The following is a 536,026-nucleotide window of genomic DNA, read 5'->3' as shown; positions in this document are numbered from 1 at the left end:
TCCACCCCCGAGGCCCTGTTTGTTCTGTTCCAGGCTACACTCTCAGTTAGTTGGTAAATTTTTTAGGTCAATCTCAGTTATGTCCTCGCCGTTGCGAGGCCCAATTGACCAATGTTGTTGTTTTGAGTGAGCCTGGGGGCTAGGGATACCCCATCAGTGAGAACAAGCAGCCTGCTTGTCCTCGGAGAAAGCGAATGCTACATACCTGTAGAAGGTATTCTCCGAGGACAGCAGGCTGATTGTTCTCACAAACCCGCCCGCCTCCCTTTGGAGTTGTGTCTTCCCTTGAAGTGTATTGTCTTGCTACATACTGGACTGGCCGGCTCGAGCCGGTTTCGGGCGGGAAGACGGCCGCGCATGCGCGGTGCGCGCGGGCGCGCGAGGGCTAGCAAAGGACTTTGCTAGTGAAGTTTCCGATTGGAGGGGCTGCCGTGGACGTCACCCATCAGTGAGAACAATCAGCCTGCTGTCCTCGGAGAATACCTTCTACAGGTATGTAGCATTCGCTTTATGCTGGGAAAGGCCTAAAGTCCATAAAGTCCAGCATTCATATCTAATGGGCATAGGTACATAAGTTTTGCCATACTGGGAAAGCTCAAAGGTCCACCTTTCTACAATCAGAACAGCATTTAAAAAAAAAAAAAAAACTCTCACGAGAGTGTCGAACAGAAATCTCTGCTCCAAAAGCAAGGCTTTGCAGTAATTCTGCAAACTAACGCATACAATATTTGCCATGGCTGTTCACCACTAGGAACACCGGGGATCCTGGGCCTAGGTTCTGTGTTTTAACCTGAAACAAGCTCAACATTCATATCTATTGGGTGTGAGTCTGGTACTACTACTACTTAACATTTCTAGAGCACTACTAGGGTTATGCAGCGCTGTACAAATTAACAAAGAAGGACGGTCCCTGCTCAAAGGAGCTTACAATCTACATCTCAGTGAAGGAGGAGGCATGACCGTGGTTCGTGGATTAGGGAGATCCAAGAAATTACAGGCCGGTGAATCAGACGTTCATACTAGGACAATTTTTTCTGTCCGGAGTGTACTACCATAGCTGGTGGACTCCTATATTCGGAACTTACCCAACTATGTACATAAGTACATAAGTAGTGCCATACTGGGAAAGACCAAAGGTCCATCTAGCCCAGCATCCTGTCACCGACAGTGGCCAATCCAGGTCAAGGGCACCTGGCACGCTCCCCAAACGTAAAAACATTCCAGACAAGTTGTACCTAAAAATGAGGAATTTTTCCAGTCCATTTAATAGCGGTCTATGGACTTGTCCTTTAGGAATCTATCTAACCCCTTTTTAAACTCCGTCAAGCTAACCGCCCGTACCACGTTCTCCGGCAATGAATTCCAGAGTCTAATTACACGTTGGGTGAAGAAAAATTTTCTCCGATTCGTTTTAAATTTACCACACTGTAGCTTCAACTCATGCCCTCTAGTCCTAGTATTTTTGGATAGCGTGAACAGTCGCTTCACATCCACCCGATCCATTCCACTCATTATTTTATACACTTCTATCATATCTCCCCTCAGCCGTCTCTTCTCCAAGCTGAAAAGCCCTAGCCTTCTCAGCCTCTCTTCATAGGAAAGTCGTCCCATCCCCACTATCATTTTCGTCGCCCTTCGCTGTACCTTTTCCAATTCTACTATATCTTTTTTGAGATACGGAGACCAGTACTGAACACAATACTCCAGGTGCGGTCGCACCATGGAGCGATACAACGGCATTATAACATCCGCACACCTGGACTCCATACCCTTCTTAATAACACCCAACATTCTATTCGCTTTCCTAGCCGCAGCAGCACACTGAGCAGAAGGTTTCAGCGTATCATCGACGACGACACCCAGATCCCTTTCTTGATCCGTAACTCCTAACGCGGAACCTTGCAAGACGTAGCTATAATTCGGGTTCCTCTTACCCACATGCATCACTTTGCACTTGTCAACATTGAACTTCATCTGCCACTTGCACGCCCATTCTCCCAGTCTCGCAAGGTCCTCCTGTAATCGTTCACATTCCTCCTGCGACTTGACGACCCTGAATAATTTTGTGTCATCGGCGAATTTAATTACCTCACTAGTTATTCCCATCTCTAGGTCATTTATAAATACATTAAAAAGCAACGGACCCAGCACAGACCCCTGCGGGACCCCACTAACTACCCTCCTCCACTGAGAATACTGGCCACGCAATCCTACTCTCTGCTTCCTATCTTTCAACCAGTTCTTAATCCATAATAATACCCTACCTCCGATTCCATGACTCTGCAATTTCTTCAGGAGTCTTTCGTGCGGCACTTTGTCAAACGCCTTCTGAAAATCCAGATATACAATATCAACCGGCTCCCCATTGTCCACATGTTTGCTTACCCCCTCAAAAAAATGCATTAGATTGGTGAGGCAAGACTTCCCTTCACTAAATCCGTGCTGACTTTGTCTCATCAGTCCATGTTTTTGTATATGCTCTGCAATTTTATTCTTAATAATAGCCTCCACCATCTTGCCCGGCACCGACGTCAGACTCACCGGTCTATAATTTCCCGGATCTCCTCTGGAACCCTTCTTAAAAATCGGAGTAACATTGGCTACCCTCCAGTCTTCCGGTATTACACTCGATTTTAGGGACAGATTGCATATTTCTAACAGTAGCTCCGCAAGTTCATTTTTTAGTTCTATTAATACTCTGGGATGAATACCATCAGGTCCCGGTGATTTACTACTCTTCAGCTTGCTGAACTGACCCATTACATCCTCCAAGGTTACAGAGAATTTGTTTAGTTTCTCCGATTCCCCCGCTTCAAATATTCTTTCCGGCACCGGTGTCCCCCCCAAATCCTCCTCGGTGAAGACCGAAGCAAAGAATTCGTTTAATTTCTCCGCTACGGCTTTGTCCTCCTTGATCGCCCCTTTAACACCATTTTCGTCCAGCGGCCCAACCGACTCTTTGGCCGGTTTCCTGCTTTTAATGTATCTAAAAAAGTTTTTACTATGTATTTTTGCTTCCAACGCTAATTTCTTCTCAAAGTCCTTTTTTGCCCTCCTTATCTCCGCTTTGCATTTGGCTTGGCATTCCTTATGATCTATCCTGTTACTTTCAGTTGGTTCTCTTCTCCACTTTCTGAAGGATTGTTTTTTGGCTCTAATGATTTCCTTTATCTTACTGTTTAGCCACGCCGGCTGACGTTTAGTCTTTTTTCCCTTTTTTCTAATACGTGGAATATATTTGTCCTGAACCTCCAGGATGGCGTTTTTAAACAGCATCCACGCCTGATGCAAGTTTTTTACTCTGCGAGCTGCTCCTTTCAGTCTTTTTTTCACCATTTTTCTCATTTTGTCGTAATCACCTTTTCTATAGTTAAACGCTAGCGTACTTGATTTCCTAGTTTCACTTCCTTCAATGCCAATATCAAAACCGATCATATTATGATCACTGTTATCAAGCGGCCCTCGTATCGTTACCCCCTGCACTAGATCATGAGCACCACTAAGGACTAAGTCTAGTATTTTTCCTTCTCTTGTCGGCTCCTGAACTAGCTGTTCCATGAAGCTGTCCTTGATTTCATCAAGAAATCTTATGTCCCTTGCGTGTACAGATGTTACATTACCCCAGTCTATATGGAATGCCACAGAGAAAGGGCTGGGGTTTGTAGCCCTATTTAACTGGTGTCCTTGGTCACCCTTCCTCTTCTTCTCAGGACCCAGAGAATGGCTAGTTTTTTGCTTATGCATTAACCGGTCGTTTTCAGCAGTACTCTCTCTTCCGTTCTTTTATAGATCTAAGAGGATGTTCATTGCGCTCTCAGGGTCATTTCATCCTTACCTAGACGACTGCCTAATTGGAGAAAGTCTTATCAGCAGAGTTCTCAAGTCACGCACCGGGTGTTGCATTTCTTACAGTCTCTAGGTTGGGTGGTGATTGTAGCCAGGCCTCTCATTTGATCTCTCATCAGATATCTCTAATTTTCTCTTTGTTTAGTCAGGTTGGCGCAGAGTCTTTTGTCTCCTCTGCAAACATCCCAGTTTATATTTTTCTTGGTGACCTTGGGCCTTCTACCATTTCCTCGCTCTATTCTGCAGAATGCAATTTTACTTTCTAATTCCCAAGAAGGAATTTTCCTTCATCCTATTGCGAATCTCAGGGTCATCAATCGCGCTATTTAAGTGTCATCTAGTTATCTCAAGAACCTTAGTTCCGTCATAGGGATGCTTCGTGCAGTACACTTTTTGGCAGAAGCTTGTTTGTATATATTTTTTTCTGGGGGACCACAGCAATTCGTTTACCTTCGGGTGAATTTTGTTTTCCCTACTGACAAACAAGGCGGAGAGAGCTATGTTGGTCTTTGCCATGGCAGTGGGTTATGTCATCTGCCAAGGAGGAGTTAAGAGTATACTCTTGAGTTTGTAGTCATTTTTTCTTAGTTGTCTCACCCTGCATTCAGGTGAATGGACTCTCATCTTTTCAGCCTTACTTCCTCACTGCGACACTTCAGGGCTATCTCTTTTTGCCTTCAGGCTCACAAACATTTCTTGCTTCTTCCGTTCAGCAACAGTCTTGACAGGGACAGATGCCATCGTCCAGCAGGGGTTTTTCAACCTTCTATATGCGTTTCTTCCGTCAACTCACTAGGGTGTTGGCTTATATTTAATAATAATAATAATATATTAAATAATAATAATAATATTTTAAAAAAAAGAGAGAGAAAAATTCCATCTTTCTTCCATATCAGGCTTTATTTGGTCATCGGTTTTGGCTCTGCTTCAGTAGTTCTTTCTATGCGGTGGTTCATTTTTTGTTGGTTTTCATAAAGGATTACTCTCTCTTCTCTTCTCCTGCAGTTTGCAGTTTTTTCCCGTTTCTGAGGTCCAATACGGCCTCGTCTTTTTGGAAGTTCTCGTTTACTTTAAGGTTCTTAGTCTCCTTCACCCGACAGGCCGAAATCCTCTTTAAATCACAATCTTAATCTTTCAGCTCTCGTAGGTCCTCTTTTTGGACTGTTTTTTTCTTCTGGTGTCCTTTAAGGTTTTTCCTCTTAAAGCTCTGTTTTCTAGTAGCCATTGTTTTTTCTTTAAGGTCTTTCTCTTAAACCACTGTTTTCTAGTAGCCATAACTTTTTCTATAAAGTTTTCCTCTTCAAGCAGTGTTTCCTAGTAGCCATTGCAGCAAGTAGATCTATGTGTGGAATACTTCTACGGTTGGTAACTTCTTTTCGGTCTGCTGTAGTTGAGTTTTCACCTTTCCCAATCGTTTTTTTCTTATTGGTTTTGTCCTTCTAGCCAGTGGGCGTAAGGGTTTGATTGTTTCTAACCCGCTATATCTCGAAGGATCAAGGAAATGAGAATGTCTATTTCTCTTCTCACTGAGAGAGCAGTTCCACAGCGTATTACAACACATTCCACAACTTCAGAAGCGGGCTCTATTCTTACTACAGCGATTTTTGGTGCTCTCGGTGCACATTGGTAAGGTGGCAACTTAGTCCTAGGTTCATTTTATTTTGCTCATTGGGACACATTATATGTTAGTTGTCGCCAGGTGGCCTATGCAGCATGAACATTTCTCTGCAGTTTTCATAGGGTCCCTCCCTTCACATTACTGCTTTGGTACTTCCCATCAGTCCAATCCTGGTCCGGTCCGGAGGGACGCTAAGGAAGGAGAAATTAGATCTTACCTGCTAATTTGCTTTCCTTTAGTCCCTCCGGACCGGACTAGGCCCCTCCCATGTTCTCTCTACTCTTTAGCTTCTTTTATTAAGTAGGAAGTGTATTCATTCCTTTACAATTCGTGGAACAATACTATATATATATACAAAACTTTACGTGGTCCATACCACTTCTCTGGTGGTTGCTGGTGAGCTCAGTTGCTGGAATCTATATATAAAACCTTAAATATGCCATACCACTTCTCTGGTGAGAGTTGTGGCTGAGCTCAGTTGCTGGAATATCTATAAAACCTTAAATATGATTTACCACTTTTCTGGTGAGAGTTGCTAGTGAGCTCAGTTGATGGAATATATATATAAAATCTTAAGTGGGCCATACCACTGGTGAGCTATATTATAAGTGAGCCATACCACTTCTCTGGGGAGAGTTGCGGGTGAGCCGTACCACTTCTCTGGGGAGAGTTGCTGGTGAGCTCTGATACTTGGCATTGTCGAGTGCTTTGTGGCTGCTAGGATTCCATACGGCACAGAAGGTCTTTCTTTCTTTTTTTCCTGCTTTGTTATTCAAATACTGAGGCTAAGGTCACATGGCCAAGGCTCCTATTGGCTCTCTAGAGTCAGAGTTTTTCTCAGTTTCCACCTGCTGGTAGGCGAGCACAACCCATCAGTCCAATCCTGGTCCGGTCCGGAGGGACTAAAGGAAAGCAAATTAGCAGGTAAGATCTAATTTCTCCTTCACTTATTTATTACATTTGTACCCCGCGCTTTCCCGCTCATCACAGGCTCAATGCAGCTTACATAGTAACAAGAGAAAACAATCTGTAGTATCACTTGCCCTGTCTATCCTCACCTCTTTATTCCCTTACCCTTACAGTGGGGGAAATAAGTATTTGATCCCTTGCTGATTTTGTAAGTTTGCCCACTGACAAAGACATGAGCAGCCCATAATTGAAGGGTAGGTTATTGGTAACAGTGAGAGATAGCACATCACAAATTAAATCCGGAAAATCACATTGTGGAAAGTATATGAATTTATTTGCATTCTGCAGAGGGAAATAAGTATTTGATCCCCCACCAACCAGTAAGAGATCTGGCCCCTACAGACCAGGTAGATGCTCCAAATCAACTCGTTACCTGCATGACAGACAGCTGTCGGCAATGGTCACCTGTATGAAAGACACCTGTCCACAGACTCAGTGAATCAGTCAGACTCTAACCTCTACAAAATGGCCAAGAGCAAGGAGCTGTCTAAGGATGTCAGGGACAAGATCATACACCTGCACAAGGCTGGAATGGGCTACAAAACCATCAGTAAGACGCTGGGCGAGAAGGAGACAACTGTTGGTGCCATAGTAAGAAAATGGAAGAAGTACAAAATGACTGTCAATCGACAAAGATCTGGGGCTCCACGCAAAATCTCACCTCGTGGGGTATCCTTGATCATGAGGAAGGTTAGAAATCAGCCTACAACTACAAGGGGGGAACTTGTCAATGATCTCAAGGCAGCTGGGACCACTGTCACCACGAAAACCATTGGTAACACATTACGACATAACGGATTGCAATCCTGCAGTGCCCGCAAGGTCCCCCTGCTCCGGAAGGCACATGTGACGGCCCGTCTGAAGTTTGCCAGTGAACACCTGGATGATGCCGAGAGTGATTGGGAGAAGGTCCTGTGGTCAGATGAGACAAAAATTGAGCTCTTTGGCATGAACTCAACTCGCCGTGTTTGGAGGAAGAGAAATGCTGCCTATGACCCAAAGAACACCGTCCCCACTGTCAAGCATGGAGGTGGAAATGTTATGTTTTGGGGGTGTTTCTCTGCTAAGGGCACAGGACTACTTCACCGCATCAATGGGAGAATGGATGGGGCCATGTACCGTACAATTCTGAGTGACAACCTCCTTCCCTCCGCCAGGGCCTTAAAAATGGGTCGTGGCTGGGTCTTCCAGCACGACAATGACCCAAAACATACAGCCAAGGCAACAAAGGAGTGGCTCAGGAAGAAGCACATTAGGGTCATGGAGTGGCCTAGCCAGTCACCAGACCTTAATCCCATTGAAAACTTATGGAGGGAGCTGAAGATGCGAGTTGCCAAGCGACAGCCCAGAACTCTTAATGATTTAGAGATGATCTGCAAAGAGGAGTGGACCAAAATTCCTCCTGACATGTGTGCAAACCTCATCATCAACTACAGAAGACGTCTGACCGCTGTGCTTGCCAACAAGGGTTTTGCCACCAAGTATTAGGTCTTGTTTGCCAGAGGGATTAAATACTTATTTCCCTCTGCAGAATGCAAATAAATTCATATACTTTCCACAATGTGATTTTCCGGATTTAATTTGTGATGTGCTATCTCTCACTGTTACCAATAACCTACCCTTCAATTATGGGCTGCTCATGTCTTTGTCAGTGGGCAAACTTACAAAATCAGCAAGGGATCAAATACTTATTTCCCCCACTGTAATTGTTCTGCCTGCCTGTCTTTATCAGCAGGGACTGTCTTTTTTTTTTTTGTGTATGATGTACAGCGCTGCGTATGCCTTGTAGCGCTATAGAAATGATAAGCAGTAGTAGTAGTTATACTTCAATAAGATGTAAATATAAAATCATGTGTGTTTGAGGCATCTGCAGATGAGAACAGATCTCATGGGGACGGAGACAGAACCCACGGAGATGGGACAATTTGTCCCTGTGTCATTCTCTAACCACACCTATGCTATACAAACCTGTCTACAAGGGAGGGGGAGGGCTCTACACAAAAAAAAAGTGGCTCACCTTTATTCACATGCTTATTCACCCCTTCAGAGAAATGTGACTGGTGAGGCAAGATTTCCCTTCTCTAAATCCATGTTGGTTTTGTCTAATTAACCCATGCTTATTTATATGCTTTGTAATTTTGTTCTTTATAACAGTCTTACCCAGCATTGATGTCGGGCTCTTCCTGTCTATAATTTCCCAGATCACCTCTGCAATAATTTTTAAATAAATCGGTGTTACATTGGCCAACTTCCAATCTTCTGTTGTTATGTTTGATTTTTAAAGATAAATTACATGTTACTAACAATAGTCCTGCAAGTTCATTTTTTCAGTTCTCAGTACTTGAGGATGAATACCATCTGGTCCAGGTGATTTTGGTACTCTTCAGTTTGTCAGATTGCTCTGTTATGTCTTCCATGTTTACAGAGGTTTGTTTGTTTCTCTGACTTGTCAGCATTGAATACCATTTCTGGCACTGGTATCTCTCCCTCATTTTCCTTGAAGACTGAAGCAAATTCATTTAATCTCTCGGCTATGGCCTTGTCTTCCCTGATTGCCCCTTTATCCTTCGGTCATTTAGTGGTCCAACTGATTCTTTCGCCGGCTTCTTGCTTCTAATATACCTAAAAAAGTTGTTCTGTGCTTTTGCCTCCAGCGCAATCTTCTTTTCAAAGTCTTTCTTTGCCTTCCTTATCAGCGCTTTGCATTTGATTTTACCATTCCTTATGTTGTTTTCTATTACTTTCAATCAGATCTTTCTCCTATTTTTTTGAAGGATTTTCTTTTAGCTCTAATAGCTTCCTTCACCTAACTTTTTAATCATGCTGGCTGTGATTTTGGTCTTCATTCCTCCTTTTTTAATACACAGAATATGTCTGGTCTGGGCTTCCAGGGTGGTATTTTTGAAGAGCATCCATGCCTGATGTAAATTTTTGACCTTTGCAGCTGCTTCTTTTAAGTTTTTGGTTTGGATTTTTTTTTTTTTTTTACCATTCTCATTTTATCAGTCTTGTTTCTGAAAGTTGGAGTTTTCTACCTTTTATTTTATTATTTTATATTCACCATTGTGACTTTTTCGAAGAAAGGGCGTTATATCAAATTTTGATTAAAACAAGGGGCTCACACTGAAGATGGTATTTCTAGTGGCTATCTGTTACACATGACAAGTGTTGGGACTTACAAGCCTTCTTTTGTCAGGAACTCTTTTATTGGACTTAAAGGCGAGGGGGGGTGGTACTAAGGATCTGCTCCTTTCATTTTGCCTAAGATAGTCTTTCCATTTCATCTTAGCTTGTTTACCAGTTTTTACTTTGCCTGCTGAAGGAAAAACAGTTGACATTTTCATCGGTTGGATGTCTCTAGAGTAATCCACATCTAGTTCTAGAGAACCAGCAAGTTGAAGTGATCATGTAGATTGTCTTTTGTGGTGGTCCCTGGAAGGGTGAAGCCGCTTCAAAAGCTACCATTGCATGCTGGATTACAGAGGCAATTGCCTTATCACACGTTTTGTCTGGGAGGCCTGTGCCCTCTGTTCTGAAGATTTATTCGACTGGGGGCAGGCAGGCGTGGGTGAAGCACAAATTGATCCCCCTCAGGAGATCGCAAAGAAGCAATTTGGGCATCCAAACATTACAGTTTGGATATACAGGCCCAGTAGGAAGCAGACTTTGGTGATAATGTGTTGTCAGCAGTCGGTACTAGTTCTCACCTGTAAGATAAGCTACTTTGATCTGGAGTGGTCTTGAGGTATGATAAAGGGAAGTGAAATTAGATCTTACCAGCTATTTTCATTCCTTGAGTCCCTCTAGACATTCTAGAACCTACCCAGTGTCAGTTGTATATATTGCTGAAGGTGAGGTATATATAGCATTAAAGGTGAGGATGGAAAGATATATTCCAAGGGCACATTTCTCTCTTTGAAGTTCAAAAAGAGAAAGAGGTTCAGTGCGTGAGACTTCTATAAGATGTAGTGCATCTGTTGGTGTTCCATTGCTTTACGAAGATACTGGCTGTCACTAGACTGCACAGGATACTAATATAGAGTGATGTCACAAGCTAACAGTGCTCAGTTTCCATCTGTTGGTAAGAGACCATATACGCCAAGTGTCTGGAATGGTGGGGAGGGGCTCACGGAAAGAAAAAAAGGTGAGATCTAATTTCACATTTAGCATCTATTATTTGATACCAAATGAGCTCATTTTGTTTTGGCAGGCAGTTCAACCCCTACCACAGCAGCTGTTGTGTCACAGAGTCCTCAGTTGTATCAGCAGCCAGGCTCTCCGGTAAGATGTGTATTTTAAATAGCCAATTGATGAAGAAAATGTACTTGCGTAATTTACTCTTAAATACTGTAGGGTTCCAGTTAGCAGATCTGGGAAGTCTGGTATCTTGGAACACCCTTTAAGAAAATACCTGATTTCAACATGAAGAGGCAGTATAGGTGACACAGTCATGCTTGTGGTCCCAACATGGATCTGGGTTTTGGCATGAATGCCTGCTTCAGGAGTCAGTCTCTAAATACCATTTAGATGCATGGTACAACATTAGATGCATGGACAAAAAAAACAGAAGCATGATTAAAAGCAAGAAAATTACTGAGTATGTGCAGAATAATGTGCAACAGAGATAATATATGCAAAGATGGAATCTATTTTCACATCACCCCTTTGCTTTGGGGTGTTTTTTTTTTTTTTTAACGCATTCCATACATTTCTGTTCCCCTCTGGTGTTATATACCAGTTTATTTTGATATTTTACTGGTTAGTTATGGAGGCTTTATGTGCTTGATTTTATTCATCAGTTTTTTGTTGCTACCACAGAGGTGCCTTACATACATTTATATGTCATATTGTATGTATCAGATATACATACTTTTTATATTTAACTAGTAAAAAAGGCCCGTTTCTGTGAGAAATGAAACGGGCGCTAGCAAGGTTTTCTTCAGAGTGTATGTTTGAGAAAGAGTGTGTGGGAGAGATGGAGTGTGTGTGTCAGAGAGAGAATGAGAGAGAGAGAGAAAGAGTGTGTTAGTGTTTGTGTGTGAGAGTGTGTGTGATGAAAGAGGCGGTAGCAAGTGTGTGTGTTTGTGACAGAGAGTGAGTGTGTGGGAATGAGAGTGTGTGCCAGGGTGCCCCCCTCCCCCAAGGTGGCCCCCTTCCCTCCGTGGTCCCTGTCTGCCAGATGCAAGTGTATGTTTGTGACAGAGAAAGTTAGTGAGTGCAGTGTGTTTGTGAGAGAGAGAGTGGGTGTGTGTGTGCTTTCATCCCTCTGCCTCTCTCCCCACCTCCTACTCCTGCAGCTTTTCGTGGCTGCTAGCCCTGATGTGTGCTCCTGCTGCTCCTGCAGCTTTCCGTGGCTGCTATCAGTGATGTTTCCCGGACACACCTCCCCCCCTCCGAGATCGATGCAGGCATCGTTGTCAACTGATTCATCTGACTGAAGTACTCCTGACTGTAAAAGATGCACAGAAGAGCAGAGGGCAGGCTGGTCTTGAGCCTTCCCCTGCTCTCTCTGCATCCCAGCCAACAGGAAATGAAGGTGGGGCGCTGAGAGAAAGGGAAAGGGTGAAGGCGAGGCTGCCCTGTGCTGTTCTATGCTTCTTTTACAATCAGGAGGACACTTCAGTCAGTCAGGTGAATTAGTTGAAAGCGATGCATGCATCGACCTCGGGGGGGTGGGGTGGAGGATTCGCGTGGACCTGGTGGGGAGGAGGTGCGTCGATTTTGGGGGGGGGGGGGGAGTGCGGTGGTAAGTGCGAGCTGTGCACCCGCTCCTCCTGTCGCAGCGGTGGGGCGCTTCCTTTTGAACACAGCTGACATCGAACGGAGGAAGGGGGGGCGATGTGTGAATCCGCTGCTGCTGTCGGTGCGGTGGGCGACTTCCTTTTTAATAGAGCTGACAACGGAGGGGGGGGGGTGCAGCGGCGATGTGTGAAGCAGGCATCGGTGCTGCGGTGGGCCGTTTCGTTGTGTAGACAGCTGACATGGAGGGTGTGCGTCAGTCGCTGTTTGTTGTTGCAGGGCGGTGGAGCATCGGGGTCGATGCGCATGGGGGGGGTGGAGCGTCGGAGGGTGGTGGAACTGGGGATTGGTTGAGTGTCACAGCCCTGCCCTCGACGTCATAACGTTAGGACGCGAGGGCGGGGCACACACTCATGGGGAAAAATTTTGGTCTCTGCCACCTCAAAAACGGAAGTGGCAGCTTCATTTAGAATGTTGGGGTTGCGAATTATGTGTGGAAGGGGCGTGGCTGAGGGCGGGTGCATGAGTGAGAGTGAGTGGTGCATGAGTGACAGTGAGTGTCCCTGCCACAGAGTGAGCTTCAAAGCTTCAGAATGTTTCAGGTGAGATTTATTTATATAGATATTGCCAGGTGGCTCTCTTTGATAATTTGACTTGTATCCATTCATAATTTTGTATTATATGCCAGGGTTTTATGGATTCCATCTTCGTATATATTGTTCTCCGAGGACAAGCAGGCTGCTTGTTCTCACGAATGGGTGACGTCCACAGCAGCCCCTCCGATCGGAGATCTTCACTAGCAACAGCTTGTTTGCTAGCCCTCGCATGCGCGACCGTCTTCCCGCTCGAACGTGAGCGTGCTCGTCAGTCTTTTTTCCGCAGCTCAGGATGGCTGTTTTCGGTCGGTCTGCGCCCCAAGGAGACCCCTCGCGTATTTTTGCCGCGTTCTTCCGTTCAGAAGTGTCTGGAATCTTCGTTCTGTTGTGTTCTTCGTCTTTTCAGGGGAAAAAAATTCACTTATTTCAAGTGTTTTTCCCGCTAAGTTTTCTTTTACGGGTTTTTTTCTAACTTGTTTTGGTGCCATTGTCATCATCGTGAATTTTGACTTCGCTGGCGTGATTTTTCCGCCCATGTCCTCAAAGCCTGCCAGCGGGACTATCTCGCTTACTGATAGGCACGTTTCATGTCTTCAGTGTCGGGGGGCCGGGCATCGTCCCCAGGCCTGTACGCTCTGTCTTCTGTTGAAGAAGAGAACTCAGGCGGCGAGATTGGCCCAGTGGAACCTTTTGTTCGGGGCTTCGTCCGGTGCTTCGACGTCTTTGGTACCGAGGTCATCGTCCGGTGTGTCGACGTCTACGATACCGAGGTCATCGGTGGTATCGATGTCTGAGGGTGCTTCTTCCAGAGTGCAGGTGAGGGCTGTCCATTCCCCTGCTGGTAACGGTGAGCCCTCGAGTAGGTCTCCGCCTGCCTCGAGGGTTCCTGCGGTACAGGCCCCCCGGAATCGACCTCTTTCGGACCCGGCCCATAGGAGACGTTTGGATTCAACGTCCTCCTCTTCGGTACCGGGAGGTACCAGTGACGTGCTTCGTGCAAAGGCAAAGAAGCATCATCATTGGTTGCCTTCCAGACGCAGTACCAAGAGCTCTGGGTTGCCGGTGGCACTGGCACCCGCTAAGCGTCAATGCCGGGAGGTGTCGATGCGCTCCACTGTGGACAGCCCGGTTCCGCGTCCCGGACAGATTCTGAGCTTGTCGCCGGTACCGGACTCCTTGCCTTCCTCGACAGCCGCTCTGAACGAGAGCCTCAGGGCCATCCTTTCAGGGATTCTGGAGGAGCTGTTGCGCCCTTCTCCTCCGGTACCGGGGGTGCTTGCGCCGCCGGTGCCGTTGAGTGAGGCGCCAGCTGGCCCCTCACCCGTCGTGAGGTCTCTGGTCCTGGTACCGCTTGCGGTACCTGCATCAGCAGCCTCCCAGGCTGACTCCCCAACGACATCGATGGAGGGAGCTTCATCGCTGCCGATGCGGGAGTCTTCCTCTCGACGTGCCCACTGTGGCCATCTTTCCACGGAGTCGAGACGGGCCCAGCTTCGGACTGCAGTCCACGAACTAGTGTCCGACACCGAGGGTGAGGCCTCGTGGGAAGCAGAGGAAGACCCGAGATATTTCTCTGACGAGGAGTCTGGTGGTCTTCCCTCTGATCCTACTTCCTCTCCTGAAAGGCAGTTTTCTCCTGAGTCTTTTGTGGCCTTTGTCCAGGAAATGTCTATGGTTATTCCCTTCCCTTTGGTTACGGAGGATGAGCCAGGAGCCGAAATGATTGAGCTTTTGGACTATCCGCCACCTAAGGAATCGTCCACTGTACCCGTGCATCATGTCCTCAAAAAGACATTGCTGGTGAACTGGGCGAAACCCTTATCTAATCCCCACATTCCCAAGAAAATTGAATCCCAGTATCGGATCCATGGGGATCCAGAGTTAATGAGGACCCAGTTGCCCCATGACTCTGATGTGGTGGATCTGGCCCTTAAGAAGGTCAAGAGTTCTAGGGAGTACGCTTCGGCGCCCCCGGGCCGTGACTCTAGAACCTTGGATTCTTGTGGGCGGAAGGCCTACCATTCTGCAATGCTCGTTTCCAAAATCCAGTCATACCAGTTCTATACGAGCATTCATATGCGGAACAATGTGCAGCAGTTGGCGGACTTGGTTTGGTGGACAAGCTCCCTTCTGAGCAGGCCAAGCCTTTTCAGCAGGTGGTCAGGCAGCTGAAGGCGTGTCGTAAATTCCTGGCCAAGGGTGTTTACGATTCTTTTGATGTCTCGTCCAGGGCTGCTGCTCTAGGTGTGGTGATGCGCAGACTCTCATGGCTGCGTGCCTCCGACCTAGAGAATAGGCTCCAGCAGCGGATTGCGGATGCTCCTTGCCGGGGGGATAACATTTTTGGAGAAAAGGTCGAACAGGTGGTAGAACTCCACCACCAGCGGGACACTGCCTTCGACAATTTCCCCCACTGGGCGTCTTCAGCATCTACCTCAACTGGTAGACGTTTTTATGGCGGAAGGAGGACTGTTCCCTATTCTTCTAGTAACCGTAGGTACAGGCCTGCTTTTCAGGCTAAACCCCAGCGCGCTTGTTCACGTCAACAGCGTGTGCCTCAACAGGCCCCATCAGCTCCCCAGCAAAAGCAAGGGAAGAGCTTTTGACTGGCTCCAGCAGAGCATAGCCGAAGTCAAGTATCGTGCCGGACGATCTGACGGTCGGAGGGAGGTTAAAATTTTTTCGCCAAAGGTGGCCTCTTATAACCTCCGACCAGTGGGTTCTTCAAATAGTCCGGCTGTGATACGCCCTCAATTTGATTTGAAAACCTCCAAATTGTCCACCGGGGCAGGAAGGGCTGGTATTCTATTCCAGGTACTTCCTTGTGGAAAAGAAAACGGGGGATGTGTCCCATCCTAGACCTAAGGGCCCTGAACAAATATCTGGTCTGAGAAAAGTTCAGGATGCTTTCCCTGGGCACCCTTCTTCCCATGATTCAGGAAAACGACTGGCTATGCACTCTGGACTTAAAGGATGCTTACTCTCACATCCTGATACTGCCAGCTCACAGACAGTATCTTCGATTCTGACTGGGAGCAAGGCATTTTCAGTATTGTGTTGCTACCCTTTGGTCTCGCCTCTGCGCCCAGAGTGTTTACAAAATGCCTGGCTGTCGTAGCGGCGTCTCTACGCAGACTGGGAGTGCACGTGTTCCCTTATCTCGACGATTGGCTGGTGAAGAACACCTCCGAGGCAGGAGCTCTACAGTCCATGCAGATGACTATTCGACTCCTGGAGCTACTGGGGTTTGTGATAAGTACATAAGTAATGCCATACTGGGAAAAGACCAAGGGTCCATCGAGCCCAGCATCCTGTCCACGACAGCGGCCAATCCAGGCCAAGGGCACCTGGCAAGCTTCCCAAACGTACAAACATTCTATACATGTTATTCCTGGAATTTTGGAGTTTTCCAAGTCCGTTTAGTAGCGGTTTATGGACTTGTCCTTTAGGAAACCGTCCAACCCCTTTTTAAACTCTGCTAAGCTAACCGCCTTCACCACTTTCTCCGGCAACGAATTCCAGAGTTTAATTACACGTTGGGTGAAGAAAAATTTTCTCCGATTTGTTTTAAATTTACTACACTGTAGTTTCATCGCATGCCCCCTAGTCCTAGTATTTTTGGAAAGCGTGAACAGACGCTTCACATCCACCTGTTCCACTCCACTCATTATTTTATATACCTCTATCATGTCTCCCCTCAGCCGTCTCTTCTCCAAGCTGTATAGCCCTAGCCTCCTTAGTCTTTCTTCATAGGGAAGTCGTCCCATCCCCGCTATCATTTGTCGCCCTTCGCTGCACCTTTTCCAATTCTACTATATCTTTCTTGAGATGCGGCGACCAGAATTGAACACAATACTCAAGGTGCGGTCGCACCATGGAGCGATACAACGGCATTATAACATCCTCACACCTGTTTTCCATACCTTTCCTGATAATACCCAACATTCTATTCGCTTTCTTAGCCGCAGCAGCACACTGAGCAGAAGGTTTCAGTGTGTTATCGACGACGACACCCAGATCCCTTTCTTGGTCCGTAACTCCTAACGTGGAACCTTGCATGACGTAGCTATAATTCGGGTTCTTTTTTCCCACATGCATCACCTTGCACTTGCTCACATTAAACATCATCTGCCATTTAGCCGCCCAGTCTCCCAGTCTCGTAAGGTCCTCTTGTAATTTTTCACAATCCTGTCGCGATTTAACGACTTTGAATAACTTTGTGTCATCAGCAAATTTAATTACCTCGCTAGTTACTCCCATCTCTAAATCATTTATAAATATATTAAAAAGCAGCGGTCCTAGCACAGACCCCTGAGGAACCCCACTAACTACCCTTCTCCATTGTGAATACTGCCCATTTAACCCCACTCTCTTTCCTATCCTTCAACCAGTTTTTAATCCACAATAGGACATTTCCTCCTATCCCATGACCCTCCAATTTCCTCTGTAGCCTTTCATGAGGTACCTTGTCAAACGCCTTTTGAAAATCCAGATACACAATATCAACCGACTCCCCTTTGTCCACATGTTTGTTCACTCTTTCAAAGAATTGAAGTAAATTGGTCAGGCAAGATTTCCCCACACAAAAGCCATGCTGACTTGGTCTCAGTAATCCATGTCCTCAGATGTGCTCTGTAATTTTGTTTTTGATAATAGCCTCTACCATTTTCCCCGGCACCGACGTCAGACTCACCGGTCTATAATAAAGTCCCATCTTCTTCCAGCCCAGAAGCTAGAATTCATAGGAGCTCTGCTGGACTCGCAGACTGCTCGTGCCTACCTTCCGGAAGCGAGGGCCAACACTCTCCTGTTTCTCGTTTCCTGGGTACGGGCGTCTCAGCAGATCACAGCTCGGCAGATGTTGAGATTGCTCGGCCACATGGCCTCTACAGTGCATGTGACTCCCATGGCCCGCCTTCACATGAAATCAGCTCAATGGACCCTAGCTTCTCAATGGTACCAAGCTGCTGGGGACCTAGAGGACGTAGTCCTGCTGTCCACGAGTTTTCTCCAGTCCCTCCATTGGTGGACAATTCGGTCCAATTTGACTCTGGGACGTCCTTTCCAAATTCCTCAGCCACAAAAGGTGCTGACTGATGCGTCCCTCCTGGGATGGGGAGCTCATGTCGATGGGCTTCACACCCAAGGAAGTTGGTCCCTTCAGGAAAAAGGTTTGCAGATCAACCTCCTGGAGTTACGAGCGGCCTGGAACGCTCTAAAGGCCTTCAGGGATCGGCTGTCGCATCGAATTATCCAAATTCAGACAGACAATCAGGGTGCCATGTATTACATCAACAAGCAGGGGGGCACCGGATCTCGCCCCCTGTGTCAGGAGGCTGTCAGAATGTGGCTTTGGGCTCGCCGGAACGGCATGTTTCTTCAAGCCACATATCTGGCAGGCGTAAACAACAGTCTGGCCGACAGATTGAGCAGGGTAATGCAACCTCACGAGTGGTCTCAACTCGAGAGTTGTTCGTGAGATCTTCCAAGTGTGGGGCACCCCCTTGGTGGATCTCTTTGCCACTCAACTCATCACAAGGTCCTTCAGTTCTCCTCCCCTCTCCCCATCAAGCCCCCTGCACAGGTCACACCCTGCATTTTATCTTATCTGCATAATATCCTCAATGATTTAAAGAATCTTCCACCAGTCCTCTTAAATCTTCTCTCAAGAAGCATGCTTGTTGGACTTCTTTCCACAGTCCACCACCAGTTGCCAAGTTGAATCCGCCCTAGGTTCTACTGCGGCAACTGGTTGCTTTGCCTGATCTGGAACTCCACTACATCCCAAAGCGCGCAATGCTGACCATGCTTCATCTGGAGTCCTAACTTTGCGTGATTTTTCCATCCACCGTCAGCCACACCGCAATGGGAAGAGCCACCTGTAGCGGATCCCCTTTGATCTCATAAATTCCGTAACTTCACGAAAAGATCTGCGTTTCTGCAAAGTAGACCCTGCCAAGTCCTGATACACGCCAATCTTATAGTTTTTCCCACTGGATCTCTCTTTGCTGCCGTGCTTTAATCAAGATCTTCTCTTTCGTGGGAAAATCCGCAAAACATACAACAATGTCCCGGGTTAGAATCTTGTTGCAGTCCCGCAACTTGATACGCTCTTTGTATGCGAAGGTCCAAATATTGATTACCATCCTCTGAAGATAATATATGTCCACAAAGCTCCCGTATCACTGCTTCACAATTACTAAATATATCCAGGTCCGGAATTCCTTTAAATCTGAAATTATTGCGCCACAACCTTTTCCAGGTCCTCTATCTGTTCCTTAAGTTGCTGTACTTCGGTAGTGTCTATATCCACCTTCTTACGAAGTGATGCATGTGGGAAAGAGGAACCCGAATTATAGCTACGTCATGCAAGATTCCACATTAGGAGTCACAGACCAAGAAAGGGATCTAGGTGTCGTCGTTGATGATATGTTGAAACCTTCTGCTCAGTGTGCTGCTGCGGCTAAGAAAGCAAATAGAATGTTAGGTGTTATTAGGAAAGGAATGGAAAACAAAAATGAGGATGTTATAATGCCTTTGTATTGCTCCATGGTGCGACCGCACCGCGACTATTGTGTTCAATTCTGGTCGCCGCATCTCAAAAAAGATATAGTGGAATTAGAAAAGGTGCAGAGAAGGGCAACGAAAATGATAAAGGGTATGGGACGACTTCCCTATGAGGAAAGGCTAAAGCGGCTAGGGCTCTTTAGCTTGGAGAAAAGGCGGCTGAGGGGAGATATGATAGAGGTCTATAAAATAATGAGTGGAGTTGAACGGGTAGATGTGAAGCATCTATTTACTTTCCAAAAATACTAGGGGGCATGTGATGAAGCTACAAAGTAGTAAATTTAAAATGAATCAGAGAAATATTTTCTTCACTCAACGTGTAATTAAACTCTGCTCCTCTTTACCTTTTGATGTACAAAATAGCCACTTGGTTGTCCCTCTAACTGATGTTCTAAAGGTGGAAGTTGACAGCCTTATGCATCTACCTTCCTTCCCATTTGGAGTTCAGTTACCCTAGTTCTGGTTCTGTAATTAAGTTAACCTGCACACCTATAGGAATATGGCATCTACCCAGAAGTCCTCAGGTTTTTGCTAGTAAGCTCTGGAAAATGTGTTGTGAGTTGGTGCCATCTGTGTGACCAGAAAGCTGTCTTCAGAGAGTACTTTTCACAGCATGGTGAATTTGTTTTATTCTTAATGTATTTGGGCTTTCAGAAATTCTTAGCATTTAACCTTTCAACTTTAGAGTTTTCTTGGGAGGAGAATGTGGTCAGGTTGTGGGCACAGAATAGATAACTCTTATTGGGGTATTATGGGTTTACTTGACACTTAGTGTAAGTTATAACAAAAATGGGTCCCAGCCAAATTATCATCGATTAGGGAAGTGTCAGAAGTAAATGTATTGCCCCTTATCCTTATATCCAAGCCCACTGCGCCAAAATAATAAAATAAACTCTTCACACCCAAATATTAAAAAAAAAAGTCTTATTTATTTACAATAGCAGCAAATAGAGTAAACAGGAACAAAGATAGACAATCCTGTTACAGAGATAGCTTGGAGTGAAGGTATTGAAAATCGCTATCTGGACTCTGAGTCACTAACCCCAGAGCACTGCTACAAATATCCATGTCACAGATGTCAGCACATTCTTCAGATGTCTGATCCAATGCAGATCTTGCCTTACCCGGCCCACGATGTGGATGTAGACACATAGTTCTCCGAGGACAAGCAGGCTGCTTGTTCTCATGACTGGGTGACGTCCGCGGCAGCCCCCACCAACCGGAAGAAGCTTCGCGGGCGGTCCGCACGCAGGGCACGCCCACCGCGCATGCGCGGCCGTCTTCCCGCCCGTGCATGACCGTTCCTGCCAGTCTTTTCTTTTTCGCGCCTGGAGAGAGTCGTGTTTACCCGCTCTCTCTTAGTCAGCCCCGGAAAACCGTCGCGTGTTCGCGAACCTTCGTTATTTTTTCAGTTCTTTCGTTGCATGTTCCCCAAAGCTTTTTCTTTCTTTTAAAAAAAAAAAAAAAAAGGAACGCGCTGTGTTTTTTCCCTCGTTTCTAGTGGGGGCGTCGCGTTGCGGCCTTGTGGCCGCGCGGTCGAGTTATTTTTCGAGGTATGATTTTACCGCCACCATCGACGACTTTGATTTCGCTGACGCGATTTTTCCGTCGATATCCTCGAAGGTCCCGAGTGGATTTAAGAAGTGTGGTCGGTGCGGCCGGCCTATCTCGCAGACCGACAACCACGCTTGGTGCCTCGGGCCGGAGCACGATACCAAGTCGTGTACTTTGTGTCTTGGTCTCCGGAAACGGACTCAAGTTACGAGGCAAGTTCTTCGGGACCGTCTTTTTGGAACTTGCGCCGGCCCCTCGACGGCATCGGTATCGACGGCCGGCTCTTTGGTACCGGTATCGATGTCCGCGAAATCGGCACCGATGGCATCGACCCCAGGAGTACAGGTCCCGTCGGCCCGCCGGTCCTCCGGTGACGGTAGGGGTGAGAGGCCGCGTGGGCAATCGGCCCCGGTCACTCCCTCTGCTCATGGCCCTCGGGACCGAACCCTGTCTGACCTGGCCCCTCGAGACCGAGGGGGATCGACCTCCTCCTCCTCCATTCCACCTGGCGCCGATGACGGGCACCGCAAAAAATCAAAGAAGCACCGTCATCGGTCGCCATCGATGCATCCGGCGCCGGAGAGGAGTCGCCGCCGAGTAAGCGTCAGCGCCGAGAGGAAAGGTCCCCCTCGGTAGTGGAGGTACCGACGCGTCAGGGTCCCAGCACTTCGGTGCAGTCTCCTGGACCCGAGCAGCTTCCGGAACCGACGCCTCTACCGCCCCCGCCCCCCCCCCCCCCCCCCCCCCCCCCCATCTTTCCCGGCAGCGGGCCTGGATGAGTGCCTCCGAGCCATCCTTCCGGGGATCCTGGAAGGGCTGATGCGCCAGGCTGTGCCGGCGGCGGGGGTGCTTTCACTGTGGCGCCGGCGAGCTCTAGCCCGGTGCCGAGGCCTTCGACGCCGCTTGCGGCGCTGGTCTCGACCGCCACGCAGGTGGAGTCCCCGTCGATGGAGGGAGCTTCGTCTCCCGCCGGCGCGGGAGTCCACCACTCGACGACACCGAGGCCTCGGTGCCTCGACGTTGAGCCGGGCCCGGTTGAGGACTCAGCTGCATGAGCTTATGTCCGATACCGAGGAAGAGGCCTCGTGGGGGGAGGAGGAGGACCCCAGATATTTCTCCTCAGAGGAGTCTGTGGGCCTTCCCTGCGACTCCACGCCTTCACCAGAGAGGAAGCTCTCGCCTCCTGAGAGCCTCTCCTTTGCCTCCTTCGTCAGGGATATGTCTATTTGCATTCCCTTTCCCGTGGTCTCTGTGGATGAGCCGAGGGCTGAGATGCTCGAGGTCCTCGACTATCCATCACCACCTAGAGAGTCCTCCACGGTGCCGTTGCACAATGTCCTCAAAGAGACACTGCTTCGGAACTGGATGCGACCATTATCTAATCCCACCATCCCCATGAAAGCAGAGTCCCAGTACAGAATCCACTCGGACCCAGAGTTAATGCGGCCCCAATTGCCTCATGATTCGGCGGTCGTGGATTCTGCTCTCAAGAGGGCACGGAGTTCGAGGGATACCGCCTCGGCGCCCCCGGGGAGGGAGTCTCGCACTCTGGACTCGTTTGGGAGGAAGGCCTACCAATCTTCCATGCTCGTGACCCGCATCCAGTCTTACCAGCTCTACACGAGCATCCACATGCGGAACAATGTGAAGCAACTGGCGGACCTGGTTGACAAGCTCCCGCCGGAGCAGTCCAGGCCTTTTCAGGAGGTGGTCAGGCAGCTGAAGGCGTGCAGAAAGTTCCTGTCCAGGGGTATCTGACACCTGTGACGTGGCATCTCGTGCTGCGGCCCAAGGTATAGTGATGCGCAGGCTCTCATGGCTGCGTGCCTCTGACCTGGACAACCGCACCCAGCAGAGACTGGCCGACGTCCCTTGCCGGGGGGATAATATTTTTGGTGAGAAGGTCGAGCAGCTGGTGGACCAACTGCATCAGCGGGAAACCGCCCTCGACAAGCTCTCCCACCGGGCGCCTTCAGCATCCACCTCAGCAGGTGGACGTTTTTCCCGGGCCCGGCAGGCTGCACCCTATGCTTTTACCAAGCGTAGGTACACCCAGCCGGCCCGAAGGCCTCGTCAGGCACAGGGACAGCCCCAGCGTTCTCGTTCTCGTCAACAGCGTGCGCCTAAGCAGCCCCCTGCGCCTCCACAGCAAAAGCCTTTTGACTGGATCCATGGGAACATAGCCGCCCTCAAAGTGTCCGTACCGGACGATCTGCCGGTCGGAGGGAGTTTAAAATTTTTTCACCAAAGCTGGCCTCTTATAACCTCCGACCAGTGGGTTCTCCAAATAGTGCGGTGCGGATACGCCCTGAATTTGGCCTCCCTGCCACCAAATTGTCCTCCGGGAGCTCAATCCTTCAGCTCCCACCACAAGTAGGTACTTGCAGAGGAACTCTCCGCCCTTCTCAGCGCCAATGCAGTCGAGCCCGTACCACCCGGGCAGGAAGGGCAGGGATTCTATTCCAGGTACTTCCTTGTGGAAAAGAAAACGGAGGATGCGTCCCATCCTAGACCTGAGAGGCCTGAACAAATTCCTGGTCAAAGAAAAGTTCAGGATGCTTTCCTTGGGCACCCTTCTGCCAATGATTCAGAAAAACGATTGGCTATGTTCCCTGGATTTAAAGGATGCATACACTCACATCCCGATACTGCCAGCTCACAGACAGTATCTCAGATTCCGCCTGGGCACACGGCACTTTCAGTATTCTGTGCTGCCCTTTGGGCTCGCCTCTGCCCCACGGGTGTTCACAAAGTGCCTCGTGGTGGTTGCGGCGTATCTACGCAAGCTGGGAGTGCACGTGTTCCCATATCTCGACGATTGGCTGGTCAAGAACACCTCCGAGGCAGGAGCTCTCCGGTCCATGCAGTGCACTATTCACCTCCTGGAGCTGCTGGGGTTTGTGATAAATTACCCAAAGTCCCATCTCCAGCCAGCCCAGTCTCTGGAATTTATAGGAGCTCTGCTGAATACTCAGACGGCTCAGGCCTTCCTTCCCGAAGCGAGGGCCAACAACCTCCTGTCCCTGGCTTCCCAGACCTGAGCGTCTCAGCAGATCACAACTCGGCAGATGTTGAGACTTCTGGGTCATATGGCCTCCACAGTTCATGTGACTCCCATGGCTCGTCTTCACATGAGATCTGCTCAATGGACCCTAGCTTCCCAGTGGTTTCAAGCCACCGGGAATCTAGAAGATGTCATCCGCCTCTCCACCAGTTGCCGCACTTCACTGCACTGGTGGACCATTCGGACCAATTTGACCCTGGGACGTCCATTCCAAATTCCACAGCCCACGAAAGTGCTGACAACGGATGCATCTCGCCTGGGGTGGGGAGCTCATGTCGATGGGCTTCACACCCAGGGACTGTGGTCCCTCCAGGAAAAGGATCTTCAGATCAACCTCCTGGAGCTCCGAGCGATCTGGAACGCACTGAAGGCTTTCAGAGATCGGCTGTCCTGTCAAATTATCCAAATTCGGACAGACAATCAGGTTGCAATGTATTACATCAACAAGCAGGGGGGCACCGGATCTCGCCCCCTGTGTCAGGAAGCCGTCGGGATGTGGCATTGGGCTTGCCAGTTCGGCATGCTCCTCCAAGCCACGTACCTGGCAGGCGTAAACAACAGTCTGGCCGACAGACTGAGCAGAGTCATGCAACCGCACGAGTGGTCGCTCCATTCCAGAGTGGTACGCAAGATCTTCCGAGAGTGGGGCACCCCCTCGGTGGACCTTTTCGCCTCTCAGACCAACCACAAGCTGCCTCTGTTCTGTTCCAGACTTCAGACACACGGCAGGCTAGCATCGGATGCCTTTCTCCTTCATTGGGGGACCGGCCTCCTGTATGCTTATCCTCCCATACCTTTGGTGGGGAAGACCTTACTGAAGCTCAAGCAAGACCACGGCACCATGATTCTGATCGCGCCCTTTTGGCCCCATCAGATCTGGTTCCCTCTTCTTCTGGAGTTATCCTCAGAAGAACCGTGGAAATTGGAGTGTTTTCCGACTCTCATTTCGCAGAACGACGGAGCGTTGCTGCACCCCAACCTTCAGTCTCTGGCTCTCACGGCCTGGATGTTGAGGGCGTAGACTTCGCTGCGTTGGGTCTGTCTGAGGGTGTCTCCCGTGTCTTGCTTGACTCTAGGAAGGATTCCACTAAAAAGAGTTACTTTTTCAAGTGGAGGAGGTTTGTCGTTTGGTGTGAGAGCAAGGCCCTAGAACCTCGTTCTTGCCCTGCACAGAACCTGCTTGAATACCTTCTGCACTTATCAGAGTCTGGCCTCAAGACCAACTCAGTAAGGAATCACCTTAGTGCGATTAGTGCTTACCATTATCGTGTGGAAGATAAAGCCATCTCTGGAGAGCCTTTAGTCGTTCGATTCATGAGAGGCTTGCTTTTGTCAAAGCCCCCTATCAAGCCTCCTGCACTGTCATGGGATCTCAGTCGTCCTCACCCAGCTGATGAAACCTCCTTTTGAGCCACTGAATACCTGCCATCTGAAGTACTTGACCTGGAAGGTCATTTTCTTGGTGGCAGTTACTTCAGCTCGTAGGGTCAGTGAGCTTCAAGCCCTGGTAGCTCATGCTCCATATACCAAATTTCATCACAACAGAGTAGTACTCCGTACCCACCCAAAGTTCCTGCCGAAGGTGGTGTCGGAGTTCCATCTTAACCAGTCAATTGTCTTGCCAACATTCTTCCCCAGGCCGCATACCCGCCCTGCTGAACGTCAGTTGCACACATTGGACTGCAAGAGAGCATTGGCCTTCTACTTGGAGCGGACACAGCCCCACAGACAGTCCGCCCAATTGTTTGTTTCTTTCGACCCTAACAGGCTAGGTGTCGCTGTCGGGAAACGCACCATCTCCAATTGGCTAGCAGATTGCATTTCCTTCAATTACGCCCAGGCTGGGCTGGCTCTTGAGGGTCATGTCACAGCTCATAGTGTTAGAGCCATGGCAGCCCACTTGAAGTCAGCCACTATTGAAGAGATCTGCAAAGCTGCGACGTGGTCATCTGTCCACACATTCACATCACATTACTGCCTCCAGCAGGATACCCGACGCGACAGTCGGTTCGGGCAGTCGGTGCTGCAGAATCTGTTTGGGGTTTGAATCCAACTCCACCCTCCAGGACCCGATTTTGTTCTGTTCAGGCTGCACTCTGTTGTTCTTCGTAGGTCAATTTCTGTTATGCCCTTGCCGTTGCGAGGTTCAATTGACCTGGGTTCTTGTTTTGAGTGAGCCTGAGAGCTAGGGATACCCCAGTCGTGAGAACAAGCAGCCTGCTTGTCCTCGGAGAAAGTGAATGATACATACCTGTAGCAGGTGTTCTCCGAGGACAGCAGGCTGATTGTTCTCACCTACCCTCCCTCCTCTCCTTTGGAGTTGCGTTCTCATCATTTTTGCTTGTCATTCAACTGGCGGGAACGGTCACGCACTGGCGGGAAGACGGCCGCGCATGAGCGGTGGGTGTGCCCTGCGTGCGGACCGCCCGCGAAGCTTCTTCCGGTTGGTGGGGGCTGCCCTGGACGTCACCCAGTCGTGAGAACAATCAGCCTGCTGTCCTCGGAGAACACCTGCTACAGGTATGTATCATTCACTGTTTGCCCTGTCCCTGTCTTTCCCTGACTCTCCTTTGTGGCAAGCACAGATCCGCAGCAGGGCCCTGTAAATCAGGCTCTTCAGACGTCAGGGCTGGCACGAGCATGGCGAGCAATGTTTCTTCCCGCTCAGTGGAGCTGGCAGCGGGCGCCATTTTGGATGCACCACATGGCGCGGCCCCCGCAGAAGCGGAGGGGTTTGAAACTGGAGGGGAGCCTCGTGTGGAGACTAATAGGGGAGCTTCTATCCCCAGACTGGAACCGAGAGGCCAGGGTGAGTCCTTCTCCCCTGAGTTTGTGTTGCTGCTGCATAAAGCATTCATGTTAAAAAGAGCGCTCCCGCAGGGGTCTCATTCTGCCCTGCTAACTTTCTCCTCCAGTGGAGCCCGGCCTTGGTTTGCTGTCAGGCGTGTTTTACCCTGACAGCTGGCCGCAAGACAAACGCAGAAGGTTTAATTCCCCTTCAGAGAGTGGCGCATCCCCCTTCCCCCCCCCCCCCCCCCGGTTGGAATGTGAAGATTCTGAAGGGTCTGGCAGGCCCTCGTAGTCTGAAGAGCCAGAGGAAGGTGCAGGATTGCCACCGGATCCAGATGATCCTTCCGCGGTGAGGATTTTCCACTGCGACGAGCTGCCAGCGCTTATTTCTGATGCCTTGCAGGTCCTCTCTATTGAAGATCCTGGGAGTGGCGAAGCCTCCTCTGGTAATCCAAGGATGGCAAGTACTAAGAAGCCTGCTCGAGGCTTTCCTTTGCATAACTCCATCCAAGAGCTTATTTCGGCTCAATGGGCTGACCCCGATGGGCCTTTGAAAGTTGCCAGGGCAATGGGGCAATTATACCCTCTAAGTGAGGAGCATTTGGCGTGCCTAGCAGTGCCTAAAGTGGATGCCCTAGTCATGGCTGTGACAGAGGACTACCCTCCCAGTTGAAGGAGGAGTCGCCCTGAAGGACATGCAGGACCGACGTCTGGAATCAGCTCTGAAGCGGTCCTTTGAAATTTCAGGCCTATCCTTACGGGCGTCTGCATGCAGCTGTTATGCTGCCCGAGCCTGCCTCGCTTGGTTGCAAAAGGCAGTGGAACCGCCCGGGGATGGAGCAGAGCCCCTTACTGAGGTGGCACCGCGGATGGAGTCAGCCTTGTCTTTCTTGGCTGACGCCCTTTATGATCTGGTCAGAACTTCGGCTAAAGAGATGGCTGTGGCGGAGGCAGCTCGCCGCCTTTTATGGCTACGGCATTGGGTGGCTGACATGGACTCTAAGCAAAGGTTGGTGAAGTGGCCCTTCCAAGGCCTTCTATTTGGTGAGGAGCTGGAGAACATTGGCCTCTCTCCAAGGGTCAGGCGGTTCCCTCCTCTTACAGACCTCGCTTCCGTGAAGCTAGAAGGGTACTGCCTGGGGCGTTCTGCTGGGTTCACTTCGCGTGGCTGGTTTCAGCAGAGGAACTCCTTTCGTTCGGACAAGCGTCCCGCAGCGACCGGCTCAAGGCCTGGAGTTCAAGGGCGACCCTCTCAATTATGGTGCGCCAGCCCTCTCCTCGATTCCTGCAATAGGAGGACGGCTTTCCCTCTTTCTCAAGGAGTGGGTCAAGATTTCCTCAGATCAGTGGGTTTTGGACCTGATCAGAGATGGCTACAGCATAGAATTCAATGCCCTGGTGAGAGACGAGTCCCGATGCGGTTCTGCTGTGAAACGGGTGGCGGTACAGGAGTCCTTGCAAGGCTTGATTCACCTAGGGGCAGTGTCCCTGGTGCCTCCCGCCGAACACGGCTCCGGCTGTTACTCCATTTACTTTGTGGTGCCGCGAAAAGGAGGGTCTTTTCAGCCCATCCTTGACTTAAAAGAAGTCAACAAGTTTCTAAGAATGCGGCATTTTCACACGGAAACCCTGCGCTCCGTCATTGCAGCGGTACAGCCAGGAGAGTTTCTCACGTCTCTGGACCTGAAAGAAGCTTACTTGCACATTCCTATTTGGCCCCCGCACCAAAGGTTTCTTCGGTTTGCGGTGATGGGAGAACATTTCCAGTTTCGGGCCTTGCCTTTTGGCCTCGCCACAGCTCCCCGAACTTTTTCCAAGGTAATGGTGGTAGTAGCTGCTTTTCTCAGGTGAGAGGGTATTCGGGTTCACCCATACCTAGACGAGTGGCTCATCAGAGCGGACTCGACAGAGGAGAGTCATCAGGTAACAGCCAGAGTGGTCTCAGTACTTCAATCTCTGGGCTGCGTCGTCAATATGGCCAAAAGTCACTTGACCCCCCCCCCCCCTCTCAATCTCTAGAATATTTGGGGGTCCGGTTTGACACAGCTTCAGTGTTTGTTTTTCTTCCCGAGCAAAGGTGGTGCAAGCTTCAGAACCAGGTCCGTCTGCTCCTGAGGATGCCTTGCCCCTGCACTTGGGACATTGTTCAGCTGTTAGGGTCGATGACGGCCACCTTGGAAGTGGTGCCCTGGGCGAGAGTGCACCTGAGACCTCTGCGGTGCTCCTACTTCAACAATGGTCTCCAATTTCTCAGGATTATCAGTGCAGACTCGTGGCTCTCTGCGGCCTGGCTCAGTATGGAGTGGTGGCTCTCAGACAGTATGCTGCGGCGAGGAATGCTGCTAGCGCTCTCCAATTGGTGCTTGGTGGTAACAGATGCCAGCCTGAAGGGCTGGGGTGCACATTGCCGGGGAAGGCATGCCCATGGTCTCTGGACCCCTGAGGAGTCGGAGTGGTCCATTAATCGCTTGGAGTTGAAAGCGATTTTCTAGGCTCTTCTGGCTTTTCACGCGACCTTGGAAGGATTGGCTGTCAGAGTTCTGTCAGCCAACACGACAGCAGTGGCCTACATAAATTGACAAGGCGGCACTCAGTGCAGAGCACTGGCCGCGCAGGCCGCACAAATTTGCCACTGGGCCAAGCTACATCTGCAGTTTTTGTCAGCAGCTCACATTGCAGGTCAGAGCAACGTGCAAGCCGATTATCTAAGCAGGCATCAAATAGACCCAGCGGAGTAGGAACTGGCAGACAAAAGTGTTTCTTCAGATCTGTGCCAAGTGGGGGACGCCCGTAGCGGATCTTATGGCCTCAAGCGCAAATGCCAAAGTCCCGTGCTTTTACAGCAGACGGAGAGATCCTCGCTCAGCGGGGTTGGATGCCTTGGCTCAACCCTGGCCTCAGGGCCTCCTGTATGTGTTCTCTCCGTGGCCCTTGATAGGGCGAGTACGCCTGCGGATTCGGCTACATCAAGGAGCGGTGGTTCTCATTGCCCCGGATTGGCCCAGGAGGCCGTGGTATGCGGAGCTCTGGCGGATGCTGGTAGAGGCTCCCCTTTCTTTGCCTCTGGTACCGAATCTGTTGTCACAGGGACCGGTGACCATGGAGGACGCCTGCCGCTTTGGTCTTGTGGCATCGCTATTGAGAGGGCGCAATTGAGAGACAAGGGTTATTCCAGTAAAATCTTTTCCAGTCTCCTACAGGCCCGCAAGCGTTCCACTTCCGTGGCTTTTGCCAGGATTTGGCACCAATTTGAGGCTTGGTGTGCTGCTAAAGCAATTACACCTATGCGGGCTTCTGTCTTGCCGATACTTGACATTTTGCAGGATGGTGTACAAAAAGGCCTTGCCTATAATTCCCTGCGTGTTCAAGTGGCAGCCTTAGCATGTTTTCGAGGGAACGTCTCTGGCCTCTCCCTGGCTGCTTATCTGGATGTGTCACTGTTTCGTAGAGGGTGCTTCGGCTCCGTCCTCCCATGCGGGCTCCTTGTCCGGCCTGGAACCTTGGTTTAGTTTTAAAGGCCCTTCAGTGTTCGCCCTTCAAGCTGCTAAGGCGAGCTTCAGAGAAGGATGTGACCCTAAAGACGGTCTTTTTGGTGGCCATTACTTCGGCGAGACGGGTGTCTGAGCTCCAGTCCTGTCGAGACCCTTTTCTGCAGTTCTCAGAGTTCGGAGTTATGGTACGTACGGTGCCTTCCTGCCTAAGGTGGTTTCAGCGTTTCACCTAAACCAGCCTATTTTCCTGCCTTTCTTTTCCAGAGAGGAGTTTCCGGAAGATGTGCGAAGGGCTCTGTTGCAGTATCTGCGCTTGTCAAATGCTTTTAGGACCTCTGATCATCTTTTTGTCCTGTTATCAGGTGCGCGCAGAGAGTCTCCAGCGTCTAAAGCCACTATAGCCCGTTGGCTCAAGGAAGCTATTTTTTCAGCCTATCTGCTGTCTGACCAGCCTCCGCCTGAAGCCTTCAAGGCACATTCCACAAGAGCGATTTCCTCCTCTTGGGCTGAAACTGGAGCACACTCTCTTCAAGAGATATGCAGTGCAGCGACATGGGCTTCTCAGCTCTCTTTTACCCGGCATTACAGGCTGGATGTGGCTGCCAGGAGAGATGCGCATTTTTGGAGCACAAGTGCTGGCGCATGGTGTGGCTTGTTCCCACCCTATCTAGGGATTGCTTTGATACATGCCATTCGTAATGGATTCATCTGCTTATGACAAGGAAGGGAAAATTAGGTTCTTACCTTGGTAATTTTCTTTCCTTTAGTCATAGCAGATGAATCCATGAGCCCTTCTTCAGTGATTCATTGTGTGATTGATGTTTTATGTTAAGGTTTTGCTGTAGATATGTTCCCTCATTGGGAGAAGTTGGAAAACAGTCTTCAGGATTTTTGTTCTGTTATAGAAGGTTGAGTTCGTCCCTCCTTTGTGTTATTGCTCCTGTTCGGGGGCGTTCATCCGCTGTGAGGAAAGTTCATGTTATGCTATTTTGCGGTGTAACACTGCTTTGGAAGCTTCAAATACTGAAGAGGCAGATGGAGCTAGCTGGCCATGAGGCACTATGGTTTTTCAGTGCTGCTACTACTACTACTACTTAACATTTCTAGAGCGCTACTGGGGTTACGCAGTGCTGTACAATTTAACAAAGAAGGACGGTCCCTGCTCAGATGAGCTTAAAATCTAAAGGACAAAATGTCAAGTTGGTGTAGTCTAGATTTCTGAGTATAGGTGTGGTGGTTAGGTGCCAAAGGCGACATTGAAGAGGTGGGCTTTGAGCAGTGATTTGAAGATGGGCAGGCAGGGGGCTTGGCGTATGCGCTCAGGGAGTTTGTTCCATGCTTGAGCGAGGCAGAAAGGGTGGAGCCTGGAGTTGGCGGTGGTGGAGAAGGGTACTGAAAGGAGGGATTTGTCTAGAGAGCGGAGGTTATGGGTAGGAACATAAGGGGAGATGAGGGTAGAGAGGTAAGGAGGGGCTGCAGATCGAGTGCATTTGTAGGTTAGTAGGAGAAGCTTGAACTGTATGCGGTACCTGATCGGAAGCCAGTGAAGTGACTTGAGGAGAGGGGTGATATGAGTATATCGGTCCAGGCGGAAGATAAGACGTGCAGCCAAGTTCTGAATGGACTGAAGGGGGGATAGATGGCTAAGTGGGAGGCCAGTGAGGAGTAGGTTGCAGTAGTCAAGGCGAGAGGTAATGAGAGAGTGGATGAGAGTACGGGTGGTGTGCTCAGAGAGGAAAGGGCGAATTTTGCTAATGTTATAGAGGAAGAAGCGACAGGTCTTGGCTATCTGCTGGATATGTGCAGAGAAGGAGAGGGAGGAGTCGAAGATGACACCGAGGTTGCGGGCAGATGAGACGGGGACGATGAGGGTGTTATCAACTGAAATAGAGAGTGGAGGGAGAGGAGAAGTGGGTTTGGGTGGGAAGACAAGAAGTTCGGTCTTGGCCAGTTTCAGGTGGCGATTGGACATCTATGCAGCAATGTCGGATAAGCAGGCCGATACTTTGGCCTGGGTTTCCACAGTGATATCTGGTGTGGAGAGATAAAGCTGGGTGTCGTCAGCATAGAGATTGTAGTGGAAGCCATGAGATGAAATCAGGGAGCCCAGGGAAGAGGTGTAGATTGAGAAAAGGAGGGGTCCAAGGACAGATCCCTGGGGGACTCCGACAGAGAGTGGGATAGGGGAGGAGGACGAACCCTGAGAGTGTACTCTGAAGGTACGATGGGAGAGATAAGAGGAGAACCAGGAGAGGACAGAGCCCTGGAATCCAAAAGAGGACAGAGTGTCAAGAAGTAAGTTATGATTGACAGTGTCAAAGGCGGCGGATAGGTCGAGGAGGATGAGGATGGAGTAGTGACCTTTGGATTTGGCGAGGAGTAGGTCATTGCAGACTTTAGTGCCGTTTCTGTCGAGTGCAGGGGGCGAAAGCCGGATTGAAGCGGATCGAGAATGGCATGAGAGGAGAGAAAATCGAGGCAACAGCTGTGGACGGTGCGTTCAAGTATCTTGGAGAGGAAAGGTAGGAGGGAAATGGGGCGGTAGTTGGAGGGACAGGTAGGGTCAAGTGATGGCTTTTTGAGGAGGGGTGTGACTACGGCATGCTTGAAGGTGTCCGGGATAGTTGCAGTGGAAAGAGAGAGGTTAAGGATATGACAGATAGGGGGGGGTGATAGTAGGAGAGATGGTGTTAAGTAAGTTGGTGGGGATGGGGTCTGAGGAACAGGTGGTGCATTTTGAGGAGGAGAGGAGATGGGCGGTTTCCTCTGCGGTGATATCAGGAAAAGAGGAGAAGGAGGCCTGGGTTGGTTGGTTGAGGGAGTGGGTAATGGGATGAAGAGGGGGGGAGGGTTTGGTGGTGAATTCAAGGTTGATCTTCTGGACCTTGTCGCGGAAGTAGTCAGCGAGTGATTGAGGAGAGAGTGAGGGGGGGTGGGAGCGGAGGGCACTTTGAGGAGGGAATTGAGGGTGGCGAAGAGACGACGAGGGTTAGAGCTGAGGGAATTGGTCAATTGGGTGCAATAGTCCTGTTTGGCGAGGAATAGGGAGGACTGGAAGGAGGATAACATGAATTTGTAGTGAATGAAATCAGTATGGGTGCAAGATTTCCTCCATAGGCGTTCAGCCGATCGGGTGCAGGAGCGAAGGTATCGGGTGCCAGGGGTCAGCCAGGGCTGGGGATTAGTGCTCTCTATCTCCCCCTGCTGGTTGTTGGACACAACCCATTCGTAATGGATTCATCTGCTATGACTAAAGGAAAGAAAATTACCAAGGTAAGAACCTAATTTTCCCTTCTGAATGCTGAATAGTGCCTATAGGACCATGTATGTTTTGTAAGTCCACATAATCACATGAATGGCTGTGCACAGTGCCTATAGTGCTACAGTAGTGCTTCAGCACCTTTGCGCCTACAAGGTGGCCTGAATGTTGAGATCATGCATCTGGAATGTGGAGACAAAATCCAGATTACACAAACAAGAGACTTAAAATGTGATCTCACAAACTTTTTTTAAATTCGTAGTACAAAACTGGTGTACAGCAGAGATGGCAGGCAGAATTAGACATAACATTTACATTGCTGTTTCCCTGTCATTGTTTTACATCCTTCCATTTTAACTAAGTAGTAAAATGAAGACATTTGCCTTTTCAGACCCAAGCCAGCACTAGCACGCAGGGGGCATCTTCTCCAACTGGTGTAGTTCCTGGCACAAAATATGGTAAGTAGTTTTTGAGCTGGTAAATCATCCTTTTTAACTAGTAGTTGAGCATAATTCTGTCTGAGCATGTGCTTTACACAGTGCCATTGTTTCTATGTAAAAAAAAAAATAATAATAAAGGGGGTATTTCTATAAAGATTTCCCCCATTGTAAAGCCTGTTCTCCAAGAACAAGCAGGCTTACATTCTCACAAGTGGGTAGACTATCTGCGTTGCCCGGAAATCAGCAAGATAGCCAGCAAAGAGAAAATTCCACAGCCATCTGGGGCGCTTGCTGTGCCCCACTGCACATGCACGGAGCACCTTCCCGCCCGCAGCGTCTCTGCGTCTTCAGTCTTCTTTTCCGCGAGAGAAAGCAGCTCTGTCGTCCACTGCTCCTCACACGCCCGGGAAGAGCCTTTACTGCGTTTTTGACGCTGTGTTTTTTTGTGTTCTTTTTCTTCCATTATTAGAAAAAAAAATGCTTTCCCTTATCTTCTTAGTTTTGTTTCTCGTTTGTTTTCTTTGTTTTTTGTCATTGGCCCCATTTTGGGCTTGCTCGGACGGTATTCCTATTTTTGTGCCTTACTCTCTTTTTCAGCCACAGTCGCGACCTTTGATTTTGCCAGAGCCATTTTCCCTTCCAGGTCATCAGACTCCCAGTGGCTTCAAGCATTTCTCCCAGTACAGCCAGACCACCTCAGGTACTGATACACATTGTTGGTGTGTTCAGTGCCTTGGGTCCGACCATAGCCCGGCAGACTGTGTCCTTTGCCTTCGTATGAAGAAAAGGGCACAAATTTCCCGAGAAGCTCGATGCGAAAAACTTTTTGGAGCTCGGTCTGGTTCTTGTGTCGGGAGTCGAGGTAGAGATGGCTGCTGCCAGACCAAGAGACACTGGGAGCAGTGAAGTGTCAAGTGGGTCTCCATCTGCCTTGAGGTCTTCTGCTATGCAGGCCCCCCAGGACCGGCCATAGTCCAACCCAACACAGAGGCCATGTGAGGATTCGGTGTCGTCATCGGCACTGAGGAGTTGGATAAAGTGCATCGGGCACAGACCAAGAAGCAGACATCAATCTCCTCAAGCGCATGGTGCCGGGAGCTCCGGGACACCAAGGGACTTGGCACCTGAAAAGTGTCGACCGCAGGAGGACCGCTCTCCCTCTATCCAAGAGGAGCCGATGCGTGCATCTCCTAGCAGCTGAGATCCTACTCCCGCACCCCAGGCGGTTTGACGACCTGAGCCCACACCGGCCCATCAGCTTTTACGATGGCGGCTCTCAAGCGTATCTGGGCCTTGCTCTCATGGCTCTTGGAGGGATTAATGCAGCGATGTGCATCTGCATCGGGGGGTGCCTGCTCCTGCCATGACTTCCGCTGCAGCCCCACCTGGCCCGCAGTGCGGTCTCTGGCACTGGTGCCACTTGCGATTCCGTTGTCGATGGCTACCCAGGCCGGTTCTCTTTCGACGTTGGTAGAGAAAGCTTTGCCGGAGTCGAGGCAGGAGCCAGCTCCTCGACACTGTTCTCAAGGACATGGTTCCTCCTCATCGAGGTGGGCCCGGTCTCTGACATTCCTGAGGAAGCGCTGTCCAATACCGAAGAGGAGCACTCATGGGAATCTGAAGAGGATCCCAGGTACTTTCTCTTAGCAGTGTGTAGAAGGTAAGCCTATCTCTGGACAAACTTTAGTTGTTCGCTTCGTGGGAGGTTTGCTTTTTTGTCAAAGCCCCCTGTCAAACATCCGACTGTGTCATGGGATCTCAACGTAGTTCTCACCCAACTGAAAAAAAATCTCCTTTTGAGCCAATGAATTCCTGCCATCTGAAGTACTTGACCTGGAAGTTCGTAGGGTCAGTGAGCTTCAGGCCTTATTAGTGGATGCACCTTATACTAAGTTTCATCATAACAGAGTAGTCCTCCGCACACACCCTAAGTTCCTGCCAAAGGTGGTGTTGGAGTTCCATATAAACCAGTCGCTTGTCTTGCCAACATTCTTTCCTCGACCTCATTCCCATCCTGGCGAAAGCAGCTTGCACACCTTGGACTGCTGGAGAGCATTTGCCTTTTACATGGAACGGACGAAGCCCTTCAGACAGTCCGCCCAGTTGTTTGATCTCTTGATCCCAACAGGAGGGGAGTCACCATCGGTAAATGCACCATTTCCAGTTGGCTAGCAGATTGCATTTCCTTTGCTTATGCCCAAACTAGGCTGACTTTAGAGAGTCATGTCACGGCTCATAATGTTAGAGCCATGGCTGTGTCAGTGGCTCACCTGAAGTCAGCTTCTATTAGAGATTTGCAAGGCTGGGGTGTCGTGGTCTTCAGTCCACACATTCTCACTACTGCCTTCAGCAAGATACACAATGAGAAAGTTGGTTTGGGCAGTCAGTGTTGCAGAATCTGTTTGGGGTCTAGAATCCAACTTCACCCTCCTAGGCCTGTCTTATTCTGTTCCAGGCTGCACCTTTATCTAGTTGTGCTTTGTTTCAGGTTAATCTGCGTTTAGTCCTTGCCGTTGTGAGGATCAATTGACCATTGTTTGTTGTTTTGTGAGCCTGGATGCTAGGGATTCCCCACTTGTGAGAATGTAATCCTGCTTGTTCTCGGAGAAAGCGAAGATACTTACCTGTAGCAGGTATTCTCTGAGGACAGCAAGCTTCACATTCTCAAAATCCTGCCCACCTTCCCTTGGAGTTGTTTCTTCGTAATTTTTCTTTTTTATGCTATTGTATTAAACTGAAGAGACACGGAGACGTTGCGGGCGTGAATGCGCTCCGCACATGCATGGTGGGGCATGACCCGTACCACAGGAGGCTCTGGAATTTTTTCTTTGCTGGCTAGCTTGCCGATTCCCGGGCGACACGGATTGTCTAGCCATTTGTGAGAATGTGAAGCCTGTTGTCCTTGGAGGATACCTGCTACAGGTAAGTATCTTCGCTTTTCACAAGTGTTTATTATAGCTTGATATACCACCTTTGAAATTTTAAAATCAAAACAGTTTACAATAAAAACATAAAAATTATGGAAATTGAAAAGAATTACAAACTTGTTAAACATGAGAAAGAGACCTGAAAAGTGAAATGTATACCTGCTTTTACACAGTCTGTATGTATGTGGTCCGGGGGGGGGGGGGGGGGTGTAGATTGAGTAGAACAAAGGAAAAGTTGTGACGTACACCAGTAGGATACATCTTTGTAGAGCAGGTGTAAAGTTTTGCACTATTGGTGCTGATTCTGAAAACTATTTTATTAAAGTACATAGGTGTCTGTGTTGCATTCTTTAAATAGGCACCTTTTCAGACCTCACATTGGGGGGGGGGGGGGGGTAATTTAATAACATGGTTGCTAAGTGGTTTGCAGAAATTTCTGCACTCAAAATTACTGTGTTTTGAATTTACCTGGTCTGTTAAGGAGAAAGTAAATTTGTATCTTGAACTAGTGTAGTTCCAACGCAAGAATTAAATTCTGCGTAATTGCATCACTTGTGTAAAATTGATTTCCTCAGCAATCCTCCAGACCGTTCAAGACGCTTGGGTTATGCACTCCTACCAGCAGAGGGAGACTGAGAACACTAAAACTTCTTATATAAGTAGCCTGTGCACACCTTCTATTAACCAGTATTTTCAAAGTCTCAGCAGAGGGTAGATGTGTACAGCCTGTGCAGTGTACTCAGTCGGGTAGGGCTCGTTTGGGGTTTCTAGGTTGGGCTGTAATTGTTAGAGAACCCACACTTGGATCTCTATTACAGGGTGTAAGTCCTAAGGGGCTTCTTATTCCCTGTGGGGTGTCACACCCGGGTGGCCGGTCCCTCCCCCTGTGCTCTTCCTCTGGAGGACTACTTGACCTCGGCTACAGACCTTGTTCTGTACCCTTGAGGCGTTTAGGCATCAGCAACGAGGTTAAAAAAAAAAAAAAAACATTTTTAAAAGGTGGCTATTTTGGCCGTTCTTGTGGCAGTCCAGAGATAAAACATCTTCAAGGGCGCTCTTGCCTTAGGCGGTTTTGCCTTTTAGTCTGTCAGAGCACAAAGCAGCTGTTTGTTTTCATTGTGTTCGCGGCCGTTATGTCTAAGCTGGCCGCGGCGTCGAAGTGAAAGGTGGCCAATGTAAATTTAGTAGGGAGCCTAAGTTGTCAGCGCTCTTGCCCCCCGTGCTTTCCCCTGAGTCGGCAGAGATGTTGGGTGGCGATTTGACCGCACATTCCGGGCTGGCAACGGCGGGGCTGGTTTTGGCGGGAAACGCGGCCATTTTGGCTGTGTGTCCCGGGTCGGCCTCGACGGAGCCAGTTTTGGCGGGAAGCGTGGCCCTTTTGGCCGCGCATTCCATACCGGCGCCAGGGGACCCATGTGTGGCGGGAAGTGCGCCTAGTTTAGCTGTGGATCACGCGATGGACCTGCCGCCTTGGGCGCGAGGGGGGTCCATCGCAGGGACTGCAGGAAGTGTTGTTGGGCCTTCAGCATCGGGGGTGGGTCTGGTTTCCCCCCTGAGTTTGTTTGGTCTCTGTATAATGCCTGGAGAGCTGGCCCCTCTCAGGCTGTTTGTTCCCCGGAGGCTGCTATTTCAGTGGGAGTTAAGCACCCGCGGGTGGATATTTCGGAACCTATGGAGATGCTTTCTCTGCCTTGGTCGGAGGTTTGGAGTGACCCAGGAGAAGAGGATCTCTTAGATGAGTCTGAGGATCAGGATGGTCTAAGGCCTGGGGAAGATTCTTAAGTGGTTCGCATTTTTCATAAGGAGGAGGAGTTAGAGCTCATTGATCAGGTGATCTCTACTTTGAAGTTTGCTCCAGCGGCCACTCACTCTGCGGAGGGACCCCAGGTAGATCCCTTGGTTAAGGGGATTCGGAGAGCCTCCCGTTCCTTTCCCATGAATTCAGACGAGACATGGTTTTTCAGGAATGGTCTGTGCCGGAGGCTGCTTGTAAGGTGTCTAGGGTTATGGCATGGCTGTATCCCTTGCCTCCGGAAGATTTGGCCCTGCTGAAACCACCTACTGTAGATGCGGTGGTTACGGCGGTTACTAAGGCTACGGCCATTCCGATGGATGGCGGTACAGCCTTACGGGATCCTCAGAATAGGAAGCTAGTCCTTTCTGAAGCGCAGCTTTGATTTGTCGGCTTTGGCCTTGCAAGCCTCTGTGTTTGGGGGTTTGGTAGCCAGAGCTTGTTTCCGTTGGGCGGAGAAGCTCTTGGATGAACCTGCGTTAGATAGGACTGGTTTGGTTCAGGACCTGGCCAAATTGGAGATGGGGTCTTCGTTTTTGGCGGACACTCTTTATGATTTGCTAAGGGCTTCGGCTAAGAATATGGCTCTGGTGGTGATGGCTCGCAGGGCTCTTTGGCTTAGGGGCTGGGTGGCAGATGCGGCCTCCAAAGCAAAGTTGTGTTCTCTACCTTTCAAGGGTTCTATGTTTGGAGAGGACTTGGATAAACTGATGAGTGGTCTTGGGGATACCAAGGTCTCACGGTTGCCGGAGTAACGGCCTAAGGCGACTAGTTGAGGTGGTTCGGCTAGAGGTCGGTTTAAGGACGCGAGGCGGTACAGGCCGGGCAGATTTGTATCACCTTCTAAAAGCTGTTTTTTCCAGCGGACGCAGTCCTTTCGAGGGGGTCGTCGAGGAGGTCGGGACTCCTCCAGAGGTGCTGGAAATGGTAATAAGTCCTTCTTATGAAGATGTGCGGGTCCAGCCTCTAGTGAAGGTCGGGGCGCGACTTCGTCTGTTTTATCAGGAGTGGACCCAAATTACTTCAGATCAGTGGGTGCTGGAGGTCGTTCGCGATGGTTATGCGCTCGAGTTCGAGCACCCGCTGCCGGATCTGTTTCTTCCCTCTCCTTGTCACTCTCAAGTCAAGTTAAAGGCTATTCAAGAGACTCTGGATCGCTTAATCCAGTTGGGAGCTGTGGTACCCGTTCCTCGACACGAGCAGGGAATGGGTTGTTGTTCCATTTACTTTGTGGTGCGGAAGAAGGAGGACCAGTTTCGACCCATTTTAGATCTCAAGAGGGTCAATGGGGGGCGCTCAAGGTGCCATCCTTCCGCATGGAGACTGCGCTCGGTCATAGTGGCTTTTCGTCAGGGAGAATTTCTCACGTCACTGGGTCTCACGGAAGCGTATCTGCACGTGCCGATGCGAGAGGCTCATCAGCGTTTCCTTCTGCTGTTGTTTTAGGGAGGCACTTTCAGTTCTGTTCTCTGCCTTTTGGTCTGGCAAAGACTCCACGCACCTTAGCCAAGATAATGGTGGTGGTAGCGGCTTTTGGAGGCAGGGAATTCTGGTGCATCCGTATCTGGACGACTGGTTGATCCGGGCGAAGTCTCGGGCTCACAGTGTGGCAGCGACGGCTCAGGTGGTCGTGTTTCTGGACTCGCTCGGATGGGTAGTGAATGTAGTCAAAAGTCAGTTGATCCCATCACAGAGTCTGGAGTACCTGGGAGTGCGGTTCGACATGGCAGTGGGTCGTGTTTTTCTGCCGGATTCTCGGATCGCCTCTCTTCAGCAGCAGGTTCGGCTGTTAATTTCCGTTCAGAGTCCAACTCATGGCAGCGACAATGGAGGTAGTATCATGGGCCAGGGCGCATATCCGTCAGCTTCAGGTGGCTCTGTTGTCCCGGTGGTCTCCTCAGGTACACAGTTTGGAGTTGCGGTTGCCATTGAGGTGGGCTCCTCGGCGCAGTCTCCAGTGGTGGCTGTGCTCAGCCCATCTGAAAAAGGGCATGCCGTTGGAACCTCCTCAGTGATGATTCTGGTAACGGATGCCAGTCTGCTGGGCTGGGGAGCTCAGTGTCTGTCGGTCCGTGCAGGGGCGGTGGTCGACGGAGGAAGCTCAGTGATCAATCAACCGGTTGGAGACGAGGGCGATTCGGCTAGCTGTGTTGGCATTTCGCTCAAGTGTGGTCGGAAAGGCGGTAAGAGTCATGTCCGACAATGCGACAGCGGTAGCATATGTCAACTGGCAGGGCAGTACAAAGAGTCCGCGATTGGCAATCGAGACGGCTCTGCTCATGAGTTGGGCAGAAAGGCATCTAGTGCAGATTTCGGCAGCGCACGTGGCCGGGGTGGACAACGTGAACGCGGATTTTCTAAGCAGACACATGTTGGACCCCGGAGAATGGTCTCTGCACCAGTCGGTGTTCGACCAGATTGTTCTAAAGTGGGGAATGCCAGTAGTGGCTCTCATGGCGTCGGCACAAAATGCTCAGGTTCCTCGGTATTTCAGTTGGCGTCGGCATCCGCGAGTTGAAGGGATCGATGCGTTGGTCCTTCCGTGGCCTCAGTGAGTGTTGCTGTACGTGCTTCCCCCGTGGCCCTTGATAGGTCGAGTCCTACAGAGGGTAGAATGTCATGCGTGTCCGGTGTTGGTGGCTCAGAATTGGCCACGCCGGCCGTGGTTCGGAGATCTGATGCGCTTGTTAGAAGGCAAGCCTCTGCGGCTGGTGGGCTCGGTGCTGTTGTGTCAGGGTCCAATTGTCATGCCGGATCCGGCTCTGTTCTCTCTTACGGTGTGGCCTTTGAGGGGGAACGGTTGAGAAGGAAAGGGTTTACCCCTCAAGTGATTCAGACGATGCTGCAGTCTCGTAAACGTTCGACGTCTTTGGCCTATGTGCGTGTGTGGCGCATATTTGAAGATTGGTGTGGTGACCGGGCATGTGTCCCTTCGACAGCTTCTGTGTCGTGCATTTTAGATTTCTTGCAGGATGGTTTTGAGAAGGGCCTTTCATTGTCATCTTTGAAGGTGCAGCTGACTGCTTTGGCGTGTTTTCGGGGTAAGGTGCAGGGCAGATCGGTTGCGTCTTCCCCGGATGTGGTCCGTTTTTTGAGGAGGGTGAAGTTGCTTCGTCCTCCTCAGCGGCCGGTAGTTCTTCAGTGGGATCTTAATATTGTTCTTGACTCTTTGGCGGGTTCTCCTTTTGAGCCCTTGGAGTCTTGTTCGATAAAAGACCTTACTGTGAAGGTGGTCTTTTTGGTAGCTATATCGTCGGCTCGCCGGATTTCGGAACTCCAGGCTGTTTCATGTAGGCCTCCGTTTCTGTGGTTTTCTAAGGAAAAGGTTTCGCTGCGTCCAGTGCCTTCGTTTTTGCCTAAGGTGGTATTCTCCTTTCATGTCGGGTGATTTCGTTGCCGGTCTTGGGGGACCGAATGGGGGATGCTTCTCAGCATCGTTTGGCGAAATTGGATGTGCGCAGAGTGTTGAAGGTTTCTTGCGCAGGTCGGAGGAATTCATGTCTTCGGACAGGTTGTTTGTCCTTCATGGGGGGCCCAAGAAGGGAGCGGCTGCTTCTAAGGCATCTATAGCTCGGTGGTTGAAGGATGTCATCTCTTCGGCTTACATATGGCATGGCTGTACGGTGCCGGTGGGGCTCAAGGCACATTCCACTAGGGGGATGGCGGCTTCTTGGGTAGAGAGTAGTTTTGTTCCACCGGTGGACATTTGTAGAGCGGCGGTGTGGTTCTCCCTGCATTCTTTTCTCAAACATTACAGAGTAGATGTACAGGCAAGAGAGGATGCCAGTTTTGGAGCTGCAGTCCTGTCCTCTGGGCTTTGCAGGTCCCACCCTTAAATGTGTTTACTGCTTTAGTACGTCCCAAGCGTCTTGAACGGTCTGGAGGATTGCTGAGGAAGGTGAAATTAGGCCTTCTGCTAATTTTCTTTCCTATAGATCCTCCAGACCGTTCTAGAGCCTACCCAGTGTATCGGGACAGTTCAGTTTGATATTTTCTTTAGACTTCAGTTCCTGATATTTCTAGTAGCTCCTGTGATTTGGGTTTTGGATTTTTACTAAGGGCAGTTTGTGGTACCGTTTGTGCCCATCTGCAGTTGAATATCCCCTTCTTAAGGGGAAGAGATCTGAGTGTAGATTCAGTGGTTTTGTTTAGGTGGAGGTGTTTTGTTCCTCTGCTTTGTTACTGTTTTACTGGTTAGTAGAAGGTCTGCACAGGCTACTTGTATAAGAAGTTTGTGTTCTCGGTCTCCCTTTGCTGGTAGGAGTGCATAACCCAAGCGTCTTGAACGGTCTGGAGGATCTAGAGGAAAGAAAATTAGCAGGGAAGGCCAAATTTTACCTTTGTGTTTATCCTAGCCTTCAGTTAACATTGTAACTCAATTGAATTCATAGCTGTTCCAGACACATCTACTTACCAGTATGATGAAGCCTCCGGTTATTACTTTGATCCCCAAACAGGACTCTACTATGATTCTAGCTCCCAGGTATGCACAAGTTTTGCTTGCTTGCTTTCTTAACATCTGTTAGTGGTTGGGTTCAATAAGCAAATCGTTATGATTTAAAATAAAGGCACAGACTTCTGGTAAGGAGTAGTCAAGCTGCTCAGTGGTGCCTGGGTGGGAACCTCAAGACTGGTGAATATAGAAATTAGCTTGTAAGAGGGTTGCCCAGGATCTCAACTAGACTGTTTTTTCATTTCCCCCTTCAGTACTATTATAATGCCTCAACCCAGCATTACCTGTACTGGGATGGAGAAAAGCAAACCTACCTTCCTGCTGCAGAGAGTGTAGCCCAGCAACAACCAGCCAATGTACCTTCCAACTCCAAGGAAAGCAAGGAGAAGAAAGAGAAGCCCAAGAGCAAGACAGCACAACAGGTAAGATGAAACATAGAGGGGAATTTTATCCTAAATTTGGCAAGTACCTCAATTTTCGTTGCTTTCTAAATTACCATAATCTCCTTTCTATCCTTTATGGACAAGCAGGATGAGCCATCCACAATTGATAATGGTGTCAATTTAATATTAAGCTAGCATATTAAACTATCTGTATAATGGTTCAGTACCATTGCACTGACCTGATAGTGATTCCTGATTTGTGCATCCTTGGTGATGGCAGCAGAATATCTATATCAAAGGTTATGAAGTTACAAATGCATCTACAAATGAAAGCACAAAAGACAATAACCCTACTAAGGTGAGGATTACATTCATTAGTCAAATGTATTGAAACAAAGAGTATCGTAAAATATCACCTAAAACTATATTGAAACTGCATTTGGATTTTCCTGTAATCCTTCAAGATGCAACAAGAAAATCTTTTCAGCAAGCACAGCTCCTTTAATGTATTGCACGTACTTTTTGCATATCTATTTATTTATTTTTCTCCGAGGACAAGCAGGCTGCTTGTTCTCAAGACTGGGTTGACGTCCACGGCAGCCCCTCAAACCAGAAGAAAAAAATCTCGCAGGAGGTCCCACACGTGGGGCACGCCCCCACTTCACATGCGCGACCGTCTTCCCGCCCGTGCGCGACCGCTCCTGCTCAGTTTTTCGATTTTCCGCGCTGGAGAGAGACGTAGCTTTGTCCCTCTCAGTGTCAGCCCCGGAAAACCGTTGTGCGGCCTAGTCCGCGGCCCCTTCTTTTCGTTATTAAAAAAAATCCTTATCAAGTTTTTCTTTTGTTTCGCTTCGTCGCGGCCTTGTGGCCGCGCATCCGATTTCTTTCTTTTTGTGGTGTTACTTTTACCGCCACCATCGACGGTTTTGACTTCGCCGACGCAATTTTTCCGTCGATGTCCTTGAAGGTCCCGAGCGGATTCAAAAAGTGTGGTCGGTGTGGCCAGCAGATCTCGCAGACCGATTCTCACGCTTGGTGTTTCCAGTGCCTCGGTCTGGAGCATAATTCCAAGGCGTGCTCCTTGTGTCTCGGCTTGAAAAAGTGGTCGCAGGTGGCGAGGCAAGTTCTTCGGGGACCGTCTTTTCGGAACTTGCGCCAGCCCTTCGATGTCATCGGTGTCGACGGCTGGGACTTCGGTATCGGTGCCGATGTCGACGACTTTGACACCGAGCATGGCATTGACCCCAGGAGTACAGGTTCCCTTGGCCCGACGACCTGCCAGCGATGGCGGCGGTGAACGACCGAGTTAGGTGGTCTGCCTCGGCTGGTCCCGCCGCCCAGGGCCATCGGGACTGAACCCTGTCGGATCCAACCCCCAGAGGGCGCGGAGACTCCACCTCGTCCATGCCACGGAGCGCTGATGACGGGCATCGGAAGAAGGTTACGAAGAAGCACCATCATCGGTCGCCCACGGCGCATGGCACAGGCAGCTCAGGGACGTCGAGAGACGATTCTCTAAGAAGCGCCCACGCCGAGAGGAGCGCTCCCCCTCTATTGAAGAGGTGTCGATGCGCAGGTCGTCAAGTATCCCGGTACCGGCTCCCCGGTCTCTCCCGACAGCGGCCCTAGACGAGTGCCTCCGAGCCATCCTCCCAGGTATCCTGGAGGGGCTGATGCGCCAGGCCTTGCCGGCACCGGGGGTGCTTGCGCCCGCGGTGCCGTTGATGGAAGCTCCGCCTGGCTCTGGGCCCGTGATGCGGTCTTCAACAACCGGCACCGGTCTCAATCGCCACTCAGGTGGAATCCCCGTCGATGGAGCTTCGTCCCCGCCATCATCAAGGACGCGGTTCCTCGGGGTCGAGACGGCCCGGTTGCGGTCTGAGCTCTGAGAGCTCATGTCCGACACTGAGGGGGAGGAGGAGGATCCCAGATATTTCTCCTCCGAGAAGTCTGCGGGTCTTCCCTCCGATCCCACGCCTTCACCGGAGAGGAAGCTCTCTCCTCGAGAGAGCCTCTCCTTTATCCGGGACATGTCTATTAGCATTCCCTTCCCAGTGGTTACCGTGGATGAGCCGAGGGCTGAGATGCTCAAAGTCCTCGATTATCCATCACCACCTAGAGAGTCTTCCACGGTACCGTTGCACAATGTCCTGAAGGAAACAGTGCTTCAGAACTGGTTGAAGCCCCTATCTAATCCCACCATCCCCAAGAAAGCAGAGTCCCAATATAGAGTCCACACAGACCCGGAGTTGATGCGGACTCAGCTGCCACATGACTCAGCAGTCGTGGACTCTGCTCTCAAGAGGGCCAAGAGTTTGAGGGATACCGCCTCGGCGCCCCGGTGTGGGAGTCTCGCACTCTGGACTCGTTTGGGAGGAAGGCCTATCATTCTTCCATGCTCATGACCAGAATCCAGTCATACCAGCTCTATACGAGCATCCACATGCGGAACAATGTGCGGCAACTGGCGTACCTGGTTGACAAGCTCCCGCCGGAGCAGTCCAGGCCTTTTAAGGAGGTGGTCAGGCAGCTGAAGGTGTGCAGAAAATTCCTGTCCAGGGGTATTTATGACACCTGTGATGTGGCATCCAGAGCCGCGGCCCAGGGTATAGTGATGTGCAGGCTCTCATGGCTGCGTGCCTCTGACCTGGATAACCGGACTCAACAACGGCTGGCGGATGTCCCTTGCCGGCAGGATAATATTTTCGGCAAGAAGGTCGAGCAGTTGGTGGACCAACTACACCAGCGGGGAACCGCTCTCGACAAGCTCTCCCACCGGGCGCCTTCAGCATCCACCTCTGCAGGTGGACATATTTCCCGGGCCCGGCGGGCTGCGCACAATGCTTACAGCAAGCGTAGGTACAACCAGCCGGCCCGAAGGCCTTCTCAGGCACAGGGACAGTCCCAGCGCGCTCGTTCCCATCAACAGCGTGCGCCTAAGCAGGCCCCTGCAGCTCCACAGCAAAAGCAGGGGACTGGCTTTTGACTGGATCCATGGGAACATAGCCGCCATAAAAGTAGCCGTGCCAGACAGCCGGTCGGGGGGAGGTTGACAGTTTTTCACCAAAGGTGGCCTCCTGTAACCTCTGACCAGTGGATTCTCCAAATAGTGCGGTGCAGATACACCCTGAATTTGATCTCCGCCCCACCAAATTGCCCACTGGACAGGCAGGTACTTGCAGAGGAACTCTCCGCCCTTCTCAGCGCCAATGCGGTCGAGCCCGTACCACCCGGGCAGGAAGGACAGGGATTCTATTCCAGGGTACTTCCTTGTGGAAAAGAAAACAGGGGGGATGCGCCCCATCCTAGACCTGAGAGGCCTGAACAAATATCTGGTGCGAGAAAAGTTCAGGATGCTTTCCTTGGGCACCCTTCTCCCCATGATTCAGAGAGACGATTGGCTATGTTCCATGGATTTAAAGGATGCTTATACCCACATCCCGATACTGCCAGCTCACAGACAATATCTGCGATTCCGTTTGGGGACACGTCACTTCCAGTATTGTGTGCTGCCCTTTGGGCTCGCCTCTGCGCCTCGTAGTGGTTGCGGTGTACCTTCGCAAGCTGGGGGTGCATGTGTTCCCGTATCTCGATGATTGGCTGGTGAAGAGCACCTCAGAGGGCGGGAGCTCTTCGGTCCATGCAGTGCACTATTCAACTCCTGGAGCTGCTGTGGTTTGTAATAAATTACCCGAAATCCCATCTCCAGCCAGTCCAATCTCCGGAATTCTCAGACGGCTCATGCCTACCTTCCCAAGGCGAGGGCTCAGAACCTTCTGTCCCTCGCCTCCCAGGCCAGAACGTCCCAGCAGATCACAGCTCAGCAGATGTTGAGACTACTGGGCCATATGGCCTCTACAGTCCATGTGACTCCCATGGCTCGTCTTCACATGAGATCGACTCAATGGACCCTAGCTTCCCAGTGGTGTCAAGCCACCGGGAATCTAGAAGATGCCATCCGCCTGTCCATCAGTTGCCGCAATTCGCTGTGCTGGTGGATGATTCGGACCAATTTAACTTTGGGACGCCCATTTCAAATTCCTTAGCCCACAAAAGTGCTCTCTCCTGGGGTGGGGGGCCCATGTCGATGGGCTCCACACCCAAGGGGTGTGGTACCTCCAGGAAGCAGGTCTCCAGATCAATCTCCTGGAGCTCCGAGCAGTCTGGAATGCACTGAAGGCTTTCAGAGATCGGCTGTCCTTCCAAATTATCCAAATCCGGACAGACAATCAGGTTGCAATGTACTACATCAACAAGCAGGGGGGCACCGGCGTGCTTCTCCAGGCCACATACCTGGCAGGCGTAAACAGTCTGGCCGACAGGCTGAGCAGACTCATGCAACCGCACGAGTGGTCGCTCCATTCCAGAGTGGTACGCAGTCTCTTTCGAGAGTGGGGCACTCCCTCGGTGGACGTTTTCGCCTCCCAGACCAATCACAAGCTGCCTCAGTTCTGTTCCAGACTTCAGGCACACGGCAGACTAGCATCTGATGCCTTTCTCCTTCATTGAGGGAAGGGCCTCCTGTATGCTTATCCTCCCATTCCTTTGGTGGGGAAGACCTTACTGAAGCTCAAGCAAGACCGCGGCACCATGATTCTGATCGCGCCGTTTTGGCCCCGTCAGATCTGGTTCCCTCTTCTTCTGGAGTTGTCCTCCGAAGAACCGTGGAGATTGGAGAGTTTTCCAACCCTCATTTCGCAGAACAACGGAGTGCTTCTGCACCCCAACCTTCAGTCTCTGGCTCTCACGGCCTGGATGTTGAGGGCGTAGATTTTGCTACCTTGGGTCTGTCTGAAGGTGTCTCCCATGTCTTGCTTCTAGGAGGGATTCCGCTAAGAAATTACTTTTTCAAGTGGAGGAGGTTTGTCGTTTGGTGTGAGAGCAAGGCCCTAGAACCTCGCTCTTGTCCTGCACAGACCCTGCTTGAATACCTTCTATACTTAGAGTCGGGTCTCAAGACCAACTCAGTAAGGAATCACCTGAGTGCAATTAGTGCTTACCATCATCGTGTAGAGGGTAAAGCCATCTCTGGAGAGCCTTTAGTCGTTCGCTTCATGAGAGGTTTGTTTTTATCAAAGCCCCCTGTCAAGCCTCCTGCAGTGTCATGGGATCTCAACGTCGTCCTCACCCAGCTGATGAAACCTCCTTTTGAGCCTCTGAACTCCTGCCATCTGAAGTACTTGACCTGGAAGGTCATTTTCTTGGTGGCAGTCACTTTAGCTCGTAGAGTCAGTGAGCTTCAAGCCCTGGTAGCTCATGCTCCTTATACAAAATTCCATCATTACATAGTAGTGCTCCGCACTCACCCTAAGTTCCTGCCAAAGGTGGTGTCGGAGTTCCATCTTAACCAGTCAATTGTCTTGCCAACATTCTTTCCCAGACCGCATACCCGCCCTGCTGAACGTCAGTTGCACACATTGGACTGCAAGCCAGCATTGGCCTTCTATCTGGAACGGACACAGCCCCACAGACAGTCCGCCCAATTGTTTCTTTCGTCCCCAATAGGAAGGAGGTCGCTGTCGGGAAACGCACCATCTCTAATTGGCTAGCAGGTTGCATTTCCTTCATTCTCCGAGGACAAGCAGGCTGCTTGTTCTCACTGATGGGTGACGTCCACGGCAGCCCCTCCAATCGGAAACCACTAACAAAGGCTTTGCTAGTCCTCGCGCGCCCATGCGCACCGCGCATGTGCGGCCATCTTCCCGCCCGAACTGGCTCATGTTCGTCAGTCTTCTTTTGTCCGCGCTCGGGACAGTCGTGTTTTGCCGCTGTTTTGCGCCCCTCAAGTTGACCCTCGCGCGTTTTCGCAATTTCGCAAAAAGAAAAAAGACCTCGGTCTTTGTCCCTTCCCGTGTGTCTAGTTTGTTTCCACGACGTAAGTTTCCTTTCGCTTTCGGGGTAGGCCTTTTTTGTGGCCTCGGTACGGGTTTTTCTCTCTCCCTTATTTTTGGTGCCCTTCGTCACTTTCGCGAATTTTGTTTTCGCCGGCGTGATTTTTCCGCCCATGTCATCGAAGTCTCCAGCGGCTTCAAAAAGTGCACCCAGTGCGCCCGGGTAATCTCGCTCACTGATAGGCACGCGTCGTGTCTGGGGGCTGGGCACCGCCCGCAGGCCTGCAGTCTTTGTGCTCTTTTACAGAAGAGGACTCAGGTAGCGAGATTGGCCCGGTGGAACGTGTTGTTCTCGGGCTCTTCGTCGACAACAGCACCGGAGGCATCGAGTGCATCGACGTCGACAGCATCAAGACCTTCTGCATCGACGGCATCGAGGTATCGACCCTCTGCATCGTCGGTACCAAGACATCAGAAGTCGGCGTCGGTGGTACCGGGACCTCCGCTTTTGCTGATGTCGTCGGACGGTGGTGCTTCGACTGGAGTGCAGGTGAGGGCTGTCCATTCCCCTGTTGGTGGCGGTGAGCCTGCGGGTGGGTCTCCTACCCTGAGGGCTCCTGCGGTACAGCCCCCCCCCCCCCCCCCCCCCCCCCCGAGACAGACCTTCTTCGGCCTCGGCCCCAAGGAAGAGACGGCTGGATTCTACGTCCTCGTTGGTACCGGTGACGTGCTTCGTTTGAAAAAATCAAAGAACCATCGACACCGGTCACCTTCCTGCATCGGTACCGAGAGCTCTGGGTCGCCGAGGGAGTCGGCACCCAGTAGGCATCGGCACCGGGAGGACCGCTCACCCTCTGTTCAGGAGGTGTCGATGTGCTCCACCTTGGACAGCCCGGAACAGCCTTCACGCACGGAACAGACTCTGACCTCGACGCCTGCATCGGCTTCCATGTCTTTCTCCACAGCTGCTCTGCACGAGAGTCTCCGGGCCGTAACCCCGGAGATCCTGGGAGAGCTGTTGCGCCCTTCCCCTCCGGTACCGGGGGTGCTTGCGCCTCCGGTACCGTCGAGTGAGGCGCCGGCTGGCCCCTTGCCCGAGGTGAGGTCTCAGACATCGATACCGCTTGCGGTTCCGACTGCGGCCGCCTCCCAGGAAGGCTCCCCGACGACGTCGGCGGAGGGAGCTTCACCGGTGCTGGCGAGGGAGTCTACCTCTCGACGCTCCCACCGTGGCCGTGTTACCACGGAGTCGAGTCGGGCACGGCTTCAGACACAGGTTCGTGAACTTGTGTCTGATACCGATGGTGAAGCCTCGTGGGAGGAGGAGGACATCAGATATTTCTCTGACGAGGAGTCTGATGGCCTTCCTTCTGATCCCACTCCCTCCCCTGAAAGGCAGCTTTCTCCTCCCGAGAGTCTGTCTTTTGCGGCCTTTGTCCGGGAGATGTCTACGGCCATCCCCTTCCGGGTGGTTGTGGAGGACGAGCCCAGGGCTGAAATGTTTGAGCTCCTGGACTATCCTTCTCCACCTAAGGAAGCGTCCATAGTACCCATGCATCATGTCCTAAAAAAGACATTGCTGGCGAACTGGACCAAGCCTCTAACTAATCCCCACATTCCCAAGAAGATCAAGTCCCAGTACCGGATCCATGGGGACCCAGAGCTGATGCGCACTCAGTTGCCTCACGACTCTGGTGTGGTGGATCTGGCCCTAAAGAAGGCTAAGAGTTCTAGGGAGCATGCTTCGGTGCCCCCGGGCAAGGACTCTAGAACCTTAGATTCCTTTGGGAGGAAGGCCTACCATTCTTCTATGATCGTGGCCAAGATTCAGTCCTACCAGCTCTACACGAGCATCCATATGCAGAACAATGTGCGGCAATTGGCGGGCTTGGAGGACAAGCTCCCTCCTGAGCAAGCCAAGCCGTTTCAGGAGGTGGTCAGGCAGCTGAAGGCGTGCAGAAAATTCCTGGCCAGAAGGGTATATGATAACTTTGATGTTGCGTCCAGGGCAGCTGCTCAAGGTGTGGTGATGCGCAGACTCTCATGGCTGCGTGCTTCCGACCTGGAGAATAGGATCCAGCAGCGGATTGCGGACATTTTTGGAGAGAAAGTCGAACAGGTGGTAGAACAGCTCCACCAGCGGGATACCGCTTTCGACAAGTTCTCCCGCCGGCAGCCTTCAGCATCTACCTCCTCAGGTAGACGTTTTTATGGGGGAAGGAAGACTGTTTCCTACTCTTCTGGCAAGCGTAGGTACAATCCTCCTTCTCGACAGCCTGCGGCCCAGGCTAAGCCCCAGCCCGCTCGCTCTCGTCAGCAGCGTGCGCCTCAGCAAGGCCCCACGGCTCCCCAGCAAAAGCAGGGGGCGAGCTTTTGACTGGCTCCAGCAGAGCATAGCCGACATCAACGTGTCAGTGCCGGGCGATCTGCCGGTCGGGGGGAGGTTGAAAGTTTTTCACCAAAGGTGGTCTCTTGTAACCTCTGACCGTTGGGTTCTTCAAATAGTCCGGCAAAGATACACCCTCAATTTGGCCTCAAAACCTCCAAATTGCCCACCGGTAGCTCAGTCCTACAGCTTCCAGCATAAGCAGGTACTTGCAGAGGAACTCTCCGCCCTTCTCAGCGCCAATGCGGTCGAGCCCGTGCCATCTGGGCTAGAAGGGCTGGGATTCTGTTCCAGGTACTTCCTTGTGGAAAAGAAAACAGGGGGGATGCGTCCCACCCTAGACCTAAGGGCCCTGAACAAATATCTGGTCAAGGAAAAGTTCAGGATGCTTTCCCTGGGCACCCTTCTTCCCATGATTCAGGAAAACGATTGGCTATGCTCTCTGAACTTAAAGGACGCCTACATGCACATCCCGATACTGCCAGCTCACAGGCAGTATCTGCTATTTCAGCTGGGCACATGTCACTTCCAGTACTGTGTGCTGCCCTTTGGGCTCGCCTCTGCGCCCAGAGTGTTCACGAAGTGCCTGGCTGTAGTAGCAGCGGCGCTTCGCAGGCTGGGAGTGCACGTGTTCCCCTATCTCGACGATTGGCTGGTGAAGAACACATCCGAGGCAGGAGCTCTGCAGTCCATGCAGATGACTATTCGCCTCCTGGAGCTACTGGGGTTTGTGATAAATTATCCAAAGTCCCACCTTCTCCCAGTGCAAAGACTCGAATTCATAGGAGCTCTGCTGGATTCTCGGACGGCTCGTGCCTATCTCTCAGAGACGAGAGCCAACAACTTGTTGTCCCTCGTCTCTCGGGTGCGAGCGTCCCAGCAGATCACAGCTCGGCAGATGTTGAGATTGCTGGCCCACATGGCCTCCACAGTTCATGTGACTCCCATGGCCTGCCTTCACATGCGATCTGCTCAATGGACCCTAGCTTCCCAGTGGTTTCAAGCTGTTGGGGATCTAGAAGACGTGATCCACCTGTCCACGAGTTTTCTCAAATCCCTGTATTGGTGGACGATTTGGTCCAATTTGACTGGGACGCCCTTTCCAAATTCCTCAGCCGCAAAAAGTGCTGACTACGGATGCGTCTCTCCTAGGGTGGGGAGCTCATGTCGATGGGCTTCACATCCAGGGAAGCTGGTCCCTCCAGGAACGCGATCTGCAGATCAATCTCCTGGAGTTACGAGCGGTCTGGAACGCTCTGAAGGCTTTCAAGGATCGGCTGTCCCATCAAATTATCCAAATTCAGACAGACAACCAGGTTGCCATGTATTACATCAACAAGCAGGGGGGCACCGGATCTCGCCCCTGTGTCAGGAAGCCGTCAGCATGTGGCTCTAGGTTCGCCGTTACGGCATGTGGCTCCAAGCCACATATCTGGCAGGCGTAAACAACAGTCTGGCCGACAGGTTGAGCAGGGTTATGCAACCTCACGAGTGGTCGCTCAACTCCAGAGTAGTGCGCCAGATCTTCCAGGTGTGGGGCACCCCCTTGGTAGATCTCTTTGCATCTCGAGCCAACCACAAGGTCCCTCAGTTCTGTTCCTGACTTCAGGCCCCCGGCATCGGATGCCTTCCTACTGGATTGGGGGAAGGCCTGCTGTATGCTTATCCTCCCATACCTCTGGTGGGGAAGACTTTGTTGAAACTCAAGCAAGACCGAGGCACCAAGATTCTGATTGCTCCGTTTTGGCTGCGTCAGATCTGGTTCCCTCTTCTTCTGGAGTTGTCCTCCGAAGAACCGTGGAGATTGGAGTGTTTTCCGACCCTCATCACACAGGACGAAGGGGCGCTTCTGCATCCCAACCTCCGGTCTCTGGCTCTCACGGCCTGGATGTTGAGAGCGTAGACTTTGCCTCTTTGGGTCTGTCGGAGGGTGTCTCCCGTATCTTGCTTGCTTCCAGGAAAGATTCCACTAAGAGGAGTTACTTCTTTCTATGGAGGAGGTTTGCCATCTGGTGTGACAGCAAGGCCTTAGATCCTCGCTCTTGTCCTACACAGACCCTGCTTGACTACCTTCTGCACTTGTCTGAGTCCGGTCTCAAGACCAACTCGGTAAGGGTTCACCTTAGCGCAATCAGTGCATACCATTACCGTGTGGAAGGTAAGCCGATCTCAGGACAGCCTTTAGTTGTTCGCTTCATGAGAGGTTTGCTTTTGTCAAAGCCCCCCGTCAAACCTCCTACAGTGTCATAGGATCTCAATGTTGTTCTCACCCAGCTAATGAAACCTCCTTTTGAGCCACTGAACTCCTGCCATCTGAAGTACTTGACCTGGAAGGTCATTTTCTTGGTGGCAGTTACTTCAGCTCGTAGAGTCAGTGAGCTTCAGGCCCTGGAAGCCCAGGCCCCTTACACCAAATTTCATCATAACAGAGTAGTCCTCCGCACTCACCCTAAGTTCTTGCCGAAGGTAGTGTCGGAGTTCCATCTGATCCAGTCAATTGTCTTGCCAACATTCTTTCCCCGTCCTCATTCCTGCCCTGCTGAACGTCAGCTGCACACATTGGACTGCAAAAGAGCATTGGCCTTCTATCTGGAGCGGACACAGCCCAACAGACAGTCCGCCCAATTGTTTGTTTCTTTTGATCCCAACATGAGGGGAGTGGCTGTGGGGAAACGTACCATATCCAATTGGCTAGCAGATTGCATTTCCTTCACTTACGCCCAGGCTGGGCTGGCTCTTGAGGGTCATGTCACGGCTCACAATGTCAGAGCCATGGCTGCGTCAGTGGCCCACTTGAAGTCAGCCACTATTGAAGAGATCTGCAAAGCTGCGACGTGGTCATCTGTCCACACATTCACATCTCATTACTGCCTGCAGCAGGATACCCGACGCGACAGTCGGTTCGGGCAGTCAGTGCTTCAGAATCTGTTCGGGGTTTAGAATCCAACTCCACCCCCCTAGGCCCATGTTTTATTCTGTTCCAGGCTGCACTCTCTGTTAGTTGGATAAATTGTTAGGTCAATCTCAGTTATGTCCTCGCCGTTGCGAGGCCCAATTGACCATGTTTGTTGTTTTGAGTGAGCCTGGGGGCTAGGGATACCCCATCAGTGAGAACAAGCAGCCTGCTTGTCCTCGTAGAAAGCGAATGCTACATACCTGTAGAAGGTATTCTCCGAGGACAGCAGGCTGATTGTTCTCACAAACCCGCCCGCCTCCCCTTTGGAGTTGTCTTCCCTTGTCTTTGTCTTGCTACATACGGGACTGACGAACACGAGCCGGTTCGGGCGGGAAGACGGCCGCGCATGCGTGGTGCACATGGGCGCGCGAGGACTAGCAAAGGCCTTTGCTAGTGAAGTTTCCGATTGGAGGGGCTGCCGTGGACGTCACCCATCAGTGAGAACAATCAGCCTGCTGTCCTCGGAGAATACCTTCTACAGGTATGTAGCATTCGCTCTTAAGCCCAGGCTGGGCTGACTCTTGAGGGTCATGTCACGGCTCATAGTGTTAGAGCCATGGCAGCGTCAGTGGTCCACTTGAAGTCAGCCACTATTAAAGAGATTTGCAAGGCTGCGACGTGGTCTTCTGTCCACACATTCACATCACATTACTGCCTCCAGCAGGATACCCGATGCGACAGTCGGTTCGGGCAGTCGGTGCTGCAGAATCTGTTTGGGATTTGAATCCAACTCCGCCCTCCTGGACCCGGTTTTATTCTGTTCAGGCTGCACTCCCAGTTAGTTGTTCTTTGTAGGTCAATTTCTGTTATGTCCTCGCCGTTGCGAGGCCCAATTGACCCTGTTTGTTTTGAGTGAGCCTGGGAGCTAGGGATACCCCAATCGTGAGAACTAGCATCCTGCTTGTCCTCTGAGAAAGCGAATGATACATACCTGTAGCAGGTGTTCTCTGAGGACAGCAGGCTGATTGTTCTCACCTACCCTCCCTCCTCCCCTTTGGAGTTGCGTTTTTCCTCATTTCTTTGCTTGTCATTTAACTGAGCGGTCGCGCACGGGCGGGAAGACTGCCACGCATGCGGGACCTCCCGCAAGATTTTTCTTCCGGTTTGAGGTGCTGCCGTGGACGTCAACCCAGTCGTGAGAACAATCAGCCTGCTGTCCTCGGAGAACACCTGCTACAGGTTTGTATCATTCGCTTTTTCTGCCTTCCAGTGACTTAATAACCCTGTACTTAGTTCTTGTCATTTGACTTCTGTCCTTCATTATGCTTTACTTTCCTTCTGCTTTCCTAAGAATTTGAGTCTCACTGGTGGAGTGTATTGGACAGGTCACAACTGCATTCAATTGTATCTTTTACTTTAGATCGCCAAAGACATGGAACGATGGGCTAAGAGTTTAAACAAACAGAAGGAGAACTTTAAGAACAATTTCCAGCCGTTGTGTTCCTTAAAGGAAGAGGAAAGGAGAGAATCTGCAGCTGCTGATGCTGGCTTTGCTCTCTTTGAGAAAAAGGTAATAAATATGTTTTGGCTTCTGTTTCATAAAGTAAGAATAAGGTGCATGCCACTTACATAGGTGTCTGTGTTGTAGGGTGCACTGGCTGAGAGACAGATTATTCTAGATATGAAGAATGGTGATGAGGAAAATCCGTTAAAGGTAAGAGTTCAAACTTGAATTCTTCTTGCCAAGAACTTTTTTTTCTTCCAGTTTTATTCAGTCTTCTGTGGTCTATACACATTCGTATATGTGCAGCTGTGTAGTGTTTCTAAGTGCAAGGATGGTGTTAGTAGAGAAGGGTTCAGCTCATGCCTTTTACAGTAGGAGCTCAAGATAACTTCCAGGTACATGAAGTATTTCTATGACCTTGGGAGGCTTAGTCTGTTTTATCTGAAGCAGTGGAGGGTTAAGTGACTTGATCAAGTCCAGAGATCACTAGAAGTGTCGGATTGAAATCCTGGCTTCACTGGTTCTCAAGCCTGACACTGTAAACATTAGGCAACTACTCTTCTTGCCCACCCATTCCAGGCTCTGAGCGGTGAGCTATATTTTTGCAGCTGAAATGCTGCTTTCTAATTGGTTTACTTAGCATTCCTCCATACCAGCCCAGGGAAGAATGGGTTATGCACACCTATCACCAGGTGAAGACTGAACTCCTGATTCTTGAGCGAGCCTACAAATATACTATACAGTCCCTCAAAGAATCGGTATTTCTCAGTCTCCAGCATGTGGTGGACATAACCTTTTTGTCTCGGGGGGGGGGGGGGGGGGGGGGGGGGGTCTCTAGATCTCAAAAATACTAAGAGAGAGTCAGCAGTCCAGCAGCAAAAGGGGTGCTATCCAGTCTTTTGCATTGAGTGTCACATGTATGATTGTTTCCCACTTGGTGAGTGGTTATATGTATGTGCCCGATGCAAAGACATCCTAGCTCTCAGAGTATGGGTCCATTCTCTTGAGGCTCGATTAGCAGACTTGGTGGAGCTGAAGGAGGCAGAGGTATATAGAGGAGACTTACAGGGATGTTGTAGAGAAATCCCATCTCTGGTCTGGCAGCCCCTGTGCTACCTTGGAGGAGGGCGGTCTTCTAGAAGGAGAGCATCACCCTGGTGAAGTAGGAAGTAGTCCTGTAGCCAGGACCTGCCCACCAGGGGATGTACTATCCTCTTGCACCGAGGATATGTCTCCAAGTGCTGCCCGGGAGGGAAAGGTTAGGACAGCTGTTGTAGTTGGTGATTCGAACATTAGGCATATAGATAGCTGGGTGGCTGATAGACATGAGGATCGCTTGGTGACTTGCTTGCCTGGCGTGAAGGTAGCAGACCTCACATGTCACCTAGACCTAGGTAGTGCTGGGGAGGAGCTGGCTGTCTTGGTACATGTGAGTATCAGTGACATAGGAAAATGTAGGCGGGAGGTTCCGGAAGCCACGTTTAGGCTTAGGTAGAAAGCTGAAGTCCAGGTCCTCCAGGGTCACCTTTTCAGAGATGCTCCTCGTTCCATGCACAAGGTCCAAAAGGTAGGCAGAGCTCCGAAGTCTCAATGCGTGGTTGAGACAATGGTGCAGGGATGAGGGATTTAGATTGTTAGGAACTGGGTGACATTCTGAGAAAGGGGGGGGGGATTGTTCCAAAAGGATGATCTCCACCTTAACCGGGATGGAACCAAGCAGCTGGCAGTAACCTTTTAAAAAAAAAATAGAGCAGCTTTTAAACTAGAATGGGGGAGTGGGGAAGCTGACGGTCGCCCAGGAGCGCATGGTTTGCTGAAGATTATCCTTGAAGGATACTATTGAAACAAGACATTTAGGGAATCCCAGCAGAGAGAGAGGTTTCAACAATGCTGAAAGTAAGCCAGGTGTGCTTAATGAGAGAGCAGGATAAAGTATGCACATTATCCCCTTCAACTTCTAAGCAGCTTGTAGATCAAAGGAAAAAATAGAATTTGAAGTGCCTGTATACAAATGCTGGAAGCCTAAAAGAGTAAGATGGGAGAGTTAGAATATATAGCACTAAATGATGCAGTAGACATAATAGGCATCTCAGAGACTTGGAAAGAGGAGAGTCAATGGGACACTGTGTTAACAGGGTACAAATTGTATCGCATTGATAGAATCAAATTGTGGGGGGGTGGGGTTGCACTATATGTTAGAGGGAACTGAGTCAAAATAAACTTTCCATTCCACAGATAGCAGCGTGTAATCATTATGGATAGAAATTCTATGTGTGAAGGGAAGGAGTGAACAGAATGAACAGGCGGATGAAGAAATGTTTACAGAGATTAGGAAAACTGGCAAATTGGGCAATGCTATAATGGTGATTTCAATTACCCCGATATTGACTGGATAAGTGTTAGAAAAGGGGAGTGCCAGGGAGATAACATTTCTAGATGTAATAAATGACTGCTTCTTGGAGCAACTGGTCCAGGAACCGACGAGAAGGGGAGCCATTTTGGATTGGGTCTTGGTGGCATGCAGGTCATAGTGCAAGAGGTGGTGGTTTTGGGGGGTCTCCTGGGAAACAGTGATCATAACATAATCAAGTTTTGAGCTACTATCTGGGATGAACCTGCAATGGAAATCTACTGTAGCTGTATTTAATTTTCGAAAGGGCGACTATAATAAAATGAGGAAAATGATTAAAAAGAAACTGAAAGGATCGGCTGCTAAGTTTAGGGCACTAAATCAAGCATGGATGTTATTCAAAAGTACCATCTTGGAGGCTCAGTCCAGATGCATTCAGTTGTGCTTCAACTACCCTTTTAGGTGCTCTTGAAGCCAGTTTTATACTGAGTTTCAGTTGAGTTGAGGGTGCCTATTGGCTTGTCTCCTGAACCAGTTTCTCAGCTGTTTCAGTTGAGTTGGGGGTGCCCTATGGGCAACAAGATGAGTATCCACTCCTAACATAGGACCCACAATTTGTAGTTCCTTCATTAAATTAGTAGAGTCTTTTTTCAAATATTTGGGAGTAGTTATTGACCCTCACATTTCCTTTTTCTCCCAGATTAATTCTGTAGTGTGATCTTGTTTTTTCTGTATACGATCAATTTGAATTTTATACCCTTTCTTGTATGCTTCTTCACGTCCTAGTTATTACAAAATTTTACTATTGTAACATTGTTTTTGTTTTTTATCTGCACTGTATAAAAAGCTTCAGTCTGTACAAAGCACAGCTATCTATATCTTTTCTGGCTTGTGCCTATTTGACCACATTACTCCACTTTTCAAGCAACATAATTGGCTCTCCATTTTCTATTGAATACAATATAAAATCTTAACATTAACGCACAAAGTCCTTGTCACAGAGATTCCAGCATATCTCCTCTCTCTAATTGTTCCATATAGACCAATACGTTCACTGCGATCTGCCTCTGGAAACCAATCTATCCCTGCCTTAAAGCACACACAATTTCAGACCACCAGGCAGACATTCTGCATTTTTTTTTTTCTTTTGAATCCTTTCCTCTGGAATTCTTTACCATTTGCATAATGTACAGAGCAGTCTTACCAGCGTTTTAAGGTTTTTTTTTACCAAGACTTTTTTCTGTGGATTCCTGAGGTGGTGCACTGCATGATTGGCTGGCGGTCCTTTGACTCCCTTTTCTATTTACTCTTTTGTTTCTACTTATTTCTCTTTTTTTAAAGTTGTGATTCCTATTTCTTTTAATTTTTATTAGTCATATTTGTAAACCACTCTGATTTATATGGAGGGTGGTAATATCAAAAATCAGTAAACGAAACGGATTCAATCCAGCTATGATGCATATGGTACTTCTGAATGGCTGCTCTAGCTGTAGACACTTGCAGAATAGCATGGCTTAAAGCTTCAGACCTTGAGACGCACTACATGGACTTGCTCCTTGTCTTGGAGATATCTCCAGGGAGGCTAACAGTGCATCGTAGATTTAAGGACAGTTGCACCACAATCCATGAGCTCTCCAGCCAGCCTCCAGAACAGAATCCTTAGTACAGAAAAGCTTACCACAGACTTTGTCACCAGAAGCCTTTCCATAGAGCGCTTGTCTCCCTACAATAGACCAGCCATTCAAATGCAGTCTATGTAGGGAATGCAAACAAAACCACAGTTTCCAGCTGACTTCGCTTAAAACCAGCCTTAGTTTTTGTTTATCTACTGGTAGGATGGAAACTCAGCCACTTTGTCCCTGCCTGGCAAGTAATCACATCCAAGCAGTGGGTTTTAACCATCATCTCCAAAGGTCACTGCCTGATCTCCATGACTCAACCTCCCATCTTCTGCCCGTTTCTGTCATTGAAGACCCTCCTCGCATAGCCCTATCCCCAAACCCTGCTCCACAAATGAAGTGCTTTTATTCCAGATTTTTTTTTCATCCCCAAGAAATCAGGGGCCCTCTGTCCATACTTACACCTCAGGCCTCTCAGTGTCCAACTCAAAAATGAAAAGTTCTGAATGGCTACATTTTCCAGCATCCTTCTACTCCTTCTCAAAGACTAACTGGCCTCCCTCAATCTCAGACTTACACTCATTCCCAATCACTCCCAACCACAGAAGATAACACCTCTGGTTCAAATTCTTCTTGCAGTACTATCAATACAAAATGCTGCTGTTATCTTACACACCTAGAGTTTACCAAATGCCTTGCAGTAGTAGCACACCTCAGGCAGCAGGGCCACTTTGTTTACCCATATCTGGACGACCAGCTCTTCTTTGGCCCATTTGAAGGATCATTGTCTTTGTATTATAAAGCTACTCTGCACATTGTGCAAGCATTGGGCTTCCTGGTCAACTTCTGTAAGTTCAACTAAGCTCCAACCCTGTCATATTCATTGGCATACGTTTGGACACCAAAACAGCAACTGTCTTCTACCGAACAGCAGGAGAGATGCCATCATTCGCTATTGCAACAATCTCTGCTCTTTGTCAACAACGTCGGCCCATTTTTTCCTCCAAATTTGGGGCACATGGCAGCTACCTCATGCTGGATTTCATGTGCAGCCACTGCAGTGGTACCTCAAACAATACTGGAATCAGAAAACACAAACCCTTCTTCCTTAGCATCCCTCCGGACCGGCCCAGGATTGGACTGATGGGTTGTGCATACCTTCCAGCAGGAGGAGACTGAGAAAAAAACTCTGACTCTAGAGAGCCAATAAGAGCCCTGGCCATGTGACCCTAGCCTCAGTATTTTCTCAGTCTCCCAGCAGGTAGGAAGTGAGCTCATTAGTCTCTCTTTGTTGGTCTCTATTAATAGATTTTTCTTTTCTGTTCTCTTTTGTGCCTGAGGAATTCGATTAAAGGCTTTTCTGATATTAGGCTTGTAGTTTTCAGCCTCTGGGGTGTTACACTGGAGTGTCCCGGGTCCCTCCCCATCTCCCTACTGTTTAAAAAAAAAAAAAAAGAGAAAGAGGGAAGGGCTACCCTTTTGGAGGAAAGATGTTTGCCTTTGGGAGAGGCTGCCAGTATTGTTAAGAAAAAAGAAAAAGTCGTCTTTCTTTCCCCACTGACCTAACGAGCAGACAGCTCCATTTAGTTATCTGTGTGTGCTTGGGTTTGCTTGAATCAGCTGTGTTAAAAAAAAGGAAAAGAAAGAAAGATCACAAAGGACAAAGCCAGCTGCAGTCAGTCAGCATTTGTTTCTTGCTTATTCCCGATCGCATTTGATTTCCTTGGGGATATTTTATCTGACTGCGATTTTATTTTTTTTAAAAAAAGGGCGCGAACCGCTAGGCGCCAGTACGCACGTGCATGCTTACCTCCAGTATGTCGGAGAAGCTCAGGAGGTGCTCTGTCTGTCAGCGTCGGGGGGTTAATACCTCCGGCGCTTGTACATTTTGCAAGGCGCTCAAGGTTTCTTCCGGTCCTCTTACTCCGTCGGTTTCGGGGCCAGGTTCAACGGTTGTTCCTTCTTCTCAGTCTCGCTCTCTTGCGCCTAGTGTGAAGACCTCAGGCTCCGCTCCGGAGGCTGGCGCGGGGAACTTGGCGCGAACGACAGCCATTTTGAATCCAGCTCCTATGTCTCCTTCGGGTGTCCCTTCTACTCCTCGCAATTCAGCGAATTTAGGTGAACCTGACTCGGGCTCTGGTACAGTCTGCAGGCACTCAGGCAGGGGGATTTTGTACTTAAGATGTACCAGGCCTTTCTCATGCAGAGGGATACTTCAGGAGCAGGGGTGTCAGGGGATCCTGTCAGATCTGTACCTTACTACTACTACTATTTAGCATTTCTATAGCGCTACAAGGCGTACGCAGCGCTGCACAAACATAGAAGAAAGACAGTCCCTGCTCAAAGAGCTTACAATCTAATAGACAAAAAATAAATAAAGTAATCAAATCAATTAATGTGAACGGGAAGGAAGAGAGGAGGGTAGGTGGAGGCGAGTGGTTTCAAGTGGTTATGAGTCAAAAGCAATGTTAAAGAGGTGGGCTTTCAGTCTAGATTTAAAGGTGGCCAAGGATGGGGCAAGACGTAGGGGCTCAGGAAGTTTATTCCAGTCGTAGGGTGCAGCGAGACAGAAGGCGCGAAGTCTGGAGTTGGCAGTAGTGGAGAAGGAAACAGATAAGAAGGATTTATCCATGGAGCGGAGTGCACGGGAAGGGGTGTAGGGAAGGACGAGTGTGGAGAGATACTGGGGAGCAGCAGAGTGAGTACATTTATAGGTTAGTAGAAGAAGTTTGAACAGGATGCGAAAACGGATAGGGAGCCAGTGAAGGGTCTTGAGGAGAGGGGTAGTATGAGTATAGCGACCCTGGCGGAAGACAAGACGGGCAGCAGAGTTTTGAACCTTCAGCTAAGAGACCTAGGGACTGGGATTTACAATTAGATATCCTATCGGACCATGATCAAGAAATGCCCCTGTTCCTTAGCATCCCTCCGGACCGGCCCAGGATTGGACTGATGGGTTGTGCACGCCTTCCAGCAGGTGGAGACTGAGAAAAAACTCTGACTCTAGAGAGCCAATAAGAGCCCTGGTCATGTGACCCTAGCCTCAGTATTTTCTCAGTCTCCCAGCAGGTAGGAAGTGAGCCCATTAGTCTCTCTTTGTTGCTTTACAGCCTTTTTCTTCTATTTCTTCCTTTATTCTGTGCCACAGGAATTCTTTGGAGGCTTGTTAGAATTTCAGCTTTATTAATCTGTGTTTAAATTGTTGGGCAGACTAGATGGACCGTGCAGGTCTTTTTCTGCCTCAAGCTTTAGTTCAGCACTATTCTTATACGTAGTTCATTCACAATAGAGTTATTCTGCCCAAGCAGTTTGCTTCTGAAAAATTAGATATAATAGGCATCTCTGAGACCTGATACATAAGTATTGCCATACTGGGAAAGACCAAAGGTCCATTAAGTCCAGCATCCTGTTTCCAACAGTGGCCAATCCAGGTCACAAATACCTAGCAAGATCCCAAAAAAGTACAAAACATTTTATACTGCTTAACCCAGAAATAGTGGATTTTCCCCAAGTTCATTTAATAATGGTTTATGGATTTTTCCTTTAGGAAGCTGTCCAACCCTTTTTTAAAACTCCGCTAAGCTAACCACCTTTACCACATTCTCTGGCAACGAATTCCAGAGTTTAATTACACGTTGAGTGAAAATTTTTCTCTGATTCGTTTTAAATTTACTACATTGTAGCTCCATCGCATGCCCCTTATCCCTAGTATTTTTGGAAAACGTAAACGGACTTTTCACATCTACCCGTTCAACTCCACTCATTATTTTATAGACCTCTATCATATCTCCCCTCAGCCACCTTTTCTCCAAGCTGAAGAGCCCTAACCACTTTAGCCTTTCCTCATAGTGAAGTTGTCCCATCCCCTTTATCATTTTCGTCGCCCTTCTCTGCAAATTTTCTAATTCCACTATATCTTTTTTGAGATACAGCGGCCAGAATTGAACACAATATTCACGGTGCGGTCGCACCATGGAGCGATACAAAGGCATTATAACATCCTCATTTTTGTTTTCCATTCCTTTCCTAATGCCTTTCATGAGGTACTTTGTCAAACACCTTCTGAAAATCCAGATACACAATACCAACCGGCTCACCTTTATCCACATGTTTGTTCATCCCTTCAAAGAAATGCAGTAGATTGGTGAAGCAAGATTTCCCTTCACTAAATCCATGTTGTCTTTGTCTCATTAATCCATGCTTTTGAATATGCTGTGTAATTTTGTTCTTAATAATAGTCTCTACCATTTTGCCTGGCACCAATGACAGACTTGCCGGTCTATAATTTCCTGGATCTCCTCTGGAACCTTTTTTAAAAATCAGCGTTAAATATTCAAACATATAGAGATAATACCAGTTTGCAGAAGACATTGAAATTGGTGTAATAATTCAGTAGTAGTTAAAGAATTGCAAAGTGATTTCACGGGAAGTGGGGAAAATTTGAAGAGCTATAGCCTGTCCTTGTTGATCTGCTGTTTTTTCATAAAAGGTTGTTGAAGGGATATCTTGAATGTAGATTTGTGACTGGCAGTTTCTCTCTTTTTTTTTTTTTTTTTTTCTGTGTGTAGTATTGACTAATGGTGTTGCCTTGTTCTTATCTGCAGTGTGGGCTTGTAGCTGCATACAGTGGAGACAGCGATAATGAGGAGGACCTGCAGGAGCATTTGGTAGAGGTGGATGAAGAAAAACTAACAGACTGGAGGAAGCTGGCTTGCCTGCTTTGTAGAAGACAGTTTCCCAATAAAGATGCTTTGACTAGACATCACCAATTATCTGAGTTACATAAGGTAACTAAAATTCTATTAAAAAAAAGATTTATCCTTGGAGAGGTTTTTCTGACTTATGAAGAAGCTTGCCAGGAGTTCACATTCAGAAAAAATACATTCTCTGAGGACAAGCAGGCTGCTTGTTCTCACATGTGGGTCGACGTCCGCATCGGCCTGGGAATTGGCAATTTTGCAAGCAAAATATATATAAAAGTTTTCTCCGAGGACAAGCAGGCTGCTTGTTCTCACTGATGGGTGACGTCCACGGCAGCCCCTCCAATCGGAACACTTTCCTAGCAAAGGCCTTTGCTAGTCCTCGCACGCCGATGCGCACCGCGCATGCGCGGCCGTCTTCCCGCCCGAACCGGCTCGTGTTCGTCAGTCTTCTTTTGTCCGCGCTCGGTACGGTCGTGTTACGCCGTTCGCGCCCCTTAAGTTGACCTCGCGCGTCTTTTTTGGTTTTTCGCTAGTTTAAAAAAAAAAAGGGAAAAAAGGATTTTGGAAGAAGACCTTTTCGGTCTTTCCCCTTCCTGTATTTCCAGTTTTTGCCCCGATAAGTTTCTTTTCGTTTCCGGGGTAGGCCCTTTTGAGGCCTCGGGTCGAATTTTTTCTTCCCCTCTTTTTGGTGCCTTACCGCAATTACGAGTTTTGATTTTGCCGGCGTGATTTTTCCGCCCATGTCATCGAAGTCCCAGCGGCTTCAAGAATTGCACCCGGGTAATCTCGCTCACTGACAGGTACGCGTCGTGTCTTCAGTGTCTGGGGGCTGGGCACCGCCCGCAGGCCTGTAGTCTTTGCGCCCTTTTACAGAAAAGGACTCAGGTAGCGAGATTGACCCAGTGGAACGTTTTGTTCTCGGGCTCTTCATCGGCACCGGTAGTATCGAGTGCGTCGACGTCGACAGCGTCAAGACCTCCGTCCTCTGCCGCGAGTGCATCGAGTGCATCGAGGCATCGACCCTCTGCATCGGGGCCGAGACATCGGAAGTCGGCGTCGGTGGTACCGGGATCTCCACTTCTGCTGATGTCGTCGGACACTGGTGCTTCGACTGGAGTGCAGGTGAGGGCTGTCCATTCCCCTGCTGGTGGCGGTGAGCCTTCGGGTGGGTCTCCCCCTACCCTGAGGGCTCCTGTGGTACAGCCCCCCCGAGACCGACCTTCTTCGGCCTCGGCCCCGAGGAAGCGACGGCTGGATTCTACGTCCTCCTCGTCAGTGCCGGGAAGCTCCGGTGACATGCTTCGTTTGAAAAAGTCGAAGAAGCATCGACACCGGTCTCCTTCCCGTATCGGTACCGAGAGCTCTGGGTCGCCGAGGGAGTCGGCACCCAGTAGGCATCGGCACCGGGAGGACCGCTCACCCTCTGTTCAGGAGGTGTCGATGCGCTCCACTTTGGACAGCCCGGAACAGCCTCCACGCCCGGAACAGACTCTGACATCGACACCTGCATCGGCTTCCATGTCTTTATCCACAGCCGCTCTGCACGAGAGTCTCTGGGCCGTTCTCCCAGAGATCCTGGGAGAGTTGTTGCGCCCTTCCCCTCCGGTACCGGGGGTGCTTGCGCCTCCGGTACCGTCGAGTGAGGCGCCAGCTGGCCCCTTGCCCGGGGTGAGGTCTCCGACATCGACTGCGGTCGCCTCCAAGGAAGGCTCCCCGACGACGTCGACGGAGGGAGCTTCGCCGGCGACGGAGTCTACCTCTCGACGCACACACCGTGGCCGTGGTTCCACGGAGTCGAGCCGGGCACGGCTTCAGACACAGGTGCGTGAACTGATACCGATGGTGAGGCCTCGTGGGAGGAGGAGGAGGACATCAGATATTTCTCTGACGAGGAGTCTGATGGCCTTCCTTCGGATCCCACTCCCTCCCCTGAAAGGCAGCTTTCTCCTCCCGAGAGTCTGTCCTTCGCGGCCTTTGTCCGGGAGATGTCTACGGCCATCCCCTTCCTGGTGGTTGTGGAGGACGAGCCCAGGGCTGAAATTTTTGAGCTCCTTGGACTATCCTTCTCCACCTAAGGAAGCGTCCACAGTACCCATGCATCATGTCCTAAAAAAGACATTGCTGGCGAACTGGACCAAGCCATTAAGTAATCCCCACATTCCCAAGAAGATCGAGTCCCAGTACCGGATCCATGGGGACCCAGAGCTGATGCGCACTCAGTTGCCTCACGACTCTGGAGTTGTGGATTTGGCCCTAAAGAAGGCTAAGAGTTCTAGGGAGCATGCTTCGGTGCCCCCGGGCAAGGACTCTAGAACCTTAGACTCCTTTGGGAGGAAGGCCTACCATTCTTCTATGATCGTGGCCAAAATCCAGTCTTACCAGCTGTACACGAGCATACACATGCGGAACAATGTGCGGCAGTTGGCGGGCTTGGTGGACAAGCTCCCCCCTGAGCAAGCCAAGCCATTTCAGGAGGTGGTCAGGCAGCTGAAGGCGTGCAGAAAATTCCTGGCCAGAGGGGTGTATGACACCTTTGATATTGCGTCCAAGGCCGCTGCTCAAGGTGTGGTGATGCGCAGACTCTCATGGCTGCGTGCCTCCGACCTGGAGAATAGGATCCAGCAGCGGATTGCGGACTCGCCTTGCTGTGCGGATAATATTTTTGGAGAGAAGGTTGAACAGGTGGTAGAGCAGCGGGACACCGCTTTCGACAAGTTCTCCCGCCGGCAGCCTTCAGCTTCTACCTCCACAGGTAGACGTTTTTATGGGGGAAGGAAGACTGTTCCCTACTCTTCTGGTAAGCGTAGGTACAATCCTCCTCCTCGACAGCCTGCGGCCCAGGCTAAGCCCCAGCGCGCGCGCTCTCGTCAGCAGCGTGCGCCTCAGCAAGGCCCCTCGGCTCCCCAGCAAAAGCAAGGGACGAGCTTTTGACTGGCTCCAGCAGAGCATAGCCGACATCCAAGTGTCAGTGCCGGACGACCTGCTAGTCGGAGGGAGGTTGAAAGTTTTTCACCAAAGGTGGCCTCTCATAACCTCCGATCAGTGGGTTCTCCAAATAGTCCGGCAAGGATACACCCTCAATTTGGCCTCAAAACCTCCAAATTGTCCACCGGGAGCTCAGTCTTACAGCTTCCAACACAAGCAGGTACTTGCAGAGGAACTCTCCGCCCTTCTCTGCGCCAATGCGGTCGAGCCCGTGCCATCCGGGCAGGAAGGGCTGGGATTCTATTCCAGGTACTTCCTTGTGGAAAAGAAAACAGGGGAGGATGCGTCCCATCCTAGACCTAAGGGCCCTGAACAAATATCTGGTCAAGGAAAAGTTCAGGATGCTTTCCCTGGGCACCCTTCTTCCCATGATTCAGGAAAACGATTGGCTATGCTCTCTGAACTTGAAGGACGCCTACACACACATCCCGATACTGCCAGCTCACAGACAGTATCTGCTATTTCAGCTGGGCACACGTCACTTCCAGTACTGTGTGCTACCCTTTGGGCTCGCCTCTGCGCCCAGAGTGTTCACGAAGTGCTTGGCTGTAGTAGCGGCGGCACTTCGCAGGCTGGGGTTACACGTGTTCCCATATCTCGACGATTGGCTGGTGAAGAACACATCCGAGGCAGGAGCTCTGCAGTCCATGCAGATGACTATTCGCCTCCTGGAGCTACTGGGGTTTGTGATAAAGTATCCAAAGTCCCATCTTCTCCCAGTGCAGAGACTCGAATTCATAGGAGCTCTGCTGGATTCTCGGACGGCTCGTGCCTATCTCCCAGAGACGAGAGCCAACAACTTGTTGTCCCTCATCTCGTGGGTGCGAGCGTCCCAGCAGATCACAGCTCGGCAGATGTTGATATTCTTGGGCCACATGGCCTCCACAGTTCATGTGACTCCCATGGCCCACCTTCACATGTGATCTGCTCAATGGACCCTAGCTTCCCAGTGGTTTGGCTGCTGGGGATCTAGAAGACATGATCCACCTGTCCACGAGTTTTCTCAAATCCCTGTATTGGTGGACGATTTGGTCCAATTTGACTCTAGGACGTCCTTTCCAAATTCCTCAGCCACAAAAAGTGCTGACTACGGATGCGTCTCTCCTGGGGTGTGGAGCTCATGTCGATGGGCTTCACACCCAAGGAAACTGGTCCCTCCAGGAACGCGATCTGCAGATCAATCTCCTGGAGTTACGAGCGGTCTGGAACGCTCTGAAGGCTTTCAGAGATCGGCTGTCCCACCAAATTATCCAAATTCAGACAGACAACCAGGTTGCCATGTATTACATCAACAAGCAGGGGGGCACCGGATCTCGCCCCCTGTGTCAGGAAGCCGTCAGCATGTGGCTCTGGGCTCGCCGTCATGGCATGGTGCTCCAAGCCACATATCTGGCAGGCGTAAACAACAGTCTGGCCGACAGGTTGAGCAGAATTATGCAACCTCACGAGTGGTCACTCAACTCCCGAGTAGTGCGCCAGATCTTCCAGGTGTGGGGCATCCCCTTGGTAGATCTCTTTGCATCTCGAGCCAACCACAAGGTCCCTCAGTTCTGTTCCAGACTTCAGGCCCCCGGCAGACTGGCATCGGATGCCTTCCTACTGGACTGGGGGGAAGGTCTGCTGTATGCTTATCCTCCCATACCTCTGGTGGGGAAGACTTTGTTGAAACTCAAGCAAGACCGATGCACCATGATTCTGATTGCTCCCATTTGGCCGCGTCAGATCTGGTTCCCTCTTCTTCTGGAGTTGTCCTCCGAAGAACCGTGGAGATTGGAGTGTTTTCCGACCCTCATCACACAGGACGAAGGGGCGCTTCTGCATCCCAGCCTCCAGTCTCTGGCTCTCACGGCCTGGATGTTGAGAGCGTAGACTTTGCCTCTTTGGGTCTGTCAGAGGGTGTCTCCCGCATCTTGCTTGCTTCCAGGAAAGATTCCACTAAGAGGAGTTACTTCTTTCTATGGAGGAGGTTTGCCGTCTGGTGTGACAGCAAGGCCCTAGATCCTCGCTCTTGTCCTACAGAGACCCTGCTTGAATACCTTCTGCACTTGTCTGAGTCTGGTCTCAAGACCAACTCTGTAAGGGTTCACCTTAGCGCAATCAGTGCATACCATTACCGTGTGGAAGGTAAGCCGATCTCGGGACAGGCTTTAGTTCGCTTAATGGGAGGTTTGCTTTTCTCAAAGCCCCCCGTCAAATCTCCTACAGTGTCATGGGATCTCAATGTCGTTCTTACCCAGCTAATGAAACCTCCTTTTGAGCCACTGAACTCCTGCCATCTGAAGTACTTGACCTGGAAGGTCATTTTCTTGGTGGCAGTTATTTCAGCTCGTAGAGTCAGTGAGCTTCAGGCCCTGGTAGCCCAGGCCCCTTACACCAAATTTCATCATAACAGAGTAGTCCTCCGCACTCACCCTAAGTTCTTGCCAAAGGTTGTGTCGGAATTCCATCTGAACCAGTCAATTGTCTTGCCAACATTCTTTCCCCGTCCTCATTCCTGCCCTGCTGAACGTCAGCTGCACACATTGGACTGCAAAAGAGCATTGGCCTTCTATCTGGAGCCGACAGAGCCCAACAGACAGTCCGCCCAATTGTTTGTTTCTTTTGATCCCAACAGGAGGGGAGTGGCTGTGGGGAAACGTACCATATCCAATTGGCTAGCAGATTGCATTTCCTTCACTTACGCCCAGGCTGGGCTGGCTCTTGAGGGTCATGTCACGGCTCACAATGTCAGAGCCATGGCTGCGTCAGTGGCCCACTTGAAGTCAGCCACTATTGAAGAGATCTGCAAAGCTGCGACGTGGTCATCTGTCCACACATTCACATCTCATTACTGCCTGCAGCAGGATACCCGACGCGACAGTCGGTTCGGGCAGTCAGTGCTTCAGAATCTGTTCGGGGTTTAGAATCCAACTCCACCCCCCTAGGCCCATGTTTTATTCTGTTCCAGGCTGCACTCTCTGTTAGTTGGATAAGTTTTTAGGTCAATCTCAGTTATGTCCTCGCCGTTGCGAGGCCCAATTGACCATGTTTGTTGTTTTGAGTGAGCCTGGGGGCTAGGGATACCCCATCAGTGAGAACAAGCAGCCTGCTTGTCCTCGGAGAAAGCGAATGCTACATACCCACAAACCCACCCGCCTCCCCTTTGGAGTTGTGTCTTCCCTAGTCTTTGTCGGGCGGGAAGACGGCCGCGCATGCGCGGTGCGCATCGGCGTGCGAGGACTAGCAAACGCCTTTGCTAGTAAAGTGTTCTGATTGGAGGGGCTGCCGTGGACGTCACCCATCAGTGAGAACAATCAGCCTGCTGTCCTCGGAGAATACCTTCTACAGGTATGTAGCATTCGCTTTTTGCCAGTCTTCTGGCGCGCATGTGCAGTCGTCTTCCTGCCCATCGCATGAGCATTCCTGCTCAGTTATTTTTTTTCCGCGCTCCTCTCAGGCTTGGGAAAGAGTTTTCTGCATTGGTTTTGTCTTTTTTTCTTTTCCTGTTAGAATTTTCAGTTTCCAAAAAAAAAAAAATCTCCCGTTGTTTTTTCTTTACTTTTTTGCTGTTTTTTAAGTTTCCTTTGTTTTTTCAACGCTTAGGCCACGCGGTCGGGTTGATCCCTTCTTTTCGTGCCCTTTTTTACTTTTAACAGGCACGATCGCGGCTTTTTATTTCGCCAAAGCCATTTTTTCTTCCATGTCATCAAAGATACCCAGCGGCTTCAATCGTACTCGGTGCAATCGGACTATCTCGGGTACCGATACCCACGCTAGGTGTATCCAGTGCCTTGGGCCCGACCACAGCCCAGCCGCCTGCAGTCTGTGTCTTCGCATGAAGAAACAGACCCAAGCGTCTTGAGAGGCCCAACAAGAGAGGCTTTTTGGGGCTCAGTCTGGTCCTTCGACATCGGTACCGACGTCGGGAGAGAAGGTAATGGCTGCGGAACGACCAACTTGTGCTGGGAGCAGTGAGTCATTGAGTGGGTCTCCACCTGTCTCTAGGCCGCCTGCTATGCAGGCCCCCCGGGACCGACCTTTGTTGGACCCAGCCCCGAGGAGACGTGAGGATTCCACGTCGTCCTCATCGGTACCGAGGAGTCTCGATGATGGGCGTCGAGTGAAGGCGAAGAAGCACCATTGTCGATCTCCTTTGACACATGGTGCCGGGAGCTCCTGGGCGTCAAGGGATTTGGCACCCGAGAAGCGTCGGCGCTGAGAGGATCGCTCTCCCTCTGTTCAGGAGGTGCCGTTGGTCTAGCAGCCTGGTACCTTCTCCCGAGCCTCGACAGATTCTGCCACCGTCTCCTATCCCGACCCTACAGCCTTGTCCGACGGTGGCTCTCAACAAGCGCATCAGGGCCCTGCTTCCAGAGTTTCTGGAAGGGTTACTGCACCAGGCTGCTTTGGTGTCAGGGGTGCTTGTGCCTTCCGTACCATCAGCTACAGCCCTTCATCTGTGGTGAGGTCCCCGGCATCGGTGCCGGCTGCCACACAGGTCGACTATCTGCGTTTACTTCTCAGCACCGCCATCGAGGACGTTGTTCCTCGGCGTATGGGCAGGCTCAGTTTCAGACTGCTCTGAGAGATGTCTTGTTCGATACTGAAGATGAGCGCTTTTGGGAGGAAGAGGAGGATCCCAGGTACTTTTCTTCTGACGAGTCCTTTGGGATTCCTTCTGAACCTTCCCCTCCACCAGAAAGGAGATTGTCTCCACCGCAGAGTCTATCCTTTACCTCCGTTTGGGAAATGGCTGTGGCTATTCCCTTCCCTATGGAGGTTGAGGATGAGCTCAGGGCTGAGATGCTCAAGGTCCTGGATTATCCTTCTCCACCTAGAAGAAGCTGCAACGGCTCCTTTGCATAATGTACTGAAGGTTTGCTTTTGTCAAAGCCCCCTGTCAAATCTCCTACAGTGTCATGGGATCTCAATGTCGTTCTCACCCAGCTAATGAAACCTCCTTTTGATCCACTGAACTCCTGCCATCTGAAGTACTTGACCTGGAAGGTCATTTTCTTGGTGGCAGTTACTTCAGCTCGTAGAGTCAGTGAGCTTCAGGCCTTGGTAGTTCATGCACCTTATATCAATTTTCATAACTCCGCAGGCACCCTAAGTTCCTGCCAAAGGTGGTGTCGGAGTTCCATCTGAATCAGTCAGTTGTCTTGCTAACATTCTTTCCCTGTCCTCATACCCGCCCTGGCGAATGCACACCTTGGACTGCAGGAGAGCATTGGCCTTTTACGTGGAGCGGACAAAGCCCTTTAGACAGTCCGCCCAGTTATTTGTTTCTTTTGATCCCAACAGGAGGGGAGTCACCATCGGAAAACGCACAATCTCCAATTGGCTAGCAGATTGCATATCCTTCACTTATGCCCAAGCTGGGCTGACTCTCGAGGGCCATGTCACGGCTCATAATGTTAGAGCCATGGCTGTGTCAGTGGCACACTTAGTCAGCCTCTATTGAGGAGATTTGCAAGGCTGCAATGTGGTCATCAGTCCACACATTCACATCTCACTACTGCCTTCAGCAGGATACCCGACGCGACAGTTGGTTTGGGCAGTCGGTGGTGCAGAATCTGTTCGGGGTTTAGAATCCAAGTCCACCCCCCCCCCCCCCCCCCCCCCCCCCCAGGCCCATTTTTGTTCTGTTCCAGGCTGCACTCTATTAGTTGTTTATGGTTTCAGGTCAGTCTATGTTATGTCCTCGCCGTTGCGAGGCCCAATTGACCAATGTTCATTGTTTTGAGTGAGCCTGGGTGCTAGGGATACCCCACATGTGAGAACAAGCAGCCTGCTTGTCCTCGGAGAAAGCAAAGATACATACCTGTAGCAGGTATTCTCCACGGACAGCAGGCTGTTCTCACAAACCCTCCCTCCTCCCCTTTGGAGTTGTATCTTCGCTTTTCCGCAAGGGCGGAACACTGAGAGGGAAGGGAAGGCTAGAGATGACAAGCCTGCCTGCTGCTTTAACTGATGCAGCCGCTGCTGCTGCGACTGAGCTAAATTAAAAGATTTCACACACACACACACCCCGGGCGGCAGGAACGAAAGGAGGGCTGTCGGGGAGCTGAGGTCGGACAGGTGGGAACCTAGAGCTGCCTGTAGGTGAGCGCTCAGGCAGTGGTAAGCATGGCTTGTGGCGCCCTTCAGAGGTTGGCTCCCCCCCCCCCCCCCCCCCCCCGCCATGCTTACCGGGTTCCGTCTGCCCTGTTGCTTAGGAAGAGAAACAATGGTCTTCCAGAAGTGAAATACCATCCTCAAAAGGGGGAGATTATTGGGCAAGAAATGCCCTTTCCTCTAAAATTACCCACTCACCTGGACTGGTCTGTCAGGGCTCAAAGAAAAGAACTTAACAAGTAAGTTCAAATTTTGCCCTTTCAAGCATTTTGACTTGTCTTCTAATTTTTTTTATAGATTATTTCTTTCATTGTCCCTTCTGGGATGTCCACGCTGTTTGCATATTGAGTACTGTATAGTTAAATAGCAGATCTGGTTAATTCATCTGCATATTCAGTGGCACACTTAATTGGATACGTTCTGCTGAATATTTAGATAAGATAACCAGGTAAGAGTGTTACTTGTGTGGCTGGTGGTATGTTGACCATATATATATATTTTTTTCTTCCTATTTAATGCTTTGAAAGTCTTCAGTTCCCAGGTCTCAAGCTTCTGCTACCTATTTATAGACATTTAAATTGTCCTTTTTATTTCAGTTTGTAACCTGCTGCTTATCTTCTGTAACCTGCTGCTTATGCACTCATTTGTGACTTTTAGCTTCTCTAGGTGTAGTTTAAAACTTTTTCAAATGTTGCACCAACAGCAAGGTTCCATTCGGTTTTGGTGGAATATATTTCCTCAGTGTATGCTCCCATTTACCCTAAAAGTTCAGCAGTTCTTCATGTATCTGACCTTTCTCCTTATACCATTGTATTACTTGTGTATCCAGAACTCAGGCTACCTCCACCTCTGGGTAGTACTGGGTGCCTTTTTGAGAAAGCTACCCTGCAAATTTCTGAACTTTTTCCATAATGAAGTCTGAAGAAGGATTGATCTGAGTCAAATTCACTTTACTGTATCATTGATACATATGTGAAGTATGGCAGGCTTTGCAAAGTTTGGGCTGCCTAATGTACTACTTAATCTGTGTTTATAGCCTCTTGTTTAAAGTGTATCTTGTGCTTATTTTACAGCAAAACATAGACATATACAGGAGGTCAAAACTATCTGAGCAAGAATTGGAAGCCTTGGAGTTGAGGGAAAGGGAGGTGAGTGATGTGTTACTGGAGTAGATACTGTATAGCTACTTGGAGATATGAAATAAAGGGCTGATGTGGTTCATGCATTAGGGAAGGGAGATGACTGCAGCTACCAAAATAAATCACCTCAAAATTTGAACTTTGCATATCAGTTGGGTGCATATGGTAGTAAAATAGGAAATGAAATAAAAGTGGGAGGACGACCAAGGATTCCAAAGACTGAAAGGATATATAATAATAAAGATGTTTATTGAGGTATAAAGACTCGACACAACGTCGTGTTTCGGCCGTTAGGCCTGCATCAGGAGTCTATAATCAAATTTTGAATACATAAATTATAAAAACAATATAAAAGTAGACAACATATATATACGTTTAAATATTTAAAATTAATTTTATAATTTTAAATATTATATAAAAAAGTATGTATAATAACAAATTAGATGCATTTAAGAATGAATATGAATTTAAACGGATGATTAAATTTTTAAGAAAATAAAACATTTAAATTCATCAAAAAATAAAATAAAACCTTCCATATTTAAAAATATGTAAAGACAAAAAATGGTGTGCTTGTATAAAAATGATGTACATATAAATAAATAACAATATGTAAATGAATTCTCATGTCTACACAAAGTAAGAGAGCAGTGTGGATTGGATACATTAAACATGGATAACCAAATGCATTCAAAGGTGAATTTATACACATTAAAAATTAAATGAATCCTCTCATGTATTAAAAAAAGGGGGGTCAAGCAATGAATAAATATTTAAACGCATAAAATGGTGTGCTTATATAAATACAATTTGCACATGAATAAATACAAATATGTCAGAATTCACATGTCTAAACACATAAATGATTATAGCACATATATGCATGTGTTTGAAAAAATAAAAATTAAACGAGAGTGATCAATTAATGGCAGATTCAGAAAATTGACGAAAGAAATTAATAAATGGCAGACTCAAAAAATTGATAATGAGTGTGGTAACACTGACGTTAATGCCGAATGCTTTTGAGAACTATTTGGTGAAGGCAAATCCTCAACAAAGGGAGGTCTGGTTAAGAGGTGAAACAATAATAAAAAAAGTGAGTGAAGCAGCAAGATGAGTGAACATGAATTCTAGCTATATGTTGATTGTTAGAAAAATGATTTTAAAAAAATGACCATATAGCCAGTGAATGTAATGCACATATATATCTTTCTCATTATCAAAGGGCTGGAAATAGTGGTAAACTGGAGCCCTCTGTGCAGAACAGATCCACAAACTCTATATTTTAAACTGGCACGGTACAAAGTTAAGGGTGAAAATGTAAGCTGAAAACAAGAAGAAACTTATGAAAAAAACTGGAGCGATTTTTAGAAAGACCGTTGTGAAGGTGGCCCTCCTCTTCCAGACCTCGCTTCCGTGAAGCTCGCAGGTATCACCCGGGGCGCTCTGCTGGGGTTTCTCAACGTGCCCGTTTTCAGCAGAGGAACTCCTTTCGCTCAGACAAGCGTTCCGCAGTGGCCAGTTCAAGGCCTGGAGTTCAGGGGTGGACCCCTCAATGATGGGGTGCCGGTCCATTCCTTGATTCTTGCAGTAGGAGGACATCTTTCCCTCTTTCTCGAGGAATGGACCAAGATTACCTACGATCAGTGGGTCCTAGACCTGATCAGAGAAGGTTACCGATTGGAATTCAGCGCCCCGGTGAGAGACGTGTTTGTGGAGTCTCAATGCAGTACTGCCGTCAAACGGGCGGCGGTAGAGGAGACCTTACAAGTGCACCTTGGAGCAGTGATCCCTGTGCCTCCCGCCAAACGCGACTGGTCGCTACTCCATTTACTTTATGGTGCCTCGAAAAGGCGGGTCTTTCCGACCAATCCTCAACTTAAGGTCCGTCAACGAGGCTCTAAGAGTGCAAAATTTTCGCATGGAAACCCTACGCTCCGTCATTGCGGCGGTACAGCTAGAAGAATTTCTCACGTCTCTGGACCTAAAAGAAGCTTACTTGCACATACCTATTTGGCCCCCGCATCAACGGTTTCTCCAGTTTGCGGTGTTGGGAAAACATTTCCAGTTTCAGGCCTTGCCATTTGGTCTCGCCACAGCTCCCCGCACCTTTTCCAAGGTTATGGTGGTAGTAGCAGCTTTTCTCAGGCGACAGGGTATTTGGGTTCACCCGTACTTCGACGACTGGCTCATCAGAGCAGATTCAGCAGATGAAAGTCGTCTGGCCACAGCCAGAGTGGTCTCAGTACTACAATCTCTGGGCTGGGTCGTCAATATACCCAAAAGTCACCTGATCCCCTCTCAATCTCTCAAACATTTGGGTGTCCGGTTCGATACGGCCTCGGGGTTTGTCTTTCTACCCGACCAAAGGCGGTGCAAGCTTCAGAATCAGGTCCGTCTGCTCCTGCGGATGCCTCGCCCGCGAGCTTGGGACTTTGTCCAGCTGCTGGGGTCAATGACGGCCACTTTGGAGAGGTGGCGCCATGGGCGAGAGCACACTTGAGACCTCTGCAGATTGCCCTGCTTCAACAATGGTCTCCAATGTCCCAGGATTTTCAAGGCAGACTCACATGGCTCCCTGCGGCCCGGCTCAGTATGGAGTGATGGCTCTCCGACAGCATGCTGCGGCGAGGAATGCCGCTGGCCCTTCCCTCTTGGTGCCTGGTGATAACCAGTGCCAGCCTGGTCGGCTGGGGAGCACATTGCAAGGGAAGCTATGCCCAGGGCCTGTGGACACCCGCGGAATCGGGGTGGTCCATCAATCGCTTGGAACTGAGAGCGATATTCCAGGCTCTTCTGGCCTTTCACAAGACCCTGGAGGGGCTGGCTGTCAGAGTTCTGTCAGACAATACGACAGCAGTGGCCTACATAAATCGACAGGGCGGCACTCAGTGCAGAGCACTGGCCGCGGAGGCCGCTCAGATTTGCCACTGGGCCAAGCTACATCTGCAGCTTCTGTCAGCAGCTCACATAGCAGGTCAGAGAAACATGCAAGCCGATTTTCTAAGCAGGCATCAGATCGACCCAGCGGAGTGGGATCTGGCGGACGAAGTGTTTCTTCAGATCTGTGCCAAATGGGGAACGCCCGTAGCGGATCTAATGGCATCAAGCGCAAATGCCAGTGCCCCGTGCTTTTCAGCAGACGGAGAGATCCTCGCTCGGAGGGGTTGGATGCCTTGGCTCAACCCTGGCCTGTATGTGTTCCCTCCTTGGCCCTTGATAGGGCGAGTCCTGCGAATTCGACTACATCAAGGAGTGGTGATTCTCATTGGCCCAGGCGGCCGTGGTACGCGGACCTCCGGCGGATGCTTGTGGAGGCCCATCTTCCTTTGCCTCTGATACCGATCCTGTTTATGCAGGGCCCGGTGACCATGGAGGATCCCTGCCGCTTTGGTCTTATGGCATGGCTCTTGAGAGGGCGCAATTGAGAGTCAGACTATTCTAACAAAGTCATTTCCACTGTCTTGCAGGTCCGCAAGCGGTCCACTTCGTTGCTTATGCTCGGATCTGGCGCCAGTTTGAGGTATGGTGTGTTTCAAAGGCGTTCACATGCACGAGGGCTGCAGTCTCGCCAATACTGGAGTTTTTGCAGGATGGTCTACAAAAAGGCTTGGCCTACAATTCCCTGCGAGTGCAAGTGGCAGCATTAGCATGCTTTCGAGGGAAGGTCTCTGGCCTTTCCCTGGCCGCTTATCCGGACGTTGCCCGATTTCTAAGAAGGGCGCTCCGGATTCGCCCTCCAGTGCGGCTGCCGTGACCAGCTTGGAACCTGGGGCTGGTGTTGAAGGCGCTCCAGTGTTTGCCCTTCAAGCCGCTGAGGCGAGCGTCAGAGAAGGATGTGACTCTAAAGACAGTCTTTTTGGTGGCCATAACTTCGGCGACACGTGTGTCTGAGCTCCAGGCTCTGTCCTGTCGAGACCCCTTTCTGCAATTCTCAGAGTCCGGAGTAACGGTAATTCTCCGAGGACAAGCAGGCTGCTTGTTCTCACAACTGGGTTGACGTCCACGGCAGCCCCCACCAACCGGAACAAAAACTTTGCGGGCGGTCCCGCACGCAGGGCACGCCCACCGCGCAAACGCGGCCGTCTTCCCGCCCGTGCGCGACCATTCCCGCTCAGTTTTTTTCGATTCCACGCTGGAGAAAGACGTGTTATCGTCTCTCTCTTTGTCAGCCCCGGAAACCGGATCGCAGCCTAGCCGCGAGCTTTTTTTTCTTGTCTTTATTTTCTGTGTTTTAAAAAAAAAAAAAAAGTTTGTCCCCTCGTCTTTAGTCATTTCTTTTTCGGGTGTGCTTTTCGCCGACACGATTTTTCCGTCGATGTCCTCGAAGGTCCCAAGCAGATTCAAGAAGTGTGGTCGGTGCGGCCGGCAGATCTCACAACCCGATAGCCACGCTTGGTGCCTCCAGTGCCTTGGCCCGGAGCATAATACCAAGACGTGCACCTTGTGTCTCGGCTTGCGGAAGCGGACACAGGTGGCGAGGCAAGTTCTTTGGGACCGGTTTTTGGAACTTGCGCCAGCCCTTCGACGGCATCGGTGTCGACGGCCGGATCTTCAGTACCGATGTCGTCGAAATCGGCACCGACGATGGCACCGATCCCAGGAGCACAGGTACCGTTGGCCCGCCGGACCACCAGCGACGGTGGGGGTGAGCGGCCACGCGGGCAGTCTGCCCCGGCCACTCCCTCTACCCAGGGCCATCGGGACCGAACCCTGTCAGACCCGATCCCTCGGGGGGGGGGGGGGTTCTACCTCCTCTTCATATCTGCCACCGAGCGCCGATGATGGGCACCGAAAGAAGACTAAAAAACATCGTCATCGGTCGCCCATGGCGCACGGGACTCCCAGTTCCGGCGCCTCCAGAGATGACTCGACGCCGAGGAAGCGGCAGTGCCGAGAGGAGCGTTCCCCCTCGGTCGAAGAGGTGTCACTGCGTCAGTCCATGGGTGCTTCGGTACCGTCTCCTGGACCCGAGCAGCTTCCAGCACCCGCACCGGCCCCCCCTGCCTTTCCCGACAGCGGGCCTTGACGAGTGCCTCCGAGCCATCCTTCCAGGGATTCTGGAAGGGCTGATGCGCCAGGCTTTGCCGGGCCCCCGGCGCTGTTGATGGAGGTGCTGGCGTGCTCTAGCCCGATGCAGAGGCTGTCGACGCCGCTTGCGGTGCCGGTGTCGACAGCCACGCAGGTGGAATCCCCGTCGATGGAGGGAGCTTCATCCCCGCCGGCACGGGAGTCCACCGCTCGACGCCACCATCGAGGACATGGTTCCTCGCAGTCGAGACGGGCCCGGTTCAGGTCTGAGCTGCAAGAGCTCATGTCCGACACCGAGGAAGAGGCCTCGTGGGGGGAGGAGGAGGACCCCAGATATTTCTCCTCAGAGGAGTCTGAGGGCCTTTCCTCCGACCCCACTCCTTCACCGGAGAGGAAGCTCTCGCCCCCTGAGAGCCTCTCCTTTGCCTTCTTCGTCAGGGACTTGTCTATTTGCATTCCCTTCCCCGTGGTCTCTGTGGATGAGCCGAGGGCTGAGATGCTCGAGGTCCTCGACTATCCATCACCACCTAGAGAGTCTTCCACGGTGCCGTTGCACAATGTCCTCAGAGACACTGCTTCGGAACTGGCTGAAGCCCTTATCTAACCCCACCATCCCCAAGAAAGCGGAGTCCCAATACAGAATCCACTCTGACCCAGAGTTGATGCGGCCCCAATTGCCTCATGACTTGGCGGTCGTGGACTCTGCTCTCAAGAGGGCACGGAGTTCGAAGGATACCGCCTCGGCGCCCCCGGGGCGGGAGTCTCGCACTCTGGATTCGTTTGGGAGGAAGGTCTACCAATCGTCCATGCTCGTGACCCGCATCCAGTCGTACCAGCTCTACACGAGCATTCACATGCGGAACAATGTGAAGCAACTGGCGGACCTGGTCGACATGCTCCTTCCGGAGCAGTCCAGGCCTTTTCAGGAGGTGGTCAGGCAGCTGAAGGCGTGCAGAAAGTTCCTGTCCAGGGGTATCTGACCCCTGTGATGTGGCATCTCGAGCTGCGGCCCAAGGTATAGTGATGCGCAGACTCTCCTGGCTGCGTGCCTCTGACCTGGACAACCGCACCCAGCAACGACTGGCGGATGTCCCTTGCCGGGGGGATAATATCTTTGGCGAGAAGGTCGAGCAGTAGGTGGATCAACTACACCAGCGGGAAACCGCTCTCGACAAGCTCTCCCACCGGGCGCCTTCAGCATCCACCTCAGCAGGTGGATGTTTTTCCCGGGCCAGGCAGGCTGCACCCTACGCCTACAACAAGCGTAGGTACACCCAGCCGGCTCGAAGGCCTCCTCAGGCACAGGGACAGTCCCAGCGCACTCGTTCCCATCAACAGCGTGCGCCTAAGCAGCCCCCTGCGCCTCCACAGCAAAAGCCGGGGACGGGCTTTTGACTGGATCCATGGGAACATAGCCGCCATCAAAGTGTCCGTACCGGACGACCTGCCGTTCGGGGGGAGGTTGAAAGTTTTTCACCAAAGGTGGCCTCTGATAACCTCCGACCAGTGGGTTCTCCAAATAGTGCGGTGCGGATACGCCCTGAATTTGGTCTCCACTCCACCAAATTGCCCACCGGGAGCCCAATCCTTCAGCTCCCATCACAGGCAGGTACTTGCAGAGGAACTCTCCGCCCTTCTCAGCGCCAATGTGGTCGAGCCCGTGCCACCAGGGCAGGGATTCTATTCCAGGTACTTCCTTGTGGAAAAGAAAACAGGGGGATGCGCCCCATCCTAGACCTGAGAGGCCTGAACAAATACCTGATCAAAGAGAAGTTCAGGATGCTTTCCTTAGGCACCCTTCTACCAATGATTCAGAAAGACGATTGGCTATGTTCCCTGGATTTAAAGGACGCTTATACTCACATCCCGATACTGCCAGCTCACAGACAGTATCTCAGATTCCGCCTGGGGACACGGCATTTTCAGTATTGTGTGCTGCCCTTTGGGCTCGCCTCTGCCCCACGGGTGTTCACGAAGTGCCTCGTGGTGGTCGCGGCATATCTACGCAAGCTGGGAGTGCACGTGTTCCCGTATCTCGACGATTGGCTGGTCAAGAACACCTCGGAGGCAGGGGCTCTCCGGTCCATGCAGTGCACTATTCACCTCCTGGAGCTGCTGGGGTTTGTGATAAATTACCCAAAGTCCCATCTCCAACCAGTCCAATCTCTGGAATTCATAGGAGCTCTGCTGAATTCACAGACGGCTCAGGCCTTTCTTCCCGAGGCGAGGGCCCACAACCTCCTGTCCCTTGCTTCCCAGACCAGAGCGTCTCAGCAGGTCACAGCTCGGCAGATGTTGAGACTCCTGGGTCATATGGCCTCTACAGTTCATGTGACTCCCATGGCTCGTCTTCACATGAGATCTGCTCAATGGACCCTAGCTTCCCAGTGGTGCCAAGCCACCGGGAATCTAGAAGATGTCATCCGCCTGTCCCTCAGTTGCCGCAATTCGCTTCACTGGTGGACATTTCGGACCAACTTGACCCTGGGACGTCCATTCCAAATTCCGCAGCCCATGAAGACGACGGATGCATCTCGCCTGGGGTGGGGAGCTCATGTCTATGGGCTTCACACCCAGGGACTGTGGTCCCTCCAAGAACAGGATCTTCAAATCAACCTCCTGGAGCTCCGAGCGGTCTGGAACACACTGAAGGCCTTCAGAGATCGGCTGTCCTATCAAATTATCCAAATTCGGACAGACAATCAGGTTGCAATGTATTACATCAACAAGCAGGGGGGCACCGGATCTCGCCCCCTGTGTCAGGAAGCCGTCGGAATGTGGCGTTGGGCCTGCCAGTTCGGCATGCTTCTTCAAGCCACATACCTGGCAGGTGTAAACAACAGTCTGGCCGACAGACTGAGCAGAGTCATGCAACCGCATGAGTGGTCGCTCCATTCCAGAGTTGTACGCAAGATCTTCCGAGAGTGGGGCACTCCCTCGGTGGACCTTTTCGCCTCTCAGACCAACCATAAGCTGCCTCTGTTCTGTTCCAGACTCCAGGCACACGGCAGACTAGCGTCGGATGCCTTTCTCCTCCATTGGGGGACCGGCCTCCTGTATGCTTATCCTCCCATACCTTTGGTGGGGAAGACCTTACTGAAGCTCAAGCAAGACCATGGCACCATGATTCTGATAGCGCCTTTTTTGCCCCGTCAGATCTGTTTCCCTCTACTTCTGGAGTTGTCCTCCGAAGAACCGTGGAGATTGGAGTGTTTTCCGACCCTCATTTCGCAGAACGACGGAGCGCTTCTGCACCCCAACCTTCAGTCTCTGGCTCTCACGGCCTGGATGTTGAGGGCGTAGACTTTGCTTCGTTGGGTCTGTCTGAGGGTGTCTCCCGCGTCTTGCTTGCCTCTAGAAAGGATTCCACTAAAGAGTTGCTTTTTTAAGTGGAGGAGGTTTGTCGTTTGGTGTGAGAGCAAGGCCCTAGAACCTCGCTCTTGTCCTGCACAGAACCTGCTTGAATACCTTCTGCACTTATCAGAGTTTGGCCTCAAGACCAACTCAGTAAGGAATCACCTTAGTGCGATTAGTGCTTACCATTATCGTGTAGAGGGTAAAGCCATCTCTGGAGAGCCTTTAGTCGTTCGATTCATGAGAGGCTTGCTTTTGTCAAGGCCCCCTGTCAAGCCTCCTGCAGTGTCATGGGATCTCAACGTCGTCCTCACCCAGCTGATGAAACCTCCTTTTGAGCCACTGAATTCCTGCCATCTGAAGTACTTGACCTGGAAGGTCATTTTCTTGGTGGCAGTTACTTCAGCTCGTAGAGTCAGTGAGCTGCAAGCCTTGGTAGCTCATGCTCCTTATACCAAATTTCATCATAACAGAGTAGTACTCACACTCACCCTAAGTTCCTGCCAAAGGTGGTGTCGGAGTTCCATCGTAACCAGTCAATTGTCTTGCCAACATTCTTTCCCAGACCACATACCCGCCCTGCTCAACGTCAGCTGCACACATTGGACTGCAAGTGAGCGTTGGCCTTCTATCTGGAGCGGACACAGCCCCACAGACAGTCCGCCCAATTGTTTATTTCTTAAGACCCCAACAGGAAAGGGGTCGCTGTTGGGAAACGCACCATCTCCAATTGGCTAGCAGATTGCATTTCCTTCACTTACGCCCAGGCTGGGCTGGCTCTTGAGGGTCATGTCATGGCTCATAGAGTTAGAGCCATGGCAGCGTCAGTGGCCCACTTGAAGTCAGCCACTATTGAAGAGATTTGCAAGGCTGCGACGTGGTCATCTGTCCACACATTCACATCACATTACTGCCTCCAGCAGGATACCAACTCCACCCTCCAGGACCCGATTTTGTTCTGTTCAGGCTGCACTCTCAGTTGTTCTTCGTAGGTCAATTTCTGTTATGCCCTCGCCGTTGCGAGGTTCAATTGACCTGGGTTCTTGTTTTGAGTGAGCCTGAGAGCTAGGGATACCCCAGTCGTGAGAACAAGCAGCCTGCTTGTCCTCGGAGAAAGCGAATGATACATACCTGTAGCAGGTATTCTCCGAGGACAGCAGGCTGATCGTTCTCACCTACCCTCCCTCCTCCCCTTTGGAGTTGCGTTTTTTTCCTCATTCCTTTGCTTGTCATTCAACTGAGCGGGAACGGTCGCGCACGGGCGGGAAGACGGCCGCGCATGCGCGGTGGGCGTGCCCTGCATGCGGGATCGCCCGCAAAGTTTTAGTTCCAGTTGGTGGGGGCTGCCCTGGACGTCAACCCAGTCGTGAGAACAATCAGCCTGCTGTCCTCGGAGAACACCTGCTACAGGTATGTATCATTTGCTGTACAGTGCCTTCCTTCCTGCCTAAGGTGGTTTCAGCGTTTCATCTAAACCAGCCCATTTATCTGCCCTCCTTTACTAGGGAGGAGTTTCCATAATCTTTTGGGCAGTTACATCTTCTGTATGTTCGCAGGGCTCTATTGCTGTATCTACAAATGTCAAATGACTTCAGGACCTCTGGGTCTTATTGTCAGGTCCTCAAAGAGGGTCTTCGGCGTCTAAGGCCACTATAGCCCGTTGGCTCAAGGAAGTCATTTTTTCTGCGTAACTGCTGTCAGGGCGGTCTCCGCCTGATGCATTTAAAGTGCATTCCACGAGAGATTTCCTCTTCGTGGGCCGAAACAGGAGCACTCTCTCTTCAGGAGATCTGTAGTGCGGCTACTTGGGTTTCTAAGCTCTCCTTTGTCCGGCACTACAGGCTGGATGTTGCTGCGAAGTGGGACACACAGTTTGGAGCGCAAGTGCTTGCTCGGGGAGTTACAGATTCCTGCCCTAACTTGGGAGTGCTTTTGTAGTTAATGGATTCATCTGCTGCTGATGACAAGGAAGGGAAAATTAGGTTCTTACCTTGGTAATTTTCTTTCCTTTAGTCACAGCAGATGAAGCCATGATCCCTCCCTGTTTGAATCTGTTTGTTTAGTTGTTTCCTGCAGACATGTTCCCTCATTGGGAGAAGTTGGAAAACAGTCTTCAGGATTTCTGTTCTGTTACAGGAGGTTGAGATCATCCTTCCTTTGTGTGATTATTGCTCCTGTTCTGGGGCATTCGTTCGCTGTGAGGAAAGTCTGTTATTCTACTTTGAGGATACACTCTGCTTCGAAACTTCCAAAGCAGAGTGTATCCTCAAAGTAGAATACTGAAGGCAGATGGAGCTAGCCGTCCATAGAGCACTATGGTTTTTTAGTGTTCTCTATCTCCACCTGCTGGTAAGCGGACATAACCCATCAGTTAATGGATTCGTCTGCTGTGACTATAAAGGAAAGAAAATTACCAAGGTAAGAACCTAATTATCCCTTGTAACTGGTTATCAGAGTTATTCTATTAAACTATGGATGTGAACACTGCCAGGACAGGCAAGGCTTCTTACGTCATGCCAACACACAGAAAAAAGATTAGGGGTGGTCAACGACTAAAAATGTTATTTGCAATTGTGCAATTAAAAATTGTATGATTAATCACGGTATGCCTTTTGGGCATTTCTCTCACCCTTTCCTACTGGCTTTCTTTTTGAACACGGTCATCTATCTATCTTTCACCCTCTTCATGCCCTCCTCCCCAGCCTTCACCCAGATTATCTCATGCCCCCTGATTTTACACAGACCTGCCCACCCCCCCCCCCCCCCCCCCCACACACACACACACATTTTATTCAACAGCAGGGCTTAGTCTCAGATTTTCTCTTCTTCTTCAACACTGCTGCATAGTCTTTCTTTTTTTTCCCTGCACATCCGGGCTCTGCAAATACATACTTGAGCCGTGCCATGCAGGGGAAGAAGAGCATCGAGGTTAACGTGGGGGAGGGGGAAAGGAGTGGTTCTGAATTTGTTTTTAAACAAAAAAAACATCAGCCAGTGTTAAAAAGCTATTAACACTTTAGCGTTAATTGCCCACCCCTAAAAAAGGTACTGTTATTTTGTTGCAATTTTTTCTTCTTGTAAGCAAAGTTACTGCATAACTAGTAATTAGTCCTTAATTACTAATAATGAGTCCTTAATTACTAATAATGAGTCCTTAATTATTTCCTTGTTTTCAGATGAAATACAGGGATCGAGCAGCCGAAAGACGGGAGAAGTATGGTATTCCACAACCTCCAGAGCCAAAGCGCAAAAAAGTGTTTGATACTGTTGCTGTGTAAGTTCCTTTTCTGCACTTATCAAGTAGTAAAAGCATTTAGGAAACAATTGTCCAGTGGCTCAGTAATGTAGGTGAAAATTTATCACTTAGGTCCAGCCTTGGGGAGAATAGGCAGTGTACAGCTGGCACTTACTGATTTGGAAATGATCTTGATCCAATTAGAATACAATCAAAAATGAAGGACATGCGCAGAACCACTTCACTTCTGATGTGCAGCACCCTCTGCCATTCCAGTATTAATAGTGATGTTAGCGCCTCTTATCTGTGGATGAGGCCACCCTCTTGTAGTAAATTGAATCTAAATTATAATTATACTTACCTGAGTAATGACCTTGCATGTGCACATACTTATGCCTGATAGGGGCATAGTTTGATAATCATAGGACTGAAAAGGATATAGTTGTTCTCCCCCCCCCCCCCCCCCTTACTTCTGGGGGCATTCTCTTTAAGCTGTCCTAGACAGATGTTAGTGTTTGCTTCTAAGAAAATCTCAACACATTTTGTCCTCTATCAAGATAACATTTTATCTTTAACCTATGCCAGATGTGACCCTTTACCAGCAGGAATGAGGCAGGTTCATGTATCCTTGCCTTAAGACCTCAAACTTTTTTTTTTTTTTACTGCAGGAATTATGAACAGCCCACTAAAGATGGCATTGATACTAGTAATATTGGGAATAAAATGCTGCAGGCTATGGGTTGGAAGGAAGGCAGTGGTCTTGGCAGGAAGTGTCAGGGAATCACAAGTCCCATTGAGGTAAGTTTGTTGGATTAATAGTACATGAAATTCCATCAATTACAGTTAATTGCAGGGAAAGGAATTGATTACTTGTGTATCCGTGCTCAGTAATACGTGAGACCCTTATAATGTATATTGCTTAAACATAGATGACAGGTTCTTAGTTGAGAAGATTAGAATACCCAAGTCTTGTTGTATTGCATGTGATGTTGCCAATTAAACTGTGAAACCATTGGTAGGCTATTTAAAAAAAAAAAAAAATCTCATAGCATAACGCAACAAAAGACCTACCTAGGACCTGAGGGAAAACCCAGGAAACGCACTGTCCCTGAGCCCGGGCATCAGATGAGTGAGCTGCTGCCAGATGCCCCTGACGAACCACTGTACATTCTGGCGTGCTGGAGCCCTTTGGCCCCGACTGCCCAGAAACTTTTTTGTAAGGTGTCGCATTGGCATTTTTCAGCGCTCTGGCCTGCAGCTTTTCCCAGGGGTTCCCATCCTCCAGGTCAGGAGTGAGCAGTTAAAGGGGCAGCAGCCTGACTCGGGCAGCTTTGTCTGGAAAGATGGTGCTCTTCCCTTCCTTGTCCACTGCATGTTGGAGCTGATCCATTGGCGTGATCTGGGCAGTTTTGGCCAGAAAGCTGATTACTCCTCCTGCATTGAAGCTGCATGTTGGAGTGATCCAGTGATCGCCTGCCCCTACACGACCCTGGGTTGAGATCCACTCCTTCGCCTTGTCTGCTTCATGTTGGAGCTGATATGTTGGAGTTGTTCTGCTCGCTCACCTCCCCACCGCCCGTAATGTGGTGGTTTGTTGAACTTGGGAACGAACAGAAATGCAGCTACAGAAAACCATTAAATCTACAACGAACTGAGCTGTAATTGGGGCTTGATACACAGGTATCAGAACTACATCCAGGGCAAGAATTGGAGCTGCAACTGGGATAAAGAACACAGGGATCGGAGCTGTGCCCTGGATTTGCAGTTTAAGAATCGGAGCAGATCAGCGCTATATCTGAGCTCGGCCCAGACAGGGATTGGGACAAAGGACTGAACCTGGTCTGGAATCATTTGTATGTTCCCGCTTACTGAATCACGGCAGCAGGGAGCGTGACCTTCGATAGGAATAGCCTTTGGAGACCAATTGTGATAGCGCACCAGAAGTGAGAAGGGAGGCAAGTGAGGGCACCCCATGGCCCAGAGATGGAACCATCAATGGAGAACCTAGGAGGATTTGCCAGTGCGCATACCAGACTGCAAACACCTCCACTCCCTTGCTCACACAGAAAAAAAAAATACCAAAAATAACCAGGTAAAAGAAAGTGGTAAATGCATGACGAAACATTAAACTAAAATCAAATAAAAATGGCTAGTACCTGTTAATAATACGGACTACGGGACTGCAAGTTGCAGCACTCAGTGAATGGAACAGACTCCTGGTCCACACCTCTGCAAGATGGCACTCCTAAAATCACTTAGATGGACCTTTCTATAAAACCCACAAGCCAGGAAACAACATGCAAACCAGCAGCACACTACAAATAAAGCCTGAATAATCAACATAGAGGCATAGCCTAGTGGTTAGAGCACTGGTCTTGACATCCAGAGGTGGCAGGTTCAAATCCCATTGTTTCTCCTTTGATCTTGGGCAAGTCACTTAACCCTCCATTTGCCTCAGGCACAAAATTGTGAGCCCTCCAGGGACAGAGAAATCCAGTGTACCTGAATGTAACTCACCTTGAGCTACTACTGAAAAGGGTGTGAGCAAAATCTAAATAAATAATTGGCAAACTGCAGAGACAATTACAAATTGTCAATACCAACACCAAAAATGACAGATATGTCCAAATTCCCATGCGTGATCAGCAGTAACCAAATCGGCTATAATCAGAGATTGGATCGAAAACGAACTGTTAGGCTTATTTATAACAGAAGCAGGTGTCTGTATCCCTCATTTCCACATGGAAACATTGAGATAGTTGTTCGAGCAGTCAGAAAGGGGGAGTATTTGTCTTCACTGGATCTGTCTTGGGTATACTTCCGTGTCTTTGAAAATAGAAACTGTGAATTCCGTTACAATTTCATAATATAAATAAATCCACTAGAAATAAAATAAATCAGTGTAAAATAAGAATGAATTTCAATTTTTAAATAGAACTGTGAAATTGTAAAATCTTATGTGGCGCTTAAAGCAAACATCTTCAATTGAGAGTATTATCACAGGGTAATTGGGACCAAAAGTCTGAAACACACAACCACTATAAAGGTTATTCCTCACATAGTGTATAATCAGCACTTTAAAAGGTCACTGTGGTTCAGAAAGCTTAATATTTACTTGGCCTTTCAGCTCACATTATATCGCTCTCCAAACATGGCTGCCAGCATGCACTTCGCTTTTTAAACGTGGCTGGTGATGTCAGAATTCAAGCCTCATGGCCACTAGAATTCAAACTCTGTACATTCAATCCCTAAGTTATTTCACCTTGAAAAATTGGAAAATGAAGAAGCTAGTAAGTGTTGCCACTCTATCCAGGTATTTAAATTCACAGGTTCTTCAGATCGCATCTTGAAAATCCATTCCTGTTCACATTTTAGCAATAACTTCTGTTTCTCCTTTGGTCAAATGCTGGTATGTGATCTAAAATACAGCACTTGAGCATGCTGAACAAATGATTAGAGTTCATGCAATGTTGAACAATAGACTCCTCCAGAAGTCTTTGTTTCATGGTGAGTCCAACATAAATCTTCAGGCACAGGCATAAATTCACAAACGCCACAAATTCCGTCATACATGAAGTCTCGTATCTCCATTTATATTCTTTACCTTCCAAAGATTTTGAGACTATAATATATGGTTTCACAGTATATTTATATATACATTTTCTAGCACTGTTTTACACTGGTATGGTTTATTTCTAGTGGATTTATTTATATTTTGGAAACCTATTTCCATATCCCCATCAGAGGCTCATTAGTGGTTTCTATGGCTTGCTGTTCTGGGAAGGCATTTTCACTTTTGGGCTCTGCCCTTCAATCTTGCCACATATCCTTTCCTTGTGTCATGGCAATTAACAGCACTAAAAAAAAAAAGTAAAATTAACAGCACTAAAAAAAAGTAACAGATATGGTTGATAATATTGAAATCCTTATAGCACTGAGAGGGGAAGTTAACAAGATGGGCTACTGTTGAGTTATTTTAGCACAGTGGGCAGATGGGGATGGAGGAGGCAGGGTTGGGTTAGATTCTAAGGGGACTTGCAGAATTTCTGTCCCCGTGCAACTCTGTATTCCAAAATGGTGGTGGTGGCAGTGGCCTTGTTTTAAGAAACGTGTCGAGAGTCCATCCATATCTGGATGACTGGGTCATTTGAGCCAAGTTGAGCAAGGATGGTCTCATGGCATTGGTCTGTGTGGTTCATGTTTTAGAAGGCTTGGGCTGAGTGGTGAACTATACAAAAATCAAGCTTTGTTTTCTTCCCAGCCTGTAGGGTATCTTCAGGCTGTAAAGGTTCTTAGGTTGTGGGACTACCTGGAGAGTAGGGGATCAGTTGCAGCAATCGTGTACTTGGTGCCTTGGGTAAGGACCTACATGTGGCCACTTTAGTGCTTGTTACTATCGTAGTGCGCTCTCCATCTCAAGATTTCAGTTATCACTTGTTGGCGCCTGTGAAGTGCATAGGCTGATGATCTCTTTGAGAGAATCTTCTCAAGGATGTGGATATGGAGCATCCCTAATTGATTGTCTTGCCCAGTCCTATTTAACCAGCAATTTGGACTAACTGCTTGAGGTAGCCAGTTTTTTGATGAGATGACTTTTGACTTCGGCTCTGGAAAAGGCTGTCTCTCTTGTCTGTGTGGTTTTAGTTTTAAATGTTGTGCATTGGTTTTATTGGAATTGAATTTTTATATAGTATATGGATTGTTGTAATCTGCACAGTTTATTATGCAGAATATAAATAGGCCATAAGCCTATCAGGATTGGGAGCTTTTTGTTTCAGGTGGTTTACTCAGGGGCATTGGTTTGCCCAGGAAGTTTTGCGGTTAATAAACAGACTGGAGGCTAGGGTCATCAGGCTATCTCTACTACTTTTATTTCACATTGATTTGTTTTTATTATAAACTGCCTAGTGGCACTTCATGTGTTGGTGGTATATCAAGTACTCTAAATAATACTTCTCTCATGGTAAAGGGAGCAAGCGTATGGGTGTTCTCAGACAATGCTACAGCAATAACTTATCTCAGCAAATGGTTGTAGGGAACATCTGAAGCTTCATGGCAGCAGAGGAGATGGACCATTTGCTCTGTTGGACAGAGCACAAGCTGCAAAGGATCACAATAGCACACAGCAGATGTGCAATGATCAGACATATTTCCTCAGCCAAAATATCTCCTACTGCCTCCGGAGACGAAGTTTCTTCTTTTCTCTCGGTTCGTTAAGAACGACTCTATTTGTTTAATTTAAAAAAAAAAAAGTCCCTTTACTTTTTCTAGTTTCTTTTCCCTTTTCTGATAAGTTTCCTTCATTTTTTCGTTGCGACCGCTTTTAGGCCACTCGGCCGGTTTTTCTTTTTGTGTCTAGTTTTCTGACACAATCGTGTCTTTTGATTTCGTGGAGGCTATTTTCCCCCTCCCAGCAGCTTCAACCATGCGCCCGCTGCAACCGGACCATCTCAGGCACTGATCCGCACTCCTGGTGCCTTCAGTGCCTTGGGCCTGACCATTGTCCGGAGAGCTGTAAGTTGTGTCTTCAGATGAAGAAACGCACCCAGCTCTCGAGAGAGGCTCAGAGAGAAAAGCTTTTTGGGTCCGGTGCATCGAGGGTGGCGTTGGCGTCGGGAGACCAGGTAAAGGCTGCCAAAAGACTGATGCACGCTGGGAGCAGTGATGCATCGAGTGGGTCTCCACCCGCCTTGGCACCTCCTGCTTTGCAGGCCCCCCCAGGACCAACCTGTATCGGACCCGGCCCCGAGGAGGAGTGTGGATTCCACGTCGTCCTTACCGGTACCAAGGAGTCTCGATGACGGGCGAAGGTCAAGAAGCACCGTCATCGTTCTTCTCGACATGGTACCGGGAGCTCCGGGTCGTTGAAGCACTCGCCACCCGAGAAGCGTCGACGCCGAGAGGATTGCTCTCCCTCTGTGATGGAGGTGTCGGCACGCCGGTCGTCTGGCAGTCCGATACCGGCTCCCCAACCCCCACAGGTTCTGCCTCCGAAGCTTACACCGGCACCACAGCCTTCCTCGACAGCTTCTCTTGATGAGCGCATCAAGGCTCTGTTTCCCACTTTTATGGAAGCAGTTCTGCATCAATTGCGTCCGGTGCCGGAGGCTCCTGCGGCGCCTAGCCTGTTGCCTATGGTGAGGTCTCCTCCTCCGGCATCGCTTGCAGTACCGCAGTTGGCAGCCACCCGGATTGACTCTCCATTGTCGTCGGTGGAGGAAACTTCACCAGAATCTTTAAGGGAGTCGACTTCTCGACATCGAAGTCGTCGTACTTCCACGTCGAGACAGGCTCGGATCCGGGCTGCTCTTTCTGAGCTTTTGGCCCCATCCGATGATGGCTCATCTGATGATGATGACAGGCCTGGATTTTTCTCTGCCGAGGACTCTCTAGGTCTTCCATCTGATTCAACTCCCTCACCTCAGAAGCAGCTCTCCCCTCTGGAAAGTTTGTCTTTCTCCTCTTTTGTGCGGGAAATGTCTGCGGCCATTCCCTTCCCTGTGGAGACTGTGGATGAGCCCAGGGCTAAGATGCTCGAAGTCCTGGATTATCCATCTCCACCTAAGTCTTCCACCACAGTTCCTTTTCATGATACACTGAAGAAAGTGCTGATGAGGAATTGTGGGAAGTCACTTTCATGCCCAACTGTTCCGAAAAAGGCTGAGTCCCAGTACCGGATTCACGGGGAACCCAGTTTCGTCCGGCCTCAGTTGCCTCATGATTCTGCGGTGGTGGATTCCGCTCTCAGAAGGGCCAAAAGTTCTAGGAACTTTGCCTCGGTGCCCCCGGGGCGGGAACACAGAACTTTGGACTCTTTTGGGAGGAAGGCGTATCAGGCTGGCATGCTCGCGTCCAAAATTCAATCATACCAGCTCTACACAAGCATTCATTTGCGGAACACAGTGAGGCAGTTTGAGAGCTTGGTTGACGCGCTCCCGCCGGAGCAGGCTGAGCCTTTTCGCCAGGTGGTCAGGCAGCAGAAGGCGTTTCGCAAATTCCTGTCCAGGGGTATTTACGACAATTGCGATTTGACATCCAGATTTTCTGCTATGGGTATAGTGATGCGCAGACTTTCATGGCTGCATGCCTCTAACCTGGAGGAACGAACTCAGCAGAAGATTGCGGATATCCCTTGCCGGGGGGGGGGGGGGGGGGGTCATCTTTTTGGTGAGAAAGTTGAAGAGCTGACTGATCATCTCTATCAGCGTGATAACGCTATGGGCTCTCCCGCTGGGCGCCTTCTGCATCTACTTCCTCATCTCGGAAGTTTTTTTAGAGGGAAGACAGGTGCTCCCTACGCCTCCAGGGGCCGTAGGTACACCCCTACTTCCCGGCAGACGGTTCAGGCTCAGCCCCAGCGCGCTCGTTCTCGTCAATAGCGTGCGCCAAAGCAGGCCCCTGCAGCTCCCCAGCAAAAACCTGGGACGGGTTTTTGACTGGCTCCAGTTTTTTTTTTTTTTTTTTTTTTTTTTGTTACATTTGTACCCCACGCTTTCCCACTCATGGCAGGCTCAATGCGGCGGGCAATGGAGGGTTAAGTGACTTGCCCAGAGTCACAAGGAGCTGCCTGTGCTGGGAATCGAACTCCAGTTGAGCATAGCCGCCATAAACATGTCCGTGCCAGGCGATCTGCCGGTCGGAGGGAGGTTAAAATTTTTTCACCAAAGGTGGCCTCTCATAACCTCCAACCGGTGGGTTCTTCAAATAGTCCAGTTAGGATACACTCTCAATCTGGAATCCAAACCTCCAAATTGCCCACTGAGAGCTCAGTCCTTCAGCTCTCAGCACAGGCAAGTACTTGCAGAGGAACTGTCCGCCCTTCTCAGCGCCAATGCGGTCGAGCCCGTTCCACCAGGGCAGGAAGGGCTGGGATTCTATTCCAGGTACTTCCTTGTGCAAAAGAAAACAGGGGGGATGCATCCCATCCTAGACCTAAGGGGCCTGAACAAATACCTGGTTCGAGAAAAGTTCAGGATGATTTCCCTGGGCACCCTTCTTCCCATGATTCAGGAAAACGATTGGCTATTCTCTCTAGACTTAAAGGATGCTTACACTCACATCTCGATACTTCCAGCTCACAGGAAGTATCTGCGGTTTCAGCTGGGAACGCAGCACTTTCAGTACTGTGTGCTGCCCTTTGGCTTGGCGTCTGCGCCCAGGGTATTTACCAAGTGCCTGGCAGTTGTTACAGCGTCACTCCGCAGACTGGGAGTGCATGTGTTCCCTTATCTCGACGATTGGCTGGTGAAGAGCACCTCCCAGGCAGCAGCTTTACAGTTCATGCAGATGACTATTCAAGTGCTAGAGCTACTAGGGTTTATTATCAATTACCCAAAGTCCCATCTAATCCCAGTTCAAAAATTGGAATTCATAGGGGCTCTGTTGTGCACGAAGACAGCTTGTGCCTATCTTACCGAGACAAGAGCGGACAACCTTCTGTCTCTGGTCTCCAGGGTTCAAGTGTCTCAGCAGATCACAGCTCGGCAGATGTTGAGGCTTCTGGGGCACATGGCTTCCACAGTTCATATAACTCCCATGGCATGCCTACACATGAGATCAGCTCAGTGGACCCTAGCTTCCCAGTGGTATCAAGCTACAGGGGATTTAGAGGATGTGATCCAGCTGTCCACCGATTTTCGGAATTCCCTTCAGTGGTGGACAGTTCGATCCAATCTGGTTTTGGGGCACTTATTCCAAATCCCTCAGCCACAAAAAGTGCTGACGACGGATGCATCCCTCCTAGGGTGGGGAGCGATTGTAGATGGGCTTCATACTCAAGGAGCTTGGTCCCTTCAGGAAAAGCGTCTTCAGATCAACCTCCTGGAGTTGCGAGCGATCTGGAACGCTTTAAAGGCTTTGAGATCGGCTGTCCAATCAAATTATTCAAATTCAGACAGACAGCCAGGTTGCCATGTATTACATCAACAAGCAGGGGGGCACCGGATCTCGCCCTCTGTGTCAGGAAGCCGTCCAGATGTGGTTTTGGGCTCGCCAATACGGCATGTTTCTCCAAGCCATTTATCTAGGAGGCGTAAACAACTGTCTGGCCGACAGACTGAGCAGAATAATGCAACCTCACGAGTGGTCGTTGAACATGACTGTAGCCCAAAAGATATTCCGAGAGTGGGGCACCCCCTCGGTGGATCTTTTTGCCACTCAATTCAATCACAAGGTCCCTCAGTTCTGTTCCAGACTACAGGCCCACGGCGGGAAACTACGTGCCCACATGGCGCAGTATGATCGCCACGCGCGGTGGAACGCTCCAGAAGAGACTTCTAGAGATCTTTGCTAAAAATCCTCTGGGGGCCGACGTGACGTCACCCACACATGAGAATATCCAGCCTGCTGTCCTCGGAGAATACCTGCTTCAGGTTAGAAACTTCGCTGTATCTGCTATTTTTCTGTGAGTCATCGTTTGGTTCTTTTCTTCCCACCAAAAGATTGTGTTGTCATTTCATATTAACTAGGTGGTTTTGCTTTTGGCTTTCTCCGGGTACGAGTGTCAGAGGAAGGATAAAAGCCTACCTATGGTAGATGTGCTGAGCTGTGCTGGCTAATTCTTATTTCTTCAATGAGCTGCATAACAGTGAGGTGGCATCAAATCCACTCTGGGAAGATGGTTTAGAAAGTCAATAGCGTCAGCTATATTCAAATATAAATCAAGATATCCGTTTATATCTGAGTCTCTGCTGCACGGCTCATTTTCCGCCAAAGTCGCTATGCTCACATTAGCCCTCTCCTTAAGTCACTTCACTGGCTCCCTATCCGTTTCCATATTCAGTTCAAGCTTCTCTTATTGACCTATAAGTGCATTCACTCTTCCGCTCCCCAGTACCTCTCCACTCACGTCTCTCCCTAGGTCCCCCCTTGAGTACTCCATTCTGTAGAAGAATCTCTTATCCGTCCCCTTCTCTCATACTGCTAATTCTAGACTCCTTTCCTTTTATCTTGCTGCACCTCATGCCTGGAATAGACTTCCCGAGCCTGTACGTCTAGCCCCGTCTTTGGCCGTTTTCAAGTCCAGAATTAAAACCCACCTCTTTACCACTGCTTTTGACTCCTAACCGTTACTCACTTGCCCTGTCCTTTATCCTCACCTCTTTATTCCCTTACCCTTAATTGTTCTGTCTGTTTTCCTGTCTTATCTAGATTGTAAGCTCTTTGAGCAGGGACTGTCTCTTTTGTGTATGATGTACAGCGCTGCGTATGCCTTGTAGCGCTATAGAAATGATAAATAGTAAATAGTAGTCTCGCAGCCTTTTTTTTATTCCTTGCACCAGCCAGAGGTAGGAACTGTAGCTGTGCCAGCAATCGCGGGGGGGGGGGGGGGGGGGGGGGGGGGGGGGGGGAGGGGGGAGGGATGAATAAAGAAATTCTGGTAAATTGCAAGGAGAAGGAGTTTGGGGGCAAGAAATGCTCATCAATTTATATTTGTTAAATTCCACTTTTTTTGGGGGGGGGGGGGGGGGGGGGGGGGAGAGACCTTGCCTTGGTTTAAGGTCAGGGTACTATTTTATTCTTCATATACCACTAAGGGTGTACCATCACAGCATGTACAAAATTATATGTAATAGTGTTGATGACAATAATTATATTACCACGAGAGATCTAAGAAAGGAACTCCAATATTAATAGGAAAGAAAAGGAAGAGAAAATATTCCAACAGTCTAGAGCACACAATATTTTCCTAGTCTAGCGAGAGGGAGCAGGACAAAGTGGGAGAGGGACTGAAGGGAGAACCAAATAGGTTTATATTGGAGTATATATAGTATACACGTACCAGAAGGCTTGTGAGCTCACGACCAGTCCTGAAGCCACCTTCTGGGTAGAGTTCAGGTCCATGTATCCTGAGGATGTGTGAGACAGACTACATGGTCATCTCTAATCATTTGTAAGCCATTCCTGTTTGGATATTCAGGCTAGTGTGGATTTGACCTTTGTGTGTGGGAGTCCTTAAGGCAGCTGCTGCCTCAACCCACCATGTTTAGAGTGAAGTTAAGTTATTTGTTGCTTCTCTGGACTGGTCTAGCAGGATGATAGTCAAAATTAGGTTTTACCTCATAACTTTCTTTCCTGAAATCTGCTAGACTAATCCAGAGCAGTCCCAGGGAGGCTCACAGCAGCTTCTGATTGCTCCTCTTCTCTTAACTTTTATGTAATTGAGTAAGCCTGAACTGTGGCATGTGAGTTCCTGTAGGGATGCCCAACTCTGAGCGTTGTTTCTTGAGCAATAGGTAGTGTGGGGGGGGGGGTTGTGACATTTAGAGGGCAATTGAATTTTTTCCCCCATTTCAGCCGAAACTGAATATGTGGCCAAAATTTGCCACTCTGTTTCAGACAGAACTGACCCAGCCCACCCTCAGTCCTTCCTCCACTACCCCCCCCCCCCCCCCCCCCCCCCAAAAAAAAAAAAGTTGAATGAACTCCCACTCCCTAACAGAAGAACACTCCCCCTCCAATACCTACCCTATATATCCTGGTGGTCTAGTAACTAGATGGAGCAGGAGCGATCCTCGGTTGCTTTTGTCCATCCCACATGCACAGCCAATCTAGTAACTAGATGAGGCAGGATCAATCCTCAGTCGCTTTTGTCCATCCTACGTGCACAGCCAAAATGACTTAGTTTATCCACACATTACATTTCAAAACAATATGGTATTCAGCTTGCCACTCCTATCAGGATGTGGCTGGAAGAAGGATCCGTTGCCAGCAGAGCAGTCTCCTGATCGCTATAGCCTGCCATTCAATGACTCCAGGCAAGTAGAGAACCTTGGGGGGGGGGAGTTAGAAGGGAGGGAAATATGTTGGATCTCACCTAGGCTGCTGGTGCCAGGCCTCCCCTTGGAAATTGGGGGGGGGGAAGGAATCTTCCCCCACCTCTTCTCTCAGCGGCCCTTCTTTCCAATAGTAGTTCAAGGTGAGTTGTATCCAGATACTGTAACTGAGGCAATACATGAGGTCTAAAATCAAAATGAGCTGCAATGGGATTTCAGCTGAGCGTCTCAGATTCTCTAAACATTTTTGTCAAATTCGCTATCGGATTCAGGGTGTCTGTTGTGAGAATTGGGGTTTTTGGTTAGGACTTGCATCTTCTATCTAAATTCTTGCTATGTATGAGTTTTCACATCCTCATTCACCCTTGTATACAACTAATGGTAATGTCTGTTTTCCCCATCACCACTAGTAACTTGCACTCAACTTTTTCAGGCTCAACTTAGAATGAAAGGTGCTGGTTTGGGAGCAAAAGGCAGTTCATATGGAGTGTCCACTGCGGATTCTTACAAGGATGCTGTCCGGAAAGCCATGTTTGCTCGATTCACAGAGATAGAATAAGTAATTATCTCTGAATCCTACTTCAGCTTTTAAGACAACAAACCAAGGACCATCTGAGAAATGAGACTTGTGATCATGACTGTTCAGTGTCCACTGCTGAATTTGGCACTTTGCTAGTACCAAGTTGCCAGACTATCTCTTCATTTCCCTCTTTCTTCCAGCATTGGTAGCTTGAAGCAGCAGGCAGCATACTGCTGTCATTTTCATCTTATGTAAAAAAAAAATAAGGAACTGCTAAGTGCTGGAGTGTGTTTGTACATAATGTAATTTATAGTATTTTTGTTGTACATATGATTGCCTTTGGGTCATGTTAATGTAGATTGTGATTTAAAAAAATTTTTTTTTTTTTTTTTTTACTTGTCTCTCTTGTGGCTGTCAATGTTATCTTGGAAAAGCAAAACATGTATATTTTTTGTAATTTAAACCTTTTGTACAGGCCTTTTTTTAGGAGATGATGTTGACTCTACTAATTTTGGCTCCTTTAAAGTATAAATAAATTTGAAAACTTGTGCATGCCTCTTTATTTTGAGACTTCACCAATATAAATAGTATTTTCAAAAATAAACAGCAAAGAGTGTATCTCAGGTCCTGGTCACTGTGGTCTCGAGTATAAGCTGAGCAAGGGACCAAGGCAATTACTCCAGTAACAGTGATCCTAGCTAAAGATTATTCCTCAGCAATCCTCCAGACCGTTCAAGACGCTTGGGTTATGCATTCCTACCAGCAGAGGGAGACTGAGAACACTAAAACTTCTTATACAAGTAGCCTGTGCAGACCTTCTACTAACCAGTATTTTCTCAGTCTCGGCAGAGGGTAGATGTGTGCAGCCTGTGCAGTGTACTCAGTCTGGTAGGCCCGTTTGGGGTTTCTAGGTTGGGTTGTAATTAGAGAACCCACACTTGGATCTGTATTACAGGGTGTAAGTCCTAAGGGGCTTCTTATTCCCTGTGGGGTGTCACACCCAGGTGGCCGGTCCCTCCCCCTGTGCTCTTCCTCTGGAGGACTGCTTGAACTCGGCTACAGACCTCGATCTGTACCCTTGAGGCGTTTAGGCATCAGCAACGAGGTTTAAAAAAAAATAAACGTTTTTAAAAGGTGGCTATTTTGGCCGTTCTTGTGGCAGTCCAGAGATAAAACGTCTTCAAGGGTGGTTTTGCCTTTTATTCTGTCAGAGCACAAAGCAACTGTTTCCATTGTGTTCGCGGCCATTATGTCTAAGCCGGCGTCGAAGTGAAAGGTGGCCAATTAAATTTTGTAGGGAGCCTAAGTTGTCAGTGCTCTTGCCCCCTGTGCTTTCCCCTGAGTCGGCGAGGTGTTGGGCGGCGATTTGAGCGCACATTCCAGGGTGGTTTTGGCGGGAAACGCGCCCATTTTGGCTGCGCGTCCCGGGTCGGCCTCGATGGAGCCGTTTTTGGCTGGAAGCGCAGCCCTTTTGGCTGCGCATTGTGTACCGGCGCCAGGGGACCCATGTGTGGCGGGAAGCGCGCCCAGTTTAGCTGCGGATCTCGCGATGGACCTGCCGCCTCGGGAGCGAGGGGGGTCCATTGCGGAGACTGCGGGAAGTGGTGTTGGGGCTTCAGCAGCGTGGAGGGGGGTCTGGTTTCCCCCCTGAGTTTGTTTGGTCTCTGTATAATGCCTGGAGAGCTGGGCCCTCTCAGGCTGTTTGTTCTCCGTAGGCTGCTAGCTCAGTGGGAGTTAAGCTCCTGCGGGTGGATATTTCAGAGCCTATGGAGATACTTTCTCTGCCTGGGTCGGAGGTTTGGAGTGACCCAGGAGAAGAGGATCTCTTAGATGAGTCTGAGGATCAGGATGGGCTAAGGCCTGGGGAAGATTCTTAAGTGGTTCGCATTTTTCATAAGGAGGAGGAGTTAGAGCTCATTAACCAGGAGTTCTCTACTTTGAAGTTTGCTCCGGCGGCCACTCCCTCTGCGGAGGGACCCCAGGTAGATCCCTTAGTTAAGGGGATTCGGAGAGCCTCCCGTTCCTTTCCCATGAATTCAGACATTAGAGTCATGGTTTTTCAGGAATGGTCTGTGCCGGAGGCTGCTTGTAAGGTGTCTAGGGCTATGGCATGGCTGTATCCCTTGCCTCAGGAAGATTTAGCCCTGCTGAAACCACCTACTGTGGATGCGGTGGTTACGGCGGTTACTAAGGCTATGGCCATTCCGGTGGATGGCGGTACAGGCTTACGGGATCCTCAGGATAGGAAGCTAGAGTCCTTTCTGAAGCGCAGCTTTGATTTGTCGGCTTTGGCCTTGCAAGCCTCTGTGTGTGGGGGCTTAGTAGCCAGAGCTTGTTTCCGTTGGGCGGAGAAGCTCTTGGATGAGCCTGCGTTAGATAGGACTGGTTTGGTTCAGGACCTGGCCAAATTGGAGATGGGGTCTTCGTTTTTGGCGGACACCCTTTATGATTTGCTAAGGGCTTTGGCTAAGAATATGGCTCTGGTGGTGACGGCTCGCAGGGCTCTTTGGCTTAGGGGCTGGGTGGCAGATGCGGCCTCCAAAGCAAAGTTGTGTTCTCTACCTTTCAAGGGTTCTATGTTGTTTGGAGAGGACTTGGATAAACTGATGAGTGGTCTTGGGGATACCAAGGTTTCACGGTTGCCGGAGTTACAGCCTAAGGCAGCTAGTCGGGCTGGTTCGGCTAGAGGTCGGTTTAAGGACGCGAGGCGGTACAGGCTGGGCAGATTTGTATCACCTTCTAAAAGCTGTTTTTTCCAGCGGACACAGTCCTTTCGAGGGGGTCGTCGAGGAGGTCGGGGAGGTGTGCGGGTCCAGCCTCTGGTGAAGGTCGGGGTGCGACTTTGTCTGTTTTATCAGGGGTGGACCCAAATTCTCCGAGGACAAGCAGGCTGGACATCATCACGCATGGGTCGTCGTCCGCGACGGCCCAGGAGCTCCGGAATTTAAAGAAAAAACTTTAAAAGCTTCTAGAAGCAGTGCGACGGGCGTGGGGACAACGCACCACGTATGCGCGAGTGACTTGACGCCCTCGTGCTTCCCTCAGTTTCTTTTTCTCCGCTTCGCGAAGAGGGGTTGTTTTTCTGCCGCTCCTCGCGGTTTTGTGGCCCAGGAGACACATTTTCGTCGCGTTTACGCACTCCAAGTTTTGTTTTTTCGCCACCTTCCTTGTTTTAAAAACAAAATTTAAAAAAAAAATCCTTATTTTCTTAGTTTTTCCCACTTTTCTAAGTTTCCTTTCTCCGCCGGTCACAGTCGCTTTTAGGCCGTCCGGTCGCGTGGCTTTTTCCTGTTTTTGTGCCTTTTCGTTGGCACCATCGAGTCGTTTGATTTTTCGACTGCTATTTTTCCTCCCATGTCATCGAGGACTCCCAGCGGCTTCAAACGCTGTTCCCGCTGCAACCGGACCATCTCGTCGACCAATCCTCACGCCTGGTGTCTTCAGTGCCTCAGGCCCGACCATTTGCCAGCTTCGTTTAAGCTTTGCAAACTGATGAAAAAAAGGACCCAGGTGGCTCGAGAGGCTCAGCACGAGAAGCTTTTGTCAGATCAGTCCGGTCGTTCGACATCGGTACCGAGGTCGACGGCATCGACGTCGAGGGAAGCAGCATTGAGAGTCCAGGTAATGGCTGCCAAGAGACCTGTTACAACTGGGAGCAGCGAGGCATCGAGTGGGTCTCCACCCATCTAGAGGCCTACTGCAATGCAGGCCCCCCGGGACCGCCCTGAGTCGGACCCGGCCCCAAGGAGGCGTGAGGATTCCACGTCCTCATCGGTACCGAGTGTCGATGTCGGGCGAAGGCTAAGAAGCATCGCCATCGATCTCCTTCCTGTCACAGTACCAAGAGCTCCAGGGAGCCGAGGGAGTCGGCACCCGAGAAGCGTCTGCGCCTGGAGGATCGCTCACCCTCCATTCAGGAGGTGCCGACGCGTCGGTCGTCTGGTAGCCAGGTACCGGCTCTCGAACCTTATCTGATTCTACAACCGACTCCCGTACCAGCCCCACAGCTTGTTCCGATGGCGGCCCTCGATGAGTGTCTCCGGGCCATCCTTCCGGTCCTTTTGGAAGGGATGATGCGTCCTTCTGCCTCGGTACCGTAGGTGCTTGCGCCTCCGGTACCTACTGCTGAGACGGTGTCTGGCCCATCTCCTGTGCAGAGGTCCCCGCCCTCGGTACCGCTTGCGGTGCCTGAGCCGGTTGCCACCCGGGTGGACTTTCCCTCGACGCCGGTGGAGGAAGCTTTGCCGGAGTCCAGACAAGGGTCCACTTCTCGACACCCTTCACATTGATCCTTGAGGTTGAGGCAGGCTGGGGTTTGGGCTGCTCTTCAAGAGCTATTGGCCGATACCGAACAGGAGCACTCATGGAGTGAGGATGAAGACCCCAGATTTTTTTCGGAGGAAGAGTCTCAGGGGATTCCATCTGATCCTATTTCGCCTATTGAGGATAGACAATCTCCACCTGTGTCTCTCCTTTTCATCTTTTGTGTGGGAAATGTCTAGGGACATTCCTTTTCCTATGGAGGCTGTGGATGAGCCCAGGGCTGAGATGTTTGAGGTCCTGTTATTGTCCTTCTCCGCCAAAAGAGGATGGCCCCCTTGCACAATACACTCCGGGAAGTGATGTTGCGAAATTGGTCTTGCTCTCTATCTAATTCAGTGGTCAACAAGAAGTCTGAATCCCAGTACAGAGTCCACGGTGAGCCTGTGATGGTTAAGGCCCAACTTCCTCACAATTCCATGGTGGTGGATTCTGCTCTCCGAAGATCCAAGAGTTCTAGGGACTATGCCTCGGTGCCCCCGGAGAGAGTCTAGGACCTTGGATTCTTTTGGGAGGCGTACGTATCAGGCCAGAATGCTTGCGGCCAAGATTCAAACATACCAGCTGTACACCAGCATTCACTTACGGAACTCCATAAAGCAACTGTCAAGTTTGGTTGAAGCTGTCCCTCCTCAGCTTGCCGAACCTTTTCACCAGGTGGTCAGGCAGCAGAAGGCGTGTCGCAAATTCCTGGCCAGGGGAGCTTTTGATTCTTTTGATGCTGCATTCCGGGTGGCTGCTCAAGGTATCGTGATGCGCAGACTCTCCTGCCTGCGTTTCTTGGACCTGGATCAGAAGACCCAGCACCGAATGGCGGATGTTCCTTGCCGGGGGTACAATCTTTTTGGAGAGAAGGTTGAGGATATGGTTGATTCCCTCAAAAAGCACCATGATGCTATGGATTCTCTCGCCCGCCAGACGCCTTCTGCTACTACCACCTCTTCTAGGAGGTTTTTTGGAGGGAGGAGGAGTGCTCCCCTATTCCTCTAATAGGCGTAGATACACTCCTGCTTCCCGATCAGGCTCGCCCCCAGCAAGCCTGCTCTCGTCAGCGGCGTGCACCTCAGGCCCCTCCGGCTCCCCAGCAAAAGCAAGGGACGAGCTTTTGATTGGCTCCAGAGCAGCATAGCCGACATCAAAGTGTCTGTACCGCACAATCTTCCTGTCAGAGGGCGGCTTATATTTTTTCACCAAAGGTGGCCTCTGATAACCTCAGACAGGTGGGTTCTTCAAATAGTCCGGTCCGGATATGCTCTCAATCTGGAATCAAAGCCTCCAAATTGTCCTCCGGGAGCTCACTTTCAGTTCCCGGCACAAGCAGGTACTTGCAGAGTAACTCTCCGCCCTTCTCAGCGCCAATGCGGTCGAGCCTGTTCCACCCGGGCAAGAAGGGCTGGGATTCTATTCCAGGTACTTTCTTGTAGAAAAGAAAACGGGGGATGCGTCCCATCCTAGATCTAAGGGCCCTGAACAAATATCTGGTCTGAGAAAAGTTCAGGATGCTTTCCCTGGGCACCCTTCTTCCCATGATTCAGGAAAACGATTGGCTATGCTCTCTAGACTTAAAGGGTGCCTACACTCACATTTCGGTGCTCCCAAATCACAGGCAGTACCTTCGATTTCGTCTGAGAACTCAGTATTTTCAGTACTGCGTGCTGCCCTTTGGTCTCGCCTCTGTACCCAGAGTCTTCACAAAGTGCTTGACAGTGGTCACAGCATCGCCACACAGACTGGGAGTACATGTGTTCCCTTGTCTCGACGATTGGCTGGTGAAGAGCACCTCAGAGGCAGGGGCTGTACGATCCATGCAGATTACTATTCAATTGCTCGAACTACTGGGGTTTGTCATCAACTATCCCAAGTCACACCTGATTCCCCGTACAGAAATTGGAATTCATAGGAGCTCTGTTGAACACACAGACGTCTCGAGCTTATCTTCCCCAGGCACGGGCAGACAACCTCCTGGCCCTCGTGTCCTCAGCTCGACATTCCAACAGATCACAGCTCAGCAGATGTTGAGACTTCTGGGCCACATGGCCTCCACAGTTCATGTGACATCCATGGCACGTCTACACATGAAATCAGCTCAGTGGACCCTAGCTTCCCAGCGGTGTCAGGCTACGGGGGATCTAGAGGATGTCATCCATCTTTCCACAGAATTTTGCAATTCCCTTCACTGGTGGGCCATTCGCTCCAATCTGACCTTGGGACGCCCATTCCAAATTCCTCAGCTGCAAAAAGTGCTGACGACGGATGCATCCCTTCTGGGGTAGGGAGCTCATGTGGATAGGCTCCACACTCAAGGAGTTTGGTCCTTCCAGGAAACGCATCTTCAGATCAATCTTTTGGAATTGCGAGCGATCTGGAATGCTCTAAAGACTTTCAGAAATCAGCTGTCCAACCAAGTTATCCTAATTCAGACAGACAATCAGGTTGCTATGTATTACACCAACAAGCAGGGGGGCACCGGATCTCGCCCTCTGTGTCAGGAAGCCGTCAGGATGTGGCTTTGGACGAATCAGCACAGTATGCTTCTCCAAGCCACATATCTGGCAGGAGTAAACAACGGCCTGGCCGACAGGTTGACCAGGATCATGCAACCTCATGAGTAGGCTCTGAACATGGACGTCTGCAAGATCATCTGAGCGTGGGGCACCCCCTCGGTGGATCTTTTTGCCACTCAGTACAATCACAAAGTTCCTCAATTCTGTTCCAGGCTTCAGGTCCACAGCAGGCTAGCGTCAGATGCCTTTCTCCTTCATTGGGGGACGGGTCTCCTGTATGCTTATCCTCCCATTCCTTTGGTGGGGAAGACTCTGCTGAAACTCAGGCAAGACCGCAGAACCATGATTCTGATAGCGCTCTTTTGGCCTCGTCAGATTTGGTTCCCTCTTCTTCTGGAGTTGTCCTCCGAAGAACCGTGGAGATTGAAACGAGGGGTCGCTTCTGCATCCCAGCCTCTAGTCTCTGGCTCTCAGGGCCTAAATGTTGAGAGCGTAGAAGTTGCCTCTTTAGGCTTTTCAGAGGGTGTCTCCTGAGTCTTGCTTGCTTCCAGGAAAGATTCCACGAAGTTATGGGTTTAAATGGAGGAGGTCTGCCGTCTGGTGTGACAGCAAGGCCCTAGACCCTTTCTCTTGTCCCACACGGACCCTGCTTGAGTACCTTCTACACTTGTCGGAGTCTGGTCTTAAGACTAACTCAGTAAGAGTTCACCTTAGTGCAATCAATGCTTATCACCGTGTAGAAGGTCAGCCTATCTCTGGACAGCCTTTAGTTGTTTGTTTCATGAGAGGTTTGCTTTTGTCAAAGCCCCCTGTCAAACCACCAGTGTCATGGGATCTCAGCGTCATTCTCACCCAGCTGATGAAACCTCCTTTTGAGCCACTGAATTCCTGCCATCTGAAGTACTTTACCTGGAAGGTCGTTTTCTTGGTGGCTGTTACTTCAGCTCGTAGAGTCAGTGAGCTCCAAGCCAAGCCCTGGTAGTTCATGCTCCCTATATAAAATTCCATCCTAACAGGGTAGTTCTCCGCACTTATCCTAAGTTCCTGCCGAAGGTGGTGTCGGAGTTCCATCTGAACCAGTCAATTGTCTTGCCAACATTCTTTCCCCGTCCACATACCCACCCTGGTGAGGACAAGTTGCATACCTTGTACTGTAAGAGAGCATTGGCCCTTTACGTGGAGCGGACGAAGCCCTATAGACAGTCCGCCCAGTTATTTGTTTCTTTTGATCCCAACAGGATGGGGGTTGCCATCGGAAAACGCACAATCTCCAATTGGCTGGCAGATTGCATTTCCTTCACTTATGCCCAAGCTGGGTTGACCTTGGAGGGCCATGTCAAGGCTCATAATGTCAGAGCCATGGCTGCGTCAGTGGCTCATCTGAAGTCAGCTTCTATTGAAGAGATTTGCAAGGCTGCGACGTGGTTATCAGTCCACACATTCACATCTCACTACTGCCTACAACAGGATACCTGATGCGACAGTCGGTTTGGGCAGTCGGTGTTACAGAATCTGTTTGGGGTTTGGAATCCAGGCTACACTCTCACTTAGTTGTGTTTGTTTTCAGGTCAATCTCAGTTATGTCCTCGCTGTTGCGAGGCCCAATTGACCATTGTTCATTGTTTTGAGTGAGCTTGGGTGCTAGGGATATGTCCAGCCTGCTTGTCCTCTGAGAAAATGAAGATACTTACCTGTAACAGGTATTCTCCGAGGACAGCAGGCTGGACATCACAACCCTCCCAACTCCCCTTTGGAGTTGTTCTTTCTTCTTGCTTGTTCTATAAATGGGGGGGGGGGGGCGTCACGGGTGGGAAGTCACTCGCACATGCACGGTGCGTTATCCCCACGCCCGTTGCGCTGCTTCTAGAAGCTTTTCACGTTTTTTCTTTAAATTCTGGAGCTCCTGGGCCGTCGCGGACAACGACCCATGCGTGATGATGTCCAGCTTGCTGTCCTCTGAGAATACCTGCTACAGGTAAGTATCTTCATTTTACTTCAGATCAGTGGGTGCTGGAGGTTGTTCGCGACAGTTATGCGCTCGAGTTCGAGCACCCGCTGCCGGATCTGTTTCTTCCCTCTCCTTGTCACTCTCGAGTCAAGTTAAAGGCTATTCAAGAGACTCTGGGTCGCTTAATCCAGTTGGGAGCTGTGGTACCCGTTCCTCGGCACGAGCTGGGAATGGGTTGTTGTTCCATTTACTTTGTGGTGCCGAAGAAGGAGGAGGACCAGTTTCGACCCATTTTAGATCTCAAGAGGGTCAATAGGGCGCTCAAGGTGCCATCCTTCCGCATGGAGACTCTGCGCTCGATCATAGTGGCTGTTCATCAGGGAGAATTTCTCACGTCACTGGATCTCACGGAAGTGTATCTGCACGTGCCGATTCGAGAGGCTCATCATCGTTTCCTTCGTTTTGCTGTTTTAGGGAGGCACTTTCAGTTCTGTTCTCTGCCTTTTGGTCTGGCAACGGCTCCACGCACCTTCTCCAAGATAATGGTGGTGTTAGCAGTGGCTTTTTGGAGGCAGGGAATTCTGGTGCATCCGTATCTGGACGACTGGTTGATCCAGGCGAAGTCTCGGGCTCACGGTGTGGCGACGATGGTTCAGGTGGTCGCTTTTCTGGACTCGCTCAGATGGGTAGTGAATGTAGTCAAGTCAGTTGATCCCATCGCAGAGGCTGGAGTACTTGGGAGTGCGGTTCGACATGGCAGTGGGTCGTGTTTTTCTGCTGGATTCTCGGATCGCCTCTCTTCAGCAGCAGGTCCGGCTGTTAATGTCCGTTCAGAGTCTGACGTTTCGAATGTACTTTCGGGTTCTGGGCCTCATGGCAGCGACAATAGAGGTAGTACCATGGGCCAGGGCGCATATGCGTCAGCTTCAGGCAGCTCTGTTGTCCCAGTGGTCTCCTCAGGTACACGGTTTGGAGTTGCAGTTGCCATTGAGGGGGGCTCCTCGGCGCAGTCTCCAGTGGTGGCTGTGCTCAGCCCATCTGAAAAAGGGCATGCCGTAAGTTCTGTTGGGCAGGGAAGAAACCTAAAATGAAATGGCAATATCTACTTGGGAACTGGAGAAGGGGGGGACTGGGGTTACCAGACATGCGTGAATATAATCAGGCTTGCCTCTTAAGACACTTGCGAGATTGGATTTTAGGTACAACTACATATACAGATGTGGAGTTGGAATGCGCGTATTTCTGTCCCTGGCATGTTAATTATCTATTGCATATTGAGAAAAAGACAAATACCGGAAAGACTTAGAGATTGCATATTGTTGGAGCCGCTATGGTACATGTGGAGGGAATTATTAACTAAGTGGGATCAGGACCCGACCTGTAGCATATTATTGCCATTAGATGGTAATGATGACTTTACGCCAGGTAGAGATAATGCAGTATTTCGTAAATTATGGGAACAAGGAGTAGAACTGCTAGAATGTTTCATCCAAGAAGATGATACCCTGCTCCCCATCGCTGAATTCCAGCAGTGATGTTCAGGGGGCGGTAGCTGAGATACTGGCTTACCACCAACTAAATCACTATGTCCATAGCCACCCAAAAGAGAGTTTGGCCCCTGGGTTTGGAAGAAAGATTCGAACCTTTCTGGAAGAGGATGCACTAGGCAAAGTCTCAGTGTCTTGGTTCTGTAGGGAGTTAGAGAAGGGTCAGCGGGAGAGGCAGGTAATGAGGTAGCAGAAAGGTGGGCCGCGGAAGCACAGTACCAGATCTCTGAGCGTCACATACACCAATCAGTGGCAGGAATACCGAGAATAGTTCACAACGTGGAGTTACAGGAGTGTCATTATAGAATATTACATAGAGCCTATTTCTCTCCGGGAAGGGCGTTTCATGCCAAAGTCACACAATCTGATAACTGTCTAAAATGTAAGCAGGGAAAGGCAACTATAGCACAATGCATTTGGCAATGCAGATTCATCAAAACCTTTTGGGGGAGACTAGGCAAATTTATGGGAGAAGCACTGGGATCTCTGGTCGTCCTAACTTTTGAGAGAATGTTGTTGGGTATACCTGGGCATTGGGGAATAGGTACGCAGGGAGAAAAGAATATTCTTGAGCAAGGCATGCATAGTGGGGAAAAAGTGCGTTCTTAATCATTGGATAATGGACATGCCTCCCTCTTACTGGTATTGGAGGAATAAGCTCCATCAGTTAATGTTATTGGAAGCGAGAGGAGTGAGGTTAACCCCTAAAAGACAAATGCATTTCTTGAGTATATGGGGGAAATATCTAAATATATCACCCCGAGCGCGCAGTCATGTGCTTAATAGACTACCCTGGGAAACTGGAAGAGATCGAACAAACTAAAGTATGAAACATGCAACAGGTAGGAGGAGGGAAGGGTAGGATAGGGCAGGGAGGGGGGGAAGGCCTTAGGGAAGTAGATAGAGTTGGTATAAAAAAATAAGAATTTAATAGGTCATTCTCACACTTGGAGGGAGAGGTAAGGGGAGGGAGGGGGAAAGTGATTTATACATAAAAGTTGATGACAGGTTGAAAATAAGGTTCAAATTCTGAAGGATATAATGCTGTTTACACAAAGAATATCTCTATATATATAAAAGGCACCACCAACGTTCTAAATGAAGCCTCCAGCCGGAAGGGGGAGAGATATCCGGTTTCCCCATGAGTGTCTGCCTCGCTCTCTTTGTAACACAAACAGTGAAGGAAAGCACAGCAAAGCACGAAATCAAATCGCTCTCTCTGTAACAGTGAAGGACTCAGAGGGGGGAGGGGAGAGAGGGCAGAAGCCCTCACTATCTCTGTAACACAAACAGCACAGCAGGAAACTTAACACTGAAGGACTGAACTCCGAGGGGGGAGGGGACAGAGAGGACACACACTCCCACATGCACACAGAAGAAAACCTTGCTAGCCCCTGTTTCATTTGCATCAGAAATGGGGCTTTTTTTTTTTTTTTTTTTACTAGTCCTATATAATAAAACGCACCTCCCAACATTCTGAAGCTGACTGCATGGCTGAGGCATTCCTGCTCTCTGTATCCATCTCCTGAATTGGCATCACGTACTTATGGGTTCATCACAAGCAGAAGTGACCAACCACATGAGGCTTCTCGGCTTCAGAATGTTGGAGGTGCATTCTATTAATAGGATTGGTCAGTTCCTTGAAGCACAGCCAGAGCTCAGTGTCCTGCACAGTAACGCTTAGACACCAGAGAGAGAGGTGGGGGGGTCTGACATCAGAGAGAGGGGGTGGGAGGTATCTCTGTCACACACACATTCACACACTCTCACAGTCAATGTCTCTCACTCTCGCACTGTATCACATTCACTCTCTGTCTCTCTTGGTCTCATACACTCAGTCTCACAGAGAGTCTGTGTCTCGCACACACTATCTGTATGAAACGCAAACTGTCTCACATACGCACTTGCACACACTCATTCTCACAAACACTCTGACACACACTTGCACCCAGACTCACTCGCACATTCACACTCTCACACACAGTCACTCTCACATACACTCAAACATACACACTCCGAGGAAAACCTTGCTAGCGCCTGTTTCATTTGTGTCAGAAATGAGCCTTTTTTACTAGTAGTATATAATCCTGTACTATACACATCAACTGACATTACGTTCATCAACTTTTAAATTACATTTCACAAATAAAAAATCTTGCCCATTTGCAATTTCATTACATACAACAGAAATTTTGCCTGTTGTAACGGGCTTTACAGCTTGTCCTGATATATTTTGATTGGATAAGAATCTCATTGTAAGTTTACAGTTTTTCTTCTAGCTTGCAGAAGTTTTTCTTTCACTTTATAATGTGTGAAGCATGCCACTGTATCCTTCAGTTTATTGTTGCGTAGTGCTCCCAAGGCCCTGTGTGCTCTGTCCAATCATACTGTAATTTTCTCTGGGCCCAGAAGCATCTGCGCAGCTGGTATCCCACAAAATCTCAAGTTCCTTGTCATCAACAGCAGATGAATCCATTAATTGATGGGTTGTATCCGCCTACCAGCAGGTGGAGATAGAGAACACTGAAAGCACATGGTGTTCCTGGATGCCCAGCCCCCTCTGCCTTCAGTATATCTCTATCTCCCAGCAGGTGTGGACATCGCTTTCTCAGCTCCTGGATTTCTGCCTGGGATGGCTCCTGTGCTTTGCCAGTAGAGCGGGGGGTGTTGTGGCTGGTGGTGCCCACTTTAAAGGCATACTTGGTTTTCCCTGTCCCTGCCTTACCCCATTCCCCCGCCTCCCGGAGTTCCTCTGTGGGTGTCTGCCTCTTAACTTTCCTCACAGTAAAAAAAAAAAAAAAAATCTGAGGCTTTCTCCAGAGCTCCTGGTTCGGTGCAGCGTGACCGAAGCTCGTTTGACTCAGTCTCCTGAGGTGAGAGTGGTGCCCATCTCCTCCAGGGAGGTTCCCGCTGACAGCGCTCTGTGCGGGGTAAGTTTTGGTGTGAAGGCGCCATTTTGTTTTCTGTATTTGATGGCTGCTGAAGGGGTTAAGCATTGCTCCCACTGTGGGAAAACGCAGATCAGCGGGGCTTTGCAGCTCATGCTGCCTAGATGCTAATTCTGGCACGAGCATGGCGGGCAGCGAATCTTCCTGGCAGCGGGCACCATCTTGGAGACGCCGCGTGACTCGACCCTTGTGGTTTTGGAGGGGTCTGAGTGCAGGGGGACGCCTCGTTTCGAGGTTTCTAGAGGACCTATTGCCTCTGCTTCCCCTAATGTGGGGGCGGATGTACAGGGTGAGCTTTTCTCCCCTGAATTTGTGCTGCTGATGCATAAGGCTTTTATGTTAAAAAGAGCACTGCCTGAGGCTCCTGACAATTCCTTTCGGCCTGGGTTGCCTCCAGTTCTTGTTAGCCCAGCGTCTGCTGGAGACTTTATTTCTTCCCCTGAGCTTTTGGCTGATGCTAAGCGTACACTAGTGAATACCCCGTCTGAGGGGGACTCTTCACTCTTCTCCCCCGTGGTCTAGTTTTGGGGAGTCTGAGGGGTCTGGCAGGCCCTCACGGGACTGATGATCCAGACGAGGGTGGCTGCTTGCCACAGGAGTTGGATGACCCTAAAGCGGTTCAGATTTTCCACCGCAATGAGCTGCCAGCTCTCATTTCTGATGCCTTACAGGCCCTTTGTATTGAAGAGCCTGATGAGAGCGCTGCCGCTTCTATTAATCCTAGGATGGCTAGTACTAAGAAGCCTTCTCGGGCTTTTCCCGTGCATGCTTCCATCCAAGAGCTTATTTCAGCTCAATGATCTGACCCTGATGGTCCCTTGAAGGTGGCCAGGGCTGTGTGTCACCTTTACCCTTTGAGTGAAAGTCAGTTGGCCCTCTTTGGGATGCCTAAAGTGGATGCGTTAGTCACAGCCGTGACTAAAAGACTACTCTCTTGGTGGAGGGAGGGGTCGCTTTGAAAGATATGCAGGACCAGCAGCTGGAATCCGCGCTGAAGCGGTTCTTTGAAATCTCGGGTCTTTCCTTACGGGCAGCTATTTGCAGTTCTTATGCAGCCCGGGCCTGCCTTTCCTGGTTGCAGCAGGCGGTTGAGCAGCCCGCTGATGGAGCGGGTTTCCTTGCTGAGGTCGGCCCATGTATGGAGTCTGCCCTGTCTTTTTTGGCTGATGCCCTTTATGATCTGGTCAGAGCTTTGGCTAAGCAGATGTCAGTGGCGGGTGCTGCCCGCCACCTTCTTTGACTCCAGCATTGGGTGGCTGACATGGCCTCTAAACAAAGGCTGGTGAGGTTACCCTTTCGGGGCCTTCTTTTATTTGGGGAGGATTTGGAGAAGATTGTTAATGACCTAGGGGATTCTAAGTCCCAACGGTTGCCTGAGGATAGGCCGAGGCCTTTTTCCAAAAGTCCTTCTTTACCCTCCTCTTCCAGGCCATGTTTTTGCGAAGTTCGCAGGTATCGCCCGGGGCGCTCTGCGGGGTTTGGTCAATGTACTCGTTTCCAGCAGAGGAAGTTCTTTTGTTCAGGCAAACGCGCTACGGCGTTCGGGCAACATCCAGAAGTTCAGGGGCATCTTCCACACTGATGGGGTGCCGGTCCACTCGTCGGTTCCCGCAGTAGGGAGTCATCTCTCCCTCTTGAGGAGTGGACCAAGCAGTGATGTAGCCCGACCTGACATTTTTGGGTAGGCCCAGAGCTGATATGGGTGGGCACTAAGTGTGAGTAGTGTTTCTTGGGATACGCCTTAATAATGACTTAGAGTGCACTTAATGATGGATTTCTAAGTAAGCAGTCTGTGCAACAGCTCTCCTGCATTAACATAAACCACATACCTGGTTCATGGAACACTAACATTTTTTTTTCATGTTTATTGGCCAAGCAGTCCACACAGCATGAAAAGAAACAATATACAAAATACGATGATCACATCAGAAATTCCATTTAACACTGAGTAAACTTGTGCCCTTTTTGTTTTTTTCCTTGCCCACTTCCTTAACCAGTTGCCCACCCCCCCCATACCATCCCTCCCCTCCCCTTATATCTAACAATTCAAGATTCTACTTCGTGCGACCGGAATCAAAGAGTTCCAAAAGGGCAGCCATATCTGATAGAAATCATCCCTCTTCTTGGAAGCCAAGTCCACAATTCCCTTTTTTTTCCAATGAACAACATTCCATCATGGCACTTCTCCAAGAAAAATGTCAGGAAGTATTTTCTCACGGAGAGAGTAGTGGATGCTTGGAATGCCCACCCGCGGGAGGTGGTGGAAATGAAAACGGTAACGGAATTCAAACATGCGTGGGATAAGCATAAAGGAATCTTGTGCAGAAGGAATGGATCCTCAGGAGCTTAGTCAAGATCGGGAGGCGGGGCTGGTGGTTGGGAGGCTGGGATAGTGCTGGGCAGACTTATACGGTCCGTGCCAGAGCCAGTGGTTATGAGGCGGGGCTGACAAATCAAAGTAGGGTATACACAAAAAGTAGCACATATGAGTTATCTTGTTGGGCAGACTGGATGGACCGTGCAGGTCTTTTTCTGCCGTCATCTAGTATGTTACTATGGCACTTCTCCATTGAGCCACACTTGGCGCATCTGGTTTCAACCACAGTTGTAAAATTGTTTGTTTCCCCATCAATACCACTCTTTTCAGAAATGCTTTCATACCCGCTGGGGCCTGGCCCCGTAGCTTAAATACTTCAAGTAGCTGCCCTGGAGTGGGTATCCACTGGAGGGACCATTTTTAAATATAGTGATTTTATCCCATATCTTAAACTTGACCAAATATGACTGCTATAAGGCAAATATGTCAATGGCACATAGCCTTCAAACTTTGCTTTGTAACAAATGCAAATGCCTGATTAAGCTGTATTCATAAAACAGGTCAATTCTGAAACTGACATTCCCATTTAAAAAGCCAGAGAAGTCAGACTCATATAGGTCCCCACACGAACTACATGCACACACAAACTTTTACGTCGGTCACATACAGAACAGACCACCCCTTTACACACTGCAGAATATAACACAAAAAATTAGAAATCAGAGATGGCAAATTACCCAGTTCCAGGCTTGAGATGTTGTGCAGTCCTGATTTAAACTTTATAATCCAAATCAGTGTGGGATTTGCAGTGCCTGATTCTGCCCTTGGAAATCAGTGCTGCAAGTCCCATAACAATGGGGTGGTCAGAAATGCAGGGCTGTCCCAAAATCTCCAGCCTGGAACTGTAGCCTGGCATCAACCCGGCCCTTCCCCCTCTCCCATAGTTTGGCATCAGCTGCGGGAGAATAGGCAGCGACAGCAATCAAAGCAGTGGCGTACCTAGGGTAGTTGACACCCGGGCTGGTCATTTTTTAACACCCCCCTCCAAAATCCAGTACCAGGCATACCGAGAATACAAAACACTCAGGCCCTCATGATCAAAAGCAAACTCTGGCACTAGAGGCTGTTAATGCCATACTAGCGCCAGAGTTTGCAGCCGACCCATGATCAGAGCCCTCGAGCGCCTGAAACAGCGCACTCAAGGGCTCTCAGCGCAAGTAGCATGCAAATGCATGCTAAACAGGGCTTCTAGCGCAATTAGCTTGCAAATGCATACTAATTGGCGCTTAACGCATTCATCCCCAATGATCAGCGACCAGCGCGCCAACGATTGGGTCGCTGGCCGCAGCAAAATCAACGCCAGCTCCGAGCTGGCGTTAGATTTTGCGGATCATTGGGGAGGAATGGTGAGCCCTGTCCAGCATGCAGTTGCATGCTGGCAGGCCCCCCTTCCCCCCCCCCCCCCCAAGGCAAACTCGAACGGGGGGCTGGAGGTCTGGTGGATCTCCAGCCCCCGAAACCCCCAGAAATCGTCGCTCCATCAAGGGGGGGGGCTGGAGGTCCGGTGGGTCTCCAGCCCCCGAAACCCCAGAAATCATTCTTCCATCGACGGGGGGGGGGGGGGGGGGGCTGGTGGTCTGGTGGACCTCCAGCCCACCCCAAATCCTCCTCCCAGCGTTGTCTTTAAATTCCCTGGTGGTCCGTGGTGTCTTGACACCCCCCTGGCCCCCTCCCGGCCCCCCTACCTTGTGTTTTGGAGGAGGGATGCAGCCTGCCTGCCTCCCTCCTCTTCCAGTCAGTCGTAGCCCAAAATGGCGGCGCCCAGCACCGCCCACTGCATCCTGGGATGTACTGGGCGGGGCTACAGACCATGTAAGACCACTAGGAAGATGGAAGAACGATTTCTGGGGGTTTCGGGGGCTGGAGACCCACCGATCCCCCACCCCCATCGCTGGGTGGGAGGGTGGGAGAGGGTTTGGCCGGCGGCCACGACATTTTCTGGAGGTTTGGGGGGGGGGGGGGGGGGCTCGTTGTTCGGGCCTCGGGCCAGGCTATTTGACAGGTTTGGGCTTTTGACAGCCCAGACCTGTCAAACAAGTGCAGGAGGATTGTGCTGAGCGCATGCTCGGGCGCAATTCTCCCGCACTTCAACATGATAATCAAAGATAATAGCGCTGCTTAGATTTGCAAGCATTATCTTTGATCATCAATGCAGGAAAGCCCTGAGCTGTCCCGGCGCTATTTTTAGGGCGCTGTTTGGAACAGCGCAGGGCTTTTGATCATCTGGGCCTCAGGACCTATAGAGCAATTCTAGCATACCATAAGCAGTCATTTCTACAAGTCACACAAGGAAAAGGAAAGCATCTTAAACACTACAGTGAGCACTAGAACATCAATTCACCTATTGTAAAATGAAACCAGACAGAATAGTACAGATCGTTGATCCTGCACAGTCAATGCCAACTGAAAGCCATGTCTTTTTCACAAACACAGATACACCCTAATCCACTATAGAATAAGTAATCATAAACTTTCTATTTAGACAAAAATTAAACTGAACCCCCAAGATGCCATACTCTGCATACAATGCAATGCCACAGAAAATGTCCCCTAGTACTGTGCAAAATATAAAGACAGCAGATGTAAATTTGAAAAAAACTAACATATCAATCACCACTTTACAAATTAACAAATAGAAATAAAACAAATATAGAAAATAAAATAATACCATTTTATTGGACTAATACATTTAGCTTTCAGAGGCCAAAACCTCCATCCTCAGGTCAATACAGTATCCTATTCTGACCTGAGGAAGGGGGTTTTGTTCTCCGAAAGTTAGTCAAAATGTATTAAAATTAGTCCAATAAAAAGATTACCTTATTTACATGTTCATTTATAAACATTTATTCTCCGAGGACAAGCAGGCTGCTTGTTCTCACTGATGGGTGATGTCCACGGCAGCCCCTCCAATCGGAAACTTCTCTAGCAAAGTCCTTTGCTAGTCCTCGCGCGCCCGCGCATGCGCGGCCGTCTTCCCGCCCGAAACCGGCTCGAGCCGGCCAGTCTTCTTTTGTCCGTACTCGGTACGGTCGTGTTTCGCCGTGTCGAGCCCCGGAAAGTCGACCTCGCGCGTCCAAAGTTATTTTTGACGTGTTTTTTCTTCGGAAAAGTCTTCTAAAGTGTCGGGAAGTGCTCCGGTTTTCGTGTTACCCTTCCCGTACTTCCAGCTTTTTGCCCCGATAAGTTTTATTTCGTCGTCGGGGTAGGCCTCTTTCGGCCTCGGTCGAGATTTTCTCCCTTTAAATCTTTTGGTGCTCTTTTTCCGTCATTTCGGACTTTGATTTCGCCGGCGTGATTTTTCCGCCCATGACATCGAAGCCTTCCAGCGGCTTCAAGAAGTGCACCCAGTGCGCCCGGGTTATCTCGCTCACTGATCGACACTCGTCGTGTCTTCAGTGTCTGGGGGCCGAGCACCGCCCTCAGAACTGTAGTCTGTGTTCCCTGCTTCAAAGGCGGACTCAGGTAGCGAGATTAGCCCAGTGGAACGTTTTGTTCTCGGGCTCTTCGTCGGCATCGGCACCGGGATCTTCGAGTGCATCGACGTCGTCAGCGTCCAGACCATCTTCCTCGGCCGCCCCTGCATCGAGTGCATCGAGGCATCGGGCCTCTGCATCGGCGCCGAGACATCGGATAGCTGCATCGACGTCGGTGGTACCGGGACCTCGTCTGCTGATGTCGTCAGACGGTGGTGCATCGTCAGGAGTGCAGGTGAGGGCTGTCCATTCCCCTGCTGGTGGCGGTGAGCCTTCGGGTGGGTCTCCTCCTACCCTGAGGGCTCCTGCGGTACAGCCCCCCCGAGACCGACCTCCTTCGGCCTCGGCCCCGAGGAAGCGACGGCTGGATTCTACGTCCTCCTCGTCGGTGCCGGGGAGCTCCGGTGACATGCTTCGGAAGAAATCGAAGAAGCATCGACACCGGTCGCCTCCCCGCGTCGGCACCGAGAGCTCTGGGTCGCCGAGGGAGTCGGCACCCAGCAGGCATCGGCACCGAGAGGACCGCTCACCCTCTGTTCAGGAGGTGTCGATGCGCTCCACTCTGGACAGCCCGGAACAGCCTCCTCGCCCGGAACAGGTTCTGACGTCGACGCCTGCATCGACCTCTTTGCCTTTCTCTGCAGCCGCTCTGAACGAGAGCCTCCGGGCCGTTCTCCCAGAGATTCTGGGAGAGCTGTTGCGCCCTACCCCTCCGGTACTGGCGGTGCTTGCGCCTCCGGTACCGTCGAGCGTGGCGCCGGCTGGCCCATCGCCCGGGGTGAGGTCCCCGACGTCGGTGCCGACTGCGGCCACCTCCCAGGAGGGCTCCCCGACTACGTCGGCGGAGGGAGCTTCGCCGATGCGGGCGAGGGAGTCTACCTCTCGACGCCCCCATCGTGGACGTGGCTCCACCGAGTCGAGCCGGGCGAGGTTGCAGACACAGGTTCGTGAACTTGTGTCTGACACCGAGGGTGAGGCCTTGTGGGAGGAAGAGGAAGACCCCAGATATTTCTCTGACGAGGAGTCTGAGGGTCTTCCTTCTGATCCCACTCCCTCTCCTGAAAGACAGCTTTCTCCTCCTGAGAGTCTGTCTTTCGCTTCCTTTGTCCGGGAGATGTCTACGGCCATCCCCTTCCCGGTGGTTGTGGAGGACGAGCCCAGGGCTGAAATGTTTGAGCTCCTGGACTATCCTTCTCCACCTAAGGAAGCGTCCACTGTTCCCTTGCACCATGTCCTCAAAAAGACATTGCTTGCGAACTGGACAAAACCTCTAACTAATCCCCACATCCCCAAGAAGATCGAGTCCCAGTACCGGATCCATGGGGACCCAGATCTGATGCGCACCCAGTTGCCTCATGATTCTGGAGTTGTGGATCTGGCCCTAAAGAAGGCTAAGAGTTCTAGGGAGCATGCTTCGGCGCCCCCGGGCAAAGACTCTAGAACCTTAGACTCCTTTGGGAGGAAGGCCTACCATTCCTCTATGCTCGTGGCCAAAATCCAGTCTTACCAGCTCTACACGAGCATACACATGCGGAACAATGTGCGGCAGTTGGCGGGCTTGGTTGATGCTCTCCCCCCCGAGCAGGCCAAGCCTTTTCAGGAGGTGGTCAGGCAGCTGAAGGCGTGTAGAAAATTCCTGGCCAGAGGGGTGTATGACACCTTTGATGTTGCGTCCAGGGCCGCTGCTCAAGGTGTGGTGATGCGCAGGCTCTCATGGCTGCGTGCTGCCGACCTGGAGAATAGACTCCAGCAGCGGATTGCGGACTCGCCTTGCCGTGCGGACAACATTTTTGGAGAGAAAGTCGAACAGGTGGTAGAGTCTCTCCACCAGCGGGACACCGCATTCGACAAGTTCTCCCGCCGGCAGCCTTCAGCATCTACCTCTACAGGTAGAAGATTTTTCGTGGGAAGGAAGACTGTTCCCTACTCTTCTGGCAAGCGTAGGTACAATCCTCCTTCTCGACAGCCTGCGGCCCAGGCTAAGCCCCAGCGCGCTCGCTCTCGTCAGCAGCGTGCGCCTCAGCCAGGCCCCTCGGCTCCCCAGCAAAAGCAAGGGGCGAGCTTTTGACTGGCTCCAGCAGAGCATAGCCGACATCCATGTGTCAGTGCCGGGCGACCTACCAGTCGGGGGGAGGTTGAAAGCTTTTCACCAAAGGTGGCCTCTCATAACCTCCGACCAGTGGGTTCTTCAAATAGTCCGGCAGGGATACACCCTCAATTTGGCCTCAAAACCTCCAAATTGCCCACCGGGAGCTCAGTCTTACAGCTTCCAGCACAAGCAGGTACTTGCAGAGGAACTCTCCGCCCTTCTCAGCGCCAATGCGGTCGAGCCCGTGCCATCCGGGCAAGAAGGGCTGGGATTCTATTCCAGGTACTTCCTTGTGGAAAAGAAAACAGGGGGGATGCGTCCCATCCTAGACCTAAGGGCCCTGAACAAATATCTCGTAAAAGAAAAGTTCAGGATGCTTTCCCTGGGCACCCTTCTCCCCATGATTCAGCAAAACGATTGGCTATGCTCTCTGGACTTGAAGGATGCCTACACACACATCCCGATACTGCCAGCTCACAGACAGTATCTGCGATTTCAACTGGGCACACGTCACTTCCAGTACTGTGTGCTGCCCTTTGGGCTCGCCTCTGCGCCCAGGGTGTTCACAAAGTGCCTGGCTGTGGTAGCAGCGGCACTTCACAGGCTGGGGGTGCACGTGTTCCCATATCTCGACGATTGGCTGGTGAAGAACACATCCGAGGCAGGAGCCCTGCAGTCCATGCAGATGACTATTCGCCTCCTGGAGCTACTGGGGTTTGTGATAAATTATCCAAAGTCCCATCTTCTCCCAGTGCAGAAGCTCGAATTCATAGGAGCTCTGCTGGATTCTCGGACGGCTCGCGCCTATCTCCCAGAGGCGAGGGCCAACAACTTGTTGTCCCTCGTCTCGCGGGTGCGAGCGTCCCAGCAGATCACAGCTCGGCAGATGTTGAGATTGCTGGGCCACATGGCCTCCACAGTTCATGTGACTCCCATGGCCCGTCTTCACATGAGATCTGCTCAATGGACCCTAGCCTCCCAGTGGTATCAGGCTGCTGGGGGTCTAGAAGACGTGATCCACCTGTCCACGAGTTTTCTCGAATCCCTGTATTGGTGGACAATCTGGTCCAATTTGACTCTGGGACGTCCTTTTCAAATTCCTCAGCCACAAAAAGTGCTGACAACGGATGCGTCTCTCCTGGGATGGGGAGCTCATGTCGATGGGCTTCACACCCAAGGAAGCTGGTCCCTCCAGGAACGCGGTCTACAGATCAATCTCCTGGAGTTGCGAGCGATCTGGAACGCTCTGAAGGCTTTCAGAGATCGGCTGTCCCATCAAATTATCCAAATTCAGACAGACAACCAGGTGCCATGTACTATGTTAACAAGCAGGGGGCACCGGATCTCGCCCCTGTGTCAGGAAGCTGTCAGCATGTGGCTCTGGGCTCGCCGTCTCGGCATGGTGCTCCAAGCCACATATCTGGCAGGCGTAAACAACAGTCTGGCCGACAGACTGAGCCGGATTATGCAACCTCACGAGTGGTCGCTCAACTCCAGAGTGGTGCGCCAGATCTTCCAAGCGTGGGGCACCCCCTTGGTGGATCTCTTCGCATCTCGAGTGAAACCACAAAGTCCCTCAGTTCTGTTCCAGGCTTCAGGCCCCCGGCAGACTGGCATCGGATGCCTTCCTCCTGGATTGGGGGGAGGGCCTGCTGTATGCTTATCCTCCCATTCCTCTGGTGGGCAAGACTTTGCTGAAACTCAAGCAGGACCGAGGCACCATGATTCTGATTGCTCCTTTTTGGCCGCGTCAGATCTGGTTCCCTCTTCTTCTGGAGTTATCCTCCGAGGAACCGTGGAGATTGGAGTGTTTTCCGACCCTCATCACGCAGGACGAAGGGGCTCTTCTGCATCCCAGCCTCCGGTCCCTGGCTCTCACGGCCTGGATGTTGAGAGCGTAGACTTTGCCTCTTTGGGTCTGTCAGAGGGTGTCTCCTGCGTCTTGCTTGCTTCCAGGAAAGATTCCACTAAGAGGAGTTACTTCTTTCTGTGGAGGAGGTTTGCCGTCTGGTGTGACAGCAAGGCCCTAGCTCCTCGCTCTTGTCCTACACAGACCCTGCTTGAATACCTTCTGCACTTGTCTGAGTCTGGTCTCAAGACCAACTCTGTAAGAGTTCACCTTAGCGCAATCAGTGCATACAATTACCATGTGGAAGGTAAGCCGATCTCAGGACAGCCTTTAGTGTTCGCTTCATGAGAGGTTTGCTTTTGTCAAAGCCCCTGTCAAGCCTCCTACAGTGTCATGGGATCTCAATGTCGTTCTCACCCAGCTGATGAAACCTCCTTTTGAGCACTGAATTCCTGCCATCTGAAGTACTGACCTGGAAGGTCATTTTCTTGGTGGCAGTTACTTCAGCTCGTAGAGTCAGTGAGCTTCAGGCCCTGGTAGCCAGGCCCCCCTTACACCAAATTCATCATAACAGAGTAGTCCTCCGCACTCACCCTAAGTTCTTGCCAAAGGTCGTGTCAGAGTTCCATCTGAACCAGTCAATTGTCTTGCCAACATTCTTTCCCCGTCCTCATTCCTGCCCTGCTGACCGTCAGCTGCACACATTGGACTGCAAGAGAGCATTGGCCTTCTACCTGGAGCGGACACAGCCCCACAGACAGTCCGCCCAATTGTTTGTTTCTTTTGATCCCAATAGGAGGGGAGTGGCTGTAGGGAAACGCACCATATCCAATTGGCTAGCAGATGCATTTCCTTCACTTACGCCCAGGCGGGGCTGGCTCTTGAGGGTCATGTCACGGCTCATAATGTTAGAGCCATGGCTGCGTCGGTAGCCCACTTGAAGTCAGCCTCCATTGAAGAAATTTGCAAAGCTGCGACGTGGTCATCTGTCCACATCATTCACATCTCATTACTGCCTGCAGCAGGATACCCGACGCGACAGTCGGTTCGGGCAGTCAGTTCTTCAGAACTGTTTGGGCTTTAGGATCCAACTCCACCCCCCGAGGGCCCTGTTTGTTCTGTTCCAGGCTGCACTCTCAGTTAGTGGTAAATTTTTAGGTCAATCTCAGTTATGTCCTCGCCGTTTGCGAGGTCCAATTGACCATGGTTGTTGTGTTGAGTGAGCCTGGGGCTAGGGATACCCCATCAGTGAGAACAAGCAGCCTGCTTGTCCTCGGAGAAAGCGAATGCTACATACCTGTAGAAGGTATTCTCCGAGGACAGCAGGCTGATTGTTCTCACAAACCCGCCCGCCTCCCTTTGGAGTTGTGTCTTCCCTTGAAGTGTATTGTCTTGCTACATACTGGACTGGCCGGCTCGAGCCGGTTTCGGGCGGGAAGACGGACCGCGCATGCGCGGTGCGCGCGCGAGGACTAGCAAAGGACTTTGCTAGAGAAGTTTCCGATTGGAGGGGCTGCCGTGGACGTCACCCATCAGTGAGAACAATCAGCCTGCTGTCCTCGGAGAATACCTTCTTCAGGTATGTAGCATTCGCTTTAACACATCTACAATACTACTTTATACTAACGCAAAAAAATAAAAATATATATTTTATTTACAGTTTGTTGTCTCTGGTTTCTGCTTTCCTCATCTTCTTTTCACCATCTTCTTTCCATCCAGCATCTGTCTTCGCTCTCTCTCTGCCATCCAGTGTCTGCCCTCTCTGCCGTCCCTTCCATCCACTGTGTGCCCTTTCTCTCTGCCCCTTCAATCCACCATTTGCCCTCCCTCTCCCATCCAAGGTCTGCCCTCCCTCTCGCTGCCTCTTCTTTTCGGCCCCCAGTTCCAGCCCCATTATCCTACCTACCCCTAATTCCAGCCCTAGCCCACATCTCCCACTTGCCCCTCCTTTTCAGTCCCCAGTTTCAGCCCCAGCCACTTCTCCCTGTCTCCTTTTCAGCCCCCAGTCCGCACAGTTTCAGCCCCTGCCCCTTTTCAGCCCCGAGTTCTAGTACTAGCCCCCTTATCCCACCTACCCTCCTTTTCAGCCCCAGACCCATTCTCCCTCCTGCCCCCTTCTCAGACCCCAGTTCCAGCCCCAGGCCCCTTCTCCCATCTGAGCCCCCTCCTCCACCTGACTACCAGCTCCTTCGACTGTCAGATGACCCTCTTCTCCAGCACCCAGCCTTAGAAAAAAAAAAATCGGCAAAGCGCTTTGCGTCTGCTCTGCACTGCTGTACAGCAAGCAAATTGCCTCATCGCATCGGCCTTTCCTTCACTGTGTCCCACCCTCTGATGTAACTTCCTATTTCCGCGAGGGTGGGACACAGTGAAGGAAAGGCTGACGCGATGAGGCAATTTGCTTGCTGTACAGCAGTGCAGAGCAGACACAAGGTGCTTTGCCGATTTTTTTTTTTTTAAGGCTGGGTGCTGGAGAAGAGGGTCGTCTCGTCTGATAGTCAAAGGAGCTGGTGCGGACCGCCCCTCCCTTGGTACGAGCATGTTGGCTGGGCAGGCCTGGAGGGAAAGTGGGTGGGCCTGTCTAGGCCCACCTGTGGCTACGCCCCTGGGACCAAGATTACCTCGGATCAGTGGGTCCTGGACCTGATCAGAGAAGGTTACCAACTAGAATTCGCTGCCCCAGTGGGAGTCGCATTTTTGGAGACCCGATGCGGCACTGCTGTCAAGCAGGCGGTGGTAAACGAGACCTTGCAGGTGTTGCTGAAGCTCAGAGTGGTGGTTCCGGCTGCGGTCGCTACTCCATCTATTTTGTGGTGCCTCGAAAAGGTGTTCAGACCCATCCTCGACTTACGCAGAGCGGGTCGTTCAGACCTATCCTTGACTTACGCGGAGTCAACGAGGCCTTAGGAGTGCAACACTTCCGCATGGAAACCCTGCGCTCCATCATTGCAGCAGTACAGCCAGGAGAGTTTCTCATGTCTCTGGACCTCAAGGAAGCGTATTTGCATATTCCTATCTGCATCAGCGGTTTCTCCGGTTTGCGGTATTGAGACAAGTTTTCCAGTTTCGCGCCTTGCCTTTCGGCCTGGCAACTGCCCCTCTGATTTCAAGGTGATGGTAGTGGTGGCTGCCTTTCTCAGGCGAGAGGGTATCAGAGTTCACCCTTATCATGTTGACTGGCTCATCGGAGCGGATTCAGCAGACGAAAGCCGACTTGCCACAGCCAGAGTTGTTACAGTTCTTCAGACTCTGGGCTGGGTAGTCAATATGCCCAAAAGTCACCTGGCCCCCTCTGTCTCTCGAGTATTTGGGGGTCTGGTTCGACATGGCTTCGGGGTTCGTTTTTCTTCCCGACAACAGGCGTCTCAAGCTTCAGAATCAGGTCCGCCTGTGGATGCCTCGCTCTCGAACTTGGGACTTTGTTCAGCTCCTGGGATTGATGACGACCACCATAGAGGTGGTTCCCTGGGTGAGAGCTCACATGAGGCCACTGCAGCTTGCTCTGCTTCAGCCATGGTCTCTGATTTCCCAGGAATACCAACGCAGACTAAGGTGGCTTCCTGCGGCCCAGCGCAGTATGGATTGATGGCTTTCCGACAGCATGCTGCGGCAGGGGATGCCACTGGCTCTTCCTTTTTGGTGTCTGGTGATAACGGATGCCAGCCTTTCAGGCTGGGGAGCTCATTGCCGGGGACGCAATGCTCAGGGTCTGTGGTCCACCGCGGAAGCGGGATGATCCATCAATTGCTTGGAACTTAGAGCGATATTCTAGGCTCTTCTGGCTTTCCACAGGACGCTGAAGGGTCTTCATGTCCAAGTTCTGCCGGACAACACGACAGCAGTGGCCTACATCAATCGTCAGGGCGGCACTCAGTGCAGGGCCCTGGCTGCGGAGGTGTCTCAGATCTGCGACTGGGCCGAGTGCCACCTAGAGCTGCTGTCCGCGACTCACATAGCCAGTCAGAGCAACATACAAGCCGATTTCCTCAGCAGACATCAAATCGACCCGGTGGAATGGGAACAGACAGAAGTTTTTCTTCAAATGTGTGCCAAATGGGGGACTCCAGGCTTGGACCTCATGGCATCAAGCATAAACGCCAAAGTCCCTCGCTATTTCAGCAGAAGGGAGAGATCCTCGCTCGGCGGGGTTGGATGCCCTGGCTCAACCTTGGCCCTCGGGCCTCCTGTTTGTGTTCCCTCCTTGGCCCTTGATAGGGCGAGTACTACTTGGATTGGTGATTCTCATCGCCCCAGATTGGCCAAGGTGTCCATGGTACGCGGATCTCTGGCGGATGCTGGTGGACACTCCTCTTCCTTTGCCTTGGGTTCTGAACTTGTTAGTTCAGGGTCTGGTGACTATGGAAGATCCTTGCCGCTTTGGTCTTACGTCCTGGCTCTTGAGAGGGTGCAATTGAGGGACAAGGGCTATTCTAATAAGGTTATTGCCACGCTCTTGCAGGCTCACACGCGGTCTACCTCTGCGACGTATGCTCAGATCTGGCGCACTTTTGAGGCATGGTGTACTCCAAAGTCTATCTCACCAACTGGCGACAGTCTCTCTTTTGCTGGACTTTTTGCAGGACGGGCTACAAAAGGGCCTGATCTACAATTCCCTTCGAGTTCAAGTGGCAGCGTTGGCCTGCTTCCGGGGGAAAGTCTCCAGCTTGTACCTTGCGCATCCGGATATTGTCTGATTTCTCAGAGGGGCGCTTCGTCTCAGTCCTCCTTTGCGGTCGCCCTGTCCAGCTTGGAACCTGGGGCTCATGTTGAAGGCGCTCCAGTGATCTCCGTTTGAGCCTCTTAAATGGGCTTCTGAGAAGGATGCGACTCTCAAGACATTTTAGTGGCAATGACATCGGCAAGAAGAGTGTCTGAGCTTCAGGCTCTTTCCTGTCGGGATCCTTTTCTACAGTTCTCGGAATCCGGCGTAACTGTTCTTACGGTGCCTTCCTTTCTGCCTAAGGTGGTTTCAGCTTTTCACCTGAACCTTTTGTAAGGAGGAGTTTCCGGACTCCTTTGGGCAATTGCGCCTTTTGGATGTCCGCAGGGCTCTGTGGCAGTATCTGCAGATGTCAAATGAGTTTAGGAATTCTGATCATTTATTTGTTCTGTTGGCAGGTCCCCGACAGGGGGTTCCGTTGTCGAAGGCCACTATAGCCCGCTGGCTTAAGGAACTCATTTTTTCTGCTTATCTGCTTTCAGGGCGGTTGCCGCCTGAAGCGTTTAAAGCGCACTCTACGAGGGCAATATCCTCTTTGTGGGCTGAAACTGGTGTCTTTTCTCTTCAAGAGATCTGTCGTGCAGCTATCTGGGCTTCTCAGCTCTCGTTTGTGCGGCATTACAGGCTGGATGTGGCAGCATGGCAGGATACGCATTTTGGAGCGCAAGTGCTTGCTTGTGGAGTTGCCTGTTCTCACCCTACTTAGGGAGTGCTTTGGTACATCCCATCAGTTAATGGATTCATCTGCTGTTGATGACAAGGAAGGGATAATTAGGTTCTTATCTTGATAATTTTCTTTCCTTTAGTCACAGCAGATGAATCCATGATCCCTCCCTGTCTGACTTTAGTTTTGTACAGATGTTGCATACAGACATTGTGCCTCGTTAGGAGTACTTGAAGACAAGCTATCAGAGTTACTACATGCTGTTTTTATTGCAGGAGGTTGATAATGTCCCTTCTTTGTTTGGTTATTGCTCTGGTTCAGGGGCGTTTGGTCTTTGTGAGGAAAGTTTGTTATTTTGCCTTTCTTATTCACTCTGCTTTGGAAATGTCATATACTGAAGGCAGAGGGGGCTGGGCGTCCAGGAACACCATGTGCTTTCAGTGTTCTCTATCTCCACCTGCTGGTAGGGGGATACAACCCATCAGTTAATGGATTCATCTGCTGTGACTAAAGGAAAGAAAATTATTAAGGTAAGAACCTAATTTTCCCTTGTGCCTTCTGCTTCTGTTTTCAATATCTTCAAGTTTATCTGAGAGGGTGAGATTAGCCTCTCTCAGATCTTGAAGCTGGGAGGATAACAAATTCAGAGGCTCATGTTCCGTGTCCTCCATTCGTATTACCCAAATCTGCTATCTCATGGTGTAAATCCACTCTTAGTGTCGTTATCTCTTCCCTGACTGCTTTTAAGTAGGTTTTAATTTCACGGAGCCAGTCTCTAATCTCCTGGAGTGTTTCCTTTGGGATATCCTCGGACTCCTCTCTTTCTAGAAACAAGTCTTGTGACTGTTCCGCTTGGGTTGGGCCCGCCTCATGTTTCGAGACCTTCATTGGCCTCTGCGTTCCCGAGTAAGCAAACTGGACAGATCTGTTGAATACCTCCTTGAACAGTATGCCATCTCAGGGGGTTCTAACCCTGTTTAACCAACTTAGTGCAGCTGAAGTCTTCAGAAATATGCTTATTTATGGGGGTTAGCACCCGGAGTGAATCTTTCTCACTGCCATCTTGGTCGGTGATGTCACTTCCTCCCCCCCTCCCAAGCTAAGGATAATCTTAATCTTAGAAAATAGAATGTGAACAGAAGTTTCTACTCATCTTAGATCTTTCAGCTGCTCTTTAACAGTGCTAGTATCTGATCAAGCACTTAATATTCAAACCTATTTCTTCCTTATCCATGCCAAACCAGTCCAGATGAGTGGGTTATGTCCCCCTACCACCAGATAGAGAAAAACAGCTCAAAGCTGACTTTTGTTCCCCTTATAGGGGGCTGGTGTTGCCTTCAGCTCCCCAATATTTCTCTGGCTTCAGCAGGTGGTGCAGATGTGGTCTGGAGCAGCAACAATGAGTAGGCTGTAGGTCCAGATTCTCATTGGAGCATAGAGCAAGTACAGGAAATGGTAGTCCTTTGGGCCTGATTTCCCTTCGCTGTAGTCAGAATATAGAGGGCTAGGGTCCACAGAGCCTGGGGATGCTAAAATTATTGTTTTTTCCCCCCTGCACTTCCTCCCCCCCCCCCCAAAAAAAACAAAACAAAACATCCTTCAGAGTATTTGCAGTTATAGTGTCTACTGTTCTTCCCCTGTTCTTGTGAGGAGACCAAAAGTAAATTCCTGAGTGTCAGCTGATCAAAGTTTTTTTGAAAGGGGTGGAAGAAAAGAGAAAAGTCTGTAATGCCTCCTGGTCTCTTTTGGTTCTGTATCAGATTGGGACTTAATCAGTGGCTTAGTAAAAAGGATCCCAAAGTCTTTATTCTGTCAGTAACCCATGTGGGTTGAGAATCACAACATGTTTTGGCAAGAGATGCCTATGTTGGGGCAATTTGATTTTGCATGATCTGCACAATCAACTAAGAACTGTTATGGGCAGTGTTTTTTTTTGTAGAAAAAAAGGTGCCGGTACTCATTACGGGCGGGGTAACCACATATGGCTCCACCCCTATGATAGCCACACCCACATTAGCCACACCCCTTATACCAGCTATGGCGCATATAAACAGACATCATTCAAAATATTATACTAGTATAGGAGAAAAAAATAACGTGATTTTTTTCATTAGAGATAATTTCTGTAAGCTGTTACAGCTCCAGTATACCCAGTGCAAAATAAGAGCGCAGATGTAAGTTCTCAAATTGGACATATTTCAAACACTAAAATTAAAATAAAATTATTTTTTCTACCTTTGTTGTCTGGTGACTTTGTTTTTCTTTCCATATTGGTACCAATCTCTGATTCTGCTTTCCTTTGTTTTCACAAAAGAAAGCACTGGTTATGGGTAATAGTGGCATTTAAGAACATAATGTAATAACCACTTAAAACATAAGAGACAAAGATTAAAATATATAAGCACTAAGGTAGCAAGTTAATTGCAGTTAACTATGTGATTAGTCTCTAATTGCAATTGGAGAATTTAATAATGCTGTTGCATCTCCTGTCTCCTCCAGATGTCTCTTCTGCTCTCTTCCACTCCCGACCTCTGTTCTCAGCATGATTCTGCATCTTTCCCTTCAACCAGGGTGCAACATCACCCCCCCCCCCCCCCAGTCTACTTTAAAAATTGTCATCTGTTGGTCCCCAGCAGTGGCATTGGTGCACATATGCCGCCAGTGGTCTGCTCCAAAGCTTTCTCTCCAGCCCGTTCTGCTTCCTCAGATATCACTTCCTGCTTTTGCATGGGCTGGATGCGTCAAAGGGAAAACTTCGCACCTGGCTGCATGCAGTCACTGTCGAGCACCAACAGAAGACCACCTTGAAGGAAGACTGAGGGAATGAGGGGAATTGAGGGGGCTGATGTTGAACCCTGAGTGGGGGGGAATGGAGTGAGCTGCAGAACTGGAGGGGGTTACCAGTGGAAACTAGTTCCAAATAAGTAAGCTCCAGCAACCGTAAAAAAAAACTTTTGTGTTGCTACTCATGAGGGGGTGGGGAGGGTGAGAGAAATGGAGATAGTTGTATCTGGAGGGTGGGAGGAAGATCATCAGCCCTGAAGGGAAGGGGGATGGGATTTGATATGCTGTCTTTCTGCTGTTACAATCAAAGCACTATTATTTACAGGTACTTACAGGGGGATGATCAGAAGCAAACGCCAGCGCTAGAAGCTGTTAGCGCCATACTAGTGCTGGCGTTTGCTAATGCCCCATGATCAGAGCCCTTGAGTGCGTGAAACAACGCGCTTGAGGGCTCTGAATGCAACTAGCATGCAAATGCATGCTAAACAGGGCTAAACATATTCATCCCCAATGATCAGTGGCCAGCGCACCAAAGATTGGGTTGGTGGCTGCGGCAAACCCTATGCCAGTTCTGAGCTGGTGTTAGGGTTTGCAGATCATTGGTGAGGAATTGTGAGCCATGTCCAGCATGCTGGCAGGCCTCCATTCCCCCCAACAGCAAACCTGCCAGCGACAGGGGGCTGGAGGTCCGGCAGACTGATGATCCCCCCCCCCCCCTAGGTTCAGGGAGGGCTGGAGATCTGGTGGGTCTCCAGCCCCCCAACCTCCCAGTGACGGGGGCCGGAGGTCTGCTCAACCTCCGGTCCCCCCCCAACACTCCTCTCCCACCAGGTTCAGGGAGGGCTGGAGATCCGGTGAGTCTCCAGCCCCCCCCCCCCCCAGCAAAAGCTCCCTGGTGGCCTAGTGGGTGACCAACCCCCCCCCCCCCAAGCAACAGGGGGCTGGAGATCCCCCCCCCCCCCAGGTTCAGAGAGGACTAGAGATCCGGTGGGTCTCCAATCCCACAGGAAGGGGTCCCTGGTGGTCATCCCCCCCTACCTTGTGTGTTGGAGGAGGGAGGGTAGCCTGCCTTCCTCCTCTTCCTGCGACGCCGCAAAATGGTGGCGCCCAGCCCTGCCTAGTGTATCCTGGGATGCGCTGGGCAGGGCTATACACCATATTTGTACCAACGGATCTCCAGCCCTCCCTGAACCTGGGGGGGGGGGGGGGGGAATCGTCGGGGGTAGGGTTACCATATGGCTCCAGAAAAAGGAGGATGGATTGAGCCAGCCGGGTTTTACATCCATTGCTTTCTAAGCAATGGAAGTAAAACCCAGCTGGCTCAATCCGTTCTCCTTTTTCTGGAGCCATATGGTAACCCTAGTCGGGGGGGACAGGAGGTCCGCCGGACCTCCAGCCCCCATTGCTTGGGGCAGGTGGGGCCTGGTGGTCCTATGGACCTCCAGCCCCTGTGTTTGGCAGGTTTGGGCTTTTGACAGCCCAGACCTGTCAAACAAGTGCAGGAGGATTGTGCTGAGCACATGCTCAGGCACAATTCTCCCACACTTATATCCCATGATCAGAGATAATTGCAGAACTGTAGAAGTGTGCTTAAATTTGCATGCAATTATCTCTGATCATAGGACTAATAACAGCCTGCGCTATTTTTTGAGCGCTGTTTGGAACAGTGCGGGGTTTTGATCATCTGTCATTTTGTAGTTGGGGCAATGGAGAATTAAGTGATTTGCCTAGAGACAAAGAGCTGCAGCAGAAAATAAATAGATAAACTTTAATCAGGCTCTGTCCCAGTGCAACCCACAAAAACAAGCTGGGGAAAAAAAAAAAAAGCTATTAGAGGGAATACTATTATTGTGATGCCTGCAGTCTTTCACCAAATATTTAAACCAAGCAGAATCAGCTTAGCTTTATACTTGAAAGAGCTAATTTATTGCCAGCCTCAAAAGAAGAATCTGCTCCTAAAAAACAAAAAAAAAGAAAATACTGCTTAGAAACGCAGAGACTCCATGTTTGAAAGATCTAGTACTGGTTTCTTTATGCAAATAGAAGTAGTACTACTGGCCTAAGTTCATTTATTCAAAAACAGCCATTCTAATGCCAGCAAACTGCCAACAGATCTATCAACACACTTCAAAAGCTTCACCTAACAAGGCTAAATAAGCCCCTGATAGCAAAAGCAGGCCAAGTCCACTTTGTTACAATGGGAGTTATTGGCCAGTTGTGAGGTATACATTTCAGTGTAAAGAACAAGCAGTGCCTGAATCATCTTTAACTTGTAGATATGGACATAACCCAATTTTAATTCTAAGTCTTTAAGCCATAGAGGTTATAAATTGGTGCATAGCTGAAATAATGCCAAAAATTTAACATGGTCTGGAGGAGGAAGTGACGTCACCAAGCAGTATGGACGCTTGAGTTAATAGCTCCGGTGGCCTCGCGGCGAAAACGACTACAATCGCAATTTAAAACAGTGCTGGAGAGCTAAAATCATCAGCAGCACTAACCTGTGTAACGGTGCCACGATAGCGTATGAATTATCGTCAGACAGCAGCTGATCTTTCACGGTTCGCATTCGCTGGAAGCGCGACAACGCCAAAAAACAAAATGGCGGACGCACGAAAAGTGAAAGACATGGCGAACACAGAGAAGCTTAAAACGCAGGAGCTGCCGGTGGAACAACAATCAGTAATAGACCCAACAGAGGAGGAGCAACCAGGCCTGCAAGTATGGCTGCAAAACATTGGCGCGGACCTCAAAGCGCTGCGCACAGAGGTGGCAAAGCTGGGCACTGATCTACGAAGCGAGATCAGGGAGCTGGGAGTACGGCTGGAGGAAACAGAGACGCAAGTAGAGGCCCACAGCGAGGCCCTGAGTTCGCTAGATCAGAATATCGCTGAAATGCGGGGCGATCAACAACTGCTATTTGACAAAATAGAGGATTTGGAGAATCGAGGCCGCAGTAGCAATCTGAGGTTTCGAGGCTTGCCCGAAACACCACTCTATCAAGATAGCGAGCAAGTAGTTCAACAAATTGTACAAGAATTGTTTACTAAGAACGGGGCCGCGATGGAAAATGAGACAGTGCAGCTGGAAAGAGCACACCGGGCGCTGGGACCGATAAGAGGCAATAAACCCAAAGATATCATAGCCTGCTTCACTAGCTATAAACTAAAAGAACAAATATTGAAACTGGCGCGGCAAACCCAGGACTTCAAGTGGGACTCTTACACCATTGAAATTTACCAAGATCTGGCAGTGGTGACGCTACGACGGAGAGGGGATCTGAGACCCTTTACGAGACACCTCAGAGAACTTAAAATTCGATACAGGTGGAGGCACCCTTTTGCCCTGGTATTTTACAAAGATGGAAAAATGCACCAAATTCGGTCAATCGCAGAAGCCAGAGCAATCTGCCCAGAAACGGCTGAATTGGAGGAGAGACGGGAGGCAGGCCCAGGAGAAAGGCCCAGCACCCGAACCCTCCTGCCGAAATGGCAACGGGTGGGGAAGGGCCCGAAAAGACTACAACGCCAACATTCTGCATCGCAGATCACTTGATGAGATACAAGATATGCCACAGGGAATGCTAATAACTTTAAAGTTGCTGTTGAAGTTGAAGTTGATTGTGTGGAGCAACACTCCAGCATTGGACATGAGGTAGTTTGAAATATGTTTTTGCGGCGAGGCCCCGAGGAAGCGCCAGCTGTTCCTTCCTTCTGAGTAGGCACCTACAAGGGTTGTAAAGGGATGCCTAGAATGTATAGGGAGAGGTTGGGAGGGGGGAGAGGGAATGTTGTGGGGGGGATAGACGGAAACAAAAGCAAACTTTGTATGGTACAAGTAATAGACAAGACACATGATGCTGGCCAAAATAAAAGCAAGGTAGAAGGGCGGAAGATCACACGTTAAGTGGTAATGGGGGATATTAAATGCATGCTGCTTAATGTCAGGGGGCTAAATATACCCAGAAAACGACAACTATTGTTTTGTGAGCTAAAGCGACTTGGGGTAGACATAGGATTGGTACAAGAGACCCACTTAAAACCTAGATACGAATACTTGTGTACCAACAAGAAATACCCTATCATCCATTTTGCCTCAAGTATAGACAATACAAAAAGCAAAGGGGTCCTGGTGGCATTTCGTAGTGGTAAGCCCTGGGAGATAAAAAAGGTCATAAAAGATAAAGAAGGGAGATATCTGATGATAGTACTTACACTAGGGGGGAGAACTTATACACTGGTGAATGTATACTGCCCCAACACAAACCAGGGGGACTTTCTTCAAAAAGTGGACCAAGTCCTAACTAGGCACGTTGAGGGATCCTTGTTGGTGGGTGGAGACTTTAATCTTACTCTACACCCTTTGCTAGACAACACAACCCGTAAGGCGAGCTATGCCAAACAAGATAGGCGAAAACTTCATGAGTTCATAACACGTTGGCAACTTATAGACTACTGGCGAAAAGATAACCCCTCTCAACGAGCATACACATACTACTCCATGGTACATCAGTCCTCTTCTAGAATAGACATATGGCTGGGGGATGCCTCGTTGTTGGGATCAGTAGGAGAGCAATCCATACTTCCTCACACCTGGTCGGATCACTCACCGGTGATACTTACAATCAAGGGGCCAGACCCTAATAAAAAGAAACGGCAGTGGCGCCTTGATGACGCCCTGTTGGACGGACCCATCTAACATATCCCAGATAGAAATGAAAATTCAGGAATATATCCAGTTTAATGATAACGGGGAGGTCTCCCCAATAGTGCTCTGGGAGGGATTTAAAGCGGTAATGAGAGGACACTTGATAGCCTTGCGATCAAAGAGATGGAGGGAGAGATGTGCTAAAGAAACTGAATTGCGCCAACAACTTACTCAGACTGAGAAGTTGCTCCAAGAGGGGAAAGAGCAGAACCCACTGAAACTCAGGGGACAGGCACATAGCATTCGCACACAAATACAGGACCTAGAGCTAGCAGATGTGGCAGAAAAGTTACAACGGGTGCGTCAACTATATTTTGAATTTGGGAACAAACCTAGTAGACTATTGGCTCATAAACTAGCACAACACACTAGCAGAAACATGATAAGTGGCCTTAGAGATGCAGGGGGAACAATACATAATGAATCAGAATTTCTAGAAACAGCTTTTAGCAGATACTATCAGCACTTATATAGCACTGAGGGGAGCAGCGAAATAGAAGAAATCAGGGCCTACCTAGCGAGTGTGGACCTCCCATGGCTCCCAGACACGGCAAATCAAACACTAGGGAAACCCATAACACAAGAAGAGGTAGAACAAACGATCAATGGGTTATCTATGCATAAAGCTCCGGGGCCAGACGGGTTCACAAACAAATTTTATAAAACGTTTGGAAAACACTTGGCCCCCCTATTGATACGGGTGTTTAACTCACTGGATGAAACCACAGGCCTCCCACAAACGTGGAACTTGATTACGGTTCTTCATAAACAAGGCAAAGACCCCCAGCTGTGCAGCTCCTACAGACCCATCTCATTGTTAGGAGTAGATTATAAAATATTTTCCAAAATTATGGCCACTAGGCTACAGGGATATCTCCCACAGCTTATACATGAAGACCAAGCAGGTTTTGTTCACGAGCGACAGACATTTGATAATATTAGAAGGACCCTGCAGGTCATCCAGGGGGCCCGAACACTCCAATCACCTTTATGTATATTATCCTTAGACGCGGAGAAGGCCTTTGACCGGGTCAGCTGGCCGTTTCTCTTTGCAGTACTAGAAGAGGCTGGTGTGGGAGGGCGCTTTGCGGAATGGCTACATCTAATATATAAGGCTCCCAGTGCGGCTGTGAGGGTTAATGGTACATTGACCAGTCCTTTTCCCCTATATAGAGGCACCAGACAGGGGTGCGCATTATCGCCCCTGCTGTTCACTCTAGTAATGGAACCATTGGCAATCAGGATACGAGCACACCAGGGAATAAGAGGCCTCATAGGAGGGGGTGTTGAAACAAAGATACTACTCTTTGCAGATGACATCTTGCTTCTATTGAAGGATCCCCTGGCTGCTTTCCCAGCTCTGGAGGATGAAATACAAACATATGGAGCACTATCAGGCTTCAAGATTAATTTCGAAAAATCTGAGGCACTTGATATAAATCTACCTAAAACCTCTCTAGATATATTGAGAAAACAATTCCCATATAGATGGGCTACTAAGTATGTCAGATATCTTGGGGTCAATGTACCACGCCAGGTGGAAGAAATATTTGAATATAACTTTCCGGGTAAGGTGCGGGAACTCTTCCGGGAACTAGAACGATGGGAGGGACTGACAATATCTTGGGTGGGCAGAATCAATGCAATAAAGATGATAATACTCCCAAAATTGCTGTACTTATTCACGGCCCTTCCAATCGAAATACCAGATACCTTCTTCCGGGGTTTACAAGGCAGAATATTCTCCTTTATCTGGAAAAAAAGACCACCCCGGGTAAGGCGAGAAATGATGTACCAATTCCGAGAGCGGGGGGGCATGGGGGTTCCATCATTCCAAGAGTACCACATTGCAGCCCACTTACGAATCTTAGCAATTTGGTCCCAGAACTGAGGGAAAATCTGGACAGACATAGAACAAAGTTGGCTGGAGCCATACCCCCTTAGGGCCATACCATGGTTACCAAAACACACTTTACGAGGCCTGATTAAGAGAAGTCCCCCTCTTTTGCAGGGGCCATTAAAAATCTGGTATAAGGTTAGAGAACAATTTTTCCCCGAACGTAAATACTTCAAACATACATATCTCAGATATGCCCCCCAATTTGGCCCAGGAACTTTAAACACTGTGTATAGGGACTGGGAGGATATGGGATTGTATGCATTAGGACAAATGTGTGAAGAGGGCGAGATCCCCTCTTATTCGCAGTTATGCCAGGAACATGGGCTTTCCCCCATACAGGCCTTTCATTACCACCAGGTACAGAACTTTATTAAATGCAAAGTGAGAGAAGAACTTGAGTTGACCGAGACACAACTAGAAAAAGGAATGACAAGTGGGGGGAACAAGGGAGGTATATCTAGAATATATAAAGCCCTCTTGGCCCGAGAAAACCCAGTAGAACAATATACACAAAAATGGGAGATGGCAATAGGGACCATGTATGATTCAGCACAATGGAAAAGGGCGCTCAAATCCCTACTTAGAGTATCAATCTCTAGCGCTATGGTAGAGAATGGGCATAAGATCCTATATGGTTGGTACCACACCCCAAGTTGCTTGGTCAAGATGTTTGGGTCGGGCTCCTCCCAATGCTGGCGGGAATGTGGATGTGAGGGTGATATGTATCATATATGGTGGTCATGTGTACACGCACAGAGATACTGGAAGACAATTGTGGACTATTTAAATTTAGTGACTGCCGCACACTACCAGCTGAAGGCAGAATGTTGCCTACTCCACTTCAAGCCGCCGGCAATTCAACTACATGTGCATCAGTTTGCCACACAAGTGTTTGTGGCAGGTAAATTAGCGCTGGCGGCATCATGGAAAAAACCTAGCCTACCTGACATTTTAGTGGTACAGGAAAAACTGAAATACATACAATTGATGTCCAAGCTCACAGCGATGAATAAAGGACGAATGGCCCAACACCAAAAGATATGGGAATCATATCTCACTTGGTCGGCATCATCAGTGAACATACAAGGACATAGAGACTGCTAATAAGGAAAGCAGGGGGGGGGGGGGGAGATGGAGACTAGCATAATGATGTTAATAGCTGAAGAGATATGGAATTGTAAAAAGCAATCATTCCAAAGTTATTTAATTTGTGAAGGTAACTGTTTAATGTTGATGTTATATGGTTATGGAAAAACTATAAATAAAAAACTAAAAAAAAAAAAAAATTTAACATGGTCTGCCTTTTCTCTGAAAGGTTCAGATAGTACCTGCCTCGTTTGAATAAAGAATTTGCTAAAAAAAAAAAAAAATTCTAAAAAGTGAAACATACATACATTTAGAAGAAGCACCACATTAAAAGGCATATTAGTACTGCTCTATTTAATCCATTAATATACCAAAAAACATGGGAATAACAGCAATGCTGTTGATCAGTACTGCACAGCTACATTTGAATTAATATATGCAAAAAATGACAGCCATTTAAAAATCCAAAGAGCCTTCTCAAGATGAAATATTCTATGAGGTGCACTGTCAGCCTTGCCTTGATGGTGAAGAGAAAATTAAAGACCCAGGTTTTTCCTGTAGAGCATGAAGTGAATTCTTTCTCTGACAACAAGTATGCATAATATGGAATCATGACGGCTGATAAGGGCTAAACGGTTCATCCAGTCTGCCCTTCCTCTACCCACTAACTCCTCCTATTCCTAAGGGATGCCATGTGCCTGTTCCACGCTTTCTTAAATTCTGACACAGTCTTCATCTCCATGACCTCCCAACGGGAGGCCATTCCATGTATCCACCACCCTTTCTGTGAAAGAGTATTTTCTTAGATTCCTCCTAAGCTTGTTTCCTCTTAACTTCATCCTATGCCCTCTCATTCTAGAGTTTTCCTTCATTTGAAAAAGGCTTACCTTCTGTCGATTAACACTGCTGAGGTATTTAAATGTCTCTTACCATATAATCTCCTCTCTCCATCATCTCTTCTAGCATATGCATGTTGAGGTTCATGAGCCTGTCACTATATGTTTTATAACTGAGACCACTTACCAATTTGGTAGCTGCCCTCTGGACCGACTCAATCCTGTTTATATCTTTCCATAGGTGTGGTCTCCAGAGACTTATACAAGGGCATTTTCACCTCTTTGTTCCTGCTGGTCATCCCTCTCCTTATGCACCCAAGCATCCTTCTGGGTCCCGTCGCCTTTTCTACTGTTTGGCCACTTTAAGGTCATTAGATACAGTCACTCCTAAGTCCCACTCTTCTTTCATACACAGAAGCACTTCACCCCTTATATTGTATTGTGCCCTTGGATTCTTGTAACCCAAGTGCGTGACCCTGCATTTCCTAGCATTAAATCTTAGTTACCAATTATCAGACCATTCTTCAAGCTTTGCTAGATCCTTCATGCTATCCTCACCCTCCGGGGTGTCCACCCTATTACAGAGTTTGGTATCTGCTAAGAGACAAATCAAACAGCCCTTCCACAATATCACTTACAAAGTTGTTAAAAAGAGCCGGCGGCACACCACTGATAACATCCCTTTCCTTGAAGCAAGCTCCATTTATTTATTTATTACACTACTGTCTGTCTCTTCCTATTTAACCAGTTTTTAACCCAGTCACTTTAGGTCCCATACTGAGGGCATTCAGCTTATTAATCAATTGACTATGCAGTACCGTGTCAAAGGCTTGCTAAAATCTAAGTACAACCACATCTAGCGCCCCTCCCACATCCAACTGTTTAGTCATTCAGTCAAAGAAACCAGATTTGTCTGACACGACCTGCCTCTAGTGAAGCCATACTGCCTCGGGTCCTACAGGCCATTTGATTCGAGAAACCTCACAATCCTAAGCGTTTCCATTAGTTTATTCACCATTGAGGTCAGACTGACATCTGTAAGTCCCAACCTTCTTCCGCTCTTGTGCAGAGGGGACCATATCTGCCCTTCTCCAGTCCTCCGGGACCCCTCCAGACTCTAAGGAAGCATTGAGCAGAGCCGCTAGAACATCTCCGAGTTCCTTGAGTACCCTCTGATGTATCCCATTAGGCCCATCGCTTTGTCTACTTTTTGTTTAGCTAGCTCCTCATGAACACAGTCTTTTCAGAATTGGTCCCGGTCTATCATGTATCCATCTGCATTAGCATTTGTTTTCTGCAGTCTACTCCAGGCCTTTCATCCGTGAACAGAAGTAATTGTATAGCAGTTCAGCTTTATCCTCATCGGCTTCTACATATTTCTCTCCCCTCAGCTTTGAGCTTTACAATGCTATTGTGGCATTTTCTCCTGTTACTTATATATCTGAAAAATGTCTTGTCCCCTAATTTTATCATGCCAGCTATCTTTTCTTCTATTTGCCTCTTTGCTTTTCTGACAGCTTTTCCTGCTTCTCTTAGCTTTTCACTATATCTCTGTCTGTCTTCCTCTTTCTGAGTCCTTTTGTAACATATGAAGGCTAATCTTCTTTCCCTTACATTTTCAGCTACTATGTTCAAGAGCCAGAGCAGTCTTCTTTTCCTCTCAGTTTTATGTAGTTTCCTAACAAAGTTTTATCGCCTTTAAAATAGCTCCTTTCAGTTTCACCCACTGCTGTTCTACTTCCTTCAGCTGTTCCCATCCAACTAACTCTTCCTTGAGAAATTCCCCTATCTCCGCAAAGTTAGTTCTTTTTAAATCTAGGACCTTCAATCTCGAATAAGCCCTCTCCATTTTCTTAATATTGAGCCACACCATTCAGTGATCACTAGATGCCAAATGATCTCCCACCGTACCATCAGAAACATTCTCTGTTTGTAAGCACTAGCTCTAGAATAGCTCCATCCTGCATCGGTTACGCTTCCCACTGCTGGAACCATTCTTCCATTAGAGAATCCAAGATCCCCAGCAGGCCGATATCCGGCATATTAAAATCACCTATCAGTAGTACTTTCCCTTTTCTTGCTATCTTGTGGATGTCTTCAATTAAGTATCCGTCCAATTCTTCTGACTGTGAATGTATATTTTCTTTTTCTTCTTTCCAGTTTAACCCATAGCGCTTCTTCCTTACCCCATACGTCCTGCAGTTTTGTCACTTTAATATTATCTAATATAATAAACGCACCGTGAACGTTCTGAAGACAACGTTCTGAAGTCACTCAAACACTCCCTGGCTGTAGGGTTCGTGGATTCATGGTGTGAAGCCAGCCAGCCGTCTCTGCCCCGCCCTCGCGTCAAACGTCATGACGTCGAGGGCGGAAAAAAAAACGGATCGCACCCACGCACGGTGCGTTTTATTATATTACATTTACCTCCGTGGTGGCGATTCCGGCAGCGCAGCATCAGGGAAGGAGGCGGCGCTCCCAACGTCTCTAGCCTTCCCTTCGCTGTGTTCCGCCTTCTTCTGACATCAAGGATGACATCAGAAGAAGGCGGAACACAGCGAAGGGAAGGCTAGAGACGTTGGGAGCGCCGCCTCCTTCTCTGACGCTACGCTGCCAGAACTGCCACGGAGGTAAATTTAAAAGAAAAAAAAAAGGGATGTTGGGGGGGAGAGAAGAGGGTGGGCAGTAAAGTTGAACAATGGGAGCGGCAGGGCAAGGGAAAAACGACAGCATGGATGTGAAGGGGGGGGGGGCATGGATGCGAAGGGGGGGGAGAAGAGGGTGGGCCAGGCTGGGACATGGGAGAGAGAGAGCATGGATGGGAGGGGGGTCATGGAAGGGAGAGAGGGGAATTGCTGGAAAAGGATTAATGGATGGGGCAGGGGACAGAGGAGCATGGATGGGCATGGATTGGGAGGGCATGCCTCAGGGAGAGAGGGGAATTGCTGGAAAGGGATGAATGGAGGGGGCAGGGGACAGAGGAGCATGGATGGGCATGGATTGGGAGGGCAGAGCTCATGGGAGAGAGGGGAATTGCTGGATAGGGATGAATGGAGGGGACAGATGGGCATGGATGGATATGGATTGCAGGGCAGGGCTCAGGGAGAGAGGGGAATTGCTGGATAGGGATGAACGGAGGGGGCAGGTGACAGAGGAGCATGGATGGGCATGGATTGGGAGGGCAGGGCTCAGGGAGAGAGGGGAATTGCTGGAAAAGGATGAATGGAGGGGGCAGGGGACAGATGGGCATGGATTGGGAGGGCAGGGCTCACACTCTCTCATATACAATGTCTTTCTGACTCACACTCTCACACACTCTGTCTCATACTGTATCACATTCACTCTCTATGTGCCACACAGTCACTCACACACTCGCTTGGTCTCATACACTCACTCTCACAGAGAATCTGTGTCTCACACACACTCTCTCTCTCGCACACACACACACACTCTCTCTCACACTGTGTCTCACATACACACTTGCACACACTCTCATTCTCACACAACACACTCTCTCACAAACACACTCACACCCAGACTCACTCTCTCTCTCACACACACACACTCACACTTTCACTCTGTCTCTCACACAGTCACTCTCACATACATTCTCCCAAACATACACACCCCGAGGAAAACCTTGCTAGCGCCCGTTTCATTTGTGTCAGAAACGGGCCTTTTTTACTAGTTATTAACATATAATGCTGCCACTCCACCTTTTTCTCCTACCTTGTCCTTCCTGAATAGATTATGGCTAGGTATAACATCATACATGGAGCCTGGTACAGACACTGCCAACTGCACTCTCACTTTAAATCTTTGAGACAGTGCCCTGACCGCGCATGCATGGGTGCCTTCCTATGCGATGCTTGAGCATGGAACCAGCGGTCTTATTGTTTTCCATAGAACAGAGGTGTTATCTCAGCACGTCAAACTTTTACCTTTTTGATGCCTTTCTTTTGGGGACATTTTCTCGTCATATTCTTTTTTTTTTTTTTTTTTTTCCTGTTTAAGGTGTCCAAATTATACACTTTTTTAAAATTATTTTCATTTTTCAGCCTTTTGGGACCTCTGAGCCCTTCTTTTACCCAAGAAGCATCAACTATTTTTAGATATGCAATTACTCAAGCTGCCCCAGACCATACAGCCTTTGACCTCATAGCTGTTTTCCCCCTCGTCAACAAGGGTGCTGAGTGACTTTTAAGAAGTCTTAATACAATAGGACCATTTCAGGCACAGACACCCATAACTGATGTATTCAGTGCTTGGGTCCAGAGCACTGAGACATACAGTGTAACCTGCCTGTCCATGTAAGTGAGGACCCTTAAAGCCCTCAGAGTCCAGTGTGAAAATCTTTCTCCGAGGACAAGCAGGCTGCTTGTTCTCACTGATGGGTTGACGTCCACGGCGGCCCAGGAACCAGCGGTGTAGCCAAGGGTGGGCTTCGGTGGGCCCAGGCCCACCCACTTTGAGCTCAGGCCCACCAGTAGCAGCACACCTATGATGTGGCCAGCAGAGATTCCCAAGCTGAAAACTCCCAACTGTCCCTCCTGCATACCTTATAAATAGCAGATCTTTGCTTGCAGGAAGCAGCGACTGATACATACTGCTTACACCAGCCCCACAGCCTTCTGTCTGATGTGCCTATGCGGAAACAGGAAGTTGCATCAATGGGAAGGATGTGGGGCCTACATGAGTAGTGTGTATTAGTTGCTCCTCACTGCCGGTGAAAATCTGAAATTTAAAAGGTGTGCAGGAGAGGGGGGATATTTGAGAGACCATATGGCATGCAGGCGAGATGAGAGACCAAATCACCTATGGGATGGGGTGGAGTTCTGCCCACCCATCTTGGGCCCAGGCCCACCCAAAATTGGGTGTCTGGCTACACCCCTGCCAGGAACGGAAATTTTTCACAGCAAAAATAGACAAAGCTTTGCCAGAGCCTTCTTCCGTTTCTTCCCTGAACAATTGTTGCATCCTAATTAGGTATGCCTCAATCGTTTCTGTGCCTGGTTCCCAGTGCTGTGAGGTGAGAACAGAAAAATCTTTTGGGGGAGGAAACGCTGTGTGTATCTGTTGGAACAGCTTTTTTTTTTTTTTTGTTACATTTGTACCCCGCGCTTTTCCACTCATGGCAGGCTCAATGCAGCTTACATATTGTATACAGGTACTTATTTGTACCTGGGGCAATGGAGGGTTAAGTGACTTGCCCAGAGTCACAAGGAGCTGCCTGTGCCTGAAGTGGGAATTGAACTCAGTTCCCCAGGACCAGAGTCCACCACCCTAACCACTAGGCCACTCCTCCACTCCACTTTTTCTCTATCTCAGTTAAGGGATTGCCATCATACTGAGTATCAGTTATGAACTTGGCATAACCAGCTTGTGTGAATAAATCCGTGACACTAGCGTGGGCAGTGCGGCCTAGCAAAGCCTTCATATCTCCAATGGAGAGTGTGGTCCCCAAAGTGGCCTCTTGCAATTTAAGGAGCCATTTGTTACCTCCTTTAACTATGTCCGGAAGCTGAAGAACAAGACCATTAAGTTCCGCAGCGGATAAGGGAGAGTACTCAGTATGGGGAACGGCAGCTGACATTCTATTTAAGGGCGACATGAGTTTAATGTCAGCCGGGACAGTAGCAGCAAGTCTAACGTGGGGGAAATTGGTTTTCATATTTCTTCCATACTTGAAGACCTTGAATCAAATAGGTTCAGGTACCATGATTCCAATGGGGATCAGGGTGGTCATAAATAAGCTCATGAACTAAGTTAGTTTGTCTGTCGCGAGAGAGCCCTCATGAGGGTACAGGACAGATTGGGGCTGAAGAGCCTCAGACCAACCTGCTAGATCATCAATCCATGGCTGTACAAAGTACCAGGAACTTTTCCTGTTGTGCCACATATTGAGCTGGTGTGGCTGGTGGACTAATCCCTCGCAGTGCCGGGGTGACAACAGCGAGACACCTATTGGAACCATCAGGTTCTAGATAACCCTTAGGTTTTTCTTTGTCTAGTATTTGCAGAAATGCAGCTTGGTTCTGAAATCTCAGTGCATTGTGGAGCAGGTGGAGTAGGCTTCTGAAAAGTCAATAACTTGGTCATCAGGCCAGCGAGTTGGGAGTGCAGTCTCTGAAATGGTGTAAGGGTGCAAGTGTCGGCAGCGGCTTGCGACACGGTTTTTAAAGTCTGTTGTATGTTGTTGACTCTCTGTGCAAGGGCCGAACACTTAGCTGTCCGGGCATCTGAGGGCTGGGGTAACTGATTTACCTCCGTAAAGATTTAATCTATTTCATTCTGTACGCGGTCAAGGGACTGCAGACAAGCTGTCCGAGAAAGGTCAGTTTTAAGTGCAGGAGGATGTTCAATCCTAGCAGGGGAAGCCGCAGTGCCAGACTGAGTAGGAACTGTAACACTTGGAGTGTCCGTAACAGTATTTATGGCCTGCTGCAGGTCGTCTAAATACTGCAATATACCATCTACCTGCTCGCAAGGATCAATGGCCTCTGAAGGGAGTGGGATTTCAATTCCAGAAGAGGACATCAATAAAGGGTCTACAGTCAGCAATAGAGGGAATTTGCTGATCAGGGGGTGGCCCATTAGAGGTGGCAGTCCTACCCAAGTTTGACATGCTAGGCAGGAGGAACCGACAGCAAACAGGCTGTGCCAGGTCAAGAACCTCACAGTCTTCTTCCAATGGGAAGGATGGAGTAAAATGAGGGCGGTGTTGAGCACGTTGGGTCAGCACTTTAGGGCGCACACCCAAACCAAGCCAGTGTGACGGATCCCGGATTAGTGGTTCAGCACATGGAGGTCTGGCAACGATAGGATTGCCAGAGGCAACAGGGACCTTACTTTGATCACCAAGGCCAGAGGAAGTTCTAAGTAATCCTCTATTCTGCAGCTCTTGACAAATAGCTCTAGTCTGGGCTGTTAGGGTGGGCATCCTGCCTATATCCTAAAATGAACATACCGGCTGATAACTGAGCTTGTCTGAAGAATATAATTCGGTAGGTGCCCCAGGAGGCCAATAGGTCTGGGCATATGCATCCAAGAGAGGGGGGGGAGAGGATGTCTAAGTTGCAGCGCATGCACTGGAGTCTGATCCAGCCTGAACGGCTGCATCAGGAGTGCAAGGCATCCCTTTGGAACAGGTATAGAATAGGTAGGTTGGGAGAAATTAGGATTTGGTAACATCTGACAAGTGGTTGGGTCCTCATTCTGCCCAGGTACTGTCCCAACCTGATTTTAGTTCGTCAGATGGGTACAATGGTCCGGTCCTCGGGGGTTGCTGACCGGATTCAGGAGCAAGTGGTCTCCCAGCAATAGCTGGATAATGTATAACAGTAGGAGGCAGCATAGAATCGGTTTTAACTGTCCAAGAGCTCAAATAGGTCTCCTGCGGAGGTCTTTGTATCTGCGTAAGGGGCACTACAATGGGATTCGTGGTTACCGGTTGATTTTTTTTTTTTTTTTGTTACATTTGTACCCCACGCTTTTCCACGCTTTCCCACTCATGGCAGGCTCTATGTGGCAGGCAATGGAGGGTTAAGCGACTTGCCCAGAGTCACAAGGAGCTGCCTGTGCCGGGAATCGAACTCAGTTCCTCAGTTCCCCAGGACCAAAGTCCACCACCCTAACCACTAGGCCACTCCTCCACTCCACTGGATTCTGTGCCAGTGGCTGAGGACCTAAATTAGGTACCGGTCCTTGATGATAAATAGACTTTGTAGGATCTATAGGAGGATCAGGGCCTTGTAGGCCCACCTGCTGTGGGAATGGTGATAGGTCCACTGTACCAGAGATGTGTACAGCTGTGGGAATATCAAGAGTGACTTTTACAGCTTGGTGGGTGTTAGGAGTTGCCATGCCATCGGATGAAGGCTTGTCACAATATCCAGGGGGTATTGGAGTATACCCAACTGCACAAGGAAGCAGTTTAACAGAACCAGTATCAGGGGTGACTAGTGCAGACTCATAGGAAGGAGGTGCACTGGGTGTGGCAGTTTCTGTTTGGGGATTTTGGCTTGCAGAAAAGCTAGCCAATGATTTACTACTGGTATCATTCCGAGCTATCAGCATAAATTTATTGATGGCATCTATGTTCCATGCTCTAGATTTCCCTGTCTTATGGGATTCATTGTAAGCTATAAGAGCTTGGATTTTCCCAATATCAAATGAATCGGTCTTTGGCCAGGCTAAATTAGCATCCTCTTGTGACCAGGAACCATGCCACTTATCACACAGATGTGTTCCTTCTTTTGGGTAGGGAAGAAGTTCAAAACTTTTTCAGGGGGAGTGGACATAGTTGCTAATATAAAGGCGTTCTAGGTTCGGTGTAATCACGCTTGTGGGTTTGTAAAAATAGCTTTAATGTAATTAAATTAGTTGGATGAACACATTTGTGTAACTAACCACAGATTTGAAAGAGTTTCAAGAGGGGTTACAGCTTAGAAACAGGCCACGGATTGGGTTAAGTAAGGGAACAATATATTTCCCACTATTATGCATATGTTAGCACCTATGCATATAACTTCTGGCTTTTCATGCACTCTGCACAGTACAGGTTCACTGAAGTTCTCAGAGGTCAATATCCTCCTACACATTATAGTCCAACACCTTCTGGAATAGACGGTAGTAATCTAGATGTTCATTTTTTATGCTGCCCCCGCTGTGGGGACAGCAAGAGGGGAGCTGTATAAATATAGCACAAGCCTGAGGCCTACTACCCAGCCTGGGACCTGCTGGAAGAGCTTGGGCCAGCCTAAAGGATGCTGGGTAAAACAGGCCAAGGGAAGAATTGGTTTTAAATGTACATTTTCCAAGCTGACTTTAGTTTGATAGTGTGGAGTGATGAAAATTGATTTTTGACCGCAGAGATAGCTGGGAGGGACCTTATAACAGGTGCATGAAAAAAAAGAAGTGAAAGAACATTGTGGCTAGAAGAAGACTGGCCCTCTGCCGGGAAAAGGGGGACTTGTTCCAAGGATAAAATTATCAAAATCTGTGGTTAAGCGTCATTTGGCCACCTGGGCTACTTACGTAGGAATAGTTTTTTTAGAACTCCATAGAACCTAATGGAAGAAAAGGGTATAAATATGGTTGACATTTGGTATGTAGAAAGGACTTAGCGACTAGAGGCTGACCTGTGTCATCTCTGTCAAAGACCTCTTCATAAGAATACCTTGCTCCATTCCTATGCATATGTAACATGACTTGGGTGAGTAATAAAGTCTGAAATGGAACCTGTCTTCCATCTTCCTTATTTCTTACTTATAGGGAATTTGTTAATTTGATATGGACAGTGAAAAGATTAACCAGAATAAAATGACAACCCCTTTGGGTCTGGCTGAGGAAATGTGCATCCCTAGACAGACCCCTGACAGAGTTGTCTGGTCCATAATTGGTCCATGGTTATTCACTTTAGATTGGAAGTTAGTGGGTTAAATGATTGGAGTCAGATGGGGTTAACAGCCTTCCCCACATAAGCCTAAATTTAGGGGACCTAGAAACCCCCTAATAAATTCACACACTGGGCGCACCAACTTTTACTGCCTGTCGCGCAAGAGTCCCTGCTCAGTTTTTCTTTTTCCGCGGTAGAGAGTGGCTGCTTTGTCAGTCTCTCTCTTCAGGCCCAGAGAAAGAGTCTTCGCTTTTCAGAGTTATTCTCCTTCTTTTTGTGTTGTTTTACTTCTTTACCTTGTTTCCCTTCAAAAGTTTAAAAAAAAAATCCTTTATTTCTTAGTTTCGCCCTTTTAAGTTTTCTTTCATTTTCATCGCGGCTTCTAATTTTTGTGCCATTTTATTTGGTACAATTGCGAATTTTGACTTCGCCACCGCTATTTTTCTGTCCATGTCTTCGAGGACTCCCAGCGGCTTCAAGAAGTGTACTCGGTGCAACTGGTCGATCTCTCCACCTGCCTCAAAGTCTCCTGCTGTACAGGGCCCACAGGACCAACCATTCACAGACCCGACCACGAGAAGGCATGTGGATTCCACGTCCTCCTCATCGGTACCGAGAACTATCGATGACGTGCATCGAGCGAAGGCGAAGAAGCATCATCATCGGTCTCCTTCTAAGCATGTACCTGGGAGCTCCAGGGCGTCGAAGGATTCGGCACCCGTGAAGCGCCGACGCCGGGAGGCACCGCTCACCCTCCATTCAAGAGGTGTCAGTTTTTGGGCAGCCCGGTACCGCCTCCTCGACCTCCACAGATTCTGACGCTGGTTCCTGCACCGACCCCGCAACCTTGCTCGACAGCGACTCTGGACGAGCGCATCCGAGCCATTCTTCCAGGTCTTCCGGAGGGGTTGCTGCATCAGTCTGCTCCAGTACCGGGGGTGCTTGCGCCCTCCGTACCGTCGATGGAAGCGGCAGCTGGCTCTATGCCTGTGGTGAGGTCTTCGACACCAGAGCCGCCTGCCACCCCGGTCGACTCCCCATCGATATCGCTGGAGGGAGCTTCATCGCTGCCCGGCTTGGGAGTCGACTTCTCTACATCACCATCGAGGACATGGATCCTTGGCATCGAGACGGGCCCGGTTTCAGACTGCCATTAAGGACTCTTGTCCGATACCGATCAGGATGCCTCGTGGGATGAAGGGGAGGATCCCAGGTATTTCTCTTCTGAGGAGTCTTGTGGTCTTCCCTATGATCCTACTCCTTCACCAGAAAGAAAGCTTTCTCCCCGGAGAGTCTTTCTTTCTCTTAATTTGTCCGGGAAATGGCTGTGGCTATTCCCTTCCCTGTGGTATCTGAGGATGAGCCCAGGACAGAGATGCTCGAGGTCCTTGACTATCCTTCGCCACCTAAGGAGTCATCCACGGTTCCTTTGCATAATGTGCTCAAGGAGACACTTATGCGAAACTGGATGAAACCACTAAGTAATCCCACCAGTCCCAAGAAGGCTGAGTCCCAATATCGGATTCACGGAGAACCTGAGCTCTGCTGGACTCGCAGACGGCTCATGCCTATCTTCCCAAGGCGAGAGCAGACAATCTTCTATCTCTAGTTTCCATGGCCAGAGCGTCTCAGCAGATCACAGCTCGACAGATGTTGAGACTTCTAGGCCATATGGTCTCCACAGTCCATGTGACACCCATGGCCCGTCTTCAAGTGAGATCAGCTCAATGGACCCTAGCTTCCCAGTGGTATCAAGCTGCAGGGGATCTACAGGATGTAATCCAGCTGTCCACCGATTTTCACAATTCCCTTCAGTGGTGGACCGATCCAATTTGACATTGGGACGTCCCTTTCAAATTCCTCAGCCACAAAAGGTGCTGACCAAGGATGCATCCTCCTGGGGTGGGGAGCTCATGTCGATGGGCTTCACACTCGAGGAGTTTAGTCCCTCCAGGAAAAAGGTCTTCAATCAATCTCCTGGAGTTGTGAGCGGTCTGGAACGCTCTAAAGGCTTTCAGAGATCGGCTGTCCACTCAAATCATCCAAATTCAGACAATCAGGTTGCCATGTACTACATCAACAAGCAGAGGGGCGACGGATCTTGCCCCTGTGTCAGAAAGCCGTACAGATGTGGCTTTGGGCTCACTGTCATGGCATGTTTCTCCAAGCCACGTATCTGGCAGGTGTAAACAAACAGTCTGGCCGACAGATTGAGCAGGATTATGCAACCTCATGAGTTGTCGCTCAACTCGGGCGTAGTCCGCAAGATCTTCTGAGCGTGGGGCACCCCCTAGGTGGATCTTTTTGCCACTCAGATCAATCACAAGGTCCCTCAGTTCTGTTTCCAGGCTTCAGACCCACGACAGACTAGCGTCGGATGCCTTTCTCCTTCATTGGGGGAAGGGCCTTCTGTATGTGTATCCTCCCATACCTCTGGTAGGGAAGACTTTGCTGAAACTCAAGCAAGACTGTGGAACCATGATCCTGATTGCTCCCTTCTGGCAGCATCAGATTTGGTTCCCTGTTCTTCTGGAGTTGTGCTCTGAAGAACCGTGGAGATTGGACTGTTTTCCAACCCTCATAACTCAGAACAAGGGGGCGCTTCTGCATCCCAACCTCCAGTCTCTGGCTCTCACGGCCTGGATGTTGAGAGCGTAGAATTCGCTTCCTTGGGTCTCTTTGAGAGTGTCTCCCGGGTTTTGCTTGCTTCCAGGAAAGATTCCACGAAGTGGTGTTACTTTTTCAAATGGAGGAGGTTTGCTGTCTGGTGTGATAGCAAGGCCCTAGATCCTCGCTCTTGTCCTACACAGACCCTGCTTGAATACCTTCTACATTTGTCAGAGTCTGGTCTCAAAACCAACTCCATAAGAGGTCATCTTAGCGCAATTAGTGCTTATCATCAACATGTTGAGGGACATGGACAGCCTTTAGTTGTTCGCTTCATGAGAGGTTTGCTTTTGTCAAAGCCCCCTGTCCAACCTCCACCAGTGTCATGGGATCTCAACGTCGTTCTCAACCAACTGATGAAGCCTCATTTTGAGCCACTGAATTCCTGCCATCTGAAGTACTTGACCTGGAAGGTCATTTTCTTGGTGGCTCGTAGAGTCAGTGAGATCCAAGCCTTGGTGGTACATGCTCCTTATCTCGTTTCATCACAACAGAGTAGTCCTCCGCACGCACCCTAAGTTCTTGCCAAAGGTGGTGTCTGAGTTCCATCTGAACCAGTCAATTGTCTGGCCAACATTCTTTCCCCGTCCTCATACCCGCCCTGCTGAATGTCAGTTGCACACCTTGGACTGCAAGAGAGCATTGGCCTTCTATGTAGAGCGGACAAGTCCGCCCAAATGTTTGTTTCTTTTGATCCCAACAGAAGGGGAGTCACAGTCGGGAAACACACCATTTCCAATTGGCTAGCAGATTGCATTTCCTTCACTTATGCCCAAGCTGGGCTGAATCTTGAGTGTTATGTCACGGCTCATAGTGTTACAGCCATGGCAGCATCGGTGGCCCACTTGAAGTCAGCCACTATAGAAGAGATTCGCAAGGCTGCGATGTGGTCATCAATCCACACATTCGCATCTCACTACTGCCTTCAGCAGGATATCCGACGCAACAGTCGGCTTGGGCACTCAGTGCTGCAGAATCTGTTCAGGGTTTAGAATCCAACTCCACCCCCCCAGGCCCTTTTTTATTCTGTTCCAGGCTGCACTCTCAGTTAGATATTTCTGCTTTTAGGTCAGTCTCAGTTATGTCCTCGCCGTTGCGAGGCCCAATTGACCTTCTTTGTTGTTTTGAGTGAACCTGGGTGCTAGGGATACCCCATCAGTGAGAACAAACAGCCTGCTTGTCCTAGGAGAAAGCGAAGATACATACCTGTAGCAGGTGTTCTCCGAGGACAGCAGGCTGATTGTTCTCACAAACCTGCCCACCTCCCCTTTGGAGTTGTTGTTCTCCTTCTTATTACTTTTTGATATAACTGAGCGGGGACTCTTGCGCGACGGGCAGAAAACGCATGCGCGCTGCACGCATGCATGAAGACTCTGGCAAAGCTTTGTCTATTTTTGCTGTGAAAAATTGCCATTCCTGGGCCGCCATGGACATCGACCCATCAGTGAGAACAATCAGCCTGCTGTCCTCGGAGAACACCCAGCATCTGCATCGAGCATGGCAGAGGGATTCAGTACTTGACACGGAACCTGTATCAACAACAGGTACACCGACGTAACAATACGAAGGTCCGACATCTGACTCTGTACCATGTACATGTAAGGACTCTACATCTTCATCGTCGGTGCTGCGTGCATTGAGGTACCTGCAGCAAGCCTAAGAAGCATCGCATTGTTCTCCCTCAGGTACTCTGCCCACATCTCCCCTGCATCTATGCCGCAGTGACCACTCTCCTCTCCAACTTATTTGTCAGTGAGAGGCTTTGAGGTCTTTCTGATCTCCTACGCCTGCACTGGCTATAACTCAGGCTGTGTCCATACTGCTTTCTCAGCCGGTCCCAACACCTATTCACGAGGAAATCCGGGCTATGCTCAAGGATGAGCTTTCAGGGCTACCACCTTCACAGTCTATACCAGAGGCGTAGCCACGGGCGGGCCCAGGCCCAGCCACTCTCCCTCCAGGCCCGCCCAGCCAACATCCTCGTACCAAGGGCGGGGTGCCCCACCCCGGGTGTCAGCAGGTAGGGGGGTGCTTCACTGGCACCGCAGTCCCCACCTGCATACCAGCTCCGTCGACGGACAGACGATTCTCCTGGCACCCGGCACCCAGCCTTAAAAAAAATAAAATTGGTGAAGCGCCTCCCATCTGCTCTGCTGGAGCTGTAAAGCAAGCAAATCGCTTTGTCACGTCAGCTCTTCCTTCACTGTGTCCCACCCTCTGATGTAACTTCCTATATCCGCGAGGGCGGGACACAGTGAAGGAAGAGCCAACGCGATAAGGTGATTTGCTTGCATTACAGCTGCAGCAGAGCAGAACAGATGGGAGGCACCACCTCTTTTTTTTTAAGGCTGGGTTCCGGGTGGCAGGAGAAGAGGGTTATCTGTCCGTCGATGGAGCCGGTAGGCAGGTGGGGACTGGTCGGGGAGGGGGGCTCAGATGGGAGATGGAGGTCTGGGTGGGGGTGGGCTCAAATGGGAGAAGGGGCCTGGAGCTGGAACTGGGGTCTGAGAAGGGGGGCAGGAGGGAGTAATGGGGCCATGCCTGGGGCAGGTGGGAGAATGGGTCTGGGGCTGAAAAGGGGGCCCTAATGCAAGTCATATGTATGAAGGGAACTGGGGGCTGAAAAGGAGGGTAGGTGGGATAAGGGGGCTAGTACTGGAACTGGGGGCTGAAAAGGGGCAGGGGCGGAAACTGTACGGACTGGGGGGTTGAAAAAGGGGACAGGGAGAAGTGGCTGGGGCTGAAGCTCGGGACTGGTGGGAGAAAAGTGCTGGGGTTGAAACTGGGGTCTGAAAAGGGGACAGGGAGAAGTGGCTGGGGGCTGAAGCTCCGGACTGGTGGGAGAAAAGGGCTGGGGCTGAAACTGGGGACTGGTGGGGATAGTGGGGCTGAAAAGGAGGGGCAGGTGGGAGATGTGGTCTGGGGCTGGAACTAGGGGCAGGTGGGATAATGGGGCTGGAACTGGGGGCCGAAAAGAAGGGGCAGCGAGATGGAGGGCAGACTCTGGATGCATGGATGGGAGAGGGAGGGCAAATGGTGGATTGAAGGGGCAGAGAGAAATGGCAGACAGTGGATGGAAGGGACGGCAGAGAGAGGGCAGACACTGGATGACAGAGAGAGAGCGAAGACAGATGCTGGATGGAAGGAAGACGGTGAAAAGAAGATGAGGAAAGCAGAAACCAGACAACAAACTGTAAATAAAATATTTTTATTTTTTTGCTTTAGGATAAAGTAGTATTGTAGATGTGTTAATAAATGTTTATAAATAGAACATGTAAATAAAGTAATCTTTTTATTGGACTAATTTTAATACATTTTGACTAACTTTCGGAAAACAAAACCCCCTTCCACAGGTCAGGATAAGTACATAAGTAATGCTATACTGGGAAAAGACCAAAGGCCTATCAAGCCCAGCATCCTGTCCCCGACAGTGGCCAATCCGGGTCAAGGGCACCTGGCAGCTTCCCAAACATACAAACATTCTATACATGTTATTTCCAAAATTGTGGATTTTTCCCAATTCCATTTAGTAGCGGTCTATGGACTTGTCCTTTAGGAAACCATCCAAACCCTTTTTAAACTCTATCAAGCTAACCGCCTTCACCACGTTCTCCGGCAATTAATTCCAGAGTTTAATTACGCGTTGGGTGAAGAAACATTTTCTCCTATTTGTTTTAAATGTATTACACTGTAGTTTCATTGTATGCCCCTAGTCCTTACTATTTTTGGAAAGCGTGAACAGACGCTTCACATCCACCTGTTCCACTCCACTCATTATTTTATATACCTCTATCATGTCTCCCCTCAGCCGTCTCTTCTCCAAGCTGAAAAGCCCTAGCCTCCTTAGTCTTTCTTCATAGGGAAGTCGTCCCATCCCCGCTATCATTTTTGTCGCCCTTCGCTGCACCTTTTCCAATTCCACTATATCTTTCTTGAGATGTGGCGACCAGAATTGGACACAATACTCAAGGTGCGGTCGCACCATGGAACGATACAACGGCATTATAATATCCTCACACCTGTTTTCTATACCTTTCCTAATAATATCCAATATTCTATTCGCTTTCCTAGCCGCAGCAGCACACTGAGCAGAAGGTTTCAGTGTATTATCGACGACGACACCCAGATCCCTTTCTTGGTCCGTAACTCCTAACGTGGAACCTTGCATGACGTAGCTATAATTCGGGGGGGAGGGGGTTTCCCACATGCATCACATTACAATTGCTCACATTAAACGTCATCTGCCATTTAGCTGCCCAGTCTCCCAGTCTCGTAAGGTCCTTCTGTAATTTTTCACAATCCTGTTGCGAATTAACGACTTTGGATAACTTTGTGTCATCAGCAAATTTAATTACCTCGCTAGTTACTCCCATCTCTAAGTCCTGGGTGCAGGGTCATCTAGAAGCAAAGAGATCTTAGATTCCCTACAGGAAGAATTGTTCCAGCTGTGGGTGATGGAACCGACGTAGGATGGAGCTGTTCTGGACCTGGTGCTTACGAATGGAGAGTACGTTTCTGAAGTCAAGGTGGCGTACCATTTGGCATCTAGTGATCATCGTATGGTATGGTTCAATAATAAAACAGAAGAGAGGGCTCACTCGAGATTGAAGGTCCTGGATTTCAAAGGAACTAACTTTGCTGAGATGGGGGAATTTCTAAAGGAACAGTTAGCGGGATGGGAACAGCTGAAGGATGTAGAACAGCAATGGACGAGACTGAAAGGAGCTATATTAAAGGCGACTAACCTTTATGTTAGAAAAGTACATAAAAGTAAGAAGAAAAGAAGGCCTCTCTGGTACTCGAATGTAATAGGTGAAAAGATAAGGGAGCTAGACTTTGCATGTTATAAGATGACTAAGAAAGATGAAGACAGGAGAGAATACCTAAATAAGCGAAGAGAAGCTGGAAAAGCTATCAGGAAAGCGAAGCGGCAAATGGAGGAAAAGATAGCTAATACATTAAAATTGGGGGACAAGACCTTTTTCAGATATGTAAGTGACAAGAGGAAGTGCCATAATAGCATTGTGAGGCTCAAAGCTGAGGGAGAGAAATATGTGGAAGATAAGGATAAAGCTGAACTGCTTAACGATTATTTTAGCTCTGTGTTCATGAATGAAAAACCAGGGATAGGGCTGCAAAAGCAAAGGCTAAAGGGGATGGAGGTATGGTAGACCAAGACCCGTTTACGGAGGACTGTGTTCGTGAGGGTCTTGCCAAACAAAAAGTAGACAGAGCGGTGGGGCCTGATGGGATACACCCAAGGGTGCGTAAGGAAATTGGATAAGTTCTGTCGGCTCCGCTGACAGACTTCTTCAATGCTTCCTTAGAAACTGGAGTGGTCCCGGTGGACTAAAGAAGGGCGGATGTGGTTCCTTTGCACAAGAGTGGAAGTAAGGAGGAGGTAGGGAATTACAGATCTGTCAGTCTGACCTCGGTGGTGAGTAAGCTAATGGAAACGCTTCTAAAGAAGAGGATTGTGACATTTCTTGAACTACATGGAATGCGGGACCCGAGGCAGCATGGCTTCACTAGTGCAGGTCGTGTCAGACGAATGTGACTGTCTTCTTCGACTGGGGTGACCAACGGTTGGATGTGGGAGGGGGCACTTGATGTGGTATACTTGGATTTCAGCAAAGCCTTTGACACGGTTCCGCACAGGCGACTGATAAATAAATTGAGTGCCCTCGGTGTGGGACATAGAGTAACTGATTAGGTAAAAAATTGGTTGAATGGTAGGACAGAGGGTGGTGGTAAATGGAGCTTACTCTGAAGAAAAGGATGTTGTCAGTGAAGTACAGCAGGGATCGTTCCTAGGGCCGGCTCTTTTTAACGTCTTTGTGAGCGATATTGCGGAGGGGCTGTCTGGTAAGGTTTGTCTCTTTGCGGATGATACTAAACTCTGCACAGGGTGGACACCCTGGAGGGTGTGAATGACATGAAGAAGGACCTAGCAAAGCTAGAGAATGGACCGCTATTTGGCACTAAGGTTTAATCACAAAAAATGCAGGGTCATGCACTTCGGTCGCACAAAATCAGAGGGGAACGGTACAGTATAGGGAGTGTAGTGCTTCAGTGTATGGAAGGAAGAGCGGACTTTGGGGGTGATTGTGTCGAACAAACCTTAAGCTTTCAAACAGGTAGAAAAAGCGATGGCCAAAGCCAGAAGGATTGCTTGGGTGCATAAAGAGAGGCATGACCAGCAGGAAAAAAGGAGGTGATAGTGCCGTTATATAAGTCTCTGGTGAGGCCTAATTGGAGTACTGCATGCAGTTCTGGAGACTGCACCTACGGAAAGATATAAACAGGATGGAGTCGGTCCGGAGGGCGGCTACGAAATTAGTAAGCGGTCTTGAATGCAAAAATTATAGGGACAGGCTTATGAACCTCAACATGTATACGCTGGAAGAGAGGAGGGAGAGAGGAGATATAGAGACGTTTAAATATCTCAAGGGCATTTATGTACAGGAAAAGAGCCTTTTTCAAATGAAGGAGAGCTCTGGAATGAGGGGGCATATAACAAAGATAAGAGGGAATAGGTTTAGGAGTAACCTAAGGAAGTATTACTTCACAGAAAGGGTAGTGGAGGCGTGAAATGGCCTCCCAGTGGAGGTGGTGGAGTTGAGGACTGTTCCAGAATTTTAAAGGCATGGGATAAGCCAGGGGTGTAGCCAGACTTCGGCAGGAGGGGGGGCCAGAGCCCGAGGTGAGGAGGCACATTTAGCCCCCCCCCCCCGGCGCCACCAACCCCCCCCCCCCCCCCCCGCCACCTTTGACGACCCCTGCCAACGACCCTCGACCCCCCCTCCCGCCTCCAACCCTCCCCCGCCATTGCCGTGGGCTACCTTTGCTGGTGGGGTCCCCAATCCCCGCCAGCCGAGGAGGTCCTCTTCTTCCTCCGAAGGCTTCGTTCTGTTTCTGACGTCAGACTCACAGAAACAGAATGAAGCCTTCGGAGGAAGAAGAGGACCTCCTCAGCTGGCGGGGATTGAGGACCCTGCCAGCAGGGGAGGGTTGGCGGCGGGAGGGGGAGTTGAGAGGGTCGTCGGCAGGGGGTCCAGGGCCAAATCTACGGGGGCTCAGCCCCCCCCTGGCCCCACATAGCTACGCCACTGGGATAAGCATGTGGGATCGCTTAAGAACAGGAAGAATTAGGGGTTACAGAGGATGGGCAGACTGGATGGGTCATTTGGCCTTTATCTGCCGTCATGTTTCTACGTTTCTATAATACAGTATAGTGCTGTTACAGTATCCTATCCTGACCTGAGGAAGGGGGTTTTGTTCTCCGAAAGTTAGTCAAAATGTATTAAAATTAGTCCAATAAAAAGATTACCTTATTTACATGTTCTATTTATAAAAATGTATTAACACATCTACAATACTACTTTATCTTAAAGCAAAAAAAATAAAAATATTTATTTTATTTACAGTTTGTTGTCTCTGGTTTCTGCTTTCCTCATCTTCTTTTCACTGTCTTCCTTTCCAACCAGCATCTGTCTTCGCTCTCTCTCTGCCATCCAGTGTCTGCCCTCTCTGCCGTCCCCTCCATCCAATGTCTGCCCTCTCTCTCCCTTCCACCCAAATCTGCCCTCTCTCTCCCCCCCTTCATCTGCCCTCTCTCTCCCCCTTCCATCCACTGTCTACCCTTCCTATCCCTTCCATAGGCGCTGTCCTGTTTCTAGTGGTGAGCCCTTAGGTTCCCTAAGGCCCCGCGAGACCTCGGAGGACAGCCGAGCACGCCGAATCTTCACCCGCGGCGGCCGCCGTTCACCAAGGGTTGAGCCCCCAGCTGCAGGCAGCCAGGACTGCTGGAACCGCGGGGTGACGGCTGACCTGGCTGGTAGTCAGTAACGCAGTCTCTGAATGGTGGCTAGCTAGGGCAGCTAGCACTCCGAAAGGACAAGCAGCACCGTCTCTGATTGATGGCTAGCAAGGGCGGCTAGCACTCCGAAAGACAAGTAGCACAGTCTCTGAATGGTGGCTAGCAAGGGCGGCTAGCACTCCGAAGGAACAAGTAGCACAGTCTCTGAATGGTGGCTAGCAAGGGCGGCTTGCACTCCGAAAGGACAAGCAGCACCGTCTCTGATTGATGGCTAGCAAGGGCGGCTAGCACTCCGAAAGACAAGTAGCACAGTCTCTGAATGGTGGCTAGCAAGGGTGGCTAGCACTCTGAAGAAACAAGTAGCACCGTCTCTGATTGATGGCTAGCAAGGGCGGCTAGCACTCCGAAAGACAAGTAGCACAGTCTCTGAATGGTGGCTAGCAAGGGCGGCTAGCACTCCGAGAGGACAAGTAGCACAGTCTCTGAATGGTGGCTAGCTAGGGCAGCTAGCACTCCGAAAGGACAAGCAGCACCGTCTCTGATTGATGGCTAGCAAGGGCGGCTAGCACTCCGAAAGACAAGTAGCACAGTCTCTGAATGGTGGCTAGCAAGGGCGGCTAGCACTCCGAAGGAACAAGTAGCACAGTCTCTGAATGGTGGCTAGCAAGGGCGGCTAGCACTCCGAAAGACAAGTAGCACAGTCTTTGAATGGTGGCTAGCAAGGGCGGCTAGCACTCCGAAAGGACAAGCAGCACCGTCTCTGATTGATGGCTAGCAAAGGCGGCTAGCAGTCCGAGAGACAAGTAGCACAGTCTCTGAATGGTGGCTAGCAAGGGCGGCTAGCACTCCGAAAGACAAGTAGCACAGTCTCTGAATGGTGGCTAGCAAGGGCGGCTAGCACTCCGAAAGGACAAGCAGCACCGTCTCTGATTGATGGCTAGCAAGGGCGGCTAGCAGTCCGAAAGACAAGTAGCACAGTCTCTGAATGGTGGCTAGCAAGGGCGGCTAGCACTCCGAAAGACAAGTAGCACAGTCTTTGAATGGTGGCTAGCAAGGGCGGCTAGCACTCCGAAAGGACAAGCAGCACCGTCTCTGATTGATGGCTAGCAAGGGCGGCTAGCACTCCGAAAGACAAGTAGCACAGTCTTTGAATGGCGGCTTCAGCATACACGAAACGGAAGCAGTTGAGTTCCCCTGTCCTCCGGTTTAAATGTCGCGCCGCCCCGCCCCCTCCCCGGGAGGGGAACCAACCGACCCGGCCCCAGAAGGCGATGGAGCTTCAGGATTGGCCGGCCCGCCCTCCAGGCGGAGTTTTAGGCCCAGCGCGCCAATCCGGCATGAGGTAGGTGGAGCCTCTGCGCTGGTCCGCCCCTGGAGGCGTCGACGCCGGCGCCGCCATCTTGGCCGGCGCAACGCTCCGCTCTCCGAGGCCGGCACTCGCTCCAGCGAGTCGCCGGTCTCGGCCCAACCCGCGGCAGCGCCGGCCTCTCTGGAGCTCCATCCCCGCAGCCCCGGGCGCCGCGAGGGCCGCCGACCATCGCCCCCCACAACAGGAGTGCAGGTAGGACCGGGGGACGGGACAGTATCCTCCCCGGATGCCCCCTCTCCCCCGGGGCCGGGTTTAGAAGGAAACCGGGCGTGGAAGGCTCTGATCAGATCCGGCGCATGTACGTTCACCGCGGGTTCCCAGGAGTTGTCTTCGGGACCAAAATGCTTCCAGGACAATAAATAATATAGCCTTCCCCGCCGCTTCTTTGAATCCAGCACATCCTCCACTTCATACTCCGGATCGGGAGTGGCTTCGAGAGCTTCGTCCTCTTGTTGTTGAGGGTGCCATCGGGACCCATGAAACCTCTTCAACAGGGAAATGTGGAAGGCGTTGTGCACCCGTAGGGTACTCGGTAACCGCAACCGGTACGTCACTGTTCCAATTCGTGATTGGATTGCAAACGGTCCAATGTACCGGGGTCCCAACCTCCGGGAGGGCACCCGGAGTCTTAGGTATCTTGTGCTTAACCATACCTTCTGCCCCGGCTGTAACACTGAAGCGGGTCGCCGGTGGTGATCTGCAAAGACCTTATATTTGGCAGCTGTTCTCTGCAATTGTTCCCGGGCAATCTCCCAGACCCTCTGCATTTGATTACCCACGGGGGTTGGAGCTGTAGAAGGGAACGGTGCTGGAAGCCGAGGATCGTCCATATACCAAGAAGAACGGAGAGTTTCCTGAGGATGAGTGGTCACTCTGGTTATATGCAAACTCGGCCCATGGAAGCAAAGAGGCCCAGTTATCTTGACGTTTGTTGACAAATGCCCGCAAGAATCCCTTCAATGTTTGGTTAATCCTTTCGACCATGCCATTGGTTTGGGGATGGTAGGCTGATGAAAAGTGGGTTTCCACCCCCAAAGCCGTGCACAAGGCTCTCCAGAAGCGTGAGGTGAATTGGGGTCCTCGGTCACTGATGATCCGAATGGGCAGCCCATGCAACCGAAAAATGTGTTGAATGAAGTACTGGGCCAAGGAGGCCGCCGATGGAAGGCCTGGTAATGGAACAAAATGGGCCATCTTGGAAAAACGGTCCACCACCACCCAAATCACCGTGTGACCCCGGGAGCTGGGGAGGTCGGTGATGAAATCCATGGATAACTCCGTCCAGGGGGCTGTCGGTACGGACAGCAGTTGCAAGTCCCCTACGGGAGGCCCAACTACTGGCTTAGTCCGGGCGCACACAGGGCAAGTGGTGACGAATTGGAGAATGTCCCGTCTCATATGAGGCCACTGATACTGTCTTGCAATAAACCGGAGGGTCTTTTGATACCCGAAATGCCCGGCCCATCTGGACGAATGTCCCCATTGCATTACTCTTTCTCGATCGGCGGACGGCACTAATTCCTTTGTCGGAGCGACTCCCCCTGCGGCCGCACTGACACATGCCGGATCCAACATGGGGTGGACCTCCTTGGTCTCCTCTGGAACCTCAAATGCTCGGGAGAGAGAGTCCGCAGGGGTATTCTGAGCAGCCGCCTGAAACACTAGCTGAAAGTGAAATCTGGTAAAAAACAATGACCATCGGGCCTGTCGGGGATTCAACCGTTGGGCCTCTTGAAGATACAGAAGATTCTTGTGGTCAGTGATCACCGTAAATCGGTGTTCGGCTCCCTCCAGCAGATGCCTCCATTCCTGCAGGGCTAGTTTTAATGCCAAGAGTTCTCTATCCCCTACCGTATAGTTACGTTCTGCCGGGGAGAACTTACGAGAGAAGAAGGAGCAAGGTTGGCGCCGGCCTTTGGGGTTGACTTGAGAGAGGACCGCCCCGGCCCCCAAGGCGGACGCGTCCACCTCCACAATAAAGGGTTTCTCTGGATCTGGAGCCAACAAGATGGACGCTGAGTTGAACGCCTCTTTTACCTGGCGAAAGGCCGCTTGTGCCTCTGGCGGCCAATCCCGGACTTTCGCGTTTTTCTTGGTGAGCGCCGTCAGCAGCGCTGTCAGTTGTGAATACTGAGGAATAAACTGGTGATAATAGTTCGCGAATCCCAGGAAACGTTGTAGCGCTTTCAATCCCAGCGGTTGAGGCCATTCCCGAATCGCACGGAGTTTGTCAGGCTCCATCTGCAGCCCCCCGGGTAACAGAATGTGTCCCAAAAAAGGTAGAGACCGCTGATGAAAAGCGCACTTACTGAGCTTAGCGAATAGGCGGGATTGCCGTAAACGTTGCAGCACTGCGCGAACGTGACTTACAGTACATGCTCGGCGGGGTCCTTGGAGAAAATCAAGATGTCGTCCAGGTATACAATCACCGTGGAGTTCAACAAATCCTCAAGCACAAAGTTGATAAGTCGCTGGAACACCGCAGGGGCATTGCATAGGCCAAACGGCATCACCCGATACTCGAAATGTCCCTCGTGGGTGTTAAATGCCGTCTTCCATTCGTCCCCCTGCCGGATTCGAACTAAATTGTAGGCCCCCCGCAAGTCCAACTTAGTAAACATCTGGGCTCCTTGCAGCCTGTCAAAGAGTTCAGGAATGAGCGGTAGGGGAAAGCGATCCTTTACCGTGATGGCATTTAACCCTCGATAATCAATACAGGGCCTCAAGGAGCCATCCTTCTTGGTAACAAAAAAGAATCCGGCCCCGGCAGGGGACGTAGAGGGCCGGATGAACCCTTTCCGCAGATTCTCCCGGATATACTCTTGCATTACCTTGGATTCTTCCCGGGACAAGGTATACAGTCGGCCCCGAGGTGGCATGGTATCTGCCATCAAATTAATGGCACAGTCGAAAGACCGATGAGGCGGTAGAACCTCCGCCTCCACTGGACTAAACACATCTGCGAAGTCTCTATAGTCCATAGGCAGGGAGCCCAGCTCCACCCGTGCGTCCCCGGGCACAATAGCTAATGCGGGGCAGCTGCCGGTCCGGCCCTTACAACAGTTCTCCCGACAGGAGCTACCCCAAGCCCGGATATTTCCCCCGGTCCAGTCAATCACAGGACTATGACACCATAGCCATTGCAAACCTAGGACCACCGGATGATTGGTCCGGGATAGTACCAGGAATTGAACTTCTTCCCGGTGATCCTCCCCCACCTGCAATCCCAAAAAGGGGGTGATCTCCGTGACCGGCTGCGGTAATGTAGTTCCCTGGATGGAGGTTACTTGCAGCGCCGGTCGCCGAGGAAGCGTAGGCCAGCCCATTTGTTGCAGCAGTTCGTGCCCGATGAAGTTGCCCCCCGACCCAGAGTCCACCAGGGCCCGGGTCTGGATCATGGTCTCGTGCCATCGTAGTATTACTGGCAGTGTTACCAGGGAATCTGGTAGGGGAGCGGAGTGCCCCAAGACCCCTCCCCTCAAGGAGCCTTGGGGGGAGACGTTTCCCGCCCGAGCGGGACAGGCCCGGATGAAGTGTCCGGCCTCACCACAATAGAGGCACAGTCCGTCCCACAAGCGTTTCTTCCTGTCTGAGGGAGCCAGCCGTTGACGGCCAATCACCATCAGCTCCTCCCCATTCTCCTTGGAGTCCCGGTTCCCACGGCGAGGGGATGGGCCCTTACCAGTCCGGGACGTTCCCCGCGCCCACTTTTGCCATTCAGCCCGGGCTCTAGCTCGCTCCTGGAACCGGGTATCTACTCGTATACAGAGCGAAATCAGGGCATCCAATTGGCCTGGGATCTCTCGTCCTGCCAATTCGTCCTTGATCCGCTCTTGCAACCCTTCCATGAAAATTGCCATCAAGGACTCCGGGTTCCAACGCAGCTCCGTGGCTAAGGTCCGAAAACGAATGGCATAATTGGCCACTGTCCCCTCACCCTGATGAATCCACAGCAGTTCCGACGCCACGGAAGATGGTCTGCCAGGGAGGTCGAACACCATGCGGAAGCGGCGCTGAAATTCACTATAGTCATCCAAGATGGGATCCTGTTGTTCGTTTAGTGGGGACACCCAGGCCAGGGCTTTCCCTTCGCACAGGCCCATGATGTATCCCACTTTACTTTGGTCTGAAGCAAATGCCTCCGGTTGCATCCGGAAGGCCAGGTTGCACTGATTGAGGAACCCTCGGCAACCTCCGGGGGCCCCATCATATCGTGCCGGTTCAGGGAACCGAGGTCCCGTGCGGAACCCTCCCGAACTGGGAGCTGCTGCGGCCTGGTTCTGTACCTGAAGCGTTGAAAGTTGAGAGCATACTTTCTGGAGCGCCCCTGACAGGGCGTTCAGCTGCTCCTGCTGCTGCTGAAGTACCTTGGCCAGGTCCCGTAGATCAGGCTGCGTAGGCGAGCTCATGGCTTCCGTTTCCTGTCCTGTTTCTAGTGGTGAGCCCTTAGGTTCCCTAAGGCCCCGCGAGACCTCGGAGGACAGCCGAGCACCCCGAATCTTCACCCGCGGCGGCCGCCGTTCACCAAGGGTTGAGCCCCCAGCTGCAGGCGGCCAGCAGGACTGCTGGAACCGCGGGGTGACGGCTGACCTGGCTGGTAGTCAGTAACGCAGTCTCTAAAGGGTAGCTAGCAAGGGCGGCTAGCACTCCGAAAGGACAAGTCGCACAGTCCCTGAATGATGGCTAGCAAGGGCGGCTAGCACTCCAAGAGGACAAGTAGCACAGTCTCTGAATGGTGGCTAGCAAGGACGGCTAGCACTCCGAGAGGACAAGTAGCACAGTCTCTGAATGGTGGCTAGTTAGGGCGGCTAGCACTCCGAGAGGACAAGTAGCACAGTCTCTGAATGGTGGCTAGCTAGGGCGGCTAGCACTCCGAAAGGACAAGCAGCACCATCTCTGATTGATGGCTAGCAAGGGCGGCTAGCACTCCAAAAGACAAGTAGCACAGTCTCTGAATGGTGGCTAGCAAGGGCGGCTAGCACTCCGAAAGGACAAGCAGCACCGTCTCTGATTGATGGCTAGGAAGGGCGGCTAGCAGTCCGAGAGACAAGTAGCACAGTCTCTGAATGGTGGCTAGCAAGGGCGGCTAGCACTCCGAAAGGGTCCCTGAATGATGGCTAGCAAGGGCGGCTAGCACTCCAAGAGGACAAGTAGCACAGTCTCTGAATGGCGGCTAGCACTCCGAGAGGACAAGTAGCACAGTCTCTGAATGGTGGCTAGTTAGGGCGGCTAGCACTCCGAGAGGACAAGTAGCACAGTCTCTGAATGGTGGCTAGCTAGGGCGGCTAGCACGCCGAAAGGACAAGCAGCACCATCTCTGATTGATGGCTAGCAAGGGCGGCTAGCACTCCAAAAGACAAGTAGCACAGTCTCTGAATGGTGGCTAGCAAGGGCGGCTAGCACTCCGAAAGGACAAGCAGCACCGTCTCTGATTGATGGCTAGCAAGGGCGGCTAGCAGTCCGAGAGACAAGTAGCACAGTCTCTGAATGGTGGCTAGCAAGGGCGGCTAGCACTCCGAAAGACAAGTAGCACAGTCTTTGAATGGTGGCTAGCAAGGGCGGCTAGCACTCCGAAAGGACAAGCAGCACCGTCTCTGATTGATGGCTAGCAAGGGCGGCTAGCACTCCGAAAGACAAGTAGCACAGTCTTTGAATGGCGGCTTCAGCATACACGAAACGGAAGCAGTTGAGTTCCCCTGTCCTCCGGTTTAAATGTCGCGCCGCCCCGCCCCCTCCCCGGGAGGGGAACCAACCAACCCGGCCCCAGAAGGCGATGGAGCCTCAGGATTGGCCGGCCCGCCCTCCAGGCGGAGTTTTAGGCCCAGCGCGCCAATCCGGCATGAGGTAGGTGAAGCCTCTGCGCTGGTCCGCCCCTGGAGGCGTCGACGCCGGCACCGCCATCTTGGCCGGCACAACGCTCCGCTCTCCGAGGCCAGCGCTCGCTCCAGCGAGTCGCCTGTCTCGGCCCGACCCGCGGCAGCACCGGCCTCTCCGGAGGTCCATCCCCGCAGCCCCAGGCGCCGCGAGGGCCGCCAACCATCGCCCCCCACAACAGGAGCGCAGGTAGGACCGGGGGATGGGACAGGCGCTGACTCCGTGGGTGCTGTGGGTGCTCGAACACCCCCAATATTTCACCCACCGGAAGTTTGTTCACCCACTGGAAGTTCATTCTTTCCCTCCTCCTCCCTTCGAGTTCCAGGCCCCCTCCCTCCGAATTTTAAAAGTAATCTATTTTACCTCATCGGGGTTAGGGCGGCAGCAGCGGTAAAAAGCATGCAGGCTCAGCTTGGTGCTTTGTTGTTTTCCCTTTCTCTCTCTCAGCTCTGGTCCAACCCTCATTTCTTGTTTTCACAAGGGCGGGACCAGAGCTGAGAGAGAGAGAAGGGAAAACAACTAAGCACCGAGCCAAGCCTGCATGCTTTTTACCGCTACTGTCGCCCTAACCCTGACGAGGTAAGATAGATGACTTTTCAAATTTGGAGGGAGGGGGCCTGGAACTCGAAGGGAGGGACAACAACCCTGGGACAGAGGGAGGGGGGAGGGGGGACCCTGGAACTTGGAGGGAGAACCCTGGAACTGGGAGGGAGGGAGGGGGGCCTGGAAATGGGAGGGACTAGAACTTGGAGGGAGGGGGGCCTGGAACTCGGAGGGAGGTGGAGGGGGGACGAGGGAGGGGGGACGGGGCGAGTGGGAGAGGAACAAGGAGGAGAGGGAGGGGTAGGGGGTCAAGGGGGAGGGGGAAATGCACCACCTGTAAAAAAAAAAAAATCAGCACCCCCAATCGTTTTGAAAAGTTGGCTCCTATGATCCCTTCCATCCACTGTCTGCCCTTTCTCTCTGCCCCTTCAATCCACCATTTGCCCTCCCTCTCGCTCCCCCTTCCATGCAGGGTTTGTCCCGTCTCTCTCTCTGCCCCCTCTTTTCGGCTCCCAATTCCAGCCCCAGTCTCAGCCCCAGCCTTTTCTCCCACCAGTCCCGAGCTTCAGCCCCAGCCACTTCTCCCTGTCCCCTTTTCAGCCCCCAGTTTCAACCCCAACCCTTTTCTCCCACCAGTCCCGAGCTTCAGCCCCAGCCACTTCTCCCTGTCCTCTTTTCAGCCCCCAGTTCCAGTACTAGCCCCCTTATCCCACCTGCCCCCCTTTTCAGCCCCAGACCCATTCTCCCTCCTGCCCTCCACCCAGTCCCCTTCTGAGCCCCCCCCCCCCCCACACCTGCTGACACCCGGAGCAGACCGCCCTGCCCTTGGTACGCCACTGCCGTGGAAGAATAGGAATATATAGCATTAAGTGAAGAGGTAGATATAACAGGCATTTCAGAGACCTGGTAGAAGGAGGACTATCAATGGGACACTGTTAGCAGGGTACAAATTATATCACAATGATAGAGTACATCAAATTGAAGGAGCGTTTGCACTATATGTTAAAAGGGGAATTGCGTCAACAAAATAAACATTCTACATGAAACGGATAGCAATGCAGCAACTCATAGGTTTGCTTGCTTTGTTTTGAGAATGGCAATGATGGCTGCGCGGGGGAGTGGACACTGAGATTAACCAAATTGGCTTCCACTTCCACTCCTGTCTAAACCTCCTTGTTTTTTTTTTTTATTCTATCCTCGGTGAACAAGGGGTGCAGCTCTCTATTCAGCACATGCTGCAGCGGTAGCTCATGCTGGAGCCCTCGCGAGACTGGTACCGCGGGACGAACCTGAGCTTTCAGTTCCTTCCTGCGAGGCGCGGCCGCTGGCTGTAGCTTACAAAGACAGCGAGCCAAGTGGCACACAGGGCCGTGCTGATGCGATAAGCGCCGCGAGGGGCGCCACTGCTCTGCTGTCCGTCTGCTCACTTGCAAAATCTTTCACCTGAACTTGTGATTCTCCTATCTCTGCTGCCCTCCCCTTTTCATGCAAAGGAGCAGTATTAATTGAGGCAGGCACGCTCTTCAAGTTATGTAAGAATACAACCAGATTGCTATTTATGCTTCGGTTTGGGGCTAGCTCCTCAGTCAGGGTGAGTTTCAGAGCTTGAAACAGCATTCAAATTAAAGAGAACCTGAAATTTTAAAAGTGCTAAAAATAAGTTTTAAAAGTATTTGCCTTAAATCTAATTACAGAATTCAGGTGCTGGGAGTCTGTACTTGGTTGTCATATGCTCAGATTTGTTTAAATCATATGCAAATTAGTCCGGTGTTTTTCACTAAACATTCCCATGAGTGTCTGTATGTTAATCTGCATTCAAATAGAGCTCTCTGATTGGATGATCAGCTTCTGTTAAGAAAGTGCCCGGGAAGTGAACAGAGTGAGAGCTGTCCTTTGCCAAGAGAGACATCCAGCTGTGACTTCCTGTGTTTGTTGACTGAAGTTATAAAAGAGTGCCTGATTGTGGTAAATGAGAAAATATAAGTGAAAACAGATTGGTGGCGATTGAAGTTTCTCTAGTGAGAAAAGGATCTGAATATTTCAGGATTACTTGAAGTTTATGAAGAATAGAAAAGGGTGAATTTCAGTTTAAGAGTGTTTAAATCCTATAAGCTATATAAAGGCTAGGTAGATTTAAGTGACTGTAAGCAAGGAAACCTTAATATTTGATCTGAAATAAATATTTGATCTGAGATAGTTGATCAGAGATAAATGTTTGATCTGAATTATATCCTTTGGTGCAAAGGAGATTAGAATTCAATAGAGTATTTCTTTCTGTTTACCAGTACAGTCAAATAATTCCATTCCACTTAAATAATTTTTTGTTATATATATGAGGGAGTAGTATCTGGATTTATTGTAAATCAAACTGATTCCATTCACAAGAATTCATACAGTGGGGGAAATAAGTATTTGATCCCTTGCTGATTTTGTAAGTTTGCCCACTGACAAAGACATGAGCAGCCCATAATTGAAGGGTAGGTTATTGGTAACAGTGAGAGATAGCACATCACAAATTAAATCCGGAAAATCACATTGTGGAAAGTATATGAATTTATTTGCATTCTGCAGAGGGAAATAAGTATTTAATCCCTCTGGCAAACAAGACCTAATACTTGGTGGCAAAACCCTTGTTGGCAAGCACAGCGGTCAGACGTCTTCTGTAGTTGATGATGAGGTTTGCACACATGTCAGGAGGAATTTTGGTCCACTCCTCTTTGCAGATCATCTCTAAATCATTAAGAGTTCTGGGCTGTCGCTTGGCAACTCGCAGCTTCAGCTCCCTCCATAAGTTTTCAATGGGATTAAGGTCTGGTGACTGGCTAGGCCACTCCATGACCCTAATGTGCTTCTTCCTGAGCCACTCCTTTGTTGCCTTGGCTGTATGTTTTGGGTCATTGTCGTGCTGGAAGACCCAGCCACGACCCATTTTTAAGGCCCTGGCGGAGGGAAGGAGGTTGTCACTCAGAATTGTACGGTACATGGCCCCATCCATTCTCCCATTGATGCGGTGAAGTAGTCCTGTGCCCTTAGCAGAGAAACACCCCCAAAACATAACATTTCCACCTCCATGCTTGACAGTGGGGACGGTGTTCTTTGGGTCATAGGCAGCATTTCTCTTCCTCCAAACACGTCGAGTTGAGTTCATGCCAAAGAGCTCAATTTTTGTCTCATCTGACCACAGCACCTTCTCCCAATCACTCTCGGCATCATCCAGGTGTTCACTGGCAAACTTCAGACGGGCCATCACATGTGCCTTCCGGAGCAGGGGGACCTTGCGGGCACTGCAGGATTGCAATCCGTTATGTCGTAATGTGTTACCAATGGTTTTCGTGGTGACAGTGGTCCCAGCTGCCTTGAGATCATTGACAAGTTCCCCCCTTGTAGTTGTAGGCTGATTTCTAACCTTCCTCATGATCAAGGATACCCCACGAGGTGAGATTTTGCGTGGAGCCCCAGATCTTTGTCGATTGACAGTCATTTTGTACTTCTTCCGTTTTCTTACTATGGCACCAACAGTTGTCTCCTTCTCGCCCAGCGTCTTACTGATGGGTTTGTAGCCCATTCCAGCCTTGTGCAGGTGTATGATCTTGTCCCTGACATCCTTAGACAGCTCCTTGCTCTTGGCCATTTTGTAGAGGTTAGAGTCTGACTGATTCACTGAGTCTGTGGACAGGTGTCTTTCATACAGGTGACCATTGCCGACAGCTGTCTGTCATGCAGGTAACGAGTTGATTTGGAGCATCTACCTGGTCTGTAGGGGCCAGATCTCTTACTGGTTGGTGGGGGATCAAATACTTATTTCCCTCTGCAGAATGCAAATAAATTCATATACTTTCCACAATGTGATTTTACGGATTTAATTTGTGATGTGCTATCTCTCACTGTTACCAATAACCTACCCTTCAATTATGGGCTGCTCATGTCTTTGTCAGTGGGCAAACTTACAAAATCAGCAAGGGATCAAATACTTATTTCCCCCACTGTATTCACCTTCATGCATTCATCCGATATTATCTTTTAAGGATGAAGTTTTATTTTATGTTCACTCTGTCTCTTGTGAGCTGAGCACAGTTAGTTTCCTCGGCTGGCACAACTACATATTAGAGGTATTTTGATACTGTGTGAAGTTTTACCACAGACTGGTGACATATATAAAACATTCTCCTTGCATAGGATGTGATATGTGAAAATACATTTTGCTTTAATGAAATTGCTAAACTTTAGAGTCAGAGACTTATTAATGAGGGATACATACAGTGCTATTTTTTCCTGAGGTCCGGCTTACTTGCCTGCTCCCTTCTGTTCCTGCTCTGCTGGACGGGGGGGGGGGGGGGGGGGGGGCGCCAACCTATAGTCTGCAGGGGGGCACCAGAGACCCTAGGCACAGCCCTGGTGGCACAGCAAGCATATCGTCTGTGCAGAAGGTGAGATAATACGTGGCAGGTCCTCAGAAAGAAAAGGGGGAGGGGGGAGTATTTGAGAGAGAGACACACACACACATAGAAAAACGGGGGGATGTATATGAAACAGAGTATAGACTGGATAAAAATGGGAGGGGGAGGGGTACCTGAGAGAGACTGGATAAAAACTAGGTGGAGGGGTCGGGAATTAGAGAGAGAGATGAAATTTGGGGAGGTATATGAGAGTGGATAAAAGCTGGGGGGTGGAATACGAGAGAGACTGGATAAAAACTGGAGGGGGTCTATATGATACAGAGACTGGATAAAAACTGGGAGGCGATATAGGAGTGAGTACTGGATAAAAACTGGAGTGGGGGCTATATGAGGCAGACTGGATAAAAAATGGGGAAGGGGTATATGAGAGAGAGTTTGGATACAAATAGGGAGCTGTTATATGAGAGTGGATAAAAACTGGGGGTGGGGTATATGAGAGAGAGAAAGACTGGTAAGGACACAGGGTACATAAGTACATAAGTAATGCCACACTGGGAACAGACCAAGGGTCCATCGAGCCCAGCATCCTGTCCACGACAGCAGCCAATCCAGGCCAAGGGCACCTGGCAAGATTCCCAAACCTACAAACATTCTATACATGTTATTCCTGGAATTGTGATACCTGAAACAAAAAGGCAATTGCCTCTTCACCTATCAAGGTGATTTGGGAAGGGAAACTGCTGGCTTCTACCTGTTATTTGGCACATTAAAAGAACTGATTTTGTAAAGTTTCTTAGCCGAAAGACACAGAATAGGAAAACAGCCTTAGTAAATCAATTTTTAAAACAACTACTGATCTGGAAGGGGATTCCGACCCCCCCCCCCCCCCCACACACACACACACAAATTTAACTGTGGACAGTTTTGGAGGAGCGGTGGAGAAGCAAGAGAGGTCCACTGCTGGCTCCTACATTTTTGGGCTGGCTCCTGTATTTGATAAAAATGTGTCCATGCCTGCGTTAGACCACAAGTATAAGAGCCTGTGGTTATTTTTATTTTTGGGGGCTTAATTGTTAGCGTTGTCTGTAACATGTGCCTGAACTTAGCATATACAAGAAGCGATGGGTGTGCATTCCAAATGCTGTGAAGCCAATTTTGATTCCCCTTTTGCCACTCCAGCTGAAAAATGTAATGTCTTATGAATTGGTATTAATGTAAAATAATTACTGGATGCATCTTCATCCCATTGGCTAGGCACGAAAGAATGATAGTAAATTGATATTTTTCATTTCTTATCAACATAACAAAAAGTTTTTTTCATCAATACTAGCATAATTTGAATTGCAGGGTAAATTGAATGTCATTGGTATTTCATTTATGTTTCCAATATTGCCAAGTTCATCAGAATGCATTTTGTGCTGGAATTGTGCAGGTCTTTAGGTAGCTTCTGAGAAATCTTGATGCGTTGTCATAAAGGCCATTTCTGTTCATAAAGCATGACTGCCAACCTGTAAAAGCAAGACATTTATGAACACTTTTCTGTACAACTTATTATTAATTTTCAGCAGGAAACAGACCGACAAACACAAAGTGCGCATTGAGGAATAGCTAATCAATGCATTACAAACTTCTATAAGAATTATCCATCATTCAGGGGTTTCCATGTTTTGCAAAAAGATTGATTTCAGTTGAATCTTTCAGCCATCACCATTTCAAGCTTGTAACTATGGCATACTGTTCTACTTTAGACAATTTGGCAACCTTGCAAGGCGTGTAAACAACTGTTTGAACTATGAAATATGATGTCAAGGATGCCGAGAGGGATGATTGAATAAATATACACTAGAACCATTTCCAAACCTTACTACCAAGGTTCTCCATATACTCATTCTTCCAAACTTTCTCTGTGCCAATCCAAGGTCCAAAGTCTCTGACTCAAAGCAACCCCAGAGTATGGTAACACCTTTTTTGCTAATGAGAACAATACCTGGTTCAAACCTCGTATACAGTGGGTCAGTTGTAACCACTGAAAATAATAACTGAATTGCACATTATATTTTAGTTGCAGTTTTAGAAAAGACGTCAAAGAGCCCTGTGCTTTAAAAGATGGTCCAAAGACCGGATATCCAGACGTTACCAAGTAATTATACTGCCTTTTGAACAAAATGTTTGTATACCTTTTCTTTATACTTTATTGATTTTCAAAGAAAGAAACGAAAACAAAAAAAACATTCCCACAAAAAAACAAGCAGAAACAAAAAACCTGTGGGAATGACCAACCAGATGAAACAGGATGTTAGATAGAAAATATGTTTATTAAACTTGATTGACTTCTACGATCTGTGCCCTGAGAATGGCAAGGACAAATCAAACTTGGGTATACATATAAAGTAACACATACCATGTAAAATTAGTTTATCTTGTTGGGTCTGTTGGTGGAGGTGTACTTTGTACTTATGAAGGCCTGAACCAAGCAGTTTCAGTGTTGCTAAGTATCTAATATCTAAGAATTAATGTACAGATGATGAGAAGTGGAAATTTCTCTTTTTTTCTGTAAATTACAATGATATTAAGCAGGCCAGGTGGAGCAAGTACACCCACCTCTTCCCCCCATCTTCCTCTGACCAAGCAAGTGAAAGACAATCCATTTGCTGTTCACATGAGTGTGTTTATTAGCCTTTGAGAGACTTTTAGGATGCAGATCAAAGGCAGTTCCAGGTGTAGGGGGCAGGGCTGACAGAGGAGAGAGAGATAGAAATCCTGTAGTCAGGACTGGATAAGAAAATATTATTGCAGAAGGGGGAGAATCTCTCCCTTTGAGTATGGCCAGGAGACAGAATTCTTTCCCATGCCCTTGGAAGTAAGGCTACTATCCAGGAGAGAATTACCCTTTTTTTTTACAGCCATGAACCAGGTAACACCTTATTTCCTTCTCTGCCTAGAACAATTCAAACATTATCTCCCTGATCCCTGGAATCAATAGCAATAGTTCTATTGACAAGAGAAACCTAACAACTCTATAAGGAAGCAGGCTGTAAAGATGAATAGAAGAGGTCCAAAACACTTGGACAACAGACCAAATGCATCTTCAAAAGGAAATATAAACAGATGCTATATATTTCTTTATTATCAGGAGATCCTGCCTGACTGTAAGATGCTAATTAAGGGGGTAAGAAGAAACCCCTCCCCTTGTGCTCCCTTTTGTCTTGTAAGGGAAAAGAAACCCTATATAATATTTCTCTGCCAGATAGGAGGTTGGGCAGTGTACATCTCTTTTGGCTCCCAAGCCAGGGAGTTTGAAAGAATGTCCTGCTTCCACTTTCCATTGTAATTTCCATTTCTATATATGTTCTCATTTCTGTCATATTCTAGACTATTTCTATGACTATTTCTTAATGTTTTTATCCTAATCTTTGGATAATTAGATAAACCAGTGTTAACCCCGAGAAGCGCTTCTCTGGTCCTTTTTTCTTTGTTTCAGTCTAAATAAGTTTTATCCGCTGTCCAGCTCTTATGATATCGGTTGAGAGGATTGTATTGTGTAAGTAGTGCTGACCATGATTAAAGACTCTGGAGGTGCGGCACGAAAAGCACAAACAAAAGTGGTGTTTTCTGCTCGGTTATTTGAACCCTGGACGGATCTTACCGCCCAACGTCGCTGGACCGGAGTTAGCCGTCTGCTAACAAGTGCACGTGTTGCAACGGCCAATGTCCAGAGAGTGGGCCTCGACAAGGCAACTGACCAAAGAATGAAAGTGTTTGGATCTTAAGAAACAAAAGTGACCGGCGACCAGGATAGGCAAACGGTCAAGATTCCTGGGTCCCACCTCCGCGGCCTGGGTTTGACTCCTGGGATGGGAACTGGAGGTGAGAAGACAGCGTGGTAAGTACTTCATTTCACTTTGTGGGGATTGTTTTTGTATTCTTTTATTTGTGCTTTCTCTCTCTCTCTCTCTCTCTCTCTCTCTCTCTCTCTCTCTCTCTCTCTCTCTCTCTTCATTCTAAGACTTTAGATTAGAATCTGTTTAGTTGTAGTTATGCAGACTGCATTGGAGCAGGTCTCCACGGCAGTGCCGGCTTATAGAAATGAAATTTTAAAGTGCCACCAGAAATGGGTTAATGGAACTAAAAATCTGAGCATTAATTGGCCTCAATCAGGCAGTTTTTGACAAAGAAATTCTAACAGCTTTGAAATTGTGGATAGAATGTACTAAGACTAAGAAATATAGTAGGGCACAGACAGATTCAGCAAGGTACAATGAGGACAGACTACACACAGAAACCAGATTTCTCACAGTTCCAGTGTTGGAGCTGTGGGCAAATAGGACACTAAACAGAGGCTGCGGGACCAGGGGACAGCGAGATGCAGGTCCAGCCCCCAGATATCAGGCACTGGGAAGGGGGATTTTTCGATCCCCAGGGAATCCCAGGGGAAGTTCAGGGCTCCAGTGACTAGCTCAACAGCAGGTTCTGAAGGCAGAGATTGGTCTAGAATATCCTGTTGTGGAGGGTAGACTAGCTACTGTGCCAGTCCAATTTTTGATTGACACAGGGGCTACAATATCCACCATAGGCTCGGGTCAAAGCACATGCCCATTTCCTCTTTCCTCAGAATCTACCAGCACAATAGGATTCTCTGGACAGTCCCAAGAATTAAGATATACAGTGCCTTTGAATTTAGAATTGGGGGGAGAACAAATAGAGGCAAAATTCTTGTATGCCCCGGATTCTCCCATTAACTTACTAGGGAGAGATCTACTGACCAAACTGGGGGTGCAGATTCTCTGCAGAGCAGTGCCCTTGAAACATTTCAGGCATTAGGTAAATTAGGAAAAACACTACAGGAAACAAGTTTGTTTTGTGAAGTTTAAATATTGATTACACCTTTGAATTGAAGCAGTAAAAGGATCCCTCTTTGTTCTGTTTACCTTTGTGCAGCTCATATGTATTTTGAGGCATCTTGTTGTTTGACAGGTCTAAGTAAAGTGTAGGGAGGGTAGAACTTTAGAAAAAAATAACACAGCTAAAAGACTTGTGCTTAATATATAGGACACTGACAGGATCAAAGAAATGTATATCTCTACTCCTCAGTATTTCTAAGATTACCTGAGGATTGAGTGCTGGACTGCTTAAATCCTAAACTATGCGTTTGTGCATCCTCTCCATTAACTGAATTTAGTAGAGGCATTTAAGGGCAAATTTTATTCATGATTTTTTTTTTTTCTCTCCCTGCCTTTTCCACTGTATTGTCTGCTCCTCTTTCAGCCATACTGATGCAAGATTAAATTACCTTTTCTTCCTCATTGGAACTATTTACCGAATGCAAATAAACTGAACTGACACTGCTAAAGGAAAGTTTCTTTTATTAGTGACTGGGACAGTGATTGCTCTGCCCCTCCCTGATCTACTGTTTACAGTTTCTAGATAAAATTTTGTTTCATGATGAGCTTGCTACAATTCTTAAGTGTCACTTTCAAAATGTCTTTAAGCTATTAGGAAATTAATTGGTCCACATTCCAGTATGATTAAGTTTGTTTTTGCAAGATTGATAGAAAATATGTGGTTCCATCCCTTTTATAGGAAGTTTTTAGTTTTAAAATTTGACTAACTGGATAACAGAAATTAATTGACACTAAGCGTTTTTTTCTTAAAAACAAAGTAAGATCTGTAGATTTCTGCAAATAGCAAGCAGCCCTGACACTTAAATGTTAAAACAAAGTGTTAATACCAACAGAGCTAGGAACCAGAAAAGTTAATGCTGCATTTCAGCTCGTTTTATATTTATTGTGACCCCTTGTCAGGCAGGTTTTGTGTTTTTTTTTTCAGACCACAGATAGGGGTACCTTGTGAAAAAACTAAGGAGAACCAACTGAATAATTTGTTGCTCAGTCATCAGACTTGTGCAGCTTGTTTTTTTTATTTCTAGTTCACAGGGATTTCTGCATACTGCTGTTCATGTACCAACTTTGGAAGAAATGGTGGTTTCCCTGCTTGCTCAGAGAAAGTATGAAGGAATCTACGAATGAGGGTCTTAGGAATGAAATAGCCAGAACAGTGGAGATATGTGACCTTCAGGCATATTTTCAAACCACTTAGCCTTCCAAAGTTCCATAGAAACCTATGGAACTTTGGAAGGCTAAGTGCTTTGAAAATGAGCCCCCTTGTGAATTAATTTCTGAATGTTTTTTTCCCTTTCAGACTGCAAGTTACAAATTTAGGATTTTTATTTTTTATGGAATCAGGGTTTCATTCATACATTACCATCCAGATAATTTATAAAGAAATATTTTCTGACTTTTAATTTTATTTGATTGCGCTCCAAAGAGCTTCTCTTACCAGCTGCAGAGGTAAAAGATTCTCTAAAAGAGCATTTAAGAGCATTTAAAAATGTACCTTTTTTATTTCTGGAATGGCTATGCTATGCTTTTAATCATTTGTGCACATATGAGCTCACAGAAACTGTTTTGGTATCCACTTGGATACCATACATACTTTTATTGTGTATAATACTGTGTTTACTTGCAGATTAAGTCCACTCCTAAATCCAACAAGACAGATTCGACATATGGCCTCTCCAAACTTTGGTGTGTGTGTGTGACCATTTCTGATTTTTTTTTTCTAATTTTGTGGATAGTACAATCAGTATGTAGAAGTAGTTTTTCTCCTGAATACATATTGGTTGTGTGTGAAATTTAACAAAAGTGTTCTCTTCTGAATGCCATACTAAACACAGTAACTACTTGTGTTCTGCCACTAATCAACAGTTTTAGTGAACACAGGCAGGCTGTAAAGTTTCCTTTCCCGCCCTCTGCACTGTAAGGGTCTCTCTCTCTCTCTCTCTCTGAAGTATACCTATATCTGATACTACCTTTTACCTGGATACTATCTTTGCCCCATTTTTTCTTTATCTATCTCCCAGAATACTGATGATGTCTCTTTATTTCTCAATAATACCCAGAACCAGAATTGCCATTGGTGCCAATTTGTCCGTATCAACAGTTTTAGTGAACACAGGCAGGCTGTAAAGTTTCCTTTCCCGCCCTCTGCACTGTAAGGGTCTCTCTCTCTCTCTCTGAAGTATACCTATATCTGATACTACCTTTTACCTGGATACTATCTTTGCCCCATTTTTTCTTTATCTATCTCCCAGAATACTGATGATGTCTCTTTATTTCTCAATAATACCCAGAACCAGAATTGCCATTGGTGCCAATTTGTCCCTACCAACTTGCGGATCGGGCCTACCTGAGAAATCACTGATCCCGCCTATGAACTAGCCTTGATTTAAGAGTCCACTGAAAGTCTGCAAGTCCACACCTTTTTTGCTGTCCAGATGCAGAACTCTGATGCTTGCTACCACCTCTCCACGCTGCACTGCCTGCACCAGACTGATCACGCTTTGAACATCTATACACTACTGCTGCAGAATGTTATTTTCTTTTTGTGGACTTAATGGACTCATTCAAATGACCACTGCCCTTTTCCTTCTCAGTACTATTTTGCCTGATGTTGTATTTCTTAAGCTACAGTATTTTGTGAAGCAGTTGAAGTTTTATTTTCTGGTAGCTGCATTCCATTTTTATGCCTCTTTTGCCCTGTGTTTTATTTATTTCTGTGTGGACCTCCCTTGCACAGCCCTCATGCTACATTTACATTTCTGGACACTCACTGGTTTTACATTTTGGTTTTCTGGGAAAGTTATGTTTGCCTGCAAATTACTGAATTACCTCTAAAGGTGGGAAACAAAAATGCAAATTATCCTCTACCCCTGCCAGGTATTTACCTTTCACTTTTGCTATCTTTCCTTTGCCCTTTGCTATCCCTTTGCTGCCCTACCTTTTGAAATAAAATAACCTGTAGATCCCATGCCTAGCCAGTCCTGCACATCTCTCTGATTGTGTGGGCTGTGCCATCCCCCTGTCTCCTAGTCCATTACTGATAATTTAATTGTTTTCTCTCTAAGATGTTTCCCTACTTACACTCTGTCATGCCATAGTGGTTCTGTATATGAACATGCTCAGTTCTGATCTTTCCTTTAATTTTTTCTCTTTTGCTTCTTTTCCTTTTCTGCTTACCAACAATGGCTCAGGCCCGGCTCTGGGCAATACTGATACTTCTGTCTGTATGATGCACCTTCTTCCTAATGGTGCATGGTAGTCCCAGCCGTCTCTTAATTACTCTGCTTTCTTTTCCAGTTACCTAGGCCCCCTCACTGCCTGCTTGGCAGCCTCTAATATGCACTATGTCCGCACTGGTAATCCTGGCCTTTCTATGGTCAAATAATTGGAGGCCTGCCCTATACCTCCTCCAACAATCCTTACACTTTTTGTAGATTCTGGAATGAATGCACATCTGTTGCATTGTCTATGTAGCTAGTGCAAATGCTAGGTTATGAACCCCAGATAGGTGGTAGAGAGGTTGGGAGGCGGGGCTAGTGTTGGGCAGACTTCTACAGTCTGTGCCCTGAAAGTGGCAGATACAAATCAAGGTCAGGTATGCACATAGAGTAACACATAGCAGGTCTTTCTATGCCATCATCTACCATGTTACTATATTTTTAGTGGGACACTAATTATGTTTGTGGTTCTTGGGCTCACCTGGCCTTGCCTCCTAATGGAAAGATACAATTACAAAGGTCTATTAGACATGTCGGTTGGGATACTTTCACTTCATGGTTCTCTCCTTTAGGTTCCAATATAAGATCTCTTTTTATTGGACTGTTATGTTTTATTGTTATATTGATCCTATCTTGTTGTTTGCTTGGTTGCATCTCCCCCTGTTTACGCAAATTATGCACTCCACCTAAAATCCTTTTTTATGTCAGCAAATACTTCACATAACTATGCCCCACGAAGTTCTTATACTGCTACTCCCTCTGCAGACCCTGACACATTGGTTACCTCTGCATGTGCTTAATTTCTCCTCCTGGTTCCTAGACACAGGTATGCATACTTTTTTAGTATCATTCTCTCTCTCTCCTCCTATCCAAACCCTATTGGCCCCTTTTGTTAACTTGTAGCAAAGGGAAAAACTCTGCACCCTTTCTTGTCTCCTCTGGCTGAACACTGAAGGCCGGAACAGTCTTCTTTTTTTTTTTCCGGGGGGGGGGGGGGGGGAGATGTTGGTGGAGGTGTACTTTGTACTTATGAAGGCCTGAACCAAGCAGCTTCAGTGCTGCTAAGTATCTAATATCTAAGAATTAATGTATAGACGATGAGAAGTGGAAATTTCTCTTTTTTCTGTAAATTACAATGATATTAAGCAGGCCAGGTGGAGCAAGTACCCCCACCTCTTCCCCCCATCTTCCTCTGACCAAGCAAGTGAAAGACAATCCATTTGCTGTTCACATGAGTGTGTTTATTAGCCTTTGAGAGACTTTTAGGATGCAGATCAAAGGCAGTTCCAGGTGTAGGGGGCAGGGCTGACAGAGGAGAGAGAGATAGAAATCCTGTAGTCAGGACTGGATAAGAAAATATTATTGCAGAAGGGGGAGAATCTCTCCCTTTGAATATGGCCAGGAGACAGAATTCTTTCCCATGCCCTTGGAAGTAAGGCTACTATCCAGGAGAGAATTACCCTTTTTTTTTTACAGCCATGAACCAGGTAACACCTTATTTCCTTCTCTGCCTAGAACAATTCAAACATTATCTCCCTGATCCCTGGAATCAATAGCAATAGTTCTATTGACAAGAGAAACCTAACACCTCTATAACAACTCTATAAGGAAGCAGGCTGTAAGATGAATAGAAGAGGTCCAAAACACTTGGACAACTGACCAAATGCATCTTCAAAAGGAAATACAAACAGATGCTATATATTTCTTTATTATCAGGAGATCCTGCCTGACTGTAAGATGCTAATTAAGGGGGTAAGAAGAAAACCCTCCCCCTTGTGCTCCCTTTTGTCTTGTAAGGGAAAAGAAACCCTATATAATATTTCTCTGCCAGATAGGAGGTTGGGCAGTGTACATCTCTTTTGGCTCCCAAGCCAGGGAGTTTGAAAGAATGTCCTGCTTCCACTTTCCATTGTAATTTCCATTTCTATATATGTTCTCATTTCTGTCATATTCTAGACTATTTCTATGACTATTTCTTAATGTTTTTATCCTAATCTTTGGATAATTAAATAAACCAGTGTTAACCCCGAGAAGCGCTTCTCTGGTCCTTTTTTCTTTGTTCCAGTCTAAATAAGTTTTATCCGCTGTCCAGCTCTTAAGATATCGGTTGAGAGGATTGTATTGTGTAAGTAGTGCTGACCGTGATTAAAGACTGGAGGTGCGGCACGAAAAGCACAAACAGGTCCATCCAATTTGCCGACATTTACTATATTTGGAGGCAGGCCCAAAACATGCTGTATTTCGGCTAACAAACCCTCATCAGGAGTCCTATTTTCTCTCTGAAAGTTGGTGTAAAGCCCCCCTCTTGCCTCTAAAGGGGGACTAAACACTTTGGAAGAGATTGAAAGCCCTTCTGGCAAAGGAAACATACTCCAGAGTTTAGTTTTTCTCTTTTATAATAATGCTAAAATTTATTAGAGTAAATAAATGATTACAAAAAAAATATTTTATCCCAGTGTTACAGAAAATTGAATTATTGTATCAGTCTAAATTTCAGCATAAGCAAAATAAAATCTCTTTTTGTTTCCTTTGGATGCTATCAGAATCTGACTGGTACAGGATGTGCTTAATACACAAACTGTAGCACAGGTATAATTACAAGTTCCAACCACTCTGCACAATAATATATATATACTCTTATAGTGTTAATACAATCAATATTCCCCAGATGTTTTTCTGTTTTAAGGGTTTTAAATTTTTTCTTTAGGAGGAAAAAAGACCCCAGAAGCCTACCATGCTCAGTGCCGCAGCACAGACAGTTTTTAGCAGATACCAGAGTGGTTATCCTCCGGGTTTAAACTTTGTGCACAAGCAAGCAATTATGCAAGCTATTCGCATGGGAAAATCTCTTCAGTATGAGAACCAAAAAGTGTTATGCTTTCAGGACTGCTCTGCTGGAGTCGCGGCGCAGCGGAGAGCCTTTGCCCCTATCTGTTCCAAGTTGTTTGCCAGCAAAGTCAAGTTTGCATTGATTTATCCTGCCATCTTAAGGGTAACACACGATGGTGCAACAAAATCATATACTACGGTGGAGGAAGCAGGGGCTTTTCTCAATCGACTGGAAGGCAAGGAAACCAAGAGCACAGGGACTGTAAAGTGACTGGTAATGTTTGAAATATGAAGAGTTTTTTTGGGGGGTGCTTGCGGTGTTGTGAAGAGGGAGCATCACTGTAAGTGGGACTTAAATTGACATGGAAGTCATACAGTGCAACCCAAATGAGACTTATAAGCTGAAGTCTGAGGTTGGGGGTGGGTATCCTGTTGTGGGTGTAATTTTGGAGTAAAAGCAATGATGTCTTTGATAAAGGTTATGTATAATTGGGAGGGTTTGGAATTAGCTAATGGGGTCTGGTGGCGACATAATTGTTTGATAATCTGTTCTGGGGGGGGGGCTAGGGAGGTGTTATTGCGTGGCTGTTTCCTGTGGGAGGAAGGATATATTGGGGACGAGGGGTGGTAGGAGGGGGGATGGGGGAAGGGAGGGAGGGTGGTCAAGGGCTCTGGAAGCAGGTTGGGAGTTGCACAAAGTTAAAGTAGCGGAGGTTGCTGGGAGCTGAGAGGTGGATTAGGAAATATGGATGTGTGGAACATTTTGGAGATTTGGGTGGGTGGTGGGGGCGATGGCTGGGACGTCCCTGCCCATATAGGTGGTGGACTTTGGTCCTGGGGAACTGAGGAACTGAGTTCGATTCCCACTTCAAGCACAGGCAGCTCCTTGTGACTCTGAGCAAGTCACTTAACCCTCCATTGCCCCAGGTACAAATAAGTACCTGCATACAATATGTAAGCTGCATTGAGCCTGCCATGAGTGGGAAAGCACGGGGTACAAATGTAACAAATAAATAAATATAATGTTTTGAGAATCATTATTTCGGAAGCTTCAGATTTGTTGTTACCATGGTGAAATTAGTAACGTGGAATATGGGAGGGATTAACTCACCATTAAAGAGGTCAAAAATTTTACAGCACTTGCAGAGACATAAAATAGACATTGCCCTGTTGCAGGAGACACACCTTAACGCTTTGTAACACGCAAAACTCAAGACCTGGTGGGTGGGAGAATGTGTGGCAGTGGCAGCTCGGGAAAAAGGGGGGAGTGGCAATATTGTTTCGGAAAGGAGTTGTGGAGAGCGTGCAGATTTTAATGGCAGATCCAGGGGGAAGATACATTTTGGCCAAAGTAATGATTAATCATATGATGCATATTTGCAATGTATACGCCCCAAATCAGTATGATAAACAGTTCCACGAGGTGGTGATTAGGCGTCTGGTCTCTTTGGACTCTTCCTCAGTGGTAGTTGGGGAGGGGGATTTTAATGCTGTATGGGTTCTGGAGGTAGACAAGTCCTTGCCAGATCCCCCTACCTCCTATCATGTTAATAGGGGACTACTCTGGATGGGACATCTACTAGATCTGGTGGACATATGGCGGGAGCTGCATCCATCTGATAGAGACTATACTCATCTTTCGAGGGCGCATGGTACTCAAGTGCGAATAGATTATTTGATGGTGTCTCGGAGAGAGTTTGGACAAGTGAGGAAGTCGGAAATTGGGCCCTATGTCATATCAGATCATGCATGGATATGGATGGAGTGAGCTCCTGGACCCATAGAATTGAAGTGGCAACGCTGGTGGTTCCCACTGGACCTACATAAAGATCCCACCTTCCAGGAGCATATTTTGGGCTGTTGATAAGACTTCAAGTGATTTAATGCAGAACACATGTGAAATCTGGCGCTGTACTGGGAAACAGGAAAAGCGGTGCTCCGAGGGGAAATTATAAGTTACTCCCACTTTGTTAAAAAAATGAGGGATGGAGAAATTCTGAGACTGGGCGCACTTCTTCATAGAACTTGGCAATGTTATGGCGCTTCACGCGCAGGTATACATCGGCAACAATTGTTAGACCTCCAGGCGGCATTGAATACTCTTCTTCACCAGAGGGCCCTTAAATCACAGATGTACTATCAATACCAGTTATATAAGCATGATAATAAGGCGGGTAGGCTGCTGGTGCGGCTGATTAGGCCAAAGGGGAGTCGACAGAAAGTACTTGCACTTCGGGATGAGGCAGGGCAAACTGTTCATACAGATGAGGCTATATGTGAAATCTTTCAAAAGTATTTTAGTAGTCTTTATGCAGTGCCCCCAGACGAGGGCTTGCCTGGAGAGTTATACTTGGATTCAATTACTTTGCCGTCAATAGGCCCACGGGATGGGGCAATGCTTAATGCACCGATAACATCAGACGAGGTAGTTTTAGCTATTGAGGATAGCTCTTTACTTAAGTCTCCTGGAGTAGATGGCTTTAGAGCAGAATTTTATAAAATGATGGGAGAAGCCATAGTACCCCCATTAACGAATCTCTTTAATAGGATTGTGGAGGAGGAATCGTTACCACCATCTTGGGAAATGGCACAGATTATTGTATTACCCAAGCCAGGGAGAGACCCTACAAAGCCAGAGTCTTATCATCGCATTTCACTTTTGAATTTTGAAGTTAAATTATTTGCGAAAATAATGGCTATGTCTGGCTAGGGTCTTGCCTGATCTACTTCATGAATCGCAGTTGGGTTTTGTGAAAGGGAGAATGGGGGCTAAGAATTTAAGGAAAAATTTGGCCTCGCTGGAATATAGGCGGTGAAGGGATCTTGAGTTTGTGCTTTTAAGTTTTGACGCCAAGAAGGCCTTTGACCCAGGTGCACTGGGACTTTCTTTTTGCCTTGTTGATAGCTTATGGATTTTTAGGGCGTTTTGTTTCAGTTATCAAGGAATTATATTCAACACCCAGAGCATTGGTATTTGTTAATGGAAGAGAGTCCCAGTCTTTTCCAGTGCTTCGTGGGACCCAGCAGGGTCGTCCTCTCTCACCCCTTTTATTCGTATTGACGCTAGATCCTTTGCTCTGTGATGTTGTGGCGAACCCAGAAATTCTGGGTATCCAGATCTTGTTGTTTTAAGATAGCAGCGTTTGCTGACGATCTGTTAGTACACCTGGGCGTGCCCAGGAGTTCCCTTGAGGCGTTATTGGATACATTCAGGGACTACGGAGACTATGCAGGTTTGCGCCTTAACTTAGAGAAATCAGAGGCATTGCCTTCCTCTTCACAGATACAAAGATCATGGGAAGCGGAGTTCCCCTTACATTGGGCATCCAGTACGTTCCGGTATCTGGGGGTACACTTGGGAATGGATGTTGGGGAACTCTGCAAAGGTTGCCTTTGAGGCTTTTGCAGAAAGATGTAATTGCTCTGCACAGACTGTTGAGCCGTTTCTGTTGGGCTAATAAGAAACCGAAAATTAATTTGGCTTCAATGTTAGGAAAATATGATCAGGCGTGTTTACTACAGCATCTGGGGGACTGGTTTGGGCAGACTCAATTGTTTACACCTGTGGAGCTGGAGAAGTCGTTTTATGCTCCATATAACCTTTATTCCCTATTACATCAGCCTTATTCGAGGCTGCCTGTACACCTAAAAGAGAGTGTGTTGCTGGGGTCACTACATGATGGGTGGAGGGGGGGGGACCCGAGAGTATTGGACTTGATTCCCATCAGGGGTAACGGGGACTTTGGTCCGGGTCTCGACAACCCTACATTTTGACATTGGGAGCAGAAGGGCATAACGCGATTGGAACATTTGTTGAATACAGTGGGAGTGTTACATGCCTTTGAGGATATACAACAGCAGCTGGAACCTTCTTGGAGTAATCGTTTTGCATATGAGCTAGTCAAACACTATGTATCTACTCTGAATGGGTCATCTCTAGGGATGCAGTTGGGGACCAGGATTAGGGTTTTCTTTCAGGATGTGGCAGATAGAGGCTTGTCTGTGTCCCAGCTCCATAGAGTACTTGTGGAGGGGGATCCTGGCAAGGACTTTTCCTCAATAAGGGATAAATGGGCAGGTGACTCGGGGGTGCCTTTGGGGAACTGGGATGTCACTGCCACACTTCAGAGTGTACCCTTAATGACTACAGACGCCAGACTTAGAGAATGTGGGTACAGGGTGGTGCTCAGGGCATACATGACAAAAGCACAATTGGCTCATGTGGGGGGACTGGGAGATGCAAGCTGTCTTAAGCGTAATCACCCGTGTCATACTCTCTTCCATGCTTACTGGGCATGCCCTAAGGTGCAGGAGGTTTGGGTGAGGGTTTTTAACCTGCTTGTTAGATCACAAACTCAGTGGATCAGTGAAACAATTTTTGTTAGATGTACCTGGAGCTTTTTTTTTCCCCTGTCCAGAGCTGCTACTATTTTACTACTACTACTACAAATCATTTCTATAGCGCTACCAGTCGTATGCAGCACTTCACAATTGAACATGAAGAAAAAGACAGTCCCTGCTCAAAAGAGCTTACAATCTAAATCAGGACAGACAGGACAAATAAGGGATAAGGGTAGGACAGACAGATAGGATACATAGGGAAAAGGGACTATTGAAGAGAGGAAGACAAGATAAAGGTTACAAGCAGGTGACAAGTTAGGAATTAAAAGCAGCATCAAACAGGCAGGCCTTTAGCCCGGATTTGAAGGCGGCCAGGGATTGAGCTTGACGTAATGGCTCAGGAAGTCTGTTCCAGGCATAAGGTGCAGCGAGATATTCAACAGACTGCTAAAACCTGTCGTTTCTTGCTCTATATCAGCAAAATTCACCCTTTCCTTTCTGAGCACACTACCAGAACCCTCATCCACGCTTTTATCACCTCTCACTTAGACTATTGCAACTTGCTTCTCATAGGTCTCCCACTTAGCCATCTCTCTCCTCTTAAATCTGTTCAAAATTCTGCTGCACGACTAATATTCCACCAGGGTCGTTATGCTCATATTAGCCCTCTCCTCAAGTCACTTCACTGGCTTCCTATCCATTTCCGCATGCAGTTCAAACTCCTCTTATTGACCTATAAGTGCATTCACTCTGCAGCTCCTCAGTACCTCTCCACTCTAATTTCTCCCTACATTCCTCCCCGGGAACTCCGTTCACTGGGTAAATCTCTCTTATCTGCACCCTTCTCCTCCACTGCTAACTCCAGACTCCGTTCCTTTTATCTTGCTGCACGATATGCCTGGAATAGACTTCCTGAGCCAGTACTGTAGGAGTATTTCCCTGTGTGTCTCACCTTGCTGGTCTTGGCCTGTATAATCCTATGACAGCAAAATGGAGGCTGTAAACTCTGACCTGCATAACAGTGATTTAGCTAATTCATCTTTCTGGAAAATCACTAACAGTCTTGTAACACCAAGGACATGCTGTGGGCCAACCAGCCCCCCTTATCTCCCCAAGAAGCTGAAGGCTCCAGCAAGGCGGGTGAGAAACAGAAACTGCATACTAAAATGTAACAACTTGAAGGTCAAGAACAACGGACGGTTCTTTCCATGCAGTGAGCCGAGGAAGATCCAGATTGGTCCCAGCTGGTCACCTGTGCATCAGGGACTCAGGAGAGCAGGAACAAGCAGAAATCAGTAAGTCGGAAGCCTTGGAAGAAGGTGGAGGTGGAAAGAAGACCAGTGAGACCGAATAAGGTCCACCAACTGATGAACTGTGTATCTGGAGGAAAGTACCGTGTGGTTCAGCTACCTGTAAGGAGGGACCTGTACCCTCCCCGTCTGCTGCAGAGTTCCAGTCCTAGCTCTAAGACTCGCTGCAATCTCAGCTTGAGTCTGTGAAGTATCCTGTGCATTCCCGGAAGACGACCCTGAGGTCAGCCTGGTGAGAAACATAGTGATTTATTTCCTATTAGTCTGGGGCTAGTCAGTGGTAATTTACCTGAGCAAAGGACTGCATATAGTCATACCGTGATCAGGAGATAAGCTGCTAATAACTGTACTACCTCATAACATAGTGTAACCTGACTAATCAGTGGTGTAATTTTATCTGGTAACCAGTAAGAATTAGTACTTAGTAGTGACGTATGATTGTAATTTTTATCAGCCAGTAATTTTGTATTCAGCCAATGCTTTGCCAGAGTTCATATATGTATTTTGCATATATTCTATATTTTCTTATCTATGATATCTATATAATAAAGCTAATATATATTCCAGCTTGCTTTTCCAGTCGCATTCCGTTCTTTCAGAAGTAACTGTATAGGTTCTAATCCAAGGTTCCCACCCCTAGACCGAGTATTGAGCAGTCTGTGTGCAGATAGTTCTGTTTGGGGAATCTTGGACGCAGATAATTTATTACCTGTGATAACAATAAACTGTAAGATTGGGGTAGTGCTCTCAGCTCTAGGAAACTTCCAGAAACCAGTGTTGTTGTTCGATTGCTGGTATTGAACTGCTTCCAGGGGGGGGTAGTTAAAGGGTTCAGTTAGGTCCAGGTGCTATCAGAGTCAAAGCCCTGGATGAAGTAATGTATAAGTGGGGGAGGGGTATTTAGTTTGGGGTTTCGGGTGCACAGATAGGGTTGACTGGAGGGGGTTGGGGTGGGGTATACTTAAAAAACTTTTGTATTTGATGAGTGCTCGCATGGCATGGAGAAACTTATACTGTTTATAATGTTGTGTGCTTTTGGAATGGTTTCCATTTACGTTTTTTTTTTGTGACACGTCATCAATAAAAATATTGAAACATAAAGTTTATGGCCCATTACTTAAGCCAAGCAAGCCTGTCTGTTAACTTGTCCCTGAAAAGGCCAAGAAGACACAGGCAAGCTGTAGATCATAGATAAAGGAATAAGTTATATATACAAAGGACAAATCAAACTCAAGTATACATACAGTGGGGGAAATAAGTATTTGATCCCTTGCTGATTTTGTAAGTTTGCCCACTGACAAAGACATGAGCAGCCCATAATTGAAGGGTAGGTTATTGGTAACAGTGAGAGATAGCACATCACAAATTAAATCCGGAAAATCACATTGTGGAAAGTATATGAATTTATTTGCATTCTGCAGAGGGAAATAAGTATTTGATCCCCCACCAACCAGTAAGAGATCTGGCCCCTACAGACCAGGTAGATGCTCCAAATCAACTCGTTACCTGCATGACAGACAGCTGTCGGCAATGGTCACCTGTATGAAAGACACCTGTCCACAGACTCAGTGAATCAGTCAGACTCTAACCTCTACAAAATGGCCAAGAGCAAGGAGCTGTCTAAGGATGTCAGGGACAAGATCATACACCTGCACAAGGCTGGAATGGGCTACAAAACCATCAGTAAGACGCTGGGCGAGAAGGAGACAACTGTTGGTGCCATAGTAAGAAAATGGAAGAAGTACAAAATGACTGTCAATCGACAAAGATCTGGGGCTCCACGCAAAATCTCACCTCGTGGGGTATCCTTGATCATGAGGAAGGTTAGAAATCAGCCTACAACTACAAGGGGGGAACTTGTCAATGATCTCAAGGCAGCTGGGACCACTGTCACCACGAAAACCATTGGTAACACATTACGACATAACGGATTGCAATCCTGCAGTGCCCGCAAGGTCCCCCTGCTCCGGAAGGCACATGTGACGGCCCGTCTGAAGTTTGCCAGTGAACACCTGGATGATGCCGAGAGTGATTGGGAGAAGGTGCTGTGGTCAGATGATACAAAAATTGAGCTCTTTGGCATGAACTCAACTCGCCGTGTTTGGAGGAAGAGAAATGCTGCCTATGACCCAAAGAACACCGTCCCCACTGTCAAGCATGGAGGTGGAAATGTTATGTTTTGGGGGTGTTTCTCTGCTAAGGGCACAGGACTACTTCACCGCATCAATGGGAGAATGGATGGGGCCATGTACCGTACAATTCTGAGTGACAACCTCCTTCCCTCCGCCAGGGCCTTAAAAATGGGTCGTGGCTGGGTCTTCCAGCACGACAATGACCCAAAACATACAGCCAAGGCAACAAAGGAGTGGCTCAGGAAGAAGCACATTAGGGTCATGGAGTGGCCTAGCCAGTCACCAGACCTTAATCCCATTGAAAACTTATGGAGGGAGCTGAAGCTGCGAGTTGCCAAGCGACAGCCCAGAACTCTTAATGATTTAGAGATGATCTGCAAAGAGGAGTGGACCAAAATTCCTCCTGACATGTGTGCAAACCTCATCATCAACTACAGAAGACGTCTGACCGCTGTGCTTGCCAACAAGGGTTTTGCCACCAAGTATTAGGTCTTGTTTGCCAGAGGGATTAAATACTTATTTCCCTCTGCAGAATGCAAATAAATTCATATACTTTCCACAATGTGATTTTCCGGATTTAATTTGTGATGTGCTATCTCTCACTGTTACCAATAACCTACCCTTCAATTATGGGCTGCTCATGTCTTTGTCAGTGGGCAAACTTACAAAATCAGCAAGGGATCAAATACTTATTTCCCCCACTGTATAAAGTATCACATACCATGTAAAGTGAGTTTATCTTGTTGAGCAGACTGGATGGACTATTCAGGTCTTTATCTGCTGTCTGTTACTATGTAAGCTGGCTGATCTGCAAAACCAGACAGCTCTATACTAAACATCTGGAAACATCAAAGCTTTGATGTTGGTATGGTGGTTTGCAGCCACAGATTACAAGCAAGGAGACTTTCTCCTGTTTCTTACCTGTTCAGTTGCTTTCTTCTGTTTCCCAACCTTCAAAGAGGAGACCTGCATAAAGAAGAGAGATGCAAACATTTGGACACCCTTTCAGCTTTTCCTGTTTGTGCTATTCATTTGATACCGTTTAACTGTCGCGGTTGCCCCCGGGCTCCCTTACCTCTGTGTTGGGATCCCGTGTGATGCGTTCCGCTGCTTTCTGTGCTGCTCTCTCCTCTGGCCTGCTGACAGCTGTGTGTGCTCATTTGGGGGAGGCTGGATTTGGGATGACACTGCTCGGGCCCGCCCATCACTAAGTTCATCACCCGTGGCCTTCTTCTGCAGTTGCTGCTCTTTGCCTTGCAACAGGTTGTCCTGGCTCCAGCTTCAGCTTCCAGCTTAGGCTCAGCTTCCAGCTCCACCACAGCTCCTGCATCCAATCCTGCTTCTAGTTCCAGCACAGCTTCTACTTCCAATCCTGGCAGAGCCGTAGCGAGGGGAGCTGACACCTGGGATGGGTCGCCGCTGCGCACCCCCCCCCGGGTGCAGCATGGCGCGCCCTCCTCCCGCTGGAGCGCACCCCCCCCCCCCGGAGAGCATACCTGCGGCGAGGGATGGGCGGGAGGGCCGATCCGCCCCGACTGCACGTTGCTGGGGTGTGTCGGCTCCGCGCTGGTGCACTGCTCTCTCTGTCCCGGAACAGGAAGTAACACCAGTGCACCAGTGCACATTCAGTGCACCAGCGCGGAGCTGACACCCCCCAGTGGCGTGCACCCGGGGTGGACCGCCCCCCCCTTCCTACGCCACTGAATCCTGGTTCCAGCACAGCTTCTGCTTCCAGCACAGGTTCAACTTCCTGATTCGGAAGACTCATCTAGTGTAGCAATCCCTTCTGCAGGGACTCGCGCATCGCTTGTTACAGTCTGTCCCCTGGCGGGCAGACATCACTGTTCCACTTCAGTCCAAAGGCTCACTCATCCTGAAACGTGATACTCAACTTCCGCCAGTCGGGACCCTCTTGACCCCTGGTTTAAGAGGGCAGTGTTTGCTTGGTGGTGGCCAAAGGGCTCACTCTTCTAGACCGCTGACAGACTGCAAAGGCCATGAGCTTGGGCGAGTCACCAGCTATGCAGCTTCTTCAACAGCTGGCACTCCAGCTTCAGCAACTCTCTGGTTCAGTCCAGGATCTGAACATGCGCATGTATCATCTTCATATGCCTGAGGCGTCCTCCTGTGGTCAGCAGTATCATGACAGCCATGTCCACCACATCTAGAATCGTCTTTCGCCCCTTCCCTGATATGATGTGAATCCTAAGACTTGAAGGGTTTTTTTTTAATGAGTACTAGATAATTTTTGAAAAGGATTTTGTTTCGAACAGGGCCTGGGTGGCCTATATCATAGTTTATAGTTTATTAGAGCTTTCTATGCCGCTTTAACTGGCTAGGCAGAACTAAGTGGTTTACATGCTACAACATGTATATAGAAAGGGAAAAGGAATGCTATTGTTATGATAAGAAAATAGTAAAATACATTCACACCATACAGTAGGAAATTAGCAAAAGTAATACATTCACACCATACAGGATACATACAAATAGATTAGGAGGGATGGGTAATGGGAAGTTAAAAGAGAAGGAGACAAGCAGGAGGGGTAAAAAGTGGTAGGCAAACCTTATTTATCTGGAGATCCGAATGCTTTTTTAAAAAGAGATACGTCTTGTGTTCAGATTTGAACTGTTTTAACGTTGTGTTATTGCGGAGGGATAATGGGAGGTTATTCCAAACATGGAGTGCCATAAAGAAAAAAAGCGCAATTTCTTGTGGATTCTAAATGTGCAGACTTTGGGCCTGGAAGAACAATCGATGATCGTTCATTGAACGTAGAACCTGGGCTGGAGAGTATGGAATCGTTAGAGAGGAGAATCAGGGGATCCGAAGAGCCTTAAGAGTTAAGATAGCTATCTTGTAAGTGATGCATTGACGAACTGGTAACCAATGGAATTGCTTAGTAATGGTGAGCACAACAAAGAGTGCAAATTGCAATGTTTTGCAAGGTTTACAGTTTTTTTATTGTTGAATGTGGTAGCAAAAATGTTTTTCGGTATATTACAAGCAGGAAGCCGGCAAAAAATTTGGTTGGGCTGCTGGATGACTGAGGGGTAAAAGGGGCGATCAAGGAAGACAAAGACGTAGCAGAGAGATTGAATGAATTCTTTGCTTCGGTCTTCACCAAGGAAGATTTGGGTGGGATACCGGTGTCGGAAATGGTATTTCAAGTGGACGAGTCGGAGAAACTTACTGGCTTCACGGTAAACCTGGAGGACGTAATGGGGCAGTTCAGCAAACTGAAGAGTAGCAAATCTCCTGGACCGGATGGTATTCATCCTAGAGTACTGACAGAACTGAAAAATGAGCTTGCGGTACCGGAAGATTGGAGGGTGGCCAATGTAACGTTGATTTTTAAAAAAGGTTCCAGGGGAGATCAGGGAAATTATAGACTGGTGAGTCTGATGTCGGTGCCGGCGAAAATGGTAGAGGCAATTATCAAAAACAAAATTACAGAGCACATCACAGGACATGGATTACTGAGACCAGGTCAGCACGGCTTTTGTGTGGGGAAATCTTGCCTGACCAATTTACTTAAATTCTTTGAAGGAGTAAACAAATGTGGACAAAGGGGAGCCGGTTGATATTCAGGCATATTTTCAAAGCACTTAGCCTTCCAAAGTTCCATAGAAACCTATAGAACTTTGGAAGGCTAAGTGCTTTGAAAATGAGCCTAATTGTGTATCTGGATTTTCAAAAGGGGTTTGACAAGGTACCTCATGAAAGGCTACAGAGGAAATTGGAGGGTCATGGGATAGGAGGAAATGTCCTATTGTGGATTAAAAACTGGTTGAAGCATAGGAAACAAAGAGTGGGGTTAAATGGGCAGTATTCACAATGAAGAAGGGTAGATAGTGGGGTTCCTCAGGGGTCTGTGCTAGGACCGCTGCTTTTTAATATATTTATAAATGATTCAGAGATGGGAGTAACTAGCGAGGTAATTAAATTTGCTGATGACACAAAGTTATTCAAAGTCGTTAACTCGAGAGGGGATTGTGAAAAATTACAGAAGGACCTTACGAGACTGGGAGACTGGGCGGCTAAATGGCAGATGACGTTTAATGTGAGCAAGTGCAAGGTGATGCATGTGGGAAACAAGAACCCAAATTATAGCTACGTCATGCAAGGTTCCACGTTAGGAGTTACGGACCAAGAAAGGGATCTGGGTGTCGTCATCGATAACACACTGAAACCTTCTGCTCAGTGTGCTGCTGCGGCTAGGAAAGGGAATAGAATGTTGGATATTATTAGAAAAGGTATGGAAAACAGGTGTGAGGATGTTATAATGCCGTTGTATCGCTCCATGTTGCGACTGCACCTTGAGTTTTGTGTTCAATTCTGGTCGCCGCATCTCCAAAAAGATATAGTAGAATTGGAAAAGGTGCAGCGAAGGGTGACTAAATTGATAGCGGGGATGAGACGACTTCCCTATGAAGAAAGACTAAGGAGACTAGGAGGCATATTTTCAAAGCACTTTGGGAGGCTAAGTTCCATAGGTTTCTATGGAACTTTGGGAGGCTAAGTGCTTTGAAAATATGCCTCTAGGGCTTTTCAGCTTGGAGAAGAGACGGCTGAGGGGAGACATGATAGAGGTATATAAAATAATGAGTGGCGTGGAATAGGTGGATGTGAAGCGTTTGTTCACGCTTTCCAAAAATACTAGGACTAGGGGGCATGCGATGAAACTACAGTGTAGTAAATTTAAAACAAATCGGAGAAAAAGTTTCTTCACCCAACGCATAATTAAACTCTGGAGTTCGTTGCCGGAGAACATGGTGAAGGCGGTTAGCTTGGCAGAAAATTAAAAGGGGTTAGACGGTTTCCTAAAGGACAAGTCCATAAACCACTACTAAATGGACTTGGGAAAAATCCACAATTTCCAGGAATAAAATGTATAGAATGTTTGTATGTTTGGGAAGCTTGCCAGATGCCCTTGGCCTGGATTGGCCGCTGTTGTGGACAGGATGCTGAGCTCGATGGACCCTTTCTTCCCAGTGTGGCATTAGTTATGTACTTATAATGTGTGAATTGGTCACCCTTCCAGGACCTGGCCAGGGCTGACCCTGCTTAGCTTCCTTCACAAATGTTCACCAACACCAGGCTTGCTTAGCTTCCTTCACAAATGTTCACCAACACCAGGCTTGCTTAGTTTCCTTCACAAATGTCCACCAACACCAGGCTTCTTATAACCAAAGGGTTTTATTAGTTGCCATTTAACATAATCTTCATGGCTTATTTCTTCTTCAACTTAAACATAGCAAAAAGGCAGTTACTCAGAGTCTTCTAATTAAACCCTTTCCATACTTAAAGCAGTGCCTCAAACTTTCACAGTTCAAACAGCCAAACCAAAGCATTTACTTTTCATTTAAAGACTTTCTCAGCTGGTAGTGCAGCTGTCACCTTTTCAGCAGATAGTTTCAAAAAGTCCAGAGTTCAGCCAGCACCTTCAAAGGGATCTTCTTCCTCAAGCTGCCAGGTCCCAGCTTCTCCCTTCTCTTTCACTACCCAGGCAGGTATAAGGTGGTTAATTAGCTTCTCCACCGCTTCAGGCTCTTCCCCCTAATTCCAGACAGGATCCAGCCCATAACTACCTACACCTGTTTCCAGCCCAGGACTCTCCTTGGTCCTAGCAACCCCCACCTGGACATTCACCTACCGGCCCCCCTGGTGGACTCCTCAATAATGACATGACCCGGACCTTTTCCCCCATTTCTATGGGAACAGCACCACCTAGTGGCCTACCCAGGACAGGAAAGTCCCATACTCTTCACAGATGATATTGCAATAGTCCAGACGAGATGTGAAAGGAGATGTGAAAAAGGATAATATGAGGGCATGCAACTCTCTTATCCGGCCAAGTCAGTTTTTGAAAAAGTCAGGATGGTGGTACGTTCTGGCGTTCGTTCCTCTCCTTCTGTTTGCAGCCCCTTTGGTTGTTTGCTTAGTTCCAATACTTCAAACAAAGCGGAAGGGGATTCTCAGGACTATTTTCTCACCAGCCTTGACCTGTTCCCCTGTGCAGCAAACATTGGAGCAATTTGTTGCCAGGCACTCCCCAAATGTGCCACTAGAAGAGGGCCCTGCTGCAAGCGTGGACAAGGGAGTGTCCACTTTTCTGGGACAAGAGATATCTCTGTCCCCTCCAGATTCCAGTGTTCCGTCATGTCCAGCAGCTTCACGGTTTCTTCTGGTGAATGGTTTGGGAGCGAAAGATGCTAAACAGACCTATCACAGTGTGGAGGGTAGTACCAAAAGTATAACTGCTGACTTTAAACAACTTGGAACTACTGCTGAGGCACTGGTCCGACAGCGGTGACTCTGAGGTCATTTGGCAGGCTCTAAGGAAGCTTGATGATACAGTTTTAAATGACACTGGTGAAATTTGTAACCTCGCTGGTAAGGTGGACATGTTATCTTTACATATGGATAAGGTGAGGCAGGACTGCATGGGAGGTTTAACAAGTGTGGGCCACGCTCCTTGCTGGTTCAAGTGATTTTTAACAAACGGTTCCCAGCAGGGACCTTGGTGCCGTGTTCCCCATGCATTTTATTTTACTTCTTTTTGGGATGTGCAGCGCTGCCAATACTATTGGTGATAGCTCTGGTTCCCGGGTCTCAGTCCCTTGGATTCTTCGCCTGGCAGTTGTTGAGGCATGTTGCTTCAGCCCTCAGTGCTGTTGTCTTTGTCTCTCTGCACATGAGGTGTCCATGAGTTAAGCTGTGGGCCCATTTGTGTGGTCTATTTTGTGGGGGAGAGCAGCGTTTTTTCCTTTCTGTGCTTTAGCCTTTCTGGGTCTGTGGAGTTAGTAGCCTAATTTCCTTGCTATACAAGATATTGGTGATGGGCAGTGTTGTCCTTTGTTTTCTATAGTGATATTATTGGGGTGGTTTTACGCTATCTACGCTGTCTACTGTGTGGTGCCTTCGCAGTGCTCTTTTTCATCTTTATAGGCAGTACTGGGGTACATGGGCGCTATCTGCGCCTTCTGGTCTGTGAGGGCCTGCTGGTTGCGGGTCTTTGGTCTGCTGGTACAATTAAGCCATGGTGTGGTTAGATCCTTTGGAAGCTTCCTGGTAAGTGGCACGCAGTATTCTTTTGTCTGCCCCCTGGGAGTGTGCTAGGGGGACAGTTTTATGTTTCCTTGTTCCCTGTGTTAAGCAATTATGCATGGACCATGGAGTCAGTATTCTTGCTCCCTGGGTTAACGGCATCCTTGTCAACTTATTATGGTCTTATATGCTGCGAGGTGGTAGCATAATGCTTGGTGGCTTAGCAGCCGTGTCTGTTCCTAGGGTATTTCAGAGTGCCAGGGATGAGATCCCTTGTTTGTGGACGTTGAGACTGCCTCAGTATTCGGGAGTTGAGTCTGGTGCCATCCCTGGCGTTGAGCTGTGCTCTGTCTCCGTCCTTGAGGGTCAGGCCTGGCTCTGTCTTGACAGACTAGCCTTGCTCAGTGGCTGAACATCAGGCTTATTCGCTCTCTGGGTGTCAAGCCTGGCTCTAACACTGCGTATCTGCCCTGGCTCCAACACTACACTTCACACATAGCTTCATCCTTGCATGCCACATCTTGTGGCCATGGAGCCTTGCCCTGTCTCCGGACATTGGGCCTTACTTTCCTCTGGTTGTTGAGCCTTGCTCCATCACAGGATTTTGAGCCTTGCTCCATCATTGGATGTTGACCCTTGCTCTGGTGCTGTACGTTGTTCCTTGCTCAGTCTGAGCCTTGATCCATCTCCGGACGTCGAGCTCTCCTCCGTCTCTGGATGTTGCTTTATCCGTGGATGTCGGGCCTTGCTCTGACTCCCGAAGTCAGGTCTTGCACCATTTCTGGGCAGTGCACCTTGCTCGTTCTCTGGAAGTTGGGCCTTGCTCCGTCTCTTGATGTTGCTCCTTGCTCAGTCTGAGCCTTGCAACATCTCTGTGTGTCGAGCCCTCCTCTGTCTCTGGATGTCGCTTTATTTCTGGACATTGGGCCTTGCTCCGTCTCTGGGCGTCGAGCCTTGCCCATCTTGGGATGGGAGGCCTAGCATGGTTTCGGGCTATTGTGCATTATTCCATCTCTGATGTTGGGAGGTGTTCCATCTCTTGAGGTTGAGTCTTCCACCTCTGGAGGGTGGATTTGCTTTGAGCTTAGATCCAGCACTGGATGTCATGCCTTCTCCTGGTTGAGCCTCCTGGCTACTTGGGGGTCAAGTATTTCTCCATCTGTGGATTTCAAACCTTGCTCTGGTAAGAGCGCCTTAAGCTGTCTCGATTTTACCACTTCTACCCTGGAGGCAGGGCCATGTTGTGTTTTTTGGGAGATGGGCCTGATAGGGTTCCCACGGTGGCACTTGTCTATTTCGACAGACATCGAGGCTTGCCGCATCTCCAGATGGTGGTTTTGGCTTCATCTCTAGTTATCGAGACCTACTCAATCTCAGCCTGCTGGCCCTTCCTTGGTCTTTGCATGCCGAGACTTCTCCGTTTATGTCTGTCAGGCCGGGCAGTTCAAGCAGTCAGGCTGCCTCCATCTTTGACCATTGCTCTTTGCTTTGCCTTGTTCACATGGTCTTGCTCTGTCTTGGGGGTTGACTCTGACTCCGTCTGTAGCTCGGCACCGGCTCCATTCCTTGGGGTGGAGCTGTGCTTAGCTCCCGGGGTATGGCTGGTGTTCTGTCTCTAGATTCAAAGCTTTACTCCATTTCTGGGGTTTGAGTCTAGCTCAGGGGCCCCAGGTGGTACCTGGCACAGTTTGACAGGATGGGCCTTGTTCAGTTCCTGGGGGTCAGGTTTGCCTCCATCTCTGGTTCCTTTCCCATTTTTGCAAGGAGGACTTTGATCCGCCTCTGTCTGTTGAGCCGGGCCTTGTCTCTGTCGCTAGAACCTAGCTCATTCTCTGGCGGTGGAGCAGGGATCCTTCGGTCACTTCGTGGCTGGATCCGAGCAGGCAGTCGTGCCTGACTCCACTTTCGAGCTTGGCTCTGTATTGGAGGAATGAGTCTAGTCTTCTCACTAGGGGTCGCGCTGGGACTCATCTCTACCTGTGATTCTGGCCTAGTAGGTTGAGCCTTGGCCTCCTCATGGAAAGTCGGCTGTTATCATCCAGTGGCTGGCTGTCGGTTCTTGCTCCTTTCCTATCGGACGGGCTCATCCTTTGCTTGGGCTGTAGGGCCATGGGGAGCAGTCTCTAACTGACCTGCCCCGCAAATATGGCTTCTATCCCTTGCCTTGTGGTAGGCTAACACAGCATTCTTCTCCTTATTCGTTGTGAGAACTCATCCTTTTTCTAGTGGCTCAGTATTCTTCCTTCGTTTGTGGGGCCTTCCTCTGTGCTCATGTCTCTGGTAGGTGCCGCTGTTCCTGATCCTGGTGGGATTTCGTGCACCATCTCGGGATGGTGAGTTCTCTCGGGGCCTCGCTTTTCTTCTGCCTGCATAGTGGGAGTCTAGTTTCGACATTGCATATCTTGAGTTTGGCTTGTCTCTGTGGTTCCATCCCATTTGTCTCTGGATTGATCTGTGGGATGCTATGGAAGGTAACATTAGTCCTTACCTGATCATTTTCTTTTCATTAGTCCCAACAGATCAATCCAGAGACCCGCCCATTGTGGTTCTTAGTGGAGTATTGGTTCCCAATTGTTCCAGGTTTTTTTTCAGTACAAAAAAAAAACCAAAAAATAACCAAAAACACAAAGCGACATGGTGCAGTTTGGATATTTTACTTGTGCAGGAGTGGAGAGGCAGGAGAGGGCTCACATCTTGGTATTATCCTTCTTCTTCTACTGCTCTGGTATCGATCATACTGTGGCATGGCTGCATATGTCCACATTCCAATGTTTCAATGTTTGTGTTCCATTGTTACATTCCTTAACGACACTTCGATTGTCTCGCATAACTCTGCACAATGTAATCCATAACCAATTTGTAACAAATTGTATTTCCATCATTCATTTCATATTGTAAGCCACACTGAACCCGCAAAAAGGTGGGAAAATGTGGGATACAAATGCAAAAAATAAATAAAAAAATAAAAAAAGATAGTAAACCTCTGAAGTTCTCTCTATCTCCACCTGCTGGTAGAGGGACATAACCCAGTCGTCTCTGGATTGATCTGTTGGGACTAACAAAAAAGAAAATTTTCAGGTAAGGACTAATTTTATACCTTACTATGGAAGATGGCCATTTTCCGTCAAATCCTAAAAAAAACATCTCTGGATCCAGTGATGCCTGCCCATTATCAACATAAGTACATAAGTACATAAGTAGTGCCATACTGGGAAAGACCAAAGGTCCATCTAGCCCAGCATCCTGTCACCGACAGTGGCCAATCCAGGTCAAGGGCACCTGGCACGCTCCCCAAACGTAAAAACATTCCAGACAAGTTATACCTAAAAATGCGGAATTTTTCCAAGTCCATTTAATAGCGGTCTATGGACTTGTCCTTTAGGAATCTATCTAACCCCTTTTTAAACTCCGTCAAGCTAACCGCCTGTACCACGTTCTCCGGCAACGAATTCCAGAGTCTAATTACACGTTGGGTGAAGAAAAATTTTCTCCGATTCGTTTTAAATTTACCACACTGTAGCTTCAACTCATGCCCTCTAGTCCTAGTATTTTTGGATAGCGTGAACAGTCACTTCACATCCACCCGATCCATTCCACTCATTATTTTATACACTTCTATCATATCTCCCCTCAGCCGTCTCTTCTCCAAGCTGAAAAGCCCTAGCCTTCTCAGCCTCTCTTCATAGGAAAGTCGTCCCATCCCCACTATCATTTTCGTCGCCCTTCGCTGTACCTTTTCCAATTCTACTATATCTTTTTTGAGATACGGAGACCAGTACTGAACACAATACTCCAGGTGCGGTCGCACCATGGAGCGATACAACGGCATTATAACATCCGCACACCTGGACTCCATACCCTTCCTAATAACACCCAACATTCTATTCGCTTTCCTAGCCGCAGCAGCACACTGAGCAGAAGGTTTCAGCGTCTCATCGACGACGACACCCAGATCCCTTTCTTGATCCGTAACTCCTAACGCGGAACCTTGCAAGACGTAGCTATAATTCGGGTTCCTCTTACCCACATGCATCACTTTGCACTTGTCAACATTGAACTTCATCTGCCACTTGCACGCCCATTCTCCCAGTCTCGCAAGGTCCTCCTGTAATCATTCACATTCCTCCTGCGACTTGACGACCCTGAATAATTTTGTGTCATCGGCGAATTTAATTACCTCACTAGTTATTCCCATCTCTAGGTCATTTATAAATACATTAAAAAGCAACGGACCCAGCACAGACCCCTGAGCAACGGACCCAAAATACTAGAAAAGATAGTTTTCTTTCAGGTCTCCTCTTTTATAGAAGACTCCCTTGCTTTGTACCCTAGGCAATCCAATTTTCATGCTCAATTCAGTACAGAAACTGTTTTAGGGGGTCTGCTGAGTGAAGTCCACATGCATGTAGATAGGCACAACATAATCCTTGCTGTTGCCCTCGTTTTATCTGCAGCATTTGATTTTGTGGATCACTCGCTTCTATTTGCTTGTCTATCTAGTTTGCAAAGATCTGTCCTTTCCTGGTTCTGCTCCTTCCTCTGTGACCATTCATACAAGGTAGTTGTCAATTACATAGTAACATAGTAGATGACGGCAGAAAAAGACCTGTAGGGTCCATCTAGTCTGCCCAACAAGATAAACTCATATGTGCTACTTCTTGTGTATACCTTACCTTGATTTGTATCTGCCATTTTCAGGACACAGACCGTAGAAGTCTTGCCCAGAACTAGCCCCATTTTTAGGACACAGACCGTAGAAGTCTTGCCCAGAACTAGCCCCACCACCCAAACACCAGCCCCGCCTCCCAATCTCAGCTAAGCTTCTGAGGATCCATTCCTTCTGCACAGGATTCCTTTATGTTTATCCCACGCATGCTTGAATTCCGCTACCGTTTTCATCTCCACCACCTCCCGCGGGAGGGCATTCCAAGTATCTACCACTCTCTCAGTGAAAAAATACTTCCTGACATTTTTCTTGAGTCTGCCCCCTTCACTCTCATATCATGTCCTCTCGTTCTACCGCCTTCCCATCTCCGGAAAAGGTTCATTTGCGAATTAATACCTTTCAAATATTTGAACGTCTGTATCATATCACCCCTGTTTCTCCTTTCCTCCAGGGTATACATGTTCAGGTCCGCAAGTCTCTCCTCATACGTCTTGTAACGCAAATCCCATACTATTCTCTTAGCTTTTCTTTGCACCGCTTCCATTTTTTTTTACATCCTTAGCAAGGTACGGCCTCCAGAACTGAACACAATACTCCAGGTGGGGCCTCACCAACGACTTACAGTGGGGGAAATAAGTATTTGATCCCTTGCTGATTTTGTAAGTTTGCCCACTGACAAAGACATGAGCAGCCCATAATTGAAGGGTAGGTTATTGGTAACAGTGAGAGATAGCACATCACAAATTAAATCCGGAAAATCACATTGTGGAAAGTATATGAATTTATTTGCATTCTGCAGAGGGAAATAAGTATTTGATCCCCCACCAACCAGTAAGAGATCTGGCCCCTACAGACCAGGTAGATGCTCCAAATCAACTCGTTACCTGCATGACAGACAGCTGTCGGCAATGGTCACCTGTATGAAAGACACCTGTCCACAGACTCAGTGAATCAGTCAGACTCTAACCTCTACAAAATGGCCAAGAGCAAGGAGCTGTCTAAGGATGTCAGGGACAAGATCATATACCTGCACAAGGCTGGAATGGGCTACAAAACCATCAGTAAGACGCTGGGCGAGAAGGAGACAACTGTTGGTGCCATAGTAAGAAAATGGAAGAAGTACAAAATGACTGTCAATCGACAAAGATCTGGGGCTCCACGCAAAATCTCACCTCGTGGGGTATCCTTGATCATGAGGAAGGTTAGAAATCAGCCTACAACTACAAGGGGGGAACTTGTCAATGATCTCAAGGCAGCTGGGACCACTGTCACCACGAAAACCATTGGTAACACATTACGACATAACGGATTGCAATCCTGCAGTGCCCGCAAGGTCCCCCTGCTCCGGAAGGCACATGTGACGGCCCGTCTGAAGTTTGCCAGTGAACACCTGGATGATGCCGAGAGTGATTGGGAGAAGGTGCTGTGGTCAGATGAGACAAAAATTGAGCTCTTTGGCATGAACTCAACTCGCCGTGTTTGGAGGAAGAGAAATGCTGCCTATGACCCAAAGAACACCGTCCCCACTGTCAAGCATGGAGGTGGAAATGTTATGTTTTGGGAGTGTTTCTCTGCTAAGGGCACAGGACTACTTCACCGCATCAATGGGAGAATGGATGGGGCCATGTACCGTACAATTCTGAGTGACAACCTCCTTCCCTCCGCCAGGGCCTTAAAAATGGGTCGTGGCTGGGTCTTCCAGCACGACAATGACCCAAAACATACAGCCAAGGCAACAAAGGAGTGGCTCAGGAAGAAGCACATTAGGGTCATGGAGTGGCCTAGCCAGTCACCAGACCTTAATCCCATTGAAAACTTATGGAGGGAGCTGAAGCTGCGAGTTGCCAAGCGACAGCCCAGAACTCTTAATGATTTAGAGATGATCTGCAAAGAGGAGTGGACCAAATTCCTCCTGACATGTGTGCAAACCTCATCATCAACTACAGAAGACGTCTGACCGCTGTGCTTGCCAACAAGGGTTTTGCCACCAAGTATTAGGTCTTGTTTGCCAGAGGGATTAAATACTTATTTCCCTCTGCAGAATGCAAATAAATTCATATACTTTCCACAATGTGATTTTCCGGATTTAATTTGTGATGTGCTATCTCTCACTGTTACCAATAACCTACCCTTCAATTATGGGCTGCTCATGTCTTTGTCAGTGGGCAAACTTACAAAATCAGCAAGGGATCAAATACTTATTTCCCCCACTGTATACAGGGCCATCAACACCTCTTTTCTTCTGCTGGTCACTCCCCTCTCTATACAGCCTAGCAAACTTCTGGCTATGGCCACCGCCTTGTCACACTGTTTCATCGCCTTCAGATCCTCAGATACTATCACCCCAAGATCCCTCTCCCCGTCCGTAACTATCAGACTCTCCCCACCTAACACATACTTCTCCCGTGGATTTCTACTCCCTAAGTGCATCACTTTGCATTTCTTCGCATTGAATTTTAATTGCCAAACCTTAGACCATTCTTCTAGTTTCCGCAGATCCTTTTTCATGTTTTCCACTCCCTCCCCTCGGTGTCCCACGATTCTCCTCTGCCCTCCTTCCAAGCAGTGGCAGGCAGGCTGGGCTCGCATTGCCTCCAGCGTTTCCTCAGTGTCCTGCCCTCCTCTGACATTTAATCTACACGAGGGTGGGACAATGAGGGAAGGAAAGGCTGGTGATTCATCAGGATCCTCTCATGCTCTTTCCTGCGGAGTTCCCCAGGGCTCCGTTCTATCTCCACTGCTTTTTTACTTTTTTCTTTTTTTTTCCCCCATTTTTTTTTATTTGCAAAAAGTTTTATTAGTAAAACATGATAACAAATTCAGAGAGACGTAGTCTCCTGTACAATGCCAAAGTTAAAAGATCAACATATAAGCTCTAACCTGATCTAATTTTTTATTTCCCCCCCCCGCCCCCATCCCTTCACTTTTATCCCCCCCCCCCCTGTTCCAAACCTCCCCCTTCTTCCCTCCTCCCAACTACCCCATATCCCTCCCCACCAATCCCTCCCTCTGTTTTCCTCATTAAGCAGTATCTCCTGTCTCTTTTCCTCCCCCTTCCAAAACCCCCTCCAGTTGTAGCCATTCTTCTGCTTTTGGATTATAGTGTCCCCGGCGTCTATCAGTCAACTTTTCTAAACCCATCAACATGTGTAGTTTTGACTTCCAGTCTTGACCCGTGGGCCCCTGCTTCTGTTTCCATTTCACTGCTATGATTAATTTTGCTGCTGCTAGGCATAATTGTTTGAGTCTACATTGCCATTTTTTCCCTTTCCTATTCTCGTAACCCAGTAGGCAACACTTGGGATCGCAAGGGAACTGGACCCCCGTTGCTAAGGTTATATGTTCTGAGACCAATTTCCAGAACTCCTGTATACTCGGGCATTCCCACCAAATGTGGTAATATGCCCCCTTCCCCCCCTCGCAGCGCCAACATGTATCCAGAGCTCCTGGGTACATAGCTCTTATTCTGTCTGGGGTATAATACCATCGGCTCATGACCTTATAGGCATTTTCTTTAACTAGTACGCATACTGATGCTTTTTTAACCTCCAGACACATTTTCTTCCACTCTGCCTCACTGAACTCTGTGTTAAGATCTTGCTCCCATGCTTTCATATAAGATAACTTTACAAACTCAGTTCCTCTAATGTGCTCATACAATTTAGAAATTCCTTTACTTCCCCAGGTTATGTTCCCCCATAGATTCTCAAATTTCTCATTCTCTAGCCAATTACCTTTGTGCCAGTTGGCCTTCACCAAATAGCTTTTGACTTGGAGATAAGCATACCGGTCAGTCTCAGGTAAATTGTATTCCTGCCTAAGTACTTCAAACGTTTTAAGTTGTCCCTCTGTTGTAAGTTCCTGAAATCTGATCAGTCCCTTATCAAACCAGGATTTAAATATTTTATTCTCTTGCCCTCCTGAGAACCCAGGCTCTTGTGTTAACCACGCGTAGGTAGATTTATGTTGTAATCCTTTTAATTTCTGTTTGAGTCTCCCCATAGTAAGAGCAGGTGGGAGAGAAATGGGTTTAATGTGAAATTCTTATAATCATTCTCCAGGTAAGCTCCCCATAGTAATGCATCCAATCTACCTCTTTGAACAAAAATCTGCTCTAGTCTAGTCGCGGGAGAGAGATCGACTTTACTCCAGATCCCAATTTGCCTAAGTTGTGCTGCCCAATAATACCATAAAATGTTTGGCATTCCTCTTCCCCCCTGCTCTATCGTCCCCCACATTATTTTCTGGGACAACCGCGCTTGCTTATCTCCCCAAATAAATTCCCCCAGTTCCGTCTGTATTTTCTGCAGTTTCCCCTTAGGGACATTAATTGGCAATGTCTGGAAGAGAAACAACAATCGGGGAAGTATGTTCATTTTGACGGCTGCTATGCGGCCCCACCACGATAGCCACCCTGTCTTCCACTTGCTAAGGTCCCTCCGGATTACTGCTATGAGTGGGACATAATTCAGCTGGTATAAAGTGTCAAGGTCTCTCGGTATCTGTATGCCCAAATAGCGGAAACTGAAGTCTGTCCATCTAAAAACAGATCGCCTCCTCAATTGTTCTGCCTCCTGATCTGTTACCGTTATGCCCATGAGCTCAGATTTATCAAAATTCACTCTAAATCCAGACATTTCCCAAAGGAATTCAATTCCTGAATAAGCACCGGTAAGGTGTCAGGGGTGATCCTATGTAGAACAATAGATCATCAGCAAATAAGGCAATTTATGTTCCCTCCCTCCCATTTTAACTCCTTTCACCTCTCCTAGTTCCCTAATTCAATGCGCTAGGGGTTCAATGGATATGGCAAACAGTAACGGGGACAGAGGGCATCCCTGCCTCGTTCCCCGCTGAATATTGAGTGTACTTGACCATCCCCCATTAACCTTAATCCTTGCCATCAGTTTTTCATACAGCCCTTTCACCCAACTTATAAAAGGCCGCCCCAGTCCCATTTCCATCATGACTTCCCATAGGTACTCCCATTCCACTCTATCAAATGCCTTTTCAGCGTCTATGGTCAAGAGCGTCATAGAGTCCCCCCTTCTCTGAGCTCCCCACATCAGGTTTAAAGTGCGCCTAATATTGTCTGCTACCTGTCTGTTTTGGACAAAGCCCGATTGGTCTTCATGAATGAGTGATGGCAAAATCCCACCTAACCTATCTGCCATAACTTTGGCTAGTATTTTCACATCTACATTCAGCAAGGATATCTGGCGATAAGAGCCACATAAGGTAGGATCTCTCCCCGGTTTTAATAGTACTGAAATCCCTGCTTCCTGCATACTAGTCGGGAGTCCCCTATCAGCAAAGCAGGCATTACACAACCTGACCAATAGCGGGCCCAACTCTTGATGGAAGATTTTATAATATTTGGCTGTGTAACCATCTAATCCTGGTGATTTCCCCCCTTTCAAGCCTTTGATGACTTCCACTACTTCCTTCAGCGTTATGGGGGCTTCCAACGTCTCCCTCTGGGAGGCAGTGACTCGTTGTAAGCCGAGACTCTGTAAATGAGCCCTAATCTCTTCTATAGGAGCTATTGATTCCCTTTTATACAAGGTCCTGTAAAAACTCATAAATTGTTCCCTAATTTCCTTATCTTGATGGAATAACAAATCTTTTGGGCCTTTTATTTTGGTAATCGTACTTGCTATCCTTCTTTCTTGAAGCCCCCTAGCTAGTAGGTTACCTGCCTTGTTGCTGAACTCAAAAAATTTCTGCTGCATTAATTGCCTATGAAACTCCATTGTTTTCATTTGGATCTCTTGTAATTTTGCCCTCCACTGTTTGAGCTCTATTAGTTGTTGCAACTTCCCTTCCCTTTGATGTAATGCTTCTAATCTAGTCAATTGTCTCCGCACTTCCAACTCATGAGCTGCCCTCTTCTTTTTCTTATAGGCTCCTTTCCTAATAAGCACCCCCCCCTCACTACTGCCTTTAAGGCATACCACAATGTCCCCTCGGATACATCGCCTGTGTCATTAAATAGGAGACATTCTTTGATAGTGTCCCGCTCCTCCTCACAGTCTGCCTTCTCATCTAAAGTGATTCATTAAGTCTCCATAGGTGCCCCCTTCCTTGTTTACCTAACCCGTCTAAATGAACCCACACAGCCATGTGGTCAGAAGCATGGATATTCTCAATTTCTGCCTCTCGCATGTCCTCCCACACTTCCCGACTACACCAGATTGCATCAATTCTTGCATATGTTCCCTGTACATGCGCATAGTGTGTATATTGCCTCTGACCTGGATGCTGCATTCTCCATATGTCTATCAAGTCCAGCTCTCGCATCATTCTGAAAAATTGTCGCCCACCATATCTATCCCCTCTCCCCTGACTTGCTGAATGATCAAGTGATCCCATCGGTTGATTGAAGTCGCCCCATTCATCACCACTCCTTCTACAAAGGGTATTAAACTCTTTCTAGTCATATCAAAATATTTTTCCTGTCCAGTATTTGGGGCATACACATTTATAAGAGTTATGCTGCGATTATTCATTTGTCCCTTGATTGCAAGACACCTCCCATCTTTATCCTGATATACAGCCGTTTTATGAAACTGCAAATGTTCTTTCACATATATCACCAACCCTCCAGTTTTATTCCCCCTGGAATCGGCCAGTGCAGTCCCTTCGCCCAAGCCTTTATTCATGATTAGAGACTCATCCTGTTTTCTAATATGAGTCTCTTGCAGCATAACAATATCACATTTCATTTTACGAATCTCCCGAAATATAATACTCCTTTTACTCGGGTTGTTTAATCCATTAACATTCCATGACCCAATACGTAAACCCCCTGCCCCCCTCTTCCCTGGGTCCCCCCTCCCTCCCACTCTCTTCCCCCCCCCCCCCCCCCCCCACTGTTCCCCCCACCAACTGGCTAACTGATTTGCTTGCCAGTTTTATCCAGAAGGAAGCTTGCCATCCTCAGAGCTTTGACATCCCATCTCACAACTGAAAGAACAGAACTCCCCCCCCCCCCCATTATCAACTTGAACAACTCCATTTACTCCCTTATGCTTGATTTCCCTTTGAGTCACCCCTCTTTTGCACACCAACATTTTACCCGCTAAGTGCAAAAGATACTCAGGTTAAGTCCATACAGTCCTTCGCTGCTTCACGTTCCATCGTCCTCTCCCACATCTTCTCTCTCTGCTCGTGGTGAAGGGCGATTTTTCCTCCCTTCCACCGTCTGCCAACCGCTCGTCTCCTTCCTCCGCGAACTGCGCTGGGATTGGTGTTCTTCCTCTTCTGCTCTTGGGACATCTGTGCAGCCCATCTCTCTTAGTATTTTCCACGCACCCTGATGTGTTTGAAGGCGACGGGTACTGTTTCCCACTGTAATCTGTAATCCAAATGGGAACAGCCATCGGTAACGCAGCCCCACTTTCTGAAGATATGCAGTGACTTCCTTAAAGTCTCTCCGTCTTTGCAGCGTTTTCCGTGCTAAGTCCCGGAAAATCTTGATTTTCATCGAATTCCAAGTGATCTCTCCCATCTCTCGCGCTCTCTTCCAGACTTTCTCTTTGGTGGAGAATTTATGGAAATAGGCCACTATGTCACGTGGAAGCCCACCTTTTGGCGATCCTAAGCTTCTATGAGCCCGCTCCAGTTCAACCGGGGCCTGCGCCTGGCCTTCTGTTCCGCTGGGATCTTGCTGCAGTAAAAAGGCACAAATCTCTTTCACTACCTGCCCAGAGTTCTGATATTGTTCTTCCTCTGGAATGCCACGAAAGAGCAGATTGCACCTTCTCGTGCGGTTCTCCAGGTCCTCCAGCATTAGTTCTAAGTCTGCCTTTGATTGCTGCTCGACTTTAAAGGAGCCTTGGAGTTCCCGCAGTTCTGACGAGAACATCTCTGTCTTCTCTTCATTCTCCGCTAGCAGGGTGCCTATCTCTTTGATTTCATCGTGCAGTTCTGCTACCGCAGATTGAATACTACAGTGAGTGGACACCATCTCCGCCTTGAAGTCTTTGAACCATCTTACAAAGTCCCTTTTGCTGAGCTCAGTTTCATTTTCCAGTTGCTCCTCAGGGTCTAAGTCCGACTCGCTCTCTTCAGCCGCCATCTTTGTTCCGCGTGTCCTGAGATCCGCTCCGTCATTAGCGGTCGTCTTTTCAGCCACAAATTAAATTTTGCCAGTTTTTCTTCGCTGCCATTTTAAGCGCTAGCGTTCTGTTGTGTTAGGGAGTGATTTTCGCTCAATTACATGGGGAAAAGCTCGTCTTTGCTCTCAAGATAGCGGAGCTCACCGATTAGGCTGCCATCTCTAAGGCTGACGTCACTTCCTCCCTTTTTTACTTTTTTCTTAGTCCCTTAGCTACCCTCATCCAGTCACTAGATATCTCTTGTCACTTTTATGCAGGTGACATCTTGCTTCTTTTTCCTATGGATCCATATTGTCCAGACATCTCTCCCCTTCAGAAATGTCTTGTATCTATCACTTCCTGGTTGTCTGATCACAAAATGGCCCTAAATCTGCAAAAGACAGTAGCATGTTGGTTTACTCTGGGCCCCTCTATACCTACTTTTCCTCTTTGTCTTAAGGGAACAGATATTTTTCCAGTAAATTCTTTCCGTTACCTAGGTGTAACTTTAGATTCCCATCTCTCTTTTGACCAACATATCTCATCCATTTGTATTGTACGCCAATTACATTCTGTTTGAAGTTACTTTGACTTCCAATCCTTTCATTCTTTTATATTGTCACTTAGTGTCAGGACTCGACTATTGCAACATCATATATCTAGGCTGCCTCCGTTTTCTGCTAAAAAAGCTGCAATCCCTTCAAAACAATTAGATTCCTTTGTCACGCTTGGTGTTTTGATAGCTCATCGCCTCTGCTTAAGAAGCATTTTTGATTGCCAATTGAATATAGGGCCATCTTCAACCTTCTTTTACTCACTTTCAAAGCTTTTCGATTTGGTCTCCTTGGTTATCATACTATGGTCACTGTTCCTAATTCTCCAGCTTGGATTTTGAGATCCCTTGATTACCATCGATTAGTTCTTCCTGGCCCTATAAAGGCAAGCTTGGAATGCTACATAAGTATTGCCATACTGGGACAAACCAAAGGTCCATCAAGGCTAGCATCTTGTTTCCAACAGAGGCCAATCCAGGTCACAAATACCTGGCAAGATCCCCAAAAAGTACAAAACCATTTTATGCACAGAAAATAAGCAGTGGATTTCCCCAAGTCCATTTTAATAATGGTCTATGGACTTTTCCTTAAGGAAGCCGCCTAAACCTTTTTTTTAAACCCCGCTAAGCTAACAGCCTTTATCACATTCTCTTGCAATGAATTCCAGAGCTTATTTACACATTGAGTGAAGAAACATATTCTCTGATTGGTATTAAATTTACTAGTTTGTAGCTTCATGGAACGCCCCCTAGTCCTAGTATTTTTGGAAAGAGTAAACAGACACTTCACGTCTACCCATTCCACTCCACTCATTATTTTATAGACCTCTATCATATCTCCCCTCAGCCGTCTTTTCTCCAAGCTGAAGAGCCCTAGCCACTTTAGCCTTTCCTCATAGGGAAGTCGTCCCATCCCCTTTATCATATTCGTTGCCCTTCTCTGCACCTTTTCTAATTCCGCTATATCTTTTTTTCAGATGCGGTGACCAGAATTGAACACAATATTCGAGATTCGTTTGCACCATGGAGCAATAAAAAGGCATTATAACATCCTCATTTTTGTTTTCCATTCCTTTCCTAATAATACCTAACATTCTATTTGCTTTCTTAGCCACCGCAGCACACTGAACAGAAGGTATCATCAACGACACCTAGATCCCTTTCTTGGTCGGTTACTCCTAACATGGAATTTTGCATTACGTAACTATAATTCGGATTCCTCTTTCACACATGCATCACTTTGCACTTGCTCACATTAAACATCACCTGCCATTTAGACTCCCAGTCCCATAAGGTCCTCTTGTAATTTTTCACAATCCTCTTGCGATTTAACTACCTCACTACTCCCATCTCTAAATCATTTATAAATATGTTGAAAAGCAGTGGTCCCAGCACAGACCCCTGGGGAACCCCACTACCCTTCTCCATTGAGAATACTTACCATTTAACCCTACTCTCTGTTTTCTATCTTTTAACCAGTTTTTAATCCACAATAGAACACTACCTCCTATTCCATGACTCTCCAATTTCCTCTGGAGTATTTCATGAGGTACTTTGTCAAACGCCTTTTGAACATACAGATATACAATATCAACCGGCTCACCTTTATTCACATGTTTGTTCACCCCTTAAAAGAAATGTAATAGATTGGTGAGGCATGATTTCCCTTCACTAAATCCATGCTGGCTTTGTCTCATTAATCCATGCTTTTAAATATGCTCTGTAATTTTGTTCTTTTTAATAGTCCCGACCATTTTGCCCAGCACCAACGTCAGGCTCACCGGTCTATAATTTCCAAATCTCCTCTGGAACCTTTTAAAAAAATTGGCACTACATTGGCCACCCTCCAGCCTTTCCGGTACCACGCTTGATTTTAAAGATAAATTACATATTATTAACATTAGTTCTGCAAGTTAATTTTTCAATTCTATCAGTACTCTGGGATGGATACCGTCCGGTCCAGGAGATTTGATACTCTTCAATTTGTCAAATTGCCCCATTACATCCTCCAGGTTTATAGAGACTTCATTTAATTTTCAGCTTGTCAGCTTTGAATACCATTTCTAGCACCGGTATCTCTCCTAAATCATCCTCGGTGAAGACTGAAGCAAATATTTCATTTAATCTGCTCACTATGGCTTTGTCTTCCCTGATTGCCCCTTTTTCCCCTTGGTCATCTTGCTGTCCAACCAATTCTTTTGCTGGCTTCCTGCTTTTAATATACCTTAAAAATTTTTTACTATGTGTTTTTGCCTCCAACGCAATCTTTTTTTCAAAGTCCCTCTTTGCCTTCCTTATCAGCGCTTTGCATTTAACTTGACATTCCTTATGCTGTTTCTTATTATTTTCAGTCAGTTCCTTCTTCCATTTTCTGAAGGATTTTATTTTAGCTCTAACAGCTTCCTTCACCTCACTTTTTAACCATTCCAGCTGTCGTTTGGTCTTCCACCGTTTTTAATACGTGGAATATATTTGGCCTGGGCATCCAGGATGGTATTTTTGAACAGCATCCACGCCTGATGTAAATTTTTCACCCAAGTTTTTTGTTCACCGTTCTTCTCATTTTATCATAGTCTCCTTTTTGAAAGTTAAACACTAACATGTTGGATTTCCTGCGTATACTTACTCCAATGGTAATATCAAATCTGATCATGTTATGATTATTGTTATCAAGCGGCCCCAGTACCATTAACTCCCGCACCAGATCATGTGCTCCACTAAGGACTAGGTCTAGAATTTTTCCTTCTCTTGTTGGCTTCTGTACCAGCTGTTCTATAAAGCAGTCCTTGATTTCGTCAAGGAATTTTACTTCCCTAGCATGCCCTGATGTTACATTTACCCAGTCAATATCAGGGTAATTGAAATCACCCATTATTATTGTGTTGCCTAGTTTGTTAGCGTTCCTAATTTCCTTTAACATTTCTACATCCGTCTGTTCATCTTGGCCAGGCGGAAGGTAGTACACTCCTACCACTATCCTTTTCCCCTTTACACATGGAATTTCAATCCATAGGGATTCCAAAATGTGTTTTGTTTCTTGCAGAATTTCCAGTCTATTTGATTCAAGACCCTCCTTAACATACAGTGCTACCCCTCCTACAATTCGATTCACCCTGTCACTTTGATATAATTTGTACCCCAGTATGATAGTGTCCCACTGGTTATCCTCCTTCCACCAGGTCTCAGAGATGCCTATTATATCTAATTTTTAATTGAGTGCAATATATTCTAACTCTGCCATCTTATTTCTTAGGCTTCTGGCATTCACATATAGACATTTCAAACTATGTTGTTTGTATTTACATCATAATGCTCAGAACTAGATGGTATTAATTTGCAGTCTTTTGTCCGATTTTTATTTAAGGACACCTGATCTACTATGGTCTCTTTTGCCAACCTCACCATTGGGATACCCTATTTTACTTGTTTTGGTGATATCTTTGAAAGATACTTTATTCCGAACCATGCACTTTTGAGCGACTGTTGGCCTTTTTACCCAGTTTCTAGTTTAAAAGCTGCTCTTTCCATTATGTTCTATTCCCCACTATTCCAGGGCAAGTGGATAGTTATATCCATCGACTAGCAGGTGGAGATAGAACTGAGCACTACTACCTAGCCATGTGCTAGCAGCCAAGTTCCTCAGTATCTTCTATCTCCATCAGGTGGATGGACATACTTCGTTTGTCTCTGAGTTGCAGTTGGTGTCTCCTGGTCCAGTTGGTGACTGGTTACCAGTTGAGTCGCACCTGAAGAAATTAAGACATATCTGGTGGTGCTGGGTTCCTGTCTTTCTCCCATCTGGAGGTTTTTTCCCCCCTTTATTTCCCTCTCTAGTCCCTTTTGTGGCAGTGCCTGTACTGCAACCGAAAAAAAAGAGGGCATTTTGTTATTTCATTCTTCTCTGTATCAGAATGGCCCCAGACAGGCGTTGTCGGTCGTGGCAGGGGAGGGGAGGAGGTTTGGAGAGTTCGCCCTTCTTCAGGATCTAGGCGGTGAGTTGGGGATTTTCGGCGGGTCGTACTCATGAGTTTCCCGCTGTGCGCCTTTTTCTGGAAAACACTAGCACCAAAAAAATGAAGTAGAGAGCAAGTTAGCGCTGTTACAGCTTGCCTGTGTAGGTCGGGCCTCTGACCGGGTTTTGGCGGTATGTCGGTCCCCGCTGAGGTGGTGAAGTGCTGCTCCTCGATGCTCCTTGGACCTCTGCATGGTGTGCAGGCCTGTGTCCCTGAGTGGAGGAGGGGATCCCAGTGGCATTTCTCTGGGGATGGCAGGCTTGGATCAGCGCTCTGGTTCCCTGAGGGGATCTATTGGTGACTCCTTTCTGGTGGAGGCGGGAACATCGGCCATTTTGTCCTTCGTGGTCAGGGAACGTGCTCTGCCAGTGGCAGAGAAGGGAGCTGTCACGGCAGGGGGTTTAGCTGCTCAGGGTATGCCTTTTTCCCCTGAGTTCATCCTGTTGCTGCAGTAGACCTTATTGAAGCAGGGGGCACTCCTCTGCCAGCTCCAGGGATTCTGTGGGGGGGGGGGGGGTGCAGAGTTGGACTCTGCCCCTCCCCCCCAAGAGACTTTGGCCTGTCCTTTTGGATTATCCTTTGGAGTGTTGTTCCCCTGTTTCACCGGGGTCAGACATGGAGTCCGCATCCTCGGTGGGCTCCTCCGTCCTGGAGCCTTTAGAAGAGGGAGAGCTCCCCTCGGGAGATGGGGGATGACCCTCGGGTACTCTGACTTTTTTAAAAGGATGAGTTGGGCATGCTGATTTCTGAGTCCTTATCGGCTCCCTCCGTTTCTTAGCCTGTGGGGGGACCTTCGGGTTCCCAGCAGTCTGGTGGGGCTTATTTATTTATTTATTGCATTTGTACCCCACATTTTCCCACCTATTTGCAGGCTCAATGTGGCTTATATAGTACTGTGAGGTGTTAGCCACCTCCGATGACGAAACAAATACAGAGTGATGTTGTTACAGACACATTAGAGAATTAAGAGAAGAAGAATGATATATTGTTCATTGCAGGTTATGGTTTCATTATGTTGCTGAGTTCAGGTACTTAAGTTGGATCAGTAGGGTATGCCTTTTCGAACAGATCGGTCTTTAGTGATTTCCGGAAGTTGAGGTGACCCTGCGTTGACTTTATGGTTTTCGGTAATGCGTTCCATAGTTGCGTACTTATATAGGAGAAGCTGGATCCGTAAATTGATTTGTACTTGAGTCCCTTGCAGCTAGGGTAGTGAAGATTTAGTTATGTTTGTGATGGTCTAATTGTGTTTCTGGTTGGTAGGTCTATGAGATCAGCCATATAACTCAGGGCTTCGCCATAGCTAATCTTGTGAACCAGGGTGCAGATTTTTAAAGTAATACGTTATTTGATTGGGAACCAGTGCAGTTTTTCCCATAGGGGTTTGGCGCTGTTGAATCGAGATTTACCAAATATAAGCCTGGCTGCTGTGTTTTGAGCAGCCTGTAGTTTCTTTATGAGTAGTTCTTTACATCCTGCATACAGTCCATTACAATAGCATGGCTTAATACCATTGATTGTACTAGGTTGCGGAAAGTTGCCTTCGGGAAGAATGGTTTCACGTGTTTAAGTTTCCACATTGAGTGGAACATTTTCTTGATTGTAGAGTTAACTTGAGTCGAGTGTGAGGTTTCGGTCGATTATGACAATCAGTGGGTGCTGGACATTCTGTGTGATGGTTACCGGTTAGAATTCTACCGCCTGGTCGCTCCTCTCTTCTTACAGTCTCCGTGTCAAGGTTCTGTCCGAGAGGCACAGGTCAAGTCCATGGTTCAGGCTTTACTGTCCCTCCGGGCCATTGTGCCCGTGCTGCTCGACGAGCGCGGACAGGGGAGGTACTCCATCTATTTCGTGGTTCCCAAGAAGGTGTAAATAATTGCGTGTTCCCACTACATGATTAATTATTCCGACCTCGTATCTTCTCAGACCGTTTTACACAGTCTGAGTAATAAAAAGCCCCATAATCAGAAGGACACACTGGGATATAAGAAGATAATTTATTAGCATCTCACCAAAGGCAGTACAGGCAATTAGGCATTCATATCTGGAACATGGTGGAACAGCTCTTCGCGACTCACAGCATGTGCAGTCTGTCTTCTCTCTTCTGCCTTCTCTGACTATACCCTAGCAGACTGCCTTTTTTATACCCTTCTTGTACCATTCATTCCTATGGACCCCAACTTTCTCACCAGCAGTCTTTGGCCATTATCGGTTGATAACAATTACTTCACATGTTTCCAAATTCTAAGTATCAAGAAATGATGTTCATGTCAACATCTGTTAATTAATGACTTCATATGTCATTTCGTTCTCTTCAGCCCCCTTGGTTGTGCCCTACTTGCATCTGACCCACTACTATCTTCCACTAGCCACAACATCCATGCCTGTGACTTACTTGCTAGTGTCAATCCAGCTGTTATTTACAGAGCAGATTCCCCCTCCTTCTCTGTTCTCAATTACCTAATTTCAGCATTTGCTGCAGTGAAATATATCTGTCAGAGGTGATCTTTGATTCTTAGAGGCCTAGCTCTGAGCCTGAGCCCTTGGCCTGTATTTCACTGAAAGCAAGTAACAGCATATTTCTACAAAGGGAGGCCCGGTCCGACCCATTCTGGATCTCAAGAGCGTCAATAAATGCCTGCGGGTAGCGCACTTTCGGATGGAAACCCTCAGGTCCATCATTACCTCCTTGCGGGAGGGGGAGTTTCTCACCTCTCTCAATCTCAAAGAAGCATACCTCCATATTCCAATTTGGGGCTCCCATCGGCAGTTCCTTCGTTTTGTGGTGCTGTGGGCCAACACTTTCAGTTTCGGGCGCTCCCATTTGGCCTTGCTACAGCCCCACGGACATTTTCTCCAAGGTTATGGTAGTGGTGGTGGCCTTCCTCCAGAAGCAGGGTATGCGAGTGCACCCTTACTTGGACGACTGGCTAATTTGTGCTTCGTCCTATCAGGATCTCTTGGAAGCGACTTCCACGGTTGTCCAGCTGCTTCAGTCCTTCGGATGGGTGATCAATTTCGAGAACAGCTGTCTGACCCCTTCTCAGCTCCTGGAATACTTGGGTGTTCTATTCGATACCCAGTGGGCTCGGGTCTTTCTGACCGAAGCGTGGCTTGTGAAACTGGTGAGTCAGGTATGGTCCATTCTGTTGGCCTCCAGGACTACGTACAGCTTCTGGGGTCCATGATGGTGGCCATGGAGGTAGTCCTTTGGGCTCGAGCACACATGCGCCCGCTTCAGAGGTCTCTGCTCTCCCGTTGGTCTCCGGTGTCAGAAGCCTACCATGTCAGACTGCCTTGGATGTTGGAGGCCAGACAGAGCATGAGGTGGTGGCTCAACCCCAAGTCTCTGGCTCAGGGAATGTCCTTTCCCATCCTGCTTGGGAGGTGTTGACAATGGATGCCAGCCTGTCAGGCTGGGGGGGCCCATTACAGGGGCAATCTAGCTCAGGGTCCATGGTCGCCACAGGAGGCCCGCTGGCCCATCAATCTTCTGGAGCTTCGGGCGGTTCGGCTGGCTCTGAAGTCATTTGTCTCATTGCTGAAGGGGATGGCGGTCTGGGTCTTCTCCGACAATGCGACGATGGTAGCTTATATCAACAGGCAAGGAGGGACCCGCAACTAGGGTTACCATATGGCTCCAGAAAAAGGAGGACGGATTGAGCCAGCCGGGTTTTACTTCCATTGCTTTCAATGGAAGTAATTGAGCCAGCTGGGTTTTACTTCCATTGCTTTCAATGGAAAGCAATGGAAGTAAAACCCGGCTGGCTCAATCCGTCCTCCTTTTTCTGGAGCCATATGGTAACCCTACCCGCAACAGCCATCTGGCCCGGGAATCCGCCCACTTGATGGTTTGGGCGGAGCAGCACCTGTCTTACCTTTCAGCCGCTCACATTGCTGGGGTCCTCAACGTAGAGGCCGACTTTCTCAGTCATGTGTTGGATCCCGGTGAGTGGGAGATGTCTGCAGCGGCGTTCCAACTAGTGGTGCGGCGTTGGGTATTCCTTGCCTGGACCTGATGGCCACAAAGGACAATGCCAAGGTACCGCAGGGAGCAGGATTCGTTGAGCCTGGATGCCCTACTCCAACTGTGGCCAGTAGAAGGTGTCCTGTACGTCTTCCTTCCTTGGCCGATGTTGGGCCATCTGCTGAGCAGAGCAGCGGCTCATCACGGCAGAGTGATTCTGGTGGCTCCGGAATGGCCCAGGCGTCCTTTGTATGCCGACCTCATCAGACTCCTGGACTGCCAGCCGCTGCGGTTTCCACTGGAAAGCGATCTTCTCCGGCAGGGGCCAGTGGCCATGGAAGATCCCTCCCCCTTTGGTCTTACGGCCTGGCCTTTGAGAGGTCTCGCTTGAGGAAGAAGGGCTATTCGGATTTGGTTATTACTATCCTACTGCAGGCTTGCAAGCGGTCTACTTCTTCGGCCTATGCCCGTGTCTGACGTATTTTTGAAGGTTGTTTTGCGGAAAGGTGTCTAGATCCCTTTAAAGCTTTGATGGGCAGCATCCTTGATATTCTGCAGCAGGGGGTGCACAAGGGTTTAATGCTGTGCTGGGGTCCTTGAAGGTCCAGGTGGCAGCCATGGCCTGCTTCTGAGGGCACTTGCGTAATTCGCTGGCGGCTTATCCAGATGTGGTCCGTTTTCTGAAAGGGGTGGCCTTTGACTGCCCTTTTGGGCTCCCTGCCCTGACTGGGATCTCAATCTGGTTCTTGGAGCGCTTCAGCATCCTCCTTTTGAGTCTCTTCGTCAGGCTTCCCTGAAGGATCTTACTCTGAAAGCAGTATTTTGGTAGCTATCGCTTCCACCCGTCGTGTTTCTGAGCTTCAGGCACTTTCTTGCAGGGACACTTTTCTCCATTTTTTTCGGAGGGGGGCTTCTCTGCAAATGGTGCCATCCTTCCTGCCCAAAGTGGTCTCAGAATTTCATCTTAATCGGTAGAGCTGCCTTTTTTTCGTCGGCAGGATATGGGGAGCCAGTACTCATCCTTGTGGCTTCTGGATATTCAAAGAGTTCTTTTCTGTTATCTGGAGGCGACTAACGAGTTTCGTAGCTCGGATAGATTGTTTGTTTTGTTCGGTAAACAGAAGTTGGGCCTTTTGGCTTCCAAAGCTTCCATTGCCCGCTGGGTGAAGGAGGTGGTGTCATCTGCCTACCTCCTGGCAGGGAAGGCTTCACCTTTGGATTTGAAGGCCCACTCGACTAGGCGTGTGGTGACATCGTGGTCAGAGACGTCCTTGTCACCTCTGGTAGACATTTGCAGGGCGGTGATGTGGTCATTGTTTCATTCTTTCAGCAAGCATTATAGGGTGGATGTTGCTGTGCGGTCAGATGCGTCCTTTGGGGCAGCGTTCTTAAGGGCATCAAGGCCAATGTCCCACCCTCACAGGGATTGCTTTTGAACATCCCACTTGTCCTGGAATAGTTGGAATAGAACGTAATGGAAGGAGAAATTAGGTCTTACCTGATAATTGTCTTTCCATTAGTTCTTCACACTATTCCAGGAGCCCTCCTAGTCATTTCGGCCGTTGTTACTTCTGACTGCCCTGCTTGCTGTTCTGGATCCTGTCTTGGAACTTTTGGGGTTTTTTTGCCTTGTTTATTGGTTGGTTGCTGTTAATGCATTTGTGTTAGTTTTCTGCTGGCTTATGTACAGTGGTGAGGAACTGGGCTGCTAGCATGTGGCTAGTTAGTAGTGCTCAGTTCTAGATTTTCTATGTCCACCTGCTGGTCGATGGACATCACTACCCACTTGTCCTGGAATAGTGTGAAGAACTAATGGAAAGAAAATTATCAGGTAAGACCTAATTTCACCATCTCCTTTTTAAATGCTGATGCCAGCAGCCTAGTCCCACCCTGGTTAAGGTGAAGACCACCCTTTCAGAATAGGCTCCCCCTTCCCCAGAATGTTGCCCAGTTCCTTACATTTCTAAAACCCTCCTCCCTGCACCATCATCTTATCCATGCATTGAGACACCGGAGCGCTGCCTGTCTCTTGGGCCCTGCGTGTGAAATGGGTAGCACTTCAGAAAATGCTACCCTAGAGGTTCTGGATTTGAGCTTTCTACCTAAGAGCCTAATTTGGCTTCCAGAACCTGTCTCCCATATTTTCCTATGTCACTGGTACCCACATGTACCAAGACAGCCGACTCCTCCCCAGCACTATCTAAAATCCTATCTAGGTGATGCGTGAGGTCCGCCACCTTCGCACCAGGCAGGCAAGTCACCAGGCGATCCTCACGTCCATCAGCCACCCAGCAATCTATATGCCTAATGATCGAATCACCAACTACAGCAACTGTCCTGACCCTTCCCTCCTGGGCAGAACTTGGAGACATATCCTCGGTGTGAGAGGATAGTGCATCCACAGGTCGGCAGGTCCTGGCTACAGGAGTACTTCACGAGGGTGATGCTTTCCTTCTAGGAAACCTCCCTCCTCCAACGTAGCACAGGGGCTACCAGACTGGAGGTGGGAGTTCTCTACAACGCCTCTGTAGGTCTCTATGTACCTCTCTGTCTTCCTCAGTTTCATCAAGTTTGCTACTCTAGCCTCAAGAGAACGGACCCATTCTCTGAGAGCTAGGAGCTCTTTGCATTGGGCACACACATATAACCACTCACCAACTGGGAGATAATCATACATGTGACACTCAATGCAAAAGACTGGATAGTACCCCTCTTGCTGCTGGACTGCTGACTCCATCTTAGTATTTTGTAGTTTTTCAATAATTTAAAACTTGCTAATGTATTAAGGATAGTAGCCTAAAATGAAAATGTCTTTTAGTTTATATGAGGTATTGTGTGATTTATTTAGTGCTTCCTTCTTACCGTGTTTCCCCGAAAATAGGACATCCTCCGAAAGTAAGACCTAGTAGAGGTCTTGCTTAAATTTGAAAATATAAGGCATCCCCCGAAAATAAGACCTAGCAGGGGAGGCCTTATTTTTCGGGGAAACATCGGGGTCACCCCCCCACCCGAGATCGCCGGCTCCCCCCCTCGATCAGCGGCTCCCCCCGCCCTCAGTCACTCCCGGAACCAACCTCTTAACCGCTTCCTTTCACCTTCGCACTCGCCGCAAGCAGCAGGGCTGGCCACTCCTTCCTTCCGTGTCCCGCCCTCGTCTGACGTTACGTTACGTCAGGCGAGGGCGGGACACGGAAGGAAGGAGTGGCCTGCCCTGCTGCTTGCGGCGAGTGCGAAGATGAATGGTGAAAGGAAGCATTTAAGAGGTTAGTTACTTCCGGGAGCGACTGAGGGCAGGGGGAGCCACCGATCGAGGAGGGGAGCCGGCGATCTCGGGGGGGGGGGGGGAGTGACCCCGATGTTTCCCCGAAAAATAAGGCCTCCCCTGAAAATAAGACCTAGCAGGTCTTGGGGAGCAAATTTAATATAAGACAGTGTCTTATTTCGGGGAAACACGGTAGATGGTAATGAAATGTTTTTAAAACTCTGTAAAAGCACTTGTTACCCTAATTACAGTAACTGACTATAAATGAAGAGTTGTTCTGGGGTGGGCGGAATAAAGACAAAACTAGGTCCTGCAGTGCCTGCTAGAGGCTATCTGTTCATGCTGTGGTACAAAGTTCAAGTTTTAAACGTAGGGGGAAAGAGTATGGAGATTAGTTGATAAAGTTTGCTGTTTTATATTTTTATTCTGCCTAACACTAACCTACAATTCCTCTTTTAAACCCCAATCTTTAAGTTCCCAAAGCACAAAGTAAAATAATGTTCACTTACCAGAGAAATGTCCTCAGGAATCAGATGCCCTTGGTAACCTGTGCAGATATTCTACTTCCTCACACCTTAATTAACACCTAATTGAGGTCACTGGCCATGCTACCTCTCCAGAAACCAAAGAACAGAAACTGTCTTTTTAGAACAAGATTTGAGCTTTCCCTCTATCTTTTAAAGTTTTTTGGCTGTTAAGTTTTTATCTCTAGAATAGGTTTCAGGTTAAAACTATGGAAAAATGTCTACTTCTAGAGAAAATGTCAGTTTAAAACTATGAGAAAAGGCTTGTACACTATGGAAACTAGTTAATAAAGCTTGCTCTTTTCTTTCTCTCTCTCTGCCCCCCCCCCCCCCCCAATACTAAACTAGGTCCTACAGTTTAAAACTATGAGAAAAGGGTTGTACACTATGGAAACTAATTAATAAAGCTTGCTCTTTTCTCTTTTTTCTCTCTCTCTCTCTCTCTCTCTCTCTCCCTCTCCCTCATCCCCCCCTTAATACTAAACTAGGCGCTGCAGTGCCTGCTAGAGGCTATCCGTTAATGCTGTAGTACAAAGTTCAAGTTTTAAAACTAGGGGGAAAAGAATATGGAGATTAGTTGATAAAGTTTGCTGTTTTATATTTTTATTCTGCTTATAACTAACCTATAATTTCTCCTTTAAACCCAGTCTTAGGTTTCCAAAGCACAAAGCAAAGTAATGTTCACTTACCAGAGAAATGTCCTCTTCTTTCAGAACTTTTCATGTATATGGTAACAACATCATCAGCATATATGAATGTTTTGAATCCTGCTGTTTCTAATCTGTTACCTAGTGGTGACATTGCTACATTAAACAGAATGGGCAATAATGGAGAGCCCTGAGGGATGCCACCGTTCAGTGACCAAGGAGAGGATAAGGTTCCTTTCATTTTCACTTTGTAACATCTTGATTTCAGGAATCCTTTAAACCATTTGTGGACTGTGCCACATATACCAAAGTTGTCTAGTATGTTTAGTAGGATATTATGATCTACTACATCAAATGTGTTAAGAGCTTATCCCTCCAGCAATAGAAGATGTCTTCTGAGAAGTTGTGCTGGTAGCAGGATGTACAAGATCCACCATGCAAATTTTGCTAGCTGTGGCCAGCATGTTTGCTTGTTTTTCAAAAAAATAAAAATATTGTCATCTGCATCAATCAAACATAAATAACAGTCCAGTTCATTAACAGGCTTCAAAGTAAAAAGTGATATGGGGACAAAGTTTGTCCCCGCCCCGTCCCCGTGGGCTCTTTCCCCGTCCCCACGGTTACTGCAGATCTCTGTCTCAGTGTTATTCTGTAGTCTTGGTCATAAAACATACAGTGGTAGGTTTGTGAAACTCAACGTATACGCTTGAAGAGAGGTGGGAGAGAGGAGATATGATAGAGATTGTTTAAATACCTCTGTGGCGTTTAATGTACAGAAGGTGAGCCTTTTTCAAATGAAGGAAAAGTAGAACGAGAGGGCATAGGATGAAGTTAAGAGGAAATAGACTTAGGAAGAATCTAAGAAAATAATCTTTCACTGAAAAGGTGGTGTATGTGTGGAATGGCCTCAGTGGAGGTCGTGGAAACAGAGACTGTGTCTGAATTTAAGAAAGCATGGGACAGGCACATGGGATCCCTTAGGAAAAGGAGGAGTTAGTGTTTATTGTGGAAGGGCAGACTGGATGGGCCATTTGGCCCTTATCTGCCATCATGTTTCTTTGTTTCTAGATTGTGTGCTAAGGTAAGCAAAGGGGAAAGGAAGATATTAAATAAAGTGGGAGATAGTATGGAACCCTGAGGAACTCCAGATGTAGGGGAGTAAGGAACAGAGACAGAGTTGTTGTAGTGTACATAATACTGGCATTCATTAAGGTAAGATCAAAACCAGTTAAAAACATCTCCTGAAAGACCAATAGTGTGAAGACGTTGTAGTGATAGTGAATGGTCAATCAAATCAAATGCAGCACTGAAATTTAAAGAGAGAAGGAGAACAGAATGTGATTTGTCAAGGTAAGTATGGATAAATGTAGTGACTAGCCGTTGAGCCCGTAAAAACGGGCTAGTAAAGGAAGGGGGGGGGTTGAAAGGCCCCCCCCCGGATAGGTCGCCGTCGCCGCCGCCCCCCCCCCGGATAGGTCGCCGTCGCCCCCCCCCCCCCCAGAGTTCCCTCCGCCACCCCTCCACCCGGGCCAGGTACCTGGCTTCACTATTCAAACCGCCGGAACGCAGCACACAGCTCATCTGAGCTGCCGTCGGCCTTCCTTCTTCTCTGCGTGTGTTCCGCCCTCGTGTGACGTAACGTCGGCGAGGGTGGGACACAGGCAGGTAAGGAAGGCCAACGGCAGCTCAGATGAGCTGTGTGCTGCGTTCCGGCAGTTTGAATAGTGAAGCCAGGTACCCGGGCCGGGTGGAGGGTGGGTGGCGGCGGCGACTCCGGGTGGGTGGGGGGAGCGGTAGCGGCAACCCTGGGGGGGGGAGTGGTGGCAGCGGCGGTTCCCTCACTCGCAAGTGCGCAGGTTCCCTCTCTGTCACGCCCCCGTCATCACGTATTGACGCGGGGGTGGGACAGAGAGGGTCTCTACTGTGCATTTGCGAGTGAGTACGCCTCTTGCCATTTATATGTTTGATGCCTAAAAGAATGGTTTCTGTGCTGTAGTTTTGGTGGAAACCAGATTGTTGCGGGTGAAGTCTGTTAGTGCTATCAGTAAAATCTACAAGATGTTTATGGACTATGGCTTTCGCCACTTTAGCAAAATTCACCTCTCGCTTCTGGCAGAAACTATGTAAGAACGTTGGCATCCAGTTGGACTTCTTCACAGCCCTCAATCTAATGGCCAGACGGAGAGGGTAAACCAGACACTAAAGGCCTTTTCCGAGCTTGCGTTAATAAGCGCCAAGATGACTGGTTTCTTCTACTTCCTTGGGCTGAGTTCTCCTACAATAACTATGTTAGTACAGTGACCAACTCTTCTCCCTTCTATGTGGTATATGGGCAAGATCCCCGTATTCCAGTGCTGGTCCGCCTTTTCTACTTCACACCCATGGTCCAGCGGGTGGCCAGAGATATCCGGAAATTTGGCACCAGATTCGGTTACTACTCATGCAGACGTCAGCCAGCTACAAGAAGCAGGCTGATTGCAAGTGACGGCCAGCTCCCACATTTCGCCCTGGGGAAAAGGTGTGGCTGAGCACCATACATCTTCGGCTCAAGGTGCCCTCTCAGAAGTTTGCATCTAGGTTCATCAACCCGTTTGCAGTGCAGTGTCACCTGGGTCCAGTTACATTTCAGTTACGTCCCCCCCCCCCCCCCCCCCACCACCATGTGCATCCACAATGTCTTCTATGTCTTCCTGCTAAAGCCATATAGAGACCCTCCACTGCCTATACCAACAGTTGCCTCTGACAGTTTGAAGTATGGGACAATACTGGCTGCTAAGAGAATCAAGAGGAGACTATACTATCTTCTAGCCTGGAAGGGGTATGGACCAGAAGGTAAGATATGGGAACCTTTTGTCAACGTGCAAGCCCTGGTACTCGGGCATTTTCATTGCCTTTATCCACTAAGCTGATATGCCCCTCACCTGATTCAGGAAGCTGCTAGAGTCCTGCAGTATTCCATGCTTAAAAGTCTTTTGAGTGTTTACTTCCTGGTTGCTGCACTTCCCTTTTATAGCCCTAAGTGGGGCGCCTACAGATGATCTCACTTCCTGGCTTCGGATATATAAGGTAGTGCTCAACACTCCTCCAGTGCTTCGGCAACAGGTTTCCAGAGTTGTGCTGATCCAGTGTTCATTGCTTGGCCAGTTTCTGCTTCCAGTTTTGTTTGTTCGTGCTTGTTCTAGTCCTGCTTTTTCCAATCCTGTTTATTCCTGCTTCCAGCCCTGCTAGTTCCCACTTCCAGCGCTGTGTTTTCTCCTGCCTTTCTGTTCCAACTACTCCCTGGCCTCAATTCTGTCGGGCTAGTCCCCAAGGGCTCTTTTCAGTGTCATCCTCTAGACTGCTCCGGTCTTGTTCCGGCCAGTCAGCTAGGCTCTGCCTAGTTCTATTTTCCAGTCAGTCCAAGTCAAGTCTTGCCTTCTCCAGCTTCCAAACTGCCAGGTGCGATCCCATTAGCAGCTGTCGACAAGGGCTTGCACAGCATTTATGTTACACAGGTAGAACCAATCTTGTCATAGGCCAAGGGCTCACCTTCCCCAAACGTGACATCTTGGCCGTGTCCCAAGCTCTAGGTGGTGCATTCACCTCACAGGACGTCGGAACACAGAACCACAGCGTTCTCCAACGATTCCCGCTCAGCGGCAGGCTACTTCCTTTGACACTCCAGGGCTTCTCATGGGCAATGTAGGCCGCGCTGCTTCAACCCCATTGGAGGGCAGGGCCTCCTAGGTGCACTCTCACGTGTCAGGAGCACATCTTTGTATACCCACAGGGGGAGGGGGCTTCGGCACACTCCAGGCCAATGTCAGCTCTAGGACCTCTTTTAAGGAGGCTGCGCTGTCGCACTCAGTGCCTTCGCAATGTGTCTGCTTGCTCATGGGATGTTGCTTGCCTTGCCCTTCCACCTGCCTGCCTTACCTTGTATCCTGCCTGCCTCGTCTCATTCTCTGTCCATCAAGCATCATCCTACCTAGCATTGCCTTGTCTCTGACCTGCCCTGTCCCTGGCTTTGCCTCTGTCTGTTCCTGTGCCCTCCAGGTCCTTGTTTTGCTGGGCCTGCCCCCAGTTCACAGTTCCGCTGGGCCTGCCCCCAATGGCTCTTTTCATAGCCTCTCCAGGTCCCAGTTCTGCCAGGCCTGCCCCAAGGACTCTTTTAAAGCTTTTCCAGGTCCTGGTTACACTGGGCCTGCCCCAAGGGCTTTTTTAGAGCTACCCCATTGTCCTTATCCACTCCAGTAGTGACTCGCCTGCCGCCAGTCGGGATCCTCTGACCCCAGGTTCGGATGACAGTGCTTGTTTGGTGGCGGCCCAAAGGGTCATCCTTCTAGATTGCTGACACCCATTAGTAGTTTTGTTTAAAATCTAACTCCCCCTCCCCCCTGGTACTATTCTTTAACCTGATGTTTTGCCTTAATTTTCTTTCTTCTAAGGTGGTCAGTCTTTGTGTTTCATTCACTCCCTCATCTTCTCTTGACCCTGACCATATCATCTGGTGCCATCCCTATGTCTAGTGGGTTGTCTCTCTTGCTACCCTTCATGACCTATGTGATGCAACTTGTGAAACTATGAATCTAACAACTTCATCTTTGGATCATCTTCCTTCTAAATGGCTATTGTCTTCCAAGCATGGTTTGCTTCTGCTCTTCTGTTACATATGATTTTCTAAAGTCTGTCTCTGGGTATTGTTCTCGACTCTTGGAAGAAAGCCGCAGTTTGACCAAACTTTAAAAAGCCTTCATTTAACCCCTTAGATCCCATGAAATATCTTCCTGTGTCCACTCTTTGTTTCGTTTCAGAAGTCCTGGAGAAGGTTGTCTTTGAGCAGCTGCTCTCAAGGTGTAAAAACAAAATATTTGACACCCCCCAACAAATGGGCTTTTGGACTGTTCACAGTACTGAAACCACTAAAGCAACTTTGACTAATGAATTGCATTCTTACCTTGATTCTGGTTCCATTGTGCTTTTGGTGTCCTTAGACTTTGTCACTCCTTCAGCCCAGGCCCCAGACAGAAAGGAAATCTAGGAGAGGCCTGAGGTAGACCGAACCGCAATTAATAAAAAATAGCCCACAGGGTACTCACCCAGGACTCCAGCTCCCAAGGAGAAGTGCAGAACTCCTCAAAGGTAGAGAACTTCAGGACACGTATGGCCTGCACTAACAGGCTAGGTTGCACTCAGATAGCGGAAGTGGAGCCACAGGAACCGACTGGCAACAACAGGTACTCCCCAGGGAAAAGCAGGAACAAAGATACCGGAACAGCTTCACCAGACTTCACCTGCTTGTGGCCACCATTCCCCAGGAGTTGAGCCCCTGGGTGCAAGCGGCCGGCAGGACTTAGGGCCAACAGGAAGCAGCAGTAGTATCAGGTAAAGCTGAACCAAACTGACAGGCAGGACAGAGCAGACAGAACCCAGCACTATAAGCAAAAAGAGTACTGGCTAGAGCAAAGACTTCTGGGCACAAAACTCACACAGCCAGACACAGAGACCAAAGGGTTAACACAGCACACTAACCCCAGAGAAAGAGGTGGAACCACAACAGACAGAACTTAAAAAATAAACAAGTTGATACTTCACAGAAGACACACACTGACCCCTCAACCAGAGCACACAGCCCAGCTGCAGGGGGAAGCCAATTAACCACATGCAGAGAAAACAAACACAAAACGGGACACAGAACAAATGCTGACAACCAGCACTAGAGAACACAAAGAGAGAGAGGCAACAGAGTCCTCCCCCAATCCCACACACAAAGCAACAGCTCTCCAATCAGAGACAAGAGGCTTACAGCAGGAAAAACCTATAAGGCTAAAGCAACTTTACTTGAAGCTGCAAGTAAAAATGGATCCTGGCTACTGACTCTGAGCTGCAGATGTCAGCTACTACTCAGCTGACCAATAGCAAGCAAGTCCCACCCAGCTACCCTAGCAGAGAGGATTCCAGCCCCTCCCCAGCCCATAGCAGAGTGGGTTCCACCCTCTCCTCAACCTGCTAGCAGAAACATAAGACTTATTTGAAGCATTGAACCTCATTGAAAATTCATGCATTTTTTCTAGATTACAATCCAATGAGTTTATTTGGGATGGTTTTAGGTGGGTTTTTTTTTTTTCATTTCTCTCAGGTTGATCCTTTTCAGTTAAAACTTCCACTGTCCAATCTTCAATTAATTCTCTCTCCTGTGGGGAGCCCTATGATGGTGTGAATTTGAGTGCACCTTAAAGTAGGGTTCACTCTGAGTATAAGGAGCGTTGTGGCCAAGCGATTGGCCTCATCTATTGCTCCATACATTCTCCTTTCAAATTAATTGATTAAATTTTTATTATTTATTCACTTGAGTTTTGACACATCATGTTCACAATATAACTTGTTCTATATGCTATTGGGAATTTACATTCATTTGTGTCGGCTCGGTAACCGGCATAATGCATAGCAAAAAGGAAAAAAGTTTCCTCAATTTGTTTTTTTTTCCATGTGAGGAGCAGCAGTTCTTTCAGCGGCTCCTCATTTGCCCAGGAAAGAGCCTTTTATTCCAGTGCCTTCGGTGTTTTTTTCGCCCTTTTTTTCTGTTTTTTTTTTTTTAATGTTATTTCTTTAGTTTGTTGCCCACGTTTAAGTTTTCTTGTTTTTTCGGCGTGGGCATGGGCGTAGTTTGACTGTTTCATTTGGGGGGGGGGGGGGGCAAAAAGTGGGGTGGAGCATATTAGAATATTCATTTGCACATATATATATAAAAGGCAACACCAACATTCTATGAAGCCTCCAGCCGGAAGTGTGAAGGGGGCGAGATATCCGGTTTCCCTATGAGTGTCTGCCCTGCCCTCTCTGTAACACAGTCAGTGAAGGAAAACAGCAGAGCACGAAATCAAATCGCTGGCTCTGTAACAGTGAAGGACTCAGAGGGGGGAGGGGAGAGAGGCCAGAGGGCAGGGACACACACACTCCCACATGCACACAGAAGAAAACATTGCTAGCCCCCGTTTCATTTGCATCAGAAACTGGGCTTTTTTACTAGTATATATATATATATATTCAAATGAATATGCTAATATGAAGGAAGGAAGGAAGGGTGAAAGAGCTGGCTTGATATCTCATACATATTCATTATGGTTATTCCCAAAAAAGCCAGCTCTTTTTCCCTTCCTTCCTTCCTCCTTACCCAGCACTCCCTCTTCCTCTCCAGTAGTATTTCCCCACCCCCTTTCCCATACCATGCCAGTTTTGACCTTAGAAATGCATAGGCTCTATATGTAGATCCTTCAAGAGGTAGTGTGTGTCATGATTTAGGCTCTACACCTTTTCTGATGTTTTGGTGTCACCTCAGTAAGGCCAACACACAATCTCTCCACTGCAAAATGCAATACACAAACTTGTGCAAAAACACACTCCTATCCTTACTAAACCATAACAGCACTAATTCCAAGGACAGGACGAGCTGCAACCTTATGCGTGAAAAGGCAGAACTGTAATTACACCAGGCAGGCTCTAAAACACCAATACACTACCTCGTGAAAAAAAAAGCAAAACAAAAAGGGCTGCAAATACTACACGCTAGCAGAATACTGCACCTATATTACACATGAAAAACACATGACACAAGGAAATAGAAATCAAAAAATATGAAGGCAAAATACTAGAAAGTTAACTCAAGCAGTCAGACTCAGCATGCAGCAATACCAGAAAAATTGAAACTTACATGCAAAATATCACAGATGCACATTTCAAAAAGCTGACATATTCCAATTAATAAATTCTGAATAAAATACTTTTTTCTACCTTTGTTGTCTGATCATTTAGTTTTTCTATTCGCTTTGGTCCCAGTGTCTTCTGTTTTATGCAGTGTCTTCTTTCCATTTGATATTTGTCTCTCCTTCCCTCCACCCTTGTCCAATATTTCTCCTCTCTTCCCCGCCCTTCACTCCATCCATGTCCAGCATTTCTCCTCTCTTCCCTCCCCTCCATCCAAGTGCATCTCCTCCCTGACTTCTCTCCCCTCCCTCCATCCATCCATCCAGCAACTCTCCATTCTCCCCTGCTGCCCTCTCCTCCATCCACCCATATCCAGCAAAAGTCCCGTGTCCCCTGCCCTCTCCTCCATCCATCCATCTCCAGCAAATTTCCTCTCTCCCCTTTCCCCTTGAAGAAAAGGCTAGACGAATTTCATATTCAATTTAAAAAGTTTATTCTTAGTTCAGAATTTACTGAATAGCATCAATGGGCTATTCAGGAAGCATTGTATAAGCAATATACAAGTCAGAATGCTTAAACAAGCAATGTACAGGCAAAGAAGTCAGAATGCTTAATACACAGATTTCCCGTTGGTCTTATATAGCATTTTTCTTTGGCATCTGACTAATTCTCATACAACATCCCTGTGCAAGTCTCTGAATACCACAAGCTGTTAATCATGTGCAGAACATGCCGCATCTGCTTCCCCTTATTGCTCCCCCTTCTTTCCCCCAGACTTTCTGGAGCCGTGCCTTTGGCTGATGTTTAATGTCCATCACATTCTTTTCTCATGCCTCAGGAGGTCTTAGTGTTGACACAGCTTGCTCTGCATGTTCTTTGGAGCCTTCCACTTCCATCTTTCATGCTTTTATTCAACAAATCCTCCCTTGAGGACTGGTATTCCAGGACTCACACATCTGTTTCAGCTCCAGTCTGTTTCTTTTTACCTCCCTTCTAAATCTTCTCCCCCTTGTTTGTGGTATTCAGTTTCTACAAGGTTTGTCTTTCTATCATTTTTAACATACGTTTTTCAATATTTTTGGCTGACATATTAAAGTTCTGTTCATTCTTGATTTCAGTTATCATTGTCATTTTAAAGGCACATCTTTTGAAAACATGCTAATACACATGGTACACAGCATTAAACAGATTCAATTGTACTAGGGTACAAAATTTATATTTCTTTTGAATACAGACAGTGAGCTTCATCAAAGGGAAGTACACTGTCATTCTTGCTTTTCATATAAGAACAATTATAAGGATAATGCCTAATTGCATTAACTGATGTGGTATTAAAAATTACACAAATTAAAAGCATAACATTCATTGAATCAGTTGTTACATACCATTGAGTTAAAGTCTTATTACAGCTTGTTTTATTGCCACACTTTTCTTTGGTGGCTGTGACATTTATAATCACTGTACTTCCTCCTATAGACCAATTACCTGTTACAACATTGTGCGTGTAATTGCACTTTATCGGGGATGTTTCCAGTTGTCATACTATTAATCAGACACCAACATGATGTCTGTGGGTACTTGTCCGTAAGCATGGCCGCTGTAACAAGTTTATTCTCATATGTGTTCATTGTCCATTAATAAACAACAACATCCCAATACCTTCATGTTTAGGGACATGATGTTTGTTTATTCTTTGTCCATTTCAATATTATTAATTCGTCGAATATCTGATAAGTGTATCCAAGAAGTATGACCTTCCAGACGGGCAGCGGTCTGAGTAAGGGCCGTGATAGCAAAAGGCCCTACATACACAGGATCCTTCCACGTTTTATGTGTAAAGTTCTTTCGTAGTACTAAATCACCTACTTTAAAAGCACAAACATCATTATTCCCTACCTGATGTGACACATTGGTACGAATCATGTCACTGGTCAAATTTAGCATTGATTGTAATTTTTGCCAATACTGCATAGTGCTATCCACATTTACAGTTTGCATGGGAAAAAATTGACGCCCCGTCTGTATCTGGAATGGGGACAATTTTGTACGCCCATTAGGTTGGGCCCTTATTGTCATTAATGCTAATGGCAATACATCAAGCCATGTATATAATTTTCCCACCATTTCTTTATTGAGAGATTTTAATAAGACTCTCAATTTTGTTTTTAAAATACCATTGTAGCGCTCCACCAAACCATTGGAGGTGGGGCGATACACTGATACTTTCCTGTGTGTTAAACCCATAATCGTTTCCATTTCTTTCAAAATACTGTTATTGAAATGTGTCCCGTTATCAGAAATTATTCTAGATGGACACCCATGTCTTGGCATAATGTGAGTTACCAGGCATTGTACCACCTCATGTGCTGTCTCCCTTTTACATGGAAATGCTTCTATCCACCTTGAGAAAGCATCCACCCAAACTAACAAATATCTTTTTCCCTGCACTGGAACAATCATATCAGTGAAATCAATGTACCATTCTTTTGCTGGGCCTTCTGGTATTGGAAGTGTCCCAGGCGATATTTTAGGACCTCTTTTAGGTATGTTAATATTACATACCATGCAATTCTGCACAACCTGTTGAATCAGGTTATCAATTTTCAAAGTCCAAAATCTTTGCTCAAATTGTTGTTTCATTGTTTCCTTATTCCAATGCATGGTTGCATGCCACCCAGTCAATACCTTAATCGCCTGGCTCATTGGCATGCAAGGTAATCCTTCTTCTTCATTAAACCATTCACTTCCCAATTTCATACATCCTTTCTTCAACCATTTTTCACTTTCCTGTCCCTCCGGCTGCCACATTTCAATCTTATCTACATTCGTAAGTGGCCCTTCCTGTGTCTGTCTAGTATTATACAAAATCTTTTCACTTTGCTTAACCACCTCCGTTGCTGCTGCATCAGCCATTGCATTACCTTGTGCCTCAAAGGTTGGCCTTTCAGTGTGGGCCGGGGTCCACACAACTGCCGTTTTTCTACCTTCATGTTCCCTTCTTGCCAAAATTTCAAACAGCAAATTCCAATATGTGTAATGTTGTAAATTTTTACCTGCACTAGTTATCATCCCCCTACGTTGCCATTTTAATATATGATACTGTAGTGAACTTGCAACGTAACCACTATCAGTATATATGGTGACATTTTGAGTCATATCAGTTTGTTGTAAGGCCGTAATAACGGCCAAAAGTTCAGCATGCTGTGCAGTATGGTCAGAAGGGGTTTTATATTGTACTTGTGTTATCTTTGTTAGATTCTCATCCACCTGCACGCAGGCAAAGCCTGCAACAGTCCTTTCACAAGCTCCATCTGTAAACCATATCAACCCATTAGATAAGGGTTCAAAAGTAAGACAGTGAAATGTAGGGATTTCTATAGTATCGATCTCACCCTCTTGATCGACAGGAAAAAGCAGATCTATCTTATTTCTCTGATCTTTGGTTAATGGTATTATTCTTGTATCTTGTCCTAAAAGTACTGCTTGATATTTTCCAAATCTAGTGGCTGTCAATGCCGTTTGGCTAGGGCTCAACAGCGTTTTAATCGTGTGGTTGGTATGTATTATAATAGGAACAAAAGGCATTTGTGCCCTCCATTTGCCTACCGCAGCCACAATAGCAGTCAATAACTTTGGTATTTCTTTCATTCCCTTTTCCACATAATTAAAAGAGCCTGACAAAAAAGCTACTGGTGTATTTACTTCATTATTTTGATTAATCATGGCTACCCAACTGTTTCCCATGTCTTTTACCCATAGATGCACAGGTGATTGTATATCTATTACTGCTAAGGGTCCTGGGGATAACAAATCCCTCACAATCTTAGCCAGTACTATCTTATCCTGCTCGTCCGACACAATCAGAGTATTCTTTGGTGTGGCTGCGGGCAGTTTCAAATGTTTATAAAGTCTCATTACTTTTTGTGTATAATTTGGTATCCATTGTCTGCAGTAATTTAACATTCCCAAAACAGTACGTAACTGGGTAACTGTTTGCGGTACCGGGGTTTCATTTAAAATAGATATAACTTCCGGTATAATGACCTTATGTTCTGCTGAAACATTTTGTCCTAAAAAGGTGACAGTAGACTGAGCTATAACACATTTCTCCTTATTACATTTATATCCTAACTCTCCTAACAACAAAAATAATTTTCTAGTCCATTCTAGGCATTCTGCTTCAGTCTCAGCAGACAGTAGAATATCATCTACATAGACAAACAATGACACCGTGTCAGGCAATTGACTCCTGAAATCCTTTAAATCCATCATTAGTTGTTTCGAGAATACCGATGGACTATCAGTAAAGCCTTGCGGCATCCTAGTCCACCGGTATGCCTCATTCTGTACTATAAATGACGTTAAATCCCTAGACTCTGGATGAAGAGGTATTGAAAAGAATGCATTAGACAAGTCAATGACAGTATTGTACGCATATATATTCTGGGTATGCAAAAGAGTAGCGGGGTTCGCACAAATCGGAAATTGATTTTTTGTAACCTCATTTAGCTCTCTTAAATCATGTACTATCCTTAAATTGTTTTCCCCTTTCGGGACCGGAAACAATGGGGTATTGTACGGGGATACTGAAGGTTCAATAATACCACATTTCAATAATTTACCAATGTGTTCCAGGGTTTTGGATACTAATTTAGGTCGTATGGGGTAAGGGTCTTGCTTCGGCCCCTGTGCCCCTTCTATTAATTCTATCTTATGGGGTTTTGCATTTACGGCTAGTCCATATGGTGACTCACTTGTACTCCAAATATGTTGCGGTAATTTTTCCATAACCCTTACTTTATTTTCATTATTCAACTGTTGGACCATGGTGAGCAAACTTGGTATTTCTTTATCTCCAAAATCTAAACACAGTCCTAATTGAGACAACAAGTCTCTACCACACAAATTTACTGGGCAATCAGGTGCCACTAAGAAGGGTACCACAACCTCCCTTGAACCGTGCGGTTGGCATTCCAGGCGCACCAGAGTCGGTTCCGTTAGCCTTTTTCTTTGTTCTATCCCCGTAAATCCCACTGTTGTTCTATACTGATTTGAAAGCTTAACTCCCTGTGGTTTTGCACATAACACAGAGGTACTCGCCCCTGTATCTATCAAAAATCTCACAGGAGTTTCATATTTTCCAATTGTCAATGTAATAAAGGGCTCCCTTGTGTCTAACCTGAAAATCATTCCCTCTTCCTGACACGGGTCCGCTTCCAGTCAATAGCATTGGTCTGGAATATTCTGCCAAGTTGGAAAGGCATTCACAGTACCCTGTCCCTGTACTGCTGCCCCTGGTCCCTGTGATTGCGTCGCCGGCTGCTGTATTGCAGTCTGCGGGGCACTCGCAGGTATCCCTACTACTTGTGGCATTAATCCTTGCTGCGTCTGCATTTGTACTTGGGGCATTCCTGTATTCTGATAACATTCTGAGGCATAGTGACCGTATTGCTGACATCTCCAACATTGTACATGTGCCCTTCTATTAGGTGATGGTCCTGATCCTTGCATCCCTCGACCTCTACCCCTTCCTCTAACCATGCCTCGTCCCCTTGGTTGGTACGGCCGGCTATATCCCGGTTGTACATAGTAAATGACCTGTGGAGGTGAGGCAGAGGGCGTTACCATTGTTTCTTGTTTTTTGTTTCTATCCTGTTCTTTGCTTTCCAAATCCTTTAACTGCATAATCATTAACTTAGAAGTTAATTTAGCATGTTCTTTCTGAGGGGTCTCTATCATTTTACGATGCACATTACTAAAATGCATCAATGTCTCTCTTATTTCTGGCCACGGCTTTGAGGACAGGGCAATGACAGCGTCTAAATTTTTACGCATATTATCAGGCAGTGTGGACATAAATAGGTGTAAAAATACTGCTACATTATGGTCCACATCCGCATCTTGCCCTGTTTGAGCCTTATACAAATTTATACATTTTGTCAAATGCGCCGAAAAATCAGTTTTAGGGTCCCATTTATTTGCCGTTATGGCTGAAAAATCAATCGGGGTTGGATACATCACATGCAGTGCTGCAGAAAGAGTAGCCTTAATATCTCCTACATATACATCCCCATCTGCTGTGTGTGACATCAAACGCTGATACCCGCATTGTACCGCAAGCTGAGGTATACTGACTCCCGATGCCGCACACAGAGCTTTAAAATCCCCAATAGTTAATTGAGTTCCTGCTGTTGCCTGTTCTATTCCATCTAACCACATACGGGCTCCCTTCACTATACTGGGAATTTTTGCAACTAAAGTTGTAACATCTACGGGGGTGTATGGTTTGTAATGGTGTACTCGATTGCCAGCTGCGTCTAAGCGCGTCATAACTGGCATGTGTAAAGCACTACTATCTAAAGCGCCGCAAATCTCCTGTTTACATTCCTCTTCCACCTCTTCTTCAGCCTGTTTTATTTTGTAAAACCAATTGTCCCAGTACTCCAGCCCTGCTTTAATAAAGTCCAGGCTTCCCGCCTTGGGGCAATATTTATTTATTACTTTTGTCAAATTTTGTACGTCCTCATGTGAGGTAGGTCCTCCCTTATCACAGGGGAAAAGGAGGTTTTTAACTTCCAACAGGTTCTTAGTAACTCCCCACCATTCTGCCCCATATTTAGTTTTATCCAATCTCACAAGTTCTGCAGCTACATGGGTTTCCTTAAAAATTGCCTTTGACGGTCTGGGTGTCAATTTGGGCGGTGTTTCCCTGATTTTAGACGTGGGTGTCTGAGGATCCATTTTAAGGGAAGGTTCAGGGGGTGGCTCGGTACATAGCCGAAGCCGTCCCTCAATTTCAAATTGGGTGGCCAAATCATATTGTTCAGAAGTAATTATATCCTTCACATCAGGATATACATTCGGAGCATTGGTCCTAATCTTTCTCTCTTTTTGTTGGACTCGTTTTTGTTCCCTTTTTTGTTCATTCCTGCCCCATTCCCAATCCTTCTCATCCCCTCCCTTTTCACTTTCTGAATCACTGGGGGGGTCATCAAGAGCCGAATACCCAGCACATGGCACAGGGCGCTTTGGCTTTGATTCCTTCATTTTATCAGTCGCCCTTAGGGGGCACAACGTGTCCCTGCTAGATTCATACGACGGGGGATTATTTCTTTTATACATTTCTGCCTCTTGTTGTATCCTATCTACATCAGCATGAAAAAGATCTGCTGCTACAGAAAATAAATTCCAAATTGTAAGATGCTTCTCTAAACTTTTCTGCTTCTTTTTATTTTCTTGTATGTATCTCAGGAGAGATAATAATTTTGGACGATCAAACGATCCATACTGAGACCAGCTCAAAAAAGAATCTTTTGCATCATATTTGACCCATTTCTCATGTGTTTTTTCAATCTGTTTTTTGTCTAATGGGAATAATTCTATGACATGCTGCAAAGGGGTGCATTTTTTTGAACTATCTAAATCTAAATACAAAGTATATACAGGGGGCTTTTCTTTCTTATCTGCCCCTTTCCCTTCCATTTTATTCTAACTATTACAATTTCTCCTATAGAGCCACAACCTACAAAAATATACTAATGCACTTAAACAAAGAAAATATACAAAAAAGAAAACCACAAAGCTAAACAAATATACCGGTAATAAGGCCACAGTGTAAGCTTACTCACGCGTCTTCTTATTTCTCTTTAGCAAGCCCAGGAGTCGTCACCTGTATGTCCACGTCAGTAGGTTGATCACTCCCACATCAGTGGTGCACAGAAATCAAGGCTAGACAACGCTTGCTCTCAAAATCCTGTAAAAAACTTCGTTAACAACAAACACTTAATTTGTCATTCGTCTCGCCTTCTCTTTTCCGTGTGCGGCATAAATCTTCCGTCCTGCCGCGGTCGCCACTTTGAAGAAAAGGCTAGACGAATTTCATATTCAATATAAAAAGTTTATTCTTAGTTCAGAATTTACTGAATAGCATCAATGGGCTATTCAGGAAGCATTGTATAAGCAATATACAAGTCAGAATGCTTAAACAAGCAATGTACAGGCAAAGAAGTCAGAATGCTTAATACACAGATTTCCCGTTGGTCTTATATAGCATTTTTCTTTGGCATCTGACTAATTCTCATACAACATCCCTGTGCAAGTCTCTGAATACCACAAGCTGTTAATCATGTGCAGAACATGCCGCATCTGCTTCCCCTTATTGCTCCCCCTTCTTTCCCCCAGACTTTCTGGAGCCGTGCCTTTGGCTGATGTTTAATGTCCGTCACATTCTTTTCTCATGCCTCAGGAGGTCTTAGTGTTGACACAGCTTGCTCTGCATGTTCTTTGGAGCCTTCCACTTCCATCTTTCATGCTTTTATTCAACACCCTCCATCCATGTCCAGCAATTCTCCTCCGTCCCCTGCCCTCTGCTCCATGTCCAGCAACTTTCCATTCTCCCCTGCCTTCTCCTCCATCCATCTCCAGCAAATTTCCTTTCTCCCCTGTCCCCTCCATCAATCCCTGTTGTCCAACAATTCTTCTCTCTCCCCTGCCCCCTCCATCAATCCCTGTTGTCCAATAATCCTTCTCTCTCCCCTGCCCATCCTGTTTCTTTCCATCCCCTTCTCTTCCCCTCCCCATTCTATCCAGCGTCTCCCTCCCCCTTCAAAGCATCTCCCAAGAACGACAACGTGGATGCAGCAGCAGCAGCAGCAGCTTACACAGGTTTGCTTGCTGTGTTTGTGAACGACGACAGCTGCGCAGGGGAGTGGAAATGGCTTCCTTACTTACAGACTGTTACAGTGGACTAGATAGGCCTGGCTCACTCCACTCCCAAAGCTGCAGCGGCAAACGGGCGGGAAAGCAGCAAGCAAGCAGCCACGCTGAACTCCGTCCTTCGCTTCCTGAATCCTGCCCTCTCTCTGCGTTCCGCCTTCCTCTGATGTAATTTCCTTTGGGGCGGGCGGGACGCTGAGAGGGCAGGATTCAGGAAGCGAAGGACAGAGTTCAGCGTGGCTGCTTGCTTGCTGCTTTCCTGCCTGCCCGTTCGCTGCTGCGGGAAATAACTCGTCTTTGTCGTCATTGTCATTTGGGGGGGGGCACTGCCCCTCCCGCCCCCCCCCCAGTCTACGCCCATGGAATAACTACAAATTATCTAATAGTGATCTATGAGGATAATGATACGATAATTGTCATCTACATCAACTAATCCTCCTCAATAAAGTATATTGATTTATGTCCAAAAACAATTTTTATTTTATTAATTTTTTATGCATGAAATATCTTGCTTAAAAGGAAGGAAAAAGGCGAATCTGACTCCTTTATCAGGCAGAGCCTGCTGAAAGAGTCAGATGAGGTTTTTTCCCTTCCTTTTTTTGCAAGATATTTAATGCATAAAAAATTAATAAAAGATATATAAAAAATTTGTGTTTTTGGACATATATCAAAATACTTTATTGGGGAGGATTATTTGATGTAGGTAGCAAACAGAATAATCCTTTTGTGCTTCTAAAAGGTAAACTTCTACAAAACAGGTGAAGATGTGATTCCATGTGCCCCACTGAAAGGAGAGTTTAATTCTACTTCCATTGAATTTCAATATATTCCATTATATTTATAACACCAAAGCAGATGACAACAACATTTAAGATGAACCCATCAGGAAACAGGATATCCTCACTGAAATGTGGACATCTCTATTGTTTACAGTGTATTTATTTAGTTTTTAGTGTAGAAAAATGAACACAAAATACAGAGTTTAAAATTGCTGTTTCTACCAGCTATAATAATTTTTAAGCTCTTTTCTTGATATTCAATTGTTATTTAATGTTATTTATATCTACACTAGTAAAAAAGGCCCGTTTCTGCCTGTGATGAAACGGCAAGGGACTCCCTTCCCCTCCCCTTACGCTAGTATCCCTGGTGGTGTAGAGGTACCTGTTCGCTTGTAGTGCTGCTGCTAGCTGCCCTGCTGCATCCTGTGCGAGTCTGGCTCTCGGCGTTTCAAAATGGCCATCGAGAGTTGAAGTCTCGCAAGGCCATTTTGAAACTCCGAGAGCCGGACTCACACAGGATGCAGCAGGGCTAGGGTTACCATATGGCTCCAGAAAAAGTAGGACGGATTGAGCCAGCCGGGTTTTACTTCCATTGCTTTCATTGGAAGTAATTGAGCCAGCCGGGTTTTACTTCCATTGCTTTCAATGGAAGTAATTGAGCCAGCCGGGTTTTACTTCCATTGCTTTCAATGGAAAGCAATGGAAGTAAAACCCGGCTAGCTCAATCCGTCCTCCTTTTTCTGGAGCCATATGGTAACCCTAAGCAGGGCAGCTAGCAGCAGCACTCCGGGCAGGAAAGCGGGGGCTGTTTCTTTCCTGCCCCAGAGCGAACAGGTACATCTAGACCACCAGGGATAGTAGCGTAAGGGGAGGGGAGGTGATGGGGTGAAGAGGGGGTGACCAGGGGTGTGGTGATGGCACGAAAGGGGCGGGGTGATGGGCATGTCCTCGGCAGCAGCGATTTGTTGGACAGGGAGGAGTACCTACTCCTCCCCTTTCTTTCATTTGCGTGTTTGTGTACTTGTCCCGCCCTCGACATCATCACGTGTGACGCGAGGTCGATGCATGGAGACATGGTGAGTGTTCTGGCTTCACCACCATGAACTTACGAACCGGTGTCTGAGTGCCTGCAGACAGTGACGTCAGTGTCCTCAGAACGTTGAGGGTTCGTTTTATTATAGTAGATATGGGAAGCTTTAAAATAAATTTAAAAGCTGTCCATTAAATAAAAAAAAAACACAACAAAAAATACTTTTGTCCTCCACCTTTTATCCACTTGAAACAGCTTTAGAGTTCTTATAGATGGACCAACAATTAAAAAAAACCGACAAAGTGGCTGCAGACGCTCATAGGTTTGCTCGCTTTGTTTTGAGTGAATGGGGATGACGGCTACGCTGGGAAGGGGAAACGTGGACTGTCCTAATTGGCTTCCTTGCTTACAGTTGACTGGATAGGCTCACTTCCACTGCTGTTTATTAAACCTCCTTGTCGAGCTCGACAGAAAGACATAGAGAAGCAAGCTTTCGTCTCTGTGGCGCCCCGCTCTCTTCTTCACTCTGCGCCTATGAATGACGTCAGTCAAAGAGGCAGAGTTTTAGCTGTAGTCCCAGAGCACTTAAGGCACGGAAGAGAGTCAGGGCCGGCCGTATATGACCAGTGGGAGCAATGCACTGCAAGGTAAAACTCAGCGGAAGTTAGTTTTGGACTGGTGAACAAGAAAATAGTGTGAGAGAGAGAAAGGAAATGGTTTCCCAGAGACTAAATTCAGTGTGAGGGGTAATCTGTATTCGGGTGGTTGCAGGCATGCTTTGCAAATTTTTAGATCTGTTGGATGACTGTTTTTCCTCAATTGCCTCCGACTTGATTTGCTTGGCATAGTTCCAGGTTGTACCAAACATGGTTATGTTTAATGAGAATTATGTATTCCTTAAATGGGGCCATCCTAGCAAGGCAAGACCATAAGATAAATTCCAGACCGCTACTGGGGTGTGAAGAGAAGTTGGAGGTAATATTCTGGCAATATTTTGCTAGGTTGTCAATATTAAAAGAAAGGATGGATGTTCTGGGATGTTTTGTGATTATCTGGCTGAGTTGTGCTGTACCTTTCCATTAATTTTGGCAGGCCGGCCACACCTGGGAAGGTTCACCGTTGTTCCAATTCTTATTTGGAGAGATCTTTTATTTGTATTTGATGAAAACATCTTTTATACAATATAAATCAAGATGATGTACAGTAAAAAAAGAACATTAAAAATAAAGGAAAGCAAATCATTCATAAGAGACAGTTACTTACAGGTTCTGCCCCTGTCCCCGCATGCTCTGTCTGTTCCCATCTGCACAAGCCTCAAATGGTTATGATTTTATATTTAAACTAGTAAAGGCCCGTTTCTGACAAATGAAACGGGCGCTAGCAAGGTTTTCCTCGGAGTGTGTATGTTTGAGAGAGGGAATGAGAATCAGAGTGTGTGCCAGGAGCCCATCACTCCCTCCCTCTGAGTCCCAGGGTCGTCCCCCCCCTCCCAGTCACAGGGTCTGTCCGAGTTTCAGGGTCCCCCCCACTCTGTCACTCAGAGTTTGAGTCCCCACCCTCCCATTTCCAGGGCCACCTTCCCTCCCAGTTGAAAAAGCTGTAGACTTGTTTCTGATGGAGCAACAATTTAAAAACGACAATGTGGAGCAGCAGCTGCTAGGTTTGTTTGGTTTAGAGTGTATGGCAATGACTGCAGCCTGGGTGAATAAAGGCAAGCTCCTAAGAGTCTGAGAGGAGTTAATTGTTTTAGTTGCAAGGAGCTGTGCACCCCAGCTGACCTTGTTAATCATCCAGGGCAGAGTTAATTGCTTTACTTGCAAGAAGCTGTGCACCCCAGCTGACCTTGTTAATCACCCAGGGCAACCACTCCAGGTGCCTGAGAAAACTATTATCTCCTTTTCCTTTGTGTACTTGCTAAACCGGATATCTATGCCACCTCAAGTTTCTGGCTGGAGGCTTCAATTAGAACGCTGGAGGTGCCTTTTATATAGAGAGATCATTTTATTAAAGTATAAAAAGAAACAATATTCTGCACAACTGTTGTTTTATAAATCACAAACAATAAAGAAGAAAGGATCAACAAAATCCCTGTCTTCCCTCACAAATATCCCCTCCACATTTGGGAAAACTGAACAAGTCAAACTACTACAGAACGCCATATTGAAAATTAATGTTAACAAAATACCTCGGTCACACACACATGCCAAAAGCATAATAGCTGACCAAAAATGATAAACGTATTACACCAATACCCCAACAAACCACACCAAAGAAATAGAAAGAGATGCTTTTCCTCCTTTACTGTTCAAAATATAAATATCGCACATTCCAGGTATGATGTTAGGGGAGTGCAACTAGGACAACTGCCCCCGGTCAGAGAGAGAGAGAGAACCTATGCCTTCTGGAAGCTGAAGAAGTTATGGCCTAGAAGTGGGCTTTGGGGCGCCCTCACAAATTTCTGCCCTTGGCCCTAGCCATGTCTAACACCAGTGTTGGCAGGATACATATTTCAAATCTGACACATTTTAATAGCAAAATAGAAAATAATTTTGGTCCCAGGCTCTGGTTTCTGTTTCTTTCTTTCTTCTCAACACACTCACCAGGGTCTCCTGCCCATTTGACATTTCTTCTTTCTCCATGAGCACCATCCATCTTCCATTTCTGTGTATCTATCTTTCCCCATGTTCAGCATCTCCTTTCTCTGTGTCTCCTATACATCCCTGTCCAGCATCTCCCCTGTGCCCATCTCCCTGCATTCATAATCACAACTCTATGCCCCTATCCTCTCCCCCTGTGTCCAGCATCACTCCTCTGTGTCCTTATGCCCCCTCCCAAGTCCAGCATCTTCCTTCTATGTTCCTATTGTCCCTCATGTCTAGCAACATACCTTGATGTCCATATACCACCTGCATGCAGCATCTCACCCTCCGGCCCTGCACCTGTCCCTTTCAGTTCCAGCCCTCCTCCCCCTCCCCTCCAGTGCTGCCTGTGTCCCTTTCAGCTCCAGTGCTGCCTCTGTCCCCTTCAGCCCTAGCTCTCCCTCCCTCCCTCCAGCGCTGCCTCTGTCCCCTTCAGCTTCAGGCCTAACCCTCCCTCCTTCCCTCCAGTGCTGCCTCCTGAGCTGCTAAGGAAGTGTTTAGTCATATCACTAAGCTGTCAGTTTTCCCTGAAAGATAATAGTTTCCAACTGTAGTTCTCAAGGAACAGATATAGAGCGGAATAACTAAATGTTTGCTGTCACAGTCATTTTGACCTTGGTCAAAGAAGGAATAGCCAATAAAACCTTCTGAGATATAATCTAAGGCTTTTTGCCACACCAACACACCTACCTAGTAGTGTGGAATATCTATCGTACTGCAGTAGATTCTTCCTGAATGTGTCGAGTAAAGATGCACATTTTTTTTGTTGAAAATGATTTTAGTGTAATGGCTGTAATATTGAAGCCATTTCTGTGACCAGAACTGCATTTTACATGTAGAAATAGGGCTTTCATAAAGCTGACCAGAATATATAGATATTAAAGAAGGCGCAGACATCCTACCTGTTATAAGCATTCCCTCTCTCCAGAGCTGCCTTCCCCCACGTGGATCCGGCATTTTGTTTTCACCGTGAAGAAGACCCCCCCCCATAAGAAGTTGCATCAGAAGGCAGGAGCCAGGAGAGGGAAGGCCCCAGAGCAACAGGTCTGGGTGGAAAATGTAAATATATTTTTACTGCGGTTTTCCATGAGCCCTATCCCTGAGGGAGGGAGGTTGCAAAGGGCAAATGATGGATAATTGGGAAAAATACCAAAGAAACAGTATTATGTGAAGGTGACCTTAGAGGTCAGAGTTGAAGAATACCAGATAAGTAAGAGAGAAAATATAAGGCATTAAGTGATTAAGAACGAATTAACCTTCGTAAATCCCTGAAGACCTATCTCTTCAACAAGGCATACCACAATGATCAATAACTGAAACTGTAACACATCACCACCCCACTTTATATTCTGTATATTCTTTTACTATATCTGCTTGCTTAATTCAACTATGTCCCACTCTATGTAACACCAATTGTATCTTTACTCTGGAATGGCGAATGCTATGATGGAACATTGTGAGCCACATTGAGCCTGCAAATAGGTGGGAAAATGTGGGATACAAATGCAACAAATAAATTGGACAAAATTAAGCTTCAGTATTCTGGCTAAGCACATCTTGTACTAGTAAGATTCTGATAGCTTCCAAAGGAAATAGAGAGAGAGAGAGATTTTATTTTCCTTATAGTAAAATTTGGACTGATATAAATTGGAATTAAAATTTTCTGTAACACTGGGATAAAATAATTTTACCCTAATAAATTTTAGCATTATTATAAAAGAGAAAAACTGAACTCTGGAGTATTTCCTTTGCCAAAAGGGCTTTCTTTCAGTCTTTTTTTTTTTGTTTAGCTTCCCTTTAGAGGCAAAAGGGTTGCTATACAAAACTCTCTTGAACTTTTTAAGTGAGGTTCTGAGTGAAGAGAGAGGGGCGGGCCATTCCAAAGAAACGGTGCTAAGAAATTAATTGCCACTTCCTGGTCAATTCCTAATAAGCTCACTATGGATTTGGAAAAACTAGTCAACGATTATTCAGAGATCAAAGGTGTTGAACAGGAGCTAAGTTTGGTTAGTTTGTGTTGTGGGAAGCTCGGGCTAAACTGCATGTTGTAAGTGCTGGTTAGTGCAGTGGACTTTGATCCTGGGGAACTGAGTTCGATTCCCACTGCAGCTCCTTGTGACTCTGGGCAAGTCACTTAACCCTCCATTCCATTTCATCAAGCAGATCAATCCATAGACTGGTGGGTTGTGTCCATCTACCAGCAGGTGGAGATAGAGAGCAATCTTTTGCCTCCCTATATGTGGTCATGTGCTGCCGGAAACTCCTCAGTATGTTCTCTATCTCAGCAGGTGTGTGGTCGCACAGCAGCAGCATCTCTGGCTAGGTCTCCAAGCCTAATTGTTTAGGTTTTGTTGAGTACCTGGGGTTGAGGGCTCTTCGTGAGCAAGTGCAAACCTGGTGGTGCCAGGTCCCTCCTTTTCTCCCCCCTCCCGCTGGCTCCGTTTAAAAAATAAAATCAGAAAAATAGACATCCTTGAGAGAAAGACGTCCTTGTTTGCAGCTACTCACTGGGACTCCAAATCGTTGCAGCTCGGAGCGAGAAGCAGGTAATTTTACCTTTTACTAGCGGGCAGGGGGTTCCCCGAACGGTCTGCGCTTGGCTATGGCCTCGGATGGCAAGGGCGCGAAAAGATGCTCCCGGAACGCGGTCGCGCACCTAGCGGGAAAGCGGGGGGCCCAAAGGCAGAGTCGCCTTTTTTGGGCGCCCTTTCGGAGTCGGGAGAGTTCCCGGTTTTTCCTCCGGTGCGGCGGCCTTTTCCGCCTTAGGCGCCCATCCCCCGCTGGCCACCCTCCCGGTTGTGACCAGCCACGCTGCTTGGACGGCTTCTTCTTGGGCCGCCCTCGAGGTGGGAGACGTTAACAGCTTGGTCGCCCTTGACTCGGGTGACGGTAAAAAGTTGGTGAAATTAAAGCGCCATTCTTACCGCGCGGCTCCTTCTCGGAGTTTTGCGCCAGATGCCATTTTGGACGCGCAACACGCCTCTCCCCCGCTCTTGGGAGCGCAGATTGAGGGCGCCTCTAGGGCCGCGGCTCAGGCTGCAGAAATGCACAGGCTGGGGGGGGGGGGTTCTCCCCTGAGTTTAGTTTGCTACTGCATCAGGCTTTCCTTATGCAGAACGCTGCCCCTGCTCCCCTCTCTGATAAGGGTGATAAGGTCTCTATGCTCAAACGCCCTTGGGTGGATATTCAGGCCCTAGGGGACTCGGTCTCCTCTGATGTGGATGACGGCAGCGTGTCTGAGTTCTCCCAGAGATCCTTAGCGGACTCTATGGAAGAGACTGATCCTCGCTCGGATGGAGTGGATGACCCCTCTGCAGCGCGGCTTTTTCGCTCAGAGGATTTGCCCAACCTGCTAGTGCTGGCCATGAGCATTTTGAAGATTACCTCTCCGGAGGAAGGCCCTCTCTCAGCCTCTACTGGCTCTGCCATTATGCTGGGAACGAAGCGCCCGCCTAGAACCTTCCACGTTCATGAAGCCATGCAGACCTTAATTTCGGCGCAATGGGATGCCCCTGAAGCGAGCCTGAAAGTAGCCAGGGCTATGTCCCGTCTGTACCCCCTGCCAGAGGGGGAACGGGAAGCCTTTGTCTGGCCCACGGTAGATTCTTTAATCACTGCCGTGACTAAGAAAACGGCGCTGCTGGTGGAAGGTGGCACTGCCCTGAAGTATGCTCAGGACAGGAGAATGGAGGCGGCCTTAAAGTCGTCCTTTGAGGCGGCCGCTCTGCGTTTGCAAGCCTTGGTTTGCGGCTCCTATGTGGCTAGGGCGTGCCTGACTGTTTTCCTTCCTGGAGGGCGGAATGGCCGACCCTGGAGTCGGGCTTGGCATACTTGGCAGACTTGCTGTATGATGTGTTGAGAGCCTTGGCCAAAGGTATGGCCCAGACGGTCTCTGCGCGGCGGTGGCTCTGGCTTAAGCACTGGTGTACTGACCATGCCTCTAAATCTCGCCTAGTCAAGTTGCCTTTTAAAGGCAAGCTGGACAGGATCATGACGGAGCTCGGCACGTCCAAGGGCAAGAGGTTGCCGGAGGTCAGGGCTCGGGCCAGCAGTGCTCGTCCTGGTTCCTCCAAGGGCCGATTCCAGGAAGCCCGTTGGTATCGCCCGGGCAAGTCGGGCTCCTCTGCCTCCTTTTCCTTCAAATGGAACTTCTCCCCCAAGCAGCATTCCTTTTGCAGGGACCGCCGGCCCGGAGGTTTGTCCTCCGGCCCACCCCCAGGGTCGCGTACCCAATGACGGGGACCTGGTCCATGGCCCAGTTCAGATAGGAGGAAGGTTGTCCTCATTCCTGGGCGAGTGGACCAGGGTAACTTCAGACGCTAGGGTTCTGGAGGTCATCAGAGATGGCTACAAGCTGGAGTTCTGCCGGCCCTTGAGAGACGGGTTTGTAAACGCTCCCTGCAAGTCCCAGGTCAAAGAGCTGCCGTGCAGCAGACTTTGAACAACCTGATCCGCCTGGGCGCGGTGGTCCCGGTGCCAGTAGATCAACTTGGCAAGGGGCGTTACTCCATTTACTTTGCGGTGCCAAAGAAAGAAGGTTCTGCTCGGCCTATTCTCGACCTCAAGGGAGTCAGTCGGGCCTTGAAAGTTCGGCACTTCCGGATGGCTGCGGTGAAGAAAGGAGAATTCCTGGCATCCTTGGACATCAAGGAAGCTTACTTACACATTCCCATCTGGCCTCCTCATCAGCGCTTCCTGCGCTTCGCAGTCCTGGGCCGACACTTCCAATTCAGAGCCCTCCCTTTCGGGTTGGCTACGGCTCCGCGGGCCTTCTCCAAAGTGATGGTGGTCATCGCGGCTTACCTACACAAGGAAGGAGTACAAGTCCATCCCTATCTGGACGACTGGTTGATCCGAGCCCCCTCTTATGCAGAGTGTGGGAAGGCTACGGACAGGGTGATCGCTCTTCTGAGTTCCCTGAGATGGGTCATCAACTGGGAGAAAAGCCAGCTGCGCCCGACTCAGTCCCTGGAGTACTTGGGAGTTAGATTCGACACCCTAGTGGGCAGAGTGTTCCTGCCGGACAACCGGAGCGGCAAGCTTCGGGCCCAGGTGGACCAGTTCCTAACAGCCTCCACTCTTGGGACTATGTGCAGCTCTTGGGCTCCATGACGGCCACGATGGAAGTAGTGCCCTGGGCCAGGGCCCATATGAGACCCCTACAGCACTCCCTGCTGCGGCGGTGGACTCCAGTATCGGAAGATTATGCTGTACGCCTTCCCTTGGATCCAACGGTGCGCAAGGCGCTGGGTTGGTGGCTGAGGCCAGACAAGCTGTCCGCAGGAATGCCTCTCACAACCCTGGAGTGGGTGGTCGTCACGACGGACGCCTGCTTGACGGGCTGGGGAGCCCACTGCCTGGGAAGGACAGCTCAGGGGCTCTGGTCGCCTGCAGAAGCGAAGCGGTCTATCAACCTCCTGGAACTCCGAGCCATTTGGCTGGCGCTTCTGGAGTTTCTCCCGGTCCTGGTGCTGAGGCCAGTGCGGGTCCTGTCGGACAATGCCACGGCAGTGGCAAGAAGGTACCAGGAGCGCCCCTCTAGCCAAGGAGGCCATGAAGCTATGCCTGTGGGCGGAAGCGAACCTGGAACAGCTGTCGGCGGCCCACATTGCGGGAGTCATGAATGTCAAGGCGGACTTTCTCAGTCGCCATACTTTGGATCCCGGAGAGTGGCAGCTCTCGGCTCGGGCGTTCTTGGACATCACGAGGCACTTGGGCCAACCGAGCCTGGATCTGATGGCATCCTCGGCCAATTGCCAAGTGCCGCGGTTCTTCAGCAGAGGACGGGACCCTCGATCTCTGGGAGTCGATGCTTCTTTACGTGTTCCCGCCCTGGCCCATGTTGGGCAGAGTGCTAGGCCGGGTGGCAAAGCATCCGGGCCGGGTGATCCTAGTGGGTCCGGATTGGCCCAGACGTCTCTGGTATGCGGACTTAATCAGGCTCTCAGTGGACGGCCCTCTGAGGCTGCCAGCGGAGCGGGGCCTCTTGCATCAGGGTCCCGTGGTGATGGAGGATCCCTCCCCCTTTGGTCTTACAGCCTGGCTCTTGAGCGGAAGCAGCTGAGGAAGAAGGGCTTCTCAGACAAGGTTATCGCCACTATGCAGAGAGCGAGGAAGCGCTCTACTTCTACTGCTTATACCAGGATTTGGCGTACCTTTGCATCGTGGTGCAAGGCAGGTGCTCTATTGCCCTCCACTGCTCCAATATCTTCAGTGTTGGCGTTCCTGCAAGAAGGTCTGGAGAAAGGCCTGTCACTCAGTTCGCTGAAAGTCCAGGTGGTGGCTCTGGCTTGCTTCAGGAGCCGTCTGAAGGGTGCTTCCCTGGCGTCACAGCTGGATGTGGTGTGCTTTCTCAAAGGAGTTAATCACCTGCACCCTCCTCTGCACTCGATAGTGCCTACTTGGAACCTCAATCTGGTGCTACGGGCCTTGCAGAAACCGCCCTTTGAGCCCTTGTCGAGGGCATCGCTGAAGGACCTGACGTTGAAAGCGGTCTTTTTGGTAGCCATCACTTCAGCAGGAGAGTTTCTGAGATCCAGGCACTCTCGTGCCGTAGAGCCGTTCCTGCGGTGCACTGAGGCAGGAGTATCGATTCGTCCAGTGCCTTCCTTTCTGCCCAAGATTGTTTCTCGCTTCCATGTGAGTCAGCAGCTCTGTCTACTCTCCTTTTGTAGGGAGGACTACCCAAAGGAGTATCCTGCTCTCAAATATCTGGATGTGAGACGGGTCATCATCAGATACTTGGAAGTGACCAATGACTTCCGGAAGTCGGATCACCTGTTCGTGCTGTTCGCAGGCCCTCGTAAGAGTCTGCAGGCATCTAAACTTACTGTGGCACGTTGGGTCAAGGAGACGATTAAAGCAGCTTATGTGGCTGCAGGGAAGCCTCCGCCTATTCAGCTGAAGGCGCACTCTACTAGAGCACAGGCGGCATCAATGGCAGAGTCCAGATCCGTCTCCTTGGAAGAGATTTGTAGAGCGGCAACTTGGGTGTCGGTTCGTACCTTCTCACGACATTACCGCCTGGATGTGGCTGCTCGGGCCGAGGCCCAGTTTGGAGCTTTAGTGTTGCGTTCAGGGATTTCTATGTCCCGCCCTGGGTGAGTACTGCTTCGGTACATCCCACCAGTCTATGGATTGATCTGCTTGATGAAATGGAAGATAAAATTATGTATCATACAATTTTCTTTCCATTAATCATAGCAGATCAATCCATAGCCTTGCCCGGACATCTGTATTGTTTTTTGTTCTGGTTATATTTCAGGTTCCAGTTTAATCTTCAGTTCCTGTTCAGGAAGACTTCGGGTTCAAGTTCTTCCAACTGGATTTTCCTTGAATTGAGACGATTTTGTGTTACAGTGAGCTGCTGCATTCCTCTCCCCCTGTTTCGGCAGTGGCTGGATTGATACCTAAATTATGCCGGTGCTCCCTCCCGCTTCGTGCGGCAGTAGGGTAGCTTTGTATCCCTCCCGCTTCGGCGGTGTTGGGGTAAGCCAGCTCCTCCCGCGGTTGCGGTAGCAGGATAAGCCAGATCCCCCCCGCATCGGCGGGTGTGGTGTCCCTCCCCCACTTCGCGGGGATGAGCTGGACGGATTCCCTTCCCCCGCTTCGGCGGTAGTGAGCTGGGCAGAGTGTCCCTTTGTGGGTGTAATTCTCTAAGTGCTGAGTCCTGCGGATGGAGCTTTGATATCAACATACTGAGGAGTTTCCGGCAGCACATGACCACATATAGGGAGGCAAAAGATTGCTCTCTATCTCCACCTGCTGGTGGATGGACAACCCACCAGTCTATGGATTGATCTGCTATGATTAATGGAAAGAAAATTATCAGGTATGATACATAATTTTACCTTACCCCTGGTACAAAATAAGTACCTGAATATATGTAAACCGCTTTGAATGTAGTTGCAAAAACCTCAGAAAAGCGGTATATCAAGTCCCATTTCCCTTTCTTTTTAACCAGAGAATGCATTGGCAATTAATAGCATTGTTATGCCAGCCCTACTTAAAGGGAGGGAGGGTGATTTTATCAATAAACTAGTAAAAAAGGCCCGTTTATGACACAAATGAAACAGGCGCTAGCAAGGTTTTTCTCGGAGTGTGTATGTTTGAGAGAGAGAGAGAGAGAGAGTGTGTGTGTGAGAGAGAGAGTGAATGAATGTGCGAGTGTGTGTGTGTGACAGAGTGAGACTGGGTGCGAGTGTGTCTTTGAGAGAGAGAGAGTGTGTATGAGAATGAGAGTGTGTGACATGGGCCCCCCTCCCTCCCTGAGAGTTCCAGGGTCATCCCCTCCCTCCGAGTTCCAGGGTCGTCCCTCCGAGTTCCAGGGTCGTCCCTCCCTCCGAGTTCCCTTGTCGTCTCCCCCTCTCTCCCTTCGAGTTCCCTTGTTGTCTCCCCCTCCCTCTGAGTTCCAGGGTCGTCCTCCCCCTCCCTCTGAGTTCCAGGGTCGTCCTCTGCCCCCTCCCTCCCTCGTGTTCCACGGTTGTCCTCCACCCTCCCTCCCTCCAAGTTCCAGGGTCGTACCCCCCACCCTCTCTCTGAGTTCCAGGGTCATCCCCTCCCTCCGAGTTCCAGGTTTCTCCCTCGCTTCCTCCCTCCAAGTTTTAGGTTTCCCCCCTCCCTCCCTCCCTCTGAGTTTCAGGTTCCTCCCTCCCTCCGAGTTTCAGATTCCCCCCTCTCTCTGAGTTTCAGGTTCCCCCCTCCCTCCGAGTTTCAGGGTCCCCCCTCCCTCCCTTCCAGTTCCAGCATCCCTCCCTCTGAATTTTAGAAGTCATCTTCACTTTCCAAGTCGGGGTTACGGCAGCTGTCAGCAGCGGTAAAAGGGGTGCAGGGTCGGCCCTTCTCTCTCAGCTCTGGTCCCGTCCTCATTTCCTGTTTACGGAAGGGCGGGACCAGAGCTGAGAGAGAGAGAGAGAGAGAAGGGCCGAGCCTGCATGCCTTTTACCGCTGCTGCCGGCCGCCGTAAACCCGACTTGGTAAGTGAAGATGACATTTAAAATTTGGAGGGAGGGACGACGACACCCTCATGCATGTGATGTCGCATTCCTTTGCCTGGCAACTCTGCAGCGTTCCCTTCCAGTGATTGGTCAGTGCTGTTTGTGACGAACCCGGAAGTACGTGACGTCAATTCAGGAGATGGATACAGCCTTACAGAGAGCACGAATGCTTCAAGGCTTCACTGCCATGGAGTCAGCTTCAGAACGTTGGAGGTGCTTTTTATTATATAGGATGTTGCTTTTCCTTTCAGATATTGAAAAGTCCTGAAGAAATAGCTGCTTTGTACCGAGAGTTTGCCCAGTTTCCCTCGCTCTCTAATGCTTCTGTCGGGCCTGATGTCACAACTCAATATGGGGGAAAGTACTGCAATGTCTATACAGGTAATTTTTTGAGCCATCTGTTCATATTGTGTCTCTGCTTAATACTTGGGCTGCATTTCTACACATGGGGATCCAGCTATCATAGAAACATAGAGAATGATGGCAGATAAGGGCAAGAAGGCTTTTCCAATCTGTCCTTTCTTGCCTCCCACTTAACATTACTTTCCCTTCCTGCCCGTCGGATATTCTGGGTGTTCCATGCTTTCTTTAATTCTGGTACTGTTGTTGTCACCACCATTGGGAGGCTGTTTCATGCATGAAACACCCTTTACATAAAGAAATATTTCCTTAGATTACTTCCAAGTCTTTTTCATTTTGCCCTCATTCTAGAGCCTCTTTTCCACTGAAAAAGGACCGATTACCTTTTATTGACAAAAACAGAAGAACAAAGTCCCTCGCACAGTAAAAGACAAGCAAACACAGTGAAGGTGGCACCAAAAAAAGGAGCTAGATGATGTGTAGATCATATAAAGATTTTGTTCAAACATCCAATGGACTTGACAGGCCACAACAGCCTGCTTCAGGAGTCTGTTCAATATGGATATGTTCAACTCTCTAGCTTTCATATAGCACCAGATTTCAATGTACCTTTAAACGAGTAGTATCATCGCTCAAGCTATCGTAGCTACTGATCCGCTGGTGCTATATGAGAGCTAGCTGTTTACATTTTTCCTCCATATTTCAGTTATCTATCTTAAATCATCAAGTATTTAATTACATCTATTCCGAGATCACGTGACACCATGCTAGAGAGCAGACGCTGGTAAAGTGCTCTCTGGCACCCGCTTTCTTCCCCCTCCCCCTCCCCCCCCCCCCCCGAGAATTGAAGGTGTTGGAGCCCAGTAACGAGCAGTTAAGAGTGCAGGAACAGAAACGCTACTTCTGCAGACTAATCGTGCGCCTAGGAAGGGGGGGGGGATGGCAGCGAAAACAGCCCATAAAGAGATACTGAGGCAGAAATCGATGGAGGTCAAGATGGTGTCCTCACCAGACACAGCCGGACCGTCCTTCTCCTCCGCGTGGGTGGCGGAAATAACAGTGGAGATGTCGGCAGTGCTAGAAGATCTTCTTGAGAGGCGGCTAACTCCGATCGATTCGAAGATTGAAAAGCTGCACTCTCACTCCCGAATGGAGGACTTAACCTGTGAGTGTGTAGCCTTCCAGCACAGAACAAGCGAAGTGGTATTGGAGGTGGAGGAAAGGCACAAGAATCTGAAAGAACAAATTGAAAACTTGGAACAAAAAGTGGAAGACCTGGAGAATCACTCCAGGAGGAACAATCTTAGATTGGTGGGGCTTTCGGAATCTTTTGGCACCTGAGATATGGCAGCAACCCTGGAGCAATGGCTCACAGAAAAAGTGGCTTTCCCGATGGGTGTGGGACCACTGAGAGTGAAGCGGGCACACTGCATAGCACCTCGGAGTGCTAACGAAGCCAGGCCAAGAGTGGTCAATTTGAGGGTGCTGAACTTCACCCACAAGCAAGCGATTCTGCAGGCTTCAAGGAAGGACAATGCCCTACTTTTTGAACAAAAGAGGATTTTATGTTTTCAGGATTATTCGGCGGGAGTGGCGGGAAGGAGGCGCCAGAAGAAGGATACATCAGATTTGCTTTGATGTATCCAACACTGTTAAAGATAACACACAATGGGACAACGCGATCTTTCGAATCGGTGGAGGAAGCGGGAGGATTCGTGACCCAGTTAGAAGCAGAGGTGGTAGCAGGAGCCAACAGAGATACACTGCCATGACCTGGAGGAGAAGACAAGACTAGAGCTTTGCGTCTGGAAAGAGACTGCTCTATCCAAACAGGTTCCAGATGCCTAGGCAGCATTATGCCTAGATTTAGAAGGTTTAAAAATGGACCCATGTCTAGATGGATAATAATGTTAAGTTGCATGTTTTATTGATAGGATAAAAAGTAAGAGATGTTTAAGAAGGATTCTGTTATAGAGTCAGGGTAAGGAGGAGGGTGAGAAGTGTGGAAACTTTACATTATTGTCGGGGGGGGGGGGGGGTTAGGGAATGAGATACTGACTGTCACCATAATATGGCCTTGATGTGGTGTGAATGGGAAAGAAGTGAAAAGATAAGTGACAACTGTAGTAAGATAAAAGGGGGGGGGGGGGAGAAAATGGGAGGTGTTAGACATGATCCCTATTTGGGAATGTTGGTGATGGGGGTAAAGGGAACGGGGGGAGTAGGGGAAGGGTAGGAGACAGGGGAATCAAACACAACATCAGGTTTAAAGGTGAATTTGGAGTGGGGCTGGGAGAGAACTCAGGAGGGAAAGAAATCAAGATAAACCAGAGAAGGAGTAACAAACTTTGGGAAACTCTAGGAGGCAAAGGCTGGGATGCCACCTGGAGGAAGACACCTAAACGAGTAATATTGATGGGTACGCTCAAGAAAGACAAGGTCCACGGTTAAACTAGTCACCTGGCATGTGGGAGGGATCATTTCCCCTATAAAAAGGACAAAAATCTTGCAACAGTTACAGAGATACAAAATAGATATAGCACTATTACAAGAACCTTAGCCGAGAGGATCATGAAAAATTGAAAAGGTGGTGGGTGGAAGAATGTATAGCCACGGAGGCGAAAGGGGGGTGGCAGTGCTCATACGTAAAGGGGTAGCCGCGGTGGTCAGGCCAATCATAATAGATCCTGGAGGAAGATGGGTTGTGTTGGAGGTGGAAGCATCGGGCCAAAAAATATTAATTTGCAATGTGTATGCGCCCAATCATTATGATAAAAAGTTTTACAATAGTGTGATAAGCCAGCTGTTAAATTACCCAAGGGCACAGATAATAGTGGGTGCGGACTTCAACACTGTATGGGATCCGCAAATGGACAGCTCGCAAAGTCAGCGCAGAGATGCGGTGGCGTCCCACAGGGGTTTGAAGCGCTTGGGACATGTATTGGACCTAGTAGACATCTGGAGGGTGCTCCACCCCGAAAAGCAAGACTATAGACACCACTGACGAGCCCACTCATCGCAGGCTAGAATAGACTATTTACTTGCCACAAAAGATTTGTTTGGGAAGGTGTCATCAGCGAATATAGGTCCGTACACAATCTCAGACCATGCGTGGGTAAGTTTAGAATGGGATTTGGGCCAGAGGAAAACCACGCATGGCTCCTGGCAGTTCCCATTAGGCCTAGCAAGAGATGAAGCTTTTAAAACAGGCTTAGGGAGCGTTGGAAAGACTATGAGACTTTGAATGAAGAACATATAGAAGACCCACTATTATTCTGGGAGGCAGCAAAGGCGGTACTTCGCGGGGAAATAATTAGCTATTCACATTATGTTAGGAAAGCTCGAAATTCATGCCAATTAGGTGATTTCGTTGCCGGTCTTGGGGGACCGGATGGGGGATGCTTCTCAGTGCCGTTTGGCGAAATTGGATGTGCGCAGAGTGTTGAAGGTTTACTTGCGCAGGTCGGAGGAATTCAGGTCTTCAGACAGGTTATTTGTCCTTCATGGGGGGCCCAAGAAGGGAGCGGCTGCTTCTAAGGCATCTATAGCTCGGTGGTTGAAGGATGCCATCTCTTCGGCTTACATATTGCATGGCCGTAGGGTGCCGGTGGGGCTCAAGGCACATTCCACTAGGGGGATGGCGGCTTCTTGGGCAGAGAGTAGTTTTATTCCACCGGTGGACATTTGTAGAGCGGCGGTGTGGTCCTCCCTGCATTCTTTTGTCAAACATTACAGAGTGGATGTACAGGCAAGAGAGGATGCCAGTTTTGGAGCTGCAGTCCTGTCCTCTGGGCTTTGCAGGTCCCACCCTTAGATGTGTTTACTGCTTTGGTACGTCCCAAGCGTCTTGAACGGTCTGGAGGATTGCTGAGGAAGGTGAAATTATGCCTTACCTGCTAATTTTCTTTCCTCTAGATCCTCCAGACCGTTCAAGAGCCCACCCAGTGTATCGGACAGTTCAGTATGATATTTTCTTTAGACTTCAGTTGCTGATATTTCTAGTAGCTCCTGTGATTTGGATCCTGGAGTTTTACTAAGGGCAGTTTGTGGTGCCGTTTGTGCCCATCTGCAGTTGAATTCCCCCTTCTTAAGGGGAAGAGATCTGAGTGTGGATTCAGTGGTTTTGTTTAGGTGGAGGTGTTTTGTTCCTCTGCTTTGTTACTGTTTTACTGGTTAGTAGAAGGTCTGCACAGGCTACTTGTATAAGAAGTTTTAGTGTTCTCAGTCTCCCTCTGCTGGTAGGAGTGCATAACCCAAGCGTCTTGAACGGTCTGGAGGATCTAGAGGAAAGAAAATTAGCAGGTAAGGCCTAATTTCACCTTCCCCCACATGCACGCCAGCATTCAGCCGATGGCCCAGTTAAGATACGCTGGAGCCTATCTGGTGTATAATACCACTAATAGAATATTTTGAAGCCGTTCTCTATCATGGATTGTGCCAGGGACGGCTTAAATAAATATCTATATCCTCTCATCCATGTCTCTCTAGTGAACGAGCAGTTTAACACTTTCTCCCATCTATTAGTGTAGAAAGATTGAGTATCTGTTCACTGCCAGCAGAGCCAAGTACAATCGAGATATACTACCCCCTCCCTCCCCCCTTCTTCAGTGCTACTTCTATCGCTATCTCAGCCATATCCAATTCCTCCCAGCTTGGGTGAGATATAGTGTCGCACACAGCAATAGAACAGCTGATCTCTGGTAGGCAACCCATATTCCTCCTGTAGCTTTCAAAGCTAATCACCCTACCACCTTCCCTCGCGCCCACTCCCAATAAACCTTCTTGGTTGCACCCAACAAGAATCCCGGGGGCTCTGCATATGGCAGTCTGCAAGAAGTCTTTTCGTTCCAGAAACCATCCCCTCCTTATTTGGATACCATGTGACTAACAAATGGCTCATACCTAACGGGACCTTGTGTGTTTCCGCCAGTAATTCCTTCCCTGGAAGCCACAATACATCTCCAGTGACCGCGTTCCCCAACCAGGCTCTTTCCCAGTGCAGCCAATTTTTGCTAGCATATGGATTCCATCAGCCAATACCCTCAACTGAGCCGCTTGGTAGTACAGAAAGAAATTTGGGACATCCATACCTTACTATGGGGTTGAAATATTACTGTTCGCCGCATAGGCGGCGGACATTTCCTCCCGATATAGGCAAACATCTTATGGTAAGCTGTGCAAAGAAGCTATGGGGAATTGGTACTGGAAGCGCCATAAAGAGATATAGCAATTTAGGGAGTAGCATCATTTTAATTGCGTGTATGCGCCTCATCCATGAAATGTTCTACCCTCCATCGATCCAATTCAGCCATTAATTCCGATATCTTTGGTGGAAAATTCGCCCTATATGTTTAAAATCGTTTTTTTATTGACGGTAACAGACTTACAATAATTCACCAAACAGAAAACACATTCTCAACTTGTCATCATCTGGGCAAATGCCACCGTACCAATTGTACATTTTCTCTCTCCACCTCCCAACCCCCTGGTCACAAACGAGTTCTATAATCTCATCATTTATGCTTCTGTGTTGTATGCATATGGCAGCAGTTTGGGAATGGAATAAAGGTATGCATATTGGTCCAGCTGGTCATCCTCTACTGCTCACCCCGTCTTCCTACTGCATGAGGCTTTATACCTTTCAATATCGTGGACTGCAAAGGGCCCTGGTTCTTGTAGCCCTTCACCTTAAGTGCCAAAAACAGTATTATATCAAGCTAACAATCACTATGTTCCTCGCTCAGCATTACCGATTATCATGTGCGCTTGTGACACTTATTCCCATCCCTCCTATGGCTACAAATAACAAGAGACCGTGCATCAATATTCCATCAACTAGATGCTTATATGAGTGGCAGTGGCCCCCTACATTTGCTCAGTGTCCCAGCATGCAATGTTTGGGGAATGGGCCAGCGGTGTGGACTATAATTCATACCACGGCTCTGTCAGGGGTCCCATTGTCTGCCCCTGCTCATTCCTCCTCTGCATATTCCCTTAGCAGGCTAATTAGAAGTCAGCAAAAGGCTTCTCCATTTTGCTGGGAGGGTTACCCACAGGGGCTCCCACTGTGCCCGGAACTTCTGGCCCGATGTACTGTCCAGATCAGAGACTCCCCATTTGTCCACTCGCATTTGCTTTATCAACTGCGATCGCCACACCTGCATAGGGGGCTCTTCATGGAGTCTCCAGAATTGTAAAATAGTATTGATTCCAAAGTATACAGCTAGCCTTATAAATGCTTGAAATCCCTCTGGGGGAGCCGCCGTATACTTGAAATTATGAAATAATAGCTGGGGGTCCCAAATTAGAGTACAGTTCCATAATCAATCTCCTGCCCCCACTACTCTCCGCCAGAAGTGTGCTATGTATTTGCAACTCCAGAACATATGCCCCAGCGTGGCCGATCTATGTTTACATTTCGGGCAAGCCCCGCTTGTGGCGAACCCCGCCCTGCGTGCTCTATGTGGGGATATATGTGTTCTTAGTATCCACCTATATAGTCTCTCTCTCTGTGGTGTGGATAGCCTTTGCCTGTATATGGATTTCACAAACTGCCTGCTAAAATTCGCCCTATATAGCTCCTCCAGTTTCTGCGTGACCTGTACCCCCAAATATTTAATAGAGTTCGTGGCCCATGTAAAGGGGAAAGCTAGCCGGAGCTGAGCCACCTCCTTAGGGGGGACCGTTAGGTTCATTATCTCAGACTTAGCAATGTTAACTTTAAAGCCCGATACTGTCCCATAACTTTCTATTAACTCTATCACTTACTCTATCACTTTCCTTACTGATGTCTCTGGTTGAGTCATAGTCAAGAGAACATCATCTGCGAATAACATAAGCTTATGCTCCCTCTTCCCTCTCAACACTCCCTTTATTCCAGGGTTTGCCCTTATTGCACAAGCCAGAGGCTCAATAGATAGAGCAAATGAAGCTACTACAGGATAAATTTAAAACCAGAGAAAATATTTCTTCACTCAACGTGTAATTAAATTCTGGAGTTCATTGCCAGAGAATTTGGTAAAAGTAATTAGCTTAGCAGAATATAAAAAAGGTTTGGATGATTTCCTAAAAGAAAATCCACTGCTTATTTGTAGGATAATCACAAGTGCAATATACACAAAATATATGAATGCAAATGCAATCTACATAGAGGCTCAGTAAATGCTGTAAAGTGAAGTAGAGTCTCATATATTTGACACAAAAATTTTTTTTCAATCAATAGGTGAATAACTAGCTCGTGTTCGTTATTTAATCATTGACTCAACCTTCACCGACCTCTTCTTATCACTCATTAATGACTGTTAATCAATACAGCACTCTCAATATCATCAAAATATACACAGCACTTAGCTTAGGCAGGTTGGTGCACTCATACACCCCGACAGGTCCCCGTTTCGTGTTAACTTTATCAAGGGGGAGTCACCAATTCCGATAACTGCCTCAAATGTGTGTGCATATATTCCCTTCTGTTGACAACCTGTATGTGGATTGATGACTGACTGTGTAATGATAGCATACCTACAATACACACAGTTCCAAAAACTCTTGTGCCCCCCTACCTCCCTCCAAGTCTCACTCAATGGGACATTATTCGTAAATATAGATAGCATCTCCCCCATATTGTGAGCCCTAGTATATACAAACTGAGGGGTGTTAACAAATTGAGGGTATAAACTAAAAATGGGCCAATGTTTACTAATAATTTGATTAAGGAGCTCATTTTCAAAAGAGAAAAATGTCCAAAAAGTGGCCAAAATCTGCATTTGGACATTTTTCTCACAAAAACGTCCAAATTGGTATTTTCAAAACCAATTTTTAGACATTTTTCTATGAAGTCCACCATCACGTTCAAATCATGAGGGGGTATGTCAGGGGCGTGTTAAGGGCGGCATCTGTACGTACTAACACTTGGACGTTTTTCAGCCATAATTTATTTATTTATTTCAATCATTTTTATTGATGGTTAATGAAAAAGATGTTAATTACACTACATGGTACCTTAAATACAACACAACGTACAGATATCAATTGCAACATAGTCAAAACCATCGTAACATTAGTTTCAGCGCTGCGTAACCCTAGTAGCGCTTTAGAAATGGTTGTTGTTGTTGTTATTAGTTTCCCCCTTTTTGTCCCCCCCCCCTCTACCCCCTGCCCCTACCCATCCTCACCTTCAAGGTGGATCTTGGCCTGGTTCTCCCAGCCATAAATAGGCTCCACCTTCCCATTACATAGAAACTCAAACATTAACATACAATAATGCAAAAGATCCACAATAATGCAAAAGATCCACTGGGAGTCTTTACTCTGATGACCCCCCAGTGGGCATTCAGCTCCTCTGTCAAGACCATCAGGCTGTGCCAATACACAATTGCGATATGTTTAACTTCATTCTGCGTCCAAGATCTTGCTTTCAAAATCGCAAACGGCATCGTACACTTCCATGGCTGGGTCGAATTCGGCCCAGTATGCCGACCAGGTGCAAACAATTTATTCAAAGGAGTATAGCTCCACCTGCATAGTGTGTGGTGTCTTAGACCAATCCTACAATCACTACATAAGAATAACTCTGGTATCTAACCTGCCCCTGTAAACTTACCATACCCAAACCCACCCCGTTCCAAACTTCCCCTCTTCCCCCCCCCCCCCCCCCCCCCCGGGTTTCCATGATATACCGCTCAAGAGTTTAAAACTCTACTGCACGCTACTGGGGTTAGTGAGTCCCAAAAGGGGACCACCTCCTACAGTAAGCGTCCCCTCTGGCCGAAGCAAGATCACCCACCCCTCTACGTTCCAATGCACACAAGGAGATCATCCTGGCCCTCCACTGCTGGTAAGTAGGAGGCTCCACCACTATCCATTGATGAAGTATTACTTTCTTACCCATTAGTACTGCTCGCTTCAAAAAAGGTTTAAGCCCCACTACTCCTGGTGCAGAAAGCTTGAACTGGTCGAATAAAAGGGATGCATGGGACCTCCAGTGCACTCCCCAGAGGTCTGACACGTGCCTACACACTCGTCTCCAAAACTCCAGGACACTCGGGCAGCTCCAAAACATGTGCCCAAGGTCCGCTTGAGGACAAGCACACTTGGCACATATATTGTCCTCTCGCATGGCTGCTCTCATTGCCCTATGCGGGGAAATGTACATTCTCATTACAAACTTGTATAGTGTTTTCCTCAGCGTCACATTTTCAGTTACCTTTGGGATGTTCAAAATATAGGTCTTTAACTGTTCTCCCCGAAGGCCAAGGGATAGCTCTCTCTTCCACTGGGCCGCAATCTTTTCATAATCCACCTCCCCCAGCTGCTCCCGCAGACACAAATGAAAATACTTTAGGGGAACTGCCAGTTGTGCATCCAAGGCAAACAAGGACATCTTCTCCCACACCCCAGCCGTCAGAGAAGCAGCCGGAACTGATCTGACATAATGTTGCAATTGGTGCCATGCTAAAAAATCCCCCCCAACATTACCAAATTCCAACTGCCAACCCGCCAGTGTCTTCATCACTCCATCTTCCGTATATAACTGATGTAAATAACGAGCCTCCCGTTCTCCCCAGGCCACTAATTGAGCCGAGGTCGAACCAGGCGAAAACTCTGGGTTACCCTGTAACGGCAGCAAGGGGGAATGTCTCAATGACAGCCTAAAGAAGCGACACACCCATTTCCACGCCCGCCATAATGGTAAAAACAAGACTGCATATGCCCTAGGTACACGATACTTGCGAGGGGGCGCGTGTAACCAAGCGTTGAAATGTAACGGCTTCAGCAACGACAGCTCCTCCTCCAAATAACTCGTGCCTCTGAACCAGTCTGAAATGTGTCTCATATTACCTGCTGTGGATAACAACTTAACATTTAATAGTCCCCAGCCCCCTTGACTCTTTGGTAGATAGAGCTGAGATGCCGCCATCCTCGACCGCTTCCCCTGCCATATGCAACGTGTCAGCAACCTGGTCACCAACCTCTCATCTTTTCGGTAGAGCAATATGGGTAACATATGTAATATATAGGTCCACTTAGGGACTAACACCATGTTGAACAGTGCTACTCTACCCAATGCAGACAAAGGCAGAGACTGCCACACCCTCAAAGAGGCTCTCGTGCTGACCCGTAATGGTTCAACGTTCAGCTCATAAAGCTGAGACAAATCCGCTGAGATCCACACTCCCAAATACTTAAGCAGGCCCGTTGTCCAAGACAACAGGAACTCCCCCTCCCACTTCTCCCTTATGTGCTCTTGAATCGGAAATGCCACTGATTTCTGTGGATTGAGGTAAATCCCGAAAAATAACTAAACTCTTCTATTTCACCAAGCAAGGCAGAGACCGACTGTTGCGACTTCGTCAGTGTCAGTAAGATATCATCGGCAAAGGCTAGGGTCTTCATTGAAAACGATGAGAAGTCCACGCCAGAAATGTCCACATCCCCGTGAATAGAACGCAATAATGGTTCAAGATAAAGAAGAAACAGTAAAGGGGACAACGGACATCCCTGTCGCGCACCACAAGACACCGGAAAGGAGGCTGTACGCATCCCGTTGACCACTAGAGACGCACTGGGCTTTTCATATAACACCTCTGCTGCTCGCCTAAACCAACCCGTGATTCCGATAAAATCCAAAACCGAGAACAAGTAGTCCCAGCGCACCTTATCGAATGCTTTTTCCGCGTCCAGACTGACCAATAACAGAGGTTCATTGGTGACATGGCTCTGGGCGATGGCAGGACAGACCTTTCTCACATTCAAAGAGGAGTGTCGACCCCTAACGAATTCCACTTGACCCTCACTCACCAACGATGGTATATGGGATGCTAATCTGTCCGCCAGTGCCCTGGCCAAGATCTTCAGGTCTACGTTGATCAAACAGATTGGTTGGTAAGAGCCCGGCTGCTCTGCTGGCTTACCAGGTTTGGGTATCAAGGAATTAAGGGCGTCATTCGAATACCTGGGGAAGGAACCCTGAGCGAGTGATGTTTCAAAAAAATCCATCAACGGAGTCACAATCTGCGGGAACATACATTGGTAGGATTCTGACGCATAACCATTCGGCCCTGGTGCCGTACCCCTCTTAAGTGTCTTAACTACCCGCTGAATCTCTTTCCCACTTAACGGGGCGTTAAGGCAAGCAACAGCGGAGGTCGAGAGACGAGGGATGCCCGAGCTCTCCAAGTAGTCTAACACCGATGGTCCTTCCTGAGCTTCCTGCGACGCATACAAAGCCGCTTAATAGTCATGAAACAACTGCACTATAATTTATTTATTTATTTGTTACATTTGTATCCCACATTTTCCCACCTATTTGCAGGCTCAATGTGGCATACAAAGTACCGTAGAGGCGTTCGCCAATTCCGGTATATTCTGGTATGAACAAATACAGTAATGTTGTGGTACAATAAGGTTCGTGTGTACAGACACATTAGGGAATCGTAGAGAAGAAGAGAATCGTATAGAGGAAGAGTTATTATATGTCCATTACGAGCTTTGGTTTCGTTGTGTTGCAGGGTACAGGCATTTAAGTTGGGTTGGTAGGGTATGCCTTTTTGTGTTCAAACATTTTTATTGCATCAAAAAATAGACATCAGCAAACTTGACTTTACAGAGCACTACTATCAAATCTCAATATAACTGTACAACTGTTTACTATCTAACAGGCAGTAAGGAAAAAATTATGCTCTGGGAGAACGTTCTAAACCATGGTAAATGTCCTAGTATCATACCCGTATGCAACAATTTACTTTTTCCTCCCTACCCATCCCACAGTGCCCTCCCCTCCCTTGGGTGCCAACAGTGTTAAAATTTTTTTTTTTTTACCGGTAGAGAAGTCTCTTTCGCGCCACTGGGTGAAGTGTGGTAAAAAATCTGTGCCATACAGAACTGATGTTTGTTGGTGGCAGAAAGGGTCCTGCGCAAGTTACAATGTTCTAGTTTTATTAAGTCTATCATGTGTGTTCTCCACACACTCAAAGAAGGACCATGCCCCTCTCTCCAACAGAGTAGTATTACTTTTTTCCCCATCATCATAGAATTATGTAAAAAGTGAGTCAACCCTGATGGGGGCTGGCTCCCCAGCTGGTATTCATCAAAAAGCATCATAGATGAAATGGGAATGTTCCGCTTCCAGAGTTTAGCTGCTGTGTCCACAACCTGACTCCAAAAAGCTTGGATAACTGGACAATGCCAAAACATGTGTGCCAGTGTGGCTAGTTCGTGTGAGCATTTCGGACATGCCCCATCTGAACCCAGCATTGCTCTGAGGGCTCTCCTTGGTGATATATATAGTCTAAGCGCAAACTTGTAGTGCAGCTCCCAGTGCCTCGGGAAGACTGCTGGTTTTTGAATTTTGCGCATGTATGCTCGAAATTGCTCTTCTGTCAAATTATTTTGTAAGTCCTCTGCCCAAGCACTGGTCAGTTGTTTAAAGTTCAGTTCCTCTGTCGTATCCTTAAGATATCTGTGGTGAAAACACAAGGGTATAGTATTAGTCGCACCTAGTGTGAGTGCCTCATTTAAAACATCCTGCACATCTTCCGTCAAGGAAGTCCAATCCAAAGATGCAATGTAATGACGTGTTTGTAGATACGCAAACCAGTCTGCATCTGACAGACCAAACGACTGCTTGATATCTAAGAAGGGTTTTATAACCCCTTCTTCTGTGACGAGTTGACTCAGGTATTTTATCCCTTTTGCCTCCCATCTCCTAAATACTTGAGAGTTTTTACTAGCTGGGAAATCGGGGTTTCTGTGTAGTGGTAAGTATGGGGTGCTCGCCGCCGAGAAACTGTGTCTCCGACAAAGCCATCTCCAGTTTGCTCTAGCAGACAGCAATAGTGGGTTACGAACCAACTCTTTCACTTGCTTGCCAGGTATTGTATGGAGAAGCCAACTAAGGTGAATGTCTGGCACTAAGGCAGCCTCTGTTATTCTATCCGAAAAGTGGTTAGTCTCCATTAGCCAGTCTCTCGTGTGCCTCATGGAACAAGCTACTGGGTATGCCTTTTTGAACAGGTTAGTTTTTAATGATTTCTGGAAGTTTAGGTGATCATAAGTTATTTTCACGGCTTTTGGTAATGTGTTCCATAGTTGTGTGCTTATGTAGGAAAAGCTGGATGCATAGGTTGATTTGTATTTGAGTCCTTTTCAGCTTGGGTAGTGGAGATTTAGGTATACTCGTGTTGATCCTGTTGTGTTTCTGGTTGGTAGGTCTATGAGGTCTGTCATGTATCCCGGGGCTTCGCCGTACATAATTTTATGAACCAGGGTGCAGATTTTGAAAGCAATACGTTCTTTGGTTGGGAGCCAGTGTAGTTTTTTTCGGAGGGGTTTGGCACTTTCGAATCACGTTTTTCCAAATATAAGCCTGGCCGCCGTGTTTTGAGCGTTCTGAAGTTTCTTTATAATTTGTTCTTTGCATCCCGCATAAATTCCATTGCAGTAGTCTACATGGCTTAGTACTATTGATTGTATCAAGTTGCGAAATGTTTCCCTTGGGAAGAATGGTTTCAGCGTTTGAGTGTCCACATTGAGTGGAACATTTTCTTTGTTGTAGATTTCACTTGGCTCTCTAGTGTGAGGATACGGTCGATTGTAACGCCGAGAATTTTCAGGCTGTCTGAGATAGGGAGGGTATAATCTGGGGTGTTTATGTTTGTGGGTTTGTTCGTATTGTATTGGGATGAGAGGATAAGACTGTGTGTTTTTTCTGTGTTGCGTTTTACTTGAAATGCGTTTGCCCGTGAGTCCATGATATTCAAGCTGAGCTTGATTTCGTTGGTGATTTCTGTCAGATCACGTTTGTAAGGAATGTATATTGTGACATCATCTGCATAGATGAAAGAGTTAAGGCCTTGGTTGGATAAGGGTTTGGCTAGTGGGGGTCATCATTAGGTTGAAAAGGATCGGTGATAGTGGTGATCCTTGAGGTACTCCGCATTCTGCTTTCCATGGTGGTGATATGTTTGAGCTTGATTTCACTTGATATGTTCTAGTGGTTAGGAAACCCTTGATCCAACTAAGTATGTGTCTGCCAATCCCGAAGTAATCTAGGAGTCTTATTAGTATTTTATGGTTTACCATGTCGAACGCACAAGTCGAATTGGAGAAGTATTTATTTATTTTACAGTGCTTGTATCCCACAATTTCCCACCTAAGTATGCTTTTGCCTGTTACTATTTTCTGCTTGAATTTGGCTAGGAGGGTAATTAGTACTGTTTCAGTGCTATGGAGGGGGCGAAATCCTGATTGTGATTCATGTAATATTGTGAATTTGTTTATATAATCAGTAAGTTGTTTGGTTACCATGCTTTCCATCAGTTTGCCAACAGTGGGATTGATGCTGCTGGGCGGTAGTTAGTGATTTCGTTTGATTTATTTTTCTTGGGATCTTTCGGTATTGGGGTGAGTAGGATGTTGCCATTTTTCTTAGGGAAGAGACCTTGTTGAAGCATGTAGTTTAAGTGGGATGTAAGGTCTGCTATGAAACGGTGGGGGGCGGATTTTATTAGGTAGCTGGGGCAGGTATCCAATTTACAGTGAGAGTTGGAGAACCTATTAATCGCCTGGGTGGCTGTTTCCGCGGTGAGGAGAGTGAAGTTTGACCAGGTTCGGTCCACTGAGTATTCACCAGGGGTTGGGTCCAAGCCAGTGATGAGATTTTCGATATCGGTGTTGTCCTGAGGTAGCGTGTTACGTAGGTTTGCAATTTTTTCATTGAAGTATTTAGCAAGGTTGTCGGCAAAAATGTGTCCAGGATTAAAACTAAGACGTTTTGAGCTAGACCTGTTTTTATAACAAATAAGGCACAAAAGGGTGCCCTAAATTACTAGATGACCGTTAGAGGGAATCAGAGGTGACCCCACGATACACCCCTAGTGGTCACTGACCCCCTCCCATCTCCCACAAATGTGAATACAAATATGATTTAGCAACCTCTATGACAGCCTCAGATGTTAGAGTCAGGTCTATTAGAGCAGCATGCAGGTCATTGGAGTAGCATTAGTCAGTGCAGTGCACCATGGCATGGGGGACTCTGGTCCCTATCTCTCTCTACCTGTCACATTTGTGGTGGAAACTGTGAGCCCTCCAAAACTCACCAGAAACCCACTGTACCCACGTATAGGTGCCCCATTCACCCATAAGTGCTATTGTAGTGGTGTACAGTTGTGGGCAGTGGGTTTTTGGGGGCTCAGCAGACAAGATAAGGGAGCAACAGTGAGATGTGTACCTGGGAGCATGTTTTTGAAGTCCACTGCAGTCCCCCCTAGGGTGCCCCATTTATCTCCTGGGATGTCTGGGAAACCAATGTACTAAAAATGCTGACCTCCTCCTACATTCCCAATAGCTTGTATTTCTCTGTTTTTCACTTGGACTTTTTTTTTTTTTAATGGACCAAAAAAACAAAACGTCCAAAGCACAAAACCTTCTTAGAAACAGTATTTTCGAAAACAAAAGATATATGTTTTTCTTTTTTGAGAATGAACTTCTTTCCTATTCAGATTTTTTTTTTTGTTACATTTGTACCCCGCGCTTTCCCACTCATGGCAGGCTCAATGCGGCTTACATGGGGCAATGGAGGGTTAAGTGACTTGCCCAGAGTCACAAGGAGCTGCCTGTGCCTGAAGTGGGAATTGAACTCAGTTCCTCAGTTCCCCAGGACCAAAGTCCACCACCCTAACCACAAGGCCACTCCTCCACTCCTGGATGTTTTTTTCAAAACGTCTAAAGTCGGACTTAGATGTCATATCAAAAATGCCCCGCTACGTATTCCTGGCGAAAATAGGTTAAAATACACTTCAAAATTTGTTCTTCTCCATGATTGAGCTGATGATCATTCCCCATTAACCAGCACCTATGAGAATGCTGATACCATTCCAAAAGGGCCCACCACTTTATCATATACTTGGAGCTTGTAAATCTCTCAGGTAGCCAATTTCACCCCCCTAAGTTGAAGTGCAGATGTTCTCTGTGCTAATAGTGTCCATGAGCTGGTAGAGAAACAGGAAATGTCCAAGCAGCCATGATAGACGTGCTCACACAGATGATTCAGGTTCAGGCCTGTATTTGGACATAGGCCTTAGTTGCACACAAGGTGACACACCAGGGACACTCCTACAGTATGGCAATACTTATGTTCTTGTGTTATGTTCTTACATCCCACTTGTTCGGACTGGTTATGTCAGGGACGATAAGGAAGATGGAATGTAGTCATACCTGTTAATTTCCTTTCCTTGAGTCTTGCTATACCAGTCTGTAACCTGTCCCAGAAGATTTTGGTTTCAAGGGACTCATTGAATTCTCTGCTTTTTCTCTCAAGTGGTGCATGTGTATAGTCTATGAATAAAATTTTTATGCTACAGTAGTCAGATGGGGTATGAATGCAGCATATAGGACCTTGATGTGCTTTGGCAGGGGCATACTGGAGAATTCCAGGAGGTACCAGCCTATATAAAATGGACAAAAATCAGTATCCCTACTTCCATCTGCTAGTAGGAAGTGGACACAACTCACTTATTTAGACTGATATGACAGTACCCAAGGAAAGGAAATTAACAGATATGACTACATTTCACCTTAAACTAGGACTTGTACAAGATCACTTCAGGGCCTCCAAGAGACAGAGCCTGCCCCAGGCCTGCCACTGCCCCCCCCCCCCCACTCAGGACGCAGCTGCTGAGCTCCCCCCTCTGGATACAGTTGCCGGGCCCCCCACCAACACTCGGGACACAGTCACCGGGCCCAACCTGGAACACAGCCGCCGCTGCGCCCCTTACTTACTCTCGGGCTGCCACGAGATCTGGTGCCGGGCCCCCCTTTCAGGCTGGGGAGGAGCTGATTCACTGACATGGGGGGCCCCCGCCCCCTATGTCAGTGTGTTCTTCCCCAGCCTCCAAGGGGGGCCCGGCGTCACAGTCTCTCTCTCACCTGCTCCAGTGTGCTGGGACTGGTTCCCAATAGGAGCGGGAGAGAGACAGACCCTGGGACCCGGTGCAGGCCCCCCTTGGAGGCTGGGCCCGAGGAATTTTGCCCCCACCTCTCGGCGGCCCTGGATCACTTAGGATATAAGTGACAGAAATTGGATCTTGGCTATATAGATGAAATAGCTCTGTGCCAAATCCAGGTATCCACCTGACTGCTCCAGAGAGTATAAAAACAGTAGAAGGGTAGTGTATTTGGGTTATAGGGACACAAGTCTACATTTGCCCTGGTGTTCATTCACTTTATTTTCTAATGTTTCAGAATGGTCGCAGCGAGACTTGGAACGGAATGAAAATGTGAAATTCTGCCGACACTACATAGTATTCCATGATAACGGATCCATTGTATACTCGGGGGCTTCTGGTAACAGTACAGAGATTAAAGGAGAGTAAGTAGAATATCTAACGCCTGAAATTTAAAAAAATTGTGTCCCTAACACAGTAGATAGAGTGGAGACATGTTGCACAGGAAGGGAAGAAGGGGAACATGTTGAACACGAAGGGAATGGAAAGGTAGAGGGAGAAATGTTGCCAATTGATATTTGTGTTGAACCCTCTCAAAAAATTGAAACACTTAGTGAAAACTTGGCCTTTTAGACAGGCTTTTGGAGATTTGTAATTTTTAGATTTTGTTTGATTATTGGGTCTTTCTTTTTTCTTTTCCCCCCTTTATGTTCTGCAATATTATTTTATTACTAGTAAAAAAGGCCCGTTTCTGACCCAAATGAAACGGGCGCTAGCAAGGTTTTCCTCATTGAGCAGTTGCCTGTGAGGTGCGATGCCCCCCCTCCCGGCACCACGGCGATGCATCCGGCCGCAGCCATCCGACCCACCGTGCCCATCGCACCCACCTTCGCGTTGGTTTGGCGGCGGGGGACCCGGAACCCCGCCACCACAAGTCCTGTGTGCTGAGTACGGCGTCATCGTCGGCGTTGGTAGCTGTGCAGGGCGGAGTTCTGTGCGTCTGACGTCATGCACGTGCAGGACGTCAGACGCACAGAAGCCCTGCCTCCACAGGCTAGGAACGCCGAAGATGACGCCGTAGTGAGCAGACAGGGCTTGTGCTGGCGGGGTTTCGGGTCCCCCGCCGGCAAAGCAACGCAAAGGTGGGTGTCTCAGGAGGGGGTTGTTGCGGGGGGGGGTGGGGGTGGGGGGGTGCTGGAGGTCCTTGTGTTGAGCTGCAGCTTTAGGGGGGGGGGGTCAACCGTTTGTTTAGGTGATTTTTTTTTCCTGCCCTTGACGTCATGACGTTTGACGCGAGGGCGGGGCACGGGTCTGTGGGGTGGCTTCACCACCATGAATCCACGAACCGTTCTGGGAGACTGACTGACTTCAGTGACGTCAGTGTCCTCAGAACGTTGAGGTTGCTTTTTATTATAGTAGAAGATTGTTGTGCTATTACATCCCATCCCATATTGTAGGTTTTGTGAGTTTAATTGTGTGTGTAGTATGTTGATTATTATTCAGTGATTATATTTTATGTTTCAACATTTTTATTGATGATAAACATAGACAATCACTACAGTCAGTACCTGGCATAAACAAATTTGCCACCATCAACAATTGCAAAATATAAATACAGTGTTAAAGTCCATCATCAACCAGTTTAACATTTTCTCCCTTCCCCCCTACCCCACCCACCTTCCCTGTGCCTATAAGATCACCCTAATATTCATAATGTACCATAAACAAATATGCAGTCCCTTAGCTACCTATCAAGTTCTTCAACGAACTGCATACAAACTACCTGCCTCCACTCAGTCGAGTCCTAACTTCCCCCTCCCCCCCACATCCCAACCTTCCCTACCCCAGTGCAACGCTCAATAAAGCCGGACACCTACAATTACCTATTCCAAGGTAGTTTATTCAGAATTTGACTACGTGCCCTTGGCGATACTCTATTAAGGTATGCTCCCTATACCGCTGGAAACCTCCGCTGCTTTCCCGGTGACAAATCCACACCCCTAGCTTCCCACAGCATTAATTCATGCAGCTTATTTCTCCAGTGCCAGAAGGAGGGAGGGTGATCTTGTATCCAATAGATAAATATGCATTTCTTCCCCAGAACACATGTCTTCCCCAGGAACAACTTTTCTCCTCTTGTACCCATTCGCCAAAGACAGGGTGCACTAAAGAGCGCTCTCTCATAAGTTAACCCAAATGTTCGTCCCAATACCTCCTGTAAAAAATGAGAGATTGCTGACCAATATGCGGATATCCTTCTACATTGCCACAGACCGTGAAAAACTGTGGCTTCAACTCTTTTACATTTAGGACAACACTGAGAATTTGTTACCCCCACATAGAAGGCCTGTCTATTGGAAATGTATGCCCTGTGTACCGATCTAAAATGGCAATTCTGCATTATGCACCAGGCGGGGACCACTTTGAAGGGCCGCCAATAACAGGGGGAGTTGGAATATATTGCACTATTGCACTAAATGAAAAATTAGATATAATAGGCATCTCTGAGACCTGGTGGAAGGAGGATAACCAGTGGGACACTGTCATACCGGGGTACAAATTATATCGTAGTGATAGGGTGAATCGGATTGGTGGAGGGGTAGCATTGTATATTAACGAGAGCCTTGAATCAAATAGATTGAAAATTCTGCAGGAAACAAAACACTCCTTGGAATCACTGTGGATTGAAATTCCATGTGCAAAGGAGAAAAGGATAGTGATAGGAGTGTACTACCGTCCGCCTGGCCAGGATGAACAGACGGATGCGGAAATGTTAAAGGAAATCAGGGACGCAAACAAACTGGGCAACACAATAATAATGGGGGATTTCAATTACCCGCATATAGACTGGGTTAATGTAACATCTGTACACGCAAGGGACATAAGATTTCTTGATGAAATCAAGGACAGCTTCATGGAACAGCTAGTTCAGGAGCCGACAAGAGAAGGAAAAATACTAGACTTAGTCCTTAGTGGTGCTCATGATCTAGTGCAGGGGGTAACGATACGAGGGCCGCTTGATAACAGTGATCATAATATGATCGGTTTTGATATTGGCATTGAAGGAAGTGAAACTAGGAATCAAGTACGCTAGCGTTTAACTATAGAAAAGGTGATTACGACAAATGAGAAAAATGGTGAAAAAAAGACTGAAAGGAGCAGCTCGCAGAGTAAAAAACTTGCATCAGGCGTGGATGCTGTTTAAAAACACCATCCTGGAGGTTCAGGACAAATATATTCCACGTATTAGAAAAAAGGAAAAAAAGACTAAACGTCAGCCGGCGTGGCTAAACAGTAAGATAAAGGAAATCATTAGAGCCAAAAAAACAATCCTTCAGAAAGTGGAGAAGAGAACCAACTGAAAGTAACAGGATAGATCATAAGGAATGCCAAGCCAAATGCCAAAGCGGAGATAAGGAGGGCAAAAAAGGACTTTGAGAAGAAATTAGCGTTGGAAGCAAAAATACATAGTAAAAATTTTTTTAGATACATTAAAAGCAGGAAACCGGCCAAAGAGTCGGTTGGGCCGCTGGACGAAAATGGTGTTAAAGGGGTGATCAAGGAGGACAAAGCCGTAGCGGAGAAATAAATGAATTCTTTGCTTCGGTCTTCACCGAGGAGGATTTGGGGGGGACACCGGTGCCGGAAAGAATATTTGAAGCGGGGGAGTCGGAGAAACTAAACAAATTTCTCTGTAACCTTGGAGGATGTAATGGGTCAGTTCAGCAAGCTGAAGAGTAGTAAATCACCGGGACCTGATGGTATTCATCCCAGAGTATTAATAGAACTAAAAAATGAACTTGCGGAGCTACTGTTAGAAATATGCAATCTGTCCCTAAAATCGAGTGTAGTACCGGAAGACTGGAGGGTAGCCAATGTTACTCCGATTTTTAAGAAGGGTTCCAGAGGAGATCCGGGAAATTATAGACCGGTGAGTCTGACGTCGGTGCTGGGCAAGATGGTGGAGGCTATTATTAAGAATAAAATTGCAGAGCATATATAAAAACATGGACTGATGAGACAAAGTCAGCACGGATTTAGTGAAGGGAAGTCTTGCCTCACCAATCTAATGCATTTTTTTGAGGGGGTAAGCAAACATGTGGACAATGGGGAGCCGGTTGATATTGTATATCTGGATTTTCAGAAGGCGTTTGACAAAGTGCCGCACGAAAGACTCCTGAAGAAATTGCAGAGTCATGGAATCGGAGGTAGGGTATTATTATGGATTAAGAACTGGTTGAAAGATAGGAAGCAGAGAGTAGGATTGCGTGGCCAGTATTCTCAGTGGAGGAGGGTAGTTAGTGGGGTCCCGCAGGGGTCTGTGCTGGGTCCGTTGCTTTTTAATGTATTTATAAATGACCTAGAGATGGGAATAACTAGTGAGGTAATTAAATTCGCCGATGACACAAATTATTCAGGGTCGTCAAGTCGCAGGAGGAATGTGAACGATTACAGGAGGACCTTGCGAGACTGGGAGAATGGGCGTGCAAGTGGCAGATGAAGTTCAATGTTGACAAGTGCAAAGTGATGCATGTGGGTAAGAGGAACCCGAATTATAGCTACGTCTTGCAAGGTTCCGCGTTAGGAGTTACGGATCAAGAAAGGGATCTGGGTGTCGTCGTCGATGATACGCTGAAACCTTCTGCTCAGTGTGCTGCTGCGGCTAGGAAAGCGAATAGAATGTTGGGTGTATTAGGAAGGGTATGGAGTCCAGGTGTGCGAATGTTATAATGCCGTTGTATCGCTCCATGGTGCGACCGCACCTGGAGTATTGTGTTCAGTACTGGTCTCCGTATCTCAAAAAAGATATAGTAGAATTGGAAAAGGTACAGCGAAGGGCGACGAAAATGATAGTGGGGATGGGACGACTTTCCTATGAAGAGAGGCTGAGAAGGCTAGGGCTTTTCAGCTTGGAGAAGAGACGGCTGAGGGGAGATATGATAGAAGTGTATAAAATAATGAGTGGAATGGATCGGGTGGATGTGAAGCGACTGTTCACGCTATCCAAAAATACTAGGACTAGAGGGCATGAGTTGAAGCTACAGTGTGGTAAATTTAAAACGAATCGGAGAAAATTTTTCTTCACCCAACGTGTAATTAGACTCTGGAATTCGTTGCCGGAGAACGTGGTACGGGCGGTTAGCTTGACGGAGTTTAAAAAGGGGTTAGATAGATTCCTAAAGGACAAGTCCATAGACCGCTATTAAATGGACTTGGAAAAATTCCGCATTTTTAGGTATAACTTGTCTGGAATGTTTTTACGTTTGGGGAGCGTGCCAGGTGCCCTTGACCTGGATTGGCCACTGTCGGTGACAGGATGCTGGGCTAGATGGACCTTTGGTCTTTCCCAGTATGGCACTACTTATGTACTTATGTAGTGGATATCAGTCTTCCCACCTCCGTGCTCCATCTATCCGCTAACACTTGTAGATCCCGAGCTTGTTCTCGTTTGCACAGCTCTCTATGAAACCATGATATTGATGCCTGACCTATAGCATCGCCTTCTAACAGTTCACATATCTGTCCACCAAAATGAGGCAACAGACTCCCGCTGGGCAGCGATCTCACATAATGAGCTAATTGTGCATAAGCTAGTATGCTGGATGGGCCCCGCCCACAAAGTTCTGCAAAGGCCGGATATGCCAACAAAGAGCCAACTGGCTGAATCAAATTTTCTAAATGGTCACTCCCTTTTCTTTTAATTGGCGGAACACTTTAGTGTCCCGACCCCGGTGCGAAATCTAGGTTCCCTTGCACTGGAAGCCACACGCTACTCAAAGGGTTCTGCCCCCATAGCCGAAGTATTACTTTCCCACAATTGCCACAAAGGCCTAAGCAAAATACTCTTCCTGAATTGCTCTGGCAATTGCCCCCTAGCCACATGGAGCAACGAGAACATATGCCATGGGCCAAAGTAGTTCCTTTCCAATCCCATGTCTGTGTAGGAACTTGAACCTAACAACCAATCCCTTAAATATCGAAGCAAACATGCTTGATTATACTTCCTAAGATCAGGGACCCCAACCCCCCGGACCTAGCGTCATCCACCACAAATTTCCACTTCATTTTCGACTTCCGTCCACCCCAACAAAAACCGTGCTGCTAATTTGTGAAACGTCGCCAAATCTTGCCTAGTTAGCCAGAGGGGCAAAAACTTGTAATACATAGAGCCACCACGGAAAAAAACGATCATTTTAAGCAGATGTACCCTACCCAAAAAGATACTGGCAGAGCTGACAAACTGCCAATTGTTCCTTCATCTCCTTTAACAACTTGGATATATTGATCTTATATAATACTAGTAAAACAGGCCGTTTCTGAGTGCTAGCAAGGTTTTCCTTGGAGTGGTATGTTTGAGAGAGAGGAGAGAGAGAGAGAGAGAGAGAGAGAGAGAGAGAGAGAGAGTGTGTGTCTGTGTGAGAGAGAGTGTATGTGTGTGTGAGAGAGAGTGTATGTGAGAGACAGAGAGTGTGTGTGTGTGTGGGGCTCTGAGTTTCATGACCCCCTCCTTCCTTCCCTCCCTCTCCTCCCCGCCGAGTTCCAGGTCCCCCTTCCATCCAAGGTGCAGGCCACCCTTCCCTCCGAGTTCCAGGTCCCCCTTTCCTCGGAGTGTGTATGTGAGAGAGAATGAGTGAGAGAGACAGAGAGTGTGTGTTTGTGTCAGAGAGAGAGAGTGTGAGAGACAGAGTGTGTGTGTGTGAGAGTGTGTATGTGAGAGACAGAGAGTGAGTGTGTGTGTGTGAGAAAGTGAAGCCTTCAAGCCTTGAAGCATTCGTGCACTCTGTAAGGCTCCATCTCCTCAATTGACGACACATAGTTCCGGAACGTTGAAGGCTTCACTTTCTCGGCTTCAGAATGTTGGAGGTGCATTTTATTATATAGGATGGAGGTGTCCATTGCTAACTGTATTCCCAAATACCTAAACTTCCCTGGCGCCCACCTCAGGAGAAAGCCCCTTCCCCAGGAGCATCTCACATCTTCCGAGCTCGCCAGTGCCTCTTATTTCAGAAAGTTCAATTGAAATCCAGAGAGGTCCCCAAATTCCACTAAGCTTTCCATAAGATTTGACAATGATGTCTTAGGTTCCGTTATAAGCATTAATAAGTCATCTGCAAATGCTGCCGATTTAAAGGTATGTTCCTCTATTTTTACCCCCTTTATACGCTGATTAAGTTGGATCTCCCATAATAAAGGGTCTAAAGTTAAAACAAACAGCAACGGTGACAATGGGCACCCCTGTCTTGTTCCCCTTCTGATCGGAAAACTATCCGACAATAATCCATTGGCATACACCTGCGGGTCTGCATATAATGCTCTTACTGCTTTCAAAAACCGCCCTCCTATACCGTATACTTCCAATACCCCATACATAAATCTCCAATCTACTCGGTCGAACGCCTTTTCAGCGTCGAAGCTCATTAATAATGCCTGGGTCCTTTCCAGTCTAACCGTTTCCAGTGCAGCTAATATTCTCATATTTTTTGCTATTACCCGCCCACAAGTGAACCCCATCTGAGATTCTGCTATCAACGACGGAAGAACTCTAGAGAACCTATTCACCATAATCTTGGCCAGATGTTTTACTTCCGTGTTGAGCAACGATATTGGGCGATAGGATTCTGGCCGGTCTGCCGGTTTACCTGGTTTTTGGAGAATTATAATTTGAGCTGCATTAAGATGTCTAGGCAACTGTTGCTGTTGGACCATGTTATTGAAAACCTCAGTCAACAACGGACTAATCTCCGTTTTCAGCAATTTATAAAATTCACTCTGAAAACCATCCGGCCCGGGGGCTTTCCCCAACACCCCCTGTTGAATTACCCACTCCACTTCTTCCACCGTCACTGGAGCTCCTAATCTAGCCAATTCAGACTCCGTTATCTTAGGCAACTCCATACTAGACAAATAAGCCTCACTATTCTCCAGCAGTGAGTCTTGCGATTCATATAACTGGGCAAAAAAATCTCAGAGAGAACTTTATTAATGGCCTTGTCCTCATGATGTCTCTGGCCATTTGAGTCCACTAGTGTTGATACCTTAGAGCGACCCACACTCCCTTTGGCCAACCTCGCTAGGAGACCACTACTTTTATTTGCAAACCGGTATAATTGATAGTTGTAATACTCCTGCGATCGTTTCGCCCATCCTGTAGCAATTCATTTAAACTTTGTTGTGCCTCCAATAGCTGCTTTTTCACCTGCAAAGATTTCGTCTCCCCAAACTGCCTTCGGAGAAGTCACCCGCTTCTCCAAACGCAGCACCTCCCTATTTCGTGCCTTCTTCTGGTGACTAGCGTAGGAGATAACTTCCCCTCTAAGGACTGCTTTGGCCGTTTCCCAGTATAATCCTGGATTCGATCTATGCTGCTCATTGGTTTCTGCATAACGTTTCCATTTTGAGACAAAATGGCAGGAAATGGCTATCCCTGTAGAGAAAAGAAGGAAACGCCACCCGTTCCCACGGAGGCAGCTTCACCACTAAACCATACTTCGACCCAAGCATGGTCCGAGACCATTATGGGCCCTATCCTGGTTTCTTCTACCTGTGTTAAAAGGTCTTGTGAGATCAGCATATAGTCGATTCTAGATAGTGGTTATACACTCTAGATATGTGCATATAGTTTCCGTTCCAAGGGATTGAGTGTTCTCCAGATGTCTATCAATCCTAATGTTGACTCATAAAGCTGCACCCCTCGTTCTGTTCTAGCCAATTCCCTATCTGTGGGGTCGGAGCGGTCTAGCCTCGGGTCTACTACATCATTCATATCCCCTCCCATCACTATCGGTGCATCTCCCATCCCCAATATCTGCTTAATCACCCCTTTAAAAACTTCCTCTCAAACATTCGGGGCATTAAATTATACACAATAACATCGGCTGACGTTCCAAGACTACTGATACCAGCACAAACCGGCCCCCCTGAGTCTGCTATAACTTTCTTGGTTTCCAAATGCAATCCCTTCTTTATTAAGATCACCACATCCCCCCTCCTTCCCGCTGCCGGCGCCTCATAAAAAGTTCCCACCCACCACTTTTTTAACTTCAGATGTTTTGCCGCCGAAAGGTGTGTCTCCTGCAGAAAGGCAACGGAGGCCCCCCTATCTCTCAATACTTTTAACAATTTCTAGTCTTTTTATTGGCGTTATTATCTTCTAGTCCCACCATGTCAACCTACTCCCCACTTTCCCCAAGGAATTCTTACTTCACAATGTATATCCTTTCACCACCCCAAAACCAGGGAATTTTCACCAGCCTCCATCCCCATAGCATGAAGTGAGCTCTCCGGAGGTCTAAAAGACCCCTAATTGCCTTTCCTAGCCTTTTGAGCGTTGCACTACCCCTCCCTCCCCCCCTCTTCTTCCCATCCCTTTTATCCGTCCACAAACTACACGGAACCCTTCCGTTTCTGAGCTTGAAGCCACCCTTTCCAATTAATCCTAGAAATCCTCCCTCCCCCCTCTACCCTTCAACGCCAGCCTCTCTTCACCAGGCCGATACTCACGAGTTAACGGTATCCATACCCATCTAAGTAAGCAAACTCACATTCCTCCATCTCCAACATCCCCACACAACAAGAACCAATGAACCTTGAAAAACAGTCATAAATCTGAACACCAACCCTCCAAACCTCCCATATTCTCCCTCCCCCCCGACATACACCCTTGTCTCCCCTTTTTGCTCTTCCTCTATTGCCATCCTGCTACCTTAATTATTTGTCCTCTCTCACTCACATTCTCTCCTGCCTTCCCATTCAACACCAGCCTCAGTCACTCTTTCCCAACAAATTCGCCCAGTGCTCATTGCTCCCCCTTCTTTCCATCCTCTGGCTACCAGGTCAACCGTTTATCTCTTACCCCCACACTAATTAACACAACAACAGAGATAGCACTGAACAGGTATCTCACCCCCCCACCTCCCTCTATCTTTACCCCTCTAAGATATAACTTTTACACAGCCTGGTATTTCCTAGTCGATCTTTTCTCATTTTATCCAAAAGCTCCTAAGGTCCTTTTCTCCCAGGGACTCCGGGAGACCAACCAATCTTAAATTATTTCGCCGGGAGCGATTTTCAATGTACTCCAGCTTCTCCTCCAGAGCTGCTATACGTTTTTGCAATGCTGGATTCTCGTCCAATGGCTTCTGCACCGTGTCCTCCACACTTCCCACTCACTGCTGCACCTCTCGAAGATCCATCGCCATAGTTGCGTACCTCTCTTCCATGCCATCAAGTTTGTGAAGAATTTTTGGAATTGCCGTCTACTGATTGTTCTACAGCTTCCGACACCTCCCGAATAATCTCTGCCGCCCACTGTGAGCTTGGAGTTGGAGATGGCGGTTGGCTCTTATCCGCCATCTTGGCCTCCGCTCCACTCCCCTTCTCTCGGCTTTCTTTTCTCACTGCCTTTGACACCATTCACGCCTTAAGCCAATGCATTTTCTAGTGCCTCAATCTGCACGTTCCGCTTAGGTCAGTGTGTTTTCGTTTTGGGGAGAAACAGGCTGATTCTAAACTCTGATTCTATCGGGTGCTTCAGAGCAGCGACTCACCACTTCCTCACTCCTCCATAACCCAATCGGAAGTCAGTGATTATATTTTAATATGCAGTACACAACAGAGAGGCTCTTCAGATCTGCACCAATGCAATAAACAGTGGGTCCAAAAGTAGTCTTGATAAAAATATCTTAATTGAAATATCACCCAACATGGTCCATGTTTCACCCACCTGCTTCATGGGTACACTACTAAAAGCAATCATATTAACATAAAATACAATAATGAATTACAAAACAGTCATCATACAAAATGTGAGGAATCCAGGTCAAAAATATGTACACTAAGCATGTCAATGCAAATTAAATTATATTCCATTAACACATATATTTTACAGTAAAAAATGCATTTAGATAAATAGAAAATCATATTTTTAAAAACCCCATAAAATACCATGAATAGATACAGAAACAAGTCTGTGCAATGTGGCAGACATAAAAATGGTGCCAAACGAAGTTTAAAAACTAAATACCTCTTTAAAGTATAGAGGAGAGATCTGATGGCTTATATACAATTAAGGCATTATGTAGCATCACTGGAGAGAACTGCTCTGACCCCATCGTTGGGAATAAAGATACAGGGTTTTTATATTTAAATCTGTTTATTAAGTTTTACAAAGTGAACATAGAAGGAGCATTTCTAATACATAGAAAAATCTATGACAAAATCTCCACGACAAATCAAATCAGTACATTGCGAAGGGCAAAGGGCCTTGTGTCTGATAGCCCCATACCTATAGTACCTCCTTCTATAGAAACCAACAATATAATCACACTGTGCAGCTGATCTTAGCTTCTACGATCGGGCGGATGGTTAAACAACTTGCTGCGGTTCTTGAGAAGAACTGTCATACAGAAATAGATATCTGCTAGCTGCTATTGTTCGCCGGACTGTGGAAATTTCTCCATCACCCAGATAACACCGCGGTTCTGCACCCCATGAGTTGCAAACTTTAAGCTTAATGTACCCCAAAAAGATACAGGGTTTTAAAAAAAAATTTCAGGAGGGGGGCCTCTCAATTTCAGGGCTACATGTGGCCATACAGCGGTGTTCCCGGGGGAGGACATTTGCAGACCTGGTTACAAGGTGAGCTCAAGACTTAGGTGGAGGACTAGACCCATTAAAGTTAATAAAGAGAATTCCTGAAATCTCAGTCAATGCGGCCCTAAGAGAATGCCAGTTTCGCACACTTCACAGGGTGTACTTTACGCAAGAGCAATTGTTCAAGATAGGGGCATTAGATTCACCAATATGTCAAAAGTGTAATCAGGGAACAAACTCCTTTTTCCACTCACTTTGGGAATGTTCTAGAACTCAGATTTTTTGGAAGGCGGTATTTGGGTACTTAGAGAAGCTAATAGGATGCGCAATATCATTCTCACCAAAGGCCATATTGTTAGATTATTATGAAGATTATCAGCTAACGAACAGAACATCTACACTGTTGTTGAGGAAGGCAGGGATTCTGGGGAAAAAAGTGATCTTGGGAGTATGGGTTGGAGATGAAGCGCCGTCCTTCTGGGCATGGAGAAATAAGCTGCTTGCTCTGATGATTTTTGAACATCAGTATGCTAAGCGCATGCCCAGGAGGTTGAAGCAGTTCCAAGGAGTATGGGGTGTATATATTGACTCCCTCCCACATAGGGCAAGAAGTCTGTTGTTAAATGCTGGATAAGCAGTTTCTCCGAGGACAAGCAGGCTGCTTGTTCTCACGACTGGGTGACGTCCGCGGCAGCCCCCACCAACCGGAAAAAAGCTTCGCGGGACGGTCGGCACGCAGGGCACGCCCACCGCGCATGCGCGGCCGTCTTCCCGCCCGTGCGCGACCGCTCCCGCCAGTTCCTTTTTTTCCGCGACTGGAGAGAGTTGTGCTTTTGCCACTCTCTCTGTTTTCAGCCGCCGGATTTTTCGACCGCGTTTACGCGGATCGTCGCTTCGCTTCGGATTACCGTTCGGTTTTCCCTTTTCTTGTTTGTTAAAAAAAAAAAAAAACAAATCTGCGCGTGTGGAGCACGCGCTCCCCTTTTCCCTCGCTTCTAGCGGGGACGCCACGTTGCGGCCTAGTGGTCGCTCGGTCGTTTATTTTTTCGTGGTGTGATTTTAGCCACCATTGACGACTTTGACTTCGCCGACGCGATTTTTCCGTCGATGTCCTCGAAGGTCCCGAGTGGATTTAAAAAGTGTGGTCGCTGCGGCCGGCCGATCTCGCAGACCGACACCCACGCTTGGTGCCTCCAGTGCCTCGGGCCGGAGCACAATCTCAAGTCGTGTGCTTTGTGTCTCGGTCTCCGGAAACGGACTCAGGTTGCGAGGCAAGTTCTGCGGGACCGTCTTTTTGGAACTTGCGCCGGCCCCTTGACGTCGACCTCGACGGCATCGGTATCGAAGGCCGGTTCTTCGGTACCGGTATCGATGCCCGAGACATCGGCACCGATGGCAGCGACCCCAGGAGAACAGGTCCCGTCGGCCCGCCGGTCCGCCGGTGAGAGTGGGGTTGAGAGGCCGCGCGGGCAGTCGGCCCCGGTCACTCCCTCAGCTCGTGAGCCACGGGACCGAACCCTGTCTGACCCGGTACCTCGAGACCGAGGGGGATCGACCTCCTCCTCCTCCATGCCCTCCGGCGCTGGTGACGTGCATCGAAAAAAGGACAAGAAGCGTCGTCACCGGGCGCCCTCGGTGCATCCCGAAGAGGAGTCGACGCCGAAGCGTCATCGTCGAGAGGAGAGGTCCCCGTCGGTTGTGGAGGTACCGACGCGTCAGGGTTCCGGCACCTCGGTGCCGTCTCCTGGCTCCCAGCAGCTTCCGGCACCGACACCCTTACCGGCCCCACCGCCTTTCCCGGCAGCGGGCCTGGACGAGTGCCTCAGAGCCATCCTTCCGGGGATCCTGGAAGGGCTGATGCGCCAGGCTGTGCCGGCGCCGGGGGTGCTTGCGCCCCCGGCGCCGATGACTGTGGCGCCGGCGAGCTCTAGCCCGGCGCCGGGGCCGTCGACACCGCCGCCGCTTGCGGTGCCGGTCTCGACCGCCACGCAGGTGGAGTCCCCGTCGACGTCGATGGAGGGAGCTCCGTCCCCGCCGGTGCAGGAGTCCGCCACTCGACGACACCGAGACCTTGGTGCCTCGACGTCGAGCCGGGCCCGGTACCGGACTCAGCTACATGAGCTAATGTCCGATACCGAGGATGAGGACTCGTGGGGGGAAGAGGAGGACCCGAGATATTTCTCCTCGGAGGAGTCTACGGGCCTTCCCTCGGACCCCACGCCTTCACCGGAGAGGAAGCTCTCGCCTCCTGAGAGTCTCTCCTTTGCCTCCTTTGTGCGGGATATGTCTATCAGCATTCCCTTCCCCGTGGTCTCTGTGGAAGAGCCGAGGGCCGAGATGCTCGAGGTCCTCGACTATCCATCACCACCTAGAGAGTCCTCCACGGTGCCGCTGCACAATGTCCTGAAGGAGACGCTGCTTCGGAACTGGGTGCGACCATTAACTAACCCCACCATTCCCAAGAAAGCAGAGTCCCAGTACAGGATCCACTCTGACCCGGAGCTCATGCGGCCCCAATTGCCCCATGACTCGGCGGTCGTGGATTCTGCTCTCAAGAGGGCACGGAGTTCGAGGGATACCGCCTCGGCGCCCCCGGGGCGGGAGTCTCGCACTCTGGACTCGTTTGGGAGGAAGGCCTACCAATCCTCCATGCTCGTGACCCGCATCCAGTCATACCTGCTCTATATGAGCATCCACATGCGGACCAATGTGCAACAGCTGGCGGACCTGGTCGATAAGCTCCCGCCGGAGCAGTCCAGGCCTTATCAGGAGGTGGTCAGGCAGCTGAAGGCTTGCAGAAAGTTCCTGTCCAGGGGTATTTTTGACACCTGTGACGTGGCCCAAGGTATAGTGATGCGCAGGCTCTCATGGCTGCGTGCCTCTGACCTGGACAACCGCACCCAGCAGAGACTGGCTGACGTCCCTTGCCGGGGGATAACATTTTTGGTGAGAAGGTCGAGCAGATGGTGGACCAACTGCACCAGCGGGAAACCGCTCTCGACAAGCTCTCCCACCGGGCGCCTTCAGCATCCGCCCCCACAGGTGGGCGTTTTTCCCGGGCCCGGCAGGCTGCACCCTATTCTTTTGCGAAGCGTAGGTACAACCAGCCGGCCCGAAGGCCTCGTCAGGCACAGGGACAGCCCCAGCGCGCTTGTTCTCGTCAACAGCGTGCGCCTAAGCAGCCCCCTGCGCCTCCACAGCAAAAGCCGGGGACGGGCTTTTGACTGGATCCACGGGAACATAGCCGCCCTACAAGTGTCCGTACCGGACGATCTGCCGGTCGGGGGGAGGTTAAAATTTTTTCACCAAAGGTGGCCTCTCATAACCTCCGACCAGTGGGTTCTCCAAATAGTGCGGTGCGGATACGCCCTGAATTTGGCCTCCCTGCCTCCAAATTGTCCTCCGGGAGCTCAGTCTTTCAGCTCCCATCACAAGCAGGTACTTGCAGAGGAACTCTCCGCCCTTCTCAGCGCCAATGCGGTCGAGCCCGTACCACCCGGGCAGGAAGGGCGGGGATTCTATTCCAGGTACTTCCTTGTGGAAAAGAAAACAGGGGGGATGCGTCCCATCCTAGACCTGAGAGGCCTGAACAAATTCCTGGTCAAAGAAAAGTTCAGGATGCTTTCCTTGGGCACCCTTCTGCCAATGATTCAGAAAAACGATTGGCTATGTTCCCTGGATTTAAAGGACGCATATACTCACATACCGATACTGCCAGCTCACAGACAGTATCTCAGATTCCGCCTGGGCGCACGCCACTTTCAGTATTGTGTGCTGCCCTTTGGGCTCGCCTCTGCCCCACGAGTGTTTACAAAGTGTCTCGTGGTGGTAGCGGCCTACCTACGCAAGCTGGGAGTGCACGTGTTCCCATATCTCGGTCCCGTTTCGAATGTCTTCATCAGGGAACCTGCTCACACCTGGAACACTGCGCCGTGACCACTTTATCATCAATCTGAATCTTCTGTCTTCTGAAGAAAATCTTCCGAGAATTTTTTCAGAAGATACGATTTTCTTCAGAAGACAGAAGATTCAGATTGATGATAAAGTGGTCACGGCGCAGTGTTCCAGGTGTGAGCAGGTTCCCTGATGAAGACATTCGAAACGGGACCGTAGGAACCAGTGCATTACCCATCTTAAATTGGATCTAGCGCCTCATTAAGAATAAATTGGCACAGCATTGAAAAAAACATTCGGCAATACTGGGCAAGATAAGTGAATTAGCTCCATGCTTTTTGATACGTTTAACAGTTTTTTAAGTCTTAAAAAGACGCTTATATGTTGTAATTATAATTGAAACAAAAAAAGAAAATACAAAAATTGAGGGTTTTTGAGTCAGTGATGACTTTTTCTACGAGCTATATAATGAACACCTATGTGTGAAAATAGCCGTAGTAGTTGAGACTTTTCCCTCATTTGCAACAAAATCTCTGCTATAGGTGTAATTAGGCTATGTATAACAAACCTAGGACTTTCACTATATTTTGAGAAGTGGAGGCGGATTGCCCCCTTCTTTTTCCCCTTTTTCATTTTCTTCCCCCCCTTTTTTTGTTGTTTTGTCTGTTCGGTGTCATATCTGTTGGGGTAACTTTTGCAAAAATTTGACGATGTGGGGAGGGGAGGGGTGGATAATTAGAGAATGAACGGGATAAAGGGTCAGAATCCAAGTAGGTATGTCCAAGGCTTATAATGAAAAGGTTGGATATTTAGGGGAAGGATTAGGCAGGGATGGAAGAAGGACAAATGTAAGTGGGATGGTGGAAGAGGGAGGGAGGGGGGGAAGTAGTAGGGAAAATATAAGGTTGAACATTACTAGTTTTAATATGTACATAGTTGGGCACTACTGATTTGTGAATGGTACGATACAGAAGGTGAAATATTTGTTCAATAAAAACTGTTTAAAGTAAATACACTGGTGGGAAGTAAAATGTTAAAAAGTTGGAGCATAAACAGAGGGAGGGGTGGGGGGGATAAAACGATAAAAGTTTGATGTAAGTAGCAAATTGTCTGAATTGTGTACTTATTCATGATTGAGTTTCTGTGTATTCAGAATGTGGAATGTGAATAAAACGTTGAAACTTAAAACTAAATACCTCTTTTTTTTACTAAACCACACTAGCGATTCTCACGCGGCAAATGTAACGCAATCCACTCAAAATGAATGGGCTGCAGCACATTCACCATGCCGAGAATCACTAGCGCAGTTTCATAAAAGAGGGCCCTGTCTCCTAATGAAACCTCTGTAATATCAGAGATCGAAACAAGGTTCGAGGAAAGTCATATTCACTGTACATACCAACACAAGGAGTGCAGTGCACTTCACACTCCCAAATTAAAACTTTAATACCATTCTTCAGCACTGATAACGGTCAAAGCTTTAAAACATAACAAAAAAATGCATGAAAAAATATGGCCAATTACACTTAACCATAATGTCAATAAACAATAGGTTCTTACCATCGTTGACAACGGCAAACAGCAAATCTCTCTCTTAGCAGCAACATTCCGACCACTGAGCATGATGGGACGGCTTAAGTCAGTACTTCCTACTGTGAGCAAAACCCTAATTACCAAGCGCAACTCAAAAAATATCTGGAAAAAAGTTTGGTACCTACAATTTCCAATGATCCATTTCTAAAACATACCTAAAAAATAAAAACAGCTTGAGTATTCTGAGAAGCACTCAAAAATGCTAAAAATTGTAATTGGAACTCATATGCATTCCAATGACATCGCACCATTTTCCAGCCACTCAGAAGGCTCTAAAATGGCAAAGTGCACAAATGAAATAAGCAGTGCTGTAGATTAATTAAAATGAGTACAATGGAGGTGATATATCTGATAGAAGTAGCAATTCGTCTAAAGAGGCCACAAAAATATAAAATCATCTCAAATCCATTAAGCTATTGCTGAATATCAGCATTGAAACGCATATGTGTTCGAAAAACACCATACCACTTTCCAGCCAATCAGATGGCGTTATTGAAAAGTAATAAAAATGAAAATGACCAGTACTATCAATAAAAAGGTGACCAATTTTTCATGAGCAATAAGGCAACTCCAATCAAATTTGCCAAAACTTGAACTCAAAGGTTAAAGCTATTTCACAGACTTGTTGAAAGTGAAAACGAATGGTGATCTTAAACAATTTTTTTAAAATATCAAAAGATATGTGAATGTACATTCCAAAATGGGTCCTTTATCAATTCACCTAGGATGCGCAATATCATTCTCACCAAAGGCCATATTGTTAGATTATTATGAAGATTATCAGCTAACGAACAGAACATCTACACTGTTGTTGAAGAAAACAGGTGTGAGGATGTTATAATGCCGTTGTATCGCTCCATGGTGCGACCGCACCTGGAGTATTGTGTTCAGTACTGGTCTCCGTATCTCAAAAAAGATATAGTAGAATTGGAAAAGGTACAGCGAAGGGCGACGAAAATGATAGTGGGGATGGGACGACTTTCCTATGAAGAGAGGCTGAGAAGGCTAGGGCTTTTCAGCTTGGAGAAGAGACGGCTTGAGGGGAGATATGATAGAAGTGTATAAATAATGAGTGGAATGGATCGGGTGGATGTGAAGCGACTGTTCACGCTATCCAAAAATACTAGGACTAGAGGGCATGAGTTGAAGCTACAGTGTGGTAAATTTAAAACGAATCGGAGAAAATTTTTCTTCACCCAACGTGTAATTAGACTCTGGAATTCGTTGCCGGAGAACGTGGTACGGGCGGTTAGCTTGACGGAGTTTAAAAAGGGGTTAGATAGATTCCTAAAGGACAAGTCCATAGACCGCTATTAAATGGACTTGGAAAAATTCCGCATTTTTAGGTATAACTTGTCTGGAATGTTTTTACGTTTGGGGAGCGTGCCAGGTGCCCTTGACCTGGATTGGCCACTGTCGGTGACAGGATGCTGGGCTAGATGGACCTTTGGTCTTTCCCAGTATGGCACTACTTATGTACTTATGTACTTATGTACTTATGTATTATAATATATTTGTTGTCTTATACAGAACACACAGACAATGCTGACATATCATCTTCCACACTAGAGACTTCTGATTTGCAAGCACACTCTCTAATTTAGGCCCCCTTTCACTAAGGTGCACTCACATTTTTAGCGCACGCTAAAATTGTGGGCACTCTAAACGTTAGAGACGCCCATAGGAATGCATTGGCGTCTCTAACGTTTAGCGCGCCCACAATTGTAGCGTGCTCAAAACGTGAGCGCGCCTTAGTAAAAGACGCCCCTAGTTAGAAATGCTAACAGGTCAATTTCTTTATTAAGACCATGAGGCTCCACAGTCCCAAATTCAAAAATCATCTTTTGTTCCAACTTAATATGTAGTTTATTCACATCTCCTCTTAGTACATAAGTAATGCCACACTGGGAAAAGACCAAGGGTCCATCGAGCCCAGCATCCTGTCCACGACTGCAACCAATCCAGGCCAAGGGCACCTGGCAAGCTTCCCAAACGTACAAACATTCTATATGTTATTCCCGGAATTGGGGATTTTTCCCAAGTCCATTTAGTAGCGGTTTATGGACTTGTCCTTTAGGAAACCGTGTAACCCCCTTTTAAACTCTGCCAAGCTAACCACCTTCACCACGTTCTCCGGCAACGAATTCCAGAGTTTAATTACGCGTTGGGTGGAGAAACATTTTCTCCGATTTGTTTTAAATTTACTACACTGTAGTTTCATCGCATGCCCCCTAGTCCTGTTATTTTTGGAAAGCGTGAACAAACGCTTCACATCCACCTGTTCCACTCCACTCATTATTTTATATATCTCTATCATGTCTCCCCTCAGCTGTCTCTTTTCCAAGCTGAAAAGCCCTAGTCTCCTTAGTCTTTCTTCATAGGGAAGTTGTCCCATCCCTGCTATCATTTTAGTTGCCCTTCGCTGCACCTTTTCCAATTCCACTATATCTTTCTTGAGATGCAGCGACCAGAATTGAACACAATACTCAAGGTGCGGTCGCACCATGGAGCGATATAATGGCATTATAACATCCTCACACCTGTTTTCTTCAACAACAGTGTAGATGTTCTGTTCGTTAGCTGATAATCTTCATAATAATCTAACAATATGGCCTTTGGTGAGAATGATATTGCGCATCCTATTAGCTTCTCTAAGTACCCAAATACCGCCTTCCAAAAAATATCGGACTCGGAGCGAGGTAAAGAGTGGAGGAGGCTGACTGAGGCGCATCGCGCGGGGCCCCCTTAAGTGCGAGGCCCTATGCGGCCGCCTCGGTCACCTCTGCCTAAGACCAGCCCTGGGCTTATTGGGCTTTCCTCTTACTCTCATGCATTAGATTTCTAATAGGAGTCAAGATCTGCTTCGCGCATGTCTGCTCTCGGCGCCATCTTGGATCAGGGGCGTAGCCCACCCAATCACAACTCAGGCCCACCCAGTCAGCGCACAGAAAATCGGGCATTTAAAAAAAAAAAATCTCTGAAGCCGTTTCGCAGGCAGCGCTTTGCGTCTGCCCTGCGTGCATTGCGCCCTCGGAGGGCGGGACACAGTGAGGGAAGGCCCGAAGACGACGAGGCAATTTCCTTCTTTTGCAATGCACGCAGGGCAGACGCGAAGCACTGCCTTCAAAACGGCTTCACAGATTTTTTTTTTTTTTTTTAAGGCAGGGTGGTGGCAGGAGAACTAAGAGAGCTGTCGACTGAGCTGTCGGGTCGGGGGTCTCAGATGGGAGAAGGGGACTGGGGTGGGGGGCCTCAGATGGGAGAAGGGGAGGGAAGGGGTGGGGAGGGGGGTCTCAGATGAGGGGAGTCTCAGATGGGGGAGGGGAGGGGGGTCGGGTCTCAGATGGGAGAAGGGGAGGGGGGTCTCAGATGGGAGAAGGGGAGGGGGGTCTCAGATGGGAGAAGGGGACTGGGGTGGGGAGGGGGTCTCAGATGGGAGAAGGGTGCTGGAACTGGGATCTGAGAAGGGGCCAGTAGGGAAAATAGGGGCCATGCCTGGGGCTGGTGGGAAAATGGGGCATGCCTGGGGCAGGTGGGAGAATGGGTCTGGTGCTGAAAAGGGGGGGGGCCCTAATGCAAGGCATGTGGATGAAGGGGGCTGGAACTGGGGGCTGAAAAGGAGGGTAGGTGGGATAAGGGGGCTAGCACTGGAACAGGGGCTGAAAAGGGGCAGGGGCTGAAACTGTGGAGACTGGGGGCTGAAAAGGGGACAGGAAGAAGTGGCTGGGGCTGAAGCTTGGGGCTGGTGAGAGAAAAGGGCTGGGTTGAAACTGGGGGCTGAAAAGGGGACAGGGAGAAGTGTTTGGGGGCTGAATCTCTGGACTGGTGGGAGAAAAGGGCTGGGGCTGAAACTGGGGACTGGAGGGATAGTGGAGCTGAAACTTGGGGCTGAAAAGGGGGGCAGGTGGGAGATGTGGGCTGGGGCTAGAACTAGGGGCAGGTGGGATAAGGGGGCTGGAACTGGGGGCTGAAAAAAAGGGGCAGAGAGAGGGGACAGATCCTGGATGAAAGGGGGAGTTGAGAGGGAGGCAGACCCTGGATGGATGGGAGAGGGGAGGGCAAATGGTGGATTGAAGGGCAGAGAGAAAGGGCAGACAGTGGATGGAAGGGATAGAAAGGGCAGACAGTGAATGGAAGGGGGAGAGGAGAGAGGGGGCAGACGTTGGATGGAAGGGGCAGAGATAGAGGGCAGATGTGCATGGAAGGGGCAGGAAAAGAGGGCAGACATTGGATGGAGGGGACAGCAGAGAGGGCAGAGAGAGAACGAAGACAGATGCTGGATGGAAGGAAGACAGTGAAAAGAAAATGAGGAAAGCAGAAACCAGAGACAACAAACTGTAAATAAAATATATATTTTTAGTTTTTTGCTTTAGAATAAAGTAGTATTGTAGCTGTGTTAATAAATGTTTCTCCGAGGATAAGCAGGCTGCTTGTTCTCACTGATGGGTGACGTCCACGGCAGCCCCTCCAATCGGAAACTTCTCTAGCAAAGTCCTTTGCTAGTCCTCGCGCGCCCGCGCGCACCGCGCATGCGCGGCCGTCCTTCCGCCCGAAAACCGGCTCGAGCCGGCCAGTCTTCTTTTGTCCGCACTCGGTACGGTCGTGTTTCGCCGTGTCGAGCCCCGGAAAGTCGACCCTCGCGCATCCAAAGTTATTTTTGACGTGTTTTTTTTCTTCGGAAAAGTCTTTTAAAGTGTCGGGAAGTGCTCCGGTTTTCGTGTTACCCTTCCCGTACTTCCAGCTTTTTGCCCCGATAGTTTTCTTTCGTCGTCGGGGTAGGCCTCTTTCGGCCTCGGTCGAGATTTTCTCCCTTTAAATCTTTTGGTGCTCTTTTTCCGTCATTTCGGACTTTGATTTCGCGGCGTGATTTTTCCGCCCATGACATCGAAGCCTTCCAGCGGCTTCAAGAAGTGCACCCAGTGCGCCCCGGGTTATCTCGCTCACTGATCGACACTCGTCGTGTCTTCAGTGTCTGGGGGCCCGAGCACCGCCCCTCAGAACTGTAGTCTGTGTTTCCCTGCTTCAAAGGCGGAATCAGGTAGCGAGATTAGCCCAGTGGAAGTGTTGTTATCGGCTCTTCGTCGGCATCGGCACCGGGATCTTCGAGTGCATCGACGTCGTCAGCGTTCCAGACCCATCTCCTCGGCCGCCCCTGCATCGAGTGCATCGAGGCATCGGGCCTCTGCATCGGCGCCGAGACATCGGATAGCTGCATCGACGTCGGTGGTACCGGGACCTCGTCTGCTGATGTCGTCGGACGGTGGTGCATCGTCAGGAGTGCAGGTGAGGGCTGTCCATTCCCCTGCTGGTGGCGGTGAGCCTTCGGGTGGGTCTCCTCCTACCCTGAGGGCTCCTGCGGTACAGCCCCCCCGAGGACCGACCTCCTTCGGCCTCGGCCCCGAGGAAGCGACGGCTGGATTCTACGTCCTCCTCGTTGGTGCCGGGGAGCTCCGGTGACATGCTTCGGAAGAAATCGAAGAAGCATCGACACCGGTCGCCTCCCCGCGTCGGCACCGAGAGCTCTGGGTCGCGAGGGAGTCGGCACCCAGCAGGCATCGGCACCGAGAGGACCCGCTCACCCTCTGTTCAGGAGGTGTCGATGCGCTCCATCTGGACAGCCCGGAACAGCCTCCTCGCCCGGAACAGGTTCTGACGTCGACGCCTGCATCGACCTCTTTGCCTTTCTCTGCAGCCACTCTGAACGAGAGCCTCCGGGCCGTCTCCAGAGATTCTGGGAGAGCTGTTGCGCCCTACCCCTCCGGTACCGGCGGTGCTTGCGCCTCCGGTACCGTCGAGCGTGGCGCCGGCTGGCCATCGCCCGGGGTGAGGTCCCCGACGTCGGTACCCGCGTGCAGTGCCGGACTGCGGCCACCTCCCAGGAGGCTCCCCGACTACGTCGGCAGAGGGAGCTTCGCCGATGCGGGCGAGGGGAGTCTACCTCTCGACGCCCCCATCGTGGACGTGGCTCCACCGAGTCGAGCCGGGCGAGGTTGCAGACACAGGTTCGTGAACTTGTGTCTGACCCCGAGGGTGAGGCCTCGTGGGAGGAAAAGGAAGACCCCAGATATTTCTCTGACGAGGAGTCTGAGGGTCTTCCTTCTGATCCCACTCCCTCTCCTGAAAGACAGCTTTCTCCTCCCTGAGAGTCTGTCTTTCGCTTCCTTTGTCCGGGAGATGTCTACGGCCATCCCCTTCCAGTGGTTTGTGGAGGACGAGGCCAGGGCCTGAAATGTTTGAGCTCCTGGACTATCCTTCTCCACCTAAGGAAGCGTCCACTGTTCCCTTGCACCATGTCCTCAAAAAGACATTGCTTGCGAACTGGACAAAACCTCTAACTAATCCCCACATCCCCAAGAAGATCGAGTCCCAGTACCGGATCCATGGGGACCCCAGATCTGATGCGCACCCAGTTGCCTCATGATTCTGGAGTTGTGGATCTGGCCCTAAAGAAGGCTAAGAGTTCTAGGGAGCATGCTTCGGCGCCCCCGGGCAAAGACTCTAGAACCTTAGACTCCTTGGGAGGAAGGCCTACCATTCCTCTATGCTCGTGGCCAAAATCCAGTCTTACCAGCTCTACACGAGCATACACATGCGGAACAATGTGCGGCAGTTGGCGGGCTTGGTTGATGCTCTCCCCCAAGCAGGCCAAGCCTTTTCAGGAGGTGGTCAGGCAGCTGAAGGCGTGCAGAAAATTCCTGGCCAGAGGGGTGTATGACACCTTGATGTGCGTCCAGGGCCGCTGCTCAAGGTGTGGTGATTGCGCAGGCTCTCATGGCTGCGTGCCGCCGACCTGGAGAATAGACTCCAGCAGCGGATTGCGGACTCGCCTTGCCGTGCGGACAACATTTTTGGAGAGAAAGTCGAACAGGTGGTAGAGTCTCTCCACCAGCGGGACACCGCATTCGACAAGTTCTCCCGCCGGCAGCCTTCAGCATCTACCTCTACAGGTAGAAGATTTTTTCGGGGGAAGGAAGACTGTTCCCTACTCTTCTGGTAAGCGTAGGTACAATCCTCCTTCTCGACAGCCTGCGGCCCAGGCTAAGCCCCAGCGCGCTCGGCTCTCGTCAGCAGCGTGCGCCTCAGCCAGGCCCCTCGGCTCCCCAGCAAAAGCAAGGGGCGAGCTTTTGACTGGCTCCAGCAGAGCATAGCCGGCATCCAAGTGTCAGTGCCGGGTGACCTACCAGTCGGGGGGAGGTTGAAAGTTTTTCACCAAAGGTGGCCTCTCATAACCTCCGACCAGTGGGTTCTTCAAATAGTCCGGCAGGGATACACCCTCAATTGGCCTCAAAACCTCCAAAATTGCCCCCGGGAGCTCAGTCTTACAGCTTCCAGCACAAGCAGGTACTTGCAGAGGAACTCTCCGCCCTTCTCAGCGCCAATGCGGTCGAGCCCGTGCCATCGGGCAAGAAGGGCTGGGATTCTATTCCAGGTACTTCCTTGTGGAAAGAAAACAGGGGGGATGCGTCCCATCCTAGACTAAGGGCCCTGAACAAATATCTCATAAAAGAAAAGTTCAGGATGCTTTCCCTGGGCACCCTTCTCCCCATGATTCAGCAAAACGATTGGCTATGCTCTCTGGACTTGAAGGATGCCTACACACACATCCCGATACTGCCAGCTCACAGGCAGTATCTACGATTTCAGCTGGGCACACGTCACTTCCAGTACTGTGTGCTGCCCTTTGGGCTCGCCTCTGCGCCCAGGGTTCACAAAAGTGCCTGGCTGTGGTAGCAGCGGCACTTCGCAGGCTGGGGGTGCACGTGTTCCCATATCTCGACGATTGGCTGGTGAAGAACACATCCGAGGAGGAGCCCTGCAGTCCATGCAGATGACTATTCGCCCTCGGAGCTACTGGGGTTTGTGATAAAATTATCCAAGTCCCATCTTCTCCCAGTGCAGAAACTCGAATTCATAGGAGCTCTGCTGGATTCTCGGACGGCTCGCGCCTATCTCCCAGAGACGAGGGCCAGCAACTTGTTGTCCCTCGTCTCGCGGGTGCGAGCGTCCCAGCAGATCACAGCTCGGCAGATGTTGAGATTGCTGGGCCACATGGCCTCCACAGTTCATGTGACTCCCATGGCCCGTCTTCACATGAGATCTGCTCAATGGACCCTAGCCTCCCAGTGGTATCAGGCTGCTGGGGGTCTAGAAGACGTGATCCACCTGTCCACGAGTTTTCTCGAATCCCTGTATTGGTGGACAATCTGGTCCAATTTGACTCTGGGACGTCCTTTCCAAATTCCTCAGCCACAAAAGTGCTGACAACGGATGCGTCTCTCCTGGGATGGGGAGCTCATGTCGATGGGCTTCACACCCAAGGAAGCTGGTCCCTCCAGGAACGCGGTCTACAGATCAATCTCCTGGAGTTGCGAGCGATCTGGAACGCTCTGAAGGCTTTCAGAGATCGGCTGTCCCATCAAATTATCCAAATTCAGACAGACAACCAGGTTGCCATGTACTATGTCAACAAGCAGGGGGGCACCGGATCTCGCCCCCTGTGTCAGGAAGCCGTCAGCATGTGGCTCTGGGCTCGCCGTCTCGGCATGGTGCTCCAAGCCACATATCTGGCAGGCGTAAACAACAGTCTGGCCGACAGACTGAGCCGGATTATGCAACCTCACGAGTGGTCGCTCAACTCCAGAGTGGTGCGCCAGATCTTCCAAGCGTGGGGCACCCCCTTGGTGGATCTCTTCGCATCTCGAGTGAACCACAAAGTCCCTCAGTTCTGTTCCAGGCTTCAGGCCCCCCGGCAGACTGGCATCGGATGCCTTCCTCCTGGATTGGGGGGAGGGCCTGCTGTATGCTTATCCTCCCATTCCTCTGGTGGGGAAGACTTTGTTGAAACTCAAGCAAGACCGAGGCACCATGATTCTGATTGCTCCTTTTTGGCCGCGTCAGATCTGGTTCCCTCTTCTTCTGGAGTTATCCTCCGAGGAACCGTGGAGATTGGAGTGTTTTCCGACCCTCATCACGCAGGACGAAGGGGCTCTTCTGCATCCCAGCCTCCGGTCCCTGGCTCTCACGGCCTGGATGTTGAGAGCGTAGACTTTGCCTCTTTGGGTCTGTCAGAGGGTGTCTCCCGCGTCTTGCTTGCTTCCAGGAAAGATTCCACTAAGAGGAGTTACTTCTTTCTGTGGAGGAGGTTTGCCGTCTGGTGTGACAGCAAGGCCCTAGCTCCTCGCTCTTGTCCTACACAGACCCTGCTTGAATACCTTCTGCACTTGTCTGAGTCTGGTCTTAAGACCAACTCTGTAAGAGTTCACCTTAGCGCAATCAGTGCATACCATTACCATGTGGAAGGTAAGCCGATCTCAGGACAGCCTTTAGTTGTTCGCTTCATGAGAGGTTTGCTTTTGTCAAAGCCCCCTGTCAAGCCTCCTACAGTGTCATGGGATCTCAATGTCGTTCTCACCCAGCTGATGAAACCTCCTTTTGAGCCACTGAATTCCTGCCATCTGAAGTACTTGACCTGGAAGGTCATTTTCTTGGTGGCAGTTACTTCAGCTCGTAGAGTCAGTGAGCTTCAGGCCCTGGTAGCCCAGGCCCCTTACACCAAATTTCATCATAACAGAGTAGTCCTCCGCACTCACCCTAAGTTCTTGCCAAAGGTCGTGTCGGAGTTCCATCTGAACCAGTCAATTGTCTTGCCAACATTCTTTCCCCGTCCTCATTCCTGCCCTGCTGAACGTCAGCTGCACACATTGGACTGCAAGAGAGCATTGGCCTTCTATCTGGAGCGGACACAGCCCCACAGACAGTCCGCCCAATTGTTTGTTTCTTTTGATCCCAATAGGAGGGGAGTGGCTGTAGGGAAACGCACCATATCCAATTGGCTAGCAGATTGCATTTCCTTCACTTACGCCCAGGCGGGGCTGGCTCTTGAGGGTCATGTCACGGCTCATATTGTTAGAGCCATGGCTGCGTCGGTAGCCCACTTGAAGTCAGCCTCCATTGAAGAAATTTGCAAAGCTGCGACGTGGTCATCTGTCCACACATTCACATCTCATTACTGCCTGCAGCAGGATACCCGACACGACAGTCGGTTCGGGCAGTCAGTTCTTCAGAACCTGTTTGGGCTTTAGGATCCAACTCCACCCCCCCGAGGGCCCTGTTTGTTCTGTTCCAGGCTGCACTCTCAGTTAGTTGGTAAATTTTTTAGGTCAATCTCAGTTATGTCCTCGCCGTTGCGAGGCCCAATTGACCATGGTTGTTGTTTTGAGTGAGCCTGGGGGCTAGGGATGCCCCATCAGTGAGAACAAGCAGCCTGCTTGTCCTCGGAGAAAGCGAATGCTACATACCTGTAGAAGGTATTCTCCGAGGACAGCAGGCTGATTGTTCTCACAAACCCGCCCGCCTCCCCGTTGGAGTTGTGTCTTCCCTTGAAGTGTATTGTCTTGCTACATACTGGACTGGCCGGCTCGAGCCGGTTTCGGGCGGGAAGACGGCCGCGCATGCGCGGTGCGCGCGGGCGCGCGAGGACTAGCAAAGGACTTTGCTAGAGAAGTTTCCGATTGGAGGGGCTGCCGTGGACGTCACCCATCAGTGAGAACAATCAGCCTGCTGTCCTCGGAGAATACCTTCTACAGGTATGTAGCATTCGCTTTATTTCTATTTGTTAATTTGTAAAGTGGTGATTGGTATTTGTTAGTTTTTTCAAATTTGCATCTGCTGTCTTTATATTTTGCACAGTACCAGGGGACATTTTCTGTTTCTGTGGTGTTGCATTGTATGGAGAGTCTGGCATCTTGGGGGTTCAGTTTAATTTTTGTCTAAATAGAAAGTTTATGATTACTTATTTTATAGTGGATTAGGGTGTATCTGTGTTTGTGAAAAAGACATGGCTTTCAGTTGGCATTGACTGTGCAGGATCAACGATCTGTACTATTCTGTCTGGTTTCGTTTTACAATAGGTGAATTGATGTTCTAGTGCTCACTGTAGTGTTTAAGATGCTTTCCTTTTCCTTGTGTGACTCATAGAAATGACTGCTTATGGTATGGTAGAATTGCTTGATAGGTCCTCAGTGTTTTGTATTCTTGGTATGGTGGTTTTAAGGTTTGAAACATAGGTTCCGAATATGTATGTGGTTATGTTGCTGTAGGACAGCTGTTGGACAGACTGTTTATTAAAAATTATTTAGGATCCCCCAAAAAACTACTCACACTTATATATACATAGTGCCCACCCATATTAGCTCTGGGCCCACCCAAAATGTCAGGTCTGGCTACGCCACTGTCTTGGTTCCGTCTTACATACAGTCTTCAATATGTAATGTAGCTTTTGGATCCAGGGACTATCTTAGACTTCATCTCCCAAATTGCAAGAATGCGCGTTATACGTCTTACTGTACACCACCATGAGTGAATTCCTTCAAAAAGGCAGTAAATAAATCCAAATAAATAAATAAGTCGATTCACTCTGCTGACTTTAGATATCAAGGTGCTAAATGGTGGAACTCTTTGCATATTGCAATCAACCTGATTATTTGGTATTTCGCAAAAAAAAAATGAAAACTTTCCTCTTTGATAGATTCCTACCCTCCCATTGACAGAGTATGGTAGTTTGTTACTAACCGCTTTGATCTTGTATGAGTAATGGTGGTATATCAAGCTTGAATAAACGTAAAAAAATACTAGCTAACAGTGGGCTATTATTTAGTTCTTACCTGTCTCAATTTTACATTTGTGGTTACTTTGCTTTTTTTATGTATTGTAAGCCACATTGAACTCGAGCATGTTTGTGGTAATGTGGGTGTAAATGTAAAAATAAATAAATAAATATCATATCACATCCTCTTTCCCTGAATCTGGTTTTAAGATCAACTGCATGTTTCTCATACAGATCTTCTTCGGAGCAAATTCTTTTAACTCTTAAAAACTGACTGTATGATAGATTCCTTTTTAAGGCCCTACTGTGACAGCTATTGTACTACAACAGTTTGTTAACGTCAGTAGGCTTTCTATAAATGTCAGTAATCGTGCTACTTTCCTTATTAATTTGACAATTAAAGGTTTTTTTTCCTACGCCAACTTATTGTCCCTTGCAGAGGAGGAGACGTGGATAAACTACTTAAGTTGAAACAAAGGACAATCTTTGAGTTGGGACTGTGGAGCTTCATGGTACTTGACCTGTTAGCATGTATTTAAATTTTGTCTGTTATAAGTAGAGAGCATTCTTACAAACCAGAAATTTTTTTTGTTTGTTTTGTTTGTCATAGGTTTCATTTTCAACAAATCCATGCAATAGCATTGTGTTTAACTTTTTGAGTTCAAGTTTTGTCAAATTTGATTGGAGTTGCATTATCACTCATGTTGGGTTGGTCACCTTTTTATTGACAGCACTAGTCATTTACATTTTTAAACTTTTTAATGGTGCTGTTTTTAGAACCTTCCAATTTGCTGGAAAGTGGTGTGATGTGTTCCAGTGATGATGTTCAGCAATTGCTTAATGGATTTGAGATGGTTTTATAATTTTGTGGCCCGTTTAGATGAATCATATCGCCTCTATTTTTCTCATTTTTATTTAATCTACAGCACTGGTTATTTTCATTTGTGCACTGTGCCACTTTTAGAGCCTTTTGATTGGCTGGTAAATGGTGTGATATCATTGGAACGTATATGCGTTCCAATGCCGATGTCTAGCGTTTTTGAGTGCTTTTGAGTATGCTCAAGCTGTTCTTATATTTGAGGTATGGTTTAGAAATGGATCATTGGAACTAGTGAGTATCAAACTTTTTTGAGATATATATTTTTGAGTTGTGCTTGGTAATTAGGGTTTTGCTTACACCAGGAAGTATTGACTTAAGTCTTCCCATCATGCTCAGTGATTGGAGTATTGCTGCTGAGAGAGGTTTACTGTTTGCCATTGTAAACAACGATAAGAACTTATTGTTTGTTTGTGTTCTAGCTGAGTGTAATTGGCCATGTTTTTAAATAAGGGCTTTTTTAAGATTATCTTTTCATGTATTTGTATTTTTTATGTTTTTAAGCTTTGATTGATAGCAGTGCTGGAGAACAGTATTAAAGTTTTAATTTGGGAGTGTGAGGTGTACTGCACTCCTTGTGTTGGTATGTACAGAGAACTTTTGTCTCTTTCCTCGCACCTTGTTTTGATCTCTGATATCACAGATGTTTCATAGGAGACACTTAGGGCCATGTTTACATGTTTAGTGCGAGCTAAAAATTAGCACGCGCTGTGTAGATGCCCACAATATTCCTATGAGTGCCTAGACAGCATGTACTAATTTTTAGCATGTGCTAAAGAACGCTAGCGCACCATTGTAAACAGGGCCCTTAGCTTTTAAACTTTGTTTGGCACCATTTTTATGTCCGCCACATTGCACAAACTTGTTTCTTTATCTATTCATGGAATTTTATGGGTTCTTTTTTATATGATTTTCTATTAAAATGCATTAATGGATTGTGATTTAATTTGCATTGACACCTGGTTAATGTACACATTTTCTACCTGGATTCCTTGCATTTTGTTTGTTGTGTGTTTTGTAATACATTATTGTATTTTATGTTTATATGATTTTATGATTTGTTTTTAATACTGTACCCCTGAAGCAGCCCAAAAGTGGGCAAAATGTGGACCACATCGGTTGATATTTCAATAAGGATATTTTTATCAAGACTACTTTTGGACTTGTTGTTTGTTGCATTACATTTTAATATGTACACCGCCATGATGGAGTCTGAATGGCAATATATTAAATTATCATAAATAAATACATAAATAAAGGGTGTTTATTTATTATTATTATTATTATTATTATTATTTTAAAGTAGCCTCTTGAAAGTTACTTGCTGTGGAGATTTAAATTTTAGATTTGTAAGAAACAAATGTGAAAGTGGCAAGGCCTGAAATAGCAACTAGTAGGAGTAGTGGAAAATATTCCTGTGGCAGATTTTGGGAATATTTAGTACTAGAAAAAGGGTTGAGAGGTCAGTTAAGATGTAGAGGGTGATGAGTTGAAATTGGTTTGCCTGTGGGAATTTATATGAGTATCTGGATTAAGCATTTGTAAATTTTTGATACGAAGAGTTACATAGTGCATTTCAGATTATAGAGTGGATCAGTGAGGGTGGGTGTCATGTAACACCTGAGTACTACCCCTAGCACCCACCTGGGGTTAACCCTGTGGCCACCTAGAGTGTCCTACCTAGCACTGCCCAGGCCCACCTGCGCCTACGTCTACATTGGCATAACCTCCACCCACCACTGGGTCCCGCTTGCCTCTGGGTGATTCACCCATCCGCAAGTTATTCCCTGGTGGTTTCTAGGGACACTGGGAGCAGCAATCCTCACAGACCGAGAATACAAACTGCCAGGATTCTTAGTCCAGGTCACAACAGAGCTAACAAACTATATATATATATATTAAAAAAAAAAAAAAGGTAGAACAGTGAACAGTAAAAGTTTTAAAACAGGAACAGTTAAAATAACAGGGATTTAATGTTAAATTTAACTGAACACGTTATTATCTAAGTAGTACCTGGGGAGATCAGGAAAAGAAACTGCTCAAAGGAATTGAACAGGGTCTCAGTGCAGAGTAATCCCTCCACACTCCCAACTGAGACTGGAGAGTTCTAGCACGTTCTGGGCTAGGTCTTGGCTTCAGGGCCAATCGGGGCACTGAGGATGTTTGACCAATGACACTGCAGGTTACTTTTCTCCTCAGGGGTTTTCCTCTTTTCTTTGGGGAAGGTAAGCTACATAGAAAACAGACCTCTGCTACAACCATAATGCAGAGGTCAGACAACACCTGCTGGGCAATCAAGGGAAGTACACTGAAGGGAAGAAAAGTATCATAGGGCAGCATTAAAAATCACAAAGCATGAAAGTCCCCAGTTTCGCCACAGTTGGGCATGGTTCGCAAGGGTGTGGCAGATAAATACCCCTTATTCTTATCTCACACTTTCCCCCAGCATCTGCCCCCTTGGGGGGGGGGGGGAGCTGGGAGATGGGTGGATAACAGGGACATCACTCTCAGCTTCATCACCTTCAATATACTCTCCTTATCCTTATTTTCTTCTTTCCTTTCATTCTCTCTTACCTTCCCACTTCTCATTAAACTCTTGTGCCCTCTTGGTCCTTTTCTCCCCCAAAAGTACTTCTTGATGTTCTTGGTGCTGCATTCCTATACAGGGAACCATCACATACCCCTAGCCCAGCATTATCAAATGGCAGAGGGAAGGAGGAGGAGGATTAGGATCTCAGCAGCGGGAAAGCTAAGCAGGAGAAATAAATATGGAAAGGTAATTTTCACTGAGCAGCTCAATCTGCTGGCTGCAGCAGGGAGTGAGAGAGAAAAAGCGACTGGATGGAACCCCCTCCCTATTAAAAAAAAAATAACTTATTGTAGGGACAGATCTCAGGGCCAGGTGTACTCTTGGGTTTTAGTTTGGGGACCCCTGAATGTATTTCAACTGGGCAGACAAGATAGACTACATAAGAACATAAGAGTAGCCATACTGGATCAGACCAGTGGCCCATCTAGCCCAGTATCCTGTTTTCCAAACAGTGGCCAAACCAGGTCACAAGTAACTGGCAGAAACCCAAATCATGACACAACTCCATACTACAAATCCCAGAGCAAGCAGTTGCTTCTCATATCTGCCTCAATAGCAGACTATGGAGTTTTTTCCTCCAGGAATTTGTCCAAACCTTTTTAAAACCCAGATACACTGACCACTGTTACCACATCCTCCGGCAAAGAGTTCCAGAGCTTAACTATTTGTTGAGTGAAAAAATATTTCCTCCTATTTATTTTAAAAGTATTTCCTCATAACTTCCTCGAGTTAGTCTTGGTACTTTTGGAACGAGTATAAAATCGATTTACTTCTACTCGTTCTACACCACTATTTTGGTTTTCAACTGCCATCATTTATTATGTTAGTATGCCTCGTGTGCCAGGGTTTGTACATTTATGTTGAGGTGACAGGTTTTGTTGGATTGTGTGGGAAAAAGGTGTGGGACTTTAATGTGTACCTGTGTAGGTGTGTTATGGTTTGTGTGTCTGTATTTGCGCTGGTGATTAAGTTTGTTAGATGCATGTATTTCTTTTGAGTATTTCTGTTGGGTAGGAGTACCAGTTTCTGTGTTGAGGGTTGGGAAGTGGTGTCAGTGTTGGTATGTATGGGGATGGGACTTCAGGAGTTGTGTGTTTGGATGTGTACTTGTAATGGGATATTAAGGTTTCTGTATTTGGACTGGGAGGAAGTATGAAGTAATGTCAGGATTTGTCCATTTGTACTTTGATGGCAGAGTACATATGTTGTGGTGTCAGTATTTGCATATTTCATTTGGTATATCAGGAGCTGTTTCTTTTTGGGGTGGCAGAATGTATGTGCCTGTATTGGGCAGGGATGCAAGGGTTTGTGTGGTTGTGGTTGGGGATGGAGCATGGTATCAAGATTTTTGTTGTTTGTGTTGGGGTGTAAGCTTTTGGGTATCAGTAATTCAGGGCTCCACTGCATTTCATTTCATTCAGGAAACACCCCTGGAAAGGAGAGAAGGGGGTAAGCTGCACATGGATGGAAGGGTGAGGAGAGGGGGACAATACTGTATATGGAGGGAAATGAAGGAGAGGGGGGAAGGGAAAAGGTGGAAATGCAGCACATGGATAGAAGGGGATGGAGAGGAGAAGGGGACATGCTGTTCATGGATGGGAGGGAAAGGAAGGGGGGACATGCTGCTAATGAATGCTTTTTTTTGGAAATGTACATCTTTTCTAATTTTGTATTTTAACAGAGTGTGGAAGAAAATGCATTTGTTACTTTTACCAGTATTTTCGCTGCTTATAAGATCTTGCTTTCTTGGGGGAGTCTCCAGTTTTTATCTGTATGTTTTTTTGTAGCCCGCTATTTTGTATCAGTTGAGGATCTGTCTATGCTACATAAGTACATAAGTATTGCCATACTGGGAAAGACCAAAGGTCCATCAAGCCTGGCATCCTGTTTCCAACAGTGGCCAATCCAGGTCACAAATACCTGGCAAGATCCCAAAAAAGTACAAAACATTTTATACTGCTTATCCCAGAAATAGTGGATTTTCCCCAAGTCCATTTAATAATAGTCTATGGACTTTTCCTTTAGGAAGCCGTCCAAACCTTTTTAAAACTCCTCTAAGCTAACCGCCTTTACCACATTCTCTGGCAATGAATTCCAGAGTTTAATTATACGTTGAGTGAAGAAACATTTACTCCGATTCGTTTTAAATTTAGTACATTGTAGCTTCATCATATGCCCCCTAGTCCTAGTATTTTTGGAAAGCGTAAACGGACGCTTCACATCTACCCATTCAACTCCACTCTGCTTGTGTGACTCGGGTGAAGGATTCTGCTTGCATGTAGTGTCTGTGTAGGAATCTGTAACAGTCCAGCTTGTTCTAGCTTCCCAGTAGTGGGTATATTGGTATATAGGGTCAGAAATAGTCTGACATTAAATCATATGCCAAATTTAATGTCAATAAATTTATTGGTAAAAACGTTAGCAGATTAGGATGCAACTCTATTTGTTATATCTTGGATGAATAGCAAACGTAGGTTGGCTACAGATACAAAAGTACGTCAAAAATCAACCAAAGCATTCTGCAAAAATCAATTGGTCATATGGAATTTACAGTGAAGAATATAGTATGTTTTAATATTATTTATAAATTAGTTGCTGCCTACACCTTTTCTTTTGTACCAATAAAATGTATAATACAGTTATGTATATATATACAGTGATTTGTTTTTTTGGGGGGGGAGAACCCGTTGTTAAACATTTACCAGTATAGCACTGGGAATGTGGCACAGGAAGGGAAGGGGAGAGAGATGGAAAACTAGATAACTTTGAGGCAGAAAAGTGGAAGAAAGCTGAACATGAAAAATCAGTGCCAAACGTAGACATAGGGCAGGAAGTGAAGAAGAAAGGAGGTGAGAAGAGAAATAGCAAATGAACAGGAGGCCCTGGAAACAGTGTTAAGAGGGAAGCAGAACCAGAGACTGAGAACAAGATGATTAGAAAAATAAAATCACCAGACAATAAAGTGGGGGAAAATGATTTTGTTTTCAGTTTGGTGACTGAATTATGTCAATATTGAGAATTTACATCGGTCGGCTTTATTTTTTTACAATACAGGAGGACATACATTTGTTTCTATTTTTGAGGTGGTACGCGACATACAGAGTCTGGTATCTCTGGCTTCAGTTTTTGTCTCCATTTCTGTTTTTCTCTGCATGTTTTTTTCTAGTCCCCTATTTTGTATTAGGTGAGAATCATGTTCTGCAACTGAAGTGAAGGATTCTGTTTGCATGTAGTGTCTGTGTAGGAGTTTATTGTATATTCCTTCCTATACTAGGCCTGTAATATGGCCCAGCTAGCCCTCAGTTTTCCTAGCCTTGCTCTTATCAGCATATTTTTAGTTTCTTCCTGCAGCTGCATGTAAGTTACAGTGCTTTCTCAGTAAATGGAAAGTACATGTTACATGTCAAGGTGACACTTGGGAGGAAATGAGGCTATGCGGTCCATATATGGCAAATACAATTGGATATAATCTTGGTGGTGATGAGAGACTGAGGATCCTGCGAGTCCATGATGTTCCAATGGAAATATGTGTTCAGAGAAGAAGGACACCAGGTGTTTCATACTACTTGTATGCTATATGGCTTTTGGCACGCTGTGAGCACGCATTACTGATAAGGAATTAGCCAATTGCCACAAAGTGTGCATGTGAATACAAGTGGGAGAGAATGATACAATTGAGGAAATTGCCATTTTTGTATATTACTATATTGTGTGATGGAAGGAAACAGGAAGATCCATGTATGATCATGTTAGTTTAGGAGAAATCACATGATTTGGGAGAAATGAAACTTACAACAGTATATATGTGATGGCTAAGAGAGTTTTTGCTGAGCAGTTTTGTTATTCAGTCTGTGCATCTGGCTACTGGGTGACAACCTGCTCCAGAGAGAACAATTATTTTGTATTGGCTTAGTGAGATACCAATAAAGATTTTTACTGGTTGCGCCTATATCTAAGTCTGATTGTCTCTTTTATTGCAGCCTCTAGGGCTGAAGTGTTTTCCCTTCCCCAGGGGCAAGGGACAGGATTACACACTATAATAGTCCATCTTAATCCAGTTTCCCAGAAGCAGGTATATTGGTGCTCTAGGACCAAGTATAATATTTATAGCACTGTCTTTTCATAGGTGGGTTAGATCTATTATGATTTCGTAAGTTTTCTGCATAGGTTCTGAGTGTCTTTTTGCAGGGCTTTGTGTTTTTTTTGTAAAGTCTCTGGCCTGTTTGAAAATTGAAAATGCTCAGGCCTAGTGGTCTCTACATACAGTAGAGTCACCATACAATCGAAAACCTGTCTGCTTTAAACAAAGTGTCTGGCTATGGAAGGAGCGTATACTGTTCTTGAGGCGATAATCACAATTTGAATATTTTTTGAGTGGTAAATTGTGAAGCGGATAGCTTAATTGTTTGGGAAAATGGAGTTTGATACAGAGCTGGAGCTATCAAGTATAATGACAGTTTTACTAGGTAATTGAAACTGGCTGGAGGGTGTGGGTTTCTTTTATGCATAGAGGACTGTGATGTTTTATTGCTAATTGAAAAGAGGGTGAAAAGCGGTTAAGATGCCCCCTCGCCTTGCCATTCTGTCTGGCCACTGACACCACATTAGAAGCATTAACTACTTCCTGTTAAACAGGAAGTAGTTAATCTTTAGCATGGTGCCGGCAGGCAGAATTGTGGTAGACAAAAGAGATGCCCTCATTTCTCTGCAAGCGATAAATGCAGGGCTGTTGGGAGAAGGGGGTTGGGTGAAAGTGGGAGAACGGCACTGAGGCTAGAGCTGGGGGCTGAAAAGGGGAGGCAAGTGGGAGAAGGGCAGTGAGGCTAGAGCTGGGGGCTGAAAAGGGAGGCACCAGGTGGGAAAAGGGGTGGGCAAGTGGGAGAAGGGGCACTGAGACTGGAGCTGGGGCAGGAATTGGGGCATGTGCAGAAGGGGCCTGGGCTGGAGCTGGGAATTGAAAAAGGGGTGAATGGGATAAGAGATTTGGGGCTAGGAAAAAGTGGCTAGGGCTAGCAGATGGCCCTGATTTAGGGGCTAGAAGATGGTGACTGGGGATAGCAAAAAAGGGCAGATTCAAGAATAGCTAATGTTGGGGCAAGGAGAAAGGGGGCTTCACTGGGCGGCTAAATGGCAGATGATGTTTAATGTGAGCAAGTGCAAGGTGATGCATGTGGGAAAAAAGAACCCGAATTATAGCTACGTCATGCAAGGTTCCACGTTAGGAGTTATGGACCAAGAAAGGGATCTGGGTGTCGTCGTCGATAATACACTGAAACCTTCTGCTCAGTGTGCTGCTGTGGCTAGGAAAGCAAATAGAATGTTGGGTATTATTAGAAAAGGTATGGAAAACAGGTGTGAGGATGTTATAATGCCGCTATATCGCTCCATGGTGAGTATTGTGTTCAATTCTGGTTGCCACATCTCAAGAAAGATATAGCAGAATTGGAAAAGGTGCAGCGAAGGGCGACTAAAATGATAGCGGAGATGGGACGACTTCCCTATGAAAAAAGACTAAGGAGGCTAGGGCTTTTCAGCTTGGAGAAGAGACGGATGAGTGGCGTGGAACAAGTGGATGTGAAGCATCTGTTCACGCTTTCCAAAAATACTAGGACTAGGGGGCATGCAATGAAACTACAGTGTAGTAAATTTAAAACACATCGGAGAAATTTTTTTTCACCCAACGCATAATTAAACTCTGGAATTCGTTGCCAGAGAACGTGGTGAAGGCGGTTGGCGTGAAAGAGTTTAAAAGTGGGCTAGTCGGTTTCCTAAAGGACAAGTCCATAAACCACTACTAAATGGACTTGGGAAAAATTCACAATTCCAGTAATAACATGTATAGAATGTTTGTACGTTTGGGAAGCTTGCCAGGTGCCCTTGGCCTGGATTGGCTACTGTCATGGACAGGATGCTGGGCTCGATGGACCCTTGGTCTTTTCCCAGTGTGGCATTACTTATGTATTAGACTGGGATTGGGGATGGAGGTGGGAGAAGGGATCTAATGCTAGGCATGAGCAAAGGGGTTTGGGTCTGACAAGGGGGAGATGGAATATAAGGGTTTGGGCTGATGAAGGGGCTTGGAGAAGGAAGAAGATGACAGATACAATGTGGGGGAGGGGAGATGCAAGGGTATATGCATGGAAGATGAAGATAGAGGGGCAGAGGGTGGATACAGCAGTTAAGGTGCCACAGGGATCAGTACTGGGACCGCTGTTGTTTAACATATTTATAAATGATCTGGAAATCAGAACAAGTGAGGTGATTACATTTTCAGATGACAAAACTAATCAAAAAACGCATGCGGAGTGTGAAAAATTTCAGGAGAACCTTTGGAAATTGGATGACTAGGCATCCAAATGGCAGATGAAATCTAATATGGACAAATGCAAAGTGATGCACATTGGGAAGAATAATCCGAATTACTTTCCTGATGCTAGGACCCACATTGAGAGACAGTATCCAAGAAAAAGATCTAGGTGTCATTGTGGACAATACGCTGAAATCTTCTGCCCAGTGTGCAGTGGCAGCCAAAAAAAGCAAACAGGATGCTAGGGATGATAAATAAGACCAAGAATACCATAATGCATCTGTATTACTCCATGGTGAGACGTTACCTTGAGTATTGTGTTCAGTTTTGTTGCCGTATCTCAAAAAAGATATAGCAGAATTAGAAAAGGTTCAAAGGAAAGAGACCAAAATGATAAAGGGGATGGGGCTCTTCTCATATGAGGAAATGCTAAAGAGGTTAGGGCTTTTTAGCTTGGAAAAGAGACTGATGGGAGGTATGATTGAGGTCTACAAAATCCTGAGTGGTGTAGAACGAATAGAAGTAAATTTTATTTTTTACTCGTTCCAAAAGTACAAAGACTAGGGGACTCTTGAGGAAGTTACATGGAGATACTTTTAAAACAAATAGGAGGAAATATTTTTTCACTCAACGAATAGTTAAGCTCTGGACCTCTTTGCCGGAGGATGTGGTAACAGAGATTAGCGTATCTGAGTTTAAAAAAGGTTTGGACAAATTCCTGGAGGAAAAGTCCATAGTCTGCTATTGAGGCAGACATGGTAAGCAACTGCTTGCCCTGGGTTTTGTAGTGTGGATTGTTACCTCGATTTGGGTTCCTGCCAGGTGCTTGTGACCTGGCTGGCCATTGTTTGGAAAACAAGATACTGGGCTAGATGGACCATTGGTCTGACCCAGTATGGCTACTCTTATGTTCTTATGTTCAAAATGGGGTAGCAAACAGTACGTCAATCTATGCTTATATTGGCAGAATACGCCCAAACCAGACTAGGAAGCAGTGCTTCAGTTGCTCCAAGTGGTCTTATTTTAGTCTCTACACGACTGCGTGTTTCACTCAGTCCTGTAGAAACTAAAACAAGACTACTTAGAGTGGTTGGCTTCTGATTGGCAGTGATCCCATCAGTTGTGTTTCCAACTCAGGTATGTCCAAGTAGGAGTTAATTCAATATGTGGTTTAGTCTTCTGATGACGCAGATATGGTGAAACACGCAGTCATGTAGAGACTAAAATAAGACCAATTGGAGTGACTGAAGCACTGTTTTCTATTCTGGTTTGGGCGTATTCTGCCAATATAAGCATAGATTGAAGTACTTTTTGCTATCCCGTTTTGGGGAATATATCATCATTACGAGTCACAGTGAGTTAAGTTGAATATGTTAAATCTGCATGGACATTTGTCCAGGAGTTGGCCAACGAAAGAAAGAGACTGTTTATTCTTAGTATGCATGCTTAAGAATCGATTATCCCAACGAAGGATGTTAGCTGATATTAAGGGCATAATTTTATGCATTTCATACATTATTAATATGTCATTGTGTTTGAGGATTTAGGTTTAGAATTTGGCATGAAGATTACCAACTTGGGTTGCGATCAAGCGATAGTTGGATTTTAAATGTGTTTAATACAATTTGTGTTTTGATATGGATTGTATGAGATAAATTTGCATGCATTGCCTGTATTGTGTGCAAATCTCTCTAATGCAATATTCATTGTGTGTATCCTGAAAGCCAGACTGGCTTGGTATCTCCCGAGGACTTAGTTGAGAACCCCAATATAAATAGATAAATACACGCACATACATTTTATGTCTCTGTCTTATGAATAAAACGTTCTGTATTTTTTGGGGAAGGTAGGTCATGTCAGGATGAGATGAGGCCCAATCTTATCTCTCTTCCAGAATTGTCATGCAGTTCTTTGTAATTTTTGATTTGCAGGCTATTATGCAGGGAATCGCCTTCAGGAGCTTTGAAGGCCGTTGTGCGAGAAAGCAAGAACAGCAAAGGAGAGGACAAGCAGTTCCTTGAGGTGAGTTAGTGTAGAGTGAGAATGGATACATTTCTGATTTTACTGGTGGCTGCTGGACTAATTTGTCCTATAATCCTGCCCTTGAGGGTTGTATCTTATAGAGTGATGTGAAAAAGTTTTAGTCCCCCCCCCCCCCCCCCGCTTTCCCCTATTAGTGTAGATATGACACTGAATGGTTTCTGATCTTTATGGAAAAATGTAATATTAGAAAAATGGAACCTAGGGTGAACACACAACAGTTTTTACATTATTACCTAATTTATTTAAGGAACAAAGTATCCAACATCTATTCCACCCATGTAAAAAGTAACTGGGCTTTCTGCTTTGGGGTTAGGTCCTCTTCTATTTTTAATTGGGGTTTGGCCTTCAGATCCCCTAGATAAGGTCCTAGATCTTCCTCTTCCCTCTGTGATCTGCCCTTAGGGCCTCCTGGTCTACCCAGGCTTTAGTAAATTAACATGGAATACTTGACTCTGGTTACTCCGTTGGCTAACCTCATAGTCCACTAGACCTACTTGACTTTTTATTAGATATGGTCCTTTCCGCCTAACCAGCAGTGTATTTGAAGCAGTGGGTAATAACACTAATACCTGGTCCTGGGGTTGAAATTCCTGTTGCCTAGCTTTCTTATCATAATAAGTTTTCTGTCGTACCTGAGCCTTCTCTGAATTCTCCCGGGCAGATTTAAATGTTCTCCCTATTGTCTCTCGCAACTGGTGTACATAGTCCAGTATCAAGTTGACTGGTCTGTTCTCTCCAACCCAGGCTTCTTGGACTACCTCCATTAAGTTACGGGGTTGTCTCCCAAACATTAACTCAAGTGGAGAAAATCCCAGTGATGCCTGGAGTTCCTGTCTAAAAGCAAACAAAATGTACGGAAGCATTGAGTCCCAATCCTTAATATTTTCCCTTAAGCATTTCTTGACTATCTATACCAGGCTGTGGTTAAACCATTCAATTAAACCATCTGTTTGGGGATGATAAGCTGTGCTTTCTATATGTCTGATCCTAAACATTTGCCATACCTCTTGTAGCAGTCTGGATGTAAAATTAGTTCCCCTATCTGTTAAAAGCTCCCTCAGGAATTGTGCCTGGCAGAAGATTCCTATTGCTTCTCGGGCTATCACCTTTCCTATTGTCTTTTTAAGGGGGATGGCCCAGGAATAGCTAGTGGCATAATCCACCATAACTGAAACAGGTGGGAAATCAGGAGACGAAAGGCAAATTTTGGTTCCAAACAAGGCAACTTTATTGCTAGCAAGTGAACAGCACCGAGTAGCCTCGGGACACTGTGTGTCATAAATCATCTGACGCTTACATTTATACTTCCCTACTGGGCCTGCGCATTTGGCCCCTCACACGTCATACCTGTCATGCGCAGTAAACATCTGTAGTTCTTACAGTACAAAATTGTAGTCCCAGTACGTACACACGTCATAACACTGAAATGATACTGGCAAGAAAAACGAAACTTAGCAGCTTATTCTTCACACACACACACAATGCTCCTTTCTAGCACAGGAGATAAGGTTCGGCTCAGGAATGCAGGGGGGTGTCAGCACCCTCCAAGGTCGTCTATTCAGATGGCGTTGCTACAGGCAAGCTGGTCTTGTATAGGCCTTGCTAACTACTGTTACAAGCTATATGTCTAATAGCCCTGCATTCTGTGTTTTCATTAGTAACCAGCAACTTCTTTCATTAGTAAACAGTAAAACTGGATAAGGCACAAATGTCCAGTGCAGTAATAAGGTGTGGCCAAACAGCCAAAAGCAGAGGTAGAGTGCATAAGTAAAAGTCCATCAGTAGGCACAAAACATGAGATTGTCCTGTTGCTCAGTAGTATTCAGGTAGTACCGGCGTTCCACTCCTTCATTCCCCCCTTTTGATACTTGAACATCCATTCTGGTGGAGAGTATCACCTCCATGAACCCTGAAAAGGAAAGAAAGGACAAGGATAGTTAGCGAGGGAGGCAACAAGCGAGCCCTAAGCCCTTGCGCAGCCGTTGGTTGCTTCGCCGGGGTTGAGACGGAGGGCCCCTAGTGGAATCCCCCCCCCTTTGTAGCCGGTCTTTTGCTGGCACAAGGGTGATGGCCCATTGAGTGACTCAGGGGTTCAAAGTGCACATCAGCCACAAGGTGCTTCATCGTCAGCTTCATCAGACTGGGGAATGGGGGAGTACATCTGGAGAGCCATAAGTTGGGCAGCAGCACGGCGGTCAGCGATGCTTTCCATGGTGGAGCGGAGACACCTGAAAACTAAGGGGAGAGACAAAGGTATTATTAGGCAAGACAGCAAGAACAGGCCACCCATGACGAGGAGGCCTTGCAGGCTCCCGGAGGTTGGGAGCCAGCTGGTGAGGGAGGAAGTCCAATCCCACGCACTGTTCCAGGTCTGGACGGGGACGTGGGCTAGTTTGACCATCCGGTCAGTTATCTCCCTGATGACATGGCTCTGGTCATCAATCTGTAAGCAGCAATTACTGAGGTTAAACTTGCCACACACCCCGCCCTCCTGGGCTAAGAGGTAGTCAAGAGCCAAGCGATTTTGGTAGACGGCGGTAATGAGCTTAGTGTTCTGTCGAGCTAGGATATTGAGGGCCAGGGCAGAATCGTTAGTGAGGATTTCGAGTACGGCCTGTAGGCGAATAATGCGATTCAGCATGTAGATAGGGGTGCGGTACCCGTAGGTACCATCTTCAGCCCATGTGGCCGGTCCATAGTAGTGAATGATACGTTCAGGCGGCCACTCGTTGTCCTTCCAGTCTCCAATCTGGACTTTGGGCTTGATGATTGGGAAAAACCGTTTTCGTCGGGTAGGGTTATCAGGCCCCTTTTCCACGTATAGGGGGATTCCCAAAGTTTCGCCGACTTGTATGGGCAGAAGGAAAAAACTAGGTCGGACCGTGCCCAAGAGGCAGGTACCGTACCAGCGGGTCGGGAGTTGTTCATAGGCCCTGCGTCCGCAGATATAGTAGTAGCCCGCCGGGGCTACCCACTTGAGGGAGGCGTTCCCTCCGTATGTCCATGTCGTGTTTAAGGTGGGTTCTGTCCAGATAGGCTCCGGGGCGGGCAGGTTGTCCGTTTGCCACCAGGTCGTCCGGCTGCCATTATACTGAAGAACCCCCGTACAAGCAGAGTCTCCCACTGGTACAGAGTAACGCTTCGATGGCGCTCGACTAGCGCAGAGGGTACCTATGATGTTTGTTCTCAGGGCCCATTCGTACGGCTTCGGCCGTTGGGGAAAGGTAATGTTAGTGGTGTTGAGTGCATCCCATGTGTGTTGTCGGATCTCTCTCGCTTCCCAGGGCCATTGTTCACCCATGTCGGTGCCTCCACAGACGAAACAGTTGGCAATTCCGAGGGAGAGGGCGATGTTTTCAGCCAAATTGAGGAACATATTTCGGGCTTCTGGGGAAATGGGGAATTTAGTCTCGGTCTGCTCAGCACGAGCAATTTCATCAAATACGTCTTGGAAGCCGACAACAGTAGTCTGGTAGTGCGTAGGAGGCTTCGTTTCGAGACTCTGATATATGGTAATATATGTCAACGGATCCATTCCTCCGCCGTCAATGCCGAGGCCCCACGTTCCTCTCCAGGGCATGTCGTGTCCTCGGATGGGCCAGTCTAGGGACACATAGTTACCAGAACCTCGACGAAATTCGCCCAGGCCGGCGCATCCGGCATATCCTCCTCCCGTATAAGCACATACTCGGTCCCAGCCCGAGGCTCGAGTGTCGCCGGCGCATGGGAGCCACACCCACGGGGAGCAGCATCTCATGTCTGGACTGAAGGGGCAGACATATTTGTGGTCCTTAACGTATGCCTCTCGCCAACTCTGGCTACCACACTTGCGAGACCAAGGGTGCTTGTCCATGGCGGCACAGACGTCGAAGGTGAGGGTTGCTACAGTTTGGATGCCTCCGACAAGGATACGAGTAGAATTAATGTAATACAGAATGCCATCTCCCTCGACTCCCGGAGGTCCGGCCACATACGCAGGTAGTCCTACGCTGAGGGTGATATTGTAGTATCTTGGTTTGGTAGGGCTGTGGCAGATAGTGAGATTTCCTTGGAGGCATCTGTGGAACTGTTGGAGGCCATTCGGAGTGATGAGGGCGCAAGTCGGGAGAAACTGGCAATCGCCTTCCGGGGGCTGCGTCTGGTGAATGAGGGTAGTGACCAGGTGATATCCTCCCTCTATACGGTGGCGCACGAGGCGCAAACATTCAGTGCAATTCAGGCTCAGGGTGGCAGGATAATAGCTCGGAGCTGCACACAGGAGAAGGAAGATGGTCAGCATTATATATGTGGTGGGAGGTATCCGAGCTTTTGCAGCAAGAAGATAATGAGGCCCACGATGAAGGCTGCGATAAAGAGAGAGCCAAAAACGCAGTGGGTCCAGAAACTGAGTTCCTGTTGCTGGGCAGGCATGAATCTGGTGGTTCACGTCTTTCTTAGAGTCAGCCGTAATGGAGCGTCAGGATGTTGGTGCGCAGTCCAACGCTTCAGGGTGCTGCTAGTGGGAGCAGCAGGCTTCAATCGGGTCCAATGTATCCACACTGGGCTTCCTGCAATTTTAACAGCGGTGGAGGTCGTTAGGAGAACAAGGGAGGGCCCCTTCCATTTTGGCTTTAGGCAGTCAGATTCATCCCACTCTTTTACCCAGACCTCGTCTCCCACCCTGAACCTGTGCGTAGGATTGGTGAGGACCAAGGGAGCTACTCTTTCAGTGTACTGCTGGATGTCTTGCACTACCTGGTGTAAGGCTCTCATCTGTTCACCAAGGAACTCTCACCCTGTATCTGCAAGGAGTCGGGAAAGGAGGGTAGTGGTGGTGGCCTAGCATACATCATCTCGTAGGGAGTAAGGCCGGTAGCCTTGGGGGTACACCTAAGATGCAGCAAGGCCAGTGGAAGCAGGTCGGGCCATTTGGCTTTTGCTTCTTGGCATAGCTTGGCTAGCTGGTTCTTCAGGGATCGGTTAGCCCTCTCCACTACTCCACTGCTTTGGGGTCTCCAGGCACAATGCAACTTCCAATCGAGGCCCAGTCTGGTACTGAGCTGTTGTGTTACTTCGCTAGCGAAGGCGGGACCGTTGTCAGAGTTTATTTGCTTGGGGAGGCCGTATCTGGGTAGGATTTGATGAAGCAGTAGGGAGGTGACTTCTTTAGCCATTTCCGTTCTAGTAGGCTGGGCTTCAATCCATCCGGTGTAGGTACACACGGCGACGAGGATAGCTTTGTAGCCGCGCGCCGGGGCATGTGTGTGAAGTCAATCTGGCACACGTGGAAAGGGCTGGTGCCTCGGAGAACATGTCCTGGCATAGGGCCGGGCCCCGTTCGAGGGTTGTTCCGGGCACAAGTCGCGCATCGGCTGGAAGCGTTTTTGGTCCACAGGGATAGTTTGTTGATGTAGTAGGTCTTCTCAAGTAAGCGCCCCAGGGCGTCCCTTCCCAGGTGTGTGCGGTCGTGAGCCTCCTTGGCCACCGTCCAGGCCAAGGCTTCGGGTATCCATATGCGCCCATCCTGTAGTATCCACCAGCCGTTGCGTGACTGTAGACCCTCTTGTTGGGCCCATTCCGTTTCTTGGGGGGTGTAAATAGGGGTCTCCGTAGGGAGCTGGACGACGAGTACGGGGTCAGGAGGGTGAGAGGAGTAGGGGAGCTGACTTGCCCTTTTTGCAGCGTCGTCTGCCCGCTGATTTCCCCGGGCGATAGGGTCCGTTCTTCCAGTGTGGGCCCTGCAGTGCATCACAGCCACCTTCTTCGGCTTCCATACCGACTCGAGTAATTGGCAGATCTCAGCGGCATTTGCAAGTCCTTTCCCTTCAGCTGTCAAAAATCCCCTCTCCTTGTACAAGGCTCCGTGCACCTGGAGGGTGAGGAAAGCGTATTTGGAGTCGGTGTAAATGTTGACAACTTTTCCTTCAGCCCACAGGAGGGCTCTGGTGAGGGCGATTAGCTCCGCTTTCTGGGCTGATGTTCCGGGTGTCAGAGCCATAGCCTCGATCACATGGTCCTCAGATACCACCGCATAGCCAGCTCTTCGAATTCCCTCTATCACCTGGCTGCTTCCATCGGTAAAAAGGGTGATGCCCCCTTGCCAGGGTTGATCCTTCAGGTCAGGTCTGCTCGAGTGCACAGTGGCCATTACCTCTTCACAGTCGTGGAGTGGTGGTTCAGGGGCCGGAAGGAGGGTGGCAGGATTGAGGTTGGTCGTGTCCAGGATCCGCACCTCCGGATTCTCGCACAGGAGGGCTTGGTATTTGACCAATCGGGAGTTGGTCATCCATCTGGGTCCGTGGCTCTCGAGTAGGCCGCGGATGGTGTGGGGTGTGGTCACAAAAAGTGTTTGGCCGAATGTGAGTTTATTGGCCTCGTGTATCAGGAGACAAGCAGCCGCAATGCTTCGTAGGCAGCCCGGCCATCCTCGTGCCACGTTGTCCATGCTCTTGGAGAGGTATGCTACAGGGCGTTGCCAGGTACCGACCAGTTGGGTGAGGACTCCAAGTGCCAATCCCTTCTTTTCGTCGATGAACAAGTGGAACGGCTTAGTCACATCTGGCAGTCCGAGCGCTGGTGGAGCCGCAAGGGCATCCTTAAGGTCCTGAAGGGCTCTCAGTTCGCTTTTCTCCCACCGGAGATCTTGGCCCTCGAGTTCAGGTCCTTTCAGTTTGGCGTACAAGTCTTGGGTCAGGACAGCAAAATTGATAATCCAAATGCGGCAATATCCAGCGGCTCCGAGGAGTGCCCGTAGTTCCTTCTTATTTGCAGGAGTGGGTTGGTTGCGGATGGCTTGGGTTCGGGGGATACCGAGCCTTCGGGTTCCTTCTCGGAGGCGAAACCCCAGATACTCGACTTCGATCTCGCATATCTGTGCCTTCTTGCGACTGGCCCGGTACCCCTGGGCTTCCAGGGTCTTCAAGAGGTAAAGGGTGGCTTCTGCACAGTCCGTGTACGTTTCACGGGCCACCAACAGGTCATCCACGTATTGGACGACCGGCCCATACTCGTCCTGATACGTCTTCAGGTCCTGGGCGAGTTGGTCGCCGAAGAGGGTAGGCGAGTTCTTGAACCCCTGGGGAAGACGGGTCCATGTATATTGCTGCTTGGTTCCCGTCTGCAAGTCTTCCCACGTGAAGGCAAACAACTTTTGGCTGTCGACAGCAAGGGGGATGGAGAAGAAGGCGTCCTTCAAATCAATGACACTGTACCACTTGGTCTGAGATGGCACTTGGGCTAGGATGGAGTATGGATTTGGTACGAGGGCAACTATGTCGGCTACCTGGTTGTTGACTTTCCTCAGGTCCTGGACGGGTCTGTACTCGGATGTTCCTGGTTTCTTAACGGGCAACAATGGGGTGTTCCATGCGGATCTGATTGGTTTAAGGACTCCCTGTTGAAGGAGTTTCTGTAGATGTGTATGCATACTATGCCGGGCTGCATAGGGGATGTGGTATTGTCCTTGGTTGACAACTTGAGCATTTGGTTTGAGCTCAATCCAGATGGGGATAGCGTTAACGGCCAGTCCGCCGGGGTTCAATTCTGCCATACATCAGGCACTTCATCCATTATGGCTCGCCTCTGCTGGGCGAAAGGGGTGTTCTGGTCGTAACGGCAGTCGCCGGGTCCTACAGTTGGGGGAACGTGTAGTCTCCATTCTTCTCTTACTGGACAGATAAGTGTCACTGGCCGATCTTCAAAGCGAGCTTCCACTTCACCCGTGGTCTTGAACTTCAAGGTGGCCTGGAGCTTACAGAGTAGGTCTCGACCAATCAAGGGGACCGGGCATCCAGGGATGTGTATGAACTGATGGGACACCATCGTCCCTCCGATCTGGACTTGGCGCTCTTTGAGGAGGGGGGCCGCAAGGGATTTCCCGGAGGCTCCCACAATTGGTATAGTTTCTTTCGTGGCTGGGGCTATGGCTGTGGTGATAACAGATCGCTGGGCCCCTGTGTCTAGTAAGGCCTTCATAGATTCTGTCCCCACCCGAATTTCCACCAGAGGGTCAGTGGGGACTCTGCCCTCCCGGTCTCTTCATGCTGTGCCGTCTCGGGTAGCGTCCACAGCCATCTGCCATTCCTCCGGTCATCCCGTCCTCTCTCTCTTCGGCCCCTTCCACGGCCTCGCCTAGGGGCCCCCGTGCGGTCGCCGGTCTCCTCCTCTCTCTGCCGGTCCCATGATTCCTCTTCTCTCGGGTTGTCCCGTATCTCCTCTGGGCAATCAGCCCACCAGTGTCCTTCTTGTCGGCAATTTGCACACTGGTTACGCCCTATGGGGGACCGCGTTCCTCTTGTTCTCCTGCCCCTCCCCTTTGGTCTAGACCTCATTCGTTCTTCCAGCACCGTGGCCAACACATCTGCCTTCTCCCGCATCCGTCTGGTCGATTCCTTCCGGGCCTCCACCTTCTCCTCCTGGTCGCGATATCCGAATACGCGATCAGCTATAGCTTTCAGTTGGCTTAGGCTCATCCCTTCGAACCCCTCCGTTCTCTGTAGCTTTCTTCGTATATCCGGTGCTGACTGGCTAACAAAACTCATAACCACGGTTGGGAGGTTCTTAGGGTCTTCGGGATTTATCGGGCTGTGCCTTCTGAATGCTTCCATAAGTCGTTCAAGGAAGTCCCCTGGACTCTCGTCCTTTTGTTGGACTACACTGTGGATTTTTCCCATGTTGGTAACCTTCTGCTTCCCCTTCTTTAAGGCGGCCAGGTACGCCTGTTGGTATCGGCGGATAAAGGTTTGGCCTTCGGCGGTTCGGTAATCCCACGTGGGGGCAGCGATGGGCGCCTCCGTTTCTAGTAGGTTCTGTAAATTGGCATGGGCCGGATTCGCATCCCGGATGGCTTGCTCCATATTTTGTTGTAAAAGGCGGCGTTCTTCAGAGGTCAGGATGTGGGCGCTCAACTGCCTAAGGTCGGCCCAAGTTGGATTGTAGCTGTATATAATGCCTTCCACCAGCTCTATCAGCTGCTCGGGTTTCTGGTCGTAGGACGGCCCATGGAATTTCCAGTTATACAAGTCGGCACTTGAGAAGGGAACGTGGCTATAGACTGTCGATTCGATGGGCTGGCCCCCCCCTTCTGCCGGGTTAGGGGTATAGGTGGTGGACTGTCGGACTGGGAATAAGTGAGAGGTTTCCCCTTTTCGGCTGGACGGAAGGGCCTGTTGCGGACTCGATTGGGGAAACCGAGTAATATTCTTCACAACCCGTTTACTCTTCCGTGTGGTTGCGAGGCCAGGTGACTCAGGTGAGGCTGGGCGGGACGTCTCCCCGGCATCCGACTCTGACCCGGAAGTCCCGGCGTCAGCGGGGCCTTCTGCTAGGCCCGTAAGGTCAGGGTACATAGGAGCATAGGGCGGCGGCGCAATGTCGTCTTCGTATGCTTCCGCCGTAGCAAGTATCGGGGCTTTTGGAGGCTTCTTCTCGGCCGAACCCTGAACTTTCCCTGCGGTTTTCTTTGGGGGTTTCTTCCTAGAAAGTGTGTTGGTAGTACTGGGCGTAGTTCCTGCCTTAACTCTGGTAGCAGGGGGCGTGGCCTCAGTGGCTTCAGTGCTAGGGGCGGTAGGCCGTATGGGGGCGGTCCCTGCGGCCTTCGGGACGGCAGCGGTTGCCGAGCTTTGGAGAGCGAAGGCATGGGTCGGCAGGGTTCTAAGTTTGGTTTTCCGGCCTTTTCTCTGCTTTACCAACATAAGGGCGGCCTTTTCTACCTTCCGTTGGGCCCAAGCCGGCGGGTCCCGGACTACATCCAACCACGCTTCTATGTATGGAATGTCCTCGGGGCAGCCTGGGTTCCCCTCAATTATAACAATATTCATGACCGCCGCCACTTTTTCATACTCGAATGACCCTTCCGGGGGCCATCCAGCAATTCCTAGCCCTGGCCACATAAATTGACATCTCTGTATCATCCCGGCCCTGCTACATTTATCTAGGTCGAACACTTCGCTAAAGTGTTCCGTCATTAAATCTAACGGTGAAGACCCACCCCCGCCCATCCTAACCTGAGTGCCAAAGGACAGGTGACGGACAAAGGGGGAAAAGGGAGGTGGAGGAGTAAGGGGTCTCGTTCCACCAGACACAGAAGGGTCAACACTCGGCCTGACCAGGACGCGGTCGCCCGGCCTGGAACTGCAAGCCCACTCACACACTTTCATACGCCACAAGAAACCCCCCCCGTTCGTTCGCCGCTCGGTTTCGTCGCCGGAGCCTAGTGAGTTTCGGGACCTAGTCGGATACCAATAGTCCGTATTAGTCACTGGCTAAAAGAGGGTGATCACGCCTCTTCTTCGGTCCTTACTGGGCCGGTCACTACGTAGAGTATACTCGCCTGTCCGCCGGGGTCGCAGGCTGCGCCGTCGTACGCTTCTCTCTGAAATGGAAAAAGGTGCCTTGTCGGAACCACACAGCCCCCTCTACAGTCAGGCGGAGTGGATCGGCCCTCCTCCGGGAGATGGACGCTGAAATCAGCGGTGGCCACTCACCACCTTCTCAGGTGGGGGTCGATGACCCGATCCGACCGCAGTGGGGGAGGGGAAGAATATAATCCGATTCCCCTTTCTACTTCTGTCCCATCTGGGTCGCCAATGAAACAGGTGGGAAATCAGGAGACGAAAGGCAAATTTTGGTTCCAAACAAGGCAACTTTATTGCTAGCAAGTGAACAGCACCGAGTAGCCTCGGGACACTGTGTGTCATAAATCATCTGACGCTTACATTTATACTTCCCTACTGGGCCTGCGCATTTGGCCCCTCACACGTCATACCTGTCATGCGCAGTAAACATCTGTAGTTCTTACAGTACAAAATTGTAGTCCCAGTACGTACACACGTCATAACACTGAAATGATACTGGCAAGAAAAACGAAACTTAGCAGCTTATTCTTCACACACACACACAATGCTCCTTTCTAGCACAGGAGATAAGGTTCGGCTCAGGAATGCAGGGGGGTGTCAGCACCCTCCAAGGTCGTCTATTCAGATGGCGTTGCTACAGGCAAGCTGGTCTTGTATAGGCCTTGCTAACTACTGTTACAAGCTATATGTCTAATAGCCCTGCATTCTGTGTTTTCATTAGTAACCAGCAACTTCTTTCATTAGTAAACAGTAAAACTGGATAAGGCACAAATGTCCAGTGCAGTAATAAGGTGTGGCCAAACAGCCAAAAGCAGAGGTAGAGTGCATAAGTAAAAGTCCATCAGTAGGCACAAAACATGAGATTGTCCTGTTGCTCAGTAGTATTCAGGTAGTACCGGCGTTCCACTCCTTCATAACCAGTATATATGGTGGCCCCCAGTACTATGGTTCAGGGGTCTAATGATATCCACCCCTACCTGATCCATGGGTTGTTCTACCACAGGCTGGGGAATTAAAGGACTGCTCGGGGAGCTGCTGGAACACTTTCTGGCACTCTGGATACGACCTACAGTACTCCCCAACCTTCTGGTAAATTTGGGGCCAAAAGGATCGCTGAGTAATGCAAATGGTAGTACTGTATTCTCCTAGATGTCCTGCCAAAGGATGGTCATGGGCAAGCATTATTAAGGTCCTTCTAAACACCTTGGGAATCATCAACTGTTTGCGCTCTCCTTGCTTCCCTTTCTTCTCTACCTGGTATAACATATCATTTATCTTAGTAAAGTAGAGAGCAGACTCTTTCCCCTCATCCTTCTCCTCCACCACCTGATTCCAGTATATTGGCCTTACTCCTGGTTTTCCCAGGACTTCCTAGGACATCTTGAGTGGCAAAAGGAAAATCTCTCCCAAGATCAACCTTTTGTTCTCAGATTAGGAATAATCTTTGGTTCTGGTTGCCACCCAGGCCTCCCTAGCGGACAGGATCTCCTTCATTCCCTCCAAGTCTCTCTCCAAAATCAAAGGGAAAGGTAATTTCTCCACTATATCTACCTTCAAAGGAAGCGTTCTCACATTCAGGCTAGTCCTTATCTCATATGTAGGTTCCCTTTTAACATTCCCATGAACACAGCAAACCTGCACTATCCCTTTAAAACTTCCCACCCCTTGTCCAATTCTTAGTCTCCTGGCCAGGTTCCTGACATAAGTGATATGTTGCTCTCAGTATCGATCAGTGCTTCAATTTCTATCCCAGCCACCTGTACCCACCTTCTCAGAGTCACCTTTTCTCCTGCAGGCCTCCCTGGCTGTCCTATGCTTGTTCCAGAAAAGGAACAGTCCATCCGGGGGCAGTCATACGTACATAAGTATTGCCACACTGGGACAGATCAAAGGTCCATCAAGCCCAGCATTCTGTTTCCAACAGTGGCTAATCCAGGTCACAAATACCTGCCAAGATCCTGAAAAAGTTCAGTACATTTTATGCTGCTTATACCAGAAATAAACAGTGGATTTTCCCCAAGTCAATTTAAAAATGGTCTGTGGACGTTTCCTTTAGGAAGCCGGCCAGACCTTTTTTAAACCCCGCTAAGCTAACCGCCTTTACCACATTCTCTGGCAACAAATTCCAGAGTTTAATTACACATTGAGTGAAGAAAAACGTTCTCCGATTCATTTTAAATTTACTACTTTGTAGCTTCATCGCATGCCCCCTAGTCCTAGTATTTTTTGAAAGAGTAAATGATTCACGTATACCCGTTCCAGTCCACTCATCATTTTATAGACCTCTATCATATCTCCCCTCAGCCGCCTTTTCTCCAAGTTGAGGAGCCCTAGCCGCTTCAGTCTTTCCTCATAGGGAAGTCATCTCATCCCCTTTATCATTTTTGTTGCCCTTCTCTGTACCTTTTCTAATTTCACTTTATCTTTTTTGAGATGCGGTGACCAAAATTGCACACAATATTCAAAGTGCGGTCGCACCATGGACCAATACAAAGGCATTATAACGTCCTCACTTTTGTTTTCCATTCCTTTCCTAATAATACTTAACATTCTATTTGCTTTCTTAGCCGCCTCCACACACTGAGCAGAGGGTTTCAACGTATCATCAACAATGACACCGAGATCCCTTTCTTGGTCGATGACTCCTAACGTGGAACCTTGCATGACGTAGATATAATTCGGGTTCCTCTTTCCCACATGAATCACTTTGCACTTGCTCACATTAAACGTCATCTGCCATTTAGATGCTCAGTCTCGTAAGGTCCACTTGTAATTTTTCACAATCTTTGGATTTAACAACTTTGAATAACTTTGTGTCATCAGCAAATTTAATTACCTCACTAGTTACAAAATTTTATTACCTCACTAGTTACTCCCATCCCTTGATCATTTATAAATATGTTAAAAAGCAGCGGTCCCAGCACAGACCCCTGGGGAACCCCACTATCTACCCTTCTCCATAGAAAATACTGACCATTTAACCCTACTCTCTGTTTTCTATCCTTCAACCAGTTTTTAATCCACAATAGAACACTATCTCCTATCCCATGACTCTCCAACTTCTTCTGGAGTCTTTCTTGAGGTACTTTGTCAAACGCCTTTTGAAAATCCAGATACACAATATCAACTGGCTCACCTTTATCCACATGTTTGTTCACCCCTTCAAAGAAATGTAATAGATTGGTGAGGCCTGATTTCCCTTCTCTAAATCCATGTTGACTTTGTCTCATTAATCCATGTTTTTGAATATGCTCTGTAATTTTGTTCTTTATAATAGTTTCTACCATTTTGCCCGGCACCAACGTCAGACTCACCGGTCTATAATTTCCCGGATCTCCTCTGGAACCTTTTTTAAATATCGGCGTTACATGGGCTACCCTCCAATCTTCCAGTACCACACTTGATTTTAAAGATAAATTACATATTACTAACAATAGTTCCACTGGTTCATTTTTCAATTCTATCAGTACTCTGGGATGAATACCATCCGATCCAGGAGATTTGCTACTCTTCAGTTTGTCAAATTGCCCCATTTCATCCTCTAGGTTTATAGAGATTTTATTCAGTTTCTCTGACTTGTCAGCATTGAATACCATTTCTGGCACCGGTATCTCTCCCAAATCTTCTGCGGTGAAGACCGAAGCAAAAAATTAATTTAATCTCTCCGCTACGGCTTTGTCTTCCCTGATTGCCCCTTTTACCCCTCGGTCATCTAGCTGCCCAACCGATTCTTTTGCCGGCTTCTTGCTTTTATCAGTGGTTTTAGAATTGTCCTTCTTCCCCTCATGAAAAGCACCTCAAGTTTGGGTGAGTGTCGTGTCTGGGTCTGAGGTTTCCATCTTCCTAGGTTCCCAGGGTTTGGGACCCCTTCCATAACCCTCTTCTCCATCCCTATAATGAAGTTTCCTTTTCTCCCTACTAGGTTGACTGGGGCCTTTCTGGAGACAGGCTCATCTTTCTTTCCCTCCAACCTTCCTCTGCTTCCGTATAGTGTTTGGCCAGTAGTTTAGCCTCTTCAATAGACCCGGGACCCTACCTTGTCATCCAGGTCTTTACAGGTAGAGGGAGAATGTTCAAAAACTGTTCCAAGACTAGTAACTGGACCACTTCCTGGTTCAGACCGTTTTTTTTAAATTCTTTATTTATAATTTTGAAACTTAGAATACAGAATAAATTGTTTAAAGAAACACAGAGCATATTCAAATGCAAAGTAATCCCAAACAGGGAAATTAAAATATTAAACAGGAAAAACAGTTGTTTTCTTTCTTAGACGACAATAAATGAGGGGAGCAGAAAATAAAACTAGGAGTAAGAAAAAGGAAATAAACTTATCAAAGAAAGGCTATTAACACTGATTAAACCTCTTCATTTGTCTACAGTCAGCAACTTTCAAGCAGAAGTCCTTGATAACCTCTTCATGTCTAAAAAAGGTTTTAATTGTTCAGGAGCAAAAAAGGTATACTGACTCCCACGTAATGCACCACACATTTACAAAGAAAATGCAATAAGAAAGAGGCTCCCAGTTCTCTAACTTGTTCATGCATAACCAAAAAAGCCCTTCTTTCTTGGGTGATCTTTGTAACATCTGGAAACATCCATTCTTTTTGACCAAAAAACACTAGCAGCTACCACGCAAGAAGAGGCCTCCTTCACTGCTGTGCCGGCAGCGGCTTCCACAGTCAGCTTTGTCAGGACTCCCACCTTTGCTTCTGCTGGACATAGAGAAGTGTTGCTGGCTGGAGGAGAGAGAGAATATTCCAGGCTTAAGCTCTCCTGTGCTCTTTCATCCTTTTGAGCAGCAAGCACTTGAACTCTGGATTCACTGCAAGAGGTCCTGAGCACGAATCGCTCAATGGTAAGCTGTACAGGGGTAGAAGTCAAGCCCACGTTGGCTGTAGGCTTAACAGCCCCTTTCCTCTTCGTATGAGGCATTTTTCTCAGGCAACATCAAAAGGCAACATTCAGCACAGATGTGACAGCGTTCATGTCAGTGCTGCCATCTTCTTTCCTCCTCCCTCCAGATCATTTCTCTGTCTCCAACCACCCGGAGGCCAAGTTCATAAAGTGTTGGACCACAGCTCTCAGCCTATCCCCTTTCAAAAAAAAAGTCTGGTCTTGAAATTTCCTCCAGTAATTTTCCTTAGTGAGGTCTAATCTGTTCTGGATAGTTGAATTCATAGTAGCGTAGTTCAAGGCTTTGGTACTATCCAAAGCCCTATAAGCTGCATGGGCCTTCCCAAATAAGGGCTAGCCAGATAGCCCATTTTTCAAGAGGCCAGCCTGTGACAGTGGCTACCCATTCAAAAGTAGTTAAAAAAGCATCTGGATTATCTTCAGGTCCCAGTTTAGTGAGAGGTAACCCCTTTTGCCACTCTGCTCTAGGTGTTCGGCTGCATCAACTAAAAGTCCTACCTCAGGGCTTCACTGTACCTCCTTCTGGTACAATCCAGCTGTGAGGTTTTGCACTTCTAAAGGTGTTGGAGAGTTTGCATCTCCAACAACTGTAGAAGTGGCTGCTGTTGCTGTGCATGCTGCTCCAAAGTTCTTGAAAACCTAAGGCCCATCGTTTGCTGCTGGGCCTTCAGGTGCTCCACTTTTCACTTTATGAACACTTTGTTTGTTTTTTCTTCCTGTTTCTTGCTCAGAGAACCTCCAAACAAACCAAAACAGTCAAGTACGCTCTTTTAAAGAGTACTTGCCTTCCTGGTGAGGTCTGGCTCCCTTCCTGAGGTACTCTTACCTCCAGGATGTTTTAACAAGCCTTATTTTATGAGCTTCCCCACAGCTGTGTACCTCTGGTACTCTCTCTACCCACCCAGACTGGGTACCTTTCCCTTTGTCTCCTTGGATAGAGCACCTTTCTAGAGGGGTCCGTGAGTCAAACACCCAAGTTTCAGGTTCACTGCCACTCCTGGTCGGTGGTTTCAGGATCCCACAGCTGCCACAGCTTGTCACGCCATCTACCCGTGAATGGAGGCAGAGTCTCCTCTTTGCTGCCCAGCCATCCGCGTGGGCTGAGTCTCCAGTTGTGCACACCATACACCCGTAAGCGTGGACCGAATATCTGATGGACCCTGCCTACAACTTGGGGTAAACTTAGTCCGGGTCCTTTCAAATCCCAAAACAGTCCAAATCAAACCTCCTCATCCATCAGCATAAGTCCAAACAATTAGTGGCTTGAGCATCAACAACAACAACAAAATGTTCATAACAATTGCACCATTAGCTCAAGCGAATAACCAGGACAAAGAGGTTTCAGGTTAGGGCTTTGGACTGCCCACCTGCCACCACCCACGTAGCTCCACTTGCGGCTACAATCTCCTAACTCCTAATCTCTCTATTTCTGTTGGAACAAAAAGAATCCAACAAAAATAAACCCCCACAGGTAAAACAAACAAGAGAGTCCTGTACCTTCTATCAGCATAGCAGGTTCAGACTGGCATCCTTCCCCTTGGTCTTCTCACAGTAGGGCGTCCAACCCTGCGTACCCAGACTCTTTCCTTCTCCTGAAGAAACTGGCTACCTTGGCATTTTCTGAGGATGCCATCAGATCTATCTCTAGTGTTGCCCACTTCTGGCAAATCTGGTGAAACACCTCCACAGACAGTTCTTATTCCGCCAGGTCCAGCAAATGACGACTGGGAAAATCTGCCTGCATGTTGCACTGTCCCGCTATGTGTGCGGCCGATAGACACAGGGAAACTCAGCTCTGTTCTCACCTCTCTCTTTTATAAGGTAGTCCCCCCACTCCCAGCCTGATTGAAGGCCCTTCTGATCCACAGATTCTATTAGAAAGGCCAGAGGACCTCCCTCCGACTGTCATGTGATCTCCCCGTTTAGCTATTTCTCTGGGAATTGATCTTGTGGTTTACATGGCTGGTGAGCTCTATTTTCCCTTACATGACTGAAGCTGTTTTTTTTTCTTATTGGTCTCCACCTTCACCTTTTCCTTCCAGGCCTGAAGTTTCTTATGGTGCTACACTACTGCAGGAACCTCGAAGGACTTGCTTCCATCTCCTCGGGATTCCTGAGGATCTCGAAGGGATCCTTGCAGGAGTTCCATGGCTCTGGAGAGGGATCCCCAGAAACCTTGTTCCTGTGTAGCTCTCTATTTTGATGTTGCTGCTTCAGGGAATCCAAGGACCTGTATGGCATGATGCATGTGTGCCCCTTCCTCCTCCCCCGGGATTTGCATTCTATCAGCTGGTCCCATGTGGTGACCACAGGTGGGAAGGCACAGTGAGAGCCTCTCAAAAGGCTTCTGGAATGGATGCTGGGGAGCGATACTGCACTGGGCTCCTTCAGATTACATCACTGTTTAGTCAGAATCTGCATTTACAGTTGTGTAACATAGCTTGGCCATTGTGTTAATCCAAACCCCCCCTCCCAAATACGGCTGTGCGCTATTCTGTAAAAAGGCACCTATATGCAGTGGTGTAGTTTGACAGTGGGTTTAGTTTAGGCGCAAGTGTGTACACCAGTTCTGTGGCTGGCATAAATGCTCACATCTAAATTATAGGCTTGTCTTTTAGCTGTTGTTCTATAAAGGAAAGTACACTGTTACAGAGCCAATGTCTAGAAAATTCTATTCAACCATACGCACGGATAGTGGAAATTAACAAGTGCCAATAGATTGATTTGGGGTTTTTTTTCCAGAAGACATAGTTGCCTCTAGCATAGACCCGCGCGCACATTCATCCAGTGTAGTTTCCATGGTAGCACCCATTTTGTGCTCTTAGCGTATTTGCAGGGTATTTGTTTACAGCATTGACATTATTTAACACACAGCTCTAATACAAGGTAACTGCATCGGCCTGAGTGTGAAAAGATAGGGGAAGTATGCAGAAAGATTTATTCTAGAAAGCAGAATTTTTTTTTTTAATTACAGCATTACTTGTGGAATCACATGCTAACCTGGCTGCTTTTTATTCCCTAGGTCTGGAATAAGAACAGGAAAGTAAAGAGCATAAACCTCACTGCCTTAGAGAAACATGGGAAAGTGTATGAGGATGGTAAGTATTCATTGGCATCTGAATTGGTACTGTGCTGCCCACAAAGAGCTCAGCCATGTGGCTTTACATTGCTCTTCTTTCTTCATGGTGAACTTTCAGTCAGTGCTTGGATTACAGTTTCTCGTTAGCGATCCTACAATGAAAATTCTGACAATCAGCAGTGACTCAGAATTAGAACTTACCCATTATGTTTCAGCTTTCTTCCCCGCTTAGCAGCAATCTACTACATTCCTTTTGTTATGAAATGCCTAGCCACTTACCTGGGGTTACCTCGCGGCCACCTAGAAGGTCTATCCCCAGCACTGCTCAGGTCCGCCTGCAGCTGCCGCTCGTTCTCTATACTAGCACCCTCCTCCCATGGACTGGGTCACAACCACCTCTGGGCGAGTCTCCTGCGCTGAAATTATCCCCAGTGATTTCTAGGTTACTGGGGCCACACTCCTAGTGGTTCCACAGTTCCCAGAAAGCACTCACAGACCCAACACACAAACCACCAGGATTATCAGGCAGAGTCAACAAACTAAACAGGTTTATTGTCACATTTGAACAATGAATAAAAGATCAGGATATATATAGCTGTTCACCAGTTATCAAATAGAACTGTTTTTTTACAGGGTTTCAGCAAAGAGCTCTCTTTCTGTCTCTTCTCCCAGGCTGAGCCTGAAACTGAATCAAAAACCACTACAATTGAAATGGGAAAAAAAAAAAAGCTCCTGGGCCATTTCAGAGCCCAGTCAACAACAGCATTTGAAAAAGCTGGTTACATCACTCCGAGCATTTCCTTATCTGTGTTAACTTAGGAAAGAAAGGTCAGGTCTTTGTAACAGCTTAAAACATAACATGCACCACCTGTTGGCCAATGTAGAGAAATGCACTTCAAAATTTAATAAAGTCAATTTTACAGGCTTAAAACATGCTGTTCTGTCACACATTCCTCCTCAAGAGAGAGACCCCGGACTGTGGCCTCCACAGACCGCTGATCAGTCTCGATAGTTCAGTGTCAGGGTGGTCTGGCTCTTCTGCCTGAGAGGGCCATCAGCTTTACCATGTTCACTGCCCGTCTGGTGCTTATAACAGAAGCTTTTACCACACTCAGTACATGCTAACAGTTTTAATCCTGTATGCTTTATATTGTGAATAGTGAGGAGTATCTTCTGACAGAAGCTTTTACCATACTCAACACAGGTGAATGGTTTTACTCCTGTGTGGATTCTCTTGTGCTTTGTTAGCTGTGATTTATGAATAAAGTTTTTTCTACATTCAGCGCATGTAAACAGTTTATTCCCTGAAGGGATTCTGTGCTGCTTTGACATTAATTTCCGGCAACTGAAACTTTTCTTACACTTTGTACTTGAAACTGATTTCTCTCCTGGGTGAAATTTTGCATTTCTTGTGGAGCTTTCTTCCTGGTTGAAACTTCTGTCAGACATTCTATTATCAATGTTTTTCTGATATTCTATAATGTTTGCTTTATTGGTACAGCTTTTCCCATATTCTGTACTTGTTCGTATTCCAGTTTCTTTATTATTTTTCAGGTGCTGCATTAGCTGTTTCTTCATACTGAAATCTTTCTCATACTTAGAGCATGTAAAATGTGTCTCTTTTATACATGGTTCCTGTTCTTCTAGTTCTCCCTTTTGATTGAAGGTTTTTTTCATAGTCTCTCTTCAGTGTCAAATCCCTCTGGTAATGGGTGACTTCAATTATCCGGATATAGACTGGGTGAATGAAACATCGGTACACGCAAGGGAGGTGAAATTTCTTGATGAAATCAAGGACGGCTTCATGGAACAGCTGGTTCAGAGAGAAGGGAAAATACTAGACTTAATCATTAGTGGGGCTCATGATCTGGTTCGGGGGGTAACGGTGCGAGGGTCGCTTGATAACAGTGATTCTCCGAGGACAAGCAGGCTGCTTGTTCTCACTGATGGGTGACGTCCACGGCAGCCCCTCCAATCGGAATCTTCACTAGCAAAAGCCTTTGCTAGCCCTAGCGCGCCGATGCGCACCGCGCATGCGCGGCCGTCTTCCCGCCCAAAACCGGCTCGTGCCGGCCAGTCTTCTTTTGTCCGCGCTTGGTACGGTCGTGTTTCGCCGTTCGCGCCCCTTAAGTTGACCTCGCGCATCTCCTTTTTGGTTTCGCTACTTAAAAAAAAAAAAAAAAAAAAGGATTTTGGAAGAGGACCTTTTCGGTCTTTTTCCCTTTTCCGCTACTTCCAGTTTTGCCCCGGTAAGTTTTCTTTCGTCTTCGGGGTAGGCCTTTTTCAGGCCTCGGGTCGATTTTTCTTCCCCTCATTTTTGGTGCCTACCGCAATTACGAGTTTCGATTTCGCCGGCGAGATTTTTCCGCCCATGTCATCGAAGTCTCCCAGCGGCTTCAAGAAGTGCACCCAGTGCGCCCGGGTAATCTCGCTCACTGACAGGCACGCGTCGTGTCTTCAGTGTCTGGGGGCTGGGCACCGCCCGCAGGCCTGTAGTCTCTGCTCTCTTTTACAAAAGCGGACTCAGGTAGCGAGATTGGCCCAGTGGAACGTTTTGTTCTCGGGCTCTGCATCGGCACCGGGAGTATCGAGTGCATCGACGTCGCCAGCGTCCAGACCTTCATCCTCGGCCGCGATTGCATCGAGTGCATCGAGGCATCGACCCTCTGCATCGGGGCTGAGACATCGGAAGGCTGCGTCGGCGTCGGTGGTACCGGGACCTCCTCGTCTGCTGATGTCGTCGGACGGTGGTGCTTCGTCTGGAGTGCAGGTGAGGGCTGTCCATTCCCCTGCTGGTGGCGGTGAGCCTTCGGATGGGTCTCCCCCTACCCTGAGGGCTCCTGCGGTACAGCCCCCCCGAGACCGACCTTCTTCGGCCTCGGCCCCGAGGAAGCGACGGCTGGATTCTACGTCCTCCTGGTCGGTGCCGGGAAGCTCCGGTGACGTGCTTCGTCCCAAGAAGTCGAAGAAGCATCGACACCGGTCCCCTTCCCGTGTCGGAACCGAGAGCTCTGGGTCGCCGAGGGAGTCGGCACCCAGCAGGCATCGGCACCAAGAGGACCGCTCACCCTCTGTTCAAGAGGTGTCGATGCGCTCCACTCTGGACAGCCCGGAACCGCCTCCACTCCCGGAACAGACTCTGACATCGACACCTGCATCGGCTTCCATGTCTTTCTCCATAGCCGCTCTGCACGAGAGTCTCCGGGCCGTTCTCCCAGAGATCCTGGGAGAGCTGTTGCGCCCTTCCCTTCCGGTACCGGGGGTGCTTGCGCCACCGGTACCGTCGAGTGAGGCGCCGGCTGGCCCCTTGCCCGGGGTGAGGTCTCCGACATCGGTGCCGCTTGCGGTACCGACTGCGGCCGCCTCCCAGGAAGGCTCCCCGACAACGTCGGCGGAGGGAGCTTCGCCGGTGCGGGCGAGGGAGTCTACCTCTCGACGCTCCCATCGTGGACGTGGTTCCACGGAGTCGAGCCGGGCACGGCTTCAGACACAGGTTTGTGAACTTGTGTCTGATACCGATGGTGAGGCCTCGTGGGAGGAGGAGGAGGACATCAGATATTTCTCCGACGAGGAGTCTGATGGCCTTCCTTCGGATCCCACTCCTTCTCCTGAAAGGCAGCTCTCTCCGCCCGAGAGTCTATCTTTCGCTTCCTTTGTCCGGGAGATGTCTACGGCCATCCCCTTCCCGGTGGTTGTGGAGGACGAGCCCAGGGCTGAAATGTTTGAGCTCCTGGACTATCCTTCTCCACCTAAGGAAGCGTCCACAGTACCCATGCATCATGTCCTCAAAAAGACATTGCTGGCGAACTGGACCAAGCCTCTAAGTAATCCCCACATTCCCAAGAAGATCGAGTCCCAGTACCGGATCCATGGGGACCCAGAGCTGATGCGCACTCAGTTGCCTCACGACTCTGGAGTTGTGGATTTGGCCCTAAAGAAGGCTAAGAGTTCTAGGGAGCATGTTTCGGCGCCCCCGGGCAAGGACTCTAGAACCTTAGACTCCTTTGGGAGGAAGGCCTACCATTCCTGTATGCTCGTGGCCAAAATTCAGTCGTACCAGCTCTACACGAGCATACACATGCGGAACAATGTGCGGCAGTTGGCGGGCTTGGTGGACAAGCTCCCCCCTGAGCAAGCCAAGCCTTTTCAGGAGGTGGTCAGGCAGCTGAAGGCGTGCAGAAAATTCCTGGCCAGAGGGGTGTATGACACCTTTGATGTTGCGTCCAGGGCCGCTGCTCAAGGTGTGGTGATGCGCAGACTCTCATGGCTGCGTGCCTCCGACCTGGAGAATAGACTCCAGCAGCGGATTGCGGACTCGCCTTGCCGTGCGGATAACATTTTTGGAGAAAAAGTCGAGCAGGTGGTAGAGCAGCTCCACCAGCGGGATACTGCGTTCGACAAGTTCTCCCGCCGGCAGCCTTCAGCTTCTACCTCTACAGGTAGACGATTTTTTTGGGGAAGGAGAACTGTTCCCTACTCTTCTGGTAAGCGTAGGTACAATCCCCCTTCTCCACAGCCTGCGGCCCAGGCTAAGCCCCAGCGCGCTCGCTCTCGTCAGCAGCTTGCGCCTGAGCAAGGCCCCTCGGCTCCCCAGCAAAAGCAAGGGACGAGCTTTTGACTGGCTCCAGCAGAGCATAGCCGACATCCAAGTGTCAGTGCCGGGCGACCTGCCAGTCGGAGGGAGGTTGAAAGCTTTTCACCAAAGGTGGCCTCTCATAACCTCCGATCAGTGGGTTCTCCAAATAGTCCGGCAAGGATACACCCTCAATTTGGCCTTAAAACCTCCAAATTGTCCACCGGGAGCTCAGTCTTACAGCTTCCAGCACAAGCAGGTACTTGCAGAGGAACTCTCCGCCCTTCTCAGCGCCAATGCGGTCGAGCCCGTGCCATCAGGGCAAGAAGGGCTGGGATTCTATTCCAGGTACTTCCTTGTGGAAAAGAAAACAGGGGGGATGCGTCCCATCCTAGACCTAAGGGCCCTGAACAAATATCTGGTCAAAGAAAAGTTCAGGATGCTTTCCCTGGGCACCCTTCTCCCCATGATTCAGGAAAACGATTGGCTATGCTCTCTGGACTTGAAGGACGCCTACACATTCCGATACTGCCAGCTCACAGACAGTATCTGCGATTTCAGCTGGGCACACGTCACTTCCAGTACTGTGTGCTACCCTTTGGGCTCGCCTCTGCGCCCAGAGTGTTCACGAAGTGCTTGGCTGTAGTAGCAGCGGCACTTCGCAGACTGGGGGTACACGTGTTCCCATATCTCGACGATTGGCTGGTGAAGAACACATCCGAGGCAGGAGCTCTACAGTCCATGCAGATGACTATTCGCCTCCTGGAGCTACTGGGGTTTGTGATAAATTATCCAAAGTCCCATCTTCTCCCAGTACAGAGACTCGAATTCATAGGAGCTCTGCTGGATTCTCGGACGGCTCGTGCCTATCTCCCAGAGGCGAGAGCCAACAACTTGTTGTCCCTCGTCTCGCGGGTACGAGCGTCCCAGCAGATCACAGCTCGGCAGATGTTGAGATTGCTGGGCCACATGGCCTCCACAGTTCATGTGACTCCCATGGCCAGCCTTCACATGAGATTTGCTCAATGGACCCTAGCTTCCCAGTGGTTTCAGGCTGCTGGGGATCTAGAAGACGTGATCCACCTGTCCACGAGTTTTCTCAAATCCCTGTATTGGTGGACGATTTGGTCCAATTTGACTCTGGGACGTCCTTTCCAAATTCCTCAGCCACAAAAAGTGCTGACCACGGATGCGTCTCTCCTGGGGTGGGGAGCTCATGTCGATGGGCTTCACACCCAAGGAAGCTGGTTTTTCCAGGAACGCGATCTGCAGATCAATCTTCTGGAGTTACGAGCGGTCTGGAACGCTCTGAAGGCTTTCAGAGATCGGCTGTCCCACCAAATTATCCAAATTCAGACAGACAACCAGGTTGCCATGTATTACATCAACAAGCAGGGGGGCACCGGATCTCGCCCCCTGTGTCAGGAAGCTGTCAGCATGTGGCTCTGGGCTCGCCGTCACGGCATGGTGCTCCAAGCCACATATCTGGCAGGCGTAAACAACAGTCTGGCCGACAGGTTGAGCAGGATTATGCAACCTCACGAGTGGTCGCTCAATTCCCGTGTAGTGCGCCAGATCTTCCAGGTGTGGGGCACCCCCTTGGTAGATCTCTTCGCATCTCGAGCCAACCACAAAGTCCCTCAGTTCTGTTCCAGGCTTCAGGCCCACGGCAGACTGGCATCGGATGCCTTCCTCCTGGACTGGGGGGAGGGTCTGCTGTATGCTTATCCTCCCATACCTCTGGTGGGGAAGACTTTGTTGAAACTCAAGCAAGACCGAGGCACCATGATTCTGATTGCTCCTTTTTGGCCGCGTCAGATCTGGTTCCCTCTTCTTCTGGAGTTGTCCTCCGAAGAACCGTGGAGATTGGAGTGTTTTCCGACCCTCATCACACAGGACGAAGGGGCGCTTCTGCATCCCAACCTCCGGTCCCTGGCTCTCACGACCTGGATGTTGAGAGCGTAGACTTTGCCTCTTTGGGTCTGTCAGAGGGTGTCTCCCGCATCTTGCTTGCTTCCAGGAAAGATTCCACTAAGAGGAGTTACTTCTTTCTATGGAGGAGGTTTGCCGTCTGGTGTGACAGCAAGGCCCTAGATCCTCGCTCTTGTCCTACACAGACCCTGCTTGAATACCTTCTGCACTTGTCTGAGTCTGGTCTCAAGACCAACTCTGTAAGGGTTCACCTTAGTGCGACCAGTTCATACCATTACCGTGTGGAAGGTAAGCCGATCTCAGGACAGCCTTTAGTTGTTCGCTTCATGAGAGGTTTGCTTTTGTCAAAGCCCCCTGTCAAGCCTCCTACAGTGTCATGGGATCTCAATGTCGTTCTCACCCAGCTGATGAAACCTCCTTTTGAGCCTCTGAATTCCTGCCATCTGAAGTACTTGACCTGGAAGGTCATTTTCTTGGTGGCAGTTACTTCAGCTTGTAGAGTCAGTGAGCTTCAGGCCCTGGTAGCCCAGGCCCCTTATACCAAATTTCATCATAACAGAGTAGTCCTCCGCACTCACCCTAAGTTCTTGCCAAAGGTTGTGTCGGAGTTCCATCTGAACAAGTCAATTGTCTTGCCAACATTCTTTCCCCGTCCTCATTCCTGCCCTGCTGAACGTCAGCTGCACACATTGGACTGCAAGAGAGCATTGGCCTTCTATCTGGAGCGGACACAGCCCAACAGACAGTCCGCCCATTTGTTTGTTTCTTTTGATCCCAACAGGAGGGGAGTGGCTGTGGGGAAACGCACCATATCCAATTGGCTAGCAGATTGCATTTCCTTCACTTACGCCCAGGCTGGGCTGGCTCTTGAGGGTCATGTCACGGCTCATAATGTTAGAGCCATGGCAGCGTCGGTAGCCCACTTGAAGTCAGCCACTATTGAAGAGATTTGCAAAGCTGCGACGTGGTCATCTGTCCACACATTCACATCTCATTACTGCCTGCAGCAGGATACCCGACGCGACAGTCGGTTCGGGCAGTCAGTGCTTCAGAATCTGTTCGGGGTTTAGAATCCAACTCCACTCTCCTAGGCCCATGTTTATTCTGTTCCAGGCTACACTCTCAGTTAGTTGGATAAATTGTTAGGTCAATCTCAGTTATGTCCTCGCCGTTGCGAGGCCCAATTGACCATGGTTGTTGTTTTGAGTGAGCCTGGGGGCTAGGGATACCCCATCAGTGAGAACAAGCAGCCTGCTTGTCCTCGGAGAAAGCGAATGCTACATACCTGTAGAAGGTATTCTCCAAGGACAGCAGGCTGATTGTTCTCACAAACCCGCCCGCCTCCCCTTTTGAAGTTGTGTCTTCCCTTCTCTTTGTCTTGCTACATATGAGACTGGCCGGCACGAGCCGGTTTAGGGCAGGAAGACGGCCGCGCGAGGGCTAGCAAAGGCTTTTGCTAGTGAAGATTCCGATTGGAGGGGCTGCCGTGGACGTCACCCATCAGTGAGAACAATCAGCTTGCTGTCCTCGGAGAATACCTTCTACAGGTATGTAGCATTCGCTTCATAATATGATCGGTTTTGATATTGGCTACGAAGTAAGTGAACTCAGGAAATCAAATACACTAGCGTTTAACTTTAAAAAAGGAGACTGCGATAAAATGAGGAGAACGGTGAAAAAAAGACTGAGGGGAGCGGCTGAAAGGGTAAAAAACTTGAATCAGGCATGGATGCTGTTCAATAACACCATCATAGAAGTACAGGACAAATATATTCCGCGTATTAGAAAAAGAGGAAAAAAGACCAAACGTCAGCCGGCGTGGCTAAACGGTAAGGTAAAGGAAGCTATTAGAGCCAAAAAACAATCCTTCAGAAAATGGAGAAGGGAACCGATGGAAGACAATAAGATAAAGCATAAGGAATGTCAAGCCAAATGCAAAAAGGAGATAAGGAGGGCTAAGGAGGACTTTGAAAAAAAGTTAGCGATAGAAGCGAAAACACATAGCAAAAATTTTTTTTAGGTATATTAAAAGCAGAAAGCCGGCTAAAGAATCAGTAGGGCCGCTGGACGACGGTGGTGTTAAAGGGGCGATCAGGGAAGGCAAAGCTGTAGCGGAGAAATTAAATGAATTCTTTGCTTCGGTCTTCACCAAGGAGGATTTGGGAGGGATACCGGTGCCGGAAAAGGTATTTGAAGTGGACGAGTCGGAAAGACTAAATGATTTCTCTGTAAACTTGGAGGATGTAATGGGGCAGTTCTGCAAACTAAAAAGTAGTAAATCGCCGGGTCCGGATGGTATTCATCCCAGAGTATTAATGGAGCTGAAAAATGAACTTGTGGGGCTGCTGTTAGAATTATGCAATTTATCCCTAAAATCAGGTGTGGTACCGGAAGATTGGAGGGTGGCCAATGTAACGCCGATTTTTAAAAAGGGTTCCAGAGGAGATCCAGGAAATTAGAGACCGGTGAGTCTGACGTCGGTGCCGGGAAAAATGGTGGAGGCTATTATTAAGAATAAAATTACGGAGCACGTACAAAAGCATGGGCTGCTGAGACAAAGTCAGCATGGATTTAGTGAAGGGAAGTCTTGCCTCACAAATCTACTGCATTTTTTCGAGGGGGTGAACAAGCATGTGGACAAAGGGGAGCCAGTGGATATTGTATATCTAGATTTTCAGAAGGCGTTTGACAAAGTGCCTCATGAAAGACTCCAAAGGAAACTGGAGAGTCATGGGATCGGAGGCAGTGTATTATTATGGATTAAGAGCTGGTTAAAAGACAGGAAGCAGAGAGTAGGGTTGAATGGTCAGTATTCTCGATGGAGAAGGGTAGTTAGTGGGGTCCCTCAGGGGTCTGTGCTGGGACCGCTGCTTTTTAACATATTTATAAATGACTTTGAGATGGGAGTAACTAGTGAGGTAATTAAATTCGCAGATGACACAAAGTTATCCAGGGTCGTCTCGTCGCGGGAGGAGTGTGAAAGATTACAAGAGGACCTCGTGAGACTGGGGGATTGGGCACCCAAATGGCAGATGAAGTTCAACGTTGACAAGTGCAAGTGATGCACGTGGGAAGGAGGAAACCCGAATTACGGCTATGTCATGCAAGGTTCTGCTTAGGAGTTACGGACCGAGAAAGGGATCTGGGAGTCATCGTGGATAGAACGTTGAAATCTTCCGCTCAATGTGCTGCTGCGGCGGCTAAGAAGGCGAACAGAATGTTGAGTATTATTAGAAAAGGGATGGAAAACAAGCATGAGGATGTTATAATGCCGTTATATCGCACCTGGAGTATTGTGTTCAGTTCTGGTTGCCTCATCTCAAAAAAGATATAAAGGAATTGGAGAAGGTGCAGAGAAGGGCGACGAAAATGATAAAGGGATGGGACGACTACCTTATGAGGAGGAGGTTAGAGACGGCTAGGACTCTCTAGCCTGGAGAAAAGGCGGCTGAGGAGTGATATGATAGAGGTCTACAAAATAATGAGTGGGGTACAGCGGACAGATGTGAAGCATTTGTTTACACTTTCTAACAATAATAGAACTAGGGGACACAAGATGAAATTAGAATGTGGTAGGTTAAAACAATTGGAGAAAGTTTTCTATACTCAGCTTGTGGTTAGACTCTGGAACTCATTGCCGGAGAAGGTAGTGACGGCAGCTGGCCTTGCTGAGTTTAAAGGGGTCTGGACAGATTCCTGAAGGAAAGTCCATTGATCGTTATAAATTCTGGGTTTTTGCCAGGTTCTTGGGGCCTGGATTGGCCGCTGTCGGAGACAGAGTGCTGGGCTTGATGGACCTTTGGTCTTTTCCCAGCGTGGCAGTGCTTATGTACTTATGCTTATGTACTTATGTACTTATGTGTCTGCTGGGAGGTCAGGTACAGGCTCACTATCCTGACACTCTTCTGGTAGGCTGCACACAGCTAGCACCATAGCTGTGCGATTTGCATAGGCCCAACATCTCTCTATATAAAAGGCAACACCAACGTTCTATGAAGCCTCCAGCCGGAAGTGTGAAGGGGGAGAGATATCCGGTTTCCCCATGAGTGTCTGCCCCGCCCTCTCTGTAACACAAACAGTCAGTGAAGGAAAACAGCAGAGCAGGAAATCAAATCGCTGGCTCTGTAACAGTGAAGGACTCAGAGTGGGGAGGGGAGGGAGGCCAGAGGGCAGGGACACACACACTCCCACATGCACACAGAAGAAAACATTGCTAGCCCCCGTTTCATTTGCATCAGAAACGGGGCTTTTTTACTAGTATTTACATGAAAAGTACACTGCTTTCTGTCGTGAGAGTCCATAGATATAACATAGTTTGTACCATTCAAGCGCCTTATGACCTTGTAAGGTCCTGCCCAATTAGCTTGAAATTTATTCTCACCTTTATTATTCTTTTCAACCCAGTGGAAGTTGGAATGGATTATATGAAAGGAGTTGAGAATGTATATTTGTTCGTCTCCAAAAATTTAAAGAAATGGGACAAAACTCAGCATGAGGGAAAAACCAGTAAAAAGATGCAAGTTCAAAAATGGGCCAGTTTGGACTAGGAGTTTCAGAGAATTAATGCCCCTCTGCCCCCTCCACCCCCACCCCAAAAAATGAAAAATTACCCATTGCATTTGTATGAGGGAAATTCAACTTCTGTAGCATAAAAAAACTGAACAGAATGGAATTAAACTTGGCATGAGGGGGGAAAAAACAGTAAAAGATACTGAGTTCAAAAACTGGCCAAATTAAACCAAAGGTCCAGAGAAATGAGCCCCATAAAATATGGCCCAGTTAGTTTCTGTGGGAAAAAGAAAGTCCAGCTTCTATAGGATAGAAATTTGGAATGAAATATAGCAGAGAGCAGGGCATGGCAGCTTAAAAGGTGGAATTCACATTCTTCCAGACCTCCAAACTGCCCCCACCCCACAATCGCTGCATCCCAAAAGCTAAAACACCCTGCCCACACCACATTGAAATTGTCCCTTTCCAGAAAGTACCCCCACAACTGCCCTATCCCCCCAAACTACCCCACCATCATGCAAATTGCCCTGTCTCCAAACACCCCTGCAATTTCCATACCACCCTGGAAACTGCTGTATCCCCCCAAAACTACCTGCAACTGTCCTGTACCCAAAAGAATCTCATTGAACTACCACTTCAGCCCCTAAAACTATCCCAGCAAAATGCCCCACTCTAGTTAAAGAGAACAAAAAAAACCCCCACATTACTACTTCCTAAACTTCCAAATCACCAACCTGGCAAACTTCTTCCATTCCCAAAAGCTCTCCTACCCACAGCTGAACATAAGAATAACAATACTGGGTCAGGCCAATGGTCCATACAGCCCAGTATCCTGTTTCCAACAGTGGCCAATCCAGGTCACAAGTACCTTGCAGAAACCCAAATAGTAGCAACATTCCATGCTACCAATCCCATGTCTCTCTGGATAGCAGACTATAGACTTTTCCTCCAGGAACTTGTCCAAATGTTTTTAAACCCAGATACACTAACCACTGTTACCATATCCTCTGGCAACGAGTTCTAGAGCTTAACTATTCATTGAGTGAAAAAATATTTCCTCCTATTTATTTTAAAAGTATTTACATGTAACTTCGAGTGTCCCATAGTCTTTTTACTTTTTGAAAGAGTAAAAAGTTCAGTTCACTTTTACGTGTTCTACACCACTCAAGATTTTATAGACCTCAGTCATATCTCCCCTCAGCTATCAGTTTTCCAAGCTGAAGAGCCTTAACCTCTTTAACCTTTCATCATATGAGAGGAATTCCATCCACTTTTTAACCTTTCATCATATGAGAGGAGTTCCATCCACTTTTTCATTTTGGTCACTCTTCTTTGAACCTTTCCTATTTCCACTTTCCATTACATAGCTTCCCACTATTCCAGAACCTGTGAGATAGTTGTCCATCAACCAGTAGGTGGAGATAGAGGACTGAAAACTGAGCTGAGACATATCTTTCTTGGCATCCAGTCCAGCTCCTCAGGGTTTTCTGTCTCCAGCAGGTGGATGGACACACTTTTCAGCCTCTGGTTCTGAGTGCTTTGCTCCTGGTCCAGTTGGTCAACTCTGCAGACTCGAGCCCAGTTGAATGGGGCTCGAGTCTGCAGAGTCATATCTGGGGGTCTGCAGGTCACTGTTTCTGGTGTACTGCGAATTTACTTCTTCTCGACCTTCACCTCTCTCCGTTTCCGTGGAACCTCTCTTTCTAGCTCAAGAACCTTAAAAAAAAATGAGAAGGAGAGGTTTGCTAGAGAATGTTAGACAGAGCATCAGTCCTGAGCCTTTCTCGATCTGTCGTAGACTTGTTATGGAGACTGTAAGCTTGGGGGGGAGCATCTGGCAGTGTTGTCCGACTAAAGTTTGACTCAGAACTGCATGGAGGGCTGCAAATTCTACTTGGTGCAGAGGAGGAGAGATCCTGACTCAAAGCTTGGGACACGTTGTGCTTTACCTTGTGACAGTCTAGGTGGATGGCGACTCCCACGGAGGCTGTGTTAAGCAATGTTCCCGCTGTGCGACCCGCTTGCTGGCATTGGGGCGTTGCAGTGCATAAGCTGGGAATCCTGCAGGATACAGGGGAAACAGTTGGCAGCATCACATCTTCGGGTTTGGCATAGCACCCAAATATGCCAGGGGGTCACTGGGCACTTCATAAGTACATAAGTATTGTCATACTGGGACAGACCAAAAGGTTCATCAAGACCAGCATCCTGTTTCCAACAGTGGCCAATCCAGGTCACAAATACCTGGTAAGATCCCAAAAAAGTACAAAACATTTTATGCTGCTTCTCCCAGAAATAAGTAGTGGTTCCTGCCCAAGTCCATTTTATAATGGTCTATGGACTTTTCCTTTAGGAAGCCGTCCAAACCTTTTTAAAACCCCACTAAGCTAACTCCTTTACCACATTCTCTGGCAATGAATTCCAGAATTTAATTACACGTTGAGTGAAGAAATATTTTCTCTGATTTGGTTTAAATTTACTACTTTGTAGCTTCATTGCATGCCCCCTAGACTAAACAGACGCTTCACGTCTACCCTTTCCACTCCACTCATTATTTTATAGACCTCTATCATATCCCCCCTCAGCCATCTTTTCTCCAAGCTGAAGAGCCCTAGCCGCTTTAGCCTTTCCTCATAGGGAAGTCATCCCATCCCCTTTATCATTTTCTTTGCCCTTCTCTGCACCTTTTCTAATTCCACTGTATCTTTTTTCAAGGTGTCGCACTATAGAGCGATATAAGGCATTATAACGTCCTCATTTTTGTTTTCCATTCCTTTCCTAATAATACCTAACATTCTATTTGCTTTCTTAGCCACCGCAGCACACTGAGCACAAGATTTCAACGTATCATCAACGATGACACCTAGATCCTTTTCTTGGTTGGTGACTCCTAACATGGAACCTTGCATTACGTAGCTAAAATTCGGGTTCCTCTCTCCCACATGCATCACTTTGCACTTGCTCACATTAAACGTCATCTGCCATTTAGACGCCCAGATCTCCCAGTTTCTTGCGATTTAACAACTTTGAATAACTTTGTGTCGTCAGCAAATTTAATTACCTCACTAGTGCTATGGACGTAATCTATTTAGATTTCAGCAAAGCTTTCGACACGGTTCCCCACAGGAGGCTCTTGAATAAACTAGATGGGCTGAGATAGGACTCGAAGTGGTGAACTGGATTAGGAACTGGTTGACGGGCAGACGCCAGAGGGTGGTGGTGAATGAGTTTGCTCGGAGGAGGGAAAGGTGAGTAGTGGAGTGCCTCAGGGATCGGTGCTGGGGCCGATTCTGTTCAATATATTTGTGAGTGACATTGCCGAAGGGTACGAGGTAAAGTTTGCCTTTTGCGGATGACACCAAGATTTGCAACAGAGTGGACACCCCGGAGGGAGTGGAAACATGAAAAAGATCTGAAGAAGCTAGAAGAATGTCTAACGTTTGGCAATTAAAATTCAATGCGAAGAAATGCAAAGTGATGCACTTAGGGAGTAGGAAATCCAAGGGAGACGTATGTGTTAGGCGGGGAGAGTCTGATTGGCACGGACGGGGAGAGGGATCTTGGGGTGATAGTATCCGAGGACCTGAAGGCGACGAAACAGTGTGACAAGGCGGTGGCCGTAGCTAGAAGATTGCTAGGCTGTATAGGGAGAGGTGTGACCAGCAGAAGAAGGGAGGTTTTAATGCCCCTGTATAAGATGTTGGTGAGGCCCCACCTGGATACTGTGTTCAGTTTTGGAGGCCGTACCTTGCGAAGGATGTAAAAAAATGGAAGCGTTGCAAAGAAAAGCTACGAGGATGGTATGGGATTTGCGTTCCAAAACGTATGAAGAGAGACTTGCTGACCTGAACATGTATACCCTGGAGGAAAGGAGGAACAGGGGTGATATGATACAGACGTTCAAATATTTGAAAGGTATTAATCCGCAAACGAATCTTTTCCGGAGATGGGAAGGCGGTAGAACGAGAGGACATGAAATGAGATTGAAGGGGGGCAGACTCAGGAAAGATGTCAGGAAGTATTTTTTCACGGAGAGGGTGGTGGGTGCTTGGAATGCCCTCCCGCGGGAGTGGTGGCGATGAAAACAGTAAACGGAATTCCAACATGCGTGGGATGTGCATAAAGGAATCCTGTGCAGAAGGAATGGATCCTCAGAAGCTTAGCTACAATTGGGTGGCAGAGCAGGTGGGGGGGAAGAGGGGTTGGTGGTTGGGAGGCGAGGATAGGGGAGGGCAGACTTTTATACGGTCTGTGCCAGAGCCGGTGATGGAAGGCGGGACAGGTGGTTGGGAGGCAGGAAAAACTGCTGGGCAGACTTATACGGCCTGTGCCCTGAGAAAGACAGGTACAAATCAAGGTAAGGTATACACATGAGTTTATCTTGGGCAGACTGGATGGACCGTGCAGGTCTTTTTCTGCCGTCATCTACTATGTTACTATGTAGTTACTCCCATCTCTAGGTCATTTATAAATATGTTAAAAAGCAGCGGTCCCAGCACAGACCCGTGGGGATCCTCATTAACTACCCTTCTCTATTGAGAATACTGACCATTTAACCCTACTCTCTGTTTTCTATCTTTTAACCAATTTTTAATCCACAATAGGACACTACCTCCTATCCCATGACTCTCCATTTCCTCTGGAGTATTTCATGAGGACTTTGGTCATATGCCTTTTGAAAATTCAGATACATATATCAACTGGTTCGCCTTTGTCCACATGTTTCTTCAACCCATCAAGAAATGTAATAGATTGGTGAGGCAAGATTTCCCTTCACTCCAATCCATGTTGATTTTATCTCATTAATCCATGCTTTTGAATATGCTCTGTAATTTTGTTCTTTATAATAATCTCTACCATTTTGCCTGGCACTCAGGCTCACCTGTCTATAATTTGCCAGATTTCCTCTGGAACCTTTTTTAAAAATCAGCATTACATTGGCCACCCTCCAATCTTCTGGTACCCGGTGTTCGATTTAAAGATAAATTACATATTACTAACAATAGTTCCGCAAGTTCATTTTCAATTCTATCAGTACTCTGCGATAGATACCATCTGGTCTAGGAGATTTGCTACTCTTCAGTTTGTCAATTACATCCTCCAGGTTTATAGAGATTTCATTCAGCTTGATGCAGGAGAGTGCGGGATCAGGTGCCATTTTGTCGGGGTTGACTGGCAGTGAGGAGCAGCCTTTTGCTGATAATGCGTGGAGCACAACCACAATTTTACATTCTCATGACCCTACATAGCATTCAGCTGCACTGGGATCATTTTCTCTGGAGTTTTATTGCTCTTTCACCAGACTTATTTACTGCAGAATTGCTGCAAGGTGCTTCAGTTTCTCGCCCCACTGCCCCTATGGCTCCTAAGAGATGTTGTTTAGACATCCAAGAGTGGACAGATGAGGCCCTCTCTCCTTCTCCCTCCTTATTTATTTAGGAGAGCTTGATATACCACCTTAAACTAATGATCTAGGCGGTGTACAATAAAAACAATAATAAAAAGCAAGGAAAGGAACTACAATTTGAGGACAGGAAAGTGTACACATTTATTCCATTAAGTTAAGGTAATACAAAAGAGGGTTACAAGGGCAATTAAGGAAAATGGAAAAGGAACTATTTACAAATTAGGGGAGGGGCAGGTAATAGTGGGTAAAAGGGAAGGGAGAACTGAAACTTCATCAGTTATTTATTTATTTATTTAGAACCTTTGTATCCCACAATTTCCACCAAGGCTGGCTCTATGTGGCTAACACTTTTATGTAAAAAAAAACAAAAAACAAAAACCAAAAAACTTAGTAAGTCAGGGTTGGAACAGAAAGCAGGAACATCTTGGGTGGGGAGCACACAACAGGTGAGACCAACAAGGAACGGCAGGAAGTTAAGTGACAGAGGCGAATGTTTTACCACATAGATAAGTCTTAAGGGACTTTTTGAACAGAATGTGGTCGGTAGTCTCCTTAAGTGTAGATGGTAGAGCATTCTAGTAACGAGGACTCACAAAGCAGAAGGAGGAGGTGAAGAGTATCTCAGATTCCTGCAGTGTGGCACCTCCAGTGTGGATGACTTCCTCATTGACATTGCGCCACCACATGGCCAGTGCCCAGCTGATCGCTATTAGACTACCTTTGAACCCGATTACAACTGAGACGGTCTCTCAAGCCTTCTGCAATTTTCGAAACGCATTGCAGATTGGATAGCTGCCCTAATTACTTAGTAAAATCGGCGCAGAGTGTTTTATTGCTGACCTCGCTTCCTATCTGAACTTCATGCTCCAGCAAGGTCTCTTCCCCAAAGAACATGATCACATTCTCCTTACGCCAATCCCTAAGAACTTGAAGACCCAGCCTAGCATTCTATCTAACTACCGCCCTGTTGCAAAAATCCCGTTCCATATCATCATGCTGATCAATCCATAGACTGGTGGGTTGTGTCCATCTACCAGCAGGTGGAGATAGAGAGCAATCCTTTTGCCTCCCTATATGTGGTCATGTGCTGCCGGAAACTCCTCAGTATGTTCTCTATCTCAGCAGGTGGTGGTCACACACAGCAGCAGCTCTGGCTAGGCCTCCAAGCCTAATTTTTAGGTTTTGTTGAGTGCCTGGGGTTGAGGGCTCTTCTTGAGCAAGTGCAAACCTGGTGGCGCCAGGTCCCTCCTTTCTCCCCCCTCCCGCTGGCTCCGTTAAACAAAAAAAAAAAAAAATTTGGACGTCCTTAAGGGCGTTTATTTCGACGTTTATTTAAACGTTTATTGCAGCTACTCACTGGGACACCAGGTCGTTACAGCTCGGAGCGAGAAGCAGGGTAATTTTTACCTTTTTATAGCGGGCAGGGGGGTTCCCCGATTGATCTCCACGTGGCCTATGGCGTTGGAGGGCGAGGGCACGAAGAATCGCTCCCGGACTGCGTGTGCGCTTCTAGCGGGGATGCGGGGGTTTTAAAGTCTGATTCGCCCTTGTTGGGTGTCAGTTTGGAGGCCGGTCAGTGTCCCGGTCTTCCTCTGGCGCGGCGGTTTTTCCCGCCATAAACGCCCATCCCCCACTGCTCGCCTCCGCCATCTTGGCCGGCCACTCTGCTCGGACGGCTTCTTCTTGGGCCGCCCTTGAGCTGGGAGACGTTCTAGCCATGGCCGCGCCTTGATTTGGGCGACGGCAAAAAAAGCGGCTAAAGTTAAGCGCCGTTCTTCCCGCACGGCTCCTTCGCGGGAGTGTCGCGCCGGACGACATCTTGGAGTGCGCAGCATGGTTGCTCCCCCCATCTTGCGAGCGCCGGTTGAGGGTGCGTCTAGGGCTGTGGCCCGGCTGCTAAAATACACAGTCTGGGGGGTTTCTCCCCCGAGTTTATTTTGCTGCTGCATCAGGCTTTCCTTATGCAAAACGCTGCCCTTCTCCCTTGTCCGATAACGGGGGTTGAAGCCCCCGGAAGTAAACGCCCTCGGGTGGATTCCCAGGCCTTAGAGGACTCTGTTTCCTCTGATGTAGAGTTGGTATGGCAGCGTATGCTGAGTTCTCCCCAACGGTCCCTTTGGGGATTCCTTGGAGGAGACGGATTCCCGCTCGGATGGAGCGGGTGACCCCTCTGCAGCGCGGATCTTCGCTCAGAGGATTTGCCCAACCTGTTACTGCAGGCCATGAGCATTTTGAAGATTTCCTCTCCAGAGGACGTCTCTCCCTCAGCCCCTGTTGGCTCCGCCATTATGCTGGGGACGAAGCGCCCGCCTAGAACCTTCCACGTGCATGATGCCATGCACACCTTAATTTCGGGCTCAATGGATGTCCCGGAAGCGAGCCTCAAAGTGGCTAGGGCTATGTCCCGCCTCTATCCTTTGCCTGAAAGTGAACGTGAGGCCTTTCTTTGGCCTACCGTGGATTCTTTAATCACTGCGGTGACTAAGAAGACGGCGTTGCCGGTGGAAGGTGGCACGGCCCTAAAGGACGCCCAAGACAGAAGATTGGAAGCGGCTTTAAGGTCGTCCTTCGAGGCGGCTGCCTTAAGTTTGCAGGCCTCAGTTTGCGGCTCCTATGTGGCCAGGGCGTGCCTGATGATGGTACAGCGGGCTTCCCCCTCGGATCCTTCCTTGAGGGCTGACTGGCCGGCCCTGGAATCGGGCTTGGCTTATTTGGCAGACTTACTGTATGATGTCTTGAGAGCCTCGGCTAAAGGTATGACTCAGACAGTCTCTGCGCGGCGCTGGCTTTGGCTGAACATTGGTCTGCGGACCACGCCTCTAAGTCCCGCCTGGCTAAGTTGCCTTTAAAGGCAAGCTGCTCTTTGGGGTCGAGCTGGACAAAATCGTGACCGATCTCGGCACGTCTAAGGGCAAGAGGTTACCAGAGGTCAGGGCTCGGGCCAGTGCTCGCACTGGTATCTCCAGAGGACGGTTTCAAGAAGCCCGTCGGTACCGCCCGGGCAAGTCGGGCTCCTCTGCCCCCTCTTCCTTCAAAGGAACTTCTCCCACCCAAGCAGCATTCCTTTCGCAGAGACCGCCGTCCCGGAGGTACGCCCTCCCGGTCCTCCACCAGGGTCTCGTACCCAATGACGGGGTCCTGGTCCATGGCCCAGTGCAGATTGGAGGAACGCCTGTCCTCGTTTCTGGGCGAGTGGACCAAAGTAACTTCAGACGCTTGGGTTCTGGAAGTCATCAGAGACGGCTACAAGTTAGAGTTCTGCCGACCCTTAAGAGACGGGTTTGTACTCTCTCCTGCAAGTCTCCGGTCAAAGCTGTGGCAGTGCAGCAGACCTTGGACAACCTGATCCGCCTGGGTGCGGTCGTTCCGGTGCCAGAAAATCAGACTGGCAAGGGACGTTACTCCATTACTTTGTGGTACCAAAGAAAGGAGGTTCTGTCCGGCCTATCCTCGACCTCAAAGGGGTCAATCGGGCCTTGAAAGTGCGGCACTTTCGCATGGAGACTCTCCGCTCTGTTATAGCGGCAGTGAAGGCAGGAGAGTTCTTGGCTTCCTTGGACATCAAGGAAGCGTACCTGCATATTCCCATCTGGCCTCCTCATCAACGCTTTCTGCGTTTTGCAGTCCTGGGCCGACACTTCCAGTTCAGAGCCCTCCCTTTCGGGTTGGCTACTGCTCCGCGGACCTTCTCCAAAGTAATGGTGGTCATCGCGGCCTTCCTGCGAAAGGAAGGAGTACAAGTTCATCCTTATCTGGACGACTGGTTGATCCGAGCCCCCTCTTATGCAGAGTGCGGCAAAGCTGTGGACCGGGTGGTTGCTCTTTTGAGCTCCCTGGGGTGGATCATCAACTGGGAGAAAAGCCAGCTGCGCCCGACTCAGTCCCTGGAGTATCTGGGAGTTCGATTCGACACCCAAGTGGGCAGAGTGTTCCTGCCAGACAATCGGATTGTCAAGCTTCAGGCTCAGGTGGACCAGTTCCTAGTAGCCTCTCCTCTTCGGGCTTGGGACTATGTGCAGCTGTTGGGCTCTATGACGGCCACGATGGAAGTAGTGTCCTGGGCCAGGGCTCATATGAGACCACTACAACACTCTCTGCTGCAGCGCTGGACTCCGATGTCGGAGGATTATGCTGTGCGCCTTCCCTTGGACCCAGCAGTGCGCAAGGCGCTGAGCTGGTGGATGCAGACAGACACGTTGTCTGCAGGAATGCCTCTGGTGACCCCGGAGTGGATTGTCGTCACGACGGACGCCTCTTTGTCGGGCTGGGGAGCCCACTGCTTGGGAAGGACAGCGCAGGGGCTCTGGTCTCCTGCAGAGGCAAAGTGGGTCTATCAACCTCCTGGAACTCAGAGCCATTCGGTTGGCGCTTTTGGAGTTCATCCCGGTACTGGTGTTGAAGCCAGTACGGGTCCTGTCGGACAATGCCACGGCTGTGGGCCTATGTCAGCACCGCCGGGAAGGTACCAAGAGCGCCCCTCTAGCCAGGAGGCATGAATCTAGCCAGTGGGCGAAGCGAACCTGAACAGCTGTCAGCGGCCCACATTGCCGGAGTCATGAATGTCAAGGCGGACTTTCTCAGTCGCCATACCTTGGAGCCCGGAGAGTGGCAGCTATCTGCTCAGGCATTCTTGGACATCACGAAGCGCTGGGGCCCAGCCGAGCCTAGATCTGATGGCGTCATCGGCCAATTGCCAAGTGCCGCGCTTTTTCAGCAGAGGACGGGACCCTCGATCACCTGGGAGTAGATGCTCTTCTCCAACAGTGGCCGACACAAGAGCTTCTCTATGTGTTCCCGCCCTGGCCCATGTTGGGCAGGGTGCTAGACCGGGTGGCAAAGCATCCGGGCCGGATAATCCTGGTGGGTCCGGACTGGCCCAGACGTCCCTGGTATGCGGACTTGATCAGGCTCTCAGTCGACGATCCTCTGCGGCTGCCAGTGGAGCAGGGCCTGTTACATCAGGGTCCAGTGGTGATGGAGGATCCCTCCCCCTTTGGTCTTACGGCCTGGCTATTGAGCGGCAGCGTCTGAGAAAGAAGGGCTTCTCAGACAAGGTCATCGCCACTATGCTGAGAGCGAGGAAGTGCTCTACTTCTACTGCTTACGCCAGGGTTTGGCGTATCTTTGCAGCGTGGTGTGAAGCAGGCTCACTTTCTCCCTTCACTGCTCCAATTTCTTCAGTGTTGGCGTTCCTGCAAGAAGGTCTGGAGAAAGGCCTGTCGCTCAGTTCCCTTAAAGTCCAGGTAGCGGCTCTGACTTGCTTCAGGGGCTGCCTGATGGGTGTTTCCCTGGCTTCGCAGCCAGATGTGGTGCGCTTTCTCAAGGGAGTTAATCACCTGCGCCCTCCTCTGCACTCAGTGGTGCCTGCGTGGAATCTCAACCTGGTGCTAAGAGCATTGCAGAAGCCGCCTTTTTGAACCCTTGTCGAGGGCATCTCTGAAAGACCTGACGTTGAAAGCAGTCTTTTTGGTGGCTATCACTTCAGCCAGAAGAGTTTCCGAGCTCCAGGCGCTCTCATGTAGAGAGCCTTTTCTGCAGTTCACTGAGGCAGGAGTGACTATTCGCACAGTGCCTTCCTTCCTGCCCAAGATTGTTTCTCGCTTCCATGTGAATCAGCAGCTCTGTCTCCCTTCCTTTCGTAGGGAGGACTACCCAGAGGAATACTCTGCTCTCAAATATCTGGATGTGAGACGTGTCATCATCAGATACTTGGAAGTGACCAATGATTTCCGGAAATCGGATCATCTGTTTGTCCTGTTTGCAGGTCCTCGTAAGGGTCTGCAGGCTGCTAAGCCTACAGTGGCAAGATGGGTCAAGGAAGCCATTGCAGCGGCTTATGTGGCCGCGGGGAAGGTGCTGCCTATCCAGCTGAAGGCTCACTCCACTAGAGCTCAGGCGGCCTCGATGGCAGAGGCCGGGTCCGTCTCCTTGGAAGAGATTTGCAAGGCGGCAACTTGGGCTTCGGCCCATACCTTCTCCAGGCATTACCGCTTGACTGTGGCTGCTCGGGCGGAGGCCCGGTGTGGAGCTTCAGTGTTGCGGTCAGGGATTTCTATGTCCCGCCCTGGGTGAGTACTGCTTCGGTACATCCACACCAGTCTATGGATTGATCAGCATGATGATATGGAAGGTAAATTATGTATCATACCTGATAATTTTCTTTCCATTAATCATAGCTGATCAATCCATAGCCCCTCCCAGATATCTGTACTGTTTATATTCTGGTTGCATTTCAGTTTCAAGTTTAGTCTTCAGTTCCTGTTCAGGAGGACTTCGTGTTCAAGTTTTTCAATGAATTCTTCAAGAGTTGAGACGAATTTGTGTTACAGTGAGCTGCTGCATTCCTCTCCCCTCCGTTTTACGGGGCTGGATTGAGACTTAAATTCTGCCGGCGCTCCCTCCCGTTTCGTGCGGCAGTAGAGCAGTTTTGTACCCCTCCCGCTTCGGCGGTGTTAGGGTCAGTCAGCTCCTCCCGCGGTTGCGGTTGCAGGATAAGCCAGATCCCCCCGCATCGGCGGGTGTGGTGTCCCTCCCCTGCTCCGCGGGGATGAGCTGGACGGATTCCCCTCCTCCACTTGTGTGGGGATGAGCTGGGTTAATTCCCCTCCCCCGTTTCAGCGGTGGTGAGCTGGGCAGAGTGTCCCTTCGTGGGTGTAATTCTCTAAGTGCTGAGTCCTGCGGATGGAGCTTGGATATCGACATACTGAGGAGTTTCCGGCAGCACATGACCACATATAGGGAGGCAAAAGGATTGCTCTCTATCTCCACCTGCTGGTAGATGGACACAACCCACCAGTCTATGGATTGATCAGCTATGATTAATGGAAAGAAAATTATCAGGTATGATACATAATTTTACCTTACTAGTCAAGACTATAGAAAGCATGGTCAATGCCCAGCTCACTGATTATTTGGATAAATTCTCTCTTCTCCATGCCTCCCAATCCGGGTTCCGGGCACAACATAGTTCTGAGAAGGTGCTGGTCACGCTCCTCTCCAACTTCAAGAAGGAAATTTCATTTGGAAAAAACATCTTACTTCTACAATTTGATATGTCCAGCGCATTTGACATGGTTGATCACGACCTCCTTCTTACTTTATTAGCTGAATTCGGTGTTGGAGGCAATGTTTTAGAATGGTTTAGAGGATTTCTCTCCTTTCGCTCCTATCAGGTTAAAGTCCATTCCTCTATTTCGCCACCATGGAGATCTTACTGTGGCATTCCGCAAGGCTCCCCCCTATCACCAACCCTATTTAACATGTTGATTTGCTGCGGCCCTATCCAACCATGGCCTCAACTCTTACATCTGTGCTGATGATGTAACTATTTACATTCCCTTCAGATCATCCTTAACAGAAATCTCAGACGAAATACAGAACAGTTTTGCCATTATGGTCAATTGGGCGACCGCATTTAAGTTCAAGCTTAACAAGGAAAAAACCCAATGCCTCATTCTCTCCTCACAGTATACTAAATCTATACCGGGCTCGATTACTGCGCTGGACTACTCCCTCCCTATCGCAGATAGCTTGAAGCTGCTTGGTGTCGTCCTGGATTCCCACCTGTCACTCGACCTTCAAGTTACATCTGTTGTGAAGAGAATGTTCCTCTCCATGAGGTCACTTAAACGCATTAAGCAGGTCCTACTGTGTGACCTTTTCCGGACTCTAATCCACTCTAGTCTTGAGCCATTTCGACTACTGCAATGGGATTTACACCGGCTGCAAAGAACACACCCTCAAGAAGCTTCAGACGGCGCAAAATACTGCAGTGAGATTAATTTTTGATAAATCTCGGTTTGAATCAGCAAAACCCCTTAGAGAGAAGCTTCATTGGCTCCCGATCAAAGAGTGTATTGAATTCAAAATCTGTGCTCTTACCCATAAGATTATATACGGGGAAGCTTCAGCTTATATGCTCAGCCTGATTGACCTCCCTTCCAGAAATTCCAAAAAGCCTTCTTGTACCTATCTCAATCTCCACTATTCTAACTGCAGGAATCTGAGATACAAATTACTCTTCACCTCCTCCTTCTGCTTTTTGAGTCCTCGCTACTAGAATGCTCTACCATCTACACTTAAGGAGACTACCGACCACATTCTGTTCAAAAAGTCCATTAAGACTTATGTGGTAAAACATTCGCCTCTGTCACTTAACTTCCTGCCGTTCCTTGTTGGTCTCACCTGTTGTGTGCTCCCCACCCAAGATGTTCCTGCTTTCTGTTCCAACCCTGATTTACTATGGTTTGTTTGTTTGGTTTTTTTTTTAACATAAAAGTTGTTAGCCACATAGAGCCAGCCTTGGTGGGAATTTGTGGGATATAAATGTTCTAAATAAATAATTACATAAATCAGTAAACATCTTGTGAAGTACTATAGGCCTGGTGGAATAACCAAGTCTTATGGCTGATTTAAATTTTTTAAAAGAGGATTTGGCTTTGATATCGCGGGAGAGGGAGTTCCAGTGGAATGCAGCAACAAAATAAAATGCACAATGTCTAGTTGATTCAAGAATTGCTTGTTTAGGATTGGGAAGGATTAAACAGAAATCATTTATAGATGTACGTAAACGCATTGGTGAGTAGGGGATGGTGAAGTTAGCTATGTATTGCTTGGAAACCTATCTGGAATGCTTTAAATGTAATGGTTAATAGCTTGTGAATAATTCTTTGAAAAATGGGAAGCCAATGATGTTTCTGGAGTAAAGAGAAGACATAATCAAATTTCTTAGCATGACAGAGTAGCTTGATAGCGGTGATTTGTAAAGTCTAGAGTTGCTTGAGAACATAGCTAGGTTCCATAGCTAGGGGAACCTAAATAAATAATGTTGCAGTAGTCTAATCTAAAAATTAGTAAAGACAAGATAAGTGAGTGAAATGCATTGTGATCAAAATACTTCTTGACCAAGCAAAGCTGTCTGAGGATAAAAAAGGCAGTTTTACATATATTAGAAATCTGTGGTGAAAAAGTCGTGAGAGTCCAAAATGAGACCTAAATAGCAAAAGGAAGAAACTGGAATAATAGAAGTCTCAAATAAGTTTAGAGCTGCAATGGGACTAGGTCTTCATCCAGTAAACCAACAGGCTACTGTCTTTTCTTTATTTGATGTGGCCTCAGTCTTTCAGAGGAGCCATCATTGAAGGAGCCGTTAGAGGAAGAGGATGATCCAAAAGTACTGAGGTTGTTTTATAAAGAGGTGCTCAGTACTCTTACATGTGAGGCACTGGCAGTGCTTTCTCTTGAGGCTCCTTCTGCTTCAGCGTCAGAAGTTCCATCTTCGTCGATCATGAGGTGGACTTAAAGGTCCTTCTAAGGCCTTCCTGATGCATCCAGACATTTAGGACCTGATTACAGCAGAATTGGTCTCACTGGACATGGGGCTGAGATTGGATAGAGCCATGTCTTGTCTCTACCAACTAGTTCTGGAGGAGAAAGATAAATTGCACTCTCTGAAGACAAACAGGCATGATATCACATGTGGGTGACATCATCCACAGAGCGTGGTGAGGACACTGCCTTAGTAGTCTGTCACTTAAAAAATTTGAGGCCGTTCTCCCTTCGTGTATGTATAGGTACCATCCTGCCTGATGCTCAAGCACAGGACCAGCAGTCTAGCGTTTTCCATGGAGCAGAGAGGTTGGGCTTCTCATTTATCTTCAGCACGTCAAACTTTTCCTTTTTTGGTCCCTTTGCTTTTTCGGGGTATTTTTGCTCATATTCTTCTTCTTTCTTTTTTTTTAAATTTAATTTATTGATTTTTCTAATTATTTTTCAGTTTTAATTTTTTCGGCCTTTGGGGCCCTTCTTTTGGCTGGGAAGCATTGACCATTTTCAGCTATGAAACTACTCGAGCTCCCCAGTCCATTGAGCCTTTTGGCTTTGTGTCAGCCTTTTTTCCTTCCATGTCAATGAGGGTGCTGAGTGGCTTAAAGAAGTGTATTCCATACAATAGGCCCATTTTAGGCACAGACCCCTATAATTGATGTGTTCAGTGCTTGGGTTTGGAGCACCGGGACATACAATGTGTCTGTGCATGTAGCAAGGACACTTAAATCCTGCAGAGTCCAGTGTGAAAACTTTTTTTGGATCTGCACTGGCGTTTGCATTGACATTAGGTGCACCAACATAACATCAAGAATGTTTAACATCGGATTTGGTACCATGACTTCGTAAAGACTCTTCGTTGGTGCCATGTGTATTGAGGGACCTGCAGCGTAAAATCCTAAGAAGCATCACCATTGTTCTCTCCTGCATTGACATCCTCGATGAATGGGAAGAGTCCATGTCGCAGTAACCGCCCTCCTTCTCTACAATTTATTTCTCATTGAGAGCCTTCGAGATCTCCTATGTTTGCACAGGCTATAACTCAAGCTGCCTCTATACTGTTGTCACAGCTGGTACCAAAGCCTATTCTACAGGAGGAAATCTGGGCTATGCTCATAGAGGAGCTCTCAGGGCTACTGCATAAGCAGTCTAGTCAGGCTTAAAGGGTGCTTGCGCAAGCCTCAGCCCAGACCATGGATAATTGGAGAGACAGTCATGGGAGAGGTCCCACACACTGGCTCGTCATTGACCATTGGGAGCATCAGGAACGCATGCATCGACATTGGCAGAGGAACTTTCTTCAGCATCAGAGAATCATCTGCCTCTACGCACTCTGACGCAGAGCCAACGCTCTAGTTGACACTCTCTTCCATGTACTTCGCAAGAATAGTACTTTGAAGAGTCAGGTTTGGACCTTTCCTGGGAGATGGAACAGGAACCACAGGATCTTTCAGCTGAGGAGTCCAATGGCATTCCATCCGATTCTTCTCTTCCAGAGATCCGTAAGTCTTCTCCAGAAAGTATATCCTTGCCTTGCTTTGTCCTTAACGTGGCCCAAGCCATTCCTTTCAAATTGGAGATAGAGGAAGAACCTGATTCAGAACTCTTTGAGGTTGTACATTATGACTCTCCTTTTAGAGAGGGAATCACTGTTCCATTTCATACAATTATGAGAAATAATCTGATCAAAAACTGGGAGACTCCACTAATGGCACGTTGCCCCAAAGAAAATTTGACACAATGTACTGGATATAGAAATGCACTGGGTTTGAGAAAACACAGTTACCCCATATCTGGCAAGACAGGCCTTTGATGTCTCTTCTCAGATTTCTGCTCAAGGTGTAGCAATGCAACGTCTTTACTGACTCAGAGTTTTCGACCTCAAATCTGCTGTCTAGGAGTGTCTAGCAGATATCCCTTGTAGTGGAGACAACTTATTTGGTGACAAAGTTGAAGAAGTGGCTGACCTAATTTAAAAAAATATACAGACACTATTAAAACTCTATCCAGGCCACAGACTTCTACCGTCTCTTCTTCTTCTAGAAGATTTGCGGTAGGATTTCAGCGCTTCAATTACTATACATCTAAGAGTCGTTATACTCCCACACCTCTTTCATCTCAAAGGACTATGACAATGCTCATGTCCGCGGCAGCAGCAGGGACAAAAATCATAGACCCCTTCTTGGTCTAAACATCCACCAAGTTTTTGACTCCTTCCTAGAGAGCATTGCCACCATTCAGTTGTCTGTGCCAAGCAACCTACCAGTAGGAGGCAAACTTACTAACTCTTTCAATAGAGGTGGCCGCTCATAACCTCTGAATATTGGGTACTACAGATCATACAGCATGATTACACTCTGTATTGGGAAAAAATACCTCCTGATCAGCCAGCAAGAGAGTCTCATTTCAACTCCCTCCAGATGATGATACTTCAAAAACAGTGCTCTGTTCTCTTTCGACAGAATGCAATAGAACCAGTTCCTCTGTTGGAGAGGGGTCTAGGATTTTACTCCAGATACTTTTTCATACCAAAAAAGACAGGGGAGTACAATTTATTCCCGACCTGCGAGATTTAAACAAATTTCTACTCAAAAGTTTTGGATGGTTTCCCTGAGATCACTTTTTCCCATGATCCAAGGAAATTTTGTCACGGATTCAAGGATAGTGAACCCTTGGGCCGCTGCCGACAAATGGCAGCAGCAGGCGAACCACCCAACCAAGGATGGAAGCTGATAACAGGCAGTACTGGTACAAACAGGACTGGAACTGAAGCTGAAGACAAGCAGGACTGTAACAAGCAGAACTGGAACAAGCGGGGCTGGAACTGTAGCCGAAGACAGGCAGGACTGGAACTGAAGCCGAAGATAGGCAGGACTGGAACTGAAGTCGAAGACAGGCAGGACTGGAACAAGCAGGACTGGAACTGAAGCTGAAGTCAGGCAGGACTGGACAAGCGGGACTGGAACTGAAGCTGAAGTCAGGCAGGGCTGGACAAGCAGGACAGGACCTGAGGCTGAAGACAGGCAGGACTGGAACAAGCAGGACTGGAATTGAGGCTGAAGACAGGCAGGACCGGAACAAGCGGGACTGAAACTGAAGCTGAAGACAGGCAGGACAGAATATAAGCAGGGCAGGGACTGAAGCTGAAGACAAGCAGGGTGGAACAGAAGCAAGATTACAGACCAGAGACAAAGCAGAAGCAGGCTGGAAGTACAACAAACATACATAGACGAGAACTCATCTGAAGACCTCTGTTGCAAAGGCAAGACATGAAAGTTCCAAGGTGCTTATAAAGGACTTTACTGATGATGTCACAACTAAGAATGAGGCTTGGTTACAGGAACACCAGAGCAAGGTTTGGCTGCAGGAACACCAGAGCGAGGTTTGGCTACAGGACACCAGAGTAAGGCTGGAATGCTGGAACACCAGAATAGGACTGGACTAATCTCTGAAACATGACCGGGAAACAGTGAAAAAGCAGTCCACAACATCCACAGGGCCTGGTCACTGGGAGGAGGGGTGAGTATAGACATGGGGCACAGCCACAACCGTGACAAGTTTGTACTCACATACCTATTCTACTTGTGCATAGAAAGTTCCTGCGCTTCTGCTGTGGGACTGTGCATTATCTATACAAAGTCTTGCCATTCGGCTTGCCATTGGCCCTGTGAGTCTTCACAGTAGTAGCTGCAACACTCTACAAATGGGGCATATGTGTCTTCCCTTACCTCAACAACTGGTCAATCAAAGCAGCTTCCTAGGAGTTGGCACAGACCTCAGTTCAATCTGCCATATGGCTCCTAGAACTCCTTGGGTTTGTAATAAACTACCTCATCACATTTTCAACCAGTTTAGACTATACAGTTCATCGGGACATTACTCGGGGTAGAGCCTTCCTCCCTCAACTGAGAGCAGACATCATAATGCATCTCTCCTCTCAGGTTTCCAGATCTACACAGATATCTACTCGTCAGATGCTCTGCCTATCCAGCCACATGGCTTCAACAGTCTGTGTAACACCATTGGCACAGACTACAACTCAGTGGATACTCTCCTCTCAGTGGTCCCAAGCCATGGGATTATTCTCAGCCCATATTCAAGTTACTCCACAACTATAGTGGAGGAGTGGCCTAGTGGTTAGGGTGGTGGACTCTGGTCCTGAGGAACTGAGTTCGATTCCCATTTCAGGCACAGCTCCTTGTGACTCTGGGCAAGTCACTTAACCCTCCATTGCCCCAGGTACAAATAAGTACCTGTATATGTAAGCCGCATTGAGCCTGCCATGAGTGGGAAAGTGCGGGGTATAAATGTATCTAAAATAAAAATAAATAAGAAAATTGTTTCCCAGAATCTCACCCAGGGACTTCCATTCCATCCTCTCTCACACCGCAAAGTCCTCGCCAAGGAAGCCTGCATGGTGGGTTGGGGTTGCTCACCTTGATGGACTTACACACACAGGGTTCTTGGTCCCCACGGGAAAAAGAACATCATATCAATCTCCTGGAATAGTGAGCAGTCTGGAACACCCTCAGAACTTTCCAAGACCACATCCTCAATCAGATAATACTCGTTCGCTCGGACAACCAAGTTGAGATGTATTACTTGAACAAACGAAGAGGAACTGGTTCTTACCCCTCTGATGACAGGCAATCCACATATGGACTTGGGCAGCTTATCAAAATGTCTCTATAAGAGCTTTTTATCTAGCCGGCAAACAGAATGTTGGGGCAGACAACTACAGCATGGTCCTTCAGCCTCACGAATAGTCCCTCAGCATGCCTATAATTCGTCCAATATTTCAGGGAACCTCATGTCACGTCTGTGGCCGTGACCACCCTCAGACTTACCTTGCTCCTGGGGGTCAGCTTCCTAGCTGGCTCCTGTTTCTTCTGTCTGTCCTTTCTGAGCTAGCTCTGGCTCTCTGTGCTGGCTGCATCCAGCAGCATGACACTAATTGCCTCACTATACTGCACCTGTGGGTGTTGCCTGGGTTAGCTCTGTGTGTGTGTGTGTGCTGGCTGCTTCCAGCATGACTCTAATTGATTCACTACACTACACCTGGGTGTGGGAAGCCTCTCTGTGTTTCACTGTGCTTTCTGCCTGCTCTGTGGTTTGTGCCTGAACAGCCTCCGTAGTTACTTAGAGATTGCTGCAGCTGTGTCTCTGGTGTTGAAGGGCTTTATTAATCACTTAGAGACTGCAGCCTTGGCCTTTGCATCGTATAAGGTCCCTGGTATGCTAGAGTGCTCTGTGCACTGCTACATTGTCCAGTTCTGTGTGATTGCCTAGTGTTTGACTAGTTAGCTTGGGCACAGTTTTGCTTGGTAGCCTGTGTACAGCTTTACTAGTTCTTCTGTGTTTGCTCTGTGTGAGTTCCTAGTGTTTGCCTAGTTAGCTTGGGCACTGCTCTGCTTGTTAGCTTGTGTACAGCTTCTAGGTCTCCTGAGTTTAGCCTCTGGTTTTCCCTGGTGGGGTTTCCTTGGTTTCTGGAGCTTCAGCCCTAGTCTTGTCCTTTGCCAGTTCTCCTTGTTACTGGAGCTCCAGCCCTAGTCTTGCTATTGGTTCTGACCCTTGCCTGTACCTATCTACTGCTCTGCTAGCCGCCTGCCCAGAGACTCCTGCTTTGAACCTGACCATGCCTGTCTCTGCCTATTGCCTATACTCAGTTATTCTCTGCCAGCCACCTGTCTCTGCCTATTGCCTGTACTCAGATCTTCTCTGCCAGCCACCTGTCTCGGACTTTTGCCAGAACCCGGACATTCCCTGCCTGCCTGTCTCACGTTAGTCTAGGTACCTGGGAGCACTGCTGGATCCTGACTACGGTTGTTCCTGTTGCTGGTTCCAGTTCTGGTTTTCCTGTAAGCCCTACCGGCTGCTCGAACCTGAGGGCTCAACCCTCGGGGAAAGGCAGCTAAGCGTAGGTGAAGCCTACTCCAGTGTGTTCCGGTCCGGTGCGTTCCAGTCACGAGTGTTCCAGTGCAGGACTCCAGTCCGGGGTTCCAGTCCAGCCTTGTCTCTTCTCTGCTCCGAAGGTGATCTTGCCTGCCACTTCCGCTCCTCGGCCGTGGTCCAAGGACTCACGTACCCAGGGTTCCCGGGGAAGAAGCCTGACAGAATGCCAAGGTCCTCGAGAACGCAACACCTCAGCAATAAACCTGTTCAGTTCTTCCCAGAACAATAAGCTTCCCCAGTTTTGTTCCAGAATCTATCCTCCCAAACAAGTAGCCCCAGATACTTTCTGCTCTATTGGCCCCAGATACTTTCTGCTCTATTGGGGAACGGATCTTCTATACACCCTTCCCTTTCTGCCTCTAATCAGAAAAACTCTTCTCAAACTACATCAAGACCAAAGGATCATGTTTCTAATTGCTCCCTGCTGGCCTCGTCAAATTTGGTTTCCTTTTCTCCAAGAGTTATCATCAAAGGAATCATTGAGGTTAGAACCCTTTCCAATCCTAATAACACAGAACAAGGAGTTCCTCCTCCATCCAGACCCTCGCTCTCTGGCCCTGATATCTTGGTTCTTGACAACTACTACTACTACTTATCATTTCTATAGCGCTACAAGGCATACGCAGCGCTGTACACCATACACAAAAAGACAGTCCCTGCTCAAAGAGCTTACAATCTAGATAAAACAGGTAAACAGACAGAACAATAAGGGTAAGGGAATAAAGAGGTGAGGATAAAAGGACAGGGCAAGTGAGAAGTGGTTAGGAGTCAAAAGCAGTGGTAAAGAGGTGGGCTTTAAGTTTGGACTTGAAAACGGACAAAGACGGGGCTAGACGTACAGGCTTGGGTAGTCTATTCCAGGCAAGAAGTGCAGGAAGATAAAAGGAACGGGGTCTGGAATTAGCAGTAGAGGAGAAGGGGATAGATGAGAGATTTATCCACAGAATGGAGTACCCGAGAGGGGGCGTAGGGAGAGACAAGAGTGGAGAGGTACTGGGGAGCGGCAGAGTGAAACAACATAGACTTACATTCCTTAAACCTTCCTAACTGTGTCTCTAAGGTATTCCTAGCCTCTAGGAAACCTTCTACACAGAAATGTTACTGTTTCTAGTGGAGAAGATTTTTCCTTTGGTTTGCAGCCAGAGCACTCGACCCTGCTCTTACCCTTGTGGAGTACCTCCTTCATCTTTTGGATTCCGGCCTCAAAACTAACTCAGTCAGAGTACACTTGAGTGCCATTAGCGATTTCACTCTAAGGTTGAAGTTTCCATTCATCCCTTGATGGTTAGATTCATGAAAGCCAGTTTTGGGACTTTGGTCCTTAGGTCAGTGGCACCAGGATCCCACCTAGTCTAAGGATTGCTTTTGAACATACCATAGGTTCTGGAATAGTGGGAAGCTACATAATGGAAGGAAAAATTAGGTCTTATCTGATAATTTTCTTTCCATTAGTCCTTCCCACTATTCCAGAGGTCCGACCAAGGTTTCTGAGATGTTTAGTCAGTGCAGAGCAATGGATCAAATAGCGATTGGCACATTGCATGGTGCTTTCTGCATATCTCTTGTTCTCTACAAGTTGTCCAGAGATGAGAGAGGTCCACACATGTTTGCCCTTTTGGTTAGTGTTAGGTTAGTGAGTTGTTTAAGGTTGTTGTGTGTATTCTGAGTTTCTCCTTACTGCTTGTCTACGTAAATACTGAGGAGCTGGACTGGATGCCAAGAGACATATGTCTAAACTCAGTTTTTAGTTCCCTATGTCTACCTGCTTGTTAATGGACACAACTGTCCCACAGGTTCTGGAAAAGTGGGAAGGACTAATGGAAAGAAAATGATCAGGTAAGACCTAATTTCTCGATATCTTTTTTGAGATACAGCCACCAGAATTGAACGCAAAATTTACTTAGGTTAGGTCACACCATGGAGCTATAGAGAGGCATTTATAGTATTCTTGGACTTATTTGCTATGACTTTCCTAATAATTCCTAGCATCCTGTTTGCTGGGCATAAGATTTCAGCGTATTGTCTACAATGCCAGCTAGATCATTTTCTTGGGTGCTGACTCCCAAGGTGCACCCTAGCATCAAGTAACTGCGATTTGGATTATTCACAATGTGCATCTCTTTGCATTTGTCCACGTTAAATTTCAACTCCCATTTGGATGCCCAGTCTTACAGTTTCCTAAGATCTTTACTGTAAGTTTTCACAGTCCACATGTGTTTTAACAACTTTGAATAATTTTGCGTCATCTGCAAATTTAATCACCTCACTTGTCGTTCCAATTTCCAGATCATTTATAAATATGTTAAATAGCACTGGTCCCAAAACAGATCCCTGCAGCACTCCACTATTCACTGTCCTTCATTGAGAAAAATGGCCATTTAATCCTACCCTTTGTTTTCTGTCCAATAACCAATTTGTAATCCATAATATAACATTGCCTCCTATCCCATGATTCTTTAATTTCTCAGGAGTCTTTCATGAGGATCTTTGTCAAAAATGTTTCAAAAATCTAGATACACTACATCAACTGGCTCACCTTTATCAACATGTTTATTCATGCTTTCAAAGAAATTAAGCAAATTGGTGAGGCATGACTTCCCTTGCCTGAATCCATGCTGACTCTGTCCCATTAAAACATGTTTATGTATGTGTTGTGTAATTTTATTCTTTTTAATAATTTCCACTATTTTGCCTGGCAGTGGTTTGGCTTACCGGTCTATAATTCCCCAGATTACTCCTGGAACCTTTTTTAAAAATCGGCTTTACATTGGCCACCCTCCAATCTTCAGGGAGTGTGGATGATTTTAACGACAGGTTACAGATCAACAATTTCATGTTTGATTTTTCTCAGTACCCTAGGGTGCATGCTATCTGGTCTAGATGATTTACTATTCTTTAATTTGTCGATATTGGCTCAGTACTGTCAACACTACATAAACTGCTGCCAACTCCAAAAACTTAATCCTCTGTAGCTGACCCATTGCTGCACTCCAAAACTAGTCTGCCCAACTATCTCTATATGCAGTGGGCAGGGTCATTGGCAAACTTTGCACATACTGGGAGGCAATTGTATAACTGGGTGTCATAATGTAGGTGCCTGAATGCTGCACACTGAACAGTAATTTTATAATGGCCTCTGTGCACCTAGATACTGTCATAGAATTGTTACGTAAGTCAGGATAGTGTGTATAAATTTAGGCACACCCAGTATGACATGTCAATAGCAGTTGTAAATGGGCACCCAGCTTACAATGTTATATGCTACACATGTAAGTTGGAGACATGCCCATGTCCCTTTCATGATTCATCCACATGTGCGCCCCTTGCATTTATGTAGTAAGGAGCTTACACACTCTGTTATAGAATAGCTTGTAGTGCAGTTAAGTGTGTAAGTTCACTTACACACTCTGTTATAAAATCGCCCTTCCCATGTTTCCATATGCTTAAGGGAGACCTGTGAGATGTGGTCAGGATTCAGGAGGTTAGGACTGACAACTGGCTTTTTTCAGGTCAGCAGACTTTTACATTTAGAAGGTAGAAGGATGGGTAATATGTGTTGACATTTTTCTGGTTTTAAAACTCTTTGTGTAATTCTTTAGTTCTTCCTTCCCCCTCCCACCCCAGAAAACAAGTACACATACTAGCACAAATGCACACAAACATGTACACAACACCCACGAGCTTCACTCCATCGCCCCCCCTCCCCAGTTTCTATGCAGAATGGTTGGAAGGAATTTTGTGAGCTTTCCCTACTTGGTGATTTTTTTTTCCTGTTTTGTACCTATACCAGATCAGTTTGGGTGCCTGGAGTGGTCACATTCGGAGACCCATCTTTTATACGTAGCTGAGAAGAAACGTCCAAAGACAGAGTCATTCTTCGAAAGCAAAGCACCAGAGCTGATCAGCAGCATCGTGGAGGAGGAGGAAGGGATGGGGAAACCTGGGAAGACGGACAAAACTGTCAAGGTTGTACAACCAGTAGTGAGAACATAATTCCTGCTTTTTAGATGCCTTTTACATTATAACATGTACTTTCCTCAAAGAATTTATATGGTGTTATTCAAGAATGTTAATTGACTTGCTCAAAGTCAGACAGGCAGCTTGAGGTGGGAACACAAAATATATTGCAGGGGTGATAGGAGCAAGTTTGGGGTATAGTGTATCATACACAGGAGGCTGCCAACTGGTTTCCCTGATTTCTTCAAAACACAACTGCTTATCTCCTTTACCATCTACTGCAGTGTGGAATAGGGCTATTTTTGGATATTTAGCTTTCCCAGCCCTAAAGGTGTTCGCTACTGGAAATTATTGCAGGCAACTTTTATGTATCAAGCAGCAGCTTTTTGGTCACACCTTCCAAACAGGATTATAGCCTTGTCTAGGTTTGCTGCTAAGAAGATGCTTAAAACGTATCTCTTTAGGAAATATGTTTTAAATACAGTGAATTAGTTATAATTTTGACGTTAATTCAATGTACGCTCCTAGATGTCTGGCCTAGTTCTCTTATTGTTGGCCACTTTGAACTATATTTGGTAATATTGGACTATAAGTTTGTAACTTTTGTTGATCTTCAAACCCAAAATGAGGCCCTGATTTATAAGAGATTTTCTCGGAGGAACACGTGATACAGTGCGAGAGGTAGGACGTGTGTCTCTATCTCTCCTGGATAACTGCATCTAATTCACTCCTCACAAACTGAAGATAGCTCCTGCCGAGACTTTCCTGCTCCTTGCTTGTTGAGGAAGTACTATGGAGAAATATTTTTACCTTTGCGAAGCGAGATGACCGGTAAGGGGCAGAAAAAAGACGTGCCCAAAACTTATGCTGCTGAGGCCAAGATGGCAGATGACGCGGGTAACACAGGCCCGCATTTACAGAGCAACAATTAACGCAATTCGCTGTGGCAGTCGGGAAAGCAATGGAGCCTCATTTTGAGCGATTGTTGGGACAAATAACTAATATAGAAGCGCTCCTGGCAGAGCTGACATGTCGTACTGGCGAACTGGAACAGCAGGTGTCCTCCTTGGAGGATGTGTCAGCAGGCACGAAGCCCGCTATCTCACAGAAAAGCAGCTGCAAGATCACACAAGTAAATTAAAAGATCTCGAAAATCGCTCCTGTCATAGCAATCTTAGATTGGCGGGCTTGCCCGAGCACATAGCTGAACGATTGTTGGCCTCAGTGTTGGAAAGTGTTTAGCCTTGGAATTTGCGCTGTCGAACAGTGCTGGCCCACTATGTTTAGAGAGAGCCCACCGAATAGGCCGTGATCAGGAGGGCAGGAAACGACTGAGAGTAGTGATCATCAAAGTCCATAATTACATCCACAAGACTGAGATATTGCATGGTTATCGCCAGAAGTGAGAAACTTTAAATTATGAAGGTGAAGATATAAAAATTTTCCAAGACTACTCAATCTCCTTGCAAGAGAGACGCAGGAAATTCACTCCGCTTTGTGCAGCGTTGTATTGCTTTATCTGTCCCATTTTAAAAATTTGCTTGAATGGCCAGTGGACCTCATATGACTCCATTGAAGCAGCACAAACGATGGTGCAGAGTCTACTAGAACTGCCATCACCAAGATCTTCCATTACAGATTATCACTGACTGCATACATACTATTTCTGACATACTTATGTTTGCTGTGGTTTAACTGTGGTATGGGATGTGAGTGTTGGCTATTTTCGCACTTTGGGAGTTAAGGTTTATTATCTAGAGTAGATATTACGCGCTTGCCTGAAAGCGCTTGTAAGGAGGGTGAGATGGGGTATGGGACTTCAGGCATCTAAGTGATAACTATTTCTGACATGCTGTGGAGTGGTGGAGATATGTGTGGGAAGTTCTGGAATGGGGGGTTGAGAGGAGGGAGGGGGGACCATGGTGTTCAGAAGGGGGTGGGACTGTTCCTGGTAAAGTCATACTGGAGATTTTCATACATACTTTCACGTTGTTTCTCCGAGGACAAGCAGGCTGCTTGTTCTCACGACAGGGTTGATGTCCTCGGCAGCCCCTCAAACCAGAGTAAAAATCTCGCGGGAGGTCCCGCACGCAGGGTACGCCCACCGCGCATGCACAGCCGTCTTCCCGCCCGTGCGCGACCGTTCCCACTCAGTTTTTTGCTTTCCGCGCTGGAGAGAGACGCGTCTTTGTCCCTCTCCGTGTCAGCCCCGGAAAGCCGATTTGCAGCCTAGTCCGCGCTTTTATTTCTTTCTTGTTTGCGCGTTCGCGCCCCTTTATTTAAAAAAAAAAAAGTTTTTTTTCCCTTCCCCTCGTCGAGTTTCTTCGCGGGGTCGCCTCGTCGTGGCCGCGCGGCCGTTTCTTTCTTTTTCTGGTGTGCTTTTCTCCGCCACCATCGACGATTTTGATCTCACCAACGCGATTTTTCTGTCGATGTCCTCGAAGGTCCCGAGCGGGTTCAAGAAGTGTGGTTGGTGCGGCCGGCAGATCTCGCAGACTGATCCTCACGCTTGGTGCCTCCAGTGCCTCGGCCCGGAGCATAATTCCAAGGCGTGCACCTTGTGTCTCGGCTTGCGGAAGCGGACGCAGGTGGCGAGGCAAGTTCTTCGGGACCGTCTTTTTGGAACTTGCGCCGGCCCTTCGAAGTCGACCTCGACGGCATCGGTTTCGACGGCCGGGTCTTTGGTACCGGTACTGATGTCGATGTCGATGTCATCGGCGCCGACTATGGCACCGACCCCAGGAGCACAGGTTCCCTTGGCCCGACGACCTGCCAACGACGGCGGCGGTGAGCGGCCGCGTGGGCAGTCCACCCCGGCCACTCCCGCTGCTCAGGACCATCGGGACCGAACCCTGTCGGATCCGATCCCTAGAGGCCGTGGAGACTCCACTTCCTCCTCGTCTATGCCGCGGAGCGCCGATGACGGACATCTGAAGAAAGCGGCGAAGAAGCACCATCATCGGTCGCCCACGGCGCATTGGACTGGCAGCTCCGGGACGTCGAGAGAAGACTCGAACCCCAGGAAGCGGCAGCGCCCCTCCTCTATCGAAGAGGTGTCGATGCGCAGATCGTCGGGTACCGCGGTACCGTCTCCTGGACCCGGGCAGCTTCCAGCACCAACGCCCGCACCGGCCCCCCTGCCTCTCCCGACAGCGGGCCTAGACGAGTGCCTCCGAGCCATCCTTCCGGGGATCCTGGAAGGGCTGATGCGCCAGGCCTTGCCGGCACCAGGGGTGCTTGCACCCTCGGTGCCGTTGATGGAGGCACCGGTGGTCTCTGGTCTGGTGATGCAGTCTTTGACGCCGGCGCCGCTTGCGGCACCGGTGTCGTTCGCCACTCAGGTGGAATCCACATCGATGGAAGGAGGTTTGTTCCCGCCAGCGCGGGAGTCCACCTCTCGACACCCTCGTCGAGGACCTGGCTCCTCACAGTCGAGACGGGCCCGGTTGCGGTCTGAGCTGAGAGAGCTCATGTCCGACACCGAGGAGGAGGCTTCGTGGGGGGAGGAGGAGGACCCCAGATATTTCTCCTCCGAGGAGTCTGTGGGCCTTCCCTCCGACCGCACACCTTCACCGGAAAGGAAGCTCTCGCCCCTGAGAGCCTCTCCTTCGCCTCTTTTGTTTGGGACATGTCTATCAGTATTCCCTTCCCAGTGGTCACTGTGGATGAGCCGAGGGCGGAGATGCTTGAAGTCCTCGACTATCCATCACCACCTAGAGAGTCTTCCACGGTACCGTTGCACAATGTCCTCAAAGAGACACTGCTTCGGAACTGGTTGAAGCCATTATTTAATCCCACCATTCCCAAGAAAGCGGAGTCCCAATACAGAATCCACTCAGACCCGGAGTTGATGCGGCCTCAACTGCCTCATGACTCGGCGGTCGTGGACTCTGCTCTCAAGAGAGCACGGAGTTCGAGGGATACCGCCTCGGCGCCCCCTGGGCAGGAGTCTCGCACTCTGGACTCGTTTGGGAGGAAGGCCTACCATTTTTCCATGCTCTTGACCAGAATACAATCATACCAGCTCTACATGAGCATCCACATGCGGAACAATGTGCAGCAACTGGCGGACCTGGTTGACAAGCTCCCCCCGGAGCAGTCCAGGCCCTTTCAGGAGGTGGTCAGGCAGCTGAAGGCGTGCAGAAAATTCCTGTCCAGGGGTATATATGACACCTGTGATGTGGCATCCAGAGCTGCGGCCCAAGGTATAGTGATGCGCAGACTCTCCTGGCTGCGTGCCTCTGACCTGGACAACCGCACCCAGCAGCGGCTGGCGGATGTCCCTTGCTGGGGGATAACATTTTCGGCGAGAAGGTCAAGCAGTTAGTGGACCAACTACACCAGCGGGAAACCGCTCTCGACAAGCTCCCCCACCGGGCGCCTTCAGCATCCACCTCTGCAGGTGGACGTTTTTCCCGGGCCCGGCAGGCTGCACCCTACGCCTACAGCAAGTGTAGGTACAACCAGCCGGCCCGAAGGCCTCCTCAGGCACAGGTACAGTCCCAGCGCGCTCGTTCCCATCAACAGCGTGCGCCTAAGCAGCCCCCTGCGCCTCCACAGCAAAAGCAGGGGACGGGCTTTTGACTGGATCCATGGGAACATAGCCGCCATCAAAGTGTCCGTACCGGACGACCTGCCGGTTGGGGGGAGGTTGAAAGTTTTTCACCAAAGGTGGCCTCCTGTAACCTCCGACCAGTGGGTTCTCCAAATAGTGCGGTGCGGATACACCCTGAATTTGGTCTCCACCCCATCAAATTGTCCACCGGGAGCTCAATCCTTCAGCTCCCTTCACAAGCAGGTACTTGCAGAGGAACTCTCCGCCCTTCTCAGCGCCAATGCGGTCGAGCTTGTGCCACCTGGGCAGGAAGGGCAGGGATTCTATTCCAGGTACTTCCTTGTGGAAAAGAAAACAGGGGGGATGTGCCCCATCCTAGACCTGAGAGGGCCTGAACAAGTGTCTGGTGCGAGAAAAGTTCAGGATACTCTCCTTGGGCACCCTTCTACTCATGATTCAGAAAAACGATTGGCTATGTTCCCTGTATTTAAAGGATGCTTATACTCACATCCCGATACTGCCAGCTCACAAACAGTATCTTCGATTCCGTCTGGGGACACGTCACTTTCAGTATTGTGTGCTGCCCTTTGGGTTCGCCTCTGCACCACGGGTGTTCACGAAGTGTCTCGTGGTGGTTGCGGCGTACCTGCGCAAGCTGGGGGTGCACGTGTTCCTGTATCTCGACGATTGGCTGGTGAAGAGCACCTCAGAGGCAGGAGCTCTTCGGTCCATGCAGTGCACTATTCAACTTCTGGAGCTGCTGGGGTTTGTGATAAATTACCCGAAGTCCCATCTCCAGCCAGTCCAATCTCTGGAATTCATAGGAGCTCTGCTGAATTCACAGACGGCTCAGGCCTATGTTCCCGAGACGAGAGCTCAGAATCTTCTGTCCCTCGCTTCCCAGACCAGAGCGTCCCAGCAGATCACAGCTCGGCAGATGTTGAGACTCCTGGGCCATATGGCCTCTACAGTCCATGTGACTCCCATGGCTCGTCTTCACATGAGATCAGCTCAATGGACCCTAGCTTCCCAGGGGTGCCAAGCCACCGGGAATCTAGAAGATGTCATCCGCCTATCCATCAGTTGTCGCAATTCGCTGCACTGGTGGACAATTCGGACCAATTTGACCCTGGGACGCCCATTCCAGCCCACAAAAGTGCTGAAGACGGTTGCATCTCACCTGGGGTGGGGAGCTCATGTCGATGGGCTCCACACCCAGGGGGTATGGTCCCCCCAGGAACAAGATCTTCAGATCAACCTCCTGGAGCTCCGAGCGGTCTGGAATGCTTTGAAGGCCTTCAGGGATCGGCTGACCTACCAAATTAACCAAATTCGGACAGACAATCAAGTTGCAATGTATTACATCAACAAGCAGGGGGGCACCGGATCTCGCCTTCTCTGTCAGGAAGTCGTCAGGATGTGGCGTTGGGCACACCAGTATGGCATGCTTCTCCAAGCCACATACCTGGCAGGCGTAAACAACAGTCTGGCCGACAGGTTGAGCAGACTCATGCAACCGCACGAGTGGTCGCTCCATTCCAGAGTGGTACGCAAGCTCTTCCGAGAGTGGGGCACTCCCTCGGTAGACCTTTTCGCCTCCCAGACCAATCACAAGCTGCCTCAGTTCTGTTCCAGACTTTAGGCACACGGCAGGCTGTCGTCGGATGCCTTTCTCCTCCATTGGGGGACGGGCCTCCTGTACGCTTATCCTCCCATACCTTTGGTGGGGAAGACCTTACTGAAGCTCAAGCAAGACCACGGCACCATGATTCTGATCGAGCCCTTTTGGCCCCATCAGATCTGATTCCCTCTTCTTCTGGAGTTGTCCTCTGAAGAACCGTGGAGATTGGAGTGTTTTCCAACTCTCATTTCGCAGAACGATGGAGCGCTTCTGCACCCCAACCTTCAGTCTCTGGCTCTCATGATCTGATGTTGAGGGCGTAGATTTTGCTTCATTGGGTCTGTCTGAGGGAGTCTCCCGTGTCTTGCTTGCCTCTACAAAGGATTCCACTAAAAAGTTACTTTTTCAAGTGGAGGAGGTTTGTCGTTTGGTGTGAGAGCAAGGCCCTAGAACCTCGTTCTTGTCCTGCACAGAACCTGCTTGAATACCTTCTACACATCAGAGTCTGGTCTCAAGACCAACTCAGTAAGGAATCACCTTAGTGCAATTAGTGCTTACCATTATCGTGTAGAGGGTAAAGCCTTCTCTGGAGAGCCTTTATTCGTTCGATTCATGAGAGGCTTGCTTTTGTCAAAGCCCTTTCAAGCCTCCTGCAGTGTCATGGGATCTCAACGTCGTCCTCACCCAGCTGATGAAACCTCCTTTTGAGCCACTGAATGGATGCCATCTGAAGTACTTGACCTGGAAGGTCATTTTCTTGGTGGCAGTTACTTCAGCTCGTAGAGTCAGTGAGCTTCAAGCCCTGGTAGCCCATGCTCCGTATACTAAATTTCATCATAACAGAGTAGTCCTCCGCACACACCCTAAGTTCCTGCCAAAGGTGGTGTCGGAGTTCCATCTTAACCAGTCAATCGTCTTGCCAACATTCTTTCCCACACCGCATACCCGCCCTGCTGAATGTCATTTCCACACATTGACTGCAAGCGAACATTGGCCTATTTGGAGTGGACACAGCCCCACAGACAGTCCGCCCAATTGTTTGTTTGTTTCGACTCCAATAGGAAGAGGGTCGCTGTCGTGAAAAGCACCATCTCCAATTGGCTAGCAGATTGCATTTCCTTCACTTATGCCCAAGCTGGGCTGACTCTTGTGGATCATGTCACGGCTCATAGTGTTAAAGCCATGGCATTGTCAGTGGCCCACTTGAAGTCAGCCACTATTGAACAGATTTGCAAGGCTGCGACGTGGTCATCTGTCCACACATTCACATCACATTACTGCCTCCAGCAGGATGCCCGACGCGACAGTCGGTTGGGGCAGTCGGTGCTGCAGAATGTGTTTGGGGTTTGAATCCAACTCCACCCTCCAGGACCCGATTTTATTCTGTTCAGGCTGCACTCTCAGTTAGTTGTTCTTCATAGGTCAATTTCTGTTATGCCCTCGCCGTTACGAGGTTCAATTGACCTGGTTTCTTGTTTTGAGTGAGCCTGAGAGCTAGGGATACTCCAGCATATGAACAAGCAGCCTGCTTGTCCTCGGAGAAAGCGAATGATACATACCTGTAGCAGGTGTTCTCCGAGGACAGCAGGCTGATTGTTCTCACCTACCCTCCCTCCTCCCCTTTGGAGTTGCGTTTTTTCCTCATTTCTTTGCTTGTCATTAAACTGAGCGGGAACGGTCGCGCACAGGCGGGAAGACGGCCGCGCATGCGCGGTGGGCGTGCCCTGCGTGCTGGACGTCCCGCGAGATTTTTACTCCGGTTTGAGGGGCTGCCGTGGACGTCAACTCAGTCGTGAGAACAATCAGCCTGCTGTCCTTGGAGAACACCTGCTACAGGTATGTATCATTCGCTTTCTTAGGTCTGGGTGAGGTCTGGGCACCTGGATCATTTTGTTGGATGACTTCAATGTATCAGATTCTTTATCTTCGAAAACTTAATGAGTGTGGCCACCGCATCATTACTTGGAATGTGTGTGGCATAACCTCCCCTGTAAAGTGTAGTAAAATCCTGACCTCTTTTAAAAAGACTCAATGTGGATATTGCATGTTTGCAAGAAATGCGTCTTACTGACCAAGAACATCAAAAGTTAGAGAGACATTGGGTTGGGGAGGTTTATTATTCATCTTTGGGGAGTAGAAAAGGGGGTGTTGCCATATTATTACACAAAGGGCTTTCCTATAAAGCAAAACTTTTTTCTCAAGATAAAGGGGGCAGATATGTTTTGATGAAATTGTGGTTGCAAGGCCAAGAGCTGTTTATGTTAGCAGTATATGGTCCTGTTGATAAAAACACAAAATGTTTTCATCAGTTAACGAAACTCTGTCTTCCGTACTAGTCTAGTACACTAGTCATATTAGGTGACTTTAACCGGGTGTTAGATCCCACTTTGGATCGCTCCAATACACCTAACAGAAAAGCAGGAGAAACAAGCAACAAAGACATAATATATTTTACAGAAGTTCTTGGCCTAGTAGATTCTTGGCGTGCCCTACATCTGAATGAACGTGACTATCACTTACGTCTTGATTATCCTATATAATAAAAAGCACCTCCAACGTTCTGAAGCTGAGAAAGTGAAGCCTTGAAGCATTTGTGCTTCTGCTGTATCCGTCACCTGAATTGACGTCAGCGTGCTTCCGGGTACGTCACACGCAGCACTGACCAACTGCACAACAGCAGCACCGCGTTCCCAGAAACAGATTCTCACACGGAACTTAACCGTTGCAGACAGACAACCGCCATCAACACAACCGGTACCGCCGGGTAACCCCCCCCCCCCCCCCCCCCCCCGTCAGAGAGACACACCCACAACCTCACCACTACCGTTGCCGGCGAAAACCACCCCTGATACCTTTTGCCGCACCCCCAACACTGCCGGAACAGCTACCACACCCCTGCAAGCCACTGGCCGCCTGCCTCTAAACCCGCCTCAGCCACAACCCCCCTCCCACAGACACGACACAACCTCCCAGCTCGCCAGTAAGGCCCCTCCCCACAAAAAAAACAGGCACAACATCCACCCACCTGCAAACAACTTGCCACCTCACTCACAACCCCCCTCCCACACACATGATACACCCTCCCAGCTCGCCAGCATACACACACACAAGAAAGCAAAACACTCGCCGCCTCCCTCTCAACTCGCCTCCCAGACACACGACACATCCTCCCAGTTCGCCAGCAATGTTAACACCCCCCCCACCAAGAAGCAGACAAAAAATCAACCCCCCTGCAAGCCACTCGCCACCTCCCTCTTCCCCCCTCCCACACACACAACACACCCTCCCAGCTCGCCAGCAATGGACCACTCCCCCACAAAAACGCAGGCAAAAGCTCCAACCCCCTGCAAGCCACTTGCCACCTCAGTCAAAACCCCCCTACCACAGACATGACACACCCTCACAGTTCGCCAGCAAGGCCCCCTCCCCCAAAACAAACACAGACACAAGATCCACCCCCCTGCAAGCAGAATCAACTCCTCTGCAAGCCACTCGCCACCTCCCTCTCAACCCCCCTCCCACACACACAACACACCCTCCCAGCTCGCCAGCAATGGACCACTCCCCCACAAAAACGCAGGCAAAAGCTCCAACCCCCTGCAAGCCACTTGCCACCTCAGTCAAAACCCCCCTACCACAGACATGACACACCCTCACAGTTCGCCAGCAAGGCCCCCTCCCCCAAAACAAACACAGACACAAGATCCACCCCCCTGCAAGCAGAATCAACTCCTCTGCAAGCCACTCGCCACCTCCCTCTCAACCCCCCTCCCACACACACAACACACCCTCCCAGCTCGCCAGCAATGATCCAATACCCCACAAAAACGCAGGCAAAAGCTCAACCCCCCTGCAAGCCACTCACCGCCTCAGTCGCAAACCCCCTCCCACAGACACGACACACCCTCACACGTCGCCAGCAAGTCCCCCCCCTCAAAACAGGCACAAGATCCACCCCCCTGCAGCCACTCGCCGCCTCACTCACAACCCCCCTCCTACACACACACGACACACCCTCCCAGCTCCCCAGCACACAAACACACAACGAACCAAACCACTCGCCGCCTCCCTCTCAACCCGCCTCCCAGACACAAGACACACCCTCCCAGCTCGCCAACAGCGCTATCTCCACCCCCACTTCATCCCACTTTGCCAGCACGGGACACCCCCCACCCCCAAAACAAACAAACGAAAAAAAACACAGCAACTCAATAATGCCAGCCACCAACAACACGAGCAAAACGCACCCCCCCGCCCCCAAGCAACGCTGACCCCCCTCCAAACACCATGCCACACCCTCTCCGTTCAGCACCACCGCCCCCCCTTCCCCCCCACCTGTCATTGTGAGACATACACACAAAAACACAAACACTCGCCCCCAACCTCCCAGTCGGCCACACACTCACTGAACTACACACGCACATGAACTCTCTCTGTGAGACACACATAGACACACTGTCTAACATACACGATCTATCTCTGACACACATGATCTTTCACTCTCTCACACACACACACACACACACATGGACACCGTCCCCCTCCCCCCCCCAAAACAACGCTAGCAACCAATAAATCTTACCAATATAATTAAATAACAACCAACAAAACAAATAATTACAAAACAATAATTGCAGAAACCAAATACCTTGCTAGCGCCCGTTTCATTGGTTTCAGAAACGGGCCTTTTTTCCTGGTATATTAATAACGCGTTCCTTATTTTCTTTGGTAGCATCCGTGACCATTGGCCCTGAAGAGGTGTCCAACCAGACCATTGATCTGGAGGCCCCTGGCTATTGTCACCCTACTCCAGGCTGAAGATTTCTAGCTTATTTGTACACCAATCTAGAATTTAAACACTATCTCCGGGGTAGATGGAATCTGTTTACTCAAAATAATCAAGCACACCTAGACAGCCCCTCTTTGTTTTGGTCCATGGCAAAGGTGGTAAAGGCGGTTAGCTTAGCAAGGTTTAAAAAAGGTTTGGACAATTTCCTAAAGGGAAATGGGACTTGATATACCGCCTTTCTGAGGTTTTTGCAACTACATTCAAAGCAGTTTACATATATTCAGGTACTTTTTTTTTTTTTTTTGTACCAGGGGCAATGGAAGGTTAAGTGACTTGCCCAGAGTCACAAGGAGCTGCAGTGAGAATCGAACTCAGTTCCGCAGGATCAAAGTCCACTGCACTAACCACTAGGCTATTCCTCCTCCATAGACCATTATTAAAATGACTTGGGGAAAATGCACTGCATATTTCTGAGATAAGCAGCATAAGATATATTGAACTTTTTTGGGCTCTTGCCAGGTATTTGTGACCTGGATTGGCCACTATTGGAAGCAGGATGCTGGGCTCGATGCACCGTTGGTCTGTCCCAGTGTGGCAATACTTATGTACTTATATGGTACTCTGCTGAGACATTATTGCCTTTGTTGCGGCACGAAATAAGAAGATAGCAACCAACATTTTTTTTTAATTGTTTATTTATTTTATAGTATAGCTCAAACAGAGATGATATAGCAATAATATCTTCCACCGAAATCTCTAATAACATTGCGTTGAAATTTACTTAACACCTTTGACCTTAATAAGTAGGAAATTCAAGAATTATAGATCCAAGAAAAAGGAAATAAAATAATGTTGTTAATAATAATACATTTTTAAGATAATTAACACGGGAGTTCCTGCTGACCCCATTCATTCCCCCTAGCTATCACTCAGTGTTCATCTGTTAGTTAACTTTCACATTCATTACTTCCTTAGAAACTAAAAATTCTTCTAGTTGCTTAGAATCAAAAAATTAGAAATTTTTTGACTGGAATAATATTCAGCATATACAAGGAAACTTGAGAACGAAGTTGGCCTCAAGAGCCAAAGTTCTCTGACGCATAGCCAAAAAGGTCTTGCGCCTCTTTTGTGTCTCTCTAGACAAATCTGAGTAAATTCTTATTTTAGATCTTAAGAACAAAGAATCCAAGTGTCTGAAGAAAAGTTTCAAAACGGCATCTCGATCCATTTCAAAAGTAAACGACACCACCGCAGTAGTTCTTTGGGTAATAACTTCTAATGACGATTCGAAAAAGGATGTTAAGTTCATACCGTCTCCCATGTGTGATTGAGAAATACCATTTCCAACTTTATTCTGAATATATTGCACACGGACTATGGGAGGTAGTGATTCCTTCGGCATCCCCAGAACCTCATCCAAATATTTTTTAACCATTTCTACTGGTGATATCAGTGGAGACCTTGGGAAGTTGGTTAGCCTCAAATTAAGTTTCTTAGATTGATTTTCCAAATATTCTATTCTACGTAAGGTAAAATTCCTTTCCTTAATTGAGACTTCATTCAATTTCTCCAGCTTATACAAATTTCCTTCAAGTTTCACTCCAGAAAACTGTTGGGTATTTATTTGCTCTTGAATTAGGACTGCCTCGGACAAAACCTTGGTATCTGTAGTATTTTTTAAAGTCAAAGCTTGGAGAGAAGAAATCAAATTGAAAGTCAAGTCCCAGAGTGACTCCAATTTCACTAAGGTTGGTTTACTTATAGACCCCAATGATAAAACAGGAGTGGGGGGTTTAAGGATCTGGTTTAAATTAGAAGTTATCTTTGAGGAAAAATTTAAAGTTTGTTTTCCTACCAGATCACTCTCCACCACTTCATCTGGCAGGGGCAGGTTCCCTCCCTGTATATTCGGCTCCTCTTCTGGAAGCCGAACTGCAGGCACTGCTTCCTTGCCTCCTCCTCCTGGCTGTGGGGGAGCCTCATGCTCGACGGGGCTCAAAGAAACCCCATCTACACTGCCGACCAACTCAGAGAGGTCGGCACCGGTAGCGGGGGAAGAAACTTGTCTGGGTCCCTTCGTTAACCCGAAGCGCTCCAAGGTCAATTGTTGGGAAAGGTGAGTACCAGCAGGGGTTGAGGGGACACTCCCTTACTTTTCCTCTCCGTTTCCCCATCTCGCAGGGGTTACAGGAATCTTTCACAGCTCTAACTCAGAGCTCAAATCTGGGCGTCCTGTGCAGGAACTCGCTACAGCGCCATCTTGGATCCCCAGCAACCAACATTTTAAATTTGGAATCGCAGCTACACAAGGCCAAACAGGCATATACTCACACCCCTTGTCAAGCTACCAGAGATGGGTTACGCACAATACAGATCACCTTCAATACCCTAATCCATGAACATACATCTTGATCATTGTGTTTCCGTAAATTTCAATTCTATTGCTATGGTAATAAACCCGCTAAACTATTTGCTAGGGTGGTTAAGACCTGGGTAGGACCTCGCACAATCATTTCTTTGCGGAATGAATTGGGACGTGTTTGCACTAAACCCATTCAGATATCACAGATTTTAACAGATTATTTCACTCAATTATATACAGGAGGGGCCCCTCCAGATCCTTTGGAATTGCAAGGCTTCTTGGACAGGATAAGGTTACCCCACCTCACAGATGAAGACCACTGTCTGCTTAATAGGCCTCTTACTGCTAAAGAACTGAAAACAACTATTAAATTGTTAAAGTTGCATTCAGCGCCAGGACCTGACGGGTTTTCTGGCGAGTTTTATAAACTACTCCCTCTGTAGTTTTTAGGTCCTCTGTCAGTCTATTATATTGAGAGGTTGAACAAGGTTCTTTTCCATTACACATCAGTCTAGCCCAGATTACCCTTATTCCTAAACCCTCACAACCCACTGATAGAGCAGATTCTTATCGCCCAATTTCACTTATCAATGTAGATTTGAAAATACTCCCCAAACTAATGGAAGAGTTCTTAGCTGGAATCCTCCCCAGGTTGGTGGGCCCAGAACAAGCTGGCTTTGTACGAGGCAGACAGGCTATATTCAATGTGTGGAAATTATTGCTAGCCATGAAATATTGTCAAGGTATAACTGTATTGCAAATCCCTTGTTTGTGCATATGATATACATGTACAGAGGAAAAAGCCTCAACAGACTCCTTAAGTCAGCTATTCATCTTTAAATACATGGAGTTCTCTCTGTCATCATCGGCAAAAAACCCCTCTCTCTATGGTAAGTTTCTCTCTCTGACTTCCGTAATCGTATGACCCAGCACTTGTCTTATTCAGTTGCTGCGTTCAGGTTGCTGCCACCTTCGTCTTTTTTCTCCACGGCCGACTTTGGCCAAGGTTTCGGTATCTCGTCCTGCCTCAGGGTCCATGGAATCCTGACTCTGCGGAAAATAGCAGCATACTTCCAACAGTCATCACTTTCATACAATATACCTACGCAAAAAATCCACAATCCTCACTTCACTGCAGTCTGGTCTCCTCTCCGGAAGTAACTACTAACTTCCTGTCCCTCTTTTATACCTGCAAAACTGACGTCATCTTGCGTCATTGAGCTCCACCTTCTTAGTTCAGAAAAAATGAACCCATTCTAACCTTGGCCAAAGTTGGCCGTGGAGAAAAAAGACGAAGGTGGCAGCAACATGAATGCAGCAACCGAATAAGATAAGTGCTGGCTCATACGATTACGGAAGTCAGAGAGAGAAACTTATTTATTTATTTATGAACATTTATACCCCACTTTTTTCCACCTGAAGCAGACTCAAAGTGGCTTACAATGCACAGTTAAATCGGTTATAATTACATTAGTTAGAGGCGAAAGAACAGGGTAAGGAGAGAGGGGTTTTTTTTGCCAATGATGACAGAGAGAACTCCTTGTATTTAAAGCTGCATAGCTGAATTAAGGAGTCTGTTAAGGCTTTTTCCTCTGTATATGTATATCATATGCACAAACAAGGGATTTGCAATACAGTTATAGGTGATAGAGGGATCCCACCAAACGCTCAAACAGAGAAAGTAGATATTGTCAAGGTAATCAGGTACCTTCTCTAGTGGTGAGTTTAGACACAGAGAAGGCATTTGACAAAGTGAGTTGGCAGTATTTATTTTTGGTTTTGCAGCATATGGGTTTTGGAGGATGGTTTTACCAAGCAATTCAGGCATTTTATTGTAATCCCCAGGCCTCTTTGATAGTCAACGGAATAAAGGCGGATCCATTTACCATTCGAAGGGGCTTTCAGCGGGGTGTCCATTGTCACCATTGCTGTTTTTACTTTCTCTGGAACCCTGCGAATGGATCCGGACCATACCTGGTGTACAGATATTGGACTTTTCCATATAAACACTCGCCTAAGCTGATCATTTGCTGGTCATACTCACCGACACTTTCAGCTCACTGGGAAAACGTTTGAACTTGATTCATTACTTTGACACACTCTCTGGTTTCACGCTTAACCTAAGCAGATCTTAGGCCCTCTCTGTATTAGATCACACACGTGCATCGTGGATTGGAGAATTTCCACTAACATGGGTAACTGACTCTCTTAAATATCTGGGTATTCATATTCCCATTGACCTATCTCAACTATATGAGGTAAATGTAGACAGCTGACAGGATTGGCAAGCATTCCCATTCTCCTTTTTGGGGAAGGTTCACTTATGAAATATGATTTTGGTGCCTCGTTGGTTATATGTATTCCAAATGCTTCCTTTGTATCTTAAAAGGTCTTAATCATTTATTACAGGGATATCTGTGGTAGTGTAAGAGAGCTTGTCTTCCCATCTTAACTGTTCAGACTCCATCGACATTGGGAGGCATGGGCCTCTTAAGTATACAAAGAGGGTAAAACAGTTTACACAAATAGCAAACAAAAAAAAGCACAGCAGGGCCTTCAAGACTGAGACAACAGGAGTCCTTTATTTAAATCAGACCCAACACAGACCGTGTTTCATTGTGAACAACGCCTGCCTCAGGGGTCTCTTAATGAAACATATAAATTACAATCAAACATAAAATATAAAAAGTACTCATAAAAGAACACATGCACAATAAAGTGAATACACTCTGTACCTCACTCGGTTCCCAGCCTCAAAAACTGAAAGCAATATAGTATCTTCGCTTGTTACAAAAAAGTTGTACCTAATTCATAGTGACCTCAGCTGTGCACATTGCCAGTGGAGGAGTGGCCTAGTGGTTAGGGTGGTGGACTTTGGTCCTGGGGAACTGAGGAACTGAGTTCGATTCCCACTTAAGGCACAGGCAGCTCCTTGTGACTCTGGGCAAGTCACTTAACCCTCCACTGCCCCATGTAAGCCGCATTGAGCCTGCCATGAGCGGGAAAGCGCGGGGTACAAATGTAACAAAACAAAGAAACCATGTTTTATGGCAATGGATAAAGCACATACTTCTTTTTATGAGGTGGGGGAGAGGGAAGATAGGGTAGTTTGACTGGGGGAAACCATGAGGGCATTGATACTGACAAAGTTGAGCCACTATACAAAATAGTGGGACCATCGGCGGAGGTATCATGGAGAAAGGGTAGTACTTATAGTTTGGGAGCTGTCTACTGACCCTAACATGGTAGTTGTGCTGTTAAGAGTTTGATGTTTGTAATAGATTTAATTTGCTCTCGGGGATTGAGGGGAAAGGGGGCTGGAGGGAGGAGGGAGAAGAATCCGTAACGTTTGTAGATATCTGAAGACTAGAGTTATTTGTTATACAATACTGCTTGTCAAATACAAAATGTCTGTAATTTTTGACCACTGAGGAAATGGATAGATTGATGTTAACTATTTGGGGGTGGGGTAGGGACAAAAAGTTAAATGCCTGATGACATAATACGTCATAGTGTGTATAATGATGTCACGTCTGGCCGTGACCACCCTCATTCTTACCCTGTTTCTTGGAGTCAGTGGCTGTGCTGGCTTCTGCTTGTCTCTGTGTCTGTCTCTGTCTTAGTTTCTCTCTGGCTCTGTGTGCTGATTGCCTTACTGGACCTCACCTGTGTGGGCTATGCCTCTTCCAAGATGGCTCCCGCTGTTCCTTCCTGTGGGCTGACTTCTCTGTGTGTCAAGCCTCTGTTTGGAGGCAAGGAGATTGCTGCAGCTGTGCCTCTGGTGTTGAAGGGCTTTATTAATCACTTAGAGACTGCAGCCCTTGCCTTTGCATTTCGTCTAAGGGCCCTGGTATGTAGAGTGCTCTGTACACTGCTACATTGTTTGCTCTGTGTATGCTTCTGGTGTATGACTTGTTAGCTTGGGCACAGCTTTGTTTGTTAGCCTGTGTACAGCTTTACTAGTTCTCCTGTGTTTGCTCTGTGTATGTTTCTGATGTATGACTTGTTCTCCGAGGACAAGCAGGCTGCTTGTTCTCACTGATGGGTGACGTCCACGGCAGCCCCTCCAATCGGAAACTTCACTAGCAAAGGCCTTTGCTAGTCCTTGCGCGCCCATGCGCACCGCGCATGCGCGGCTGTCTTCCCGACCGAACCGGCTCGTGTTCGTCAGTCTTCTTTTGTCCGCGCTCGGAACGGTCGTGTTTCGCGCCCCTCAAAGTTGACCCTCGCGCGTCTTCGCGATTTTGTTAAAAAAAAAAAAAAAGAGAGACCTTTCGGTCTTGTCCCTTCCCATGTGTCCAGTTTGTTTTCCCCGACGTAAGTTTCCTTTCGCTTTCGGGGTAGGCCTTTTTTGAGGCCTCGGTACGGGTTTTTTCTCTCCCTATTTTTGGTGCCCTTAGTCGCCATTACGAATTTTGATTTCGCTGGCATGATTTTTCCGCCCATGTCATCGAAGTCTCCCAGCGGCTTCAAGAAGTGCACCCACTGCGCCCGGGCAATCTCGCTCACTGATAGGCACGCGTCGTGTCTTCAGTGTCTGGGAACTGGGCACCGCCCGCAGGCCTGTAGTCTTTGCGCCCTTTTACAGAAGAGGACTCAGGTAGCGAGATTGGCCCAGTGGAACGTCCTGTTCTCGGGCTCTTCGTCGACAACAGCACCGGAGTCATCGAGTGCATCGACGTCGGCAGCATCAAGACCTTCGACCTCGGCATCGACTGCATCGAGGTATCGACCCTCTGCATCGTCGGTACCGAGACATCGGAAGGCTGCATCGGTGTCGGTGGTACCGGGACCTCCACTGTTGCTGATGTCGTCGGACGGTGGTGCTTCGACTGGAGTGCAGGTGATGGCTGTCCATTCCCCTGCTGGTGGCGGTGAGCCTTCGGGTGGGTCTCCCCCTACCCTGAGGGCTCCTGTGGTACAGCCCCCCCCTCGAGACCGACCTTCTTCGGCCTCAGCCCCGAGGAAGAGACGGCTGGATTCTACGTCGGTACCGGGAAGCTCCGGTGACATACTTCGTTTGAAAAAATCAAAGAAGCATCGACACCGGTCTCCTTCCCGCATCAGTACCGAGAGCTCTGGGTCGCCGAGGGAGTCGGCACCCAGTAGGCATCGACACCGGGAGGACCGCTCACCTTCTGTTCAGGAGGTGTCGATGCGCTCCACCTTGGACAGCCCGGAACAGCCTCCACGCCCGGAACAGACTCTGACCTCGACGCCTGCATCGGCTTCCATGTCTTTCTCCACAGCCGCCCTGCACGAGAGTCTCCGGGCCGTTCTCCCAGAGATCCTGGGAGAGCTGTTGCGCCCTTCCCTTCCGGTACCGGGGGTGCTTGCGCCACCGGTACCGTCGAGTGAGGCGCTGGCTGGCCCCTTGCCCGGGGTGAGGTCTCCGACATCGGTGCCGCTTGCGGTACCGACTGCGGCCGCCCCCAGGAAGGCTCCCCGACAACGTCGGTGGAGGGAGCTTCGCCGGTGCTGGCGAGGGAGTCTACCTCTCGACACTCCCGCCGTGGCCGTGTTTCCACGGAGTCGAGCCGGGCACAGCTTCAGACACAGGTTCATGAACTTGTGTCTGATACCGATGGTGAGGCCTCGTGGGAGGAGGAGGAGGACATCAGATATTTCTCTGACGAGGAGTCTGATGGCCTTCCTTCTGATCCCACTCCCTCCCCTGAAAGGCAGCTTTCTCCTCCCGAGAGTCTGTCTTTTGTGGCCTTTGTCCGGGAGATGTCTACGGCCATCCCCTTCCCGGTGGTTGTGGAGGATGAGCCCAGGGCTGAAATGTTTGAGCTCTTGGACTATCCTTCTCCACCTAAGGAAGCGGCGAACTGGACCAAGCCTCTAAGTAATCCCCACATTCCCAAGAAGATCGAGTCCCAGTACCGGATCCATGGGGACCCAGAGCTGATGCGCACTCAGTTGCCTCACGACTCTGGTGTGGTGGATCTGGCCCTAAAGAAGGCTAAGAGTTCTAGGGAGCATGCTTCGGCGCCCCCGGGCAAGGACTCTAGAACCTTAGACTCCTTTGGGAGGAAGGCCTACCATTCTTCTATGCTCGTGGCCAAAATCCAGTCTTACCAGCTCTACACGAGCATACATATGCGGAACAATGTGCGGCAGTTGGCGGGCTTGGTGGACAAGCTCCCTCCTGAGCAAGCCAAGCCATTTTAGGAGGTGGTCAGGCAGCTGAAGGCGTGCAGAAAATTCCTGGCCAGAGGGGTATATGATACCTCTGATGTTGCGTCCAGGGCCGCTGCTCAAGGTGTGGTGATGTGCAGACTCTTATGGCTGCGTGCCTCCGACCTGGAGAATAGGATCCAGCAGCGGATTGCGGACTCCCCTTGCCGAGCGGACAATATTTTTGGAGAGAAAGTCGAACAGGTGGTAGAGCAGCTCCACCAGCGGGATACCGCTTTCGACAAGTTCTCCCGCCGGCAGCCTTCAGCATCTACCTCCTCAGGTAGACGTTTTTATGGGGGAAGGAAGATTGTTCCCTACTCTTCTGGCAAGCGTAGGTACAGTCCTCCTTCTCGACAGCTTGCGGCCCAGGCTAAGCCCCAGCGCGCTCGCTCTCGTCAGCAGCGTGCACCTCAGCAAGGCCCCATGGCTCCCCAGCAAAAGCAGGGGGCGAGCTTTTGACTGGCTCCAGCAGAGCATAGCCGACATCAAGGTGTCAGTGCCGGGCGATCTGCCGGTCGGGGGGAGGTTGAAAGCTTTTCACCAAAGGTGGCCTCTTCTAACCTCCGACCGTTGGGTTCTTCAAATAGTCCGGCAAGGATACACCCTGAATTTGGCCTCCAAACCTCCAAATTGCCCACCGGGAGCTCAATCCTACAGCTTCCAGCACAAGCAGGTACTTGCAGAGGAACTCTCCGCCCTTCTCAGCGCCAATGCGGTCGAGCCCGTGCCATCCGGGCAAGAAGGGCTGGGATTCTATTCCAGGTACTTCCTTGTGGAAAAGAAAACAGGGGGGATGCATCCCATCCTAGACCTAAGGGCCCTGAACAAATATCTGGTCAAGGAAAAGTTCAGGATGCTTTCCCTGGGCACCCTTCTTCCCATGATTCAGGAAAACGACTGGCTATGCTCTCTGGACTTGAAGGACGCCTACACGCACATCCCGATACTGCCAGCTCACAGGCAGTATCTGCGATTTCAGTTAGGCACACGTCACTTCCAGTACTGTGTGCTACCCTTTGGGCTCGCCTCTGCGCCCAGAGTATTCACCAAGTGCCTATCTGTAGTAGAAGCGGCGCTTCGCAGGCTGGGAGTGCACGTGTTCCCCTATCTCGACGATTGGCTGGTGAAGAACACATCCGAGGCAGGAGCTCTACAGTCCATGCAGAGGACTCTTCGCCTCCTGGAGCTACTGGGGTTTGTGATAAATTATCCAAAGTCCCATCTTCTCCCAGTATAGAGACTCGAATTCATAGGAGCTCTGCTGGATTCTCGGACGGCTCGTGCCTATCTCCCAGAGACGAGAGCCAACAACTTGTTGTCCCTCGTCTCTCGGGTGCGAGCATCCCAGCAGATCACAGCTCGGCAGATGTTGAGATTGTTGGGCCACATGGCCTCCACAGTTCATGTGACTCCCATGGACCGCCTTCACATGCGATCTGCTCAATGGACCCTAGCCTCCCAGTGGTTTCAGGCTGCTGGGGATCTAGAAGACGTGATCCACCTGTCCACGAGTTTTCTCAAATCCCTGTATTGGTGGACGATTTGGTCCAATTTGACTCTGGGACGTCCTTTCCAAATTCCTCAGCCACAAAAAGTGCTGACTACGGATGCGTCTCTCCTGGGGTGGAGAGCTCATGTCGATGGGCTTCACACCCAGGGAAGTTGGTCCCTCCAGGAACGCGATCTGCAGATCAATCTCCTGGAGTTACGAGCGATCTGGAACGCTCTGAAGGCTTTCAGAGATCGGCTGTCCCACCAAATTATCCAAATTCAGACAGACAACCAGGTTGCCATGTATTACATCAACAAGCAGGGGGGCACCGGATCTCGCCCCCTGTGTCAGGAGGCCGTCAGCATGTGGCTGTGGGTTCGCCGTCACGGCATGGTGCTCCAAGCCACATATCTGGCAGGCGTAAACAACAGTCTGGCCGACAGGTTGAGCAGGATTATGCAACTTCACGAGTGGTCGCTCAACTCCAGAGTAGTGCGCCAGATCTTCCAGGTGTGGGGCACCCCCTTGGTAGATCTCTTTGCATCTCGAGCCAACCACAAAGTCCCTCAGTTCTGTTCCAGGCTTCAGGCCCACGGCAGACTGGCATCGGATGCCTTCCTCCTGGACTGGGGGGAAGGTCTGCTGTATGCTTATCCTCCTACACCTCCGGTGGGGAAGACTTTGTTGAAACTCAAGCAAGACCGAGGCACCATGATTCTGATTGCTCCTTTTTGGCCGCGTCAGATCTGGTTCCCTCTTTTTCTGGAGTTGTCCTCCGAAGAACCGTGGAGATTGGAGTGTTTTCCGACCCTCATCACACAGGACGAAGGGGCGCTTCTGCATCCCAACCTCCGGTCTCTGGCTCTCACGGCCTGGATGTTGAGAGCGTAGACTTTGCCTCTTTGGGTCTGTCAGAGGGTGTCTCCCGCATCTTGCTTGCTTCCAGGAAAGATTCCACTAAGAGGAGTTACTTCTTTTTATGGAGGAGGTTTGCCGTCTGGTGTGACAGCAAGGCCTTAGATCCTCGCTCTTGTCCTACACAGACCCTGCTTGACTACCTTCTGCACTTGTCTGAGTCTGGTCTCAAGACCAACTCTGTAAGGGTTCACCTTAGTGCAATCAGTGCATACCATTACCGTGTGGAAGGTAAGCCGATCTCAGGACAGCCTTTAGTTGTTCGCTTCATGAGAGGTTTGCTTTTGTCAAAGCCCCCCGTCAAACCTCCTACAGTGTCATGGGATCTCAATGTCGTTCTCACCCAGCTGATGAAACCTCCTTTTGAGCCACTGAACTCCTGCCATCTGAAGTATTTGACCTGGAAGGTCATTTTTTTGGAGGCAGTTACTTCAGCTCGTAGAGTCAGTGAGCTTCAGGCCCTGGTAGCCCAGGCCCCTTACACCAAATTTGATCATAACAGACTAGTCCTCCGCACTCACCCTAAGTTCTTGCCAAAGGTAGTGTGGAAGTTCCATCTGAACCAGTCAATTGTCTTGCCAACATTTTTTCCCCGTCCTCATTCCTGCCCTGCTGAACGTCAGCTGCACACATTGGACTGCAAAAGAGCATCGGCCTTCTATCTGGAGCGGACAGAGCCCAACAGACAGTCCGCCCAATTGTTTGTTTCTTTTGATCCCAACAGGAGGGGAGTGGCTGTGGGGAAACGCACCATATCCAGTAGGCTAGCAGATTGCATTTCCTTCACTTACGCCCAGGCTGGGCTGGCTCTTGAGGGTCATGTCACGGCTCACAATGTCAGAGCCATGGCTGTGTCAGTGGCCCACTTGAAGTCAGCCACTATTGAAGAGATCTGCAAAGCTGCGACGTGGTCATCTGTCCACACATTCACATTTCATTACTGCCTGCAGCAGGATACCCGACGCGACAGTCGGTTCGGGCAGTCAGTGCTTCAGAATCTGTTCGGGGTTTAGAATCCAACTCCACCCCCCTAGGCCCATGTTTATTCTGTTCCAGGCTACACTCTCAGGTAGTTGGATAAGTTGTTAGGTCAATCTCAGTTATGTCCTCGCCGTTGCGAGGCCTAATTGACCATGTTTGTTGTTTTGAGGGAGCCTGGGGGCTAGGGATACCCCATCAGTGAGAACAAGCAGCCTGCTTGTCCTTGGAGAAAGCGAATGCTACATACCTGTAGAAGGTATTCTCCGAGGACAGCAGGCTGATTGTTCTCACAAACCCGCCCGCCTTCCCTTTGGAGTTGTCTTCCCTAGTCTTTGTCTTGCTACATATGGGACTGACGAACACGAGCCGGTTCGGGCGGGAAGACTGCCGCGCATGCGCGATGCGCATGGGCGCGCGAGGACTAGCAAAGGCCTTTGCTAGTGAAGTTTCCGATTGGAGGGGCTGCCGTGGACGTCACCCATCAGTGAGAACAATCAGCCTGCTGTCCACGGAGAATACCTTCTACAGGTATGTAGCATTCGCTTTAGCTTGGGCACAGCTTTGCTTGTTAGCCTGTGTACAGCTTTACCAGATCTCCTGTGTTTGCTTAGTGTATGTTTCTAGGGTATGACTTGTTAGCTTGGGCACAGCTTTGCTTGTTAGCCTGTGTACAGCTTTACCAGATCTCCTGTGTTTGCTTAGTGTATGTTTCTAGGGTATGACTTGTTAGCTTGGGCACAGCTTTGCTTGTTAGCCTGTGTACAGTTTTACCAGATCTCCTGTGTTTGCTTAGTGTATGTTTCTAGGGTATGACTTGTTAGTTTGGGCACAGCTTTGCTTGTTAGCCTGTGTACAGCTTTACTAGATCTCCTGTGTTTGCTTTGAACCTGCCTACTGCCGGAACCCGGACATTCCCTGCCTGTCTGCCTTGCTTTCGCCTAGGTGCCTGGGGGCACTTCTGTATCCTGGTTCCTGCTTGCAAGTTCCAGTTCCGGTTTTTCCTGTAAGCCCTGCTGGCTGCCCGAACCTGAGGGCTCAACCCTCGGGGAAAGGTGGCTAAGCATAGGTGAAGCCTAGGTCCAGTGTGTTCCTGTCCAGCGGGTTCCGGTCCTGTGTGTTCCAGTCCAGCGGGTTCCGCTCCAGTGTGTTCCAGTCCAGCGGGCTCCACTCCAGTGCGCACCCGTCTGGTGCGTTCCAGTCCTGGGTATTCCTGTGTAGAACTCCAGTCCGGGGTTCCGGTCCAGTCTTGTCTCGTCTCTACCTTGAAGGTGATCTTGCCTGCCACTGCCGCTCCACGGTAGTGGCCCAAGGACTCACGAACCCAGTGCTCCCGGGGAAGAAGCCTGACAGTATGCCAAGGTCCTCGGGAACGCGACAAATGATACCCAGGAACTGTTTTGGTCTTAAGTGTACTCGTTTTATTGGTCGTAATATCTGTGAAATGTCATCAATAAAAAAGTTAAATCATAAAGCACATACTTCTTACTTTTAATGCCATTTAATTATTTTTTATTTTAAATTACTTATTTTTATATAGATATATATTATTACTTCAAATACTCATCTTTTATTGGTTGTGTTAGGTCAGGGGATTGGTATTATTGCTCGACATGCATATTTTGCCCTTGTCCAGGGCTGTCTCAAGGACTGATCCCTACAAAAGATATATAAATATAAGAAATACCAAATTAAATCATGCTGTACATCCATAGAGTTACCTGTTCTTTTTAACTCATAAAGACCACCTGTAATATTTTAATCTCATCAATCTTACCCCGTGCCGTCTTTAGCGTCAGCTTTGCTTTATAGTTAAAGGGATGTATCCCCGCAAAGATGGTGACGGCGTCTAACGTCTACCTTTAATAATGAGTAACACCTGGATTCACCCGCCTTCATCCTGGTATCCTATTGGTTAGGGCTGTCAAACTTCACATAAGCGACGCCCATTCCAATTCTGCATTTAACCCAGTGGGCATTACTGAATGTAATGAAAAAATATACCATTGTTCTTGGAAATTTAGTAATTTATTTACTGTTCCCCCTTCACTTCCTATCCGCACATGTTCCAGGATTCTCCATCTGATATCTTCCACCCGATGTTGTTTTTCTATCCAGTGCTTCACCAAGGGGGCCTGGATATTTCCTGTAGTGATGTGTGATTTATTCTCTGTAAGCCTTATCTTTATGGGGCGGGAGCTTCTCCCCACGTATACTAATTTACAGGGACATTCAATGTCATATATCACATTCCTCGTGTCACAATCAGTTTTATCACGAACACTGATCTTCATACCATTAGGGGCATGCCACTCAGTCCCCCTTATAGCCAGTCTGCACCATTGACATCTCCCACATACACTATGTTCTCGCTCCATCTCCCGGTTCTCGAAATTTGTTGGGTGCTAACCATTCTCCTAAAGTTTTACCTCTGGTATATGATATGAGAGGGAATTCCTGGAAACAAGGATATAGTTGGACCACATGCCAGTCAACCTGTGCAACACAATCCCCCAAGACGATTCCAGCATTGATAGCTTTCTTGATGAACTGGACCCAGATATGAGTGAAATTCCAGCTGACCGCTCCTGGACAAACTTCACCCCTCTTACCACTGAAGAAATTTCTACAACAATATCCAAGCTGTCTAAAGCATACTGCCACCTAGACTCTTGCCCCAACTATCTAATGGAGAACGCACCTGCACACTTCATTACAAACCTCATCACTCAAACTTCCTCCTTCAACAGGGATCCTTCCCCACCGATCATGGTAACATATTACTTACACCCATACCAAAAAACACCAAGAAACCAGCAGATGATATCACCAGTTACCGCCCTGTGACCTCTATCCCGCTATTGACCAAACTATTGGAAAACAGAGTAACCTCCCAACTCAACGAATTCACACAAAAGTTCTCCATCCTTCATGAGTCGCAATCAGGCTTTCGACCTGCCCACAGCACAGAAACGGTTTTACTCACCTTAATATCCAAATTCAAAAATGAAATTTCATCTGGAAACAGCATCCTTCTTCTACAATTTGACTTGTCTAGCACATTTGATATGGTGAATCATGATATCCTTACAAAGTTACTTGAGCAACGTGGAATCGGCGGAAACATCATCAAATGGATAAAAGGTTTCATCACCTCAAGATCCTATCGAGTCAAATCAACCACTTCTATCTCGTCTCCTTGGTCATCAAAATGCGGGGTACCCCAAGGTTCACCTCTTTCCCCGATCCTCTTTAACCTTATGATGATCCCTCTAGCCAAATCCCTATCTAAATTTGGCCTTAATCCCTCCATTTATGCAGTTGATGTTACTATTTTTATCCCCTTCAAATCCAACATAGCAGATATTTCTGATAAAAATGGAATGAACACCTTAGCCTCCTGGGCCAACGCTTTTAAGATGAAATTGAATAAGGAGAAAACACAATGTTTAATCCTTACATCCCAGTACTCTACACACACTCTGACTACACTCAATACCCCTGACGTCACCATCCCCATATCTGACAACCTAAAAATACTAGAAGTATTATTAGACAAACACCTAACTATGGAAAATCACGCAAAAGCTACGACAAAGAAAATGTTTAACATGATGTGGATGTTGAAGCGTGTGAAACCCTATCTTCCCCTAAAAACCTTCCGCAATTTAGTACAATCCACTGTACTTACCCACGTTGATTACTGCAATAGTATTGGATGCAAGGCCCAAATCCTGAAAAAACTCCAAACTGCCCAAAACACGGCAGCCAGACTTATTTTTGGTAAATCGCGGTTTGAGAGCGCAACACCTCTCCGTATAAAGCTGCATTGGCTCCCTATTGTGGAACGAATTAATTTCAAAGGCCACACGATGATCCATAAGATTATCTACGGAGAATACCCAGACTACATGTACAATTTGATTGACCTTCCAACCAGGAATCGTTCTAGATCTTCTCGAACTTATCTAAACTTACATCTTCCCAACTGTAAAGGAATCAAGTATAAAACATATTATGCAAGTGTACCCCCAAGGGGTTGGCTAGAGGGTGGAGGGGGATTCTAAACTGAAAACGGGGATAGAAATTAAATACTTGGGAGTGCAAATACCGCAAGACCTGTCTAAAATCTATGATTTAAACATCCAAAAATTGTTACTAGAGACTATAGCAAAGCTGACTCAGTGGCAGTCACTCCCCATTTCGCTTTTAGGACCTATAGCTCTGTATAATATGATAATTGCACCATGCTGGCTTTGTGATTCAAATGCTACCATTATACCTAACGGGTGCAGATGAGAAAAAGTTGAATTCAGCATTGACAAAGTTCCTGTGGCGGGGGAAGACACCGAGACTACCTTTGGACATAGTGTGCACCCCAAAGGAATATGGAGGACTGGGCTTGCTAAACATCAGATCGTTAACTGTGGCATGTGCCATGAGACATTTAAACGACTGGTTCAGAGGAACCTCAGACTTTTCCGCAACTAGGATTGAACTTGAGCTATTCAAACCTTATCACTTTAGCAGCTTACTTCATGGACTGAAATGTAAAATATCACCAGTACTGGAGGCATCACACATCTTGCCCACAGCCCAAAAATCTTGGCGGTGGATATGTAGGCTGCATCATTGCTCCCATAGAGTGACCCCTTTTCTGCCGCTGTGTGGGAACCCAGCCTTTGTGCAGGGTCTTCTTTATAAAATATTCAGCAGGTGGACAGACCAAGGAGTTACCTATCTACAGCAAATAATCACTGAGGAGGGGAGACAGCTTTACAAGGATTACAACTTCTGAAACCAAAAGACCATTTTCATTATTGGCAATTAAGCCATTATGTGTCCAGTCTACCATGGGAGGCACTTGCAGAGGATATACAGGAAGAACTAGCTTCAGCACTGTCCTTGAATTCGCAACAGAAGGTACCATTGCTATACCATCATAGACATATTAAGGACACTAAATCTGAACTGGACTATGCCAAATATGCCAGAGACTGGGGAAGAGATCTATCAGCGCAGGTATCAGCTAGTGTGTTTAAGGAACATGTTTTAACCTTGAGACAGGTGACTACCTGGACCGCGCACTGGGAGCTCCAATACCGGATTGCGGTGCGACTCCATTCCCCCCCCCCCCCCGACGGGCATTCCATATGGGACTATCTTCTGACGGAGCATGCCCCAAGTGTAGAGGGAGTGGAGCGACACTGGGACATATGATTTGGAGCTGCCCAAGAGTTGTGAAGTTCTGGACAAGCCTTCTCAACCAAACAGAGTGCATATGGGAGGCAAAATGGAGATACTCACCTCTATTACTGTTCGGTAAGCCAGAGCTCAGTAAACCGAGGCCCAAAGGCTACTTAGACTTTGTAAAGCGAGCAACTATGATGGCAAAGAAAGCGATCCTATTGGACTGGCTTGAGGTAAAAGGACCCTTGATTCAGATGTGGAGAATCCAGATGATAGCCTTAATGAGGATGGAGAGACTACTGACTAAGGAACGACCACAGCAGGAGTTTGAGCATTTCATGGAACCCGTTCTTGAAAACAATGCCTTCTGGAACTAGGAGCCAGTTATTGAATATATAAATGCATGTTAATGATGCCTAACTGGAATGTTTCTTAATAGGAGGGGGGAAAGGAAGGGTTAGAGGGAAGGGAGGAAGAGTAGATAGGGGAAGATTACTAAAAAGCGATGGCACATGACTTCTTGGAGACAATGTAAATGTTTGTAACTATTATGCCATCATTAAAAATGATTTAAACATAAAACATATTATGCTTCCAATTTCTCCGTTATGGGTAGCCAACTCTGGAACGCCTTACCAAGATCTATTTGAACAGTCAATGACCATTTACCCTTCCGGAAGCTGCTAAAAACTTACCTCTTCAAGCAAGCCTATACAAATGACTTGACCTAAATTGGAGTCCAAATGCGCTACCCGGATTTGACTATATGACAGAACCTGAAATATGCTTCCTCATTTATCCTTCTTGAATTATCTCTCTTCCAACCATCATTATACATTCTTCCTTAATTAACAATACACTTCACAATATACACCCTCTTCCCACTCCATACCTCTACCACCTTCCTCCGTTACCCATTTTACTTATCCACTTTATTGTCCACCTCTTTATTCACTATATTACAGCCGTTATCCTTTTTGTGTTATCTTGTAAACCTGTTATATTATGTAAGCCGCATTGAACCTGCTAATGAGTGGGAAAGCGCGGGGTATAAGTGTTACAAATAAATAATAATTTCATCACCTTCTGAGATATCCCGGTGAACAGGAGTACACATGTTAATGGATCTGTATGTTCTGCATTTTTATCACCTAACAATGATCTTGGGCAAATCTTGCTCTCATATAAGCTTTTTTGACAGCTGACTTCGGGTAGCCCCTTTGGAGGAACTTATCTTGTAAATCCTTAGAATGTCTTTTAAATTCGTGTAAAGTGGAGCAAACTCGTCTAACCAGTAGAAACTGACTAATGGGTAGACTATACTTCAACTGATATGGATGGTAACTTCCAAATTGTAGAAAAAACAGTGAGGAAAAAAACCAAGGAGGATACCAAAAAGCTTTATTGAAATTAAAAACGACCCGACACGGCCGTGTTTCGGCCCAAAGGCCTGCCTCAGGGGTCTTGATCAATCTATATAAAAACAAAGTGATGAATGAATAAATAATTCATAATGAATAACATGTTATAAGAATAGAATGAAATTGAACAAAACGTATACCTCCTTTTTTTGCTGAACTTCCAAATTGTAACAATGTATTGCGACTAATAGGTTTTCGATATAGGATCGTAGATAAGCTTGTTCCTTCTTTAAAAACCCATATATCCAAGAATTCAATGGCTGTTATGATAGCGGATTTGGTAAACTCTATATTCACATCCACATATGACATCTCACCAACTGGGAGATAATCATACATGTGATACTCAATGCAAAAGACTGGATAGCACCCCTCTCGCTGCTGGACTGCTGACTCCATCTTAGTGTTTTTGAGTTTTTCAGTAATTTAAAACTTGCTACAGTATTAAGGATATTAGCCTAATATAAAGGTGTCTATTAGTTTATATAGTATATTGTTTGATTTATTTAGTGTTTCCTTCTTAGATGTTGATGAAATGTATTTAAAATTCTGTAAGAGCACTCCTTGCTTGTTACACTAATTACAATAACTGACTATAAATGAAGAGTTGTCCTAGGGGTGGACAGGAAGACTAAACTAGATCCTGCAGTGCCTGCTAAATTCTATCTGTTAATGTTGTGGTACAAAGTTTTTAAAACTAAGTGGAAAAGACTGTGGAGATTAGTTGATAAAATTTGCTTTTTATATTTTTATTTTGCCTAACACTAACCTACAATTCCTCCTTTAAACCCCAATCTTTAAGTTCACAAAGGACAAAGCAAAATAGCATTCACTTACCAGAGAAATGTCCTCTTCTCTCGGCACTTCTCAGAAAGAAAGTTCAGTGGGACCTTTCCTCTTTATATAGTATTGAATCTAAGGGGCGTTTTTTAAATAGGCTCTTTGAAGCTGACTCAGCAACCTAAGCAAGTATTCTACTTCCCCACACCTTAATTAACACTTAGATTTCAACGTTTTTTATTGATGGCAGAACTGAACAAATACTTTTCCCAAAAGGAAAAAGATAAATGATACAGCTTGAAGAAATACAATAACGTCCTGCATCAACTAATTTTAACATTAACCCCCCCTTGTCCCCCAAGACCTGGGCTCTGATAGTTCAGGCGGGACCCCCCCCCCCCCCCCCCCCCACACACACACCCTTGGAGCTTACTGCAATGCAAAGAGCGCAAAGGAAGGCCTGCCTGATCTCCTGTGATTTATAATTACTACTACTACTTAACATTTCTAGAGCGCTACTAGGGTTACGCAGCGCTGTACAAATTAATAACTAAGGACGGTCCCTGCTCAGAAGAGCTTACAATCTAAAGGACGAAATGTCAAGTTGAGGTAGTCTAGATTTCCTGAGTAGAGGTGTTGTGATTAGGTGCCGAAAGCGACATTGAAGAGGTGGGCTTTGAGCAATGATTTGAAGATGGGTAGGGAGGGGCCTGGCGTATGGGCTCAGGGAGTTTGTTCCAAGGATGGGGTGAGGCGAGGCAGAAAGGGCGGAGCCTAGAGTTGGCAGTGGTGGAGAAGGGTACTGAAAGGAGGGATTTGTCTTGAGAGCGGAGGTTACGGGTAGGGACGTAAGGGGAGATGGAGGGTAGAGAGGTAAGGAGGGGCTGTAGATCGAGTGCATTTGTAGGTTAGTAGGAGAAGCTTGAACTGTATGCGGTATCTGATCGGAAGCCAGTGAAGTGACTTGAGGAGAGGGGTGATATGAGTATATCGGTCAAGGCGGAAGATAAGACGTGCGGCAGAGTTCTGGATGGACTGAAGGGGGGATAGGTGGCTAAGTGGGAGGCCGGTGAGGAGTAGGTTGCAGTAGTCAAGGCGAGAGGTAATGAGAGAGTGGATGAGAGTTCGGGTAGTGTGCTCAGAGAGGAAGGGGCGAATTTTGCTAATGTTGTAGAGGAAGAAGCAACAGGTCTTGGCTATCTGCTGGATATGCGCAGAGAAGGAGAGGGAGGCGTCAAAGATGACACCGAGGTTGCAGGCAGATGAGACGGGGACGATGAGGGTGTTATCAACTGAGATAGAGAGTGAAGGGAGAGGAGAAGTGGGTTTGGGTGGGAAAACAAAAAGTTCAGTCTTGGCCATGTTCAGTTTCAGGTGGCGGTTGGACATCCAGGCAGCAATGTCGGATAAGCAGGCCAATACTTTGGCCTGGGATTCCGCAGTGATGTCTGGTGTGGAGAGATACAGCTGGGTGTCGTCAGCATAAAGATGATAGTGGAAACCATGAGATGAGATCAGGGAGCCTAAGGAAGAGGTGTAGATTGAAAAAAGGAGGGGCCCAAGGACAGATCCCTGAGGAACTCCAACAGATAGTGGGATAGGGGAGGACGACGAACCATGAGAGTGTACTCTGAAGGTACGATGGGAGAGATAAGAGGAGAACCAGGAGAGGACAGAGCCCTGGAACCCAAAGGAGGACAGTGTGTCAAGAAGTAGGTTGTGATTGACAGTGTCAAAAGCGGCGGATAGGTCGAGGAGGATGAGGATGGAGTAGTGACCTTTGGATTTGGCAAGGAACAGGTCATTGCAGACTTTAGATAGTGCCGTTTCTGTCGAGTGTAGGGGGCGAAAGCCGGATTGAAGTGGATCGAGGATGGCATGAGAGGAGAGAAAATCAATGCAGCGGCTGTGAACGGCGCGTTCAAGTATCTTGGAGAGGAAGGGTAGGAGGGAAATGGGGCGGTAGTTGGAGGGACAGGTAGGGTCAAGAGATGGTTTTTTGAGGAGTGGTGTGACCACAGCATGCTTGAAGGTGTCCGGGACAGTTGCAGTGGAGAGAGAGAGGTTGAGGATATGACAGATGGTGGGGGTGATAGTAGGAGCGATGGTGCTAAGTAGGTTGGTGGGGATGGGGTCTGAGGAACAGGTGGTGGATTTCGAGGAGGAGAGGAGATGGGCGGTTTCCTCTTCGGTGATATCAGGAAAAGAGGAGAAGGAGGCCTGGGTTGGTTGGTTGAGAGAGTGGGTTATAGGCTGAAGAGGAGGAGAAGGTTTGGTGGTGAATTCGAGGTTGATCTTCTGGACCTTGTCACGGAAGTAGTCGGCTAGAGATTGAGGAGAGAGTGAGGGGGGGGGGGGGTGGGAGCAGAGGGCACTTTGAGGAGGGAGTTGAGGGTGGTGAAGAGACGACGAGGGTTAGAGCTGAGGGAATTAGTCAATTGGATGTAATAGTCCTGTTTGGCGAGGAATAGGGAGGATTGGAAGGAGGATAGCATGAATTTGAAGTGAATGAAATCAGTATGGGTGCGAGATTTCCTCCAGAGGCGTTCAGCCGAACGGGCGCAGGAGCGAAGGTATCGGGTGCAAGGGGTCAGCCAGGGCTGGGGATTGGTATGCCTTGTGGGACGGGAGATGGACGGTGCAAGGGTGTCTAGAGCAGAGGAGAGAGTGGCATTGTAAGTGGAGACAGCTTTGTCAACATATTCGGAGGACATGATGGAAGGGAGGAGATCAGAGATACTAGACGATAAGGTGAGGGGGTCAACAGCCTGGAGATTTCTGGAAGTAGTATTTAGTGTTGGGCGAGATTGAGGGGGAGGGTGCTGAAGTGTGAATGTGATTAGGTGATGATCAGAGAGAGGAAGAGCTGATGCGCGGAAATTGGAGGGTGAGCAAGTAGAAGAGAGGACGAGATCAAGACAGTGGCCAGATTTGTGAGTAGGGGTGGAGGAGCTCAGTTGGAGGTTGAAGGAGGAGGTAAGAGTGAGGAACTGAGAAACATATGAGTCGGGTTATTAATGTGTATGTTGAAGTCACCAAGAATGAGGGATGGGGATGAGGGCTCAAGAAAAATGGAGAGCCAGGCATCGAAGTCGGTAAGGAAGGAAGGGAGGGACTTATTAGGGGGGCGGTAAATGACTGCAACTCTGAGTGGCAGCGGGTGGAATAGACGGATGGAGTGAACTTCAAAGGATGAGAAGCAGTGAGACTGAGGTAGGTGGAGAGGTTGAAAACTGCAGGAGGGCGAAAGTAGTAGCCCGACGCCGCCTCCGCGACCAACTGGGCGGGGCGAATGGGAGAAGAGAGAGCCTCCGTGGCATAGGGCCGCGATTGAGGCAGAGTCGTCAGGGGTGAACCAGGTTTCAGTTAGGGCGAGCAGTTGAAGGGAATGGGAGATGAAGAGATCGTGGGTGAAGGGAAGTTTGTTGCAGATTGAGCAGGCGTTCCACTGGGCACACAAGAAGGGGAGGGAGGAGGGGGGAGGAGGGGAATAGAGATGAGATTGGAGATATCGCGGGAACGTTTGCATAGATGAGATGAGGACGAGGACAGGTGTGGGGGACCTGGGTTGGGACTGATGTCTCCCGTGGATAGCAGGAGAAGGAGCAAGAGAGTGCGGAGAAGGGTGGGTGAGGAAGGGCGACGAAGGCGACGAAGATGGGATGCGCTTAGGAGGAATGGGGAAGGGTTCATGGCAGGAAGGAGGTGTTGAAGGTTGAGAGCTAGGAAGGAGGAGGAGGACAATAGGGATGGTGAGGTGGTGGGGGACAGGGGTAGGTAGGGTATTGCAGTAGTGAGCAGGATGGGAGAGGACATGGATGGGTAGTGAGATCGTGTGGTATACAGCGGTGGGAGGGGGAAAAGATTAGGGAGGGACAGGGCAAGGAGTAGAATGTGAATGGGGGCCATGAGTAGTGACTGAGGTGTTCACAGGGCAGGTAGATGGGCTGGGAGACAGGCAGGTGAGGGTGAGCAGTCGGGCAGGGAGTAATGAGCTGGTAGGAAGATGCTGGGAGGCAGGCAGGTTTCAGGGTGGGCAGTCAGTCAGGTGATTGGCTAGTGGGCAGGTTGAGTGGCTAGCAGGCGGCAGCAGGCAGGAGCAGGTGAGTGCGGTGGAGAGCACAGCAGCAGTACTGGAACAAGCTGGAATGGTTTGAAGCAAGAGCTGGCGGACTAGAACAAGCTGAAACAGATGGACTGGAGCAAGCTGGATCAGGCGGGCTGGAACAGGCTGGATCAGGCAGTTGTGGAGAGTGCCACGTCCATGAGGGCTCAATCCATCTATGTATGGGTTCCAAATTTGCAGAAACCTTTCCCTCCTTTTCGGGGATCCCCTCGCCTCTCTGGCTTCCCACATCGCCAGCTGGTGGCTCTGGGATTATCCAGTTCTGTAAAATGCTTTTCCGAGCCACTAGGCACAACTTTCAGTACCACAGCCGTGCTCCCCCAGTCAGTGTGCGAAATGCTAGTGGGGTATCTAACACAAAGTGGTCCCAGGTCCCACCCACCGGTGTCCCTATTATTTTAGTCATATATCCCCGTATCTGTCCCCAAAAAGCTCGCACTCCTCCTGGGCATCCCCAGGAAACATGATAAAGAGTGTGGGGTGAGTGATCACATTTGGTACATCTAGCCTCTTGCGTGTGACCTACATGAGCCAGCTGTTGCCTAGACGTAAATGCCCGCATGACCACCCTATAACCGCATTCTTGCAGTCTCTCATCTATGGTAAGAGTGGGGATTCCCCTCAATGTAGCCCCAACATCCCAGCCTGTTAATGACCCCCCCCCCCCCCCCAGTTCCCTTTCCCATTTCTGTTTAATAGTTAGGAAGTTTTCGGGGCGGACCTCTTCACTAAAGCTTTATGGAGAGATGACACTGATACTCCAATTGCCTCTAGTTCCTGAAAGAACATACATATTTTATCTCCCAGTTTCACCCGCAATGCGGTCTGATTCAGATTTAATATATAGTGTTTAATTTGGGCATATGCGAAACGATCCCTCCAGGCTGTCCCAATCTTGTTTTGCAACTCTTCATAACTTTTAAGGTCTCCGTCCCTTCCCAGTAAGTGTTCCACCCTCATAATTCCAACCCTCTCCCACCTCAAAAATGTTGAATTATCTTGACCTGGACCAAAATCCAAATTCCCCCTAAGAGCTAGCAGATCTGAGACTGAGGGGTGCCTTTCCAGTTTTTTAACTAGTGACCTCCACGCCTCCCATATTGGCTGAAGTAATATGCAATTCTTAAGGATAGAGGGAGGCCTTCCCATTTTCCCAATTGACTCTTTGTGTCTTCCACTAGAATGTTTATATTGAGGGCATACAGTTTCTCCAAATCCATAGCCTAATCCCTAAATATTTGAATGAATCATCAGCCCAGCTCAGTGGGAAGTCTCCATCCCATAACCTACTCACCTCCGGGGAGGAGGCCAGCGCTTCTGATTTATCTAGATTTAAGCTTGGGCCTGCATAATCTCCATATTCTTTCAAAATATCCATTAACGCCAAAAAGGACTCCCGAGGTTCCGTTACCAGCACCAGGAGGTCATCCGCAAATGCCTCTATCTTAAATTCATGTTTGCCAATTTGTACCCCTTTAAACGATCGGTTATCCAAGATATCCCGAATCAGCGGATCTAGCGATAATACAAACAGCATTGGGGATAGGGGACATCCCTGTCTGGTCCCATTGTATATCGAAAAAACCTCTGATTCCACACCATTTGCCCGAATCCTGGCACGTGGCTTGTGATAAAGCGCTTTTATAGCGGTCATAAATCGCCCTGTGAACACGTACCTTTCCATTGTGGTGAACAGGAATTCCCAATGTACCTTGTCAAATGCTTTCTCTGCATCAAAGCTTATGAGCAATGATGGGGTATTCTTCCTCCTTCTCATATCTAACTCCCCTAGGATCTTCCTTAGGTTTTAACTATTACTCTCCCTTCCACGAAACCTACTTGTTTCTCATGAATCAACTTTGGCAAGACTTTAGTCATTCAGTTGGCCATTATCTTGGCTAGTAATTTCAATTCTACATTCAGTAGTGAAATGGGTCGATATGACTCTGGTTTCAACGGGTCTCTACCCGGCTTTGGCAAAACCACTATCTGTGCCAAAGAAAGGCCCGGTAGCTGTTCTATATCTACTATTTTATTGAAGTACCTAGTTAGAGTCATTGTGACGTTCTCTCCCAGAATTTTATAGAATTCCATTCTGAGACCATCTGGGCCTGGGGTCTTCAGCAATTTTCCCTTCGTTATTACCAGGATCACCTCCTCCTCTTGGATCGGTTGGTTCAGTTTAGCGATGTCCCGCTGACTAAGGGAGGGCAGACTAAGGTTATCTAGATACCCGGACCCCGGGAGTCCTTGATCTATTGGCTGTGCGTATAGCTTACTGTAAAACCTGTCAAAGACCTCGCATATATCCTGATCTCTACGTGCTACTGTTCCCTGTCCATCTTTCAGTTGAAGGACCCTCCCCTTACTCCCCATGGGTCTCGCTAGATGTGCCAAAAGGCATCCCGTCTCGCTTTATCACCCAAACGGTGCAGCTGAAATTTATAGTATAATTGAGACTTAAGGGCCCGTTGATGGAGCAGCATGTTTTAACGCTACCTGCAGCTCCAGCAATCGTCTGCGATGGGGTTTCCGCATGAGTCCAACCATATAACTGGCGAGTCTTGCAGACCAAAGCGCTCAATCTAAGAATCTCTCTATTGCGGGCTACTTTCATATGGTGAGAGTAACTGATTATTTCCCCACATAGCACCGCCTTCGCTGCTTCCCAGAACAAAAGTGGTCCTCCACATGTTCCTTATTTAGGGCCTCATACTCTCTCCAACGCTCCTTAAGCCGTTCTCTAAAAACCTCATAGTTCTATTGGGAATTGCCAAGAGTTATTCCTGCATCTCCTTTGGCCCAGATCCCATTCCATAGATACCCACGCGTGGTTTGAAATCACTTATGGCCCTATATTTGCTGCTGTTATTTTCCCAAAAAGGTCCCCTGTGGAAAGCAAATATTCTATTCTGGCCTGTGTCGAGTGTGCGCATGAATGGTGTGTGTAGTCTCTCTCTTCTGGATGGAGTATCCTCCAGATATCTACCAGGTCTAGTAGACCGCCCTAATCTTTTCAGCCCCTATTGGATGCCCCCTGTATCCCTCCTCTGGCCTTGTGAACTGTCTACCATTGGTCCCATACTGTGTTAAAGTCCCCTCCCACCAACATCTGTGCCCCGGGGTGTTTAAGTAATTGGCCAATCACCTCATTATAAAATTTCTTATCATATTGATTAGGGGCATACACATTGCAGATCAAAACCTTTTGACCCGAGAACCCCACCTCCACCAAGACATATCTTCCTCCCTGATCTATTGAGATGGGTCTCACAGCCGCTGCCACCCCTTTGCAGATTAACACAGCCACCCCCCCTTTCCTTCCTTATGCCTCTGCAGATACACAGTCTCCTACTCACCACTTCTTCAGCTTAGCATGTTCCCTTTGGCTGAGGTGTGTTTCTTGCAACAGTGCTATATCTATTTTATGCCTCTGCAGATGTTGTAAATTTTTGTCCTCTTTATCAGTGAGTTGATCTCTCCCACATTCCATGTAACTAGTTTAACCATAATCTGTATGTAGATGTAACAGACTTGTCATTGGTATTTTGTTAACACTGGCGCTCAGGGAGGCATCCCAGCCTATACCCGCTCGAACGGAACACATGCATCCACCCGCTCTTCCTTTTATCCGTGTTTTCCCTCCTTCCCATGTTCTCTTCTGGCCCTCCTTCAGGTCCCTGAACTCTCTTTTCAGGAATGAACTCCCTCCCCTTCCAAACCCTCCCTCCTCCCGTAATACCCCTCCCCTCCCATCTATATTCCCCCCTCCTCCCCCTCTCCCTCTTTCCAGCCCAGTTCCCTGAAAGCCCTCGATCCCCTACCGGGAACTATCACGTCTTAGCGCCTCCCTCTTCCTCCCCCCGTTAAATCATTATAACAACATAACAGCCAAGACATAACCGGACCCCACACCTTCTCCATATCTACTGGTTAAACATCTACCCCCCTTATACCTTATATTAGGTGTTTACATGTCTCCATCCATAACTTCTTCGCTCCTTCTCCCATTGAAAAAAACATTTTTGTATACCCGTGTCTTTTTCTGAGTCGAAGCAGTCTCTTTGCATTTTTTTTCTGGGCCAACTGGACAAACTATTCACCTCTGTATCAGCAGAGTACAACTTAACAAAGTTCCACGTATTCTCTTTCACCCGTCCCCCCACTAGTCGTGGTAAGTATTTGTATCTTCTCCATGGTGCTGTTGCTTCTCATCCCGCTCCTGTAGCCATTTCTTCTTCCACTTGAGAAACATATTCCTGCGCCTCTTCCACTGTCTCAAACGAGCGGGCTGCTCCCTTGTATGTGATCTTCAGTATCGCAGGGTATAATAAAGTAAATCGTACCTTCCATGAGAGCAGCTTTGCGCAGAGCAGCGAAAAGGCCCGCCGTCTTCCTGCCACCCCCGCCGAGTGGTCCTGGAAGCACAGAATCTTCTTGTTTTCAAACAGCAAAGTTTTATCCAAGCGTGAGGAGCGTAAGATATGCTGCTTATGTGCAAAATTTAGCACCTTGAGAATGACCACTCTGGGTTTACTTGAGTTTACTTTTGGCGGGGCCATAACCTGTGGGCCCTTTCCACTCTTAGCGGGACCCATGGTTGCAGGGAAATCAATCGCCTCTGTCAGCCAGCGTTCCATTATATCAGTTAAATTTTTTTCACTCACATTTTCTGGAATCCCCACCATTCTCAGATTGTTTCTCCTGGAGCAGTTCTCCAGATCCTTCTACCTTCTGCTCCATTATTTCCAGCCTTTTCTTTATATTCTTCTGCGTGTCCTCTACCTCTTTCACTTTATCCTCCACCATACTTGTTCGTGCTTGGAAGGACACGCATTCACGAGTTAAGTCCTCCATGTAGGTTTGAAGCTGTTCCAACTTTCTGTTGATGGGCATCAGCCGGTGCTGCAAGAGCTCCTCCAAAACTGCCGACATTTCACTGGTTATGTCCGCCACCCAGGTCGACGAAACCGACGTTCCTGCAGGGCTGGAAGGAGACACCATTTTAGTCTCCGCGGGCTTGTTCAGTGGGATCTTTCCTCTTTATATCGTTTTTTTTTTAACTTTAAAGTTTTTATAGCATTTTGTCATATATTTACATTCATAACTATTTGACCTTGAATAAACATTGATTTTTATGTCTATCTCTCAAGTTTATCTCTACATACAAACTGATCAACTGTTTCTAATTGCTTCTTTTCCATTTAATTACATTTGCAACCCATAACATACTCAACTCTTCTTATCTTTGTCTTTTAACTTTGTTTCAACAGGCAAACTATCCCCTAACTGCTAAATACCACCCATGTTCAACCCTGTAGTCCCCCCTAATTCCCTTGTACCATTCCTCCACCTTTAATGCCCCCTATGTGTTCCCCTCATTAATTATGCAATTGTCTTTATTAGTATATGATTATCCCCCCCTCCCCTACTCCCTCTAAATGTTAACCCCCTACTCCCCTTCCCCCTCCCCCTTCCCTGAAATGTATGTTCAACCCCTTTAGAGATGCTCTATCATGTGTTGTACTCTTGTCCATCCCTTCTTGCGTTTGAGTTCACCCTCCCTTCTATAGACCGTCAGCCGCTCCATGTACCACAATTGCCGTACTTTGACCTTCCAATCAGCTATATCTGGGGGGTCCACTGACTTCCAACAGCGCGCGATGCTCTTTATATCGTTTTGAATCTAAGGGGCGTTTTTTAAACATCCTCTTTGAAGCTGACTCCGGAAGCTATGCAAGTATTCTACTTCTCCACACCTTAATTAACACTTAATTGAGGTCACTGAATGAGCTACCTCTCCAGCAGCCAAGGAACTGAAAATAACTGCCTTTTAGTACAAGAGTTTTTGGCTGTTTAGTTTCTACCTCTAGAAAAGGTTTCAGTTTAAAACTATGGGAAAATGCATATTTCTAGAGAAAATTTCAGTTTAAAACTATGGGAAAAGGGTTTGTACACTATAGCAACTAGTTAATGATGCTTGCTTTTCTCTCTCTCTCTCTCTTTTATTCCCCCCTTAATACTAAACTAGGTCCTGCTTGCTGTTCCGTAAGTACAGTGCATGTACTTGCTGACATCCAGGTACGGGAAATATAAGGAACATTCATAAGTGTAAAGTACAGTAACAAGGAAGTGTTTCTCACAGAACTGCTGAAGGACGTCCCTCTTACAGGCCCGCCGTCCATCGGTGGGCCTAGTAAGATGGACGTCCTTCGGCAGTTCTGACTCTCTAATGTTTGAGCATTGGCACTTTCGGGGTATCCTGTATTTTATAGCAACTGTTGACAGAAGATGGGCAGTTGCAATCCTTTGAAGACCTGAGAGCAGCCTATTCTGTGCCCCTTACAGATCGATTTACTTACCTTCAGTTGTCTCACTACGTACATAGCCTTGGCTGGATTAACTTGTGTGAAGATGTTCAAGACACTCTCAATGAATCCCTCACACTTGGCTCTCAAAATAAGGTGCCCTTGTCCTAACATCATTTTCTTCAAGGCTCGACGCAAGAATTGGACTTTTCTCGGTTGGCTACTTTGTGGGCTATCGACCTGGGAGTCAGTTTTTCAGTTCAGTTGAAAGACTGTGTGTTACGAGTCCAGCGATGGCTGAGTAATGCAGTTTTATGGGATCAGTGATACAAGTTTGTGCTGAGGCTTTTATATATCTCCTCGTCGAGCGTCCAAGATTTTCTCAGGATCCCCGGAAGTAATTTGCTAGCGTCAGGATCGCAGTAGAAGTTGCTGACCGAAGACTCAAGCCCCCGAGCAGCTGGAGGAGGACCTGCCGCTGTATCAACCCCCAGTGGTGCCATCTAGTCGGAACGAGAGGGTAGATAACCCTTTTTCCAGTAATCTGGGACCTACTTCCTTGGAAAATTGTGGAGCTATTATACCAGCAGTGATAACTCTTGAGAGCCTGTGGGATGCCATTCAGGGTCTGAATAAAACCCTAATCCAGGTAACTGATACAATTAAAGAAGAAGTTTCCTCTATAAAACAGTCTCAAAGCCTTGTGACGTGCAAAGTTCAAAAAAATGAAGAAAAAATTGAAGTACTAGATGGGGAAATTAAGACTTTGCAGAATTTAACAGGGATGATGATTAAGGACAAGGAAATTCTGGTGAAGAAATTAGAGTATCTTGATAATCAAGGGAGAAGGAATAATTTAAGGTTTCTTAATTTTCCTAAATCACCCTTGATCTCTGCAACTGACATGCTTAAAAGATATTTCGGAGAAGTTCTAACTATTCCTATAGAGGGGTTTCCACCTGTTGTTAAAGCTCAATATGTCTTTGGAACTAAGTCTTCTATACCAGAACCTCAACCTGAACTTAATATTACTGATTTCCTGGAAAATTCATTAGAAGTTGTAACTCAGCGGATGACTCTATTAGTTTCATTTGCTTTTGAATCGGACAGGAATAATATATTTCGATTATACTTTAAACATATGAATGCTAAGTTCTTTGGTGAAAAAGTTCAGATATTTCCAGATTTGAACAGAGATACACAAAAAAGAAGATGAGAGTTTATGGCTTTAAAACCAAAAATTCTAGCCTTAGGTGGTACATATATCTTGAAATACCCGTGTAGATGTTTGGTATCAATTAATAATGTAAACTATGTATTTCTTGATCCAAAGAAAATGCACGAATATATAAGTGCCAAGGAAAAAGGGAATGCTTCAGCCTGAATGATCCCACGGGGGAAAATATGCTGTTAATACCTGCTAGCGAGCTTATTACACTCTCCTCTCTGATTGATTACTTAAATTTCTTTATATTTTATTTAATTTACTTATATCTTGTCATCCAAATTATTGTGGTCAATATAAATTAATTTCTTTTTTTCTTATTGTGTACCTTTAAATAGGGAAAGGAAGAGTTTTGTTAGATTGCCTTAAAATTTAATTTATAATCCTGCATTTGTATAGATATGAATGTGTTATTTGAAAAGTATAAATAAAGAAATTAAAAACAAAAAACAAACAATCTTTATTCCCCTTGACCCTTATGGTACCTAATACACACCTACCTTATTAGACCACAATATAAGCTTGTATTTCTTATCTACCTACTTGGCGAACGCCATTACGGTACTATGTAAGCCACATTGAGCCTGCAAATAGGTGGGAAAATGTGGGGTACAAATGTAAGAGATAAATTATGAGGACTGTACCTTTTTCTTTTGAAGACTATATTAAGAGGGCTGTACCTTTTTGTTTTGAAGAATATATTATGATTTTTGGTATGAAATTGCCTTGATAATAAAATACTTTGGGCCTGAGTCTTAGTATCAGCAGCATTCTGTCCTGGAACCCTGGGAGCCCCGCAGGCTTGCTGGCTGCACCCAAGAGGAGGAAGCAGACCCCCCCCCCCCCCCCCCCTTTACAGCACATGCCCGTTGGCACTTCCAAAGACTCCTGGAAAGAAGCTGGGAGATTGTTCCACACTGGGTTCCATCTGATTCCATCACCCATATCTATGTAAATAATTCCCACCTCCAACGTTCTGAAGCTCACTCAGCACTACTCACCCTGACTCATACACTCGCCCTCAACCACGCACCATCTCTATAGGGTCTCACCACCACTGACCCTCACTGATAGACCCCCTTAGCCACGCCCCATCTGGACATAAAATGCACCTCCAACGTTCGAATGAAGCCTCAAGCCGGAAACTTGAGGTGGCCTAGATATCCGGTTTGGCCATGAGTGTCTGCCCCGCCCTCGCATCACAATGTGATGACGAGGGCGGAACAATGGCACTAGCCTCTTACTGCGTCCTGTCGTCAATCCAACACTGTGACGCTTCATTCCATTCTCTGGGATCCCGCCCCATGACACTATTCTTCCACACTCCTCCTCCCAAGTTCCGCACCCTCTGAGAAGCCGGGGGCGGGGCGCAACAGCAGGCAAACGGTGGCGCTGGGTTCCGTGCAGAGGGAGCTCAGGTATGAGTCTGACGGAAGGATGGCCGGGACCAGGGGGGGGGGAGTACATTGAGATTCACTGAGAGGAGGGAGGACAGGGGTCCGAGGGCTGCGGGATACATGAGTCTGTTCCACCTACACTTGACACTCTCTGACTCCAATAGAAAAAAACAAAATGCTCAGACAACAAATGTATTCACTGGAATAGGAAGGGAGCGAAAAAGGGAGGGGGGGAACCTGCAACTGTGACACAGACCGGGGCTGGGGGGAATACCCTGGCACTGGGAGGGAGGGGGGACCCTGGCACGTACTCTCATTCTCACACACACACTTGCACCCACTCTCACTCTTTCTCTGTCACACACACACTCACACATTCACTCTCTCTCACACAGTCACTCTCACACACACTCTCTCAAACATACACACTCCGAGGAAAACATTGCTAGCGCCCGTTTCATTGCGTTCAGAAACGGGCCTTTTTTACTAGTATGACAATATGTCCTGCTGGTCTTGAAGAACACCTGCTACATATGAGTAACTTTGCTTTCTTGTTTGTGTGCATCACAGGGAAACCAATTTTGTTTGTACGAGGACTGGGGAGAAGGCCTGGTTAATAAAAGTGTCCCTGCCTTGTGTGTGGTGGATATTGAGAGTGGCAACATTTCTGTGCTGGAAGGAGTTCCAGATTACATTTCGCCAGGACAGGTGAGAGAAACATGAAGCGGCATGACTGAACCCTCCAAATATGCTGCTGTATATTTATGTCCAGCTATTGAGACTACACTCTTTCACCAAGAGGGCTTGAGATTGGTTACAGCTTTTCAGAGTTGTCATAAGCTTTTTGAACTTTGAACAGTCTGTATGTAGAGCCATACAAATCTCGATGTTGATAAATGAATTGTTAGGTAACGAACATTTAAAATGTTACAAAACGCAGGTATGAAAGAAATGCACTGGCTTGAAAAATAAGAGCTTTTTCGTTCATTGCCCCAGTTCTGTAAAACTTAATCCTTAATTATTTGAGAGCACTGGGGTCATATGTGAACTTCTGTTAGCACTGTAAATGTTGACAGTTCAAACATATTTTCTTGCTTGATATGTTGAGAAAATTAAATGGCCGATATTCAAAGATATTTGTCTGGATAGCAGCGGCTTCTACCCACTTACCGGGTCTGTACTCAGATTTTCTTATTATCCCGATAATGTCATTAAAATTACAGACCACCTCATCACTCAGGTAATGCTGGGGGCAGTCAGGAGGCGAAGTCTGGTCAGAATTTTCACTTAACCTGGTTAGCAACAATTTTCAGTAACTTCCTGGATAACAGAAACGGTGTCCTAGCTTTATTCAGTTATTTAACTGGATACCAGCCCATCACTGGTACCCAAATAAGTGCTGGCGGGCAAGATATACTCAAATATTTGGTGCCAGCCGGTGTCCTGATTCTGGTACTGACTATCTGGTTATAAAATACCTGTGGTGGCTGTCACTTAAATCGAGCACTGATCACCACAGCTGAATATTACTCCCAAAGATTTTAGATGATAGGAGAGAGTCATGTATTAGGGTGCTTGTTTTTTGTTGTGTTCTGTGATGTTTTACGTATGAATTCTATTTATATTTGTGGTGTTGTAAACAGCTCAGAGCTGTATAGAACAGTCAGGGCTAAATGGAATTTATAAATAAACAAATGAATGGACTTGAGAATTGGACTTCATTTTTAAAGTTGGAATAATAACAAAGTAAAAGAAATGACTTTTCTTAATAATTTGGGCTTTGTATATTCTGGGAACGTTGCTTTCTTGACTAGAGCACCCAAGAAGGCAGTGGTCTGTTTTCAAAAAGTCTTTTCATCTCTGTAGCTTAATGCTGTACACTATAGAGAAACATATTGGCCCTGCTGTTTTCCTCTGGTGGTCTGTGATGAAAAAGTGATGCAAATGTAGCATTTTCTTTCTACGAGATAAACAAGGTAATGCACCACACGTGTGGTTGGTCTAATCTGATGCTACATCATAGTCCACATTGCTTTCTGGATGTAAGTAGGATTTCCCACTCATCTGCCAGAAGAGGGGGGGGGGGGGGGGGGGGGGTTGCCTCTCTAGTAGCTTTTAGTCCCCGTCAATATCAGACACTTCTTTTCTCTTAAGTAATTAGGTCCTCATTCTCTGCTCTCTCCCCCTCTTTTTTTACCCTTCTGCCTCTGCCCAATACTTCTCGTAGCTAACCTGTGTTTGATTGATCTTTTTTTCACCATCTTTGATTACTAAGCCTTGAGGGGTCCTTTTACTAAGGTGCGCTGGCATTTTTAGCACACACTAAAACTAAGCACGCACTAAATGTTAAGAGACGCTGTTAGGGAAATTTAAATCTCTTACCAAAGAAAAGCACACTCTCAGGACTCTGAGCAAAGCTTTGTAAATTTATTTATCTGTGCACAGAGAGACAAGCCATCGAAGTGAAAATCCTGATGCAGTCTGACTATAATGATTAAAATGAAACCTTTAATAGCCAAAAAATACTGTTATCACTAGATCTCCAGGTGCAATTGCTATGGTTAAGAAGTAACAGGAAAAAAAGAAAACATAATGAGCTTTTCTGCTTTTTCATCTGCCTTTTAGATAAGGCCCAAACTTCTCAGTTAATTAAGACATTCCTAACTCCTGAGCTTATTCAGGCCTATTTTCTTACTAACAAGCTAGGATAATTACAAACATGAACTATATGTGACCTTTCTTCAGTAAGGTCTGATACACTCCATTATTCCTACAGCATGTAACTTCTATAACACAGTAAGCATAATCAATATATCTCTCTATATAAAAGGCAACCCCAACGTTCTAATGAAGCCTCACCGGAAACTTGAAGGGGGCGAGATATCCGGTTTGCCACAGACTGTGTGCCTCGCCCTCGCACCACAACGTCATGACGTCGAGGGCGGGCGAACGACGCGTCTCGCATGACACGCAAACGGTCCCCCGTCCATCTGATCTCGCGGTCGCCGTCGCTCACTCCTTCAATCGCCTCTCTCCATCTGCCCCTCACCTCCAAGTGAAGGCGCTGCAGCAAAACGGTCCCCCGTCCATCTGATCTCGCGGTCACCGTCGCTCACTCCTTCAATCGCCTCTCTCCATCTGCCCCTCACAGCGCCTCTCACCTCCGAGTGAAGGCGCTGCAGCAGGCAACAGATGATCGTTTCCCTTCGGCCCTCCCTCCTTCCGTGAAAGGAGCGTGAAAGGCGCTGTGAGGGCCCGACCCCACCCCCCCAAGCAACACTGACCCCCCTCCAAGCCCCTGAACCCCCTCCAAGCCCCCACCGTCGCAGCACATCCCACCCCACCCCCTCCGAGTCCAACCGACAACGTTCACAGCTCCTCCCACCACAAACAGGTGAGCCTATTTAGTTCCCTGTAAGCAAGGAAGCCAATTTGGTTGATCTCTATTTCCACTGTCCCGCACAGCCGTCATTGCTATACACTCAAAATAAAGCAACCAAACATATGAGCTGCTGCATCCAGGTTGTCGTTCTTTATTATTGCTTCATCTGTAACAACTGTGAAGGTGATTCATTTGCACCCCACCTCCAAGCCCACAGCCACTCTCTCACAGTTTGCCATCCGCCCTCCCCACACAAACATTCACACACACACACTCTCTCTAACACACACAAAACAAAAAACCTACTAGTAGCCACCAAAAACACAACCTGAAGGATCCCTCACTTTCAACCCATCACCACAGCAACGCAGACCCCCCCTTCAAAACTCCCTCACCACTCCCTCACAGTTCACCACCCCCCCCCCCCTAACATTCTCACTCACTCACACCATCACACCCTCCCAACTAGCCTACCACGCCCACCCCTCCCTTTCCCACCCCTATCACACACAGAAAAACACTTGACTAATGACAACAAGCCACAACACAACCTGAAGGCGGTGGGCCACCACAACCAGGCGGCGGCCGACCACAAGGCCATGGACAACACCTGGAAACTTATGCACAAACTGGTGAGTTGCAGTGCAGTGAGAGAGAGGAGGGAGGATGGCCTGCAAATCGCACGACAAGAAAGGGGGCCGTGGAACTCGGAGGGAGAGAGGGTGGCGTAGGACTCGGAGGGGACTGAGGAAGACAGCGGAGGGGGGGGAGGGGGGACAATCTTGCTAGCGCCCGTTTCATTTCCTACAGAAACGGGCCTTTTTACTAGTATATGTATATTTTTATAATGATCTTAATTTCCATTACAGATGGCCATATATTTCTATGGGCGTCTCCAGCGTTTAGAGCACGCTTATCTGTAGTGCGCACTAAAACTGCTAGCGCACCTTTAAAAAACAGTCCCTGAGTTCCTCATTGCAGCTTTGATTGTGGCCTCAACCTGCCCATTTCTTGCTATTTCAGACTTGATTTCAGCTTGTTAGTTTTCTCATCGAACCTAAAATAGCCAGTGGCTTCAAGAGATGCCTGTGAAACAGTTAAAGATTATGTACATTTAAACTGTAACCTGCCTAGAATTATCAGATAGTTCGGGATAACTATTTATTTATTTATTTATTTGTAGCATTTGTATCCCACATTTTCCCACCTATTTGCAGGCTCAACGTGGCTTACATTTGCCGTAATGGCGATTGCCATTCCAGACTACAAATATGCACTTGGTTTTGCAATCAAGTGCGTACAGACATGGTGGAAGAATGCATTGTGATCTTGCGTACATATTAGTACATGGTTTTACAATCAAGTGCGTACATACATTTTAGAAGAATACATTGTGATCTTGTGTAGGTGTCGGCATTATGTAGTTGCTCAGGTGAGGACTTTAGGGTGAGGGTATTGGTGTATGGCGGTGAGGTTAGTCGGCATTTTGTGGTTGCATAGTAGTCGATATTAGATTAGAAGTCTAAATAATGTCTAAATAAATACAATTTTTATTACGTACCATCACATCGACAGCATGTTCTGCTTGAACTTAAATTCCAAAAAAGAGAGCTATCAGTCTGTTATCACTTAACAGACTACAGTTCAAACTTGGTATACTGATGTAACAAATTCCAATTTAATGTGTGGAATAATATAAGGATTATCAGTCAGTCACAAATGATGGAATAAATTCCAAACAATAATAGTGATATGTCCAGCGCGTTCGACATGGTCAGCCACCAAATACTCCCGAACATCCTAGACTACTTCGGGATTGGAGGAAACGTACTAAAATGGTTTAAAGGCTTCCTAACAGCAAGATCTTATCAAATGATCTCAAACTCAAAAACGTCAACACCATGGAAACCTGAATGCGGAGTACCACAAGGATCACCGCTCTCACCAACCCTTTTTAACTTAATGATGACACTGTTAGCCAAATCGCTATCCAACCAAGGACTTAACCCGTACATCTATGCTGACGATATCACGATATACATCCCGTTCAAACAAGACATAACCGAAATCGCAAATGAAATCACACACAGCCTCCAAATAATGAACTCCTGGGCGGATGCATTCCAACTAAAGCTAAACGCAGAAAAAACACAATGTCTCATCCTGTCCTCACAACACAACACAAACAAACCAAATACCATAAACACCCCAGACTACACACTTCCGGTCTCAGACAGCCTGAAAATTTTGAGAGTCACAATTGACTGAAATCTCACACTCGAAGACCATGAGAAAAATACAGCAAAGAAAATGTTCTACTCAATATGGAAACTTAAAAGAATCAAGCCTTTCTTCCCAAGGGAAGTATTCCGCAGCTTAGTTCAATCATTGGTGCTGTCATCTAGACTATTGCAAGATCATCACGCACACCCCTCAATCTCCACTATCCTAGTTGTAAAGGACTAAAATATAAATCCACATAGGCGACCAGCTTCTCATACATCTGCACGCAGCTATGGAATGCACTACCGAAGGCCATAAAAACAACGCAAGACCTAACCATTTTCCGAAGGCTCCTGAAAACAGATCTTTTCAAGAAGGCATACCATAAACATCCATCGTAAATACTAAATAATAATATCATACACGACCTATACAAACTGAACTTTTATCACATGACTGCTTAACCACTTTGCTATGAATGATCAAGCACTACCACTTTAAACCTTATGTCGAATAGGAACGCCCTATAGTCGACGACCTAATATATGTTACAATCCAATTTATTACTCAAAAACCTTCATGCAATACTATAATGTATTCCGCTTCACCATGTATGTATACATATGGTATATGCATATACCATGATCTATTCCATATATATTATGTTTTATGTATGTTACCATGTATGTATGCACCTTAAAGAAATACCATTCATAACCCGGAAATGGCAACCGCCATTATGGCAAATGTAAGCCACATTGAGCCTGCAAATCGGTGGGAAAATGTGAGATACAAATGCTACAAATAAATAAATAAATTTATGAAAATAAAAATCAGAAACCTCACTGTTTACTAAAGCTTAGCTTGAGTTATCTACAGCAGGGCCCATTTTATTCCTATGGGCCCTGCTGCAGATAACTCAAGCTAAGCTTTAGTAAACAACCCCCTTAATCCTTATAATTATTCCTTTGTGACAGCATGTCTTTCATTTTTTAATTTTTTGGTGCAGACAAAATATATAAAAAAATGCTGACTGAAAAAATCCTTCAAGGAAGCCACTACTTGGCCAATGTTTAGAGATCAAACTCTGTCTGGAGGATGACTTGATATTTCTAGCAAAAACAAAACAAAAACCTCCCAAATATAGGAATAAAGCAAATGTTAAATACAAAAAACAGTCCTACAAATAAGTACCAATATCTTCATCACAAATTGTCACTTTGGAATTAGCTTCCCCCACTATATAAATACTTTTATGTTTAAACAGTTTATTGAACATTGGACCACAGAAATATGATATAATTCACAATGATGATCAGTTTTACAATAAGAACCCCAACCCACCAGCAATCCTAAACCCTCATCCACCAAAATGATACAAGAAAACTCCCCACCCCCCTTCTCAATTCCTATTCCCCTCTTAAGGCACATAGGCAGTAGAGGAAGTCTGGTTTCTTATAACCGCTCACTAATTACAGATTCAATAATAGAAAGAAAAACTAGCCCTTCTATTCAGAAATCTAAAGCCAGAATGAAAGATCAGCAGAGCACATCCACTCCATGGAAAGGAAAAAGACATGGCCAGTAGGAAGTCTCCAAGCTCATGATGGAGTGTGAGTGTATTAAGTACCAAGTTCCTTGCCCGGGGAGATAGAGATTATAAGTAAGCCTCCCAAATCAATAAAAATGTCTTTTTCCTACAAAATCTGCGACAAGTTCCTCAGGCCTCCCACAGCATTAATTGTAAAAAGCCCTCCATTCCCAAAATGAAGGGGGTGTAGTGGATACCCAAGAAATTAAAATGCCCTTTTTTTCCAACTAAATGTGCTTTCCAGAAAAACAGTTTAATTTCACTATACCAGTGTACAAAAGAATTCCCGAAATCCAGCAAGCAGACCTGAAGTGAAAGTGGAACTGGTGTATGTAGAATACTGGTTAAAAGCCCAAAAGTTGTATAATGGTACAAAACCAAAAAGCATGAATATTATTATTACAACCCCCAGGACATTTGGAACAAGAAAGTGTTTCAAATGCTCCCATCCAAAATAGTCTTCATTGGGTAAAATAGACCATATGGAGCACTCTGTAGTAGCATTCTCGTAGATCCACCTCGTGAACCAACACCGGGATCCCTGCCAAGCTACTAGCCACATCCCATCCAGTCAAAGAGACCTGTAAATCATTCTCCCAACGAGACTTCAAGGTCAAGTACGCCTTGCCACCTGTGAAGACCTGATTAGACGCTTTCTACTGAAAATGCCCTCTACGTGTTTTTATAAAAATAGGCTTAAAAAAGATCCTGAGGGACGCTTTATCTTTGTTTCAGCGGTGGTAGCCCGTCAACAGGTTTTGCTGGGCAGCATATACGCCCCAAACCAGCTGGACCTTTTTTTTTTATAAAAGGTTAGTGGCAGTGTTAGCTAAAGTAGACGCCAACCCCCTTGTTATTGGGTGGGGATTTTAACATGACGTGGGATCCCGCAGTAGATAAATCTAATCCTCCTCCAGGACAGCGACGACCTGGGTCTAAGGGACTACCTAATTTTTGCGCATTACTTAACCTTATGAGATGCTTTGGAGGACACTTCACCCCACTGACAGGGAATATACTCATCAATCTAGGGCCCATAACACACATTCCAGAATAGATTATTTGCTGTTTCTCGCGATCGATCTTCTCGGACAATTTCAGAGGCCAAAATTGGCCCATGCGTAATATCAGATCATGCTGCGGTGTGGTCAGTTTGGACCCCGGGACCTCAAAATACTTGTGCGAAGACATGGTCATTCCCTAGTTACTTGTATAATGATGGGCAGTTAAAGAATATCTAATATGGAAGTGGGACAGAGTACTTGCGACATAACGAGGGGCCCACAACGATGCTACACTATTATGGGAAGCGGCCAAGTCGTTATTGCCGCGCGAATATAATCAGCTACGTCAAGCCATTATAAGAAGGCCAGGAACAGGGAGATCTTGCGGTTGGAAAAGCAGTTAAGACGACTGCGGCAGCTTTTTGGACAACAACCCGTCCGTCGAGTCCATTGAGACATTCGGCGGTCCAAGCTACTTAAATTCTTTAATTCATGAACGAGCGGTCAAATCACAACAGTATTATAAATACCACCTCTATAAACACGGGAATAAAGGAGGGAAAATGCTGGCAAGATTGGCGACTCTAAAGAAGGTCAAGAGACAAATTTTGACACTTCGACATGGGGGACAACTCCTTCACACTGATGCGGAAATAAGTGATGTATTTAAAACTTTTTTCCAACAATTATATGATACAGAGGACGAGGGGGGCTTAGCAGGGGATTTGTACTTGGGTAATATTGTGACACCTACTATAACACAATCAGATAACAAAAGACTGAATGCGCCTGTTACCACGGATGAGGTCAGTTGGGCTATTGCTAATAGTAAGGTGCGGAAGGCGCCAGGTCCTGATGGACTCAAGGCAGAGTTCTATAAAATGATGGGAGACCCCATAGTGCCAGCGTTAACTAATGCATTTAACTCTTGGGTAACACTTGGTCGATTACCGGACCATCTTAACTTAGCTCAGATTATAGTACTGCCGAAACCACAGAGAGACCCCACCCTAGTGACATCATATAGACCTATATCCCTTCTAAATCGAGGTAAAATTGTTAGCAAAAATACTTGGGTATAACAAAAGAGAGGGAACAAAGTACAAACTAAAGTCCAAACAAAAAAACAGCACCACGGGCCTTTAAAATGGAACAAAGTTCTTTAATGAATGAGCCTTGACCCGACACGGGCCGTGTTTCGGTGACTAGCACCTGCGTCAGGGGTCACAGTGATGACGTGGAAAACTTGGGGAATAACTCGAATATTTTCATCTACAATATTCCTTACCCCACGTCTCACGTAGCAAAAGTTATAAAGCACCAAGGCACCTTCACTTTCTGTATCCAAATGGATACAGAAAGTGAAGGTGCCTTGGTGCTTTATAACTTTTGCTACGTGAGACGTGGGGTAAGGAATATTGTAGATGAAAATATTCGAGTTATTCCCCAAGTTTTCCACGTCATCACTGTGACCCCTGACGCAGGTGCTAGTCACGAAACACGGCCCGTGTCGGGTCAAGGCTCTTCATTAAAGAACTTTGTTCCATTTTAAAGGCCCGTGGTGCTGTTTTTTTGTTTAGCAAAAATACTTGCCAATAGATTAAGTAGAGTGCTCCCAGACATAGTCCAATGATGCACAAGCTGGGGTTCGTTGCAGGGGAGATCGGTGGCACGGAATTTAGGCGCATCCTAGCTTCCCTGGAAACGTTTAGAGATGACAAGGCCTCAATTATGATAAGCTTTGACGCTGAAAAGGCGTTTGATCACGTGGAGTGGCCTTTTTTATTCTCTGTCCTAAATACTTAGGATTTCAGGGATGGTTTCTACAGGCGATCAAGATACTGTATTCTTCCCCACTGGCTTGAGTGATGGTAAATGGGGTAAACTCCGGAGATTTTGAGATACGGCGAGGGACTTAGGCAAGGATGCTCTTAGACCCCCTTGCTCTTTGCCCTGTACCTGGACCCCTTGATTCGAGATATGAGCTCGTGCCACGACGGTTCACGGGGTACAGATTGGGGCTCAGGAGTTTTAAGGTTGCTGCGTTCGCTGATGACCTTCTGGTATTGCTCACGGAACCACAGGAATCCCTGGCGGCTCTATTAGAACTTTTTCAAGAATTTGGAACATATTCGGGGTTCAAATTAAATTTTGAAAAATCAGAGGTGCTAGCGATACCAGAAACCACGAAGCGATTATGGCCGGAACAGTTCCCGCTGCGCTGGGAGGCGGATTCCTTTAGGTACCTGGGGGTCCTTCTTACTACACAGACAAAGACTCTTTATAGTTTAACTGTTAAGAGACTTATGGACAAAACAGAGCAGCAATTGGAAGTGTGGCGCCCACTGACACTGTCCCTATCGGGGCGAATATATGTCTCATTAGAATGGTAATCCTCCCCAGGTGGTTATATATGTTACAAATTCTACCACTGACTTTGTTAAAGAAGGATATAAGACTTCTTTATCGCTTAATTTTGAAATTTTGCTGGGCACACAAAAAGGCCAGAGTAAGATTAACACGCTTATGGGGAGGGTGGTAACAGGGAGGGCTGGGATTACCTAATTTGCAATATTATAACATAGCATGTCTCTTACGACATGTTAGGGACTGGGTATTTTCCACTGATTATCATACACCCATTGACTTGGATGGAGCTCTCTTTAGACCTTATACATTGATATCTTTATTGCATGCAGACAGACCTATATTACCAAAGGCTTTTAGACACATCCAATGCTTTGGGCCCACTGCAGGCTGCATGGAAGTTTTTGGGGAAGTGTTTGGGGGGAGATGTGCGCACAACAGAGCTTTTGTCCATTGTGGGGAATCCAGGATTTTTACCCGGGATGGCGAATCAGACTTTTGTGAGTTGGGCACAGGCGGGTATTAGTGATATTGGGCAAGTGGTAAATAGAGGGCCAGATTAAAGATTTAGGGGCAAGTGCTCCAACAGGGAAAAATAGCATGGGGCGATATATTCGCTCACTGTTCTTTCACAACAAGGTTCAAAAGATAAACCTTGCTTTCTCTACCTCACCACCTCTCCCTCCACTAGTCCGTTCCCCTCTCTCTCCTTCCCCTCATTCCCTTTCCTCTTTTCCTGAATTACTATGAGGAAACTACACTTCTTCCTTTCTTCCTCAAAAATGTCCCACCCTGTTTCCTCTGATCCCATTCCACCCACCTTCTTAATGCCATCTCTCCTGCTTGCTATTCCTTTTATCTGTCACATTCTCAACCTCTCACTTTCCACTCGCGACTGTCCCTGCTGCCTTTAAACATGCTGTGGTCACACCTCTCCTTAAGAAGCTTTCACTCGACCCTACTTGTCCCTCTAATTACCGACCCATTTCCCTCCTTCCTTTTCTCTCCAAATCACTTGAGCGTCGCTGTTCACCGCCGCTGCCTGATTTTCTCTCCTCACATGCTAATCTTGACCCACTACAATCTGGTTTTTCGCCCTCTCCACTCAACCGAACACTGCGCTTACTAAAGTCTCCAATACTATTACTGGCTAAATCCAGAGGTCAATATTCCATCCTCATTCTTCTGATCTTTCCGCTGCTTTTGACACTGTCCGATCACAGCATACTTCTCGATACCCTGTCCTCATTTGGATTCCAGGGCTCTGTCCTTTCCTGGGTTTTCTTCCTACCTCTCCCTCCGCACCTTTATGTTCACTCTGGTGGATCCTCTTCTACTTCTATCCCTCTGCCTGTCGGCGTACCTCAGGGTTCTGTTCTTGGTCCCCTCCTCTTTTCTATCTACACTTCTTCCCTTGGTTCATTAATCTCATCCCATGGCTTTTGCTCCATCTCTATGCTGATGACTCCCAAATCTACCTTTCTACCCCTGATATCTCACCTTGCATCCAAACCAAAGTTTCAGCGTGCTTGTCTGACATTGCTGTCTGGATGTCTCAACGCCACCTGAAATTAAATATGACCAAACCGAGCTTCTCATTTCCCCCCCCAAACCCACCTCCCCGCTCCCCCCGTTTTCTATTTCTGTTGATGGCTCTCTCATTCTCCCTGTCTCCTCAGCTCGAAACCTTGGGGTCATCTTTGACTCTTCTTTCTCCCTCTTTGCTCATATCCAGCAGATTGCCAAGACCTGTCGTTTCTTTCTTTACAACATCCGTAAAATCCGCCCCTTTCTTTCCGAGCACTCTACCAAAAACCCTCATCCACACCCTTGTCACCTCTCATTTAGACTACTGCAATCTGCTTCTTGCTGGCCTCCCACTAGTCACCTCTCCCTCTCCAGTCAGTTCAAAACTCTGCCTGCCCGTCTCATCTTCCGCCAGGGTCGCTTTACTCATCTACCCCTCTCCTCAAGACCCTTCACTGGCTCCCTATCCGTTTTCGCATCCTGTTCAAAACTTCTTCTACTAACCTATAAATGTACTCACTCTGCTGCTACCCCAGTATCTCTCCACATTCGTCCTTTCCCACACCCCTTCCCGTGCACTCGCCTCCATGGATAAATCCTTATCTGTTCCCTTCTTCACTACTGCCAACTCCAGACTTCGCGCTTCTGTCTCGCTGCACCTACGCCTGGAATAAACTTCCTGAGCCCCTACGTCGTGCCCCATCCTTGGCCACCTTTAATCTAGGACTGAAAGCCCACCTCTTTAACATTGCTTTTGACTCGTAACCACTTGTAACCCACTCGCCCTCCACCTCTCGTAACCACCTACCCTCCTCTCTTCCTTCCCGTTCACATTAATGATTTGATTTGCTTACTTTATTTATTTTTTGTCTGTTAGATTGTAAGCTCTTTTGAGCAGGGACTGTCCTTTCTTCTATGTTTGTGCAGCGCTGCATACCGCCTTGTAGCGCTATAGAAATGCTAAATAGTAGTAGTAGTAGTAGTAGTAATAGTACTGTCAGTTGAAACATTATATCAGGACCTTAGATACTGAAGCACTAAAAAGTGGCCTGGGCAAGAAGATTCAGGAGCTGTTTATGGAGCTCTCAGGACGAAGCTCCATCTATTTTCCGACATTCAGGGGAAGATATGGTTGTTGAGACCTGGGGAAGAGCTAGCCCAGCTTAGGCAACGATGGGAAGCAGATGTGGGGACAAGCCTTGCAGTTGGGACATTTGCAGCTCATATAAAGGGAATACCTAAACTGGTTAGTGGGGTGCTCTATCGAGAATGTGCCTTCCGGGTTATACACAGGGTCTATTTCATACAGGTACAACTATTTAGAGTGGGAGGAATTCACACGCCCATTTGTTTGAAATGTAATAGTACTGAAAATACCTACTATCATGCATTTTGGGAATGTACAGTGATACAACAGTTCTGGAGAAGAGTGGAGAGATTTTTGTCCCTCATGCTGCCAGGCCACACTCAAGGAACAGCTATACAACTGGTCCTGGATTGTCCGGGCTCATTTAGGGGCCTGAAAGCAGATGAAAAACTACTTTGCCGTAAACTTTGTTTGCTTGCAAGGAAATGTATCTTGCAGTCATGGACTTCACCAGAATCTCCTGAGTATTGGCACTGGAGGAATCAAATACACCAATTGATGATGTGAGAGATGAAAGAAGCCAAAGGCTCCTACAAAAGGAAAAATCGATTCTTAAAGATCTGGGGACCTTTTATAAACAATCTTACACACCGTGGTAGAAGTCTTGTACTTAATAAGTTATGATTGGCCAGAATGACACCTTATGATAGGAATTTGCAATATACACAGTGTAACCTAAAAGGGAGGGGAGGGAGGGAGGGGGAGGGGGGAGGACAGGTGGGGGAGGGTGGAAGGACGGTAGAGGGGATAGGGAGGGGGGGAAAATTACAAACTTGAAGATGATGTTCTGTATACTAAGGTACTAAAGCGTTGTTATAGGGTACAGGATTTATGTGTAACATGTACCTCTTATTGCGGAGTGTATGTTTACTTTGTCTTCAATAAAATTGTTGAAACATAAAAAATAGGCTTAAAATAGGCACCTTTTTGGCCTGGTTACATAGGTATCTCTTTATTCATTTATGCTTTATACTTACATGGATACTACCAAGTGTACAAGGGCAAGACTAAAATATTTCAAAAACAAGTGAACAGAAAATTAATATACTTTTTAGAGGCCAATTGAATTTCGGTTTCAGAGCTGAAACCAGCCTGAAATCCAGATTCAGTTTTGTTTCAGCTGAAAATGCCAGTGCATTTTTGGCTGAAAACAAAACTGTGCTGTGCAGTCTGCAGCCCTCGCTTTTGCTTCTCCCCTCCCGGAACCACATGTAGATCCGAGCCCCTGTCCCTCCCTTCTGACCCTACAGTATTGTTGGTGCTCTAGAAGGGCTAAAAACAATCTCCAGCTGCTCCACTGACAAAATACATAGTAACATAGTAGATGATGGCAGAAAAAGACCTGCATGGTCCATCCAGTCTGCCCAAGACAAACTCATATGTGTATTCCTTACCTTGAATTTGTACCTGTCCTTTTCAGGGCACAGACCGTATAAGTCTGCTCAGCAGTATTTCTCGCCTCCCATCATCGGCTCTGGTACAGACTGTATAAGTCTGCCCTCCCCTATCCTAGCCTCCCAACCACCAACCCCTCTTCCCCCCACCTGCTCCGCCACCCAATTTCAGCTAAGCTTCTGAGGATCCATTCCTTATGCACAGGAATGGCTGTCAGCGGAGCTCGCATGAGCAGAAGTGACGGGGAATTGCTTCTGCCCCTCTAGACGACCAACATACAATAGGCCGAGGGGGGGGATGGGACTATGGGGCCAACCTTTCAGCAGAGTGGGGTGAAGGAGCTTCTTCTGTTCAGGAAGGGGGGAGGGGACTGTTCCCAATCAAGAGACTGGGCCACTTTTGGCTTTGATTTCTGCTGAAATGGAAAAAAAATGGTTTTGGACACTTTGTAATTTGTTTTCTAGTTTATTGTTGCATTTACTACTTGCTTTGGATAATTTTATGGTACATAGAAAGTAAGGAATTTGGTGTGTCTATAGACTCCTAGATTATTCTGCCATTTTTGGAAATTGTTTTCTTTATTTCATTTTTTCTTATTGCTCTTCTTCCCTTCCTGCAGCCTCAGTTATTTCATTATAACTTGTATTTTGCTATTTTGTTTTTAGGCCTTCTGGTCTCCTGGTGACACGGGTGTGGTGTTCACAGGCTGGTGGCATGAGCCCTATCGCCTTGGTCTGAAATACTGTACCAACAGGAGGTAAAGGAGAGGGAATGGGAAGAGATACTCCCACTGTCTCTGCTGTCTGTTTTCCTTCCAGTGCTGGGAGTGTAGGAAGAAGAGCTCACACCTGGGGGTATTGGGATGATACCACCAGAACTGAGCACATCCTGACCTGGGTGTCTCAATTCCAGTCTTAAGTTCTTTGTGAAATGGGATTCTAAGTAAATTAACTTATCTCTTTCTTTCAAGGCATAAATAAACATGTGGATAAAGGTGAACCAGTTGATGTAGTGTATTTGGATTTTCAGAAAGCTTTTGACAAAGTTCCTCATGAGAGAGTCCTGAGAAAATTAAAAAGTAATGGGATAGGAAGCAACGTCCTTCTGTGGATTAGGAATTGGTTATGGGACAGAAAACAGGGTAGGGTTAAATGGCCATTTTTCTCAATGGAGGAGGGTGAATAATGGAGTGCTGTAGGGATCTGTACTGGGACTGGTGCTATTTTAGCATATTTGTAAATGATCTGGAAAACGGAAAGAGTGAGGTGATTAAATTTGCAGATGACGCAAAACTATTCAAAGTTGTCAAAACGCATGCGGATTGTGAAAAATTGCAGGAAGACCTTAGGAAACTGAAAGACCGGGCATCCAAGTGGCAGATGAAACTTAATGTGGACAGTTGCAAAGTGATACACATTAGGAAGAATCATAGTTACCTGATGCTAGAGTCCACCTTAGTAGTCAGCAAGAAAAATATCTAGGTGTCATTGTAGACAATACGCTGAAATCTTCTGCCAGGTTTGTGACGGAGGCCTAAAAAGGAAACAGGAAGCTAGGAATTATTAGGAAAGGGATGAAAATAAGACCAAGAATATTATAGTGCCTCTGTATGGTAAGCTCTATGGTGTGACCTCACCTTGAATATTGCGTTCAATTCCTGTTGCCGTATCTCAAAAAAGATATAGCAGAATTAGAAAAGGTTCAAAGGAGCAACCAAAATGATAAAAGGGATGGAACTCCACCCATATCAGTGGCGTAGCTACATGTGGGCCTAGGTGGGCCAGGGCCCACCCACCTAGGGCTCATGGCCCACCCAACAGTAGCACATGTTTAGCAGTAGCTAGTGGGGATCCCAAGCTCCATCAGCTGAAAACTTCCCCCTGATGGTAAGAAAAACGCTGCTCTCCACGATACTGGCACCTGCGCATGCTCAGTTTTCAGCACATGCCTGCTGCAGACTGCCAAAGTGGAGAGAAGCATTTTCCTACCAGCTGAGATATTTTTTTGGTGGGAGGGGGGAGAACGCTTGGTGCCCACTCACTTCTTGCCTAGGACCACCCAATATCTGCTGTCTGGCTACGCCCCTGACCCATATGATGAAAGGCTAAAGAGGTTAAGGTTCTTCAGGTTGGGAACAAGATGGCTCGGGGGGGGGGGGGGGGGGGGGGGGGGGGGGGGGGTGGGATATGATTGAGGTCTATAAAATCCTGAGTGATATAGTATTGGGTAAAAGTGATTTGATATTTCACACTTTCAAAAAGTATAAAGACTAGGGGACTGTCAATGAAATTACATTGAAATTGTTTGAAAACAAATAGGAGGAAATATTATTTCACTCAAAGAACATTTAAGCGCTGGAACTTGCTGCCGGATGATGTGGTAACAGCGGTTAGTGTTAGTATATCTGGGTTTAAAAAAGTTTTGGACAGGTTCCTGGAGAAAAGGTCCATAGTCCATTGAGACAGACATGGGGGAAACTACTGCTTGTCTTGGGATTGGTAGCATGGAATGTTGCTACTAAGTGGGTTTTGTGCCAGGTACTTGTGACCTGGATTGGCCACTGTTGAAAGCAGGATACTCGGCTAGATGGACTATTGCTCTGACTCAGTAAGGCTATTCTTATGTTCCAGTTGCCCAGTGGGTGACAAGGCATTAATTTTAAGGTTACTGTTATGGTTGGGCTAAGTACGCTAGCATCGTACCTTCCTTGTTGGCATATTTATACATTTTATATTTGAAATAGCCAATCGAGTTTTGTGTTTTCTGATGGATCAGCTCATGTAAAGCTTCTCGCAGTTCCAAAAGCTGTGTTTTAATTTTTATACTATGAGTTTTTCCATATAGACGACCAATTCTGGTCACCTCCATTCTAGCCGAAGCACTTCCCTGTCTGTAGCCTTTTTATGGTGACAAGTATATGTAAGGTTCTCCCCTCTCAACACTGCCTTGGCCGCTTCCCATTAAAGGATTGGGTTATTAAGATGATTCTCATTCATATCCTTTTATAATTTCCATTTCTGCAATAGGAAATCATAAAATCTATCATCTCCATAGAGGTGGATTGGGAACTTCCATTGAAACAAAACAGGAGTAGACCTAGGGAAAGTTTTCAGCCCTTACCATAGCGTGATCAAATATTTTGATTGAACCTGTCTCCGCTGCCAGAACAATCATTATTATTATTTGTTGCATTTGTATCTCACATTTTCCCACCTATTTGCAGGCTCAATGTGGCTTACATTGTTCCGTCATGGCAATCACCATTTCCGGAGTGAGAGATACAAGTGGGTATTACATTAGAGATCATGATTGGCATAGTAGATTAAACAGACAAGTATAAAGAGTTCATATTCGCAATTAGAGTGAAAATCATAAAAATGTGTCTAGAGATCAGAATATAATCAATTCTGGACATGGTGGAATGTGCCCTAGAGAAGTTCATATAATCACGCTCTACCGGATGTAAAGTCCTTCACACATCCACCAAATCACATAATAAAGGAATTTCTCTAGAGGCATGAATATTTCCTCTATGCTTTTCATGTGACCTGTCCAGTTAAGAATCCCTGACTTCATTACAATCGCTTCCCACTAGCAAAGGAACCTCACCAAACTCCTGAAGGTGTTTGATTTCTTTGTAAAAATTCCTACTAGTATATGGAGCATAAACGTTACATAACACTGGATTTTGATGATAGTTAAATGCAAAGGAACCTCACCAAACTCCTGAAGGTGTTTGATTTCTTTGTAAAAATTCCTACTAGTATATGGAGCATAAACGTTACATAACACTGGATTTTGATGATAGTTAAATGTACTATCACAAATCTACCTGACTCTCCTTGAATAACTTTATGTGGGATAACCTGTAAACCTTTCCGATTTAAGATAATAACCCCAGCCTTGCAGGAGCTTCAAAGTAATCTCCCACCCACCATTTACATATTTTCTTCTCTTCCTTAGTATCTAAATGTGTTCTTGTAGAAAAGCTGTAGTGATCTTTTTTTGGTTCAAGGCTTGTAGAATTTTTCGACAACCTACATTCCATGTCACAATGCGAAATGGCATTAGGTAACAACTAAGTGAAAAGGGTATGAAAATGAAAAATCTGCCTCTTCACAGCAGTGGAGGCACTGCAGCCAGTGCCCCCCCCTCCCGCCCCACCAGTATCCACCAACCCCTGTTCTCAGTAACTCAGATACAGCCTTCCTATCTTAAAACCCACTCTATTTAGAGTACCTCTGCCAGGATGCTCCTTCCCCCCCCCCCCTCCACTCCCATCTCAACAGCAACATCCTAATAATTGCATGTACCTTGTTCTTCAAATTTAAAGGCTATAGCAAGACATCTAATGTCATGTGAAAGCAATGTCCATATTGTAATTTAGAGCTCCACAAAATAAAATGTCATGAAACAAGGAGTTCTTCATACTTCAAACTGACCAGCCAGCTAAAAAGTTCAATGGTATATGACCCCCCCCCCCTTAAGCTGCAAGTCTATCTGATGAGGTTTAAAAAAATGTGCATACTCTACTATACACTTTTGAGGCAGCTTACATCAAGCTTACATGCACTATATTCTATTATTACCCAAAGAACTTTTCATGGGGATATCTTTGGGGGTCCGGGGAAAACAAGGAAGGGTACTCAACAGAAGAGAATGGCTCAGGAGCAGGGAAGGGGAAATTTAAGGGATCTTTTGGGTCAGGGGGAGTTTCCAGGGGACCCAGGACCGTTGTGGGAGCAGGGAGCAGGAGTCTGACAAAACATTACAGTATGCCTGGGAGCGCGCTGGACAGGAGGGGGAGACTAGTTTTCCGCGCTTCATCATTGATAAGGGGTTATAGTTTAGAATGTCCTGCCGAGGTACAGGAGCAGAGCCTCAGAAACAACTGGTGATACCTCAGGGGTTTAGGGACTTAGTGATACGGTTATCTCATGACCATCCCTTAGGTGGGCACAAAGGGCCCCAGAATACTCTCATGCAGGTACTTAACCGATTTTATTGGCTGGGGGTGTATAAAGGGGTGGAGCAGTTTTGTAACTCCTGTGCCCAGTGTCAGAAAGTATCGGAGCATATCCCGGGGAGGGTACCATTACAACCACTACCCTGCATAGGAACCCCAGTGGCCCGCCTAGCCATGGATATGATTGGGCCTATTGTCAGATCCCGGAGTGGGTTTTCGTATATTTTGGTAGTGCTAGACATGGCAACCCGGTATCCCTGGGCGGTGCCTCTTCGTAGTACCTCAGCCAGAGTGGCCTAGTGGTTAGGGTGGTGGACTCTGGTCCTGGGGAACTGAAGAACTGAGTTCAATTCCCACTTCAGGCACAGGCAGCTCCTTGTGACTCTGGGCAAGTCACTTAACCCTCCATTGCCCCAGGTACAAATAAGTACCTGTATATAATATGTAAGCCGCATTGAGCCTGCCATGAGTGGGAAAGTGCGGGGTACAAATGTAACAAAAAAAAAAAAAGTAATTGCCTCACAGCTAATTCATATATTTTGTGAGGTGGGGTTTCCAAGGGAGGTTATTACGGATAGGGGAACAAACTTTCTTTCGCGGACCTTAGCACAGGTGTGGGAGGCCTTTAGTATCCGTCACATCCGAACGGCTGCTTACCACCCTTAGACTAATGGTCTGGTTGAGAGATTCAACAAAACCCTGAAGCTGTTGTTAAGGAAGGGGTTGGGTTCCTGTCATGAAGAATGGGACCTCTTGCTTTCTTTTGCTCTTTATGTATGCAGGGAGAACATTCAGGCCTCCCTGGGGGTCTCCCTATTTGAGTTGATGTATGGGTGACCCCCCCCGGGGGTGTTGAATGTTTTGAAGGAGCAGTGGGTGCCTCCAGAGGAGGAGGACCCGGGAGGTGGCTAGCTATTTGATAAAGTTGAAGGAGCGATTATGTAGGCTGGAGTCCTGTGCTCAACAGCAATTGGAGAAGAGTCAGAACTACCAGAAAGCGTATTATGATAGAAAGAGCATAGAGAGGGTATTGGAGGTGGGAGATAAGGTGTTAATATTGGTACCAGATTCCCCCTATAAGTTCACCGGTAACTGGAGAGGGCCAGCAACAATAGAGAGGAAGCTGGGGCCGGTAACCTATTTGGTGAGAAATGAGCAAGGTAAGGAGCAGACATATCATGTAAATGTTCTAAAGCCTTGGCAGGAGAGAAGTGGGTTGTGGAGTCAGGAAGTAGCCAAGGCAGAGGAGGAACTAGGCCCACAGATTACGAAAATTTTTAAGGCTGGGGAGCCCCGAATTGCCACAACTCTGAGTGATAGTCAGCAGGAAGAAATTCAAGAACTCTTGACCGAGTTTCGAGATGTTCTTACTCACTGTCCAGGGGAGACGCATCTCATCATGCACGACATCATCTCAGAGCCAGGCAAGGTGATCAAGCAAAGGCCCTACTGGCTCTCACCCCCAAAGAGACAGGAAGTCATTCGGCACGTTCAGGAGATGCTGGATTTTGGGGTCATCAAAGAGTCATTCAGCCCCTGGTCAAGTCCGTTGGTGCTGGTTCCTAAGTCAGATGGTACTTGGCGGTTTTGCATTGACTTCCGACAGGTTAATGCCTTCTCCATTCCCGACGCCTATCCAATGCCGTGTATTGATGAGCTACTAGACAGGCTGGGAACCGCCAAGTAGCTATCTATGTTAGACTTGACCAAGGGATACTGGCAAATCCCACTGACAGCCGAGGCTCGGCTGAAAATGGCCTTTTCCACTCCCCTGGGTCTTTATCAGTTTAGGAGGATGCCGTTTGTCCTTAATTCGTCTGCGGCTTCCTGCCAGCATCTCCTGGATGGGGTTCTGAGACCACACCAAGAATACGCTGCGGCATACCTAGACAATGTTATCCAGAGTGAAGACTGGCCCTCACATGTGGCAAGGGTTCGGGCGGTGCGGGGGGCTTTCCGGAGAGCAGGCTTAACATTGAATCCTCAAAAGTGCTGCGTTGGTCAACAAAAGGTGAAGTACCTGGGATACCGGGTAGGGGATGGGCAGATAACTCCCCTGTGTGACAAAGTTTATTCGGGAATAGGAACAAGAAAGAATTGAGGAGTTTCGTGGGTTTAGTGGGGTATTACCGGCGGTTCATACCTCACTTTGCATCTGTAGCTACTCCACTAACTAACAAACTTAAAAAGGATGCCCCTAATAGACTTCAATGGGATGAGGAGGGGATAGGAGCATTCAATAGATTGAGGATAGCCCTGTGCCAGGAACCCCCTGTTAAAAGCAGTGGACTTCTCCAAACCCTTTGTGCTGCAGGCTGATGCCTCGGGTGTAGGTTTGGGGGCGGTATTGTCTCAGGTACATGAGGGGCAGGAACATCCTCTCATGTATCTGAGTCGCAAGTTGCTTCCGCGTGAAACCCGGTACTCCACAATAGAGAGGGAGTGTCTAGCCATCAAATGGGCCATCCAGATGTGTCACTTTTATTTGGATGGGCGAGTTTTTCTCCTAGTGACAGATCATGCCCCACTTTAGTGGTTGGGGCATATGAGAAATAGCAATGCACGACTCACTCGGTGGTACCCGGCCCTGCAGCCCTACCGGTTTCATGTGGAGCATAGGGCTGGGAAGCTATTGACAAATGCAGATGCATTATCTCGGATTGCTAGTAGAGAACACGAGAATACTAGCAATCATTTAAACAGGAGGGTATGTGAGGACTCTGAAAGGAGTCCAGTTCCAGTCATGCTGAGACCGGGATGGGGAAGAGGTTTTCCTTTGAAATGTAATGATTCTTCTTCACTAATCCCTTCTAGACAAAAGGTTCGCCCTCTAGTGGTCAAAGCCCCAGTGAAAACACTAGTTAGGGAGAGAAACTACCAGTCCCAGAAACCACTGGGGCATCAGCAGGACTCTCAGGAACTGGAGGGAGGGGTGAATGATTGGGAAATGAGTTCTGATCCAGGGAATGAGCAGCAGTTGGGGGAACCCAGGGTGGAGGAGGAGATGGAATGGGATATAGAGGAAGGAGGAGAAGAGAAAGAGGAGGAGTGCATGGAGGTTGGAGGGCTTGCTTAAACTTCCTCAGGAAAGGTAAAGGCTCTGGTGGCGGGAGTATGGCCCAAGCTGTGTATACTTGGAGAGGAGAAAATAATCCAGTGGGGAAGCCACTGGTGGAAGAAGCTAACCCATAAACTAAGGGTAGAAGATAGTGCTGATGAGGGGAGGCTACAGTTGGGAGCAAGACAAAGATTTGCTGTTTGTGATATTCTGAGTTAAGATTGGACTGTGTTAATAAGCTGAATGTGGAAAAACTGAACTGACTCTTGCATTGTTGATGAGGAAACTGCTTGAAGATTGACTGTATTAAAAGGTGCTGAGAAAATAAAGACCTGTGGTTTTCAAGAATTATAAGACTGCTGAAGTTTTGTGTGTCCCAGTCGTGAGCTGATCCTGGGCGCAGGTCAGCTGGGGAGCGGTTAAACCAGGATAAGCAGTGCAGCGAGGAGGTGGTTTGGAGCCCATACCGCGGAAACAGCCAAGCTAAGCAGGATTAGCTCTGGCCACCATGTGGAAGGGAGACCCAGCTCACAGGATGAATTGTTCATCTCCCACACAAGAGTCCAAATACAGAATTTTATTATCATGGTGGACTCGAGCTCTGGCGTGATACGGCAAAGAGAATTTGATTTTCCTCTTGAAAAGTTCAGTGCAAAAGGGCGCCATGGCCTTCTGTTTCGCGGAGGCTTGTGTGGAGAAATCCTGAAAGTTAAGAACCTTTGCCCCTGTACTGCTATGGATTTACAGCCTGCTTCACTGACACAGACTACTCAATAATTACCGTGGATTCTTTTGAATTCGTATTAGGTAAATGAGACCTTTATTAGAGGTGCTAAAATCTACAATGATTAAGATATATACAATGATTAGCTATATACACGCAATGATTAGCTATATAAACAATCATTACATCACTGGTCTCTACATCTAAGCAATGCTAAGAGTTCTTAGACCAGGAAAAGAAGCAATAATACACTATACATACATCATCACTTGTCCTTACGTCAACCAGGCTGTTAACATCAGCTGGGAGGCCCGGTTCACAGCGAGAGCCAGGAGCTTCTTTGACCAGGAACAAGGTTCTCTGCGTAGTTCGTACATTACTCACAGATGAGCTCCCAATTTCACTGAAAGAAACTCCCCTTTTTATAAGGCTTAGAACTCATGTTCAGAACTAAGGAAAATTCCAAGAATGTACATGAAGATGCAGTCACAAACCACTGGCCAGTTGGCTCATCTCCTGAACTCCGAGCATATCCTGTTTCCCTCCTGCACAAACTGAATTGATCAGAGACCTGCCTTATCTTCCACATTCCAACTTGTTTTTTGTATTTACAAGGAAAGTTACTTTCGGTCAAAGACAGAAAATTTCAGAGTGTATTATCGGACAAAGCAGGGTTGAAAAGCAATCCTTTACATCTTCCATTACAGCCCCCTAAAAGGTCTTATTGGGACCAGTACTTTTGCAAGATATCCTCTTTATCGGCAAAGTTGAGAAAATGGGCAATGACAGCCTGTGGTTTAGTGTCACCCTTTCAGGGCTGTTTCAGACAGTGGGCCCACTCTATCTTAATTCCCCCCAAGGGGGCCTGGAGGCCCAATGCCTCTAGCAGCCATTTCTCCAATGTGCCCTGCAGGTTATGAGCTTTCACTGTCACTGGCAGACCTATGCAACATAGATTATTGTGGTGGCCTCTGTTCTCCTGGTCCTCCAACTTATCTGATAGGTCCTTGTTTCTCATGTCAAGACTCCTGATACGCTCTTCGAAATTATTAGCTCAGTCTTCCTACTGGGCTATTCGGTCTTCAGCTTGCTGGATGCAACTGGCATGAATTTTAAGCCCTTCTTTTATGTCTTCAATAGTGACATGGATTTTAGATAATTTGTCTTCTATGACCGCGGTGAGATTTTTTTTCTTCGCCATCGCTGCACACTGAGCAGAGGGTTTCAACGTATCAACAGTGACACCTAGATCATTTTCCTGGTTGGTGACTCCTAATGTGGAACCTTGCATCACGTAGCTATAGTTCAGGTACCTCTTTCCCATATGCATCACTTTGCAGTTGCTCCCATGAAATGTCATCTGCCATTTGGATGCCCAGTCTCCCAGTCTGTTAAGGTCCTCTTGTTAAGGTCCTCCAGTGCATGTTTACCTGCTGGGGGGGGTGCCGTGCGCGCTCCTATTGGCTCCCTCCGAGTCCTCCGCTTGTTTCCTCCCTGCTGCTCCCTCTGCCCTGGCTCCTGCACGGCCGTTAGGGGATCTTTGACCTCACTTCCGGCCGGCGGAGCAGAGAGCAGTGGAATGCCGTGGGGGACGCATCTCTGGGGGCCCTGTGATCGCCATTACCGGCAACCACATAACCACAGCAACCACTGTTCTGTTCTGGGGTGTCGTGGATTTCTAATTGACCATCATTACTGAGATAGGTGAGGGGGAGGCTGGGAGAGGCGAGGGCATGTGCTATGGGTGCCGTTTCCCGCCATTAGAAATAGCGGCAGCCATCTTAATTTACATAAGGTGGTCAGTTAGGCTAGTTAACCCCTAATTGCCTGCAGGGCTAACAGGCTATCTATAATTCTATCGTCTGTCACTGCCCCCCTGATGGAGAACCCAAAAAAATAAAAAACCAAGGTTAAGTAAAGGAACTGGTAGTAGCAGTAGCCGACCCTTTCAAGAGACATGGACCGAGATGTATGGCATTGTAGAAAAAAATGGCAGATCATTTTGCGTTCTATGTACTGAAACGGTAGTAAGCAGAACATGGAATATAAATAGACATTTTGAAACTAATCATTCCCAGCTCTTGAAAAAAAGTGAGGATGAAAGGAAGGAATACATTTCCAGGCAGCTACACTTTTATAAGAGCCAATCTAATTCCATCCTTAAATTTGTAAAAGGTTCTACAAATTTAACATCTGCAAGTTTGAGCATTGCTCACTCCATAGCTCAGCATGGAAAAGCACTCAGTGAGGGAGAATTTATTAAAGAAACTCTCCTAAGATGTGCACCAGTTCTATTTCACGATATGCAGAATAAAGATGCAATTATTGAGAATATCTGAGTTACCACTCAGTAGAAATATCATAAAAGACCGAATAATGAGACTGAACACAAACATACATCAATTAAAGAGAGACATAAGTAACTGCAAATATGTTTCGATCTCTCTTGATGAAACTACTGATGTCACATCACATGCTCAGTTGGCCATTATTGGTTGATATTCTGATGGTCTCACAATGAGAGAAGAGTTGATAAAGTTAGTATCAGTGCCAACAAGTACATCAGGAAGCGAAATATGTAAGGTTGTTATACAAACATTCCGTGACCTAAGCATTGACATCTCTAAAGTTGTGTCAATGACAACAGATGGGGCATCAAACATGGTGGGGAAAAAAAGCTGGATTTGTCAAATTGTTTACGGAAGCTATTGGACATCCGATTGTGCCTTTTCATTGTATTATCCATCAGGAGGCTTTATGTGCCAAGGAAGGATTCACCGACTTAAACAACTTAATGTTACAAAAATAGTTAATTTAATAGCTGCTCGCCCCCTTCACAAGCGAGAATTTTCTGCCTTTTACTGGAGGTTGATTCCACCTACAGTGGACTGCTGATGTACAATGTAAGATGGCTGAGCTGAGGCAAAGTTCTTGAGCGCTTTGTGGAGTGCTTTGAAGAAATTAAGGTATTTCTTGAGGATAAGGATCTGGGAAACTTTCCTCAGCTCAATGATGATAAGTGGGTCAACACCCTGATGTTTTTTTACAGATCTCTCTGTTCATATTAATGAACTGAACTTAAAGTTACAAGGTTTTGGCAAAAGTATTGACGTTATGTTTGGATACTTTTGAAAGTAAACTTAAAACTTTCAAGCGAGATGTAGAAACTAAAACTTATAAGTATTTTCCTTGAGTAACAAAGTATTTTGAGAAGGCCAGTGCAGCTATACAAAATGAAATGAAACCCTTGCATATAAAGTACCAGCATGTTTTAGACTCGTTACTTGACCAGTTCAGTGATAGATTTAATCAATTTAGAAGCCTAGAACAGACCATGAAAATAATTAAGTATCCTGATGTAGTAGTCTACAGTAGTTTGGAATTCAATGGTTTCCAATGGATGCAAATTGATGATTTGGAGATGATTTGGAGATGCAACTTGTAGAATTTCAAGACAGCATCTGGACTCAGGTGTTTGTCGACTTGAGGTCAAAGCTTGAGAATCTGGAAAGGTGCCGCTTGGAGAATCAAGAGGAGTGCCACTACGAACAGGAAATTTGGAGTGCCTGGAACCGATTACCAGACACTTTTAGAACCCTGAAAAATATAGCAATGGCTTTACTCACAATTTTTCCCTCTACGATCCGCCCCGGGTGTCAGCAAGCCTGGGAACGCAGCGTGTCATCGAAAATGGCTACGCGTGTCAGTGCTGACATGCGTGTCATAGGTTCGCCATCAAGGTCCTAGCCCATGACAATCCAATTTCCTCTGGAGTCTTTCATGAGGTACTTTGTCAAATGCCTTTTGAAAATCCAGATACACAATATCAACTGGCTCATTTTTATTTACGTGTTTTTTCACTTCTTCAAAGAAATATAGTAGATTGATGAGGCAAGATTTCCGTTCACTAAATCCATGTTGGCTTTATCTTAGTGGTCCATGCTTATGTATATGCTCTGTAATTTTGTTCTTTATAATAGTCTCTATGTATTTATTTATTTATGCTTTCTTGTATCCCACTGTTATCCAAAAACAAGATTTGGTTCAAAGTGGCTTGCAGATTACATTCTAGTTAACAGTTACAGTATTGGTTTACAATTTACAGTTCAGTTGAGACTTGTGATGGCTTACAGTTGTAGTTGACATTTCAGTTGAGACTTACAGCTAAGTTATTTGAGTGTAGAATTTTTTAAAGTTGTTTTTAGTTCTTTTCTAAATTGCAGATAGTTCGTGATACTTCTTGTGATCTTTGGTACTGAGTTCCACCATTTAGAGCCCAGATAGATTTGTAAGTTTTGTTTCTGCAGTTGAGTAGGTAGAGAAGTAGGTAGCTTCTGGTTTCTGGGCTTTCATTTCTTGGGGATAGTTCTACCAGTTCTAACGTGTATTCAGGAGATAAACCGAATAGTATTTTGTAGGTGTTCTCGCTTTGAAGATCAGTCTTGCCTTGATTGGCAGCCAGTGCAGTGTTTCGAGTACTAGGATGGCTCTTTCATATTTTAACTTTTTGAAAATTATCCTTGCTGCCATCTTTTGGAAGGTTTGCAGTGATTTCAGTGCACTTTCCTTGTAGCCAACGTATACTGCATTGCAGTAATCCAGTTGTGAAAGTATCGTCAGTTGTACTATTATCCAAAATGATAGTCTAGGGAAATATTCTCTGATCCTTCTCAGTTTCCATAGTGTTCTGAAGCATTTTGTTGTTACAGCTGATATTCGACTATCTAGTGTTAGGTGTTTGTCAAGAATAATTCTCAGTATTTCTAATTGTGTTTCAATTTGGTATATTTGGTGATTGAGTGTGAAATATTGGTGGGTTGTGGGGTTATGCTAGCTTGACAGTACCAGGAACTTGGTGTTGTCTCTGTTTAGTTTGAGTTTGAAAGTTTCTGCCCAGTTTTCCATAAGGTCCATACCTGTTTTGACTTTGTCCATTATTTCTGTGATTTTTGAAAGGTATGTAAATGGTGACATCATCTGCATAGATGAATGGGTTAAATCCATTGATCTCCAGTTTTTTTCCAAGGTGGGGGCCATCATGACATTGAACAGTGTTGGTGATATTGGAGAACCTTGTAGTACCCCACACTTGGAGATCCAGGATGTTGATAGCTGGTTGGACATCTTTACAATGTAGGATCTGGTTTTTAAAAAGCTGTTGAACCATGCAGCCACTGTGCCACTGATTCCCATGTAATCAAGCAGGGTCATCAGTGTTGTGTGATCTACTAGATCAAATGCACTTGACATGTCGAATTGCATTAGTCGTATATTCTGGCCTTGGCTTATTAAGCTTCTGAACTTCATTAACAGAGTGGTTAGGACTGTTTCAGTGCTGTGCTGTGGTCTGAAACCTGATTGGGAGTTGTGTAGGATTGAGAATTTTGTTAGGTATTCCATCAGTTATTGGTTACCAATCTCGCCATCGTTTTGGTTAGTAGTGGTATTGATGCCACTGGACTAAAATTTGTGAGATCACTGATCTTTGTTGTGTTCTTGGGGATTGGTGTGAGAATGATTTCATCTTTATCTTTTGGGAAGTGTCCTTCTCCTAGCATGTATGTGATATTTTTGATGATGCATTTGAAGAACCAGTCTGGTAGGTTTTTCATAATGTGATTGGGGCATTTGTCAAGTAGACATTTCGCATGTGCATATTTTGTCAGTAGTGCTTTTACTGTGCTCATTTTGGGTGGTTCAAATTCGGACCAGATTCTGTCTTCCATGGTATGGGTGTTATTGGCTTTGCAGTCATCATGTAGGAAGTTGGTGATGGATGTTTTCAGTGTCACGAGCTTTGACCTTGTCTTTGCTGTTTTTTTGTGCCTCAGTTGGTTGTGTTTCAGTTGATGCCAGTATGTCCTGTGTTTTCAGTAGGTTGTTCATGAGTTCAAATATTTTTTTGTGTTAGTTTGTTCTGCATTTGTGTATGTGTTGAAGTATTCCGCTTTGCCTTTTTTTATGATGTGATCGTACGTTCTTATAGCTTTTCTCCATGTGCCTTTGTTTCTGTTTTGCCCAGCACTGACGTCAGGCTCACTGGTCTGTAACTTCCTGAATCTGGAACCCTTTTTAAAAATCGGCATTACATTGACCACCCTCCAATCTTCCGGTCATAGGAGCCAACTTTTCAAAATTATTGGGGTTGCTAAGCCCAATGAATATAACCCCTCCCTGGACACATACAAGGAATTTTCTCAATATTGGGGGTGCTCAAGCACCCACAGAGTTGGCTCCAATGCTTCCGGTACCATGTTTGATTTTAAAGATGTTACATATTACTAACAATAGTTCTGTAAGTTCATTTTTCAATTCTAGAAATACTCTGAGATGTATACCATCCGGTCTAGGCGATTTGCTACTTTTCAATTTGTCAGGTTTACAGAGATTTGATTCATTTTCTCTGACTTGTTAGCATTGAATACCATTTCTGGCACCGGTTTCTCTCCCACATCTTCCTGGGTGAAGACCGAAGCAAAGAATTAATTTAATCTCTCTGCTATGACCTTGTCTTTCCTGAGTGCCCCTTTTACCCCTTGGTCATCTAGCAGCCCAACTGATTCTTTTACTGTGACTTCTTTTTTCTTCTATATTTGCTTGAGTGGTATTTCGAAATGTTTTTTGTAATGTTTTTTTTCCTTTTTTCTGTCTCTTTTTTTTTTTCTCACTTTTTACTTACAGGTGAAGGATTAATGTCATTATACTTTCCTTTTTTCCAACTGGGGGTGTGGTTAGGGTAGAGCCTGTTTACTTGGGTCTGCTGTGGATGCTGATATATGGACATCCCCATTTGGCCCTCCTTATAAGCTATTTAAGTATGTCTCCAGACTCTTTAAATGTACCAGCTATTTTTATAATCATTCCTTCCCCATGCTGTGGTTTCTTGTTTCGCAAAGTATTTTCTGTCTCCCTCTTGGGAAGTATTGCTACTTATTGGGCCTGTTTGCATATAATGGTTTTTGTTTGTAGTTAACCACCCTAATAAAAAGAGATTAGCAATGAGAAAAATAGTCTCTCTTACCCTTTCCCTGTGCTTTCTAACTCTGTTCCTTCCCTCCTATTTCATGTAATTGTATTTGTACAACCTTGTAAGCCATTTGGGGTATAAATGTGCAACATAAATAAATAAAATTCCAGACCCAATTCTCAGCCTCTTTGACATCGCCATCTTTAAGTCCCTCATCACCTTAAACTTAAAAGACCATGATGGAATTCCTCCCCCCCCCCTCACCCACCCCGCCCAAAAATAGATTTCTCTTCTTGTCTTTGTGCATGATAGTACCATTCTTCTGGTTCCTTTGACTCATAAGATATGAATAATTTATAATGCCTTTCTTTTCTTTTCTTTTCTACATCACATCCAAAACACTGCTAAAGTTTGCTTCTTCTTTTTCAGCATTGCTAAAACCCATCCCTTCCTTTCTGAGCATGCTACTAAAATAGTCATGTAGTCCCACTTAGATTATTTTAACCTACTTTTCACAGATCTCCCACAGAGTCATCTTTGTTAGTTACAAACTGTACAAAATGTGACTGCATGACTTACTTCAATGTTGCTGCAATCCTTTCCACGGACCATTACATGCATATGTTTTATAGCTTGACCTTTCTTCATTGCTAACTCCACACTCCGCCCTTTCAACCTTGCTGTGCTGTTTGCCTGGAACAGACTTCTGAGCTGATTCATTCTCCCACTCTGGCTGTACTCCAGTGCAGACTAAATACTCACCCTTTAGAGCTTGCTTTTACATCTTGACCACTTATCTATAATAAATATGTCCCCTAGACTGTCTTGTTTGCCATGTATGTTTGTATTGTCCAGATTATAAGGCTCTGTGGAGGAGAGACTTTCTTGTGTGTGTGCCTGTATAGTGCTGCATCCATCTGGTAGCACTTTAGAAGTGACGAGTAGCCACAATAATACTTTACGACAGTAAACGTAGCTGCCCCAGTCACTGTCAGTCACTGTGACCGGTATGGTCCATGTCATTATTTTCTTTTGTGATTGCAGGTCGGCACTGTTCTACGTAGATCTAATAGAAGGGAGATGCGGTGAGTAAACATCATGTCTTCAGTCTCACGTTGGATTCTGTTTAGTATTTCACTAACTTTCCTCACTCTCTCTCACTGCAGAGCTTATCTCGGAGGACTCCAAAGGTGTTTTTTCTCCACGTGTGAGCCCAGATGGTTGTCGCATTGTATACCTGAGTTGTGAAGTGTTTGGGCCCCATCAGCAGTGCTGCCGTCTCATCATGGTCAGGATTCATTAGAATTTACCCCTGATTTTTCTAATAATTCTTGAATGCTTCCCACTTTGAGAAAGCATGCACAATCCCCTTCCTCCAGCAGAGCTGGAGTGAATTCCCAACTCCTTTTGTGCAATGTATTTTGATAATAAGTCAAAGAATATGTATACAAAATCACTTATCTTGAAAAGTCTCTGTGGACCCTGGATATTTTTCAAAATAAGTGATTTTGTTTACATGTTTGATTTTTGATTTTTTTTTTTATCAACATACATTGCACAAAAGGAGATGGGAATTCACTGATGAAGTATTTTTAAAATGTGCTATGATTACATCTCAGTTGGACAGCGAAAAGACCTTTGTGGTCAGTGACAGTCCTTCTAAGCTTTGATGAGCACACTTTCACCATTTTTAATGTGGTTTCCTTCTTTTGGTATTTTGTTATTTATAATGATGTTACTCTGTGGGATTTGTAAACATGTTTCCATATCATCAAGCTGATCAATCCATAGACTGGTGGGTTGTGTCCATCTACCAGCAGGTGGAGATAGAGAGCAAACTTTTGCCTCCCTATATGTGGTCATGTGCTGCCGGAAACTCCTCAGTATGTTCTCTATCTCAGCAGGTGGTGGTCACACACAGCAGCAGCTCTGGCTAGGCCTCCAAGCTTAATCCTTAGGTTTTGTTGAGGCCTGGGGTTGAGGGCTCTTTTGAGCAAGTGCAAACCTGGTGGTGCCAGGTCCCTCCTTTTCTCCCCCCTCCCGCTGGCTCCGTTTAAAAAAAAAAAAAAATTTTAAACGTCTTTAAAGGCGTTTAATTCGACGTTTCTTTAAACGTTCATTGCAGCTACTCACTGGGACACCAGTTCGTTACAGCTCGGAGCGGCAAGCAGGTAATTTTACCTTTTTATAGCGGGCAGGGGGTTCCCCGATTCTTCTCCTCGTGGCAATGGCGTCGGAGGGCGAGGGCGCAAAGGGTCGCTCCCCGGATCGCTTGAGCGCTTCTAGAGGGGATGCGGGGGTTTTACAACCTGATTCGCCCTTGATGGGTGATAGTTTAGTGACCGATGAATGTCCCGGTCGTTCCTCCGGCGTGGCGGTTTTTTCCCGCCATAAACGCCCATCCCCCGCTCCTCGCCTCCGCCATCTTGGCCGGCCACGCGGCTCGGACGGCTTCTTCGTGGGCCGCCCTTGAGGTTGGAGACATTAATGCCATGAACGCCCTTAATTTGGGCGACGGCACAAAAGCGGCTAAAGTTAAGCGCCGTTCTTCCCGCGCGGCTCCTTCACGGAGTTTCGCGCCGGACGCCATTTTGGATGCGCAGCATGTCTCTCCCCCGCTATTGCGAGCGCCGGTTGAGAGTGCGTCTAGGGCTGTTGCCCAGGCTGCGGAAGTGCACAGTCTGGGGGGTTTCTCCCCCGAGTTTGTTTTGCTGCTGCATCAGGCTTTCCTCATGCAAAACGCTGCCCCTGCTCCCTCTTCTGATAAAGAGGTTGAGGTTCCCAGAGGTAAACGCCCTCGGGTTGATTTCCAGGCCTTGTAGGACTTTTGTCTCCTCCGATGTAGATGAGGGCAGCGTGTCTGAGGTCTCCCAACGATCCTTTGCGGATTCCTTGGAGGAGATAGATCCCCGCTCGGATGGAGCGGATGACCCCTCTGCAGCGCGGCTTTTTAGCCCAGAGGATTTGCCCAACCTGTTGTTACAGGCCATGGACACTTTGAAGATTTCCTCTCCGGAGGACGTCTTTCCCTCAGCCCCTGTTGGCTCTGCCATTATGCTGGGGACGAAGCGCCCGCCTAGAACCTTCCACGTGCATGATGCCATGCACACCTTAATTGCGGCTCAATGGGATGTCCCGGAAACGAGCCTTAATGTGGCTAGGGCTATGTCCCGCCTCTATCCTTTGGCTGTGAGTGAACGTGAGGCCTATCTGTGGCCTACCGTGGATTCTTTAATCACTGCGGTGACTAAGAAAACGGCGTTGCCGGTGGAAGGTGGCACGGCCCTAAAGGACGCCCAAGACAGAAGATTGGAGGCGGCCTTAAGGTCGTCCTTTGAGGCAGCTGCTTTAAGTTTGCAGGCCTCAGTTTGCGGCTCCTATGTGGCCAGGGCGTGCCGGACTATGGTGCAGCGGGCTTCCCCCTCGGATCATTCCTTGAGGGCTGATTGGCCGGCCCTGGAATCGGGCTTAGCCTATTTGGCAGACTTGCTGTATGATGTCTGGAGAGCCTCAGCTAAAGGCATGGCTCAGACAGTCTCTGCGCGGCGGTGGCTTTGGCTGAAACATTGGTCTGCTGACCACGCCTCTAAATCCCGCCTGGCTAGATTGCCTTTTAAAGGCAAGCTGCTCTTTGGGGTCGAGCTGGACAAAATCGTGACCGATCTCGGCACGTCTAAGGGCAAGAAATTACCAGAGGTCAGGGCTCGGGTTAGTACTCGTCCCGGTACCTCCAGAGGACGGTTGCAGGAAGCCCGTCGGTACCGCCCGGGCAAGTCGGGTTCCTCTGCCCCCTCTTCCTTCAAGAGGAATTTCTCCCCCAAGCAGCATTCCTTTCGCAGAGACCGCCGTCCCGGAGGTGCTCCCTCCGGTCCTCCCCCAGGGTCTCGTACCCAATGGCGGGGCCTTGGTCCACGCCCCAGTGCAGATTGGAGGACGGCTGTCCTCGTTTCTGGGCGAGTGGACCACTATAACTTCAGACGCGTGGGTGCTGGAAGTCATCAGAGACGGCTACAAGCTAGAGTTCTGCCAACCCTTAAGAGACGGGTTTGTACTCTCTCCCTGCAAGTCTCCGGTCAAGCTGTGGTAGTGCAGCAGACCTTGGACAACCTGATCCGCCTGGGTGCGGTCGTTCCGGTGCCAAAAAAATCAGATTGGCAAGGGACGTTACTCCATTTACTTTGTGGTTCCAAAGAAAGGAGGTTCTGTCCGGCCTATCCTCGACCTCAAAGGGGTCAATCGGGCCTGGAAAGTGAGGCACTTTCGCATGGAGACTCTCCGCTCTGTTATAGCGGCAGTGAAGGCAGGAGAGTTCTTGGCTTCCTTGGTCATCAAGGAAGCGTACCTGCATATTCCCATCTGGCCTCCTCTCCAACGCTTTCTGCGTTTTACAGTCCTGAGACGACACTTCCAGTTCAGAGCCCTCCCTTTCGGGTTGGCTACTGCTCCGCGGACCTTTTCCAAAGTAATGGGGGTCATAGCGGCCTTCCTGCTAAAGGAAGGAGTACAAGTCCATCCTTATCTGGACGACTGGTTGATCCGAGCCCCCTCTTATGCAGAGTGCGGCAAAGCTATGGACCGGGTAGTTGCTCTTTTGAGCTCCCTGGGATGGATCATCAACTGGAAGAAGAGCCAGCTGCGCCCGACTCAGTCCCTGGAGTATCTGGGAGTTCGATTCGACACCCAAGTGGGCAGAGTGTTCCTGCCAGACAATCGGATTGTCAAGCTTCAGGCTCAGGTGGACTAGTTCCTAGTAGCCTCTCCTATTCGGGCTTGGGACTACGTGCAGCTGTTGGGCTCTATGACGGCCACGATGGAAGTAGTGCCCTGGGCCAGGGCTCATATGAGACCACTACAGCTATCTCTGCTGCTGCGCTGGGCTCCGATGTCGGAGGATTATGCTGTGCGCCTTCCCGTGGACCCAGCAGTGCGCAAGGCGCTGAGCTGGTGGACGCAGACAGACAAGTTGTCTGCAGGATTGCCTCTGGTGACCCCGGAGGGGATTGTCGTCACGACAGACGCCTCTTTGATGGGCTGGGGAGCCCACTGCTTGGGAAGGACAGCGCAGGGGCTCTAGTCTCCTGCAGAGGCAAGTGGTCTATCAACCTCCTGGAACTCAGAGCCATTCGGTTGGTGTTATTGGAGTTCATCCCGGTACTGGTGTTGAAGCCTGTACGGGTCCTGTCGGACAATGCCACGGCTGTGGCCTATATCAACCGCCAGGGAGGTACCAAGAGCGCCCCTCTAGCCAAGGAGGCTATGAGTATTTGCCAGTGGGCGGAAGCGAACCTGGAGCAGCTTTCAGCGGCCCACATTGCCGGAGTCATGAATGTCAAGGCGGACTTTCTCAGTCGCCATACCTTGGAGCCCGGAGAGTGGCAACTATCTGCTCAGGCGTTCTTGGACATCACGAAGCGCTGGGGCCAGCCGAGCCTAGATCTGATGGCGTCATCGGCCAATTGCCAAGTGCCGCGCTTTTTCAGCAGAGGACGGGACCCTCGATCCCTGGGAGTAGATGCTCTTCTCCAACAGTGGCCGACACAAGAGCTCCTCTATGTGTTCCCGCCCTGGCCCATGTTGGGCAGGGTGCTAGACCGGGTGGCAAAACATCCCGGCAGGGTAATCCTGGTGGGTCCGGATTGGCCCAGACGTCCCTGGTATGCGGACTTGTTCAGGCTCTCAGTCGACGATCCTCTGCGGCTGTCAGTGGAGCAGGGCCTGTTACATCAGGGTCCCGTGGTGATGGAGGATCCCTCTCCCTTTGGTCTTTCGGCCTGGCTATTGAGCGGCAGCGTCTGAGGAAGAAGGGCTTCTCAGACAAGGTCATCGCCACTATGCTGAGAGCGAGGAAGCGCTCTACTTCTACTGCTTACGCCAGGGTTTGGCGTATCTTTGCAGCATGGTGTGAAGCAGGCTCACTTTCTCCCTTCACTGCTCCAATTTCTTCAGTGTTGGCGTTCCTGCAAGAAGGTCTGGAGAAAGGCCTGTCGCTCAGTTCCCTTAAAGTCCAGGTAGCGGCTCTGGCTTGCTTCAGGGGCCGCCTGAAGGGTGCTTCCCTGGCTTCGCAGCCAGATGTGGTGCGCTTTCTCAAGGGAGTTAATCACCTGCGCCCTCCTCTGCACTCAGTGGTGCCTGCGTGGAATCTCAACCTGGTGCTAAGAGCATTGCAGAAGCCGCCTTTGGAACCCTTGTCGAGGGCATCTCTGAAAGACCTGACGTTGAAAGCAGTCTTTTTGGTGGCTATCACTTCAGCCAGAAGAGTTTCCGAGCTCCAGGCGCTCTCATGTCGAGAGCCTTTTCTGCAGTTCACTGAGGCAGGAGTGACTATTCGCACAGTGCCTTCCTTCCTGCCCAAGATTGTTTCTCGCTTCCATGTGAATCAGCAGCTCTGTCTCCCTTCCTTTCGTAGGGAGGACTACCCAGAGGAGTACTCCGCTCTTGAATATCTGGATGTGAGACGAGTCATCATCAGATACTTGGAAGTGACCAATGATTTCCGGAAATCGGATCATCTGTTTGTCCTGTTTGCAGGTCCTCGTAAGGGTCTGCAGGCTGCTAAGCCTACAGTGGCAAGATGGGTCAAGGAAGCCATTGCAGCGGCTTATGTGGCCGAGGGGAAGGTGCCGCCTATCCAGCTGAAGGCTCACTCCACGAGAGCTCAGGCGGCCTCGATGGCAGAGGCCAGATCCGTCTCCTGGGAAGAGATATGCAAGGCGGCAACGTGGGCTTCGGCTCATACATTCTCCAAGCATTACCGTTTGACTGTGGCTGCACGGGCGGAGGCCCGGTTTGGAGCTTCAGTGTTGAGGTCAGGGATTTCTATGTCCCGCCCTGGGTGAGTACTGCTTCGGTACATCCCACCAGTCTATGGATTGATCAGCTTGATGATATGGAAGGTAAAATTATGTATAATCATACCTGATAATTTTCTTTCCATTAATCATAGCTGATCAATCCATAGCCCCTCCCAGATATCTGTACTGTTTATATTCTGGTTGAATTTTAGGTTCAAGTTTAGCCTTCAGTTACTTCAGGAGGACTTCGTGTTCAAGTTCTTCTTTCACTTGGATTCTTCAAGAGTTGAGACGAGTTTGTGTTACAGTGAGCTGCTGCATTCCTCTCCCCTCCGTTTTACGGGGCTGGATTGAGACATAAATTCTGCCGGCACTCCCTCCCGCTTCGTGCGGCTGTAGGGCAGCTTTGTACCCCTCCCGCTTCGGCGGTGTTAGGGTCAGTCAGCTCCTCCCGCGGTTGCGGTTGCAGGATAAGCCAGATCCCCCCGCATCGGCGGGTGTGGTGTCCCTCCCCCGCTCCGCGGGGATGAGCTGGACGGATTCCCCTCCCCCACTTGTGTGGGGATGAGCTGGGTTAATTCCCCTCCCCCGTTTCGGCGGTGGTGAGCTGGGCAGAGTGTCCCTTCGTGGGTGTAATTCTCTAAGTGCTGAGTCCTGCGGATGGAGCTTTGATATCGACATACTGAGGAGTTTCCGGCAGCACATGACCACATATAGGGAGGCAAAAGTTTGCTCTCTATCTCCACCTGCTGGTAGATGGACACAACCCACCAGTCTATGGATTGATCAGCTATGATTAATGGAAAGAAAATTATCAGGTATGATTATACATAATTTTACCTTACTAAGTCACACAAGTGGATCATTTGATAGTTATGCTGTGTCCATAATGTACAACTATTAGAGATGTTTTGTAAATGCGTTTCTTTTAGGTTTCATAAATACTTCATTGTCTGATATCCTGCACACGTTTGTTTTTTTTCCTTTTATTATTAGAGGTATGCTAGCCGTCTCTCTGGCTTCTGTTTTTTCAAGTGGTCAGTTTAAGAGAGAAATTATTTTGTTTGATTTTTTGCTTTGTGTTTTCCTCACCATGTCAGAAAAGCAGGCCAGTAATTTTACATTCTGCCTCAACTACTGTGTCATACCATACAAACTTAGGGGTTCTTTTTACTAAGGTGCGCTGAAAAATGGTCTGTGATAGTGTAGATGCTTGTTTTGGGCGCGCGCAGAATTATTTTTCAGTGCACCTACAAAAAATGCCTTTTTAAAAAATTTTGCCGAAAATGGACGTGTGGCAAAATGAAAATTGTCGCATGTCCATTTTGGGTCAGAGACCTTACCGCCAGCCATTTACTTAGCGGTAAGGTCTCACGCGGTAACTGGGTGGGTAATGACCTACCTGTGTCAAATGGCACTTGACGTGTGTAGCTGACACGCACCAGAAATTAAAAAATATTTTTCGGACATGCGTAGCAGACACGCACCAAAATTGAAGTTACCACGAGGGCCACATGGTAACTGTGCAGTAACTCCAATTTGGCGTGCGTAGGCACCTACGCGGCTTAGTAAAAGAGCCCCTTATATCCCACTAATACCTCACAGTTCAAAGCGGGTAACAAGGTAAGGCAAAACCAGAGCAAACCTCTGGGAATTATAGTTCAATAAAAATTATTTTAAAACAATTTTTTGGAACAATAAAATCTTAACCTTTTTCCTAAACATCATGTATGAATTGGAACAAAAAATATCTGTGCAAACTCTTTACAATATTTAGCAGCTTGAAATGCTAAGGTAAATTCTAGTCTTTCTTTTTGGAGAAGGAAAGGAGAACAAATGATTGCAAATAGTCCTTCTAGATCTAACAGAGACTGCAAATTGAAAATGTGAATACAGATAATCCAGGGCTAAGCCATGCAGTAGTTTGTAAAGAAGACAGACCAATTTAAACTCTGGCCTCGAATGGTAACCAGTGAAGTTCTGCATAGCAAGGAAAAACATGATCAAATTTGGTTAAACCAAATGTCAAGCGGACCACAGTTTTCTGAACAGTTTGAATTCTTTTCAGTTGAGGTTGTGAACAAAGTAAAGCTTTTATCAGTAAACGAAATGAAGTTTCCTCAAAGTAACTACAAACATAGCATAGTGTTCTCATGAGAAAAAAGGATTTTTTTCACTAAAGAAGCATTTTTGCTTCCATTGAGACAGCACTGTCCACTAATACACCTAATATCTTTATTACAGTAGACAACTGATATTCAGTTTTGCCCATATGAATAGAATCAGAAATAGAACCTAATTTACTATTAATACATAAAAGCTTAGTTTTAGCAGCTTTAAGTTTAAGGTTATGCTGAAACATCTAATTACCTAATAAGGCCATACAATATTGTACCCTAGAAGCTTCAATTTTAGAAATTAAACGGGATAATAACAGAGATATCATCTGTATACTGTAAAACCATTTTTTGCCAGCATAAACCCTAGAAATCGTAAGCAGAATTAGGTTCTACACAACCACTCTGAGCACTGGGCAGGCTACATCATTAGAGGAAGGCCTCTAGAGGTTCTGGAGGCTGTTGCATCTAACGATGGACCTAGTTATTACTCTACCATGTTTGGGAATGTATTTTATTACTTGTTTATGTTTGGGAGTGTACACCCTCTCAGCTCCCCCCATACTGTGTTTTTTTTTTTTACTCCTCATTGTTTGGAAGTGCATGCCCCTGCTGTGTGGTAAAGTTTTGGGAGTCAACTTAGACACAACATTGTCATTGCAGCCCCAAGTCAATGCAGTGACTCAAACAATTTTTCTGAAACTCTTTTACTTCAAAATATTTGTTCTCTGTTTACAGAAAAATGCTTTTCTACTTAAGTTCAGGCTACCATTTTGTTGTAACTAGACTATTGTAATGATCTTTACTGTTGTCTAATCAACAACTTTCAAGGCTGCCGATTTTGCAAAATACTGCAGCCAAAATGATATTTGGTTGAAAAAAATTTGACAGAGCCTCTCCTTTTTCTAAACTACATTGGCTGCCAATTAATGGCCGTATTATCTTCAGATTGGCATGTCAGGTGTTTAAGATGTTTGCAAGCTTATGTCTGGAATATTTGCTTGAGCATCCACAAAGTGAAGGCGCGTAAGACACTACAGACAAAAGAACCATCAAAAGGAGTAGTATTGCCAACACGACACTTCCAGAGCAAAACAGGAGAACGGCGTAGGTACAAATAGAGAATTTTATTCTAAAAAGACTTGACACAGCACCATATGTCAACCAAGGAGCCTGCCTCAGGAGTCTTTATGAATAAATTTAACATAAATATACAATAATTGTCAATGTAGTGTTATTTTTCAGAGAAGTCTTTTTTTAGAATAAAGTTCTCTATTGTACCTATGCCTTTCTCCTGTTTGCTTTGGAAGTGTCTTGTTGGCTACACTACTCCTTTTGCTGGGTCGGAATATTTTTTCTTAACATCTTCTCCTTTCCATTCTCTCCTAATATATCTCAAGCTGGAGAATGACATCTTATCTGCTTTCCTTTGTTTACAAGCATAAGATATAAAAACATTTTACAGTCATCTTTTTCATATGAAGCGGTTCAGGTTTGGTATTCTTTACCTATTGAATTGAGAGCAATGACTTTGTATATGGCATTTCATAAAAATTTGAAAACATATTTGCTTATGCCTGCTTTATTTATTGTAATCATTCACACTCTTGTTTTATTTAATAAGTATCATCTTTCTGTAATCCGCTTTGATCCTATTTGGGAGTTAGCGGAATACAAGTACTGCATCATACCATCATATATCATTTCACGTATGGTTGTAGAGTACATACCCTATCTCTAGAAATTGCATGTTAATCTTGCATACACTTGGCAGAATGTTCCCCTGGCCATTGTGTGTTTCTTCATATGAAAGTAGAGGAGAACAGGTTTGCTGCTCATTAACTGCACCGGGGGGCCGATCACACATTTAATCCTGAATGTTATGCTCTCTCCTCTTTTTCAGTATGACTGGTACACGAAGGTTACCTCAACAGTTATTGATGTTGTATCACGCCAAAATGAAAGTGAGTGCTGTGCCGTTTGCACATATCCTGGCTGTATTGTATGAAAATTGTGACAAGAATTTAAGTTCATTTCAAATAATGGGATTCCTTTCAAATATTGGGATTCCTAGTCGCATTCACAGCAGGGTAATTCCAGGGTATGAGGATCCTTTATGTATAGTTGATGAGTGCCTGTGGGCTGACACCCTCTGGGCAAGTCACTTTAACCCTCCATTGCCCCAGGTACAAAACAAGTACCTGTATATGATATGTAACCAAGAAAATCGGTATATCAAATCCCCTCCCCTTTCCCTTAAGAATGTGAAAGAAAAGTGACTGATTCCATGGTGGTTGGGTTAAAAGATAGAAAAAGAGAGTAGGATTAAATGGTCAGTATTCTCAATGGAGAAGGGTAGATAGTGGGGTTCCACAAGGGTCTGTACTGTGACCGCTGCTTTTTAACATATTTATAAATGATCTAGAGATGGGAGTAACTAGTGAGGTAATTAAATTTGCTGACGATGCAAAGTTATTCAAAGTTGTTAAATCGTAAGAGGATTGTGAAAAATTTCAAGAGGACCTTATGAGACTGAGAGACTGGGTATCCAAATGGCAGATTTATTTATTTTTATTTATTTGTTACATTAGTACCCCACATTTTCCCACCTATTTGCAGGCTCAATGATGTTTAATGTGAGCAAGTGCAAAGTGATGCATGTAGGAAAGAGGAACCCGAATTATAGCTACGTAATGCAAGGTTCCACATTAGGAGTCACCGACCAAGAAAGGGATCTAGGCGTCGTCGATGATGATATGTTGAAACCCTCTGCTCAGTGTGCAGCGGCGGCTAAGAAAGCAAATAGAATGTTAGGTATTATTACGAAAGGAATGGAAAACAAAAGTGAGGATGTTATAATGCCTTTTTTTTGCTCCATGGTGTGACCACACCTCGAATATTGTGTGCAGCTCTGGTCACCGCATCTCAAAAAAGATATAGTGGAATTAGAAAAGATAGAGGTCTATAAAATAGTGAGTGGAATTGAACAGGTAGATGTGGAGCGTCTGTTCACGCTTTCCAAAAATACTAGGACTAGGGGGCATGCAATGAAGCTACAATGTAGTAAATTTAAAACGAATCGGAGAAAATCTTTCTTCACTCAACGTGTAATTAAACTCTGGAATGCGTTGCCAGAGAATGTGGTAAAGGCGGTTAGCTTAGCGGAGTTTAAAAAAGATTTGGATGGCTTCCTAAAGGAAAAGTCCATAGACCGTTATTAAATGGACTTGGGGAAAATCCACTATTTCTGGGATAAGCAGTATAAAATGTTTTGTACTTTTTTGGGATCTTGCCAGGTATTTGTGATCTGGATTGGCCACTGTTGGAAACAGGATGCTGGGCTTTATGGACCTTTGGTCTTTCCCAGTATGGGAATACTTATGTACAGAGAAGGCGACGAAAATGTAATGTGGATGAGACGACTTCCCTATGAGGAAAGGCTGAAGCAGCTAGGGCTCTTCAGCTTGGAGAAAAGATGGCTGAGAGGAGATATGATAGAGTTCTATAAAATAATGAGTGGAGTTGAATGGGAAGACGTGAATCGCTTGTTTACTCTTTCCAAAAATACTAGGACTAGGGGACACACAATGAAGCTACAAAGTAGTACATTTAAAACAAATCAGAGAAAATATTTCTTCACTCAACGTGTAATTAAACTCTGGAATTTGTTACTAAAGAATGTAGTAAAAGCAGTTAGCGGGGTTTTAAAAAGGTTTGGATAGCATCCTAAAAGAAAAGTCCAGAAGCCATTATTAAAATGGACTTAGGGAAAATCCACTGCTTATTTCTAGGATAACTGTTAACTAATTATAGACCGTCACTCTGTCCCATATGATGAAATATCAAAAAAAGTTCACAGAGTGTATGAATGCAAATATAGTAGTCTTAAATAGTTTTAGACTAAAGTGAAGGAGAGTCTCATATATAGTACTCAGTAATATTGTTTTCACTCAATAGGTGAATACATTACATATGTTAATGTCATAATCATTGACTCAACCTCCACCATCCCAATTGTAATAACAAAAAAAGAATTGCACTGCTTATTTTATATATACTTATCAAAAAAATGCACACTGCACTTATCTTAGGCAGATTGGTGCGCTCTTAAAACCCTGACAGGTTCCCGTTTCGTATTGACTTTGTCAAGGGGAGTGACACCAGTTCCGATTGCTGCCCCAGGCATTTGTGTGTGCTGGCTTATTTGATTATGACATTAACATATGTAATGTATTCACCTATTGAGTGAAAACAATATTACTGAGTACTATATATGAGACTCTCCTTCACTTTAGTCTAAAACTATTTAAGACTACTATATTTGCATTCATACACTCTGTGAACTTTTTTTGATATTTCTAGGATAAGCAGCATAAAATGTATTGTACTGTTTTGGGATCTACTTTGTAGCTTCATTGCATGCCCCCTAGTTCTAGTAGTTTTTGAAAGAGTAGACAAACGATACACATCTACCCGTTCCACTCCACTCATTATTTTGTAGACCTTTATCATATCTCCCCTCTGCCATCTTTTATCCAAGCTGACAAGCCCTATCGGCTTCAGCCTTTCCTCATAGGGAAGTCGTCCCATCCTCATTATCATTTTCGTCACCCTTCTCTGCACCTTTTCTAATTCCACTATATCTTTTTTGAGATGCGGTGACCAGAATTGAACACAGTATTTGAGGTGCAGTTGCACCATGCAGCAATACAAAGGCATTATAACGTTCTCATTTTTTTTCCATTCCTTTCCTAATAATACCTAACATTCTATTTGCTTTCTTATCCGCCGCCACACACTGAGCAGAGGGTTTCAACATGTCAACGACGACGCCTAGATTCCTTTCTTGGTGGGTGACTCCTAACGTGGAACCTGGCATTACGTAGCTATAATTCGGGTTCCTCTTTCCAAGCATACCTCTTCCTTTTCCGCAGCCCCCCTTCTCTCACTGTAGCACACCCCTGCTCCCTGAAAATTCAGCACACTTCTCCCTTCCCTGCAGCCCCTCTTCTCCCAGATAGTCCAGCACACCTCTCCATTCCCTGCAGCCCCCTCCTATCCTGCTTCAGTTACCCGCGTTATTGACCCCCATTAATATTCCAGGAATCCTACCCCTACTACCGGTATTCTATTCACAACCCCCACCCCCTCTCCCTCGGATTTAGCCACTGGGTCGTCTGCCTTTCTGCAAGCCCTTTCCCGTAAGGAATATTCATCTCCAAGCTGAAACCTATATGTTCCCCAATCCCCCTCACACACATGCTTACTCCCCCTCAACCTTCATGCACTCTCCTAGCGTCCAAATTTTCATTACAGGTATTCTATTAATAACCCACTCATAATCCACATTCATTCTGTGTCCTTCTAAGAATCACTTGCTGAACCTCACTAGTGAAAAGACAAGGTAATGGGCCCATTAAGATCGTCTTTATGACAGTCATCCTGCTCTGTGATCCTTAGGAGGCTTCCTTATCCAGCATCTTCCATTCTGCGCTCTCTGCAGCAAGATAGATGAAACAGAATCTAGAGTTAGTGATGGAGTAGAAGGGTCAGATAAGAGCGATTTACTTGAAGATCTGAGTTCCCTGGGAGAGGTGTAGGGAGAGATAAGATGCATTTCTAGGTCACTAAGAGAGGTTTGAACTATATATGGAAATGGATAGGGAGCCAGTATGTGGGTCTCTATATAACTTAGGCACGTGATGACTGTAAATTGTAAATTTCAGATGTTTAAGGCTGGGTTGTCGCACTCAGTAGGAGGGGTAAGCATGGGGGCTTGTTAGATGTGGGAATCTATGTATACAAATGAGCATTTGTTTTGTTTATAGAGGTTTTGATATGTAATTTTATTTTTAAGTTCACAAAGAAAAAGACACTGGGTAAATTTGTATTTCTCATTTTAATCCCGCATCAGTTAAGATTTTTTGTAATGCCATTTATCTTTAAATTCTTGGAGCAAACATTAATAATTGCTTACCTTACACTTGCCTATGTGTCTTGGAGTCATGGAGAGCTTCTCTGAGACACCTGAGCTGTAAAAGGGGGTAGAATAGCTTATAAAGGGGGAGGCAGTACCAGAATCGTGATCTCTTGAGGCCTCAACTGAGGATGCCTCACTTGTAAAGCAGACTGTGGGATAGAGGTATGTCCTAACGAGATTGAAATATGAACAAGTGGAAGTGTTAAAGAAAATTGAGAGAGAGTGAGCATTAGACACAGAGTCACTTCATTGTCTAATGGTTCTTTTCAGGTAACTTTACAGGAATCTATACCACTTTGCTTCCGCTCTTCTGTTGGTCAGCTGACAGCCAAAGAATTCTCTTTGATTCTCCACAGAGAAGTCGGCAGGTAAGCTGGAGAGATGATGAGGTGGTTTTAAAGTTGTGATTATTTCTTCTCTCTCTAGAAATGTTCAAATTCTACATTTTCTTTATTCTTATTTTTTGTGAGACGCCAGTACATTTTAGTGCAAGATTAGGAAATCTCATGCTTTTTGTCACAGCTATCCATTTTAGAAGCTCTCCAGTGGTGCTGCCATAGAGCAGCTGAAAGGTGGAGATGCTGAGACATTTTGGATATGTATTTTCACATTTTATTAGGATAACATTTCTGTACCGTATATCCATCTTGTTATATTACATTTTGTCCTGTCTGTGCATGTAGACATATCTCATCTAAAAGTGCTGTGGTCTCTTCTTTAGGATCTGTTTGTAGTGGACGTGCTGGCAGGTAGTGTGACCCTTCTCACTGCAGGTAGGTGATAAACTGCGCCACTGTACTCCAATGTGTCCCATCCAGTATGTGCGTAGTGCAGAATTTGACAACTTTCTTTTTCCTCCCACCTTTGCTTCTCTACCTTCTATTGTTTCTTCTGGTTTCATTCTTTCTCATGTCTTTCCCTTTTTTCCTTCTCCCCCATATTTATTTCTGTTCTCGTTTTCTCTCCTTTCCATCCCCATGCCTCATTTCTTGTCTTTTCTTCTTTTCTCTTGCCCTTCCCCTACACTTTGCCCACTCCTTCTCCCTCTTTTTTTTTTTTTCTTTTTTTCCTTCCTTTTCCCAGATGCTTCTCTTGGTAGCTGGAAGTTGTTGACTGTTAACCGTGACCTAATGGTGGCAAGTTTTTCCACACCTAGCTGTCCCCCATGTTTGGTAAGTGCCATGTATACCATCTTGAAGCTTCTGAAGGAGATCCCAGCCTAGCAAATGTTTGTTCAGCTGATGTTCAGCAGAAATCTTAGAACAAGGCTGGTGCCAAGCAGACTTCAATGGTCTATGCCCTAAAAATGGCAAGGATAAATCAAGAACAGGTATACATATGATGCATCACTTCATACCATATGCAATGAGTTTATATTAATGGTCAGACTGGATGAACCGTACAGGTCTTTATCTGCCACCACCTTATGATGTTCCTATCTCCTTTCAGAAAGTAGGATTCCTGCCATCTGCAGGAAGAGAGAGGGATGTTACTTGGATGTCACTGGAAGATGCAACCCCTATCCCTGACATTATCTGGGAAATCCATAGCCTGCAACCACCACCTGAGCAGGAAAATGCTCAGTACCGTATGTACAAATAGTAGAAGTGGCTGCGTATGCATGTCTGTCTGTAATTCATGTTTCCTTATCTCCCCATGCCAGTCCAGATGCTTATGGTCTCCTGCCAGCAGGTGGAGACTGAGTAGTACTGAACTGTGATGTCATCGGAAACATGTGCAGCCCCTTAGTCAGTGTTTCTAAGTCTCCAGCAGGTAGCAGGTCAGGGAACTGATGCAGCCTCTTCTAAAGTCTGGTAGGGAGTTGTTTGCTTCAGTTTTTCTGGAGTTAAGAAAAAAGTTTAATGACAGGAGACGACATGATGTCAAAAAGCTGAATCCGGTCTCCACCCAAGGAGGTTTTAATTCTTCCCAATGCAGCCACTGCCATCTTGGTACACCCAAAACAATGTAATTGATATGGCGACAAGCTCCGCCCACTGGTTTCAGACCAGATAGGCTCATGTCATCTCCTGAAATTGAACCTCCTTGATAAGGCTTGAGTAACTCAGCCATTCTAGTAGCCTCGGGCTGTGGGGATCCCAGGTCCCTCCCCTTTCCCTCCTCTCCTCAAGTACCCTTTTTTTTTTCTGGCATTTAAGGGGGTAGTGTTGTGTGCCCTTGGTCCTTTCCTCACAAAAATGGAACTTGAGTGTCTGAGCTAAGTATTTCTGCAACAGACCAAAAAAAAAAAAAGCTTTCAGCTAGTATATGTGTCTAATTTCTGTGAAAAAAAAGAGGCTGTTTGGGGGGAGAGGGTTGTTTGTTTTTTTTTTGTTTTGTTTTTGTTGTGTGGTTCTGTTGTACTGCCTATTCCACCCCCCCCCCCCCCCACCCTTTTCCTGGGTGTGGTATCCATTCTGCTCTATTTCTTTCTCAACCCAGTCAAGGAGTTAATATGGCAACACAACCAGAAAAGCACTGTGCAGTTTGTGGGGGACCACCAGTAAGTGGACACTGTCTGCTTTCTGTCGGAAGTATAATGAAAGAGCAGAGAAACTGACTTCAGCCAGTGGGGAAAACTTGGTGTTTCTGAGCACGACGTTCACGCTAGTGACTTGGCGTCTTCTAAAGAATTTTTTCGGTCTATTGGCAGAGTCAGTTTTAGTGAGAACCGCTCTCAAAGGGGTCCTGTTAGCTTCTGCTTGCGTTGAGCCACCTGTGCTGCTGCTGCAGCTTTTTTTGAGGTGGTCATATTAACCACAGCCAGGAATCAGGGATTTTCTCCCGAGTTTGTTTTATTAATACATAAAGGGGGTAATTCTCAAAAGATTACCTACAGTTAGGTGCCTAACGCGTGTGTGCTAAATTCTATAAATGCGTGTAATTGCCGTTATAGAATTCTAGCATAAACTCGCAGTTTTGCGCTTAACTTGAGGCACGAGCACATACTAGCTCAGTGGCTGGTGTAAATGCTCATGTCTAACTGCTGTCAGGCATATAACTGACATCCTATATAATAGTTCTCACCTCCAACGTTCTATGCGTCTGGCTGCCTGTGTCCGTGGCATTCTTCAGAGTTGGTCTGCTAGGCTCTGAAGCCCAGGCTGACTTCACACGTAGCACTGACCAACCGCACGACAGCAGCATGAGGCCATGCCCCTACCGCCCTCGCCGCCATGCCCCTCCCCCAAGGTCACCATCACCCCCCCCCCCAAGATCGCCACCGCTCCCCCCTCCACCCCCCCCCCCCTCCCGAGGGCGCCTCTCTCCCCTGCCCCACTCCAGCCACCCAGGTTGTCCAGTGAATGCTTCGGTGCAGGCAGGAAAGATCCCCAGTCTTGCCTGCCCGCTGCCGGCCCTGAACCTCCCCCGCTGCCAGACCTGAACCTCCCCCACTGCCAGATTGCTCTTCAAAATGGCCGCCGAAACTTCAAGACTTCAAGGAGAGTCGCTGGACATGGGTGGCTGGAGGGGGGGGCAGGGGATAGAGGAGGATCGCTGGACATGGGTGGCTGGAGGGGGGGGGCAGGGGAGAGAGGAGGGTGGCTGGACACGGGTGGCTGCTCACAGAGTTTGTGTATCGCACACATACTCTCTCACACTCTGTCTCACACACACTCTCTCACACACACTGTATCTGTGTGAAACACACTTTCTCTCTCATACTCACTATCTCTCAGATATGCAGTTGTACACACTCATTCTCACACACACACTCTTTCACAGACACACTCGCAACCAGTCTTACTCTCTCTCTGTCACACACACACACACTCTCTCATTCACTCTCTCTCACACAGTCACTCTCACACACTCTCTCAAACATACACACTCCGAGGAAAACCTTGCTAGTGCCCATTTCATTTGTGTCAGAAACGGGCCTTTTTTTACTAGTATTCTATAAGCTTCGTGCATAAATGCTAGGCATGCCTCTGCCTTGCCCATGCCCCTTCCACGTTCATATCTTCTTACACACTAAGATTATAGAATACAAGTTAACAGCAGTTATGTGCATAACTACAATTCTCCGAGGACAAGCAGGCATGATATTCTCACAAATGGGTGACATTATCCAACGGAGCCCAGTGAGGACGCTGCTAAAGTGTACTGCTACTTTAAAAACTTCAAGGCAGTACCCCCTCCATGCACGCTCAAGTGCCTTCCTGCCCAGCATGGGACCTGCAGTCTTTTGTTTTCCGCAGGTTAGAGAGGTTGTATTTTTGATCTCGGCGCATCAAATTTTTGCCTTTTGGGCCTTCCCTTTTCACATTCAAATTTCCTCATAACTATTTGTTTTTGTCATGGTTTCATTCATTATATCATTTTTTATTGATTTTTGGTTTTTGATTTTTCAGCTCAAGGGACCACTGAGGCCTTCTGTTTCCCCAGGAATCATTGACTTTTCTCAGGTACGCGATTACTTGAGTTCCCCGGACCATTGAGCCTTTTGACTTTGCGTCAACAGTTTTTCCTCCGTGACATCGAAAGGGTGCAGAGTGGCTTTAAGAATTGTACTCTGTGTAATAGGAGTATTTCAGGCAAAGACCCCCATAACTGGTGTGTTCAGTGCCTAGATCCAGATCACCGAGACATTCAATCTGTTAGCATTTGCAGAAGAGGCCCATTAAAGCCCGCAGAATCCAATGCCAAAAACTTGCATCCACTTCGGCATCGAACATGGCAGGAGATTCAATCAAAGACATGGAACCTGCATTGATGTTGAGCGTACCCATGCAGCATTGAGTTGGTCCTGCATCAGATTCAATGCCAAGTTCACACCAGGACTCTACGTTCCAGACTCTACATTGAGGGACCCACAGTGCAAAAAGCCTAACAAGCATTGTTATCGCTCTCCCTCTAGACACTCGTCTCCCACCTCCCCTTCATCCAAGTCATTAATGCACAGGAAGCGTCCATGCTGCAGAGACCACTCTCCATCTCTACAGTTCATTTCACATCAAGAGCCTTTGAGGTCTTCTAGATCGCCTACGCCTATGCCTACACTGGCCCAATTTTGAATGTCAGGAACAGATCATACCCAACTGAAGCATGCATTGTTGGCGGTGGAGGAGTGGTCTCCAACATCAGAAGCTCATATGCTTCGATGAACTTTGATGCATAGTCAACGTACACATTGGCACTCTCTTCCATGTACTCCTCATGAGCAGTACTTTGCAGAGTCCGACTCAGACCTCTCCTGGGAGACAGTTCAGGACCCACAGGACCTCTCAGATGAGAAGTCCTATGATATTCCATCTAATCCCTTTTCCGCCACATCTCTGCGCTTTCCCCTCACTTCCCCTAATCGAGAGAACTTTTGTCAAACTCCATCAAGACTAAGGAACCATGATTCTAATTGCTCCTTCCTGGCCTCAACAAGTTTGGTTTCCTCTACTCCTAGAGTTGTCATCCAAGAAAACATTTAGGATGGATCCTTTCCCAACTCTCATAACTCAGAATAAAGGATCTCTTCTTCATCTGAATCCTCACAGCATGGTACCTGACATCATAGAATTGCGTTCTTTAAACTTTCCTCATTCAATCTACCTATTGCTTCCAGGAAACCCTCCAAAAGAAAATATTATCGCCTAAAATGGAAAAGGTTTTCTCTCTGGTGTGCCTGTAGGTCACTCAACTCGTCACTCAACTCGATTTCATGTACTCTACCTGCCCTGATGGAATATCTCCTCCATCTTTCCAATTCTGGCCTCAAGTACATTTGAGTGCCATCAGTACATTTCATGCTAAACTTGATGATAAACCAATTTCAGTGCATCCCTTGATGACTAGATTCAGGAAAGTTCTATATCACAGTAAACCTCCCATCAAACCGCCTCCAGTAGCGCTATAGAAATGATAAATAGTAGTAGTAGTATGGGATCTCAATGTTCTCACCTCTCTCATGAAACCTCCATTCAAACCACTACGTTCTTGTTCTCTAAAATTCATAACTTATGAGGTATAGTTCTTGATAGCTCTTCTGCCAGGAGAGTCAGTGAGCTCCAAGCCCTTATGACAGATCCTCCATACACCAGATTCTACCATGACAAGGTTGTGCTCCAAACCCATCCCAGATTCCTCCCAAAGGTGGTTTTGGAGTTTCATCTCAATCAATCCATTGTTCTGCCTGTTTTCTTTCCTAAAACACATTCTCATCCTGGAGAAGCAGCTCTGCGTACCTTGGACTGTAAACATGCTCTGGCATCCTACCTAGATGGCACAAAGCCTTTTTGACAATCCTTCCAGTTCTTTGTGTCCTTTGATCCTAACAGATTATGAATTCCCATCACCAAGCGTACAGTCTCAATTTGAGTAACTATATCTCCTACATCTATGCTCAGGCTGGGCTGACCCTTTGTGGTCATGTCACGGCTCATAATGTGTGTGCTATGATGGCTTCAGAAACACATTTACTTTCTGCCTTTATACAAGACATTTGCAATGTGGCTTACATGCTGTCCACACTTTCATGACTCACTACTGTCTGGACCAGTATTTAAGGCGGGATAACTGGTTTGGATAAGCAGTTTTGCAGAATCTTTTTACTGTTTAAAATCCAACTCCACCCTCCGGCCCATTTTTCCGCCAGGCTCCCTATATACTTTACTATCAGAATATACTTCTGTGTGTCTGGTAGCTAGTGAGTCCCATTTGTGACAATATCATGCATGTTTGTACTTGGAGAAAGCTAAGTTACTCACCAATAGCAGGTGTTCTCTGAGTTCAGAAGGCATATATTCTCACAACCCGCTCTCCTCCCCTTGGAGTTGTCTTCTTAGCTTTAACATTGTACTGCCAGTCCCATTTTCACATGCGCGGCAAAGTACTCATGTGTGCATGGTGGAGGCATTGCCTTGAAGTTTTTAAAGTGGCAGTACACTTTGGCAGTATCTGCACCGGGCTCAGTCGGATGATGATGCCCATTTGGGAGAATATATGCCTGCTGTCCTCGGAGAACACCTGCTACAGGTGAGTAACTTAGCTATTAGTGCCAATTAGCACTGGTTAACTCCAATTATAGCCAATTCATAATGGCAATTAGCACCTAATTTAACAATTAAGTACACACGTAACTGGCAATATTCTATAACCTGGGCACGTAATATAGAATTAGGGAGAACGTTTCTTACATGAGTAGAAAGGTTGCAGCAAGTGGTATTTTAAAATCCTTCTTACCTGGTGTTCCTAATGAATCCCTCTTCCAGACTTAGAGTGGATGTGTTACAGGACCAGGAGGGCATTGCTTCCATGGAGGATGCTAACTCTGATGTTGAGGTTCCAGAACAATCTTATAATTTAGAGGAGGTTCTCTCTTGAGGAGGATGAGGTTCCTTTTGGGAGGGATCTCTCCATAGTGTGACTTATTTATTTATTTATTTATTTGTTATATTTGTACCCCACATTTTCCCACCTTTTGCAGGCTCAATGTGGCTTACATAGTACCGTCAGAGGTGTTTGCCCAGTCGGTGGATAACAAATACAAAGTTGTATAGTGATCGTATGAGGTATAAGTGGAGGGTTGGAATGGATGAAGATTGTGTGTTGTCCTGTTTGATCATAGTCATGCTGTGTTGGTAGGTGAAGAGGGTTACGTGCAGAGATGAATTGACTTCCTTAATTTCTCAGGTGTTAGCAGCACTTAAGTTTTCAGTGCACCGCTCAGATGAGAACTTGGCTTCAGATGATCCTCTTTTGATTAATATTAGGAAATCTACTTTTCCCATTTATAGAGCTGTTCATAATAATTTCTGTCGAATGCAAAGTTCTGGCTACAGTGTTTTACATGAAGAGACCCATGTCATGATTATATTCGGTTTTGTTTCCAGTTAAGAACAGGTTTAAATTACCTAATTTAGATGCTGTGGTTTTGGCAGTGACTAAAAAGACTACTATCTCAGTAGAAAAGGGTGTAGCACTGAAGGAACCCCATGATCGTAGGACGAAGCCTTTGATGTTTCGATCTTGGCATTAAAGGCACCAGTTTGTGGAAGTCATGTTGCTCATGAATGTATTAGATGGTCTGAGCAACTAGAGGAGGTGTGTAGCAGTTGTTATTTCTGGGCACTTGGATATGGGAACAGCTTATTTGGCAGATGTGTGATTTGCTTAGAGCTTTGGCTAAGAATATGACAATTTTGGTATAGGCTTATTATGGGTTTGTGGCTTAGAAATTGTTCTGCTGATGTTGCTTCTAAATTGCATCTCAGCAAGTTATCTTTCAAAATGGGGATACACTGAAGAAGCTTGTCAAGAGTGTCTGAGAGTTTAAAGTGCCTAGATTACCACAAGATTGTTATAGGTCCTTGGCTAGGGGATCATCTAATAGAAGTCACTTCAGAGAATCTAGGAAATTTAGATCTGGTAAAGAGAGTATACTCAATAAACTACTACTACTACTTAACATTTCTAGAGCGCTACTAGGGTTACGCAGCGCTGTACAAATTAAACAAAGAAGGACGGTCCCTGCTCAAAGGAGCTTACAATCTAAAGAACGAAATGTCAAGTTGGGGCAGTCTAGATTTCCTGGGTAGAGGTGTAGTGGTTAGGTGCCAAAGGCGACATTGAAGAGGTGGGCTTTAAGCAGTGATTTGAAGATGGGTAGGGAGGGGGCCTTGCGTATGGGCTCGAGGAGTTTGTTCCACTCGTGGGGTGAGGCGAGGCAGAAAGGGTGGAGCCTGGCGTTGGTGGTGGTGGAGAAGGGGACTGAAAGGAGGGATTTGTCTTGAGAGCGGAGGTTACGGGTAGGAACGTAAGGGGAGATGAGGGTTGAGAGGTAAGGAGGGGCTGCAGATCGAGTACATTTGTAGGTTAGTAGCAACTAGGGTTGTTTTAAGAGGTTAGTCCTTTTGAGATGCTTGCAGAAGTAGATGAGCCTGCCCTCTAGTGTTACCAGTCGGTGGAGAGTGTCAAAAGAAATCAATAATTTCTCAGTTTTGCAATTCTATGACAGCATTTCCATTTTTGCACTAACAGTACCCAGAATGTTAATGAAGGTTTTGTTGCAGTGGCTTTACACAGGGAGAGCATCTGGACAATTGGCTCATAAGAGTAAAATCTTACAAGAAGGAATTGAGTCAAACAAAATAAACATTCCACATGAAACAGATAGCAGCGTGGAATCATTATGGATAGAAATTCCATGTGTGGAGGGAAGGAGTATTCTTGTAGGGCTGTACTACCATCCGCCGGGACAGAACGAATAGACAGATGAATGTTTACAGAGATTAGGAAAGCTGGCAAATTGGGCAACACTATAATAATGAGTGATTTCAATTACCCCAATATTGACTGGATAAATGTTACATTAGGGAGATAAAATTTCTAGATGTAATAAACAACTGTGTCTTGGACCAACTGGTCCAGGAACTGATGAGAAGGGGAGGCATTTTGGATCTGGTCCTTGGTGCTGTGCAGGGCATAGTGTGAGAGGTAGCGATGTTGGGTCCCCTGGGAAACAGTGATCATAACATGATCAAGTTTGAGCTACTATCGGATGAAACTGCAAAGGAAATGTACTGTAGCTGCATTTAATTTTCGAAAGGGCGACTATAATAAAATGAAGAAAATGGTTAAAAAGAAGCTAAAATGATCAGCTGCTACGGTTAGGACACTAAATCAGGTGTGGACGTTATTCAAAAATACTGTCTTGGAAGCCTAGACCAGATGCATTCCACATATTTGCAAAGGTGGAAAGAAGAGAAAACAGCCAGCATGGTTAAAAGGTGAAGTAAAAGAGGTTATTACAGCCAAAAGATTGTCCTTCAAAGAATGGAAAAAGGACCCAAATGAAGAAAAGAAGAAGTAACATAATCACTGGCAAGTCAGATGCAAAGCATTAATAAAGAAGGCTAAAAGAGAATATGAAGAGAAACTTGCTAAGACACAATACTGAAGCATCACCCCCTACTGGTAGCAGTGCAGTTGGAGGATACCCACTCAGCTTAGGGGGAGCAATGACCACATTGCCAAACATTTGTTGGAAGAACATAACACATCTGATTTTGCAACCTTCCTCTTGGTTTCATCCTTTTTACCCATTGTAAGGAACACGGATTTCACTCCCGGATAGCATTATAAATTGTTAGACAATGGGAAGATTAGTGGGTTAAGGTTTTTATTTCAAGCCGTTGATGAGCTGGAGGACATGAAAGACATTTTAGGAATTGCAGGAGTTTCATCGTCCATTCGTATCACCCTCTCCTCTCTTTTTAAAAAAATATTATTAAAGGTCACTTTTACTAAAGCTTAGCACATGCTATTAGACATTAGCATGAGCTAAACGCTGTGCATCCTATTTTATACCAATGGGCCACATGGCACTTAGCATAAACTTATATCTGTTAGCATGCACTAAGCTTTAGTAAAAGGACCCTGTATTTTGTAAATTGCATAGACATATCTTCTTGATATGCAATATATCAAAAGAACTTTATCTTGAACCAGCTTAATCATGGGGCCCTTTTACTGAGCTGCGTAAGGGCCTATGCACATACAGCGTGTGCCAAATTGACACTACTGCCCGGTTAGCACGTGAGCTGGGTGGTAATTCCGAATTTGGCGCATGCCAAATCCCATAGTTGAAAATAATTTTCTATTTTCTACTGTGGGCTGCTTAACCGATGGCAAACAGCAGTTGGCGCATGCTTACCACGCAGGTAGCGCGTGAGACCTTACCGCTAGGTCAGTGGGCGGTGGTAAGGTCTCAAGATGAAAATTGAAGCACACAGGTTTCAATTTTGCCGCACGTCCATTTTCTGGCCCCTTTAAAAAAATGCCCTTTGATAGGCACGGTACAAAATAGCCCAGTGTGCGCCCAAAAGACATGCTAGCACTACCGCAGGCCATTTTTTTTACTGCGGCTTTGTAAAAGGACCCCCATGTGTTTTATAGTTGTCAGGGTACTTTGTGGTTTTCTTTTAAGGAATAAAAATACCGTACAAATTATTCTGCAAAATAATTTTACAATAATTAGACAGTTCTCCAAGGACAAGCAACCTTATTAATTCTCACAAGTGGGTGATGCCGACCCGCGTCGCCCAGTCCGGAACTTATAACTAGTATAATTAGAGCTTTGTGGAGCATGAAACATACTCCACCGCGCATGTGTGCGTGCCTTCCTGTCTGCCATGCGAACGCGGTCTCCTGAGTTCATTTTCTACCTTGATGAGGAGAGGGCATGTTTTTATACTGTCTTCTCACACCGCTTGGTCCAAAAGAGCTTTCTGTGCCTTTCAGCGAGTGTTATGACTGTGGTCGTGACTCCTCTTTTACTCATCTTATTTCCCGATGTTCAGCTTCCAAGATGGCTCCTGTCTGTCTTTCCTGTGTGCTCACTTTCTGTGTGTTCCAAGCCTCTCTTTGGTGTCAGTGTGTTCCATGCTCCTGTCCTGCAGTAGGTGACATCATCAGTGAGAGTCTTTATAAGGAAGTGGTGTACTTGCATTCAGGGCCTTTGCATTACCAAGGGTCATCCGGTTAGTCAGTGTACTGTTGCACGGTTTACCTAGTCTTGTTCTGTGGGCTCTTGCCCTTCTGCTTTGTCTCGCTCTTGTCTGTGGGTTTCCAGTCCTTCTGTTTGCCTTGTTCACTGTCTGTGTTCCTGTTTGTGGCTGCCTTGCAGCCTTCAGCCTTAGTTCTTGTGTCTGTGCCTATGTGTCCCTGTTTGTGGCGGCTTGTCAGCCTTCAAGTCTCGGTTCTGTTCTGTTGCCTGTGTGTGGAGCTCTGGTCTGTCATTCTGAGTGTCTGCAGTAGCCAGCATTGTCCCTAATTAGCTCTCTGCTGTGCAGGTGGTCTGCTCCTGTTCTACCCTGTCTCTTTCAGCTTTCTTCCCTCTGTTTGGAACCCTGCTTCTGCCCAACTTGTGTGTATTTCCTGAACCCTGCTTCTGCCCAGCTTGTGTGTATATCCTGAACCCTGCTTCTGCCCAGCTTGTGTGTATATCCTGAACCCCTGCTCCTGCCAAGCTTGTATGCATATCCTGAACCCTGCTTCTGCCAAGCCTTTATGTACGTCCTGTCTGCCTAGTCTGTCTTTGAATCCTGATCCAGTCCAGCTCCATCCTGTAAGTCCTGCAGGCCACCCGCACCTAGGGGCTCAACCTCTGGATCAGAGCGGGTGAAACCCGGAGCTGCTCCAGTCCTGTTTGCCTCCTGTTATCCCAGTCCTGTGGTTCCAGCATTGTCTGTCTACAGCCACAGTTCCTGTCCTGTTATTCTGGCCAAGTCCATTCCAAGATTCCAGCTCCAGCCTTCCTTGTTTCCCCAGTCCCGGCTGGGGGTTTCTGCCTGCTGCTGCTGCTCCTCGACAGTAGCCTAAGGGCTCACGTTCTAGTGACTGTATGCTTTGAACCTGAGATCGTGACAGCGAGTTTTTTCGTCCTTTATTATGTTCCTGGTTGTGGAACCCCCTTTTATGTCTGTCCTTTATATTTTTTGTTTCTTTTGCCCGGTTTTAAGTTTCCTTTATTTTTCGTCATTCGGCCGCTTTTAGGCCTTGACTTCAGCCAGGGGTTTTCCCTTCATTTTGTGCAGTGCCTTGCCCCTTTTTCAGGCACCATCGCTTTGTTTAATTTAGCCGAGGAAATTTTTTCCTTCCATGACCACTAAGGTTCCCAGTGGCTTTAAGCGCTGTACCCAGTGCAATTGGACGATCTCTGGGAAGGACACCCATTTTTGGTATCTACAGTGTTTTGGGCCCGACCACAGCACCACTAACTGTGTTCTCTGTCTTCATATGAAGAAGAGGACCTAGACTTCCAGAGAGGCTCAGTGAGAAGATTTTTGGAGCAAAGTCAGGTTCCTCGATGTCTGCATCAGCATCAAGTTCAGAGGCATTGGCATCAACATTGAGTGTCGCACCAACATTGGGAGCGTCGGTATTCATGGCTGCTGCTAGACTCTTAGACAATGGGAGCAGTGAAGCATCAAGTGGGTCTCCACCTGCGTCGAGGGCTCCTGCTGTGCAGGGCCCCCCCGGGACTGTCCATCGTCGGATCCGACTCTGAGGCGACATGTGGATTCAATGTCATCTTCGTCGGCACCAAGGAGCCTCAGTGACACGCTTCGGGAGAAGGCCAAGAAACATTGTCATTGGTCATCCTTGACGCTTGGTGCCGGGATCTCCAAGATGTCAAAGGATTCGGCACCCGCGATGCATCGGCACTTGGAGGACCACTCCCCCTCATACAAGAGGCGCCAATGCATCGGTCTCCCAGCAGCCAAGACCCAGCTCCCGCATCAATCCCAGCGGTTTTGCAACCTGAGCAGGCACCCCAGCTTTTCCCGGTGTTGGCCCTCAATGAGCGCATTCTGGCCTTGTTCCCTGAGCTGCTGGGTGACTTAATGGAGTGGTGTGCATTGGCATCAGGGGTGCTTGTGCCTACCCTGCCTTAGCCTGCAGTGCGGCATCTGACACCAATGCCGCATACTGCTCCGGTGTCGACTGCCACTCAAGCCGGCACTGCCTCGATGTCGGTAGAGGAAGGCTTTACTGGAGTTGAGGCAAGAACCAACTTCTCAAGGACATGGCTCCTCCACATTGAGGCAGGATTGGTCTCAACACTCCCATCAGGAGGTATTGTCTGACACCAAAGAGGAGCGCTCATGGGATTCAAATGAGGATCTGAGGTACTTTTCCTCTGATGAGTCCTATGGATTTCACTCTGAACCCTCCCCTCCACCTTAAAGGAGAAGGTCTCCGGAGGAAAGCCTTTCATTCCCATCTTTTGTTAAGGAAATGGCTGATGCCATTCCTTTTCATTTAGAAGTGGAGGACGAGTCCAGGGCCAAGATGCTCAAGGTCCTGGACTACACGTCTCGTCCTAGGGAGGCTGTCTCCACGAGGTACTCCAGGAAAGTCTTGTTAGGAACTTGGAGTCCCCTCTGTCGGTCCCGGTCATGCCCAAGAACATCGACACCCAGTATCGGATTCACAGCGCACCTGATTTTGATAAGCCTCAGTTGCCTCACAATTCCATGGTGGTGGAATCCGCTCTCAAAAGATCCAGGATTTCCAGGGACTATGCCTCAGTGTCTCCAGGTAGAGAAGTTAGAACCCTGAATTCTTTTGGGAGGAAGATGTACCAGGCTTCAGTACTCATTTCCCGGATACAATCATACCAGCTCTTCACGAGCATCCACTTGCAAAACTCGGTGCGCAAGTTGTCAACACTGGCTGAGATGCTACCTCCAGAGCAAGCCGAGTCACTTCGCAAGTTGGTCAAGCAGCAGAAGGCGTGTCAAAAGGTCTTGGTCAGGGGCACTTATGACACTTTTGATGAGGCATCCAGGATCTAGTTTAGCAATGCACAGTCTCTCATGGCTGCGTGTTCTGACTTGGAACATTTTGTTCAGCATAGGTTGGCGGATGCTCCTTGCCGGGGGGATAACCTTTTTGGAGAGAAGGTTGAGGAGGTTGCTGACCAAATCATAAAACATACTGATACCATCTCTTCTCTATCCCACCGGGCACCTTCTGTATCTACCTCCTCAGCTAGGAGGATGTTTGGCAAACCAAGTAGGAGTACTTATTACTATCAGAGATGTACATACAATCCCTCGGCTTGCCAGCCTGTCCAGGCTCAGCCCCAGCGCGCTCGTTGACGTCAACAGCATGCACCTAAGGCCCCTGCTGCTCTCCAGTCAAAGCAAGGAACGAGTTTTTGACTGGTTACAGCAGAGCATAGCCACTATAAAAGTGTCTGTCCCAGACGACTTGCCAGTCGGGGGGAGCCCAAAGTTTTTACACAAAAGGTGGACCCTTATAACTTTTGACCAGTGGATTCTTCAAATAGTCTGTCTTGGATGCTCAATTGGTATCAAAGACCTCCAAATTACCCACTGAGAGCTCATTCATTCAGCTCTCAGCACAGACAGGCACTTGCAGAGGAACTCTCCGCCCTTCTGAAGGCCCATACGGTCAAACCCGTTCTACCAGGGGAAGAAGGGCAGGAATTCTATTCCAGGTACTTCCTTGTGCAGAAGAAAACAGGGGAGAATGCGTCCCATCCTAGACCTAAGGGCCCTGAACAAATTCCTAGTCCGAGAAAAGTTCAGTATTCTTTCCCTGGGCACCCTTCTCCCAGTGATTCAGAAAAACGATGGGCTATGCTCCCTGGACTTAAAGGATGCATATACTCACATCCCAATACTCCCAGCCCACCAGAAGTATCTTCAGTTTCGGCTGGGAACACATTATTTTCAGTACCGCGTGTTGCCTTTTGGCCTCACTTCAGCACCCAGGGTCTTTACCAAATGTCTAACGGTAGTTGTAGCATCACTACGCAGACTGGGAGTCCATGTGTTCCCATATCTCGACGAGTGACTAGTGAAGAGCAGATGGAGCTCAGGAGTCCATGCAAATGACTATTCGGGTGCTCAAGCTACTAGGGTTAGTTTTAAACTATCCTAAGTCCCACCTTCACCCTGTCGAGCAACTGGAATTCATAGGAGGCCTGCTCAATATACAGGTATGAGGCGGCCTTCCGGAGAAGAGACCAGACACTTGTTGCATTCGCTTCCAAGATTCGAGCCTCTCAGCAGGTCACAGCTCGGCAGATGTTGAGATTGTTGCGCCACCCATGTTGCGCCACAGTGTATGTTGCACCCATGACACATCTTTACATGAGATCAGCTCAATGGACCGTAGCTTCTCAGTGGTATCATCCACGGGGAGCATAGAAGATGTCATCCAAGTGTCCCCAGAGCTTGTACGCTCTCTTCAGTGGTAGACAAGTCAATCCAATTTGATTCTGGGACTTCCATTCCAAATTCCTCAGCACAAAAAGTGCTGATGGTGGATGCATCTCTCCTGGGATGGGGGGCTCATGTAGATAGGCTTCACACCCAAGGTGTTTGGTCCACCCAGGAAACGAATCTTCACATCAGTCTCCTGGAGCTCTGGGCGATCTAGAACTCTCTAAAGTCTTTCAGAGATCGGCTGTCTCATCAAATTGTAATCATTCAAACAGACAATCAGATTGCATTGTATTACACCAACAAGCAGGAGGGCACCGGATTACACCTTCTGTGTCAGGAGGCCGTTCAGATGTGGCACTGGGCTCGCCAACATGGCATTTTCCTTAAAACCACTTAATCTGGCAGGCAAAAACAATACCCTGGATGACAGACTGAGCACGATAATGCAACCTCATGAGTGGTCTCTTAATATGGGAATAGCCCGCAAGGTCTTCTGAGCATGGGGCACCCCCTTGGTGGATCTTTTTGCCACTCAGCTGAATCACAATGTCTCAGTTCTGTTCCAGGCTTCAGGTCCATGACAGACTAGCATCAGATGCCTTCCTCCTCAATTGTGAGACAGGTCTTCTGTATGCGTACCCTCCCATACCTCTAGTGGAGAAAACTTTGTTGAAATTCAAGCAATACCACAGAACCACGATTTTGATCGCGCTGTGCTGGCCGCTGCAGATATGGTTCCCTCTTCTTCTGGAGTTACCCTCCAAAGAACCGTGGAGATTGGAGTGTTTTCTGACCCTCTTCATGCAGAATAAGGGGTCACTTCTACACCCCATCCTCCAGTCTCTGGCTCTCACAGCTTGAATGTTGAGGTCCTAGAATTTGTTTCCTTGAGTTTCGGAGGGTGTCTCCCAGGTCTAAGAGGTGCTATTATTTCAAATGGAGGGGGTTTTCCATCTGGTGTGAGAGCAAGGCCCTAGATCTCCTTGCTTGCCCTACACAGATCCTGCTTGAATACCTTCTACACCTATCAGACTCTGGTCTCAAGACCCTCCATAAGAGTTCATTTTAGTGCAATTAATGCAGCGTGTAGAAAAAAGCCCATCTCTGGACAGCATCTAGTTCACGGGTTTTCAACTCAGTCGTCGGGGCACACCCAACCTGTCTGGGTTTTCAGGATATCCTTTTTGAATTCAATGAAGAGATCCTGAAAACCCAAACTGGTTGGGTGTGCCCTGAGGACTGGGTTGAAAACCCCTGCTCTAGTTGTTCACTTCATGAGAGGTTTGCTGTTGTCAAAGCCCCCTGTCAAACCTCCTCCAGTGTCATGGAATCCCAGTGTCTTTCTCACCCAGCTGATGAAAGCTCCCTTCAAGCCATTGAATTCCTGCCATCTGAAGTACTTGACCTGGAAGGTCATTTTACTGGTGGCTGTTACTTCAGCTCGTAGAGTCAGTGAGCTTCAGGCCTTAGTAGTGGATGCACCTTATACTAAGTTTCATTACAATAGAGTATCCTCCACACTCATCCTAAGTTGCTGCTGAAGGTGGTGTCAGAATTCCATCTGAACCACTTGATTGTCTTGCCAACATTCTTTCCTCGTCCTCATGCCCATCCTGGCAAAAGCTGCTTGCACACCTTGGATTGCAAGTGAGCATTGGCCTACTACATGGAGCGGACTATGCCCCACATACAGTCCGCCCAACTTTTTGTTTCTTTTGATCCCAACAGGATGGGGGTCGCCATCGGGAAACGCACCATTTCTAATTGGCTGACAAATTGCATTTCCTTCACTTATTCCTAGGCCGGGCTTACCCTAGAGGGTTAGGTCACGGCTCACAAGGTCAGAGCAATGGCTGCATCGGTAGCCCACTTCAGGTCAGCTTCCATTGAAGATATTTGCAAAGCTGCTACGTGGTCTTCAGTCCACACATTCACATCACACTACTGCCTTGAGCAGGATACCTGACATGACAGTCATTTCGTGCAGACAATCCAACTTCACCATTCTAGGCCTGTTTTATTCTGTTCCAGGCTGCATTCTCATTCAGATTATATATAGTTTGAGGTTATTCTGTGTTATGTGCTCACTGTTGCGAGGCCCAATTGACCACTGTTTGTTGTTTTTGGTGGGCCTTTTTCAAGGGATTCCCCACTTGTGAGAATTAATAAGCCTACTTGCCCTCGGAGAAAGCTAAGGTACTTACTTGTAGCAGGTGTTCTCCAAGGACAGCAGGCTTTATATTCTCACAGATCCTCCCACCTCCCCTTGGAGTTGTCTCCTTTGTTATTTTTACATTATTTTTGTTGTAGTATTAACTGAGGAGACTGCATTCACACGGTGGGTTGGAAGACACGAGCGCATGTGTGGTGGAGCATGTCTTGTGCTCCACAATGCTCTACTTATACTCGTTATACCTCTCCACCCTCATCTCTCCCTACACTCCTTCCCAGGAACTCCGTTCACTATGCAAATCTCTCCTAATTGCACCCTTCTCCTCCATCGCTAACTCCAGACTCCGTTCCTTTTGTCTCGCCGCACCTTATGCCTGGAATGGGCTTCCTGAGCAGTTACGTCTAGCTCCATCCCTGGCCGCCTTCAAATCCCAGCTAAAGGCCTACCTGTTTGATGCTGCTTTTGACCCCTAACTTGTCACTTACTCTTAACCTTTATCTTGTCTTCCTCTCTTCAGTAGTCCCTTTCCCTATGTGTCCTTCTGTCTGTCCTACCCTTATCCTTATCTTTAATAGTCCCTTTCCCTATGTGTCCTTCTGTCTGTCCTACCCTTATCCTTATTGGTCCTGTCTGTGTGTCCTGATTTAGATTGTAAGCTCTTTTTAGCAGGGACTGTCTTTCTTCATGTTCAATTGTGAAGCGCTGCGTACGACTGGTAGCGCTATAGAAATGATTTATAGTAGTAGTAGTAAGTTCCAGACTGGGTGATGCAGATCGACATCACCCACTTGTGAGAATATAAAGCCTGCCATCTGCAGAGAACACCTGCTACAGGTAAGTACCTTAGCTATACTGCCTTATTCTGTATAGCATGCCTAGAGATCTGCGCCGAAATCCAGATAAATTCTATAACAATGCGCGCAACTTAATTGGCTAAACAAGCTAATCAGCATCGATAACAGCACTTAAGCAATAATGAGCACTAATTGGCACACAATTGGCTAGAATTTACGCACACAACTCACTAAGTGTATTCTGTAATGAACTGCGCCTAAATTCTAAAGCGCACAGTTCAAAAGGGTGTGGCTATGGGCTTGATAATGGGTGTTTTATGAGCTTTCCAAAATTTAAGCACATAGTTATAGAATATGGCCCAGTGCCCTTAAATCTATGCGCGGGAATTTCCGCCACGTTTTCATTGGTGTAAATAGAGGCGCGTATTTTTAGGCACTGGGATATCAAATCTAGGAGCTTAAAATATGCTTAGGTGGAAGTGTTTACCGCTCGGATTTTTTTAGGCATTTGTACCACATCTGGACTATAAACTCTCTGTAAATTGGATTAAAGTCTAAATTTTTGTATAAACACGTCTGTTCGATTAATTTTTCGCTTGAAAAAATTTGACAGTGTGTCTCTATTTTGAGAAACTTCATTGGTGTCCTATTAAGGTACGTATTTCATGTTTTGTATGGCAATACCTCTGAATTTCTTATTCAAGTATTCTCAGATCTTTTCTTCGTCATCCAGATTATGTGGTTCCTTTCAGTTAAAGTTCCTGTATTTAAAATATTTGATTTAAACAACACTTTGATGCCTTATTCTCTTATCGAGTACGCACAGTTTGGAATGATCTTCCTAGGCAAATATGAGTGGAGCAGAACTATGTGCGGCTTTGAAAGAAACTCTAAACTTTTCTTTTTGGAAAATTTTAGTCTAATATTTTAGCGTGCTGTTTGAATATGTAATTCCTCATTAAGCAATGAGTTATCTTACTATGTAAACAGCCTTGAACCTCCCACTGAGACCAGTGCAGTCTATAAATTACAGATTAGATAAGATTATTCTGTGGTTTGCACATTTTGCTTGTATATTAAGGGACCCTTTTACTAAACAGCATTAAAGCACTAATGTAGCATAAAAGGCTTACCACAAAAAGCGTTAAGGCGGTTTGCGGTAACTAGCCTGTCAGTGAGTGCTAATCATGTGGGGTTTTTTAAAATATTCTTATTTTGGGAGGGGGGCGTTGTGTCAAATCAGTAAGTTTCTAAGTCTATGAACTGTATTTCTCCTGGTTATTTTGCTGATGATATGTGTTTCTCCTGGTTGTTTTGCTGATGATATGTGTTTCACCTGGTTGGCCAGCAGATGGCGATTGTCTTTTTTTTTTTTTTTTAAGCTGTACCAGAAGTGAAAGTTTTTTCTTTTTCCCGCCTAACTGTGAGATAATTTGTGAGACCCTGTGATCAGTTGTATTCTGTAACTTGTGAGCATCTGTATTTCCTGTACTTCCCAGGCACTATTCAGGTAGTGATAAAATGTTTAGATAGTTTTATAATTGATCCATATGCAATTACCTGTTATGTGCTGTTTTTGTTCCATCTGTTTTATAGTTCACTGTTCAATATTTTTGTAACAATAAACCTCTTTTAGTTTATTGCCTCTGCTTGTCTGGACTGACTAAGAATCCTGGTGGTTTGTGTGTTGGGTTTTTGAGTGCTTTCAGGGAACTGTGGAACCCCTGTGAGTGTGCCCCAGTGACCTAGAAATCACTGGGGAATAATTTGAGAGCAGGAGACTCGCCCAGAGGCGGTTGGGACCCAGTCGGTGGGAGGAGGGTGCTAGTGTAAAGCACAAGCGACAGGTGCAGGCGAACCTGAGCTGTGCTGGTTACACACCCAACACCCACAGAAGGTGATCTCTCCACAGGAGAACCGAAAACCAAAACACACAAACAGTAGATACCGAAAGCCAAAACACACAAACAGTAGATACCGAAAGCCAAAACACACAAACAGTGGATTTCACCTTCTGTGGGTGTTGGCGTCGTTTGGAATCCACTGTTTGTGTGTTCTGGTTACAGACCCTTCAGATGGCCGCAGGGTTAGCCCCAGGTGGGTGGCTAGGCTTTTCATGACAGGCATGTTATGGATGGGGAAGCATTTTCCAACTAGCACATTCACATTAGTGTGCGCTAATCAGTGCATCTTTTCTAGCAAAAAAGGTGCTGGTACTCAAATGCTAGGCCACCCTTCAAGGGTGGGGTGATCACTGAGGGATCCACCCCACAATAGCCAGGCCCCCTGCAATCAGTCACAGAACCTATGACAAGGCAGAATTGGTGTGTAGAGCCTGAGCTCTTTCATTAAAACTTGGGGTCCTTGGGTCAATTTTAGCAGACAATGGAAAAGGTGCCGGTACTCAGTACCCCCAAGTACCCCCACAAAAAAAGCCATGGCACTAATGGAATAATGAGGGTTAATGCTGGAGCACTTAGCACCTCCTAAATAGGCCTGGGTAAGATCTCCTACGGGACATACAAAAAAGAAAAAAGTCCTTAAAATACTGGCGCCTTAAATATGGGCTACCCATCAAGGCACGCATATCCTTCAAGATCTTCACACTAGTCTACAGAATAATTTTTGACCTCGCTGCGGCTTACATGACGGACCTACTAATACTACCACAACACAAACAAGAACACAAGAGCCTACCTCACACTCCACTTCCCTAAGTTCCAAGGCCTAAAATACAAAACCTCATGTGCAACAAGTTTTGCCTACATTATGCACCAAAAACTGGAACTCCCTCCCAAGAGATCTAAAATACAAGAACAAACTACCTATAATTCAGAAAACACCTGAAAGCCCACTTCTACAAAACAACCTACCCTCCTAACGATCCCACAACCACTCAAATAATCAGACAACACCCCCTACAATCATGAACCTCCAAACAAACAAAAAGAGGAATGGAAAAAAAGAAAGAAGTGGTGAAACTGGACCTGACTCAATCACACTGGAGGACACTTGATCCCCCCTAAAGAAAACACGTCTCATCCTTCCCATCTGTGCCTTTGAACCTGCAATCTGCTATTCTCTTTAATAACTGTAAGCCACATTGAATCACTAGGAAAGAAATTGTGGGGTACAAATGCAATAAATAAAATAAATAAATAATGCGCAGGAAACTCTAGCATTAAAACATAAACTCATATTTTAGTGTTTTTTTTAGTAAAAGGGCCCCTAAGCTCTTTATGGCATTCCTGCTTTCTCAGTAAGACATAGAAATTGCCATACTGGGTCAGACCAAAGGTCAATCTGGCACAGTATCCTGCTTGTAAAAGTGACCAAGCCAGGACACAAGCATCTGGCAGAATCCCCAAAAGTTGCCAGATTGCATTCCTTCTACCCCCATGAATAAGCAGTTGCTTTCCCTGGGCCTAATGGGGGCACTCTTTCGTTGCCCTTGTATACATCATTTATTGACTGCCAATGGTACCATGATTAGCTGGACTTCTTCCTGTGCCAAAGCTAAGAGTAAATGAGACAGCAATGGTGATAATCAGCACCCAGAATCATTAGCTTATCATGAGCATCCTTTCCTGTTGGCTCTACTCAGTGTGTTTCTCCCTTCTCTACAGCTGGACTGGACTTTGAATGTATCCTACTGAAGCCCAAGAGTGTGCAGGAGAAAGCCAGGCTGCCTCTGGTCGTTATTCCTCATGGTGAGCGGATATTACTATTGCCAATAATAATCATTGCCATTAAAATTTATCTTTCATTTTCTGTCACATACGTGACAATATTAAAGCGGTAAGATTGGGGAAAATGATAGACAAAATTATTGCCTTCCCATTTATATTTTATGCCTGGTGGGACATCATTGTTCAAAGCATTTGGAAGCTGCTGCACATCACTGAAACTCTAGCTTATGCCATGCTGATCTTTGGTAATAGGTGTAGGGGGAGAGGCAAGTGTGGTATTTCAGTGTGCAGTACAAACGTTATACATGGTGTCCAGAAAAAATGGGACCGCCAAAATCTTTCCAAATAACCCCAAAACTAGCGAAGAAGATAAAATTGCGATTAAATTTTTGCAACAAAATAAGGAAGACGGAGCAAAACATTTGCTAAGGAAGTTTCCTAAAGAAGGTTGGACTAATGTATTTTCAAAGATCATACTAAGGGCCCTATTTTCTAAGCAGTGTTATAGGCATGTTAACCATGTATGCGCGTTAACTATGTACGTACCTACAATACCCCTATAGGCGCTTACATGGTTAGCGTGCGCGACTAAAAACACTAACATACCTTAGTAAACAGGGCCCTAAATGTTTAAACAATGGCAAAGAATTTTGAAACTATGTAAGGAGTTCTCTTTTTTCTGGACACCTTACTTGAATAAACACAAAAATAGATTTTGTTTTAAACAGAAGCTTATAGGTTTTCTTGTCATAAGACACATGTTAGAAGACAGGAGAAGTGTCGAATCCTGAGTATGTAAGGGTTATAGCTGTCTATTATAAAAAGTAGACCGATATACATAAAAAAACAAAGAAATTATTTATTCAAACCAAGATAAAAACAGTACCCGATGTGGCCACGTTTCGCCCTCAGGCTGTGTCAGGGGTAAAACTACAAATAAAAACATAAAAATAGTAATAACATCATCTCAAGTTATGTGTGTTTGTATATATATATATCTTCTCAAATATATAAAAAGTCATAACAGCCAATGATAAAATACAATAAATGCATTACACATTCAAAAGTAAAATGGAGGAGATAAGACAAGCCACTTTCCAAACATATAAAAGTGTGATTAAAACATATATAGTCATTAGAATATATATAAAACGTTGAATGGATTTGCTCAAATCCAATAATGTATCAATACATACCTAAAAATCAGGGGTGATCAACATACCCCTTCAAAAAAAACCTAAAACAAAATTAAAAAGATATACATTAATCCCATCTTGATCAGCCCAAGATCAGTTATAGCTGAACATGAAGGTCTTCTGCGCAAATTTACTGATTTATGGTCTCCTCTTGATGCCACTGTAGATCAGCAACTAATTTCTCATTCGTGACTGATCAGTCATTGGGGGTATTTTTTTGTTTGTTTAATAAAATATTTCTGAACGTTAAAAAAAAAAAAAAGAGCAGTACCACTGTAGGGGAATGGTTAAAAGGTTATAAGGTTTTAATCTTAACAGTTTGTATGTTTGAGTGTTTCAAAGTTCTGTACAGAATGGGCTGAACTAAAGCAGCTTTCTGTTTGACTGAAGTCCACCTACTCTAATGCTCAGACAGGCTACACTACTGTATTTATTTATTATTTTTTTATTTTTATTTGTTACATTTGTATCCCATATTTTCCCACCTATTTGCAGGCTCAGTGTGGCTTACATAGTACCGTAAAGGCGATCGCCAATTCCGGTATGAACAAATACAGTAATGTGTTGGTAGAACAAGGTTCAAGTGTAACAGACATATAGGGAATTGTAGAGAGGAAGCGGATCGTAGAGAGGAAGAGTTCATTTGTGTCCAACGAGTTTTGGTTTCGTTGTGTTGCAAGGTACCACCATTTAAGTTGGGTTGGTGGGGTATGCCTTTTTGAATAGGTTGGTTTTTAGTGATTTCCGGAATTTTAGTTGGTCATATGTTGTTTTCACGGCTATGGGTAGTGCGTTCCATAGTTGTGTGCTTATATAGGAAAAGCTGGATGCATAAGTTGATTTGTATTTGAGTCCTTTGCAGCTTGAGTAGTGGAGATTTAGGTATGTTCGTGTTGATCCTGATTTGTTTCTGGTTGGTAGGTCTATGAGGTCTGTCATGTATTCCGAGGTTTCGCTGTAGATGATTTTATGGACCAGGGTGCAGATTTTGAAAGTAATGCGTTCTTTGATTGGAAGCCAGTGCAGTTTTTCTCAGAGGGGTCTGGCGCTTTCGAATCGCGTTTTTCCAAATATAAGCCTGGCTGCCGTGTTTTGAGCGGTCTGGAGTTTCTTTAAGATTTGTTCTTTGCATCTTGCATAGATTCCATTGTAATAGTCTACATGGCTTAGTGTCATTGATTGTATCAAGTTGCGAAATGTTTCCCTCGGGAAGAATGGTTTCAGGCGTTTGAGTTTCCACATTGAGTGGAACATTTTCTTAGTTGTAGATTTCACTTGGTTCTCTAGTGTGAGGTTACGGTCAATTGTGATGCCAAGAATTTTCAGGCTGTCTAAGATTGGGAGGGTATAGTCTGGGGTGGTTTATTTTTGTGGGTTTGTACGTGTTATATTGGGATGAGAGGATGAGACTGTGTGTTTTTTCTGTGTTGAGTTTTAGCTGAAATGCATTTGCCCATGAATTTATGATATTCAAGCTGAGCATGATTTTGTTGGTGATTTCTGTCAGATCATGTTTGTAGGGAATGTATATTGTGACATCGTCTGCATAGATGAACGGGTTAAGACCTTGGTTGGATAAGGATTTGGCTAGTGGGGTTATCATTAGGTTGAAAAGGATCGGTGATAGCGGTGATCTTTGAGGTACTCCGCATTCTGTTTTCCATGGTGATGATATATTTGAGCCTGCTTTCACTTGGTATGTTCTAGTTGTTAGGAAACCCTTGATCCAATTAAGTATATGTCCGCCAATCCCGAAGTAATCAAGGAGTCTTAGTAGGATTTTATGGTTTACCATGTCGAATGCGCTAGACATGTTGAATTGGAGGAGAAGTATGCTTTTACCTGTTGCTATTTCCTGCTTGAATTTGGCTAGGAGAGTAATTAGTACTGTTTCAGTGCTATGGAGGGGGTAGAATCCTGATTGTGATTCATATAGTATTGTGAATTTGTATACATAATCAGCAAGTTATTTGCTTACCATGCTTTCCATCAGTTTGACAACCAGTGGGATTGATGCTACTGGGCGGTAGTTAGTGATTTTGTTAATTTTTTTCTTGGGATATTTTGGTATTGGGGTGAGTAGGATGTTGCCATTTTCCTTAGGGAAGAGACCTTGTTGAAGCATGTAGTTTAAGTGGGATGTAAGGTCTGCTATGAAACGGTGGGGGGCGGATTTTAGTAGGTAGCTGGGCCATGTATCTTTATTGATTGCTTGGGTGACTGTTTCGGTGGTGAGGAGGGCAAAGTTTGACCAGATTCTGTCCACTGGGTATTCACTAGGGGTTTGGTCCAAGCCAATGATGAAGTTTCAATATCGGTATTGTCCTGAGGTATCGTGTTACGTAGGTTTGCAATTTTTTCATTGTCTGCAGATGGGATGTCTGTATTGGTTGTAGTGACCAAGGTAGTGTCTAGTAATTTATTTACGAGTTGGTATAATTTCTTTGTGTCTTTGTAATCTGGTCCTATTTTAGTTTTGTAGTATGATCTTTTGGTTTGTCTTATTGCGTATTTGTATTTTCTTTGTGTTTGTTTCCATGCGTTGAGTGTGTGTTCGTCTTTTATTTTTTTCCAAGCTCATTCGAGTTTTCTGGATTGTGTTTTTAGTTTTTTCAGTTCTTCGTTGAACCATGGTATAGAGTTATGCCTAAGTGTGGTTCTTGTATGAGAGGGTGCTATTTCGTCCAGTATACTTCTGCATCTTTTATCCCATTCTGAGAGGTAGTGTGTAGAGTCCGTTTGTGCTGTCCAGTCGTTATTATATATCTGTTGCCAGAATGTTTCCGAGTCTATTTGGCCTCTTGTGCTGTAGGTTGTGTATTCTTGTGTACGGTGTGATCTCTTTTTCTGCCATTTAAGGGATAGGTTTAACTTGTAGTGGTTGGTCCATGGTGTTTCTGTCCATTTAGTTTCTGTTGTTAGTAGGTTCTGGTCTGTGGACAGTTTGTGTGAGATGAGGTCGATTGTGTGCCTTTTGTTATGGGTAGCTTGCGTGTGTGGCCAATTAAGATCCCATAGATGGAGGAATTCCTTACATTCTTGTGCGTTGGTGGAGGTTAATGTCTCCTAGTATACTAGTATATTGGAGTTGGTTGTACAAGTGTTTGAGATGAAGTCCATGAAGTTTGACTGACTTTTGTTCCAGTTAACTGGTGGTCTATAAAACAAAACACAGTTTAGGTGATCACGCAGGGTTTTGTGATGGATTCTAATTGAGGCGATTTCGAGTTGAGTTCTTATGGACTTGGCCGTGGTTTCAACGATAAAGTGGGATCAGTAGACTGGTACTATGCCTCCGCCTCTCTTTTCCTTCCTGGTCCAGTGAGAGATTTTGTATCCTGGAGGGCATAGGTTTAGGATTATTGGGTCCTCTTGATCATAGATCCAGGTTTCATTGATGAAAAGTAGATCAAGGTTTTCTGACATGATCCAGTCTGTTATTATTGTTGTTTTGTTTACTAAGGATCTGGCGTTAATGTAACCCACTTGAATTTTTTGGTATGGGTATCTGTGTTTGGTGTTATATGAATTTTTGTCAGTTGTCGTTTCTTTGTTAGTTTATTATGGTCTTTCTTTCCTTTCTGTTGAGGTTGGTTGTATGTTGGTGTTCTTCCTTTGTTTTGGTTGTTGTCTGTTTGATGGGGTGTGGTGTGTCTAAGCAGCCTTTGATGATTATGTAGTATAGGTATGATCTTATTTTCTGCGAGTGGGGTGGTAATTGTTAAGTGGATCAAAGATAAGGAGTAGATTGCTAGGAGTAGGTTGATGGTGTTCATTATGGTGTCTGTTCACTTGGGCTGCTAGTGGGCTGTGTTTGATAGGGTGCGTGATAGGGCTATGTTCTTTGTGATGGAGTCCAGTGTTCTGGCTTTGTGTGTTTACGTATTTTTGGTTTGCCTTAGTTGTTGAGATCAGTAGTTGCTCCTGGTCCTATTAGTGTTAGTGTGCAGGGGAGGTGGGAGGAGGGATAGTGATCTTCTTTAATTTGTCTCATGTTGCCTGATTGCTGCCACTGTTGAGTTTCAGCGTCTTGTAGGTGGGAGGGGGTGATGGTTCAGTGGTATTATGTAGTAGTCCTTGGCATACAGGGCACAGTTGAGATCTCTATCTTTTTGAAGTTTTGTTTATTGAATAAGTATGAGTAGTTTACTCACAGTTAGATGTTAGAAGTGTTTCCCCTGGGCATAAAGACTCCGTGGCTGTAAGAACTGCTTTAGTGGTTGGAGAGCCGAGCCCTCGGAGGCCCCATCGACCTGTTTAGAAGTGCTTTCACGCTTCTGGTTCCTTGTTTTAGGGGTTGTCCGCTTGCATGGCTTCTCTAGCTCTGCTGCCCAGTGAACTCATTGGGAGAATTTTCGTGCTTCCGCGTCTCTTTGTTTCAGGGGCGGCCTACTGGCGCGGGTCATAAGTACATAAGTAATGCCATACTGGGAAAAGACCAAGGGTCCATCGAGCCCAGCATCCTGTCCACGACAGCGGCCAATCCAGGCCAAGGGCACCTGGCAAGCTTCCCAAACGTACAAACATTCTATACATGTTATTCCTGGAATTTTGGATTTTTCCAAGTCCGTTTAGTAGCGGTTTATGGACTTGTCCTTTAGGAAACCGTCCAACCCCTTTTTAAACTCTGCTAAGCTAACCGCCTTCACCACTTTCTCCGGCAACGAATTCCAGAGTTTAATTACACGTTGGGTGAAGAAACATTTTCTCTGATTTGTTTTAAATTTACTACACTGTAGTTTCATCGCATGCCCCCTAGTCCTAGTATTTTTGGAAAGCGTGAACAGAAGCTTCACATCCACCTGTTCCACTCCACTCATTATTTTATATACCTCTATCATGTCTCCCCTCAGCCGTCTCTTCTCCAAGCTGTATAGCCCTAGCCTCCTTAGTCTTTCTTCATAGGGAAGTCGTCCCATCCCCGCTATCATTTTAGTCGCCCTTCGCTGCACCTTTTCCAATTCTACTATATCTTTCTTGAGATGCGGCGACCAGAATTGAACACAATACTCAAGGTGCGGTCGCACCATGGAGCGATACAACGGCATTATAACATCCTCACACCTGTTTTTCATACCTTTCCTAATAATACCCAACATTCTATTCGCTTTCTTAGCCGCAGCAGCACACGGTCCTCTGTCCTCTGTCTTTGCTGCCGTCCGAGGAGGCTGAGTTTATTTTATGTTTATTTCTTACCTTTTTGAAAGAATTCACTCAAGGCGCAGTGTACGGTAGGTATCAAACATAAACAGTAGAGAATTACAGCAGTAAAAATATCAAATAACAATACAAGTATGGTATAGTATACTACTTACAATGTCAAAACAATATGTAATAGAACATTATAATTGATAGTAAAGGGTAAAGCAAAGATGTAACATATGGATAGGTAAGAAAGTAGGAAGAGTTAGAAAGTAAGGACTGATTTGAAGAAAGTTGCACATGAGATAAGAGAGATGGTTAAATATTATCTTAGCTAGGGTAGGAGTGGATAAACATGTCCTGCTGCAGTATGTGCAGCCCGTGTCACTCCCTGTGTGTGTGAGTGTGACTAACAAGTTAGTTACTTCTTAAATATTTTAAATTTAAATGCTTTACTTTTTGTCTATTAGATTGTAAGCTCTTTGAGCAGGGACTGTCTTTCTTCTGTGTTTGTACAGCGCTGCGTACACTTTGTAGCGCTCTAGAAATGTTAAATAGTAGTAGTAGTAGTACTTCTTCCATTAAAGGCCTGGTTGAACAGCCAAGCTTTTACCTGCTTCCTGAAGTAAGAGAGTCTTGTGTTAAGCGGATCCTTTCAGGGAGAGCATTCTAGAGTATGGGAGCTACTCCGGAGAAGGCTCGCTTGCGGATATCACATCATGTATTGTCTTTTGCATAATTGGAGCTCTCTTGTATAGGGTTACCATATATCTGGTTTTACCCGGACATGTCCTTTTTTGGGGGACATGGTCGGGCAACCGGGCGGGTTTTAGTTAGTAGTAGTAGTAGTAGTTTTGCCAGCCTGCCCGTTTGTCCAGATTTGCAGGCAGGCGGGCCTAGGGTTGTCCTATCCTCCCCTTACTTTACTGTACTGCCCTGGTGGTCTAGTGACCTCTTCAGGGAAAGAAAGAGCCCCCTCTTTCCTGCCCGGAGTGGCTGCAAACTGTCTCTTGCTGTCTCCGGTCCCGGCACTGGTTCAAAATGGCTGCTGAGAGTTCAAGCGGTGGCCTCACGAGACTTCCGCAGAAGTCTTGCAAGGTCACTGCTTGAACTCTTGGCAGCCATTTTGAATTGGCGCCGGGACCAGAGGCAGCAAGAGACAGTCTGCAGCTGCTCCTGGCAGGAAAGAGGGGACTCTTTCTTTCCCTGAAGAGGTCAGTAGACCACCAGGGCGGGGAGGGGAGGATAGGACACCCTTAGGGGGTGTGACAGGAGTGGGCCGGATGGTGGGGTGGGGCATGTGTCTTCTTTTGTGGGGGAGCAAATATGGTAACTCTACTCTTGTACCCTAATGCAGCAGGACATTTCATTTCCTGTTTCTTAAATTATGTGGGATGCAGGTTGTGTGTAAAGTACATGAAGATACCAGGTCCTCACATGCCATAGAGGTCAGATACATATCCTCCCCAACTGCCATGTTTCCTTTCTGCATTTCAGGAGGCCCACACAGTGTGTTTGTGGTAGAATGGATGCTGTATTCTGCTGTTCTGTGCAGGATGGGGTTTGCAGTTCTGTTGGGTGAGTATCTTCTTCAAATAGATATAACCTCAACCACCACCACCACCACCACCACCTCCTCCTACTCAGGATCTAAGTAGGAGGAGTGTTTTGATGGTAATAATGTGAAGTGCAGCACAGAAACTATCCAAGTACCAATGAGCTAAGACAGTGAGGTTGTAGAGGGGCAAGGCTGAAAGTTACACACTGCAAGGCTAACCTCTGCTGTCAGCAACAGAGAGGGATCCCACTTAACTCTGGATTAGCAGGGTATCTTGATTTGTTTGATGATAAACTAGGCGGTGCACGTCAAAAACAGGGCAATTATGGTAGACAGCGAAGATTTACATCTTGAAAAATGTTTTCCTTTCAGGCCTTGGCTTGTATATCTTAATTTGGCTGGAGAAAAGGAATATGGGATCTAGGAAGAAGGAGGTCCTGCTAGGACAAAATAAATACAAAGTCCAGGGAGCAGGAAGCTCTGCTGAAATTATGAGTGAGAGATCCAGGGAATAGGGGGTCCTTCTGAACGAAAGAATGAAGCCTACAGGAAGCAGGAGGTTCTGCCTGGAGCAGAAATAAGAGATCCAGGGAGCAGGAGGATCTGCTGGGGAAATGAACGCGGGATACAGGTAGCAGAAAATCCTGAGGTTAGATATCGTTTATCGTTTATTCATTTACTAGACCGTCACTTATTACAAAAGTCAGAACGGTTTGCAATGTAATATAACATTAAAATATAACGTTAAAATACTGTAAAATATACTCTGAAATCCATTTATGATAGGAAAGCACAGCAAACCAGACGGTCAATTAAACAATTCATACGAATTACTTAAGCTATAATCATAAAAACATTTAATAAAATCTGAAAAAAATAAAAAAAGAGAAAAACAAAAAGTATATTCTCTTATTTTTTTCCAACCTTTCTTTCCCCTTTTCTCCTATTCTCTCCCTCCCTCCCTTCTTCTTTCTTCTCTTCTCCTATCCCTTTCCATTATTTTATATTTAGTTTTGTATTAAACATTATCTTCAAATACATCTCGAAAAAAAATGCGTTTTTAAAATTTTGCGGAAATGAGTGTGGGAGTCTTCAAGCCTAAGTTCTTTAGGAAGGCAGTTCCAAAGGGTTAGGGACTAAGAAGAAGAATGCAGATGTTCGCGTTGATTCCCATCTAGCTTTAGATGGAGATGGAATTACCAATCTATTGTCTGTCAATGACCAAAGTGTCCGTGCTGGTGTATAAGGGATAATAAGATTAGACAGATACGATGGACTAGATAAGTAAAATGCTTTGTGTGTCAATGTAAGAATTTTAAATTTTATCCTAGCTTCTATTGGAAGCCAGTGCAATTGATATAACAGTGGAGTAATTCTGTCATATTTTGAAGCTCTACAAATAATGCGAGCTGCACTATTTTGAATCGTCTGTAGTCGTTTTACGTTAAGTTTTGAAAGACCTGCATAAACTATATTACAGTAGTCCAAGCGTGGTAAAATATAAGCATAAGTTAGTGTACATAATGAAGATTTGTTTATGGAATTTCAGATTGAGCGTAGTTTGCACAACTGATAAAAAGATTTCTTTGTCAGATCAGATATTTGCTCATTAAAAGATAGAGAAGTCAATAATAATACCTAGGTATCTGAATGACTGTACTGTAGGTATTTGTTTACCAAACAGAGTAAGTGTTAAGGATGGAGTAGGCCCAGGGCCCGTTATCCATGCAGTTATGGTTTTATCTGGATTTAATACCAATTTATGCTTCACCAGCCAATCGGCCACCTCCTCAAGACAATTTTGAATCGGTGCTAGGTCAATGTTTACTGCCTTAACATAATGGATCAAAAGGAAGTCATCAGCATACGACTAAGAACTAATACCTAAGGACTGAATAAGTAGTGACAGTGGACTAACATATAAATTGAACAGCATAGGAGATAACACCGATCCTTGTGGTACCCCACAACAGCTGAAATAGGAAGTAGAGATTGATTGATTTTGAATAACTTTAAATGAACTGTTCTCAAGATAAGAAGTAAACCAGTTGTAGATTGTACCTGAGATCCCAATTTCCTTTAGTCGTTCTAATAATAGAGTATGATCTATCAGATTGAATGCTGCGGACAGATCAAGTGAAACAACCAGTGCAATATAACCTTGCTCTAATCTAGAATGAATTTCACTCATGAATGACGTTAAAACCGTTTCTGTACTGTAGCCTTTTCTAAAACCTGATTGTCTACTCTAGGATGTAGTATATTCTTCGTCTCGACGTAAGATTGTAGTTGCTTAAACACAACCGTTTCTAGTATTTTAGATATACATGGGAGATTGGACGATAATTTCCCGGAAGCTGAGGGTCTAAAGTAGGTTTTTTTAGAATAGGCTTTACCAAAGCCTCTTTAAGAATTTGAGGGACTGTTCCCTCTATAAGGCTTTTTGTAATGATCGAATGAAGTTGATTTTGTATTTCTAAAGAAGAATTTTTTAACCAAGTTGATGGTATTGGATCTAGTTGATTATAAGTTAATGAAAGTTGTGATATGGTTGTTAAGAAAGAATTTAAAGATGGAATCTCAAATGTAGTTCACAATTCTGAGGATGGTAAAGAACATATAATCTTTGGTACTATTAATTTGTTCAAATTAGCTCTTAATATGTCTATTTTGGATATAAAAAATTTAGCCAATAGTTTGGATTCTACAAAACAGTCCTCAATAGACGCTTTAGGTTACTTGTTAATTGTTTCATTATAGAGAATAATTGTTTAGATGAATTTGATGCAACTTGTATTTGTTTTGAAAAATACGAGGTCCTAGCTATTTTTATCTGCGATACGTAGTATCGCTGACACTGTTTACAGATATTTTTTTAATTCAGTTGATTTTCCTTTTCTCCACAGACACTCTGCTCTACGTACCTGTTGTTTACATAATTTTAGACCGACATGATACCATGGTTAAGAGGGTTTCATTCTCTGTTTAATTAGTTTATTAGGGGCAGTGGTATCCAAAGCCATCAAAAGAACCTGATTCCAGGTAGCTATCTGTTTTTCTACTGATAGATCATAGAAATTGTGTGGAAAATTAGTGGCCAGAGAAGGTAGCGTCATTGGGTCTATTTTCTTATGCCCCTAGATCGAAAGTAAGATAGAGTTGATCTTCATGCAGGTCGTGGAAGTATTAGTTTAAAATGAAGCAAAAAATGATCAGACCATGAAACTGGTACAGTGTTAATCTTAGAACATTGTAGCTCTTCTGACCTATTACTCATAATTAGGTCAAGAGTATGACCTGCAGTTTGGGTAGGTGTATTTACGTATTGCACAATGTCAATATCCTCTATGAATTTAAGAAATCTCTTTGCTCGAGGGTCAGTGTTGTCATCTACATGTATATTAAAATCTCCTCATAGCAAGAGGTTTGGAAATTTCACATTAGCATCTGCTATAGTTTGGTAGATATTGTCCCAATCTACACTATTATTAGATGGAGCACAATAAAAAAGGAGTGTATGAAAAGTACCAGTACTCGTATTTATCTTCAACAACAAAAGTTCTGGGTATAGGAGACCATGATCAATAATCTCAGTTACTTTAACATTAGATTTATAAATAACTGCTAAACTCCCGCCTCGTTTACCCACTCAAGATATATAACTCACAGAGTATCCTGATGGAAGATTCTGAAATATAAGTACATAAGTAATGCCATACTGGGAAAAGACCAAGGGTCCATAGAGCCCAGCATCCTGTCCACGACAGCGGCCAATCCAGGCCAAGGGCATCTGGCAAGCTTCCCAAACGTACAAACATTCTATACATGTTATTCCTGGAATTTTGGATTTTTTCCAAGTCCGTTTAGTAGCGGTTTATGGACTTGTCCTTTAGGAATCCGTCCAACCCCTTTTTAAACTCTGCTAAGCTAACCGCCTTCACCACTTTCTCCGGCAACGAATTCCAGAGTTTAATTACACGTTGGGTGAAGAAACATTTTCTCTGATTTGTTTTAAATTTACTACACTGTAGTTTCATCGCATGCCCCCTAGTCCTAGTATTTTTGGAAAGCGTGAACAGAAGCTTCACATCCACCTGTTCCACTCCACTCATTATTTTATATACCTTTATCATGTCTCCCCTCAGCCGTCTCTTCTCCAAGCTGTATAGCCCCTCCTTAGTCTTTCTTCATAGGGAAGTCGTCCCATCCCCGCTATCATTTTAGTCGCCCTTCGCTGCACCTTTTCCAATTCTACTATATCTTTCTTGAGATGCGACGACCAGAATTGAACACAATACTCAAGGTGCGGTCGCACCATGGAGCGATACAACAGCATTATAACATCCTCACACCTGTTTTCCATACCTTTCCTAATAATACCCAACATTCTATTTGCTTTCTTAGCCGCAGCAGCACACTGAGCAGAAGGTTTCAGTGTGTTATCGACAACGACACCCAGATCCCTTTCTTGGTCCGTAACTCCTAACGTGGAACCTTGCATGACGTAGCTATAATTCGGGTTCTTTTTTCCCACATGCATCACCTTGCACTTGCTCACATTAAACATCATCTGCCATTTAGCCGCCCAGTCTCCCAGTCTCGTAAGGTCCTCTTGTAATTTTTCACAATCCTGTCGCGATTTAACGACTTTGAATAACTTTGTGTCATCAGCAAATTTAATTACCTCGCTAGTTACTCCCATCTCTAAATCATTTATAAATATATTAAAAAGCAGCGGTCCTAGCACGGACCCCTGAGGAACCCCACTAACTACCCTTCTCCATTGTGAATACTGCCCATTTAACCCTACTCTCTGTTTCCTATCCTTCAACCAGTTTTTAATCCACAATAGGACATTTCCTCCTATCCCATGACCCTCCAATTTCCTCTGTAGCCTTTCATGAGGTACCTTGTCAAACGCCTTTTGAAAATCCAGATACACAATATCAACCGACTCCCCTTTGTCCACATGTTTGTTCACTCCTTCAAAGAATTGAAGTAAATTGATCAGGCAAGATTTCCCCACACAAAAGCCATGCTGACTTGGTCTCAGTAATCCATGTCCTTGGATGTGCTCTGTAATTTTGTTTTTGATAATAGCCTCTACCATTTTCCCCGGCACCGACGTCAGACTCACCGGTCTATAATTTCCCGGATCTCCCCTGGAGCCTTTTTTAAAAATGGGCGTTACATTGGCCACCCTCCAATCTTCCGGTACCATGCTCGATTTTAAGGATAAGTTGCATATCACTAGCAGTAGCTCCGCAAGCTCGTTTTTCAGTTCTATCAGTACTCTAGATAGGATTCCTCTCCAAGAAGGAGCCAAGTCTCTGTGTGCAAATAAGTTAAGGTGAAAAAGGTCAATATTATCTATAATGCAATTATATTTACGCTTTAGCGATCGACAATTTACTAACGCTAGTGATAACGATTTAGGGACTGGAATATCATTGAACCCTTTACCTCCGGAAGTAGATAAACCTATTAGAGAACTAGTCCTATCATAGATGGGAATTTTCCGATTTGGCTGCCATCCATAATGTACCGGAATAACTAATTTATCTGATGAAGAGGGTGGCTGATTCAAAGATATCATGCTAGGCCAACAAAAAAGCAGTAGCGAAAATAGAAAAATGAAGAGAGAGACTGACTGGCTTATTAAAAACCTCCGATCTACGTTCCTTCTCTGTCGACTCGTTATTTGTATAGTGAAGTGGAGACAAGTCCTAATAATAGTAGGAAGACCTGTCACCCCTCGTTGTGCACCCCAAGGAGCAAACCTAAGGAGCCAAACCTGCTCCTCAGGTGCGCTCCTCCAGCGCGCGTCCAACGCGCACGCCTCAGCAGCACGAGCGCCACTGGCATGCAGGTATAAATAGTGGAGAAGACTTGCTTCAAAAATCCAAGATGCTGACGCAAGGGTCACGTGACCCCGTTCGATAGCAGAAGTTAGTGTATGGAGATGGGCGTCCAAGAGGGGCATAATCGAACGTCGCCAGCAAAATAGGTCGCCGGCGATCTATTTTGGCGGCGGCGCAACAGCTGGCCAGAACCGTATTTTCGATAAAGATGGCCAGCCATCTTTTTTTTCGATACTACTACTACTACTACTATTTAGCATTTCTATAGCACTACAAGGCATACGCAGCGCTGCACAAACATAGAAGAAAGACAGTCCCTGCTCAAAGAGCTTACAATCTAATAGACAAAAAATAAATAAAGTAAGCAAATCAAATAATTAATGTGAACGGGAAGGAAGAGAGGAGGGTAGGTGGAGGCGAGTGGTTACAAGTGGTTACGAGTCAAAAGCAATGTTAAAGAGGTGGGCTTTCAGTCTAGATTTAAAGGTGGCCAAGGATGGGGCAAGACGTAGGGGCTCAGGAAGTTTATTCCAGGCGTAGGGTGCAGCGAGACAGAAGCGCGAAGTCTGGAGTTGGCAGTAGTGGAGAAGGGAACAGATAAGGATTTATCCATGGAGCGGAGTGCACGGGAAGGGGTGTAGGGAAGGACGAATGTGGAGAGATACTGGGGAGCAGCAGAGTGAGTACATTTATAGGTTAGTAGAAGAAGTTTGAACAGGATGCGAAAACGGATAGGGAGCCAGTGAAGGGTCTTGAGGAGAGGGGTAGTATGAGTAAAGCGACCCTGGCGGAAGATGAGACGGGCAGCAGAGTTTTGAACCGACTGGAGAGGGGAGAGGTGACTAAGTGGGAGGCCAGCAAGAAGCAGATTACAGTAGTCTAAACGAGAGGTGACAAGGGTGTGGATGAGGGTTTTGGTAGAGTGCTCGGAAAGAAAGGGGCGGATTTTACGGATGTTGTAAAGAAAGAAACGACAGGTCTTGGCGGTCTGCTGGATATGAGCAGAGAAGGAGAGAGAAGAGTCAAAGATGACCCCAAGGTTTCGAGCTGAGGAGACAGGGAGAATGAGAGAGCCATCAACAGAAATAGAAAATGGGGGGAGCGGGGAGGTGGGTTTGGGGGGGAAAATGAGAAGCTCGGTTTTGGTCATATTTAATTTCAGGTGGCATTGAGACATCCAGGCAGCAATGTCAGACAAGCACGCTGAAACTTTGGTTTGGATGCAAGGTGAGATATCAGGGGTAGAAAGGTAGATTTGGGAGTCATCAGCATAGAGATGGTAGGAAAAGCCATGGGATGAGATTAATGAACCAAGGGAAGAAGTGTAGATAGAAAAGAGGAGGGGACCAAGAACAGAACCCTGAGGTACGCCGACAGGCAGAGGGATAGAAGTAGAAGAGGATCCACCAGAGTGAACACTAAAGGTGCGGAGGGAGAGGTAGGAAGAGAACCAGGAAAGGACAGAGCCCTGGAATCCAAGTGAGGACAGGGTATCGAGAAGTATGCTGTGATCGACAGTGTCAAAAGCAGCGGAAAGATCAAGAAGAATGAGGATGGAATATTGACCTCTGGATTTAGCCAGTAATAGGTCATTGGAGACTTTAGTAAGTGCAGTTTCGGTTGAGTGGAGAGGGCGAAAACCAGATTGTAATGGGTCAAGAATAGCATGTGAGGAGAGAAAATCAAGGCAGCGGCGGTGAACAGCACGCTCAAGTAATTTGGAGAGAAAAGGAAGGAGGGAGATGGGTCGGTAATTAGAGGGACAAGTAGGGTCAAGTGAAGGCTTCTTAAGGAGAGGTGTGACCATAGCATGTTTAAAGGCAGCAGGGACAGTCGCAGTGGAAAGTGAGAGGTTGAGAATGTGACAGATAAAAGGAATAAGAGTAGGAGAGATGGCATTAAGAAGGTGGGTGGGAATGGGATCAGAGGAACAGGTGGTACATTTTGAGGAAGAAAGGAGAAGTGTAGTTTCCTCAATAGTAACTTCAGGAAAGGAGGAAAGGGAATGAGGGGAAGGAGAGAGAGGGGAACGGACTAGTGAAGGGAGAGGTGGTGAGGTAGAGAAAGCAAGGTTTATCTTTTGAACCTTGTTGTGAAAGAATTCAGCAAGGGTCTGAGGAGATAATGAAGGGGGAATTGGGGGAGGGGGCACCTTGAGGAGAGAGTTCAATGTGGTGAAGAGAAGTCGAGGATTAGAGCCAAGAGAGTTGGTCAGTTGGATATAATAATCCTGTTTGGCACGTAAAAGAGCAGATTGGAAGGAACAGCATAATATAACTTTAAAGAAAGGAAAAATAACAAATTGGATTGGAGGAGTGGCCTAGTGGTTAGGGTGGTGGACTTTGGTCCTGGGGAACTGAGGAACTGAGTTCGATTCCCACTTCAGGCACAGGCAGCTCCTTGTGACTCTGGGCAAGTCACTTAACCCTCCATTGCCCCATGTAAGCCACATTGAGCCTGCCATGAGTGGGAAAGCGCGGGGTACAAATGTAAAAAAAAAAAAAAAAAAAAAAAAAAGGTCAGCATGAGGTTTAGCCTGGCCAAATGCCAGAGTTCGCTGGTTTTGTTTTTCAGTGATAATGGAAAAAACTGCCGGCCATCTCAAACCCGGTGAAATCCAAGGCATTTGGTCATGGGAGGAGTCAGCATTTGTAGTGCACTGGTCCCTCTGACATGCCAGGACACCAACCGGGCACCCTAGGGGGCACGTCTAAAAATGTTCAAAAAATACACAAATAGCTCCCAGGTGCATAGCACCCTTCCCTTGGGTGCTGAGCCCCCCAAATCCCCCCAAACCCACTCCCCACAACTCTACATCATTACCATAGCCCTTATGGGTGAAGGGGGGCACCTACATGTGGGTACAGTGGGTTTTGGGGGAGTTTGGAGGGCTCAACACTTAGCACCACAAGTGTAACAGGTAGGGGGGGATGGACCTGCCTGAAGTGCACTCACCCATTAAAAACTGCTCCAGGGAGCTGGGTATGACATTTGAGGCTAGCATACAGGCTGGTAAAAAAAGGTTTTTATTTGTATTTTTTTAGTGTGGGAGGGGGTTGGTGACCACTGGGGGACTATGGGGAGGTCATCCCCCATTCCCTCCGGTGGTCATCTGGTCAGTTGGGGCACCTTTTTGAGGCTTGGTCGTGAAAATAAATGGACCAAGTAAACCCGGCGAAATACTGATGAACGCCGCTTTTTTTTTCCCATTATCCACGAAAGCCGGCCATCTGGTAGCCACGCCCATGCCCACCCATGTCCCGCCGACACGCCCCCTTGAACTTTCAGCGGCGTGGCGACGGGAAAGCGGCGATGCTGTCAAAAATGCCGATTTCAATTATACCGATTTCACTGCTTTTGAGAGATCGCCGGCGATCTCCCGATTTATGTCGGAAGATCGCCGGCGATCACTTTCGAAAATAAGCCTGCAAGTTACCTATAAGTGCAAGTAGACAAAACAGCAGTATTACAAACATAAACATTATTCTCTGATACACCAAAGTGAGTTAAACACGAGCACCGCTGGCATGCAGGTATAAATAGTGGAGAAGACTTGCTTGAAAAATCCAAGACGCTGATGCAAGGGTCATATGGCCCCACTCGATAGCGGAAGTTAGTGTATGGAGATGGGCGTCCAAGTTACTTGAAAAATCCAAGACGCTGAAGCAAGGGTCACATGACCCCGCTCAATAGCGGAAGTTAGTGTGTGGAGATGGGTATCCAAGTTACCTATAAGTGCAGGTAGACAAAACAGCAGTATTACAAACATAAATATTATTCTCTGATACACCAAAGTGAGATATTGAAGTGTTACTAAGAATTGGCTTTACTGTGCTTTCCCCTTATTTTAGTAGAATAAAATACCAAACAGGTCTTGTACTGATCCTTAAAAAAATAAACAAATAAAAAGAATAAAATACCAAACAGGTCTTGTACTGATCCTTAAAAAAATAAATAAATAAAAAGACTTATTGGGAAAAAGATAACACCATCAAATAAAAACACTTTCCCTGTAAAGAATCAACTTTATTACCAGCCAGAAAGAGCATTATCATTCCTGTGAAATGTGGTGGATATATTTTGCTGCATAATGCAGATTGATAGATGTTGACAGTTTGTGTAAAGGTCATGAGATCTCATTATGGGATAGATTACATTAATTCTGGATAGCAGTTCAGTGGTAGTAAGTTGCAAGATAATCTGAATTGTAGTGTATGTAGAGGTCTTAGTGCAGGGGTATAATAAAAGATGTTGGAGGACAGGGTGTGAGGGTAGGTCACAGGAGAACGCAGGATGGCAGGGTATGAGGACGTAGATTATAGGGGTAATAGGGGTTCACGTGATGACAGTGTGTGGGGGAGGGTGATGGAGCGGGCTGGAAGATAGGGTATGAAGGGATAGGTCATGGGGACAGCAGATTGTGAGGTGGCAGCACTGAATGTTGCAAATGGTGATACAGTAAATGATGGCTGATAAACCAGAAGGGTGGACAGAATTAAATCTGCCATTTTGGGCCAGTTACCCTCTCATCCCTTTGTTGTTAAGGTTCTTCCTGCTACTCTATGGAGGTTACCCCTCCTGTATGCTTTTATTCCATCCTCTGTGCTTGTTTATACCCCTTTCTTGTTAGGTTTCTAATATGTAAACAGCTTCAATTGTAACCACAGAAAGGCAGTATATCAAGTCCTTTCCCTTTCTTCTTTTTTATTTATTTATTTGTTTATTTATTTTTTTGTATGGGTCATTTAATTGAAATATTTAATACTTTTATTCCATCCTCTTGCCATACAGGAATCCTGTTTATTTATCCCATGCCTTTTTGAATTCTGTCACAGGTTTTGTCCCCACCACCTCCCACGGAAGAGCATTCCAGGCATCCATCGCCTTCTCTGTGAAAAAGTATTTCCTGATGGTCTAAACTATGTCCTGCAGTGCCTGCTAGAGGCTATCTATTAATGCTGTGGTACAATGTTCAAGTTTTAAAACTAGAGGGGAAAGAGTATGGAGATTAGTTGATAAAATTTGCTTTTTTATATTTCTATTCTGCCTGTCACTAACCCACAATTCCTCCTTTAAACCTCAATCTTTAATTTCCCAAATCACAAGGCAAAATAATATTCACTTACCAGAGAAATGTCCTCTTCTCTCAGAACTTCTCAGAAAGAAAGTTAAGTGAGACCTTTCCTCTTTATATAGTTTTGAATCTAAGGGGACTGCTTCAAAACAGACCCCTTCAAGCTAACTCAGTAATCAGATGGCCCTTAGTAACCTCTGCATATATTCTTCTTCTTAATTAACACCTAATTCAGGTCAGTGACAGTGCTTCCTCTCCAGCAACCAAAGAACAGAAAATAACTGTCTTTTAGAATAAGATTTGAGCCTTCCTACTATCCTTTTAAAGGTCTTTGACTGTTAAGTTAATATCTCTATAAAAAGTTTTAGTTTAAAACTATGGGAAAAGTGTCTACTTCTAGAGAAAATTTCAGTTTAAAACTATGGGAAAGGGGCTGTACACTATAGAAACTAGTTAATAATGCTCACTTTCCTCTCTCTCTTTTTTTCCCCCCTAAGGCTAAACTAGGCCCTGCAGTGCCTGCTAGAGGCTATCTGTTAATGCTGTGGTGCAAAGTTCAAGTTTTAAAACTAGGGGGAAAAGACTATAGAGATCAGTTGATAAAATTTGCTTTTTTTAATATTTCTATTCTGCCTATCACTAACCTACAACTCCTCCTTTAAACCCCAATCTTTAAGTTCCCAAAGCACAAGGCAAAATAATGTTCACTTGCCAGAGAAATGTCCTCTTCTCTCAGAACTTCTCAGAAAGTTTCATCTTAACGGAGTAGTCCTCCGCATACACCCTAAGTTTCTACCAAAGGTTGTGTTGGAGTTCCATCTGAACCAGTCGATTGTCTTGCCAACTTTGTTTCCCTGACCTCATGCCCATCCTGGTGAGAGCTCCTTGCACACCTTGGACTGCAAGCGAGCATTGGCCTATTATGTGGAGCGGACTAGGCCCATCAGACAGTCTGCCCAGTTTTTTATATCTTTTGATCCCAACAGGATGGAGGTCGCCATCGGGAAATGCACAATCTCTAATTGGCTGGCATATTGCATTTCTTTCACTTATGCCCAGGCTGGGCTGACCCTGGAGGGTCATGTCAAGGCTCACGATGTCAGAGCCCACTTGCGGTCAGATTCCATTTAAGAAATTTGCAAGGCTGTGACGTGGTCTTCAGTCCTCACATTCACATCTCATTACTGCCTTGAGCAGGATACCCTGCATGACAGTTTGTTTAGCAGACAGTGTTGCAGAATCTGTTTTGAGTCTAGAATCCACCTCCACCCTCCTAGGCCCATTTTATTCTATTCAAGGCTGCACTCTCATTCAGATTGTATATAGTTTCAGGTTAATCTGTGATATGTCCTCGCCGTTGCGAGGCCCAATTGACCAATGTTTCTTGTTTTTTGTGAACCTGGATGCTAGGGGATTCCCCACTTGTGAGAATTAATAAGCCTGCTTGTCCTCAGAGAAAGCTAAGGTACTTATCTGTAGCAGGTATTCTCTGAGGACAGCAGGCCTTATATTCTCACAATCCCTCCCACCTTCCCTAGGAGTTGTCTCCTACTATTTTATTATTTTATTTATTCATTCTATAGTATTTAACTGTGGTAACCGCAGCTTCTTGGCAGGCAGGAAGGCACTCGCGTATGTGTGGTGGAGCATATTTCGCGCTCCACAAAGCTCTTTAAAGCTTGTTATAAACTCCAGACTGGGCAACGCGGCACCGCTTTACCCACTTGTGAGAATATGAAGCCTGCTGTCCTCGGAAAACACCTGCTAGAGGTAAGTATCTTCTTTATTCCTCCCCTTCTTGCTTAATATCTCTCTGTGCCTTATTTTTTAGTCAGACACTTCAACATTAATGCTGATTACATGGAAGTCAGCAAACAACCCTCTCTCTCGTTCCCTCCCTAATACAAAAGTCTCTGAGTACCCTCCATTAGCTCATATGCGAACCATTTGTCTGTTGGATATCTGTCAAATCCTCCCTATAAAATGACCACTAAAACCCATTTTTTCCATTGTCAGGAGCATAAACTTCCAGCTCACCCGGTCAAATGCCTTTTCAGCATCAATAGCAACTACTAGAGGAAGGTATAGCCTCCTGCCTAGATGCCTATATCACTTTTAAAACTGTTCTTTTCATATTACCTGCATAGCAGCCCTGTATAAAGTCTGCCTGGTCCTCCTGCATTTAGGGGGTCTTTTACTGAAATCAACTGGCGCTAAATGCTGATAGGGCATCTCATCGTTTAATGCCAGCTGATTTTTAGCATAGCTAAAATTATAGCACATCTTAGTAAAAGGCGTCCTAAATGTCTTACATACACTTGTATTCTAGTGGCTAAAACTTAGCCAGAATCTTAATACATGTATCTAAATTTACTTTTCAACATTTTTATTGATGACAAAATAAAATACATGTGGCATAATTAAAATACCAATATCATAACATACAGAACAGAAAACCAGGTATTGAGTCCGTCATCAACTTGTGTTTTCACATTTTCACCCTCCCCCACTACCCTCCCATTCTCCCACATCCTTACCCCTTTCCCTCCCGTTACCCCCTCCCTCCCTCCCCTCCCTTCCCCTTCCACCATCCCCCCTACCTACCCTTGAGATATGCTTAGTTCAACATTTTATTGATGACAATGCAACAAAATAGTTTTCATAGTCTGAAAATACATGAATTCGAATGTGAAAAGAATAGTTCGTCGTCATCATTTTGACATGTATCTAAATTTAAAGTGAGAGAAATTTATAGATTTATATGTGCTGCATTGTATTGGGTCTTTCCTTGGGTTGGTGTAGTCTAGATACCCCCCCCCCCCCCCCCACCCAATTGATTTTTCATTCATACACTATTAAATAGGGCCCAAAGTATCCTTAAATTTTTTGTAACACGTGGAGAGGCATTTTCGAAAGGTCGTCCAAGTATGAATTAGGACGCCCTTGCGAAGTCGTCCAAAATCAGGTAGGTATAATCGAAAAATAGTATGGATGTCCTTAGACATTCCATTATCGCAGTGCGAAACGCCCAAATCAGGGACGCCCAAAGTATAGTAAAAAAGGACACCCATCTTCCAGAACCGCCAAAGGACGTCCCCAACATTCACTGCACTTGCCAACATTTGTCATATGAGCATCCTTCGCCGGTTCTACGAGAAAGACGTCCTTATTACTATACTTTGGACTTCTCTGATGTATCTGGTTGTTCCACAAGTACAGTGCATGTAGTTGCGGACATCCAGGTACGGGAAATATAAGGAATATTCATAAATGCAGTAACATGGACATGTTTCTTACAGAACTGCCGAAGGACGTCCATCTTACTAGGCCTGCCGAAGGACGTCCTTCGGCAGTTCTGTGAGAAACGTCCTTTTTACTGTATTTATCACTATGAATTTTCCTTATATTTCCCGTACCTGGATGTCCACAACTACATGCACTGTACTTGCAGAACATGCAGCTATGGGACATATAAGGAACATACATATTTTATTGTGTATATATGAAGACTCCGAACGTGTGAACATGTACTCATCCAGATAAGGCCCCGCACACTTGACAATGGTCCGTGCATGTCATGGACGCCCATGCATGACGGCTGTCCACATGCGGACCCATTATATATGCCAGGATGTCCACGTGCTGACCCATCCATATATGGGATGGTCATCCATATATGGAACTGTGCATGTAAGGACGTCCATCACGGGCGTCCATATAAGGCAATGCACGCTTCCCAACGGTTATTCACTAAGATGACGCTCAGGAGAGAACCAAACTTCAGCGATGCTGAAAGCTTGTGCCTGGTACACCCTTCGCCTAAAGCACCGGCGCACTGTTTTTATGCACCACCACCACCTGCCCCCAGGACTGTCTCTATTCAAGCCTGGTGTCAAATAAGAGACAGGTTGGAAAGGTGTTTGCTTTCCCCCCCACCCCTTCTGGGCTATCAGGTCCCCCTCCTGTAGCTACACGTATAATAGCTCCCTCAGCAATGTAAGCACTAACTGTAGTCTGCATTCAAGGGTAAGTGATATGTGCACATGCACATTCATTAATAGAATCTATGTACTAGAAAGGAAAACCATTCCCACATCCCTACAATACTGCACAAAAACGGTACTCTCTGTCCTCATGTCCACCTCAATGACATCACCTGTACCAATGTAATGTGTCCCCCCCCCCCCCCCCCCCCCAATCAGTGTTGTGTGTCTTTCCTATTTGATTTCCAAATGAATTTGTGTGCTGAAGGCAAGAAGGGCCATCCCCTGACTCCTGGTGTACACACTTATATCTTGCAGAAGATTTGGCATTCGGAGGGACCTCGAGTCCCTGAGGCGCAGGTTCCGCCGAATAAAGCGGGAGAGCCCTGACATGATAAGGGCAGTGCGATGGCGCCTCAGGGCTCGACGTAAGTATTATAAACAGGGCACCTATACTCATTTGTAAACGTATTTAATAATGCAAATGTCGTGTACAATATCAGTTTCCATGTGGCTAATAGGCAACTAGTAAATCATAACACTTCTGTCCCAGATGAAGGCCTGAGGTTGCAGCTACCCTCTCATGAGTGTGGCTGCAACTTCCAATTAACCTTCTCTGAGATGAATGAGATGACGTGCCTCACTTCTGTATCCCCCTTTCTGGGGTGGATACTGTTTCATGGTATTTTTGCCTGAGGTCCTACTCTTAGTGGATGTCATTGCCTCATATTAAAGTTATGTGCTTCCCCCCCCCCCCCAAAAAAAAAAAAAAAAAACCAAAACTGATCAGCCAACCATAGTCACAAATCATAATGCAAACATGCTGCTGACCAGTGAGTGTGGTCTGCCAACATATCCTGTGTACTCTTTGTCAGACCAATTTCCAGGGTTGTCATCTCATGCATCTCACACCCCATGGCCCAGGGCTCACCACACCTTTCCCCATCCCCTGCCTCAGGCCAGCCAGCTCCTGCACTATGCAAGCCATGTTGGATTTGCTGATCTCAAAGACAATCCTTTTACATACACAGGGCGGCAGCAGCAGGAGGAGGAGGCAGCGGCCACAGCACCTGAGGCGCAGAGGAGGAGGAGGAGGCTGAGCAGCAGGAGGAGGAGGCAGCGGAGGAGGAGGACCAATGGGCAAATATGCCTCCTCTGGAGGGGGAGGAGGAGGAGCAACACCACCACCACGACCACCTATAGACAACAGTGCCGTAGTACTGCAACTCCTGCAGCAACTGGTTGTTGTAGTCAACCAGTTGCTGCTGGAGGTGGCAACACTGTGGCACTCTGTCGAGGACTGCCAGCAGACCCATAGCTGGCTCATGCTGCTGGTGATTGAGTTGCTACGAAGACTATTGGAGGGACAGGAGAGGGGAATATGATTTCAGGGGGGGGAAAATTTTGTATATAGTTTGTTTAAATGCAATTTTACACTTTTTGTACTGACCAGGGTCTGTGTGTGTACTTTGTACACTACATATGTGGTATTATCAAATTGGGGTTGATGTGAGAGGAGTCAGCAATCTGGGTTGCATGACAGGTGAACTGTGACAGAGAAACTTTGGTACATATGTATTATAAGTGTAGCCATAAGGCCACCTGTTCCTTCCAAACTGCATGGCTGTTTGGTAAGGGGGGGTGGAGGCTGTGTGGGCATTTCTGTTGAGGAACAGAAATGCCCATCCAGCCTCCCCCCCCCACCCACCTTACCATACAGCCCCACAGCACAGAGTTGTGTAAATAATAGGTATGTTGTCTAGCACTAGTGATCTGCCAAGTACAAACTTGCAGATAACCATAGGTAGAGCATAGACGATGTTTGCTCTATGATTACCAGACACCCTTACCCACAACCAAACCACATTGGTGAGGGTGAGGAAGGAGCTACAAACAGCTGGGTCATCTTTTCACATTGAATGTATCAGCAATGGTATATAGTGCTGAGGAGAAAAGGGAAAACAACGGTAAAAGCATTAGATGGATATTTACTTCATCACAATTGCAATAGAATACAGAAGGGCACCGGCTAGGGGAATTATATAGGCACCGGGCTGTAGCCACCTGCATGTTTAGTATAGGAACTGTAACCAGAACCCCTCTCCCTCACCATGACTTAAGGGCTCAAGGCCGTGGTAGGCACGCACCTGCATGACAGAATTTAGAAATGTTGTTGTTCCATAACTATGGAGGATTGTAGGACTGTGTTCAATAATGTGTAAAAGACATTGAGTGCATATATGCTTCCCCCACTCCCCACCCCCAGCAACCTTGACAATGGGTGGGCACTTCATAAAAGGGGACTGGGGTTCACCACATAAAGAAGGATGGAACCTAGAGGGGAGACACATGAGGTGCAAAGCGGGAGAAAAACTACCAGCTGTGGATACCCGTGAACCTGTTGAATATAGAGGTAAGATTTGAATGCAGAGAACATACAGAGAATGGGGAGCCCTTGACCATGAGGGATGCACACATCCATTCTCAGGGCCTCTTCCCCTCCCCCACCCCCACAGGCAGCCACAACTGAGTGTGTCCAATAGAGAACAAGACATCTGTACAATGAATTGGGTAGAAACAATCATGGCTCTCAGAGTCCAGTGTATTACAGTCCACTGCTGTCTAATGCAGTCTTCTTGCAAGATGCAGAAGTGTTTGTTTAGCACCTACATAGCAGGAAGGGAAGAGGTGGCTGAGAGGTATGAGCTTACCTTGAACTTGTGCTGCAAGAATCTGTTGGCTCCAAGGGACCAGAGGCTGCCTGCTTCAACAAAGGAGAGAGAGAATGGGGGGCAGTGAGGGAGCACATCACACACAGCAAGGAGCTCCTGGAGGGTAGAGAATGGAGAGTTGGTCACATGTAGAAAATGCAGAGTATATGCTAAGCTACCAGCTAAAACCCAGTCTGATACTTTTGGAAAGGAAAGGTACAAAGCCCACACACCAGTTATCTTTCAAGGGAGTAGCCGGGGGAGGGTTTTCAGCAATGTGTGTGTAGATTACCACTGCTTCACAGCTTTGGGGGCCTTCCCCACTCCCTCCTCTTTTCCCATCACCAAACTGTGCATATCTCTTTCCCACACCTCTGTGCTGTAGCCACTGTGACCTCTGCACTCCTTCCACAGTTCTATGTCTACCCACCTGCCTGTGTGGCTCTCTTCCACATCAGTCTCTGTAGTACACTGCACTCCTTCAGCTCTGTACCATGTACAATGACATCTGTGGCTTGCCTGCCAATCCCATTCCTCACCATCTCTTTGCTGGGTCTTTGTGTGTGGGGCTATGTATATGAATGCTGAAATTTTGACCAACACACTTCCTCCCCTTTTGCTATGCAGGTGATGAAAGCCAGTCAGAGGAAGAAGCTGGCCCTAGTGGCCACCAGCCCCAGCACACAGAGCAGCAAATCAGTGGGCCTGCACAAGAAAGCACACAGGACCCAGCAGCAGCACCGCCGGCTCTCCACCACCCGCAGCAGAGGCTCTCCCTCCACCACCCACAGCCTTTGCCAATGGTGGCACAGAAGAAGAAGATGCAGAAGGGGGGGCACATCCTCAGCAGAGGCCATCCAGCCAGAGGAGGCAGCTACTGCGCCTCGCCACACAATTGCTGGACCGGCGCCAGAAATTGGAGGTGCAACGGGAAGCTGTACAGGCCTAATAGAAAGTGGTAAGCAGCTCCAACTGCTGGAGCACAACATCGAGGGCCTACGCCATGACCTGAATGCACCTAGTATAGCCCTGATGCAGCGACACGTGGCGTCTACTTCCACCACTGCACAGCAACCACCCGCTAAGAAGAGGAGCTTGAGATCCTCAGCCTCCCCAGCCACTGGTCCAGCAGCCACCACACCAGCTCCCCTTCTGGGTCCTGTGCCCAGGTTACAGGGCAAGCTACAGACCGCAAGGTGGCCGGACTTCCACGAGGCAGCAGGCTGCCTTGTGGACACAGAGGAGGAGAGTGGGAGCTCATCAGAGGAGGACTCTCAACAGAGTTCCCCTGCAGCACCAACTGCAGAGGAACACGGTAGGAGGGGAGGGGACGGGGAAAGTGATGGGACATGCTGGGGAGGGGGGGGGGGTGAGGGTTAGGGGGAGGGGAATATTTACAGAGCAGGTGATGGTGGTGGGAGGGGGGTGGTGGTGTGTAAGTACTATGTGATAGAAATAAATGTCAACTTACACTCACACAAAACTTGTCTCAATCAGTCTTTGCCTGGCTCTGACCCCCAGCTGGTGTGCACTCTGCTCTGCTCCGTGGAGGGGGCTCCTCATCTTGTTCATCTGGGGCCTGCTGCTGTGGTTGCTGTGGCTCTTCTGGGAGGGCCTGTCCTCTGCGCATTGCCAAATTATGTAGCATGCAGCAGGCCAGGAATATGTTTGCCACCTTTTGGGGGCTGTACAGGAGCTCCCCTCCAGAATGGTCCAGACATCAGAACCTGTTCTTAAGTTGTCCGAAGATGTGCTCGATGATGCCATGTGTGGTCCGATGTCTACTGTTGTAGTTCTTCTCTGACCCTGTTTGTGGGTGCACTATGGGAGTCATGAGCCAACTCCGCTGTGGGTAGCCTCTGTCACCTTTGGGGAGAAGCAGAATGAGAAAGATGAGTGTGTATTGTTTGGAGTTGGGTACCTTGTGGAGGTGGGAGGGGGGGAATACTGGGTTGTGGAGTGAGCTGGAGGGAAACCGTGCTGAGGGTTGCCCGGTGGAGGAGGTATAGTTTGGGCAGATCCATGCTGCACTTACCTAGGAGCCATCTGCCGGTGATCTCCCCTCGGCCAAACCTACGGAAGATTCCTGAGTGCTGCAATATATAGGCGTCATGGGTGGAACCTGGGTATCGGGCACACACATCTATAATCTCCCCCTGGGCGTCACTCACAACTTGCATATTGAGTGAGTGGAATGCTTTCCTGTTCCTATAAGTGGCCTCTCGGAATGCTTTCTTGATCCTATAAGTGGCCTCTCGTGCCCGGGGGGGGGGGGGGGGGGGATCTGAGTGCGACATGTGTGCAGTCAGTGGTACCTGTGACCGAGGGGAGGCGAACTACGGCATAGAAGTCAGCCATGTTGTTCTGTAGGACCTGGGGGATGGTGGGGAAGGTGATGTACTCAGAGGTGTGGGTAAGGAAGGCATCAAGGAAGTGGGTGAGGCAGTTATAAATGGAAGCCTGGGTGAGACCTGTGTTCACAGATAGGACAGACTGGAAACTCCCAGTGGCCAGAAAAGGTAGAGAAGCAGTGATCTTTAGATGCACAGGGATGGGGTTGTTCCTATGGGTCCTGGGTTGCAAGAGGGGTTTGAGCTGGTCACAAAGGTGCTGAATGGCAGCCTTATCAAACTGGTACCTAGTGCGACACTGCAGGTCAGTGAGGTCTAGGAAACTGCTAAAGGGCCAGAAAACTCTGGCCTCCTGCGGTGCCTCCCCTCTTCCTCCAACATGTAAGCCACCTGTGCATTTAGTGCCTCCATTTCCCCACAGTACAGGTGCAATGCAGTGACACCAGTGCTCACCTCTCCCTACCAACTTGGTGAAACACAGCAGCAACAAGCAGAAGCTGACATTTACTCTCCCACCACCGACAAACAATGTGGTCACATACAGCAGAGCTACACTACAAGAACTCTCTGACCCACTACAAAGTCTCCTGCCACACCCTCTAACCACTCACTCTCCAAGCAGCAAACGACAATCTTCACAAACACACTGCAGCAGACAAAGAGACAAACAGAGACTACAAACAGGTAAGGGAATGAAATATGAACTTGGGGAAGGAGTAGTGGTGTCTGGGTTTGGGGGCTAGAAGGGGTAGGGAAAGCTGAAAAGGTAAAACACAAATGAGGCAGGTGAGGGGGAAAACGTTCCGACTACGGCACACAGACAAAGGTAACAGGTACTGAACAAACTCTCAGCTTTCTCTGCAAACGATGATTCAGCTTTCTCGCCCAACAATGCTCTCGCCACTCTCCAACTCCACAAAATCGCAAATGGGTCTAAAGACGCCTTCCCCCTTACCCAGGTCGTTTTTACTTCAGGTCTAACTAAGGACACCCATGTTCCCACCCATGCGAAACCATTTCGCTGGCTGTTTTACGTTGGAGGCGCCCATCTCGTAATGCCACCCATAACACGGCCCCCTGTGGGGACGACCATAGATAGGCATCCTTGCTCTGAGGACGTCCTTACGGCCCTGTTTCGATTATTGGACTTGGGCGACCTTCTTTCATAGGGATGCCCATGTGCCTTTTGTGTCGCTTTTTGGATGCCCTTCTCTTTTGAAAATGAGCCTAATAGTCAAACTAATCCAGCCCCAGTGGCTTCTATCCTTTAATTTCTTGATGACTTTTTCTTCCTCTCCTACTTTTGTTTTTCGATATAGCCATTGCATTCATTCCTTGGCCAGTTTGGGCAGCTCAACCTCATTAAGGAAGTAATCGGTCTCCCTTTCCCTTCCTTTATTCTCCATTATATATATAGCTCTTTTATAAAAATCCCTGAAACACCGTGAGGCATATTTTCAAAGCACTTAGCCTTCCAAAGTTCCATAGGTTTCTATGGAACTTTGGAAGGCTAAGTGCTTTGAAAATATGCCTCCTTATCTCCTGGGCTTTGTGACATGTACATCTTTCCCATCTCTTTATCTGCAGAACTATGTATGCTTCAAAAGTAGAGCTGTACCGAGTAGCATATTATTCGGCCAAATACAAATAATTGGCGTTGAGCTTTAGCATAACAAATTAAAGAAGCAATGTGAAACCAGAGATCAATTGTTTATTTCAGTAGGATTTTGCACAATAGGGCCTCAGATTATTCATATTTGAATTTAAATCACTGTTTGACTGAATACAAATAATGTTTTCAGGACTAAATCGAATACAAATATTTGGTACAGTCCTAGTCAGAAGCTTACTTGCTATGTTGTTTGTTTTGCCAGCTGCACCTTATATCCTATTTTGCTTCCAAACTAAGCAACTCTTCCCTTTCTGTTTGCATTTCTTGAAAGACACTGGTTGATAATGTTTCCTTTTCTTATCTTCTGCCTAATTCCCTTCTCTTCCTTCATTCTCTCCACCATCTTAAGCGCTGTTCAGACCTCTGCTGTCCCATGCCCAAACAACAACTCATTCAGGTTGACCGCTTTACTGTGTGTGAGTGTCATATACTGTTAAGAATCAAAACATAAGGAGTGGGAACTGGATCAGGCTCTTCAAAAACAGACTCAGGACGCCAAAGTGAAATTATAGGTGTTTATTTAAGCTGACTCGACACGGTACCATGTTTTGGCACATGTGTGCCTGCCTCAGGAATCTTGATATGTATACTTTATAATCACATCTGTCCTTGGTGACTCTTGAGGCAGGCACGCATGTGCCGAAACATGGTACCGTGTCGAGTCAGCTTAAATAAACACCTATAATTTCACTTCAGCGTCCTGAGTCTGTTTTTGAAGAGCCTGATCCCGTTCCCACTCCTTGTTTTTTGATTCTATCTACCCTGTTGGATCACTGTGTTCTTCCACTTTTTGTGGGGTTTTTTGCAAATGTCATTTACTGTTACCACTCATTTCCTACAGCTATCTTATCCACCTATTTTGAGTTTCTACTTAGTTCTGGAGGGAATAAAAGCTGTTTTCCTGACCTTCAGTTGAGAGCTGTACTCTCATCTTTCTGATCTGGTCAATGATGTAATGTCCTTCTCATGCTTCCCCCATTTTACCCATTAACAGACGGTAGGTCACTGTGGAATTTAATGGAATTTTTTGCAACATCTGTGGTAATAGTTTCTTTGAAAAGGGAAAGTCTCAAAACGTGAAGAGTAGAAAAGAACTTGAGAACCATTGGCTAGTAGTTCCAGAGACGAAGGAGCTACAGCCGAGATACATCCCGTCTCTAGCTGTGGTTGGGTTGTGTGCTCAAATTATAATGTGTATTAATGGAATATTATTACACAGCTCAGTTGATAGTGTTTTTAGTTATGTGCCTTCAGCAGCTTAATGTAAAAGATTCTCATAAACATAAAGGTCCCAGACCTGGAGTAAAATGCCAAAATGAAAAGTAGCACGTTCTGAAATCTATCGACCTTCCATGTCAGCTTGTGATTTGGCGCCCTTTACAGAGTGAAGTAAATCCTAGTTAAATCTATTTTTAAAAGCTAAAAATATCTAGTTTGCATTATTTATGTTTTTTGATTCAGTAAACTACCGAGGGTCCTTGGGATTTGGACAGGACAGTATCCTCTCTTTGCCTGGAAACGTAGGAGACCAAGATGTGAAGGATGTTCAGGTAAGGGTCCATTAAACAAGCTTGTGGAGGGTACCTACTTTTCTTTATAGAATACTAGCTTAACCAGGCACATATGCTGTTAGATACAACCACTTTCGCCAGCCATAGATCTGGTCCAAATGCTCACTCCTAACTGCTGGAAATACGAAAGTAATTTATAGCATTCAATAAGTGTCCACCCTGCCTGAAAAATGAATACTATGGAGGATGTGTACATATTTACAGAACAGCATGTAGTCAGAATTTTGGCACTTAAATGTGTATTTGCAAACATTTGTGCATAAATATTAGTGCTTTATTTGTATAATTGCCTCCTAAATCACTTGTAAATAATTACTGTATATGTAATAACAGTTATATCAGGGCAGAGGAGCAGAGGTTTTGCAGAATCTAATTCGGTTCTTTATGTTGGATGCCAAACTGATATGATGGAGGTTACACCAAATTGGCAGATAGAAGAATGCAGTCTGAGGCACAAAATTGCACAAAACACTACCATGTCTAAATGTCTTTTGTTTCACACTTTTATTTTCAGTTCTGTGTGAAGCAGGTACTGGAAAAGGAGGAGCTCAATTCTGAGCAGGTGGCATTGGTTGGGGGCTCGCATGGTGGGTTTCTATCTTGTCATCTAATTGGTCAGTATCCAGCTACGTATAAAGCCTGCGTTGCCAGGAACCCAGTGACAAACCTGGCTTCTATGAATGGAATCACAGATATTCCCGACTGGTGAGTGTGATGAAGTACTGAAATCTCAGGTGGGATTTTGGGTCACTTATAAACAATAATTCACAACTTGTTGAGATTTCATTGTCTAAGCTTCGGAGTCAATTTAAACGAAAGGCAATATTACTTAAACTAATCAACCGTTTTCACTGAAACAAGTAGCTTAAAATGTTCAGCTGTACTGCAAACTTAACTTGATTAAATTCAAAATTAAAATCATCATTTGGAATGAGCACAGAACTACTTAAACTTTAAGAATGATAGGTTATGAGTTTTGTTGTGGCCACATTAATGAAACTGATTAGATCAAGATTTTAAGAGTCAACCTCTCATCTGGCAACTATAAACTACTTCTACTACTTATCATTTCTATAGCGCTACTAGAAGTACGCAGCACTGTACACTGGACATAAAGAGACAGTCCCTGCTTGACAGAGCTTACAATCTAATGAGGACAGACAAACAGGACAAATAAGAGATAAGGGAATTACTAAGGTGGGAATGATAAAACATGGGTATTGAACAAGTGAATAAGAATTAGGAGTTAAAAGCAGCATCAAAAATGTGGGCTTTTAGCCTAGATTTGAAGGTGGCCAGAGATGGAGCTTGATGTATTGGCTTAGGAAGTCTATTCAAGGCATATGGTGCAGCAAGATAAAAGGAATGGAGTCTGAAGTTAGCAGTGTAGGAGAAGGGTGCAGATAAGAGAGATTTACCCAGTGAACGGAGTTCTCAGGGAAGAGTGTAGGGTGAGATAAGAGTGGAGAGGTACTGAGGAGCTGCAGAGTGAATGCACTTGTAAGTCAATAACAGGAGTTTGAACTGTATGCGGAAATGGATAGGGAGCCAGTGAAGTGACTTGAGAGGGCTAATATGAGCATAGCGACACTGGCGGAATATGTCATGCAGCAGAATTTTGAACAGATTGAAGAGGAGAGAGATGGCTAAGTGGGAGACCTGTGAGAAGCAAGTTGCAATAAGTAAGTGAGAGGTGATAAGAGTGTGGATAAGGGTTGTGGTAGTGTGCTCATAAAGGAAAGGGTGCATTTTGGTGATATTATAGAGAAAGAAATAGCAGGTTTTAGCAGTCTGTTGAATATGTGCAGAGTAGGAGAGAGAGGAGTTGAAGATGACCCCAAGGTTACAAGCTAATGAGACAGAGAGAATGAGAGTGTTATCCACAGAAATAGAGAATGGAGGAAGAGGAGAGGTTGCTTTAGGGAGAAAGATAAGAAGCTCAGTCTTGGTCATGTTTAGTTTCAGATGGTGGTGAGACATCCAGGCAGCAATGTCAGACAGGCAGGCTGATACTTCTAGTGCTGACAAGCTATATGAATGAGAGAGAGAAGAGAGGAGAAGGCAACTTAGTATTTAGTAGGAGAAGACTGCAAGGGAATTTTGGAGAAACTTCCATTTATATAGAGTGTTCATGGGTGAAACATTCTTACAAGTTCCTTCTGCAGTATCTCAAAGTGTAGTTGTGATTTAACAAACTTCAAATAATTTTGTCTCATCTGCAATTTGATCACTTTACTCATTATTTCCCTTTCCATATCATTTACAAATATGTTAAAAAGCACTGGAAGTCCCAGTACAAATCCCTGTGGCACATCACCTTTCTCCATTGTTTTCTATCTTTTAACCAGTTCCTAGTTCACAACAGGACATTGCCTCCTACCTCTGGCTTATTAATTTCTTTAGGAGTCTCTGATGAAAGACTGTCAAAATATTTCTCAAAATCCAGATACACTGTATCAAATTTTATACATGCATTCAGTTTCGTTCATGTACATAGTGTATACAAGGCAGGCGAGTATTCACACACGTCATAGCAGTCTTTCCAATGCACGCTGTACATACACTCCATGATTTATTTGCTTCTGTGCACTCTTGCGCTAGCAACCCAAACAGACTGGAACACCCTGGGTGCATAGAAACACTTTCTAATCTAAGTAATCGCTAATTTATTCTTTAAAAAAAATGTAAACATACATGCTTAATAAAATTAGTTGTAAGGAATTTTGGGCTCAGTGGCAAATGATTGAGGGATTGTTCTAAGTTTTGAATAGCTGTGCACTATAAGTGATCTCATAGCTTTTGTACATACATCTGATGCTGCTGAGTCCTTTTTGGTTGTAGTTACTTCGCTGATATAATTTATTTTCTTGGTATATTTTCAGATTATTAGAGTCTGCTCCTTTTTTATAATTCCTCCCTTTTTTTCATTATTAACTTTTTGGAATTCTGCCAGGTACATGTAGCCTACTGTTAGAAACCGAATAGTGGGCTACATAAACTGATGAACCTACGAATATACATTGTGTTTGGGTGAGGCTGAGACTAGTTCATTATTTACAGTTGGCACTGGTTGTTGAAATCTACAACAGAAGGCAGCTTTTTGAAAATTGCCCCCTTATGACTTGACTATCTGCAGGTTCAGTAGATACTTTGTATTGCACCTGCTGACCTTGTAGCTAATTTTATTTATTTTATTTATTTGTTACATTTGTATCCCACATTTTCCCATCTATTTGTAAGCTAAATGTGGCTTACATAGTACCGGAGAGGCGTTTGCAGACTCCGGTGAGAACAAATACAAAGTGACGTTGTGGTAAGATGAAGTTCATGTGGCATAGCCACATTAGGGAAACATACATCGGAAGAGTTGCGTTTTGTCCATTACGTACTTTAGTTTTGTTGTGTTGCAGGGGCCAGGTATTTAAGTTGGATCGGTGGGGTATGCCTTTTTTAACAGGTTAGTTTTCAGTGATTTCCAGAAGTTTAGGTGGTCATGTGTCGATTTCAAGACTTTTGGCAATGCATTCCATAGTTTTGTGCTTATGTAGGAAAAGCTGGATGCTTAAGTTGATTTGTATTTAAGTCCTTTGCAGCTTGGGTAGTGCAGATTTAGATATGATCGTGTTGATTCTGATGTGTTTCTAGTAGGTAAGTTGATCAAGTCTGTCATGTATCCTGGGGCTTCACCGTAGATAATATTGTGGACCAGGGTGCAGATTTTGAAAGCAATGCGTTCTTTGATTGGGAGCCAGTGCAGTTTTTCGCGGAGGGGTTTGCGCTTTCAAATCACGTTTTTCCAAATATAAGCCTAGCTGCCGTGTTTTGAGCGGTCTGGAGTTTCTTTAAGGTTTGTTCTTTGCATCCTGCATAAATTCCATTCCAGTAGTCTACGTGGCTTAGCACCATTGATTGTATCAGGTTGTGGAATGTTTCCCTCGGGAAGAATTGTTTCAGGCGTTTGAGTTTCCACACTGAGTGGAACATTTTCTTTGTTGTGAATGCCGCTTGGCTCTCTATTATTAAGTTGCGGTCTATTGTAAGAACAACAGTCCCAAACTGGTTTGTCTACTGAAGAAGGGAATGATGGTATAATGGCAAGACAGATTTGTAGTGAGAACTGGAAGAGAAGAAGGGAGTCTTCGACAGGTACTCTGCTTATTGGCTTGAGCATTGGGATTTCGCTCAAACCAACCCTGATACTCTTGAAGGATAAGTGCTTTGTAGATCATTGTTTTCAAAAGGAAACTACCTGGTACTACTTGAGACCCGCTTTCCTTTTTTGTTTTGCAGGCAGATTTTGGCTGTAAAACACCTAATTGTGGTTAAAACTACCCGCGTTATGAAACATGGGTACATTTACCCACATGGCAGTGCACAGTTTTTGGAAACTGCAATATAGATGAATAAATCCTTTTCCCACATCTAGATTGGTTTGAAAATCATCCACAGCATGAAAGTCTTTGCCATTATGTCTAGTCCTCTTTAAATTGATAGCTTGAAATAAAGTGTATATTGTTATGATGATGATAACACAGGGATATTTAATTTGAGGCTGAAAAGGGAGAAGTTACCAGCAGCACTTCCAGGTCTCGTCACATGGTCCTCCTTTCTTTCTACAGGTGTAGCGTAGAGGTAGGGGCTCCCTACAGCATGGATAATTGTCTGGATGCCTCTGTGTGGAACCAGATGCTAGATAAATCTCCTATCAAGTATGTCGCTCAGGTAAAGATGCTTTGTCCTTCACTTATCTTTGATAACAGTTTTCCCGACTGCCTCTATGTGGGTTTTATCATCAATAGGATAAGGTATAGGCCTAGCACGGCATGGAGGGATTGTTGGTTTGCATAGCATGAGAGAAATCCTAATATTGACAGACTGACACTGCTTTTCTGAAGTAGAGAGTTGCACAGGGACAGAAATCTTACCCATCCCCACTGGAATCTTACCCACCCCCACCCATCCCCACAAGAATTTAACCTGTCCCTACCAGTCCCCGCAAGAATTTAATGGTACATTACAAAAAATTCTGGTTGGCTCTCTCAGTCTCTCTCTGGGTTTGAGCTGCAGCACTGCAGGCAAGGAAGGAACAGAAGTTGGAACTTGGAACTCTCTGGTGCACACAAGTAAGCAGAGAGGATTAATAGTAACATAGTAAGTAACAGCAGATAAAAACCTGAATGTTGCATCATTGTGATCAGAAAAAGAAGGTAGAGCTATCTTCACAGCAACCATTTCCAGAAACAGATTCACTGATATCCTGAAGTATTTCAGATTCGAGAACAAGGGGACTAACTTAAAGAAAGCTGCACTTGAAGTCAGAAAGGTTCACGACTATAATCTCAGCGATGGTAGGAGTGGGTAAGCAAGTTCCATTAGACCTTCGGTGGGGCTGCTGGCCAAGGTGGCCGCTTCATGTTGCTCTCCTGAAAAGCCCCTCCTGCTTGGAGCCCCATTAGCAATTATCAGCATTACCCCGACATTTTATATGGAAAAGCTGTTTAGAGGGCTAGTGTGGCTCTATTTGTGGAGCAGCAGCATCTGTGACTTTTAAAGGCAATTTCGGAGGGTCATGTGATGCTATAGAGAGAGAGAGACGTGTTTTCCTGCTCTCTGGGGCCCCGAAGCCTATTTTTTTATAAAAACCCAGAACTGATTGCTCATAGGAGCTACAATCCTCCCCAGAGCCGTCGGTGAATGGACAAGTTCCTGGAAACCCCGTCGAAAACCATGGCAAGCCGCGCAAGTAAGAGAGAAAAAGAAAAGCCGCCGGCTGGAGAGGGGAGCACTGAAGCGAAACCGATGCCGGAAGGAGCAGTTTTCACGGCAGGTCAACTAACTCAGCTGACTACAGCAGTAGAAAAAGCGCTGGACGCGAAATGGGACTGGTTAACACCACAAATTTCTAACATCAAAACGCTGCTCGGTGAGACTACGCAGAGAACGAACGAGCTGGAGAGACGGGTCTCGGTGGTGGAGGAGGAACTTACCCTGGTGGCGCAAAAAGTAGAACAAATGGCCTCCACAATTAAAGGGCTGTCTGAGAAGATCGACGACCTAGAAGACAGGTCTCGGAGAGCCAACCTGCGCATAGTAGGACTATCGGAGTCGGTAGGAGACAGCGTCCTGGTTTCAGTGTTAGAAAAGTGGCTTAAAGCAGAGTTTGCTTTGTCGGACCAAGCAGGGCCTCTGTGTCTGTAGTGATTTTAAAACTTCTCAATTATCATCACAAAATGGAAGTTTTGTCTGCCCTTAAAAGGAATAAGACATTGAAGTGTGATGGAAGAAAAATTATCTGTTTTCAGGACTATTCTAGCATGGTCTCCCTTCAACGCAGTTTGCTCCTTTGTGTGGTCACCTACATAAATTGCAAGTGCGTTTTAGCTTGCTATATCCAGCTAAATTATGGGTGCTTCAACATTCTGTGTCACAGTGGAAGCAGCTTAATCCATGGTAGAACAGTTAGAGCAAGAAAAGGCTAACTCCTCAAAATGATTATTTTCTCTTTTAGGAGGAAAAGCTGGTTCATTACAGCCCTTTGTAGAGATGAATGAGAGAGGTTTTTTTTGCCTAATCCACAAATGCCACTCTTGTAACTATGGATCACTCTGTTACCTCATGCACTTATCTGTCGATTGAGGCTACCAGTCCTTACTGTCTAGTAAACAGTATGTGTATATGGGAGAGCCAAATGGATTCCTTTTGGGTAATTCATCCTAGTTTGGTCATAACGTGATACATCCATTCTGCAGCCCCCCATTACCTCTCCACTCTCATCTCCCCCTACATTCCTCTTTGTGAACTCCGCTCACTGGACAAATCTCTCTTGTCGTCCCCCTTCTCCTCCACTTCTAACTCCAGACTTCGTTCCTTTTCCCTCGCAGCACCTTATGCCTGGAATAGACTTCCTGAGCCTGTAAGTCTAGCTCCATCTCTACCTGTTTTCAAATCTATGCTGAAAACCCACCTTTTCACCATTGCTTTTGGCTCCTAGCCACTACTCAATTGCCCTCCCCTTGTTCCTTCTCACCCAGTACTTCCCTCGCCCTTAATTGTCTTGTCTGTCTGTATTTTTAGATTGTAAGCTCTATTGAGCAGGGACTGTCTCTCTGTATCAGGAGTTCAGTGTTGCGTGCATCTGGCAGCGCTATACAAATGCTAATAATAATAATACAGATTCTTCAATTGCAATTGACAATTATGTTTTTGGTAGAATGTACGTAATCAGGACTGGCTATAAAAACTTTTTCTCTTATTGGGACATTAATTCTCCTTTATTCATCCAGTGCCACAGTTCTATCAGAGGATGAAGTCTGATATAGGTACCAGTGCTGCCTGCAGACCATTGACTTAAATGTCTTTGGGGGTCTTGTCCCCTTGACCTTTTATGAGACATGGTCGGATTACTGATACAGACCTGCCTTCTGTAGGCTATTCTGGTTTAGACTGTTACCAAATGTCTTGTTGATTCTTTATAGACACTTCTACACTCTGAAGTAGCAGGATTTTTTTTTTTTTTTTTTTTTTTTAACTATCAGATACTGTTCCCAAACGTTTTTGGTTCATGGCACCCTTAGTGTCTGAGCAATTTTTTGCGCCCCCGGCCACAGAGGTCTGCCTTTCACTGCAGCCCCCTCTTCCCAGAAAATCCAGCACATCCTTGTGTATACTAGCCATCATAAGAAGTCTGGGATAGGGAAATGCTTTGGTTAGAGGGGGAAGCGACTAGATTCAGGTGCTTACATAGGAAACCTATAGCATGCAAATGAAAACCGTAGCTTCTGTAACTCCAACAAGCTTTAAATGAACTTATTCATCAAAGAGCACAAAAATCGATTGATTATTTTAAATATAATATGTGCAAATATGCTAACAAGAGTGGCAAGATGCTGGCTCGCTTGGCCCATCCAAATCAGAGTCATCTTAAAATGAATGCTTTAGAATCGCGTAACGGGAATTTAGAAAATGCTGATGTAGCTATCTACCATCTTCTGAAAGATTACTATGCTCACCTGTACTCGGCACCAGACCCTCCTCCACTAGAAAGTGAAACTTATTTGCTTTACTTGGCATTTCTAGACCGCATGTGTGCCATGATAAGTTCTAAGTCAGCGTTTCCTAAACTGTGCCGCGGCACCCTGGTGCGCCACAGCAAACTCTCAGGAGTGCCGCTTCAAATCTTGACCTCCCTCCCACCGCCCACAATCCAGCATCGCTCCCTACTTTCCCCTCCCGCAGGTCCGGAATCTGCCTCTTCCTGCTTTTCCCCCCGCCGCCGCTACAGTGCTTGCAGTTTACATTTTTGGGCTGTCCGCGATTCACACAGGCAATGTGGAGACTTCTCTTTGCCGCGTCCGACCCTCGTAATAAGAGGTTGCATCAGAGAGGGCTGGATGCGGCGACTGGGAAGGCCCTGGAGTGCCTGCCTGTGTGAATCGTGGATGGCCCGAAAATAAGCTGCAAGCACTGCAGCAGGGGAAGGAGAAGGAAGCGGCAGTGATCCTCGACCTGCAGGAAGGAAGATAGCGAGCGATTCTGGATTTGGGGAAGGCAGAGGTGTGCTGGATTTATAGGAGGAGAGGGGCTGCAGGGAACAATGTGCTGGACTTTCTGGGAATAGGGGGCTGCAGGGAAAGGTGGGGGTGTGTGGAGACTTCTGTAGCCGGGGGGGGGGGGCGCAAAATATTGCTCAGACAATCTTATATAAAGTAGATTTTGGTTACATTAGATCAGGTACACATTGCGGAGTGGCTACCCTAGGAATCTTTTAAAGAGAGTCATTTTTGTTTGTTAATTGTTCATAGTCATGTAAGTAAACCAGGTTTAAGCTCAAGTCCTTCCATATTTTGGGGGCTTGGTACTCTATCAGTTGCTCATAGATGAGATACTGGTTCTTTTTATTCCTCTAGAAGAAGGAAATGCAAAAGGGTGGGAGTTGTTCGGTCTTCTCAATCTCTTACTGATAGTGAATTTATTTATCTAGTTTGGACCTTCCCTGTATAGCAACTTTCAGGTTAAACTTGTTGAACACTCCCATCACATTTGAAGAGGTGTCTTGGGCAATTCAACAAAATCTATGTGGTAAGACTGCTGGAACTGTGGATATTCATGGTACTAAAATATTTCTAAAATTAATTTCTTAGTATTCCTCCATTCAGAGCTGAGCAGTAGCTTAATGGTTAGTGAAGCAAGCTGAGAACCAAGGGTCCCAAGTTCAAATCCCACTTCATGTTCTATTCAATGTGGAAACTAAATTGAGTAAAACCTTTCTTCTCAAGGGAAACTTTTTGAAACCTAATACAATCAGTGGTCCTAAGCCATGCAGATTACTGCAACGGAATCTATGCGGGATGCAAAGAACAACTCACCAAAAAAACTCCAGACCACCCAAAACACAGCAGCCAGGCTGATATATAGTAAAACATGATTCGAAAGTGCTAAACCCCTTCAAGAAAAGCTGCACTGGCTCCCAATCAAAGAACGGATCATCTTCAAAATCTGCACTCTGGTCCACAAAATTATCTATGGAGTAGTCCCAGGATACATGCTAGACCTTATAGATCTACCAATCAGAAACAGAATCGGATCATGATGATCATATCTAAACCTACATTACCCAAATTGCAAAGGACTTAAATACAAAACAACTTGCGCATCCAGCTTCTCCTACATAAGCACACAACTATGGAATGGACTCCTAAAAGCTGTGAAAACAATCCATGACCACCTAAACTTCAGGAAATCACTACAACCTCTTCAAAAAGGCCTACCCCAACGATCCAACGTAAACCCCCTCACAGCATGACCAATGATCGTACTGGACAATATACAATCTTAATTCCTTTCGACCCTTCACAACTACCTCATTCAACCACTATATAACCTTGTATTTGTTATCAACCGACTTGGCAAACGCGTTTTACGGTACTATGTAAGCCACATTGAGCCTGCAAATATGTGGGAAAATGTGGGGTACAAATGTAACAAATAAAATCTTGAACCCTCCAGGGGCAGAAAAATGCTTACTGTACTGGGATTTATAAGAAATGTGCAAGCCTGAAGGCTCTTAAAATTGCATATATTCAGGTACAGTAGGTAATTTTCTATCCCTGGAGGGCTCACAATTAAAAAAAAAAAAAATCACAGAGAAGTGGAATTTAAATCTGGGTTCCTTGGTTCTTGGCCTACTGCACTAACCATTAGGCTACCCCTCTGTTGTGCATGGATATTTTTTCACTGAAAGAATAGTTACATTTTGGAACTCACTTCTGGAGGATATGGTAATAGCAGTTAGCATATCTGGGTTTCAAAAAGGTTTGGACAAGTTCCTGGAGGAAAAGTCCATAGTCTGCTATTGAGATGGACATGGGGGAAGCCACTGCTTGCCCCGAGATTGGTATCATGGAGTGTTGCTACCAATTGGGTTTCTGCCAGGTACTTGTGACCTGGTTTGGCCACTGTGGGAAACAGGATACTGGGCTAAATGGACTGTTAGTCTGACCCAGTATAGCTATTCTTATGTTCTTACACTGCCACAAGGTCCTCCTTGTCCTTTGTTTTGCCCAACTGATAATTTGGGCAGTTCAGTTTGTAAAGTGGATGCTCATGCTGAACGTCATCAGCATATGGACGTCTGTTTCTCATGAATTTTATAACAGGCAGTATGTCAGCAGATCCTGCTCTAACATAGATGAGAAATGGATGTCCTTATTCTGAGTTGGACATCCTTTCTAAAATTCTCCATAAGCTCACACATTAACAGTGATCGCACCTACACCTGATTTCTTGCTCTGAATGAATGTTCCCAGTTTTACAGGATCATAAAATACATATGAGGCTTCACATAGTTTTATCTTGCATTTGCATGGAAATCTAAGGAAAAATTTTGTGCCAGGAGCCTCCTGCTTCATAGCAAGAAACTGTTTCCTACGCTCCTGTGTTTTCTTACATACATCTGGAAAAAGTCTTATCTTATGTTCAAGAAAATCCACATTTTGGTAGCAAAACTGCAAGTGCATCACCGCGTCTTTGTCTTAAGCAAATACAAATGTCACAAAGTCTCCAGAAGTTTCCAAAAGGCTTGAAACGTCAAGTGAAGAAACCTCAGATTGTATAGGCCTTGCTTGATCTTTCACTACTGGTGCAACATAATATACATTATTTAAAGGAGGCATAGTATTTTCCGGAAAGTTCAAAACATCTTTTAAGTACTTATTAAAAAGTTCCCTGAGTGCTATAGATAACATGTAGGAAATTTAAAATATGCAAGTTCAAAGACCTGGCCTTATTTTCCATAAATTCCAGTTTCTGATGAATTGCCATGTTGTCAACTACCAGGGAAGACTAAGTACTTTTAATAGTTTTTACCACTTGGTCCAAATGCACAATTTTTTCCTTTAGTGTGCTTACCTCAGACTCGATCACTTGCGATTTAGCCAAGGATTGAGAAGCAAATCATGCATAGACTTCACAAAGCTTGTGCAATGGTCTTCCAAGGTGACAATTGAAGGGTTGACCAAAGGGGAAACAGAAAGAGACAGCAAAGAAGCCTCTGAAACTCTTTGCCAGAGGATGTGGTGACGGCGATTAGTATATCTGGGTTTAAAAATGGTTTGGACAGATTCCTAGAGGAAAAGTCCATAGTCTGCTATTGATACAGACATGGGAGGCAACTGCTTGCCCTGGGATTTGTAGTATGGAGTGTTGCCACGATTTGGGTTCTGCCAGGTACTTGTGACCTGACTTGGCCACTGTTTGGAAAACAGGATACTGGGCTAGATAGACCATTGGTCTGACCCAGTATGGCTACTGTTATGTTCTCAGCAGTTCCTTCAACTCCCGATACAGAGGATCTCCAGATTCCTCTGTTCTTTGAGGCTTAAACAGTATAAAAGTAACCAATTTATCTCTAAATTGCTAATTTGTTAAAGATAATTTATTGAGGAACATTATTTATTAAATGACTTCAAACTATATACAAGACTAAAGACACAATATGCATATGAAATTTGAGGGAATGGAGAAAGTGGCACTAGTATAAAAGAAGGAAAGTAGCTAGTCTGCAGGGGGGAGCAATGTTTTCTCTAAGCTGCTCTAAACATCCTGTAGCTGAGTAAAATTCAGAGCATCTATAAACGTAGTTAAACTGTAGGGAAACAAGTAGGAAAAGCTTGCAGAGCATAGTTATGGAATTCTTTCCAGCCTCCCTGCGAACGTTTATATGTGTGTGCACATGTCTGCATTTGTATTTATATGAAGCACTCACTGGGTAATATAACGGAAAATTTTTACTTGCGAAGAAACATTTTTGCTCACATCAACTCAGTCCTTAGAAGGAATATTGTACAAGATGTGAGAGCACCACAGCAGCACCTACTGACAACAGACAGACATAACAATTGTTAAACCTGTCCCACCGACCCTTATACACAGCATCATAACAGCAGAACTGTGACCCTGCCTATAATATATGCATCAGCAGCCATCTAAAATATTTATATAACATAACCATGAAATCTGCTGTCCAAAGCAGATTTCACAGATTTTACAGCTTAAGAGAACAGTAAAATAAAATGGCATGAAAATGAAAAAATTTTGTCATGAATTATACATACATGAAAATATAAATGATACCAGCAAAATGTAATAATACCAGTTGAAGGACTGGTAGTCCTGGATTTAGTGGGGGTTTGGAAATAAGCCCTTCAATTATTATTCACCACCTAATGATATTTTAGCAAACAGACAGTCCACTAGCTCCTTACAGATTGGCAAATTTTCTGCCAAACCCTTTACATACTCCACCTACAGCATCTTATGCTGTAGCAGTAAGTCCATTTTCGGCAAAAATTTTAAAAAGGCATTTTTTTACAGATGCACTGAAAAATGATTCTGCGTGCGCCCAAAACATGCGTCTATACTACCGCAGGCCCTTTTTCAGTTTGCCTTTGTAAGAGGCCCCATTGTGACTTTAGACTGCTTGGAACTGATCAGGAGACAGGTGAACTGGCTCCCTGGTCATGGACATCACACTTAACTCAGATAGTTGCAAAGAGTTGCAATGGGAAATCGAGCCCAGTTCCCCAGGTTCTCAGCCCACTTCACTAACCATTAAGCTACTCCTTCACTACCTACTTCCTTTTCTCTTTTTTTTTTTTTAATTGGCTTGATCTCAATATTACGGGCTTGTGTGGATCTGATCTTGTTTTCTTCATATATCTGTTTCTTTTTTTATTTGTATCATGCCACATTTCTGTACATTTTTATTTTACTTGATTTCTTTTCCCCATTATTTAGATTTGCAAATTGAACAAAAGAACAATGGAGATTACTTGGTTTATAAGCCTGACATCTTCAAAGTGGACATAAATTGACCTTAGTGATGAGGCAAATGTGCTTTATTTGCATATCCAGCCCATAGTAATTCCTTTCTCACTGTGATCTCTGTCACCTGGAGTGTGTTGAGGGATTCTAGTTGGCAATCCTGTGTTTCACTTCCAAAGGGATAACTAACCCTATAGTCTATATATCACAGAGGCTGGTGGCACCAGTATAGACCAACAGTTATTAAGGCATAAACTTTCATGGGCAAGAGTTTGTTTGTACAAACAGTACCTAGGTATTCCTATATTATGTTCCTGTGTGTTCTTCTACAGGAGGAAAAAGCCTCAACAGACTCCCGAAACTTAGCTCTAAGGCTATTTAATTCATAGGAGTTCTATCTGTCATCATTGGCTTAAAAAACCTCCTTTCCTTTATTGTTTATATCAATCCGGAGTCACTTATCTTTGCTTTGACTCCTTGTTGCTCATTCCAACGCTCAGTCTCTATTTGCCACGGCCTTCAGGGTCCGTGGTCCTGGCGTGCTGTAGCAACTGCAATACATACAAACAGTTATCCTTTTAATTTTACTAAGTTGCACACATCGTCTTAGCTCAACATACCTATACTCTGTCCGTTCTATCGGAAGAGGGCTACTGCTTCTGTATTTGTATTTGGAAACCTCAGCATCATATCCGTGTTACCCGTGATACCGTATTGATTAGAAGAAATACCATGTTGATTACATAAGTACATAAGCACCGCCATACTGGGAAAGACCAAGGGTCCATCAAGCCCAGCATCCTGTCTCCAACAGCGGCCAATCCAGGCTTCAAAAACCCGGCAACTGTTCAATGGACTTTTCCCTCAGGAATCTGTCCAAACCCCCTTTAAATTCCGTAAGGCCAGCTGCTGTCACTACATTCTCCGGCAACGAGTTCCAGAGTCTAACTACACCCTGAGTAAAGAAAAACTTTCTTCTATTTGTTTTAAATCTACCATATTCTAGCTTCATCTTGTGTCCCCTGGTTTTGTTGTTGTTTGAAAGTGTAAACAATCGCTTCACATCTGTCCGCTCTACTCCGCTCATTATCTTGTAGACTTCTATCATATCACCCCTCAGCCGCCTTTTCTCCAAGCTGAAGAGCCCTAACCTTCTCAGCCTTTCCTCATAGGGAAGTCGTTCCATTCCCTTTATCATTTTCGTTGCCCTTCTCTGCACCTTTCTAATTCCTTTATATCTTTTTTGAGATGTGGCGACCAGAATTGGACACAGTACTCGATGTGCGGTCGCACCATGGAGCGATACAACGGCATTATAACATCCTCGTGTTTGTTTTCCATCCCTTTCCTAATAATACTCAACATTCTGTGCGCTTTCTTAGCCGCGGCAGCACACTGGGCAGATGTTTTTAACGTCTTATCAACGATTACTCCCAGATTCCTTCCTAGGTCCGTAACTCCTAACGCGAAACCTTGCATGACATAGCTGTAATTCGGGTTCCTCTTACCCACATGCATCACTTTGCATTTGTCAACATTGAACTTCATCTGCCACTTGCACGCCCAATCCCCCAGTCTCGCGAGGTCCTCCTGTAATCTTTCACACTCCTCCTGCGACTTGATGACCCTGAATAATTTTGTGTCATCTGCGAATGTAATTACCTCACTAGTTATTCCCATCTCTAGGTCATTTATAAATATGTTAAAAAGCAGCGGTCCCATCACAGACCCCTGCGGGACCCCACTAACTACCCTTCTCCACTGAGAATACTGACCATTCAGCCCTACTCTTTGCTTCCTATCTTTCAACCAGCTCTTAATCCATAGTAATACCCTACCTCCGATCCCATGACTCTCCAGTTTCCTCAGGAGTCTTTCATGAGGCACTTTGTCAAATGCCTTTTGAAAATCCAGATACACAATATCCACTGGCTCCCCATTGTCCACATGTTTGTTCACCCCTTCAAAAAAAATGCAGTAGATTGGTGAGGCAAGACTTTCCTTCACTAAATCCGTGCTGACTTTGTCTCATCAGCCCATGTTTTTGTATGTACTCTGTAATTTTATTCTTGATAATAGCCTCTACCATTTTGCCCGGTACCGACGTCAGACTCACCGGTCTATAATTTCCTGGATCTCCTCTGGAACCTTTTTAAAAAATTGGCGTAACATTGGCTACCCTCCAGTCTTCCGGTACCACACTCGATTTTAAGGATAGATTGCATATTACTAACAGTAGCTCTAGAAGTTCATTTTTCAGTTCTAGTAATACTCTGGGATGAATACCATCAGGTCCTGGTGATTTACTACTCTTCATTTTGCAGAACTGGCCCATTACATCCTCCAAGTTTACAGAGAATTCGTTTAGTTTCTCCGACTCGCCTGCTTCAAATATGCTTTCTGGCACCGGTGTCCCTCCCAAATCCTCCTCGGTGAAGACCGAAGCAAAGAATTCATTTAATTTCTCCGCTATGGCTCAATCATCCCTGATCACCCTTTTAACACCATTTTCGTCCAGCGGCCCAACCGATTCTTTAGCCGGCTTCCTGCTTTTAATGTATCTAAAAAAAATGGACCCACTCAATTTTAGTATTCAACCCTCTTGGTTGTATGGTCTGTAATCGAAAAATCCATTTTTGCTCCTGTTGTAGTAATACCAATCTCTTATTGCCTCCTCTTGTGGGGAACTCGATTTTTTGTAGGATTACACATCGGAATGATTCAAAATCATGCCCTTCTTTTATGCAATATGCTGCCAAAGGTGTTGTTAATTTGTTGACATGGATATTACTTTTGTGTTCACCCAGTCTTACTTTTAGTTGTCTTGTAGTTTGCCCAATGTATAATTTTGCACATGGACACTGTATACAGTATACAACATATTCTGATTCACATGTTGTAGCGGAACGTAAAGTAAACCGTCGATCCGTCTGTGGGTCTTCAAATGTGTCTATCTCCATCATCAGGTCACACATCTGGCATTTTCCGCATTTACTATGCCCATTTATGCTCCTTCTTCGCCATTCCATAGGTTTTAGAGTAGTTGGGGATAAAATTTCTTTAAGATTCTTCTGCCTGCTGAACACCATCATCACCTCAACTTCTTGGAAGGTTGGCAAGGTTTGCACTACATGCCAGTGTGACCTAATCATTGTCGCTATCTTAGACCACATGGAATTGTATCTCCAAATACAGATTGCTTTGTTGATCTCTGTAGAATCATCTTTTCTTCTCGGTGTTAATAGATATTCTCTGCTATTGTATTTTGCTCTTGTGTAAGCTTTTTGGACAATTCCCCTAGGGGTATCCTCTATCACATAATCTCTTCTGGAGATCCTTGGACTGCTGTCTGAAATCTTGGTCATCTGAACAAATCTCCCTGTATCTTAAAAATTGGGATAGTGGGAAGCTGTCTTTTAACTTCTTCGGATGACAGCTAGTATATTCTAAGAAGGTATTCCGATCTGTCTTCTTCCTGAAGATAGTCGTAGTTATCTGTGTATCCTTCTTTTTCATCTGTACATCCAAATATGCTATATTTGTTTAACTTGCTTCCATTGTAAATTTTAGAGTTGGGTGTTTTTGATTGAGTTGTTCTACAAATTCTTCTAGCTCTTTTTGTCACCATCCCATATACAGAAGATGTCATCGATAAACCTTAACCACATCTTGATGTGTGGAAAGTAGTGGGAAGTGTATATGGCTTCTTCCTCAAACCGTGCTACAAACAGATTAGCCACTGACGGGGCCATCATAACTCCCATGGCTGCTCCTGACAGTTGTTTGAATAGCTTACCTGCAAATTGGAAGTAGTTATTCGTCATTGCTAATGAGGCTAGGGTTAATATAAAACTTGTTGGAACCCTTATGTCTAACTCCATTTTCAGTATCTGTAATGCCTCCTGTTGTGGAATAACAGTTTTTAAACTCACTATGTCCATTGTGACCATCCACCAACTGTCACAAACTCCTTTCAAGTCATTCCTCCTGTAGAAGAACACACAGGAACATAATATAGGAATACCTAGGTATTGTTTGTAGATACATTAAATAACTGATCCTAGGTTCGCTAGATTTTAGGAGATAGGTGTTTCCAAGAGTTTGTTTGGTCAGATGTGTTTTTGACATAGTGAACATTTGCCCCCAAAGCTTATTCCTCAATCTGTTATTCTGTAAAATACCGACAAACTCTGTTTTGTGTCTTACTGTAGTCTGGAATATTCTAAGAAGGCAGTGGCTAGTAATCTCATATCTCACTGTAATCTCTGCCCCCTGAAATGTACTTGATTGGATTCTGATTACTATTTTCTTGTTACTCATTGTGGTATCTTTTCTCAGGTGAAAACTCCTGTTCTGCTGATGCTGGGTGAGGAGGATATTCGAGTCCCAAACAAACAGGGGGTAGAGTATTACCGAGCTCTGAAAGCACACGGCGTCCCTGTTCGGTGAGTGAAAATCTCTGAGTCTTCAGTTTCCACGATATCTTGTCTGACCATCTCCTTTTACTAGCCCCAATCTCTTCCTTTTAGTCTTGTATCACAAAAAAAACTGTAGCCAGATTAGATCTTGCCCCCCTGCAGAACACCACAATGCATCCAAACCTGTGTAGAGATACACAGAAAGAGAGATGTACACACAGTTAGAGGAAAAGAGATACTTGAGTATAAACTGAGAAAGATAGAGGAACAAATTTAAAAAAAAAGTTTACCTTTCTACCACAAACATATAATGCTTTAGAGGTGTTTGGAATAAGCCTAAGAAGCTGTCGTGTGCACACTAGTTGCACTATTGGAAGTAATATGTATTAGTTGAGACAGTTTTCCAGCATTTGGCAGGAAACAGAAAATATCTTATTTCATTTTCAATATGCACAAGGCTGGTGGATTTACTCATATACATTTCCTAAATGAAATAGGAGGTAATGTCCTATTGTGGATTAAAAACTGGTTAAAAGATAGAAAACAGAGTAGGGTTAAATGGTCAGTATTCTCAATGGAGAAGGGTAGTTAGTGGGGTTTCTCAGGGGTCTGTGCTAGGACCGCTGCTTTTTAATATATTTATAAATGATCTAGAGATGGGACTAACTAGTGAGGTAATTAAATTTGCTGCTGACACAAAGTTATTCAAAGTTATTAAATTGCAGGAGGATTGTGAAAAATTGCTAAAGGACCTTATGAGACTGGGTATCCAATGGCAGATGACGTTTAATGTGAGCAAGTGCAAAGTAATGCATGTGGGAAAGTGGAACCCAAATTATAGCTACATGATGCAAGGTCCAATATTAGGTGTCATCAACCAGGAAAAGGTGTCATAGTTGATGATACCTTGAGACCCTCTACTCAGTATGCTGACCTCCTTCCAGTCTGCTCTTTTACTTGCCAAACAGGACTATTACATCCAGTTGACAAATTTTCTTGGCTCAAACCCTCGATGTCTCTTTGCCACACTGAAGTCTCTCCTCAAAGTGCCTTCATCTCCAACTCCCCCTTCACTTTCTCCCCAGATTCTGGCTGAGTTCTTTCATGATAAGGTTCACCTCCAACTCTCCTTCCCTTAGTCCATTCTCTCAACCCTCCAACCCCTGCCTCCTTTTCTTCATTTTCTGAAATCACTGAAGAGGAAACTACACATCTTCTTTCCTCCTCAAAACTAACTACCTGTTCATCTGATTCTATTCCCACCCATCTACTTAACACTATCTCTCCTACTGTCATCCCTTTTTATCTGTCATATCCTCAATCTTTCACTGTCCACTGCGACTGTTCCTGATGCCTTCAAGCATGCTGTAGTCACACCACTCCTTAAAAAACCTTCATTGGACCCTACCTGGCCTTCTAACTATCGCCCCATCTCCCACCTCCCTTTCCTATCCAAGATACTTGAACGTGCTGTTCAGCGCCGTTGCCTTGACTTTCTTTCATCTCAAGCTATTCTTGATCCACTTCAATCTGGCTTTCACCCTCTTCATTCAACTGAAACAGCGCTTGCTAAAGTCTCCAATGATCTGTTCCTGGCCAGATCCAAAGGTCTCTATTCTATCCTCATCCTTCTTAATCTATCTGCTGCTTTTGACACTGTTGATCACAGCCTACTCCTTGATACGCTGTCCTCACTTGGATTTCAGGGCTCTGTTCTTTCCTGGTTTTCTTCTTATCTCTCCCAGTGTACCTTTAGTGGATCCTCCTCTACTTCTATCCCACTGTCAGTTGGTGTACCTCAGGGATCTGTCCTGGGACCTCTTCTTTTCTCCATCTATACTTCTTCCCTTGGTACTCTGATCTCATCCCATGGTTTTCAGTATCATCTTTACGCTGATGACTCCCAGATCTACCTCTCCACACCAGAAATCTCAGCCAAAATCCAGGCCAAAGTATCAGCCTGCCTGTCTGACATTGCTGCCTGGATGTCTCAGCGCCATCTGAAACTAAACATGACCAAGACTGAGCTTCTCATCTTTCCCCCTAAACCAACCTCTCCTCCTCCCCCATTCTCTATTTCTGTGGATAACAATCTTTTCCTTCCTGTCTCATCAGCTCGTAACCTTGGGGTCATCTTCGACTCCTCCCTCTCCTTCTCTGCACATATTCAGCAGACTGCTAAAACCTGTCGTTTCTTTCTCTATAATATCAGCAAAATTCGCCCTTTCCTTTCTGAGCACACTACCAGAACCCTCATCCACACTCTCATCACCTCTCGCTTAGACTATTGCAACTTGCTTCTCACAGGTCTCCCACTTAGCCATCTCTCTCCTCTTCAATCTGTTTAAAATTCTGCTGCACGACTTATATTCCGCCAGTGTCGTTATGCTCATATTAGCCCTCTCCTCAAGTCATTTCACTGGCTTCCTATCCATTTCCGCATACAGTTCAAACTCCTCTTATTTTTTTTTTAATTCTTTATTTATAAGTTTTAATATTTATATCAGCAAACATAAATGCATTGAAATATATGACATAATACTTTATATCATTCAAGTATAGTAAGGAAAAATTATTATTTAGTTTGTCCGCAATTATTTGGTCAAGATACTAAGAAATAATTCAAGTGGAAAAATATAGTAAATTAACAATTTACAAACAGACGGGAGCAACGAATGTACACAGCCGATATTCAGCATATTTAGACTAAGGGAGTACCTCCATGGTAGGGACAACCTTTTCCCTTGATTCAATAAACTCTAATAGCTTCTTGGGAGTAAAGAAAATATAGTTCACCAGATAAATTGAAATACAACATTTACAAGGAAATCTCAGCACCAATGTGCCTCCTAATTTTTAAAACCTTAGGTTTGTACGAAAGAAATTATTTTCTCCTCTTTTGTTTTGTTTTTGTTACATTTGTACCCCGCGCTTTCCCACTCATGGCAGGCTCAATGCGGCTTACATGGGGCAATGGAGGGTTAAGTGACTTGCCCATAGTCACAAGGAGCTGCCTGTGCCTGAAGTGGGAATCAAACTCAGTTCCCCAGGACCAAAGTCCACCACCTTAACCACTAGTGTAATCCTTGCTATATCTGGGAACACTTGAAACTTTTGTCCCATGAAAGAATCGTTAATATGTCGAAAGTATAACCGAAGAATATTGTTTCAGTCAAACTCGAGAGCAAATGTTACCAACAATGTAGTTCTTTCAGAAATCAGTTCAAGAGAGTTCTCCAAGAATTCTGTTAAGTTTAATGTAGGGCCAGGAGCTGTTTGAGGTTGTTCCAACAGTTATGTATTGGGTTCTCGTTATGGGGGGAAACCCCTCCACTGGAATCCCCAGTACCTCAGTACAATATTTCTTAAGCATATCTGTAGCATTTAGCAATGGTGATTTTCGGAAAGTTCAAAAATCTCAAATTGTTTCTGCGCCCATTATTGTCAAGATATTCCATTTTTCTGTCTTGGATTTCTCTTTCTTTAATCAAAACTGAGGTAATATTCTGTAGTTTTTCAACCTGTCCTTCTATTTTCATGATTTTAACTTGCTGCTCCTGAGTTTGAACTAACAAAGTTTGATTGACCTGTTTCAGTTCCGTTATTTCACTTTTTACTGAATTATTCGTCAAGAGTAAAGTGTTGTTCACTGCCTGAATGGCATCCCAAAGTGTATTCATAGTTACCACTGCTGGTCTCATTAAAGCTCCAGTAAACACGGTTGCAATCTCCCGAGAAACAGGAGCAGCGACCTGCACTGGATCCTATAATGATGTCTCCTTTCCCGGGGTTGAAGTGCTCATAGGTCCTCCCTCTACGAGTACCACCGGTCTGGGTAACTCCAGAACCTCAGGCTGTCGTGACCCCACGAGCAAAGAATCGCCTCCGGGTTGCGGAGGAGCAGTGAAGGAAGGAGGACTTAGCGTCACTCCTTCTATGCTGTGCTCGACGCCCTGAGAAGCCGAGCCTATCGAAGTGGGCATTTGTTCTTCAAGAGGCCCCACTCGAAAGCTCTCCAAGGTCATCTAGTGAGTGGCGGGGGTTGGCGGCGGAACCGCGGAGGAAGGAGCCGTCGTTTTCCCCTTTCTCTTCCCCATAATGAAATTGGGAAGATCAATCCTCGCACCAGTCTCAGGAGCTAAGGTGCCTCACTTCCGTTCCTGACGCCATCTTGACCAAAACTCCTCTTATTGACCTATAAGTGCATTCACTCTGCAGCTCCTCAGTATCTCTCCACTCTCATCTCTCCCTACATTCCTCCCCGGGAACTCCGTTCAGTGGGTAAATCTCTCTTATCTGCACCCTTCTCCTCCACTGCTAACTCCAGACTCCGTTCCTTTTATCTTGCTGCACCATATGCCTGGAATAGACTTCCTGAGCCAGTACGTCAAGCTCCATCTCTGGCAATCTTCAAATCTAAGCTAAAAGCCCACCTTTTTGATGCAGCTTTTAACTGTTAACCCTTATTCACTTGTTCAGAACCCTTCATCCTCACTTTAATATTCCCTTATCTCTTGTTGTCCTGTTTGTCTGTCCTAATTAGATTGTAAGCTCTGTCAAGCAGGGACTGTCTCTTCATGTTCAAGTGGACAGCACTGCGTACGTCTAGTAGCACTTTAGAAATAAGTAGTAGTAGTATGCTGCGGCGGCTAAGAAAGCAAATAGAATGTTAGGTATTATTAGGAAAGGAATGGAAAACAAAAATGAGAATGTTATAATGCCTTTGTATTGTGCCATGGTGCGACCACACCTCAAATACTGTGTGCAATTCTGGTCACCGCATCTCAAAAAGATGTAGTGGAATTAGAAAAGGTCCAGAGAAGGACGACGAAACTGTTAAAGGGGATGAGATGTTTTCCCTTTGAGGAAAGGCTAAAGCAACTAGATTTCTTCAGCTTGGAGAAGAGACGGCTGAGGGGACATATGATATAGAGGTCTATAAAATAATAAGTGGAATGGAATGGGTGGAAGTGAATCATGTGTTTACTGTTTCCAAAAATACTAGGACTAGGGGGCACGTAATGAAGCTTCAACGTAATACATTTTAAAACAAATCAGAGAAAATATTTCTTCACTCAATATGATGTTATATTCTGGAATTCGTTGTCATAGAATGTGGTAAAAGCAGTTAGCTTAGTGGGGTTTAAAAAAGGTTTAGATAACTTCCTAAAAGTCCATAAGCCATTGTTATGATGGACTTGGGGAAAATCCACTGCTTATTTCTAAGATAATCTTCATAAATCTATTGTACTGTTTTGGGATCTTGCCAGGTACTTGTAACCTGGATTAGTCACTGTTGGAAACAGGATACTGGACTTGATGGATCTTCAGTCTGTTCCATTATGAAAACGCTTATGCTCTTATACATTTAGCCATTTAGGGGTGAATTCTATATAATGGAGCCTAAAAAATCGGCTTAAAGTTATGCATGGGCATGGTTTATAGAATGCCACTTAAGCATGGAGATTGCACCTAAATCTAGGTGTATCCATTTGCACCAGTGAAAATGTTGTGCAAATGCGAGCGCCTAAATTTAGGCGTGTTGCCCTAATTGTGCACGTAACTCGAATCCACACCCATGCTCCGCCCCAGACCACCCATGTCCTTCCCATTGCTGCATCCCGTTATTCGGGACACTTGTAAAATTTAGACACTGATCACGTGCCTAAATTTGAGCACATACACCCTTATTGGTTTCAGTTATTGCCAATAATAACTTATTAAGCCAATTAGCACTAATTGGCTTGTTAAGCAAAATTGCTTTTGCAAATTAGCTACTCGCACTGATTTTCGTGCACTTTAGTGGCCGTTTATAGAATTAGGGGGATAGGGGGCAGTTCTAGGACTGGGTACCAAAGTTAGGGGCTGATTGCAAATTCTATAGTGGCATCTGGGTGCAGAGTCCGTTATAGAATACTAGGTATAAATTGGTATCTACAAGCCTACAGTTATGTGCACCCACAGGCCATGTTAATAGCAGGTTTAAATCCACGTGTCTAAATGCGCTTTAGTTCCTGTGCCCTGTGTTTCACACTAATTTATGTAAATGCAAGGGGACACTTATGAATAGCACTGAGTATGCACATGTATATCTACACATGTAAGGGCTTGTTATAGCTTCCTTAGCACCTGCAGAAGATGAATCCAAGAGACTTGTGGGTTGTGACCATGTACCAGCAGGTGAAGATAGAGAGCACTGAACTCTGTCTTATAGGATGGTATGCTCCCTGGTTAGTCAGTATATCTCTATCTCCAGCAGGCAGTGGATGGTCTGTCACTAGATCCTGGTTTCATCTGTGTTGTGGCTACTGTTCTGGGTTTCCCGGTTCTGTAGGACCAGGGGTTGGGGTTACACCTGGTGGTGTCAGGTCCCTCCCCCATCCCTATCCAGCCACTTTCTCCTTCCTCACAGACTGAAAAAACAAATTTAAGGATTGCAGCAGCGTTGCCTGCTTATGTGGCTACTTGGATGTTGGATGGGGTTGCTCTGCTGTTACCTGTATACCCTGGGCCAGAGTGGTGAGTGTTCCTTTCAATATTTTTCTCCCTCTTCGGGCTTACTCGCAATTTACCTTTTTCATTGTGATTGATGCAGAGCCTTGACAGTGCTGTTCTCACTATGCTAAGCAGAGAGCAGCATCAGGGAAATGTCGACAGGGTGTTCTGAGAGCATTTCAGTGGATCAGCCTTTTTTTGGCGGGCAAACCGTTGCTGTGCAATTGTGGTGTTTCTCTCCTCAGCTGACGTTATCCGACGCAGTTTTTCAGGCTCCCATGGCCATTTTAAATCAGCATGCATGGCTCCCGCAGCTGTGGAATCCATGCTGGCTCTTCAAGCTGGGCATGTTTCTGGACCGTTTACATGTGCTGGTAAGGTTTCTGACTCTATTGTAACTCCTGGGCCTCTGATTGTTTTCCCAGCGTTTGTTCTTTCAGTGCATCAAGTCTATATTCTGCAAAGGTCTCCTCCGCATACGCAGCCATCTGCCTATCTCTCTCAGCGGCAGTTGAAGGTTTCTGGGTCCTTGCAAACTTCTTAGCCTCGTCAGTTGGATTCTGTGAGTGAAGGAAGATGTTTTGAACCTGTCTCTGAGGCAGATTAGCACCTCTATCTACCCCTCAGTAGTGAAGTTGCTGCCCAGCCTGATGCACACTTTCTGTTTTTCTGTGGGATTTGAGAAGGGTGAGATTCTGGCTGATGAAGAGGCTGTTCCTATATCCTGTTAACATTTATTTTCCCCAAGGAGGACTTAACTTCCTTTATGGCTAAAGCTCTGAATGTTTCTAACTCAGTCATAAAACCCCTCAGTCTGTACTCCTGGGATAAGTGGAACATTGGAAGCCGACTAAAGCATTCCCTGTACATGAGGCTATTCACATGCTTATTTCGACTCAGTGGACCACCCCAGATTGCAGTCTCAAGGAGGCCTGGGCCATGACTTGCCTTTCTTCTATTGCTCAGGATGAGCTTGGGAGGCTTACATTACCTTAATTTGATTCTTTGGTGGCTGCAGGTACAAAAAAAACAAACAAAGAAAAAAAACCACCCTGCCGGGGGAAGGTGCAATGGCCTTAAAAGGATGTGAGGATGGGACATTAGGTTCTTCTTGACCTGCTCCTTTCCCCTGGCCTAGCTTCCTGCTCTGATGGCCAAAGCCGCATAGCATGGTTGAGCCTGACTGCTGCTCCCAGGTCACAGGACCATACCTGGTTGAGCTCAGAGCTTTGCTCTGCAACTCCCAGTCGCACTTCTTAGTGCCACTGTATGTGGCTTTGTCTCAGTCCTGCAGGTCCTTGCCTCAGGGGTGTGGGTCCCTATCCCTCCACCCTTGTTGCCTGTTCGGCTGTATTCCGCATAGGCTCCACCTGCAGCGCTCAGGGTTTCCAAAAGTGCTCCCTTCGGCAATACATATACCAAATAAGAATGATAATACTAATAATAATTAATTCAATTGGCCTGGCTAGCTTCATGCCCTTTGTCAGGGGTTAATGCTTTTGTAATGTGCTCAATAGAGAATTTCCCTCCAGGTGCACCCAGAGGGCTGGGGACAGCAGAGATGCTGGAGCCCCCAGGCCAAGTAGGCTGGGGCAGTCAGGAAGGCCAGTGTGTGTTTGCCATGGGGGTAGTAGATTATTTTTCTGTTGTGCAAATGTGGCTTTTTAATCAGTCTGCCTCTCAGTGACATTTTATAGGTGCTATTTCCTAACCCCCACCCCTTTCCGGACAAAAATGGATACATTGCTGTCACACACACTGTTCTGCCAGGCAGTGTTGCCAGGTGGGCGGTTTTACCGCCCAATTGGGCGGTTTTCCGCAACCAGCCGCGGGAAATTTTTGCCCGCGGCGGGTTGCGGTTTTTTGGGCTGCTTTTTGGGCTTCAGGGTGGTTTTTTGGGCGGTTTTTTCGGCCGCGGCCGCGGGGGGCGGGGTTAGTGACGTTTTGGGCGGGGCTGATGACAGGGAGGCAGGGCTGATGACGGGGAGGCGGGGCTGATGACGGGGGAGGCGGGGCTGATGACGGCGGGGGCGGGGTTGATGACGGCGGGGGCGGGGTGATGACGCGGGGGTGGGGGTGTCAGGGGCGGGGTTTGAGTTTGGGCGGGTTTTGGGCTGGATTTAGGCTGGTTTGGGTGGGAAAAAAAATTTCCACCTGGCAACCCTGCTGCCAGGACAAATTGGCAGTTAGAATCCTCTCTTCTCTCTGAATTCACTCAGAAAAATAAATAACAAATTCCCTGCTGGTAGGAAGGTATAATTCCTGGCCCTCGCCAGAGCAGGCACCAACCCCTGGGTAGCGCAATCAAATCTCTCCTCTCCCAGCAGACCTGTTCCTGGAGCGGTGTTGCCAGGGGTGTATCTGGAGGTTCTGTATCTCAAGGAGGCCTACTTGACTCTTTAGCCCTCTTGCACTGGTGTGTTCTTCGCCTTGCAAGTCTAGGGCATTTGTTTCAGTTTCAAGTAATGCGGTTTGGGTTAGCTATGGCGCCCAGAACATTTTCTAACGTTATGGTGGTGGTAGCCACCTTCCTGAGAAAAGAGGGAATCAGAGTGCATTCTTGCCTGGATGACTGACTACTCAGGGCCTTGTCAGAGCAGGCAAGTTGTCAAGTGACTACTAGGGTCATGACACTTTTGCAGTCTCGAGGTTAGGTCATCAATCTGCACAAGTCATCTGGTCCCAACACAGGCATTGTAATATCTGGGAGTATGATTTAACTTGTCTTGGGGGCCAGGTGTCTTTCCCAAAACAGAGAAGACACAAGATTCAAGAGCAAATTTGCCACTTGTTGCGAATTCCAAATCCCTGAGCTTGTTACTGTGTTCAGGTGCTGAGCACTACGGTGGTGTCCTTGAAGGTGGTGTTTTAGGATGGAGTTTATATGCGTCCACTCCATCAGTCTTTCTTGTCCCAGTAGTTGCTAGTTTCTCAGGGCTACCATTAGCATCTCATGTGGGGACCTCTGGCAAAGCGCAGTATGTCAGATTGGCTTCAACTGAACAACTCCTCCAAGGGGCAGCTCTGGTGTCTCCTCTTTGGATAGCTGTCATCACAGATACCAGCCTGACAAGTTGTGGAACCCACTGTCTTCAACATACTACTCAAGGTCTATGGAGCCACACAGCACCACTGTGACAGTCCACTTGGTGTGGGCTCAGAGTGGTGCACAACACTCTTCAAGCCTTGCAATCTATTCTGCAGGGCAAATCAGCTCAGGTTCTCTCAGTCAACATGATGGCAGAAGATTCCATCAGTAGGCAGGCACTTGATGTCTTCCTCTAACAACAGAAGCGCGCCTTCTATTTTACTGGGCGGAAAGGTATTTGTAGCAACTTTCATCTGCTCACCTAGCAGAAACTCTCAATGGGCAAGTGGGTTTCCACAGCAGGACTCCCTGAACCCAACTGAATGGGAGCTGGCACTGGACACCTTCCAGCTGGTAACTCATGCCTGTTCCCAGGGTTAGATTCTGTATTTCTCATTCCCTTCTCATCCAGATGTGGTTTGTTTCTTGAAAGGGGCTCGTCTTAGGCCTCCTCCTCTTCGTTGTTCTTCTCGCAAGTGGAATCTTAGTGTGGTTCTGCAGGCTCAAAAAAATACAAAAGCTCCCTTTGAACCTCTGAAGCAGGCTACTTTGAAAGATCTTCCTCTCCTTCTACTGGCTTGTTGCCTCAGCTCGTGGAGTTTGAGTTACAGGCGTGATCGGGCAGGATCCGTTTCTTCCTTTCTGAGATTCAGGAGTGACTATTCATACCTTTCCTTCTTGTCTTCCCAGGGTGGTTTTGACTTTTCATCTAATCCAGTGAGAAATAGTTGCCTGAGATGCTGCATGACCCCCAATTCAGGCCCGAGAAAAGAATACAATGATTATCGAACTGTCTGAGAATATTGGTAGTCTGCAAATACCAGAGAAGAACTCAACAAACATCAAGGCAACAAAGCAAGCGAAAATCTGTCTTACAATTCCCTTCCTTAAAAGAGCACAAAAAGAGGCTGGCTTAGATGAAGACTACCAATATTCTCAGACAGTTCGATAATCATTTTATTCTCTTCTCGGACCTGAATCGGGGGTCATGCAGCATCTCAGGCAACTATTTCTCACTGGATTAAGGAGCCTATTGCCTCTTCTTACCTTCTTTCTGGCAAGCAACTGCCGGCTTCTCTGTGAGCACAATCTGTTAGGACCCTAGCGACTTCTTGGGCGGAATCATGAGTTTTTTCCCATGAAGGTGTTTGTAAAGTGACTTCGTGATCCTCATTCCATCCTTTTTTCCAAGCATTATCTAGATGATGTGGCTCGAACAGACTCTTCTTTCAAACAGTTAGTGTTCTCTCTGCGGGAGTTTGGGATTCCCCCCCTACATGAGGATTGCTTAGCTACGTCCCACAAGTCTCTGGATTCATCTGCTTCAGGTGCTAAGGAGGGAGAAATTGTCTTACCTGATAATTTTCTTTCCTATAACCGCAGCAGATGAATCCAGAACCCCACCCTTCTTCAGTGCTCTGTTCTCATAGTTTGTTCATTTCTCTGTTTAGGGTACTGGCTCATTTTGGGGTAAAGTTTTTGCTGTTTTCTACTGTTCAAACTGCTTCTCTGTGAGGGGATCTATTATGCCTCTTTATTCCTTCTGCTTTGTTAAGAGAATACTGACTAACAAAGGAGCATACCATCCTATAAGACAGAGTTCAGTGCTCTCTATCTTCACCTGCTGATAGATGGTCACAACCCACAAATTCAATCCAACAAGTCTCTGGATTCATCTGCTGCGATTAAAGGAAATGAAATTATCAGGTAAGACTTCATTTCTCCACTTTAGTGTGCAAATGGCCCTCTTACATTTAGTCACCCAAAGTCATAGAAAAATGGAGATAAAGGGTAATTCTATAAGTGGACACCTGCCTTTAGGCACCCACACAGTGAGAGCCTATTCTATAATGACATCTGTGTGCCCGGAATACTAGTATGAAATAACCCAGCTGATCAGTGCAGGTGACATTTGTCACCCCATTCCTAACACATGCCATATGCATGGTCTCATTAGGGGTTTACACTGTGCATCTCTTCTATCCTTTGTCTACAGATGCCTGATGTTTGATAGTTAATGTGAAATATAAGTAAATGGGCTCTTTTCTCTTTTTCTTTAGAGCACTCTGGTACCCAGGAAATAACCACTCCCTTTCCAAAGTGGATGCTGAGGCTGATGGTTTCATGAATATCGTGCTTTGGCTTGTCAAGCACATGAGACTTTGATCTTGCTGCCTTTCACCATACCAACACAGATTTAGTTCATTCAAGACTGACTTCTTAATTCTAGCAGTGAATAGTAGAATTTCAATGCATATAGTTCTGGAGTTTATAAATCTCAAGTCATGGTTTTTGATTTTAGTATGATTTTTTCTAATTGTTAATTAAACATATTATTCAGCTCACAGTTTGATGTTTTTATTGGGATGGGAGTCCTAATCAACAATTTTCTTTTGTTAATAATGAAAGTGAAAAGTGATGTTTGAAATGTCTATATATGAATGCCAGGAGCCTAAGAAATAAGATGGGAGTTAGAATATATTGCACTAAATGAAAAATCTATATATATAAAAGGCACCACTGAAGCCTCCAGCCGGAAGTGTGAAGCGCCCTGGGGGAGGGGGAAGGGGAGGGAGAGAGGGCAGAGGGCAGGGACACACACACTCCCACATGCACACTCTGAAGAAAACCTTGCTAGCCCCCGTTTCATTTGCATCAGAAACGGGTTTTTTTTTACTAGTTAGATATAATAGGCATATAATAGCCTGACACTGTTGGGAAACTGTGGGGTACAAATGAGATAAATAATAAATAATCATCTCTTAAACCTGGTGGAAGGAGGCTAACCAGG

At 47.1% G+C, this 536,026-nt stretch overlaps 2 protein-coding genes across 4 annotated transcripts in view; both read left to right on the top strand.

Moving 5' to 3' along the window:
* The window catches only part of RBM5 (RNA binding motif protein 5), a 247,830-nt gene extending 148,492 nt beyond the window's left edge, over positions 1–99,338 (top strand). The window contains exons 16-26 of one of the 2 annotated variants that reach the window (XM_030205344.1): positions 10,644–10,714; positions 33,885–33,951; positions 43,044–43,135; positions 43,360–43,527; positions 56,022–56,171; positions 56,250–56,315; positions 64,679–64,861; positions 74,932–75,006; positions 86,559–86,656; positions 87,286–87,415; positions 98,825–99,338. In XM_030205344.1, the coding sequence (XP_030061204.1) occupies positions 10,644–10,714; positions 33,885–33,951; positions 43,044–43,135; positions 43,360–43,527; positions 56,022–56,171; positions 56,250–56,315; positions 64,679–64,861; positions 74,932–75,006; positions 86,559–86,656; positions 87,286–87,415; positions 98,825–98,950 (1,226 nt within the window). In that variant the 3' untranslated portion in view covers positions 98,951–99,338. Of the gene's footprint in view, positions 1–10,640; positions 10,715–33,884; positions 33,952–43,043; positions 43,136–43,359; positions 43,528–56,021; positions 56,172–56,249; positions 56,316–64,678; positions 64,862–74,931; positions 75,007–86,558; positions 86,657–87,285; positions 87,416–98,824 lie in introns of both variants that reach the window. The other variant, XM_030205343.1, reaches the window with a different exon arrangement.
* A 141,615-nt stretch (positions 99,339–240,953) lies between these two features.
* LOC115471611 (acylamino-acid-releasing enzyme-like) lies at positions 240,954–535,582 on the top strand. 2 transcript variants are annotated; one of them, XM_030205318.1, is made up of 22 exons: positions 240,956–241,093; positions 252,333–252,462; positions 269,680–269,806; positions 309,771–309,861; positions 328,153–328,228; positions 363,697–363,872; positions 407,776–407,913; positions 422,507–422,598; positions 438,601–438,641; positions 438,723–438,844; positions 448,368–448,428; positions 452,715–452,812; positions 453,166–453,217; positions 453,528–453,616; positions 453,894–454,032; positions 474,733–474,816; positions 482,631–482,711; positions 505,805–505,893; positions 506,429–506,619; positions 510,534–510,636; positions 523,573–523,679; positions 535,296–535,582. In XM_030205318.1, exons 1-22 carry the CDS (start codon positions 241,082–241,084, stop codon positions 535,399–535,401), a joined length of 2,205 nt encoding a protein of 734 aa, XP_030061178.1. In that variant the 5' UTR covers positions 240,956–241,081; the 3' UTR covers positions 535,402–535,582. The 2 variants fall into 2 exon arrangements, with proteins under 2 accessions (XP_030061179.1, XP_030061178.1); XM_030205319.1 differs by lacking the exon at positions 252,333–252,462 and having other exon boundaries at positions 240,954–241,093.
* The last annotated feature ends 444 nt before the right edge of the window (positions 535,583–536,026 follow it).

Source organism: Microcaecilia unicolor, chromosome 6, assembly GCF_901765095.1.
Source record: "Microcaecilia unicolor chromosome 6, aMicUni1.1, whole genome shotgun sequence".
NCBI classification, from domain to species: Eukaryota; Metazoa; Chordata; class Amphibia; order Gymnophiona; family Siphonopidae; genus Microcaecilia; species Microcaecilia unicolor.
The sequence above is the reverse complement of the archived record's forward strand: the minus strand, read 5'-3'. Positions and strand labels throughout refer to the sequence as shown.

What these genes read in the sequence shown, in the direction of transcription:
- LOC115471611 (XM_030205318.1), top strand. An exon ending in TCTAATAGAAGGGAGATGCG is followed by an intron (nt 438,642 to 438,722) that starts GTGAGTAAACAT and finishes CTCTCACTGCAG; the next exon opens with AGCTTATCTCGGAGGACTCC. An exon ending in CTCCACAGAGAAGTCGGCAG is followed by an intron (nt 452,813 to 453,165) that starts GTAAGCTGGAGA and finishes TCTCTTCTTTAG; the next exon opens with GATCTGTTTGTAGTGGACGT.